A 487,587-nucleotide genomic window follows, 5' to 3' on the forward strand; every position below is an offset into this window, starting at 1 on the left:
GCAGACGCTGCAATGTGGCTACGAGGGGATTTTCACAGTAACTTCATTGCCGTGACAATAAGCCTACTTAGAACATAGAACATAGAACAGTACAGCACAGAACAGGCCCTTCGGCCCTCGATGTTGTGCCGTGCAATGATCACCCTACTCAAACCCACGTATCCACCCTATACCCGTAACCCAACAATCCCCCCATTAACCTTACACTACGGGCAATTTAGCATGGCCAATCCACCTAACCCGCACATCTTTGGACTGTGGGAGGAAACCAGAGCACCCGGAGGAAACCCACGCACACACGGGGAGGACGTGCAGACTCCACACAGACAGTGACCCAGCCGGGAATCGAACCTGGGACCCTGGAGCTGTGAAGCATTTATACTTGTAACAATAAAGATTATTATCTTTGAACTGTGGGAGGAAACTGATGCACCTGGAGTAAACCCACACAGACACAGGGAGAAAGTGCAAATTCCACACAGTCATCCAAGGCCGGAATTGAACCCGGGTCCCTGGTGCTGTGAGGCAGCAGTGCTAACCACTGTGCCACCATGCCGCCCATATGCATTCACATTTAGCTCAACAAAAAGGGGGTCATTACCCAAAAGTTACTCTGCAGATCTGCTCTTCATCCAATTTAAGATTACTTTTATATCATGAAAGCACCAATGATCTGTGCATAAACTCTGCAAAACTTTGCTGGACTATATACAATAGCTCACTCATTATTACAGTGCTGCAGACAAGGATGATTCAGCAATATGGCCTGGGTGGTATGCAATTTTATTTTTGCTTGTTTATTCTAGAAATGAGAAGCACCCTGCTGCACATATTTTAGAGCAGGATTGGAAACTATAAGGAATGTAGTTGATGCATTATGAAAGGCAGATGTCTACATTTTGAGTATTAAAAGGTTGGATCTTAAAAGGGCTGGCTATGGTCTGAGAGCAGGCTCCCCACTTTAAATCTGGTTATACTGGAGGTAAACAGATGTTGAGAGCTGCATTAGGGGGAATAAAAACAATCATTCCAATATAAAACCACTTCAAGCTGTTTGGCAATCTTACAAAATTGTTTTCATTTCCTGACTTGGCTCAAAATAGAGCCCTCTCCCTACCTCTGACTTGTACTGCACCTCAATGCACACTAAACACGTACCACTCCATACTGGAATGAATTGGTAATGCATGACTCAATAGAAAAGCACAACCTGCCCTCTCTGTCTCTCTATTCTGACACCATAAAGAATGCGCGCAAAGCTTGCCATTGCTGCATGCAAATGAAAAGTACGAGTTCCTGGCATGGAGAACAGTAAATGGGGAAAACACAAGTTTCCACTGATACGCTACCAAGATATTTGATGCCGATTTCACCAAGGTCTCAGTCACATCCTCAGACTAGTTGGGCAATGAGTCCTTTTAAAAATTAAAAATAAAAATTGACCGAATTTTGACTTAGATTGAAGTTTATGAAGAAAGGCTTAAATCTTGCTTAAATGTTCTAAACACAACAGGATAGACCAGTAATGGCTTAACAAAGTTTTGCTTCATTGCACCGTTTTGATGTGAAAGCGCCATCTATTGGTGACTAAAACTCCACAACTGTATTCAGCATCATTACAGACAAGCACTGCATCACGTTCCGGAGGGTTTGATACAGCTCAAGGAGTTAAGTTTCGATTGCATTTAATATAACTAAAGTTAAACAGTGAATCCATTTTAAACCCACTTGATAATATTGTAATGGGCATACCATTTGCTGTTTATTTATGGATGTACTGTATTTATAAATACGTGTTGCAGTTAAACTTTTATGTATACTGCCTTTCCATCTGGCACTCTTTAATTAAAATAAACCAGACTCATTCAGTGTTATATTCTAATTCCTGCTCGAGTCGCACTATTATTTCATGTTTATAAATGAATATTAATACTGTGCTGCGACCGCTGGGTCAGGCGATTGAGTCCCAGCCATTTTGTCCCTCCTTGACTGCATGGCTTACAAGAGTGTAGTGCACCCCTGTAGCACATTAAAACTGGGGGCAACAGTGAGAAACGGTATGACTCATAGGAGTCATCTCCAGCAACCAATCTCAGAACACTATTGATGGCCGCCTTACATGACCCCACAGCCCAGTCCATCTAAATACCCAGCTGAATGCGACAGCAAGGGCTTAAAACATAAGAGGAAAATCCTTTGAAAAGTTTGAATTATTGAAGCGAAGAGGGACTTGAAGGTCTGGAAATTAAAACAGGTGGCCATCCAACCATCGCATGTCTGTTTCCATTTCTGTATCAAGTATAACTGGACATTTCACAAGTTATTTTCACCCCATATGGTGTGTGTATGCACGCACTACAGTAACTACTTTGGAGGACAGTTTTGTCAGCCCTCACCAAACCATTCCCCCCCCAAACAACCCCCCCCCCCCCCCCAACCACCCCCCCCCCCCCCCCCCCCCCCCAAAGTAGGAACTGTGATTTCAAGTCAAAAATGTTTCTGCTGTTGATTATTGACTGGTCTTTGGTGACCAATAAGTAATTTGCAACAGGGCAGAGAATAGAATGACGTTGAAACTGTGACAGTAGCCCCCTAGATATATTGCTTACCTGGTGCGTTGTGTAAATTTGCAACAGTCCTGTCTTTAAATAATTCATACTGGAAGCCGGTGATTTTTCTGCTTATGTCCATCTGAGGGGTTGCCTGGACAAAGAGTGCCCCCTGGTCCATGCCAAAGCAATACAGTTTGTTTGCGATATGGTCCTCTTCACTCACAAGAAGTTTCAGATCACCAACTTTTTCCAAATAAATATTAGCTCCCTTGGAGTCTTTGAAAGGCTTTATGCAGACAGTCAAGTCTTTGTAGGAGGATGTTGCTATATTGGTTCTTAAGTTAACCCTTAAGGCGCCAGTAGGATACAACCATTCCAGTGAACCTTCGGAACAGCGCAAATAGACCTGTTCAACATCTCTCGAGTGGTCATTGTGCGTTAATCCACTAGAAGGAAAAAAGGGAAGAGCAATTCAAATCTTTGCATGTTGTAAATAAGTCCAACTGTATCCGGGGAGGGAGGGTTAAGAGATTGAATAGATGAAGGAATCTGGTGATTGTGTTAAGCATTACATAAATGCAAGCCCTTCATTCTTTCTTCTACTTCTTTCAGTCTGACTTCCTCTAGCCCTCAACATTCACTTCAAATACTTAAGATAAAAGTGAAAATTGCGAACAAACAGGAATAAATCTGTGCCTCAATCAAATAATTTTGTCTCAAATGCTGCGTTGTTTTGAATTTAACCAGTTGCTGAGTTTTGAGTAGAAATTTTGTCTGCTAACATGAACCTCCAAATACAAAAAACTATATTTTAAAAATGTATTTCTATTTAACACACATAATAACCTTACCCACTTCAAAGTTTGCATCTGATAGCAAAGTCACTTTGTGTGGGTTTGTAATCCAAAGAATAATCTGCGGTATTTCCAAGATGCTCCTATTGCTGTGGATCTTTAGCTCTTCTGAAATATCACTGCACATTTGTTCACAATGTTCAGGTCAGCTTACATTGTTTGCACGATCAGAATAAGTGAACTTTAAAGCAAAAACAGACCAAGCAGGAACAGCTTATCTTTCCATTGAAATTCACTGGGCGATGCAGTTATATTGCAGTAAGCCATATTTAATTTAAGTGGTCACTATTTTGAGTCAACTTATCTTCCACTTGTAAACGTACTGACAGATAACAGTTCACTTTTCATTAGCTTTGGCAAACTTTTCTTGGGTAAAGTAAACTTTCTTTGTCTGGAGGACGTCTCAGACCTCCCAGGGTATTATAACCACATGTCAAACAGTAACTACAAGTATGCACAAAGGTTTTTTTTTAAAAAGGTGGGCAAACAAAGAGCTTTGGTATTTGACTAATCAATATGAAAATAATTAGTTGAACCTCGTTTTTGAATTGGTTGGATGAGAAAGCAAATCGCAACCTCATATGTTGGTAAGGATTCTACTCTACATATTATGGGAAGCTATCTGGGTTCCATTAGATTAGAGAGCACAGTCAAGTGGTTCTTGTAAAGAGGAACTCCTGGCACACAGTTTAGTTCGATGCCACATTTTGAGTAACATGTCAAAAATATACAAACAGGGGCAACGCGGTGGCGCAGTGGGTTATCCCTGCTGCCTCACAGCGCAGAGATTCCAGGTTTGATCCCGGCTCTGGGTCACAGTCGGTGTGGAGTTTGCACATTCTCCCCGTGTTTGCGTGGGTTTCGGCCCCAACAACCCAAGGATGTGCAGGGTAGGTGTATTGGCCACGCTAAATTGCCCCTTAATTGGAAAAAATTAATTGGGTACTCTAAATATATTTTTAAAAATATACAAACAAAGGTTATGTGAATTGGTCAAATGGGACTTAATACTTATCCTTAAAGCAGCTTCATTTTATTCTCCTCTCCCCACTGCCCCCTCCCCCCCCCCCCCCCCCTCCTTTCTGGGGCACAGTGCTACATCCCTGTACCTTGCCCAAGTGGCACTCCTTATATGTGAGTCTGTATTAAGCTAACACCCCTCTCTTTCCTGCCACACAAGCTCATGCACTCCTTACTACCCACTGGCACTATGTAGCCTGCAGGTCTCCCTCCCAACTGATCACCAGTCCAGGCAACAGCACTTAAAACACAGACAGCTATTCTCCAAACCTACAAAAGATCGTTGGCCTTGTTTTTGTTTTTTGGGCCAGCACTGTTTCAAAATCCCAATTGCTCAATGGGGCATCTTAACCCCAGTGAATCATGTGGGTGAATCACTCACTGGGAGTACAGAAGGAGGGAGGTGGCAGCAACAGGTGATTAATATTTCAATGAGTTTTTTTTTACAATAAAAAAAGAGACGAGAATGTTTGAACACTGAAGGTATTGTTTTAAACAAACATGAAAACAACTATCGGTACATAATCATGTCACCTTGCGACACCTCTGTATCAAAGTGGTTCGATTTAAAAGGTTTTCCTGAGTAAACATGTGTGATGTTTCGCAGGTGTCTCTCTCGGTTTAAAACTTTCACAGAGAATCTGAACTGCTCGTTACTTTGGGATTAAATTACAGGGCAGAAGCGGCTCATTAAACTCGCGGGTCTAAAGTCTTTTCATTAATACAAAGCACCAACTGGAAACACTAAAATATCCCACAATAATGAAGGTGGCTTTTTTTTTAAATAAAGATTTTGAGTAATTTTTGAAAGAAAATGAGGTACACACGTTTTTTTCCTAAGCATTAGAAAAGCATTATAAAACAAGTCACGTTTCTCAATTACAGAAAGAAAACATTTAACAGGGGGACATGTAAAACACAACATATATGCATATATGTATTTATATATATATTTAAAAGTGGCACAAGTTCAGCTCTGCAACGGGGCTGCACAGCTAAGTGCTGTTGGCCACATCCAACATCAATGGTCTGAGGTGAGTCAAATATGTTCCCCATTCGAATCCGCAAGAGGACAGTCAGTGCTATACTGCGGGGTGCGGGCGAACCACATTAAGATGTGTTTCCTCTCCCCGGTTAGTAGTATCATTCCGACACAGGTCCTCTCTCAGCCTGCTCTGTGCTCTCTGTCAGGGTTACATGTTATACTGCTCACCTTCCTTTCCAGTTGCACTGGTTACTGGAATACTGCGATGTCACCGCTTTACACACCAGCAGCACTACGAGCACCGACTCCAAGATTGTACTTAACATTTTCCTTTATTCTCCCCGGGCTCCCCTCCCGCCGCCGCCGCCGCCCCCCCTCCAGTTCCCCTCCGATCGTCCAACAAACAAAATAAAATCCTGCAAATCTCGATTGTTTCTCTCTACATTATTGTTCGCCTTTGAGCGGGGTTTGAAGCGCCTGCTGTTGATCAGAGCCGCCGCACACGTCCAAACGCCGCGTTCCTCCTCTCTCAAGCTCAAGGCATGACAGACAGAGCATCACATTCCCCCAGTGCAGCACTTTCTGTTGTAGTAAGACTTTCAGCTCCACGTCACACGGTTACATTACAGCTGATACTCAGCCCGGCCAAACACTGCTCCACCTCCCCAACAACAACCAAAAAAAAATCCCCAAATCTCACAGCACAGCTGCTGCCAAAACCTGGCGTGGATCTCAGCTCCTTAACCTCCAAGCAATTCACTCACTGTGAGCGTGGCTGGCGCAGCTCCTTCTTTACTCTCGTTATTCCAGCCACACTTGGGGAATGTCTTCCTTCTCCGTCGTTTTGGAAGCCCTTTATTTCCCTGAGCTGCATGGGTGTGCAGGGTTGACCTCTTAGTCAGGAGGGTGGGGATGTGGGTCAAATCAGAGTCCCGGCTGGCACCTCACAATTCACCTCCCCCTCCCCGCATATTGCGGCGCCTGTGCCCCAGGACACCCACCAGCACAACCCCTCCAAGCCCAGGAGCGGTGTCCACACATGGTGTCCACACATGCCACCTGCCATAGAGCCCCCGCTGCATCAAGCGTGTGGCTCACAATGCCCTTTCATTGTCCCCTCAAGAGAAGTTAGCCCATAATAGCCGGGAAAGGGCCCACACGGGCAGCGGGGTTCTGGACACCAGAGTCCTCACCCCCCTATGAGGAACTGGCCCTGGAGATCGCGGGGTTGGCTGAGGATAGAGCAGTCCCCCACAGCAAGGTTGGCATGCGCTGCAGAGGTGAGGCCCCTTCACCCAGATATTGCAGGGGCTGCCGCTGCGGGGTTAACAACACCACCCATATTGTTATATCTGTAAGGAATTGGAGAAGGTGAGAGACTGGCAGTCAATTAGGGCTTCAACCCCGAGACCCTCAAACCTCCCACACTTATGTGTCCCGCCTTCTCTCAGAGTGCCATCCACTGAGCCAGTGAGTGACCCCCGGGGCCACATCAGGAGTCCCTAGACCCCTGCTCGGAACACCCGGGGAACCGTACTCAGGTAGCATCCCACCACCCCCCCCCCCCCCCCCAAATCCACACATGGACCCTCTTGTTGCAGGGATATCCCCAGTACTGAAGCCCAGCTCTTAGGTGTTTGATTGTTGGATGTTGCCTCTGTGATGTTGATGTCCCCAGGGTTCAGGCAAGGTGGCCATACCTTACAGTTGATTGGAATGCCAGGCAATAAAACTTATCTGGGACATAGAATGTGTACCCATGATAATGCACGAGTAATATTTTATTGTCAAAAACGGTCAACATTAAGATTTGAAAATCAATTACGTAATGTTCCACATGCCACACTAACCATTAATTAATAAGGAAGCGTAACCATTCCAGATTGGTCCCAATACAAAGCAATGTCAGTTCATTTTCACAAAAAAGACCAAACATAGGACATCACCCCTCGCAGGTTTCTCAACAGAAATAGAAGATAAGCCTGAGAATGTGTTATCATGTCCAGAGCTTTGTCGTAGAAAAGATCTGTTCATCAATGTGTTGCTTGTTCCATGCATCAGTGTCATTCTCCATCAAGGAGCCACAGCTGTGCAGACCTTCCCACACGGCCCAATCTCACCGGAACCAAACCTGGCATCCACATATTCCACTGGTGCCCAAGATGCAGTTGAACATCCTTGCCTTCCAGGGGTGTTTAACCCCACAGTGATGTGTCAGTTACATGCAACACTCACCACACCAGCAACAAAGGCATCAGCAATCTGCAGAAGCATTTCTTCAACACCTTGATAAGGTTGCTCATTTGGATCAATGTCGCGCATCAGGTCCTGAAGCATCTTCTTGCTTCAAGCCTTCCGGACTCATACATCTCCCTGAGCCCGGTGCTCCAGGTTCCAGATATCTTCGAAAAAATTGTACTTCTTTCAAGCTACAGATAAAGAAGAAAACAGCAGCTGCAGCCTCCAGGCATTGGCAGGAAGCAGCAGGAGCAAGCAGCAAACACAACATGCAGCACCACTTGAAAATATTTTCTTTATTAAATGGTTATTAGTAACAAAGATTTGAAAATTAACTATGTAACATTCCAGATATCACACTAACCAGGAAACAACAAGAAAATGCCACTGTTCCGTATTGGTACCAATACAAAGCTATAGCAGCTCATTTTCACAACAAAAGTAAACTCACAGGGTGGGATTCTGCGGCCGCGTCTGCCCGGCGACTGGAGAATCCCATCTGAAGTCAATGGATTTCTCCACTGTCGGCATCTCACCCGTGGCATTCATGCAGTGGGCGGGGCAGAAGAATCCAGCCCATGTTATCACCCCTCGTTGGGTCGTCAACAGAAATGGAGGATAAGCCTGAGAATGTGTTATCATGTCCAGAACTTTATTGTAGAAATGATATGTCCATCAATGTATTACTTGTTCCATGTATCAGCACCATTCTCTGTCCAGGAGCCACATCTGTACAGACCCTCACAAATGACTCAACACCCAGGAACCAAACCCTGGCATCCACATATTCCACTGGCGCTCAAGGTGCAGCTGAACATCCTTGACTTCCAGGGTGTTTAACCCACGGTGACATGCCATTTACATGCAGCACCCACCACACCAACAACAACAGCATCAACAATCTACACAAGCATTTCTTCAACAGTGTCACCAGGTGGCATATTTGGATTAATGTCGCGCACTGGGTCCCCCAGCACCTTCTTGCTTCAAACCGGAATGCCTTTTGGACTCATACGTCCCCTGAGTCTGATGTTCCAGGACCCAGGTACCTTAGAAAAAAATTGTCCTTCTTTCTAGCTTCAGAAAAGGAAGGAAACAGCAACAGCAGCCTCCAGGCATTTGCAGCCACCAGAAGGAGCAAGCAGAAAACACAACCTGTAGCTATGAAGTGCTCTCACAATTAACAAGGCTAATTCATGAGTAGCAATAGCCTTCAGCTGTGCAGCCAGAGGCTTCTCACAGTCAGAGGGAGTTACAGTGACCACAAACAGAGCTCTGACCTGGAAGTGTTTGGTGGGACAGACAGACAGCAGCTGTAGTTATCCCTATTATGGGTATACACAATTTAGGGGATGACCTGTAGAACCCACAGGCACTGAGACACTCACCGCCCCCCAGCCCATGGGTGAACCCCGACCAATGGTGCCCAGCCTCCCGACCAGGCTCACCCTCTCCTCCTGAGAACTCCCCACCCCTCTCCTCTGAGCACTGGGTCAGCAGCTCCAGTGCCCTGGGCTGCATGCTTGAAAATCAAAATGGCTATTCACCTCCTCTAATCCCCTCAGCAGCCATTGTGCTAGATTACGCTTTTAAATAGGAGTGCGAAATGGCACCCAAGTGACCTCCCGCTGAGGAGCCAGTTAGTTCCCAGGAGGTCATTAGATTGGGCTTCCACCTCATTAATGAGATGGAGATTGGTCTTAATTTATATCAATTGATGTCTCGCCATGCCTAGGCAGGGTCCAGAGCCCACCAACGGGAGCGAGCCGGTCAGATGTCGAACCGATTGTCACCTGGTTCGGATCCAGATTTCATCTCACCCGCAATTTAACTGCAGCACTGATCCACACCGGGCACAACACAGCCGTTAAATCATGCCCTTGAGCACGCAATCTAATATGTCATTCCAGTATGATACTGAGGGAGTCCTGCACTGTTGGTTATGCCATACTTTAAAGAAACTGAAGCCCTGTCAACTCCTCTCAGATAAATGTTGGAGAGCTCATTATTTTAAAACTTGGATGTCTCCCTCCTGTCGTGGCCAATAGTTATCCCTCAATCGACATCACTAAAGAATAGACAATCAGGTCATTTATGACATTGCTGTTTGCACAAACTTGCTGTGTGCCAATTGGCTGTTGCGTTTGTTACATTCGAACAATAACTACACTTCCAAATTGGCTTAGCTGTTAAAGACACTATATGAGCTTTCCTCACGAAATAAAAAGTTATTTCTGTTCCACCGATGCTTTCCCAACCACTTATTAATGCCAAACTATGCCAGGTTAGCCTCAGCTAGTAATACCAGCACAGCCTCAGTTCGTGATGCCAGGTTAGCCTCAGCTAGTAATGTCAGGTTAGGCTCAGTTCGTGATGCCAGGTTAACCTTAGCCTGGTGAAACCTCGTGGTTTCACCAGCTGCCAGGGAGTAGTCCAGCCAGTTTGCTTTCTGGATTTTTCCATATTGTTCTGGGAGTGGGGTCACTTGACATTTGCCATGACATATTTTTGGCACTTGTAGACAGCAAAGTTAATCGCTGTATTTCTTGAAGACGCAACCGTTTAAATAGAGGAGTATTGTGATGTTGTTGAAAAGTGCACTTTCTGTTCGTCGCTTAAAAGTTAATGTTTATGTTGAAAAATTGCACAAAATACTAATCTAAAAGCTCAAAATCATCCAGAAATACTTTTTGTCACTTTAGATGAAGTATTCAATGAAGTGAAAAATACATAAAGACAAAATAGTAGGCAAAGCAGAATATAATAGGAAGCAAGTTAATTGATAAATCCTACCCAAAAGCGTTCCAAACAGATTTGTGAAAGTCTACCTTAAAATGATTCTGAACTAAAATGCTCCAAACTACCACCCTAGGAAGGTGCAGCCACATGGTGCTATGAGTAGATTTTAACTAAACTCAAAGGCTGCTGTAAATTAATTATTATTTAGTGACAGGAACATGCTTGAGGGAGAGCATATAATTTGTTTTCACTGCTGAGTAATTATATTTTTTATTCGCGAGTGAGGTTCCACCAATCTCTCTTCTTTGTAAGGGTATAACAGTAAGTCTGGATCTTTGAGCATTGAAAGCCCGAGCCAATTTCTCCTCATCATTGAGTGCAATGCAATTTATACTGTTTGAATAATATCGGAATTCATGAGAGGATTCAGTATTAAGAAAATCAATGAAGCAAATCAATACCTATACTCTTCAAGAAAAACACAATGGGTCCAAAGTTGCAAGCAAATTATAGTATGTTGCAGTTACATGATTTGATTTATGAAGTGAAAATATTGTGGTGTTTGAATTAGATGCAATAGAACACATGAATGAAGGTCTTGTTCATTTGATTGTTGTGATGATTGCCTGTAGGTGATCTCCAAATAGTTCCGACTGGCTAAGGCCATATATACAATCCAGAGCATAAAATGACCAATAATTCACCACTATTTTAAAATTCTTTCATGGATATGGACTTTGCTGGCAAGGGCAGTATTTAATTGGTAATTTAATCTTTAATTGTTAAGCTATTTCAGAGAGCAGTGAAGTGTCAACTACATTTCTGTGGGTCTGGTGTCACATGCAGGCCAGACTAAAGGCCGCCAGCGGAATTTTCTGTCGGCAGGATCCTCTGGTCCGCCGGCAGCCACGTCTGCAGGTTTCTCGCCGCATGAGCCGGCCACAATGGGAAACCCCATTTACTGGTTGTGGGAATGGAGAATCCCACTGCCAGCTGGGATATGACTCCCGGAAAACATGGCTAAAGGACTGGAGAATCCCGCCCCACAGATTTCCTTCTCTAAAGGACATTAGTGAACCAAATAGATTTTTATAACCATCAATGATAGTTTCACGGTCACTGTTACTATGATTAGCTTTATATTCCAGATTTATTAACTGAATATAAACTCTACCAGCTGCCATGGTGAGATTTACACTTGTTTCCCCAGAGCCTGGGCCCCCTGGATTACTAGTCTTTTGGCCACATCACTACACCACCATCTCCCCAATCGGCTTGCTTAGAGAAGTCATAAGGATGCAATGTCACTTTTTGACATTGCGTCTGGTCTGGGACCTTTGCCCACTTGTTCCAGATAATTGACATATATTTTTGTAATTCCCCCTCGGATTTTGTTAGAAAACGTACTGTCATTGATCTAAGTTACAAAATCATCTGACAGTTTTTAAACTCTCCCTCTCTTTCTAAGCTTTTTTTTGCTAATCTGTAAAAAGCTCGAAAGAAGAGGAAAGCAAGAGAGCGCCTGACGGCGGTAGATGGAAATCGTTACAAACATATCAGTATTGGAAATAGGAAAATTATAGCAGACTTCCCCAAGCTATTTAGTAGTCATTGAAACATGTTTGCCTGATTCCTTCATGAGCCTTTCAAATGGCAATCCCTCATATAAATACAATGGCAAAGGACAAGTTAATCACTTACAGCACAAGAAGGAGTGTTAACTTTACATTGATGTATTTTCTCTTCATGCTGACGTGCTGTTAGGTAATTTGGACATTCTGAATTCTCTCTCCGTGTACCCGGAATGTGACGAATGGGGCTTTTCACAGTAACTTCATTGCAGTGCTAGTGTAAGTCTGCTTGTGACAATAAAGATTATTGTTGTTATTATTTTCTTTTAATGCCCCACCAGTGTTCAAGGAAAGACAAGAAAAAATCCAATTAGGTATTAATGGGAAGTTGCATTATTACAATTCTTTGCAAAAGTGTATAATCAAAAACAGTCATTTTCAGACCTAAGGTCACGACCTGCAAGTGGGTCGCAGCTGGGTGGTGGCAGGGTTGCAGACCCATGCGCCAGGGCATTCCTGATCACAGGCTATGCACCATAGCATCCCCGATTGTGGAAAGGAGTGCACAACGGCATGACCGGCTTTTAAAAATGCGACCGGCTTTCAGAATGCCGGCTGTTCTGCGCATGCGTGCTCCGGCACAGTGCGCAGGCGCACAGCGCAGCAGGGCGGAACACCTCCACCTGATGTCAATACACTGACCCAGGAGCAGATTTTTAAAAATCACTGTTGTCTTCCTGCCTGGAGAGGCGGCAGGGAGTAGGTCACCCTGATGTCATGTGTTCTGGACGCGAGAGATATTACAACATGGATTGCTCTGGTGAACAATCCATGAAAAGGGAGCTGAAAACAGGACAAAGCCGCATAAAGATTATTACTTGAAGTGTGGGTTTATTAATTGTGTCACTGCAAATCAGGATTCAAAGTTCATGTGTGTTATATGCAGGGAAGCATTGGCAAATGAAAGATTAAAGCTCTCAAAACTTCAAAGGCATTATAAGATTAAGCATGGCGAGTTGGAGGACAAACCTCTTGATTTTTTTGAAGGAATGCAGTGAGATCTTAGCTCATCAGCTGAAGTCCTTAGCAGAAACATAACATTGAATGACTAAGCAAGTGAGATCATGAGGAGCAAGCAGGCTCACCGGTCACATGAAAGGTAAGTGAAAATGGTGGGTCGCGATGTTCGGGCCACGGGGGCCGCGAAGGTTCGTCGGCTTGAGGGTCGAAGGTCGGCCAGCGCGAGTCGTAAAGGTCAGCCAGTGTGTGTCCCGAAGGAAGGCCGGTTGGTAAAAATGGGTTCCAGGCAAAAAAGTTTGAAAGACACTGATCTAAAATCTGGTGACTTTCGAATGAAACTTGGATATTTACTGAAAAAGGAAAATAAAATTTGCAGGGTTATGGGAGAGGATGGCTAACTGGATAGCTCTTTCAAAGAGCTGACACAGACATGATAGGCCAAAGGGCCTCCTGTGTTGTTGGATTGTATGATTCTAAGAATGAGTTAATCTGGATTAAAAACTATCTCAGTCCTGAAAATTTCAATTGACGCACAGCCCACAGGATTTCTGAGGGTGGGTGGGGCTGATCTTTTATATTTATTGAATCCGAAACTCTTGGTTGTGACATTCGTTGGAGTCATGAGATGGTTATTTGGGGAGATGAGCTCTGAGGCAGCAATTGTACCTGTTGAGTGGAATCTCTCTTGTCACAGCCCTGGAATTGGTCACAGACTCCATTACATACACTCGCTCCAACTTCTGTCAGAGGCTTCAAAATAGTTTTGGACAAAATGACTAATGCCCACTCAACAACTCTCACCCCCCCCCCCCCCCCACCTCCATTCCCCAACTCCCCCCCCCCCCCCCCCCCCCCCCCCCCTCCCCTCATTCAACAATAACCCCTCCACATACAACAACTTTCCTCCAAGTCCCACTGCTCTGTTTGGAACTTGTGTGGTTTTAAATGCTTTTAAATATACATTTATAATTTACTGAGGAACTGACTACTATACACCAATGTAGGCAGAAATTGGTTCTGTTCAGTTTTTATAATCATTTACAATTATTGCAAATGGAATTACTCACAGGTGATGTACGAGACACTGATTAAAAATGGTTATTGTTTTGTGCTAAACCCATCTTGGGCTGTATTAATCAAACTGTTTCAAGTTACCAACCGTAAATATAATCAAGGAATTTATTTTAAGCAATTTGAAAACTTTGATTGTAAAATACAGTCCATTTGCATTGCTTTGCGGCAGAATTTGCATTTGGCAATATGCACAGTTGAGAAAAGAAGCTCTTCTCAAACTGCACAATCTTGGACATAAATTATGCCTAGATCATTGATTGAGTCCAAAGTGTAAACTTCAGGTTTATCATTTCTTTGAATTAAACTTTAATATCTGACACTTTGATAGTGCAAATATATTTATATGGAATCCACCACAGGTCTCACTCAGACATTGGTTGTTTATAAGCCCAACGTGCCTCTGAAGTGGTTAGTTTTATTGCACTTTAGCTTGATACTGCATGAAGTATAAATTGCGCCTGGTTTAAAGTTTTTGTACACCCCTGCAATTTTTTACTTTAACTGATGATAATTACCATTACAACAGTGACTACACTTCAGAAGGACTTCATTGGTTGCAAAGTGCTTAGGCATGTCCTGAGGTTGAGGCTGTATTTCTTTAAATGGTTTTTCGATTTGGAGAATGGGGTACTCTCCTCTGCATGCCCAAAGTATTTAGATTTTAACCAAGTTTAAATTGTAACCATTAAGTGGGATTCTCCGTGTCTGCATGGGTTTCCTCCGGGTGCTTCAGTTTCCTCTCACAAGTCCCGAAAAAAGTGCTTGTTAGGTGAATTGGACATCCTGAATTCTCCCTTTGTGTACCCAAGCAGGTGCCGTAGTTTGGCGACTAGGGGCTTTTGACAGTAACTTCATTGCAGCGTTAATGTAGGCCTACTTGTGGCACTAATAAAGATTATTATTATATTATTATTTCCATGTGTAATGATACACTCCGTCAAGGTTTAGCTTTCATGTTTTATACCCCACCCTTCAGATTTCCTTTCCATAAAGGCTTTTGCACAAACTCCAAGGTCCAGCCACTGATTTCCACAATTATTGCAAATAACGTCACCCAAACTGTAGTAATTTCTGAACTACTGCAGATAACTTTCTGGCCTCACAGGATTCAATGCCTTTTCAAATCTCTATGACTTTACCGAGCAGTAATCTGTTCTGGTTCCCAGTTTCCTCTGTTCCGTTAATTCCAGCCTTCTTGGAAACTTCTCAATTTTTATAGGTTCCTTAACTAGCTAGACTTTAGTTTGAGCATCTTTTTTCTTAACTATTACTCCATAGTATGGATTTTCTCCCAGCGAGGCTGAGGCAGATGTCCCCTCTTGAGCCTTCTAAAACCAACTGCTTCTAGCAGAGCTGTGACAGCTGCATTCTCTCTCACTATCTATATCCAACTGCAATCAAATGAGCTAAACTGAAACCTAAAAGCTTTTCTACCTTACAAGGCCCAAGTTGTTTAGCAACCAGTGCTGGTTTATTTACCTTTCATGCGATAGCTTTCTTTAAGCACAATAGAATCACAGTTGGAATTGAATCCAAACCCTACACATACAAAAACACCTTTGTCTAGTTTGAATCTACATATAAATTTTACCCCTCCAGGCACAGAAACATTAAATTAAATATATTTAAAACTATACTTCATTTGTCATGTTTACCATTACAAATATAAATCCCTTTCAACTATCTTTGTTTTCCCAACACCTACCCTTTTGAAATAAATAAATCCGTATAATCATTTTGATTTCTTTACACTGGTATTACATCCACTTTATACACATCTAACATGATGAATATCTAACCACATAACTTATTACATCATACTTGTAAATATTTCTTAGTTCACAATCATGCGTGTCATATTACAATGATTACCGAAAACAAAGTCAATAATTTCAACAGCATCATCAGAATCTACACATGACAGCATTATCATAACTCAAGTCTTGTGTTTCTTTTTCTTCTGATTTCCAGTTTTCAACTCAGAAAATAATGTTTCATTTAAGTCTACAGTGCAATTGGCCTTTTCATCACTTGTGGGCATAGTTCCATTCTCATGGCCACTTTCAAAATTCACATATGTAAAATCACATTTTGAGTTAACATAGTAAAAATGTAATTTCTGTGCATTAACATCTCTTTTCATCTCTTGTCAAAATCTGTTTCAAAAATGTTGTTCAGATGCATCTTATCTTCACCCAGAATAGTATTGTACTCTTGCTTTGTTTGTTCTTTGAACCTTCTGATATCATGTTGTTTCTCCCAGTCCCATTTCAAACAAGTTCTTTTCAATTCTGCTTGAGCCATGTCAATCACTTCCTCACTGAAGTTTCATAGTTTGTTCTAACCTTTCAACTCTTTTTGAACGGGGCGGCATGCGGCGCAGTGGATAGCACTGGGACTGCAGCACGAAGGACCCGTGTTCAAATCCCGGCCCTGGGTCACTACTGTCAGTGTGGCGTTTGCACATTCTCCCCATGTCTGCGTGGGTTTCACCCCCGCAATCCAAATATGTGCAGGTTAGGTAGATTGGCCATGCCCCTTAATTGGAAAAAAATAATTGGGTACTCTAAATTTTTAAAAGAACTCTTTTTGAACAATTTCTGAACCATCTCAGTCCAGTTCCCAGTAGAGTTTGAATAGTCTTTGCAAAACAGTTCGCTTGCTTATTTTCCAACCACTACATCTTGTGTAGCATCACCAACAAGCATTTGCAAATCGGTGCATCTGGTCATTGACTCAGAAAGATCATTTTGCACTTCTGATTGATGATTTGCACTGCAGAATTTTGCAGGTACTTCCGTTGTTTTCTTAGTGTCCGTTACTGACTTTAATACATCAGTAATATTACTTGGATCAGTTATTTGCTCAACTCAGTCACTATTCAACAATGACTTTTTATTCACAGAAAATCTTTTGATTTGCAACATTCCATACCATCCATCTTCTTCTTCATTTCGTCCATTTTGCTTTGAAGTTCAAAAGTCTCACTTCTTTTCACAGCCAGGTTCTAACAGTTAGCTGGTTTTGCTTTTTAATTCTGTATTCAACCAATTATTCTGATTTAGCAGAGCCTCCTTTTCTTTTTCAATGCATTTTCTACAATACTTCATAAATACTTCTGGTGCTTGAAGTTTTAACTGAAGATCAACCTTTGCCAAGTTTGGTTTTAAGTTCATCCTTTCGACAGTTCAAGTTCTCAGTCAAATGTTCCACTTTTCCTTCCAGATTCTCATTTGCTCTTATCAGTCCCCTTTTTTCATTCACAAACTCCTCTTTCATACGTGAAAGTTGATTTTCTGTATTAATCAGGCTTTAGTTCAATTGTGTGATATCTGCAATAAGTGTTTTGTTTTTTCCACGGTAGTTTTCAAAAGTTTGTTAAGATCACCATGATCACCTGTCTGTTACAATACAGCTGTCATCACATTACTGTCTCCCCAAACCAAATCATTACCTAGTATGAAAACTATTCCTCCAATACGTCATTTAGGCATAATTCCCACCATAATAATTCAATTTATAAGATTACTTCTTGAATTAACTTTTTTTTAAATAAATTTAGTGTACCCAATTCAGTTTTTCCAATTAAGGGGCAATTTAGCATGGCCAATCCACCTAACCTGCACATCTTTGGGTTGTGGGGGCAACACCCACGCAAACAAGGGGAGAATGTGCAAACTCCACACAGACAGTGACCTAGAGCCGGGATCGAACCTGGGACCTCGGCACCGTGAGGATACAGGGCTAACCCACTGCGCCACCGTGTTGCCCCTTCTTGAATTAACTTTACACAAAGTAGCAGAGTAAGAAGTCTTACAACACCAGGTTAAAGTCCAACATGTTTGTTTCAAACACTAGCTTTCGGAGCACTGCTCCTTCCTCAGGCGAATGAGGTTAACGAACCTCGGGTTAACGAACCTTTCTTTGAACCTCTTTGTTTCAAACAAAGAAAGGTTTGTTAACCCGAGGTTTGTTAACCTCATTCACCTGAGGAAGGAGCAGTGCTCCGAAAGCTAGTGTTTGAAACAAACATGTTGGACTTTAACCTGGTGTTGTAAGACTCCTTACTGTGCTCACCCCAATCCAGGTTAACCCTTTCATTAATTTCTCTTACTATTATGTTTTCCTTCATAATACCTCCTGAAGTACAATTTGTATCATCAGCTTCCATCAATGATTTATCTGCTCCTGTATCTCTTGAAGTTGTAATTTGTTTACTTATTTTTTAGACAAGTAAGGGAAAATGTCTCCTTTTGAAAAAGAACACCCAGAACCTCAAGTAAGCTGACTTACATCATGAGTACTTAAACAATTCTCTGAACTATCTTGAGACCTGTCCACCCCCCTTTTTCATTGATACTGAAAGAGCACAATTCACCTCTCACACTCACTCTCATACTCACTCTCTCACACACTCACTCACCCACACATACTCTCTCACATTCTCTCATACTCACTCACACACATTCACTCCGACATTCACACACTCTCACCCACACACACACTCTCACACACTCTCACACTCACACACTCACTTTCTCTCATATTCACACTCACTCAGTTTCTCACACAGAAAATCATTCACTCTCTCACTCGCTCCTTCTCACACCCACTCTCACACTCTTTCACACATACACTCACTTAATCTCTCAAACACACACACACTCAATCTCACGTTCATTCTCTCATGCCCACTCTCAAACTCACACTCACATACACACACTTACTCTCATACAGACTCTCACACTCACTTACACACAAACACTCTCACCCACTCACACAGGCACTCAGACACTCATTCACATTCACCCACACATTCGGAGAATCCTGCTTGGCTGGCGATCAGCAGCACCACCCACTGCAGACTGGCTGGCAGATCTGTCGTAGTTTCTCAACCTGGAGAGGATCAAGTTCATCATCTGAGGGTCAGAGAATGGAGGCCATTCACCAACTTGTTCCAGGGTCTGCTTGAAGCCAACAGCCAATAGAACAGGTGGAAGGGAGCCAACAGGACCACAGGGAGTAGACAGGGAGGAGCAGACAGGGAATGGAGAGGGGGGAAAGGTGGGCGGGAGGCAGGGAAACTACCGGGAAAAGGAGGGGGAGGCCAGAAAATAACTGGCACAGAGGCCAGAGAGAGCCTAGAACAAGAGCACGGGGAAGGGTACTACCAGGGGAAGGCTGAAAACAGGGAAGGGGGGGGGGGGAGGGGGGGAGAGCCCAATAACAAAAGGGGAGGAGGAAAGGGAGGGCACTGCCCACTTGTAAATAATGCACGACTACACCCTGTACAGTGAAGGGCCTAGGAAAGGGCCCTGAAACAGCGGGGGGGGGTGGGGGGGGGGGGGGGGGAAATGAGACCAACAAAATTACTGTATAATGTAACAGGCGCAGTCACCCTTACTGCTTGTACAGTACAATGTGTAAAAACTTCATAAAAAATATTTCAAAATAACCAAAAGGGGGGGTCAGGGGGGTTAGGGAGTTGGCGGTTTGGGGGGTTATTTCCAATGTTGGGTTTTTGCAAAAGTGTATCCGGTCTGCACAGATTTGTTTATTCTGTATTATGCAAAATGAAAACTTTAATTAAAATATTTTCCAAAACAAATGTATTCAAATTTAAGAAGTCACAAGTCAGTCTGGTTTAAATACCAGAATTCCTTCACTCTATGAACTCAACTGTAGTATGTTGTGATCTAAATGTCACCTTCATGCCCCAGGCTGGGGCAAAGGGTATAATTTAAGTATTGGTGAGTGGAATCTATTCAGTTTAATGCAATCCATACTGAATTTGATCCCATGTCAAATTGGAATGAAATACCTCAACTACTGTGGTAAATCGTGACAGGAATTCCTGAAGTACTGCCAACAGCGAATGGGAAATACCATTAACAATAGCATGATTATACGCACAACCACTATTTTACTACTGTTACGCATGTGTTACTACTAAGAAGAACTCAGTACCAGGAGCTCTTTGTAAATTAATCCAACAGGCAAAACAAATTCTGATTAACTAAATATCCTTTTGACTTTGTTCTGTATTTCTTAGCAAGCCCACAGTTGGACTGCTATGTGCCATTTTGGGCTCTGTGCTCTAAGAGGAATGTTGAAACAATACGAAATGGTGCAACATGCAATCTGGTATGAGGAAATACAAAGGAATAGAGAGACTTGAAACCTTGAGCCTGTTTTGATTAGAACATGGATTAAGGTGTGTTTTGATAGAGGTGTTTCAGATTATGGGTAAAAGTAGACAGAAACACTGGGCAGAATTCCATCACCATAGTCCCTACAAAGAGGACAGGACCATTCCTGGTTTGGAAACCAACTCTTTGCAAATCAGGTCCGGTCAAGTGCCACGTTCTCACATGCTGAACTGTCCCGTATTCACCTGTAGCTCGCCTCAGGTCAACACACTGCAAGCTCTGTAAATTCCTCTCTCTGCAAACACCTCACATGCCCATCTGAACAGCCAACACTCACATTCACCCTCAGCCTACTTTACTCTCCTACACATGCCTCGCAGTCACCTTCCACAAAAGCCAAACTCACACCTCTCTGCCGTCTCTCCTTGCAAGCGAATAGAGCACAGGGTTTGGCCAGAGTTGAGTGTGACCTTCCAGTGACAGGCAGCTGGTCATCCACTGACAATGAATATCCATCTGCTCCTCTGGGAAGGAAATCTTATTCAAGGAGGTTGCAGATGTCAGTGGTAAATCCAGGTCTCCTGAAACACTGGTGCTCAGACATGTTGAGAGAGAGCTGATCCTCCATCAGTAGATTTGTGTTGTTGTCTCATTGCCTTCCCAGTCAATATTGGTGTCCAGTTTCTCTGCCCTGTTGAGGGACTATGTCTGATGAGAGGGCAGCTGCTGTAGCTGGTGCGGTTGGTGATGGTACGGCCTCTGCTCTTGTCCTTCAGTAGAGGTGGCAGGTCATGTTGAAGCTTGGAAGCAGGAAAATGCCATTGAAGGTAGTGAAGTATTGGACAGGTGAGTGCCTTAATTCCAAGAAAATTGTAATTATTCCTAAAGCAGTAATGGCTTTCTCCAAAATATCAAGAAGTGCTTTGGATAGCGGTCCCTCACCTGGCCAGAACTCTTCAGTGTAACTGATCAAAGTCTTCCCAGCTTGTTAGATTCACTGAGGAAGTTCTTCCCATTGTGCACTTGCCTCGGTGACCCTGGCACGTTGCTGATAGGTTGAAAAAAAACTTTTTTTTTTAACAATCTCAACTATTCATAGTCATCTGTCCGACTCATCCAAGGGTATCCTGCTCTCCTCCAATGCCAGCCAGAGGAAAGCTGGAAGAAGGTGGAATAAAGTCAGGTCCAGACGCAATATTCATTTCCAGGACTTCCCCAACCTGGATGCTCCCAAACTCACCTCCAGCGAGCTGGGGAATTTCTGCCCCTTTCCGGTGGTTGAGGGTCTAGAGTAAAGTTACATAGATGCAAGATTAATAGTGAGAGATTTAGGACGTTGAGCAGGAGAATATCTTTTACATAGAGGGTTCTGAGTCTGTGCAGAGAATCACTGATTGAAGCAGGAGGCATGGAAATAAACAGGAACTGTTGATTCACTCAAGATCCATTGTCCTCTGGAACATTCTTCTAGGTTCTAGGTTCAACTGTCAATACCATACCTACATCTATGAGAAATACGTCGTTTGATTCTGACCATCTTGTCTGACCAGCCAGCAGCCGATTATATATAATCATAGAATCTCTACAGTGCCGAAGGAAGCCATTTGACCCATTGAGTCTGTACCAGCCCTCTGAAAGAGCATCCTACCCAGGCCGAATCCCACACCCTATCGCCATAACCCTGCCCAATCTTTGGACACAAAGAGGCAATTTAGCATGGCCAATTCACCTAGTCTGCACATTGTTGGACTATGGGAGGAAACCGGTGCACCCAGAGGAAACCCACTCAGACACGGAGAGGATGTGCAAACTCCACACAGCCAGTGACTGGGGTCGGAATTGAACCCGGGTCTCTGGCACATTGAAGCAGCATTGCCACTGTGCCACACCCTGAGTATGATGGCCTCTTTTATCTATAAATGGAGGTTAGTTACAAGTTCATAGCATGGCCCTGTTCATTTGTGTAAACAAGAGTGGGCAATCAAAACTCCAGATAGCAATGATCTGTTCAAGTCTGGACACAGCTGGACAGACCCATCTTCGGGGGGCTGGGTGGTGCTCAGAGAGTTAAAAGAATCCCGTTCAAACAGGAGAGGGGTAGAATGATCGGGAGAGACCATGAAAAGACTGCCACAGAGACAGGCTTTTGGACAGGTCTGAAGAGCCTCACTACCAGGAGGAATATTAGTTCAATGCAAGTATAATTTTTGCCCCTCTGTGTAAGTGGAGCATGGAGCTGTATGTTCATTTTACGTGCTGTTTAATGGGAAATCGTGTTGTAGGGTTACGAGATACAGGTCAGCTGTTCTTGCTAAACTTGAATTTTAAAAGATTAAATATTGTTTTTCTTTTGTTACAATAATGTTTTCTTTGTAAAAATAGCCAAGCCCTATTTCTCATATAATCACTCCTGGAGCGAATCGGTCTTTCCGCACAGTCTTAAAAATAAAACAAAACTTATGGTTCAGGTCCAGTATCTTAGCCACAGTTGGGATCTGGTCTGACGTCTGTAACAATGGACATGTGGTCAGTGAGAGGGTAGGATAACTTTGTCTGACATGAACAACTCACTTGAGACAGGTCATCTGGGTGCAGGGGCAGTGGATCCTCACCTCTATGGTGCAGGCAGGCCAACCTTGCTGTCATTGACTGCACACTCCTTGGACAACCCTGTGATTTCCAGGGCCCGTTCCTCATATGGGCTATCTTCTTTGGCTGGGGCAACGAGACAGCATTGTGAGCTGCACACTTGATGAGTCGGGGCGGGGGGTCTATAGCAGATAGTATGTCTGAACACTGCACCTGGATATGAAGGGGTTATGCTGGTGGGTGCCAGTGGGTTCTGAGGAGCAAGTATGAAGATTGGATTTGGGGAGGGTGTGAGTTGTCAGTCAGTAATATGTGGGAATGGGGGGGGGGGGACGATTGGAATTTTGAGGGATGGCAGGCAGAACTGATGCCAGGAGCGAGGTGGTAACTTATCCTTGAAGTTTGGTGGTGGTCATTGGTCTTCTTCCAACATTGGACACTGGTCCTCCTGGTCATGTTGGCGCACTGACAGCCGGTGGTGCCACTGCCTCCCAGGCAGTATTGGTGACCATGTTGGTGATCCTCTGATCCCCCTGGGGGAACAGGATGTCCCATCTCACATCAACAGCATTGGGAAGCCTTGCCAGGTCAGCAGCCCCAAAGCGAAGAGCAGGTCTGCATGTTGCCATGCTTGTGTGTTGACTGGGTGTAATTGGTGAAGGAGCATTTAAATGCAGCTCTGTCTTGTTAGCGGCGAGACACTGAGGCCCAAGTCTGGTGAATCAGATGGCGAAGCAGCCAGTAATGGCGAGAAACTCGAGGGCGCACATTTCCGGCACTAAGTGCTATTGAATAAGGGCCGTGAGAAACACCCTAAGAAACACCCAGATCCAAGCTGGGTGCAACGCAGTGTTTAAATCGTGCTCAAAATTCCGATTGTGAGCAGACCAGAACTAGAGGCCATAAGGGCAGCACGGTGGTGCAGTGGCTAGCACCGCTGCCTCACAGCGCTGAGGTCCCAGGTTCGATCCCGCCTCTGGGTCACTGTCCATCTGGAGTTTGCACATTCTCCCCGTGTTTGCGTGGGTTTCACCCCCACAACGCAAAAGATTTGCAGGGTAGGTGGATTGGCCATGCTAAATTGCCCTTTAATTGAAAACAAATTAATATGCCACTCTAAATTTATAAAAAAGAAAATCGTACTAAATAAATTCAGTACGGAGGGAGTGGTTAGAATGTGGAACTTGATACCACAAGGATTAGCCTGGATACATTGAATGGAAAGCTAAGCAGAAAAGAAAGAAAGGAATTGAAGGATCCGTCGATTAGGTTAGACGATGAAGTTTGGAATGAAGCCCGTTTACAGAATCGGCACGACATGGATCTATTGGGCTGAATGGCCTGTTAGTGTGCTGAAAATACTGTGTAATAATTGTAATTGCAATATCCTTGAATACAATTGTTTGTTTTCAGGAGAAGTACAGGCATGTTCATACTTACGTTGAGGAGATTGATTGCAAGTGGGGCAGTACATAAGCATATAATTGCTTTAATAAACATAAATGAACAACTTCCTGCCTATCATTATTTACATGTTAACTCAGAAACTGTTCTAAACCTCATTGTTGTCAGGGGCAGAGGCTGGAAAGGGAATCAGTTAAATGCAGGTTTTTGCAAGCTTTTCCACATGTGCAAAAACAAACGGCACATCTTGGCACACCTTATTGCTTCTGGAGCCAAGATGATGAGGGAGGGGGCTTGTTCTGATTGATGTGGACAGCAGCCAAGCAAGAGTCATCAAGGCATTTGCATACAAAAAATGATTGGCAAAGCGAAACCTAATAATCGATGTTCCAGCCAAAGTGCATCACACATTGATCCCTGTGAGAAGGGAGTAGGCCCCTTTAGGAAAGCATTTTCTCAGGGATTTAACAACACTATGTTCTACGAGTAGTAATAAGCATTTTACATAGAGCTAATGGTTTCATGAGTTAGAACTCTTATTTTTACCTGCAAATTTGTACTTTGGAAATTTGAGAATGGGACCTCCAAATTAACTTCAGAATATTTTGAAGCCATTCTTGCTGCTCATTGTCGATCGTGGTTCTCACACATGCCCGGCACTTCCTCAACAACTGGTCTCTAATCATTTGTTTAGGTTCATGTACACTCCCACCTGTTGATCTCTGATTTATAACTCTTCCAGGAATATGGAATACAAGCGAATAAATGCGATCTCAAAGTGTGACACCTGAAATGTAACAAAGTAAATGTGATATGACAGACAGGAAATGCAGAGAGCAGACTTCATGTTTTAACTGTGTCTGGAGCCCAAAGCCATCTGTCTTGCTTTTCTGCTGACTTTTTTCCAGGAAGCCATGGAAAAACAATTCACCATTTTCTATTTGTGCTGAGTGGTCTGATCAAAAAAATAGTTCACTGTTGTCCACACAGCTGTCAGCTGTGGCTCCTTTAGGAGCATTCTCACTTCAGGTTATGTGCACAAGTTCCTCTACAGGACTTCACCACTGGAATCTAGGCTGACACTCCAATTCTGTACTGTCTTTTGGATAAGACCCTATTAGTCTCTAAGGTGGATGTAAAATACTTTGTGGCATCATTTTGAAGAAGAGAAGGGCAAATGCGAGTTGATACAGTTTGGAGGATCAAATCTAGGTATGAATATACTGTAAATGGCAGAACTCTTAGGAACATTAACATACAGAGTCATCTGGGCGTGCAGGTCTACAGTTCCCTAAAAGTGGCAACATAGGGGGCCAAGGTGATTCAGAAGGCATATGGCATGCTTCCATACATCAGCCATTGCATTGAGTACAGGAGTTGGGAAATCGTGTTGCAGCTATATAAAACCTTGGTTTGACTGCATTTGGAGAATTGTATGCAGTTCAGGTCACCACATTATCAGAAGGATGTAGAAGCTTTGGAGAGAGTGCAAAGAAGGTTCACCAGGATGATGCCTTGTCTTGAGGGTGTTGGCTATGAGGAGAGCCAGTGAACAAACTGATGAGACCATCAATTCACGCGACACGTGGTTAGAAGCGAACAGTGGTTTTAATCGTCTTACAACAGAGCCTGCCTGTGACGAGATGAACTCTAGATGAACTAGCAGGCAGGCTCACAACAGCAACCTTTATACTTCCGGTTAGGGTGAGGAGCCATGCGCGGAGCCATGGGCGGAGCCAAGGGTGGAGCCCAGTACAAGCTCCTCATCTCCCCCTATGGGTAGAGCCGCGCAACTACACATGGTCTAGTACAAGGAACAGGCTCAACACATGTTGTACAATACAGTGTGGATTATTAGTGTTTATAATTCACCACATTCACCCCCTGTGAAAAAATCAAGTCCGGCGAGGGTGATGGCTTACAAATTGAGTCTGTCCGGTGTCGAGTTGTCCGTTGTGATCGGCGGAGCACCAGGGTTGCAGCCTCTTCTGGTGGCTGGACGATCCCGGTTGGTTGGGGGACGATGGCGGACTCTGGGGGTGATTCTGTCCGAGCTTCGTACCCGTCTGGTTCGACTGGGGCTGGTGGCGCTGGAAGCTTGTGGGCGTGGGTGCGCGGAACATGTGTAGCGACCCGGTAGGTACGGGGGCGTGGGGTGCGACGAGTTGGGTGGGGTGTAGTGTGAGGGGTACCTCGGCGGTGGTAGTGGTGGGATTCGATCCTGCCGGCGCTAGGTCCCGGAGGGATACATTGTCCTGACGGCCATCAGGATACTCTATGAAGGCATATTGGGGGTTTGAGTGTAGTAGAAGCATTTTCTCTATGAGTGGGTCAGTTTTGTGTGCCCTGACGTGCTTCCGGAGGAGTACTGGACCCGGTGTCTTCAACCATGCCGGGAGCGAAGTCCCCGTGGTAGTGCCCCTGGAAAAAACAAAGAGCCGCTCGTGGGGGGTCTGGTTGGTGGCGGTACATAGGAGGGACCTAATAGCGTGGAGCGCGTCGGGGAGGACTTCCTGCCAATGGGAAACCGGGAGATTCCTGGACCGGAGGGTCAGTAGGACGGTCTTCCAGACCGTCGCATTCTCCCTCTCCACCTGCCCGTTCCCCCTGGGTTTATAGCTTGTAGTCCTGCTCGAGGCGATGCCCTTGTCGAGCAGGTACTGACGCAGCTCGTCACTCATGAAGGACGAACCCCGGTCGTTGTGTACGTAGCTGGGGAAACCAAACAGGGTGAAGGTACTATGCAGGGCCCTAATGACTGTGTGGGAGGTCATATCGGGGCACGGGATAGCAAAAGGGAAGCGGGAGAACTAGTCGATGACATTCAGGAAGTACACATTCCGATTATTCGAGGGAAGTGGTCCTTTGAAATCGATGGCGAGGCGTTCAAAGGGCCGAGTAGCCTTGACCAGGTGGGCCCTGTCTGGTCTATAGAACTGCGGTTTGCACTCCGCACAGTTCGGGCAATCCCTGGTGATGGCTTTTACCTCCTCAGTGGAGAAACGTAGATTTTGGGCTTTGACGTAGTGGGCGAGACGGGTGACCCCCGGGTGGCAGAGGTCATTGTGGATAGCTTTCAGGCGGTCGCTCTGCGTGCTGGCGAACGTGCCGCTAGACAGGGCATCTGGGGGCTCGTTGAGCTTCCCCGGTCGATACATGATATCGTATTTGTAGGTGGAGAGTTCGATCCTCCACCTCAGGATTTTATCATTTTTCATTTTGCCCCTTTGCGAGTTGCCAAACGTGAAGGCAACCAATCTTTGGTCGGTGATGAGGGTGAACCTTCTACCTGCGAGGTAGTGCCTCCAGTGACGTACAGCCTCCACAATGGCTTGTGCTTCCTTTTCGACCGAGGAGTGTCGAAGTTCCGAAGCGGAGAGGGTTCGGGAGAAAAATGTGACTGGTCTCCCTGCCTGATTCAATGTGGCCGCAAGAGCGACCTCTGAGGCATCGCTCTCAACCTGAAAAGGGACGGATTCATCCACCGCCCGCATGGCCGCTTTGGCGATGTCCTCCTTGATGCAGTTGAAGGCCTGGCGAGCCTCAGCCGACAGGGGGAAATGTGTGGCCTTAAATAGTGGGTGGGCTTTGTCCGCATATTGAGGGACCCACTGGGCATAGTATGAAAAGAATCCCAGGCACCGTTTGAGGGCCCAGGGACAATGAGGGAGAGGGAGTTCTAAGAGGGGGCACATACGGTCCGGGTTGGGGCCCAGGACTCCGTTTTCCACGACATAGCCGAGGATGGCTAGCCTGGTCGTGCGGAAAACGCATTTCTCCATGTTGTAAGTGAGGTTGAGTTTCTGGGCCGTCTGGAGAAATCGATGGAGTTTGGCATCGTGGTCCTGCTGGTCATAGCCGCAGATGGTGAAGTGATCCAGGTACGGAAACGTGGCCCGCAGCCCGTACTGGTCCACCATTCAGTCCATTGCTCGTTGGAACACCGAGACCCCGTTCGTGACGCCAAAGAGAACCCGGATGAAATGGAAGAGGCAGCCATCGGCCTCGAACGCCATGTAGTGGCGGTCCTCCAGGCGGATTGGGAGCTGGTGGTATGCAGACTTCAGATCCACCGTGGAGAAAATACGATACTGGGCGATCTGATTCACCATGTCTGCAATCCTGGGGAGAGGGTACGCATCGAGGAGCGTAAACCCATTAATGGTCTGACTATAGTCCATGGTCTTGACGACCACCACCTGAGCTCTCCAGGGGCTGTTACTGGCCTCTATGATCCCCTCACGTAGGAGCCTCCGGACCTCGGTTCTGATAAACACCCTGTCCTGCAGGCTGTACCGCCTGCTGCGAGTGGCTACGGGTTTACAGTCCGGAGTGAGATTGGCAAAGAGTAGAGGGGGGGAGATTCGCAGCGTGGCTAGGCTGCAGATGATGAGTGGGGGTAAGGGTCCGCCGAAGCTGAGGGTGAGACTTTTGAGGTTACACTGGAAGTCGAGTCCCAGCAAGAGTGGGGCACAGAGTTCGGGCAGGACGTATAGTTGAAAATTAGAGTAGCTAGCGCCTTAGATCGTTAGGGTCGCGACGGTGCACCCTTGGAGGTGAACAGAGTGGGAGCCCGAAGCGAGGGAGATAGTTTGCCGTGCAGGAAAAACAGGGAGCGAACAGCGTCTTACCAGATCTGGGTGTATGAAGCTCTCGGTGCTCCCAGAGTCGAAGAGGCATGGTGTACTGTATCCGTTGATTTTAACGGTCATCACGGAGGTGGTCCAACGTGACCGCGCTGAGTTGTGGGTAGTCGGCGGCTCGATCAGCTGTGCTGGTGTGGCCCCGTGATGAATGCCCGCTGAGGTCGCAGTCTTCGATCTGGGTTGCTGAGTTTGGAGAGGATGGAGCCCAAGATGGTCGCCCCCTTGGATCGCACGTGGTGTGCGGCGAGGAAGATGGCGTCCAAGATGGCGGCCCCAAGAGTCGCACGTGGCCTGCCGTGTGGTGGGTATTGGCCAAATGGGTCGCACGTGGTGGGTGGAGGCGGAGTCAGAGTACAGGCCGTGCGTTACAGGGCCTGCGGGCCTGCGAATTCAGGGAGCAAGTGCTCTGGGCTGCGGGAGGGTTTGAGGCTGGAGCTTTCTTCGCCAGACATACTCTGGCATAGCGTCCTTTGCGACCGCAGCTGCTGCAGGTCGCGTTGCAGTCCGGGCAGTGCTGCCGCGGGTGCTGTGGCTGGCCACAAACTTGGCAGGCTGGAGTAGCATAGTGGCTGGGTGTGGGGTAGTCGCTGGTCGGGGGCCCATGACGGGGTCCCAGAGATGGGAATGTGGTGCGGCAAGGGGCAGAGGTCAATGAGGTCTTTAGGGACTTCTATAGGGAACTGTACCGATCGGAGCCGCCAGCAGTGGGAGGGGGAATGGAGAGTTTTTTGGACAGGCTCTGATTTCCAAGGGTGCAGGAGGAGCAGGTGGAGGGACTGGGGGCGCCGATCGAGTTGGAGGAGCTGGTCAGTGGGATTGGCTACATGCAGTCGGGGAAGGCGCCGGGACCGGATGGGTTCCCGGTTGAATTTTATAAGAAATACGCGGACCTGCTTGGCCCCCTGTTGGTTAGGACCTTCAACGAGGCATGGGAGGGGGGTGTTCTGCCCCCTACAAAGTCTCGGGCGCTAATCTCCCTGATCCTGAAACGTGATAAGGACCCCTTGCAGTGCGGATCATACAGGCCGATTTCACTGCTGAATGTGGACGCCAAGTTGCTGGCGAAGATCTTGGCCACTAGAATAGAGGACTGGGTGCCGGGGGTGGTACATGAAGATCAGACGGATTTTGTGAAGGGGAGGCAGCTGAACACTAACGTGCGAAGGCTGCTAAATGTGATAATGATGCCGGCAGCAGAAGGAGAGGCGGAGATTGTGGTTGCATTGGATGCGGAGAAGGCCTTTGACAGCGTTGAATGGGGGTACTTGTGGGAGGTGTTGGAGAGGTTCGGGTTTGGGGTGGGGTTTATTAAATGGGTGAGGTTGCTGTATGAGGCCCCGATGGCGAGTGTAGCGACAAATAGGAGGAGGTCCGAGTACTTCAGGCTCCACTGTGGGACGAGGCAGGGGTGCCCCCTGTCCCCCTTGCTGTTTGCGTTGGCAATTGAGCCTCTTGCCATGGCTCTCAGGGAGTCGAGGAGGTGGAGGGGTTTGGTGCGAGGTGGGGAGGAGCACCGAGTGTCGCTGTATGCGGACGACTTGCTGTTGTATGTAGCAGACCCGGTGGGGGGAATGCGGGAGGTGATGGAGATTCTCGCTTAGTTCAGGAGTTTCTCGGGCTATAAATTGAACCTGGGCAAGAGTGAGCTGTTTGTCGTACACCTGGGAGATCAGGAGGAGGGGATTGGTAGGCTCCCGCTAAAGAGGGCAGTGAGGAGTTTTAGGTACCTGGGGGTTCAGGTGGCTAGGAGCTGGGGGAGTCTGCACAAGCTCAATTTTACTAGGTTGGTGGAGCAGATGGAGGAGGAATTTAAAAGGTGGGACATGCTGCCGTTGTCGTTGGCGGGTAGAGTACAGTCCGTTAAAATGACGGTGCTCCCGAGATTTTTGTTTTTGCTTCAGTGCCTCCCAATTTTCGTTCCGAGGGCCTTTTTTAGGAGGGTGACCAGCAGCATTCTGGGATTTGTTTGGGCGCACGGGACTCCGAGGGTAAGGAGGGTCTTTTTGGAGCGGGGCAGGGAGAGAGGGGGGCTGGCGCTGCCCAACCTCGCTGGGTACTATTGGGCGGCAAACGTTTCGATGGTGCGTAAGTGGGTAATGGATGGGGAGGGGGCAGCATGGAAACGGATGGAGATGGCGTCCTGTGGAGGCACGAGCCTGAAGGCACTGGTAGCGGCGCCGCTGACGCTCCCTCCAACGATGTACATTACGAGCCCGGTGGTGGCGGCTACCCTTAAAATGTGGGGGCAGTGGAGGTGACACAGGGGGGAAGTGGGGGGCTCGGTGGAGGCCCCGCTGCCGGTGAACCACCGGTCTGTCCCAGGGAACATGGATGGTGGGTTCCTGGGATGGCACAGGGCAGGCATTAGGAAGTTGGGAGACCTGTTTATTGACGGGAGGTTCGCGAGCCTTGGTGAACTGGAGGAGAAGTTTGAGCTCCCCCCGGGGAATATGTTCAGGTACCTTCAGGTCAAGGCGTTTGCTAGGCGACAGGTGGAGGGGTTCCATTTGCTGCCCCCGTGGGGGGTAAGGGATAGGGTGCTTTCGGGGGTGTGGTTCGGGGATGGGAAGGTGTCTGACATCTACCAGGTAATGCAGGAGGTGGGGGAGGCATCGGTAGAGGAGCTGAAGGCTAAGTGGGAGGTGGAGCTGGGGGAGCAGATTGAGGAGGGGACATGGGCGGACGCCCTGGAGAGGGTGAACTCCTCCTCTTCATGTGCGAGGCTTAGTCTTATCCAGTTTAAGGTGCTGCACCGGGCCCACATGTCCGGATCTAGGATGAGTAGGTTCTTTGGGGGTGAAGACAGGTGCGTCAGGTGTTCAGGGAGTCCAGTGAACCATGCCCATATGTTCTGGGCATGCCTGGCACTGGAGGAGTTCTGGAAGGGGGTGGCGAGGACGGTGTCGAGGGTGGTGAGATCCAGGGTCAAGCCAGGCTGGGGACTCGCGATATTTGGGGTTGGGGTGGAACCGGAAGTGCAGGAGGCGAAAGAGGCCGATGTTATGGCCTTTGCGTCCCTCGGAGCCCGGCGGAGGATCTTGCTGCAGTGGAAAGATGCGAGACCTCCGAGCGTGGAGACCTGGATTAATGACATGGCGGGATTCATTCAGCTGGAGAGGGTCAAATTCGCCCTGAGGGGGTCGGTACAAGGGTTCTTTCGGAGGTGGCAGCCTTTCCTCGACTTTCTGGCTCAACGATAAGGAACTAGGTCAGCAGCAGCAGCAACCCGGGGGGGGGGGGGGGGGGGGGTTGGAGGTGGGGGGAAGGGGGGGGGGTTTAGGGGGATAGTGTTTAAGTTAATTTGCTTATTGTTAATTTATTTTGTTGTTTATTGGGTTTGGAGGGGGGGTGGGGGGGTTTGTTATATACGTTGTTACGGGTGCCAGGGGGTGTTTACTATTATTATTGTTATTGTTATTATTGTTCTGTTGATATATATTTTTCAAAAAATTCCAATAAAAATTATTTTTTTTAAAAAAGCTATACCATGATAGGACTATAATTTGGGGATCAAATTATTCTTGTTCTTCTGCAAGAGTGAAAGAAAAATCCAGCAATGTTGTCGGTAGGAATTTATCATCATCACATGAAGTGAGTAATATTTCCCAATGTGGTAGGGGGCCACGGTAGGACAGTGGTTAGCACTGCTGCTTCAGAGTGCCATGGACCCGGGTTCGATTCCCGGCTTGGGCCACTGTCTGTGCGGAGTCTGCACGTTCTCCCCGTGTCTGCGTGGTTTTTACTTCGGGTGCTCCCGTTTCCTCCCACAAGTCCCAAAGGATGTGCTCGTTAGGTAAATTGGACATCCTGAATTCTCCCTCAGTGTATCCGAACAGGCGCCGGAGTGTGGCGACTGGGGGCTTTTCACCTTATTTCATTGTAACTTCATTGCAGTGTTAATGTAAGCCTACTTGTGACACTAATAAAGATTATTATTATAATAAAGATTGTTATTATAATAAAGATTATTATTAGTCGACAAAAAGTAAAGGGAAGAATTTTTGTAAACCAGATCTTCAGGTCGGTGAACATGACATGAGTCAAGCGTTTAGAATGACTTTGCTATGATCTAATTATAGAGATGATCTTTTTACCTGTAAATAGTAAGCAAGAAAACACTAATTATAAACATGGCATAACAAACCTTGTCAGTGTATGTTTACACATGAAAGAATCAAGGAAGCATTTTTTCCACGCTTTGTGTAAAAATATTTCAGTTACTTAAGATGGATTCCTGAAGTTGTGAAGCAACTATCGGAGGCAGTCTTATCATTCCAAGAATAGCATTGTGTCGGAAGAAAAAAAATAAAGCAAGACACATTAATCATTAAACAATGTTGAAATAGGGAGGAAGATGGAAGGCATCTGAGAATCTTAGTAGACTCAAAGCCCAACATGTCCAACCAATGCAGAGCAGCAATCAACAAAAGCCAATAGAATGTTGGACTGCTCTGCAGAATAAAGAGAATATGAATTAGAATAAATTTTGACCAAAGTGAATCATCCTCTGGTCAAACCACACCTTGAGCACTGTGTCCAGTTCTGGTCACCGAGACACAGGGAGTTCTTGATTGCTGATGGAATGGAAAGGTAAATTGGTAATATTACCTGAAGTATATTGTGGGAGTAGGAGTATGTCACAGGTTCGAATTAGTAACTTAGAGAATGGACATCGGGAAGTTTTCCTTCCCAAAGAGGGACCAATACGTGGAATTGACTTGCAGGAAGATTAATGGAGACAAAAGCCATGGAATCATTGAAATAGTCAATTGGGTAGCAAATGAGAAATGGGATTTTTGAATCTGTTTTGATAAGTAAACAAAAGTGGGCCGAATGACCTGGTTAAGCCACAATGTTATTGTAACCCTATAACAATGGGTCCAGCAGACTTCCGGTGTAGGCGATGATCGAGTGAGCCGCACAATCGGCGGGCTCTCACTCCGGCGGGGCTTTAGAGGCTGATTCCCCGTGATAGCGGGACTGCGGAGCGGCAAGAAGGCGGCCGGGGATGTGCGGGGGAGCGGGCTGCAGTGCATGGAACCGCGGGAATCCAGGAAGCAGAGGAAGAGAGAGAGAAAGGGACAGAGGCAAGGAGCAGGGGAAGCTGACCTGGAACCTAAGATGGCGGACACACGGACCTCAGGCTCAGCAATCCAGCAGGTGCTGGATAACATGCTACAAGTGATGAAAAGCAGTTTTGTGTCGCTGACGCGGGACAACTTGGACCCACTTCAGAAGGCAGTGGATCAGCTGAATCAGAGGCTGGACGCTCGAGATGTAAAAGTTAAGGAGCTGGGAGAGGCTGTGGAGCTGGGACCGCCAGAGCTGGAGGGGCATACAGAGTGCAGGCGAGGCAGGGGCGCCAGTGGACTCCCCCCCCCCCCCCCCCCCTGTCCGATGGTGATCAGGTTCCACAGGTTCGTGGACAAGGAGCGGGTGCTGCGGTGGGCGAAGAGCGCCAGGAGCAGCATGTGGAACATGTGTTCTCCGTATATACCAGGACCTAAGCCAGGAGGTGGCTTGGCGGTGAGCAGCCTTTAAACAAGTCAAGGAGGTGCTGTTCAAGAAGCACGTGAAGTTTGGTCTGCTGTTCCCGGCCCGTCTTTGGGTCACGCATCAGGGTCAACACCACTACTTGTCTGAGCCCAAAGAAGGATGGACTTTGCGAGGGATCAGGGGCTGGTCCCGAAAAGAGGTCCCACGGGCGCAAATTAGGACCCGAGAACTATCGTATGAAGGGACGCCAAATGTGCCTGTCCCGCTGTTCAACGGTTTCCTGGGTTAAAGGTGCCATGCGGGACATTTGGGACTCTTCCCTTTGTTTTTGGTTACTGGGTTTTTTTCTTCCTCTTTTTTCTGTTTTTTCCTTTTCGTGTGGATTTTTACTTTTGTGGGGCTCGCTGAGTGCACTGGCGCCGGTACTGTAACTAAGGATGGCCGGTCAGCGAGGGGGGTTAAGGACGTGGGTTGGGGGTTTTTGTTTTATTGATGTTCATGCGTTCCTGTGCCAGTGAGTTTGCTCCAGCAGGTTGGAGAGGGGGATGGGGCGCCGGGGAGTGGGGATGAGGACGGGGAAACAATGGCAATGAGACAGGGGGACGCCGGAGTGATGAATCACCGGGCTAGCAGATTGGTTAGTCAAGGGAGTCAATTGGAGGGGGGGAGAATACAGCCAATGGGTGGTGGGGGTGGGGTTACATGGGGATGTTGCTGGGGGAGGGGGTGGGGGGTTGTTCTGCTGATGTGGGAGGGATTTGAAGTAGGCAGTGGGAAGGAGGTCGAGGGTGGAGGCAGCCAAGAGGCAGGCCAAGAATGGCGTGACACACGGGCCGGGGGCCGGCCCGAGAAAGGCTATGGCTGACCGGCGTGTGTGTGTGGAGGGGGGGGGGGGGGGGGGGGGGGGTTGGGTTGTGCCCCCCAACCAGGCTGATCACCTGGAACGTCAGGGGACTGAATGGGCCGGTTAAGAGGGCACGGGTGTTCGCACACTTGCGGGCTCTGAGGGCGGACGTAATTATGTTGCAGGAGACACATCTGAAAGTGTCTGACCAGACTCGGCTGAGGAAGGGCTGGATTAGCCAGGTCTTCCACTCGGACTTGGACTCGAAGTCCAGGGGGGTGGCAATCATGATCAACAAGCGGGTGCAATTTGAGGCGGAGGGTATAGCCGCAGACAGGGGGGGCAGATACCTGATGGTACAGGGCAGACTGGAGGGGAGAAGAGTGGTGCTGGTGAATATATATGCTCCGAACTGGGATAATGTGGACTTTACTAAAAGAGTGCTGGGGGGCAGCATGGTGGTGCAGTGGGTTAGCCCTGCAACCTCAAGGCGCCGAGGTCCCAGGTTCGATCCCGGCTCTGGGTCACTGTATGTGTGGAGTTTGCACATTCTCCCCGTGTCTGCGTGGGTTTCACCCCCACAACACAAAAGATGTGCAGGTTAGGTGGATTGGCCATGCTAAAATGGCCCTGTAATTGGAAAATGAATTGGATACTCTTGGGGGGGGGGACGACTTTAACATGGTCCTTGACCCAGGGCTGGATTGGTCGTGTCCCAGAACGGGTAGACTCCCAGCAATGGCAAGGGAGCTGAAAGGGTTTATGGAGCAAATGGGGGCAGTAGACCCCTGGAGAGCCAGACAGCCGACTGGAAAGGGCTACTCATTTTACTCGCATGTCCATAAAGTATATTCTATATACCTAGTATATTCTTTGTCCTAAGCAGGGACTGTATAGGGGAGGTAAAGAACACGGAATATTCGGCAATCACTATCTCGGACCATGCCCTGCACTGGGTAGAGCTGCAGGTCGGAGGGGCGAATCTCCAACGCCCACAATGGAGTGTTAAGTAATGGGTTAAGAGTCATTGTAATTAGTTGTCTCATTTATGTTAAGTGTTCAATGATTGTCTCATTTATGTTAAGTGTTCAATGATTGACACTGATATGTAAAGGGGCTTCAGGTGGCCTCTGGACCTGGTGATGTGATGATAGAGTTTAGTGCAGAGTCTGTTAAAGTGAAATAAAGGTGTTTGTGAAAAGGAGCTGGACTTTTGTCTCTTCATACCACAGCATCGATTACGTCTAACATGGAGGCTAGACGTGGGACTGTTGTCGGAGGAGGGGATCTGTGAGAGGCTTCGGAGGTGTATGCAAAACTACTTGCAGGTGAATGATACGGGGGAGGTCTCAGCGGCGACCCTGTGGGAGGCGCTGAAGGCAGTAGTGCAGGGAGAGTTGATCTCAATTGGGGCCCACAGGGCCAAGGCGGACAGGGCAGAGATGGACAGATTAGTTAGGGAAATGTGTCGGATAGACGAGGAACACGCGGAGTCCCCGGGGGAGGATCTACTTGGGGAGAGGCAGAGACTACAGGCGGAACTGGGGGCGCTATCCACGAGTAGGGCCGTGGAACAACTTAGGAAGGCGAGGGTGTGGTGTACAAGCATGGGGAAAAGGCCAGCAGATTGTTAGCGCAGCAACTCAGGAAGAGGGAGGCGGCCAGGGAAATAAGTAGAGTGATGGATGGGGAGGGGTGCAGAGTGGAGGACCCCGCCGGATTGAATATGGTATTCCAAGACTTCTACAGCAAGCTGTATACTTCGGAGCCCCTAGAAGAACCGGAGGAGATGAAAAGGTTTCTGGACGGGTTAACATTCCCAACAGTAGGTGGGGGGCGAGTGGAGGGACTGGGGGGGGCCCCGATTAGAGTGGAGGAGGTATTGGGGGGCTTAATGGCCATGCAGTCGGGGAAAGCCCCGGGGCTGGATGGGTACCCAGTAGAGTTTTATAAGAAGTTCTCTGAGTTAGTGGGTCCGGTCTTGGCGAGGGTTTTTAATGAGGCAAGGGACAGAGGGACCCTGCCGCTGACAATGTCGCAAGCCACCATATCACTGATATTGAAGCGGGGTAAAGACCCGGAAACGTACGGGTCATACAGGCCAATCTCCCTGATCAATGTAGATGCCAAGCTCCTGGCAAAGGTCCTGCCGATTAGAATTGAGGACTGCGTACCGGAGGTGATTGGGGATGACCAAACTGAGTTTGTGAAAGGCAGGCAGCTGTCGGCCAACTTGAAATGAAATTAAATGAAAATCGCTTATTGTCACGAGTAGGCTTCAATGAAGTTACTGTGAAAAGCCCCTAGTCGCCACATTCCGGCGCCTGTTCGGGGAGGCTGGTACGGGAATTGAACCGTGCTGCTGGCCTGCCTTGGTCTGCTTTAAAAGCCAGCGATTTAGCCCAGTGTGCTAAACCAGCCCCGACTTGAGAAGATTACTCAATGTGATAATGATGCCCCCGAGGGGCAAGGAGGTGGAAGTAGTGGTGGCGATGGATGCCGAGAAGGCCTTCGACCGGGTGGAGTGGGGCTATCTATGGGAGGTGCTCGGACGGTTTGGGTTCGGGGAGGGACTGGTGAATTGGATCAAGCTATTGTATCAGGCCCCAAAGGCCAGCGTCAGGACAAACAGAGAAGTGTCAGAGTATTTTAGATTATACTGTGAGACCAGACAGGGCTGCCCGCTCTCCCCGCTGCTGTTTGCGCTGGCCATAGAGCCGCTGGCGATTAGGCTGAGAGCCGCAAAGGGATGGAAGGGGATGGTTAGGGGCGGGGTGGAACATAGGGTCTCTCTCTATGCGGATGACCTGCTCCTGTACGTGTCGGACCCATTGGCCGGGATGGAAAGTATTCTGGAAACATTGAGGAAGTTCGGCCAGTTATCAGGGTACAAATTAAATATGGCCAAGAGGGAAATGTTTGTGGTACAGGCAAGGGACCAGGAGAACAGATTGAGAGGGCTACCATTTAGGCTGGTTGAGGAAAATTTCCGGTACTTGGGGATCCAGGTGGCGGGAGAACTGGGGCAGGCTGCACAAGTTAAATTTGGCCAGGGTGGTGGAACAAATGAAGGGAGAGTTTCGGAGATGGGATGCACTCCCGCTGTCGCTGGCAGGGAGGGTGCAGACTGTAAAGATGACAATCCTCCCTAGATTCCTGTTCATTTTTCAGTGCCTCCCGATCTTTATCCCACAGTCCTTCTTCAAAAGGGTTAACAAGATGATCATGAGCTTTGTCTGGGCGGGAAAATCCCTGCGGGTGAAGAAGGCGATGCCTGAGAGGAGCCGCAGCGAGGGAGGGCTGGCATTGCCGAGTCTGATTAACTATTACTAGGCGGCTAATGTTAACATGTACTAGATGCTGTGGTATGAAGAGGCAAGAGTTCAGCTCCTTTTTCACCAACAGACCTTTAATGGTTCAAACTCACTCTGCACAGAACTCTACAGATCATCACAAGCCCCAGAGTCCACCTGAAGCCCCTTTACATATCAGTGTCAATCAATGAGACAATCATTGAACACTTAACATAAATGAGACCACTAATTTCAATGTATCTTAACCCATTACTTAACAGTCTCCCCTTCCTTGGAGAAAAAAAACAATTAGGTAAAAACAAAATTTCAAGAAACTAAAATTTCAAGAAACTAAAACACACACCTGATTCCCCCCTTTTTTAAATGTTTTTTATTTTTTAAGTAGAAAAAAAAAACATTCACAGAAACAGGCGCCCTTCATTCATGATATCTAAAAGTTTCTGTGAACTAGCCCCTCTTTTCGTGAAACAGTCTGACAGTTGATCGCTACTATCAACTCATTTAATTTTTGTTATTTCCCCTCTGCCCAACATCTGCTTTAAACTTGCGATGTCTATCCGTAACCTCTTTTCATTGACACTTTTTGTAGAGTGCACATTTTCCCACAGAGATTTATTGTCAATGTGACAGTCAATAGGTATATTACCTAACTCCTCTAATCCCAAAATTTCTGTCAATATCTGACTTATATAAAAGGTCATATCCACCTCTTCCACTAAGCTTAATGTCTCAGCAGCCAAAGTGCTTTTGACCACTCTCCTTATTTTCTTTGTTTCCCATACAAGAGGGCAACATTTACCATTGTTCCCCAAAAGAAAAATTATAAAACCTCCTGCGCTTGAAACTCCATCACATAAATTTGCATAGGACGCATCACTATAAACTATGAGTTTCAAATGCCTAGGATCACCTAAAACCAGGAACTTCAAAATACACTCCTGCATTTTTAGTTTGGCCAACACTTTATTTGCTCTTATTATGTCTTCCACTTTGGGATTATTCATCTTTGTACTCAACTCTAAAACATCAAAACTCACGTCTGGTCTAGTTTGTCTTGCTAACCAGTTCAGTTGCCCAATTAAACTTCGCAGTTGCTCTTTTTCTGTCTTCGAAACCATTGCGTCTTTTTGTGAAACCAGGCCACGACTAATTGCTATTGGACTGATGCTTTCCAAGTAAGATTGCTGACGTAAAGTTGCCCCTAACTGAGTCTGTCCGATTTCCAAACCAATATATTTAAATGCACCGGAAGCCTGACTTCCAACCCTGAATTTTTCCTCAAACCAGAGATTACAATAGCTTCAAAATCACTAGTCCCACCCCACAAAAAATCATCGACATGCATCATGAAGATGCCAGCAAGATTTCCTTTATAGTACCAGTAAAACATTGCAGGATCTGCTTTCAACTGGCAACAGCCTAACTTTAACAAGACTGACCTCACCAAAAAGTACCACACTCTAGATGCATCATTTAATCCATATACACATTTGTTCAACTTCCAGAGTACCCCTTCTGCGTTAGCTGCTTCTTTAGGAGGACGGAGAAAAATGTCTCTCTGGAGCTGATGCCCCTGCAAAAAGGCAGCTTTTATATCTATAGATTTGCATTCCCATGCCTTTGTGGCCAATAGAGCCAAGAAGATCTTTAAAATAACCTTTCCTGCCAGAGGTGAATCTACCCTTAAGTCCTGATCGTCTAACTTTTCTTCAAATTCCCTTGCCACAAGCCTGGCCTTTGCCTTATAAGTTCCATCTGGAAGAACCTTTTCTGTACAAATCCATCTGTGGGATAGAGCTTTTTGTCCCCTCTCCGGTACTTCCGCGTATACCCCAAATTCACTCGAACTATGCAATTCTTACTGTTTAGCATCTTTGATAACTTTTTCATCTAATTTATTTGAAGCCACCAAAATCTCACGTGCATGTGGGCTTCTACTTCTATTAGTATTCGTAGTCTTACTCCTGTTCCGAGATCTTGATAAACTATGTCCCCTTTCCTGCTTGGTATCTCCTTCTGTACTGCTAGATCTTTCTCTTCTGTAGCGGGATGTCCTTTCAATAGTTCTCGACCTTTTCCTGCGAACCTGTTCACTATCCGATGTACTAGGGGCTGGTTTAGCTCACAGGGCTAATCGCTGGGTTTTAAAGCAGACCAAGCAGGCCAGCAGCACGGTTCGATTCCTGTACCAGCCTCCCCGGACAGGCGCCGGAATGTGGCGACTAGGGGCTTTTCACAGTAACTTCATTGAAGCCTACTCGTGACAATAAGCGATTTTCATTTCATTTTTCATTACTATCTGAACTGGCACAGCGATTAGCCCTCCATTTTTGAACTTCGTTTTCCCAATCCATTGTCTTAACTTCCTCCCCTGAATGCTGTACATTCAACCAATGTTTATACTTTCCAGTGGCCTTCCCTGTTCTACTAATAACAGTTGCATCTTTCCATTGACTAGACCCTTCAGGCAAGTATGTCACTTTTGTACCAACCTTAGGCAGTTGCCCTTTCGGAAAAATGGTCTGATCTAATTTATCAGAAGTGTCGTGTTCCTCTACAGAAACCCTGTCTATATCAGTTAACTGGTCCTCATAGTTCTGTAACACATGCGTACCAGATAACTCTGGTTCCTCGTCTCGTCTGTCTCTCTGTCTAAATTTGAAAATTTGTAATCGGTACCCATTATCCTTGAGGTTTGTACCCTAACAGTTTGATTACCATGTTGCAAAATAAATGTTTTGCCATCTATGCCTATGATCTTCCCTGGGCCTTTCCATTCATTAGAATTGTCTCTCTTATAGTATACCATTTCTCCTTGTTCAAAAACGGCATCTGATGGCCGTACATTATGTCTTAAAGCTCTGTGAATTCTTTCAGAGACTTCTGCTTCCAAAAAAGCTTTTCTACTGCTATGTAACACGTTTAAATGTTCAGCAAAACCTGAGCTAATTGTAGTCCCTTCCCAAGCTGGAGGCTGGTCATCCAAAATGGAGGGAATTTTAGGATTTCTACCAAACACTAATTGATAAGGACTATAGCACCCAACCATCTGCAATGAATTCTTTGCATGTACCGCCCATGCTAAAGCTGAATTTAGCGTGCAGTTTTCCAACATTTTCCAAAGCATGTCATCGATAACAGCATGATTTCTTTCGCAGACACCATTACTAAACGGGCTTTCGGCAGCCGTGTTCATAACTCTGATATTCATGTTTTCACACATATCCCTAAACTCATCATTAGCAAATTCTCCCCCATTGTCCGTAAAGAATTTTGCTGGTGGACCCATTCCTGTCCCGATCCATTTTTCCACAACTTTGTCCAAAATTACTCTTTTCTTTACTTCGTACAATCGTTGATTGACTAAATCTGGTAGCTAAATCTACAAAATGCAAAATAAATATATTATTTGCTTTATCCCAGATGTTAAGGTCCATGGCCACAATGTCATTAAAATCCCTGGCCAAAGGTAGGGTTACTATCGGTCGTGCTGGTGTCCTTCTGTACTTCTTGCAAACTTCACAGCGATCACTAACCTGTTCTATCAGCTTAGAATAGTCGTCATCCCTTACCCCTGCATCCTTTAATAAATGTTTCCGCCTCTGAGGAGACGGATGTGCAAATTGCCTATGCAGTTTTACTACAATAAGCTTTTTACCAGCTAAAGTCGCATTATCAACTGTCATTAATACATCCTTAACCACTCTACTTGAAACATTATTTGTCAATAATGGAATACAATAATGTCCCGACTGTGTAAATTGTAAGTCCACCGTCTTACCAAAAACTGTTGCCTTATCCTGTTCCATATCCAGCTTCATGTGTGCTTTCTTCATCGACGGTCTGCTCAGAAGCAAAGGTATCTCACTTGATACAACATCCGTGCTAATAAAATGATTCACTCCAGCAATATTGCAAGGGATCACCACTCTTCTCAGCGACTTCAGAGTATTAACATCCCTAAACCTGAAACTTGTGGAACTTTTAAATTCCTTAACCTTGTTACGATTTTCAGCATCCAATGAGTCCAGATAACATTTTAACCAGTCAATCCCACACACAGTAGATGTGCAGCCACTGTCCAATACAGCACAGTTAAAAGATTCTGCAACCAACACCCTCATTACCGGTGTAAAACAGCTTGTTAATAGGACAATGCCTTCTTTCTGGTCACTATCGTTTTCCTCTTCTGACTCTTCCGTGTCATGTGTCGCTTCAAATACTCTATAATAACGAGTTGGACAGTTGAAATCATAATGGTATTGAGAGTCACATCGAAAACATCGATTTATCATGCCCCATGCATTTCTGGGGTTCATCCTCCTATTGTAGGTTCTAACTGGGTTTCTGTCTTCATAATTTCCTTGTCTCGGTCTTCTTTTATAGTCTTGAGGCCTGTCCGTAGCCATACGATTTCGCCATCCTGTTAGTAGTGTATCTTCCATATTCTGCCTTATAGCAGGCTGACCTATTTGGGTCATCAGAGCCATTGGAATCCAATGTTTCCCCAAAAATATTTTTTAAAGCTGTTGTCGAATAAGGTATCGTTATCCGTAAACTGAACTCCTGTCAAAACCAGGAGCCTATCCATGTTGCTCACTCTAGCACAGTCAAGTAATTTAAAGGCCAATACAGACTGTGGAAATTCCAGCCTGTGTTTCTGCAGCCTTTTATATAGTCTGCCAAATTCCATTATATAGTCTTCCATAGATAAATCCTCCATTTTCCGGAACTTATCAAAATCCGACCATGCTTCATATGCACTTAACAAGTCATCTTTCTTATAAATCTTGTCCATATAAAGTAATAAAGTTGCCAGACCTTCTTCTGAGTCTAACTCTTCCAACTCCAGCTCAGAAAGCACTTTGTTTCGGATTTTACTGCCATATGGTAAAGAAAGAGCCAATGCCATACCTTGTTTTCTCTTTCCTAAAGCAGTCACCTTAGTCCATATAACTACTGCACTTCTCCATTGGTCGTATGATTCCCTTTCAGAAAATAGGGGAGGATAATCATAACCAGCCATCTTTGTCCTAGGTTCAGCCGTGTTTCCCTTTTTTTCACTCCTTGGTTTGATCTGGAAAAATTGTATCTTTCAAGCCTTCACATTTACACAGCAACCATCCTCTGCTACCATTGTTAACATGTACTAGATGCTGTGGTATGAAGAGGCAAGAGTTCAGCTCCTTTTTCACCAACACACCTTTAATGGTTCAAACTCACTCTGCAAAGTACTCAACAGATCATCACAAGCCCCAGAGTCCACCTGAAGCCCCTTTACATATCAGTGTCAATTATTGAACACTTAACATAAATGAGACATGTGGTGAATGTGATTCACACTATATATAGTTGCCAATATCACTCCATGTATATATGTTCGTTATCTACCCGTTGTAAGATCAATGCTGTATATAGTTGCCAATATAACTCCGTGTATATATGTTCACTATCCAACATTTTAAGTTGCACTATCCGACCACCAGGGGGAGTCACTCTGGGAGTACGCGAGAGTTTGTACTGTGCTCCTCCCTTGGCTCTGCCCAGGACTCCTCCCCCTGGGACTGATGTATAAAGATCAGTGCCTTAGAGCCAGCCTGCAGTGCATCTGAAGTTCAACGATGAATAGGCTGGCTCTGTTGTAAGTGTACAGATCCAACTACACGTGTTCGCTGAATTGATGGTTCCATCAAGACAATCATTGAACACTTAACATAAATGAGACAACTAATTGCAATGTCTCTTAACCCATTACTTAACAGCTAACATCGCTATGATAAGGAAGTGAATGGTGGGTACGGGGTCTATCTGGGAGCGGGTGAAGGCGGCTTCATGCAGGGGCACCAGCTTGGCAGCCCTGGTCACGGCTCCTCTACCGCTGCCGCCAGCCAGGTACTCCACCAGTCCGGTAGTGGTGGCGACCCTGCGGATATGGGGCCAGTGGAGGAGGCAGGTTGGGGAGGTGGGGGCGTCTGTCTGGGCGCTAATCTGCGACAACCATCGGTTTGCCCCCGGGAGTATGGATGGGGGGTTTCGAGCATGGTGGCGGGCGGGGGTGGGAAGGGTGGGCGATATGTTCCTGGAAGGGAGCTTTGCGAGTTTGAGGAGCTTGGAAGAGAAATTTGGTCTGTTAAGGGGAAGCGATTTTAGGTACCTACAATTGCGGGACTTTGTCCGTAGACAGGTCCCATCCTTCCCACGCCTCCCTCCAATGGGGATCCAAGACAGAATAGTCTCTAGGGGGGAAGGAGGGGAGGGTAGAGTCTCTGATATTTATATGGTGCTCACGAAGGGGGAAGGGCCCCAGACGGAGGAACTGAAACTCAAATGGGAGGAGGAGCTAGGCGGGGAAATGGAGGACGGGTTGTGGGCAGAAGCCCTGAGTAGGATGAATTTAACCGCAACTTGTGCCAGGCTCGGCCTGATTCAATTTAAGGTCGTTCACCGGGCCCACATGACGGTGGCTCGGATGAGCAAATTCTTTGGGGTAGAGGACAAATGCGCTAGGTGCGCAGGAGGACCAGCGAACCACGTACACATGTTTTGGACATGTCCGGTGCTTAGGGGGTAGTGGGAGGGATTTGCGGGGATCATGTCCCGGGTACTAAAAACAAGGGTGGCGATGGGTCCAGGGGTGGCAATTTTTGGGGTTTCTGAGGACCCGGGAGTCCAGGGTGAGAAAGAGGCCGATGTTTTGGCCTTTGCTTCCCTGATAGCCGGGCGACGAATTTTTAAAATTAAGCACTCCTTAAAAGGAGGTCCAGAGCTCCCCCTTGCCTGTCTTTTTAATTCTCTGCTATGTCTCCACTCTGATATCTCTGTGCTTGGCTTACTGCACTGTTCTAATAAAGCTCAATGTAAGCTTGATGAACAGCACCTCAACTTTCCGTGAAGCACTTTGCAACTTTGCAGACTCAACATTGAATGCAACAGTTTCAGATCATAACTTCTGGCCCTATTGTCCTCTTTTTGTGTCTTATTTTGTTTTTGGATGGTGGTTATTGGGATGAATCAACTTTCCACATTAATGCCTCCTCAAAACTCATCTTTTGCTTGTTCACCTATCTCGTTATCACCCCTTTTGCCTTGCACCATCATCCCTTCTGTCATTTAATCTTGCCTGCCTTCCAGCACATTACAAACCTTCCCACCTAGCCACCTGCCCGACTTTTTTTAAAGTTTAGACGGGCAGCATGGTTGGCGCAGGCTTGGAGGGCCGAAGGGCCTGTTCCTGTGCTGTACTTTTCTTTGTTCTTCATTCCATTACTTACTTTTCTCTCTGTACTTGCTTCAAACATATTGCATCTTTAAAACTTTCCCGTTCTGATGGTCATCAAACTGAAACGTTAAAAAGTGGGAATGGGTAATTAATGCTGGCCTTGTTAATGACACCCATATCCAAAGCAAGAGTTAAAAGAAAATATGTGAATCAGTCTCCATCGACAGCACGTTCCCCTCCAAGCCACACCATCCTGCATTGGAACTATATTGCCATTGCTTCACTGTCGCTGGGTCAAAATCCTGGAAACCCCTCCCTAACAGCACTATGGGTGCACCTACACCACATGGACTGCAGCGGTTCAGAAAGGCAGCTCACCACCACCTTCTCAAGGAACATGATGACCTAGCCAGCGACTCCCACATCCCATAATAAAGTGTTGGTGTTTGAGAATCCACTTTGTGCTGCTGTTTACTCGAGTCAAAACATATCAAATTAAGATTCAGCTGATGTTTACGATTACATAAATGAAAACAGAAAATGCTGGAAATACTAAGCAGATCAGGCAGCATCAGTAGAAAGGGAAGCGAATTCACCTTTCAGGTCAATGACCTGCCGACAGAATTACATGATGCATCCCTGCAGCTTTCTTAAACTGAAGTATAAATGAAAGCACATTTCTGGCCGCAATACCTAACTTGACAAGCAATTCTTATGATATTTTTTATGTCCAAATAAAAGAATCTTCATCTTCTAAACTGCAAAGAGGACAGTGTAGAACTTCAAAGGGACATAGACAAGTTGGTGGAGTGGGCAGATAGGTGGCAGATCAAGTTCAATGTGGAGCAGTGTGAGATGATGCATTTTGGTAAGAAGAACAGGGACAGACAATATTAAATAAGAGGTAAGATTCTTAAGGAAGTGCAGAAGGAGAGAGACCTGGTATGCGTGCACAAGTCATTCAAGTTGTCAGGATCGGTGGAGAGAACGGTTAATAAAGTATACAGTATTCTAGACTTTATTAATAGATCCAAAGAATACAAGAGCAAAGAGGTTATGTTGAACTTGTGTAAGGCTCTAGTACTCAGCTGGAGAATTGTGCCTGGTTCTAGGTGCTACACTTTAGGAAGAATATGAATGCATTGGAGAGAGTGCAGAAGAGGTTTACAAGAATGGTTCCAGGGCTGAGGATAAAGTGGTGAGGTTGGTACTGTTCTTCTTGGAGGGGAGAAGGCAAAGAGGAGATTTGATTGAGATGTTCAAAATCAAGATGGGGCCGGACAGAGTAGATAGGGAGGCCATTGCTTGTTAAAGGATCAAGAACAAGGCAGCATAGATTTAAAGTGATTTGCAAAAGAAGCAAATGTAATATGAGAAAAAAACTTTCTCACACAATGAGTGGTTCGGGTCTGGAATGGGTCCCAAGTTCGATTCCTAGCTTGGGTCACTATCTGTGCAGAGTCTGCACGTTCTCCCTGTGTCTGCGTGGGTTTCCTCTGGGTGCTCCGGTTTCCTCTAACAAGTCCTGAAAGACTAGGTAATTTGGACATTCTGAATTCTCTCTCCATGGACCCAAATAAGCGGCGAAATGTGGCAACTAGAGGATTTTTACAGTAACTTCATTGCAGTGTTAATGTAAGCCTACTTGTGACAATTGAGATTATTATATTATAAGAATGCATTTCCCGGAATTGTGGTGGAGGCAGGTTTATTGGAAGCATTAAAGAGTACAGTAGATGATTATTTGAATAGAAGCAATGTGCAGGGATATGGGGAAAAGGCAGGGGAATGCGCTAAGTCATTATGCTTGTTTGGAGAGCTGGTGCAGATACGATGGGCCAAATGGCCTCCTCTGAGCTGTAATTATTCTGATTTTTTTTTAAATTAATTTTTATGGGATGTGGGCTTCACTGGATAGGCCATCATTTGTTGCTTGTCCATAAGAAGGTGGTGGTGAGTTTCCTTCTTGAACCACTGCAGTCCATGTGGTGTAGGTGCATCCATGGTGTTGTTAGGGAGCGAGTTCCAGGATTTTGACCCAGCGACAGAGAAGGAACAGAGTTATATTTCCAAGTCAAGATGGTGAGTGACTTGGGAGGGGGGGGGGGGGGGGGGGAACTACCAGGTAGTGATGTTCCCATGTATCTTCTGCTCTTGTCCTTCTACTGGTAGGGGTCATGGGTTTGGAAGGTGCTGTGTGAGGAGTCTTGGTAAATTACGGGACTGCATCCTGTAGATGGTACACACTGCTGCTACTGTTTGTCAGCGGTGGAGGGAATGAATGTTTGTGGAAGAGGTGCCAACCAAGTGTGCTGCTTTGTCCTGGTTGGTATTGAGCTTCTTGGGTGTTGTTGGAGCTGCACTCATCCAGGCAAGTGGGGAGTATTCCATCACACTCCAAACTTGTGCCTTGTAGATGGTGGACAGGCCTTGAGGAGTCAGAAGCTAAGTAACTCGCCACAGGATTCCTAGCCCCTGACCTGCTCTTGGAACCACTGTATTTGTTTGACTAGTTCAGTTTCTGGTCAATGGAAAGCCCCAGGATTCTGTGACCTTTAAGTCACTGTATCATGGTGGTTGTGTATTAGATTTCGCACTACAAACCGGGAAATCAGAGATTTAAGAACACAAAAATGCTGGAAATTGTGACGAGTGTTCCCACAGGTACGACCAGACATACTGAGTATTTTGCAGCAATTCTCCGGTTTCATCTCACAAACTGCCTCAGTATTTACCTCCAGAAGTCAATTACTTTCAGGGACGTTGACAGAGCAAACATGTTAAATGAAATAACCAGGTGAAACGTTTCAATGTTACTGGTCCTATTTTCAAAATCTCCCATACTTTTTGAGCTGCTGGACAATCAGCTTGGCTGCAAATTGAGCGAGCGGAGCAAATTGAATGGTCAGAGTGATTGGCAACTTAACCCACCAATCAGCTACCACCGATTACAAACGTTAAAAATCCGGGGGTCTCCACCAATCAGGGTGGAGAGGAGGCGGGGCTTCTCGCTGTAACTAACTCGGGCAGAGCTTCCGGGTTCTCCGTGATCCATCAGGTTAATTTCACCTGGTCAGGATGGAGCGGAGCACTTTTGCGAGCAGCTATTTTTCTTTTTAATCTCTCCATTGTTAGATGCAAGGTGGGGACTGGGGAACAGTTCGCTGCTGGGTGTAGGTCCAAGTCAGTGGTGGGTTGGGGGGCTGATGTTAGTATCGGAAGGCCTTGTTCCTGCACAGCTCTCTTAAATGTCAGCAATTTGTGTGTCAGGCCGTGGCAAGCGCACTGAAAGCGGAGGCGAAGACTTTGTTGTTTGCAACCCGACAAAGCAGAGCTGCGTTTCGCCGTCAGGAAGCAGTGACCAGCGCAGATTAGATTATGAGAGGGAAGATTACTTAAACGATGTGGTACGTTTAGCAGGAGAGTTCTGAAATGAATTGCACATCTTCATCTTGTTGAAATTATTTGGTGGCAACACGTGTCATTGTGATGAATGCAAGTAGCTCCACAACTGCATTGTCCCCACTACCTTCCACGGGTGGTCAATGGAATATCTATTCAGTACTCTTTGCCCATGTCCCTATTTATGTCTGCTGCCAAGTGCTGGTTTGTCATGTGTATCTTTGGGCCAGAACGTTCAGTTTAATTGGTTAAGGAGCTGTAAGGTAGGTTTCATTGGCATCAGTGATTTGCCTGGAGCAAGTGTACTGTATTCTGATGCAGAATGAAGAGAAAGGACTCGGGCACACTTTCACTCCTGTGAATCCTGAATCCCACTCACATTTATGTGAGTCTTTTGTGATATCCTAAATTGGTTTACAGCCAATCAACAGTTGTGGCCATTGCTGCAATGTAAGAAATGTGGTTGCCGATTTGCACACAGCAAGACCTCACAAACAGCAATGATCCCATTAATCTGTCTGAATGGTGCTTAAATATTGGTCTGGGTGCTGGGGAGAGCTCTCTCCTGTCATTCCTCAAAATAACGCTGTGGCATATTTCATGTCATTTGCAAAGGCATGTGATTTTAATGTCTCCTTTGAAACTTGGTGCCTCCAACAGTAGCACTCCTGTACTAGAGTGGCAGTCTAGATTTTGCACTGACCTTCTGACTCTGATATGAAGATATTATCCATTGAACCAAGGCTAATTGAGCTGTATTGATGGTTGGATGCTGAGAATCCTTGTAGGGAATAAGAAATGGAGGATGTTGAGCGATTCAGCAGGTTGGTCCAGCAGACCTCTGAATTCCATGTTTTGTTTAATGTAAGAAAATATTTTTGGAGAGTTGGCATTGGGGGAGGGCTGAAAGCAGTTGGTTTGCCTGGCGTTTCCTGTTAATTATACCTGATTGAATCTTACAGTACAGAAGAAGGCCATTTGACCTATTATATCTGCACTGTCAGAACTTGGAGATAATATGTATGTTAGGTAAAATTCTCTAGAAAACAGTAAGACTGAGGGATAACCCAAGATCTTTAAGATTATGAAAGTGTTTGGTAGTGTAGATGTAGAGAAACTATTTCCACTTTATGATGGTAGAAATAAAATCAAACCAAACTGAAGTCAGTGATTGTTGCCCAAATCTGTTTGCAAGTTGGGTGCAGAATATTGCCTGATTTTATTTATGGTTTAAAAGTATCTTTGTTGTTAAAAGGACTAGTTTTCAAGCTATCAGTGTTTGATTATTACAATTTGTTGGCAGAAGAGGCCTCCGATATAAGATTCCCATTGGTCATTGTTGCACCACAACAATTTAAGCTGTTTAACTTGACCATGCAAGGTAGTACTATTAAATGGAAGGTAGTTCAATAATGTTCAAGATTTCAACATCCTCTTACTGAGCAATTGGTGTGCTCATGAAGTGCCTTACCATGAGCTTAACTGTCCACTCGCTAATAAACATTACGAGCTACTAGAAATTGGCAAACAAATGGGATGAAATGTTAATCTTAAAGATTGTGTGCAATCTTTTCAATGAAACCGTCTACTTTCATCTTGATGTATATGAGGACCTTTTCCTGCTTCTGGTCAATGAAGAACAGGCAAGCGAAAAGATCACCGGAGCTCAAGGAAACTCTCCTCTTCATACTTTAGCTTGGATTAGCAATCTAGATCATCTGTTTCCACGTTTCCTCCAATCCAAAATTGGCTACTAGAAAATACGAGACTTGCCAAAAGCATTTTCTTCTCTTCTTACCCTCTCCTTCCTTCGGTATGGTGAAACTATTTGACTTTCACTCATTGCTTCCTTTGTGGCCCCCATTCTGGCCCCCAACGATCCCCCCCACTGTCCACCAGCCTGGCAGAGATCATCAGCCAAAGCTTCTCACTGCTATAAAGATTAGTGCCCATGCCATGTTTACTAGTACTAGTAGTGTTTTGCATGTTACAGAATGCAATTTTCAGATTGCACTGCGTTTAAGCTCTACCTCAAAATGTTTTTGGAAAAGGATTCACAACCAAGGGTCAAAATAGGGTTGAACCTCAGGGTTTTGTGGATTAAACCAAAATGTTATTTGCTGAATAGATGGTTAAACTATTAATAGATAAATGAACGTCACTCAGCAGCTTTACAGTTACACACTGGGATCAGAAATTAATTTATATATGTAATTTTTTCTGCAACTTTGATTTTTCCACAAATAATCTTGACCTTTTTGGTTCCTGGAAATTTGGAGTTGATTGAGTGTTGAGAGCAAAGCCATGTCTGTTTCTGCTCCCCTCTTTTGATTCTGGTTTTATCAACTTGCAAACAAATGGCTTGAAAACCCATCAAATTCTTGAGGTACATTTATCACCCTTTGGGAGTTAAACTGATGCCTTTGACCCAGTCATCATAGAAGGCTAAAGTTTCCTTCACAAGTGAATATTGAAAAGAAGTTAACAAATGGAAAGTTATGCTTGGTGGGGAGTTCAGTAGTTGAGGTCTGGCTCAACACTGAAATGCAAGATAGCAATTAAGTGGCTTATCCCTCAGTGACTCTTGTGCATAAACTGAGACTGATCACAGCTGTAATATCTAACCTACAGAGATGACGGTGTCAAAGAAGTGTGAAATAGTACAAAAATAACTTTGCTATGAATTGAGTCAATTCCAGTATCATGAACTTGAACATATTTTAGCAATTACTGTGCTGAAATCATTGAAACTTTTGCAACATAAAACTTGGATTAGCACTCCATTTAAAACCCATCTATCCTTGGACGATTATATGGGTTTTGTATAAAAGTTTCAGGTGTAAAATAGAATGGATAATCTGGGTAGTTAAGGTCCCACCGGGAGTACCAAGGCTCAAAGCCCTTCAATTGCCATTTTAACATGACTTACAAACACATGTTTGCAAATTAGATCATAGCATTTACAGTGCAGAAGGAGGCGAATTGGCCCATTGGATCTGCACCAGGCCATGAAAAGAGCCCCCTACCTAAGCCCATGCCTCCACCTCCACCCTATCTCCATAACCCAACCTAACCTTTTTGGACACGGCCAATTTTGCACGGCCAATCCGCCTAACCTGCACATCTTTGGACTGTGGGAGGAAACCGGAGCACCCGGAGAAAACCCACGCAGACATGTGGCGAATGTGCAGACTCCACACAGACAATGACTCAAGCTGGGAATCGAACATGGGACTCGGGCTGTGAAGCAACTGTGCTAACCACTGTGCTACCGTGCTGCCCATTTCTGCTGCCAATATTCCTAGGATGCATTAAAAGAAAAGATGTTGATATTAATTTACTACTGGTAGAAGCATTTGAAGGAGAAGGGAGTAGTGTGTCCTGAGGTAGATTTAAATGAGATAAGGTGGGAGGGCACTGGGGTGAAGATAAAGGTCAGTATGAACTGGTTGGGCTGAACGGCCTCTTTCTGTGCCATATATCTTGTGTAATCATATGCTCACCCTATTTTGTGGCCTTTATGCCTTCCTGTGATAAGTGATTCCATGAGTGCGGGATTGTCTAGTACCTTGCCAACTTGTCATTTTTCATGTAAGTCTTGAGGGGTCTGTATTCATGACTTACCTGACCACAGTAAAGCATCAAGTTGAGTCTGGTCCTGTTCTCTCTCTCCAATATCCACAGATGCACTTTCTACATTGAATCATCTTCTTTCAAATAGCAACTTAAAATGTACCAAATGTCAATATCCATGTTTTTCTATCCACTCTATGGTCACTGGCCTACCGTGTTACAAAGGAATTTGAAGATCTCCAGCTAGAGATGGATATTATCAATTGACCCCTTTCATATTCAAGGGCAGTGAGCTCAATTGTGGTACACCCACTGTAGCTTCTGCCTACAATAATTAGCTCAAGACTGACCAGACATTGAATTTGGGACCTTCCTGGTTTGTGGATGTATGAGCACATGAGTAAGCCACATATGAACCCTATAATATGGCATCAACTGAACATTGCCTTTCAAGGGATTTAAAAGTATTTTTTTGCAAATCTAAACCAGATGCTAATGAAAATGGGGCTTTTAAAGAAAATAATTCCAATTCCCAGTCCTAAATGTTATTTTCTCTTTCAATGTTTATGTTCCAGCTATTCAGTGCCACCAACAAAAGTAAGAAGTCTTACAACACCAGGTTAAAGTCCAACAGGTTTGTTTCAAATCACTAGCTTTCAGAGCACTGCTCCTTCCAAAGCTAGTGATTTGAAACAAACCTGTTGGACTTTAACCTGGTGTTGTAAGACTTCTTACTGTGCTCACCCCAGTCCAGTGCCGGCATCTCCACATCATGGCAACCAAAAAAAGTGTGCAATTAGCTCATTTGCTGTGCCCACCCCACCAAGGACATTACAGATTAATCTCATTTCAATATTCTACTACTGGCTTTGCTGAGGTATAAGGGAAGGCGGTGGTGTAGTGGTATTGTCACTGGACTAATAACCCCAGGGACCCCGGTCCAAATCCCATCTGAGCAGATGGTGAAATTTTAATTGGACTAATGATTGTTGATTGTTGAAATTAGCAATCCTTACCTGATCTGACCTACACATGACTCCAGATCCACAGCAATGCCCAGTCAGTGACCACGTCCCATGAAATAATTAAAAAGTTATGTAAACATTATCCAGTGATTAGTTCCTATTTCCCAGTGAAGTCAAGCAACATGCTTCTGAGCATTCGGTTTCTACTATAAGTCACACACGAAAGAAAGACTATGTGATAGAAAATTATTTTAGGGGCTCTTTCTTGATCGAGATTGATTGTACTGCCGTTCAATGTTATCGCTAACCCAATCAGTACCTATGCTTACGGGTGGGTGGCGCAGTGGTTAGCACTGCTACCTACGGCGGTGAGGACCTGAGTTCCATCACGGCCCTGGGTCAGTGTGTGTGGAGTTTGCACATTCTCCTAGTGTCTGCATGGGTTTCACCCCCACAACTCAAAAGGTGTGCAGGGTAGGTGGATTGGCCACACTAAATTGCTCCTTAATTGAAAAAAAAATAGTTGGGTACTCTAAATTTATTATTTTTTTTTAAAAACCTCTACTTACGGACTTTGCATACAAGCTGGAGTTTGGTAATAAGAACAAAATGGCATTTGAGGTGAATTTCCTGGACGTTTAAAGTGGGTGCTACCTAATAAGAACACATTGCTAGGTTAATCATTGCTTGACCAAAACACATGTTGTACTAACTGAATATTGTGGCCTGAAAGCTGAAGGGTCGTCCATTCACTTTGGGTGACACACCTTGTACTAAAGGAGCATTGTTTGGAATATATCTTTTACAGATTTTGATATTCTTTTTTGGTACAAAACTACAACGATCATTTGGGAGATAATTCTACATTGCCGTAGTTGGTTATAAACAATTCATCCTACAATTCTACAGCTGTGATGTTTTTGGAACTTCTTGGTGTCCATATTTTACAAAGCTTGATAGATAGCTGGATATGTAACTGAAATACATGCAGATTCAGGCTACAAGCCAGTGGATGCATGTACTGAACTTTAATATCGGCCAAAGTAGAGAGTTCTGGGCCATAGCATTTATGAGTAAGCATTTGCAACCGATAGAACAAGAAGGTTACAGTTAATCTAGGTTGCTTATAAACACCATTGTACAGGACCTCCGGCAAAGGACTTGTCAACCCAGACGGGAAAACTGGTGAATCTTGGAAATGAAGGGTGACAGTTTGGGCCAGTAAAACCTGTCCGATCTGCTCTTGTATACCTTACAATGGAACTCCCATAGATTTTTACTGAGATTTGAATATTTTGAATTATTTTTTCCCTTCTGGGAAAACTGGTCTGTTTCTCACCGGTTCTATCAAGAAGATCAAGGTATTGAGTTCAAGAAACAATTTGATTTATTTTTGAAACAGTGGAAGTCTGTAAATATTGTAAAATGGTGAACCGAGATTAGTCAAAAAAGGAGGGCAGGTTTGTTGGGTTAAATGGTGTTTATTTGTTTCCTGTATCATATTCCAATTATTAAGTAGATACAACATATATTGATTATGTTCTTTCCTCTGACCTCCAGTCTATTATTCTGCCAGTTTACAATGCAGCGAGATGGTTAGATGAATGCCTGCAGTCGGTTCTGGAGCAGGATTTCCAGGGATCCATGGAGCTATTGGTTTTCAATGATGCCAGCAAGGTTTGTATAATGTATTCAATTTGATTTGAACTTTCTCTGTAATGATGTGTTACAAGGGCACTTGCCTTTGAGTTTAATGTATCGAACAAGTAAGAAACCAGAGCCGTTGCTTTGTGGCTCAGTTGATGTGGCTGGGTTATAAGCAGACGATTGCAGGCTCAGTCTTTGGTTGGTCAAGGCATGTGAATCTGTACCTCAGCAAGAGTTGCCATATACAAAAAAGGAGGTTCAAAAAATAATGAAAGGAGCCAAATAACTCCAATGTTACAGTCATGAGTGATATAGCTCAGCATTAGAACATCATTTTCAGCATGGTTGTACATGGGTTTTATAAACATGGAAGGCATCTTAATACATATACCCTGTTATGTGAAGCTTGATCTGTCGATTGAGAATTTTTCTAAGCTCTTGTCAGTAAAAGTTCAGTTTTTTATTTAATATTGTACAGTTAGTTTAAATTTCTAGCACTCTAATCAAACATCAGAAGACAATAAATTACAGTAAGCAGTGCTATATGGAGCTTTACCCCCTCGATACCAGCAAGAGAGACACGTCCTTACTTTTGGATCTTTTCTTTAAGCCTGTTTGACTTGAAGCAATATATTTGTGTGCCAATGAGTCATAGTGACAAAAATTGAAGCTCCTCTTCTGGAATTTCAGTGAGTTAGCTGCAAGGATTATGGAGGGGCGGGCGGGGGAGGGGGGGGGGTTGATGATGGGGAGATAGCAGGAACGTAATCCGACAAATTAAACTATTAATGAACTGCTTAATGGTGAAATGTCCCCGTTGGTTTGCATCCCAATACTTGTGGAATACAAACTGAAATTGAACTTATTTTATGTGTAGACTTGTATTCAACCACAATACTCTCAATCAGCGCATTGTAGTTGAAAATACAGTCAATTCAAATGAATGAGTGATTGATAAGCAAACTAGCTGCCCCATTAACCCCATTTGCACCCTGTCCAGACATGTTGCAACCATGTGATCTGTCTGTACTTCACATTATTAACTGGAGGCTAGATAGTCACCTGTCTACTGTCATGTACTGCCTCTCTACATCATACTGAAATGAAAAGAAAATCGCTTATTGTCACGAGTAGGCTTCAATTAAGTTACTGTGAAAAGCCCCTAGTCACCACATTCCGGCGCCTCTGGGTGGCACAGTTTGCCAATCGCACATACTATACCCCCCCCCCCCCCCCCCCCCCCCCCCCCACCCACACACACACACACACACACACACACACACACACACACACTTTATAAATTCAGATGGTCTGGAGGCCTGACAATTTTTCAGATCCTATTACAGTCACATTTGGAAGAGCGATAGGCTCAAGAACAAATATTCTCATACGGTATAAAATGTATAGAAATTGGGGGCATAGCCTCAAAATAAGAGGAAGTACATGTAGGACTGAGTTTAGGAGGAACTTCTTCACCCAAAGGGTTGTGAAGCAGTTGAGGCTCCTTCATTAAATGTTTTTAAGGTAAAGATAGATAGTTTTTTGAAGAAAAAAGGGATTAAGGGTTATGGTGTTCGGGCAGGAAAGTGGAGCTGAGTCCACAAAAGATCAGCCATGATCTCATTGAATGGCGGAGCAGGCTCGAGGGGCCAGATGGCCTACTCCTGCTCCTAGTCCTTATGTTCTTATTTATGTTCTTATGTTTGACCGGAAGATGCACTTGTCCTGTGGAAAAGATATCCTTTGGTCATGTTTTATTTATTTATTTATTTGTTGCAGGATGACTCGATGAATATTATTAGAAAATGGCGAACTAAGCTTGAAGATAGAAGCATTCATGTTGTGATTGATGGTCATGAATCTTCACACCCAAAAGGAGGTATGTTATAGTTAATTTGATTGTTTAAAATTGATAGTTTCACAGAAAATAAATGCAAGCATATACATAATAACAGCAACATATTTTTTGAAGTAATGACAACTGGAGCTAGATAAGGAAGGTGGGGGTTGCATCGGGCTGGGAAAGATTAGAAAGGTGATCAAAATATTTATTGAATAGATGGGTTTGTAGAGGAGAATTTGATCTTCCCCTGCTGCTGCCACCCCCCACCTAGATTTAAGTCTGTTGGGGGATAGGCTTGCAGATGGCCTTCCCACCCTGTCACCAATCGAAACCCTTACATTAGCAATTAACATCCACTTAAGGACCTCACGTTGCCTCTGGCATTCAACCAATGCTGTGCATGGGACTTTCCACAGAGGGAGAACAATAGGTTGTTTGTGAGGTCCCCGGGTTGGGAGCCTCTCATTTAAAGGCACTTATTGCCTGATCGATGGACCCGGCATTGGGAAGGTGAGGGGCAGCCAAGGGCCACCATACTGTTGACATCCACCACCCTTCCCACCTCTCTCACCACCACCCTGTCATCATCACGAGCCTGTGCCTGGGTCGATGGCAATCCCAGGCCTCTTGTAAGTCGTGTGGCCCTGCCAAACAATGAAGAGCTGCTGGCTCCTCCAGCCAACATCAGAGCTCTTATTCACCTACATTAAGCAGTGCCCGTAGAAGATTTTTAAAAAGAGCAGAGTAAAGTGATGAGGTAAACGGGGTTAGCCGTCATTTAAATAAAAACGGTCTGACAATCTAAATGGTGGAGTAAAGTGACGGGGAGATGCATGAAAGGTCAGAACGAAAAGGGCTGCGGAAGGTAATTTGAGGCTGGAGGAGGTTGAAGTGATAGCATGGATCAAGAGCAAGGCAGGGTTTACATTGGCTCCCAGTCCCCAAATTAATTCATTATAAGTCACTGAGGCTAAGTGTGATCAGGACTTGGTACAAGATCAAATCCAGGCGACTGCATTTTGGACAAGCACAATTTGTAGAAGAATGGGGGAAGTCATTTGAGCATTAAATGCAGAGATGGCAAAATCATAGATGAGTGTATCGAAGGTGGAGGAGTTAATACTGAGGTGCAGGTGAAAAGTGCTGCAGGAGAAATATGCAGAGCTTGTGATTGACAAGATACCCTGTGTGAAGTTCTGCTCTCCATTTGAATAGCATGTCATGGTTTTGTAGTCTGGTTCAGCATGAGTGGTGGAAAGTGAGATGGAGTCAATGGTCGAAGAAAGAATGGAGGATCCGACTGGCTGCCTTAGTAATGCATGTTCCTCGCTGCTTGATCATTCTTGGATTCCAGGTGATCCAACAGGTTTAGGTGCAGGATCCTGATTCATAAGGGGTATGGACTTGTTATATGTAACACAGCACAGAAGTCCAGATACTCTTAAGTCCAAGGGATGACCTGATCTTCAGTGTTCTGGAAAGTGTTTGATGGGTTAGATGTAGAGGTGATGTACCCTCTTGTTCATAGATCATAGAATTTACAGTGCAGAAGGAGGCCATTCGGCCCATCGAGTCTGCACCGGCTCCTGGAAAGAGCACCCTACCCAAGGTTAACACCTCTACCCTATCCCCATAACCCAGTAACCCCACCCGACACTAAGGGTAATTTTGGACACTAAGGGCAATTTATCATGTCCAATCCACCTAACTTGCACATCTTTGGACTGTGGGAGGAAACCGGAGCACCCGGAGGAAACCCACGCACACACGGGGAGGATGTACAGACTCCGCACAGACAGTGACCCAAGCCGGAATCGAACCCGGGACCATGTGCTATCCACAATGCTACCGTGTTGGGAGACAAGAACTCGGGAATATAAATATAAGATGGCCACTAATAAATCCAACATTGAATTCAGGAGGAACTCTTTCGGCAGAATTCTCCAGCTGCGCCTGCCCATGGCGATCTTTTTAAAAATAAATTATTTTTATTTTCCCAATTAAGGGGCAATTTTAGTCTGGCCAATCTATCTAACCTGCACATCTTTGGGTTGTGGGGGTGAAACCCACGCAGATATGGGGAGAAGGTACAAACTCCACACGGACAGTGACCCAGGGCCAGGATTCGAGTCCGGGTCCTCAGCGCTGTAGTCCCAGTGCTAACCACTGCATCACCGTGCTGCCTACGCCCATGGCGATCCTGCGGCAGGTGGGGAAAAAGTATGCAGCCCATTACCACAAGAAGATGATGGGATGAATAGCATTGGGTGTGTTTAAGGGAAAGTGCGATAAATGCATGGGGGAGAAAGCTGTATGAGTTAGATTGATTTATGACGGGTGGGAGGAGGTGCATGTGGAGTATTAGAACATAGAACACACAGTACAGAAGGAGGCCATTCGGCCCATTGAGTCTGCACCGACCCACTTAAGCCCTCACTTCCACCCTATCCCCGTAACCCAATAACCACTCCTAACCTTTTGGAACACTAGGGGCAATTTAGCATGGCCAGTCCACCTAACCTGCACATCTTTGGACTGTGGGAGGAAACCGGAGCACCCGGAGGAAACCCACGCAGACACGGGGAGAATGTGCAGACTCCGCACAGACAGTGACCGAGCGGGGAATCGAACCTGGGACCCTGGCGCTGTGAAGCCACAATGCTATCCACTGTGCTACCGTGCCGCCCTATTAACACTAGTATAGACCAGTTGGAAAGAATGGCTTGCTTCTGTGCTGTGTACATTCTATGTAATGTAGGGATCAATCTCAAGGAGAAAAAAAATCATTCACTTGGTATTATTTGCACACATGCCTAATCAACATGGCAGGTTAGATATACACCAGAAATAACAGGAGTCTCATGCAATTAAGTGAGGGCACTTTAACATTCTGTGCAATTAAAATGTTCCATGGTCTGTGCAGTTCCAAAATAACAGTTTGTTTTAAATTTCCAGGAAATCATTTTTCAGATCTGAAAAGGTTTCTTATTTATAGGAAAAAAAACCCTCCAGTGTTGAAGTCTTAAGGTGACATATATGTGGCAGATTTTATCTGCAAATTATTGTATACTCAGGTTCTGTGTATGGTGGGAACTGGGTAAAGGTTCCTCAAACTGTTGGGCACAAAATTGTCATTTTGGTGAGAATACTGGTCACAGCTTGGTGTTTATCATTTCGCAACTCACACTTTTTATATCGGAGGAGTCAGAAAGCAATAAAACTATTTCTAGGGTTTTATGACAAATGCTGTTCTGCACTTGTTACTTTATTTTTTGCAGACGAGCCCTTTGAGCTTGAATGACTTGCTCAAGCAATTAAAGAGTGTTTTGTAATGCATGCCATGGTAAATTGTGGCATGATCTGCTGAAATGTCAGAACAAGAATGCTATTTATTATTTGTTTTCCCAATGTAGTGCAGTGAATTTCTTTTTTTTATTAATTCAGAGTGCCCAATTCATTTTTTCCAAATAAGGGGCAATTTAGCGTTGCTAAACCACCTAACCTGCACATCTTTGGATTGTGGGGGCGAAACCCACGCAAACACGGGGAGACTGTGCAAACTCCACATGATCAGTGACCCAGAGCCGCGATTGAACCTGGGACCTCAGCACTGTGAGACAGCAGTGCTAACCGCTGTACCACAGTGCTGTGGTGATTTCTGATCATTAACCAATAATTCAGTCCTCCTGCCTAAGGCTCAATGGGAACAGGACGTTACTGACAAGGCACAGCATTATGCAAATCCTTACTTCGGGATAAATTCCCAGTGTTGCCTACCAGTACAGCACAAGTTTGAAACAAATCTTGCAGAAATCATATTGGAATATGCAATATACAAGTGGCACCTGTGTCAGCTGTTCGTTCTTAAAAGTTTCTGTCAGGAAAGTTCAAGTGTATTGACCTGTTCATGGATGACAGGGACATGTTTGGGATTGGAAATCTGAATGCGCAGTGAACAGTTGGCAGTATTCCCTCCAATTGGGGGCATGGTACATTCTGCATCAAAGATGGAAGTTCACCAAATTTAGAGTAAATTGGATAGGAAATTGTTTAGGCAACAGAATAAAATGATCAATCCTGGACAGCCATGTTTCAAACTTAGCGACTGTGTGAGAAGAGTCCTATATAAGTTCTCCACTGTTTATGTATGTTTGTTAATTACCTTGACAACAAAGTTGGCGTTTGCTGATGATACAAAATTATGGAGGGAAAGTAAAGTGTCCCATGGATTGAGACATAAATCACTGGGATTAATTAGAGAACAAGCACTTGAGAAATTGAGTGTGGGTTAGTATTCATTCTAAAGTTTAGAATCTAAACAGTTATGTTTCTTTACTAATAAGTAACAATGGATTCCGAGGTCATTGATGTGAGCAGGTGGGTGAAAGCAATGGCCATTGTCCAATCATTAGAAATGTCTAATGCCAGGGAACAGTTGACATGACATGCTGCTGGGCTGTAGAGTTGGATGTGTAAAATGTAAATTCAAAGAACTAGCACTGATTCCCATCATTTAAAAAGAAAATTACAATTTGAGTTTATCTAATTCTGCACATCTAATTTTCTTCAAGGGCAGTTTTTTAAAAAAGTGCTGAAAGTTTGGATTTTAAACTGCGCGTGAGAAAACCTACTCCCTGACCGTATCTCAGAAAAGACATTGGGTGGGACTTTCCAACTATTCTTGCCGGCAGGATTGGTGAGCCTGCCGATGGGAGACCCCTGCCGCGGGTTCCCTGGCGGCAGAGGGTGCGAGCAACAGGAAACCCTAAAGTCTTGTGAAACCATGTTGACAGTGGCAGGAATGATCCTGCTGCCTCTGCCGTCACAAAACATGTTGCGGGGGTGGGAGGGGGGACGGGGGTTGGAAGATCCCGGGAAATATCTCTTTCCTTAAAGGTGAGGTCGGGTGTCATGGTAACAGTGACATCATTGGCCCCTGCAGGTGAATCATATGATTTGAGCTGAAGTCGTTTGCGATGATTCCAGGTGAAAACACAATATCCTAGTTTTGGATAACACTTACAACACATACAACACTTAGGATGGTTTCATATGTATCCTTTCCTATGTAGGAGCTGCTACGTTTTTGACATCCACCGAGAATTAAAGAGACAAACTGAATCCTAAAGAAATGCCATTTAATGTTGTTTGTGAAATAAATCTGGCTCCAGTCTTTGATTTGGTGTTGAAAAGGTTAATATGGGAACTCTGGTGTTTACTTAATTTGACACCTCCCTGCTTCAACTGGACAGCAAAGACAATGATTAATGCTGGCATCATTGTAGAAAATTTGGACTGGTAGCCATGGGGAATGGACTTCTTGAATAGACTGAGGGGAAATGGGTCTGTTGGCATAAACATTGATTGACTGCTCAGCATAGTTAGTCCAAAATCTCTGGTTACACCAACACACGATGCATTGTGGGAACCTCTTACTTTTTAAAACAGTTTCCATGGGAACTGAACTCTATTTGATCTCAAACACAAGTATTGAAATCGCAAGACTTTATGGGACCTTATGTGCAATATCCTTTTTCCACTTAATGGAGGGAAAGAGAGAGAGTGAATTTGAAATAGGTCTGAGACAATATTTGGCTTTTTTTCACATAAAGTACTTATCCAGCAAACTCTGTTTGATGAGAAGTCTCTTTAGGCAGTGGAACTGTTTCTAGTGATTAAATAGGCTCCGTTTTTATGCACGTATGGTAAAGAACAGGCTCGGATTCTTTTATCAAATGCTAATGGCGCGTGTTCAGGGCTGGGTCAGTAATGAGCAATCAGACCAGGAACCACCCCAGAATTAATGGCTTGGTCCGTGCTCATTTCATTCACTTGAGCTAAGGTGATGGGGGGTGGGGGGCAGTGTTAACATCAATCTTGGGTAGGAAAGGAGGAAAGAAATTAACCAGGACTGCTGCTCAAACATCCCTTTAAGCGATCCTTGTTGGAAAATTGGTAGCATTCTTATCGTTAATGGAGGCAAGAGTGGGCAAGAACATGAAAAGTGGAATATATAATGTTGAGAAATGTGAGGCTATCCACATTGGTAGAAGGAACAAATGTGAGTATTTATTAAATGATGGGAGATTAGAAAGTGGAGCTGTACAAGGGAACCTGGGTGTCCTGACCAATAAGTCACTGAAAGCTAACCTGCAGGTGCAGCAAGCAATTAGGAAGGCTAATGGAATGTTAGCCTTTATCGCAAGAGGATTTGATTAAAGGAGGAGCAAAGTGTTGATTCAATTGTACAGAACCTTGATTAGATCGCAACTGGAGTACTGTGTGCAGTCTTGATTCCTGACCTAAGGAAGGATATTATTGCCATAGAGGGAGTGCAATGAGTTTTCACCAGACATGTTCACTGGATGTTGGGGCTATCCTATGGAAAGAGATTGGAAAACTTAGCCTGTATTCTGTATAGTTTCAAAGTATGAGAGATGATCTCATTAAAACCCAGAAATACTTGAAGGGTTAGATGGGGTAGATGCAGGCAAGATGTTTCCTCTGTTTGGGGAGTCAAAAACAGGCATCACAATTTCAACAGGGATTGGAAGCGACTTGGGACCGAGATGAGGAAATATATTTTTACTCCGATGGTTGTGAATCTTTGGAATTCTCTGCCCCAGATAGCTGAGCAAGTACGTCAGGTTAGGTTGGGATAGGAGGGTGGGGTTCGACAATGTGGGGGGGTTGTGGGGGAAGGCAGTGGCCAGGTCTGGTTGGGGAGGGGTGGTCAGATGTGAGTGAGGGTGAAGGTGTGGGGAGGGGCAGACATGGAGGCGATCTAGCCGGTTCAGATTTGGGGTGCGGGGGTTTTGGGTTGGGTTGGGATGTGGGTTTAGAGTGGCAGAGGAGTTGGGTCAGATCAGTGGTTGGGTTTGGGTGCTTGGAGTAGGGGGGTGAGGTTGAGGATGTGGATTGGGATCGGGGTGGGGGTCGGTGGGGGCGAGGATGGGGGGAGGTCAGGTTGGGTAGGGAATATGGAGAGGGTGGTGGGGTTGATTGAAAGTGTGATGGAGAGACCCGTGCGAGGATCGATCTGCGTATTTAAAGTATTACACTGAAGTACAAAGTGGTTTTATTTCATCTAACCTTTTCAGAATAACTAGTAAAGTAATACTGGCAGAGCCATCCGAAGTTGGCAATTTAAATCGCTTTGTCAGGTGGTTCTGAGCACAGCCAATTGTCTGGACGATAGCTGGGTAAACCCTTGCCTGAGAACTTCCAAGAGGGATTCCCCAGGACATCTTTGGTGCCCAGAAGTTATGGGCCATTGGGTATGTTTACAACAGCAATGAACAGATTTCTAAATCCCAATGACAAAGGGATATAAGTATATTTGTGGGGGGGGGGGGGGGGGAGATGGGGGGGAGATGGGGGGGAGATGGGGGGGGATGGGGAAAGCATTGAAGTGAATGATCAGCCATGATCATATTGAATGGCAGAGCAGGCTCGATAGGCTGAATGGCTTACTCCTGTTCCTATTCATGCCCCCAGAATCAATTATCCTGCTAATATACACTGTCTGGGTTCCCACTGCCCATTTGGTTGAGCTATGTTACCAAGTCTAGTGCCCTTTAAATTATATCCTAACTAGCTTCAAGGGAGAAAAAAGGATGTGAATAAAAAGGGTAATAATGGTCTTATTCACAATTCTGATGAAAGGTCATCTCTATCTGAAACATTAACTCTGTTCCTCTCCATAGACTGTCTGATGTGCTGTGTATTTTGTTTTTATTCAGATTTTCAAAATCTGCAATATTTTCCTTTTGCATTGTTGGTCCTCCGATCTGTTTCTGATCTGCCTCCCACACCTCATGCTCCTATGTCATATATTGTCTGCGGTAGTGTCAACCATCCCTGGGCATTGTGTTGCAAAAGGCTGGGGAGCTGACAGAATACATACGACAGTTGACATGGGTACAGGATTGGAGACGTTACAGATAATTTATTTTGTTACGTTGCTGCAATATCAGTTGTACAGTGCACATGGACACTAATGTTTGTTATATGATGTGCATAGACATTGTATGCTGTTATCGTGTTTAGATATATCCATAGAGGCACAGTTGGTAGCCTGCTACCTCATGGCGCTGAGATCTCAGGTTCGATCCCAGCTCTGGGTCACTGTCCGTGTGGAGTTTGCACATTCTCCCCTGTTTGCATGGGTTTCGCCCCCACAACCCAAAGATGTGCAGGATAGGTGGATTGGACATGCTAAATTGCTCCTTAATTGAAAAACAAAATGAATTGGGCACACTAAATTTATAAAAAAAAAAAAAATAATAATATATCTATAGAGTCCTCACAGTGCAGTGTTATGGGCCAGGGTTTAGAGAACACCAAGTATATCATGGAGTTCACCTAACCCACAACTGTTTATAGATTTTGGTTATGAGGAGCATAAGGTGTTATTCAACAAGTTATTCAACCTTTAGGTGTTATTCAACAAGGCCCTCAGTACTTTAAATCAAAAACAAAGTTTATTCAAGGAATTCAGTTAACCTTTCCATAAACACACATAGTAAACATTGATATATATACATATAGATATATATAACCCTTAATAACTTCCCTTTCAACTGTTTCAGTTTGATAACAACATCCAATACCAGACACATCCCTTTTACCAAAACAATAGGTTTGAATTATTTACAGAAAACAGTTATCACTTTTAAACTATCAAGTGATCTGGACACCTTTTAGCATATAGAGAGAGAGACAAAATAAACCTTCTTTGTCTGAATCCAGCTTCCAACTGTGTAAACTGAAAGTAAAACTCAGAGCCACAGCCAGCTCGCAGCTCAAAGTGAAAGTAAAAGCCAGAGCCACAGCCCAGCTCCACCCACACAATGGCATCACTGAAAACATTTGATAAACACTAATTTCTTAAAGGGACACTCCTTTAATCGCAGCAGGAGGCCATTCGGCCCATAGAGTCTGCACCGACCCTCTGAAAGAGCACCCTACCTCGGCCCACTGGCCTATCCTATCCCTGAAACCGTATAACCTCAACTAACCGTTGGACACTAAGGGGCAATTTAGCATGGCCAATCTAGCTAACCTGCACATCTTAGGACTTTGGGAGGAACCCGGACGGCTAGAGGGAACCCACGCAGACAAGGGGAGAGCGTGCAAACTCCACACAGTCACCCGAAGTCGGAATCAAACCAGGTTCCCTGGCGCTGTGAGACAGCAGCGCTAACCACTGTGCTGCCCTATATTTTTTTAATGTTTTTAGCTATATTGCCGCTCTTTCTCTGTTGCGGTCACCATCCTGGAACTCCCTTCTTAACAGCATCGTGGGTGTTGCTTACACCACATGGACCACAGTGGTTCAAGAAGCTGGCCCACCAACATTGACGCAAGAGCAATGAGGGATGGAAAATAAATGCCACGATAACCAACGATGCACACATACATAGAATCCCCGCAGTGCAGAAGAAGGCATTTAGCCCGATATAATGCTTAAGAGGTCAATTCGCTGACTGGATTCTATTATAATGCGTTGTCAGCCTAAAATAATATTAAAACAATGGAATTTAGGAGTTGTGCTGACATGGTATCATAAGGTTTGAAGTTATGATGAATTTGTGTTTTCACTGTGGTTCATGAGAATCACACGTTCTGTATATAATATGTATTGAATGCTTGAGGTTTGTCCTTAAAAAGGAAAAATATGTTTCTGTATTTCTTCAGTGGGTTTTGCCAAAAATCGGGCGGTTGAGCAGAGTTCTGGGAGGTTCCTTTGTTTCCTGGATGCGGTGAGTGTGTAAACTGCTATTGATTTCACAGAAAACTTTGCTCTGTTCAGGAAAATGCTTTAATTATTAGTTGTTTTGAAGTATTATGAGACTGGCCATTAATGCTTTGTCTCCTTCACGACAAAGCGGACAAAATGAGCCAATTGATTTTCCATTTGGCAAGGTGAATTGACGACTAATGTCGTCTCCTGGGTAATAATTGTGCAGTATGAACTGAAAGATTGTGCACCTGAGCATCATGGCAAAAATGAAACTCTTTGTGTGTGTGTCTCCATCTTTCAGACATAATGTTAAGCTGATGTCCTATCCACCCTCCGAGCTGGGCATAATGGGTCCAATGGCACTATTTGAAGAAGTCAGGAGAGTTTCCTGTTGTCCAGGCCAACAGTTGTGTTCTTCAATGTTCATCTCACTTGCTGTTTGTGGGACCCTGCCGGGTACTGACTGACTGCTGGGTTAATTTACATTACAACGGTGGTTACATTTCTAATATAATCATTGGGCTCAGCGGTACTTTAGAACATGCCACCCTCCCCCACCTCAAAGTGGGAGACCAAAGTAAATAATTAGTACGGTGCTGCCTGGGATTGAGGTTTAGCCATTTTCTTTAGCCACCCACAGACTTGGTTCTTGTAGCATGTAGCAACTTGTTTTTTATGTGGCTGGCCTCTAGGCACCTTCCTGCAACACTGACAAAGATCTACAAATGCAATGTCATGGCCAATATGCATCTGCTGTTGTTCCCAGTGCTGGGCAGCAATCTTCAAGTTGCTTTACGCTGTAGCCATCGCAAATTTAGAGCTTGTGAGCCAGATTGTGTCGTGCAGCTGCTTCCACTGGACAGCAACCTGCAATATGAGGGTAACCTGGTTTTGAGTGAAATGAGGCTCACGAGGCTACCACGGAACTGCTTAGTAGCATCACCATCCTGGACCTCATTTGGAAGGTGATAACGAGCAGAGGATTCCTGCTGGGACAGTCATCTGGATGTGTTTAAAGAACACTGTTGACGTTTAATTCTGCATAAAGGATTATTTCCTTTCTTTTGCGGCACATCTTTCAGTACACTGTTGCATCAAAGTTTACAGAGGAAGCACTTGCTTGTGTTTTCTTTCACCCTAGATCTTCCGTCGAGTTGGTGAGACCCAAGCTTTTAAACAACAGATATTTGCAATTTTTCACAAGCTCTTTTGTTGCAAGGATGCTGAATTTTGAACCTTTTCGGGAAAAGTAAATAATGTCAAGTAGCTGTTAATCCGTTTTGGTAATTCCATCCTGCCCGTTTATTGACATGGAAGTTGCTTCTGAACTGATGGGGTTTGCTTCTAATCAGAGGGTGATATCAGTGACTAGAAGCATTGATAGCACAGATGGGAGCCATTTGTCCCACAAAGTCTGGCTAAGTTGACTGAACAGTAACCGCCTTCAAAAAGTCATTAACTTCTGCAGAAATAAATTTTGTGTCTGACTTGAGCTTGTTACAGTTGACGGGGAGGCCACCGCCTTTGGAATTTCAGTCCATTCTGGCTCTAGGGAATTGGATATATACTTGAAAAGGAAACATTTTCAGGATTATGTGGAAAGGGCAAGGGAATGTGACCAATTGGATAGCCCTTTCACAGATCTGGCACAATTGACCAAATGGCTTCCTTCTGTGTGGTATGATCCTATGATTTGGTCTAAAATACCCATGTGCCAACCCAAGATTCATTGGTTACCGCATACTTTAATCTCCCTCATCATGGTGGCTCATAGTGTGGCTAGGAGCAGAATCAATTAGTGCTATCTGTTAATTTTGAACCATTGAAAAGAGAGAGGAGGGGGAGGGTTATGTTGAGAAACCTCTCTCTCATTTTATTTCAGTTGTGCTTAAAATAACATGAGCAGAAGGCTTGGGTGTGAAGAGAATAATTTCCTACAAGACGCATTTAGCTCTTTAAAATCTCTTGCCCAAAGAGTACAACCTCCCATTATAGAGTTTCTTGGGCTGGATAAACTCACTGAGATCTATCATTACCTTCTTGCTGTTCTGTTCTGTATGTGGATCTCAACAAGATCACGCGTTCCATGAAATTCCTTCACCCAGGGTATGGCTGAGTGAATGTTCAGTTTTCTACTTCAGCTAAAGATTATTTGCTCATGCCTTGGAGAGAGTCAACTCTTCCTCTTCATGTGCGAGGCTTAGTCTCATCCAATTTAAGGTGCTGCACCGGGCCCACATGTCCGGGACTAGGATGAGTAGGTTCTTTGGGGGTGAAGACAGGTGCACCAGATGTTCGGGGAGTCCAGCGAACCACGCCCATATGTTCTGGGCATGCCCGGCACTGGAAGAATTCTGGAAGGGGGGTGGCGGGGACGGTGTCGAGGGTGGTTGGATCCAGGGTCAAACCAGGGTGGGGACTCGCGATTTTCGGCAGGGGGAGGGGGGCGGGGGGGGCGGGGGGGGAGGGGGTGCGGGGCGAGGGGGAGGGGGGCGGGGCAAGGGGGAGGGGGGGGCGGGGCAAGGGGCAAGGGGGAGGGGGGGGCAAGGGGGGGGCGAGGCAAGGGGGGGCAAGGGGGAGGGGGGCAAGGGGGTGGGGGGGAGGGGGGGCAAGGGGGGGCAAGGGGGGGCGGGGCAAGGGGGGAGGGGGGCAAGGGGGTGGGGGGGGAGGGGGGGCAAGGGGGGGCGGGGCGATGGGGAGGGGGGCAAGGGGGGGCGAGGCAAGGGGGGGCAAGGGGGAGGGGGGGGGCAAGGGGGGGCGGGGCAAGGGGGGCAAGGGGGGGAGGGGGGCAAGGGGGGGTTCCTTATTATAGTTTCTATATATTTTCGCTACGGTTATGTAACTTAACATTGTGTTAACTTAAGTTGTTTATATGTTGGGTTGTTCATTGAGGAGGGGCGAAGGTTCATGATTGTTGTCATTACTGTTATCGTTGGTATTTTAGTATGGTTTGATGTTGTTGTATAAATTCAAAATTTTTCAATAAAAATTATTTTAAAAAAAAAGATTATTTGCTCACGAAGGATGATAAAAGTTAAGAACATTAAATGCAAAACGACCAGCATTTTTCTTTTGAAACCATTGGCACCACCAGTTGGAGTCTACTTTTAAGCAAAACCAATAAATCCACACACTCTCCTGTCAAACTCAACAATTAAAAGGTTACAGTTAACAACACATCGATCTCATTTGTTAAATCTATTATCATCTACTTGTTCTTTTTTGCGGATGAGCTGCATTGTCATGGTGAAGTATCTTATCACAAGGAAGATATTAGTGGAGAAGATCACTTGGCCTATCTTAGTACATCAATCCAGGAAGATACTACAGACCCTCTGTGAATACAGGAGAGGATTGAACAATATACTGGCAGCCAGTTCTACCTTGCCATCAACCATTCCAATGTCTCTGATTTGCATGCTGCTCTCCTGACATCCAATCCTCTGTGTACCGAGATTTCCTAAAACCAAATATTGGGAAGACCAATGCCCTTAGTCCCTGCCACAAACTCCATTCTCCAGTTACTGACTCTATCCACTGCACTGCTCACTCACCGAATCAGTCTGTTCACATGCTTGGCATCCTACTTCACTCGGGTGAGCTTCTGATCACATGGGGTGACCGGTACGGGGAGACCGTGGTCCAGGTGGTAATGTCGCTGGACTAGTAATCCTGAGGCTCAGGCTAACGCTCTTGGGACAAGGTATCAAATCCCAACATGGGAATTAAATTCAATTAATTAAAAATCTGGAATTAAAATCTAATCTCCTTAATAGAAACACAGAAAATAAGAGCAAGATTCAGCCCTTCTAGCCTGCTTGGCCATTTGAAATGATCATGACTGATTCTCTAACTCAAAATCACACTTCTGCCCTCTCCCTATATTCCTTGATGCCTAGAATCTAGAAATGTATCTAGTCCCTTCTTCAATATATTCAGTATCTTGGCTCCACAGCCTTCTGTGGAAGAGAATTCCACAAGTTTACCAAGCTCTGAGTGAAGACATTTAGAACATAGAACATACAGTGCAGAAGGAGGCCACTCGGCCCATCGAGTCTGCACCGATCCACTTAAGCCCTCACTTCCACACTATCCATCGTCCAGGAAGGGTGACACACAGTCATTCACAGCTCATGCAATATCCCAGCAAGCATCGTGACATTGGGATCAATATTCAACAAGCTGTTGATGATTCCATATCCACGACTGGATTTCTAAGCTGTCACGCTATCTGTGGAGGTGTTCATGCCAAACATTCCCGAGGGAATATGATTGGATATTGCTGCAAGCACCATGCCATCAGTGAAGTGCAAGATCTTTTCCACATTGTTGTCCATGTCCTGAAACAAATGCTCCACACTACGCAGGGAAAGGAGGGAGCGGGTTTAAGCATTGTTCGTGGGGGTGTCGGGGAAGTTAGCACTGTCACTGGGGTGAGGCTGTGCAGTTTGAGGTTGACGGGTCTATTTAAAAAGTGTAAATAAAATGAGACCTTAAGGGGCATCTAGTTCGTGACACAAAAGAAGGCCCTCTCTGATGCTGACTGCAAGATCTGGGCCAACATTTGACCAGAAGTTAGAGCCACGCATGTGAGAAAGTATATTTTTGAAAAGCCGAGAAGTCCAGGATTGCAAAAGGCTACTGAAGCTTATTGCTCAAGTACCATCTTTCTCTGATGCTAACTAGGCCGCCTTTTTTCATGCTTCCCATGGATTCCTTTAGATTTAGGTGAAGCCTGTAAAAATGAGTTTCGAAAAAATAGCAGCACTTCCAACGAGAGTCCATTGCTCTTATTGGAAATGTAGACCAGTTTGAATCCATAGAATCCCTACAGTGCAGAAGGAGGCCATTTGACCCATCGAGTCTACACTGAGTCGGCAAGGTTTGATCAGGAATAGTTTTGTCAAAAGGCATATGGTACACGTGTCTTTATCAATCGTGGCATAGATTACAAAAGCAAGGAAGTCATGTTGGAGTTATATAGAGCACTGGTGAGGCCACAGCTGGAGTACCGTGTGCATTTCTGGTCTCCATATTATAGAAAGGATGTGATTGCACTGGAGCGAGTGCAGAAGCAATTCACCAGGATGTTGACTGTGATGGAACATTTTAATTGTGAAGAGAGATTGGATCGGCTGGAGTTGTTTTCGCTGAAGTAGAGAAGACAGACCTGATCGAGGTGGACAAGATTGTGAGGGGGTGGATCGGGAACAGCTGTTCCCCTTATTTGAAGGGTCGGTTAGGAGGGCACACGAGTTCAAGGTGAGGCACAGAAGGTTCAGCGGGGATTTGAGGAAAAACCTTTTTACCCAGAGGGTGGTGACGGTCTGGAACGCACTGCCTGGGAGGGTGGTGGAGGCGGGTTGCCTCACATGCTTTAAAACATACCTGGATGAACACTTGGCACGTCTTAACATTCGAGGCCATGGGCCAAGTGCTGGCAACTGGGATCAGGATTGGCAGATCAGGTGCCTTTCATGCGGTGGTGCAGATGCGATGGGCTGAAGGGCCTTTTCTGCACTGTATTTTTCTGTTATTCTGTGGCCCTCCGAAGGAGCACTCAAGCTAGGTCCACTCCCTCGCCATATCCACATAACCCTGCGTATTGATCATGGCCAACCCACCGAACCTGCACATCTTTGAGTGCAATTCTGCCACTTTGGACTCAACCTGACTTTTCTCTTTTCAGGTGTCACATTTAGAATTGCGGTTGGCAGCTCTATCACAATTATTACCAGAACCACAAGTTCCAACCTGCAATTAACTGCAAAACTTTGATATGTGAGTCAAGTGCAGAAATCCTAATATCTGAAAAGTGTTAAGTGATATTGTTGCGTGTTTGATGCAACAGACTTTTGTGACATGGGAGTGTGAAGTTTACAGTTATACAGTTCATCTCAAAGTCCAGAAATAGCATGATATTATCACATGAGCATTAAATGTAAGACTTTTTTTTTGTCTGGCATTTGAAAAAAAAATGATTTTTATTGATTTTCATATTTCATGGTACCTAGTTCCATCGTTACTGACAAAGTCAGTTACATTTACATAGCTCCTTTTTGGAGGGGTTTGAGACCCCCCCTCCCCCAAACAGAATGAGACAGGTGTACATGTATGAGTTCCGACCTGGAACTTTCGGACCGTCTACCTGTTTCTTACTCCCCTCCACTGTGGGCCTTATCTGGCTGATCCGCCCTGTTTGGGTACTCTGTGTTGGCCCTGGCGTGTGTCGCCCAGCCTGCTGTTCTTGACTTTGCTCCCTCCCTTTTGTTTTCATCTGTGGCTCTGCCGCCAGTGTTCTGTGGTGTGCCCCGCAGGTTTTTTGAGCCCTACTCTCCTCTCCTCTCCATCTCCTCTTTTACCCCCCTTTCCTTTACGTTTTGGTGGCATGCCTGCACGACCCCCCTCCCCCCTGATCTCTTGGCTGCTGACTACGAACAGTTCTTGGAACAAGTTTGTGAACGGCCTCCACATCTTGTGGAAGCCTTCTTCCAACGCACGGATGGTAAATTTTATTTTCTCCAGTTGGAGGAATACTGACCGGTCGGACTGCCAGTCTGCAGCTTTGGGTGGTGCTTTAGATCGTTAGCCGAGCAGGATTCTTCAGTGGACGATTAGGGAGGCCAAGTTAGAGTGTCAGCCCCGCACCCCATAAAGAGTTCTGGCTGTTCTGAGACCCCAAAGAACGCCACTTTTGGGCATGGCTCGAACCTCATCCCCACAACCTTAGACATTGCCTCAAAAAACATTGTCCAGAACCCGACAACTCGGGCAGGCGCAGAACATGTGGGTGTGGTTGGCCGGGCTGCCCTGGCACCGCTTGCATATTTGTCCTCCACCTCCAGGAAGAACCTGTTCATTCGGGTTCTGGTTAGGTGCACTCCGTGCCCACCACCATTAGCTCCTTTAGGCTTAGCCCTGCGCATGTGGAGGTGGCGTTTGTCCTTTTCAGTGCTTTGATCCAGAGTCGTTCGTTTACCCCCCCCCCCCCCCCCCCCCCCACTACTTCTGTGCCCAGTTCCTCCTCCCACTTTTCTCTCATCTCGTCTTGTCCAGGGGGAGTGTGCCTCCTCCAACAGTTGTGCCCATGCAGCTACCCGCAGTACCCTTTCCCTAGGTTCCCCTCATCCAACAGTTCCTCTACCAGTGACTGTCTCAGCATCAGTGGATACGTAGTCGTTTCTCTACAGAGGAGGTTTTTAAATTGTATATGCCTTAATTCATTTCATTTGGGCAGTTGAAACCTGTCCGTAAGTTCTTCCAGCATCGCTAATCTCTCATTTGTGTGTAAGTTGCTAACTATCAACGTCCCCCATCCTATCACCATCTTTTAAAGGTGTTGTCCATTGTTGATGGCGTGAACCTGTGGTCATTGCAGATGGGGGATATTTCGGTCAGGCCGAAGTGTTGCCTCAATTGGTACCATGTCCTCAATGTGGCTACCACCACTGGGCTTTTGGAGTGTTTGGTTGGCACGGTGCTGTCATAACCAGGGCTCAGAGGGATGTACCCATGTAGGAACTCTCCTCCATCTTTTCCCACTCTGCTTTGGGCTCCTTCACCCATCTCCTCACTCTCACTGCTGTGGCCGCCCAGTGGTAGAATAGTAGGTTTGGGAGGGCTAGGCCTCCCATGCTTCTTTTCCTTTGGAGGACCCTTTTAAAGATCCTTGGTTCTTTCTCCCCCCCCCCCCCCCCCCCCCCCACACCCCTTACACACACTCCCAAACGCCATGATCAGTTTGTGTACTGTGTTGAAGAAGGCCTTGAGGATGTAGATCGGTAGGGAATCTGAACAGTAAGAGAAACCTGCCCAGTTTATCTTGATCGTCTGCACCCTCCCCGCCAGTGAGAGTGTGTCGGACCTCTGCAGAACCTTTTTTACTTCTTCCGCCAGACTCGACCGGTTTGATTTGTGGATCTGTGTCCAGTCGTGGGCAATTTGAAACCCCAGATAGCAGACTTTTTCTGGACTTGATTGAATGGCATTCCCTCCAGCTGTGCTCTCCCTCGCGGGTTCACCGGGAAAGTTTCACTCTTGCTCAGGTTGAGTTTGTAGCCAGAGAAGGCGCCAAACTATGTCAGGAGCTTCATGATTCCTTCCATGCTGGCTTGGGGATCCGAGACATAGAGGAGCAGGTCATCCGCATTGAGTGAGACTCTATGCTATCTATCGCCTCTCTGGATACCCCTCCAACTTCTCACCGTTCTGAGGACAATCGCCAATGTCTCAATTGCTAGAGCGGACGCAGCGGGCACCCCTACCTGTGCCCCTGTGCAGCTGGAAGTACTTAGAACTAATGGTGTTAGTCTGCATGCTTGCCATGGGAGCGTTGTACAAACGTTTCCCCCAGGCGGTGAACCCTGAATGAAGCACAAACTGCTCCAGTACCTCTACGACTCGACTCTGTCGAAGGCCTTTTCTGCATCCAGGGAGATGACCACTTCTGGTGTTCTCTCCACTGGTAGGGTCATTATCACAGTCAGCAGGCGCTCGATGTTAGCTGCCTACCCTTGGCAAAGCCCGTCTGGTCTTCTGCTACCACCTCTGGTACGCAGTTCTCCAGTCGTCTAGCCAGGAATTTGGTGTCTACCTTCAGTAGCGAGATGGGTCTGTAGGACTCGCACTCAGTCGGGTCTTTGTCTTTCTTGGGTATCAGCGAAATTAAGGCTTGTGCTAGTGCTGGTGGCAGAGTATCTCTTGCTAGCGATTCTGCGAACAACCTCTGCAAGCGCGGGGCCAATGCTGCTGCGTCATTTTTGTAGAAGTCCGCCGGGAATCCATCTGGATCCGGCGCCTTCCCCGGCATCATGGAGTAAATGCTCTCCGTGACTTCCCCCAGTTCTAGAGGTGCTTCCAACCCCATTTTCCTATCCTCCCCCACGACTGGCATGTCCAGTCCATTGAAGAACTATTTCATCCCCAAGTCCCCTCCGGGGGACTCTGCGGTGTACAGTGCCCGGTATAAGGTCTTGAAACTTTTGTTGACCTTTTCTGCCCCCAATCTGTGCTATTTCCTTCTGGCTGCCTGCTTTCTGAGCTGGTGAGCCAGCAGGCGACTGGCTTTGCCTCCGTTTTCATAGAAGGCCCCCTGTGTTAGTGCGGACCTGGTGCACTGCTTTGCTAGTGGAGAGCAGGTCAAAGTTCATTTGTAGCTTTTCCCTCTCCGCCAATAGCTCGACAGTCGTGGCCTCGGAGTACCACCGGTTCACCTCCAATATAGAGTCGACCAGCTGTTGTCTAGCTGCCCTCTCCTTCCTATCTCTTTGTCTGGCATTTTAATGTTGTCATTAACCTGTTTATTCAAATTGTTTAAAGTTTTGCCTAAACGCAAAGGCGTAGCATAAGATGTTAAGTGTTTGTCTGCAAATGCTAGCAATTTCTGAGCTAATTGTTTATATAGATGTGGGCTGTTCTAGTGAACACGCTTGAAGAGTAATCAGAGTATTTAAAAACCATTCTGAGCTGTAATTTACAATGTCATTAAGTCTGTACAACTTTTGCCTTTCTGGTCAGACAGCAGCAATGGAATGTAACCAAAAATCTGGTGAGAGAACAGCTCCAGTAATAGCATCCAGCTCAACTCTGAATACCCCTAATTGTCTTTGTCCCAATAATGTCTCCACCTTGGAAAATTATTTCAAACATTTCACACTCTTTTGACTGAACAGATTTTCCATGGTGTCCACTGTGGCGTGGTTGGTAGCACATTCACCTGTGAAACAGGTTTAGGATTTTGAGGACAAACAATATGCTGAGATTCCAGTACAGCAAAAAGCGGATTGTGTGTTGATGCTGGAGGTGCTGTTCTTTGGATGAGAACTGAGACCGTGTCTGCTTTTACGTGTTTTTTTTAAATTTGGAGTATCCAGTTATTTTTTTCCAATTAAGGGGCAATTTAGCCTGGCCAATCCACCTAATCTTTGGATTGTGGAGATGAAACCCATGCAGTCACAGGGAGAATGTGTAAACTCCACACGGAAGTGACCCAGGGCCGGGTTCAAACCTGGGTCCTCAGCGCCTTAGGCAGCAGTGCTAACCACTGCTCCACCTGGCTGCCCTGCTTTTACATGTTCTTAATTTTAAAAAATCCCATGGCACTATTTGTATAAGAACAGGGGTGGGATTCTCCGAAATGGAGGCAGAATATCCGCGCCGTCGTGAACGCCGTCGCGTTTCACGATAGCGTGAAACGGGCGTGGGCACTACCGATTCTGGCCCCTACAGGGGGCCAGCACGACGCTGGAGTGGTTCACGCCGCTCCAGCCTCCTTTCTGAGCGCCGTGCCAACCCGCGTATGCGCAGTGGTGCCCGCCAACCCGCGCATGCGCAGTGGACTTCCTTAACGCGCTGGTCCCGACGCAACATGGCGTGGGGGTTCAGGGGCTGGTCGCGTAACAAATTAGGGCCAGGGCCGGAGAGGTCTGATTGTCGCCAGGCAGGAATGTTCCGTGTGACAATCGCCAGGCAGGAATGTTCCTTCCAGTCGGGGAACACTTCAGCAGTCAAGGGCATTCAGCCTCTGATCTCCGGGTAAGCGTTCTCCAAGGCGGTCTTCAGGACCCGCGACAACGCAAAATCGCCGAGCAGAAACTTATAGCCAAGTTCCGCACACATGAGTGCGGCCTCAACAGGGTCCTGGGATTCATGTCGCATTACATTCATCCCCCACCATCTGGCCTGGGCTTGCGAAATCCTGCCAACTGTCCATGCTTGAGACAATTCACACCTCTTTAACCTGGGATTACCCCTCTCTCTGGATCTGTAAAGACTTAATTACCTGCAATGCTCGCATTCAAAGCATTGTCTTGCATCTTTGACTTTATCTATATATATATATATATGTATATATATATATGTGTTTCTGGAACCTACCTCTTCATTCACCTGAGGAAGGAGCAGTTCTTCGAAAGCTAGTGATTTGAAATAAATCTGTCATACTTTAACCTGGTGTTGTAAGACGTCTTACTGTGCTCACCCCAGTCCAACGCTGGCATCTCCACATCATGGCTACCATTAACATATACAGTCCCCCTCCCCGCAACCCTCCCAAATCCTGCCAACTGTCCATGCTTGAGACAATTCACACCTCTTTAACCTGGGATTACCCCTCTCTCTGGATCTGTAAAGACTTAATTACCTGCAAATGCTCGCATTCAAAGCATTGTCTTGCATCTTTGACTTTATCTATATATATATATGTATATATATATATGTGTTTCTGGAACCTACCTCTTCATTCACCTGAGGAAGGAGCAGTTCTTCGAAAGCTAGTGATTTGAAATAAATCTGTCATACTTTAACCTGGTGTTGTAAGACGTCTTACTGTGCTCACCCCAGTCCAACGCTGGCATCTCCACATCATGGCTACCATTAACATATACAGTCCCCCTCCCCGCAACCCTCCCAACCCTCCCCCCCCAATGTTCGATGTAATCCAATTCTTGAAAGTTCATAATGAATAACGCCCATGAATTGTAGAACCCTTCCGTCCTTCCCCTCAATTCAAACTTAACCTTCTCAAGAGTTAAGAGTTCCAGCAGGTCTCCCCGCCACGCCAGGGCACAGGGTGGAGAGTTTGATCTCCATCCCAACAGGATCCGCCTTCAGCCGATTAACAAGGCAAAGGCTATAACATCTGCCTCCACATCCGTTTCCAATCCTGGCTGGTCTGATACCCCGAATATGGCCTCCCAGGGGCCTGGGTCCAGTTTAAAGTGCACAACTTTAGAAGCTACACTTTAAAAACCTCCTTCCAGTAATCCTCCAGCTTTGGACGGGACCAAAACATATGAACGTGGTTTGCGCGCCCCCCCCCCCCCCACACACACACACAACGTTTACATACATCTTCGACCCCCTCAAAGAGCCGGCTCATCCTCTTCTTTGTGAAGTGCGCTCTATATACCACCTTCAGCTGTATCAGCCCCAAACTCACGCACGAGGTGGAGGCATTCACTCTCCAGAGCACTCCACACCAGAACCCCTCCTCCGTACCCTCTCCCAACTCTTCCTCCCACTTTGCTTTGATCCCTTCCAGCGGTATTTTCTCCTCTCCAAAAATAGCCCCGTAAACCGCCGACACTATCCCTTTCTCCAGTCCCTCTGTTGTCAGCACCTCCTCCAGCAATGTGGAGGCCGGCTCCACTGGGAAGCTCTATGTCTCCTTCCTAGCAAAGTCTCGAACCTGCATGTATCTAAACATTTCCCCCCTGCTCCAGCCCATATTTCGTTCCCAGCTCCTTCAATCCTACAAACCGACCCCCAAAAAACAAATCCTTTAGTGTCCTAATTCCCTTCTTCTCCTATCTCCGAAAATTTCCATCCCACTTCCCTGGCTCAAATCTGTGGTTCCCCCGAATCGGCATTTCCCTTGACCCTGCCCCCAGCCCGAACTGCTGGCAAAACTGCCTCCAAATTCTCAACGAAGCTATCACTCCCGGACACCCTGTCTTTCTACTTGTTAAGATCATAGAATTTTCAGTGCAGAAGGAGGCCATTTGGCCCATCGAGTCTGCATCGGCCCTTGGAAAGCGCACCCTACCTAAGCCCACCCTATCCCCACACCCCCACCGTATCCCAGTAACCACACCTAACATTGTTTGGACGCTAAGGGCAATTTATCATGGCCAATCCACCTAACCTGCACATCTTTGGATTGTGGGAGGAAACCAGAGCACCCTGAAGAAACCCACACAGACATGGGGAGAACTTGCAGACTTTGCACAGCTAGTGACCCAAGCCGGGAATTGAATCTAGGACCCTGGAGCTGTGAAGCAACAGTGTTAACCACTGTGCTACCGTGCTGCCCAAATTATTTCATATTGTGGCTTCCATCAGACATAAAATCAACTTCCTTAATTTCAAAATCCTGGACTACCGTGGAACATTATAAACATCGTGGGCACGGAATTCCCTCCCATGCTGTTGGTAAAAGTCCAGTTCCATTGACCTTTTTTCTCTTTTTCTTTTTTTAAAATAAATTTAGAGTACCCAATTCTCTATTTTTCCAACGAAGGGGCAATTTAATGTGGCCAGTTCACCTACTCTGCACATTTTTGAGTTGTGGGGGTGAGAACCATGTAGACACGGAGAATGTGCAAACTCCACACGGATAGTGACCCAGAGCCGGGATCGAACCTGGGACCTCGGCGCCGTGAGGCTGTAGACTAACCCACTGCGCCACCGTGCTCCCTCACAGCGCCATTGTTTATTGGATTGAACCAGGTGCCAGGGTGAGCCGTTCTGGCTGAAAAACAATGAGGACTGAGGAGCTGGGCAGACAGGGAAAGGGTTTGCTGCTGAGGCTTTGTAGGGAGGGGGATGAGGGGGCTGAGGAATGGAGCAGAGAGGAGGGTGGATGGAGCAGGGAGAAGTGGGGGTAGGGGAGATGGCATAGGGCTGGGAAGGAGGGTTGGCGAATGAGGATGTGGGGTGAGGCTGGAGAGATGGGGGAATTGATGCTGCCAAGACCACAGGAGCAAGATGGCCTAGGGTAGGGGTGGTGCTGACAAGACCACAAGAACTGCATGCCGAGGCCCCCCTTCCCCGAGGCCTGCCGGAACACCCTAGACCCACCAGCACCCCAGGGTGCAGGCCTCAAGAGTGCCACCCCTGCCAGACCCAATTTTTCACAATTGGACCATTGGATGAGCTTCTTCCAGGCATTGAAGTCAGTATCAAAATTCTTAAGTAACGCCTTCAGAATGTCCTTGGTAAGCAAGTGTCAAGCATTCTAGTTATATTTTCAGCCCAACTCAGTTGTGACCGTCTCAGTATTGTGTGGATGCTTGGCATGTCTGCGCGGGTGAATGTCTCAATGTTTGGTATTTTGTCCTGCCTTCTGATCTTCAAAAGCTTCCAAAGGCAGCTCAAGTGAAAGTGGTTGAGCTTCTTGGCACTACCCTGGCACAGAGAGCACATCTCACATGTGTAGAGCAGAGTGGACAAGACTATTGCTCAATGGACTTTTTGGCAGGCTGCTCCTCATTCCCAGATTGATATTCAAAGTTTGCTGAATACTGCACATTTTGGCAATTCTTGTATGTATCTTTATTATCAGTATAGGCAGCTTGAGTGTACTGCTGAGATAAGTGAATTTATATTCCTGACAGCTCCTGGTCATGAACTGAAAATTTAGGATTGAGATGGGGCTTTCCTGGAGCAGACTGGTACGATCCTTCTTTGTTCCTTGAGATGACCGTAAGGTCGGAGGTTTTGCATGCATTGGAGAAAAGGTCCATGCTGCATTGCATGTCCAGCTCTGAACCATCTCTGAAACCATAAGTTGGCTGTTATTCCTTAGGCGAGGTGGTGGGAATGGAAAAAAGAGGAAGATAAATATTTAGGGTGTGGGTTGCATAAGGACACAAAAATGCACAGTCAACAGCAAACAGGAAATCAAGATGCATGTCCTGGGGTGACTTTGTAGCCTGTGACTGGGGTTGGTTCAGATTGAGCAGTTTCCCAATGATGCGACAGCTAATCCCAGGATCAACATCATGGAAGGACAGTGGGGAAAAAACCTGCCAAAGAAGGTTGGCTCTTGTACGTAGCCCTGTTTAACTCCGTTAGTGACTGGAATGGGTCAAAAGACCCCGCATCACCCAGAACACGCGTGAGTATGCCATTATGGAACTGTCAAACCAGAGTGCTAAGTTTCTTAGACACGCCAAATTTCTCTGTTACTTTCCAAAGACCCTCACAGTAGGCAGTATCAAAGGCCTTGCTCAGGCCAACAGATATGGTGTAGAGGTCTAGGTTCTATTTTTGACATTTCTCTTGGAGCTGTCTAGCTATAAATACCATAGCATTGTCCCCTTGACCTTTTCTGAAACTGCACTGACTCTCTGGAAGCAGATCTTCGTTGACGTGCTTCCAGAAGCGGTTCAGGAGAATTCTGGAGAAATTTTTGCAGGCGATGGAAGAGGAGTGAGATTCCTCTATGATCTTCATAAGATTATCATGGTCCTTTCTGTTTATACAGATGGACAATGGAGACACCTTTGTCTTCCAACAGGATGGGTAATTGTGTCCACTGTGGACAGAAGGTTCAGTGAGCCTCTTGACCAGGCATTGAGCTCTAGACTTGTAGAACTCAATCCGGAAGAGTGTCAGCTTCTCAGAGCTTTGCAGCAGTCAGAAGTTTGATTGCCTTTGGTCGTTTGTAGAGAGGAACCTCTGCATGAATGGGTCACACCTGAGCCAAAACGTTGCATGAGTTGGCACTTTTTTTAGGGGATGTGATGGAAATAAAGAAGAAAGAGGAAGAGAAAGATTTAGGGCGTGGGCTGTATGGAGATGCAAAAATGCAAATGTAGTGATGTGTGGCAGATCACATCTTGTGTTGCTAAAAATGAAACCTAAGCTAAAAATAGGTAGCTCGCAAATATAGCGTGCGCCATGGCGCAAACTCACTAAGCCATCTGACCTGGGGATATTGCATCAGGGTTCACAGAAAGATGTACTTGGTTGAGCCAGGAGGTAAATGAGAAATTATTGACAAACTGATTCTGTCCCTTTGACAAAGTTAACGTGTATGAGTCATTGAATTTTTTATGTTGATTTAAAACCTTTGAACCAGTCAGGTTTTTCTTTTTCTTTCATATGATCTGGGTGTCGCTGGCTAGACCAGCAATTTTATCGCCCATCCCTAATTGCCCTTGGGGAGGTGATGGTGAGCTGCCTTCTTCAACCGCAGTCCATGTGGTGTAGGCACACCCACGGTGCTTTTAGGGAGGGAACTCCAGGATTTTGAACAACTGTGAACAAACACTGGTATAGGGAACAAATTAATGTGCAAAAAACAGAATCCCGTTTTGGGCGCATATAGCCTGCAGTGCACAAAATAACCCCACTATCAGACGCGACTCTTGTTTTTTTCTGGCCTCAGTTGGGAACGCCCCAACGAGGCCGCACTTACCTCGGTTCCTGCACTGGCTTAGCTCAGCTCAGCGGTGCAGGACGAGATCGGGGCGCCATTGAGAAACCTTTTTACTCTCCTCAGAAACCCTACTCCGGACACTCCCACTACCCCAACATTACCTCTTGGAGGCCCTCGAGATGCCCCTCACCACACCTCTTTTTCTTTTTTCTTTTTTTTCTATAAATTTAAAGTACCCAATTCCTTTTTTTAAAAATTAAGGGCCAATTCAGTGTGGCCAAACCACCTACTCTGCACATGTTTGAGTTTGGGGGCGAAACTCGCGCAAACATGGGGAGAATGTGCAAACTCCACACGGCCAGTGACCCAGAGGCGCGATCGAATCTGGGACCTCAGCGCTATGGGGCAGCAGTGCTACCCACTATGCCACCGTGCTGCCTCTCACCATACCTCTTTAAGGGCCAAGAACCCCTGGTTGGAATCCCTGGCTCGGGCAACCTGGCACCCAGGTCCCTTGGCACAGCCAGCCTGGCACCCTAGCAGTGCCCCTGTCAGCCTGGCAGTGCCCCTGTCAGCCTGGCAGTGCCTGGCTGGTGGTGCTGGGGTGCCTGGCTGGCAGTGCCAAGATGCCTGGGCACCACCCTGCCCAGAGCCCAGCCACCATGGAGCCTCCGATGGCCTGGGAGCCCCCCCCCCCCCCAACCACGATTGGGTGAACCAGTGCTAAACAGCAACATGGCGAGGTCTCCCAGGTACGGGTATTAATTCCCGGGCCTCAGGAGAATAGGGTGCCGACATATTTAAATGCACTTTAATGGTTTACTTGTAAATCTGGATTTCGCCCTGCACTCTGAGTGTCGCAAATCGCCTCCTGCACTCCCGGCTCTACCGCAATTCCAAAAATTGCGAGTCCCCACCCTGGTTTGACCCTTGATCCAACCACCCTCGACACCGTCCCCGCCACCCCCTTCCAGAATTCTTCCAGTGCTGGGCATGCCCAGAACATATGGGCGTGGTTTGCTGGACTCCCCGAACATCTGGTGCACCTGTCCTCACCCCCAAAGAACCTACTCATCCTAGTCCCGGACATGTGGGCCCGGTGCAGCACCTTAAATTGGATGAGACTAAGCCTCGCACATGAAGAGGAAGAGTTGACTCTCTCCAAGGCATCCGCCCAGTCCTGTCCTCTATCTTCTCCCCGAGTTCCTCCTCCCATTTGGCCTTCAGCTCCTCCACTGACAACTCCTCCACCTCCTGCATTACCTTATAAATGTCAGACACCTTCCCCTCTCCGACCCACACCCCCGAAAGCACTCTGTCCATCGTCTCCCGCGAGGGCAGCAAAGGGAATCCCTCTACCTGTCGCCTAGCAAACGCTTTTACCTGCAAGTATCTGAACATGTTCCCTTGGGGAAGTCCAAATTTATCTTCCAGTTCCCCCAGGCCTGCAAACCTCCCGCCAATAAACAGGTCCCTCAATTTACTGATGCCCATCCTTTGCCACCCCCTAAATACCCCCATCCCTGTTCCCTGGGATGAACCGATGATTGCCACCTAATGGAGCCTCCATCGAGCCCCCTGTTTCCCCCCTATGCCGTCTCCACTGTCCCCAGATTCTTAGGGTCGCCGCCACCACTGGGCTTGTGGTAAACCTCTTAGGGGAGAGCGGCAACGGCGCCGTTACCATGGCACCCAGGCTCGTACCTCTACATGACGCCATCTCCATTCTTTTCCACGCCGCCCCTCCCCCCTCCATCACCCATTTACGCACCATTGACACATTGGCTGCCCAATAGTACCCCAGAAGGTTGGGCAGCGCCAGCCCGCCTCTATCCCTCCCTCGCTCCAGGAACACCCTCTTCACTCTCGGAGTCCCATGTGCCCACTATCAAAATACTGATAGTCACTCTCCTAAAGAAGGCCCTGGGGATAAAGATGGGCAGGCACTGAAAGAGGAACAAGAACCTCGGAAGCACCGTCATTTTGACGGACTGTACCCTCCCCGCCAACGACAATGGCAGCATGTCCCACCTCTTGAACTCCTCCTCCATCTGATCTACAAGCCTGGTGAAATTATGCTTGTGAAGAGTCCCCCAGTCCCTGGCCACCTGCACCCCCAGGTACCTAAAGCTCTCCCCTGCCCGCCTAAGCGGGAGCCTACCAATTCCTTCCTCCTGGTCTCCAGGGTGCACCACAAACACCTCACTCTTGCCTAAATTTAGTTTATAACCTGAAAAGATCCCAAACTCAGCTAGCAGCTCCATCACCCCTGGCATCCCTCCCACCGGGCCCGCCACATACAGTAACAGGTCATTGGCATACAACGACACCCTATGTTCCTCCCCACCTCGCACCAAACCTCTCCACCTCTCTGAATCCCTCAACGCCATCGCCAGCGGCTCGATTGCCAGTGCAAACAACAAGGGGGACAGGGGGCAACCCTGCCTGGTCCCTCGGTAAAGCCGGAAGTACTCCGACCTCCTCCCATTCGTGGCCACGCACGCCATCGGGGCCTCATATAGCAGCCTTACCCATCTAATGAACCCTTCACCAAATCCAAACCTCCCCAACACCTCCCATAAGTACCCCCACTCCACTCTATCGAAGGCCTTCTCCACATCCAGCGCCACCACTATCTCTGCCTCCCCCTCAATCGCCGGCATCATGATGACATTCAACAATCTCCGCACATTCGTGTTTAGCTGCCTTCCCTTCATAAAACCTGTCTGGTCCTCGTGCACCTCGTGCACAACCCCTGGCACACAGTCCTCTATCCTGGTGGCCAGGATTTTTTCCAGCACCTTGGCATCTACGTTGAGGAGAGATATGGGCCTGTATGAACCACACTGCTGGGGGTCCTTGTCCCTCTTTAAAATTAACGGGATCAGCGCCCGCGACATCGTCGGGGGCAAAGTCCCCCCTTCCCACGCTTCGTTGAGTGTCCGTACCAGCAAGGGGCCCACTAGGTCCACAAACGTTTTATAAAATTCCACTGGGAAACCATCTGGCCCCGGTGCCTTCCCTGACTGCATCTGCCCGATCCCCTTAACTAGCTCCTCCAGCTCAATCGGCACACCCAACCCCTCCAACTGCTCCTCCTGCACCTTCGGGAAAGAAAGCCCGTCGAGGAACCTCTCCATTCCCCTCCTCTCCCCCGTTGGCTCCGACCGGTACAGTTCCCCATAAAAGTCCTTGAAGACCTCATTCACCTCTACCCCCTTCCGCACCACATTCCCACTCTTGTCTCTCACTCCAGCAATTTCCTTAGCCGCATCCCGCTTGCGGAGCTGATGAGCCAGCATCCTACTCGCCTTTTCACCATGTTCGTACACTGCCCCTTGTGCCTTCCTCCACTGTGCCTCCACCTTTCTAGTGGTCAGCAAATCAAATTTAGCCTGCAGGCTGCGCCTCTCCCCCAACAGTCCCTCCTCTGGTGCCTCTGCATACCTCCTGTCTACCTCCAGCATCTTTCCCACCAGTCTATCCCTCTCACTCCTCTCGCTCCTCTCCCTGTGTGCCCGGATGGATATCAGCTCCCCACGAATCACTGCCTTCAGGGCTTCCCAGACCACCCCCACCTGAACCTCCCCCGTATCATTCACCTCAAGTACCCCTCAATACTTGCCCGGACCCTCCTACACACCACCTCCTCCGCCAACAACCCCACATCCAACCGCCACAACGGGCGCTGGTCCCACATCTCCCCCATCTCCAGCTCTATCCAATGCGGAGCGTGGTCGGAGATTGCAATGGCCAAATACTCGGCCTCCTCCACTCTCGGAATCAGTCCCCTACTCACCACGAAGAAGTCTATCCGAGAATAGACCCTCTGTACGTGGGAGAAGAAAGAGTACTCGCGTGCCCTCGGCCTCACAAACCTCCATGGATCCACCCCACCCATCTGGTCCATAAACCCTCTCAGTACCTTGGCCGCCGCAGGCCTCCTACCCGTCCTAGAGCTGGACCGATCCAGTGAAGGATCCAACACCGTATTGAAGTCTCTCCCCCCCCCCCCCCCCCCCCCCCCCCCCCCCCCCCCCCCCCCCCCCGTCCCCTGTCCCCCCATGATCAGACCTCCCGCATCAAAATCCGGGACCCGTCCCAACATACGCCTCATAAAGCCCGCATCGTCCCAATTTGGGGCATACACACTAGCAAGTCCCACCTTCTCTCCTTGTAGCCTGCCCCTAACCATAACATACCTACCCCCCTTATCAACCACCACCTCCGATGCCTCAAACGACACATCGTCCCGTCACACCCGCCCCGTCATCGTCTCCGCCCCCCAGCCCCGCAGCGCGGGAAACCAGAGGAAAGCCGGTGCTTTCGCATTGCCCCACCACACCCTTCTGACACAGCTCCCAAATACCAGCCCCACTCCATACCCCCAACCCGACATAGAATACAACAAACCCCCCCAACCCTCCCCGCAAGATACAAAACTCAAATAATGCCCCACAGCAAAAATAAAATAACAGAACAACACCCCCATAAATAACCATATCAAAATTTCAAAAGTACAAAAATAAAGAGAACACAGCAACAGCAGAATCCAGCAATAAAATATTACAACCGACCCCGCAACCCCCAACCCCTAGTTCAAGTCCAGTTTCTCCGTCCGCACGAAGGCCCACGCCTCCTCCGGGGAACCGAAATAATAATGTCGGTCCGAATAAGTTACCCACAGGCGCGCGGGCGGCAACATTCCGAACTTTATCTTTTTCCTGTAAACCACCTCTTTCGTCCGATTAAATCCGGACCGCCGCTTACCCACCTCCGCACTCCAACCCTGGTAGATCCGTATTACCCCATTCTCCCAATTGCTGCTCTTCACCTTCTTGGCCCAGCGCAGCACACACTCCCGATCACTGAACCGGTGGAACCTCACCAGCACTGCACGCGGGGGTTCATTCTCCTTAGGCCTTCTGGCCAGTACTCTGTGTGCTCCCTCCAGCTCCAAGGGCAGATGGAAAGACCCGACCCCCACTAGCGAATTCAGCATTGTAGCCACGTAGGTTGTCAGGTACGACCCCTCCAGCCCCTCCGCAAGGCCCAAGATCAGCAGATTTTTCCGTCTCATGCGGTGATCAACCTCCTCGAAGCGTTCCTGCCACTTCTTGTGGAGTGCCTCGTGTCCCTCCACCTTACTCACGATGATCCCGGCCTCCTCCTCTCGTTCAGTGGCCTGCGTCTGCAGCTCCTTGTTGGCAGCACCCTGGGTCGCCTGAATCTCCGAGAGCCTTCTGTTTGTTTCCTGCAGAGAGCTCAGTACCTCAGCCTTGAAGTCTGCAAAACAGCGCAGGAAAGCAGCTTGTTGCTCCAGGGCCCACTGCTTCCACTCCTCTGGAGCTCTGCCGGCCGCCATCTTGGATTCCTTCCCCTGTTTTTTCTGGGGAGCTGCTGCCGTTTTTTCCCCCTTTCCACTCCGAGTTCGAGTCATGGACTGCGGGGAAAGTCGATCAGCACACCTTCTCCCACCGGGAGACGTCGAAAAATTTCGGTTTTGGGCTCTAAAAAGAGCCGAAAAGTCCGTTTAAAACGGGAGCTCCCAAATGTGCGGCTTCCTACGTCATCGCCGCCACCGGAAGTCGCTGCCCTTGTTTTTCTAGGTGGTAGAGGTTGCAGGTTTGGATGGTGCTGGCAGATGGCAGAATATTTGTTTTATACTTTACATTCCATCCTCAGTGGGGAGTGCAGGTATCAGGAGAGGTCTTGCTATCCCCGGTCACTAATTAAATGTTGCCCCGTTTTGGATGTCAGGACACAACTCAGAACAGTTTACCTGCTGAACTTTTTCTGATCACCAATTGCATTGCCATTTTGAGTTGATGCAAATGCTTTATTGGAAATGATCACTAGTTTTGCCAAGTTGGCCAGACCTGGACTTTGGACTTCCTTCTTCCTGCTCTGACTATGGTTTACTTGTCTGTAAGGGGAAGGGAGTTACTTCGATCTATAGAGCGTCTTTCATGGCCTCAAGTCAAACCAAAGCACCTCGTAGCCAGTGAAATACTTTTCAAATGTATCGACTGTTGTAATGTAAGGAAACAAACTCATTAAAGTTTCCTGGTCTGCGTGCAGTGAGGATGAAACCCCTGGTGCTGAATAAATGTGTGTTTTATGTCACAGGATGATGCAATGATGCCGCAAAGAGTGAGGCTGCAGTATGAAGCTGCCCTTGTTCACACCAATTGTGTAAGTATTAAAACTGGTCAGATCTTTTGACAAGTCATGTAGCTATCATGATGAGAAATGGATGGTAAAATCCATAGACCCTGCACTCAAAAGGAGCGCAGACTAGACAATTAGTGCTTGCTGCCCTTTCTTAAATCCTCTTCGAGTAGCTTTGCACTGGGAGTACAACGTTGGTTAACTTGCCCTTCATTTTTCCACTGGTTGTGGTTTTGTTACAAATATCATGCAAACTAGAAGACCTGAAGTTTAACCTTGGTGTGGCCTGGATGTGATAGCTTTGGGTGCTTCTCAGCAGTCCCCAGTCCTCTCAGAGACACAGAAATAATCGGAATCGAAATTGGTTCAATAGCAATATCTCCTGGCTTCAGTTTGACATTTATTTTTAATTGCTCATTAATACTTCTGTACTGCGGCTCTGAGGACCCGGGTTCGAATCCCGGCCCTGGGTCACTGTCCGTGTCCAGTTTGCACATTCTCCCCATGTCTGCGTGGGTTTCATCCCCACAACCCAAAGATGTGCACATTAGGTGGATTGGCCATGCTAAATTGCCCCTTAATTGTTGACTTTGTTGTGCCCACTGTCGGTTAAGGTCAGAGATCGGGAAGGTCAATTTTGTTTCCTTCCTCACAGATGTTGCCTGACCTGTTAAGTATTTCTAGCATTTCTGGTTTGGTTTTATTTCTTCTTCTTTGCCTCAGCGTTCAAGTCTTTCACTCTTCCCCACCATTCCAATCAGTTATAATTGGATTTGTTCACCATTGAAATGCACAAAATGTTTCTGCACAGTTTCAATTTTCTGCCCCGTAACATTCTGGCAGAAGACACATCCTGAGAGATGCACTGCATGTCGACGTAACAGTTCCCCAACCATCGCAATGTAAAACCTCAAAGTATAACATCGTCTCAAAAATATTACAACAGGCCACAAACTTTATGGTCATATCGCTTCTCTTTTTTCACTCCCCCCACCCTTCACAGCCCATCTTGTGAAGCTTTCCGAGAGGGAAATGGACCTATTCTGCTTCCACTGTGGGTGGAAACAAGATGCCCAGTGTTGGCCCAGATCCACAAATATTCATTAAGAGTTTTGTAAAAGTGGCTCATTGACAAATAAAGAACATGAATTTAGACCCGCATTTTCCCAGTACAGGCAGATTTACAGAGGTATTTATACTCGAACAACTTTTATTTATGTAGTGTTCTCACTGCAACAAAATATCTACTACATTTTGAAAGTGTGAATGAATCATCACTTGGAACTATCAAAGCTCCAAGTAAGTTCTGAACTCTTGGCCTTTTAAAGTAGGTCAGGCGTATCCTAGTTTCTTGTAAATTTCTCATTATCTCTGCCTTTTATCGGTGCAGCGAGGAAGTAGAGAAGTGGTGCGCTCATCTCTGTTCAAAGAGTGCTTCCTTCCTGCAGTTATGGTTACTGTGGCAGGTTCTGTGCCAAGGGCTAAACCTTAACTTAATGCAGTGAGGTGAGATCTTCCTTTACCCTGCAGCAAGATTAAAACTATTTCCTACAATAGGAAGAATGTTGACCGCGGAAGAAATCTGTGGATGGGTGCTGAGGTACTTGCAAGGATTCACTTTGACCCAGCATTTCTCACAGTAGACATTTCCAGAAGACGAGCAAATCTCTAAATAGGTAATGATGATCAGCAAAGGTGCCAGATTTTTAAAAAATCTTAAAATAGGGGGCAGCATTCTCCAACACTCCGCGCTGGAATCGCGCCCGGGGCGGAGGCGGAGAATAGCCGTTCATGCCGGAAATCCGGCGCTTCCGTGATTCTCCGTGGACTCCTCGCCAGTCCCGCACATGCGGTCAATGTGGCGCTAGTTGGGGGCCATTGGAACTGGTCCCCACAGCAATTCTCCGCGGTCGATCGGCCGAACTCCCGCCGACATGGTTTACATGTGGTACCACCTGGCGGGAGCTGGGACCCGTGGCCGCGGTGGCGGAGCTGGGACCCGTGGCCGCGGTGGCGGTCCTGGTGGGGGGCGGGACGTATCTGACTCCAGGCGGCCCTCAGTGGTGGCCAGGCCTGCGATCGGGAGCCACCAATCGGCGGGCCATCGCGATCTGGGAGGGACCTACCTTCCTCCCCCCGGGCCCGCTGTGTGGCTCTGCCATGTTGGCGATGCCCACGCTGAGGTGGGCATCCGCGCGCATGCGCTAACTCGCTTGCGACCGCTGTGCGCATTCGCGGCCATGCGGTCTGGCTGGCAGGGCCCCGCCAGAGCTGCGCGACGCATGCCGAGGCTCTGCTAGCCCCCTGGAAAACGGGGAATCACCCTGGACTTTCGAGGAAAAAGTCCGGAGTAATTCTCCCCCGTTTTCCAGCGGGCGTGGGGACTTAGTCCCCAGAAGGGAGAATCCCGCCCAGGATCGCGACAGTGGAGGAGGAGGCCATTCATTCCATTGAGTCTGCAGTGGCCCTTTTTTTTTACATAAATTTAGAGTGCACAGTTCTTTTTTTCCCCAATTAAGGGGCAATTTAGCATGGCCAATTCACCTACCCGGCACATGTTTTTGGGTCGTAGGGGTGAGACCAACGCAGACATGGGGAGAATGTGCAACCTCAATACGGATAGTGACCCGGGGCCAGGATCGAGCCTAGGTGCTCGGCGCCGTGAGGCAGCAGTGCTAACCACTGTGCGGATCTTGGCAAGTTGTCATATTCATCCCAGTTCTGCCATCTTGTCTGTGAATCAAACTGTGTCACAGACCTGAAACACTGACTGGTTCTCTCTCCACAGATGCTGCCAGACCTGCTGAATATGTTCAGCCTATTCTGTTTATGCAAACGTACAAACCTGCGAATTAGGAACAGGGGTTGGCCACTTGACCATTCGAGCCTGCTCCGCTATTCAGTAAGATCATGGCTGATCTGATTGCAACTTCAAGACTGCATTCCTATCCACCCCTGATGTCCTTCCATCCCCTTACGTGTCAAGAATCTATCCAACTTTCAAAGGCTCGGCTTCCTTTTGAGGAAGAATGTTCCCAAGACTCGCCTCCCTCGGAGGGAAAAAAGCACTGTCATCTCTGTTTTAAACAGTGACCCCTAGTTCTACATTCTCCCACAAAGAGGAAACATTCTCCCCACATCCACATTGTCAAGACATCTCAGGATCTTTAAAGGTGACCCAGGGGTCACCTCTTAGTCTTCTAAATTCCAGTGAGTTCAAGCCTAGCCTTTCTTACCTCCCCCTCCCCCCCCCCCCCCCCCCCCCCCCCCCATCCCCCCGTAAGACAACCTGTCCATTCCAGATATTCGTCTATTAAACCTTCTCTGAATTTCTAACACATTTACATCTTTCCTGAAACAAGGAGAACCATGTTGTACACAATGCTCAGCACAGGCTTGGAGGGCCGAAGGGCCTGTTCTTCTGCTGTACTTTTCTTCACTCTAATACTCCTGATGTGGTCTCACCAATGCCCTGCACAACTGAAGCATGGTCTCCCTACGTCTGTAATCAGTTACCCTCACAATAAACAATAACATTCCATTAGCTTTCCTAATTACTTGCTGTATCTGCATAGTAGCCTTTTGTGATTCATGCACTAGGGCACCCAGATCCCTCTGCATCGCCGAGCTCTGCAACCATTCACTATGTCGATGTTTTCTTTTCATTCTCCTTGCCAAAATGACCATTTCACACTTTGTCACGTTATACGTCATTCGCCAGATCTTTGCCCATTCACTTAATCTATCTATGTCTCTTCGTAGCCTCCTTGTGTTCTCTCCACAGTTTCCTCCCTGCTTTTGTGTCGTCAGCACATTTCGCAATCGTACCTCCCGCCCCTTCATCCATACTATCTCTCATTTTTATGATTAATCAACCTTGTTATAGAGTGGCCAATTGGTTTGGGTTTGAGTGACACTGTTTGAATTCTAATTTTGTTTCCTATAGTCTAATACAAAGTACTTGTAAAATATTTTCCCTTGCTGTGAACATCAGAAAATCCTTCATCCAACACTCTAGTGAAAATACATCATTGAGAACATTTTAATTGGGTAATATATTATTTTTAGATTTTATGGGCCAGTATTGCTCCAATTTGATTTGAAAGGTTACACAATCTCTGAATGAATGCCCTGTATATTGCTTGGCTTTATCGGCCTTGAAGATGGCCAAATCAGTTTGGTAGTCGAAAAATTGCAGCTGTTCAGGAAGACATCCCATCACTGCCATTTTAGGATGAGCAATAAACGTGGCCCTTCCCACGGGACCCAAGAATAACTGTTTTTTTAAATGCATATAAAAATGTATGTTTACTGGTGGTTGTTCACATTAGTCCAGCTCTGTACTAACTAGAGAGCTTGAATCCCACTGCAGGATTCATTGACACAAAATGAACACAATTGTTTTCTGCTGTGATTTTGGGTGATCTACAATATGCTCCCTGAAACTCTGACGGGAGCAGATTCAATAAATACTCGAAAAGAAAGATTGTTTGCAAGACTCAGAGAAGACAGCAGAGGAGTGGGGTCAATTGGATAGCTCTTCTCAAAGAGCTAGTATGGGCACAATGGGCCAAAAGGCTGCCTTCTATGCTTTATAATTGTTGGGCCACAAGTATTTATTTCCCCATTCCAGCTGCTGCTTTGACAATTCAATGACTTCAAGCCATTTTGGCTGCATTTTGGTTTTGTTTGGCCCACTGGTAACACAGACCCAGCAGAGATAGCAGAACCCTGCTATCCACCGAAAGGGAGTGCCCTGGGGCGTCCTTAACATCAACTCCTGATTCCCCCTTGGATTCTTGTAGCATGAGTTCAAACAGGTGAGGAAATCCCCTGCTGCTTACAACTTACTGCGCTCCCTCAGCTGACGAATCAGTGCTCATAAACGTTGACTATGACTTGGAAAAAGTAGTGAGGGTAGCAAGGGTACCGAATAGTAAGGGTAGAAAGGGTACAAAATGTACTCTGGGTGGGGGGCTTCATCAGTAGTGGCACAATAGCATGGCGACGAACTGAGCTGACCGAGACATAAAGTACATATCTGTCGGACTTGGCCTGTGGCAGCAGTGAGAAAATAAACAATAAAGAAAAACCTCCTTGATCTCGATCTCCCCAATCAAGCTTTTTCAGATGCATCTGTCCATGACTGTTACGATCCCATATGATTATACTGGACAAGGCCAATCCCAGAGTGAAACCTGGCTTGATAGATCCTAACTTTGTATTTCTTTTATAAACCATAGAGTAAAGAAACTGAACAAATTCACAGGAGTCTACTAATGAACTTTTAACACGCAGAATAAAACATTTATTAAACAAGAAAAATGAATTACATTACACCAGACAAAAAGGCTGGAAAGATCCCCATACCAACACAAGTAAATGATTCAAATCGCACACTTCTTTTACGCCAGCAATATCTTTACAGACACAGACAAAATTCTGACAGATGAACAATTTACAATAACTGTCTTATACTCTAACATTCAGCGTATACGAGGTATACTTGAATAAACAGGAAATCAGACACATTCGAAAATAAGTGGCAGATGCAACCAAAGTCGATTGCATGGATTTCTTAACAACCCACCCAGACTTTTGTCACATGTGAGCCAGCCAGTCTTCTGGAAACATTGTCTTTCTCTCAAGGGTTTGTAATCTCTACATTTGAAGAACTTTCCTGGCAATTCTCTTCAATTGTTGCTTCAAATAGGATTCATCTCGCCTTCCTCATCTTCAGTCTCACCTTCCAAGATTCCTTTCCTTTGGATCTCCATGTACACTCAAGCCTCCGCTTTCAGCACAACCTCAGACCTTTAGTCGTGCCAAGCAGAACACCACTACTCCAACAAGCTGGCAGTAAGGAGTCATCTGCTTTGATTACTTCTTTGGATCTTCAGGGCATCTCTCAGTATGCTTTGCTTCAAGTCTACTCCTCGTAGCTCTCTCTTGAACTCTGAGCCTATTGTTCTGCTTGTTTATTTTAATTTGATTTCTGAGTCTTGTCTTGATTCTTGCAAGGGGCTTTCTTCTAGGATCTCTCCTTGTTCCCTTTCCCATGTCCACAAGTATTTACTTCCCTTTTCCCTAAGCCACCTTCTCCTGAATGGCACGCTGTTCAAGTCACCTGATCTGCCATTTTGTGCCATTTAATTTATTTGATGCTTTTCCTCTGCGCAGGCATGCAGGGGTGGACCCGGCCTGTAGGATGTAAAAGACACAAACTGCGCATGTGCGGCCATTTCCTGGCCGGCGTAGTGCCAAGGGCAAGACTTGGAACTGAGTTCCGACCTGCCAGTTCAAAATTAAGGCAATTATCCAAGTTTTCCAACAGTTGTGTTATTAGAGGAGCGGCCACTGCACCTCCCTTCTCGAGACAACATCCCATTTTCACACTAAAACACTTGCTCATCGTGTCGTGTGGCACTACCACTTTGCCAAATGAGATAGATTGAGAACAGATTTAGCAGCTCAAAACTGGGCATCCACGAGGCGCTGTGGGCCATCAGCATCAGCAGAACTGTCACAATCTGTAATCACTTGCCCCGGAATATCTCCCACTCTACCATTACTATTAAAGCAGATCAATGCTGGTTGAATGAATTAGGGCCGGGGCAGCACCAGACATACCTTAAATGAGGTGCTAGCGTGGTGATGCTACAACACAGGACTACTTGTTAAACAATAGAGGCTGCATGTGATAAACAGAGCAAAGCAATCCCACAACAACAGATCAGTTCAAAGCTCTGTGGTCCTGCCACATCCAGTCATGCATGGTGGTGGTGGATAATTAAACCACTAATGGGAAGAACAGGCTCTTCACTGATGGGTGAGCCCAGCACATCAGTGCAGAAGACAAGGATGACTCAGTTGCATCAGTGGGTCAGGAGGGTCAAGCGGATGATCCATTCCATCCTCTGCCCGAACTCTCCGGCATCCCATATGCCAGTCTTCGGCCAATTCAATTAGCTGATATCAAGAAATGTCGGAAGGTACTGGATCCTGCAACGGTTAAAGGCTCTGACAACAATCTGGCAGTAGTACTGCAGATTTCTGCTCCAGAAACATAGAAAATAGGTGCAGGAGTAGGCCATTTGGCCCTTCGAGCCTGCACCGCCATTCAATATGATCACGGCTGATCATGCAAATTCAGTATCCCACTCCGCTTTTTCTCCATACCACTCGATCTAGCTGTGCCCCCTAGTCAACGCTGTTCCAGTACAGCTATAACACTTGCATCTATCTCACAATGTGGGTAATTGCCCAGGTGTCTTATCAACAAAAAAGAAAAATCAGTCTATTCTCTATCATCAGCAATGTGATGTGATATTGACAATGCTATGAAGTAGCATTTACAAAGCGATTACCTGTTCGTTGATGCTCTGTTTGGCACCACCTAGGGCATTTGGCTCCTGAATTCATTACAGCCTCTGTCCGATCCTCAGCAAAAGAACTGAACTCCAAAGGTGAGATGAGAGTGCCTTGAAATCAAGGCAGTATTTGACCAGGTGTGGCATCAAGGGGCCCTAATGAGACCAGAGTCAATGGGGATTGGGGGGGGGCTCTCCACAAGTTGTAGTCAGACCTGGCACAAGGGAAGATGGTAGTAGTTGTTAGTCAATCAGCTCCGCTCCAGGACTTCGCTGCAGTAGTTCATAAAGGTAGGTCCAACCATCTTCAGCTGTTTCATTCATGATCTTCACAAGGTCTGATGTATGGGTGTTCACTGCTGTTTGCACAATGCTCTTCCCAAAGAAAGGAAATATAATTAAGAAAAACTCTGAAAAATAATCTGTTTAAGAGTACGCTTCACAAAACCGTTCTCTAAAATGTGGTGAAGATGATCCGAAGAGACCTTTCTTTTAACTCGCGTTACTGTTGTCTGTGTTGTGTAGAGAATGGAACAGTTATTTAAGAACGTAACATAAATAAACCACACATCCCCTCGAGTCTGCTCCGCCATTCATTGAGATCATGGGAGATCTTGAGTTTCAACTCTTTTTTCCTGCTCCCATTTCTCTTGATTCCCTGAGAGATCAAAAACCCGTCAATCTCCATCTTAAATATATTCATTGATGGAGCATCCATAACCCTCCTAGTTTGGAAAATTCCAAAGGTTCACGACTCCCTTTGAGTGAAGACATTTATTTTCCTAAGTGATCAGCCTCTTAACTCCACAGGCCGACCACTCTCTAGATTCTCTTGCCAGCGGAAACAACCTCCGTGTCTGCCCTGTTGAGCCTGATTCTGTGCTTTTAATAGAAAATAATTTTCCAAGCACCTGGAATATATTTGGCATACAGCTAATTTTTGCATCTCAATAAGGTGGCAATGGAACGATTTTTCGTAGCTCAAGGGTACTGATAGGTTAGTTTGAGTCTTGGGACGTTAGGCTATGTTATTAGACCATCAGGCCATAAGACATAGGAACAGAATTACGCCACTGGCCCATCGCGTCTGCTCTGCCATTCAATCATGGCTGATATTTTTCTCATCCCCATTTTCCTGCCTTCTCCCCACAACCGCTGATCCCCGTATTGTTACCCTGCAGGTTTTTGTTTAACACGGGAAATATTTTCCGTCAGTTTAGAAACAGCAAGAAACAAAAGAAGGAGCACTGGTTGAGCGATGTCAGTCACTGTGCTAAACATCGCTGACTGTACTTTTTGCTCTGGCCATGGTGTGGATTATCACCAAGAATAAGAAGGTAGCTGATAACTATTTGAGAAGTGGTAGTTTGGAGATTTTCTAGATTGGGTTCGTAGCCTGAAAATTGCCAAGTAACTGAGGGCCGTAGGCAGCAGAGGAGCTGACCAGTTCTGAAAGCTGGAAAGGGATTGGTTTGAGTAGCAGGGGAGGTGGGTGGAGGGTACCCTGCTGTGCTAATGGCTAAGCTGACTGACAGTTTGAAGTCTTAGGGCAGAGGAAAAAGAGTTGAGGGACAAGGTAGGGGGTGTGGATTCTGGGAGCTCTTGTTGGCAACAGGATGGAGTTTTATTTGTGGAACCAAAAGAAGCCCCCACCAAATGAAATCAACCACTGTCTTGACTGTTTAATTACCTTGAATGGTTCTTTTAAGGAGAATTGGTTCAGTCACTTGATGCCTGGTAGAATTCTATAGCGTGTGCACTGAGCATTGCACCTGCATTTGCACATCATAAATGTCTGAAAACGTGGACTAAAAGTGGTGTCAGGCCACTTAGTGACCTCTTTATAGAAACTTGGAAAATAAGAGCAGAAGGAGACCATTCAGCCCTTCAAGCTTGCTCCGCCATTCATAATGATCATGGCTGATCATCCACTCAATAACTTGATCATGCCTGCCTCCCCCCCCCCCCCCCCCCAGATCCTTTGATCCCCTTCACCCCAAGTGCTGTATCTAACTGCAACTTGAAAACATACTGGGCGGGAGTCTCTGTTGGTGTGATGACTCAGCTTCGCCGTCAGCGTACCCACGTCAGCGGATTTCCTGATGGTGCAGGAGTGGCCACAATGGGAAACCCCATTGGCCAGCTGCCAGGGCGGAGGATGGCGCTGGCTGGGGGGTGCGCCACACCAGAAAATGGGTCTGGCGGGGCGGAGAATCCCACCCACTATGTAGTACTCTCTGTGGTAGCAAATTTCACAGGCCGACTACTCTCTGGGTGAAGAGATTTATCTTCATCCCAGCCCTGAATGGTCTCCCCACATCCTCAGACTGTGACCCCTGGTTCCGGATACCCCCACCATCGGGAACATCCTTCTTGCATCTACCTTGCCTAGTCCTGTTAGAATCTTACAGGTTTCTATGAGATCCCACCTTATTCTTCTGAACTCCAAAGAATAGAATCCGACTCGACTCAATCTCTCCTCCTAGGTCAGTCCTGCCACCCTGGGAATCAGTCTGATAAACTTTCTATTCACTCCTATATGTGGACCTACCGCTCACCATCGTGGTACTGAAAGCAGGCTGAGAAGGTGCTCATCGGCTAAGAACAGAAACTGCCACATGATACTGGCTGTCTTTAAGCGCACTCAAGTCAACACATAAATTCATTATTGCTATATGGACTGTGTGATTACCCACTCACCGTTACACAAAAAGAAGTGGTCAATGCCATGAGTGTGCAACAAATTTCCAGACACAGGTGATCAACTTTGGAGCAGGACGAAGGACCGACTCCATAATGGGCTAATACCTGGTCAGACAAGGATGTTTCAAAGGATGATGGGTCTTGATTGAGTCACCTTTGATTGATTAAACAGGAGTATACTGTTTTCCCCCTTAACGAGTTGGCATCTGGATGGGACAATGGAACTTCGGTTAATTGTGGGCATATACCTATGACTCAAGCTCGCAGACAAGTATAATGGCAGGAACAGCAGAACAGGTCTTGAGTGATAACCTGAGGGTCCCCCAGGCACAACCATCGCAAGAAGAAGGGATCCTGGTTTTGATGCCCCCAGAAGACATCCAAATTGAGTGATTGTAACCTGGCCAGCCTCCTTCACTAAATGCAGGTAATACCGAGAGCTCAGCTGTGAGAGCATTGAGTCATACCTATGTGCCCACAACTAGCCGGAGATCTATTGCCCCATCCAGACCCCAACACGCTACTGGGAAAAATAGGATAATCCTGTTTGATGATAATAATCGTTATTGGTGTCACAAGTAAACTTGCATTAACACTGCAATGAAGTTACTGTGAAAATCCCTTAGTTGGCACACTGCAGCGCCTGTTCGGGTACACTGAGGGAAAATTTGGAATGTCCAATTCACCTAACAGCACGTCTTGCGGGACTTGTGGGAAGAAACTGGAGCACCCGGAGGAAACCCACGGAGACATGGGGAGATTGTGCAGACTTTGCACAGACAGTGACCCAAGCTGGGAATCGAACCCGGATCCCTGGTGCTGTGAAGCCACAGTGCTAGCCGCTATGCTGCCGTGCTGCCCTATAGGTGACTCGCCTCCTTATCTTTAAACCCCTGCGCCCCCTCCCCCCCCCCCCCCCCCCCCCCCCCCGCCCCACTTCCCCCACTGTTTTGTTGGGAAGTGTCAAATCCCAACTCTCGATAGCACTTAATATTAGAAAAACAATGTCAAGGGAATTAAAATCATGAGCAACCTTTTGGCTCTTACCCAGTTTTTAGTCTTGCTAAAATCGAGCTACCGAGAAATGATGTGAATGAAAATAGTTGATTGGTGGGTCGTATGAGGGCGGGAGAGATTATGTACTTCAGCATTGCATGATAAAGCGATTGGTGTCTGATACATTTATACGGTATACTGTAGAATACGATTGTAAGCATTATGCAATGCACTCATAACCTTAGCATTAACGTCATGTTTATACTGAACAAACATTCCTTGCTGATGATTCTGTTGATGGCTCACCATTGTATGGAGATAAGGCAATTACTTGATTTTTTTTTGCCAAGCCAGTACTTAATATTCAGTCAAATTCATGTTGTAAATATGACAAATTACACAATAGCTCTAATGCATTACGGTAACTAATATAAGGATCCACCAGTCTCTTAAAAACATGTTACGACATGGACTTATAGTATTTTGTAATAAACGGGTTTGACCCTTCTCGTGATTAACATGATGTTATTGAACTTGGGGAGAGGATACACCATGGCAATTGTGTCAACAATTGACGTCAATCAAGTGCATTTGCATTTTTTATTAAAAAGCAAAATATTGCAAAATGCTGGAGATCTGAAATAAGAACAGAAAGTGCAAGATAACCTCAGCAGGTCAGACAGCATCTGTGGAGAGAGAAACAGAGTTAACGTTTCGAGTCCGTGTGACTCTCTTAAAAGTTCGTTTTTGGGATATGCCCTCAGTACTGGGCAATCTGTGGCCCGGGGGCCTCATGCTGCCCATCAGGGTTCTGAGTTTGCCCCAGGGGACATTTTGTTGACCGTTGCCATGCGCAGGCTTACCTCATTCTGCTGGTTTCAGCCCGCATTGTTATTTTCATACCAGTATGACTAAAAGTGACATGCACTTGAAGCAAGGACACGTGAAGTGAGGTGTGTGCAAATTGCACATAACATTGACTGTGATAGCTCCCTCTGCGTTCAATCAAAGCCTAAATATTTATTTTGTTTTTACCATTTGAAGTTGATAGTTCTCGTAATATATGATAAATTAAGCATTTTCTAAAACTCATTCTGAAATATTCACGTGTATTAAATGATTCCAATTTTTTTCATGTCTTCATCAGTCAGTGAATGTGCCCAATTTCAATTTTGCAGCCCACTGAGATGAAGGTGGGCCCTCATGCGATTCACTCACCAGCCTAGGTTGCCTGTCACTGTCAGGACCATATTTACTGTGCAACCCTCTTCGTCCTCAGAAAACAGTGCAGCTAGACTTTCCAACTCTAGTCAGATGTATTTTTCAAGGTTTCACTGGTGTGCCTTTCAGTCTCTACCCCACTCAGTCTAATAACCTTTTCTCTTAATCTGCAATTTTCTTTTACAATTAAAAGTGTTCAAAGAAAGTGGAGTATAATTATTTTAAATGTTCCTATGATTTTTCTCCTGAATTGTTTTCAACAGTGGCCAGGAGATGAATTTTTACTTGTTGGAGACTCAGGCTAATGAGGGAGATTTGGTCATCCCAAATAGAATAGTGATTGTTTGAGTGTAAGACATATATTAATGGCATTACCATCGCTGAAGCCCCGCCATCAATTTCCTGGGGCTAACTGAGCCAGCTGTAGAAGTATTGTGGCTGCGAATGCAGGTCAGAGGCTACGAATCCTGTGGCTAGTAACTCATGGCCTGATTTCCCAAAGCCTGTCCACCATCTACAAGGCACATGTCAGGTTTGTGGTTGAATATTTTCCACTTGCCTGGATTAGTGCAACTCCAACAGCGCGCAAGAAGCTCTATACCATCCAGCACAAAGCAGCTCGCTTGTTTGGCACCCCATCACTCACGTTCACTCCCTCCTCCATTGGCGTACCTCTACAGGATGCTGCAGCAATTCTCCAAGGCTTCTTCAACAGTCCCTTTCACACCGGTGAGCCGCTCTACCTAGAAGGACAAGGGCGGCAGATGCATGCACCCACGAGTTCCCCTCCAAGTTACACACCATCCTGTCTCGGAACTATATCGCCGTTCCTTCACTGTCACTGGGTCAAAATCCTATAAACTCTCCCTAACTGCACTCTGGTTTATTTTGCACCAAGTGGTGGGTCAAGGATGTGTCGCCACCACTTTCTCGAGGGGAAATTGGGGATGGCCAGTAAATGCTGGCCTTGTAAGAAATGCGCATATCCTTTGAATGAACAATTTTAAAAAATTCATCCATGTATATAGACTATATATGGAGAGCAAATTGGGTAGGAGTTAGGTACCCTTTCCTGATGTGCGTGAGTGAACTGTTTGGGGTTTTAATGATGATGTGCACATGTCTTATTGATTTTTCTGGTACCAGAGGGTTACAGCTTCACATCGTTGATACTTCTCCCCACCCATTGTCACCTGCAGTTCTGGAGTAGGAATGAAGAGAAATCGGGGCGGGGGGAGGGAAGGAAAGGAGAGCGAGAGAGAGAGAAAAAGAGAGTGAGACGATGATCCACTTTGAGGATACATTATGCCCAATAGTTTATGGAGGGAAAAGTGCATCCTAAAAGGGAGAGAAGAGAAAAAAGACCCTTTAAAAAAAACACACAAATTCAACCTGAGAAATACATTTTTGTTTTTTTTTTAAAGTGAATGCCACTTTTGCATCTATTTCAGTAAAGTTTATTGATCATTTTCACTTGCAGGACTATTAGTCTCTTATCGTATTAATATTTTGTAATATGACCCATTCTTATTTTGCAACATTTGCCTCACTTATGTTGCACACAATTATCTTGCCTGTAATTCAAAAAAATAATATATTATTATTAATGTTGAGGGGGCTTCATTCAAAGCTTTAGGCCAGACAGCAGATTTTAAATTCTGTATCATTCTTTTAAATTTAATTTATTTTTTCAAATTAAGGGGCAATTTAGCGTGGCCAATCAAGCTAACTGAACATCTTTGGGTTATGGGGGTGAGACTCAGGCAGGGGAGAATGTGAAAACTCCACACGGACACCGAGTCTTCAGCGCCATGAGGCAGCAGTGCTAAACGCTGCGCCTCCGTGCCGCCCCCTTAATTCTGTATTATGACCAATGTTGATCAAGCCTTGGTGTAGTGCTCTACCTTATGGTCCCAAGTAAAGCCTTTAGAACAGCAGTTATTATGAGTTACTGTTTGTTCAACAAATTGAAGATCAACATAGCCAGCCTCTAAGGCAAGAATGTTCTGTGTCAACACAAAAGATAAGCTATTTGAGGATATTAACAGTCAAAGCCATTGAACCTTGAAACAAACAGTAATGGTCTGTTATTATCTGCAGTCTGACTATATAGTCAGTGATCTCTAATAAACTTTAGCCCATAAACCTCTGCACTCTCCCCAATTTTGGCCTATTGTGCATCAACCATGAATGGCCATGCCTTCACCTTCCCAGGCCCTAAGCTAAACCTCCATCTTTCCTCCTGTAAGATTCTGTACGATACCTAACCCTTTGACCAAGCTTTTGGTGATATGTCTTAACATCCCCTGATTATGTCTTGGTGTCACGCTTCATAACTCTTCCGTGAAGCAAGTTGGGACACCTTTGATGCTATATAAATCCAAGTTGTTGCTGTGGCAGAGGGAATACTGTATAATCCTGATACTGATGGCCAATTACTGCACCCTTTAGTGTCTAAGTGGTGACGTCCATTTATTCAGAGCTTTCCAAACTTAGGCGTTGGAGGTGTTCAGGAGACTAGAATTAGAGGAGTGCAGATATAAGAACATAAGAACTAGGAGCAGGAGTAGGCCATCTGGCCCCTCGAGCCTGCTCCGCCATTCAATGAGATCATGGCTGATCTTTTGTGGACTCAGCTCCACTTTCCGGCCCGAACACCATAACCCTTAATCCCTTTATTCTTCAAAAAATGATCTATCTTTACCTTAAAAACATGTAATGAAGGAGCCTCAACTGCTTCACTGGGCAAGGAATTCCATAGATTAGTGAGTTGAAGGGATAGAGGAGATTAGAGATAATTGGGTGTGAGGCTATCGAGGGATTGGGAACGAGGACAGGAATGTTCTCATCTTGCTTAAGCAAGAGCCAATATGCTTAACTCTTGCTTAACCAAGAGCTACCTTCCCCAGGACAATTGCGATGGGCTGGGGACCATCCAACAAAGCGATTTAAATCACTAACTTTGGCTGGTTCTGTCTTTTTCTTATAGTCACCCTAAAAGGGTTAGAAGGAGAAAAAACTCTTCCAACTGCAGAGTAGCTACTTTATACCCAAAGACCAAGCCCCGCACGGGTCTCCCCGGGTCTCCAACTACATTCCCCTCCCTACCCAAATGTTCAAACTCCCCCCTCCCCAAAACGAACCCTGACCCAATGCTCTCCCTTTCCATGGGACTGTTAAACTCACATGCTTTATGGCAGCTAGCGCCATAAAAGGGGGCGTGTCCTCCTTTGCTCCACCCCTTTTTCACTTCACCATTGGGGCTGGGGCATGCTTTGCTTCTTCAGTCTCACCCAGCCTGAGTCAGGAAGATGGTGACTCCGAGCATAACAATACAGGAGCAGAAAGTGAAGGCATTGCAGCTGCTTGCTGTCTGAGCCGTACTCAGCCCTACTCCCAAGGACCTGGCCACCATGCTGTCCGCCGTGTGCTGACATGCTCAGGCCAGCAAGGCACATTTCTCAGCTACAAGGAGTGTGTTTCTGTTGTGTCATGAAATGTCAGCACAGTAGCAAGCTATCTTTGTCGAACCCTTGACTTTTCTCTAGTCTTTAAATGAGCACCAACGCTTCAGACAGAGGCACCAATGTACAAAGCTGTCACAGAGACCGCTATCTGTTTACTCTGGCACATGTGGTTTGAGGTTCTTTCTTTTGCAGAGAAAATAATGTATAAATATGCATGTCTGTGTTCTGCGCAGGCTGACCTCTGATGATCTGAAATGTGTTTCAAATTAGGTTTAGCTTTTGTTCTGCATGAAGCCTGCTGCCCACACAAGGCTTTGTGTGCAAGTTAAGACCAAAAAATTACTGGGTAAATTAGCAGGGGAATATGAGTAAGAGATCTGTGAGCATGGAACATATTTATTTCATTAATCATTATTGAAAAGGCAAAAGAACTGGTGAAGGCGACTGTGAAAGCAGTCGGCCCACGTCCCGTCGGCATCCTCGGATCGCTGGGATGTACAGATAATAAATAGCCTGCAGAGAATGTGTTGGTGGTCGTCTTCAAGTGGCACTGTTAGCCTGCATTCAGATCCAATGAACCTTTCACCTTTGAGCTAGTTTGCATTTAGACTTGACAGGGGGTCTACAGATCTCCCTTTCCTGATGGTGGCGATTGAAGTGAGTTTTGATCCGCCCAGTTCCCGATGGATATTTTATGCCCAGAATAAATTCCCAAGAGGGAAGCTTCCAGCTGTCAGTTTTCCCTTGACTTTGACCTCCGTTACAAATCCAGGGGATGGAGTCAGTCCTGGTGTTCCCTGGAGGTCCACCGTTGCAGGGATGGCCTGGAATCTTGGAATTGAACCGTTCCTTTCCGGTGTGGTGCAGACACACACTACAGGAGGAACCAGAAAAGGAACGTTACTGGTGAATGGCTTCAAGCTGCGAGCCAAGGATGGGTTAGAAAGAGTGCATTGGCAGGCAATCCATTCCTGCTCCCACAGGGACTTCTGAGCTTTTTCAGAAGTGGAGGAGGGACGATTTGAGCGAACCTAAGCTTCTCCCCAAACACTCTCCTTGAACCACCCCAGAGCACTTCCAACATCCCAGTAGTGCTGGGACCATTGTCTTTTTATTTGGATTTCTCCAGGCATTTGGGAATAGGGATGCAGCAACATTCTTGCTAGTTCACCAACAATCTCTCAGATCACCAGCATGAGAAAGCTATTCATCAGTGTAGTTCATTCTTCCACAGTAATTAGCATTTCCCCAGCACAGCACCCAGATGCCTCCTAAATGATACCAAAGACCTGGCCTCTAATGTCCGATGAGCATCCAGCTTCAATCAATCACTGTGTACTTCCTGATAGCAGTCTTGATCTTGCTTTGGAGAAATCTGAACTTGTGTCTTTGGCTTGAAGTGTGATTAACCTCAGTGCTTCGTACCTCATACCTTTACAAGGTCCTGTTCGTTTAACTTCCCTCGCCATCCAGGCATCTGGGTTTGGTTCACCTGCCTCGAATACTCGGACCAATTGTCCTTTTTGACACCACCTCCAGACCTTGTATGTTTAACCTCTTTACAGGCGCCGTGGACTTCATGGCAGTATGGTCCTCTAGACATGGTCTGTCCAGAGTACTATGTAACTTCAGTATGACAGACTCAGAAACCTCCCTTGATATGGTAATGAGGCTTGGCATTCCTATTGCTTTGTAGTTTGCTTCTCCACAAAGACTGGGTGTGCTGCAATAGTAAATACAGTAGTGAGTAACTTAATTGTAAAAAGACAATTCTTACTGTAGCAAACACAAAAGTAGATGTCAAACTCCAATGATTTAGTGAGAACAGGCAGCACCATACATTATTTACCTCATGCAGTGACTAATGCATTTCAGTCTGACTGATGTCATCAGGGCCACAATTGTAATCACGGCACCATATAGGGGCAGATAAAACTGGAAGGATAACGAAACGCACGCAGCTGTGGAAGTTGGCAGAGGTGAGGGCAGGATGGCAAGATTTGCTTGGTCTTTGACCAGCAGGATTGTACCCAATCTGGCGTTTACCAAAGATTTTGAACATTAGTCTGTGGGTTTACAACCCCAGAACTGTGTAAATGAATGGACTTGTAACCGAGAAATATCCAATTGATCTCGCCGCGCACACAATGATATCATTTTGATTTAGTTTACGATGTCTTTTTCTAAGAATTGTCTAGAGAGCTTGCCATAAGTAATGGTTTGATGTGTCAGCCCAAAGTGCATATCAAAGAGAATGTCCTGTATTTGTAGAAATACTGCCTGTAAGTGTAGTGAAATTCTCCATAATTAGATATTTTGCTTAAGGAGGGAAAAAGTTCTATTTGTTATTAAAAAGCAATAGGCAAGGAGCAACTAATAAACGACAAATTCATAGGGTATTTTTTACTGTGTCTGAATTTCCTTCTTGGACTTGGCAAGGTTTTCTGACAGGAAATTAATTAATTTTTGTACAATCGTACCCAGACAGTGGAAAACAGCACTGGGATGTAATCAGTAAATCCTGATTACTCCACAAAGACAGTGACCCAGGTCCGGGATTCGAACCCAGGTCCTGAATGCCGTAGTCCCAGTGCTAACCGCTGCACCACCATGCTGCCCTGTAAATTCTGATTTATTACCACATGGAGGATGGTTAAATATAGGACTTCAGCTATGCACCGATCAACAATCATCAGAAGAGAATTAATATTATACATATATCTCCAGTGCATTTGTCTGTTTTGAGCATTTTATTCTTTAAGAGTTTGGTAAGATCATCCTTTAAGACTAACAATTATTCTGGAAAATGTATAAAGTTGTTGTTGTTGTTTCCCCTGATATTGGTATTCGTGTGAGTTCAAGATGAAAAGCTTCGACAAAATGTTTTTTTTTCCAGCAACAGTCCAGTTCTGTATTACCAAATAAGTAATTATTCTGGAACTATATGCTCCCCTCAAGACTCTAATGCTACAAAATGACTTGATTAACTACCAAGGTCACATTACTGAATTTAACAAGTTAATATTATTAGAATGTTGTAGGATTTATTTATGATGGTTAAGAACTTGAAGCTGCATGGTTCCACTTTTGCTTTATTGCTTTCCCACTAAAATAATAATAAACAAGATCACAGGGGAAGAGGGAAAAAAAAATTATTTTATAATTTGATTTTGTTTATAAAAACAGAAGGTTAAATGACTTCACTGGAAAATGACTTAAGCGAGTGGTAACTGTTTGAAGCACTGTCAAGGGCATGTGATCTTCAGCTGAGCACTGATTGAGTCAGTTAGAATGCAAGTGTAGCCTTGATGTTGAGTCTCCTAAGATCTTAAGAAACAGGAGTAGAAGTAGGTTATTCAGCCCATCGAGCCTGCTCTGCCATTCAGTAAGCTCATGGCTAATCTAATTATGGTTTTAAAACTGCTTTTGTGCCTGACCCCACCCCCTCCCTGTCCATAGCATCTACTCCATTGTACATCAAAAATCTGTCTACCTCAGCCTTGAATATATTCAGACACAAAGCCTCTCTTAATGGTATGTTAATTACTGGAAATGGTTAAGATACATTGGTGAAGAGTATTGTTTAATTAAACACTTATAAAGAGTGACTGCTGGGACACTGGGTTGGTAACTAGGGGATGGCAAGGACACTGGGTAATGTTGCATTTTATAAATAAAGCAACCACCAAGTAAAGGATTCATGTCTAGTTTCATACCTCTCCATCTGATTGGAATCCATTTATCAGCCTCCCCTGCTCCTTGTGAAAAAGAATTCCAAAGATTAATGCCCCCCTGCGACAAGAGACATGTTAGTTATCCAGCAAGGCTCTAAACCTTTAAGATATGCACTTTCCGGAGCAAGACTAGGTCATTCGGGCCTTAGTGTGTTCTGTCTTTCAGTTAGATCATGGCTGATCTGGAACTCAAGCCTATTGACCCTCCTTTTGACCTGCAGCTTTTGATCATTTACACTAATGAAAATCTATCAATCTCAGTCTTGCAAACTTTGACCAGCATCCAAAGCCTTTTGGGCAGAGTTCCAGATTTCTACTAACTTTTGTGCGGAAAAGGTACAACCAGATTTGACTCCTGAATGGCTGTGCGTCGGTTTTAGGATGAAACTCTGGTTCTGCATTCCCACACCCGAAGAAATTGACCCTCTTTACCTCCTTTACGTGGTCGTTAAGGAAAATTGATCCAGAGACAATGGAGGATGATGATGCACTTGTAAGTAGAAAGGGGGAACAACGCAGCTGAAGACCATGCAACCGATTAATAAGAGGATATTTCAGGCGAGAGAGGAGATAGCAGCGGGGGTTCATTGCAATGTCACACAGCCCTTTTTGGATCAAGTCCAGTCTCCCTCTAGCCATGTTCCCTCCAAGCTGCATTGGTGCATGGTCACATAGATGTGTGCATGTACATCCATTAATCAATCTTAAAAAAACTGCTCAGTGCAGCTGAACACAGAAAGCAGAAGTTAGAGAGAAGTCTGTCCCTCTACCACTTCCCCCACATTATTGGCAGGAGAGGATGGGGTGAAAAATATAGGCCTTCTACTATTTTTACAGTGATGGGTTGTGTAGTGTATCTGTGTCTCACCTTTGAGAGGAGAGTACCTCATTATGATACTTTAATCAGTCCCCACAGAAAAATTGGGAGCCTGATTTTAAACTTAATGAATGCAGGCCAGGTTTTGCAGAACTCTGGAAAGCCAGCAGTGAAATAGAGGCAACAGCAGCTGCCTGCAGGCGTGTAAGTGCTTTTTATAGCACTGCATGCGGACCAGGAGGTACAGGGGTGATCCCCACCGATCCCTCGAGCAAACCTTCAGCTCATCACAGTCTCTCCTCACTGCCGTGATCTGCCAACACTCCGCTCGAAACCATTCCGCTTGAGCCTCCCTCCCTCACAGTCCAAACGCCATCTTCTTCTCTGTGATCATTCCTGATTTCCTGGCAGCCTGCCTATTGACATGTGCCCAGAGAAGGAACTTGGGTATTATTGCAGGTTAAACAGACCTGAGAGAGATTGTGAAAGTAAATACCTGCCCAGAGGTTGCTGCCATTCCCCTTACCGGACCCTCCAATCTGAAAGAACCTGGTGGCAATTCCCCGCAAGGCCCACTTGCGATGGCTAATTGGGTTTTTTTGTGTGTTCCTGCCAGCTTTTTCAACATCTCGCTGTACTTTCTTCTCATGACATCCAGATGCTTCAGTCAGTCTCTAGGCAGAAGCAGTCCAGCAACATCCAGGAGTATCCATAGAATGGTCCACAAGTGCAAAAAGAGCACAGCCATGCGTATTGTGTCTGCACTCTTTGTACTCCAAATATTGGCGCACACATGCCAACAAGTCTAGAAAAATGGAAGCAGTAGGAATCTACAAAGGTTGGTTCACAAAACCTAATAGATTATCCAATGAAAAATGAGGATCAGCTTCAAGGGGAGAACCTCCTCAGAGTGTACTATCCAAAAGTAATGCTTTGCTCTTGTTTGTACCTTTGCCAATCCCTCTATCCTTTCACCCTATGTATGTTGGTGCTTCTTATCAACTACTTGTAAGCACCTTAGAATGATTAAAGATTCCAAGTTGCTCTGGGGGAAAATTATTTGAGCCAAGCCAAGTAAGGAAATTTTGGACAGATGGTCAAAGGCTCACTCAAAGACGAGGGGTTTTAAGGAACACTTTCAATAAGGAGAGGAGAGGCCTGGACCCAAACAACTGAAAGCATGATTTGCCAGTGGAGGAGTGACTAAAATCAGGGATGCACAAGAGATCAGATTTGGAGGAGCACTGAGGTACTGGGCGTATGGAGGAGGACCCAAAGGGGGGGGGGGGGGGGGGGGGGGGCAAGCTAATGGTGACATTTGAAAACCAGGATGAGAATATGTCCTTGTATTTTGTTACCATAGATAATTGGTTGCCAAGTTATGAGAGAACCAGAGGGCTCGACTGAGCGTTATACGCGTTGGATTAACGGTCTGACACAGGAGCAACTAGTTACACAGGTGGGAAAGATTTCCATTTTCTTACTTTGATAAAGTATGTTGCTCCAGATCCTTGTTGATATGCAAGTGGCCTTTAAATGATTGGTACAAGATCGCGCCAGCTGGAACTAGCTTGATATACTTGTGAAAACCAAGAGGTGGTTGAAATCAGCTTTTTCAGGCTGTTGATTTCCTCGAATTGGTCATCCAATTTGAGGATTAATCCAAGTAAGTGTTTAAACCATCATTCACGTGTAAATAATACATATTGAGGGGCAGCACGGATTGAGTTCTGGTTTGTGAGTTGGCATCCTTCTTTCTGACATGCTGGTGTTAGGAAACCTTAGTAAATACATTTATTCATCAAAACATGTTCAGTGTTTAGTCCTCGACCAGTTTATTTTTCCATATGTGAAACTCCCAGATTGAGCTATTAGGACAGAGGAAAACCTGATGCAGCATTTGATGATCCAAGATGTCATTTGATTAGCTCCAGCAATTTGGAAATATTATTGCAGTTGAGAAGGAACCCAAAGAGGAATCCAATCAATCAGTAATAATGAATTTTGCTCATCATCTTTTAATGAAGAGGTGAGAGGTATTTCTGTTCTGTTCTCTACATCATTCCATGAACTCATTTACATGTCTGCTCAGCTTAATGTGAATCGGATTCCAGGCAAGCTATCGACAACACTGTCGCACCAATGTGCTGCCATTGTGAATTTATTAATAAATTGTTATTAGGCCAGATGTTTAATCCCACAGTGCAAGTTGGATTTCCCCACTGAATTCAACTTTTATAATTCCAGTGTAAAATAAAGTCGCCATTGTCCCAGGTGACCAGAGGCTGCTTTCCCCTTTGAGGGGGAAGGTGGCGATTTGACCTGAGGATCACCACATCTCAGGTGAGGGGCAAGGTTGAGAAGGCGTGGCCTTCATGAATAATCTCAGCCAATGCAGGAATTGAACCCACACTGTTGACCTCAGTCTGCATCACAAACCATTGTCCAGCCAACTGAGCTAAACTGACCCCCAACAATGGTACCCAATGTGGGGCTTGAACCCACAACCTTGAGATTAAGAGTTTCATGCTCTGCCGACTGAGCTACATCAGACTGGAATAATGAGAAACCTCTGCTCCACGCATCTTAAAGATCTGTCTGCTGATTTTGTTTTTATTTAGTATATTCTTTGTAGAACGTGAGAGTCACTAACAAGGCCTGCCCATCCCTAAAACACACTTGTATACACTGAGACTAAAGTGGGCTTTCCCGAGTTCCATCATGTGTGCGATTCCATGCATGTATCTAGAGCAGCAGCATGTAGTTGGAAAGACTTGAGAGGTGAAACACTCTCTGGGAGTGGGACAAATGGATAGAAATAATTGCAGCAAAGTGTGCCCTGCTGTAACATGGGTGTGCATGATAAGTGTACATTGAGCTTAGTGCGAAGGGAGGAGGAAATACTTTTTTAAAAACGCATTTTATTCAAACTTGTATCAAAGTAGGTTACAGCAAATAAACACCCCGGGAAACATTCTTCCCAACAATCAACTATGCAGTTTGTACAGATTTTCCTCCTTTTTCACCCCCCCTCCCCATCACCCCCTCCCCCTGCGACAAACAGATCCTCAAACACGGTCACAAACATCCCCCATCTTTTCTCGAACTCCCCTGCTGAGCCCCTCAACTCATACTTTATCTTCTCTAACCTCAGGGAGTTGTACAGGCCACCCAACTATGCTGCTACCCCCGGTGGCGATGCCGACCGCCACTCCAGCAAAGTGTCCCGCCGTGCGATCAGAGAGGCGAAGGCCATGACATCAGCCTTCTTCCTCTCCATGAGCTCCAGCTTCTCTGAAACCCCAAATATCGCCACAAAAGGGTCCGGGTCCACTCCCTCCTCCACGATCCTGGCTAAGACCGCAAACACTCCCGCCCAGAATCTTCCCAATTTTTCACAACCCCAGAACATGTGCGCATGATTGGTTGGCCCCCGCCCACACCTCTCACACTCATCTGCTACCCCCTGAAAGAACCCACTCATTCTCGCCCGAGTCATTGCACCCTGTGCACCACCTTAAACTGTATCAGGCTCATCCTTGCACAAGAGGAGGTCCCGTTTACCATTCGCAGTGCCTCACTCCATACTCCCCAATTGATCTCCATTCTCACCTCTGTTTCCCTTATCTCCTTGATCTTCACCACCCGCTCGCCTCCCTGCTCCCTCAGCCACTTGTACATATCCCCAATTCTTCCCGCCCCTTCCACATCCGAAAGCAGCAGTCACTCCAGCAGGGCGTATCCCAACAATCTAGGGAACCCCTTCCAGACCTTTGTCAAAGTCCCTGACCTGTAGATACCTGAACTCACTACCCCTCGGCAGCTCTACCCTCTCCCTTAGCTCCTCCAGACTGGCGAACCCTTCCTCCAAATACAAATCACTCACCTTGACCAGCCCCACTTCCCTTCACCTCCTGTATACACTATCCATCCCCCCTGGCTTACACCCATGATTCTCGCCCAGCGGCGTTAGCACCAACATCCCTTCCACCCTAAAAGGCCTCCTCAGCTGATTCCATATTTTCACCGTGGACTGCACCACTGGGCTCCCTGAATACCTACTCGAAGCCATTGGCAATGCTGCCGTCACCATAGCCCTCAAACTGACCCCTTGCAAGATTCCTCCTCCATGCTAACCCACTCTACCCCTTCTTCCCACCACCGCCGCACCTTGTCCACATTCGCCGCCCAGAGGAGGAAATACTTAATGGCATGCAGACCTTGCCACAAGTTACTTGACGTGAGATGACTGTATTTTTTTACTTTATCTTTTACATTGCATCAACATATGTCAGGTGGTTGAGTTAGCATTGAACTGATTTGCAGCAGGCCACATTCTCCCACGCACTCTGTACAGCTAGCCTCTGTGGGTAATGTCCTAGAAATAGCCCTGGCCTGGGAAGGATCGACTCAGTCGGGTTTCCTCCATTCTAGCAGGTGTGAAGCTCCCACCATTCCATTCTTACCGACCAATAAGCAAAGCAGATAGTTTACCTGAGTTTGCACAGACTCCGTATTGTGCTTTAACTGGCTATTTACTTATGACTGTCTAAATGTCACTTAAAGTGAGGACCAAATGATTCTGACCTGAGTGACCTATTTCTATATTTCATAGTGAAAGGCTGCTCTTATTCAGTAACGCTGAGCTGGGGACTGAAATTGCGACTTTTTGTTTGTCTTTTTGTTTGTAACATGTACTAACAGTAACAGGTTTCAGAAATTCTATTAATATTGCCGAGAGAGAATCTGTCCTCGTCTTTTGGCGAGTCCCTCTATATATAAATAGACGTGTCTGGAGAAGATATAATCTGACAGGGAACCAGTCGCCCTGTGAGTATATCATTAGGAAGTGAAGAGTGTTCTCATGAGAGGAAGATGCTCCAATATATGCCTGAAGCTGCTCATCTTCTGCCAAAAACAAGAAGGATTATGTGAGGCAAGGGAGGCCGTCAGAATTAGCTATTGTGCAAGCACACATATTGTCCACAGCAGGGAGATGATCTGCTTCAGTTACTGTTGACCAGGTCACTTGGCAGGGTTGTTATATGTTCTCAGTGTGACGGCAATTGCATCTCGGGATTGAGTCTGGAAGGAAAGGCTGTCTGGTTTGTGTATGTGTTTGTGTGTGTGTGTTTTTTTGCTCTCACTGGCAGAAGGGAACAGATGACGAAGCAGAACCAAACCGACTTGTTTTCGGAAGGGGGAGTACATTTTTCTCCTCTTCAGGCCGGTTGCTGCAGGCGACCTCTTGGCAAAGGCGGGCTGCTGCTCAGGTTCTGAGTGAGGAGCCTCATTCTTTCAATGCAGTGAACTGTGTTCTCGTCGAAAAATCTATTGCTTGGCACAGAATGGACCATTTGAAAGATGTGCCAGACAATCCAGTTTGAGGGCTTGAGTATAAAACAGGCCTTTGAGATCATGATCTGTGAAAGTATCTGGGAGACCAGTTAGATTGTTAGTAAAAGAAGGAGTTGTTGTCATCTGAGAGGATTTCATGGCATCCATAGAATTATAGAATCCTTACACAGCAGAAGAAGCCATTAGGCCCATCGAGTCTGCACCAACCCTCTGAAAGAGCGGCCCAACTCCCCGCCCTATCCCCGAAACCCCACCTAACTTTTGGACACTAAGGGACAGTTTAGCGTGGCCAGTCCACCTAACCTTCACATCTTTGGACTGTGGGAGGAAACCGGAGCACCCGGGGGAAAGCCTCGCAGACCCGGTGAGAGTGGCAAACTCCACAAAGTCACCTAAAGCCGGAATCAAACTCTCCCTGGTGCGATGAGGCAGCAGTGCTAATCACTGTGTCACTGTGCTGCCCAATTTGTTGAATGCATTCCAATAAACTGCATTTTCTGAGCTATACCTGTATACGCAGGAAGCTATGGATGCTTGTTACAAACAGCCTCCAATACACTATCAAAAAAAGAATAAATTGCGTCCAGCTTCGAAATTCTACGGGCAGATTTAGTGGACTGGATTCTTCTGCCCGCCCGCCGTAAGATTGGCACAGCGGGATGTGGACCATGTCAATGTCCATTGACCTCAGGCAGGAATTTCCGGTCACTGTGCGGGCGCGGCCGGAGAATCCTGCCCAATTTTTCTCTCCAGTGCCTTGAAATTAGCTTCCTGACTACTTGATAAGGTAAATCTTTACAATTTTACACACCCAGGGCAGAACTGCGACTGACATGAATGCATGATCGGAATCTGGGCTTGTTGACCTTTGCATGTAGATTGTCCAGGTGTGCTCCTAGAATCATCGAATGGCTTCGAATGGAGCACTGTGGCCCATTAAGTGTCTGTACTGGGTGTCTGAAGGAGCAATTCACTCACTGCAGCAACCTGGCCTTTTCCTCGTAACCCTGCAAAGCTTTCCCTTTTCAGATAATTCAATTGCCTTTCGAATGCCTCAATTTAATCTGCCTCCACTACGCTCTCAGGGTTTTTCTTCATGTTGCCATTGTTTCTTTTGGCAACTACTTTAAAACTGCCATCTCGTTCTTGATTCTTTCACCAGTGGGAACAGTTTCTCCCGATCTACTCTGTCCAGAACTCTCATGATTTTGAGAACCTCTATCAAATCCCCTCTCAACCTTCTCTTTCCAAGGACAAGAGTCCCAACTTCTCCAATCTATCCACGTAACCAAAGTCGATGTTGTGCCAAATGGGGCAGCACGGTAGCATTGTGAATAGCACAATCGCTTCACAGCTCCAGGGTCCCAGGTTCAATTCCGGCTTGGGTCACTGGCTGTGCGGAGTCTGCACATCCTCCCCGTGTGTGCGTGGGTTTCCTCCGGGTACTCCGGTTTCCTCCCACAGTCCAAAGATGTGCAGGTTGGGTGGATTGGCGATGCTAAAGTTGACCTTAGTGTCCAAAATTGCCCTTAGTGTTGGATGGGGTTACTGGGTTATGGGGATGGGGTGGAGGTGTTGACCTTGAGTGGGGTGCTCTTTCCGGGAGCCGGTGCAGACTCGATGGGCTGAGTGGCCTCCTTCTGTACTGTAAGTTCTATGAATCTCTCCGCTGGAGGCAGGGACTCATGCTATGTGCCTGTGTATCTGCTACAAGCTCTGCATTCCCTACTACTCCACTGTTTATCTTGTTTTCTCTTCTGTTTTAAACGTTGATGATTGCCTGTTATCAGCGAGGACCCGTCAGGAGGATTCTCACAGTTTCGTCACAGGCCGAATTAAGGTGAAACATTTGGGGCAGGGGCATTAAAAAAAAAAAGCGTTGTGCTCCGTGAATATTGAAAAAAAATTTTTAAAGTTTTTTTCCTCGTCCAAACAAATAAACTTCATACATTTCACAATTCCTCAGTGGAGAGCTAAAGGCCAAAAACAGTCCCAGTCGAACATCACAGTTGGCTCGTGACAGCAAGTCCTGTACTTATAATGTGAGTAATGTTTAAAGCAGAAATGATTTGGCAATTTTGCTGCTGATGCGCGGTTTCCGTAAGCAGCTACCGGAGTTCTGAAATCTTAAAACAATGCAACCATTGTCTCAAATCTCACCATGTTTCTACTATATAAATGCTTCCCTTGTTTTTGCATATTACATTATGAAACACAGATTGCAACGCAAAAGAATAAGTTGGTTTAATTTGAAGCAACTCTTTAAATATAAAGACTTGCATTGAAATAGTGCTTTTCACAATCATTGGACATCTCTCGATGCTTTACAGCCAACGTTGTAATGTCGGAAATGCAGCAACCAATTTGCACACCGCAACCTCCTGCAAACAGCCATGAAATAATGTCCAGATAACCAGTTTTTGTGGCGTTGGTTGAACAATATAGTATTGAACAATGTGGAGAACAGTCCCTTCTGCTCTTCAAAATAATGCAATGAGATCTTTTAAAATCAATCGGGCAGGAAGGTGGAAGCTCCAGTTAATGCCTTATCCAAAAGACGACACCTCCAACATGCAGCACTCCCTCCGTACTGGATGTTTGCGCTCAAGCACTGGAGTGGGAATTGAAGCTAAAACTATGTGACTCAGGTGGGAGTGCCACCAACTCAGCCACCGCTAACACTAAATGTTGGTGTTTTAAATGGGCCAGGTTTTGCTGTGAAAATGCCTGTGAGGCTAACGGCACACGCAAATGTAAACGATGGATAAGTAGACGAGGAGCTATTATGCAGTTCAACTTCAGTATCCAAAAGTTGCTGTTCTGTCATTAATTTTGTGGAAATGGAATCTGACTGCTTGCCTCACCATCAAAATGCTTTAAATGATGTGATGTTCCTGGGCGGTATTTTCTCTCTTTTCCCCCCCCCCCCCCCCAACGCCGGGTGGGAGAACCGCCGGGGTGCCGCGCGAATCGTGCCACACCGCCCTGACCCCCGCACGCGATTCTCCCACCCCCCGAAACCAGCGCCGCGATAATCGCGCCGGGTCGCTCGGAGAATCGCCACAAATGCCAAGCAGCGATTCTCCAGCCCGGATGGGCCGAGCGTTCGGCGAAAAAAATGACAGCCCCGCCGGCGCCGACCACACCTGGTCGCTGCCGGCAGGTACTCGTCGCGAACAGGGCCCAGGCACGACCTATTCTGGCCCCCACAGGGGGCCAACATGGCGCTGGAACGGTTCACACCGATCCAGTTTCCTTACGCTGCGCCAAATGCGCACGCAGGACCCGACCCAACATGGGGTCGGTGTTCAGGGGCCGGCCGCGGCGGAAAGTAGGTCCGGGAAGGTGGAGGGGTGAGAAGGGGGGGGGGGGGAGGGGGGGGGTGGAAGGGGGGCTCCTTCACCGGGTGGGGGCCTCCGAAGGGGTCTGGTCCGCGATTGGGGCCCACCGATCGGCAGGCTGGCCTCTTTCCCCCCCCACCCCCCCTTCTCCCCCCCCCCCCCCCTTCTCCCCCCCCCCCCCCCCCCCCCTTCTCCCCCCCCCCACCTTCCCGGACCTACATTCCGCCGCGGCCGTCCCCTGAACACCGACCCCATGTTGGCTCGGGGCCTGCGTGCGCATTTGGCGCCGCGTAAGGAAGTTGGATCGGTGTGAACCGTTCCAGCGCCGTGTTGGCCCCCTGTGGGGGCCAGAATAGGTCGTGCCCGTTGTTCACGACGCCGCGCACACTTGGCCTCAATATTGGAGGATCGCCCCCCCCCCCTGTGTTTGCACAGTAAATAAGATGCAAAATAAACTCACCATTGAAAGTTAAGTTTTGTCTCATTCTAGTCCAAGTACCCTTTTAACCATGTGGTAAGTGTTAATTACTGCCAGACAGCCCCTCTGGCACCAAAAATGAATTATTGTGAAAATTAACTCTCATTCCTTCAGATTTGAAAAATGGCAAATTTGAATTTTTTTAAAGTTACCTTTCTCTCCCTTATCCAAACATTATTTCCATTACTTTATTTCTCAGTTTCTCTTTCATACCTGATTTGACATTGAATTCACTAATTTTCATCTACATTTTATTCTCGGTTATGGTGCTGTTAATGTCATAACTGTTCAATCCGATTGATTGATTAAGGAGAGACACAGATAATTCTTCATCTCCTTTACCTTGTTTACTCTGGTCCCTGATGCCCTGTCCCCCCCCCCCCCCCCCCCTCCCCCTCATGCAAGCGGATAATGTTGCCCTTTGCCCTTTCAGCAAATCAACTGCCAAAATTGTCTTGGGCTGAAGGGTGCAAGGGCAAGTCTAACAACGAAAGACAGATGCCATTAAAAGCCCTGATAGTGGAAAATATAGCTCAATTACTTTTTCCTTTTTTTCTCCCTCTTTCTGTCCACGAGGCTCTGCAGCCTTTAGGGTATTAGCCACTGAGGCAATTTACCTCTGGCATCTTATTCAAGGGTCATTCGTAAACAGCGAATACCAGAGGCTATTGGACTTGGACCACTGGCATATTGTAAATGTACATTTCCAGCAGAAGTTTCTGGATAGTGAACAGGAACTTGGCCAAATTCACCCTCCTGGAGTATTGTGTGCAGTTTTGGTCTAAGAAAGGATATACTTGCCATAGAGGGAGTGCAGCGAAGGTTCACCAGATTCCTGGGATGGCAGGATAGTTGCATGAAAAGTGTTTGGGTCAACTACAGGTCTGTATTCATTGGAATTTAGAAGAATGAGAGGGGGACTAATTGAAACATAAAACCTCTGACATGGCTGGACAGACTGGATGCAGGAATATTGCCTCCTCTGGCTGGGGGAGGGGGGTGCATCTAGAACAAGGAGTTACCGTCTCAAGATACTGTATAGGTCATTTAATTATTTTTAAATTTAGATTACCCAATTATTTTTTCCAATTAAGGGGCAATTTAGTGTGGCCAATCCACCTACCCTGTACATCTTTGGGTTGTGGGGGCGAAACCCACGCAGACACAGGGAGAATGTGCAAACTCCACATGGACAGTGACTGTTGCCAATTGGCACCGGAGTCGCCAATTAATGTTGCCAATTAATAATGATGCTCTTTAGAGTCGCCAGGCATCAAATGATACCACCACAAGGCTTTACCGGATATCGATCAAAGGACCACACAACCAGTTAGTCAGTTCAGGTTCAAAGATGGTTTATTGACACACAAGGATTACTTCGACATGCAACACAAAACGCAACAAGTTAAACTACACATAACAACTACAATAACCTATACTTAACTTCAGGGCAACTGGCTCTGTCTGGATCTTGCGTGGCTGGATGGAATAAGTGACTCTAATTCTGCTGGGCTCATCCGTCTGATAGCGATTGTTGGTCTTGAGCTTGTCTGTCTGGTCGTTATGCTGCATTTGGGTTGGCCATAGGCCGGAACCAAGAGAGACCGAGCACATGGCTGTGTCTCTTCTTATCCTTCTGGGATTTTGCGCTCTTTGGGGCGGTCCTTAACTTGGACCCAATAATTTGACAGGCTTCGATCACTGCCTTTGATTTTGGCCAATAAAGGGGCAGGTGCCTTGATGGCTGGGCGTGTCCTTGTCAGTCATTGAACTTGGCTGTTTTGGGCTCCCTGAGTAAAGGGAGTGGCGCCGATTAGTCTGTATCTGTATCAGTTACCTGAGTACAGTCCTTTTGTTCTGGGGAAATGGGCCATTAGAATACAAAGGAACGGGGGTTTCGATCGCGTCTAGCTATCTGGGTTGCAAATACACACACAAGCTCTGAATCTGTCTGAGTCCTGGGTTGGCCATAATTCCCATGGTCCCTTGCAGGTGGCCATCTGAGATGGCTAAATGACCCAGAGCCGGGGTCCAACCTGTGACCTCGGCCTGTGAGGCAGAAATGCGAGCCACTGGGCCACCGTGCTGCCTGTATGGGCCATTTAAGACTGAGATAAGAAGAAACCTCTTCACAAAGGGCAGTGATCCTATGAAATCTTCTATCACAGAAGGCTGTGGAAGCCAAGACACTGAATTTATTGAAGAAGAAAATGGGTTTCTAGACTCTGAAGGTGTTAAAGGGGTTGAGGAAAGCTAGGGAATATGCTGTTCAGATAGAGCATCAGGGCAACACGGTGGCGCAGTGGGTTAGCCCTGCTGTCTCGCAGCGCCGAGGTCCCAGGTTCGATTCTGCCTCTGGGTCACTGTCCGTGTGGGATTTGCACATTCTCCCCATGACTGCATGGGTTTTGCCCCCGCAATCCAAAGATGTGCAGGTTAGGTGGATTGGCCACGCTAAATTGCCCCTTAATTGGAAAAAAATAATTGGGTTCTCTAAATTTATTTTAAAGAAAGGAGATAGAGCATCAACCATGATCACATTGAGTGGCAGAGCAGGTTCAAAGGGCCGAATGATACTATTTTTCATGATTATTCCTCCCAAATCAGAGACTCTGATGCAAGTTGTGAAATGAAATTTCACAAGTTGGGGCAGCACGGTAGCATTTGGGGCAGCACGGTAGCATGGTGGTTAGCATAAATGCTTCACAGCTCCAGGGTCCCAGGTTCGGTTCCCGGCTGGGTCACTGTCTGTGTGGAGTCTGCACGTCCTCCCCGTGTGTGCGTGGGTTTCCTCCGGGTGCTCCGGTTTCCTCCCACAGTCCAAAGATGTGCGGGTTAGGTGGATTGGCCATGCTAAATTGCCCGTAGTGTCCTAAAAAAGTAAGGTTAAGGGGGGGGTTGTTGGGTTACGGGTATAGGGTGAATACGTGGGTTTGAGTAGGGTGATCATTGCTCGGCACGACATCGAGGGCCGAAGGGCCTGTTCTGTGCTGTACTGTTCTGTGTTCTGTGAAAGTTGCCGAAGTCCCATATAGCCATAGGCTATTTTTGAGAGAGAGAGCTGACTGGTGATGATTTAACCTGAGGGTCACTACTCCTCAGGCAAGGGGCAACGTTGAGAAGGTGGGACCTTCATGAATAAGCTCAGCCGGTACAGGAATTGAGCCCAAGCTGTTGGTGTCCCTCCGTATCACAAACCAGCTGTCCAGCCAATTAAGCTAAACCGGCTGACAGTAGAACTCTAATAGTGTAAAATGCCCTTGCGGTAGCACAGTGGTTAGCTCTGTTGCTTCACAGCGCCTGGGTGCCAGGTTTGCTTCCCAGCTTCGGCCACTCTCTGTGTGGAGTCTGCACATTCTCCCTGTCTACATGGTTTTTCTCCGGGTGCTCTGGTTTCCTCCCACAAGTCCATAAAGATGTGCCGTTAGTTATTCTCCCTCGGTGTACCTGAATACTCACTGGAGTGTGGCGACTAGGGGATTTTCACAATAACTTCATTGCAGTGTTAATGTAAGCCTACTTGTGATACTAATAAAGATTATTATTATTTTGTCTTAGGTTAGACTTGAAAATGAAATGAAAATCGCTTATTGTCACGAGTAGGCTTCAATGAAGTTACTGTGTAAAGCCTAGTCGCCACATTCCGGCGCCTGTTCGGGGAGGCTGGTACGGGAATTGAACCGTGCTGCTGGCCTGCTTGGTCTGCTTTAAAAGCCAGCGATTTAGCCCAGTGTGCTAAACCAGCCCCTAAACCAGCACTTTGTTAGTCGTGCAAAAGCCACAGCACTCAATCAGCAGCATAAGGCTCTGCATCATTGACTAACAATGGGACCTTCCGCTTCTTGCACAGTTTTCTTTGACTGACAAGCTTTAGTAAATCACTTGTTCATATATGTTGTTATAGTCTTTGCCAAAGTGCATGTCCCCTCTCCAAAGTTGAACGGTGCTGGTGGCGGATTTCAAGGAAGTTGCTCATTATCCATTTCTTTATTGGCCCCCTTATACCTACGCACCAGAATTCTTTCATGAAATGACTGGTGTCAAAAGTTTTGATCTTTGCTGTAAAGGGCGTTAGACAGGATTCCAGGTATGAACTCCTGTTTGGGGAAACTTCCACACCTTTCCCTTCCAAACCCCCTCTATCCTGGTTTGCTTTGCAGTTCATGTTTACTTAGGCACGTGACAAATGAGCTCAGGAAGAAGGTTGTTTTCCTGGCAAAAATATTCTATCAAATAGATTTCTAAACATATATATTTGGGTACTTTGAAAATCCAGTGAACGTCAAGAACGTAACTGATAGGAGCAGGAGTAACCATTCAGCCCATCAAGCCTGCTCAGCCAGTCAATACGATCATGGTTAACCTTGGGCTTCAAATCTACTTTCCCAACCGCTCCCCATATCCCTTGATTCTCTGAGACACTAGAAAATCTGTCCCAGTCTTAAATATATTCAGTGATGGGGCATCCACAGGCCTGTGGGGCAGAGAATTCCCAACCTTCACAACCCTTTTTGAGTGAAGAAATCTTTTCTCATTTCAGTCCTAAATGATCAGCCCCTTTTCTCTTTCCCCTATCCGACCACTGCAGTATTGTGTATGTTTCAATGAAACATTCTTTTGAACTCCAGAAAATGTAGTTCCAGTTTACTCTTGTCAAACGACAACCCCTTCATCCACAGGGCCAATTTATTGCACCTTTGCTGTACTGCCTCCAATGCAAGTGTGTCCCTCCTCAAATATGGGGATCAAAATTGCACACAGTATTCCAGATATGGTCTCATCAAAGCCCTGTACAATTGTAGCAATACTTCTTTATTCCCGAACTCCAATCTAATCCAAAATCTGAATTATGTATCCTTCATAATTCACTCAGTTGGGATACTGATTGACTGAGATAGACAGACATATAAATTAGGAAACTAGGAAATAGCTAAAACATGATGCATTCAAACAGAGGTAATATGAACTATACAATGCTATAAGATAGTGTGTCGTTTACGAGCCAAATACAAACTGCTCTGAAATATTAGCCAATGTTGTTCTATGTTTAAGTCTACAGCAGATCTCCCATATAACACTTGGATGCAGCACATTCTGCAATGAACACAAATGCTTTGTAGCGTCCTTACTGGTGGAGCACCCACAGGCTTTCTTTCTCAGAGGCTGTTCCCTAAAACTCTTTCTGGAGCCATCAAAGGCCAAAGGTGCCCTTGAAAAAATGACTCCAGGAGAGCATTTATTCTGGCAAGGATGAAGGAAATTGGAGATCTTTTACATCCCATTCATATGGAAGAATTGCTTCTTGGGAGCTGTGTCTCTGTGGATTCTGTCTCATTGACACTTCAGGTCGGCGAGACCTCACCGTCTCTTCCTTTTTTTGTTTTTTTTTTCAATTGGGGTACCCAATTATTTTCTTTTCCAATTAAGGGTCAATTCAGCGTGGCCAATCCACCTACCCTGCACATCTTTGGGTTGTGGGTGTGAAACCCATGCAGACACAGGGAGAATGTGCAAACTCCACACAGACAGTGACCCGGGCTGGGATCGACCCCAGCTCCTCATCACCGTGAGACATCAGTGCAAACCACTCAGCCACAGTGCTGCCCCCAACCAACTGTCACTTCCAAGTAATGATTCTGACTTTTGTTTTCCTTTGCCATGGATACCCTCTTAAGGACAGGGAGAGGATCGGTACAGAATTGCCAAGTTCAGCTCGCCGGCACTACCCAAAAATTGCGTCTCAATCTCCATGGCCCCCGAAGGAATCCCCGGCCTTCCCCCGCCCCCTGCTCGAGCACAATATGGGAGGTTCCCTGCCCCCCCCCCCCGAGCACCTACGCCGGCCAACCCCGGTCCAATTGCAAGTGCAGAAACAATGCCAATTTGGCACCCTGGCAGTGCCCATGCCAGCTGGCAGTGGTACCTTGGCACACTGCTGGCGAAACGGAGGATTTGTCCGACGGAGAATCCAGCCCAAAGTCTTTTCAATAAAGGGCCATTCTAATCTTTTTTTATAGTCGAGGGCATACACAGAGAATTGAGTGCTGATGTTCGGGCAGCACGGTGTCACACGATTAGCACTGTGGCTTCACAGCGCCAGGGTCCCAGGTTCGATTCTCTGCTGGGCCACTGTTTGTGCGGAGTCTGCACGTTCTCCCCATTTCTGCATGGGTTACCTTCGGGTGCTCCGGTTTCCTCCCACAGTCCAAAGATGTGCAGGTTAGGTGGATTGGCCATGATAAATTGCCCTTAGTGACCAAAAAGGTTAGGATGGGTTATTCGGTTACGGGGATAGGGTGGAAGTGAGGGCTTAGGTGGGTTGATGCAGACTCGATGGGCCGAGTGGCCTCCTTCTGCACTGTATGTTTTGTGTTTTTGTAGGATGTTTAGGAAATTAAACACCTGTCTAAACTATGATTGTTAAGGCAGTGGGGTCAATGACCTGAGGCATCCAGCATAATTTGAGTAATGTTTCTCAAGTGTCTTGTATTGATCTCGCAGCACACACTGGGTATAAAAGCAATAATTGCTGTATGGGACCAATCTGGGTCAAGACTCCATGGCTATCGGCGATGTGCACATGGCTAGCGGGGTCTACTGAGTTGCGATTTGAGCAGAGCGGACTGCGGAGGCTGCGCGCCCAATCAGAGGAGCGGCAGCCTTGGAAGGATGGCAGATCCGCAGGAATTGACTGGGAGAGCGCCTCTATCTTCAGGATCCCTTGTGAAGAGGTTTGGATTTTAAAAATAAATGAATGGCGCCCATCGCTTTCAGGCCAGCACTATGGAGGGGGTCATGGCTCCACAGAATGGCCAGCAGCCATCGTTCCTGTGCCCTGCTGATCACTGCTTCCTAGTTGGAGGGGAGGAAGTGGTAAGAATCGTAGGCCTGGCAACTCTCCAGACTAGCCCCCAGAAAGCCACCTCCAGCCACTTGCCAGGGTTGGCCCTCAGTGAGGAGCCTGTGCGCCCGCCCACTATAACATTCCCAGCAACCCATCAGCTCATGGGTGGGCACTTAATTATGCTCATTCCGACATGCCCCTGCTGGTGATGACCCACTTTTGGAGAGTGGTATTGTCTGGCTTCTGACTGGACCTCCAGAATGTTCTCCCCATCCCATCTTTAAGTCCATTTCGCTGTGACTTGGAAGATCCACCACTATGTATGAAAATGTAACTGTTCTTTCCTTGAAGACCAATCTTTCAAGATATTGGAAATACCACTGGAATGTGGAAGGGCTCGTTTATTCCAAACACGGTGGTCCCGGCTACCACTCTTGGATGTTTGTGCCTCTCTCCTGCAAGTGGTTCTGAACTGTGGAAGTGTCACACTGGGATGAGAGAGAGAGTGGGTCACTGTTTATGCCTGACCAGTGAACCCACTTGAGTGAACGTTTTCGAGGCGCCCGGATCCTTACGGTTCTAGTCTTCGGAATTATGTTCTGGTTCTGTGATTCACCAGAAAGAAAAGAGAGGCGAGTGGGTGACACACAAAAGCCAGATTTGATTCATTTTATTTAGGAAGGGAAGAAGTCAACCAGGCTGGTCAGTATACTCTGGGGCTCGTTTAACACAGTGGGCTAAGACAGCTGGCTTGTAATGCAGAACAAGAACAGCCACGCTGGTTCAATTCCCGTAACAGCCTCCCTGAACAGGCGCCGGAATGTGGCGACGAGGGGCTTTTCACAGTAACTTCATTGAAGCCTACTTGTGACAATAAGTGATTATTATTATTATTATTACTACTACTCAGACACAACCAGCTACTATAATGTCGAAGAAAAAAGGACTATAGCAGCACAACGAGTATCTTTAAATTTACACAGTTTTAGACAATTCCCTCTGCCTCAACACCAAGCTAATTGGGGCTTTCTGGGGACCAAAGGATATACTTACCAATCCTGGGGTTGAGTTCATTTTAAAGTCTTTTCAGTTGTTTAGAGCAGTTGAAGTGGGTTGATTTCTGGTGTGTTCTGTCAGTCCCCATGTCGCCTTCGCTTCTTGCTTGCCCACCAACTAAATGACCTCTCTCTTCTTTCTGCTCTGTGCTTCTGCTCTGTGTCCAATATTTTAAAAGAAGCAACCTTTATAATTTTGGCTGGCTCCTCCCACCGGTCAGTTGAATTTGATGAGGGGTGGCACGGTGGTGCAGCGGTTAGCACTGCTGCCTCATGGCGCTGAGGACCCGGGTTCGATCCTGTTAGTCTCATGAGGTGCGGCGAGCTGGGTAAATCATGGAAGTGGCCTCTCTGGAATCTACCGGCCACGCTGTGCTACCATTTGGGTGGGACACGGCCAGTAGATCACACCCAGAATTACCTGGGAGGAGCCTCTCGTTGTTGCTTTCTCCATGACAACGCCTCAGCCAATCAGAATCAGTCCGAACACATTGCAGTGGCATATTAATGGACCTAGTCACTGTTCTTCATCAGGTCTTATTAAGAAGTCTTACAACACCAGGTTAAAGTCCAACAGGTTTGTTTCAAACACGAGCTTTCGGAGCACGGCTCCTTCTTCAGGTGAATGGAAAGGCTTGTTCCAGAAATGTTTATGTAGACACAGTCAGAGATGCCCCGGAATGCGAGCACCTGCAGGCAATCAAATCATCAAAGATGCAGAGAGAGAGGTAACTCCAGGTTAAAGAGGTGTGAATTGTCCCAAGCCAGTTCAGTCGGTAGGCCTCTGCAAGTCCAGGCTTGTTGGTGGGGGCCGAATGTAATGAGACATGAATCCCAGATCCCGGTTGAGTCCGCATTCATGCGTGCGGAACTTAGCTATAAGTTTTTGCTCAGCAATTTTGCGTTGTCGCGTCTCCTGAAGGCCTCCTTGTAGAATGCTGACCCGGAGATCAGAGGCTGAATGTCCTTGACTGCTGAAGTGTTCCCCAACTGGAAGGGAACAGTCCTGCCTGTTGATAGTCGCACGATGCCCGTTTATTCGTTGTCGCAGTGTCTGCATGGTCTCGCCAATGTACCACGCTTCGGGACATCCTTTCCTGCAGCGTATGAGGTAGACTACATTGGTCGAGTCGCACGAGTATGCGCCGCGTACCTGGTGGGTGGTGTTTCCACGTGTAATGGTGGTGTCCATGTCGATGATCTGGCATGTCTTGCAGAGATTACCCTGGCAGGGTTTTGTGGTGTTGTGGTTGCTGTTCTGAAGGCTGGGTAATTTGCTGCAAACAATGGTTTGTTTGAGGTTGCGCGGTTGTTTGAAGGCCAGTAGTGGGGGTGTGGGGATGACCTTGGCAAGATGTCCATCCTCGCTGATGATGTGTTGGAGGCTGCGAAGAAGATGTCGTAGTTTCTCCGCCCCAGGAAAGTACTGGACGACGAAGGGTACTCTGTCAGTGGTGTCCCGTGTTTGTCTTCTGAGGAGGTCGGTGCGGTTTTTTGCTGTGGCGCAGTGGAACTGTCGATCAATGAGTCGAGCGCCATATCCCGTTCGTACGAGGGCATCTTTCAGCATCTGTAGGTGTCTGTTGCGCTCCTCCTTGTCTGAGCAGATCCTGTGTATACGGAGGGCTTGTCCATAGGGGATGGCTTCTTTAATGTGTTTCGGGTGAAAGCTGGAGAAGTGGAGCATCGTGAGATTATCTGTGGGCTTGCGGTAAAGCGAGGTGCTGAGGTGACCGTCCTTGATGGAGACGAGTGTGTCCAAGAATGGAACTGAATTTGGAGAATAGTCCATGGTGAGTTTGATGGTGGGATGGAACTTATTGATGTCATCGTGTAGTCGTTTCAGTGATGTCTCGCCGTGGGTCCAAAGGAACAAAATGTCATCGATGTATCTGGTGTATAGCATCGGTTGAAAGTCCTGTGTGGTGAGGAAGTCCTGTTCAAACTTGTGCATGAAGATGTTGGCATATTGAGGTGCAAATTTGGTCCCCATGGCTGTTCCGTGCGTCTGGATGAAGAATTTGTTGTCGAAGGTGAAGACGTTGTGGTCTAGAATGAAACGGATGAGTTGCAGAATTGCGTCTGGAGATTGGCAGTTGTCGGTGTTGAGGACTGAGGCTGTTGCAGCAATGCCGTCGTCATGGGGGATGCTGGTGTAGAGTGCCGAGACATCCATTGTGACGAGGAATGTTCCTGGTTCAACTGGTCCATGGGTGCTGAGTTTCTGTAGGAAGTCCGTCGTGTCGCGACAGAAGCTGGGTGTACCTTGTACGATGGGTTTCAAGATGCCCTCGATGTGGCCAGAGAGGTTCTCACACAGGGTCCCATTGCCTGAAACGATAGGACGGCCTGGTGTGTTGGCCTTGTTGGCCTGGAGTTACCTCTCTCTCTGCATCTTTGATGATTTGATTGCCTGCAGGTGCTCGCATTCCGGGGCATCTCTGACTGTGTCTACATAAACATTTCTGGAACAAGCCTTTCCATTCACCTGAAGAAGGAGCCGTGCTCCGAAAGCTCGTGTTTGAAACAAACCTGTTGGACTTTAACCTGGTGTTGTAAGACTTCTTACTGTGCTCACCCCAGTCCAACGCCGGCATCTCCACATCATGGCTACCATTGACACCGCAAACTGCCGGCTCAAAGTGGAGAGGATCTCCAGGAAGATCGCGCATATAGACACTGACATTCAGTTTCTACAAAGATGCAAAAAAGCAGACAAGATCCCGAAAGGACTACAGATCAAAAACCCACTCAAGTCGACTTACAACACAGACTACGCTGAAAGACTCTGCCACCGCACCTCTGTCACACTCCTCAAACACCTCGTACACCAACTCTACAGCAGTCGACGCAACCTGGAAACCAAGAAAGAGGCCATATTCTCAACTTGCGCTCAGGACACAGCAGACCAGCTGCGGAACACCGCCAAACAGATGAGACAGCAATACTATGCCACCTACATGCACACCAAGAACAGGAAGCTTGAGAAACTTGGCATCACCACCAGCAGCAATCAAGCTTCTCCCGGTACAACAGTCGAAAACAATACAGGGAAATCCATTGTCAACTTGTCAGACTACACCCTTCAACCAGACGAAATCGAAGTCCTCAGCAGAGGGCTCAATTTCTGCACCACCACCAAAATGGACCCCATCAGTCTCGCGGCAGATACGGAGGAATTCATCAGGCGAATGAGGCTCCGGGAATTCTTCCACAGACCCCAAGAGGCCGACAGCGAACCCAGGGACACGACCAATGAACCGGAACAGCAGACCGCGAGATCTGCAGTGCAGCAACCGAAAAGGAAAGAGTCAAATTGGACCCCTCCGGAAGGCCGCTGCCCTAGACTCGACATGTATGCTCAAGCCGTCAGAAGTCGTGTCAATGCCAGATTCATCACTCGCAATCACAAGGCAGCCTCAAACGTCACCCAAGCACAACGCAACGCCATCCGCACTCTCAAGACCAACCGCAACATCGTCATCAAACCAGCAGACAAAGGAGGGGCCACCGTCATACTGAACAGAACAGACTACTGCAAAGAAGTATACCGACAACTCGACAACCAGGAACACTACAGGCAGTTACCCGCAGATCCAACCAAGGAACACATCCGCCAACTCAGCAGACTGATCAAGACCTTAGATCCAGACCTTCAGAACACCCTACGTGCTCTCATCCCACGTAATCCCCGCATTGGAGATCTCTACTGCCTCCCGAAAATACACAAGGCCAACACACCAGGCCGTCCTATCGTTTCAGGCAATGGGACCCTGTGTGAGAACCTCTCTGGCCACATCGAGGGCATCTTGAAACCCATCGTACAAGGTACACCCAGCTTCTGTCGCGACACGACGGACTTCCTACAGAAACTCAGCACCCATGGACCAGTTGAACCAGGAACATTCCTCGTCACAATGGATGTCTCGGCACTCTACACCAGCATCCCCCATGACGACGGCATTGCTGCAACAGCCTCAGTCCTCAACACCGACAACTGCCAATCTCCAGACGCAATTCTGCAACTCATCCGTTTCATTCTAGACCACAACGTCTTCACCTTCGACAACAAATTCTTCATCCAGACGCACGGAACAGCCATGGGGACCAAATTTGCACCTCAATATGCCAACATCTTCATGCACAAGTTTGAACAGGACTTCCTCACCACACAGGACTTTCAACCGATGCTATACACCAGATACATCGATGACATTTTTTTCCTTTGGACCCACGGCGAGACATCACTGAAACGACTACACGATGACATCAATAAGTTCCATCCCACCATCAAACTCACCATGGACTATTCTCCAAATTCAGTTCCATTCTTGGACACACTCGTCTCCATCAAGGACGGTCACCTCAGCACCTCGCTTTACCGCAAGCCCACAGATAATCTCACGATGCTCCACTTCTCCAGCTTTCACCCGAAACACATTAAAGAAGCCATCCCCTATGGACAAGCCCTCCGTATACACAGGATCTGCTCAGACAAGGAGGAGCGCAACAGACACCTACAGATGCTGAAAGATGCCCTCGTACGAACGGGATATGGCGCTCGACTCATTGATCGACAGTTCCACCGCGCCACAGCAAAAAACCGCACCGACCTCCTCAGAAGACAAACACGGGACACCACTGACAGAGTACCCTTCGTCGTCCAGTACTTTCCTGGGGCGGAGAAACTACGACATCTTCTTCGCAGCCTCCAACACATCATCAGCGAGGATGGACATCTTGCCAAGGTCATCCCCACACCCCCACTACTGGCCTTCAAACAACCGCGCAACCTCAAACAAACCATTGTTTGCAGCAAATTACCCAGCCTTCAGAACAGCAACCACAACACCACAAAACCCTGCCAGGGTAATCTCTGCAAGACATGCCAGATCATCGACATGGACACCACCATTACACGTGGAAACACCACCCACCAGGTACGCGGCGCATACTCGTGCGACTCGACCAATGTAGTCTACCTCATACGCTGCAGGAAAGGATGTCCCGAAGCGTGGTACATTGGCGAGACCATGCAGACACTGCGACAACGAATAAACGGGCATCGTGCGACTATCAACAGGCAGGACTGTTCCCTTCCAGTTGGGGAACACTTCAGCAGTCAAGGACATTCAGCCTCTGATCTCCGGGTCAGCATTCTACAAGGAGGCCTTCAGGAGACGCGACAACGCAAAATTGCTGAGCAAAAACTTATAGCTAAGTTCCGCACGCATGAATGCGGACTCAACCGGGATCTGGGATTCATGTCTCATTACATTCGGCCCCCACCAACAAGCCTGGACTTGCAGAGGCCTACCGACTGAACTGGCTTGGGACAATTCACACCTCTTTAACCTGGAGTTACCTCTCTCTCTGCATCTTTGATGATTTGATTGCCTGCAGGTGCTCGCATTCCGGGGCATCTCTGACTGTGTCTACATAAACATTTCTGGAACAAGCCTTTCCATTCACCTGAAGAAGGAGCCGTGCTCCGAAAGCTCGTGTTTGAAACAAACCTGTTGGACTTTAACCTGGTGTTGTAAGACTTCTTACTGTGCTCACCCCAGTCCAACGCCGGCATCTCCACATCAGGTCTTATTAACACCTCTTTATTCATCAACGACTGGAAACAAGACAGCATATCTATTGTACATGTTGATGTTGATCTTTAATCTTTTGGTGGCTGCACTGCCTTGTGCCACCAGGAAATTCCTAGATTTCATGCTTCAGTGATGATTGGATTGAAACCTTTAGCATTTCATAATACAGTACATCAGAAAAGCCTTTGTATCTGAGAAAAAAACTCGTAATTAAAATCAAGGTTTCTTAAGGTTATATTATTTGATGTCTCAGCGTAAGAGAGATTTAAAATAAAATAAGAGCATTTTTGGAAGGAAATTATTTTCTAAGTCAAGTACTTATTGACCCAACCCACCCTTCAAATTCTACAGCCTCTCAAGCTGCTTATTATGACAAACAATCCTTCACTGAACACATACTCCAGTATCTCCAACAGCCTGAGATTTCCCCACAAGTTGCTTTTGCCTCAGTTTTCGCAACTTTTCCGCCCTAACTTCCGGGAGGTGCTAACTCACCATGGGGCGCAGTTCGACACAGGCATGGCAGCCACCTCACACCAGTTTCTATTGTTAAGTGTGCATTTAGATGATGAAACCCTGGGTGGCACAATGGCTCAGTGGTTAGCACTGCTGCCTCACGACGCCGAGGACCCAGGTTCGATCCCGGCCCCGGGTCACTGTCCGTGTGGAATTTGCATGTTCTCCCCCATTCTGAGTAGGTCTCATCCAGTGTAGGTGGATTGGCCAGGCTAAATTGCCTCTTAATTAGAAAAAAATGAATTGGGTACTTTCAATTTTAGAAAAAAAAGATGATGAAACCCATGTTTTGTGATTGGTGTTCGTCCATTTATAACAAACTAGTTTGAAACCAGTGTTAAATAAATAACTCGATCAAAAGAAAATCTAAGCTCGAGTGTATCGTCTCCTCAGCAGATGACCAATTGAAGCTATTGGATAACACTGTGAAGGAGAAACCTTGGCTCAAACCCTTTCTTCCCACTCTTACTCCCAGGGTTACTGATCCTATCATAGTGAATTCACCATAGAACAATGCCCTGTACAGTTGTAGCCAATGCTCCCTACTTCTTTACTCCTTCTTCCATGCAATAAAGGTCAACAATCTATTTGCCTTGTATTATGATCCTGGACCAGGCCCTGAAGTTCTTCGTACAACCGGTTAAGGATCAATAACATTTTGTTTAAAGTGGACAAAGTTTGAGATTGAAGACACTTGCTAAGAGAATAAAGCCACAAGAATCCATGGGTTTTGAACAATCTAAAATAAACTTTACAAGGTCAGAAAGATAAAACAATTTACAATACCTATCTTATCCTCTGACATATAAGTACATATGACTTAAAGCCATATGGGTGGCGCGGTAACACAGTGGTTAGCACTGTTGCTTCACAGTGCCAGGTTCCCAGTTTCGATTCCCAGCTCAGGTCTGTGCGAAGTCTGCACGATCTCCCCGCGTCCTACGGGTGCTCCAGTTTCCTCCCACAAGCCCCAAAAGACATGCTTGTTAGGTGAATTGGACATTCTGAATTCTCCCTCAGTGTACTCGAACAGGCACTGGAGTGTGGCACATAGGGGACCTTCACAGTAATTTCATTGCAATGTTAATGTAAGCCTACTTGTGAATAATAAAGATTATTTTATTATTAAATTGTCCTTTAGTTGCTCCCAGTTGACAGCCTCAATGACTGCCACCTCACAGGTTTCAATCTCGTCTCCTGACACTCTGTTCCCTTGGATTCCTGAGTCTGCACTGCAGTGCCCATTCACAAGCATAACTTAAATTATTTGGCTGCATTGAGCAGAACACCACAACGGTCCACAGTGCAGTCACCAAACTTCGACTGCTACCTTAGATCTTCAGGACTCTCTTTCTTCTTAACTGGGCCCTCTCCCTGTTCTCTGTCTGGGACGCATCTCAACTATGCTGCTCTGCTCCCACTCGCATAATCCTTGTTTTTGTGCCATTTCCTTTTTTATGTGGGAACAGTGGGGCTAAACCTGGCCCGAAGAACTACAAAAAGCACATTGCGAATTCACCGCATGCTGCTGGTCCGCATACACATAAAACACCCAAGGCCTGTTGAGCGTGGAAGTTCCCAACCCCCACTTGCTGATGAGGTAAATCTGGATCTTCCTAATTACTTGCTGCACCTGCACACTAACACTTTGTGTTCCGTGTACAAGGACACCCAGATTCCCATCTGCTGTTGTATTCTGCAGTCTCTCTTCATTTAAATAACTTTTTGCTTTTCTATTCTTCCGACCGACAGTGGACAAGCTCACATCTTCCCGCATTTTACTCCCAACTGCCCAATTCTTGCCCACTCGCTTAACATAGCTAAATTCCTTTGGGAAATCTCTGTGTTCTCCTCACAACTTGTTTTACTGTCTCTTCTTGTCAACAAATTTAGCAACTGCCCAATTTGAGATTAGCAAATTTAGCACAGTGCAAGGATCAAACCCAAGGCCTCCCTGATCCGTATAATTCAGTGACAGGTTATTTGTACTTTTGCTGCTAAACTGTGGAATTAATCAGTTAATAAACATCTTTGGAAGTATCAACGGAATTCAGCATTTTGTCAGATTAGAATATGGTGAATTGGAAGAGGGATTAACGTATAACCATCTAATGTTCTCAAACTGTGGACACAGCGATGATGACATTGGTTGTCAGCGACAGCGCAAAGCAATGAATGAACAGCACATTCACCACACAACTTATTTTTTCATGGACTTGAATTGGAAAGTGTCATTGAGCAGCCTGTAGAACAAGTGACAGATTTTCTATCGCCGAGGACCAATTTCACCTCCAGCGACACGCATCTGCTGCAGCCTATAATGCTGACTGGGCGTAGTATCAACACACAAAAAAACCAAGCAGTAACTGTTATATTTCACTGTTGTCGTGGGGCGATTCAGTGCATCTGGTCTGAAAAGTGACTACATTTGAAGGATAAAATTGTGAAACAAATGCAACACACAACAAAGAGAATCTATTTGTTCTCCAACAAGTACATGCACTGCCCCGCTGAGTACCATAACGGGACATCTCATCTTAGACCTGAAACATAATCTCAATAAAAATATTTTCAAAGCCTTTTGTCTGACGTTCAACACAGATTAAATAGTCATAGATGGGTCCTTCACCCTGACAAACCGAAAATAGGAATAATTTAAGGGGAAATTAAATGCTCTTTCGCTCAAAGGGAAACTGCCCTTAGAACATAGAACATAGCACAGTACAGCACAGAACAGGCCCTTCGGCCCTCGATGTTGTGCCGAACAATGATCACCCTACTCAAACCCACATATCCACCCTGTGTGGGGTCGTAACCCAACAACCCCCCCCCCTTAACCTTACTTTTCAGGACACTACGGGCAATTTAGTATGGCCAATCCACCTAACCCGTACATCTTTGGACTGTGGGAGGAAACCGGAGCACCCGGAGGAAACCCACGCACACACGGGGAGGACGTGCAGACTCCGCACAGACAGTGACCCAGCCGGGAATCGAACCTGGGACCATGGAGCTGTGAAGCATTTATGCTAACCACCATGCTACCGTGCTGCCCCCTTGAAGGGGATCTAAGTCAAAAGGTAGGGCGGCAGTACCATGGTATGGATTTTCTGAGTGCAAGACCAGGGAAATTATCCTTTATACCTACATTCCCATTCATATGCAGTCATCGATAATTAAAAATGAATGAAACTAAAATGACTTAGAATTATAATTTTGGATTAAAAAAGTAAATGGTGCACAGCTAGACATACTGGGCGGGATTTACCGACCACCCAGCCGTCTGTTTTCCAGCAGCGGAGGATGCCCGCCAACGAGATCTATCGACCCTGCCGTTGTCAACGGAATTTCCCAGTGACTGCACCCCTCATCGGCGGAAAACCCATGCGCTGGCGTGGGACCAGAATTTCCCTCTGGTCTGACAGCCGGTCAATCCCGCCCATCAGGGTTTTTTTTTGCATTTTCTGTATTTAATTCTTTTTTCCCTTAGGTTGTTGCTATATTTCTTGGTTGCCGCAAAGAGGAAAGGTATGGAGGTGCCCACACTCTGGATTTTTGTAAAACACAGGTTTATTAAGGGTGTTGCTCATACAATCAGGATGGTGTTCTGCCCAAAGCCTGTGCAAACATTCTGCTAACATCACGACACATGATGCCGAGCCAGCAGGAATGTATTCCCAGATGCATAACACCCCTCCCCTTTTGCTTTATTAGTGCAACAATAACAATTAACATTTGTACAACAAATCATCATATGTATTAGTTCTATACATATGTATGATTCAATAAGATGGTCTCTGTGGTGGATGTCTATTCCTTTTTGGTTGAATTCAGTGTTCTTGAACTCAGCTACCTGCGACCTCATTCCTTTCTGTAGATAGTACCTCTTGAGTAGCTTCTTCAGAATCTGTCACTTTAGGCTATGAAAAGTCCTCAGAAACAGAATCGGTCTCTGGTTTCTATTCCAAAGTATTGCTCTCTCGATTTTCCAAGGGAAGAACCTCTTGAGAAGTTTCTGTGAACTCACTTCATGCAGCTGATCATCATCCATCTGTATGGTGTATGGTATTGGACTGTCTTTCCTAGGATCATAGCTGGTGTTCGTTTCTTGTCTATGGAACGGTGATCAGGGGGAAATAATACCTCAATGTCCCCCTTGGGGACAAGAGAGAAAGGGCAGCGGCTGATTGACTCCATACTGGAGGTGGTTCAGTGGTACTCCTCGGCCTCAACCTTGGAATTGCTGGCGTAAAGGAAAATGCCGCAGATGAAATTTGATCTGCTCTCCACGTGGAAAGCAGTCCACCAGTCAGGGTTCCCGGTAGGCATTTAACAAAAATTTGAAACAGCATTGGCCCCGCACTTGGGGGGGAATGTTCAATGATTCACTGTCGAAGGGGGCTGTTGGTGGTAAGAAATGCTCAGAGTCCGTTTGCGACCGCGTGGTGTTGGTAAAACTTCCGTTTATTGGAAAAATGGCTGTGTGCACAACAGGAGAAACAAGCTGCTGCTGCCTTCAGCTGGCACGACTCTGTTCTGATTTCTACAGGGATTTGATGCACATATATTTAAAGTTCGCTCACAGTTCCAAGTAAGTATTGACGTCATCGATCAATTTCATACAATACAATACAATCTGATCAGGAGGTAAATCTGATCAGGAGGTAAATTCGGCCCTGTCTGCCTGTGTTAGCCCTTTGAAATCCCATTTCCCTTCTCTATCCCCACAGATATGCAAATGTTCCTCCTTCATATATTTCGCCAATCCACTTTTGAAACAATGACAGCATCTACTCCAACATCTTTTCAGGCAATGCATTCCACATCTGAAAAGCTCACCGCTTAACTATTTTTCATGAGATTTCTGGTTCTTTTCTCAATTACCTTAAATTTGTGTCCCCCTCCTGCCATTGTCAACAGTTATTCATTAACTACTCTATCAAAACTCTTCAAGGTTTTGAACACCTCCATCAAATCTTCCCTTGAGGTTCTCTGCACTAAGAAGGATAACATCAATTGCTTTAGTCGTTCCACTCTGGAGTATAGCTGCACACAAGAAATAGGAACAGGAGTAGAGCATTTGGCCCATCGAACATGCTCTGCATTCAATACGATTATCATTGTTGATCATCACCGCTCCACCTTCCTGCCTGATAATTCCCTGAGTTCACACCTCCTGGTTACAGTGGACTCCGAAGTGTGATTGAAACTGGCTTCCTAGATATCCCGTAATTTCTCATTAAGTGTCACAAACTACTTCAAAGTCAAATTGTCTGCCCATTTATCACATTGCTGCTCGTAAAAGCTGCAAAATGACTGCTGCATTTCCTACATTAGAACATAGAACAGTACAGCACAGAACAGGCCCTTCGGCCCTCAATGTTGTACCGAGCCATGATCACCCTACTCAAACCCACGTATCCACCCTATACCCGTAACCCAACAACCCCCCCTTAACCTTACTTTTATTAGGACACTACGGGCAATTTAGCATGGCCAATCCACCTAACCCGCACATCTTTGGACTGTGGGTGGAAACCGGAGCACCCGGAGGAAACCCACGCACACAGGGGGAGGACGTGCAGACTCCACACAGACAGTGACCCAGCCGGGAATCAAACCTGGGACCCTGGAGCTGTGAAGCATTTATGCTAACCACCATGCTTCCCTGCTGCCCCGTGCTACCCTGCTGCCCCTAAAGATTGCAAAGATGACTACGCTTCAAAAGTAGTCCATTGGCCAGCAAGCATTTTGGGATATCTTGTAGTCATGGTTTGTGCAATATAAATGTCAGTCTTTTTTCTCCCTCCCTTTTTACCAAGAAAAATGGGATAATACAATGGCTGTCTTAGATATTTTTTCTTTAGATTTCTTCACTCAGTCAGCCTGTGTTTTGTTTTTAAATCATTCATGTGATTTTGTTGGTATTGCCGTTTTCTTGCACCATCACTGTCCACGTGGGGAAGATACAGTGCTGTTAGGTAGGGAGCCCCAGGAATTTGATGCAGCAACTATGAAGGAATGGTGATATATTTCCAAGTCATGAATTATGAATGACTTCAGAATCAAAGAACTGGAGGAGAACTTTTTCTGGTTCACCTGCTGTCCTTGTCCTACGGAAGAACAGAGGTTGGATATTAGGAAGGTGGCATTGAGGAAGTCTTGGCAAGTTGCGCCATACATCCTATAGACGGTATGCACTGCAGCCATACTTCCTCGTGGAGAGAGTAAATGTTTAAGGTGATGGGTGTGGTGTTGATAAGTGGGTTGCTTTGTCCTGGATGGCGTTGAGCTCCTTGAGCGTTGTTGAAGTCTGGTGGTTCAAATATAGACAGCACCGGTTTAAGATTACAAAGCTTCATCATAAATTAGGTTGTTCCGATCTCTGATCATTCTTGATAGTATGCAACGTCAAGAGGGGTGAAATCTTTAATTGTTATGGAATCTAAAGTGATGCTCGAGGAATTGCGATTCCACCACACTCAATGACCAGTGAGTTTGGTTTCCACCCTCCAGTACTTCTCTCCCAGGGTGACTGCTTTGTCGATACATCATGAAACATCTATATGTGCAGTCTGAAACCTTGTAGTTACCGTTTCCATTGGCTTACAGTTATATTTGGATATTTTTGATGTCTCAAACTTTTGGGAAGGTTTGGAAAATGTAGAAATTCAACTTCCACATTTATTTGAAAAATAATGCTCCCAATGTTCCATCATTACCCCAGGAAGCAACAAATGATGGCTTCTTCCATTATCCTTCAAGTAACAACCACTTCTGATAATTAATTGGATTATGTTGCAATTCATTCCTCTCATTTTCAGCATTTAGCACGGTGGGCTCAACAGCTGGCTTGTAATGTAATGGTGAGTCCACTACTGTTGCAGGCAGGGCATTCCACGCCCTTACTACTCTCTGAGTAAAGATCCTACCTCTGACATCTGTCCTATATCTATCTCCCCTCAATTTAAAGCTATGTCCCCCCCGTGCTAGACATCACCATCCGAGGAAAAAGGCTCTCATTGTCCACCCTATCTAATCCTCTGATCATCTTGTAGGCAACAGTGCTAACCACTGCGCCGCCGTGCTGCCCTACAATCTGTGCAGTTCCCTTCATAGTCTTGTCAGTCCTACCCCATCTTTCTCCCTCTAATATAAAAGTAATTTTCAAAATAGCATGATTGTGGTTTGATCTGTACCATACACCAAAGTCAGTCCTTTCAATATTCATACATAATGCAATGCGGGTCAACTTGATCCATGTCATCAGCTTGGAACAGTTGAAGTCATGAGAAAAGTAAATAGAGCTCAGTGGTAACGCCAGTTTATTGTCTAGGTCAGGGTGGAATCATTTGATCTGGAGTCTAAGGGGTTTTCCCTTCCCGTTCGCATTGGGCAGGTTCAGCAACAGGAGCGTAAAATATCGCAAGGAGTACCAAATTGCATTTTACATTGGTGTTAATGAATTACATGAGTATCCCCCCCCCCCCCCACCCGCTCTCCAAGGGCATGTTTTTGAATTTGATTGTATTAAAGTGTCATTATTCGGCCCATACACCGGAATCATCCTTCACCCCCCCAGTCAAATAATCCATCCAGATGTGAAGCCTGACTGGTCTACCAAGGTGTGCACCTGGCAACAGACCTCCCGGAGGAGTTCAGATGAATGTGGAGTGGGGGGGGGGGGGTCTCCTGCCTGGGCACAATCCCGGCATTGCCCAAGAAGTACCCCTGGCATTCCTCCAGTACTATCTGAGCACAGCCGGGGCAGTGTCAGGGTAGTGCCCACAGTGTTAGGGCAGTGCCCAGTGCCAGGGCATTGCCCAGGTAGTGCTGGGGGGTTCCAGGGTTAACTAATTTGGCCGCTGGGCTCTGATGCGGCCTGTAAAAATTGCACACTGGATCCTTCAGTTTCTAATTTTCTGGCGAGGCAGGCGAATCAGAGGCCGCCCTGCCAGTGGCACATCATGGGACCAGTCTCTGTAAGCTGTTTTTCGAAGTCCCGGACTATATGGCGAAAAAATCTGCCAAAATCCCGCTTTACCTGCCCGCCAATGGCTTTTGCCGCTATCCCAGAAAATCCCAATCTATGATCCCATTTTATGGATAGCAATTTCACTCCCATTAACTCCATATATATATTAATAGGGAAACAAATGTAACACATTTCTTCAATGGTGTGGGTTTCTCTTTTATCTGTGTGGTTAATGAACTGCTTATGAAATAATGTTCTCGCCAATCAAACATTTGCAAGCCAGCCTTTCTGTTGAAATAGAAGAGGCATTCTGCCATTTCAAAGTGAAATGTCAGCCAGTAGTTATAGATGCAGTTTTGTCGAGAGGTCAAACATTCTGTTTTCATTTAGACATTTGGCCTTCAGGGACTTTTAATCACAATTTTGCAACGGTTATGATTGATTCCCTTGTGAATTTAATCTCTCCCTGCCTGTAATCTCACACCATTGAGCAAAGTTGCTCTTTCTGCTCAATAGTGCCATTGTTTTCCCCATCTTACTATATTCACTGTAGGAGTAGTTCTCAACTGAAACAAGTGGTGTGGGTAGGGACCGTTAGAATTCATCGCAAAGCCTTGTAAATGGTAAATGGAAGACCAGTTAAGCCTGAAATGCATAAAAGAGGGAGCATCAAGTTGCAAAATTAATACTCAAGACTTACTGCAATTAACAAAAGTGAATAGTGAGGAAAATAATTTTCTTAGCAACCAGTTCTGTTGTAAACTGAAAATGGTAACTTGGAACAAAAGAGAGCATTTTTTTGCATCTAGTCACATCTCTCGGCTATTAAGATTCCACTTGGTGCAAAAAGATGGGACACACAAGCTTTTAGTTCATCCAAAAAGGGCATATTTCATGTGGCAAGTATCAAATGTCCTAATGGACCAAGGGATTGGAAGTACAAACAAAGTGCTTCAAAAAAAACTGGGATTTGCCTGTTGGCTATCTTCTCCTGGTAAATATTTATCATGTTCTCAAGTGTTACTTGTTGTGTTATGCTGCTTCAGATAACACAGGCTGCTACTTGATGCAGTCTTAACTAAAGGATGCTCCAGACTCTGAAATGAGTTCAACGTGTTTATTGAACTATTAACACAGTTCTCAAATGAGTTTGACTCTCTGCTAATCTAACTGTAGTAACTCAGACTAACTGTACCAGCTTACTCAAAGCTACATGCTGGGGTGTGACGCTGCTGATAAACCCCGTCTAACTGTAGATGTCTGTCTGTGGAAAGAGGCAGGGTGTGAGTGCCTCATCCCTTTTATAGTGTTTATGTCATGCCCCCTTGTGGTGATGCCACCTCTTGAGTGTCCTGACTGCCCATTGGTTGTGTCCCATTCTGAGTGTTCATTGGTTGCATGTTTGCATATCATGACATTCCTAAAGACACATGAATTGATTATTATTGCATTGCTGTTAGTGGGATCTTGTGCACAAATCGATTTCCTACCTTTCAACAGTGGATGCACTTCAAAAGTAATTTCTTCTTTGTAGCACTTTGGGATGTCCTGAGGCACTATATAAATGAAAGTTCTATCCTCTTATTTTGTGATGATAGGGATAATAAATGAATACTTACATGCAAATTTTTGATTTTGCTATAGTCGACACAAATAAATCCCACCCCACCCCATTTTGCACATCGTGATCATGTCAAACAAGTAATAAGGAAGAGGCAGAAAGCGAAGAGGCACAGAACAATCTAAAGACGATAATCCGCGGTGCTTCATTTATTTTCTTTGCCTTTACCATGTTTAGGATCAGTAGCTTTGTCGCCACTAACCCAGCAACACAATTTAGAGCGTGTCGTTGGATAATAGTTGGTTGACCCGCAGTCACTTTCAGCAATACAGAAACTCGAAACTGCAGTCCCTGCCATATCAGTGTTTACTGGGGTAGTGAAGCTGACAGTCAAGTGATACACTGAGCCACCAAGGTTCAATTGTGATAAGATGCGACCGTTTATTCAGTTCAGTGCACTGGACAGATGGAGACAAGAAAAAGTCAAAGCCAGAGTCACTGCGGTCCGCGTGATGGGTGGAGTCTTACAAGAATTTGGCAAAATGTCAGGCTTGGACTGAAAACTGGCGTGTGACTCTCCAGCTATGTAGATCCTTTTTCTCTCCAAATATCGAGACTCTTAGAAAAAAAATGAGTGGGCATGGTTTACTCCATCACTCTGGCAGGGCTTCCTAAAGCCGGGAACCATACTCCACAGAGATTGGGGTGCCATCTTTAAAGGGCCACCCTGATCAGCCTGCTGCAGCCAAATAGCCCCCCAGCCCCCACCACGGAGGTATCAAGGACTCTATCTTCCTCCCCCGCCCGCCGCTCATGACAATCCTCACTGACCTACAACTCCCCCAACATTCATCGCATAACCCCCCTCCCCGCAACTACCCATGGGCTCCCACTGAGGTGGGACCCTGGCACAGTTCACTGGCACATGTTGGCGTTGTCAGGTTGGCATGTCTCTCCGGGGGCTATACTTAACTCTGCACCCTCAGAGGGATCCCCTTGACTGCTTTACATCTAGCCAAGCCAGTTGTAAAGGTCATGTCGACGAGGTATCAATATTTAGTGAGGGGGGAATTATGTGATTGGGGGGGGCTGATATTTAAAATTTTTTTTTTTCCTTTTAAATAATTTGTATTGAAAAATTTTGATTTTATACAACATTGACGCACCTTAGTAAAATACCGAAAATAACAATAATATTAACAATCATATACATTCGCCCCATCCCCATGAACAACCCAGCATTTTAACAACAACACAAATTAACACACTATAAAGTTACAGAATAAACACTACAATAATGCACCCCCCCCTCCTTGCGTCCTTCCATTGTAACAGAATCCTTCGACGGGCTACGAGGGACGCAAAGGCCAGGACACCGGCCTCTTTCGCCTCCTGCACTCCCGGCTCTACCGCAATTCCAAAAATCGCAAGTCCCCACCCTGGTTTGACCCTGGATCCAACCACCCTCGACACCGTCCCCGCCACCCCCTTCCAGAATTCTTCCAGTGCTGGGCAAGCCCAGAACATATGGGCGTGGTTCACTGGGCTCCCCGAACATCTGGTGCACCTGTCCTCACCCCCAAAGAACCTACTCATCCTAGTCCCGGACATGTGGGCCCGGTGCAGCACCTTAAATTGGATGAGTCTAAGCCTCGCACATGAGGAAGAGTTGACTCTCTCCAAGGCCTCCGCCCAAGTCCCATCCTCTATCTGCTCCCCGAGTTCCTCCTCCCATTTAGCCTTCAGCTCCTCCACTGACGACTCCTCCACCTCCTGCATTACCTTATAGATGTCAGACACCTTCCCCTCTCCTACCCACACCCCCGAAAGCACTCTGTCCATCGTCCCCTGCGAGGGCAGCAAAGGGAATCCCTCTACCTGTCGCCTAGCAAACGCCTTTACCTGCAAGTATCTGAACATGTTCCCTTGGGGAAGGCCAAATTTATCTTCCAGCTCCCCCAGGCCCGCAAACCTCCCGCCAATAAACAGGTCCCTTAATTTGCTGATGCCCGCCCTTTGCCACCCCCTGAATCCCCCATCTGTGTTCCCCGGGATGAATCGATGGTTGCCACCCAGTGGAGCCTCCATTGAGCCCCCTGTTTCCCCCCTATGCCGTCTCCACTGTCCCCAGATTCTTAGGGTCGCCACCACCACCGGGCTCGTGGTAAACCTCTTAGGGGAGAGCGGCAACGGTGCCGTTACCATGGCACCCAGGCTCGTACCTCTACATGACGCCATCTCCATTCTTTTCCACGCCGCTCCTCCCCCTCCATCACCCATTTACGCACTATTGACACATTGGCTGCCCAATAGTACCCCAGAAGGTTGGGCAGCGCCAGCCCGCCTCTATCCCTCCCTCGCTCCAGGAACACCCTCCTCACTCTCGGAGTCCCATGTGCCCACACAAAGCTCAGAATACCGCTGGTCACTCTCCTAAAGAACGCCCTGGGGATAAAGATGGGCAGGCACTGAAAAAGGAACAAGAACCTCGGAAGCACCGTCATTTTGACGGACTGCACCCTCCCCGCCAACGACAATGGCAGCATGTCCCACCTCCTGAACTCCTCCTCCATCTGATCTACCAGTCTGGTGAAGTTATGCTTGTGAAGAGTCCCCCAGTCCCTGGCCACCTGCACCCCCAGGTACCTAAAGCTCTCCCCTGCCCGCCAAAGCGGGAGCCTACCAGTTCCTTCCTCCTGGTCTCCAGGATGCACCACAAACACCTCGCTCTTGCCTAAGTTTAATTTATAACCTGAAAAGGTCCCAAACACGGCTAACAACTCTATCACTCCCGGCATCCCTCCCACCGGGTCCGCTACATACAGTAACAGGTTGTCGGCATACAACGGCACTCTATGTTCCTCTCCACCTCGCACCAAGCCTCTCCACCTCTCTGAATCTCTCAACGCCATCGCCAGCGGCTCGATTGCCAGTGCAAACAACAAGGGGGACAGGGGGCAACCCTGCCTGGTCCCTCGGTAAAGCCGGAAGTACTCCGCCCTCCTCCTATTCGTGGCCACGCACGCCATCGGGGCCTCATATAGCAGCCTTACCCATCTAATGAACCCTTCACCAAATCCAAACCTCCCCAACACCTCCCATAGGTACCCCCACTCCACTCTATCGAAGGCCTTCTCCGCATCCAGCGCCACCACTATCTCTGCCTCCCCCTCAATCGCCGGCATCATGATGACATTCAGCAATCTCCGCACATTCGTGTTCAGCTGCCTTCCCTTCACAAAACCTGTCTGGTCCTCGTGCACAACCCCTGGCACACAGTCCTCTATCCTGGTGGCCAGGATTTTTACCAGCACCTTAGCATCCACGTTGAGGAGAGATATGGGCCTGTATGAACCACACTGCTGGGGGTCCTTGTCCTTCTTTAAAATTAACGAGATCAGCGCCCGCGACATCGTCGGGGGCAAAGTCCCCCCTTCCCACGCTTCGTTGAGTGTCCGCACCAGCAAGGGGCCCACTAGGTCCACAAACCTTTTATAAAATTCCACCGGGAACCCATCCGGCCCCGGTGCCTTCCCTGACTGCATCTGCCCGATCCCCTTAACTAGCTCCTCCAGCTCAATCGGCGCACCCAGCCCCTCCACCTTCTCCTCCTGCACCTTCGGGAAAAAAAGCCTGTCAAGGAACCTCTCCATTCCCCTCCTCTCCCCCGTTGGCTCCGACCGGTACAGTTCCCCGTAAAAGTCCCTGAAGACCTCATTCACCTCTACCCCCTTCCGCACCACATTCCCACTCTTGTCTCTCACTCCAGCAATCTCCTTAGCCGCATCCCGCTTACGGAGCTGATGAGCCAGCATCCTACTCGCCTTTTCACCATGTTCGTACACTGCCCCTTGTGCCTTCCTCCACTGTGCCTCCGCCTTTCTAGTGGTCAGCAAATCAAATTTAGCCTGCAGGCTGCCCTTCTCCCCCAACAGTCCCTCCTCTGGTGCCTCTGCATGCCTCCTGTCTACCTCCAGCATCTTTCCCATAAGTCTATCCCTCTCGCTCCTCTCCCTGTGTGCCCGGATGGATATCAGCTCCCCACGAATTACTGCCTTCAGGGCTTCCCAGACCATCCCCACCTGAACCTCCCCCGTATCATTCACCTCCGGCTGATATTTAAATTGATGGAAATGGATTCAAATAGGATTCATGCCACAAAGGGCATGGCGTCACCAACGAGGGGGCGGGGAAATCGGGAAACGCGATCTTTCTGTCGAGATTAGCATTTCCCGATTCCGCCCATGCCGCCGATCCCGCACACGGGTGGCGCGGGCTCGAAACCACTCACTATACCTGCCCAAAATATTTAAGAGACTGCTTGCATTGGGATGAAGTGGCCAAATTAGAAGGGATTAAATAAGGAGGGAGACCTGCTCTCATTCAAGAAAAAGTCCTGAAAATGGATCAATGGTTCTCTCCATTCCAGGTTTTCCTGTTCACTCAGACTGTGTAATTTTACTACAAGAGTTTATTTCTTACAATTCCCAGCTTTGAGCATGTTCAGGCAGGACAGTGCTGGCCCTAGCATTGACATTTTCAGATCCCTTATTCACCGGGCTGTCAGTTAAATCAGTTAGCTGCTCTGGTGACAGCAGCCCTTGAACACATGGGCTGAGAGAGGTGGTTGATTTGAGCGTGATATGTGCCCTGGCACTTTATGAAAAATAGACGAGGTCAGTAAAATTAGTTGTACATAATTCGCTGCCAATGTGAATGCAAGATTGCCAAGCCATAAACAAAATGCCAGAAGCATTTAGAGTTTTATAATTAAAGTAGAGTAGAAGGCTAAAGAAATAATTACAAAATGCTAAAATACTACTTATTATTGACATAGACATAGAACATACAGTGCAGAAGGAGGCCATTCGGCTCCGAGTCTGCACTGACCCACCTAATCCCCTCACCCTATCCCCGTAACCCAAGAACACCTAACCTTTTTGGCCTCAAAGGGCAAGTTGGCATGGCCAGTCCACCTAACCTGAACATCTTTGGACTGTGGAAGGAAACCAGAGCACCCGCACACGGAGCAAATCCAAGCAGACACGGGGAGAACGTGCAGACTCCGCACAGTCAGTGACCCAAACCGGGAATCAAATCTGGGACCCTGGCGCTGTGAAGCCACAGTGCTAACCACTTGTGTTAGCGTGCTGCCAATGCCTTTAAAAGGCGAGAGAGGGATCAGGAGGGGTTAAAAATTAAAAACTGCAAAATACAAAACCAACCCACCACATACACATTTGCTACAGTTTTTATGGTGCATCTGGGCCCCTTTTTGGAAAATTGGGACATGTTAATTTAATATTTAAATATGCCCCCATGGGGCAGTTGGGAGCCTGATTTCAACGGGTTGCTAGATTTCCCAGGGATCGATAAGCCAGGTAATGGAATGGAGCCAGAAACAATTTATGGCACAAGGCAAGTGTGTTTTAGAGTAATGCTTGTGAGGCAAGAAGAGCAGGACTGGTGGCACGGTAGCATAATGGTTAGCACAATTACTTCACAGCTGCAGGGTCCCAGGTTCGATTCCCGGCTTGGGTCACTGTCTGTGCAGAGTCTGCACGTTCTCCACGTGTGTGTGTGGGTTTTCTCCGGTTTCCTCCCACAGTCCAAAGATGTGCAGGTTTGGTGGATTGGCCATGCTAAATTGCCCTTAGTGTCCAAATTTATCCTTAGTGTTGGGTGCGATACTAAGTTATGGGGATAGGGTGGAGGTGTGGACTTGGGTAGGGTGTTCTAGGATGGTCGAATGGCCTCCTTCTGCACTGTAAGTTCTATGACTGTTCCTTCCAGCCCTGGAAGCAAACCTTCTGTCGCTCACAGCCTCCCATCACTGCCGCACTCAATTAACCTCCACCTCACCTCGCCATCCCCCAAAGCACACCCCAATCGAATCCCAATCCTTACTCTCCCTCACAGTTGCCAGGTTCTGACTCCGATCTTTCCAGATTGATTAATGTGGATTAATGCCAGTGTTTCAAGTCATCTATCATGAGCATTCACAGTGTTGAATCAGTTACATTTCTCAAGCTGGTACCTGCCTGAAGGAAACACGGCTTTCCCAACCCACGCCCAGATAACCTATCGATCTGGCCAGCTGCCAGCTGGGAAACAAAGTGGGAAAAACGGTAATAATGCTGTGTTCAATATGGCTGGATCTCTAACTCCCTCTGCCATTCCCTTCAACAACCATGCTCCCCAATCCCTCACCTAAACGTAGCAGGGTCCATTTAGGCACATGATTGCATTACAGAAAATGGACATCAAAGCCAAACAGAACAAACAGCATGGGTTCATGGGAAAGTTGACAGGAATGGAAATATATAGTTATAATGAGAGAATTGAAATACTGGGACTATCTCCACTGCAGCACTGAGATTAGGAGGAGAGTTAATTGTGCTGTTTTGAACCTATGAAACCATAAAATGATACAGCAGAGAAGGAGACTGATTGGCCTAACATGGCAGTGCCAGTTGTTTGAAAATCCTATCGCCCTGCTCTTTGTCCAATTACCTTAAATCTGTGTCTATCGGTTACCAATCCTACTGTCATGGGAAGTGTTGCTTGTTGTTTACTCTATCAATATCCTCGATGATTTTGAGTGGCTCAAGCGAATCTCCCTTAAATATTCTCTACCTCATTTTAGTAACTGTAATCTACACATTCCAGCATTGAAAGTGTGGTTCCCAGAATTAGACACAACACAACAGCTGGGGCCTAATCAAGGCTTTACGTTTAGCATGACCTCCTTGCCTTTGTACTCTGTGTTTGGCCCTGTTTATTGCTGAGGTGTGGTCTCGCAGTGGTGAGGGTGGAGTTCTGTCCAAGAAACCAGCAAGGGCAGGTTTCTCCCTTTGCGTTGGCGATTGAGCCCCTGGCCATAGCATTGAGGGAGTCAGGGAACTGGAGGAGCCTGGTGCGGGGTGGGGAGGAGCATTGAGTGTCGCTGTATGCGGACGACCTGTTGCTGTATGTGGTGGACCCGGTGGGGGGGGATGCCGGAGGTGATGAGGATTCTTAGTGAATTCGGGGGTTTCTCTGGGTATAAGTTGAACCTGGGCAAGAGTGAGTTGTTTGTGGTGCATCCGGGGGATCAAGAGGAGGGGATTGGTAGGCTCCCACTGAAGCAGGCAGGGAAGAGCTTCAGGTACCTAGGGGTCCAGGTGGCTGGGAGTTGGGGGGCCCTGCACAAGCTCAACCTCACAAGGTTGGTGGAACAGATGGAGGAGGAGTTTAAAAGGTGGGATATGTTACTGCTGTCACTGGCGGGGAGGGTGCAGTCCGTTAAGATGACGGTGCTCCCGAGGTTTTTGTTCCTGTTCCAGTGCCTCCCCATCCTTATCCCGAAGGCCTTTTTTAGGAGGGTCAACAGGAGTATTACGGGATTTGTGTGGGCGCATGGGACTCCGAGGGTGAGACGGGTGTTCCTGGAACGGGGCAGGGATAGGGGTGGGCTGGCGTTGCCCAACCTCTGTGGGTACTATTGGGCTGCCAACGCAGCGATGGTGCGTAATTGGGTAATGGATGGGGAAGGGGCAGCATGGAAGAGGATGGAGGTGGCGTCCTGTGTGGGTACGAGCCTGGAGGCGCTGGTAACGGCGCCGCTGCCGCTCCCTCCAACGAGGTATACCATGAGCCCGGTGGTGATGGCTACCCTCAAAATTTGGGGGCAATGGAGATGACATAGGGGAGATGGAGGCCCCGATACGGGGGAACCATCGGTTTGTCCCAGGGAGCATTGATGGCGGATTTCTGGGCTGGCACAGGGCAGGGGTTAGGAGGTTGAGGGACCTGTTTGTGGAGGGGAGGTTCGTGAGCTTGGGGGAGTTAGAGGGAAAGTTTGGGCTCCCCCCGGGGAACATGTTTAGGTACATGCAGGTGAGGGCATTCGCCAGGCAGCAGGTGGAGGGGTTCACCTTGCTGCCCCCACAAGGGGTGCGGGATCGGTTGCTCTCGGGGGTGTGGGTTGGAGGAGGGAGGATTTCGGACTTATACCGGGTAATGCAGGAGGTAGACGAGGCCTCGGTGGAGGAACTGAAGGGTAAATGGGAAGAGGAGCTGGGTGAAGAGATTGAGGAGGGGACGTGGGCGGATGCCCTGGAGAGAGTGAATTCCTCCTCTTCCTGTGCGAGGCTTAGCCTCATACAGTTCAAGGTGCTGCATAGGGCCCACATGACTGGGACGAGGATGAGTAGGTTTTTCGGGGGCGAGGACAGGTGCGCTAGGTGCTCGGGGAGCCCAGCGAACCACGCCCATATGTTTTGGGCGTGCCCAGCGCTGGGGGAGTTTTGGAAGGGGGTAGCAAGGACGGTGTCGAGGGTGGTGGGATCCAGGGTCAAGCCAGGCTGGGGACTCGCAATTTTTGGGTTTGCAGTGGAGCCAGGAGTGCAGGAGGCTAAAGAGGGCGGGGTTCTGGCCTTTGCGTCCCTAGTAGCCGGCGGAGGATCTTGTTCCAATGGAAGGATGCGGGGCCCCCAAGCGTGGAGGCCTGGATCAATGATATGGCGGGGTTCATTAAATTGGAGAAGGTGAAATTTGCCCTGAGGGGATCAGTACAAGGGTTCTTTAGGCGGTGGCAGCCTTTCCTGGACTTCCTGGCGGAACGGTAGGGAAATAGGCAGGCAGCAGCAGCAACCCGGGGTGGGGGGGGGGGAGGAGAGAGGGGAGGGAGGTGGAGGGAGGGAGGGAGGGGGGAGGGAAGGGGGGGGGTTTGGATCGGGGGGAGGGAGAACTATGTACATGGGTTGGTGGGATGTGGCGGGTGTTATCTCTTTCCCTTTTGTTTGGGTGTTCTTTTGTTTTTTTTTTCTTTTGTTTGTAGTTGCTTTTGAAGTTGGGTGGGTATTGTTCTTGGGGTGTTACCGCGGTTGTTTTGTTAATAGAGTTGAGATGTTTATATTTTGTAAAAATTTCAATTAAAATTATTTTTTAAAAAAGGGCAGGTTTCTCCAAATTGTGTGACCTTTTATCTCCAGGGCGCGTTCAGAATTGCCCTTCCAGCTTCCCTGCCTGAAACCGAGCCTAATTAGCAAGCTTGGCTGTGTGTTGGACAGTGTGGTACAAGGCCGTAGCCCAGGAACAGTTGGATTTGCTGCTTCTGGTGGGTGGGAGGAGTGCTGACCTTGAGGGGTGGGTCCAGAGGGGTTGTGGAGTTGTTTGCCAATTGAAGGGGTGGGTAGACTGCGCATACATAGTTTCAGGCGGAAGGTTGGGTGGGGATGAAGTTCTGCGATCACAGGAGGGTTTGGCAGAGTGTGGATAGAAGGGAATCCGTAATTACAGGAGGTGGATAGAGTGTCATTAGGGTCAGTGATTGTGGGGTGGGTGGATAGAGAGGGCTTGGGATCACAGTTGATGATTTGGGGGCAATGAGAAGGAAGGATTTGAACCGTTAGTGATCCTGGGGATAAACTGATATGACAGGGCTGATGCAGGGTCATGAGGAGGGTGAAGGGAAATTACATATTGAGGGGTTGGGGGGAAAGAATGGGGGGAGATCAGGAGCAACTGGTAGGAGTGATCACCTTGGAGGGAGGAGATTTTGGAGATTGGTCGAGAGAATGGGATTTTCTTGAACCTGTTGGAAACATACTTGCTCCTCTTGGCCCACAAGCTGTGCTGGAAAGGCTCTTACTTAATGGACCTGCCTTTTTCTCCTTTTTCTTGCCTGGCTTTCCAAGACGAAGGAGACCCAGCCAACAGTAGTTGAAAATAGAACCTTTGTTTAACAGGGACTCAGATATTCCTTGATAATTTCAGAAACTAATCTGACTCGAGAGAGTGGGTTAGCTGCACACTCCTCTTCCCACCTCTTTTGAAACTGGAAGTGGTTTGAGGTGTGCCTTCTCACAAATTTTATTTCCTGCTTGACCCAAACCCACCTCATTTGCAGGGTTGAAATTACCACCAGGCCGCTTCATGAAACAAAAAGTCCCGTTTGCTTTATAATAACTTTTTGATTGCCTTTACCCTGTTCGCTCGACGTCCTTAGGTTGATGTGTCAGTATGGGAGGAGTGGTCAATCTAAATTCTGTACCAAAAATAAGGAGAATATTTTGATATACAGAGCTGTGGCAGACTATTACTTTTATTCAGGGGAAACTTTATAATTCTTTAAAGCCTCTGTTTGTGGAGAGAGCTGAGCAGTGAGATTAGCTTTGGGGATTGCTAAATGAAAGTACGGCAAATACCGGATGGGCTGAATGGCCTATTCTGTGCTGTGAATGTCCGTGGTTTTGTAAGTTAGCATTTTTCTAAAGGGGTCATGATGGAAAGCAGACTCATCTAGATGTTCTCCAACAAAATGAGGTGGGATATATTCTCTGTTTTAGTTCAGGTTGCTGCCTTTCATTGTGACTTTGGGATTGTTATGTTGGTATGGGAGGAATGGCGGCACACTCCCCTCTTCTTGGACAATTATTTGGTTTCTTTGCTAACTTTTCAGCTTCATCCAGCACAAAAATAAGCTGTAGGGTTCATTGAGGGTCAGAGGGGATCAGACAGCAGGAAACGTCACTGCGCTCCCATTTACACTCATTTGTTAAGGCCAAATCTCACAAAGGCAGAGTTGACTTGACTAGCAGGGGGTGGAGCCTAAATTCCTTTTATTTTACTGACTTGGTTTGAACAACAATTTACCCATTCAACATGGTCAGCTTGGAGGGGGAACAGCTGGCTTTATTTTACATGTAACAAAGAGGCAGTGGCCTAAGGGTTGATCATGCTATTTATTGCAGGGGATGTAGAAACCTATCTTTAACAGGCCCAGCAGAGCAGGGATTCTTTCAACTGGGAGGAAGTATACAACTTGGCTCAATTCCAGTGCCATTTATTTCGATGATCAGTTTATTTTTTCCAGTGGTGCAAATCATTACTAATTCATTGTTTTGCTATCATGATACTTAACCTACTTCTGACCATAGAGATATGCAGCATCCTGCTTCGATACTGAGACCAAGTGGATTCGCCGCCGACTGTGCATCAGGTGAAGTAACATACAATGCGGGACAGCATCCAAGTCTGTCTTGCTTTCAAAACCGACCTACTGCTTTCTGGAGTCACACACAGTTAAGGAGAACAGGACTTTCTCATTTAAGAACAGTTGTTTCTGGTAGAGCAATTCCAAATGTCAGCTGTGATCCCTCTCAAGGATTCAGGTGGTCTTCAGAAAGTGGCACAGTGGCTAGCACTGCCTCACAATGTCAGGGACCCGGATTCAATTCCAACTTCGGGTGACTATCTATACGGAACTTGTACATTCTCCCAATATCTGGGGGGGTTTCCTCCCACAGTCCAAAGATTGACCATTCTAAAATTGCCCCTAAGTGTCCAAAGGTTGGGTGTAGCTATGGGGATAGGGCGGGAGATTGTGCCTCGGTAGGGTGCCCTTTCAGAGGGTTAATGCAGACTTGTTGGGCCGAATGGCTTCCTCTTGCATTGTAGGGATTTTATCTTGATTCAGTGATAATTCTATGAAGTTAAGGAGTTGCATAAAAGTCATATGAATTGACTATCCCTTCAAGTGGATGTTCCTTGGTATTGCTGAGAACTGATCCCAGATATTGGTCAGTCGGTTCAGTTGATGAACCAACCATTAGGAGGTTATGGCCAGTCATCAATGTTGGCTTGCGCTCTGATTTTCTCTCCTTCCTTGTGATGCCTTCAGTTGCTCCCTTTCGAAATAGCTGCAGTGAGATTGGGAGAGCACTATGTCAGGAAGAATCTCGGGTACAAGCCTGATTTCTGTTCAATATTTATCCCTCAATTAATAATACTAAAACCATATTGCTTGGCCCTCATCACATTGTTGCCTGTGTACAAAATGGCTGCCGTGTTTCCTGCATTACGACAGTGACTCCACTTCAAAAATACCTCATTGGCTGTAAAGTGCTTTGGCATGTCCTGAAGTTGTGAAAGGCAAGCGTCTCCGTCTATAGAGCCCGCCTGTTAGCACACAACTGCTCCACATCACTGGGACTCCTGGCAGCTCCAGCTTTTGAGGACCAAGTGGCATTCTTGAGTTCTCCACCTAATGTTCTCAAATGAAAGCTAGTTGAAGTCCGTGTTAAGTAAATCATGGTACAAATTGCTTGACACTGATATTCAATATAAAACATTCTGCACTGTTCCAATTATAATCCATTTCACCTTACTGAAGCGTGAAGTGATTTTTAAAAATTTGTTCGGGCAAGCATTTGCAGTTCAATTTGGCATCTCTCCACTGTAGAATGAGTGTGTCAGATTAAGCAGGAAAAATTATTGGAACAAAAGGAAACCATAAGTTCAGCAGGAACCTAAACAAACTGAGGTGAGCCAAAATTGGAAGGTTTTTCGAATGCATTTCTCAACATGCCAGATGATGAATTATTTGAGAGAATCAGCCTGCAATTTTTCAGAATGACTTGTAGGTCTGTACATTTACAACGGGATACACACAATCCATCTTCTCTTTAACCCATTGATCCATTGTGTTTCCCTTCTTAGAACTGTTTTAGTCGAGCACACTCCTTTGCCGGAGTGTTCTCATAATTTGGAACTTTGCATGGTGGCTCCAGATACATCAGTGACCCTGATGTTTAGCATTGGGGTTGAGGGGCGGAGTGGGCCAGTCAAGCCAAAAATGGCTGAAGAACACGGCAAAGCTGAGAACATGGAGCTCTTGTCAGTCTTAATGGCAAGGCCTCATTGACATTTTGTTTGTCTGTCTCTCACCCAAACGTTAGTCAGACAGCCTGACTAGCAAGCGAGAAAGGGACACAGGCAGGAAGAGGCCACTGGCAAGGGCCTTCGGGGACCATCCTCTTAATAAGAAGTGTGTGAGGGGATGGAGGGGAAGAGGCCTAGGGTCAGCAGGACCTGTAGGTGGGCAGTAATTGACACTATAAGTGTTTGCATTATCAGGAGCATCTGCAATGAGTTTCTTTGAATATTACACTTTTTAAATTCACGTGTTTGAGTGTTTTCCTCCGATTCAGCCTGCTGTAAGTGAGATCGAAACAAAGTTTTCCCCACTCCATTTGCAATATTTTTAATCTCGATCATGAGTATGCCACAGCTCCTGTTATCTCTCTGACCGTCTGAAAACAACCACCTCAGAAAACCCTTTCCAATATTGACATTTTTGGTTTCTCCTTTTGCATTCTAGATTCCCAAGGAATAGTGTTCTGTGCAGGGATTGTTGTTTTTCTTTCAGCCCCTCACTGAGAGGTTGGAGGATGGGGTGGACGGGGAGGGTGGTGTTGGCGGTGTCGAGCTGCTCAGCTGGCCGAGGCCGAAGGCTTAATTTGAGAGACCCGTGGAAGTACACTCCCGCTCTTCCTGGACTAAAGGGAGTGCTATAAAAGGCACTTGTGGAGCCAGGAACTCCTACCTCCCTTTCACCGCCAAACGTCCCACTCTCTGGGGAACCTAATCGGCAACAGCAAGTTTTAATTACACTGTGCGGCAGCCCAATTTAAGGCATGTTAATTTAAGTGTCCCAGTTTGCACGGCAACACACTCAATTGCCCTTATATTCCATGCTGTAGAAAGAAACCTGTGCGCAGAAGGTTGGGGTGAATTGTGCGTATTTCACATTTAAACACTGCCCTGAGCTTTCAAGTGAGTTACTGGAAGACGATCAATAATTGCTGCGTGGACCATTATTCCTTGGGAATCTAGACTGCGATAGGAAAGAAAACAAAATGTCAACAATGGGAAGGCTTTTCTGGAGAGGTGATTTTCAGGCAATAGGGAGAGACCGCAAGTAATGTGGACCACTGATGATCGAGAAGAGTAAATGGGTTGCAAATGGAGTGGGAAACGTGGTATCAACCCGACTGACCGAAGGCAGCATTGGTGAGAAACGCACAACACAAGCATATTATTTAAAAAGTGCAATATGACATGATTCCAGTGGCTCCTGATAATGCAGAGCCTCCCTCCCATTGATAGTAGCGTAACCTCCTGACACACCCTATCAATGGGATTTGGGGAGTTCACAGGTGGGATTCTCCCAGGCCGCGCCTTGGCTGGAGATCCCCGCAACTGCGCCCCGACGCCGGCACACGACTCTCCACAGAGCAGAGAATTGGCACCGGCGTGTTTGGCGCGGCGCCGGTCACGGGCCGCTCTACGCAGCCGGGCCGCCAATTCTCCGGCCTGGATGGGCCAAGCGGCCGCTCTAAAAAGGCAGAGTCCTGCTGGCGCCGTCCACACCTGGTTGCAGCCAGCGGAAACTCTGAGAACAGGGTCGGGTGGCTGTCTGTGGGAGGGGGGCCGGGGGTGCTCTGACCCCGGGGGGGCCTCCGATGGGGCCTGGCCTACGATCAGGGCCCACCGATCGGCGGGCCGGGCTCTCACTCACCGGGCCTATTTTCTGAAGCAGCGGCCCCTGAACTCCCGCGCCATGTTGCGTCGGGGCTGGCGCGTTGAGGGAGGCTACCGCGCATGCGCGGGTTGGCGCCGGCGCCACTGCGCATGTCATCGTTGACAACGGTGCCACTGCGCATGCACGGATCCCGCGCCGCACAGTTCGCGCCGGGATAGGAGGCTGGAGCGGCGTGAACAGCTCCAGCGCTGTGCTGGCTCCCTGTCGGGGCCAGAATCAGTACTCCCAGCAGCCCATTCACGCCATCGTGAAACGCTACGGCGTTTCCGACGGCGTGAACACTCCGCCGCCGAATGGGAGAATCCCAACCAGGTGTAACATTAGCTTGCAAGGTGCCATTCACTTCAACAACATAAATGAAAGGGCAAAAACAAGAAGAAATCATTTAGGTGTAGTATAGTGTAATTAAGGGGGGGGGGAATAAGATAATAATTTGCATGTAGGTATAGCATTGTTCACAATCTATGGACACTCCAAGGTGCCTCATTGGCAATTAAAATTGATCAATTCCCGAAAGCGGGTCTGTTTTACACATGACTGCTCTTTTACAAAAACTAGCTCAGGTCAGATGGGCCGAGCAGCCACCACCTGTGCTGTTTGCTTCTCTGATTGAATAGTTTTGAAGTGCAGTCACTGTCGTAACATAGGGAATCGTAGCAGCCAAATTGCACACCGCAAGATCCCATAAATACCACTGAGGTAGGTGACCAGTTTTAATTGGATAGCTATTGCCAAGGTCTGACAAAGTGACATGTAGCCCGCCAGTTGTTCTGTCAGCTTCTCCCCAACCAAGTCCAAAACAATCCTGGAGGCAGCTCTCACAGCATCACGCTGGCACCCTGCCCGACAGGCAACCTCGGCCCCTGACAGACTGAGGCATCTTTTTTAAAGGGTGCCCCGATCTGAAAACAAAATAATTGTTTTTAAAAAAGGATCTCTTCCCATGGACACAGGACCCCATTCCCTCCAATCCCAGGAAGGGGAAGACAAGCTTTAATACGGTGGGGGGAGGTGGGAGGATTTTCTAGTGGGGAGGCCCACCTGTTATTTGTAGATGAATTTAAACGGTGTTCACGTTATTGACCGTTGTTACGCTATGGTGGAAGGAAGGGGACGGGGACAATCCTACCAGCATTAAAGCCACTTTGGGACTCGCCCTCGATTTCTCCGCCCTCATCACCATTCCTGCCGGCCGTGAGCGGGGTCAGAAAATCCACCCCCCACGGTGCTGAGAGACTTCCCCTGCTCCTTTTTGAATGGTACCATGAAATCTTCTACTTCTACCAAGATGGCAGAAAGGTCTTTGATTTAAACACCTCATCCAAAAGACGGCGCTTTGACAGTGCAGCACTGCAGTGCCTGTCTGGATAATGAGTTGAAGTCTCTGGATTGGGGTGAGACGGTCAGCACTGAGCCTAAACTGGCACCCAAAGAAATGAACTTTAAAACAGCTTGCTGCATTTACCTTTTAAAAGCCTTTGCATCTGATGGGCAAGAGCAGATTTTCAGGAGATCATTTTACTGAGAGGACTGAATTGAATTGACTGAAATTGTAGTATTAGTGCGAAGAGGGTACAAATATGTGATTTTACAAATTTTGCTGACACTGAGGCAATCCCGACTGAACACCCCAGGCCAGTGTAAAATCAGCAGTGTAGGTTGCTACTGTCTCTGTATTTTGCAGTTTGTAGAATATGAAGCTCAGAAAAGTAAATAGATATTTCCTCGCCCTCTCCATTGGCAGGGGTTCCCATATTAAGACTGGGCTTTGAGGATTTGTTTTGAAGTGATCTTGCGTGCACTGAGTCTGTATAATTGGTCATATCAGAAACAGAAAGGACAGCTCTGCTATGATCATCTCAAATAGGCACTTAAATCACACTTCACCAAGTCCCCAGGCCATTGCTTTCCTGTCCAAGTGTGAAAATTGATTTAAAATGGAACAAGTTGAAGAAATTACCTTGTTTTCAGCAAAGTGGTGAAAACGCTTCAGGAAATTGTGAAGTGGCTTAAGTCATGGCGGGTGAGGGGTTGACCAACTCCACGTAGCCATTGCACCTCATGGCAAACTGAGCACAGCTGCCAATCAGGTATTCTTCGATCTGCATTGCCTTTCCAGCTCACACACTGACGACTTTCTTGAGCGCTTGAGAAATCCTCCCATTTGCTGGAACACGGATTCTGCAGAGAGAAGTTTCCAAACACCCAACAATCTAGAAATGAACTCAGTGATGCTCCTTCCTGAATATCGGTTTCAGCCAGAAAAACTCCACCCTGTCATTAGCTAAGGTGACTGTCAGACTAGTTGCCGCGGCGAGTGACAGCTTGATGGGAGATCCTGCCCATGTCTGTGATTCTCCCCAAGTTGGATTCTTTCATCTCAGTCATGCCACTGCAGGGGGCAAGCACTTCCCCGCAGGAAGGGAATATATTAATATGGAAAAGAATTGTTCTAATTCAATACAGCTTGTGTAAAAGTACTTCCATTATCCTGACAATTAATAGCATTCCTCCTCTGCCTTTGGTTCCAATGACCTTGGAATATATTATGCAAGTGTCACTGATCGAGACAAGACTTCCAACATCCTTGGAAACAGGAGGCATCTTTTGAATCCTCCCCTAGAACATAGAACAGTACAGCACAGAACAGGCCCTTCGGCCCTCAATGTTGTGCCGAGCATTGTCCGAAACCAAGATCAAGCTATCCCACTCCCTGTCATTCTGGTGTGCTCCATGTGCCTATCCAATAACCGCTTAAAAGTTCCTAAAGTGTCCGACTCCGCTATCACAGCAGGCAGTCTATTCCACACCCTAACCACTCTGAGTAAAGAACCTATCTCGGATATCCCTCCTATATCTCCCACCCTGAATCTTATAGTTATGCCACTCTTTTGAAAAAGGAAATGGAAGACAAAATGAACAAGGGGAAAAAATGCAGGACATTGCGGAAAGAGTAGAGGAGTGGGATTTATTGGATAGCTCTGCAAAGGATCCATGTGGTCTACTGGAATTGTAGCTGGTGATTTCTAATTGAAATGAAAATCGCTTATTGTCACAAGTAGGATTCAAATGAAGTTACTGTGAAAAGCCCCTAGTCGCCACATTCCGGCGCCTTTTCGGGGAGGCTGGTACGGGAATTGAACCGTGCTGCTGGCCTGCCTTGGTCAGTTTTCAAAGCCAGCGATTTAGTCATGTGGTAAACCAGGCCCTAGATTGCAGCTTAGGTGAGGTAAACTAACCTCAGCGAGTGTCTCTGAGCTGTCAGTGGCAGCTAAGGTCCTGGACTACAAAAATACTGCAGCAGTGGTCTGCTCTTAACAAAGACTCATCTTCAACTATCCGGCAAAATTTGGAAAGCAAGTCTGGTCCGATGGCCAGGAGGAAGATGCAGCCAGCATTCCGCAAATTCTGAATTGGCTGACATATACTAGAAGTAAACCGTGGAACATTGGACCATAAGGGAGTAATAGTCAATCTGTGAAGCATATTTTCTCCAGTCAGTTAGTGGCATTGTAAAACATTTGGAGAGCATTTTGCACAAACATTAATTCTAGAGAGATCATAAAACATTCTAAAATGCATTGGCTTAGCAATTTTCATGTCACAGTAACAGGGAGAATTGCTCCTGGTGCATTTGCAATGCCAGGCCAAAATCTGCCTCATAGGAACACAGGAATAGGAGTAGGCCATTCAGTTCAGCCCCTCGAACCTGTCCCACCTAACTCCATATACCTGCCTTTGGCCCATATCCCTTAATGTCTTTCCTGAACAAAATTCTATCTATCTTGGAGTTATTCTTAACAACTGTTCTGGCTGCCCCCTTGGAAGGCAGCGAATCCTCCCCCTTGGAAGCATTATTTCATGTACCACGAAACGTTTCAAAAATGCCAATGCTTTCTTTTTGACGTTTTCTTTTCGTCATAATACAACTTGTATATCTTGTGGGAGGTGTTGCGGGCTAGTGCAAGGCCTGAGGAGAATGTGACTTGGCCAGTATCGAACAGGAAGCAACGATTGCAAACGACTTTCAAGACTTTGGTCTGAAAATGGAGTTGAAAATGGAGCTGAAACGGAAGTGTGTGAATGTGGCTTTGCTACTGCGGGTGCATCTCGGGGAAGGAAGTGGCTTGCGTATGGCTGTTCTGTTACTTGGTTTTCTGCCACAGTGCTGCAAACCGCTACATGTTAATACTTTAAAAAATATATACTCTTATGGGGCAGCACGGTCGCATTGTGGATAGCACAATTGCTTCACAGCTCCAGGGTCCCAGGTTCGATTCCGGCTTGGGTCACTGTCTGTGCGGAGTCTGCACATCCTCCCCGTGTGTGCGTGGGTTTCCTCCGGGTGCTCTGGTTTCCTCCCACAGTCCAAAGATGTGCAGGTTAGGTGGATTGGCCATGATAAATTGCCCTTAGTGTCCAAAATTGCCCTTAGTGTTGGGTGGGGTTACTGGGTTATGGGGTTATGGAGATGGGGTGGAGGTGTTGACCTTGGGTAGGGTGCTCTTTCCAAGAGCCGGTGCAGACTTGATGGGCTGAATGGCCTCCTTCTGCACTGTAAAAATCTCTGGAAAAAAAAATCTATGAAATCTATGGGATGTGAGTGTCGCCGGCAAGGGCTAGCATTAGTTGGCCATTCCTAATTTCCCTTGAACTGAATGTTGCCAGGCCATCGTAGGGGCCTGGGTGTTTGGAGTCACATGTATGCCAGACCTGGTTAGGATGACAGATTTCCTACCCTAAAGGGCATCAGTGAACCAGATGGGATTTAATGATAGTTGCCATTGTCACCCTTTGGGAAACTAGTTTTTTTTATCCCAGCTTCAACAACTAAATTTAAATTCCACCAGCTGCTGTGGTGGGATTTCAACCAATGTGCCCAGAGCATTTGCCCGGGCCTCTGGATTACTACCCCTGTAATCGTACCACCATTAACATGATTAATAACTATTCCAGCATGATCCCCCAAAGTATTTACAGCACAGAAACGGGCCCATTGGCCTAATAAGTCCTTTCCAGTGTTCATGATCCACATAAGCTTCCTCCCCCCATTTTTTATCTAAGACCATCAGCATATCCTTCACTTCTATTCTCACTTACTGCTTATCTAGCTTACCCTCGGGCCGTCACATTGATAAGATGTGTACACATAGAAGATTGGGCACGATGTTGACGCATAAACCCTTAAGCTCATGTCAGCTTAAATGTCAGCCACTCTAATGGAAATAGCAACACGTTTGAAAAACTGTCTCCATTTAAAATAGCAGGAATATTGCAGAAGTGGGACTAAATTTTGCAAACCAATTTGCATGTTTATTCTGCAATTTTACAAAGTAAAATCTCTGAATGCCCCAGTGTGGATTTGTAAAGGATGGGCTTACAGATCACTAAGGTACAAACAAACCAGAGCTTTATTGGAAAGGTGTTTACTCTACAGGCTGTTAGGATAGACTGTCCGTTTGCCCGTGCAAATAACCGATGATATCATCAATGCGTCACGCGATCGGGCTCTTGAAGTCACCTTGATCCAGCTAGCAACAAACATGAACACCCTGAACCTCCGTGAGGATATATTGTCGTAGAGGGAGTGCAACAAAGGTTCTGGGGATGGCGGGACTGTCTCATGAAGAGAGGTTGGGAAAACTGGGCCTGCATTCTCTAGAGTTTCGAAGAATGAGAGGTGATCTCATTGAAACCCACAAAATACTTGAAGGAATAGAGAGGGTAGATGCAGGTAAGATGTTTCCTTTGGTTGGGGAGCCTAGCACCAGGGGCACAATTTCAAAATAAGGGTAGGGAGGGGGTGTGCCACTTAGGACCTAGATGAGGCGAAACATCGTTAAACAGTGGCCTGTGAATCTTTGGAAGTCTCTACCCCAGAGGGCTGTGGAAGCTCAGTCATTATGTATGTTTAAGATAGGAATGAATAGATCTCTGATCAACAACGTAAAGAGTTTTGGGGATAGTAGGTGTAAAAGGTATTAAGGTGCCCGAACACCATGATTACATTCAATAGCGGAGCAGGCTCGACGAGCTGAATGGCGTACCCCTTTCCTATGGTCCTAACTGATAAACTGGACTCTTCTTACAATGTTCCTCGTATAAGATTTTAAAACAGCAATAGCCTAGAGTTTATTAGAAAATGCCATCAAAATAATTTAAAATCAACACTCCCAAACGAACATCACCAGTCACATTGTTGTGATGCTGAAGTGAATTCCTCCCACTTCTCCACTAAAATACAAAATAAAAAAAAACCTGTCAGCCATTTTGGAAAACCATTGCAGGTACATTGAAGTTACGGCTCAGCTGGTACAAGATTATATTTTGGGTTAGTGAGACGAAGGACAAAGGGGACAATGTTGTGTGTGAAGAATCTGAGCAATTTGTAGGGGAGGGGGGGGGGTGTGGTGTTTATTCTGCATAAAAGGCATCCTGGAGGGGGAAATAGCTATGCATAGGGCAGCACGGTAGCATGGTGGTTAGCATAAATGCTTCACAGCTCCAGGGTCCCAGGTTCGGTTCCCGGCTGGGTCACTGTCTGTGCGGAGTCTGCACGTCCTCCCCGTGTGTGCGTGGGTTTCCCCCGGGTGCTCCGGTTTCCTCCCACAGTCCAAAGATGTGCGGTTAGGTGGATTGGCCATGCTAAATTGCCCGTAGTGTCTTTAAAAGTAAAAGGTTAAGGGTGGGGGGGTTGTTGGGTTACGGGTATAGGGTGGATACGTCGGTTTGAGTAGGGTGATCATTGCTCGGCACAACATCGAGGGCCGAAGGGCCTGTTCTGTGCTGTACTGTTCTATGTTCTATGTTCTATGTGGAAAATAGATGTATTCAAAACCTTGAGGGAAATATGTATTTAAAACCTTGAGGGAAATTTCTGATGACTCACCAGCCAGTGTGATAGTGTGGCGTACTGGGCAAATATACCATAATACTGCTGTTGCTCAGGAATTTCCCGAGATAGAATAAAGGTTGCCATTAATGGGTTATTGCGTGTTTAAAAGGGAGAGAGGAGGAGGTTTAGTACAAATGTGTTAACCGGTGTGAGAGAAGGAGATTTTGTACAAATGTGATAACCAGTGTGATAAAAACAGAGTGCATTAATTTACCCAGCTGTGCTTACTTAGTTCAAACCAGGCAAACCATTTGTAAGAATCCAGCATGTCAACATCTGTGGGGCAAAGGATTATGGTGTTTGAGGCAACTGGTATCTTCAAAAGCAACAGGGGTGCTATGGTAGTTCTGCCTGATTAACTGATATCAGAGCGCTGTGTCCCTCACTGTTAGATAATATGGTTTAATGAGCACTCAATTTTGAGCTTATCTTGTATTTACGCACTTCAAAAGACTATTTTCTGAAATTGAAGCCGGTAAACCTCACTGCCGTTGTCATGCCTTGATCTGTCAGTTTCAGCGAGAAGAAGAGTTTCCTTAATACCCTTTCAACCTTTTCACCGCTGTCAATCACTCGCACCTCTAAGAGCCAGTGGCTGTGCAGCAACTTCAGTCACAAGCCTTGCATTCTTAATATGAGCAACAGTGATGCATTCAGCCACATACTGAGAGTTGTAGAATTGCATGTTTAAATACAGTACACTGCCCTGGACCTTCCAGTCAGCTGTGCAGTTGTGGCAGATGCTGCTGATTGCATTTTCAACCAAGGTTTTACTTTTCTCACTGGCTGCAATGGGAATTTCCTGGCCTGGTTACAGACTGGAGTAATCATCAGGGAGAATGTGAGGGTTAGTGGAGAGGTATAGTTGAATCAAAACTCTGCCCCCTACCAGCCCACATTTGCTGTGCTGAATTGAAGGCATGCCCCTTGAGAGCCTGTCTTCACTTCAATATTTCCAACGTGATTTTCTATTAATTCTCCATTCTTTTTTTAAAACATTTCCAATTAAGGGGCAATTTAGCGTGGCCAATCCACCTACTCTGCGTATCTTTTGGGTTGTAGCGCCAAGACCCACACAGACACGGGGAGAATGTGCAAACTCCACATGGGACAGTGACCGGGATCGGGAGTTATGGGGAGAAGGCAGGAGAATGGGGATGCGAAAAATATCAGCCGTGATTGAACGGTGGAGCAGACTCGATGGGCCGAGTGGCCTAATACTGCTCCTATGTCTTATGGTCTTATAAAATCCGGTTCCTTGGTGCTGTGAGACAGCAGTACTAACCACTGCGCCACCATGCCACCCTTATTCTCTATCCTTGGGCCTCACATTTCATTCCCCTGCCCCCTAATGCCACTCACCACCCCCAACCCACACACATCACTCCATCCATGATGTCACTCGCCAATCCTCCCCTCCCCCATCCCTGGCGCTGCTCACCCATGTCCCATCATTCTGTCTCACCGCTCGCCCCAACTCTCCCTCCCTGGGAGACCTGGGACAATAATACTTTACAGAATGAATGATCTTTGTCACAGGTTTACCGTTGATGATTTTAACAGCTAGAAAATTTATTTTAACAAATCACGGAGCATTCTATGTAAACATTATTGAATGAACATTTATTTAAAATTGCTTCTTCTGCAATATTTGGCCTCTAGATCAGTCATTTTCGAATTCAGGGCCGCGACTGCGGGTGGGTCGCTAGCGGGTGTCGGGAGGGCCATTGGTGGTAGCATTCCCGATTGCGGGAAGAAATGCCCAATGACTGCCACCAGCTTTACAAAATACCAATCGTAACGGACTTTCAAAATGCCGGCGTCCCGCGCATGTGTGCCCTCTCAATGCAAGAGAGATTCCTCCATTTTGTAGATGCCAGCAGTGCTGGTGTGAGCTTCAGGGCCTCTAGTGAATAATCCATTAAGAAGAAGCTGAAATCAGGAGCAAATAAGTATAAAAAGGTTTTCTTGAGGTTTGGGTTTATTAATTGTGCCAATGCAAATCAGGATGTAAAGCCCCATGTGTGTTATATGCAGGGAAGTACTGGCAAATGAAAGATTAAAAGCCTCAAAACGTTAAAGGCGTTTGAAGAGTAAGCAAGGCGAGTTTGAGGTTAAACCTCTTGATTTTTTTCAACGGATGCAGTGAGAACTTATGTCATCAGCTGAAGTCCTTAGCAGAAAGGTAACATTGAATAACAAAGCAATTGAGATTGTGAGGGCCGGCTCAGCTGTCACATTAAAGATAAGCGATAATGGTGGGTCGGATGTTCGGGCAGCGTGGGTCGCAAAGGTGGGCCGGCGTGGGTCCAGACGTCGGCTGGCTTGAATCGCGAAGGTCAGCTGGAGTAGGTCGAGAAGGTGCGGCTGGCGTGAATCGCGAAGGTCAGCTGGAGTAGGTCAAAAAGGTGCGGCTGGTGTGGGTCGCGAAGGTCAGCTGGAGTAGGTCAAGAAGGTGCGGCTGGTGTGGGTCGCGAAGGTCAGCTGGATTGGATAAGAAGGTGGGCTGGAGTGGGTCGAGAAGGTCAGCTGGATTGGATAAGAAAGTGGACTGGAGTGGGTCGAGAAGATCAGCTGGATTGGATAAGAAGGTGGACTGGAGTGGGTCGAGAAGGTCAGCTGGATTGGATAAGAAGGTGGACTGGAGTTGGTAAAAATGGGTCCCAGGCAAAAAGTTTGCAAAACACGGCTCTAGATTCATTTTATTCACAGCAACACCACCGCGTGCACCCACCCCCCTACCCCCCTCCCAACCGTCCCCCAGCCATCCCACCCCAAACCTGGCCTTTATCAATGCAATTCAACCTCTAAACCAAATCCTTTTGGAGGAGGCGATGGTGTAGTTGTAACGCAGCTCGTTGTCATCCAGAAGCCCAGGCTAATGCTCTGCGTTCATGTGTTCAAATCCCACCATGGTAGCTAATGGAATTTAAATTCAATTGCTGAAGAAAACTGGAATATTAAGCGGCACGGTGGCACAGTAGTTGGCACTGCCGCCTCACAACGCCAGGGACCCGGATTTGATTCCAACCTCGGGTAACTGTGTGGAGTGTGTCCATTCTCCCTGTGTCTGTGTAGGTTTCCTCTGGGTGCTCCGGCTTCCTCCCTCGGTCCAAACATGTGCAGGTTAGGTAGATTGGCCATACTAAATTCCCCCTTTGTGTCCAAAGGTTGGTATGGGATTACAGGAATAGGGTGGGGGTTTGGCCCCAGATAGGGGTCTTTCGAAGGATCGGTATAGACCCGATGGACCGAGTGGCTCCCTTCTGCACTGTAGGGTTTCTATGATAATGGTGACCATGGCAACTATCATTCATTGTTGTAAAAGCACATCTGGTTCACTAATCTCCTTCAGTGAAGTAAATCAGCCGCCCTTACCCGGTCTGGCCTACATATGACACCAGACCCACAGCAATGTGGTTGACTCTTAACTGCACTCTGAAATAACCTCGCGAGCCACTAAATCCAAGGGCAATAGGGGTGGGCAACAAATGCTAGCTTTGCCACCGATGCCCACATCCCATGGCAGAACAAAGGAAAAGACTTAGGTTGCACAAGATCCTTTTGAAAAATGCAAATCCTGTAATAAATAGATTTCAGATTGTAAGTGCCTCTTTGTCTTAGGCCATTTATTGTGGGAACAACAAACCGAACACTGAAATGTGATTGGTTGTTGTAAGATTCTGTAGGGTCATTTTCTTAGATATTTGCTGGACATAAAAAACTGAGCTACTGTAGTTTCAGATACGCAACAGTAATTACACTTCAAAAAGTACTTTGGCTGCAAAGTACCTTGGGGGAGTCCAGCAGTCATGTAAAATGCTATATAAATGCAAGTCTCCCTTTTATAAAGCTCAGTTCTGCACATAATCCAATTAAGGGAAATATTGAGCAAATACCTGTACAAAAACGACAGCATGTCTCAATGTTCTGGCCTGTCTGCAAAAAAAATGTGCTCGAAAGGACATGATTTATTATTTGAAATGTGAATCCTCCATTATAATTCCTTTGCTGAGGATTGTCCAACATCCCAGGGCTCAGCAACAGTAATGAGATCTAATGCAGCAAAATGGCAATTAATGTCAGAGCTGAAATTCATTGAGGCTATCTACGTTTGGAGCGAGCTGTGTTATCCTGCAGCCCCTTCAGTAATATGAATTGCCGGTGGGAAGTCCTCAATCATGGATCTCTCACATCAGCGTCAGTGTCCGTTGGCGTGGTGGATTACAATTATAATAATCTTTATTGTCACTAATAGGCTACATTAACACTGCAATGAAGTTACTGTGAAAATCCCCTAGTCGCCTCACTCCGTCGTCTGTTCGGGTACACTGGGGGAGAATTCAGAATGTCCAATTCACCGAACAAATACGTCTTTCGGGACTTGTGGGAGGAAACCGTAGCACCCGGCGGAAACCCACGCAGACACGGGGAGAACGTGCAGGCTCCACACAGACAGTGCCCCAAGCCGGGAATCGAACTTGGGACCCAGGTGTTGTGAAGCAACAGTGCTAACCACTGTGCTGCCGGATGAGATTTATGACCAGTTGTAGGATTCACAATTCGCAGCATTTGGCTTTTCATTGTTGACCAGTTAAAAGAGGTGAGCTTTTATTGAAAATTTGAGCAGAACTTGCAGCTGACACACCCATCCTCTTTGTGGTGGTGCTGTGAAATTTAGAGCCCTAGAGTGCACCCATCTGAAAGTTTCCTCAGGTAGGATGACCTTTTGTAGGCGTTCTTTTAAATGTCATGTCTCATAATCTTCATCTACTCCCGGCGGGCTGGTTGCTATTTAAACTCCCACTGTCAAGGAGTTACTTAACCCCTCTGATCCCACTACTTTTCCACTCTGCCCCAAACCTGTTTTTGAACAGGTGAGCAGGACACCAGTGGGAGGTACGCAGGCCCCTAGAAAGCTGAGCTGAGGAACAGTGACAGCTTCCCCATCAGGCCATACCTATTGGAGGTTGGGGAGAATTCTCAGGCCAGAAGCCTTCTGGGCAGGTAACCAATTACATTTAATTTTAGTTTTCTTTATGGGGCCATGAGCGGTGAAAATGCTCATCTGGGTCTTACAACAAAAACTTAGGCCTCCTTTGCCCTGGGTTCCCTTCCATACTTTTCCCTAATCGCGTCCAAAAGTCACCTCACCGTGCCTCTCCCCCCTCCCAACCTAACGGACTTATGGCCCCAGCTGTAGCACCCTCCTTGTTTAATTCACTGACCAGCTTATGGATCTGTCCGTGTTCGGAAGGGCCAGTGAGAACATTTCTGGTGACGATAGTCCATTCTCCAGGTCCCCTTGCTCATGCGGGCTGTAGCCGCCCCGGCCTCACCCCCTTTAAAAAAAACATGACCAGTGTCCCAACTGCAAAAGCCGATCAGTTTTTGCTGTAGGTTTCTCTGTGCGGGCAGGGATGGGCATTTGGTGATTTATTGATGGATAGTGGCCATTTGTTGGAACATTTAGTTTTGTTAGTTTTATTTCTTGACAATGGTGTGCCGGTCCGGCTCTGTATCAGACTAATCACAAGTATGGAGTTCAACATGGAATTAATACAGGCTTTGGAAAAATGAGGTAATATGGGATCTGGAGTGCTGTGTACTGTTATGGTCTCCATACTTAAGGAAGGGGTACATTACATAGAACGTAGAACATGCAGTGCAGAAGGAGGCCATTCGGCCCATCGAGTCTGCACCGTCCAAAATTGCCTTTAGTGTTGGGTGGGGTTACTGGGTTATGGGGATAAGGTGGAGGTGTTGACCTTGGGTAGGGTGCTCTTTCCAAGAGCCGGTGCAGACTCGATGGGCTGAATGGCCTCCTTCTGCACTGTAAATTCTATGATTCTATGACCCACTTAAACCCTCACTTCCATCCTATCCCCGTAACCCAATAACCCCTCCTAACCTTTTTTTTTGGTCACCAACGGCAATTTATCATGGCCAATCCACCTAACCTGCACGTCTTTGGACTGTGGGAGGAAACCGGAGCACCCGGAGGAAACCCACGCAGACACAGGGAGAACGTGCAGACTTTGCACAGACAGTGACCTATCAGGGAATCGAACCTGCGACCCTGGCGCTGTGAAGCCACAGTGCTAATCACTTGTGCTTCCGTGCTGCCATTGGAGGTGATGTAGTAGAGTTTCGGTGGGGGGGGGGGGGGGGGAGAGAGTAAACCTGAGCTGAGGGGTTGCCCTATGATGAGAGGTTGATTTAATTGGCCTTTATTCTCTGGAGTTTAGAATAATTATAGGCAATCTAATGGAAATGTTCAAAATTCTGAAGGTCAGTAGGGCAGACGTGGAGAGATAGTTTCCGCTAAAACGTGGTTGGGGGGGGGGGGGGGGGGGACAGGGCACAGTCTCGGATAAGGAGGCCCGCTCATTTAGGACCGAGATGAGGTAAAACTACTTCATTCAAAGAGTCTTAAATCTTTGGAATTCTCTATAGAGGGTTGTGGAAGCTCCATTGTCGAATCCACTAAACACTGGAATAGCTGGAGTTTTGGCATCGCGGAGAATTAAGGGATACAAAAGTGGAATTGAATCCCAAGATCAGCCATGATCGTATTGAATGGCGAAGCAGGCTCGACGACACTCATGCTCTACTCCTGCTCCTATTTCTTGTGTTATTATTTTATGGTACGACTGCTGAAGACGGACACTTCTTGTGGTTATGTGCTGTAAGTTTTGTTTCTATTTATGCTCCCTGAACTCTAATTGACATCGCTGTTTCAGTTTGGTTGCAGTTCTGCCCAGTTTAACAATGGACTGTCAAAGCTGCACAGTCATTCCAGCTCAATACCCTAATAGTGAAACAGAATAAATGGTGGTTAGACCCCCTCCAATATATCCCTTTTCCATTGCTGCACAATGTCTCAGCTGGATTGGTACCAGCTGTTGTGGATCAAAGTGCCTCTCGATGACCGGATAGATTTGTTTAATGTATTTGCGTGTGCTCTGTAGCAAAATCAATTTAACTCTTATATGCCAGCCTGGTTTGACCCTTCTGTGGTTTTGTCACTCTTCTTACAATTTGATTCGTCCAACAGAGCTGCTGATCAGTGAACAGTCCTGTGTTAATTAAGGACGGTAAATTGCGATTTAAATCAAGTTTGAGCCAGGTCTGTATGAAAGTTAGGAACCCCACAGACTTCATCTGGTCTCCCCCCCCCCCCCCCCTACGACTTTGGAAACTCCCTCTGCAAAAGCACATAATTTCGGTCAAGTGCCTCCCAATCGCCCTATGTGGCCTTTGTTTTTAGTTTAGCATCTGGTGCTGGGAGATGGGGGCGGGCAGGTGTGGGGTAAAAATGTAAGGACTTAACCAGGAAACATGCTGAACAGTCTTGAACACTGTGCAGCATTGCACGTTGAGGAAGGTCTCTGTGGAAGGGTTAGATTACCCTCTCTGCAGCTGGATATCAAAGAGCCTGTTGCTGGCCACACCGCACAGATGTAAACGATTAAGACAGTGAAACTCGAGACGATCCACAGGTCAGGCATACACGCTGACACACGTGGACAGCCTGACGCTCGAGGTAGCAGCAATTTCCTGCCAGTAACAGCTCCACCAAGACGGGGGAGATATGTGCTTGACAGCGGACAGGAGATTGCCAGGCGACAAAAAAGAAAACTGTAGGCGGCACAGACAAAGACTTGTTTTCACTTTTCTGAGGCACACTTGGCTCCTTTTCTTTCATTTTCCTTCCTCTGGGTCCTTTCATGATCTATGCCTGCCATGCTCTCCTCCTCCCCCCTTTCCCCCCCACCCCCCACACTGCCCTCCCCGTTCCGTCCCGCCCCCCTCCCGCTTCACCACCCTTACCCCCCTCCCTTCCACCCCTCCCTTCCCTCCCCCCATCCCCCCGCCTTACCCCTGCTCCTGCCTTCACCCCCCTCCTTCCCCACTACCCCTCCTTCCCCCTCCCCTTCCTCCCCTCCCACACTTCCCTCCCCCCACCTCTCCCTACTTCCCTACTTCATCCCCCCTCCACCCCTCCCTTTCCTACCCCCTTCTCCCCATCCCCACGCCTTCCCCCCTCCTCACTCCTTCCCCCTTCCTCCCTCCTTCCTCCCTCCTTCCCCCTCCCTTCCACCTTCCCCCTTTCCCGCTCCCCCTTTCCCCCCTTCACCTCCCCCTTCCTCTCATCCCCCTTCCTAACCTGCCCCCTCCCCTTCCCCCCCCTCCCTCTTCCCCCTCACCCCCTCTCCCTGCTCACCCCCCTCCCCTCTCCCCCTCTCCCCCCTAATTGATTTAACGAAGGAAACTTGATGGGCGGGATGTTCCGACCCTCCGCCAGGTCAGAGATTCGGCGGGGGGGGGAATCGCTCCGTGCCGGTCGGCGGCACCCCCCCCCCCCCCCCCAGGCGATTCTCCGGCCCGCAATGGGCCGACGTCCCACGATGGGCCGACGTCCCGCCGCTGTCAAGCATCTCCTGCCGGCGTGGATCAAACCACCACCTTACCAGTGGGACCGGCGCGAGTGGTCTCCGGGGTCCGGGGGGCGGGGGGGGGGGGGGGGGGGGGGGTGATCAGGGTCGGGGGCTGCCCCCACGGTGGCCTGGCCCACAATCAGGGCCCACCAATCGGCGGGCGGGCCTGTGCCGTGGGGCCACTCTTTTCCTTCCACCTTCGCCATGGTCTTCACCATAGTGGAGGCGGAAGTGACCCCCTCCCCTGCGCATGCGCGGGGATGACGTCAGCAGCCGCTAACACTCTGGCGCATGCGCGGACTTACGCCGGCCGGCAAAGTCCCTTCGGCCCCAACTGGTGTGGTGCCAAAGGCCGTCCATGCCAGCCGGCAGAGCGCCAACCACTCCAGCGCGGGCCTGGCCCCTCAAGGTGAGGGCTTGGCCCCTAAAGGTGCGGAAGTCTTCCGCACCTTTGGGGCGGCCCGACGCCGGAGTGGTTCATGCCATTCCAACACGCCAGGACTCCCCCGCCCCACCGGATAGGGGAGAATCCTGGCCGGTCTTTATTCAGCACAGACACAAGGGCCCGAGTGGCATCCTTTTTGTTACTATTGCATCCAGTTTGGCTGAAGTGGCCTAGCAAACTACTTGATTGTACCAGTCTGTGCCATCACTTCTCAAGGCATCTAGGAATGGGTAATCCATGCCAGGCTTACCAATCCCAACCACATTCTGAGAAATACTTAAATTTTAAAAATCCTGATAGCTTTTACTTTGTGGGCTAAACCAGGTCACTGAGTCCAATGGTACTGCCACAATTGCGACATCCAAATGAGATGAGATAATTCAAGAATCCACATTCGGACCAATTGCACAGTCGCGCACAATATTTTCCAGTTTTTCACTAAAAGCTATTGCGAAGTCCTGAGGAAAAGTCTGTTGCTCTGCAGTTGAATCAGACATGCTGTCCAATCCAAGGAGAGCTGGTGGCACAGTGGTATTGTTACTGTGCTTGTAATCCAGGGCAATGCTCTGGGGACCTCAGTTCAAATCCCACTGCAGCAGATGGTGCAATTTGAATTAAATTTTTATAAATTCTAGAAATAAAAGACCACTGTCATACCTCGATCAGTAATGTCCTGGAGGGAAGGGAAGTCTGCCCTCCTTGCCTGATCTTTCTTTTTTAATTTAGAGTGCCCAATTCAATTTTTTCCAATGAAGGGTCAATTTAGTGCAGCCATTCCACCTACCCTGCACATTTTTGGGTTGTGGGGGCGAAACCCACACAGACACGGGGAGGATATGCAAACTCCACACGGACAGTGACCCAGAGCCAGGATCGAACCTGGGACATCGGCGCCGTGAGGCAACAATGCTACCCACTGCGCCACCATGCTGCCCGCTCCTTGCCTGACCTGGCCGACATGTGGCTCCAGACCCAGAACAGTATGGTTGACTGTTAAATGCCCTTAGAAATGGTCTAGCAAGGGAAATTAGGGAAGGGCAATAAATGCTAGCCAACAACTCCCATGAATTAATATTTTTAAAAGTTGCTGCTTAATTATAGTCCAGGCAGCAGCAGCGTGAACATGTGAATGAACTGAAGGTATGTGTTACACTTTAAACTTACGAACACTATAATTTTACAAAGCTATGCCTACAGCTGTCCTCTAGCACAAATTTGATTCACGAGCAAAATTATATACTTTCAACATCAATAATCAACCTGAGTGTGCAATTAACACAAACTGTTATTCATCTGCTTTAATTCTGTTGTACATAAAACAGCAGTCTTCACATTTAACAGGAGAAAGATTAAAGTTAGCACAGGTTCAGTAACGGAATCAGATGAGCATTTAGGCCTCTCGTCACCATTCACCTACAGATGTGGTTGTGTCTGTGGGGAACCCTGCCCATGAGCTGTGCTTGCTGCACAGCTTTCAGCCACGCACTCGCACACGTTTCTGATTAAGGATTGTTTTGATTCTCATTTTTCTATCCATTTGTTCCAGTTCCTTTCTATTTTCTTTGCTCTCCCCTTGAGCGTTTGCATCTGGTTACACACCTACTTAATTTCTATAAAATAAGCATGTGAACCTTCCTCCGGCATCAGGAAGGATCGCTGACCAGGGCCGCCAACTCATAATAGTAGAGGGATTGTTAGTACTGAAATTTTACTCTGCTGTTGGCTCTAGTGTTTCATTTCTGTAGTGTAAAGGCCCTCGGAGATGACCTTTTCCAGTTTTGCCCCTCAGCCAGACCGTGGTTTTGCTCTCAGTATAAATAAGCAGGGCTTACATCAGAGGCGAAGGCTGCAAGGAACCAAGATCTTACCTGCCTGAGGACTTGAAGCCCCTGCTGGTCTTCACTGTCCCAATGGCTTCCCACTTCCTCCATTATCTCCTCCCAAGCTTCAAACCTCAGATCTCTGCACTCCTCCAATTCTAGAGTCCCCAATTTTCTTCATCCCACGATTGTCCACTTCCAGACATTAAGCTCTGGAATTCCCTTTCCAAACCTCCCCGGCTCTCTCCCTCACCCTCCTCCTTTGAGATGCATCTTTAAAGCCTATAAGTTAAGTTTAGGGATTTCCCTTCGACCAACCTTTTGGTCACCTGTCTGCACATCACTTCAGGTGGCTCAGTGCCCGGGTATTGTCTGATGACACTCCTGCGAAGCAGCTTGGGATATTGTAACCAACTCCAAGTTAATGTTGTATAAGTAGTGGTGAGGTGGAGCCTTGCTCCTGGGGCGATCCCCATTCAAAGGGAGGGAGAATGTGTGTTGGAGAATCAGGGCTATTTCCCCCTTTTGAGGAGTTTCTTGCAGGAGGCACGAATTTCCTTCATTCCCGTTAGGGCCAGTTTTAACACCTGCCCAGTGCCAGCCATGGTGGCATGGTAAGCAGGGTGGCAGTGGGCCGAATGTGCTGACTGTAGAGGATGCAATGTCATTTGCACTCTCCAACAGCTGACTTAAAAGGAAGAACTTGCATTTATACAGCATCTCTCACAACCTCAGGGTGTTCCAAAGTGCTTTTACAGTCGGTGCAGTACTTACTGAGGTGTAGACACTGGTGTAATAACTTCCTGATATGAAGGTGTAAAGAAAGTGTACAGCAGCATTTGGTATTTGAATGCAAACCAGTTTGAGTGAAACCGATGCAACCACAATGGGCCTGGATCACTCACAGCAGGAGTAGCACCGCGGAGTAGCCTGGATCCCACTATCTAAACTCAACCCATAGCAGCAGAATAACGCAGTTACCCCCATATTTGGGCAGCACAGTAGCCTTGTGGATAGCACAATTGCCTCACAGCTCCAGGGTCCCAGGTTCGATTCCCGGCTGGGTCACTGTCTGTGTGGAATCTGCACATCCTCCCCGTGTGTGCATGGGTTTCCTCCGGGTGCTCCAGTTTCCTTCCACAGTCCAAAGATGTGCAGGTTAGGTGGATTGGCCATGATAAATTGCCCTTAGTGTCCAAAATTGCCCTTCGTGTTGGGTGGGGTTACTGGGTTATGGGGATAAGGTGGAGGTGTTGACCTTGGGTAGGGTGCTCTTTCCAAGAGCCGGTGCAGACTCGATGGGCCGAATGGCCTCCTTCTGCACTGTAAATTCTATGATATCAAATGCCATTTAAAAATAAAAGTGATTGTTGTGTAATTCATTCTTGCAATTGAGGAGTTTTTTAAAAAATGTATTTGTCATCTGAATCTCTTGAATGATGCAAAGCCTGGAGGAAGGGTTTTAACCCAACCTGCTCAGCAGAAACTGGTCAGAATTTAAAAATTCTTTCGCGGGGTGTAAGCATCGCTGTGTAGGCCGGAAATTTAACGCCCATCCCTAATTGCTCCTGAGAAGGTGATGGAGAGCTGCTACAGTCCGTGGCCAGGACCATTTACTTTGGTGTTCGATGGGACTGTAATATCCCGCCAAGCAGGAGGGGTGTAACATCCTGGCTCATGTGATTTAGGTACACCCACAAGGCTGCAGGGGAGGGAGCTCAGGAATTTTGACCCAGCGACAGTAAAGGAACGGTGAAATATTCCCAAGTCACGGTAGTGAGTGACTTGGAGGGGAACGTTTAGTTGATGGTGTTCCCATGTATCTGCTGCCCTTGTCCTTCCCAGCAGTAAAGGTCGCAGGTTAAGAAGGTGCCATCGAAGGGGTTTTGTTGAGTTACTGCAGTGCACCTTGTAGGTGGTGCACACTGCAGCCACTGTGCGTTCGTGGTGGAGTGAGTGGGTTTTGAAGGTGGTGGATGAAGGTACTTTGTCCTGGATGGTGTTGAGCTTTTTGAGTGCTACACTCTTCCAAGCAAGTGGAGAGTATTCCATCACACTCCTGACTAATCCCTGATAGAAGGCTGGTTGACATTGCCAGATTATTTGCCAGTTGGAAAGCCATCGGGATTCCACTGACTGTGACTTTAACCTGCTGTCTTGAGCAGGAAACATTCTTATTCATCCCGGGGTGCCAGGCTCCTCCTTCACATTTGTATTGTCTGTTCCAATTACATAGTCGGGACTCAACTGTGATTTTAATTTGGGGCCAGAAAGGTGGCGCCACTGCGGCTTTCCTACCAGGCTGTTGGGTTCAGAGCTGGATAAACCCCAGAAGAATCCCCCTGAAAGTTAAGAGGTAAGTTCTTTTATTTCTGAGACCAGGAGGAACTCTTTGGACCTCAACACTAAACCTCTTGCTCCTTCATCCTGGACTAACCTCCCCCCTCCTCTGTATAGGTACCCATGCCAGATGCCTTCCGATCCTGATCTCACCATCTTCCATGCGTTAGTGGGCGACCTCTGGCCAATCTCACAGTGGGCCTGTATCTTGGGTGAAAATAGCCTTGGGTCACAGTAGCAGGAGGTCGGTTTCCAACCCCCACCACCCACTGACCCCAGTTAAAATCGAGGCCATCATATCATCTTGGTTTTATTGGAAATTAAAATTGAAGTAGATTGAAAGTGAGCTGCTGATTTCTTCAAGCACACTTTCCAGTTTCACGTACAGTGAAAATGACGCGTGCTTCTGTGCATACAGCTTTGTCGCGTGCATGACCTGCTGTAAATATAGTGGCTTTTTTATTTGTGTTGGTGTACTTGGCCTCGAGGTCCTTGAGGTTTCCTGTGATGGTTTTTTGAGTGTTTCAAATGGAAACAAGAATGCTGCAGGGATGGATTATTGTCGTCATTGCAATATTGATCGCGTGATCTTTCTCATTCGGGCTCCACTGTATTTCCCAATTAAAATGCCAGACAAGCAGTCTCCTTTCAGGAATTCCACAATCCTATTTTTCCAGGAGAAATTGCCTGGGGGGAGTGGGGGGAAGCACAGTGGCGCAGTGGATAACACTGTTGCCTCATGTTGCCGGGGTCACAGGTTCGATCCCGGCTCTCGGTCACTGTCCATGTGGAGTTTGCACGTTCTCCCCGTGTTTGCGTGGGTTTCGCCCCCACAACCCAAAGATGTGCAGAGTAGGTGGATTAGCCAATCCATATTGCCACTTAATTGGAAAAAATGAATTGGGTACTTTAAAATTAAAAAGAAAAGAAATTGTCCGACGGTATTGGGGAGTGACCCTCCCATCTAACTCTCATTCTCCGCAGTGAAGTCCCATTTTCTTCAGTGTTACTCCTCCTTCGCAGCACAGCTGAGGCTTGGGAATCTTCACGTCAGAATAGCATAAATTCATTTCCAGCTACAGACATCAAAGTATCAACCTGCTGAAATTATTTGTCATGTTAGACTCTCTCAAGCAGGCACATTTTTCATAGAATTGCAGCACAGACCTGAGGATCCACGTGAGACTCACTGGGGAATCTCCAGGACCCATCTCGCTCCGAGTTCCTGCTCGCTTTGGTTTGAGAGGTTTGAGAGTCGTACATGATGAGTTTGAACTGCAGTGCGACACACTGGCGTGCTAGGTTGACTCCAAGACAGTGAGGGGCGGGGGGGGGGGGGGGGGGGGGAGGAATGCGGTGATACCTACAACAGACTGCATGGTCCACCAACCTTCCCATTCTGTACTCACGAAGAAGGGCAATTGGGTTAACTTAGCAGAGAGGGAGCCAACATTGGCAAACCTGTATCCAGCCTCAGCATCTTGCTGATCGTAATTTGAAGGAAAAAGTGTAAATAAGATAAAACCTTCCCTTCTAGGTTAGCCATCGCTCTGTAATAATTTGTAAGCATTTACATCTGGGTTTCCTTCCTTTTCTGATAGAATCTGTTTTCATGCTGTTGTATTTCTGTTTCTATTTGAGTTGAGTGCTGGCACCAATTCAGATCAAATTTCAGCAACGGGTTTCTGCATCCATAGTTAATACTGAGGCAAATTGCAGTTGGCTTTAAATGTCGGTAGAACTGCCTTCAGCAAGATTGATGCCTCACTCCAGTCAGAAATTAGTGTTTGAAGGGCTGCATGGTGGCGCAATGGTTAGCATTGCTGCCTACAGCGCTGAGGACCCAAGTTCGAATCTCGGCCCTGGGTCACTGTCCGTGTGGAGTTTGCACATTCTCCCTGTGTCTGCGTGGGTTTCACCCCCACAACCCAAAGATGTGCAGGGTAGGTGGATTGGCCACGCTAAATTGCCCCTTAATTAGAAAAAAATTATTGGGGACTCTAAACTTATTTTAAAAAGAGAAATTAGTGTTTGAAAATCTTCCAAACTGCAAAAGGAAAGTTTTCCAAAAGTGTCTGTGGCCACCTTCCCGCATAATTTTAAATTTCATTTTTCTTTTGTTGGCTGTCCCAATTGTTATTTTTAAACCTCCATGTTTAATTGATTCAGCGTCAGGGTTGGAATGGGTAGTGCAGCAATTATTAAAGGAGCAAAGTAAGGCTTTTCCAATCAGTTTAATGTTACCAGATACATTGTAGAAGAGCTTGCAGTACCTTGATGTGGCAGACACCACAGATGCATTTAATTAACGTGTGCCTCAGTGTGCGGGTCACGAAGCAGCAAAGGGCGAGGGCAGTTCAGATGCTTTCCATTTTATTTTTCGAATAACAGAAAAGTGTGATTAAAGAAATAAATACCACATTCCCTTGTCTCATTAATTCAAATCCATTATGCCTGTGGCGGAAGTCTGGCAGACGTTAAGCTGTTGGCATTTTTATGTTGCTTTTCTCCCTGCCTCCCAATTTTCTTCCTTCCTTCCCCAAACATTGTGAGTCACTCTGGGGTACAGCTCCACCAGCACAGGCTGCTCTCGGTTACCTTCATAATCAATACCGGTTCCACTCGAGCAGCCATCATTGCTGAGCAATGATAGACAACACCAAGAGAGAGGAAAGGACCTTGTGGTCAATACCCAATGCTAAAATGTACCAGTGTCTGGCACTTGTGTTTTGCTCAGTGTCTCCACAAGTGCCCGAGACACTTTAGCTCAGTTGGTAACACGTTCACCCTGAGTCACTGGTTGGCTTAGGCCGCACTCCAAAGACTTGAACACATCAGAATAGTGCATTGAAATGTCAGCCTCAAGAGGCCTGCACTGTTATCTTTTGAGGTGGGACATTAACCCAGGATCCATCTACCTGTTTGGATATTTACAAAGATCCCAAACCTGTATTTAAAGAAGACTTGTGTTGTATCTGTCCAATTGAGATCACTTACTCAAAGTTCACTTACTCAAAGGTTTTATCTAGGTGTCTTAATAGCTAGAGAACAAAGGACAAACACAAATACAAGATCAACAATCTTTATTAAAGAAAGTTAACCTGTAAATTTAGCCAAGTATATATACAAGCAACACCCAAGATTTGGTTATGCTACCCGCAAAGAAGGTCTGGTTGAAGGATAGGTCCGATTCCTGAGTCCCTCTGATCTGTCATCACAAAGGTGGGTCGCGCTTCTTCCTATCTTCCTTCTCTGGTCAGTATTCGGATGGTCAAGGTCACCTCCCACATCGAGTCTTCGATATGAATGTGCCCCAAGTGTCAATTTTTATCCCATTTCCCTTCATGCTCTTTTGCCACTTCCCTTGGGCTCCTGCCAATGAGGCCTCGGGAGGAGGCCTTTGCACCCAATGGTCCGGTTGATGCCCTATTGACAGGACACCTGGGTCCACCCCATATGTCCATTTTCAATAGTGTGGCCTGCACGCACCACTTGCCAAATAAGGTAAAGACGGGATCGCGGGGCGCCCAGGAGTCTGGCTCAATCGAGGCTCTGGACAATAGATCAGTGTATATCAATAGGGTGCGGTGATCTCTTGATGGGCGATTGAGAGGGCAGGTCTAGACATGCCCAGGCAGCCTGTCTGAGTTCTGTATATCAAACCTGGCCAAATCCGAATTCCCAACAGGTCTGGAGCTGAGTGTAGTTTAATTTAATGCGTCCAATTCTTTAATTTCGGGTTTCCAATGTTATTTAGGCTTAAAACTAGGCCTGCTAGGTCACCAGACTTGGCAATTGTCCCGGTGTCTGCACAACAGTCATTCTTTGACCACACCACCAAAATTGAATTGTTGGTGAATTTTCTCACTGCTGTTTTGACAGTTTTACACTGGTACAGTTCTGGAAGTGTTCTTGTTATGAGTGCTAAGTTTTGCAGCTTCCCTTACAGCGCTGTCAAATGAGGAAAAGGAAGGTTGTATGAACTGAGAGCTCACCAATGCCTGAACATCAGAGAAATTTTCAAGGTCACTGAAGCATTTTGCTGTCATTTCTTTTTTTTTCTTTAAAAATTTTGAGTACCCAATTCTTTTTTATTCCAATTAAGGGGTAATTTAGCGTGGCCAATCCACCTACCCTCCACATCTTTGGGTTTGTACGGGTGAGACCCATGCAGACACGGCGGGGGCGGGTTGGGGGGGTGTTTGGAGAAAAAATATGCAAACACCCAATGGACAGTGACCTGGGGCTGGGTTTGAACCAGGGTCCTCATCACCATGCAGCAGCAGTGCTGACCACTGTGCCACTGTGCCGCCCCTTGCTGTCATTTCTCAACTAACACTGACAACATTAGGGTTTATACTAGCTTCCCACATGAAGCAACCCATTCCTTTTAATGAACATACACAACAGCCTCTGCTTGCATAGCCCCCTTAATGTAATAAACTGCTCCAAACCGCTTTGCAGAGGTGAAAAGAACCAAACCCTGAGCAGCGGCGATGGACCAGTTCAGCCTGATGGCTGGAAGCAAAATCCAAGAGATCGGTTTTGAGGCGGTTTTTGAAGGAGTGGTGAGAGGAGGCAGGCAGAACAGATTACTCTAAAGTAAGAGACCAGTTAAAGGTTCTTCCTGCTGACATTTTGGTGAAGGAAGAGTGGGTAAAGGAGGCCAGAGTCTGAAGAGCAGAGGGATTTATTGAAAAGAAGAGGTGTAGTTTTGTCTATTTAAGTCTTTCGGTCTCATAAAAGTTGATAGAATATTGGATATTGTTGCAGTTTAAGCCATGGCAATGACATGTCCCACTGCACTCCCACTGTAACTTTATTTTTATGTCACGTTTTTCAATTTTAATAGGCAAAATATTTAAGTTGCAGATTCCAAAACACTAATAAAAAAAAAAATCTAAAATCTAATGTAATAAAAAAATGGTTTCTAATTTATGGAGTTGCCTTGAAGCAGTGGCTTTGGTCATGGGGCTTTATTGAGTACACCTTTCAATTGCATGTTGTGTTTTGAACTTTTGTAAGGGGAGCTACATCAGCTTGGGTTGGGATTGACAGTCCCACTTGACTAACATAGGGGTGACCAACATATCTCTGTATTTTGCAAACTTGCCCAACTTAAAATCTGTGATGTTAGATAACGCTGAAAGGACTAGATGTTGGTCATGGGTGTCCTTGATTTCTGAGCCATGGTGGTCTTGTAAGAAAATGAAAATTTGCTAAATTCAGCAGACTCCATGAACCTAATTGATAGTTTAAATATGCGTGCCTGGATCATGGCCAGCGAGGGTGAGACCCAGAACGCGACGTGCCACAGGATTCCTCGCGAGACGTTTTGAGCCACGCGAATCTCGATGAAGGCCTCTCGCGAGATTCACCAGCCTCGTCCCAACACCAAGTCAAGCGCGACAATGCCGCTGAATTGCGATGGAATATTGAAAACAGCTTTTCAAAACGCCAGCTAATTCTCCCTGCACTTTGCCAATTCACATCAAGAATACAAGCCTGGTGGTGGAGACCAGTGGAGTTGGAACAGCCAGTGACATCGTCGTGGAGAGGTGTGAGGGTTGGAGCTGGTGCTGGCATCCACAGAATAAAATACTTCCCAAAAATCCAGCAGAAGTTTAATTTCCAAACTCAATTATTAACTTCCTGAACCGTAGAGTCACACGGGGTCACGCTCATAATGTTTGGGCCCAGATTCAATGCAAACAATGTGTGACCTGAACATCAGCACTTACTAGTCTAGTGAAGCAAGCAACCAAAAAATGTTTCAAATTATAAGTGAATCCATTCCTTTAGAAAAATTCCATGTTAAACCTCTGATTCTCTGTCGTTATTTATGAACTAAAGGAATACTTTCAGCGGGGGAACAGTGATTTATCTTGAAATTGCAAGATCTTTTCTGCTCCCAAGGAGCCAAACATTTTGTTCTGAGTACTTGAAAATTGCAGTCGGATGGATCATTGCGTGACATATGCCAGCAGAGAGAGATTCTGATGTATTTATCTCAGATCATCCATGGAGCAGCATTGACCCTTCAGTGAGGCACCGTGCATACCATGAACCTGCTTCTGTAATGTCTGTGTCATGCGTGTATGCGATTTATACAAGCCCCGGTCATGCGTTTTTTTTTTCTTTTGCTCGCGTTTATCATCATGGACAAAGGAGCAGTTTTCAAATGTTAGCTCCGACATCAGTATCACGTGGCCCCGACTGTCCACAAAGTCCATTTTCATTCACGCAGCATTGCGGAATCACAGAGCCCCGAAAGAGGCCATTCAGCCCATAAATGCCTGGTGCCAGCTCTTTCTAAGTGTTTTTTGCCTGAGATGCAATGCCCCTGCTGTGTGTCTGTACAAAGCACACCTGGAAAGAACAAGCGCATTTGGATCTGACCTTCCAGGCCACACAAACTGGTTTTGCAAGTGACAGTAAAAAAGACTTGCGTTTTTGCAGAAAAACGGACGCTGGAAATCTGAAACGAAAACAGAAGCTGCTAGAAAAACATCCGCATCTCTGAAGAAGAGTCGCACGCACCTGAAAAGTTCAATCTCTCCACTGACCTGCTGAATTTTTCCAGCACTCTTGTGTTATTAGTATTTTACATTTTGGATTTGGTACAATTATATTTTGACATTTTGTGTCGCTGTTATTCATCTATCTGATCGTTGAAGGGAAGTTCTACACTGTACTCCTGCATCGTCTCCGCCACCAAGCGAGATATTCCTCTGTGGGAATCCCTCTTGCCCAAAGGGACCTTGAGGATGAGCACGTAATTGGAGATGAATATTCGGAAGGAGAGCTGGCTGCAGGGCAGCATGGTGGCGCAGTAGATAGCACTGCTGCCTCATGGCGCCGAGGTCCCAGATTCGATCCTGGCTCTGGGTCACTGTCCATGTGGAGTTTGCACATTCCACCTGTGTTTGCGTGGGTTTTTTCCCCACAACCCAAAGATGTGGAGGGTAGGCAGATTGGCCACGCTAAATTATCCCGTAATTGGAAAAGATTAATTGGGTACTCTAAAATTTATGGGGGAAAAAAAGAGCAGCTGCCCGCGACTGAGATTGCTTTACAGTCTACGAGGAAGTGCCCCTTCTCTCCCGGTGGCAAAGCTTCAATACAAAGGTTATAGGGAAGTTACAGGAGGGGAGAAATAGTTGGACGTCAAGTGGTCCTTCTTTTTGAAGGTAATAATGGCCCTATGAGGAAGGTTGGGTGACAGTGCGGTGAATGCTGATTTGCCATATTACTTCAAAAAAGCTTGCATCAGCAAAGTCACAAGGGGCCAAATAGCCTCGGGCTGTGCTGTCATTTTTATGATTCTCTGCGCCACCCTTCAATTTAATCATGGTGTTTGGAATTCAAGAAGCAGCACGTGGTTGTGGGGGTGAGACCCACGCAGACACAGGGGAACGAAGCAGCCATTAACAGAAGTTTTCTGACCAACGTTTCAAATGATGATTAAAATCATGTGGCACCTGTTACCAAGAAGAATGAACATGCATCAAAATGAGTTTCATAAACAAGATAAAAATTGGCATATGAGAAATCAAGGATTTGCTGTCAAAACATCAAATACACTTGTTCTGTCCGATTCTCAGAATTTCCACTTGCCTCTCCCAGTTGCAGTCTCACACAGGCCCTTGCTCTCTCTCACTCACTCTCATAAATACGCACATCTGCAGCAAAGAGCACAGAGACGGAGATCAGAGACAGAGAAGCACAGATGCACTCTGGATCAGAGAGAGAGAGGGAGAGAGAGAACAACAGATACACACTGGATCAGAGAGAGAGAGAGAACCACAGATACACACTGGATCAGAGAGAGAGAGAACCACAGATACACACTGGATCAGAGAGAGAGAGAACCAGCGATACACACTGGATCAGAGAGAGAACCACAGATACACACTGGATCAGACAGAGAGAGCGAGAGAACCACAGATACACACTGGATCAGAGAGAGAGAGAGAGAGAGAATCACAGATACACACCGGATCAGAGAGAGAGAGAGAACCAGCGATACACACTGGATCAGAGAGAGAGAGACTACCACAGATACACACTGGATCAGAGAGGGTGGGAACCACAGATACACATTGGATCAGAGAGAGAGAACCACAGATACACACTGGATCAGACAGAGAGAGCGAACCGCAGATACACACTGGATCAGAGAGGGAGAGAACGACAGATACACACTGGATCAGACAGAGAGAGAGAACGACAGATACACACTGGATCAGACAGAGAGAGAGAACCACAGATACACACTGGATCAGAGGGAGAGAACCACAGATACACACTGGATCAGAGAGAGAGAGAGAGAACCACAGGTACACACTGGATCAGAGAGGGAGAGAGAGAGAACCACAGATACACACTGGATAAGAGAGGAAGAGAACCACAGATACACACTGGATCAGACAGAGAGAGTGAACCACAGATACACACTGGATCAGAGAGAGAGAGAACCACAGATACACACTGGAACAGAGAGCGAGAGAGAGAGAACCACAGGTACACACTGGATCAGAGAGGGAGAGAAAGAGAACTACAAGTACACACTGGATTAGAGAGAGAGAGATAGAACCACAGATACACACTGGATCAGAGAGAGAGAGAGAGACAGCCACAGATACACACTGGATCAGAGAGAGAGAGAAAGAGAACTACAGGTACACACTGGATTAGAGAGAGAGAGATAGACCCACAGACACACACTGGATCAGAGAGAGAGAGAGAGAGAGAGAACCACAGATACACACTGGATCAGAGAGAGAGAACCACAGATGCACACTGGATCAGAGAGAGATAGAACCACAGATACACACTGGATCAGAGAGAGAGAGAGAACCACAGATACATACTGGATCAGAGAGGGAGAGAACCACAGATACACACTGGATCAGAGAGGGAGAGAGAGAGAACCACAGATACACACTGGATCAGAGAGAGAGAGAGAACCACAGATACACACTGGATCAGAGAGAGAGAGAACCACAGATACACACTGGATCAGAGAGAGAGAGAACCACAGATACACACTGGATCAGACAGAGAGAGCGAACCACAGATACACACTGGATCAGAGAGAGAGAGAACCACAAATACACACTGGATCAGAGAGAGAGAGAACCACAGATACACACTGGATCAGAGAGAGAGAGAGAGAATCACAGATACACACTGGATCAGAGAGAGAGAGAGAATCACAGATACACACTGGAACAGAGAGAGAGAACCACAGATACACACTGAATCAGAGAGAGAGAGAACCACAGATACACACTGGATCAGAGAGAGAGAGAGAGAACCAGTGATACACACTGGATCAGAGAGAGAGAGAGAGAGAGAGAGAACCACAGATACACACTGCATCAGACAGAGAGAGCGAACCACAGATACACACTGGATCAGACAGAGAGAGAGAACCACAGATACACACTGGATTAGTGAGAGAGAGAGAGAATCACAGATACACACTGGATCATAGAGAGAGAGAGAATCACAGATACACACTGGATCAGAGAGAGAGAACCACAGATACACACTGGATCAGAGTGAGAGAGACCACAGATACACACTGGATCAGAGAGAGAGAGAGAACCAGTGATACATACTGGATCAGAGAGAGAGAGACATAACCACAGGTACACACTGAATCAGACAGAAAGAGAGAGAGAGAACCACAGATACACACTGGATCAGAGAGAGAGAGAACCACAGATACACACTGGATCTGACAGAGAGAGCGAACCACAGATACACACTGGATCAGAGAGAGAGAGGGAACCACAGATACACACTGGATCAGAGAGAGAGAGAACCACAGATACACACTGGATCGGAGAGAGAGAGAGAGAATCACAGATACACACTGGATCAGAGAGAGAGAGCGAGAGAGAACCACAGATACACACTGGATTAGAGAGAGAGAGAGAACCACAGATACACACTGGATCGGAGAGAGAGAGAGAGAGAATCACAGATACACACTGGATCAGAGAGAGAGAGAATCACAGATACACACTGGATCAGAGAGAGAGAACCACAGATACACACTGGATCAGACAGAGAGAGAGAACCACAGATACACACTGGATCAGAGAGAGAGAGAGAGAACCACAGATACACACTGGATCAGTGAGCGAGAGAGGGAGAACCACAGGTACACACTGGATCAGAGAGGGAGAGAAAGAGAACTACAGGTACACACTGGATTAGAGAGAGAGAGATAGAACCACAGATACACACTGGATCAGAGAGAGAGAGAGAGAGCCACAGATACACACTGGATCAGAGAGAGAGAGAAAGAGAACTACAGGTACACACTGGATTAGAGAGAGAGAGATAGACCCACAGACACACACTGGATCAGAGAGAGAGAGAGCCACAGATAAACACTGGATCAGAGAGAGAGAACCACAGATGCACACTGGATCAGAGAGAGATAGAACCACAGATACACACTGGATCAGAGAGAGAGAGAAAACCACAGATACACACTGGATCAGAGAGAGAGAGAACCACAGATACACACTGGATCAGAGAGGGAGAGAGAGAGAACCACAGATACACACTGGATCAGAGCGAGAGAGAGAACCACAGATACACACTGGATCAGAGAGAGAGAGAACCACAGATACACACTGGATCAGACAGAGAGAGCGAACCACAGATACACACTGGATCAGAGAGAGAGAGAACCACAAATACACACTGGATCAGAGAGAGAGAGAACCACAGATACACACTGGATCAGAGAGAGAGAGAATCACAGATACACACTGGATCAGAGAGAGAGAGAGAATCACAGATACACACTGGAACAGAGAGAGAGAACCACAGATACACACTGGATCAGAGAGAAAGAGAACCACAGATACACACTGGATCAGAGAGAGAGAACCACAGATACACACTGGGTCAGAGAGAGAGAGAGAGAGAACCACAGGTACACACTGGATCAGAGAGGGAGAGAGAGAGAATCACAGATACACACTGGATCAGAGAGAGAGAGAATCACAGATACACACTGGATCAGAGAGAGAGAACCACAGATACACACTGGATCAGACAGAGAGAGAGAACCACAGATACACACTGGATCAGAGAGAGAGAGAGAGAACCACAGATACACACTGGATCAGTGAGCGAGAGAGGGAGAACCACAGGTACACACTGGATCAGAGAGGGAGAGAAAGAGAACTACAGGTACACACTGGATTAGAGAGAGAGAGATAGAACCACAGATACACACTGGATCAGAGAGAGAGAGAGCCACAGATACACACTGGATCAGAGAGAGAGAGAAAGAGAACTACAGGTACACACTGGATTAGAGAGAGAGAGATAGACCCACAGACACACACTGGATCAGAGAGAGAGAGAGAGCCACAGATAAACACTGGATCAGAGAGAGAGAACCACAGATGCACACTGGATCAGAGAGAGATAGAACCACAGATACACACTGGATCAGAGAGAGAGAGAGAACCACAGATACACACTGGATCAGAGAGAGAGAGAACCACAGATACACACTGGATCAGAGAGAGAGAGAGAGAGAGAATCACAGATACACACTGGATCAGAGAGAGAGAGAGAATCACAGATACACACTGGAACAGAGAGAGAGAATCACAGATACACACTGGATCAGAGAGAGAGAGAACCACAGATACACACTGGATCAGAGAGAGAGAACCACAGATACACACTGGGTCAGAGAGAGAGAGAGAGAGAACCACAGGTACACACTGGATCAGAGAGGGAGAGAGAGAGAATCACAGATACACACTGGATCAGAGAGAGAGAGAATCACAGATACACACTGGATCAGAGAGAGAGAACCACAGATACACACTGGATCAGACAGAGAGAGAGAACCACAGATACACACTGGATCAGAGAGAGAGAGAGAGAACCACAGATACACACTGGATCAGTGAGCGAGAGAGGGAGAACCACAGGTACACACTGGATCAGAGAGGGAGAGAAAGAGAACTACAGGTACACACTGGATTAGAGAGAGAGAGATAGAACCACAGATACACACTGGATCAGAGAGAGAGAGAGAGAGAGCCACAGATACACACTGGATCAGAGAGAGAGAGAAAGAGAACTACAGGTACACACTGGATTAGAGAGAGAGAGATAGACCCACAGACACACACTGGATCAGAGAGAGAGAGAGCCACAGATAAACACTGGATCAGAGAGAGAGAACCACAGATGCACACTGGATCAGAGAGAGATAGAACCACAGATACACACTGGATCAGAGAGAGAGAGAGAACCACAGATACACACTGGATCAGAGAGAGAGAGAACCACAGATACACACTGGATCAGAGAGGGAGAGAGAGAGAACCACAGATACACACTGGATCAGAGCGAGAGAGAGAACCACAGATACACACTGGATCAGAGAGAGAGAGAACCACAGATACACACTGGATCAGAGAGAGAGAGAGAACCACAGATACACACTGGATCAGACAGAGAGAGCGAACCACAGATACACACTGGATCAGAGAGAGAGAGAACCACAAATACACACTGGATCAGAGAGAGAGAGAACCACAGATACACACTGGATCAGAGAGAGAGAGAGAGAGAGAATCACAGATACACACTGGATCAGAGAGAGAGAGAGAATCACAGATACACACTGGAACAGAGAGAGAGAACCACAGATACACACTGGATCAGAGAGAAAGAGAACCACAGATACACACTGGATCAGAGAGAGAGAGAGAGAACCAGTGATACACACTGGATCAGAGAGAGAGAGAGAGAGAGAGAACCACAGGTACACACTGGATTAGAGAGAGAGAGAGAGAACCACAGATACACACTGGATCAGACAGAGAGAGAGAACCACAGATACACACTGGATTAGTGAGAGAGAGAGAGAGAGAATCACAGACACACACTGGATCAGAGAGAGAGAGAGATAACCACAGGTACACACTGAATCAGACAGAAAGAGAGAGAGAGAACCACAGATACACACTGGATCAGAGAGAGAGAGAGAGAGAGAGAACCACAGATACACACTGGATCAGAGAATGAGATAACCACAGATACACACTGGATCAGAGAATGAGATAACCACAGATACACACTGGATCAGAGAATGAGATAACCACAGATACACACTGGATTAGAGAGAGAGAACCACAGATACACACTGGATCAGAGAATGAGATAACCACAGATACACACTGGATCAGAGAGAGGGAACCACAGATACACACTGGATCAGAGAGAGAGAGCGAGAGAGAACCACAGATACACACTGGATTAGAGAGAGAGAGAGAACCACAGATACACACTGGATCGGAGAGTGAGAGAGAGAGAATCACAGATACACACTGGATCAGAGAGAGAGAGAATCACAGATACACACTGGATCAGAGAGAGAGAGAACAACAGATACACACTGGATCAGAGAGAGAGAGAACCACAGATACACACTGGATCAGAGAGAGAGAACCACAGATACACACTGGGTCAGAGAGAGAGAGAGAACCAGCGATACACACTGGATCAGAGAGTGAGAGAGAGAGAGAGAGAGAGAACCACAGGTACACGCTGGATTAGAGAGAGAGGGAGAGAGCCACAGATACACACTGGATCAGACAGAGAGAGAGAACCACAGATACACACTGGATTAGAGAGAGAGAGAGAGAGAGAGAGAATCACAGATACACACTGGATTAGAGAGAGAGAGAGAGAACCACAGATACACACTGGATCAGAGAGAGAGATAACCACAGATACACACTGGATCAGAGAGAGGGAACCACAGATACACACTGGGTCAGAGAGAGAGAGAGAGAGAGAGAGAGAGAACCACAGGTACACACTGGATTAGAGAGAGAGAACCACAGATACACACTGGATCAGAGAGAGAGAGAGAGAGAGAGAGAACCACAGATACACACTGGATTAGAGAGAGAGAGAACCACAGATACACACTGGATCAGAGAGAGAGAGAGAGAGAGAACCACAGATACACACTGGATTAGAGAGAGAGAGAACCACAGATACACACTGGATCAGTGAGGGAGAGAACCACAGATACACACTGGATCAGAGAGAGAGAGAGAACCGTAGATACACACTGGATCAGAGAGAGAGAAAACACAGATACACACTGGATCGGAGAGAGAGAGAGAACCACAGATACACACTGGATCAGAGAGAGAGAGAACCACAGATACACACTGGATCAGAGAGAGAGAGAACCAGCGATACACACTGGATCAGAGAGAGAACCACAGATACACGCTGGATCAGACAGAGAGAGCGAGAGAACCACAGATACACACTGGATCAGAGAGAGAGAGAGAGAGAGAATCACAGATACACACCGGATCAGAGAGAGAGAGAGAACCAGCGATACACACTGGATCAGAGAGAGAGAGACTACCACAGATACACACTGGATCAGAGAGGGTGGGAACCACAGATACACATTGGATCAGAGAGAGAGAACCACAGATACACACTGGATCAGACAGAGAGAGCGAACCGCAGATACACACTGCATCAGAGAGGGAGAGAACGACAGATACACACTGGATCAGACAGAGAGAGAGAACGACAGATACACACTGGATCAGACAGAGAGAGAGAACCACAGATACACACTGGATCAGAGGGAGAGAACCACAGATACACACTGGATCAGAGAGAGAGAGAACCACAGATACACACTGGATCAGAGAGGCAGAGAGAGAGAACCACAGATGCACACTGGATCAGAGAGGGAGAGAGAGAGAACCACAGATACACACTGGACTAGAGAGAGAGAGAGAGAACCACAGATACACACTGGATCAGAGAGAGAGAGAGAGAACCACAGATACACACTGGATCAGAGAGAGAACCACAGATACACGCTGGATCAGAGAGAGAGAGAACCAGCGATACACACTGGATCAGAGAGAGAGAGAACCACAGGTACACACTGGATCAGAGAGAGAGAGAGAGAACCAGCGATACACGCTGGATCAGAGAGAGAACCACAGATACACACTGGATCAGACAGAGAGAGAGAACCACAGATACACACTGGATCAGAGAGAGAGAGAGAGCCACAGATACACACCGGATCAGAGAGAGAGAGAGAGAGAACCAGCGATACACAGTGGACAAGAGAGAGAGAACCACAGATACACACTGGATCAGAGAGAGAGAGAGAACCACAGATACACACTGGATCAGAGAGAGAGAGAGAGAACCACAGATACACACTGGATCAGAGAGAGAGAGAGAATCACAGATACACACTGGATCAGAGAGAGAGAGAGAGAACCACAGATACACACTGGATCAGAGAGAGAGAGAGCCACAGATACACACTGGATCAGAGAGAGAGAGAGAACCAGCGATACACACTGGATCAGAGAGAGAGAGAGAACCAATGATACACACTGGATCAGAGAGAGAGAGAGAACCAGCGATACACACTGGATCAGAGAGGGAGAGAACCACAGATACACACTGGATCAGAGAGAGAGAGAGAGAGAACCGTAGATACACACTGGATCAGAGAGAGAGAGAACCACAGATACACACTGGATCTGACAGAGAGAGAGAGAACTACAGATACACACTGGATCAGAGAGAGAGAGAGAACCACAGATACACACTGGATCAGAGAGAGAGAGAATCACAGATACACACTGGATAAGAGAGAGCGAACCACAGATACACACTGGATCAGAGAGAGAGAGAACCACAGATACACACTGGATCCGACAGAGATTGAGAGAACTACAGATACACACTGGATCAGAGAGAGAGAGAGAACCACAGATACACACTGGATCAGAGAGAGAGAGAATCACAGATACACACTGGATAAGAGAGAGCGAACCACAGATACACACTGGATCAGAGAGAGAGAACCACAGATACACACTGGATCAGAGAGAGAGAGAACCATAGATACACACTGGATCAGAGAGAGAGAGAGAGAGAACCACAGATACACACTGGATAAGATGGGGCCTCACGGTAGCATGGTGGTTAGCATCAATGCTTCACAGCTCTAGGGTCCCAGGTTCGATTCCCGGCTGGGTCACTGTCTGTGTGGAGTCTGCACGCCCTCCCCGTGTGTGCGTGGGTTTCCTCCGGGTGCTCCGGTTTCCTCCCACAGTCCAAAGATGTGAGGGTTAGGTGGATTGGCCATGCTAAATTGCCCGTAGTGTAAGGTTAATGGGGGGATTGTTGGGTTACGGGTATACGGGTTACGTGGGTTTAAGTAGGGTGATCATTGCTCGGCACAACATCGAGGGCCGAAGGGCCTGTTCTGTGCTGTACTGTTCTATATCTATAAGAGAGAGCGAACCACAGATACACACTGGATCAGAGAGAGAGAACCACAGATACACACTGGATCAGAGAGAGAGAGAACCATAGATACACACTGGATCAGAGAGAGAGAGAACCAGCGATACACAGAGGATAGAGAGAACCGCAGATACACACTGGGTCAGAGACACTGGGAAGTCCGAAACACTTTGATGAAAGTGATGATTTTGGCCGTGTATCATTGTGATGTTTAAATGTGCCCTTCGAAAGTATCATTTGTGTGGTAATTTTGCTTCACAGCATCTTCCTTGGTGTGACACCCATGTGTCAATGTAAATCACTAATAAGCTGATGTTTTGATCAAAATGCTGTACTGGCACATTATCAAATCTCAGAATGCAGGAAGGAAGCTCTTGTAGCAAAACTCTTCATTCTGTGTTCCAGCATAATTTCCATAGCAAACGTGAATAATCTGCTGAGCGATGGACTTGAAGTGCCAACTCGGAATCATTTTTCCAACCAAATAAGGTGGAGCAAGAACCAAGATCATGTTGAATACTTTATATCCTGTGATAAAATAGAAAAAGTGCACTGTTTTCACATAATTTTCAAGATGTGCTGTATTACGGAGGAACATCCTTCTCTAACACCACCCGCAATGTTAAGCAAGAGGAACTATGGTGTTTATTAAACAGTCTGAACAGCCTGATGCAGAGTCAGATTTTTCTGGTTAATGCTCCAGTGCTTCTTGATCCGATTACTGCTATAGGGCATTTTGCTTTGGTAGAAAATCAATTATGATGCACGTTGAGTGCATAATTGAAGCTCCTCCAAGGATATAGTGAGTCAGTGGCTAAGCCAAACAAACCTCAAGTCCCCAGGCTTGATCCCCAGTCTCTACTGAGTCAGCCACCCGCAAACAATGCAATCTGGCAGCAGTTTGCCTTTGCACCTGTTGCCTAATGAAAATTGAAGCCTCACTCTTGCTGACTGTGTGGTCAGCCTGAATCTGCTATTGGTGTGGCCGCCATGCAGCAGTTCTATTAAGGTGCACGGCTAAGCCTGGTTCCATTATTCCAATGACTGGATTATGCGCCTTTTGCAGCGACGCTAGCAACTTTACAAGATGCTTATGTTTTTAAGTGTCCCATTTTAACTGAAGTTAGAACAGAAAATTCCGGGAACACCTCAACCCGCAGGCATGCCCATGTAATCTTGCTGCCATGGGGAGAGAAATTCAAACGGCAACCCATTGAAATATGGTGACATGTTTGACACCTTTACTCAGAATCTCACAAAAAAGGGGCAGATGCGGAGAGACAAAGACAACATTGCTGTGCTGAAGCAGGATGTTGGTGAGAGTTTATGTTCCATTCAAACTAAAGGTAAGGAACAGAACAGTTGAGAGTTGAGTTGAGACTTCTGGTGGCGTTATGTGGTTCTCTGGAAGACGAGGCGACTGTAACTAGAGAGCTACACTTTTATCCCCTTTCTTATAGTTCCAGGGGTTATTTTCTTTTTAAAACCCACATATTTAGTGGGATAAGGATCCTGTATAGGGGAAAAAAGGCAGAAAGTTGGAGTTCGTCAACGGAGTCGGAGGCATGTCAGGACCCGTTGGTGGAAAAGATGGCAGAGGCCGCCTCTGGAGCTCCAGTCACTCCACTAACGGCCAAGATGCTTCCGAGCACCTTGGCGACAGAATTTGACAAACACTGCTGAGTTATGTCGGGGGACCTCCGCAAATCAATGGAAGAGGCCTTGGCTCCCATCCAAATGGCTTTGGGGAGAACCAATGAAACAGTGAAGGCCCATGGAGCCGCGGTAAGTGTTATAGAGGTGGCCATTTTGCGGCATCATGACCATATTGCCTCACTGGGAGCAGAGATCTACCTGGTGGCCGAAGGGAATAAATTCCCGGGAGATCGTACAGGTACGTGATTCGAGCGGCAGGGTTCGGTCATCACTGATTTTCTTTGGATCGAGTATCCATCCCAGCTGTGCAGGGCGAGAGAAGTGAGGAGTTGGGATCCCCGTTGGGCCCAGAGAAAATTACAAAATGCATTGGGTTGATGCAGACTGGAAGAGCCCTGATGGCTTTCCCATTGAATCTTACCAGATGTTTGTGGAGCAATTGGTACCTCTAATTCCACATATGTTTAATGATTCATTATCCTCGAGTTCACTGCAGTCTATCCTGCAAAGGCCTCTATCTCCTTGACCCTCAAGAAAGACAAAGACCCAACAGAGTGTGGGTCGTATCGGCCTATTTCACTTTTAAATGCAGATGTTAAGCTACTTGTCAAAGTGCTGGCGCTGCAGCTGAAGCCTTGCCTCCCAGAGGTAATCTTAGAAGACAAGACAGGTTTCGTTAAGGGTCGGCAATTGTCGGCCAATATACGTTGTCAGCTAAACAGTCCTTTTCCCATCTTCGATGGCCGAACCGGATATGATTGTTTCCCTGGATGCAGAAAAGGCGATTGATAGAGTGGAGTGGGAATATCTTTTTTAGATTCTTGGGAGGTTTTGATTTGGACAAAAGTTTATATTCTTGATTTGTTTACTGCAGTGTTATTCACACTTTTTGTCCCGGAACCCACTTTAACCGGCCAACCTTTGAGACCCATGCCTGCCGACTTTTGCGACCTTCACAGGCCGACCTTTGCAACCCATGACGGCCAATCAGCCGCTACTTCTGGAAGGAAGATTGCATCATTCTATTTTAAAGCAGGTCGCGGCCAGCGTTCTCAATATTATAGCCAGCCATAGCCGGCATTCTCAATATAATAGCCAGTTGCGGTCATTGGATGCTTCTCCTGCGATCGGGAATGCCACAACCGATTGCTCCACGACCCTCCCCACACCAGGTTGCGACTCAAATTTGAAAAACCCTAGTTTGCTGTTTATGCGAGTGTTCACACGCATGCTTTGAATTCGGCTACTTCCCGCTGACGAGGGGCACTCGGCAGGGATGTCCATTGTCTCCTCTCCTGTTTGCTTTGGCAATAGAACTATCTGCCATAGAGCTTAGATCCTCTGTGAAGTGGAAGGGGACAAATTGGAGATGGGTGGAGCATAGAGTGTCCCTACACACAGAAGACCTGCTTCTTTACAGAATGGACCCAGTATCCACTATGGACGAGATAATGAAGCTGCTCGGGAGTTTTGGCTGCTTCTCAGGATACAAGTTGAACTTGGATGAGAGCGAACGCTTCGCGGTTAACCACCCGGGGAGGAGAGCCCATCTGGGGAAGTTACCTTTTCGCCTCACCAGAACGAGCTTTCATTATCTGGGTATCCGGGTGGCCCATGATTGGTCCTTGCTTCATAAATTAAATGATACTAGTCTGGTTAATGTTGTCAAACCTGACTTAGAGTGGGACAGCCAGCCCCTGTCCTTGGCAGGCAGGGTCCAGCTTATTAAAATGAATGTGCTCCCAAGAATTTTATTTCTTTTTCAATGTCTCCCACTTTTTGCCCCAAATCCTTCTTTGCCAAGTTAATAAATTAGTGTTCTCATTTATTTGGGAGGATAAGACTCCAAGGATCCATGGGGCATTGCTCCAGAGAGACAAGCAGTCAGGAGTCTTGGCTCTACTCAATTTATTAGCTCACAATTGGGCAGCTAATATTCAGAAGATATTGTTTTTTCCTTTTCTTTTCCTGTATTTAAAGTACCCAATTATTTTTCTTTCCCAGTTAAGGGGCAATTTAGTGTGGCCAATCCACCTCCCCTGCACATCTTTGGGGTTGTGGAGGTGAGCTGCACGCAGGCACGGGGAGAATGTGCAAACTCCACACTGACAGTGACCGGGGGCCGGGGTCGATCCCGGGTCCACAGCGCTGTGAGGTAGCAGTGCTAACTACTGCACCACCTTGCCGCCCATTCAAAAGATATTGTTGTGGTTCAATGATCCTGATTCCAAATGGGGACAAATGGAGGTGAGCTCTTGCACAGTGTCTAGCCGTGGTGCAATAGTACCCACATCATTACCTTTCACTCTAGTAGAATTTTCCCTGAATCGGTGGCTGAGGGCGAGAGGGAGGAGAGAGGGGTCAAGGTGGGACGGGAGTTGTTTGCTGATGGTGACTGCAAAGTTTTCTTTGTTTCGTCTTGTGAGTACGTTTGCCGGTGACATTTGGAAGCAGTTCAGGCAGCATTTGAGCTCTGTTCCAAGTGTTTGCTAGCCCTCATCTGCAAAAACCACCTTTTTCTGCCAGCGGGTTTGGACTGAACGCATAAGTCGTGGGAGAGGAAGATCTTGGAGAGGTTTGGGCACCTGTTTGTGAAGGGATGGTTTGCCAGCTTTAAGGAACGGTCAGAGAAATTTCAACTGTCTGGTTCCAGTCTTTTCAGGTACTTTCAGATTTGTGCTTTTCCATGCAAGGCTTTTCCTCTTTCCCTGTGGCATCACCCTTCTCCCTGTTAAAGAGGATTTGTCTTTGGCCTGCTCTGGTGGGCGGACTATTTTGTGCATATGCGGCCGGATCCTGACAGTGGGGTCAGCTCCGTTGAATGATGTGAAGGTGAAATGAGAGGGTGAGTTGGGTCTCCTTCTGGATGATGAGTTATGGAGCGAGGCCCTTCACAAGGTCAGCTCCACCTCCTCATGTGCACAGCTTAGTCTGATCGAATTCAAGGTGGTGAGCAGGCATATCTGACTAAAGCGAGAATGAGCAGATTCTTCTCTGGGGAGGAGGAGAAATGTCAGCATTGTTCTCGTAGGCCGGTTAACCATACTCATATGTTCTGGTCTTGTCCCAAGTTAGTAAGCTTTTGGGTCCATTTCTTCAGCACCATGTCAATGCTGATTTGGAGCCTTGTTTGCTGGTGTCCATTTTTGGGGTGTCAGACCTGCCAGTGATCCAGACAGATGTGAATGGCCCGGCGATGTGTTCTGCTTGGGTGGAGGTCTCCTACTCTGCCCAGTGCCTCGGTTTGGTGAGGTGACCTCATGTCATTATTGCATTTGGGGAAGGTCAAGTACACCATTAAAGGGGTCGGTAGAAGGGTTCTACCTAAGATGGCAGCCATTCATTCCCTTTTTTAAAGTGCTAGTTACCGTCAGTTGTTAAGGGGTTTAGTTTTGTTTTTTGGCATTAAGTGAATCGATAGTTTTTCATGTTAATCATGTTTTATGTTCAACGTGGAACTCTGGTTGGTTCTTTTACATGATTTGTTTTCTAATGAAAATTTTGAATAAACATATTTGGAAAAAAACCGAACAGACAGGGCTGTTGAAGATTTAAGGAACAGGGCTGAGGTGGGCCTTGATGATGATAAATTGAACCCAGAAAACTTGGGCTGAGTGGATTTTCGAAAGAAACTGGGAAGGTTTGACCCAACGTTTTGGATAGAAGTGATCTTTCTGCTGAGCTGTGAGATGCTTTGGAACTGTTCCTACATGGTTATAAAAATCAGAGGCGTGGCACACAGCCAAGAAGTTGTATGAGACATATCTCGATTGAGCTGTTGTTGCGAATGTACCATTTTTAGTTAGGTGTATAATTTGCCTGCTAAGTAACGTTTTGTCTCTGTTGATATTAGGTTGTTACAGCAAAAGTCTTAAAACATGAAATTTTGTCCTTTCCATTGGTCGCTGGGAAATTAATCTCTTTTGAAAAAGTTAGTGGCATCTACGGAGATCATAATACCATCAAAATCTTTCATCTGCTGACTGAAACTTTTTGCTTATTGTGTTTTAATGGGAGCAGTGGCTATTTTGAGGAACTAATCAGTTTTAAAATAAGATCAATTGGAAATGTAATGCAACTGCCATACCAACTCACCCATTCGGGAGCCCCATTCCCATCCCCTGCTTAACCGCTTCCTTCTTGTAAACCACTCCAGCACCAATCTCCTCATCCCCTCCGAGGTCCTTTACCATGCCATTACTCCAAAATCCCCATCATTATACAATTTCCAATTTAAATCCCTCCAATCAGGTTTTGAAAAAGGTCTCGTTCATCGGGTCATGGAGCTGAGTATAAGGTCTGTGTGTGCGCATCAAAATATCCTCCCCATTTTCCAATAGACACCAGGACTGGAGGGCTTCAAGTAGAAGTCCCAAAAGCATCTTCACGGGACAACTAACGAGAGGCGGTAAATGTTTTTTGTAAGAAATGTAAGTGTCTTGTGGCGTGTGGTTAGCATTCCTGCCCCTGAGCCAGAGGTTCTGGGCGCAAGTCCTGCTCAAGAACTAGATGGCCAAGGAAGTTGCGTTCATAATGCTGTCAAACAGGTTGATTATCAACCTGCAAATCCCTCCAACACACACCAATGTCAAGCGGTAAGAACAGGAGAGATTCCTGGTCAGCCATGTGATGGAAAGAACGTGCAGCCTCTACCATCACTATCTATAGCTCCAGAGCACAACATGCATGTAAAAGTGCACATTGTCATGGCAACCCAGACTCCTTGGACTTACAATGTGGATCAGATCAGTGCCAACAGTATGGTGTTTGATCCTCATTCCGGCTGGATTGGATTGGGGACCTGCCTTCCTTGGTGGAGGTCATGGCCCCGAGGGTTGGACCTGATTTCAGATAGAGAACTGGAGAAGAAGTAAGAAATGTCACTGAATGCTAAATTCTGAAACCGGCTTGGCGGTGGCAGAAGTCAAAATGGAACCGAGGTCAGCAACATTTAATAATAATCTTTATTAATGTCACAAGTAGGCTTGCATTAACACGGCAATGAAGTTACTAGTCGCCACACTATGGCGCCTGTTCGGGTACACTGAGGGAGAATTCAGAATGTCTTATTCACCTAACAAGCTCGTCTTTCGGGACTTGTATGGGAGGAAACCGGAGCGCCCGGAGGAAACCCACGCAGACACGGGGAGAACGGGTAGACTCCGCACAGACAGTGACTCAAGTGGGAATCGACTCTGGGACCCTGGCGCTGTGAAACAACAGTTACCCTGTGCTACCCTGCTACCATGCGCTACTATGCCGCCCCTCTGCTCCTTCAGAGATTTGCCAGCAACTTCTGAGGACGAAGCAGAACCATTGCCCTGACTATGCCCTTGTGTCTCTACAGCAGTTCAGCAGCAAATCTCGTGGCTTTCTGGACTAAGCAGAAATCCTGTCAGATATCCTGACCTTAGCTCCAGCAATACCTACATCTGGCATCAGTGTCATTCTGGGCTTCAGGTGGGACCCACCAGAAGCATTTTTTAAAACATCAGCTGATCCATTGCAGTCAGGACCAAGGAAGATTGAAAAGCAGTAGATGAAGAATGTAGACATACCAGTGAAGGATACTTGTTGAGAGACTATTTAACAGCTCTTTCCATCTTTCGCCTGACTGACCTATGGTTCGCTCTCTCAGATTGGGGAGGCCTGGTAGTTGCTGGACTAGTAATCCAGAAACCCAGGGTCATACTCAAGGGACCTGAATTCGAATCTCACCACAGCAGATGGTGAACTTTGAATTAAATAAAAATCTGAAATTAAAGTCTAACGATGGCCAAGAAAGCATTGTCGATTGTCATAAAAGTCCATCTGGTTCACTTGAATCACAGAATTTACAGTGCAGAAGGTGGCCATTTGGCCCATCCAGTCTGCACCGGCCCTTGGAAAGAACACCGACTTAACCCCACGCCTCCACCCCATCCCCGTAACCCAGTAACTCCACCTAACCTTTTGGACACTAAGGAGCAATTTTAACATGGCCAATCTACCCAACTGCACTTCTTTGTTCTGTGGGAGGAAACCGGAGCACCCGGAGGAAACCCACGCAGACATTGGGAAAAAGTACAAACTCCACACAGGCAGTCACCCGAGGCCGGACTGAAGCACCTGGGACCCTGAAGCAGCAGTGCTAACTACTCTGTCACCGTGCCGCCCCTTCAGTGTCCTTTAGTGAAGGAAATCTACCATCCTTACCTGGTCTGGCCTGCATGTGATTCCAAATCAATAGCAATGTGGTTTACTCTTAAAAAATGCCCCCCTAAATGGCCGAACAAGTCACTCAGTTCAAGGGCAATTAGGAATGGGCAAGAAATGTAGCCCACCCACATCACAAGAAAGAGTTAAAAAAATTGTCAACCAGCTGATTGGCTCACAAACATGATCAATGCTTCCGAAAAGGTTCGAACATCAATTGAATGGATAAAGGTAATGTCAGAAGTCTAATTAAGCAGAGGGGCTGAAAGTCGAACGGTCAGTTTTACTGAGTAAAACTGTCTCTCTAGACCAGGGAGCCTAACTTCCTAATATAAACAGCTAACAAAGAGAACCAGGACCAAAACACAGGAGCATCTCCATTCTCTTCTGTTCAATGCCAATAATGAACCCCTCGGATACTAATGGAGAATGTAACCTGAGAATGTAAATGGATTTACAACAATAGATAGCAAAGAGCCTGTTGCAAGGCATAAACGTATTGAAAAGTTCAATCAGGTTGTTAACCTTGAGGACAAAAGATCAAGCAGTTTAACACCAGGCCGAGACCTTGATGTGCTATTTCCTTGATACTGATGCCTACGGAGGTGTTTTTTTCAAAGTACGGGACGATGAAATCCAGAAGTAACAGGGCTAATCGGCGACTAAAGATGATGACTTAAATAGTAAGTTCTTGCCTGATACCAGGAAATGCTGTGCCTTGAAATTATTGTGACATGATTGCAATCTTCTCATTTTCTTTTAGAAAAGAACCTAAAAGTCAATGTTCCTTCAGTGGTGGGTAAATTTCTCCAGTTTTGCTCAGTGATATTTAACATTTTCAGCTTACTGAGACATATTTTTGTGAATTAAATCGAGACAAAGTGCTCACAGAGTTAATCGGGGATGGTGGTATGAACATATGCAGTGTGAATGAGATGATGATGCTGGAGAAGGATGGGAGACTATAGAGACGGCAAGAGATTGTGGATAGAATGACCACAGACATAGGGCTGAATTAGTCACACACATGTACATAGAAAACAGAAAGGCCAATGTGACCCCACTGCACAGAGACACACACATTACACACCTGGCCTAAAGACTGGGCCCACAGTATCCCATGAGAGACCCTGAGCGAAGAGGCTTCCTCGCAGCAGAAAGCCGGTTTCTTGAAAGAAGTTTCTAAATATTTCATGCGGCCGTTGTTCAGTTTCATTCCATGCATTGAGACAAAAGTAAAATGCTGCTGGTGCTGGAAATCGGGAATAAAAGCAGAAAATTCTGGAAATACTCGGCAGGTCAGGCAGGATCCTTAGAGATGGTCATTTAACCTCACATCTCTTCCACCCTTATCATGGACCTCCCCTTTTGTTCTTTTTCCACACTCTTCCTTTTCATTTGCTTAAACCCACATTTTTTACACTTTGAAATTTTCCCAGTTCTGATGAAAGCTCATCGACCTGAAGCTTTAACTCCGTTTTCTCTCTCCAGAGATGCTGGGTAAATTCCAGCATTTATTGTCCTTCCAAACATTTGTTGGTTTTGCTGGGTCTTTCCCACCAATTGTTTGTTTCATTATCCTTGGGTTTTGTTATTTTTGACCTTGCATCTCGCAAAGATCTGACAATGAGAATTCTGAACAAATTGTATAATTGTGGTGTTTGTGAGGTAAAGTGACCTCTTGAGGGGTTTGGGCCACCTAGGAAACCGATCTGCATTGACCCTTTCTCACAAGATAGAATTCCTACATCAGAGTCAGGGACAGGTCCACCTGTTGAGGCTAAGGATTCCACATTACCATGTAATCTGCGATGTACCCTATGTATAGCAATAACCTGCATTTATATCACACCTTTAACATAACAGGCAGGTTGGAAGGAGCACCTTAAAGGTGGAATGTCAAGGGGTGCTCAGGGAAAGGCTTTCAGGACCAGGGAGCAGTAGACACAGCTACCACTGATGGATCTATTCCACTCAGGGATACACGAGAGAATAGTATTGGAGAAATGCGGAGATCTCAGTGTGCAGGGCTGGGGGAGATCAAAAAGATAGAGGGAGCTGAGGCCAGCTGAGGAACTTGAAAATCAAGGTGAGAATTTTAAGATCAAGGCACCTTAAGCACTGTGACACACTTGAGTAAGAAACGTGGTGTTAGTGCGGGCGGCCATTTTAAGCGGCCGACCTGATCCGCCAATTTATGCCAGCGATGTGGCAATCGACATGGGCCATGCCAATGTCCAGCATTTGGGAAGGTGTGTTCCGAATAAGGTGTTTAAATCACTCTGCGAAGCAATGCTTTTCACGCCCAACGCTGGTCAGTTAATGTAATTGATGAGATATCCCTTGAAGATGTATTTTTCGGTAATCTGATTCAGACTATGAGTCTCAATCAGACTCATCAAACGATGAGTCCGAATATGAAAAGTGAAGAAGTCTTACTGACCAGTTGTGGCAATAATGCTGGTGAAGCTGATACCATCGAAGACAGTGATGCCAAGTACCACATTGATAAAATGTAAGCTCAACACGGGAGCGAGGGCCACCATCCTCAGCTTGTCCAATTTGAACGTGCTGCAAGTTAAACCGGAAGTCATCAATCAAATGAGACTGCTGAAAGACTGCAATGGGAATGACACTGGGTGTGTGTGAACTCGAAGCATGGATACACAACAGAAGTCACATCATACTATTTCCCATTGTGGACACGGGACGCGTGTCCATCTTAGGAGCAGATGCTGCGAAGCCCTGAACCTAGTTGAGCGGCTGTACATTCCAGACAGCACTGCAACAGAGGATCATTGTGACTGGCAACGAGATATAATGGCGCAGTTATTCAATGAGATACAGGCAAAAAGTTTAAGTGGCGGAAGGTAAACCAGATGAAGAGATGGAGGAGCCAAAGGGAACTCCAGAATTCTGGTTAACAGTCTTCAAAAATGTGGATCTGCTCGGTGACATGATACAGGAGCATGATGAGCCCATCCTAAAGCATTTTCAAGAATTAGAGGTGAAAGTTTCAGGTGCAGGGCAGCCAATGAGTTTCATGCTGAAGTTTAAGTTTGACCCAAATGCGTCTTTCACAAATGAAGCATTGATTAAGACATACACAATGAAGGCCCCACCTGATTAGTCAGATTCTTTTTATTTTTTGATGGACCGCAAATGACAGGATGCCCAGGATGCCAAATCGACTGGAAGGAAGAAAAAACTTTCCCATGAAGACCATTAAAACGAAGCAGAGGCATAAGGGTCGGTGCACTGGTAGAACAGTTACGAAAACTGTGCCAAATTACTCTTTGTTCAATCTCTTTCGTCGTCCTGACATTCCAGAGAACGGGAAACTAGATGAATGTTCCACGGTGCGACTTGCTGCTGACTTTGCAATTAGTTATTGTTTCCATGAACTCATTATTCCAACAGGAATATCATACTTCGCAGGAAAAGCGGCAGCGATGATGCTGATTACGATGACGAGGTTGAAAAGCAGATAATGAGCCAGAAGAAGAAGACCCTGAAAATTTATTTAGCTTATTTGGCATTGGTGACGAGGGTAGTTTATTTACTTTATTTGGCGGGAGTGACGAGATGATCGCGAGGGACGCTCAACGATAAGTGTGAAAGCTCTAAGATGGCGTTCGCAGAGGCTAAAAGTGAGCTTGGATGAGCAGACACATCAGGTGAGAGCAACTCACCTGCCAACAGACTGGCAACTGAAAAAAGAATCCTCATTCTGGAAAAACTGGCTCCAGAGGCATACGATGAATCATCTCATGCCAACGGAATGGTTCCTGCAGCAAACTCCCCAATACTCAAGGCCACTCCACCAAACAAATGTGCCAGAAGAGCAGATGAATGCATCTGCGTACAGTTCTACAGCGAAAGACGAAGCACATATCATCAAATCGGATGAGGATGAGTCACTAATCGGCTCTCCAGCTAAAGATGAATCATGTAACATCATATCAAGTGAGGATGAGCAACCAATTGGGGGAAAACACGAAATGAAGAAGGAATGCCTAATGTTGGGGATATTGATCTAGCCAACTCACCAGAGTACGAGGGTTTGCAGATTGTTCCTGAAGTTGCAGACTTGACTGCAACCGCGCAATCATCCAAAAGTATACCGGCACTGGACGTGTCTCTAAGTGGATGCAACTCAGAATGCGGACGCAACCATGGGTCAACCAAAATTCCTCGATCCAGCTAAAGTTCTGAAATCAGCTATGGTGGCAGAAAAGACAGAGTCAACCTGCAAGGCAGACGATCCAAAAACAGTTGTTGTGACAAAATCGCCAGAAGCAACTAGTCCCACGGCAGAGTCCAGCAACGTGACGGATGCCACTAGTGCAAAAAGGAAAAAGTGATACAGTCAGAGCATCCCTCCCATGAGAAGGAAGGGGAAGAAAAGAATAGTTGAAGATACAGTGGGTCGACCGGGTAGCATCTGCGACTCTGAAGAAGAAGGCATCGTCAAAGTGGCAAGAAAGCACACGAAGACGGAGTAGGAAGGATCGTGTTAGAAAATTGAAAAAGTTGGGAACGCAGAGAAGACCAGTAAGAAAACCGGTCTTCAGAAAGTCAAAGCAACATCGAGTAGCTGATCAAAGTTCAAAAGACCAACGGGACGATGTCATTGTGAATGTCCAATAAGCTGTGCACAAGGGACACGTTTAAAATTATCAGGCATATCATGTTGTGTGAAGCACAGTTGCATCTGTACTCATGACATGTGTAAAATGATAATGCAGATCATGTTTTGTAAGACACAGATATATATGAATGTAAACATTAACAGTTCCAGAGGAAGGGGATGTGGTGATATGCCTGTGCACAGTTCTGTATATAGTTAGCAATGCGACCTCCAACCAGCTGGTGGCGATAGAGATCTATCACGTGACTCGAGACACGCTCCAGTTGGTAGTAAAATGTACAGGAGGATAGTGGCACTTAGAATAGCTCCAGGAGAATTCACTAAATTCAATTAGTAGTGATTGTCTGTATTATAGTTTGTTCGTTATCTTCCCCCGTGTTTGTTAAATCATCTTTCTAGTTAAACAACTGGATGTTCTGTGTACATCGTTACAATGGTCATCACACCGAACGCAACAAGGCCATATCAGAAAAATCTTTGTTATGCTTTCGAGGATAACACTCTCGTCACCTTTTCTTTGGCGTCACAGCTTTCACCAAGTGTAAAGAGTCACATCTGGAACCCATGTTGTCATGAAGGCTCTTCATACCACCCCCACTGCCTTTGTGAGCATAAAGGAGATCTGTGCTACAAAAGATATGGAGCGCACTTCAACATATTCTAGATACCAGCACACTATTACTTCAGAGCACCGCTGTAAACAGTCTGTGCACTCTACTGCCACCTCTCAACTTTCCTGTTCATGGTTAGCTGCAATCCTTTAGAAGTCGTTGCTCCAATGGATTTGATGCTCTCCTGCCGAGTGAATTACAGGCCGCTCTCTGGACTGCCCTTCCTGCACCTGCAGTCTACCCATGGTCAGGGGGTGGGCATTGCATTACAAATCTGGGTGTGCCCAGAAACTAATGAAAGTCAAGAAGAACTGAGGTAACAATGGGACTGGAAAAAGTCGGGGGAGTTTTGAGCAAGTTGACTTGTTGTTAATGAAGCTTGTAAAGGTGCTACAGGGAAACGGGGTGGTCAGAGGTTTCTGTGCAGAGTGAAATTAAGTGAAAGCAGGTGGACAGAGAAAAGAAAAAGAGAATCTCGATGGAGATTGAGGTTATCAAAGTTGTGGAGTTGTTCAGTGCAAAGGCCAAGAGCTGGAAGAAATGACTGAAAATTTGAAAGGTAGGAAACCACTAGGACTTTGAAGCAGGGATGAAAGAGCTGGAACTTGAGAATGAAAACTACACTCGATATAAGGGGTTGGATTGAACTGTGATGCAACACTCAGCCAAATGAAGAGGCATTCGTGAAGTTAAAGGGTTTACTGTCTGAGCCACCTTTCTGACAGAGGCTGCTAATAAACTCACTGGTGGATGCAAATGTTCATGCTCTCAAGTCAGTAAGTACTCGAGTGGATGCGAGGGACAGGGCCAGTTGTTGGAGGGGAGAGCACGCTGAGAAATGGGGATGTGAAGGGAGGGGGACTCCACAGCAAATTCCTGAGGAAGACCAGGGAGCCTATGACCGGGTAAGAAGGAGCAAGAATTCCTAGACTGGAACAGACGGATGCTAAGAGCATGCCTACGAGGAACACAACCCCACAGTGGCAGCAGGAGGAAAGATCAGCAGGGAAATAATCAAAAGTAATGCGGGGAGCTGAAACAGGGTTGATGGGGAGATGGGGACAGAGGTTAAAGGGAACAGAAAGAAGAGGAACAGACCAGGTCAGGTGGCATAAAGTGGAAGGATAGAGGAGCTCCAATACAGGGAAAAGATGATTAATAGACCAGATTTGAAAGAGAAAAGCGTATCGTTCCTTTGTAGTTCTTCAGGTATTTTCTTCCACATAGATCTCTCAGGAGATTTGTACCAATTCTGTTGCTCGGGTGGCTAAATATGATATCCTCTTATGGTGATTTTTTCTGCAGCTGTCATAATAAAAAGGAATTTTTAGTTGGTCATGACTTCCATTAAATTGAATACTATACAGATGTGTTTGTAGGTGGGGGTCGAGAGAATGTTTCCTTTTGAAGACTGTTTATGTCTCTGAGCTTTGGAAAATAAGTATCCATTCTTATCCAGCAAGTCAAATCAGTCTAAAGATTTTGTTTTTGGTAGTGAGCAATTCCATCAGTTTGCAGTCAGGATGAGCAGTCTGTGAGACAAGACTAATGATGGGATCAGGATGTTGTAATATCTTTTTTGTGAGTTATGTTAATACAATTTGCCATTTATTTTATAAATACAGTTCAATTTCTTGTTGTTACCTTCGCTGGGCTGCTCCACTTCCACCATTCAGAGCATTGATTTTAAAATGCAAAAAAATAATCAATCCAGGCCCCAATATCATGAAACAGTTGTAGTGCATTTATTTAAACCTATCTTCATTGCACCTTTATCGGGATAAAACACTAACTGCAGCCTTTTAAGTACATTTCCAGTTGGCCAGTTATGAACCGAATTTGTTACTTGTGGCACGGTGTTAACATGGAGGTAGAAATAGCTTTTTTTTTCAAATCAGCGATAATCAGCCCGCTGATGCTCTTTGCATTCCTGCAGACCTCATTACAGTTTTGGTCCAAACATGCACAAAAGTGCTGAATTCCAGAGGTGAAGTGAGAGTGAATGCCCTTGATGTTAAGGCAGCATTGTAGCATCAAGAACGTTGAGTAAAATTGAAGTCAGTGGGGATCAGGGGCTAAACGTCACACTGGTTAGGATCATTCCGAGCACAGAAAAAGATGGTTGAGGTTATTGGAGGCCAATCATCTCAGACCCAGTATATTGCTGAAGACATTCCTCAGGGCAATGGGCTAAATGCAACCATCTTCAGCTGCTTCATCAATGATCTCCCTTCCATCAGTAGTGGAGATGTTTGCAGTTGATTGCATAGTGCATTTGCAATTTCTCAGATACTGAAGCAATTCTTCCCCGCATGCAGAAAGACATGGACATCATTCAGGCTTGGGTTGATAAGTGGTAACACTCAGACCATACAAGTATCAGTCAATGACCATCTCCAACAAGAGAGATTCCAGCCATCAACATTACCATTGTTGAATCCGCCTTAATCAACATCCTGGAAGTCATATTGATTAAGAGCTTAACTGGACCAAATCAATGGGTAGCCTAACAGCAATACCTGAGATGGAAGAGTATGACTTCTAAAAGCCAACATGATATTTGTTATTCTTCACTGCTCCGTTGTGTCACTCCATGAGTGGCAGTGGTATTGACACAGGATTAGTAATCTGGAAACTCAAGGTAATGCATGGGGACCTGGGTTCAAATCCCACCACAGCAGGTGGTGAAACTTGAATTCAATATTTTTAAATATTGTGCGGCATGGTGGCACAGTGGTTAGCAATGCTGCCTCACAGCACCAGGAACACAAGCTCAATTCTGACCTTAGGTGACTGTGTGGAGTTTGCACGCCCCCCCCCCCCTTTCCCGGTGCCTGCATGCGTTTCCTCCAGGTGCTCCGGTTTCCTCCCACGGTCCAAAGATATGCAGGTTAGGTGAATTGTCCATGATCAATGAGAGGGGTTACAGGGATAGGATGGGTGAGTGGGCCTAGTTGGAGGGCTCTTTGGGAGGGTTGGTGCAGACCCGATGGGCTGAATGGCCTCCTTCCGCACTCTAGGGATTCTATGAATTCCATCCTCTCTCAGCTTGTTACAACAAACACAGTGAAATCACTGGGTGTGATTTGTTGCTTTCAGATAGAGTAGCGGTGGGTCAGAAATTCTGTTCACTCCTTCAATCCCACTGTAATCCGGCCCATGGGGTTACGACTTGCAGGACGACTCCCACTGGGATCTCCACCACCAAAAGGGAGTTTACCATTGCAACAAACAAAGTCAGGTTGTGTTGCAGATAGTTGTATAACTGCGCAAGAAGAAGACATCTGCCAGTAGATCTCATTGGAATGAAAAACATTCGAGATGCAAATCGCTGCGCACCCTCAGTCCATTCAGTGGAAGGCTGTTCAATATCCATTGGACCATAAGACACAGGAGAAGAATTAGGCCACTCGGTCCATCGAGTCTGCTCCGCCATTTGATCATGGCTGATATTTTCTCATCCTCATTCTCCTGCCCTCTCCCCATAACCCTGATCCCCGTCGTCCTGTCGTTCAAAATGCCCTCAGGATGAGCAGCACTATTTTTTTGTGTATTATAGCTCACCTATTTAAATATCTGTCAAATGCAATATCACCTGTAGGTAAGGTGGGGTAGGGATGGTTTTATAAACATGCATTGTTACCATAACTCTTCAAGCATCACTGCAGAGCTGTTTGACAAAGGAAAATGCAAATCTTGTTGTCTGAATCAGTGGGTATGGAAACCAACAGCTGTCTGTTGCTGCTCAGAACATTGAACTAGAAATCTAACTTTGTAACTTGGGTTGTGGTCTGGCATGTCGAAGAGTTTTGACAGAGGGAAGCTGTTTGCACAGGGTTGGTAGTCACACGGCACATGTTCGACAAAAGAGCTAGAAGAGAAATGTGGAAAATTTGAGTTACAGTGACATGGGAAGTGCTACCTGAAATAGAGGTGGGAGTAGATGCAATAGTAACTTTAACAATTGGATAAAGACTTGAAGGAAAGGTAAATCCCAGACTCTGGGTTAAAGAAGGGGTGTGGGATTATTGGACAGTTGTTTCAAAGAGAGGCGTAGACACAATGGGCAAAATGGCCGCCTCCTGTGCTATTGGATTCTAGGAACTGGAACTTCCTGTCACACAAATATCGATTCTTTGCGAATTGTTGGTGAGATTCTGTATATTATTTCCTGCCTGTTAATCTTGCTATTTCCCCTTCCCTCCTTTGGTTATGCAGCAGCTCTGCCAAATATGGCAAAGTGACAACCCGCTTTTTGGCCTTCCCAAGAGCACACTTGGCCAAACATTACAATCACAGAAAAGCGGCCATTGGTGATGCCCATCCTATTTTTCTTTTCCCTTGCAGCCAAGTATGTGACTTCCACTCAGCACAGTTGAAATAATTCAATCACTCCTATACTCCCCAGTCTGCAGTGTTTCTTTATACCTGGGAGGACATTCTCACTTCATTTCAAATTAAATACTTTCTTAGTTAGATTCTGCACAGTGATGTTGGTCATCGCAGCACTTACCAATTTCACTGGTTTAAATTCCTGGGCTGGAGGCCACAAACCTTCCAAAGCCAATAAATCTGTCAAGGTGACGGCCAGTGGGATCCAACAAAACTGACTCCCCGTCAGTTGAGAGCAATTCCCGGCCCAGTGGGTGTTAAGTGCTGGGGCTGGAGTTAGTGCTCAAGGGCCTGGCAGCTGGAGCTGTTTTTAAGTTCTCCACTCACCCCGCACTCACTGCAGCCACAGAGATGGCTCACAGAAGATCTGCCTACCCCCCTCCCTCAAGGTCAGGAGTCAGAGGTGGACCCACTATTCTATACCAGTGATGAGAAGAGGGACAGCCTCTTCCCCAGGGTGGGCCCAGGCCCAAGCCTGCCCTCCGGAACACTGTTTGGGAGGTGGTGGCAGAGGCATTCAGCGCTGCCAGCCTCACCAGGAGGAGAGATCTGATAATCCGGAGGGGTGGGGGTCACTGGTGAGGCCTCTGTCCTGAGAGGGGCAGAGAACCAGGGAGGGCTCCAAAGGTGATGGTGCAGGTGTTCTCTGGTTGGGGTGAACTCTGCTGATTTCCTGCTTCCTCTTTAGTGGGGCAACGCTCTGGGGAGTGCCAACACCCGGTGGGTCCCTGATTGAGCTTGACCAGGCCCATCCCCTTGACGAAACAACTGGGATATGAGGGTGTCCAGAGGGGCGGCCTGGGTCAGTTTCCAGTTGATCAAAGGCCTTCTGAGCATCCAAAGAACACAGGCAGCACTCGGCAGAGTGAACAGCCAGTGGCACCAAAGGGATGCGTTTAAAAGACAGACTGCAGCAATGGCAGTCTGAGCCAAGCCACCCCAATCCTGAGGGGGACATCCCAAGTTCACAGACCTGGCAATTGCCTCCGGCCTGAGCAGCTACCTCACAGTGAGTCTGACAATTATTTAGGCTTTTTCAGAGTTTTTTTTTAGCCGCTGCTCCCCCTTTGCAGCTAAAGTGCCCAGGCCCAAAGTGCACTAATATGTGAGGCTTCCACCTAGGAGTGTTGTAGCATCGCGGAGGGGTGGAGCATGAAGTGTCAAAGCTGCTAATGCTATTTAACTCCATGCAAATGTCGGTTTGGCATGGGCCCGGCAGCGTGGGGCACAAACATCGATATCACCACCAGCGAGGGACTGGAGCATGGCGTCGGAATCGGCGCTGAGCACAAACCTCGATTTTTGATTACCCACAATTCTCTGCCCAATCGCGCTTCCGGCAGTGCGAAGAGGAGAATCTAGGCCACAATCTTCACGTTTCTTGCAACTGAAGCAACATCTCAGTGTTGTGCTCAAAAGCCCCAATGACTGGGTTGTGGCCCGAATAATGCAGCCGAAGGGTTTTCCCCTCCTCTGTGAGAGCCTATCGACTTTGCCCCTTTGTGATTTGTTACTTGCAAGTCGCCTCTGAAGGTATTAAGGCATTCCTGTTGTCCCTGATGGGCTACAGGGCCCACCTCTCCAGAGAGGGCTGTTGAGGCTCCAGAGCTGTTCGTCCTCTGATTGGGCTGGTGACATCAAGAGCTGGCCAACCACCCTTGATTGGTTAGTAAAACACAGAGGTGACCAATTATGGTGCCACTTCCCGAAAGATTGCTGTGCCAGGACCCCCATTTGATTTTTGTTTTACTGTTTCACGGGATGTGGGTATCATTGGCTGGGCCACCATTCATTGCCCATCCCTACTTGCCCTTGAAAAGGTGGTGGTGAGCTGCTGTTCTGAGCCACTGCAGTCCATGTGTTGTAGGTACACCCACAGTGCTGTTAGGAAGGGAGTTCCAATATTTTGACCCAGTGACAGCAAATGAACGGCGATATATTTCCAAATCAGGATGGTGAGTGGCTTGGAGGAGAACCTCCAGGTGGTGGTGACATTGGAACCCCTAAGGTTGTGGCAAAATGCAATACATAGAAACATTATTTAAAAAAAAAAAAAATTTAGAGTACTCAATTGTTTTTTTTTTCAATTAAGGAGAAATTTAGTGTGGCCAATCTACCTAACCTGCATCTTTGAGTTGTGGGGGTGAAACCTGGGTTCGAACCTGGGTCCTCAGTGCTGTGATGCAGCAGTGCTAACCACTGTGCCACCATGCCGCCCTCCATCGAAACATTACTCACCTAATGGATAAAAATACATATTTGGAACAATAATCACATTCCTGAAACAATTACTAATAGCACTAAAAACATAAGTCATGCCAACCCTCTGATAGTTTCTTTAACTATATATGCTTTGTGTTCAAAACCTTCTAAACTGTTTAAGATCATAGATTATAATCTCATTACGCTACCCCAGATAGTCATCTGATGAAAGATAGAACATAATCTTTACACACTTTATAATCTTTATTTACAGAGTTACACATTACAATCACATTATGTTGCACTTTCCAAACCTGGGACCACTGCCACCTAGGACAAGGGCAGCGTATTCATGGAAATAAATCACATTCTAGTTCCCCTCCAAGCCACACGCCATCCTGACTCGGAATTATATCGCTGTTTCTTCACTTTCGATGGGTCAAAATCCTGGAACTGGCTTCCCAATAGCATTGTGTGTGTGCCTACACCACATGGACTGCAGATGTTCAAGAACCACCATTGTCTCAGGAATGTGATCTTTGCAACATTATGTCCTTTTATCCTTTGTTAATAATAATCGCATATTGAACAAGTAGGCTTGGGTAAATCGCTGGCTTTTAAAGCAGACCAAGGCAGGCCAGCAGCACGGTTCAATTCCCGTACCAGCCTCCCCGAACAGGCGCCGGAATGTGGCAACTAGGGGCTTTTCACAGTGACTTCATTGAAGCCTACTCTTGACAATAAGCGATTTTTATTTTCATTTCATTTCATTCATGAAGTTAGTGAAAAGCCCCTAGTCGCCACATTCCAGCGCCTGTTCGGGGAGGCCGGTACAGGAATTGAACCCACTACTGGCCTTGTTCTGCATTACAAGCCAGCTGTTTAGCCCACTGTGCTAAACCAGCACCATTCCTTCACTGTTGCTGGGTCAAAATCCTGGAATTCCCTTCCTAACAACACGGTGGGTGTACCTACACCACATGGACTGCAGCAGTTCAAGAAGGCAGTTCACCACCACTTTCTCAAGGACAATGAGTGTTGAGCAATAAAAATGCTGGTCGAGCCAGTGACACCCACATCCCATGAAAAGAACAATGAAGAAAGTGCACTTCCAAAACCAATAACCGCAGTTTCAGTCTAGTCCTCTATCTAGGAGTACAAGTAAATGCCCAGCAGCGAAATATAATTAAACACTCAATCAATATATACAATTAACATGATCAGGAATGGATTGAGACTGATTAAATAAAACTGATTCTACCCACAGCCACTAATAATGCCAGTGAGAAAGGGAACTTGCCACATGTCATTGCATAGGATTTGATCTTTGGTCATAAGATAGGAAGAAACAGCACGGTGGGCAGCACGGTAGCATGGTGGTTAGCATAAATGCTTCACAGCTCCAGAGTCCCAGGTTCGATTCCCGGCTGGGTCACTGTCTGTGCGGAGTCTGCACGTCCTCCCCGTGTGTGCGTGGGTTTCCTCCGGGTGCTCCGGTTTCCTCCCACAGTCCAAAGATGTGCTGGTTAGGTGGATTGGCCATGCTAAATTGCCCGTAGTGTCCTAAAAAGTAAGGTTAAGGGGGGGGGTTGTTGGGTTACGGGTATAGGGTGGATACGTGGGTTTGAGTAGGGTGATCATTGCTCGGCACAACATCGAGGGCCGAAGGGCCTGTTCTGTGCTGTACTGTTCTATGTTCTATGTTCTAATAGCACATGTATCATATGTTCAAAACCGTTCCCTTGAGCCAGAGCTTCTAACATGACGTGTTAAATATTTTCAGCTACTTGTAGTTTTTCACTCGATCACACTCGACTATATAAACTAAATATGATAACACCTGTAAACCTGCACAGGGATTGTGATGCATCTCACAGTCTCACATCCCACATTCCCTTGCCACACACTCTCCTCTGATCTACAAGCTGCTGACCAGTGTAAGCATGCACATCCTACATGTCGGCTACCCCTCCTTGTACCCTGCACATTACACTGACTTCCTTCTCCTTTCTTTCCAGTACCAAGATGTCCCGCACCAACTTTGCAGGGAGCTTGGAAGAGTTGGCTGATTCTGTTAACACACTTGTGGACCCAACTAATGCCCGATATCTCACTTTCCACTGCAAGAGAAGCAGAAGCTACCCAACATCAGCACGCTGCAAAGGAAGCTCAGATTGTTGTCACACACGGACAGAGCGTTCCCATCATGCCTGTGGAATGCAATGTGCAAATGGACTTGCAAGAGTAGCATAACAAGGCAGTACTCAATAAATGGCAGCACACTAGGAATTTCAGAGGAACATCTTGGGGTGCTTGACCACAGATCTCTGAAGGTTTTAGGACAGGTTAATAGAGTAGTTAAGAAAGCATACCAGAAGGCGCCGGGACCAGATGGATTCCCGGCGGACTTCTACAAAAAATTTGCAACAGCGCTGGCCCCGCACCTGCGGGAGATGTTCACAGACTCGCTAGCTAGGGGCACACTGCCACCCACGCTAGCACAGGCCTCAATCTCGCTGATACCTAAGAAAGACAAAGACCCAACGGAATGTGGGTCATACAGACCCATATCTCTGCTGAACGCAGATGCCAAAATACTGGCCAAAATCCTAGTCAAAAGGTTAGAAGACTGTGTACCTGAGGTGGTCACAGAGGACCAGACGGGCTTCGTCAAAGGTAGACAGCTCACCTCAAACATCAGGCGCCTGCTGAACGTGATAATGACCCCCTCCGGGGAGAGAACACAAGAGGTGATCGTCTCCCTGGACGCAGAAAAGGCCTTCGACAGAGTCGAATGGAAATACCTCATAGAGGTACTGGAGCGGTTCGGGCTTGGAACAGGGTTCACCGCTTGGGTAAAGCTCCTATACAACGCTCCCATGGCGAGTGTACGGACCAACAATACCAACTCCCAATACTTCCAGCTGCACAGGGGCACCAGACAAGGATGCCCACTGTCCCCCCTGCTGTTCGCACTAGCAATCGAACCGCTAGCAATCGCGCTCAGGGCAGCAAAAAATTGGAGGGGGATCCGAAGGTGAGGCAGAGAGCACAGAGTCTCACTCTATGCAGATGATCTACTCCTCTACATCTCGGACCCACAAAGCAGCATGGACGGAATCATCGCGCTCCCGAAAGAGTTTGGAGCCTTCTCGGGCTACAAACTCAACATGAGCAAAAGCGAGATCTTCCCAGTACACCCGCAAGGTGGGGGGGCAGCACTAAAGGGGCTGTCGTTCAAACAGGCCCGACACAAATTCCGCTACCTGGGGATCCAAATAGCCCATGACTGGAAAGGGATCCACAAATGGAACCTCACCAGCCTGACGGAGGAAGTAAAAAAGGACCTGCAAAGATGGAACACACTCCCACTCTCCCTCGCGGGGAGAGTCCAGACGATCAAAATGAACGTACTGCCCAGGTTCCTCTTCCTGTTTAGATCCATTCCGATCTACATCCCCAAGGCCTTTTTCAAAGTGCTGGACAAACTTGTCATGGCGTTCGTATGGGGGGGGGGGGGGGGGGGGGGGGGGGGGTAAAAATGCTAGGATCCCAAAGAAGGTCAGGATGCTGCAGTCTGCAACCAAGCCTTCGAGGCCCCGAGCTGTTCCTGGGCATCCTGCGAGGCCGTCTGCAGTCTCCTTCACTGAAAGTCAGCAGCCTCCCAACAGCCATGCTGCAACCACTGAGATGGCATTGAATCAGGAGCACTTGGGACAGGCTAAGGCACGTGGAAGACAGACAGCAAAGGAGTGCACAAGGCTGATCCATTGACTTTTGTCTGCAAAACGACATGGTTTCATTTATAAATTTCCAACAGTCCACAAGCACTTGGGATTAAGGCATGCAGCACCAGATGTGAGTGCCAGATTTCACCATGTTAATGTACAACAGTTAGTAGAGATGAGATTTACTTTGTGCTGTTCTTTGAGAAATTAAATAACCATTGCCAAATTGTGAACTGTTTAGGTAGACGTTGGCTGATACCCATCACTCTGCCATCTGTAATTCCTTAACAATGAGGCTCTGTCCATGGAATGTACTCACAGCAATGTGGCTTTTTAACTTCCATAGATAACATCAAGGTTCTAGATCTGTCCATGATATATCTTTATTCTTTCATGGGATGTGGGCGTCGCAGGCGAGGCCAGCATTTGTTGCTCGTCCCTAATTGCCCTCGGACTGAGTGGCATTTTTTTTTAAGAGTCACCAGAGCATTACCCTGGGTGTCTGCAATGCTAATCCAGTGACATTACCACTAGGCCATCACCTCCCCCTATTATATACAGATATATCCGTAATCTCGCAACTGGTTTTAGTATTTCACTACAAAGCACAATAGTGAAAACTAAGAATCTTTATGGTGCTCGTGAAAGCATTGCTGTGTAACTTGCAAGTTACAAAGTTTATCCACATAGAATCATACAATTTACAGCGCAGAAGGAGGCCATTTGGCCCATCGAGTCTGCATTGGCCCTTGGAAAGAGCACTCCACGTATGCCCATGCCCCCACCCTAACCCAGTAACCCCTCTTAACCTTTTGGACACTAATGGACAATTTAGCATGGCCAATCCTCCTAACCCGCACATCTTTGATCTGTGGAAGGAAACCCGAGCACCCGGAAGAAACCAATGCAGACACGGGGAGAAAGTGAAGGTCACCCAAGGCTGGAACAGACCTGGGACCGTGGAGCTGTGAGGCAGAAGTGCTAACCACTATGCCACCATGCATGTTGGAAGGTAGCAGGTGCTACCTTTGCCAGCCAAAACTCCTTTGTTGAATTGCTGGTAGAGTTGAGAACAGATTTCCTGTTCCTCTGTTCAGAATATGAAATCAACTGAGCACAATGACCAAGAGAAACCCAGGCAAGGAAGGGTGCATAGCCACAGCCTGGCTGATTTTCGGTAACTGAATCGATGGAAGGTGACAGTGGCTTTGCTCCTGGTCAGCTTTGCTCTCTCATCTATCAGCCTAGATACTGGGCAGTATTTTCCAGCTCTTCCTGCTGGCAGAATCTTCCGATCCCGCCGATGGCTTTCCCCAGCGGCAGAGGGTGTGATCAAAGGGAAACCCCGTTGACAACGGCGTGACTGGAAGATCCCGATGGCCAACTAATGGCCGGCCCCGTTTGCTCCCGGATGGGGGAGGGGGTCAGAAAATCCCATCCTCTGTTATCATGTGCACTGTTCTCACTGTGTGCTTCAGCTCCGAGTCCTCTGTGAGTACCAGGTGCTCCTCCCAGCTGGTATTCCGATATTTGTTGTTGCCCAAGTGCAGGAACTGGGGAGGCTGTCCCATATTCTACTTCTAACAAACTGCAGTTTTTTAAGAATAAAAAATATGTGCCCAATGCACCAGCAGGATTGAAGTATGTGATTTGATCCCTTTGAACTATTGAGAGTTGTTCACACCAGTTGCACTGCAACCAGTCCTTACTAACATTCACGACACTTCTGAAGGCTGCTATGGAAAACCTACTGATAGTCCTTAAAATTTTGCCCCTTTGTTATTGACCCTTCTATCCACCCTGTCCATGCCCCTCCTAATATTATACAGCTCAATCAGATTCCCTCTAAGCCTTCTGGGGGCACAGTAGCACATTGGTGAGCACTGTTGCTTCACAGCGTCATGGACCAGGTTTGATTCCCGGCTTCAGTCACTGTCTGTGCAGAGTCTGCACGTTCCCTCCGTGCCTGAGTGGGTTTCCTCCGCATGCTCTGGTTTCCTCCCACAAGTTCCGAAAGACGTGCTTGTTAGGTGAATTGGACATTCTGAATTCTCCCTCAGTGTACCCGAACAGGTGGCGAAGTATGGCGACTAGGGGATTTTCACAGTAACTTCATTGCAGTATTAATGTAAGCCTACCTGTGACACTAATAAAGATTATTATAATGGAGTCTGAACACCATTTTGACCATGGGCATGACAAATTTAAATGGACTGTCTGCCAAGTTCCTGATGAGACAGTGCTAACTCATAGGACAAGGCTCACGCTCTTAGTTCCCTACATAGTGAGGCTCTGTCTGGCTGCGATGGGTGTAGGGCGAAGCAATCAGCAAGTCAGTCTATGCCCCTCCCTGGAGATGAGTAGTCCCGGTTTGCAGCATGACCTCTTGTTGTACTCTTGATGCAGAACCCAACTCAGGACAATCTGCAGTCACCCAGCCCTCAGCTGCTCCCAACGGCGTTACTCTCTCAGATACTCCCCATAATTAAATGGATTCAAGTACCGAGGTTGAGCTCGCTTTTAGGATCTCTAAGGCAGCAAGAAAAGTGAGATTTTGAAAGCGACATCAAAGCATTTCTGATGAGAGTTTCATTTTCTTCTACAAAAGAGGGAGCAATTTCAACCAAAATAAAATTCCTCCCAGTGTTTCCTTCCCCTATTAAAATGGTCTTTAATAAAGCTATTTTCCCTGAAAATTAACAGGAGGAAAGTGGCCATTAAACATCTATGTAAATGATAGGGGGAACACTTAAGTAGAGGCAGCTGTAGCAGCACGGCTCAGTTTCTAGTCTAGTACAAACTTCCAAATAACTTTCATCGCATCCACATTTCCATGTGGATTTAGCTCATTTTGGTTTTAAAAGGGTATTTAAAAGGGTCCACACATTCCTTTGAGGCTGCATGAAGCAAATTAGATTTTGGTGACAGACCTTTTTTTTCATAATGAAGAGATTTTAATTCTGGGATGGAGAGCTTAATTTGGTCCAGGGGACATAATTTGTTGAAAGGAAATGTCAAGCATGAAGTATGGATAAAATTACACATTCAGTTCGCTGCAATCCAATCAAATAGTTCAGATTACACCGGTGTTCCATTACGGAATATGCAAAGATATGGTAATTTGGCAGGAATTTTCTTCCATCCAGATTGCTGTGCATTTGATTAAGTTTCGTCCATCCATCTGCAACGCTGTTTCTAAGAAGTGACCTACTTTGCCAAACTTGTCAAGGTGCCATTCATTTCTCACATCCCTTTCATCATTGCAGTGAACTCGGACCCCTTCTTTCCGTATGACCTTTCTCCTCTCGATTATCAAACAATCTCACACAGGCATTGGTTTTGATTCAGGAACTTCAGCTCTGCATTAACATCCTGTGGCTGCTTGTTGCCAGAGGGGAATTCTCCAGTTTATAATCACTTACTCCTCACACTTACACAACTCCAAAGCAGTCAGGATGGCATGCAAGGCAATGCAGTGTATGTTGGTTTGGGGTGGGAAGTGGTTTTGAACTTGGAGATGAATAAGATGTCTTCAGTTTTCCGAGCGATCGGCAGAAGTTATCCCTCGTATGACTCAATGTCAGAGAATCCGACAACACTATGGTTGTTGCAGAGTCGAGGATGATGGTAAAGCTGGGTTTCATCAGCTCACATATGGAAACTGGGCCTCTGACCGTTGAAGACTTCTCCAAGGGGCAGAATGTAAACATAGAGGGGGAAGGGAGCCAACTCTTTCATCAGCGAAGCAGCCGTACCTGTCAAAAATCAAATTACTGCTTCGGTTGACATTACATCACAACAAGAAAATATCAGCAGATGAGAAAATCCGACGCAAACTATCATAATCGTTTCTCTAATACTCCAACTTACCTAAGATTCAAGAATGCTCTTCACCCCCTAAAATTTATGAGGCTATATCAGCTTTTAAGTAAAGAATTTTTATGATGCTTGTTTAAAATTTGCCTTCTACCAATTTAATATTCCTCTTGCCCTACTTCAGTGACTGTTAACTAATCTGCGAGCTAACTTATCTGTTTCATTAAGACTTTATACACCCCACTTGTATATCTTCACACTCTGTTATTTTGTCTTTGGGGGAATCGTGGGAAAGTGGTGGAAAGATTAGCGGGCTGATTATCAGCCTGTTGAACCGTGTTACAAACACTCCTTCTGTGACCAATACGTCCTGGAGTTGGAACACAGACCTTGGGACGCAGAGGCAGGGACGTTACCTACTGAGCCTCAAGCCTTCCATGATGTTCTTCACTGAGATTGTGCTTTAACTTTTCACGCTGTCAATTTTTCTTTTTAATATTGTCCCCATAGCTCATTTCCTCTGTTGCTGCTTCCTTTCCAGTGTATATATATATGTCCTTTAAGTGCGGCAACTAGAACTTCACACAATCTGTTCTGGCCACTACGCTAATAATAATCTTTATTATTGTCACAAGTCGACTTACATTAACACTGCAGTGAAGTTACTGTGAAAATCCCCTAGTCGCCACATTCCAGTGCTTGTTCGGGTACACTCAGGGAGAATTCAGAATGTCCAAGTCACCTAACAGCACATCTTTCGGGACTTGTGTGAGGAAACTGAAGCACGCGGAAGAAACCCACGCAGACATGGGGAGAACATGCAGACTCCGCACAGACAGTGAGCCAAGCCCGAAATCGAACCTGGGACCCTGGCGCTGTGAAGCAACAATGCTAACCATTGTGCTGCCATGCCACCTACTATGAAGGCTCAGTGCAAGCCTCTGCAGACTTAGACTTCGCTGCTACACTCTTGTACCTCAGCATTTTATTTGTGGGAATCATACCCAGTTTATGCCTCTTCTCCATGTTGAATTCAAGTCAAATCAATAACTTTAATAAATATACTTTCCCTCTATCTGTTGGACATTGAAATGAGGTGCAATCGCAGCTTCTCATGACTGCAACGGAAGCATTAAAGACTGTCCAAGTCAGTCATCCTGCTGATGCAGTCTTGTTCCAATTATATGAAAAAGGAACAGTTCAGTAGGCGGAGTCATTACAGCACAGAAGGAGACCACTTGGCCCATCAAGTTCATGCTGGCTCTCTGTGGAGCTATCCCTTGAGTCCCATTTACCCGCTGTATCCCTTTACTGCAGCAATAATCATTTTCATGATTTTTAATTAAAGCCAGTAATTTGTTGCACTTTATTCTAACTGAAAAATGTCCAAAGTCCTGCCCAAGCTGACGCCGATACGACTGATATCAACAATTTAAGTTGTAATGCTGTACAAGGAGATTGGACACCACAGCAATTTACAATACAGAGTAAATTACATATTTCAATTTTCTTATTGTAAATATTCAAATATGAGTGCCCCCCATACAAATGGAACAATATTACAGTATTTGGAACAGGCTGAATGTTGGGGCATCTTGATTTATTCAATTCAACACTGAAAACTGAAATCCATTTCAGTTCCCTTCTAAATCTCCACATCTTAGTATCTGACTCTCTCCCTAACTCTTATAGTTCCCCCAGGTTAAGCCCAATGAACCCCGGACCTCAACCATGCTGCCACTAAAAGAAACACTTGCTCATGTATGTGTTACTACCAGACCTGATTATTCCAACACTGTCCTTGGTGCTTCCTGAACTTTGACCCTTTTCAAATTCCAGTTTTGCCCAAATATCAATCTCCTGCACCCTCGCCTGCACCATGTCTTGCTCTCTTGTTCTCATGTTCTTGGCTATCTTCACTGGTTCCCTATCCAGTTACGCATCATTTTCAGAATCTTTGTCTTCATCTGTAAATCCCTCCATAGACTCACTCCTCCCTTTCTCTGCAACTTCACTCATCTCCATATTCCAGTTCTGGCTTTCTTCACATCCACCCTCTCCCCACTTCAATTTTGACTTAGAAGCCATCAGTTTCCTCACTGGGACATTTTACTTCAACATCTTCACCTTGTGACTTCTCACCCCTTCTTCAGAAGCCTTCCCCAAAACCTAAATCTTCACTTTAACCTTTGGCCACCAGCCTTAAGCCTTCCTCCATATGTTGGTCTTCAGTTATCTTGCACCAGTATGAGGCAAATTGGGATATGTTATTACATTAAAGATGCTCATTAGTGTAAGCTATTTTTGTTCATTAAGAAAATAGCATGCTTCCACAAGATTTTTTTTAACATGTATGCCCAGCCACCCGTAGTTCTCATTTGGACCTTCAAGAATGGCAAAGCTTGGACAAGTGCCTGGATATCGATTACTGTCGTTGCCGGATTGACAACATTTTAATTCTGTGTTTATCTCGCGGCCGTGGACTTGTACATTGGTACCTGATTAAGCAGCCAGTGATTCAGGCTTTCAACATGCCAGTCTTGGCTAGATAGTATTTTGGCATTGGTTATGCTGCAATGTTCAGTTGCTGTACTGCCACCAATATCTGCATTTCTTTCGATGTGTAAATGAACCAAAATGACAGACGAGAGAATGCGCTGCCTTATAATAAAAGGGAAAATTTAACCAAAAATATTCATGTCACAAAAGGTGACCTTTTCACACACACAAAAATAAACCTTCAGGCAGCACTGTGTGGCAGTTAAAGCTGCCTTGTGGGAAAAGTGAGAACTTTAACCGCATTTGTTGCCTAAGTGACGGATGATTTACTGCATCCTCACTTACAGTCAGCAGTTAACTCATCCAATAAAGTACATAACCATGAAAATTAAACAGCTTAGCTGGAAGGAAAAAGAGATGTGATTTACTAATGTGACAATTCTTTTGGTGGTGATGGAAGCAAATGCTGTACGGATTATCACTGGTAGTTTTTGGGAAATATGCTTGAGAGATTTGTAAATAAAAAACCATGCACTGTACCTTTTATAAATTTAGAGTATCCGATTCTTTTTTTCCAATTCAGCGACAATTTAGTGTGGCCAATTCACCTAGCCTACACATCTTTTTGGGTTGTGGGGGGTGGGACCCACGCAGAGACGGGGGGGGGGGGGGGGGGGGGGGATGCGCAAATTCCACATGGACAGTGACCCAGGGCCGGAATCGAACTCGGGTCCTCAGTGCCGTGAGGTAGCAGTGCTAACCACTGCGCCACCGTGCCGCCATGAGTTCCAAGGGGCAATGAGTTGAAATGTCTACTTCAAAAGTAGATGAGTTCACATATACCAGCATAACTGCAGAGGCCTGTCGGACGTTTTTCTTTTGTTCTAAATATAAATTTAGAGTATACAATTCTTTTTTCCAATTAAAGGACAATTTAGCTGTGAGGCAGCAGTGCTAATCTATAGGACATTTCTTCGCAATCCGAAACAGATAGCAAAGGGAAAACCAAAAATTAATTGATAGGCAAAAGCCAAGATGGAGCTGAGGTGTGTGCTGACTCTAAGACCACTCCCAGTGAGAGACCTCCTCCACCCCGCTCGATTTTCAGTCAGATGTTCTGAATCACATCCGATTCTCTTCAGAGCTGTATTGTCAGAGCAGCAATATGTTCCACTTGGCCCTGATATCCCACTCCTGCAGCAGATTCCTGTGGCAGGAATCCTCCTAAAGTTATTATATTAACTAGTCTACGTTTTCTGCAGATAAATGATAAATAAATTAGAATTGCCCACAACCTTGAATTTCCTTAAATCTGTAACCTGAAGACACAAAAATCTTTGAAGGTGGCAAGACAAGTTGAAAAGACTGTTAAGAAAGCATGTATGGGGTTCTTGGCTTTATAAACGGAGGCACAGGCTACAAAAAGCAAGGAATTTATGCTAAATGTTTACAAAACACCGGTAAGCCCCAACATGAGTATTGTGCTCAGTTTTGGCCACTATACTTTAGGAAGGATGTCAAGGCCTTGTCAAGGGAGGGTGCAGAGGAGAGTCACTGGAAAAGTACCAGGCAAGAAAGATTTCAGTCACACAGAGAGTTCGGAGAAGCTGGGGTCGTTTTCTATAAAACAGAGAGCAGATTAGGGCAGCACGGTAGCATAAATGGATAGAACTGTGGCTTCGAGCGCCAGGTTCCCAGGTTCGATTCCCTGCTGGGTCACTGTCTGTGCGGAGTCTGCACGTTCTCCCCATGTCTGCGTGGGTTTCCTCCGGGTGCTCCGGTTTCCTCCCACAGTCCAAAGACATGCAGGTTAGATGGATTGGCCATGATAAATTGCCCTTAGTGACCAAAAAAGGTTAGGAGGGGTTATTGGATTACGGGAATAGGGTGGAAGTGAGGATTTAAGTGGGTTGGTGCAGTCTCGATTGGCCGAATGGCCTCCTTCTGCACTGTATGTTCTATGTTCTATTGGAGGGTAAATTAAATAGAGGTGATAAAATGACGAAGGTTTTGACAGACTAAATAAAGAAAAACTATTCCCTTTGGAAATGGCTACAGACTTGAAAGGAAAACCTTTCAGCATTGGGGAAAAGGCAGGGGAATGGGCTGATTGGATGGTTCTCCCACAGAGCCGACGTAGGCACACAGGGCCCAGTGGCATTCAACTGTGCTGTGTCATTCTATGATTCTATCTACACTAGTGCTACTGGCCCTCCAAGATCTCTATCCCTCTGTCTCCGACCTTTTGAGTTTTACCTTCCAAGCCCCACTCTCAGTGGCTGTATCTTCAGGGCCGGCACTATAGCACAGTTGTTAGCACTGTTGCCTCACAGCATCAAGGTCCCAGGTTCGATTCCCGATTTGGGTCACTGTCTGTGCAAGTCTGCATGTTCTCCCTGTGTCTGCGTTGTGTCATAATATGCATCTATGTATATAATGGAGTGCAGACAGGCAGTGATTGACACACAGGATGACCAGTAAGCACAAAGAACAGAGCAGCCAATCACCAGACAGGACATGACCACTATAAAGCCAGAGGGCACCAGTTTTCCCGCTCTCTCGGGACCCAGCCTCTGAGACAGTCAGAGCTCGTGAGCATTAGCCAGTGCAAACACCATGTGGTAGCTAGTAAGTCTGGCCAGGCTAGTGTCAGGTCAGCATAGTGTCAACCCACAGTTGAACATGTATAATAGTTTAGATGTTAAATAAAATCGTCTTGCATCTCATCAAGTGTTGGAAGTCTGTCTCTCGCTACACTGCATCAAGTGCAGTCCACATCGACCCAGCCAGCCCAACACATCATGTGGGTTTCCTCCGGGTGCTCCAGTTTCCTCCCACAAGTCCTGAAAGACGTGCTTGTTAGGTGACTTGGACATTCTGAAATTCTCCCTCAGTGTACCCGAATAGGCGCCGTGGTGTCACGACTAGGGAATTTTCACAGTAACTTCATTGCAGTGTTAATGTGAGCCTTCTTGTGACACTAATAAAGACTATTATTATTATTCAGCCCCGCTGATTGGAACTCCTTTCCAATTTCTCTCTGCTTTTCTGTCCCCCTTGAAGACCATCTTTAAACTGAGGTCTTTGGGTTTTGCTCGCCCCAGTCTGCTCCCCCTCCCCCCACTCTCCCCAATCTCTTCTTCTAAGGTTTGGTTTCTGCTTCATGCTGCAGGCTCTGTGAGGCACCTTGAGACATTTTTCGACATAAAAGCCACCAATTAAATACGAATGTCTGAAAAGTAATGAACAGAAAATTCCCAACTGGTCCATGTAGTCTGTACCATGGACACCCCAGACCCCATTCAACCCAATCCAGAGCACGTGAAATATCCTGACAGTGGCATATAAAGAGATAAAAACCCCAGATACAAAGATCTAGAAAATCACTCTCTGACCCCCTCCCTCGCCGAGCACCCCCACACAATGGCAATGGAAACTAGTCCAGTAGATCATCCTGGCCCTGATTAATGTTAGCTGGTATCTGCTTCTCTGACGAGATGATCTCCCACCCAGTCAGGAATAGACTCCACTCTCGCCTGTAGGCATTCAACAAGCCAGTATTCACCACACAAGCTGGCTTCTTCCTGCTGCTGCTGATGCACTAGCTACTCCAACCAGGAGATTTGCTGTCATGGGACGTTACACTCGTCTATAGTACACCATCTCCACAGATCTGCACCCTATCTGCAATCACTCTGTGATGTCCGTCTTCCAATGACGCCGAGGTCAATCCCACTTTCTGCTGTCATCCACTTTGCCCTCTGTAAGAGATCTCTGGAGCTCTTTAGCTCTGATCAAATGACCAAAATACTAACTATCTCTTTTCTGGATGTTACTTTTTAATGGTCTTTTTGTTCTTGCCATTCCAAACACCTCTACATTTATCTCTGATTGGTATTATGGAATTGTGAGCGTACATCTAAGCATGCACATTTCAAATACCTCTATTTTCTTCAAGAATAAGTCTTACAACGCCAGGTTAAAGTCCAACAGGTTTGTTTCGAATCACTAGCTTTCGGAGCACTGCTCCTGCCTCAGATGAATGAAGAGGTAGGTTCCAGAAACATATATATAGACAAAGTCACAAATGCAAGACAATACTTTGAATGCAAGTCTTTCCAGGTAATTAAGTCTTTACAGATCCAGAGAGAGGGGTAATCCCAGGTTAAAGAGGTGTGAATTGTCTCAAACCAGGACAGTTGGTAGGATTTTGCAAGCCCAGGCCAGATGGTGGGGGGTGAATGTAATACGACATGAATCCAAGGTCCCGGTTGAGGCCGTACCCATGTGTGCGGAATTTTCTTCCAGAGCTATTTTCTTCCACAGCTCCTTATTGATTGTCCAGGTTTTTGAGGCAGACAGGAAAGTGGATAGAATGTAGCATCTTATGAGTTTTCCTCCTGTTACAGACTTGAGTTTTCTTGTTGTGCACAGATCTTTCATCTTCGCAAAATTACTCCTGGCTATCTCTACCCTTCTACTCTTGGCATTGTATTGATCATCTTCGGTTATTATTTGTCCTAAATAGACAAACCTCTCTATTTGTTGCGTTGTGACGCCATTCACTTCAATATTCACTCTAGTTTCTTCTTATGAACGACAAGGCTGTGTAATATTGCCAAAATTATTCAATCTGTGCACTGAACAGATATTCAGAAAATTAGATGCACATACTGTGGTAAACATTGGAGGCAAGAACATAACAAACTTGCGAGACACTGATGACCTCGCAGCTCTTGCAGAATCAGACATTGTAATCAGATATTCTAACATTAAAGCCAGTTATTTTCTTATTTAACTTGTATAACAGTGATCCTGGTCCTCTAGCCTATTCAATTCAATGGGGGCAGTACGGTAGCACAGTGGTTAGCACTGTTGTTTCACAGCATCAGAGACCCGGGTTCAATTCCCAGCTTGGGTCACTGTCTGTGCAGAATCTGCACGTTCTCACCATGTCTGTGTGGGTTTCCTCCTGGTGCTCCGGTTTATCCCACAAAGTCCGGAAAGACATGCTTGTTAGGTGAATTGGACATTCTGAATTCTCCCTCAGTGTATCCGAACAGGCGCCGGAATGTTCCAACCAGGGGATTTTTACAGTAACTTCACTGCAGTGTTAATACAAGCCTACTTGTGGCACTAATAAAGATTATATATTACAAAACAATCAATCTGCACAAACAGAATTTAGTTCCTTCAGCATCATGTAACCCTTGATCAAATTTCACCTAAGTCTCCTCTTTCTGTTAGACGTTCCTTGGTGACCATGGCCTTCCATTGGAAGGGCCCATGATGATCCCTGGCAAAGTGCTACAGTGGTTTGCCATTGCCTTCTGCCGCATGACTGGCCAGGAAGTTCTCTGCTCGTTACCACCTGCCATCAGTTTTACTGGAAGGATTTACTGGCTGATAATCGACCTTTTTATGAATGCGCATTCATAGAACATAGAACAGTACAGCACAGAACAGGCCCTTCGGCCCTCGATGTTGTGCCGAGCAATGATCACCCTACTCAAACCCACGTATCCACCCTATACCCGTAACCCAAACCCCCCCCCCCCCCCAAACCTTACTTTTTAGGACACTACGGGCAATTTAGCCTGGCCAATCCACCTAACCCGCACATCTTTGGACTGTGGGAGGAAACCGGAGCACCCGGAGGAAACCCACGCACACACGGGGAGGACGTGCAGACTCCGCACAGACAGTGACCCAGCCGGGAATCGAACCTGGGACCCTGGAGCTGTGAAGCATTCATGCTAACCACCATGCTACCGTGCTGCCCACCTACCGTGCTTCCCACGGCCATTCCATGGCCATCAAGTCTTTGCTGGGAATTGAGCATGGAACGTCTGGCTTAGAAGTTGGGTGCCATCCTCTGTACCACAAGGCACCTAATACCAAAGTCTATTTTTCTTTGAAGTACAGAGACCCAGTTCTTTGAGCCAATCTGGACAATTAAAATGCTTTGGTTTTTTAAAAAGAAAGGTTTTTTTTATTCCTGAATTCCAATAATTCTATAAATCATGGCACTTTAGGTAGTAAATCATATGTGCCCAGTCATCCACTTAGGGAAAAGTAAGCCTCACTTAATGTGGATCTTGATTGCATACATATTTAATATTGAAATAAGTAATTCAATGATTACAAAGCTGAGCTTACTCAATTCCATCTCTTAATTATTGATTTAATTGCTAATTTTCTAATTAGGCATCAACACTTACCACCCACATGTACTTATTGGTGTAATTTGTGACTTGCAGTAATGACTATTGTACCATCCCCAATGAAGTCTTCAAGTGAACATAAATTAAGCACAAGCCCAATACAATTTTCCGTGAGCAATTCTAAATCTGATTTATTATTCCTGCTCCGAGATCAAACTCTTAGGTCAGCTGCACCACACATTTTGGGCAGGATTCCCCGGCGGGGCGGCGTGAATCCCGTTCCGACACCGGCTGCCGTATTCTCCGGCGCCAGTTTTCGGGTGGGGGCGGGGATTACACCGTGCCGTTCGGGGGTCGTTGGCAGCGCCCCCCCCCCCCCCCCCCCCCCCCCCAACATTTCTGTGGGCCCCGATGGGCTGAGCGGCCGTCGGTTACTGGCCAGTCCCGCCGGCGTTAATTGGACACGGTCCCACATGGCAGGACCTTGCTGGTCGGCCGGCTGGTGCGGTCCTCAGGGGGCGCAGGGGGATCCTGCCCTGGGGGAGCCCCCACGGTGGCCTGGCCTGCGATCGGGGCCCACCGATCTGCAGGCGGACCTGTGCCGTGGGGGCACTCCTTACTTCCGCACCAGCCCCTGTAGGGCTTCGCCATGGCCAGCACGGAGAAGACACCCCCCTGCGGATGCGCTCAAATACGCCGGCTGGTCTGTGCATGCGCGGAGCCATGCCGGCGGTTCTGCGCATGCACTAACTCACGCCGGCCCTTCGCCGCCATTTGACACGTCGCCAACCCCTCCAGCGTCGGCCTAGCCCCTGGAAGTGCGGAGGATTCCATAACTTCTGGTCGGTCCGACGCCGGAGTGGTTCGCGCCGGCGACGGGCCATCGCGAGGATTCGGGAGAATCCCGCTTTTTGTATTTGCAGTTCACTGGTTGTCTCTGGCTCAATTTTGATTTCACACCAAGCACTGAGCTCAAGCCTATATCTCAGTGTAATGACACCCCTAGAATTTCCTGTCTTTAGACAGGACAAACACAATCAATTGATATTCATTTTTTTAAAATTTAGAGTACCCAAATATTTTTTTCCAAGTAAGGGGCAAGTTAGTGTGGCCAATCCACCTATCCTGCTCATCTTTGGGTTGTGGGGGTGAAACCCACGCAGACACGGGGATAATGTGCAAACTCCACACGGACAGTGATCCAGGGCTGGGATTCGAACCCGGGTCCTCAGCGTCGTAGTCCCAGTGCTAACCACTGCGCCTCGTGCCGCCCCATCAATTCATATTAATTGATGTGTGGATCCAGCTGTATTATGTCGCAGCAAAGCCAGAGAATGCTGGAAGAACTCAGCAGTGACCAAAAAAGGTTAGGAGGGGTTATTGGGTTACGGGGATAGGGTGGCAGTGAGGGCTTAAATGGGTCGGTGCAGACTCGATGGGCCGAATGGCCTCGTGTTCCATGTAGATCTGGCAGCCTCTAAAGGGAGAGAAAACAGACAGCACATTTTTAATCCGTTTGACTCTTAGCAGTTTGGTGACTGAAAAGTCAGTCGCACCAGTGAGTCTGAGGGTCTACCAGTGAGCTTAGAACTGCACCATTGAACCTGGAATTACACCTATCAATGCTGTACAGAAGTAAATTCACCAGAATATCTCAAGTCAGATTCGATTGTAAGGGAAGTAGACCGGGGTTTCTGCGGACCTAAATGAGACTCCAGGAAGGTATGTTGCCTCCCGGGTGCAAGGGTCCTGGATGTCTCAGAGCGGCTGCAGGACATTCTAAAAGGGGAGGGTGAACAGCCAGCTCTCGTGGTGCAAAAAGGCAACAGCGATATAGGTAAAAAACAGAATGAGGTCCTACATGCTGAATTCAGGGAGTTCTGGCCACCCTATTATAGGAAGGATATTGTTAAACTATAAAGAGTGCAGAAGAGATTTACGAGGATGCTACAAGGACTTGATGTAAGGAGACGCTGGATAGGCTGGGACTTTTTTCCCCTGGAGAGTACGATGCATAGGGGTGATCTTATAGAGGTTTATAAAATAATGAGGAGTATAGGTAAGGTAGATAGTCAACATCTTTTCCCAAGGTAGAGGAGTCTAGAACTAGAGGGTATAGGTTTAAGGTGAGAGGAGAGCGATACAAAAGGGACCAGAGGGGAAATTTCTTCACACAGAGGGTGGTGAGAATCTGGAACCGGCTGCCAGAGGCAGTGGTAGAGGTGGGTTCAATTTTGTCCTTTTAAAAAGTAGTTAGACCACTACATGGGTAGGCTGGGTATAGAGGGATATGGGCCAAATGCGGGCAAGTGGGACTAGCTTAGTGATAGAAACTGGGCGGCATAGACCAGCTGGGCCGATGGGCCTGTTTCCATGCTGTAAATATCTATGACTCAGTTATATCCTTACCGACAGATCTCTGTTGCATTTCCTCTGTAAATGGGAACAAACAAAGAACAAAGAAAAGTACAGCACAGGAACAGGCCCTTTGGCCCTCCAAGCCTGTGCCAACCATGCTGCCTGTCTAATCTAAAATCTTCTACACTTCCGGGGTCCGTATCCCTCTATTCCCATCCTATTCATGGATTTGTCAAGACGCCCTTTAAACGTCACTATCGTTCCTGCTTTCACCACCTCCTCCGGCAGCGAGTTCCAGGCACCCACTACCCTTTGTCTAAAAAACTTGCCTCGTCCATCTCCTCTAAACCTTGCCCCTCACACCTTAAACCTATGCCCCCTAGTAATTGACCCCTCTACCCTGGGAAAAAGCCTCTGACTATCCACTTTGTCTGTGCCCCTCATAATTTTCACAGTAAGTTGAATTCTAGGGTGAATATCCATTAAAACGCAGACTGTGAAATGGCAGTTCTGTTTGAAGATTGTAGCAGTGGGCAAGGGGAGCAGTAGGTCACGAAGAAACTTTTGGATCAGTGTACTGACTCTCAGCCCAATGGCTTTTCCAAACTGCCTTCTGCTGGAAGAAACCTGGCACAAAAGCAGCTGGTTGATGGACAAGGCATTGCAAGTCCAAACAAAGGACGACCTCAGAAGTTCAATGTATCAACAAATTGAGTTTAACACCTTTGAGTTAAGACACCTTAGCACTTCACAGCGGAGGGAGTTGACCACATGTCAGCCTTGGTAAATGGCTGCGAGAAATTTTGGTTACCCTCTCTTCTCAACCCAAGTTTACAGTCTGCATAAACCAAAAAGGCCGGTAAAATGAAGACTGGGGACTTTTTACAGTAACTTTATTTGAAGCCTACTTGTGACAATAAGCGATTTTCATTTTCATTCAAATTACGACAAACCAAAGGCAGCACGGTGGCCTAGTGGTTAGCACAACCGCCTCACGGCGCTGAGGTCCCAGGTTCGATCCCTGCTCTGGGTCACTGTCCGTGTGGAGTTTGCACATTCTCCCCGTGTCTGCGTGGGTTTCGCCCCCACAACCCAAAAATGTGCAGAGTAGGTGGATTGGCCACGCTAAATTGCCCCTTAATTGGAAAAAATAATTGGGTAATCTAAATTTTTTTTTAAAATTACGACAAACCATTTAGTTTTTCAGACCCTGCAGAACAAAAAATATCTGGTACAGTTTGTTTATGAGTGGTAATGTAACTTTTCAGCTCACCCAAACTCTGCTACCTGTGTCTTAACTCACAGGAAGTCCTGCTCCCCGAGTACCCTTGTGATCGCTGACCACTGTGGCTCACGGTCAAAAACAACAAATTCTCACCCTGTCTTCGCATTCCTTCACGGCTTTGCCCCTCTGTAATCTCCCCAATCCTCTGAGAAAACTCCACTCCTCCAATTCTGGTCTCATGAGTATTCCTGATTTGAATTGTTTTACCATTGGTGGCCAAGCCTTCAGCTGCCTAGCCCCGAAGGTCTGGAGCTCCGTCCATGCACTTTTCTATCTCACCTTCCTCCTTGAGAGTGGGAACAGAGTGTGGAGACCATGAGGGCAGAGTGCGACGAGGAATGAGTGCTAACTTGGGAATTTGGTGCAAATGATGGGACATCTCTGATAAGTTTTTCAAAACTGTTATTTAGATGAAGTCAGACTCTGACTTAGAAGCAGTCCACATCCAAATGCAGCAATCCCAGAATAACATTCAGGCTTGGGCTGACAAGTGGCAAGTAAGTGCTACATAAGTGACAGACAATGACCATCTCCAACAAGAGAGAATGTAACCATTGCCCCTTGACATTCAATGGGATTACCATAAATGAACCCCCCACAATCAACATCCTGGGAGTTACCATTGACCAGAAACCAGACCGGAGTAGCCATATTTATACTGTGGCTAACAGAGCAGGTCAGAGATTCGGAATCCTGACTCCCCAAAGCTTGTCCAGTGTGATGGAATATTCCCACTTGCCTGGATGAGTGCAGTCTAACAGCACTCAAGAAGGTTGGCGCCATCCAGGACAAAGTATCCCACTTGATTGGTATTCAACAAACATTTGCTCCTCCCACCACTGACGCTCAGTGGTACCAATGTGTACCATCCACAGGATGCGCTGCACAAACTCACCAAGGCTCCTTAGACAGCACCTTCCAACTAGAAGAACAAGGGCAGCATGGGAACGCAACCACTTGGAAGTTCCCCTACACTATCCTGTCTTGGAATTATATCGCCATTCCTTCCCTGTGCTGAGCCAAAATCATGGAACTCGCTCCCTATGGGTGTAACCTACACCACATGGTGCAAGAAGGCGGTTCACCACCACTTTCTCAAGGATAATTAGAGGTGGGTGATAAATGCTGTCCTAGCCAGTGACGCCCACACCCCATGAATGAATATAACTGCAAGCTAGTTAAAAGGGTAGGTTAACAGAAAACGCCTTGACAGTCAATCAGTTGAAAGGCGTTGCCTGTTTAAGTGTTCATCACTGTAGCTGAAAGTTGATTTAGCAGTTGCTGCTTTTTATACGTATTGCAGCACGGTAGCATTGTGGAGGGCAGCACGGTAGCATTGTGGATAGCACAACCGCTTCACAGCTCCAGGGTCCCAGGTTCGATTCCAGCTTGGGTCACTGCCTGTGCGGAGTCTGCACATCCTCCCCGTGTGTGCGTGGGTTTCCTCCTGGTGCTCCGGTTTCCTCCCACAGTCCAAAGATGTGCAGGTTAGGTGGATTGGCCCTGGATAAATTGCCCTTAGTGTCCAAAATTGCCCTTAGTGTTGGGTGGGGTTACTGGGTTATGGGGATAGGGTGGCGGTGTTGACTTTGGGTAGGGTGCTCTTTCCAAGAGCCGGTGCAGACTCGATGGGCCGAATGGCCTCCTTCTGCACTGTAAATTCTATGAGAATACCTGCAGTAGCTGGTGAGTGTTTAAGGCAATAATTAGGAGAGCAAGTAGGTAATAGGTTGGTGAGTTCTAAATCTTTTTAATTGTGTCAATCACTACTGCTGAGATACAAGTACAATAATAATAATCTTTATTAGTGTCACAAGTAGGCTTACATTGAAACTGCAATGAAGTTACTGTGAAAATCCCCCAGTCGCCACACTCCGCGCATGTTGGGTTACACTGAGGGAGAATTCAGAATGTCTAATTCACCTCACAAGCACGTCTTTCAGGAATTGTGGGAGGAAACCGGAGCACCCAGAGGAAACCCACATAGACACAGGGAGAACGTGCAGACTCCGCACAGAGAGTGACCCAAGCGGGAATCGAACCTGGGTCCCTGACGCTGTGAAGTAACAGCGCTAACCACTGTGCTACTGTGCCGCATTACATGACAACATCGTCACGGCACAGAAGGCCTATCATGTCTGCATCGGCTCCAAAAGATCATCTCACCTCGTTCTCTGCTCTCTCACTGTACACCTGCTCGTTCCTCCATTCCAAAAAGCAGTCTCATTCCCTTTTGAATATGCTTCAACAGGGGCTTTTCACAGTAACTTCATTGAAGCCTACTCGTGACAATAAGCGATTTTCATTTCATTTCATTTCATTTCAATTGAACATAGAATTTACAGTGCAGAAGGAGACCATTCGGCCCATTGAGTCTGCACCAGCCCTTGTAAAGAGCACCCCACTTAAGCCCCACACCTCCACCCTATCCCCGTAACCCAGTAACCCCACCTAACCTTTTTGGACACTAAGGGCAATTTAGCATGGCCAATCCACCGAACCTGCACATCTTTGGACTGTGGGAGGAAACCGGAGCACCCAGAGGAAACCCATGCAGACACGGGGAGAACGTGCAAACTCCACACAGACAGTGACCCAAGCCGACAATCGAACTTAGGGCCCTGGTGCTGTGCAGCAACCGTGTTAACTACTGTGCTACTGAGCTGCCCTAATTAAACCTGCCTCCTCCACACTCGGGCAGTTCATTCCAGACCCTTACCACTCGCTGCGTTAAAACATTTCTCCTCGTATCACCTTTGCTTCTTTTACTCATTACTTTAAATTTGTACAGTAAGACATCTTACAACAGGTTAAAGTCCAACAGCTTTATTTTGAATAACTAGCTTTCGGAGTGTAGCTCCTCCCTCAGGTGAGGTTTAAATTTGTACCCTCTCATTCTTTATTTAAAAATTTTGAGTACCCAATTCATTTTTCCCAATTAAGCAATTTAGCGTGAGAAATCCACCTATCCTGCACAAATTTTGGGCTGTGGGGGCGAAATCCACACAAACATGGGGAGAATGTGCAAACTCCACACAGACTGTGACGCATAGCCAAGATCAAACCTGGGACCTCGGCGTCGTGAGGCAGCAGAGCTAACCACTGTGCAACCATGCTGCCCTGTACCCTCTCGTTCTTGATCCTTTCATGAGTGAGGACAGTTTCTTCCTGTCTACTCTATCCAGAATCCCCCCGCCATGATTTTGAATATCTCTATCAAATCTCCTCTCACCCTCCTCTTCTCCAAGAAAAACAGTCCTAACCTCTCCAATCTATCTTCATAACTGACGTTCTTCACCCCTGAAATTATTCTTGTGCATCTTTTCTACACTCTCTCCAATGCCTTCACATCCTTCCTAAAAGGTGGTGCCTTTGGGTTTCCTCCGGGTGCTCTGGTTTCCTCCCACAGTCCAAAGATGTGCAGGTTAGGTGGATTGGCCATGCTAAAATGCCCTTGGTGTCCAAAAAGGTCAGGAGAGGTTATTGGGTTACGGGGCTAGGGTGGAAGTTAGGGCTTAATGTGGGTCGGTGCAGACTCGATGGGCCGAATGGCCTCCTTCTGCACTGTATGTTCTATGTTCTGTGTTCAAAACTGTACACAATCCTCCAGCTGAAGCTAAACTAGTTACTTATACAAATTCAATATAACTTCCCTGCTCTTGTACTCTCTGCTGTCCTAATAAAGCTTAGGATTCTTATGCCTTATTAATGTCTCTCACAACTTATCCAGCCACCTTCAATGATTTATGCACATATACACCGCGATCACCCTGCTCCTCTATTCAATTTATAGCTTAACTAGTTAAACCACTTTGACTTCCTGTGGCGGCATGTAAGAGGAGATTACATGTTAGATGGCTCTTTCTCGAGACTTGATTTTTTAGAATTTAATGCCGATCACAAGGGCAATTTTCGTTAAATAAGTGCAAGAAGACAGAAGGAAGAAAAATGTCCAAAACCCAAAGGAAAGCTGTCATGAAGAAGTGGGTGAATGAAGGTTCGCCATTGAGTGGAAGGGTTGGCTCGGCAACTGGATAGATGGTGGAGGCTGGGTCACTGGGTGTGACCGCACTGTTCACAGCAGAAAAGATGACCGAGGTGATGGTTGTGGAACTTCAAACACAGTTCGCAAAGCACATGGAGGTGATGAGGAAGGAGATGATGGCAACATTGAAGGTGCTGGTGGAGGAGGTGATTGCCCCGGTGAAGGCAACAATGTCGAGGACATCGGCCGAGGAGCAGGGTGGGAAACGGAAGAGAGTGGAAAAGGCCTTGTCGCAACACAGTGATCACCTCGCCTCGATGGGTGAGGAGCTGCAGAAGGTGGGTGGAGGCCAACAAGGGTCTGCGAGCCAAAGTGGAGGACCTGGAAAATATATCTAGGCGGCAAAATCTGAGGATCGTGGGCCTGCCCAAAGGAATGGAGAGCTCGAGATCATCGAGGTAATTTGTCAGGATGTTGACGGAGCTGTTGGGGGAGGAGGAAGATCCCTCTCGGTAAAAACTGGCTCAAAAGGCGTGGAGGCCTAAACCAAAGACGGATGAGCCACCAAGAGCAGTGATTATTTGTTTCTGTAGGTACCGCGTGAAGGAGAAGGTCCTGAGTTGGGCAAAGCAGAAGCGGGAAGTGCAGTGGGCTGGAGTTGGTATACATATATACCAGGACTTTACTGTTGAGTTAGCCTTTGGCCGGGTGAAAACAGCACTGTGTAACAGCAGTGTGCGGTTCGGCGTAGTATACCCAGATAAGTTCAGGTTGACCTGCAACTCCAAAGACTTTTATTTTGAGATGGTGGAAGCGGCGGATGCGTTTGTGAAGGCAGAAGGACTGGGGCAGACGTGAGAAATGGGACTGAGGATTGGTCTTGGACTGAGGGTTTGATTTGATTTTGATTTGATTCGATTTATTGCCACATGTACCGAAGTACAGTGAAAAGTATTTTTCTGCGGCTGAGGGAACGTACACAATACGTACATAGTAGACAAAAGAATAATCAACAGAGAACATTGACAAATGGTACATCGACAAACAGTGATTGGTTACAGTGCAGAGCAGTGGTTACAGGAGGGTTGGAGGCGTGTATGTAGCTCTATTTTTCACTGCATGTTGTTAAATGTGCTAAGTGAGTGGAAGTTGCCTATTTGGACAAGGTAAGAGTTGGGATTTTCTTTTGCAATGATGGTTCTTTGAGGTTTGTGTGTTTACACACTGGGGTTGTGTATTGAAGGGGATTTCTATGTTTTCCTGAGACCGGGCAGGGGGGAAGCGGAGTGAGGCCTGGACAGGAGCCACCACACTGACTAGCTCAAGCTGGCCAGTGAACGGGAGTGTGGTGGGGGGAGGGGCTGCGGTCATCGGAACCTGGTAGAACAGGTTTCAATGGGCCTAGGAGATGTCCAAAGTTGGGGGAGCGGACCGATACTGGGTGAGGTATTTTCAAGATGTGGAGATGCCGGCGTTGGACTGGGGTGAGCACAGTAAGAAGTCTTACAACACCAGGTTAAAGTCCAACAGGTTTGTTTCAAACACGAGCTTTCGGAGCACGGCTCCTTCTTCAGGTGAATGGAAAGGCTTGTTCCAGAAATGTTTATATAGACACAGTCAGAGATGCCCGGAATGCGAGCACCTGCAGGCAATCAAATCATCAAAGATGCAGAGAGAGAGGTAACTCCAGGTTAAAGAGGTGTGAATTGTCCCAAGCCAGTTCAGTCGGTAGGCCTCTGCAAGTCCAGGCTTGTTGGTGGGGGCCGAATGTAATGCGACATGAATCCCAGATCCCGGTTGAGTCCGCATTCATGCGTGCGGAACTTAGCTATAAGTTTTTGCTCAGCAATTTTGCGTTGTCGCGTCTCCTGAAGGCCTCCTTGTAGAATGCTGACCCGGAGATCAGAGGCTGAATGTCCTTGACTGCTGAAGTGTTCCCCAACTGGAAGGGAACAGTCCTGCCTGTTGATAGTCGCACGATGCCCGTTTATTCGTTGTATTTTCAAGAGGAAGTGGATGGGAGGATTCTAAGGTGGGGGGGAGGGGGCTCGATGGTAACAATGAGGCGGGATGGGCGAAGCCCAGTGGACAGCGCCTGAAGTTATGATGATGGTGGATAGGAGGGGAGGGGCTAGGGGGGAGGGGACGGTGAGAGACACACACACACACCCCCCCTCCCGGGTTAGGATCGTTTTATGGAATGTGAGGGGTTTGTTTGAGAGAGGCTTTCAGTGTCATCTCGGGGATAGTGCTCGTAAACTTGGAACCAGGGTACCCCAGAAGCCTTTTTCGGGGGGTCGGACCGGCTCGGGTGGCAGGCAGGTGCAAGGGCAGATGTTAGCCTTTACCTCGCTGATTGCCCAGAGGCGGGTCCTGTTGGGGTAGAGGTTAGCTTTTCCACCCTGGCACACGGCTTGGCGGGGGGCAGGGGGGTGGGGGGGGGGGGGGGGGGGGGGGGAAACCTATATGAATTTCTTTGACTCACGGGAAGGTGAAGTCTCTGCTGATGGGGATGAAGGAAGGTTTCACAATTCATGGGGGCTGTTTATTATGCACTTGCGAAAATTGGTTGCCATTGAACATTAGGAGGGAGAAGGGGCTGTCGTTGGTGATGCGACCATCAACTCACACGAGACAGAGAGTTTTTTTTTTTAAAGTTTTTTTTCTAAATTTAGATTACCCAATTATTTTTTCCAATTAAGGGGCAATTTAGTGTGGCCAATCCACCTACTCTGCACATTTTTGGGTTGTGGGTGCGAAACCCACGCAGACACGGGGAGAATGTGCAAACTCCACACAGACAGTGACCCAGAGCCGGGATCGAACCTGGGACCTCAGCGTCGTGAGGCGGTTGTGCTAACCACTTGAGGCGGTTGTGCTAACCACTTCGAGACAGAGAGTTGAAGTGAACAGTGGCTTTAATCAACTAGAACAGTGCCTGCCTGTGACTGCTCTGCACTGAGAGCTGCCTACAGGGCAGTTGCTCCATATACCTCCCCTAAACGGGGCGGAGACAAGGGCGGAGCCCACAAGGGCAACAACATAGTACAATGCAATACAGTGGTGAATGGTTGCCATAATACGTTCACCACAGGCGGTATCATTGTATTTGGTTACACTGTTTACGGATTGATTGTCAATTTGTGTTTTTTACCTGGAATGTACGAGTGGATGTTTTGATCTGTATATTGAGCGCGGTGCAGTTTGTGTGCGGGGATTGTTATTGTATTTGTTTTTGTTTGTTTTTTCTTTGGTTGTTTATTGATGAAAATATTGAAAATGAGGAAAATAAAAAGAGTTTTTTAAATAACTAATTAAACCACTTAACACAGCAGATATCAATTGAATGGTATTTCTAAACTTGAAACCTAATTAATTAAATAAACCACATAAAGATGTTAAGATGTGATTTGTTGCAGTTACAGCGTATGGGAGCTGGTGGACATCAGTGTGATCCACAGCAGCAGCATCTGCATTAGGTGATTGAATATCATAGAACATACATACAGTGCAGAAGTAGGCCATTCGGCACATCATGTCTGTACTGACCCACTTAAGCCCTCACTTCCACCCTATCCCTTTAACCCAATAACCCCTCCTAACCTTTTTTTAGACACTAAGGGCAATTAAGCATGGCCAATCCACCTAACCTGTACGTCTTTGGACTGTGGGAGGAAACCAGAGCACCCGGAGGAAACCCATGCAGACACGGGGAGAACGTGTAGACTCCACACAGACAGTGACCCAAGCCGGGAATCGAACCTGGGACCATGGCGCTGTGAAGCCACAGTGCTATCCACTTGTGCTGCCCGTTAACAAGGAGCTTCAGCTCAGCGTTGATGAGCTGGAATCTTGAGCTTCAGACTGTCACACTAATGAAGTACAAACATTGAATTACATCCTGAAATCTGAACTTTAAACAAAACCTGTGACTTTAAAAAAAAACATGCTAGCCAAAGATTGCTGAGGATGTGAAGTCATTCACTGGCTGAATTGCTGGGGGATGGAGGGTGGGTGATACTCTGGGAGACAATAGAACCCCACCCTGTTTCCCGACAGAGAAACATCTAAAGCATATAGAAACAAATTGCCTAATGGAGACGATGGGACATAATGGGAGATGAGTATCATCTCGTAAGGAAATATCCTGTGAGTAATGTCCAGACGGATATGTGAATTTCGCCTTCCAGGAATATAGAAAGACTGGGATACAAGCCAGCTGAAAAGCTGCCTCAAGTGTGTGTGCTAACCTGTACTACGGTGTCAGAACGTGTGTGACACAGAGACAAAAAGCCAGCTGGCACCCCTGCCGGTATATCTCCGTCTTTCTCTCTCTCCCACTGTTAGAGTAATTCAAGTTAGCAAAGGCCACAGCTGAAAAGAAAACATGGAAGCTTCTCCCCCAGACTGAAGAACACTGGAATCTCAAAACTGACTATTCGCCCGCTGAAGTCAGTGCTGGAATCACGAAACCAACTATTTGCCTACTGTAGTCAGCGCTACTGGAATTTCAAACCAGACACTCATCTACTTCTCACAAATCAAAGGCTGTTTTGAATACATTTGTTTTTTTTGCTTACTTACTTTGGACTCATTTCTCACTCCTAATCAGTATCAATGTATCTGCACATGTCTTCCCATTTTCTTGCCTTTAGTAGTTAATAAAAATCACTCTATCTTTAACTCAAGGAAGCCTGGGTAAACAGGCTCCTTTTAAACCATAAATTGGGATTGGAAAAAGGTATCCACGCAAAGTGTGGCCAACAGTTCTCCCTCCTCACCTGGGGTATAAAAATTTGTTGTGGGGGGGGGGAGTCTCAGCCGGATTTACAGGTTTTGGGAATTCACTCGGGGACCGGTTGTAACAAGACACCGATGCATCAGGGAGGGGGAAAGTTACCTGGACTCTTTATTCCAGGAGGCAGTCACACCCCATCGGCTAGTACTTTTGATTGGTCCATGGTCAGGCACAGGAGGGTGTGACTATGAGTGAGGCGGGTGTGGGCACTCAGAGGAGCCTCGGCCTTTATAATTTGCCAACAGGTTCCAGGTCTTGCAGATTGCGTGGATGAGAGCAGAGTCTGTAGGCAGAAAGAGCAAACTGACCACAACACCATGCTGCAGGAAACTATTCAAATAGGAGAAGTAAAATAGGAATGTGTTTGTAGTAGGGGACAGTATAGTTAGGGGGATAGTGTTGAGTGTATGAGTTCCAAAGGCTGTGTTGTCTGCCTGCTGCCAGGGTTAAGGACATCACTTCAGGGTTGTCAAGGAACCGGGAGAGGTTGGGAAGTAACCAGTTGCCATGGTGAACATGGTTGCCAACGATATAGGTAGGATTAAGAACGAGGTTCTGCTCAGGGAGTATGAGCTAAATTTAAAAGCAGAACCACAAAGATAATAACGGCTGGATTATTACCTGAGCCACAAGCAAATTGATTTGTGGTAAATAAGATCAGAGAGTTAAACGTGTAGCTGAAATATTTGTGTGGGAGAAATGGGCTTTGATTTGAGGATACTGGCACCAGTGTTGAGGAAAGAGGGAGCTGCACTGTTGGAATAGCCTTCACCTGAACCCCTGCAGGGGCAGGTGTCCTGGCGAATCAGTTAAGTAGGGAGGGCTTTAAACCTGATGCTGGAGTAGGCCGCATGTGAGGGGAGATTTGGATTGTTACAGAGAAAGGACAAGGTAATAGGCAAGGTAGTGTTACCAGAGTGTGAAAGGAAGTTGGGCATACAAATGTTCAGATTGCACGAGCAAACATGGTCAGAGTTGGGAAAAATGGATGCCAACTAACTGAGGGGTCGGAAGGTTCGGGTGAAATGAGATCTAGAAATCCAAAAATTAGGTTGAGGCAATAGGAAAGTTTCCATGTTGGTAAAGACAAGCTGAGTGGCATAAGGAGGGACAGAGAGTTTAACGGTAATAGTGCATCAAGGCCCATACAGGAAATAGTAGCTTAAAAATAATATTGAAATCGCTTTATCCAAATGCATAAAGCATCTGCAAAAAGGTAGATGAACTAGCAGCAAAACATTGAGATAAATGATTAGATATAATCACCGTTTCAGAGTTATGGTGATGAAGGTTGGGAAATAAATATTCCAGGGGACACAATATTTTGAAAAGACAGGCAGAATATAGACAGGCAGAGTAGAAAAGGAGGAGAGGTGACCCTGATAATAAAGGAAGACATAAGGAAATTAGTGAGAAAGTATCCTGGCTAGGATTCTCCGACCCCCCCACCGGGTCAAGGAATCCCCAGGGGGGGAGGTGCGAATCCCGCCCCGACGCCGGCTGCCGTATTCTCTGGCGCCATTTTCCAGGTGGCGGCAGGATTCCCACACGATGGTCCGAGCGGCCGTACATTTTTGGCCAGTCCTGCCAGCGTGAATTACTCACCTCACGCATGGTGGGACCTGGCAGGTAAGTATGCGGGGGCGGTCCTCGGTGGGGGGGAGGCAGGATGATCCGACCCCGGGGGGGGCACCACGGTGGCCTGCCCCGCAATCAGGGCCCACCGATCTATGGGTGGGCTTGTTCTTTGGGGGCACTTCTTTCTTCTGCTCCGGGCCCCTGTAGGGCTCTGCCATATTGCCCGGGGGCCGGTGCGGAGAATAGAACCCCCCCCTCACCGCGCGCATGCGTGAAGATATGCCGGCCCGTCTGCGCATGCGCGCAATCTCACCAGCAGTTCTGCGCATGCGCGAAATCCCGTCGGCCCTTGGCCGCCAGCTGGAGCGGCGCCAACCCCTCCAGCATCCACCTAACCGCCTAGAAAGTTAAGAATACCTCACCTTGGGGGGGGGCCGTTGTCGCCGGAGTTGTTGCCGCCGGTTTTCCCGCCGGCGTGGGGACTTAGTCCCCAGAAGGGAAAATGCCAGCCCTTGACTCAGTAAATCTCAAAGTAGGATCAGTGGGGATAGAGATTAGACATGGCAACGGTAAGAAAATGCTGGTGTAAGTTCTTTGTCGGCCTCCTCACGACAGTTCTACCATTGGACAAAGCATTAAGCAGGAACTTATTGCTGATTATTACAGAGGCAATAAAATAGTTGCGGGAGACCATATAGACTGAGTTAATCAAATTGACAAACGTGATCTGGAAGGTGATTTTGAGGAATGCTTTCCTGACAGTTTCCCGAGTAATATATTGTGGAACCAACAAGTGATAAAGCTATTTTAGATCCAATAGGCCGGGGACAGCATGGCGGTGCAGTGGTTAGCACTGCAGCTTCACCACACCGAGGTCCCTGGTTCGTTCCCAGCCCTGGGTCACTGGCCATGTGGAGTTTGCACATTTTCCCTTTGTTTGCATGGGTTTTGCCCCCACAACCCAAAGATGTCCAGGGTAAGTGAATTGGCAACGCTAAGTTGCCCCTTAATTGGAAAAAATGAATTTGGTACTCTAAAGTTTATTTTTTTTTAAAATTTAGATCCAATTGTATGCAATAAGACAGGGTTAATTCATAATGTCATGGTAAAAGGACCACTGGGAAATATAATACAATTGAATTCCACATTATGTTTGAAAATGACAAACTCCAATCACAAACAAGAATCTTAAACTTAAATACAGCCAATTTATGGTTGAATGGGTAAACAGCCCGAAAGTTATGGAGGTCAATAAATTGTGGGAAACATTTAAAGAAGCAATTCAAAAAATGTTGAACAAAAACACATCCTTTTGAAAAACAAAAACTCAACAAGAAAAACCCATCCATAGCTTATTATAGAGGTTAAGGATGGTGGTAGATTAAAAGAAACGAAAGAGAAAATGCTGGAAAATCTTAGCAAGTCTGGCAGCATCTGTAGGGAGAGAAAAGAGCTAACATTTCAAGTCCGATGACTCTTTGTCAAAGCTAAGAGACAGAGAAAGTGGGAAATATTTATACTGTGGAGTGAGAATGAAAGATGAGTCATAGCCATAGAAACCCAGGGAAACCGGTGCTAGTGGCCACAGAAACCAAGGGGAAAGAGTGCAGTCCCCAGAGAGGACAAAAGATGTGAAAAGTCAAACAGCAGGGAAACTAACATCAGAGGATGAACTGTAGATGTGGGGGGAGGGGAAGGGGGAAGCAAAGAGGAGAAAGGTGAAGGAAAGGTGGATAAGATTGGGGGCGGGGGAATTAAATATATATTAAGAAAGAAATAAATGGTAAAAGACAGTTAAAATGAAATGAAAACAAATGGGTCGAGGTGGAGTAGAGCTGATCATCTGAAGTTGTTGAATTCGATGTTCAGGCCGGAAGGCTGTAGCGTGCCTAACCGGAGGGAATGAGGAAATGGCAGAGACATTGATAAATTATTTAGTGTCTGTGGACATAAATTACATGCCTGAAATAAAGGGTAACCTTGGGACTAATAAATCTGAGCAAATTAAAGTCATTAACATCAGCAGAGAAAAAAAAGGCTGGAGAAACTCAAGCGAAAATCTGACAAATTCTTGGACCATAAGACATAGGAGTAGAATTAGGCCACTTGGCCCATCGAGTCTGCTCCGCCATTCAATCATGGCTGATATTTTCTCATCCCCATTCTCCTGCCTACTCCCCATAACCCCTGGTCCCCTTATTAATCAAGAACCTATCTATCTCTGTCTTAAAGACACTCAGTGAATTGGCCTCCACAGCCTTCTGCAGAAAAGAGTTCCACAGATTCACCACTCTCTGGCTGAAAAAATTCCTCCTCATCTCTGTTTTAAGGATCATCCCTTTAATCTGAGATGGTGTCCTCTGGTTCTAGTTTTTCCTATAAGTGGAAACATCCTCTCCACGTCCACTCTATCCAGGCCTCGCAGTATGTGCGGGTTAGGTGGATTGGCCATGCTAAATTGCCCGTAGTGTCCTAAAAAGTAAGGTTAAGGGGGGGGGTTGTTGGGTTACGGGTATAGGGTGGATACGTGGGTTTGAGTAGGGTGATCATGGCTCGGCACAACATCGAGGGCCGAAGGGCCTGTTCTGTGCTGTACTGTTCTATGTTCTATGTTCTAGTATCTTGTACGTTTCAATAAGATCCCCTCTCACCCTTCTAAACTCCCAACGAGTACAGATCCAGAGTCCTCAAATGTTGCTCATACGACAAGTTCTTCATTCCAGGGATCATTCTTGTGAACCTCCTCTGGACCCTTTCCAGGGCCAGCACATCCTTCCTTAGATATGGGGCCCAAAACAGCTCACAATACTCCAAATGGTGTCTGACCAGAGCCTTATACAGCCTCAGAAGTACATCCCTGGTCTTGTATTCTGGCCCTCTTGACATGAATGAACATAGAACATAGAACAGTACAGCACAGAACAGGCCCTTCGGCCCTCAATGTTGTGCCGAGCCATGATCACCCTACTCAAACCCACGTATCCACCCTATACCCATAACCCAAAACCCCCCCCCTTAACTTTACTTTTGTTAGGACACTACGGGCAATTTATCATGGCCAATCCACCTAACCCGCACATCTTTGGACTGTGGGAGGAAACCGGAGCACCCGGAGGAAACCCACGCACACAGGGGGAGGACGTGCAGACTCCACACAGACAGTGACCCAGCCGGGAATCGAACATGGGACCCTGGAGCTGTGAAGCATTTATGCTAACCACCATGCTACCCTTCTGCCCTTAATGCTAACATTGCATTTGCCTTCTTAACTGCCGACTGAACCTGCACATTAATCTTAAGAGAATCGGGAACAAGGACTCCCAAGTCCCTTTGTGCTTCTGCTTTCGGAAGCATTTCCCCATTTAGAAAATAGTCTGTGCCTAGATTCCTCCTTCCAAAGTGCATAACCTCACACTTTTCCACATTGTATTTCATTTGCCACTTCATTGCCCACTCTCCTAGCTTGTCCAAGTCCTTCTGCAGCCCCCTTGCTTCCTCAATACTACATGGCCTACATCCTGAGATTCTAAAAGAGATAATTGCCAAGATAGTGAATGTGCTGGTTACTATTTTCCAAAATTCTGTTATTATAGAAAGGACCCACAGATTGGAAGTTAGCAAATGTAACACTGCTATTCAAGAAAGGAGGGAGAGAGAAAACAGGAAACTACAGGCCAGTTAACTTGACGTTAGTCATCAGGAAAGTGCTGTTATCGATTATTTAGGAAATCTTAGAAAAGTCAGATTAGAACAAGTTAGTATGGTTCTGCAAAGGGAAACCTATTTGGCAAATTTGTTCGAGTTTTTTGAGGATGCAACGATTAAGGTAGATAGTGGGGGTGCAGGGAATGGGCCTAGGTAGGGTGCTCTTTTAGAAGATAGGTGCAGACTCAATGGACCAAATAGCTTCCTTCTGCACTGTCAGGATTCTATGATAAAGGAGAACCAGTGGAAGTAATAAAGCTGTTATATGACCCTTGGTGGCAATATGCCGTGTTCTTTGTCTTTTGATCCAGAATGGTCCATTGAGTTGATGACAAAGAATCACCAGTCATTAGATTGAAACAAAACTAATTTATTGGATAACGATTAATTAAATGAAGTTCACACACTACTGAGCTATAGTTAATAATAAAGTAATATTGAATCTGTCCAACAGTAATCAATAATCTAGTCGTCACTAATAATATCCTCGTGTTAACTCTAATCTATTCCTCGTGCTGTTCTCAGGCTTTCTCCTTTGCTAACTCTTCACTAACTACCCAGCATTCCCTGAGGTATGATTTATATACAGAGAAATGGTGGTGCCCTCTAGTGTTGAGTTACACAGAGATGTAATAATTAACCCTTCACTAGCTTGCCTCTATACATATCATTACAAAAGCTGTATTTCCAAAAGGCATTGGAAAAGATGCCACACAAAGGGCTAATGTACAAGATAAAGGCTGATGGATGTGGTGGTGATTTAGCAGCATGACTAGAGAATTAGTTAACAAACAAGATACAGAATAAGCATAAATGGGGCATTTTCAAGTGGAGTTACTAGTAGAGTGCCAAAAGTATCAGTTCTGGGTCTCATCTATTTCCAACTGTAATATTGACCTAAACAAAGAGACGAAGAGTTATGCAGCTAAGTTTGGTGTCGGTACAAACCCCATGGGAATGCAAGCTGTCAGGAGGACACAAAGAAGGTGCAACAAGATGTAGACAGGTGAAGCAATTGAGCAACAAGTTGGCAGATGGAGTATAATGTGGAGAAGTGTGAGGTTATTCACTTTGGTTGTAATAATGCAGAAAGTATATTAAAGGAATGGCACTTGTAAATGTTGATGTTCAGAAAAATTTGGATGTACTGGTACAAGGAACGTAAAAGGTTAGCAAGCAGACAATAAATTAGGAAGGCAAAAAGCATGTTGAACTTTATTACAAGATGATTGGAGCACAGGAGTAAAGATATCTTGCTATAATTGTGCGGGATTTAAGTGAGACCATGCCTGGAATACTATCTGCAAGTTTGCTCTCCGTATTTAGGAAGGGTACACTTGTACTGGAGACAGTGAAGATTCAGTAGATTGGTCCTTGGGAAAAGAGGGTTGCCCTGTGATAAGAGGTTGAATAAATTGGGTCTATATTCTCTGGAGTTTAGAAGAATTAAAGATGATCTCATTGAAACATTCAAGATTATGAAGGGGCTTGCCATCACTGTGATGCTGTTTCGCGGGCTCGGTTTCAGGACATGTAGCCTGTTCATTTAGGACTGAGATGAGGATAATTTTTTTCACTCAAATGGTTGTGACTTTATGGAATTCTCTGCACCAAAGGCTTGCAGATGGCCCATCATTGAATACATTTAAGGCTGGGACAGGCAGATTTTTAGTTTCTCAGGAAACCAAGGGACATGGGGAGTAGGCATGAAAATGCAATTGAAGTCGACCAGCCATGATCACATTGAATGGTGGAGCAGACACAAATGGCCATATGGTCTACCCCGCTCCTATTTCTTATTTTCTTATTTATCACACTGATTAAAACCGACCACTTTGACCAAGCTTTTGGTCATTCAACCTGGTATCTTCTTATGTGGCTTGGCGTCACGTTTTATAATGCTCCTGTGAAATGTCTTGGGCAAAAGGGATTTGGGATGACATTACATGAGAGGTGGGAATGGTGGCACAGTGGTTAGCACTGTTGCTTCACAGCACCAGGGACCTAGGTTTGATTCCCGGCTTGGGTCACTGGCTGTGTGGAGTCTGCACATTTTCCCCGTATCTGCGTGTGTTTCCTCCGGGTGCTCCAGTTTCCTCCCACAAGTCCCAAAAGACGTGCTGTTGGGTGAATTGGACATTCTGAATTCTCCCTCAGTGTACCCAACCAGGCGCTGGAGAGCAGAGACGAGGGGATTTTCACAGTAACTTCATTGCAGTGTTAATGTAAGCCTACTTGTGACACTAAGAAAGATTGCTTTTAGTATTATATAGATATAAGTCATAGTTCTAAATGGCACACCTTGGCCAATCTGAGCTGATTTGCCAATCTAATAGCACCCTTTTCCCCTGTCGAATAAATGCTTATGATTGTCGAAAATTTGGCAATATTGCATTTGTCCTGATAGTGCAAGGCAAAAAACTTTGGCAACGTTGTCTCGCTTTTCAGCAATATTCCAGTTTGGTACCACCAAACAATTTGAGAAAAAGTTTGTTCACCAAGAGGGTGGTGGGAATCTGGAACTCACTGCCTGAAAGGGTGGTGGAGACGGGAATCCTCACAACATTTCAGAAGCATTTAGGCGAGCACTTGAAATGCCGCAGCATACAAGGCTACGGGCCAAGTGCAGGAAAATGGGATTAGTATAGGTAGGTGTTTGATGGCCGGTACGGACATGTAGGGCCGAAGGGCCTCGTTCTGTGCCTCATGGCCGGGGGGGGGGGGGGGGGGGGGGGGGCATTTCCACGTGACCCCCATGTGAGTTTCCTGGTAGCAGGAGGCGGGCTGCCATTGGACAGCGGCATTCCGAGTCTGTCCTGGTGTCCAATCTGATGCCAGATTTTCACTGTAAACACAGCATCACCGGAGACTGGGTTCCAAAAATAGAACATTCAGTACTGCTGTTCCTGATGCTATACAAAGGTCTCTTAAATACGTGTTGAAGGGATAACCTTCATTAACAAGTTTGCAGCAGGATTAAGAGGAGAATTAGTCGGGGCTTTTGAGTGTTTTACCTGCATGCCATCATGCACATGCTGAAGTCCAAGAAATCCTGAAGAAATAATGCAATTCGAAAACAAAACAGATTGAACATAATTTCCAACGATGCATGCTTGCTATGTTGGCAAATAAAAGAAATAAGCTGCTGTTTAATTGTGGTGACTAAAGGGCCAGTTCCACTCCATTGCGTTGTGGTGTGTGTTAACACATGCAAATCACTTCAGCCCGGTCGGTAACTTAAGAAGATATATTGCTCCTGCAATTTGTTCAATGTCTTACTAAACCAGAATTATTATTTTTCTTAAAGGCAGATACCAGAGGCATGACTTTGATAATTCATCAGTGGCTACACATGACTAACTAGATGCAACATGCGCTTTGCAGAGGAAGCAATTTAATAGTTTTGTAGAAAGACACTGATATCATCATATTCCAGTTGATCATTGTAATAAAAAACTGTCATCTGTCTTTCATGCAAGGCCCCGAATAAAGTTAAATGTTCATCTTCACTCACTGGGCTGGATTCTCCGGTCCCCCAGCTCTGTGTTTCTTGGCCGCACGCCATTCGCTGGCGGCAGAATTCTCTGCTCCCGCCGCTTGTCAATGGGATTTCCCATTGAAGCCACCCACACCGCCGGGAAAACCATGGGTGGGGGTGCACTGCTGGCGGGAACAAAGAATCCCAATGGCCGGAGAACTCCGGCTACTTTCTGGGTGCAGGCTAAAAGCAGGGGTAGGCCACAGCCGCTTAAGCTCATTCTGCAATTCAATTAGATCATGCCCGGCTGATATCTTAACTCCACTTACTACCTTACTTGTTTCAATATTGTTTAGTACCCTTGCCTGACAACAATCACAATCTCAAATTTGAAATTCTCAAATGTCACCCTCAACAGATTTTTGGGGAGAGAGATCCAGACTTCCACTGCCCTTTGAGTGTTCCCTGACATTAACTTCAGCAGCCTGGCTCAAAGGTTCAGGTTATGACAGAAAATGCTGGATAAACCCAGCAGGTCTGGCAGCATCTGTGGAGAGAGAAACAGAGCTATAATTTCCCATCCAAATGATCCTTATTCAGAAAACTTCATATCCAAAATTATATCTCTCTTTCTCTCTACATACGCTGCCAGACCCGCTGAACTTATCCAGCGCTTTCTGTTTTTATTTCCGATTTCCAGCATCCGCAGAATTTTGCTTTAAGGTTCTGCAACTTACCAAAGTTTGTGGCACAGATTTCAATAAATCTAGAATGGGGGTGGGTTGAGAAACAGGGGTGCTAGAGCCACTTCACTGGGTCGCCGTCAATGTCCCCATATGTCCCACAGGATGATTCAAACTCAGAAATGTCTCCCAACACCAGCCTATCAATTGGAACTGTGTGTGTATAGAATAGGATCTCCAAGATGTGATTTTGTAATTCCTTGTGCTGGCACCTACCTACCAGGGGACATGTGAGACTGGCGATTTTCACTGGCACACCAAATACCCATTCAGAGACTAAACGCAAACTAGGTGACCGCTTTGCAGAGCACATTTGATCTGTCCGCAAGCAGGACCCAGACCTCCCTGTCGCTTGCCGTTGCAACTCACCGTCCTGCTCTCATGTCCACATGTCTGTCCTTGGCCTGCTGCAATGTTCCAGTAAAGCCCACTGCAAACTGCAAGAACTGCATTGGATCTTCCGATTACGCATGTTACAGCCTTCCAGACTTAATGGGTGGGATTCTCTTGGCTCAGGGCCGGGCCGGAGAATCCCCGTGAGGGGCGCGAATCGCGCCCTGATGCCGGCACGAGATTCTCTGCTCTGCGGAGAATTGGCACCAGCGTGGTTGGCACGGCGCCGGTCGGGGGCCACTCTACGCGGCCGGCCCGCCGATTCTCGGCCCGGGATTGGCCGAGCGGCCGTCGTAAAAATGACGAGTCCTGCTGGCGCAGTCCACACCTGCTCTCAGCTGGCGGGACCTCGGCGTGGAAGGGTCGGGGGGGGGCAGACTGTGGGAGAGAGGGGGTGTCCTCTCCCCCACAGGCCGTGATCAGGGCCCGCTGATCGGTGGGCTGGCCTCTCTGGCTAGGGACCTCGTTTCTTCCGCGTCGGCCCCTGTAGTCCTGCGCTCTGTTGCGTTGGGGCCAGCGCGTTTAGGAATCCACTGCGCATGCGCGCATTGGCGCCGGTGCCACTGCGCATATGCAGATCCCGTGGCGCCCAGTTTGCGCCGGGATCTGCAGCTGGAGCGGCGTGAACCGCTCCAGTGTCGTGCTGGCCCCTTTTGCGGGCCAGAATTAGTCGTCGGGTCAGCCCGTTCATGCCGTCATAAAACGCGACGGCGTTTACGATGGCGTGGACGCTCTGCCGCGGGATTAGAGAATCCCGCCAATATTGAGTTCAACAACTTCAGACTGTGAACTCTCCCCTCCACCTTCACTCCACTTTTATTTCCATCAATTTAGTTTCACTTCTCCCATCGATCCATTTTTTCATCACCACTGTTTCCCCCTCCCCCACCCACCCCTCCTCTAGGGCCATCTGTTCCATGGAGTCCTTCGACAGTCCGTGTCCAAATGCAGTAAGACCTGGACATTATCCAGACTTGGGCTGACAAGTGGCAAATTACATTCACGCCACATGAGTGCCAGGCAATAACCATCTCCCACAAGAAAGGATCTAACCAGCGTCCCTTGACAGTCAATGGCAATACCATCGCTGAATCCCCCACAATCAACATCCTGGGGTTACCATTGATCAGAAACCTAACTGGACTAGTCACATTAATACTGTGGCTACCAGGGCAGGTCAAAGACGAGGAATCCAACTGAGAATAGCTCAGCTCCTGACTTCCCCGCAAAGCCTGTCCACCATCTACAAGTTACAAGTCAGGAGTGTAATGGAATACTCACCACTTGCCTGGATGAGTGCAGCTCCAACAACACGCAAGAAGCTCGACACCATCCAGGACAAAGCAGCCCGCTTGAATGCTCCCCCTTCCACAAACATCCAAACCCTCCACCACCGACAAACAGTCGCAGCAGTGTGTACCATCTACAAAACGCACTGAAGTAACTCACCCAGGTTCCTCAGACAGCACCTTCCAAACCCACGACCAATACCATCTAGAAGGACAAGAGCAGCAGATACATGGGAACCCCACCACCTGGAGGCTCCCCTCCAAGTCACTCACCATCCTGTATTGGAAATATATCCCGTTCCTTCACTGTCACTGGGGCAAAATCTGGAACTCCCTCCCTAACAGCACTACGGGTGCACCTACACCTCAAAGACTGCAACAATTCAAGAAGGCAACTCACCACCTTCTGAAGGGCAACTAAGGATGGGCAATAAATGCTGGCCTAACCAGCGACACCCACATCCTGTAAATTAATTTAAAAGAACACTACCTCTGTTCTGCCTTCAACACATTCTGATCTCTTAATAGTAAATAAGTCCCAGATGGCCATAAGCTGTTTTTTCCTTTGAGGGGGAGAGCTGACTGGTGGGGATTTAACCTGAGGATCACCACACCTCAGGCGAGGGGCAAGGTTGAGAAGGTGGGGCCTTCATGAATAACCTCAGCCAGTAGGGGAATTGAACCCGTGCTGCTGGCCTTGCTCTGCATCGCAAACCAGCTGTCCAGCCAACTGAGCTAAACTGTGGCAGGAGAGCCCAGTGGCCCAGATTAACCTTGTGGAGTCCTGCCTTTCACTATAATTTAAAGTTCACCTTTTACGGGCCGTCTTTGACTTTACCGCCAGAAGTCTGTTTGGAGAGTGCAGAGTCTAGCTTAAACTGCGTCTGCCCTGAAGTGGCAGTCATGCTCCTATGTATGTGATAGGATACCAATATTCATGTGGAAAGGGGCCTGTGTCTGAAACAGCTAAGTGCTTTGGCTACCTAATGCTGGGCCCCGTTAAAACTGGCAACAGTCAGAACCTAACAATGGCCAACTGTGTCTATCAATGTCCATTTTAAGCTCCTTAATTCTATTTTGGCTAGTTTCAATCAGCCCCATTGACAGACCCGCACTATGACGGCACTATCCAATATAATTTCTACACAAGCATCAGCTAAATCGTAGAGGATGTACCGCAAAATATTTATTTTCCAACTTTTAATATCAGGTAAACTCTACTCTTAACTGGTCTACCCTTTTATACCACTTGCAGCCTTGTGAAAATATTTCATAGGTACATAGGTAGATGGGTTCATAGGTATTACAAAGAACAAAGAACAAAGAAAATTACAGCACAGGAACAGGCCCTTCGGCCCTCCCAGCCTGCGCCGATCCAGATCCTTTATCTAAACCTGTCTTCTATTTTCCAAGGTCTACTTCCCTCTGTTCCCGCCCATTCATATACCTGTCTAGATGCTTCTTAAATGTTGCTATCGTGCCCGCCTCTACCACCTCCGCTGGTAAAGCGTTCCAGGCACCCACCACCCTCTGCGTAAAAAACTTTCCATGCACATCTCCCTTAAACTTTCCCCCTCTCACCTTGAAATCGTGACCCCTTGTAACTAACACCCCCACTCTTGGGAAAAGCTTGTTGCTATCCACCCTGTCCATACCTCTCATAATTTTGTAGACCTCAATCAGGTCCCCCCATAACCTCCGTCTTTCCAACGAAAACAATCCTAATCTACTCAACCTTTCATCATAGCTAGCACCCTCCATACCAGGCAACATCCTGGTGAACCTCCTCTGCACCCTCTCCAAGGCATCCACATCCTTCTGGTAATGTGGCGACCAGAACTGCACGCAGTATTCCAAATGTGGCCAAACCAAAGTCCTATACAACTGTAACATGACCTGCCAACTCTTGTACTCAATACCCCGTCCGATGAAGGCAAGCATGCTGTATGCCTTCTTGACCACTCTATCAACCTGCATTGCCACCTTCAGGGTACAATGGACCTGAACTCCCAGATCTCTCTGCACATCAATTTTCCCCAAGACCCTTCCATTGACCATATAGTCCGCTCTTGAATTTGATCTTCCAAAATGCATCACCTCGCATTTGCCTGGATTGAACTCCATCTGCCATTTCTCTGCCCAACTCTCCAATCTATCTATATTTTGTTGTATTCTCTGACAGTCCTCCTCGCTATCTGCAACTCCACCAATCTTAGTATCATCTGCAAACTTGCTAATCAGACCACCTATACCTTCCTCCAGGTCATTTATGTAGATCACAAACAACAGTGGTCCGAGCACGGATCCCTGTGGAACACCACTAGTCACCCTTCTCCATTTTGAGACACTCCCTTCCACCACTACTCTCTGTCTCCTGTTGCCCAGCCAGTTCTTTATCCATCTAGCTGGTACACCCTGAACCCCATACGACTTCACTTTTTCCATCAACCTGCCATGGGAAACCTTATCAAACGCCTTACTAAAGTCCATGTGTACGACATCTACAGCCCTTCCCTCATCAATTAGGCGCAGAAGTAGGCAATTCAGCCCTTCGGACCTGCTCCGCCATTCAATCAGATCCTGGCTGATCCCTTCCTGGTCTCAAGTTCACCTCCCTGCCTGTTTTCTGTTTTGAATGTCAAAATTCCTAAACAATCAGGATATAAGAACATAAGAACATAAGAACTAGGAGCAGGAGTAGGCCATCTGGCCCCTCGAGCCTGCTCCACCATTCAATTAGATCATGGCTGATCTTTTGTGGACTCAGCTCCACTTTCCGGCCCGAACACCATAACCCTTAATCCCTTTATTCTTCAAAAAACTATCTATCTTTACCTTAAAAACATGTAATGAAGGAGCCTCAACTGCTTCACTGGGCAAGGAATTCCATAGATTCACAACCCTTTGGGTGAAGAAGTTCCTCCTAAACTCAGTCCTAAATCTACTTCCCCTTATTTTGAGGCTATGTCCCCTAGTTCTGCTGTCACCCGCCAGTGGAAACAACCTGCCCGCATCTATCCTATCTATTCCCTTCATAATTTTAAATGTTTCTATAAGATCCCCCCTCATCCTTCTAAATTCCAACGAGTACAGTCCCAGTCTACACAACCTCTCCTCATAATCCAACCCCTTCAGCTCTGGGATTAACCTAGTGAATCTCCTCTGCACACCCTCCAGCGCCAGTACGTCCTTTCTCAAGTAAGGAGACCAAAACTGAACACAATACTCCAGGTGTTGCTGCACTAACACCTTATACAATTGCAACATAACCTCCCTAGTCTTAAACTCCATCCCTCTAGCAATGAAGGACAAAATTCCATTTGCCTTCTTAATCACCTGTTGCACTTGTAAACCAACATTCTGTGACTCATGCACTAGCACACCCAAGTCTCTCTGAACAGCGGCATGCTTTAATATTTTATCGTTTAAATAATAATCCCGTTTGCTGTTATTCCTACCAAAATGGATAACCTCACATTTGTCAACATTGCATTCCATCTGCCAGACCCTAGCCAATTCACTTAACCTATCCAAATCCCTCTGCAGACTTCCAGTATCCTCTGCACTTTTCGCTTTACCACTCATCTTAGTGTCATCTGCAAACTTGGACACATTGCCCTTGGTCCCCAACTCCAAATCATCTCTGTAAATTATGAACAATTGTGGGCCCAACACGGATCCCTGAGGGACACCACTAGCTACTGATTGCCAACCAGAGAAACACCCATTAATCCCCACTCTTTGCTTTCTCTTAATTAACCAATCCTCTATCCATGCTACTACTTTATCCTTAATGCCATGCATCTTTATCTTATGCAGCAACCTTTTGTGTGGCACTATGGTCACATTACACAGACAAACGAACATTATTCACTTCAATCAGTTCTTTTTCAAAGAGTGGGGATCTCTATATTGTCTGCACTGTGCAATTTGTGGGCAGTATTCTCTTTCTGGCCGATATTTTGGTATCCCAGTTTATTTATTTCTCTAAAGATTCAGCGCATGTTTTTTTGCCTGAGGAACAACAGTAATATTCTTAGCCTTCTGTGGGAAGTGTCTGTCAGAAATGTCTGTCTTCCAGTGCCAGCGATGCTTCCTGCTTGTGAGAAGCACCATCTGTGGCTGCAGGAACTGAAAAAAATATATTTTACAAAGCATAGGGTGAGATGATCCTGACAGTTATAGTGCTGTGCACATCAGGGCCAGATGCAGACCTAGAACACTTTCCTCCACATTCCAGTTGACTGACTTGGCATCAGCTCACTGAATGATCACAGGGAAAGGGCAAGCGGCAATAAATAAAACCTGAACTTTGTGGCTTCAGCCCGAGTGACGGTAGTAGATAACGGGAAGATTGGGTCTGTGTGCAAGCCGGGATTAAAAAGATTCATCAAAATGGGAGGCCAGCATTGTAAGGTTGTTTAACATTCAGCTATTTGCAGCGAATTTAGAAGTGCAATAATTCACCCATTTCCCCTGGGGCGAACTTGGTTTTTGGTCAAAATACCTTAAATTCTAATTAAGCAAAAAAGGATTGTGTCATGAAGATGCGATATGTAAAACATTAATTTATAATGTAATGGATTGGACATATATGACTTCCTTCTATCATCAACTGGATATATGTATGTATTGAACTTTTTGAAAAGAACGCTTTTGCTAAGCAACAGACACTAGCTACAGCAGCTGTTACGTTGCACTTGCGAAAGATACAAGCTGCTTTGATGGAGACACAGAGTTTATGGAATCTTCAAAGGGAGGTCACGATATCTCGCTTACCATAGAATCCCTGCAGTGCAGCAGGAGGCACTTGGCCCATCAAGTCTGCACCGGCCCTCCGAAAGAGCAGTCTACCTCGGCCCACTTCCCTGCCCTTTCCACGTAACCCCGCAGATTGATCATGGCCAATCCACCTAACCAGCATATCTTTGGACTGTGGGAGGAAATAGGAGCTCCTGGAGGAAACCTCCACAGACCTGGGGAGAACATGCAAACTCCACACAGTCATCGACTCAAGACCAGAATAGCGGTCCCTGGCATTATGAGGCAGCAGTACTAACCACTGTGCCAGCATTCTCCCTGAGAAAAATACCAGATTTTGGATAATCCAAGAGAGTGCCAAGAGCCTTACCTCATCTCTCTTTATTCTGAAACCTCTCTCATCAAAGCTTAACTGTTTGTGATTTGGTAAACCCACCAGAAGACCTACTTGCTGCAAATCAAGGGTTCTTAAAGGAGAATTACAGATCAACACCACTGTCTGCAATAAGAAACCCCCAAGTGCCAGCAGCTACTGTGGAAAATGACTCTTCGGATGTAAACAAGCACCTGGATAATCCCTGATTTTTTTTCTGCTTTTAGTAACATGGTCAAGTTTTTAAGCCACTTGCCAACCAGTCAACACTCGCTTCTCATGAAATATAAATAGGTGTTCCTTTGACATTTGGTGTTCTTGTGAATTTTTCTGATGAGTGCAAGATGAAAAGCTTCAACAAGTGTCTTTTTTCAGCAACACTCCTTTGTGCTATTTATGTTTGTCAGGTTTATTTACACTTGTGGGATTTATGTGAGTTTTGTGCATGTGTTTTATGTGTCTGTGCTGCGAAATGATGGTATGAGTACGTATATCCGTATGAATGCATATGTATGTGTGATGTGTGTGTCTTTTCATTTTATAAACCTCTTTGATTTATTTACCCATGCTCACTTCTACAGCATATATGCTGCAGGAACTCAAGAATATTTAATTTGGCTCCTACACAAGACTGCCACAGAAATACGTGAGGCAATCTCACATTTCCCATTATTAAAATATTTCCCATTGCTTTGCCTGTAGCCAACTGAAGAGTATATCTTTCTTTTGGGAGAAACTTTCCTTAGCAGGTGGTACCTAATGGCCAGAGGCTGCAACTATCAGACGAGAGATGACAGAGCAAAGCTGAATGGGATATGTTGACACAGTGATTTACAGTGGGCAATTTTGACAGAAAAGCTATGAAAACTAGAGATAAGGTTTGTGGTCAAAAAGTGTGCAAACTACTCGAGCTTTATATCAACACATAGATGTCATGCTCTAAATTACAACAGAGACTTATTGGGAGTGACTTCTATTACAAATTAAGTTGGGGTGCAAGACAGGCTTCTGATTTGCTACCGACTGTTTTGCAATACTGCAGAAGACCTGTTTCAAGCCCATTGCACTTCATGCCATTCAAAAAGATTGAAACCTCCAAAAAAAAGAGATACATTTTTTTAAAACTTTGTGCATCCTGCTAGCTGGCCCTATCTTTGTTGCTAAGGCACCAACTTTTAGCTAAATTGAGCAGCAGCTGGTTTGTTTCCAAGTTTCTGCCAACCAGCACAATGCTGACCTAGTTCTAGTGGAAAAGCCAAGTGGGACACTTCACCCTTCCTGTTACCATCCCTTCCTGTCAGAAGTCTGTCTGGAAGGGTTGTGATTGTGACATATTGTGCCACCCTACCTACTTTTACTTGCGTTTTTAAGATTAGAATTTCTAATTCAAGATTATTTCCAAGTAAACCATTGAGTTTAAGGAACTGAGTATTCAATGAGAAATTATAAAATGTAAAGTGGTTCCAATTTACAAGTTACCCAATAGGCTGGGCTTTCTTAAATTTACCGTTCGCTAGCAATGAACACAAGAGCTGGAAGATACGAGTTAGAAATTACTATTGGCGATATTATTGGATGAGTGTTTAACACATCTTTCTGATAGACTTTTCTCCACTTTATCAATGAAGGCATTATTCCAATTAATTAAATGGACAAAGATGGGCGTAAAATAACAGAGGATTGTCGTACAAATGGGCTAAGCATTTACCCTAAAGTTGACTTACAAATTTTGAAATTTGCATTGTCAAACTTAGTGGGTTTACCTCATGCAGGGTTTTCTATCATTATATTTTATTCCAATTTAGTGAAGTGTCGTGAACTTCTTCTGGATCTGGATGAACAATTGAAAATAGTCTTGGGTGCAGCAAATGTTGCTGCCTGTGGGCAATTTCATTCAGATTTGTTAAGGTTTTGGTTGTAGGCTCTGACCACTTGTTGCAGCTGGCTGGGTTTTCTGAGCATTTGGTTTTCTATATTCTGTCATGTTGCACATGAAACCTCCCTACCCAAAATATTGAGGTCATGAATTTTGCTGTGGTATTGATGATGAAACTGTCAGCGGCGGTGTCGTTACCCCACTGAAATGGAAAGCAACTTTGGGAGTTTGGAGAAGTGTAGGAAAATGTTGAAATCCACAGGTTGCTGTGAGTGAGACTATATTCCTCCATGGGGTGTACTGTAGAGGCTCTCACAGACTGCTATTTTCCTTGCAATCATGAATTCATGAGAACTTCGACTCTTAACACCGTCAGTCTCACGAAAGAAGCCCTGGGGAGACTTGCACCTTGTTCAGTGAGGTGTGGCTGGATTTTAAACAGCATACTAACTTAATAATTACTGCTTAATAACCTTAACTGGCTCTGAAATTTTATATTTGAGAGATGTCAAATTTCTCCACGATAATTAAACATTTCATTTAAAAAAAAAACATATTTTCATAAATCTATCTCTTTGTCTGAAGCTGACATGTAAAATAGGCGTTATATTTTGATATAGAATGTTTTTTTCTATACATTTAGAGTACCCAATTTATTTTTTCCCATTAAGGGGCAATTTAGCGTGGCCAATCCACCTACCCTGCGCATCTTTGGGTTGGGGCGAAACCCACACAACACGGGGAGAATGTGCAAACTCCACACGGACAGTGACAGATCGAACCTGGGACGTCAGTGCCGTAAGGTAGCAGTGCTATCCACTGCACCACCGTGCTGTCCTTAGATAGAATGTTTTAATAGTGTTCTAATAAGCATCTTCCTATTTGAGTATGTGTATTTATGTCTTTAACAAAAGTGTGCATGCACGTGTGATGTCATCGGGAGTGCAGGCTTGCGTGGGGTTTCAGTGTAGCCACAAGGAGCTTGTGTATAGTTGCATTTAGCTGCTGCTGGTGTCTCAATGGTTTCTGAAGTAAAGAAGATTTAACTTTTGCAATGCGTTCAACTACCTTTCTTGTGGTCAGGTTACCACACATTTCTTTTACTGTCTGAAAATTTAAGGTAAAAGTGAGGGATGCTTTTCACTCCCTGGTTTGCTGCGTGTGAATCCTTCAATTTAATTGGTTGCCTACTTGTTTGCTGGCATCACCACTGCTGCACACCTCGACATCCCCTTGACCTGGCACCAGCTTTAAGTGGGAATGGGGAAATTCCCACCACAGATCTCCATATCTTTGAGGGTAACTTTGTTCAGTCTGTGGGGAGTGATATTGTTTCACTGCTGACCACAAGATCCTCGCCGTTAATACAACAACTAACGGGACAGTTTAGATTTCATTATTCTCATGCTCAGGATTCGATTGAATTCGAAGGGCTGCCTTTGCATTCTTCCTGTGGAAAATCAGTAAAAAGCAATCAAATTTACCACAGATCATTTGTGTTATATGTACCTGAAAATGTCCCTGTGTTCGTCATCATTCATTAGCTTCATTGTGTCTTCAGTTATAAATGAGTGCAGTAGTAATTTTGTAGCCCTACTCTTGTTGAAAAAATGAAATGAAATGAAAATCGCTTATTGTCACGAGTAGGCTTCAAATGAAGTTACTGTGAAAAGCCCCTTGTCGCCACATTCCGGCACCTGTTTGGGGAGGCTGTTACGGGAATGCTGCTGGCTTGCCTTGATCTGCTTTCAAAGCCAGCGATTTAGCCCAGTGAGCTAAACAGCCCCTAGAAAACTCTGCCCATTACAGTTGGAGACGCCTGTGTAAACTCTAGTACATACTGCAATTAAAGTAATTCTTAGTCTAACCATATTATGCAAGTCAAGGTTGTGATAGAGTGCAGCTTCTGGAGCGTATTAATAGCAAGAGTAGGCCATTCGGCCCACCGAAGCTGCTCTGCCATTCAATAAGATCAGCGTTGATCTGACTGTAGCCTCAACTCCACTTTCCGGTCTGCTCCTCAAAACCCATGAATCCCATGTCAATCAAAAATCCATCGAGCTCAGCTTTGAATACATTCAATGACCCTGCCTCCATTGCTCTTTGGGGAAGAGAATTCCACAGACTAACAATCCTCTGAGAGAAAATACGTCTCCTCATCTCAGTCTTCAATGGGAAACTCCTGGTCTCACCCCCGTAACCTAAAGATTGGTCACGCTAAATTGCCCCTTAATTGGAAAAAGAAATTGGAGAGTTCTAAACCACAATGTTACCCCCCCCCCCCGCAATCGGGTCCGAAGGTGGCCGGGGGGGGGGGGGTGGGGGGGGGGGGGGGGGGTGGTGTGGGGAGGTTTAATTGCATGGACAGGTTCCTGCCGGGGTCACACCAGCCCCAACCCAGATGCAAATTCACAATAGGCCGAACAGGACCTTGGATGGGAAGCCCACCCACGCCCCTATTAAGGCTCTTTAGTGGGCACTCAATCTGAAAGGCCCTTCAGATATGGGGTGCCCTCTCCTCGGGGACCTGGAAGCTCCGCCGAGCACTTGCCAACCTTAAAATTCAGGTCCTAATATTTACACTCTGGCCGCTAGTCCTCCCAACTTGGGAAATTCTCAGCCTCCACCCTGTCAAGAGGGCAGCACATTGAAACCGCTGTGAAACTGTCAAAAGGATAAACAATGGTTTGCAGAGGTCGGATCATAATGCCCGGTTTTTCACGCTGCTTTCCTGGGTATCACAAATCACCCATTTCTGAGCAAACTACCGCAAAAGGTTTTGCCTCTAAATTCTGACTGCGGTCAATGAACTGTTAAAGTAAACCAAGTAGATGGAATGGCTTTTGCTTTGGTTTATCCAGGAAGGACAGGTCAGGACAGCGTGCGTAAATGAACATGAGTCATCGGGTGAACACATGAATTTACAGAGACGTAAAGCCGAGGAATAACAGAAAACAGATTATGCTGTGAAGGAGCAGAGCTGGAAAGATAAAGAAATAGACAATGTCAAAGACTGAGTTGTATAAATCATGAAACATCTGAAACAATTTGCATTAAAATTCTTAGAGGAGGAAAATCTGCAGTGCCAGCTAAATTAGAGTCTGTTAATGCTCTCTCTTGTTTCGGAACAGTGTTTAATCAGCGGACCATGAAACATACCATGGGTGCATTTATAGATGTTTTTTGATAATTATCATATCACATTTTCTTCAGCACAAGACTAAATTATTGAGTGTATTACAGTATCGTATTTATGCAGTTTATGGCCTGACCACGAGGAGATTCGTCTGACATAAGTGCCATTCTACTATTTTTAAATGGGGCCGGTTTAGCTCAGTTGGATGGACAGCTGGTTCGTGATGCAGAGCAACGCTGTGGGTTCAATTCCCGTACTGGCTGAGGCCATTTTCAACTTTGCCCCTCACCTGAGATGTGGTGACCCTCAGAATCATAGAACCATAAAATGCAGAAGGAGGCCATTTGGCCCTTTGAGTCTGCACCAACCCTTGGAAAGAGTAACCTACCCAAGCCCAATCCTACCCCAGCAACCACACCTTTTTAAAAATAAACTTAGAGAGTACCCACATTTTTTTTTCCAATTAAGGGGCAATTTAGTGTGGCCAATCCACTTAACCTGCACATCTTTGTGTTGTGGGGGTGAAACCCACGCAGACACGAGGAGAATGTGCAAACTCCACGTGAACAGTGATCCGGGGCCGGGATCGAACCCGGATCCTCAGCGCCGTAGGCATCAGTGCTAACCACTGCGCCACCATGCTGCCCCAGTAACCACACCTAACCCTTTGGGCACTAACGGGCAATTTAACATGACCAATCCACCTATCCTGCACATCTTTGGAATGTGGGAGGAAACCAGAGCACCCGGAGGAAACCCACGCAGACACGGGGAGAACATGCAAACTTCACCCAGACAGTTACCTGAGGCCAGAATTAAATCCAAGTCTCTCGCGCTGTGAGACAGCAGTCCTAACCACTGTGCCACCATGCCGCCTCCAGGTTAACACGCTGGCGCAGTGGGTTAGCACTACGGCCTCACGGCGCCGAGGTCCCAGGTTCGATCCTGGCTCTGGGTCACTGTCCATGTGGAGTTTGCACATTCTCCCCGTGTTTGCGTGGGTTTCGCCCCCACACCCAAAATATGTGCAGGGCAGGTGGATTGGCCACGCTAAATAGTCCCTTAATTGGAAAAAAAATTCTCTAAATTTAAAAAAAAAGGAATGTGCAGAGGTGGTGAAAGGCATCGGGGGGGAAACGTGCAAACCTCCAAACAACCCATCTACCCAAACCTTCAAATACCACCTGTCCCACGCGCTGTCATCTCCGATCTCATTGAACCAGAATGAAAGTAAGTCACCCTCAATCCTGAGGGACTGCCTAAGAAGGAGGAGAAGATAGATTTGGAGAGCATAACTCTTAAGTGGTGGCAACTGGCTATGTGAGCCAGTTTTGCGTATTATACTTAATTATTTTTGGCAAAGTTAGAAAATAGAAGGTGCAGACCGGTTTGCTTGTCAACCATTTGTCTTAGACTGAAAGGGTGCTCTCTTTTATTTCTGCATTCATCTGAATAACTCCATTGAAGCCTCCATTTCCTCCTGTCACTGAAAAGGAGTGTTGGAAAGCTGGCTTTGCTTTCATTTTTATAGTTTATGTTGCCAGAACTTTTCCATGCAAGTAGGTGAGGAGTAACACCCGTGTTTTCTGTAATATTTGTAACGTATTTGATGATGTTTGGCTGCTTCGCGTTGACAGCTGCTTTCAGTACTACAAACGTTCCCCTCAGACATAGTTTACCTTCCAGCTTCAATGTTCTTCTCGTTGGCTCGAGTAAGGCAATTTAGTTTAAGATTTCTGTCAATATTCTGTAGTACAAGCACCCTTATTTTCCCTATGGACAGTGCTATTTTTGAATTATTATGATGCAACTTCTTTGAATCAAACTTTTTTCTTCCAAAACATTAAGCATGCAAGACAGTTAAAAAAAAAAATTTAGACTACCCAATAATTTTTTCCAATTAAGCAGCAATTTAGTGTGGCCAATTACCTTCCCTACACATCTTTGGGTTGTAGGGGTGAAACCCACACAGACACTGGGAGAATATGCAAACTCCACACAGACAGTGACCCAGGGCCTGGACTGAACCCGGGTCCTGAGCTCCTTAATCCTGCAGGACAGTTTCATGTTAGCGCTGAATTCATGTAATTTGTACCAAGTGTTTAGAAGTGTTAGGACTTTGCCATCTATTATATGGGGCAGCACAGTAGCATGGTGGTTAGCATAAATGCTTCACAGCTCCAGCGTCCCAGGTTCGATTCCCGGCTGGGTCACTGTCTGTGTGGAGTCTACACGTCCTCCCCGTGTGTGCGTGGGTTTCCTCCGGGTGCTCCGGTTTCCTCCCACAGTCCAAAGATGTGCGGGTTAGGTGGATTGGCCATGCTAAATTGCCCGTAGTGTCCTAAAAAGTAAGGTTGGGGGGGGGGGTGTTGGGTTACGGGAATAGGGTGGATACGTGGGTTTGAGTAGGGTGATCATTGCTCGGCACAACATCGAGGGCCGAAGGGCCTGTTCTGTGCTGTACAGTTAGAACAGTACAGCACAGAACAGGCCCTTCGGCCCTCGATGTTGTGCCGAGCAATGATCACCCTACTCAAACCCACGTATCCACCCTATACCCGTAACCCAACAACCCCCCCCCCCCCCCCCCCCAACCTTACCTTTTAGGACACTACGGGCAATTTAGCATGGCCAATCCACCTAACCCGCACATCTTTGGACTGTGGGAGGAAACCGGAGCACCCGGAGGAAACCCACGCACACACGGGTAGGACGTGCAGACTCCGCGCAGACAGTGAACCAACCGGGAATCGAACCTGGGACGCTGGAGCTGTGAAGCATTTATGCTAACCACCATGCTACCGTGCTGCACCATGCTACCGTGCTGCTATATGCTGGAGCCCTGAATAAGCCTTTGAAAATAATGGCAAGTCAAATTTGGATTGATTTAAGAGAAGCTCCATCTGTCACTTCCAGGAAAATGTCAATGTATTTCAGTAGGTTCTGTGTGTTTGTATTATTTCAGTTATTATTATTTACTTTTTAAAAAAATAATTTTTATTCAAATTTTCAACAACAAATTTTATCACAACAAAGAAAAACAGTAACCCCCCCCTCTCCAAATACAAAAACAATAAATTAACAAGAAAAAGAAATAGGCAAAGAACCATGAAAACGAAACCCCGTAACAAACCCGTAACCCCCCCTCCCCCTCCCCCCCAGGTTGCTGCTGAAGTTAACCACCCTCTAACGCTCCGCCAGGAAATCAAGAAAAGGCTGCCACCGCCGGAAGAACCCCTGCACTGACCCCCTCAGGGCAAACTTGACCCTCTCCAGTTTAATGAACCCAGCCATGTCGCTGATCCAGGATTCCGGGCTCGGGGGCTTCGCGTCCCTCCACTGTAAAAGAATCCTGCGCCGGGCTACCAGGGATGCAAAGGCCAGAATGCCGGCCTCTTTCGCCTCCTGCACTCCCAGCTCCGATGCTACCCCAAACATTGCGAGCCCCCAGCCCGGTTCCACCCTGTAGCCAACCACCCATGACAAGGTCCCAGCCACCCCCTTCCAGAAGCCCTCTAACGCTGGACACGCCCAAAGCACGTGGGTGTGATTCGCTGGGCTCCCCGAACATCTGCCACACCTGTCCTTCCCCCCCCCCCCCCCCCCAAAAGAACCGGCTCAGCCTGGTCCCAGTCATATGCGCCCTATGCAACACCTTTAGTTGGATTAGACTAAGCCGTGCGCAAGAGGAGGAGGAATTCACCCTGCCCAGGGCGTCCGCCAACCACCCCTCATCTATCTCTTCTCCCAGCTCCTCCTCCCACTTCGCTTTCAGCTCTTCCACCGAGGCCTCCTCCTCCTCCATCACCTGATAAATTGCCGAGATCCTGCCCTCGCCGACCCACGTCCCCGAGAGCACCCTATCCTGAACCCCCCTTGGCGGCAATAGCGGAAACTCCACCACCTGCCGCCTAACAAACGCCCTAATCTGCATATACCTGAAGGTATTCCCTGGGGGGAGACCCTACTTTCCCTGCAACTCCCATAAGGTCGCAAACTTCCCGTCAAGGAAGAGGTCCCCCATCCGCCTGATACCTGCCCTGTGCCAGCTCAAAAACCCTCCATCTATTCTCCCTGGTACAAACTGGTGGTTCTCCCGTATCGGGGACCAAACTGAGGCCTTCACTTCCCCCTATGCCGCCTCCACTGCCCCCAGATTTTGAGGGTAGCCACCACTACCGGACACGTACAGTACATTGCAGGGAGGAGTGGCAACGGCGCCGTCACCAGCGCCTCTAAGCTCATGCCCACACAGGACGCCACCTCCATCCTCTTCCATGCGGCTCCCTCCCCCTCCATCACCCACCTCCGAATCATTGCCACGTTCGCAGCCCAGTAATACCCACACAGGTTGGGCAGCGCCAATCCACCCACTTCCCTGCCTCGCTCCAGAAATACCCTCCTCACCCTCGGGGTCTTCTGCGCCCACACAAACCCTGTAATACTCCTGCTGACCCTCCTAAAGAAAGCCTTCGGGATCATGATGGGTAAACACTGGAAGAGGAACAGAAACCTCGGGAGCACCGTCATCTTAACCGACTGGACCCTGCCCGCTAGGGAGAGTAGCAACACATCCCACCTCCTGAACTCCTCCTCCATCTACTCCACCAGCCTCATAAAGTTTAACCTATGCAGGGCCCCCCAGCTCCTGGCTATCTGGACCCCCAGGTCTCTGAAGCTCCTCTCTGCCCTCTCAGTGGGAGCCCCCCTATCTCTTTCTCCTGGTCCCCCATATGCACCACAAACAGCTCACTCTTCCCCACATTGAGCTTATAGCCAGAGAAGTCTCCAAACTCCCCGAGAATCCTCATCACCTCCGGCATTCCTCCCGCCGGATCTGCAATCTACAACAATAAATCGTCCGCGTACAACGACAGCCGGTGCTCCTTCCCCCCGCACAATCCCCCTCGTTATTATTATTTACTGACAGATGTCACAATGGCTTTTTCCACTGGGGCAAGGACTTGGAAAAGAGTTTCGGAGAAGCCCAGGATATGGGGCTGGATTCTCCGATTCTCAGGCTATGTCCTTACGCCAGCGTGGGAACGGTGGCCTTTTGCGACCGACAATTCGGCGCGATCCTCCTTTTGGCTGGGGGCTAGCGGGAAGGCATCATAGAGCATCCAGCTCTAGCTGCCGGGTCCATGGCTGCGCATGCGCACAGCGGTAGCCTACAGCGGCCTTGCCGTGCAACACAGTGCCGGCCGTGCGTGGTCGTAACCTGCAAAATTGTGTCCCCCTTTTGGCTGGCTCGCAAGCTGCAGACTGCCCCCCAACAGTGCCCCCAGCCCCCGCCAAAGTCCCCCCAGTCCGCAGATCGACTCTCCCCCGACTGTGGTGACGCTGGACTGAGTCTGCAGCCGTCACGCCGAGTTCCCGGCAGGTAAGACGATGAGAGACCAATGCCGTTGGGGCGGAGCATTGGAGGGTGGGCCTTCGGCAACGTCCTGAGGCCGTCGATACGGTGCACGGCGCACTCCTAGAGTATGCCGCTTGGGATGGGGCAGAGCATCCTGAAAGCGACCACCCCCGATTGAGCCAGAAACGGGGATTCTCCGGCCGATCACCGAACGCGATTTTGCCGTCAGCGACCGGAGAATCCCGCCGTAGGCGTCTGGCACAGAAATGTCTGAATGCGAAACAGAAACATACCTATTTGCTGACTGCAGATTGCTCCAAGTTCACAAACTTCTGCAGCATTGCTGATAGCTTTTGATGTGAGAAGTTGAACTGTAGGTTAGAAAGTCAGTAACTTGTTGCAGCGGAAAGTCAAAGAAGATGCTGACTTCAGCAGCAGACGTTAAGACAGATTTCGTGTGAGCTGGAATGTTTTGGAAGATGATGCCACCTCATCTCACTGGTCTCACCTTTTTATTTCCGTAACTTAACTTTAGGCTGCTGTTGAGCCTGTGAAGAATTACAGTAAAACTAAATCTAATGGATCATGATAAGGAACCGGTTACTCGAACAAAGGGACCGAAATCTTGTGTTGTCTGATACTTGAACTTCGACTTCAGAGTTGAATTTAGTCTGAAGAAACTGTAGTTATTCTTAACTAGACTTTGAGCAGAAAGGAAGGAAGGGGCATGTTCTATTTATTCCCAACATGGAGAGACCTTTGTACTGATAACTCCAAAAGTAGAGGGTGGCAATTTATAATTGAAACCTCAAAATGGAACAGAGTAAACTGCTGTACATTCTGCACAGTGGATACAGCCAAAGTATTTTCAAACCAAAATAAGGCCACTCAATTGCATTGCTTTATCATGAAGATCCTGAACTTTCACAAAGCCGGAAAGGTCCATGCCCATAGCCAACTTAAATCTGGCCTCAAACCCAACTTCCGTCATTTTTGCCGAGGGGAGGGGGGAGGCGGTCTTTTGTAGTTTGCAAATCCGTGGTTCACGAAGGCACCTGCACATGTAAGAGTATAGCTGCATTCAGACAGATGCAACTTTTGTTACTGGGATGTCCACAACATAACGTCTGGGCCGTAGACATTTGAGAAAAAGATCTACAGGTGACAGACTTATTTAAAAAGGGAAGATACCCATTTGTGGGGCAGTGATGAGTCCTTTGGGATTGTTAAGAATAGATATGAATGTGTGCAAAACATGTATCAGCTCACTAAAACTGTCAATATGTCAAGTCATTTAAATATCCGGGCCCTTTATTTTTGGGGGGGAAAACACAGCTGGCTGTGACTCTGTTTGCAATTTCACTAGCTCTTTGTTGACATAAGCCTGAAGACGATCATTGCAGGATTAGTGCTGCTTGACTGCTTCCATATTGCTATCATTATTACCCTGTGTGTGTATGGGGGTGAGGGGGGCTGTAAATGTCATTTTATTGTCAACTCTAAATGCTTATAAAGAGATTAGCTGTCCTGGGCTATGAATACAATTTATTTCATGAGGGATTAAGCACTTGAAGGAAATGTTTTTACACAGGATTAGATATTTAAAACATTTAATATAGTGAATGTTTTTATGATTGAGAGTTTTTTTTCAATAGTGCAGTCTTTAGTGCAGAAACGTATTTAATTTAATTTCACCATGGCTCCAGAGGTGTCTCAATGATGCATACTGAGTGGTTGGAAGGTATAAGGGAAAAACATGATTAGTGGGAGGCATATGTTGGCATGAGTTGGCAATGGGGCTATAAATTACCATGGGGATGAGAGGAGAGTCACAGGTTGGCTTGAGTTGGCATAAAGAGTCATGGGGGTGAGTGGGAGACATGGGGGTGAGTGGGAGACATGGGGGGACATGAATTGTCATGGATATCTCAAGAGGGTGGTGGAGTTGGAAGAGATTACAAAAAATAGGGAGTGGCGAGGTTGTGGAGAATTTTAAAATTAAGATGTTGCTTGAGCAGGAACCAGCATAGGTCAATGAACACAGGGGTGATAGGGAACAGGACTCACTGTGATTTAACACATGGGCAGTAGAGTTTTGGATTACCTCTATTTTATGGAGGATAGAATGTGGGAGACCAGCTAGGAATGTGCTGGAAGAGTCGAGACTGGAAAGAAAACGTGCAGTAGGGTCGAGGAAAGAAGAGGCTAAGAGCAGATTCTGATACAGTATGCAGGCAGCCCAATAACTTGTGCAGAATTAATTTCTAATGCTGCCACCCGTTTTGAAGCCAGCACTAATATGTACCTTAAAGCTGCGCTGCGTCTGCATGCTGAAGATGCCATTTGTAGCTTCATACCAAAAGTTCATGTAAAGTCCTCTTGCTGCCTGACATTCAAACAGGAAACTATCTGAACATAAATATGATAAACGACCATTAGTCGGATATCTTTAAAGATTAGCACATTGATAAAAAGATATTGTTGCAGGTGCCTCAGAAAGGTCAAAATTACTCTTTAATTAGAATCAACCAACACCCCCCTCAGTTATTTTCTGAATCTGGAACATGTATTAAATGGCGTACAGTACCACAGAACCTGATTTAGGGTAACTGGTAGTCTTACCAATTAACATGTGAAGTGACTGCAGCCCGATATTAGGGCAGCACGGTAGCATGGTGGTTAGCATAAATGCTTCACAGCTCCAGGGTCCCAGGTTCGGTTCCCGGCTGGGTCACTGTCTGTGCGGAGTCTGCACGTCCTCCCCGTGTGTGCGTGGGTTTCCTCCGGGTGCTCCGGTTTCCTCCCACAGTCCAAAGATGTGCGGGTTAGGTGGATTGGCCATGCTAAATTGCCCGTAGTGTCCTAAAAAGTAAGGTTAAGGGGGGGGGGGGGTTGTTGGGTTACGGGTATAGGGTGGATACGTGGGTTTGAGTAGGGTGATCATTGCTCAGCACAACATCGAGGGCCGAAGGGCCTGTTCTGTGCTGTACTGTTCTATGTTCTATTTTTGCATTGAATTCTGAAATCTTTCCCGAAATCTACCACTGATTACCTCACCATTAAAAAAATTTTTTTTTCAAGTATTGATTGAAGCCAGTTTCTGTTCTTGTGTTTTAGAGGAGTGCACCATGTCAAAAATAAAGCAATTAATAGACCGAGATGCTCTGCTTATGCCAGTATTCACAAAGCTAGTGATTTAACTGGAGATGAGTCATTGAGTCCTTAGAAAGAATCCCTGGGATTAAACAGTATTTAACCACGGTTTGAAGATGAAAGTGTTCACTTTGGCCTGCTATCAATTCACACAGTCAGACTTCAGCTGGTTACCTGCAAAGTTCCCAAAAACATTCCACCAATGAGGAAAGATTCTGAAGTGCCTATAGCACTTCAGATAGACTTGGTGATGCAAAGACACTGGGCCAGATCATGCTGAAAAATAACAGCATCTGAACAATACACACCATCCCTAAAGTGTAAATCAATCAGTAGCCTTTTTGCAAATTGCAAATTGCTTCTCAAGTTGTTGGCCAATTTGCAGAAGTTTGCTAAACTGGCATCTCACTGTGACTTTCCTGAAGTATATTTAATTGTCCATTGAGGGACTTCCGGTGACGGTGATGTGCTGAGTAGACACACATCAGGTGGCTCTCCTCCCAACGAGAACCAAAAAAGTTATTTTCACAAGAATTTGGCCTGAAAAACCAACGGGAAATAAGCCTAATAGAGGAGACGGTACAACGGGGAAGAAGATGCCGGCGAATGGAAAGTCAGGGGCCGACGGAAGGGCAGAAGTGACGGAAAGGGCCACTACTAGTGGGCGGACGTGCCGGTGGACCCACGAGGTGAGGTGGAAGGCCCGGCCGACCAAGAGGCGGGAGATCGGCGACCCGAGCACCGGCGCCGACACCAGCACCAGCCTCCCCCTCGCCACCACGGGACGGTAAAAAAGGAGCTGGCCACCATGAAGATGGCAATAAAAACTGAGATCCGGGTGGCGGTGAACGTGGTGGTGATGGAGGCGATGATCTCCCTCCAATGCAAGATCGATGGTCTGGGGAAGAAAGACAATCCAGAATCTCGAGAGAGCCTTCACGGACCAGAGCGACAAGATTGTTGCTCTGAAGGCAGAAGTGACTATGTTGGTGGAAGCCCAGGAGAGTTTGAAGGGAAGGTCGAGGACCAGGACAACAGGTCCCGGCGGCAGAACATAAGAATTGTGTGCCTGCCGGAAGGCATTGAGGGCAGAGACCCGACAGATTATATCGCCCAAGTGCTGGGCAACCTAGTCGGGAGAGACAGTTTCCCCAAGCCCCCCAGAACTCGATAGGGCACACAGGTCGCTCAGATGAAGCAGCTGAGAGCGATCATAGCAAAGCTGCACCGGTACCAGGACCGGGAAAGGATCCTGAGGTGGGCCAGGCAAACAAAAGCAAAATCATAGGAAGGACACAGAATCTGGATCTACCAGGACATTGGGGCAGACCTGGCAAAGAAAAGGGTTGAATTCGGGCAGCACGGTGGTGCAGTGGTTAGCACTGCTGTCTCACGGTTTCGAGGTCCCAGGTTCCATCCCGGCTCTGTGTCACTGTCCTGGATTGTGTGGAGTTTGCACATTCTCCCCGTTTTTGCATGGGTTTCGCCCCCACAACCCAAAGATGTGCAGGATAAGTGGATTGGCCACACTAAATTGCCGCTTAATTGGAAAAAATGAATTGGACACTCTAAATTTATAAAAAAAAGGAAAAAGCCGAATTCAACATGGCAAAGTCAGCGCTCTACAAAAGAGGGGTGCGATTTGGCATGTTATTCCTGGCCAGACTCTGGGTTACGTACCAGAGCAAAGAACATTATTTCAATACCCCGACAGAAGCAAATGGTCTTGTGTGGACTAATGGTTTGGACAGTGAACAAACACGGCAGCAATGAAGGCGTGTCGGGCAGGATCGCTGAAAAGAGACAGAACCAGAGATTGATAGTCTTCACTATGTGTTTGTGTGGGACTGTACTGCCTCGCTCTGAACAGAAAGACCGGGTACAGGATAGAGGGAGGGCAAGGAAAGCAGGTGAGGAGGTGGAGAGGGGAATACAGGCAGGCAGAGAACACAGGCAAAGGGCTAGATCAGCCCTGGGAGGAGGGCCACCTTACTAGCAGGGAGGGTTAGCACGGGTAGACAGGCCGTAAGGGGGGCCGCGGCGCAACTCTCGGTGGAGAGGGATAACCTGACCTGGGGGAACACTGTGGCAGGGAGGTGGAATACAGATGGGGGCCGGGGGGGGGGGGGGGGGGGGGGGGTGGGGGCGGAGAGGGGAGGGGGGAGCACAGAACAGACAGGGAACAGAATGGGGTAATACAGTTGGCAACTGGATTGGCTTGTGCAGGCAGGGAGCAGGCCGAGGAAACACGATGGCGCCGCAAACAGCCACTTTGGAGTGTCCCTAAACAGAGGGAGACCCCAGAGAGCAGGAGTGCGTCCACCAGGTAAGTATGGTTGAGCCCACAGGAACGGGGGACAGAAGACCCCCCATCAGGATAGTCATCTTGAATGTAAGGGGACTTAACGGTCCGGTGAAAAGATCCAGAGTGTTCGCCCATTTAAGAAGCCTGAAGGCCGACATAATCTTCCTGCAGGAGACACACCTGAGGGAAAAGGACAGACTGCTGGTAAGAAAGGGCTGGGTGGAAATTCATGCTGCGTGACGAGGTTCAGAGGAGTAGCCATACTGATTCGTAAGAGAACGAGGTTTATGGAGACCAGGACGGTTATGGACCAAGAGGGATGATACATGGTCAGCAGTGTCCTGGATGGGGCACTGGTGGTACTGGTAAATGTGTACGTGCCTGACTGGGATGGCATAGACTTTATAAGGAAGGCCATGGTGGAAATCCCCGTGATTGACACGCGCCGACTGATTATGTGGGGCGGCTTTAACTGCGTACAGGACCCGCTGACTGATCGATCAAACCCCAGAACGGGGAAAAGGACAGGCAAGGCAAGGGAACGGGAACATTCATGGAGCAGATGGGGCAGTGGACCCATGGAGGTTCCTGCACCCCGGCAAGAGGGAATTCTCATTCTTCTCACCGTCCACAAGATATACATCAGGATCGACTTCTTTGCAGTGGGGAAATCGGTGCTTCCAGGAAAAGTAGGATCGGAATACTCTGCGATCGCCATCTCCGACCATGCTCCACACTACATGGATGTGAGTGGAGACGGGTCGCGCCCAACGCCCCACATAGAGGTTAGACATGGACCTCTTGGCCGACAAGGCCTTCTGACAGAAAACACAAGCCGCAGACAACAATGTGACTAACAACTGGAACGGAAAAGTTTCACCTTCCATGTTCTGGGAGGCACCAAAGGCAGTGATCAGAGGAGTAATTATAGCCTACAAGGCGCGCAGAGACAGGGAAGAGAGGGCGGCCAGTTAACAGCTGATTGACTCCATCCTGGAGGTTGACAGAAAGGACTCCGAGGCCCCTACCGCAGAGCTTCTGGTGGAGAAGAAAAAGCTATAAATGGGCTTTAACCTGCTAGAAAAGGAGTACTCCGCCAGACATGGTGGACCTTCTACGAACACAGAGAAAAGGCTGGCCGCTTACTGGCTCACCAGCTGAGAAAGGAGGCAGCAACGAGGGAAAGAGCGCAGGTAAAAGACAGCAGAGGCAGACTGGGAACAGAACCAAAAGAGGTCAACCGGGCATTTTAGACCTTCTACTGAGGGCTGTACACCCCTGAACCCCCCAACGGGGATGTGGGGATTAAACAATTCCTGGACATGCCTGTTGTGGGGGAGGACAGGTGGGGGGAACTGGAAGCACTAATAGATCTGGGAGAAATCATGGAGAGCATCAACTCCATGGAGGCAGGGAATGCTCCGGGACCTGATGGGTTTCCGGTGGACTTATAAAAAGTTTACGCCGGCCGTGGCTCCACATTTAAGGAATATGTTCGCAGACTTGCTAGCGAGGGGCACACTGCCTCCTACGCTAACACAGGCCTTGATATCGCTGATACCCAAAGAAGACAAAGACCCAACGGAATGTGGCTCATACAGACCCATTTCATTGCTGAATGTAGACGGAAAGATACTTGCGAAATTTCTACGTACCAGAGGTGATCACAGAGGACCATTAGGGCTTCATCAAGGGTAGGCAACTTACTGCGAATATCAGACGGCTGATGAATGTAATAATGACCCCCACCCGGGAGAGAACACCGGAGGTGAGCGTCTCCCTGGACGCAGAAAAAGCCTTCAACAAAGAAGAATGGAAGTGCCTCCTCGAGGTACTGGAGTGGTTTGGGCTGGGGGCAGGATTCACCTTCAGGTGAAAATCCTGTACAATGCCCCCAACGCGAGCATTCGAACCAACACCTCCAGCTCTGAATGTTTCCAGCTGCACAGACGCACTCGGCAAGGATGCCCACTGTCCCCACTCCTGTTTGCCCTCGTAATTGAACCCCTGGCGATAGCTCTGCAAGACGCGAAAAGCTGGAAGGGCATCCAAAGGGGAGGCAGAGAGCACAGAGTCTCACTTTATGTGGATGACCTGCTCCTCTATGTCTCGGAACTGCCGGAAGGCCTGAGAGCAATCATGCAGCTCCTGAAGGAATCCGGAACCTTCGTGGGTTATAGACGTAACCTGGGCAAGAGCAATGCATTCCCGGTGAATCCAAACGGGGGAGGGAAAGAGCTGGAGGGATCCCATTCAAACTAGCCCAAAACAAATTCCACTACCTGGAGATCCAAATAGCCTGGGATTGGACACAGATCCGTAAGTGGAATCTGACCAGACTGGAGGAGGAAGTCAAAAATGACCTGGTGGGGAAGGTGCAAATGATCAAAGTGAAGGTACTGCCGAGGTTCCTCTTCCTGTTCACATCAAGACCGATCTTCATCCCCAAGGCCTTTCTCCACAATATAGACAAAATAATCACGGCATTTGTGTGGTTGGGTAAGAACCCACGAGTCCCCAAAACACTGCAGAGGAGAAAAAACAGGGGTGGCCTGACACTACCAAACTTAAAATACCACTGGGCAACTACGGCAGAGAGAGTGAGGGGATGGATATGTGACCCCACCACGAATGGGTGCGGATGGAGGAGTCTTCCTGCAAGGGAGCGACGCTCAGGGGGTTTGCCATGGTTGCGCTCCCGCCCCCACCCCCGATGAAACACACATGCTGCCCAGTGGTGGTAGCGACACTAAGGACATGGAACCAGATGAGGCAACATTTGGATCTGACCGAGATGTCCCCCATGGCGCCCATGTGCGTAAACCACAAGTTCCCACCAGCCATGCTAGACACTGCCTTCAAGAAATGGAGACAGGACTGGGGGACGCTGACAGTCAAGGACTTTTACATGGGGGACAGGGTAGTGACACAAAGCGAACTGACAGAGGAGCTGGAACTACCGACAGGACAGGAACTCAGACACCTACAGGTAAAGCACTTCCTCCGAAAGGAGACAGTTGCACCCCCCCAGGGCCCCGGGAATCACATTACTGGAGGACCCGATAAACACGGACAGCAAGGAAGAGGAAAACTGTGGGAAAATCTACGGACAGCTACTGGATAAGGTGAGACTGCCACTGGAAGAAGCCAGACGAAACTGGGGAGATGATCTGGGGACAGAAGTGGGCTGGGGACTCTGGAGCGAAGCACCGAGCAGGGCCAACTTCACCTTCTCCTGCGCAAGGCTCAGCCTCATGCAGTTCAAGGTAGCGCACAGAGCGCATCTAACCAGAAACCGAATGAGCAGGTTCTTCCCGGAGGTGGAGGACAAATGTGAACTGTGCCAGAGAGGCCCAGCCAACAACACCCATATGCTTTGGGCCTGTCCCAAAATTGTAAGGTTCTGGACAGCCTACTTCCAGGCAATGTCCAAGGTTGTGGGGGTGAGGGTGGAGCCGTGCCCGAGAGTGGCAATCTTCGAGGTATCAGAACAGCCAGAGCTACACATGGGGAAGAGGGCCGACGCCCTTGCTTTCGCTTCCCTAATCACACGCCGGAGAATCCTGCTCGGCTGGCGATCAGCAGCACCACCCACAGCTGCAGACTGGCTGGCAGACCTAGTGGAATTTCTCCATTTGGAGAAGATCAAATTCGGCGTCCGAGGGTCGGGGAGTTGTGAGGGGGGGGGGGGGGGGGGGGGGGGGGGGGGGGGGGGGGGGGGGGGGGGGGGGGGGGGGGGGGGGGGGGGGGGGGGGGGGGGCCAAAACTGATAATGTGTATAAATTGAAAATACCAATAAAAATATATATTTTTTCAAAATTGTCCATTAAACTTGCTATGGAAATTTAAGTCTTGTATACCCTTTTAGTGAAGCAATTTTATATGGCTACAAATCAGGTTCTTTTCCCCAGAAAATGAACAATTCTAAGTGTGAATTCTCATACCCTCATTTTATGAATCATTGTCAGAGATTTTAAAAAGTCAATATATATATATTTTTTTTTCTAACTCGCCTCATCCAATTCTTCTTTCCCTCTTTCTTTACCTGATTTGACCTGGAATTCACCCATTCTAATTCAAACTCCTTCTCACTCTTTCCTCTGTTTAATTTCTCAATACTTCAGACTCATTGGTTAAGGATATTCACCTTTGGCCCTATTGCTTATCACGATTCGATGCCCTGTCACACGTGGTGAAATTATCAGGCCACCCAAGTCCCGAAAGTCGTGCTGGTTAGGTGAATTGGGCATTCTGAATTCTCCCCCAGTGTACTCCAGGCGCCAGAGTGTGACGACTAGGGGATTTTCACGGTAACTTTATTGCAGTGTTAATGTAAGCCTACTTGTGACACTAATAAAGATTATTTTAATTTTGTCATCTTTTTCCAGTTCAAGTGTGCAGGGCAGGAACAAGTTGAAGAGGGCACACGATGCCACTCTCCAGCAAATATTTGGCCAACATTGGAGTGAACATTAGTTTCTTTAATGAACCAGATGGGGTTTTATAACTATCAACAATGGTTTCACGGTCACCATTAGACTTTTAGTTCCAGACTTTTATTGAACTCAAATTTCATCATCTGCTGTGGTGGGATTCGAACCAGGCATTACCCTGTGTCTCTGTATTATTAGTCCAGTGACGACACCACTACGCCATCATCTCCTCAATAGTTGTCAACCATATAGGAGATGTCAATTATCAAAAGTTATCTTTGGGAGTGACAAGCACGTCTTTCCGGACTTGTGAGAGGACACGGGGCGAACGTGCAGACTCCGCACAGACAAACAGGTGCCTACTTATTTGTTAAAAATAATATTGCTAACTGTACAGAGTTCTGTTGTTAAGCGCGTTTACAATATCATACCAGTTTTGAGTTTTTTTCTCTTCTCTGCTATATATATTTATTTTATTCTGTGTACATAACTGTAAATACACTTTGTTTGAAAACCCAATAAAAAACATTTGTTAAAAAATTCTATTTAAGCCAAATGAACGCAGATTTTAAAAAGTAACAGTAAACCAAGCCAGGAATCTAACCTGGGGCCCTAGAGCTGTGAAGCAACAATGCTAACCACTGTGCTACCACGATAGCCACGTGATGGGAAATATTGCTCCCTTTAGGAGTCATCCAAAACCTGGATCAGGTGCTTATGTAAGTACCTATACAAGGTTCTATGTTAATGGAATGGTAATTGTATTAAGATACACGGGTGTCAGGAATTGACTAATTAAGTATTTTGAGCATTTATGAAGAGAGACCGCCGGGACATTAGGAGTTTAGCAGGTAGGAGGCAGACGTGTATAATGCTGCATTCTGAAAATAAACAAACTTACCAAGCAAAGGATTTATACCTAGTTTCATCTTCTAGCCTGGGATCCATTTAACACCTTGATCTGTATCCCTGAATGTGAAAAGAGCTGGTGCAGGAGAGACCATTTTGTTTTTAAAATCCGTTAGTTGGTACAAATGAGTGGAACTTAAATGGTAACAAGGAGCAGGGAATATTAAAAATAGGCAACCTGAATGAATGTCAACATGAAAAGGAGCATTGCTCAGAGATACAAAATAAACTAAAACCAAATATGCAGTCTTGTGACTTGAAGAAGCTTGTGAGGTTAAACCCTTCTTCAAGCTGCTAATGTGTAGGTGCCGTATCAACTTCTCCATCACTGAAAATATGTTGCCAACAAGAATTACAAATCCATGAGGGTTTGATTCCCACAAGGTAAAACAGTAATGTTCAGTTCTGAAGAGTACTTCATGATATTTCCCTGTTACTTTTTAAAATCTGCGTTCATTTGGCTTAAATAGTATTTTTTAACAAATGTTTTTTATTGGGTTTTTGAACAAAGTGTATTTACAGTTATGTACACAGAATAAAATAAATATATATAGCAGAGAAGAGAAAAAAACAAAACTGGTATGATATTGCACACGCGCTTAACAACAGCAACTCTGTCCAGTTAGCAATATTATTTTTAACAAATAAGTAGGCACCTGTTTGTTGGGGGAGGGAAACTGGGCAGGTACATATACATTTGGGTGCCGGAGAAACAATTACATTAGTTATGTCCAATACAGAGAGGGCAATAGGAGAATGGATCTGGTGTTGGTGCTGTTACTTGCTTCTCCCGGACGGTTTTCACTGCCGTTGTTGTCGCATGTTCACCTCCACTTCAGCCGTTCGTCTCGTCTTTCGCCAGTAGTTTCCTTGCTCTCTGTTACTGTATTTGCTAAGTTTGTTTCCCGTGCTCTCCTTCCAGCTGTCATTCCCTTTTCTCCCCCCTCCTCTCTGGTTCCCCTCTATTGTTCCCTGCCTCCTCCCTCTTCCCTCTTCTCCTCCCCCCACTTCTGCCCCCTTGCCCCCTCCTCCCTCCCCTTCTCCCGTGGTTTGCCTTTCTTTTCTCTTCGGTTTAGCTGTTCCCCCCACCCTGGTCTATCCCTCCCTCTCATGCCTTGGCTACTTTCCCCTGATTTTTGGCTACCTGGCTATTCTTCTGCTTGTTCGTTGGCCACAAACAGGTCCCGGTACAATTGGGTGAATGGCTCCCACGTTCTGTGGAAGCCGTCGTCTGACCCTCAGCTGGCGAGTTTGATTTTCTCCATTTGGAGAGATTCTGAGAGGTCGGACAGCCAGTCTGCAGCTTTGGGTGGTGCTGCTGACTGCCAGCTGAACAGGATTCTACGGTAGGCAATCAGGGAGGCAAAGACAAGGGCGTCCGCCCTCCTCCCCAGGAATAGATCTGGCTTGTCTGATACCATGAAGACCGCCATTTTCGGGCATGGCTCCACCCTTATCCCCACCACTTTGGACATTTCCTCAGAGAAGGCTGTCCAGTACCCCACAAGTCTGGGACAAGACCAGAACATGTGGGTGTGGTTGGCCGGGCCTCCTTGGCACCGTTCACATCTATCCTCCAGGTCCGGGAAGAACCTACTCATTTGAGTTCTTGTTAAGTGGGCTCTAATGTACCACTTTTAGCTGCGGCAGGTTGAGCCTTGCTAACATGGATGTGGAGTTGACCCTATGCAGTGCTTCGCTCCAGAGTCCCCACCCTATTTCAGTCCCCAGGGGCGCAATTCTCCCCTACCAGGCGCCTTTGGTGCCAAGCCGGCCGGCGTCGAGGCTGGCCGAAAGGCCTTCGCCTGCCGGCGTGAGTCCGCGCATGCGCCGGAGTGTGACATCACCACAGGCGCATGCGCTGTAGGGGGGTTCTCTTCCACCTCCGCCATGGTGGAGGCCGTGGCGGCGGCGGAAGAAAAAGTGTGCCCCCACGGCACAGGCCCGTCCGCCGATTGGTGGGCCCCGATCGCGGGCCAGGCCACCGTGGGGGCACCCCCCGGGGTCCGATCGCCCCCCCCCCCAGGACCCCGGGGGCCTGCTCGCGTCGCCAATCCCGCCGGCACAGAGGTGGTTTAAACCACGTCGGCGGGATTGGCCTGTCAGCGGCGGGACTTCGGCCCATCGCGGGCCAAAGAATCGCCGCGGGGGGCACACGGATCGGCGCGGGGGGCACGCATATCGGCGGGGCGTGATTCCCACTCCCGCCGATTCCCGGGTGGCGGAGAATTACGGCCACGGTGGGGGCAGGATTTACGCCGGCCCCGGGCGATTCCCCGACGCTGCGGGGGGTCGGAGTATTCCGCCCCAGGTCTTCCTCCCATTTCTCTCTTGTTGCGTCCAGTACAGTGTCGGCCCTTTCTACCAGCCGATCATACATGTCGCTACAGTTCCCTTTATCTAGAATGCTTACGCCCATTAACTCTTCCAGTAATGTCTGTCATGGCGGTTGTGCGTACATCCTTGTCTCGTTTCGTGGGAAGTCTTTGAGTTGCAGGTACCTTAGCTCGTTCCCCCGGCTAGCTGGAATTTCTCCATCAGTTCATCCCGTGTTGCGATCCTGCCATCCGTATGTTTGGCCCTAACTGTCAGTGTCCCTCTGTCCTGTCCCCACTTTATAAAGGTGCCATCAGTCAGCGCTGGTGTGAACCTATGGTTGTTGCAGATGGGAGCCCTGTTCGACATTTTGGTCAGGCCAAATTGCTGCCGCAGTTGGTTCCAGGACTGGAGGGTGGCTATCACCACCAGGCAGCTGGAGTGTTTTCCGGGTGGGGATGGGAGGGCCGCCGTGGCGAGGGCCCGAAGGGAGGTCCCCTTGCAGGAAGCCTCCTCCGCGTGCACCCACTCGGCTTCTGGCTCCTTGATCCATCCCCAGTGGTAGAATTCTAGGTTTGGGAGGGCTAGCCCCCACCTGGATTTTGTTTTTTGTAGAACCTTCTTTAGGATCCCAGCATTTTTCCCCCACCAAACTGGCTTGAATAGCATAACGATGAAAGGAAGCTGTCCACCACACTAGCATCGACCTTTGACATTTACCACCATTGACAGCCAGCAGAGCTGACTCATTTAAGAAGCGACAGTGTGGAAAAACATATTATTTTTGCTGGGAGCATACTACTGAAATGCTGTTCAGTTTTCCTGTCAAACCGAAACTAGTTAAAAACTGTAATCGTAAAATTAATACAAGCAGTTGCCAACATTGAAATAAAAGGCATACAGATTTGCCCTTGTTAGTTTCGCGACGGTGCCAATACCAAGAAAGTAGACCTAGAAGTGAAAAGTTGTGCAATGGAACTGCAAGGCTGACCTGAGTGTGGGTGGAGCTTTCTCAAGCTTCTCTAGATGTCGGCAATGGGCACACATTTTGCATAGCAAAGTCTGTCAGGCAGGCCTCACATTATGGTCTGGCACTAACTCAGCTTTAGGGACAAAGAAAGTACTTCTGTTAATTGTTTTGGAGCCAATTTTGTTTAGTTAAAAAGTTTGTGCTGTGTGAATTTGGCATCATTTGGGGGAAAAGGGTTACAGGGCGTTTGAGGGATCTGTTTGGTTCAGTGGAGAATGCTGCAACAAATCATTTAAATTTGATGGCGTCCAAACACAAATCGTCAGGAGAGCGTTCAGATGGTACTTTGGGTAAAGATGTTGCAATGGGCGAAGGTTACCAAATTGAAAACTTTGGCTTTGTTTAAGCGCATCAGGAGGCCCCTGGTGTACTCGGGAGTGCTGTCTTGTGCACACAATCACTAGCTTCAGAAGGTTTTCATGAGATCAACTTCCAGGTTTCACCATAAAGTAATTTATGGGCTATCTGTGTGATCTTTCAATTCTGTCCTTTATCCTCTCGCAAAGTCTTAACTTATTGGCACAAATTATAGTATACATATATACAAAATACATACATATTATATACAATTATAGTATACATATCACAAATACCAACCAAGATTGAGTTATTTGATAACCAGTAAATGCTGAAAAAACCATAGAACATAGAACATAGAACAGTACAGCACAGAACAGGCCCTTCGGCCCTCAATGTTGTGCCGAGCCATGATCACCCTACTCAAACCCACGTATCCACCCTATACCGTAACCCAACAACCCCCCCCTCCCTCCCCCCTCCCTCCCACCCCTCCCTCCCCCCCTCCCTCCCACCCCTCCCCCCCTCCTCCATCCCCCCCTCCCCCCCTCCCTCCCCCCTCCCCCCCTCCCTCCCCCCTCCCCCCCTCCCTCCCCCCTCCCCCTCCCTCCCCCCTCCCCCCCCTCCCTCCCCCTCCCCCCCTTCCCCCTCCCCCCCTCCCTCCCCCCTTCCCCCTCCCTCCCCCCCCTCCCCTCCCCCCCCCTCCATAGTTAATGGTGACTATGGGTGATTCCTGATTCCTTTTTGTCATTTGTTTATGTTAACATGCAGGCCAATGTCTGGGGTTTAGTGGGAGGATGGAATTGTTGTTATTGATATGGGGATTGACATTAAATTCATTACTGATTATTGTTTATTGTTGGGTGTAAATTTGGGAGAAAATGTGAAAAAGGAGAATTAAAAAAATTTTTTTTAAAAAGGGGCAATTTAGCGTGGCCAATCCACCTAACCTGCACATCTTTGGGTTGTGGGGGTGAGACCCACGCAGACACTGGGAGAATGTGCAAACTCCACAGAGACAGTGACCTGGGATCGGGATTAAACCTGGGTCCTCAACGCCATGAGGCAGCAGTGCTAACCACTGTGCCCACGTACAACCCTTGGTTGTTGTGTTATAAGAGTTGGGATTGGGCAGCAGTCCTATGTTTGTGTGAGAGTATGGTGTAAGGGCCAATCTATCTGGATACATTTTGGTGTATTTAGATTTTTTAAAAACTTAGCCAGTGGGGTTAATGGGGCCGAGTTCAAGTTCCTTTGTAATATCTGAGAAAAAGTGCTGGAAATACCAAGGCATGTAACTGCTCACCAAAGGCATAGCTGACATGGAAGCTTGAATTTATTTTTTTATTGTTGAGAAGCAGTCTTGCTCGATTACCAAGAGATCGCCAATGTAATGTGTTCAAAATAAATGTGCAGCTTTCAGAGCCAGGCGTTGATTTTGATTTTTTTTAATTTTCTGATTTTGATTTTATTGTCACATGTATCGAAGTGCAGTGAAAAATATTTTTCTGCGGCCAAGGGAATGTACACAGTCCGTACATAGTAGACAAAAAAAGAATAATCAACAGAGAACATTGGCAAATGATACATCGACAAACAGTGATTGGTTACAGTGCGGAACAAGGGGCCAAACAAAGCAAGTACATGAGCAAGAGCAGCATAGGGCGTCGTGAATAGTGTTCTTACAGGTAACAGATCAGTCCGAGGGGGAGTCGTTGAGGAGTCTTGTAGCTGTGGGGAAGAAGCCGTTCCTATATCTGGATGTGTGGGACTTCTGTACCTTCTGCCTGATGGAAGGGTCTGGAAGAAGGCAATGCCTGGGTGAGAGGGATCTTTGATAATACTATCTGCCTTCCTGAGACAGCGGGAGGTGTATACAGAATCAATGTGAGGGTGGCAAGCTTGTTTGATGCATTGGACTGAGATCACCACACTCTGCAGTTTCTTGCGATCTTGGACCGAGCAGTTGCCATACCAGGCTGTGATGCAGCCGGATAGGATTCTCTCTATGGCACATCAGTAGAAGTTTATGAGAGTCGAAGCAGACATGCCGAATTTCTTCAGATTCCGTAGGAAGTAGAGACGTTGTTGGCTTTCTTGAATGTTGCGTCAACGTGGGTGGACCAGAACAGACTGATGGTGACCCCCAGGAACTTAAAGCTATCGACCATCTCCACTTCGGAGCCATTGATGCAGACGGGAGTGTGAGACGGGCGTGCAACATCTGCGACTGGAAGTTGATGTATTTATCCTTCCTTCTTCCCATTATGTATTTACACTGTCCTCTTACAGAACAAGTCTTACAACACCAGGTTAAAGTCCAACAGGTTTGTTTTGAATCGCTAGCTTTCGGAGCACAGCTCCTTGCTCAGCCTGGCATTGCCAGCTGGCATGGACAATGCCAGGTTAACACTGCCAAGGTGCCAGGCTGGTATTTCTCGCACACGCTCGGGCTGGGGGCGCCCGGCATGGGTGTTGGGGGGGTGCATGGGATCCTGGGAGCCTCCCATTGTGCGCTCAGGCTCGGGGGGAGGTCAGGGATCATTTTGGGCGTCTCGGGAGGCCATTTAAAAATAGCATCCCGATTTCTCGCTACACTGGGGGGTTCCAGCAAGCAGAGCTCCCACAAAACTGGGCCACGCGTTCCCCGTTCAGGCTCCTTGGAGAACGCGAGTCACATTGAATAGCCACGTGTTTCTCAGCACTGCAAGCGCCAGGAAATAAGCGGCTGAATGCGCTCATAGGGCACTTTGTTCCCCTTTGGGAGAATCGCACCCTCAATAGGCATTGAACTATATTTCTGAAATGGAGTACTTTGGTAGGCATTGTAAAGCTGTCAATCACAATCTGATTTAAGGCATGACTTATTTAACCTGTTGATTAAGCATGCATAGCGAGTTGCAGATCATTCTGGCCCGGGGGCATCAAACCTCATTAGTTTTACTGTTCTTTTTGGCATTGACTGCTATCAGGAAGATATTTCAGAGTTTATTTGCATGAAACATGTTTAGTTTTTAACCCCTGAGATGCAAACAGTTTTCAAGTTGCATGTGGTATTTCTCTCACACTCAGTATCGTGAAACGCTTCTATCAGTGACACCCTGATCCTTATAAACTTGGACGCAAACTTTCACACAAAATGGTTGATTCAGGGTCACACAAAACATTTGACTTTGCAATTTGCTCACCGAAATTGGCACAATTCCTTTCCTGCTTTACTTTGGACATCAGAAGGAGAACCGAATAGGAAAGCAAAATACCGCAGGTGCTTAAAATCTAAAATAAAACAAAAAGTGCTGGAAACCTCAGCAGGCCTGGCGGTGTCTGTGAAGAGAGGAACATAGTTATCATATTGAGTCCAGTCAATGAATCAACTATCCGGATTACATGCTGAGGGAAAGCTTCCCACTCCCCAGCATAGGTTTTGGAGGTAAGCCCACCTCCTCTTGGTCAGCCTGCCCCACTTTAATTTTTTGGGTGATGGCTCTTTAATTAGTATAAGGCAGGACTTTTGTCTGTCTCCAGGATAAAATCCCGCCTCATAGAGTTGCTGGCCAATCGGAGGCTCTGCATCACAGCAGGATCAATGGCCACTTGTGGTATTGCAGGCGTCGTAGGAGGAAGAGAAGCTGTGGATGCCCCTTCCCAGAGGAATCGGAGATCACACCGGGGCCAGGTTGTCCAGCCCCAATGAAGAGTGGGGGGAGGGGGTGGAAGCAGGGAGGCAAAACTGTGGGGTGTAGGGTACCTCCGATTGGCACAGGAGTCCCAGGAAGGAGGCAATTCCCCCTTTCCCTGACCAGCCGCCAACAGAACTGGGTTAAACATGGTGGCACTGTAGCACAGTGGTTAGCACTGTTGCTTCACAGGTCCAGGATCCCAGGTTCGATTCCCGGCTTGGTTCACTGTCTGTGCGGAGTCTAGCACGTTCTCCCCGTGTCTGCGTGGTTTTCCTCCGGGTGTTCCGGTTTCCTCCCAAAAGTCCTGGTTGACGTGTTTGTTAGGTGAATTGGACATTCTGAATTCTCCCTCTCTGTACCCAAACAGGCGACAGAGTGAGTCGACTAACGGCTTTTCACAGTAACTTCATTGCATTTTTAATGTAAGCCTACTTGTGACAATAATAAAGATTAATATTACCTGCCAAGCTACATGACGACATGATGGGCACAGGCCTCTCATGCCATCCGTTAATCAAAATGGTGATGGGATGATGCCCTCATTGGGAATTTAGTGCCTTCTTAATTGCCTCAATTGGGAAATGGGCAGATGGCCAGCCAACACCAAACCCGCCAGCAGACAAATTGCAGCGGGGTGAGTGGATGGCATGGCATCCTCAGCCATGGATGGTCCATAACATTCAGCCTTGGGACAATAAACTCACGTCTGTTAAAAGTAGAGATTAAATACTCTCCAGGAGCAGCGCAGTTAGTCTTACTTGATCACAAAGCATTTAACTTTCACCACCTTAGATACCTAACCTGGTCCGGCTCCATTTCACATACCTATTGGCTGGAGTGTGTGAACACAAAATGGTATGAGATGGTGTCCTGGAGGGAGGAGCACTACTGGGCTTTAGTTTAGTCAGTTATTTATTGAGTTATGCTGCCATTTCTATGTTGATGTGCACTGAATACCACATTGTAGAACAACAAATCTGCGCCCATGGTTGGATGATCCATGGCTGACCACTAGTTCATTATGAGCACCTTGGACTAATCTGTGGCAGCATTCTCTACAAATAATGCCAATAGCAGTTTTCCACAAAACCTGCAAGACTGAACACAGCCATACTCCAGTTGTGAAGACCACATTTCCACAAGAAGTTGTTCAAATGTTTCAATCTTACAGAGTTTACTAAAGAACCTAGCCGTGCGCCCTGTCAACATTTCTCTAACTGTGCTTCTGCGTTAAAGACACTGTTTAAATGCAAGTTGTTATTGTTAATACAGAGGCAGGAAACCCAATTGGATACTGCGCTGGTTATGGCCACTTCATTGCATGGAGCAGTATTCCACAAAAGCAGTGAGTGCTTGGGAAGTACCATTGTTTGAAAGTTGCTAGTAACTTTTGTTTTTTCTTTATTTGTTCATGGGATGTGGGTGTCGCTGGCTGGACCAGCATTTTTTGCCCATCCCTAATTGTCCTTCAACTGAGTGGCCATTTCAGAGTCAACCATATGTTGAGTTACATGTCGGCCAGACCAGGTAAGGATGGCAGATTTTCTTCACTACATTAGTGAGCCAGATGGTTTTTTACGACAATGGGTTTTAATTACAGATTTTTATTGAATTTGAATTTCACCATGTGTCATGGTGGGATTCAAACCCGGGACCCAGAGCATTGCCCTGGGTCTCTGAATTCCACTATGCCACTGCTTGCACGATATGTTCCAATAATAATAATAATAATCATCGCTTATTGTCACAAGTAGGCTTCAATCAAGTTACTGTGAAAAGCCCCTAGTCGCCACATTCTGGCACCTGTTCGGGGAGGCCGGTATGGGAATTGAACCCACGCTGCTGGCCTTGTTCTGCATTACAAGCCAGCTGTTTAGCCCACTGTGCTAAACCAGCCCCAATATTTAATACACAACTTTCTGATAGGTTAATGGAGCATTCAATCTTTTCTTTCAGATGCTGGTGGTCTTGCAGTGTATCCCCCAATACATTGTTTTCTAAGTTCACACTTTTTAGCATTCATGCTTAATTTTCATCTTAATATTAAGCACGGGCGGGGATGAAATAGATTAACACTAGTACCACAAATCAGTCGTGAATCGGCAACCTGTTTTACACCATCCTCATTGATTTTGCACTGCTAATATTGATCAGATTTCGCCCCCCAAACGTCTTCTCGGGAATCAGAATTTAAAGGGTCAACAATTTCCCGCTGATACAGTGAATTGGATTTCCAAGACACTGTGCTGTTACATGCATACACCAACACTCTCCCACAACGTTCATTCTCAGCCTCAATCTAATTGCCATGGCGACCAGTCAAGCAGAGGGGAATTCAAAAGAGCAAGTTTCTCATCCTTTTATTTAGAGAATGTAGACGGTGTGAGAAAACTGCCAATTACAGTCAGAGCTGTTCCCCTACATTTGTTAACACATTCACGTCAGTTTGGTGTAGGAATAATCCTCTTTTAAATGCCATGGCGAAATGAACATGTATAGCAAGCCTTCATTCGAGAACAGCGCTAGACATCATCTACGGAGGTAGAAATTAAGTAAAGAGAAAAACATGAATGAGCTTCCAACCAAGTACCAAGTAATAACGTATCTAAGAGCATTCTGATTTTGAATTGTTCTCTGCATTCTTTCCTCTGCCACTTTTTTGCACCGTGCACCATCTTATTTAAGAAATCAAACACAACTTCCTTTTTTATTCATTTTCAAAAACTCAACAAATGTAGCCCCCATACACATCCTTCCATAGGGCTGATCTCCCCTTGCCCCGCTTGCACCCCACACTTCAGCAAGCAACCACGCTATGAAAACGTGTATCCTAGTCAACTGAGCCATATAAGTTAGACTGGCCAACAATCATGTAACTAAGGCATACACATTCTGTCTGAGGGAACCAGACTTCCCAAACATAAAGGTCATTCTGACGGATTTCCTCACATTGATCTGACTAATTTCCTGATATTACTAATGTTGTTGCAATGGTCTGTATCCTATTAAGAAACATTTAAGAAATGCATCATATTTGATGCAATCATACAGTAATGCTTAGACTGCAATATATTTAGAAAAATATATGATCAGAACGAATTGTGGCTCGTGTTTGCTCTCTTCCTCCTTTCCTTTGCTTTCCCCTATCTCTTTGTTACTCCTCCCATCCTCTCTGTTAATATGTCCTGTCTTCTCTGTCTCTGTTATTTTCCTCTTGTATCTCTGGTGCTTTCCCATTTTATTTGTGTTACTGTCCCCTTCCTCTTTCTGTTCTGTCTGTTATTACATCCACATATTTGTTACTTTCTCTTCCTCTCTATCACTTGCTTGTGTGTCACTGTTAAGCTGGGGGCAGCATTCATCCAACCCGCCTGTCAGAAACCCCATGGCATTGGTCATAAATAATTGGGCAGTATTTATTCTCTGTCAAATTCAATGCAGACTAACACTTGACAGGGTGTGACAACCACTGATCCATCCATTCACATGGGGTTCTAAGCCACCGAGTTGGGTCAAAATTATTCCATTATCCTTTTAATCCACATTGTGTAAAAAGTGTAAAGTCACCATAGTGCCAGATGATCATCGGTTGCTTTCCCCATTGAGGAATGGAGCTGACTAGTGGTGATTTAACCTGAAGATCACCACACCTCAGGTGAGGGACAAGGTTGAGAAGGTGGGGCCCTTTATGAGCCAGTACAGGAATTGAACCAACCCTGCTGGTCTCGCTTTGCATCACGAACCAGCTATCTAGTCATCTGAGCTAATCCATCCCCCAATCCATATTGTGACCTGAAGACAAGTGATCAGAAGGAAGAGGCAACTGGACAAACAGCAGTTTTAGTCTGATTTACCCTTTAACTTTCATTATAAAATCTAGCCGACTGTTTCTTAAGGCAGCCTATCGTAGGCCATGAAATGGTGTAGTTATACTGAAATCAAAATGGAAAAATCCTGGATAATAACAACAGCATCTGTAAAGAGAAAAGATAGATTGGGACATTCCAGATGTACATCTTGCATTAGAAGCTACTGTAGCCTCATTGATGAATATCTTTGGGTGTGTGTCAATGCAAGAGTGGCAATGGGACTCAGGGGACGAGTGATTTGTACGAGAGAACTTCTCACAGCAGTTTGAGTTGGAAGAGACAGCCAGCCATATAACTCCAGCCACGATCACAGATATGGAATATGAAATGAAATGAAAATCGCTTATTGTCACGAGTAGGCTTCAATGAAGTTACTGTGAAAAGCCCCTAGTCGCCACATTCCAACGCCTGTCCGGGGAGGCTGGTACGGGAATCGAAACGTGCTGCTGGCCTGCTTGGTCTGCTTTAAAAGCCAGCGATTTAGCCGAGTGAGCTAAACCATGATTATGAGATTAATGCCAAAGGTTACCTGTGTTGGCAACACATAAAAACAACGATGTAAGATTTCCTCTGTGTGCTATGTGAAGCAAAACCGCCAACAAATTTAGGAATTTTATAGATGTAACAGCAAACTGGAAATCTTCCCTCCGCATATCAGTTTGAAGTTGTGAGCATTATTTACCAGAATAGCCTTAGTGTTCTGTTTATCCATTTGTCATTCCGTCGGTGGCACTAGGTAAAACCACACGTTGCGCCTTAGGATCTTTTGATCCAGTCTGTCTGCCGGGAGACAAAAGAATACAATAGACTGCATGCAGTTTTGTAACTCATCCTGTGATCAGTGCAGTCCAGCCATGGTTAGACTTGGACAATTATTCTAATCCCTGTTTTATCACTAGATGAGATCTAAATCATGTGGCGCAGTTTATAATCCTTTTATGATCCAGACAAATAATTACTCTGCCAACTGCTTCACGTCCTCGGGTTTCTGAAGCACTTGAAGCTTAAAGGACAGATTAAAGGGTAGATTTACCAATACTAGTGTTAAGGTACCTCACATGCTGTGAACTAGCTGGGAGAGCCACCATTTCTGTTTGTTCATTGTATGATGAGTCACATTTCTGATGCACACTACATTGTGCAAGGTAGCCTGGACAAAGACAAGGACTTGGAAAATCCAGGGTTTCCATTTATATTCCAGGCTAGATGATAAAGACAAAATAAACAGGATGTACTGGTAAATGTTGCAATTCCTTTTTTTTAATTGAGAGTATCCAATTATTTTTCTTCCAATTAAGGGGCAATTTAGTGTGGCCAATCCACCTAACCTGCACACCTTTGGGTTGTGGGAGTGAAACCCACGCAGATACAGGGAGAATGTGCAAACTCCACATGGAGAGTGACCCAGGGCTGGGATTCGAACCTCGGTCCTCAGCGCTGTAGTCCAAGTGCTATCCACAGCGCCACATGCCACCCTCAAACGTTACAATTCCCCCCCCCCCCCCCCCAATATCCCACTGGTGTAAATTTTGAAAATAAATACTCACAATATCGAAGGGTGGTGGATGGTAATTGTAACTCTTTTTGTTGGGTTAAAATTGCGTGAAAGTGAATCAGCCTGTTTTTAGATTTTAAAATTGAAATTAAGATTTTGAAGAACCCAAATGTGCTGCTGACTCACTATCAAGCAGTGATGCTTACCCCCAGTGAGTGTACATCAGGTCCACGATGGGTATCAATGTGTCACAATCAGAATAAACATTAGTGATATTGCAAACCCTTCCTCACTAACAATAGTTCTGAGAAGTGATTAGAATTTACCGGATGTCCCAAAAACTATTTGAGTGACATTTAAATGAGTGACACCCTTTATATAGTCCAATTTATACATACCACATGATATTTATACCATAGATAATGTTGGACCCATGAGTAACTTTGTTGGTTTATCACAGTCAGTTCATTTGCTTCACCGCACTGCCACCTCTGGTGGCTGCACAGGTCATCAAACGGTTGCTAGGTTGTGTTGGATGCAAGAGGTAAGTTGCTAAAATTGCTTTCAATGCTCCTTTCTATGGTTGTGGAATGATTCCATGATGGGCAAGGGTTCCTAATCAATACCCTTGTGACTTATTCGTTGGAAAAATTATAATTATTGGTTGAAATCAGATGGCTCGTGAAATCAGCAACCTGATTCAGACCTAGTTGCAAGTGGCATTGATGCCAGAGGCAATTCTTTTGCAATCCTTGGCAAAAGCACAACAAAGTTACAACCACTGCATAATTCAGGCTAGAAAGAAGGATTTGTGTTTCCTTTTGGTGCAGCGTCACCCCAATGGGGAACTGTTGCAGTCACCCAGCCCTTGAACCACTGGAATGTTGGCAGAGGGAAGAGGGAAATGCTGACTATTGTCTGGAGATGTCCATTTAAGACAGAGATGAGGAGGATTTTTTTTCTCTCAGAAAATCTGTGGCATTCTTTACTGCAGATGGCTCGAGATGCTGAGTCATTGAGTATGCTCAAGGCTTCGATGGACAGACTTTAATTTGGAAGGGAATCAAGGGTTGTGTGGATAAGGCGGGAAAGTGGTGTTGAGAATTATGAGATCAGATCAGTCATGATCTCATTGAATGGCGAAGCAGACCCGATGGGTCGAATGACCTACTTCTGTTCCTATGTCCTGCGGTCTTATGGAATAATACGAGAACAGTTTTAGGCAGCTGTCAAAACTACCAAGGTTGAATGTAATTACACTGTGAGATTTTCAGCTGGGAGCTGTCTGCCTGACTGAGCTGTTTGCTTGCAGCAAAATAATACCTGATGGCCAAGGAAAGTGCATTCACAAAACGGCCAAATAGGTTGAGTATCGATTTGTAAATACGTCCAATGTACGTCAATTGAAGGCTGGAGGAGTGGGAGAGATTTCTTGCCAGTGACGTGATGGACACCATCACTCTCCATAGCTCCAGGCTGCAACATGCATGTAAAGATTTATTTTGATACAAAAAACTCCAATTCCTAAGGGAATTAGTGGGTTGGATGACCGGTGTGGGTCAGATTGGTGCCAACAGCATGGGGCTCAATCTCCATTCTGGCTGGAGTAGATTCAGGACCTTGCCCTACCTTTTGATGGAAGCTGTGGCTTTGTGGGTTGGACCTGCCTTCAGGCCGAGAACTCCAGAAGAAGAATATATACTATCTGAAGGTTATTCCCCCTCCTGAGATGTACAAACAGGAATATTATATCCCTGCCAAATATTTTCTGTTCACCAAGGCCAGACCTGTTAGCAGGGAAAGTGTGAGAGCAGGTGAGGTAAAACTTGAAATGTGCTTTACTTCGTACAGTAACAGGTAAAGTAAAGTGAAGGATATTTTTGGCTTTTGATCACATTCAGATAGAAAATGAAAGGGAAACGAAACTCACCCTATTTTTATTGAAAAAAAAGCCCCTAGACTAATAAAACCCAGATGTTCTCTGTCAAACTACATTTAAAAGTGTTACTCTGATCAAAGTTTATTTGGAAAGAATTTTTTTTCCACTACCAGTTGATACTAGAGTAAAGAAAAAGCAAAAACAAAGACATGATTGTTGGCTTTTCAGAGAAGGTTAGGAAAACACCTTCCAGATGCTGATGGTGCTGGTTTAGTACCTAGCTGCAACTTTTAAAATGAAACTTTTGCATCAATTTTCACTTTGTACAGCTAGATTGGGAAAGGGTGGGGGGTGGGGGAGCATGTTTTGGATCAGAATGTGGTGATCTGTTTGCAATGCTGGCACCCAGTTCCCTAGATGCACCATCCCTCATGAATGAAGGAGTGGCTGGAAGCAAGTGGATTTGAACAGGCCACCTGTCCGTCTAGGCAGCAACCCCAGAGAAAAGACATTTCTTCTCCTAAGTATCCCAATCATTAACATTACTGTCAGCATTAGCTCTCAACTCACTCTATCATGGATCAGATGCCCAAATCAACAGGTTCAGAGTTCAAGTTGCAAACAAGCAGAACACACCAGTCTGTTTTCTTCTTTATTCTGCCTTTGATCTTCCCAAGAAGTGCATATCCAAAACCCGAGGGTGTTTTTCTTTTGCTTACACGCGGTGCAGGCAGCTAGTGACTGATTGCTTTCAGGTATAGATTTCAGTGTAGTCCCAGCAAAGGACTTAAAAACTTAAGGAGTCCCAATTCCAAGAGCAATTTTATCTCTAACCTTTTTCCAGGATATAGTACTCCTGTTTTTAAACTTGCCTAATATTGTCAGGTAAGTTGGATGTCTTTCACCAACATTGCCTACATAAGATGTTGGACGTCCCATAGAGAGACAACATCACCAATGAGGATGTGCTGCAGAGAGTTAGTCAGAAGTGCCTCGGGGCAATGTGACAGAGAGACTGGCAGGAGAGGTATTTCACCTCCCGGATATCCGCATGGGATGGGAGGAACTAAGTAATTTTGTTTCATGGATAAGTTCCTCTGCGGGATTCTCGCCCAGTTCAATGCTTTGAATCTTAGAATCATAGAATTTACAGTGCAGAAGGAGGCCATTCGGCCTATCAAGTCTACACCAGCCGTTGGACAGAGCACTCAACCTAGCTCACACCCCAACCTATCCCCACACCTCCACCCTATCCCTATAACCCCACCTATCCTGTTTTGGAGACTAAGGGCAATTTATCATGGCCAATCCACCTAACCAGCACATCTTTGGACTGTGGAAGGAAACTGGAGGAAACCCACGCAGACACTGGGCGAACATGGAGACAGTGACCTAAGCCGGAAATCCAACCTGGGACCCTGGAGCTGTGAAGCAACTGTGCTAACCACTGTGCTGCCCTTTGGATGGAGGATTGTTGTGTTTTAGTTTTAACCAATTCAAATCTTCCACTTCTCCCTCAGGGTTCACCAGATGAATCTCTCTGGTTACAGTCGCGCTGCGTCTGCTCGTCACTTCAGCATTTTCTGGCAGTACCCCATCTACTGCTCAAGTCCACCGCCCCCATCCCCCAGCCTCCAGACTATCTATTCTTTGCCCTCTTACCCTACGAATGTTTCATCTTCACCTACTCTTGGAAGCTAATATCTTCCTTCTTTGCACCATAAACTTCCTCGTGCACAGCCATTCCCACCTGCCCCCCCCCCCCCCCCCCCCCCCATCCCACACTGCATTTTTAAATTTGTTAGTCATTTCACAAATTGGCTGAGATCGAATGATTTTTAATCTAATTGACTAGAGTGACAAGTTCGCAAACAATATCATCATTGTTGAGTTTTTCTTCATCACGCAGAATGGCTGTTTGTCGCATGTGTAGATTTATCTACTGTGCATTCTAACGTGGATGTGACACCCAGTTGCAGATCTGCGCGGCTTTCCACAGTGCGGCACAGGGTTTTCTTTGGGACTGCCCAGTTGTCCCAGTGTTCCTTTTGTCGTTTGCTGCCTGTACTCTTTGCTCTTTGAAAGAAACAAAACCACTCCTCGAGATCACTCCCCAGGTTTTTTTTTTGCTTTGCTGTGTATTTTTCTTCCAGTCCTTGGTAGACTTGCCACGTTTCCTGAGGTTCATCTTCAAGAAGTCCTTGAACCTTAATCTCGCAGACAGTGTCCAAGTTTAAGTTGAGAATATGTGACTTTCTTTTATTTTATTGGCAGTCATCCATACTATCTGCCCCTCCACCTGAGCTGGGCTGCAGAAGTGCTTAAATCGCACCACTTCTGCTCTTTGAAGTACCTCAGCGTTGGGTACTTTGTCTTCCCAAAAAATCAACTAGTGAAACTCAAGCGGTGGGGGAAATGCACGGTGATGACAATGGGCTGCATCACTTTGGCCTGCTTATCTTTCAAGCCTTCCAATGTATTGGAAAATATTAGCTCAGTGTTGCCTCAAGTTGGTGAAGACATAAACCAAAGTTTTTGGCAGAGGAGTCTTTCTTTTAATAGTCATTCTTGGCATGTGGTCATCAGTGACAGGCTAACATTTATTGACCAGCCTCATGACCCTTGTGAAGGTGGTTGTGGGCCGCTATTTTGAAACACCTATCCATTCAATATGGCTGCCGTCTGGCGAAGCCTTCCAGGATATTGACCGAGTAATAATAAAAGAATGGGGAATTTTCACATGAGTATGAATGGAGGGAGCCGATCGGTTTTAACACCCTGGCACCAGTGTTATTTTATTCCCACATTGTTGCACATTGCTTGTTACTTATCCTAAGCCAGATGTCTCTATTTTACCATTTTCACCTTCAGTAGCGTCGTAAATGTGTTTTGACCTTGCTGATTCCGTATTAAAAATTTACCAGATTATGATTTATTTCTATTGCAAAAGTATACCTGAAATAGAGGCTTTTGTCACAATGCTGCTCCTTCAGGTTCAATATAGCAGAAAGGATGATACCCACTATCAGGTGTAATGTTGCTCTTTTCATAGTCAAACGAGGGTGGATTGTGGCAAAGGTTGGAGAAATTGTTTCAAACCAATAAAGTCACAGCAAAAAATGAATCTTAGACTTGGAGGTTTTTCCACATCTAGTGGCACTTGAGGCAGACAAAATACAAGTCTGTTTCCATTGTCTTTTTCCTGGAACAGGTAGGCTCCACGTCAAACATGACTGACCAGGAGACTTCCACTCTTATCAGCTGTCATTGGAATATAGGTTCACTGATTGATTTCAGGGATGAAGGACTTGTCTTATGAAGAACGATTGAGCAATTTGGGCCTGTACTCGTTGGAGTTTAGAAGAATGAGAGGAGATCTAACTGAGTTATATCAGACATTAAAGCGGATTGACAGATTGATAGAGCAGATGTTTCTGAACCACTTGGACAGTCTAGAATGGGACACCATAGTTTTTGGCTAAGGAATGGCAGGTCTAAAATAGAAATGAGGAGGAATTACTTCACTCAAAGAGCCACGGATCTGTGGAATTCCCCAACACAGATTGAAGTGGACGCTGGAACACTAAACAGATTTGAGGAGGAGATAGATAAGTTTCTAATTAGTCGCGGGATGAAGGGTTGTGGGGATGAGGCTAAAATGAGATTAGCCATGATCGTATTGAATGGTGGAGGAGGCTCAAGGGGCTGAATTGCCTACTCCTGCTCGGAGTTCAAATGTTCTTATGGAAGACTTTCCAATTTGATAATCAACCTGTTTGGCCACATGTGAATATAACTTCCATGGCCAACCTTGGGCTGGACTCAAACCCAGAATTCCTGCATCGGAGGTACGATTATGATTATGAATTAATGGAAAGGAAAATTACGGAAGTCACTCTTTCAGACGATGCATGCTGGCACTTACTAACAGCTTCAACCAAGGCTCAGTGTGTAACCTTCATCATTTTATCCTTGGGTTCAAGTCCCAATCCAGAGACTTCAGTACAAAATCTAGGCGAGCAGCCCAGGGCAAAGCACTTTTCTTTCACATTTCCCCAAATATTATAGACCTTCAGGTCAACTTACAATTGGCAGGAGAATGGCACCATCTTTGAGATGGGTTCTCATTGAAATATAATCTGTCAGTTTTCAGCAATGAAGGCACTCCCCATGGGTAATTGACCAATTACCAGCTGAGCAGGAAATCCAGCTCAGCAGTCAATAGTTAAACCCAGGCTGAAGCTCCTGAAAGAGGTGGCACACTTTTCAAGGTTGACACCTAGTCAGTCGTTCTCTGAAGCAGTATGCAAGGCAATTTCATCCGGCGTCCTCAAATTCTCTGAGGCCGCGCTGGGGCATCCAGGACGGAGTTCCTATTCCACCTCTTGTGATTACGGAATATTCAGAACCATCCCTGCGAAGAAAAATGTTCCGTCTTGGGTTTGGGGCCTACATACAGGTTCTTTTAGACTTTGCCTGGTGGCCTAAGAATGCTACCATTGAGTGTTATTCGTAAAATGAAACTGTTCTTGTTTATTTATAGATATATATATATCTCAATATTCTCCACGAGGTTGTACTTCTGTTTATCACCAGATCTGTCTCTTAGACATGTGACGTTACATCAAATTTATACCAGGATCAGGTGCTCCTGATGTTAACTCTTTGCAAAAAAAATAAATGGTTTGCTAGAATCCCCTTAAGAAATCAGAATATTGTAAAGCCACTAAAATAATTTTCAACTGACCTGAGCTGTCAAAGGCTATAGTGTAAGAAAGCCAAAATGTCAGCTGGAATATTCCAGCATCTTAGATGAGGATCCCACCACTAGACATGACTGATTCCTGACTTACCACCCACGAATTGTGGGAGGAATGAGAATCTGCCTGTAGCAACACGTGCAGGGATGAAAATGGAGTCAGCTCCTGATAGTATACTTTCACAGCAATTCTCTGCCTTTCTCTAGCATCTCTGCCTGTTCCTAACTGGGACCTCCAGCTACCGGAATCAAGTTCCTCCTGAAACGGTGCTAAATTGCCAGTCAGCTTTTTTTTAGTCTTAACTGAGGTGGGTGTTGGATGAAAATAACGGCCATCGCATTTTCCAAGAATTGACAGCGGATTGTTCTTCCACCAAGTTTAAATAATGACCTCAGTTCGAGTGAACGTCTGCAGGCATGAACAGCTGGGAGTGTGCTGACAATCGGAAATAATAAAACTCCCCCACAAATTCCAAAGTATATGCCATTTTTAAAAAATGGATAGAGAAAGTGATTAAATTCTATCCCTGGGATTTAGATAATAATAAACTGCTCCAACCTTGTTCGTTTTTCTCATTTCGGTCAGTCACCATCAGTTGGTGGAGAAGTATGGCCACTTCAATGATGTTTGAGGACACCCGTAAAGCCTTTCAGTGGATGTTAATTTGAGTGACTTGCAATCTCGATGCTGATCCTCACTGGTTTCAAAATGGTTCCTCTGCCTCAGCTGCATACTTCAACGAGGGAAGCCTCCTAAAGGATTTTTTCTTAAAATAAACATTTTTTTTCGCCCAAACAAACTCTGACAAAGAAAGTAATTTCTATTGTGCCTGTTGTCATGAATCATGCTGATGTTAGCTGTGAGTGTATCCAACTTGGAACACCAGTTTAGTTGTGTTTTGGTATGAGGAGAAAAGTGAAACCCCAGCAAGAATAACCAGCCCTGTTGTAACAATAATTAATGACTATTTATTAAATTAAAGAAAGGACAAATGCACACAAACAGGACTACTCTACTCTCAAGTAACTACGATGTATGAATTACTAAACACACACACCGTTTATATGGCACGTACACTTTGTTCCAAAATATATCTACGATATCTGAACTCCAGAGTTCCCTGTTTCCCCAAAAGTCATTCAAATTAAATAGCCAGCTTATAGTTACTGCATAATACAAGGATGATACTCAAGTCTGAGAAGTGTCTTTTCCTGGTCCAGAAAAGATATTTAAAACTGTCTTTATGAACTTTTCTGCACTGCCTTGGCCCTTAGACTGAAGAGGCTTACTTCATGTAAACTTGACCTCTTGGCTGCTAGCTGGAAAAACTAGCTTTCACCCTTGATGGCTGAAAACTGGACAGTCTGCTTTCTGAGACTGCTAGGTGTTAACAGCCTCCCTGGCTTCATCTGGACAATTATACCTTTGTTCCTCTTTGATTATGTCTTCTGTGTATTTGCCTGTCTGCCGCTATCAACGTCCTTGATTACGTATTAACCTACGTATACCTCTGTGATCTTCTCAATCGTCAATAAGCTGTTTCTCCTCATAAGCTATTCACACCTGATTCTTATCTAAACAGTTTTGTTATTGGGAGAGACGCATAGCAAAGGAGCCTTTTGAATACTGCCTGCTGCTGTCTCTAGGTAGATTTCTACCTGTTTCTGGACATATTGCATCCTATTATATTTTGTTAAATTCATTTACTGCTGTTGTTAGGCAGATTCATGACTCCTGCGTACAACAGCCAAGTACTGTGCCTAGCTCTCTCTCTCTCACGCACATCAATAGCTTCTGTGCCTCACCCACAGCAGACACTCCTGAAGCTCAAAATTTAAATCAGCTTGAGTCAAGGGATGTGCCTTTTCAGGCTTCAACATTTTTCTTACTTTGTATATATATTCTTACTTCAGAACTAACATATGCCGTCCTACCATTGCTAAAAAAGCTGAAAAGCAAATTATTGAAGACTTGCACAGAATGACCTTGTTGATGTCAAAAGCAACTTGCTGGGGGCAGCAGGGTAGCATGGGGGGCAGCAGGGTAGCATGGGGGGCAGCAGGGTAGCATGGTGGTTAGCATAAATGCTTCACAGCTCCAGGGTCCCAGGTTTGATTCCCGGCTGGGTCACTGTCTGTGTGGAGTCTGCACGTCCTCCCCCTGTGTGCGTGGGTTTCCTCCGGGTGCTCCGGTTTCCTCCCACAGTCCAAAGATGTGCGGGTTAGGTGGATTGGCCATGCTAAATTGCCCGTAGTGTCCTAATAAAAGTAAGGTTAAGGGGGGGGGGTTGTTGGGTTATGGGTATAGGGTGGATACGTGGGTTTGAGTAGGGTGATCATGGCTCGGCACAATATTGAGGGCCGAAGGGCCTGTTCTGTGCTGTACTGTTCTATGTTCTATGTAAAACAGACCATGTTGTAAATACTCATCAGCAGGTCTGGAAGCATCTGTGGAGAGAAAACCATGTTAACATTTTGTGTCTAATATGACTCTTCCTTGTTGATGGTTTGTTACTGCGTTGGAAAGCCTGGTTGCATTGAAGTGGAGTGCAGCAGGGTAAGATTTCTAGGGGCAGGAACACAAAGGTGTTGATTATTTTTCAAACCAGCAACCACGCTCACTAATTAACAACATTCTGTCGATAGCTGTAGAAGTGATCATCGTGTTATCATTTCACACCTGACTCTGCTGTCAGAACCGACTCCACTCGTAACTCTCAGGCATGGGGCCTGTGGTCAGACCTAAGCCTCTACCCTGAGACCCTGCTTCGAGACCCCACTTGCCCGGCTCCAACTCTCTCTGATCCAACCCGGCTCAATCTGACTGCTGTGGGATATAAAGTAATCACAATGCTGTATTGATTTTATATGTAGTCCAAAATATCCATCTCCGTTATGCATTCTACAAACTTGCAGCAAGGAGTGCACAAACATAGTTGGTGAGACAAAAAAAATCATTACCTACCTCAAATCTATTTTATTCACATACAATTGTTCATTTCAATCTCCAAAGCACCAGGAAAAACCAAGTGAGGAAGGATATTAGCTTCAACAATGTGGAATCTGTATGGGTAGAGCTGAGAAACACGAAGGGGCAAAAACTGTTTGTGGCGGTTGTATATAGACCCCCAAACTCGAGTGGTGATGTTGGGAATGTCATTGAACAGGAAATTAGAGGTGCGTGCAATAAAGCAACATCTGTAATTATAGGTGTCTTTAATCTGCATATAGATTGGGCAAATCAAATTGGTCACAATATCATAGAGGAGGAATTGCTGTAGTGTATGCAAGATGGTTTTCTGGAGAAATTCATTGAGGAACCAGCAAGAGAACAGGTCATTCTAGACTTGGTATTGTGTAATGAGAAAAGAATCACTGGTAATCTAAAGCTGTGCAAGGCCCCTTGGGTATGAGCAATCATAATATGATGGAATTCTTCATCAAGATGTTGAATGACGTAGTTTATTCTGAGACTAGGATACTGCATCCAAATAAAGGAAACTACAATGGTATGAGGCAGCAGTTGGCAATGATAGATTGGGAACGTTACTTCAAGGGATGACGGTGAATAGGCAATAGCAAACATTCAAAGAGCGCATGGATGAACTGCAACAATTGTTCATTCCTGCCTGGTGCAAAAATAAAACGGAAAGGTGGCCAAACCATTGTTTACAGGGGAAATTAGAGATAATATTAGATCCAAGAAAGAGGCCTACAAATTGTCTCGAAAAATCAACAGGCCTGAGGATTGGGAGTAATTTAGAATTCAACGAAGGAGGACTAAGGGATTGATTGAGAAGTGGAAAATAAAGTACGTTAGTAAGCTTGCGGTGAACATAAAAACTAACTGTAAAGGCTTCTATAGGAATACGAAGAGAAAAAGATTGATGAAGACAAATGTAGGTCTCTTACAGTCAGGAACAGGGGAATTTATAAGAGGGAACAAAGAAATGGCTGAGCAACTAAATACATACTTTGGTTCTGTCTTCACAAACAAGGACACAAATAACAGGGTTTAGTGAAATGGAAGAACTGAAGGAAATCAGTATTAGTAGGGAAATGGTGTTGGGTATTTGATGGGATTGAAGGCTGATAAATACAAGGCCTGCCAACCTACATCCCAGGGCAGTACGTTAGCACGGTGCTTAGCACTGTTGTGCCAGTGTCCCAGATTCAATTCCCACTTGGGCCACTGTCTGTGCAGAGTCTGCATTTTCTCCCAATGTCTGCATGGGTTTCCCCCGGGTGCTCCAATTTCCTCCCACATGTCCCAAAGGCATACTTGTTAGGTGAATTGAACATTCTGAATTCTTCTTCTATGTACCCTAACAGGCACCGGAGTGTGTCAACTAGGGGTTTGTCAGAATAATTTTGTTACAGTGTAAGCCTACTTGTGATAATAATAAAGATTATTATTAAGGAGGTGGCTCCCGTGAATCATGTCCACATGTTTTGGGCATGTCCAAAGCTTAGGGGATTCTGGCAAGGATTTATCGATGTCATGTCCACGGTATTAAAGGTACGGGTGGTTCCAAGTCCAGAGGTGCCGATTTTTGGTGTATCGGAAGACCCGGGAGTCCAGGGGGCGCGAAAGGCTGACATTTTGGCCTTTGCCTCCCTGGTAGCCCGGAGACAGATCTTATTGGCATGGAGGGACTCAGAGCCCCCAAAATCGGGGGTATGGGTTAGTGACATGGCCAGTTTCTCAGGCTTGAGAAGATCAAGTTTGCCCTGAGAGGATCGACGTGAGGATTCGCCCGGAGGTGGCAGCTGTTTATCGACTTCTTTGTGGAAAATTAAGCTGTCAGCAGATGCAAAGGGAGGTGGGTTAGGGAGGGAGGGAGGTGGGGGAGAGGGGTTGGTTGAGACAGGATTAGTTAGTGGGAAAGGGGACTGGGGAACTGTGTATGTAAGCCATGTTGGCTGGGTGTGGTCGTTGGATGGGTGGGTGTTACTTACTTTGTTGTTTTTCCTCTTGCAATTGTTGTTAAAAATGTATAAATGCCATAATAAAATGTTTTTTTTTAATTAAGGAGGTGGCTCTAGAAAAAGTGAATGCATTGGTTGTCACCTTCCAAGTTTCTCTGGAGTCTGGAACAGTTCCTACAGATTAGAGGGTAGCTAATGTAACCCCACTATTTAAAAAGGGTGGCAGAGAGAAAATAGCGAATTATAGACCAGTCAGCCTAACATTGGAGGTGGGGAAAATTCTAGAATCTATTCTAAAAGATTTAATAGCTGAGTACTTGGAAAATAGTGGCAGAATCAGACAGAGTCAGCATGGATTTGCGAAAGGGAATCCATTCTTGACTAATCTACTGGAATTCTTTGAGGTTGCAACTAGTAGAGTTGATATGGGGGAGCCATTGGATATGGTTTATTTGGACTTTTAGAAGGCTTTCGGCAAAGTGCCACATAAGAGATTAGCGTGTAAAATTAAAGCACAGTGAATTGTGGTGGTCTATTGAGATGGATAGAAAACTGGTTGGTAGACTGGAAACAAAGAATAGAAATAAACAGGTCTGTTTACTGAATGGCAAGCAGGGACTACTGGGGTATCACCGGGATCAGAGCTGGGATACCAGCTATTCACAACATGAATTAATGATTTAGTTGTGGGAACTAAATGTAATATCTCCAAATTTGCAGATGACCCAAAGCTGGTTGGGAGGGTGAGCTATAAGGAGGATGCAGAGATCCTTCAGTGTTATTTGAACAAGCTAAGTTAGTGGGCAAATGAACGGCAGATGCAGCATAACATGGATAAATGTGAGGTTATCCACTTTGGTAGCAAAAACTGTAAGGCAGATTATTATATGAATGGCTGTAAATTGAGAGAGGAATGTGCAATGAGACCTTGGTAGCCTCATACACCAGTTACTGAAGGTAAGCATGCAGGTGAAGCAGGCGGTAAATAAGACAAATGATATGTTCACCTTTATAGCAAGAAGATTTGAATACAGGAGTAGGGATGTCTTGTTGAGATCACACCTGGCCTCCTTATCTGGGAAAGGGTGTTCTTGATATAGGGGGAGTGAAGAGAAGGTTTGCCAGACTGATTCCTGGGATGGTCCGACTGACAGATGAGGAGAGATTGAGTCAGTTATGATTATGTTTGCTGGAATTTGGAAGAATGAGAGAGGAACTCATAGAAATCTATAAAATTCAAACAGGACTAGTGACAGTAGATGTTCCCGATGTGGGGAACTTCAGAACCAGGGGTCTGAGGATACAGGGTAGACATTTAAACTGAGAGGATGGGACACTTCTTCACCCAGAGAGTGGTCGGCCTGTGGAAATCGCTACCACAGAAAGCAGTTGAGGCCAAAACATGTGTTTTCAAGAAGGAGATAGATATAGCTCTTGCAGCTAAAGGAACGGAAAAGACATGGAGGGGAAGGTACGATCAAACCATTGAGTTGGTTGATTAGCTATGATCATAATGAATGGCCACCTCCTGCACCTATTTTCTACGTTTCGTACCCCATGAATACAATATAATTTATTAAATTTCCTAATGGGTTATATAAAATGCTTAATCATTTTTATATTAATGTAACTATTGTACATCAAATGGTTAAAACAAAATAATCATTTATCGTTTGGATGCAGAGGGAGTGCACGGCTCGCACAGTCAATGTTTTGAGCAATCAGCATGTACCTCATTTCCCTTGCCCTTTACCTGCGTTTCACTTCAGTCGCACTGGCTGGAAAAGAAACTACGCAGATGGAAAACAGCGGAATGTGGCAACCCTGCTTGTGGCAACTAAATGTCCCATGGACTGTACTCAGATGGGCCCTTTGTGGCCCCTGGGCTGCAGGTTGCCCACTACTGCTATAGTGTATCATCTTCTTTGAATGTAGAATCAACCCTGATCTATTCTTAATTCAACTAGACGTTTTCCAAGATGTTGTCTTTCAAACCCAATGAATATTCATTTTGGCACTGGGAATAGCTTTTTGATAATAATTCAGACCAAATAATTGTCCTTGCCAATTTGCCACAGTTAACTAATTCCATCAACTCATCCACATTATAGGAAGGATGTGATAGCATTGGAAGGGCACAGAAGAGATTTGCCCGGACTGGAGAGTTTTAGTTCTAAACTGAGATTGGATAGATTGGGGTTGTTTTTCTTGGAACAGAGTAAACTGAAGGGGGACATGATTGAGATGTATAAAAATATGAGGGATATAGATAGAGTAGAAAGGAAGAAACCTTTCCGCTTGGTGGAGGGATCAATGACTAGGGGGCATAGACTTCGGGTCGGGGCAGGCGGCTTAGAGGGGATGCGAGGAACATCTTTTCATCCAGAGGATGGTTGGAGTCTGGAACTCACTGCCTGAAAGGGTGGTGGAGGCAGAGACCCTCATAACGTTTAAGAAGCATTTAGATGTGCACTTGTGATGCCAAGGCATACAAGGCTATGGGCCAAGTACTGGAAAATGGGATTAGAAAACCTAGTTAGTTGTTTTGACCAGTGCAGATGTGATGGGCTGAAGGGCCTTTGCTGTGCTGTAGTCTTCTATGACTCTATGACCCCTCTCTTGCCATCTCCACTCTTTCCATCCCTCATGGAATCACTCTCTCCAGCCATGGTAATTTGGGCTCCCCTTACTACTGCTCTTTCTGTTCTCAACCAACACCACGGCCAACCACCACCACCACCAACCACTGACAGCTGCACACTCTCTGGTCCTCTGTGTGGCCCACGTGCCTCCCTGTGTGTCAGACACCACCCACCAAATAAACTCACCAACAGGCACACACTTAAACTGGCCAATCAATAAAAGTCCAGACAGACAAAAAACGGAGTCTTAGATTAGAAATGATTCCTGCTGAATCTTTTCAGGGTAATTGCACTGAGAGTCTCTCTGTGAGTTGATAAGGATTAAGAAGGAGCCTAAACCAATGCTGATAAATGAGAACTGGAGAGTTGAGATCTGACTAAAGAAGTCATTTGTTCTGTGTATGTCAGAGATTACACAGAATTCTCTGTTCTGTTTGCAGTGTTCATTTTAGGTGGAATAACAAGATTCCTGTGAGGGACTGGTAATTGCATTAGAACATGATATAAACAACGTTTTACAAAATGGTTTTGTGCCTTAAGATCTTTATTGGCATCAAAATTCTGGCTACGGGATAACTTTTGTGGCAGTTTAAATCATATTTGTTGTGGCTGTACCTTTGAACCAGTTAAAAAGATGCATTATGTGAGTCTATAAAATAGTTAGTGGGAACAATATCTCCAGGCAGGTCTAATGTCAGCCTGATTACATCACCAAAAACATAAATTCTTATCCAAAGAAATATATCATTGCAACCTAGGTGGTCTAAATAATGGGGTGGAGTGATCTAATCAGGACCTTTAAGAATAGGCCTGAGACCCATTTAGAGCAATTAAACAAATGTAAATAATTGTGATGCCGTTAAATTGCAAGGGTTTATTTTCCTTTCACGGTGCTTCGATTGAAGCTGCTGAAAATAATCCTTTGTTTCATTTAACATTTTATTGCCTCTCATTTCACAAGTGCCTGCCTGTGTATCTGTTTTCTTTCGCTGGCTAACTCTGCTTGTGACAGGATTTCAATCGCTTTGATTTCCAAGAATCTTTTTCTCTAGCATTTCCCTCTATTTTTTTAAATTTAGAGTACCCAATTCATTTTTTTTTCCCAATTAAGGGGCAATTTAGCGTGGCCAATCCACCTAGCCTGCACATCTTTGGGTTGTGGGGGCGAAACCCACGCAAACAAGTGGAGAAAGCATTTCCCTCTAAATGACCCCAGACCGTGAAGCTGCCGGAAGATAGTCAGCCAAAAGTGGTGAAGGCACAATTCCAGCGTTCCCGAGCTGGTAACTCGTGCTTCTGTGCAGACTGGTGAATGGCCCTGAAAGGTCACATGGCTCCCCACCCACCCTCACCATAATACACAGGAGAAAGTCTACCCCATTGGGTCAGTAAATTAGCTGGAGACCTGTAATGCTGGGGTGGGCAGGTAATAATAATAATCTTTATCATTGTCACAAGTAGGCTTACATTAACACTGCAATGAAGTTACTGTCAAAATCCCCTAGTTGCCACACTCCGGCACTTGTTCGGGTACACACAGGGAGAATTCAAAATGCTCAGTTCACCTAACAAGCATGTCTTTCGGGACTTGTGGGAGGAAACCGGAGCACCCGCAAGAAACCCACGCAGGCACGGGGAGAATGTGCAGACTCCACACAGACAGTGGCCGTGTTTTCAGAAGTCTAGGTCTTGAACTTAAGAAATCCCTCCCTCAAACTCTCTACCTCTCTCTGATCCCATAAGACATTCATTAAAACTTACCTCTTCTTTCGAGCTCTTGGTTATCTGTCCTAGTTTCTCCTTATGGGGCTCGGTATTAATGCTTGGATGATAATGCTCATGTGTTGCAATGTAAATGCAAATTGTTGGTATTGAATATTGGAAATTAAGGTGTGGCATGAAGTTATTTCCTGACATTGACATGCACAGGACACTGACTGCTCTTCATTTCCAATTTCCATGCAATCTTACACAGACATCTCATAATCATAATTTATCATAATTAGTCATGGCTTCCATTGCATCTGGATGAAAATCCTAATATCAGTTTCTCAAAATATGGGAGGATTCACACTCCTATACTAACCTCCTTTTTTATCCTTATTTGGACTGTTTCCATACCAGCAATGTTTTTGCTACATTTCCTTCCTTCCTGCATTACCAAGGCTGGTACAAAGTGACTATAGGTCAGTCAGTTTAACCTTGGTGATGGGAAAAGCTTTAAACAACAATAATCTGGGACAAAATTAACAATCACTTGGACATTCATTATCGAAAAACAGCATGGATTTCCAAAGGCAGATTGTATTTAACTAATTTGTTAAGTCTGTCGATGATGCACAAGAGGGTCAATGAGGGTAATGAGGTTGATGTGGTGTACATAGACTTCCAAAAGGCATTTGATAATGTGCCACATAATAGGATTGGCAGCAAATTTGAATATGAAGTTGACTGAGTGACAGGAAACAGACAGTAGTGGTGATTGGGTTGGTTTTTTTTGGTTGCAAGAAGATATATAGTCGGGTTCCCTGGGGGTTGATATTAGGACCACTGCTTTTTTTGATATATATTAATGATATAGATTTGGGTGTGCATGGCATAGACAGGCTGGTGGAATGACGAACACAATGCAGATGAAATTTAATGCAGAGAAGTGTGAAGTGATACATTTTGGTCAGAGGAACAAAGAAAGATAATATAAAATAAAGGATACAATTCTAAAGTGGGTGCAGGAGCAGTGGGACCTGAGTGTATACTCTGTTGAGTAACAATTTAAAATATCGACCAATTAACTAAGGAACAAGTTGACATCCCTTTAAGGGGAACTGTATTTAAACGAAAAAAGACAAGACTTTAAAGGAAACCTATCAAATGAAATAAAAATATGTTCCTGGGGCTGATGATGCACAACAGCCCATGTGACAGCCCACGGCATGGAAGGCCTCAAGAGTACTCCACTCCAGGGAGACCCAGGCATGAACTTGGGCATAAAGAAGGGCAGACAGTTGGTTCTAATGACCTCCTCAACCGCCCGCTGCTTGGACCTATTAGTGGCCACCATGGCCAGGCCCAGGAGCAGGCTTATGAGCAAGTCATCTGCCCTGCAGCACCCCAGCCCTACCCCCAACTCCACACCAATTAGTCAAAGTTCCGGAGCATGAGGCTGAAGTGCAGCCAGAATTTGAAGAGCCAACCAGTTCAAATGATCAAAAAGGGGCTGCAAGCTTGTACAAATTGTATACAAATGGAACACAAAATCCTCCAGGCAGTAGAAAAAGCAGGCAGCCTGGGAGGATCTGAGTGTATATGTGCACAAACCATTCAAGGTGGCAGGGCAGAGTCAGATAACGATGATAAAGCAAATGGGATCCGGGGCTTTCTTATAAAGGCAGAGAGTACAAAAGCAAGGAACCTCTGGTGAACCTTGGTGAAACTGGTTGGGACTCAACTGGAGTATTATGTTTAATTCTGGGCACCACACTTCAGAGAGGAAGTAATGGCATTGGGGAATTTGCAGAACAGATATACAAGAATTATTACAGGGATGAGAGACTTCAGTTATGTGAATAGATGGGGGATGGGGCTGCTCTCCTTGGGGAAGGGTGAGAGGAGGTTTGATGGAGGTACGCAAAATGACAGAGAGCTGCCACAGAGACAATGGGCCGAATGGCCTCCTCTGTACTGTTACCATTCTGTGATTCTACAGGCAGTTTAATAATTACACCCTGCACTGATTTTCCTGCCCTAATGGATGGAAAACTTCCCACTGAAATATGCAGGAACATTTAAAGAAAATTTACATGACGCGGAGTGCGGCGTTTCCTGCACGCCTTGAAGAATGCCCATGGAAACTCAGCATGAGGGGCTTTGTGATTGTGGATTCCAATTGATGGATCTATAAAGGGTCACCAGCTTTCATTGAGCTTGGATAATCCCATTGTACGATTTGCTTAGTAATTGCGGGTGCAGTTCCGCTGCAGTCTGAAGCAGCCGGAGTCAGATTCCTCCACCTGTATGGAGCCAATATGTACCATTGACGTTGGTAGTCCCGCCCAGTATTCACCCACCACCTCACAGTTAGCTGGCTCCAGATAAGCAATGGGCTGGATTGTCTGTTCACCTGCTGTTGATTTTGAAGGTGGCGGGTATGTAAAATCCTACCGCTGCCTACCCACTCGCCAAATTCATGGCCTCGGCCCACTGCCACCAGTATTACGCTGGTGGCAGAAGAAGCCTGGAATTTTTAGCTGCAAGGGCTGATGCCCCCCTCCTCTCAAAAGTCACTTTCCCCTTTCAGCCTCCCCCGTGGCCACTTGAAATTAACCCCCTCACCCTCCCCCCCTCCCTCCCCTCCTCCCCCCTCCTCCCCCCCCCCCCTCCTCCTCCCCCCCCCCCCACCCCCCCCAACTCCCTTCTCCGAAATCCCGGATCCAGTGCCGTAGCTCCTTGGCATGGTGGGACTGCCTACAGTCCCAGCAGTGGCCACCATTCCTGCTGTCGCCACTGGGACTACAGAGCACCTGACCACCCAATTGGCCAGCAACTCTCTAAGGAGGTACACCCTCTTGAGAATGGGGCAGAAGTCTTGCCTTGAGGCAATGAATGCGGCAAGGCAGCTGTCAGGGTCATGGATGTGCTCGACCCACCCCACCCCACCAACGCTTTAGCTGACAGACAGCAAACAACACGTGCAAGATCCCAGAAAAACATCAATGAGATGATTGGATTATGTATTTGTTTTGTGGTGCTGGTCGTGGAACGAACATTTGCCAGAAAGCGTTGCCGCAAATGGGGAGGTTCCTCTCAAAGTGATTTGGCATCACATCTGGTAAGGGAGGCATTGATGGATTTCCTTTAGTATTTTATCGTGGCAGTACAGTATCCATGCACCACTTTTGCTGTCTGCTCCAGTCACATGCCGTGCACTTCCTAAATGCCTGACACTCCTGAACTTTTCTCTTTTATCTATTCTTTGCGGGGATATCGGCACTGCTGGCTGGGCCAGCATTTGTTGCCCTCCCTGACTGTCCTTGAACTGACTGGCTTGCTAGGCCATTTCAGACAGCAGTCTATCCCGAAATTACAGCATGTTTCAAAACTCCTCCATTGGCTTTGAGGTGATAGATATCCTCATAGTGTAAGTGCAAGTACTATACAAATGTAAGCTGTTCTATTTCAATTACAATGCTACCATGGGGGTGAAATCGGACTGGTCTGGGGATACAAGTAGTATTGTATCGATTGCCCATTGTGACCAGTGTAACAAACGAGCAGTATAATGTGATCTGTTATTTTCCAGGATACTTTGTCAGAGCCAGTCATTTAAAAAAAACCATTTATGCTGAGTACTTCCATTGTCTTCGGTGACTGGTGCAGCTCTACTTAGCGATACCTGTTGGACACGCTTCCAGTAAATCATCTAGGTTATGTCATTTGGTGACATTTTGCCAACTTCTGCCAGACAAAGTAAATTAATTTAAGAGATTCAAGCTAAGTGGCAGAAGGATTGGAGGGGACATGAGGAAAAATGTCTCTACGCAAAGGATGGTGGCTGTCTAGAATTCGCTGCCTGAGCTGGTGGTGGAGGTAGCAACCTTACACTCTGTTAAAAAGCACCTGGATCTTCACCTTAAGTGCTGTAAGCTGCAGGGCTAAAGGCCGTGTGCAGGAAGATGTGATTAGAAAGGATACCTGGGTACCTTTGAGGTTGACATGGACAAGATGGGCCCACCTATATCATTTCTATGGTTCCCTGCTATATCATTTCTATGGTTCTATAGATGCATAACACATCCAAATGGACCAGGCCATTCATAAATGCTTACTCCAAACTTAAATTTCCCTTTAAAAACAGTGGGTGCATTCCAGTGGACACGTTGCACCAGAAAAGGAGCTTGCAGCGACGCAGCTTGGCCAATGAAAGCTGGCAGACCCCACTCCCGGGTTCTACCCGGCTCGCAAGATCCAACGCAATCTCGCGAGACATTGTGATTGTGGGATCATTTTTTGGCAAATCTGCATATTAGAGTGAGGCCTTGGGATTCATCCCCTTCACCTCGAATACCTTGGGCGAGCGCCATTCAAACCGGGAGCAGACGGAATGGCATTCATGGGCGTTTCCCAGGGGATCAGAGGCCCCCAGCTGCATTCCCTTCGGGCAGGGTGGTGCCCTGGCACCTTGGCAATGCCAGCCTGGCACCCTGGCAGTGCCCACGTGGCTTAGTCAGTTGACATGGGCACTGCTAGGTTGGCACTGCCAAGGTGCCAAGCTGGCATTTTTTCATGCAGGTGATTGGGCTGGGGATGCCCTGTGTGGATGTTGGGGGGGATGCTGGGAACCCTCCCACAGTGTGTTTGGGCTGGGGGGGTCGGGGATTGCTTCGGACTGCAAGCGAAGCTCCCACTGTACAAAACAGGGCTATTTCCTTCCCCATTCAGGTCCCTTATACAACACGAGTCGCATTGAATAGCCGTGTGTTTCTCAGCACTGCAAGCGCTGGGAAACACGCGGCTAAACGACGTGCTGGAGGGCTTTGTTCCCTTTTTGGAGAATCGTGCCCACGTGCAAACACCATTGTAAATATTGCTTGCCATAGCTGGAAGCCTGTTTGATGGCTGAAACTCAGGCTTTGGTAGAAATATTAAATCAACTGAGATCTCCCCAAATGATGTGATAAGGGAACTGCTTACCTGCTTATGGCATCACAGTTTAAGCCTTGCAACTTTGTTTTGTCCCATTCTCAATCGAGGGAGTCTTATTCTGTAGTCAAGACATCATAATAGCCATTTACTGTCTTTAACTTGGATAGTTTCGGAAGCCACCTTTCACTCTCTTTAGCAGTGCTCTAACTTGGTTGAAACAACATAATACCATTATCATAATAGAATGAGTAAAACATTTATTATGTTATAATTGGAGTTCAGTTAACACTTCGTAAACAAGTTATGTCTCATCTTAATGTTTTCCCACATGGAGTGCCTTCGTTCCATTTTATAGCCTGCTCATTCCCAGAAACCACAAGTGTAAGACACTTCCAGACATTTATTTTGATTTTCTTCACCAAAAGCTAAAAAGGTAGATGGCTTTGGGGCCCTCGGCCCATTCACCCTTTGTTATTTCAAACCAGAGCAGTTTAAACAAGGATTAGCTGTTTCTAACACCCCACTGATTGATGGTAAACATTTTTGACTTTGATTTGAGATTAAGCACACGGACAAACAGGAATTGAGAAGCAGGAACAAACAACAGTGGAGATAAGGTGGCACAGGGCTTAGTTTATTAGAGCAGATTTTATCAAGCTGGCTGTGTGTGTTTAAATTGCGACGGCGCTCAGTAATCGTCTGAATAAACATATGGTGTGAAAGCTCCATGGCAGCCTCACGCAGGAAAGGGGGAGGTTGCTCTTGCACTGCTGCATGTTCACATTTGTTCAAAACAAACTGCCACTACAAATTAAAATGGACCAACTTTAGACCAATGGATTCTGGATCTGAGAATCTTGGCACTGAAGAGTGCAGTATGTTCCTTCTAACTATTCCTCAAGTTTAGGCAAGAATGAATGCTCGGGTCTCTCTCCAAACGGTTCTACAATCATTTTATTTAAGTCATATTGTGTTGAGTCAAGGGTGATCTCACATCATTTGACTCTTTCTTAATGAGCCGCCCCCCCCCCCCCCCCCCCCCCCCCCCCCCCCCCCCCGTCCCCTGTCGCCGAAGACACTAGTAATGAATGAGTCATTCTCATCCGTTATTTTTCATTGCAAGTTTAGTTTAGTTCATGGGCTTACTGTTCCACAACGTCGTGAGAATCAAGTTTACAGAATAGAAGAAGAGGACAGGACGGTGCCGCAGTGGTTAGCACTGCTGCCCCATGGCGCCGAGGCCCCAGGTGCAATCCCGGCTGTGGGTCACTGTCCGTGTGGAGTTTGCACATTCTCCCCGTGTCTGCATGGGTTTCGCTCCCACAACCCAGAGATGTGCAGGGTAGATGGATTGGCCATGCTAAATTGCCCCTTAATTGGAAAAAATGAATTGGGTACTCTCAATTTATTTTTAAAACAGAAATTCAGAGAGAGAAATATCACATGTAAATCTAGGTTGTAAAAAGGTCCCTCCCTTTCTTCACTGAGGCAGTGGAACCCTCACCATACATAGAACATAGAACAGTACAGCACAGAACAGGCCCTTCGGCCCTCGATGTTGTGCCGAGCAATGATCACCCTACTTAAACCCACGTAACCCGTATACCCGTAACCCAACAATCCCCCCATTAACCTTACACTACGGGCAATTTAGCATGGCCAATCCACCTAACCTGCACATCTTTGGACTGTGGGAGGAAACCGGAGCACCCGGAGGAAACCCACGCACACACGGGGAGGACGTGCAGACTCCACACAGACAGTGACCCAGCCGGGAATCGAACCTGGGACCCTGGAGCTGTGAAGCATTGATGCTAACCACCATGCTACCATGAGGCCCCAATACTGTCTCTGATGGATAAAATTCTCAAAATTCATATGAAATTAAAATTTCCAGCTATTGCCGCTGCTTTGTATGAAATTTTCATGTTTTTTTGAGCTGGATATAATAGTTCACATTTGAAAAATAGTCAATTTTAAAAGAACACAATACCCACAAGACCGCAGAAGAGCTAGGTTTAGTCAACTCAGTGTTGCCAATCCTTCAGGATTGGCCTGGAGTCTCCAGGCATTGAAGATCAATCTCTGGAACACTGCTGTGTGTAGCCCTGGAGAAAAATTAACAGACAGCCAGGAAACCTCTTGGGTGAGAAAGAGGGGGTGGTGGGAGGAGGGGGGGTTCAGATTTTGAGAAGGATTGCCCGAGTTAGAAATAGGGCCAGTAATGGGGCTGCCACCCCCTCATTCCCACACGAGGCTTGCGCATGGGTGATTGGCTGGACTTCACTCCCCAATCCCTGAATTCCTCCCACTATCCTCAAAATTGAAGCTGGGCCTGGAAGCTGCCCTCAGGCAGCCATTAATTGGTCACTTATGGGCCTTAGTTGGAGCAAGGGTGGGCCGCCAACCCTACGCCTCACTTACCTCCTGTAAAGTTTCAGATGGAAGGCCACTTGGGGAATTTACGACAATTCCAACCTGCAGGGGAGGGGGTGCGTACAATTGTGTCCCCGGATACACAAGTAGTGGGATGAACCTTCTGGAAGATATCCAATCAGGAACTCATAAAAGTTTTCCATCCGGTTAGGGATGGTGGGCAAGCTGGTTTGTCGGGATCACAATTGAGCATGCAATTGAAAGGACCCCTGGCAGTTTCCACAGTGGCTGTGTCGAGATTTGTGACACAGTAACGTCTGAAGAAAATTTAAAGGAGGCAGGGACAGCCTGTAGCCCCTTTGAATTGTGAAAGTCTCCTGCTGGAACTGCTAGAAATGTCCTTGCCAAGACCACAGCAGCCTCAAGAAGTAGGATTAGGAGTAGGCCATTCGGCCCTTCACGCCTGCTCTGCCGTTCGATAAGGTCATGGTTGATCTGATTGTTGCTTCAACTCCACTTTAGTGATTGCCCCCCATCCCATAACCATAGACGCGACGATCAAAATTTATCGAACTAAGCCTTTGATATATTCAGTGACCCAGCCTTGACCGCTCTCTCGGCAGAAGAATTTCACAGATGATCCTCTGAGTGAAAACACTTCGCCATTTTTCTGTTTCAAATGAGAGACCCCTAATTTTTAAACTATGTCCCCTAGATCTAGCCTCCTCTACAAGGGGGAAACACTCTTTCAGTATTCACCCTGCCAAGTCCCCTTAGGTTATTGTATGGTTCAATAAGATCACCTCTCATTCGTCTAACCTCCAATGGCTGTAGCTCCAACCTGGTCTACTTTTCCTCAAAAGATAACCCCTTCATCCCAGAAATCAGCCTGGTGAACTTTCTCTGAACTGTTTCTAATGCAAGAATATCCCTTTTTAAGTGAGGAGAACAAAGCTGTACACAGTACTCCAGATGCGATCTCACTATGTCCCCTTTGCAAATGCAGCAACACTTCCCTATTTTTAGAATCAAATCCCCTTGCAATAAACGCCCATTGACCTGTTCCTGTTATCACAAGCTTTTGATATGATTGGCCTCTGACATTTTACAATGAATAATTATTAGAACGAATGCATTAAAGTTGCAGGTCTCAATGACTTCCTGCTGTTAACCCACCTCCTCCAAGCTACTGTGTTCCAGATCTGTCCACTGTTTATGAACAGACATTTCAGGTGTACAATCTCCCTCAATTGCATCCTTCAATAGCCTTTCTACCACTGCCATGTGCTTTGGCAAGATTATTCCCAAACCCTCCCCCAGCCAGAAAGACGGAAAGAGGCAGGAAGAAGCTTGCCTGACAATTGTTTTGCTGGTTTTGCTTTCTCCTCCGTCTCCAAGCCCACCCTCAGTAGCCTGGGAAAAGTCACTGCCCCCCCCCCCCCCCCTCACTCCGCCGCCACACCCCATTGGCATCTGGACCTTGACAGCAGGGAAGAAACGTGGGTCCTGATCCTGCATTTGCCACAGTGGAACCAACACAGTCAGTTACGGTGGATTGGCGATGTTAAATTGGCTAAAGTGTTCAGGGATGTGCAGGTTAGGTTACGTGATTGAGATGAGGTGGATGGGGGAGGGGTGCGGGCATTGGACCTGGGCAGGGTACTCTTTCGGAGGGTCGATACAGACTTGATGGGCCGAATAGCCTCCTTCTGCACTGTAGGGATTCTACGATTTTATCTGAGGCAACTACCTATTTTTTTAAATTCTTGCGTGAGATGCTGACATTGCTGGCAAGGTCAGCATTTATTACCCATTCCTAATTGACATTGAGAAGCTGGTGGTGCCCCTCCGCCTTGAACCGCTGCAGTCCACCCACAGTGACCATCTGCAGGCCCACTGTCTGATGAAGGATGCTGGCCTAGCCACGGGGCTGGCAGCTCTGAAACCTCAGCAGTGCCAATAGGAGAGGAGGTATCCAAGAGACCTTGAGTCTCCTCACAGGCAAGTGAAAAAGAAATGAGATATTCAGGGGGCAAGGCATCATTGGGTCAAACCTCTGGAGAGATGGTCAGGGCCACAGGGGTTACGTTCTCTGTCTGTGGCCCTCTCTATTTCTCTGTGGCATGGAGCCTCCAGCTCGGTCAGCCCACTGGACCCCGCCATGTGGCAGAGGGAATTACTTTGCCTGGCAGCTCTGTGAAATGGCCCTTAACCGGAGTTTGAGGTGAAGGTCTTGTCTCACAGTTCGTAGTCTCCCTGCCTCAGAGCCAAAAGCTCTGGGTTTACCTCCCACCCCAGGGCTGGATAGTGAAGGAAGGTGTGTTCAATACTCAGCCAGAAAGGTTCAGTATCAAATTGCAAATCATTCCAACACACACCAATGGTGGGTGGTAAGAACACAAGAGATTCCTTGTCAGCCATGTGATAGAAGGAATGTTGGAGACTCGACCAAGACTCTCTACAGATCCAAATTACAATATGCATGTAAGGTTTCCCATGAGCTATATCTCCAGTCCTGATCTCGCGATACACAATGGTGTGCATCTTGATATGTTATCCTATCATGTTTATTTGGCCTTATCCTCTTTCCCCCGGCCCCATTTTCTGATTGATCCATTCTATAAATAGAGGCAATAGTTTTTAAGGGCGGTTGTTCCGAATTTAGCCTGACTTTCTCTGTTCTTAATCTGCAAAAACGTTTATTCTGTACTGTATCAGTTGTGCTTTGAAAGATTTTTCGCATTTTGGGTAAAAAAAAAATTTTTTTTATAAAACTCTAATGAAAATATGTATTTAAAAAAGTTTGAAACGCAGCTACGCTGGAGTGGACAGCCACTCCACCTTCGATCCTGCTGCTAGAGAAGATGGCCCAGTGGTGAGACTGCGTCGGGGAGATGTCCTCGCGCAGCTCCCGGCTATTTCTCCCGCCGCCTCCCAGTCCACCACCCATGTACCAATAAAATTCTGCCCTGTGACTCAGGTCTTGCTTTATTTCATATCATTTTAAAATTTAAATGTAAATTTTAGATTAAGAAGGACATGAATTTATATAGCTCCCTTCACAGTCTCATGGTGGCCCAGATTGTTTTGATGCCATCAGTACCTTTGATGTTTAATTACTGTTGAATTGTATCCATTTTTGCACAGCAAGGTCCAACCAAGAGAAATTTGATAATGATCAGAACATCTGTTTTGTTGATGTTTGTTGAGACATAGGTATTGACCAACACACTAAGCCAACTTACCCGCTTGTTAAAGAGCGCGTGGTGCGGAATTTACTGGCTGTTCACGCCGGTGGGATATTCCGGTCCCACCGACGGTGCATGGATTTCCTGGCGACAAGGGGTGCAATCAATGGGAAGTCACACTGACAACTACAGGAACGGAAAGTGTCGCAAGCGGTCCGCCTCCACCACTGAAAAACACCCGGTGGATTGCATGGTAAATACCGCCAGTCTTTGGGAGAGGAGATGGGGATTTGACTTAACATGTCACTCAAACTCTGACAGTGCAGCGCCTCCTGGATTCTGCGCTGCAATGTGAGCCTAGATTTTGTGCCCAAGTTTCTGGATTTGGATTTGAACCTTCAGCCCCAGAGGCGAGTGCACTACCCTTGTGTTTGCTATCTAATGTTTATGATTTCTGATTTCCCAAGAAAATTCCCAAACTCTCCCTGTTTCAAACTGTAGTTAAAAGAAAGGAAAGGCTTCTATTTATATAGCACTTTTCATAAACACAGTACATCTCAAAGAACCCTATAGCGTATGAAATACTTTTTGAAGTGTATTCACTATTGTAATATCAGAAACGGTAATATCCATGCGTTGATGAAATTGCCTTTATGGCTGAATAAAAGTAATGGTTTAAACAACACCTAGCTAATTCCCATGCCGAACTGTGAGAGAGAAATATACATTGATGCACCTAAACATCAGCTGGAGAAATACATTAGCGGGCACCCGGATAGTGAAATTTGCATTAAGAAGTCAAATTACCATCTTCCTTAAGATACTTTCACAAATGTTTTCATTTTCAAAGTGCATATATTTACTGATCTACGGTGGATAATATATTCCATTATATATTCCAGAAGTAACTTAACTCACTGCTGCCAAGGACCTTACTCAGCAACTTCTTTCCAAATTTCTTTAATGGTACCGCATCAGTAAGCCTGGCCTGCGACTCACTTCAACACCAGGGAGATCTGTTGGAAGATCTGTTAGAAGATATTACAACAGTATGGGGGGGCAATTCTCCCAAATGGAGCCTAAGTGTTCGCGCCGTCGTGAACGCCGTCGCGTTTAACGATGGCGCGAACCGGGCCCAAGTAGGACCGATTCTGTCCCACACAGAGGGCCAGCACGGCGCTGGAGTGGTTCACGCCGCTCCAACCTCCCTTCCCGGCGTCAAATGGGTGCCGCGCCAACCCGGGCATACGCAGTTGGGCCGCGCCAACCTGCGCATGCGCGGGGGACGTCTTCCGCGCGCGGCCCGACTCAACATGGCGCTGGTGTTCAGGGGCTGGCCGTGCAGGAATGTAAGCCCGGGAGGGGAGAAGCCGTCCTGTCGATCGGTGGGCCCCGATATCGGGCCACACCACATCGGAGGGACGAAGCCCCCCCCCCCCCCCCCCCCCCCCCACAGGCCGTGCCCCCGACCATTCACGCAGAGTTCCCGCCGGCAGCGACCAAGGGTGAAAGGCTGCGGCAGGACTCTGTTATATCCACACGGCCGATCGGCCCCTTCTGGGCCAGAGAATCGGCGGCCTCACCGAATCCAGCGGCCAGCGCCGCGCCAACTGCGCCGGCGCAAATGGTGCTGATTCTCCGCACCTTGGAGAATCGCGTGCCGGCACAGAGGCGTTGTGGCGTGGTGGCTGCGATTCTCCGGCCCGGCGCGGGGCTCGGCGAATAGCTCCCTATATTTCTGTAAAACACTAAGTGAAAATGCAAACAGGCAAGTAACCAGGATGTGGAGCAGCATGTGATCAGTGTGGTGTACGGGATTGGAAACCACTACTGTCTGGAGAGATTCACCAGTGCAACTGCTGTGTATTGTTTTATTCTCCTCCCTCTTGTGTTGCGGCTGCAGTTAATTTTTTTCTCTCTATTTTGCACTCTTTTGTCTTCTGCACAACAATGGCATCCGTGGACCCTGAAGCTTTTCCTGCCCAATTCAGAACTGATTGCCGAGCAAGACTCTAATCGATTTGCTGCTCCCATTAACCACCGATCTGGCCTAGTCCACAAGTCGGGTACTTACTGTTCTGAAAGCGCTGTCTCTAAGGGGAATGTGCCTCCCGGGGTTTCAATGTACACACAGCCTCTGTATCATACCAAATCCTGTCTGTGGCAATGTCACGTGCTCTTCAAATTCGCATCACTGCCACCATGTTGTGTTTCCATGTCTGCTTTACACAAACTCACCAAACCCACACCGGGACTGGCAAACTATATGTCGGTTCAATATATTTGAATATACAGTACAGAATGGTTCAGCATATAGACCTACTTTTTGGATTCAGCAACCATTACTAACTAGGACAACACAGCTCCAATTCATAAACCATGCTACTAGCTACTCTACACCCTGGTTTGTTGCTCATTTGCATATTCTCTTCGAGCGACATCACTACATTTACCATGTATTCACCATTCCTGCAGAAACTCCATCGCACAAAAAAAAAACATTTTTAGCTCTCAATTTCCAGGAAAACATTCACTTCAGTAGCTTTGAACATATGGGGCGGGATTCTCCGCCGGCGTGACTCCCCGTTTTGCCGGCGCCCGGGGGTTTCCCGACGGCGTGGAGCTGCCCCACAATGGGAAACCCCATTGACCAGCCGGCTTAACGGAGAATCCCGCCGGCGGGTCGGGGCAGAAAAGTGGCGCGGCGGGGAGAGAATCCAGCCCATGGTTTCTTTTCCTTTCAGCGGTCAAATGCACAACTCGCCCTATCCTGTATGCAGAACCCAAGCTCATTACAGTTAACCTGCAGTTCACCATGAGTAAATTTGTGGGAGATCTACTGCATTAAATAAAATTGAGGCAACAAGGAGGGAAAATTCAATCCAAATTTCAAGGAAAATTTCAAAACTGCTCAAATGTTGCTTTAGTCTCTGTCTTCAAGACTTTGGTTCACCGCCATGTGACTTGCTCCTTGAGGTAGGCATGGTGGCGCAGTGGTTAGCACTGCTGCCTCACCGGTGGGACGTTGCACATTCTCCCTGTATTTGTGTGGGTCTCGCCGCCACAACCCAAAGATGTGTAGGTGAATTAAATTGCCCCTTAATTGGAAAAAAATAATTGGGTACCTTAAATTTTTTTTAAAAACTCACTCCTTGGGAGCAAAATTGTGCTTGTAAGATCCAGATAATATATATTTTGGTGCTGACATTATCAGTATGTTGCAAACCACATTTGTTGCTTTGTACAAACACAATAATTAGGATCTTGTGCTTCTGGTGCCAAGTATTGCCGTTGCCTCACTTGAATATTCCAACAATTTTAGACCTTGTCCATCGACAAAGAAGTAGTTGTGTGTTGATTGTTTGGAAAGGTTTCAGCATCTTTCTTGTGACTGAAACAACAGGGTCTTTGTACCACTGCCGCCTGGAGCACAGGCATTGCTTCTCTATCCTACTTACCGCAGAGGGTTTAGATTTAATTAATCAGACTGAGATTGCAGACTGAATTGTCTGCTTTGTTAGTGTGCGTGCTGACGTATTGCTGAGAACAATTCCAACTTGGTGGTTCCAGCGATGTCTTGGAAGGGGTTAAGCTGTGCAATGGGATGGCATGCTGTGGCAAGAATGGACATGCTTTAAAACTCACTAATACTTTTCATGTGACAGAATACATTTAACTTCCAACAAAGTCAGATGCCTAGCTACCATTTTTCAAACTGTTTTTCTTCCGTTTGGGAACAGAAACTTAACTGTTTTGCATCAAGATTGTTCATGTGTATTTTCTGTGCCTGACCCTAGAGATGGATGATGTAATGTCAAGGATTGGAGCACCTTTTAGATTGCAATCTCGATCATATATTCCCGGGGGGGGTGGGGAATACAACTTCATCCTATTTTCTTTTTTAGTCTAAGTACAGCAACCTGACATTTTTATTTTACTCTGTTTAAAATGACAGATTTGAGGTTCCCCAGTTAGTCTAACATTTGAAGAAGGTTTTAAAAAATTATTTCACACACTGTGGGCATTGCTGACATTTGTTACCCATCCTTAATTGCCCTCCAACTGAGTTAAATAGCTTGCTAGGCCATTTAAAATGGCAGTGAACAGCCAGCTACATTAATGTGGATCTGGAGTCACAAGTAAGTCAGATAAGGATGGCAGATGATTTCCTTTAAAAGGGCGTTAGTGAACCAGATGAGTTTTTACGGCAATCAATGACGGTTCATTGCTCACCATCACTAAGATTAGTTTTCAATACCAGATTTTATTAATTGAATTAAATTCCACCAGCTGCCGTGGTGGGATTTGAACCTGCATCCCCAGAGCCTTAGCATAGCCCTCTGGATTACTGTTCTAAATTGGCCTTTGACACACTGCTTACCTCTGTTCAGCAATGAACATATTCTGATCTCTCAAGGTGCAACTATCAGAACCCTTCTTGGTAAGAGGTCTTACAACACCAGGTTAAGGTCCAACAGGTCTGTTTAAAATCACTAGCTTTTGGCGCGCAGCTCCTTCCTCATTCACCCGATGGTAGCATAGTGGTTAGCACAATTGCTTCACAGCTCCAGGGTCCCAGGTTCGATTCCCCGCTGGGTCACTGTCTGTGCGGAGTTTGCACGTTCTCCCCGTGTCTGCGTGGGTTTCCTCCGGGTGCTCCGGTTTCCTCCCACAGTCCAAAGATGTGCGGGTTAGGTGGATTGGCCATGATAAATTGCCCTTCGTGTCCTAAAAGGTTAAGTGGGGGTTGCAGGGTTACGGGGATAGGGTGGATACGTGGACTTCAGTAGGGTGATCTTTGTAAGTGCTGGTGCAGACTCGATGGGCCGAATGGCGTCCTCCTGCACTGTAAATTCTATGATCATTTTTTTAAAAGTTCCACAGCGACTGCATGGCTGGTAGGACTCAGCTGGTCAGACAGCATCTGTGGAGAGAAAGAGTTAATGGCCCGTAATTTCCTTGGAGTGGCAATCTCCTGTGGGAGGGGGGTGTCAGTCGGGGAAGCCGGGGGGAGGGGTGGGGGATGTCGAGGGTGGGGGTGGGGGGGGTGGGGGGTGGACTGCTAGGGGGTATTGCAAAGGGAGGGAAGGGCCACACTGGGAGTGGAGGTTGAACTGGGTCACATCGAGAAGGGGGGGGGGAGGGCTGGGTCAGGCCAGGGCTGGGGGTGGGGGTGAGGGGTGTGGATGGCAGTGTGGTGGGTTCTCTGGTGGGTCTTGTGTGCAGGTGGTGTCCCGTGCGAGACCAGATCTGGTTTTTAAATAGTTACTCTGGAACTAGAAGTGATTTTTTTCCCCCCTATCTCTTTCAGAGTAACTATCAGGGTAAAACTGGCAGAACCATCCAAAGTTAGCAATTTAAATCCCTTGTGTCAGATTGCTGCCAGCCCAGTGCAATGGTCCAGAGGAAGTTAGCGCTTCTGGGCAATTGCCAGTGGACACTTACATGGGAATATCCTCAAGGGATTCCCCAGTGCATCACTGTGTACCCCTTAAATGTGATGCTGGGGAGCCAATGTTTCAGAACAATTACCTTTCATCAGATTGATGCCTGACCTGCTGAGTTTTCCAGCATTTTCTATTTTTGTTTCAGATTTCCAACATCAGCATTATTCTCTAATAGCTGGAGTTAAGTTAACAGCAAATATGGCAAATAATCTGAACTCGCTAAACCTAACAGCATTGAGTTAAATAAGCAGTCAATTGTTTTAATCTACAAAATATTTTATGCACATTTAGCCGAATCTTGGAAATGTATCATATGAAATCTGCATTCTCCACTTATCGAGAAATGTAACATTTCTTAAATGCAAAAAAAGTGTAATGTAGCAAGCATGAGAGAAAATTTTCCCACAACAATGTGATAATGACCAGATAATCTGTTCGGTAATGTTGTTTGGTGGATATATATTGGCTGGGTAGAAGCTGCCTGCTCTTCTTCAAACCAATGCCATGGGATCTATTACATCCAGCTGAGAGGGCAGAAGGGCCTTAGTTTAACATCTATTCCAAGCCGGGGCCTGTTTAGCTCACTTGGCTAAACAGCTGGTTCATGATGCAGAGTAAGGCCCAGAGCAGGTTCAATTCCCATACTGGCTGAGGTTATTCATGAAGGCCCTGTCTTCTCAACCTTGCCCCTCGCCTGAGGTGTGGTAATCTTCAGGTTAAGTCCCCCTCAAAGGGGAAAGTAGCCAATGGTCATCTGGGACTGTGGTAACTAGTGGCAACCTTTATTCCAAGACAAATTTTTGAGATCTCACTCCCAAGTCTTACAACACCAGGTTAAAGTCCAGCAGGTTATTTAGAATCACCAGCTTTCGGAGCGCAGCTCCTTCATCAGGTGAGACTCTGAAAGCTAATGATTCCAAATAAGCCTGTTGGACTTTAACCTGGTGTTGTAAGACTTCTTACTGTGCCCACCTCAGTCCAACGCCGGAATCTCCACATCAATTTTATAAGAGTATGGGAATATAAGAAATAGGAACAGGAGATACACAAGCCTACTGAACCAATCAGTAAGATCATGGTCATTCTTCTATCTTAGTTCTGTTTTTCTGCTCAACCCCTATATGCCTTCATACCCTTACAGGCATAAGCCTCTCATAAGGACCTTGAACTCAACCCAATTAAAAGTGAGTGTTACCAGCTGGGCCACAATTGATACCATGAATGCAGTCCACACTTATGAAGAAGAAGTCAACCTCATTCATCCACTATTACATGCTGTAAAACTGTGGACGTAACCCCATTGTTTCATTGTACTGTCCAGTAGCAAATTAATGTCACACTGTCTGAAGTACCATGAGCACTGACATAATGTGTATAGTTGTCACTGCAATAGGATAACCACACAAAGCCCATTCACAATGTCCTTATTTTGTCTAGTTCACAAGCACAGCTTCATTATAGGAAAGCTGTGTGGTATTCCAACTTGTCAGAGCATTGTTTATTTATGACACATGCAGTCAGAATCTGAAGCTGCCCTAATGAGGTCACCTAGAGTGTAAGCTGTGTGTCCACAATTTTTGGGATAGTTATATCACTTGTGATTAAAATATGCCCCATCTGGTTCAAGCAGCTTGAAATTAGATGATGTTTATGTGGTCATCAGGCTGCAAAGAGATTGGAAATACAATCTCTAGCTGAACATACCAAAGAATTCTGTCAGACAGGGTTCCAAATTGGTATGAATTGCAATATGGATGTTCTGTCTTATAGACGGATGCTTTATGAAAAGCTGGACACATTACAGGTGGCACGGGAGCACATTGGTAGCACTGTTGCTTCACAGCGTCAGGGACCCGGGTTTGATTCCTGGCTAGAGTCACTGTCTGTGCAGAGTCTGCACATTCTCCCTGTGCCTGCATGGGTTTCCTCCGGGTGCTCCCACAAGTCCCAAAATACGTGATTGTTAGGTGAATTGGACATTCTAAATTCTCCCTCAATGTACCCGAATAGGCACCGAGTGTGGCGACTAGGGGATTTTGACAATACTTCATTGCCGTGTTAATGTAAGCCTACTTGGGACACTAATAAAGATTATTATAAAGAATTGGGTATCAGGAATGCCAATTAATGCAGCTTTAAAGGACTAGAACTTTGATATTTTTCCCTGTCGTTCTGCTTTTCAGAAATATTTCTCTTTATAAATTGAATGCTGATGTTATCATTGAAAAGTATTGTTTGGGAAAGATATAAACTCACAGTACAAAGGACTGGTGGAGGCAGTTTGGCACAATGCAACATCCCATAAGAAATATTTTAATATTTTACACATCAGAGGCCCCCGCCCCGGGGTTGGACCCCCACCACCCCTCACACGCCAAGGTCCCGCCAGCCAAGAGCAGGTTAGAACGGCGCCAGCAGGACTCGGCTCTTTACCTACGGCCGCTCGGCCCAGCTGGGCCGGAGAAGCGGCGGGCAGGCTGCAGAGAATCGCATGCCAGTGTGGGGGCAGTGTGGCCCGTTCGCGGGGATTCTCCGCCTGGCGCGGGGCTGGGAGAATCCCGCCCAATTCTTTATTAACTGCTCTCTTCACCTGTCCTGCCACCTTCAATGATATAAGCACATACACACTCAGGTCCCGCTGCTCCTGCACCACCTGATTTAATATTGACTGTCCATGTTCTTCCTGCCAAAATGCATCACCTCACACGCCTCTGCATTTAACTCCATCTGCCACTTCTCTGCCTATTCCACCAACAGGATTTTTGCTTTAGAAATCCATGCTGTCTCTTCCTAATCGACCAATATTTTTCCATGTGACTACTAATTTTATCCTGATTAATTGTTTCGAGAAGCTTCTCCACAACTGAAGTTAAACTGACTGGTCTGTAATTGTTGGGCTTACCCTTACAACCGTTTTTGAACAATTCTCCCCCTTTGGCACCTCCCTGAGTCTAGGGAAGACTGGAAAGTTATTGCCAGCGCTCCAGCATTTTCCACTCGCTTCCTTCAATATCCTTGGATGCACCTCAGCATGGTGGCATAGTGATGCTGCCTCACAGCGCCAGGAACCAGGTATCAATTCCAGCCTTGGGTGACTATCTGTGTGGATTCTATGGAGTTCACCCAGTCCCGGTGCCTTGTCAACTTTAAGTACCAAAGGTCTATTCAACTCTTCCTTCTTATCAAATTTGAACCCTTGTAGTGGCAGAGCTTCCTCCACTGTCACCATCACTTGGTTAGCATCTACCACGCACGGGCAGCCGGTAGCACAGTAGCACAAATGGATAGCACTGTGGCTTCACAGAGCCAGAGGTCCCAGGTTCGATTCCCCGCTGGGTCACTGTCTGTGCAGAATCTGTACGTTCTCCCCGTGCCTGTGTGGGTTTCCTCCGGGTGCTCCGGTTTCCTCCCACAGTCCAAAGACGTGGGAAAGATGTGGCCATGATAAATTGCCCTTCATGACCAAAAAGGTTTGGAGGGGTTATTGGGTTACGGGGATAAGGTGGAAGTGAGGGCTTAAGTGGGTCAGTGCAGACTCGATAGGCCGAATTACCTCCTTCTGCACTGTATGTTCTATGTTCTATGTACCACTTTGATAAAGCCGGATGCAAAGTGTGCATTTCATACCTCACCCGTGCTACCATGTGTAAATTTCCTTTTAGGTTACTAACCGACCCAACTCCTCCTTTTAACACCATTTCACAATTTTATATTCCTGTGGAAGATTTTGGGATTCACCTTTATGTTGGCTGCCAGTCCCTCTTTGTTTCCCAATGTGCTTCTTCATCTCCCTTTTGAACCTTCTGTATTCTTCTTCATTGTCAATTCTTTTTTCCATCTGATACCTGTCAAAAGCACATTACTGTTCTTAATCACAATTTCTATTTCATTTTTCATCCAGGAAACTCTGGATTTGTTTGCCCTACATCTGCCTTTTGTGGTAACATACCATTATTTTTTGAACGTAGCCCATTGTTCAGCGACAGTTTTACCCACCAACCTTTGGATCCAGTCTAACCCGCCCAGCTCCAATCTGGCCCCATTGAAGTCAGCTCTCTCCCATTATCCTAAACCTTAAAATGCAATGATCACTGTCTCCTAAATTTCCCCCCACTGACACTTGATCTTGGCCCACCTCATTGTCAAGACCAGGCCCAAAAGTGTGCCTTTTCTTGTTGGACTGGACAAGAAAACTTTTCCTGAGCACAATCTAGGAGCATTTTCCCTCGCCACCCTTTTCACTGCTACTGTCCCAGTCTATATTAGGATAGTTCAAGTATTTCATTATAGCTACTCTATAATGCTTGCATCGCTCTGTAATTTCTGTACTGGTACTATCTGTCTCTTGTTGCATTTTGTGCACCCTGTTATTCCTCTCTAATCTTCTCCCTTGGTTCCCACGCCCCTGCCAAGATAGTTTAATGCCCTCCCTGCAGCACTGGCAAGGAACTCAGTCCAGCTATGTTCAGGAGCAACCTGCCCGGCTTGTACCTGTGCCATCTCCCCCAAAGACAGTCCCAGTATCCCATAAATCCCTCCTGCATCATCTTTCCAGCCGCACATTAATTTGCCTTATCCTCCTGTTTGTGTACTCACTTGCAGATGGCATTTGTGAAAATTGTAGAAATGCACCTTTTTCTGTAATTGTCTTGATGTTTAACATGGTGGTTCTGATGGGTTATTATTGTATTGGCAGTCAATGGCACAGGTTAGGGTCAATCTAAGACTGATAGCCAATCTTCTCAATTTACCACCCAAGTAGAGAAGAGAAGAGATCCATGAAGAAATATCAAGATGGGGGTCACACCTAGGTAGCAGTTGGCATCTCCTGAAATTAGTAGCAGCATGGAAACAGGCCACACACCTACATCCTCAGCAGCAATGAACAGATGGATAAAGGAATAGGAGACTGTGATACAAAGAGAAGCCACAGATCGAGTTACATTTTAAAAGTAAAGTGGCTCGGCTGCTCGTCGGTAGAAAACTTCTGGTGCATGGTGGGGCAGTTAATCCGCAGGTTGTTTAACAAAACTCATTCTCCTCTTGCCAGGTGTTCACTTCCCATGGTCCCACTGTCATCATGCCAACTTGGTTCTGTTCTCGGGAATGGCTTGACCACATTGGGACGTTTGACGAAGGTGGAAAGGTGAGTACTGCTGTCCACGCAGAATAAATTGAACGGAAAGGATCGCAGGCCTTCATCTGGGTTACCTCACAGTTTGCACAGAAACAAATAAAACAGACACACAGTTCCTTACTGAACTGAGCAAATCATTGGCAACTCTGCAGTTTTAAAGGTATTCAGTTAATTTGATTGTAATTAACTCTTGAGGACATACAGCAAAATAAAGTCATGTCGCTCATTTTAAAATTTTGACCCCTCAATTTAACTACGCTACATTTCCACAGGAATTTGACTTGTGCATTAAGTACGCACAATAGCATCTGGACCAGTGGGACCTTTGCTCTTTCCCTGTGGGAAAGTACCCGGGCTCCTTTGGGCATATTGTGGCATCATTGAAAGCATAGGCCGGGAATCAGAGGCCAAGGTCAGGTCTCAGAGACTGAGCTGAATAGGAGACCAAGTGTGTATCACCCGTCTTGTGTTGCCCAGAATTCAGTATGTTGTGAGATACTTTCTCTGGAGCTCCCTTCTCCCCACCAGTCCACTTCACATCAATGGTGCATTCCCTTGTTTCTCTGCCATCTGGGGAGAGAGCATTAGGTTAGATTTCCACACCACACCCTTCTTAGGCACAACTTTAATTTGTTTTTATAGTATTGGCATCACTGGCTGGGTCAGCATTTTTATTGCTCATCCCGAACTGCCCTTGAGACTGTGGTGGTGAGCTGCTTTCTTGAACAGTCGTAGTCCATTTGGTGTAGGTACAACCACAGTGCTGTTAGCGAGTTCCAAGATTTTGACTCAACGGCATTGTAGTAATGGCAATATATTTCCAAGGCAGGATGATGTGTGGCTTGGCAGGGAACTGGTAGGTGTTAGTGTTCCAGTACATCTGCTGCCCTTGTACTTCTAGGTGGTAGAGATCATGAGCTTAGAAGGTGTTGTCAAAGGAACTTTGGTTAGTTGTTGCAAGGCATCTTGTAGATGGCGCACACTGCTGCTACTGTGTGCCAGTGGTGGAGTGAGTAGATGTTGAAGGTGGTGGATCGGGTGCCAATCAAACGGGCTGCTTTGTCCTGGATGGTGTTGAGCTTCTTGAGTGCTGTTGGAGCTGCACCTATCCAGGCAAGTGGAGAGGATTTCATCAGACTCCTGACTTGTGCCTTGGAGATGATGGACAGGCTTGGGGAGTCAGGAGGTGGGTTACTCACTGCAAAATTCCCAGCCTCTGACCTGCTCTTGTAGCCACAGTATTTATATGGCTGGTCCAGTTCAGGGTCTGCAGAGTGACTTTAATGGTGACCTTGAAGAAGACTGTCAACATTTCATCAGGAGCAACAATGCCCTGCATTTATCTTCAATGTAGGAAAACATCCCGAAGTATTTCACAGGAGCATAATCAGAGAAAAATTAATACTGAGCCAATGCAGGAGATTTTAGAGTGGATGGCCAAACAATCCCTTAGTCAAAGAAGTTAGTTTAAGGAGTGTCTTAAAGGAGGAGTGCGAGTTGGAGAAAAATAATGAGGCTTGGGGAGAGAATTATAAAGCGAAGGACCTAGATTACAAGAAGCCAGAGTTCAGGAACATAGTAGAGTCCTCAGAGGGCTGTAGGAGCTTGCAGAGAAAGGGAGGGATTTGAACAGGAGGATAAGAATTTTAAAATCAAGGCATTGGTGCATGGCCCAGTCTGAAAGTTAAAAAGAGAAGGGGAAAATTCTAAAGCTACGTGACCCTTGGATCATAAAATCCCCCCATTGAAAAAAACTCTCACTCAAATTTGAAAGAAACCATCGTGTGCCTTATCCACAGCACCTATTTTCTGAATGTTTGTGTTCAGTTAATGGTTCCATCGTATCACTGAGATTCATTAGTGTCTACTTCAAAAGGATTCAAATGCCAAGTACTAAAATAAATTGTGCTGCAAAGGAATTTTATTTTAATTGGGATTGATCCTGGTTGATGGGGAGTTGCTGGTTCTTTGATGTAAACAGAAAAGTGCAGTAATTGATGCACACAGGGACAGCATGCCAAGGTCGAAAGTGAAGAATTGCAGATCCAGCTCAAAGTGTCAGAACGGCTGAGATACAACACATGCTCTGTAGGAAGAGTGGGAGGGAAAGCTGGCTGTGATGCAGTTCCCTGATCGTTACGATCCATTCCTGCTACAATCAAGGTCAGTTTGTCCAAGGAACATACCGGGAATTGTTTTCAGAAGAGTTCATCCTTTTCGTCCGGTGCTACCTATTGATGCACAAAGGTAAATTAGTTCTAAGCCTGCACTTTTGATTGAAGCAATTCCCAGAAAAGCCACGCCCAGCAGGCACCACCAAGGGGCTGGACTGTTACCTGTACGACACCTCAATCGCTGAACGTTGGAAAAGAGGAAACAAACCTGCTTATTCATTCTCGTCTTTCAGCTGCTTGGTGAGACTGTAGGGAATGGGAGAAGTGTTCAATGATCTAAAATGTTCTTATCAGACATGGATCTGGGCCAAAGTGCAGATGCTCAGCATGTTCATTCAATCAGTGACATGGTAAACATCTACTGGTACCCAATGAAGAAACCAGAAACACATCATAAATAAATTTAATGTTTGAATTAAGCCCTTGATTCCCTGTATTGCGAGTTTAAAGCCTTCAAAAGAGCAATTAAATTGCAAGCCAGTTCTGAGATTGAAAGCTGGAAACAGGCTCGAACTAGATTAGTCCGAGCAAGTTCCTGGTGTATAATTACATTGTGGGTTTGGCAAGAGGCCCAAAGAAGCGTTATCAGTCTGTATTCTCAACAGAGTGATGCGTTAGACACAAGACTCCATTTCCTCCCCGATGTCCTTGAACATGTTGTGCCTCGAAGATTCCTGCCCTTCCACCATTCCTTATTTGCATCATTTTGCTTAAGGTTCTGTCCTCCCCAAATCACAACAATGGACCTAACCACAATTGAACAATATTCCCCAACGTTGGTTATTTCTCCCTCCTCATTCTTCTCAAACTTACTGCAAACTCAGAGATGGCAAATCACACTACCCTCCTCCAGGCACCTCTCCTCCATTGGCCAGTTCAGCGTGGAATGGCCACACTGGAGACCAGACTTACCCATGTCTTTCTAGCCAGAGCATCACCAGCAATAGCTTTCTTTCCAACCTCACCTAAATCTCTCAAGGATCTATTCTTGACTCCTCTCCTCTTCCTCCTCTATGTGTTGCCTGGGGTCAGCTCCTACATATAGCCCAATGATAACCACCTTCATGACCTCTCCACCGGCTCTACCAGTCCTCCTACTGCCCTGATGCTATTCGACTTTTTGTCCCACGTCTAGTCTTAAATGAGCTGTAATTTCCTCCAGCTAAACAATGGACAGACAAAGGCCAATGTTTTTTGGCACCCAATACAAGTTTCATACCCTTGCCACTGCTTCATGCACCGCTGTGATATTCAAATAAACTGCACCAGAGCCACTGGGCACTGATTGAAGGGACGGTCGCAAGGGACGGCCGCATGGATTTCTCAACAGAAACTGGCTGTTTTCAAATGTGCAGAGGTTCAACACTCAAAACAGCCCCCCGGCATGGATATTCTTGACTTGGGAATGGTAGTGTGATTGGCCGACTCTGCGTTTGCAGAGGTTTGAGGAGCATGAGAAGGGAGAATGAATCACTGTGAGAGGATGTTGTTTAATTGTGGTTAGGTCCATTTCTATGCTGTGGGGAGGACAGAATCTTAAGCAAAAGGATGCAAACAAGGAATTGTGAAAAGGGAAGGATCTTGCAGGCAGAGGCGGATTTACAGTTAGTGAGGCCCTATGTTCAGCTTCATTATTAGGGCCCCCACCACCACCCCATGCCGGGACCTGAAGGCCAAAGTCCATGCATCTCTCCCCCAACACTCTCCCCCTCACTACCCCGTATCCACACTCCCTCTTCACCCCAACCCTCACACACACTCTCTCTTCACCCCACCCCTCAGAAACATGCTCTCTTCCCTCCCAGCCCTCGCACACACTCCCTCTTCACCATCACTCTTGCAATCTATGTCTTCCATCTTCTCTTCCATCACCCCATACCAAAGCCTGAAGACCAGAGCCCATCCCCTCACATTCTCTCTTCCTCCCCTACCCCTTACACACACTCTCTTCCCCCCCCCCCACCCCTCACAAACATGTTCTCTTCCCCCGCCCCACTCCACATGCACACTCCCTCTTCGCCCCACCCCTCGCAGGCGCTCTCTCTTCCCTACATAGCACTGTTTCTCCCCACCCAAACCCGAGAGAGCGTGGGGGCACTCTCTCTCTCCCTGCCTACCCTCACAATCACTGTCTCCGACCTTACCCCACCTCATCTCCAGTGGCATGGTGGGAAATTATACGTTGCAAAAGCTCAAAGAAAACAATATCGCCATATAATTTCACAATCTTCTTTTTACATTGTTTCCAACATTTGAGTTCCTAAATGTCAGTGGAACTATGTGTTTTCAGTGAAAATTATTAGTGTTGGTTGGCACCGTATTTCAAGCCATGAATCATTTAAGCATTAGTCTTTAGCATAGCCAGGATTTGAGTATGCAACAGTTTAATTATGCAATTCAAACCTATTAAAAACATAAATTACAGAGCTTTGCTTACAAAATATTTGGGGGAAAACTGGGTAAGTAGAGTTAAGATACAGCTCAGCCATAATTGCAGAGCAAGATCAGGGGGTTGAATGGCCTACTGTTGATCCTATGTACCTGAGCAGATATCAATGAATGGGATTTGGCACATTTATGCAAACATTCATGCATCAAGCTCTTTCTCCAGTCAATTCAAACTAGTCTAGGGCCGGGATTCTCCGAGCCCATGCCAGGTCGGAGAATCGGCGTTGACGCCGCAAATTCCTGCCCCGCCGCTCAGACGCCGGGACGCGATTCTCTGGCGAGTGGAAATCGGCACTGAATCAACACTGAGCCTGGATTTTGGAGAATCCCTGCCCTGGTCTCAAAGAACTATTAGTCAGCTAAATTAATGGCCTGCATAGTACCTGACTAAGGGCGCGACTCTTCCAGCCTCATGCCGGGCCGGTGAATCGCCGCAACATTGCCATGCCGCCCCGACGCCAGCCCGCGATTCTCTGAGGTGTGGAGAATCGGCGCCATTTGCGGCGGCGTATTTGGCGCAGCGCGGTCGCGGGCCACTGTCCGCGGCCAGGCCGCCAACCCTCCGGCATGGATGGGCCGAGCGGCCGCTCGGAAATGGCAGAGTCCTTTATTATAAGAGATAACTTTATTATAGCGATGCCACCTGTTAGTTGTTTTTTTTCCACTGCATTTTTGGCATTCAATTGTGGCTTTAGTTAGCTTCAACTGTATCTGATACCTATATATACAATGTTGCCAATGTTTTATATTTCGTAAGAAGTCTCACAGCACCATGTTAAAGTCCAACAGGTTTATTTGAAATCACAAGCTTTCGGAGCGCTGCTCCTTCAGGTGAAGCGGAGGCAGATTCACAATCACAGCATACATAGGAGAGACACTATTGCAAGATAATTACAGCTTGGAATGTGCAGAATGGTTGGAATGTGAGTCTTTACAAGTAAACAAATCTTTGCAGGAACAGACAGTGTGAGTGGTGTGAGTGATAATCACAGGTAATCGAGGTGTGAATTGTCTCAAGCCAGGAGAGTTAGTAGGATTCTGCATAACCTCAAACAGACCATTGGTCTTAGCAAACTATCTAGCCTTCTGGAGAACGGCGACCCCGACACCACACAATCCTGCCACGGCAACCTCTGCAAGACATGCTGGATCATTTACATGGATATTACCATCACACCTGAGAACACCACCCACCAGGTACACAGGGCGCAATTCTCCGCACTCACGACGGTGCGGAGAATAGCGTGGCTCGTAAAATTTTACGGCCACGCTGGCCCGACGCCCTCCCGCTATTCTCCCCCCCCCGCCCCCCCCCCCACGCCCGACTCACGATACGAATCGCTGCCGCCGTTTTTTTACGGCCAGCAGCGATTCTCAGCTGTTCGATGGGCCGAGTTCCCAGCCCTTTACGGCTGTTTTTACGAACGGCAAACACACCTGGTTTGGCCGTTCGTAAAAACGGCCGTAAAGTCCCGATTTTTAAAACCATGGCACCGATTGGCACGGCAGTACCACGGCCGTGCCAAGGGTGCCATGGGCCCGCGATCGGTGGGCACCGATCGCGGGCAGCGGGTCCGATGCCCGCGCACTCTTTGTCCCTCCGCCGCCCCGCTGTATCCATTCGCGGGGCGGCTGAGGGGCATCCCGGCCCGCGTATGCGCGGGTTTCGCGCAAATGCGCGATGACGTCATCTGCGCATTTGCGTGGGTTGGAGTCTTCCAATCCGCGCATGCGCGGCTAACGTCATATGACGCGTCAGCCGGCGCTAACTCTGGCAAGCGGGCTTAACGAAATTCGTTAAGCCCGCGATGCCGGAGTTTACGGCGGCGGCATGCTATCCCCGACCGGGGACCAGAATCGGTTCCCGGTCGGGGAGGGGGGGGCTGGCGTCAAACCCGCCCGGATTTGACGCCAGCCTTACGATTTCTCCCCCTCTGGGAGAATCGCGCCCACAGTACATACACATGCGACTCGGCCAACGTTGTCTACCTCGTATGCTGCAGGGAAGGATGTCCCGGGGCATGGTACATCGGGGAGACCATGCTGACGCTACGGCAACGGATGAACGGACACCATGCAACAATCACCAGGCAGGCATGTTCCCTTCCAGTCGGGGAACACTTCAGCAGTCAAGGGCATTCAGCCGCTGATCTTTGGGGAAACATTCTCCAAGATGGCTTTCAAGATACACGACAAAGCAGAATCGCCGAGCAGAAACTGGTGGCCAAGTTCCGCACGCATGAGGACGACCTCAACCGGGACCTCAGGTTCATGTCACATTGCATGTAACCCCCATCATACTGTCCAGGTCTGTAGAATCCTACTAACTGTAATTATCTTGCAGTTGTGTCTCTCCTATATATGTCGCGATTGTGAATCTGCCGCCACTTCACCTGATGAAGGAGCAATTTAGCATTATGAGACCAAGCCAGGGTGCCATTTAGTACTGGTCGGCACAAATGTGGATCAGTCATAACAGCGCCTGGGGGAGGGGTGTCTTTCTGGCCATTGGAGACCCCGGGGTGGTCGGGGAAAGGGCATGGTGGCACCCTGGCATCTGAGCACATTGGCACTGCCAGTCAGGCACCCTGGCAGTGCCACCCTGGCGTGCATGGCTGGCACTTTCAGTGTGCTAGGGTGCCCGGGTGTCAATGCCTTCTGAAAGTTTGTGATTTCAAACAAACCTGTTGGACTTTAACCTGGTGTTGTGAGACTTCTTACTGTGCCCACTTCAGTCCAATGCTGGCATCTCCACATTATATGTTGTGAAATAGTTATTTTTTAGGTTACTTTCCCTATGTACTTTCATTAAGATAATTAGATTTCAGCTTAGCATATACTCTCCTATTTATGAAAAGGACATAACAATATTTTCTGACTATAGATGTAAATAAATGTAAGAAAAAAAATAAAGAGCACATTTTAGTTAAAGTCCACTCAATGGCGTGTTTAGTGGGGTGTTTCAGCGCCAAGAAACATCCCGCTATCCAAAGATACTTTGCTTTTTTTTACATCAGGAAGTTACTCTCCGGCGAGGTCGAACTTGGAGGGATTTCCTGCTGGCGAGCTTCAAAGGCTCCTCGCAGATGAGGGTGCCATTTTGTCCAACAGCCCCGATTTCCCTCCCACTCACCTCCCCGAGAACCGACCAACCCTCCCAACCATCACTCCCCCTCCCAACCCTCACTCAACTTGGCAAGGACCTGCGGCCCTGACACTTGGCAGTGCTAACCGACACTTGGGCATCCTGGCATTGACACCTGGGCAGTGCCAAGGTGTTCAGATGCCAGGGTGCTACCATGCCCTTTCCCCGCCCGACCACCCCAGGGCCTGCAAAGACACCACTCCCCAGGTGCGGTCATGACTGGTCCACGCCTGTTTCGACCAGTACTAAATGGCCCCCTGGCTTGTTCTTCCACGCACGGCCGGTGAGTCCCAGGTGCTGGGTGAATCCGCCGTCCTGGTCCTTAAATGAGCCATAAGGCTAATTTTAATATTCAGATCTGGATCTATCACAGCGAGGGCGAGATGTAGATCTTGCAGGGCGATTGACAATCAGCCCTGCACTGAGTCCGATTTGTGGCTCATACGTGATTCACCCGTTGCGCTCGGATCTGTGTCAGGCGCAATGGGGTCGCTAATTTGCACCCAAAGTTATTTCCATCAGCCAGCACACGCCAGTCTCTACTTTTGAAACCTTTCTATATATAAAAATTGAACTAATTCTCACTGTAAGTATCAAGTTGTCTGCAGCAATAATTTTCTCAACCAATGAAATTTGATGGTACGATGGGTGGGATCCCCCCCCCCCCCCCCCCCCCCCCCCCAATGAGTGCATCTTTGTAGTGGTAGAGGCCACCTGCCATTGGCTGACAAAGGGATCCTTCTGGTCCTGCTACTGTCAATGGGGTTTCCCGTTGTTTACACCCTCCACCGCCAGAGGGAATGGCCGGAAAATCCCATGCAGTGACTATTGATATGAGTTGAGGGGTTGGTAGGACATGGAATGTTGCCACCAGAAACAGTGGCTGGTTCAGAATCCATCATATGGTTCAGATCTGAAATAACAAAAGAGAAGAATGGAAAATTGGACGATGTAGATAGTTGTGTCTGAGAGCTGTGCAGTTGCAATGATCGGCCAAGTCGCTTCCTTCTGTGCTTTGAAATTCTATGGTTCCCACATGGAACATGTTCTCAGATGTACTGCCACTGATTAAATCCATTACTTCCCAACATGTTGCGTAAGGAAAGAATCCTTGCCTGTACCCTCAACTAGTTTTTCCCTGCCACACTATCTATTCAATATGATAATACACCCTAGCGCCTGACAAATTATCATTGTTTCATAATATACATAGCGAATTTTAAGTATTGTTGTGCTTCAAATGAAGTGGTTGACAATAATTCTGATGTCCAAAAAAACAACTATATTCTTTGCGAATTTGGCATTACATGACCCAAGTCTTGATCCTTATAAAATATTTATTAGGTGGGATGTCTAAAGAGGTCGCAGCACTGGTGTTGCGATTCTATAATAGAGGGCATTGCCTGATTAGCTTTTGCTCACGATATCACAAAGGCCATTAATCAAAAAACAGAATGCACTGTTCTTTCTGCAGGAATGCAGGCTTCAAGTGGACTGACTTGGTCTTGCCTCAGTGTTACGTTAAGGGATTTACCTGCAGAATATGCTTCTCTCTTCGAGAGAGAGATGGCGGTGGACTTCTGTATGCCACATCCAACTACAATGGCAGCTGCCCCTTAAACACTTCCAGTAGCCAACTGCTTCACAATGTCAGGTGGCATCTGTAATATGGGCTCACACCTGAAAGAACGGAGCCAATTTCTGGAGACAAACGAGTCTCCCACAGACACACACACAGGTACTGACTGTGTCAGTCCTACTCCCACTGTTACTCCCACATACACAAAAAATGACAATTGGCCTTTTCCTACTGGGGGACGCGGTAGGGTGAAGGAGCGGGGGAAATGGGGGTGAAGGAGGGTGGAAATGGGGGTGAAGGAGTGTGGAAATGGAGGGTGAAGGAGGGTGGAAATGGGGGGGTGAAGAGGAGAGGATGAGTAGTGAAGGAGGGGAGAATGGGGGCGTGAAGGAGGGTGAAGGATGAATGATGAGGACTGAAGGGGATGGGGGAGTGAAGGAGGGGGGAATAAGGTTGTGAAGGAGAGGAGGATGGGGGTTGCTGAAGGAGTGGCGATAGGGCAGAGGCGATTAAATGCCTGCGGTACTGGTTCCTGTTGCTGAGGCTGGGAATTACAGGTGTGCACCTCCAACTCCAGACAGGCCTTTGTGACAACCCTTCTCGCTCACACTTTCTCAGATTTAAATTCCTGAACACTGGCTCCAACACCCACTGCATTCCATCAGGCACCACAGGATGGGTCTCCCCCTGATTTTGTATTGACGCTCCCCGCTGTGTGGATGGCTGGCCACAGGCAGTATGGGTAATCTGGTCATGAAGGGGTGAATGTCTCCGCCGCACCTGAGCAGTATTGTAAGCTGTAGCGAATCAGATAAAACCCACCCTCTCATCTATGCTTGGCTGAGAATACTGACTGACTTTTGAATTGTGGGCAGGTTTGCAATGTATGTCTCTACCTGAATGGCTATGAAAGACATCAAAGAGTCTCAATTTTGGGGCCCACCTGCCTTTGGGGACACCGTGCCAGGGCGCGCAGTGTGTTTCATTGTAAATCGAGCCCAGCTTGTAGGCACAACATGTTCAAGGACATTGTGGAGGAAATGAGGTCTTGGGTCAAAAACACCACTCTATTAGGAATATAGACTAATAGCAATTCTTTAGGCCTCTTGCCAAAGCCATTCTGTAATTTGTCAACAGGAGATTGTCAGGAACAATCATGTTTGGAAAACAGTGAGAGTAATGGCACCTACCTTCATTGAAGTACAAATCAGACAACAACTTCCAGTGGCCGCACATGTTCAGTTGAACATATAAATCAGGAATTCCCAGACTGAGGTACCTTGCATCTCCAGAAGCTGTATGAGTTATTGAAATACCAGAACCAGTATGGCTTTCCTTTATTTACATCCAATATATGTGAAGTAAGCTGGCCAGAAAATGTCAGGGCTAGTCAGTTCCAGTATAAATGCCATTTTAACAGCATGCTAATCTTAATTACTGCCAAACAATCGCTCCAGCACTGAAAATTCAACTTTCCAAGTGTGGACTCTCATTCCTTGCCATTGCAAATGTAACAAATGGCTAGTTGACATTCATTTATTGCCAACGACAAGGTCCAGCCTATTAGTTTTTCCTTCAGAACTGCTGCATCAGCATGATGCAACCAGTGGTGCGCTTGAGTTGCCAGTTAGCAGCATGCCATGATAATTGGGTTACAGTTCTGGTTTCTACACTTCCAACTCAAACCATTCCAAGTCAAGAATATGCATACAGGGCAGCTTTGAGGCTTGAACCGCTGAATACCTGAAGATAGTCTCTCTCCAGTAAGAAATTGTTTGAATAACAGACGATGAATGAAACAGCTGTTTGAGCATTACTGATACATTTCTAAGGCCTTGCATGACTTCCATGCCGAAGGTTCTCATGTTGGAAATGCTGATTTCTCACTCATCTATTTCTGCAGGGTGTCCCTGAAGATTTGCTGTTCTTCTATGAAAATCTTCGGAAAGGAGGGGGCATGTTTCGAGTGGATCACTGTCTGCTCCTCTATCGCTACCACTCAGAGGCTGCAACACATGCTGTGTTAGAGTAAGGCTTTGCAGTCGAATTTTTGACTTTTTCTGAATTATTTCATGTACTAAACGCCTTGTTTATGCGCACACAGTGCATTGAGCTTTACCAATACAAAAATCTTGAACAGCATTAAAAAAACATTTACTGGTGCGATCTACCCAAATGGGAACAGAACCCCATACCACGTGTGATTAGCTGGGTGTTTAGCGGGGAATGCGGAGCCGAGGCCGCACTTGGTCCCGTTTTCTGCACTAAGGGACTCCGCTCGCCAAGACTCCTCAGTGCAGGAAGAGATCGGGATGTCATTTTAAAATGGCATCCCAATCGCTCGACCCCCTGACAAGACACCCCAACCCCCAAGATAGAGCAAGGAGAGTAATGAAAAATTTAAATCTGAAGGCAACAAATGGATTGATTTATGGACAGATGATGTTTCTAAGGTGAAATTTCATGTTATGTGAAGGGTTGAGACGGATACCGATATTGGCCATCTAGACAGACAGCACGGCAACTGTCAGGACGTCAAGGGTAGTAGCAAGAAAATAAAGTAGGTCAGTGCCGGTTTGAAAACTGGTCCCTGATCAAGCACAGGTAAGGTCACTGAAGGGCTGCACATAGATGAGGAATAGAGATGCCCTCGCAGTCTCCCATCTTCATTGGGAGCACCCACATAACCCTGTGCAGCTACCAGCCGCCCACAGCCTTGGGCACTCCAATTGGCTCTGCTGTCTATCAGGCCCGCCTGCCATCCCTAATTGGAGGAGGCATGCAGGGGCAGCCTGTTAATTGGCTAGCTCCAAGAAGTTTGCGCAAATGGTCAGGACCTGGGCACCTCCGGGGTCTGGATCCGTAGATGTTCCCAACATCCGAGAACCCTGTAAATCAGTACAATTCTGCCCTTATTTCCCCCATATAATAATTACTGACATTTAATTCATTTCAGAGGTTCAAAAGGAACATAAAAAACCAACCTGGTTTTATTTCCTTTGTAGTTCAGTAACAAACTGGGATGTATTTATTAAATCTCATTGTTTTCATTCACAAGAGAATCTGGATTGGTTTACTTTTTTTTAAAAAAAACTTCTGACCAATCGGATTTATTTTCTGCCTGAGGTGACAGAACAAGGATCGCAAAAGTTCTGACACTCCCAATCTAGCTATGGTTTAATTGCTAACATCAGCCTCCCAGACAGCAGCCCAGGGGAAAACAAACCAATTAAAAATAAGCCGAGAGTCTTTGAAGTGTTTCGTGTTTGAGCATCAGATCTTGAATAAATCAATTTCTTACATTGTTTTTGGGATTCGTTTCAGCGCAGTTTGTTGACTCACCGGGCCAATGTTTTACTAACTTTGCTTAAAGAAACATAGTCACGTCGAAAATAGGAGCTGGAATAGGCCATTCGGCCCTTCGAGCCTGCTCCGCCATTTATTTTGACCCTGGCTGATCCTTGACCTCAACGCCATACTCCCATGCTCTCCTCATGCCCCTTGACATCTTTAGTGTCTTGAAATCTATTTCCTTCTTCGACATATTCCATGACGTGGCCGCCATAGCCTTCTGTGCTAAAGAATTTCACAGCTTCACCACCCTCTGAGTGAAGAAGTTTCTCCTCATCTCAGTCCTAAATGGTCTACCCATATCCTGAGACTGTGACCCCTGTTCTAGACACCCCTCCTCCCCGCTCCCCCCCCCCCTCCCCTCAGCCATGGAAAGAACATCCCTGCAGTCTGTCACACCCTGTCAAAATGTTATACATTTCAATGAGATACCCTCATTATTCTGCATTCCAATTAATACAGTCGCAGTCAACCCAATCTCTCCTTGTACAACAATCATGCCATCCCAGGGATCAGTTTGGTGAATCTTCGCAGTACTCCCACTATGGCAAGTATATCCTTTCTTAGATAAGGAGACCAAAACCGCACACAATAGCCCAGATGTGGTCTCACCAAGGCCCTGTGCAGCTGCAGTTAGACATCCTTGCTCCTGCACTCAAATCCTCTTGCAATGAGGGCCAACATACCATTTGCCTTCCTAAATGCTTGCTGCACCTGCATGCTTGCTGTCAGTGACTGGTGTGCGAGGACACTCAGGTCTCTTTAAACGTCAATATTTCCAAACTATTCACCATTTAAATAAAGCTCTGCCATTCAATTTCTCCATCCAAAATGGAAAACGTCACATTTATCCACGTTACACTGCATCTGCCATGTATTTGTCCATTCGTTCAACTTGTCTTAGTCACCTTGAAGCCACTTAAAATCCTCCTCACCACTCACTTTCCCACCAAGTTTCATGTCGTCAGCAAACTTGGAAATTCTACTGTGGAACTAGTTTATTTAAGATTCATTAATTGTAACCAATCATTCATAAACGCCATGGGCGGAATTCTCCGTTGCCCAATGCCAATGTCGTAATTGGCGATCGGGCGAAGGATCCGCTCTGACACCCAAATTGGGGCCGGTTCCGGTTTGACGCTGGACAACCATGCTCCGTCCCCTCGGAAGTGCCGTAATTGTGCCGCACACCATTGCAATGGTGTTGGCGCATCATCGGCAGGCCCACCCGCCATGCTCCGCACCTGATGGGCCAAGTTCCCAACCATACGGTTGACATGTGGTCTCAGCGGCCGGGACCCCGACGTGGCGGCTGCGGACTGTGTCCAGCACCGCCACACTCAGCCGGAACCCGTGCTGCCCGCCGGGGAGGGCTAGGGGAATGGTGGGGGGGGGGGGGGGGACCAGGGGTAGCCTGTGGGGTCGCGGGTGGTGGGTCGGGTCCACGCACGGCTGGTGCCATATTGTAGGCGCGACCGCTGCAGGTAGTCGCCGTGCGCATGCGCGGCCAGGGACCTGGCCATTTTCAGAGCAGGAGCCAGGAGTTTCACCCGGCACCGCTTTTGGCCCCCCACATGTCCTGGAATCAGTGAAGGTTCAGTGCTGATTTTGACGTCGTAAAACGTCCACGAATTCTCCATTTGAGTCGCCACTTAGCCGCTGAAACGGAATGCTGAGTTCAGGCAGCAATTCTGTTCCTGTAATGAAACCTTACTGAATGTGAGATGAGGCTGCAACAAGCCCCTGTTCTTTGATCTGTGCCCACCACAGAATTATTCTTCTGAGGCAGTCACTCACAATTGAGGATGACTTGCTCCCAGTCCAGATCGTTGGGCTCTGAAATGGCTGACAAGGTCTATGCGCGATCTGCAGTCACTGCCATATGTGCAGCAGGTGGAGATTGGTGGGTGGACTGGTTGTTTGGAGGGTTCTGCACCCCCTCCACTGACTTGACTTGAGTCTGTGTGCTTCTGACACAGTTTCTCCATGTGTTCGGTGCCATCCCAATTACCCTCTCTCCATTTTGGTCGGTCACGGGCCAAGGTCTCCCACAAGTCAGTGGGGCTGTTTGACTGCTTCGGGCATGCTTTGAGGACAACCTTAAAATATTGCCTCTGTCCTCATGGGTAGAGTGATTGCTTCAGGAGTCTGGTGTCAGGCATACAAACGGCATGTCACAGGCTAGTGTTATGGGCCAGAGTTTAGAGAACCCCAAAGTGTATCATGGAGTTCACCTGACCCACAACTTTTAATAGATTGTAGTATGGAGAGCACACGGCCCAATCTACAGGTGTGGTACAGCAGAAATGGAAAAGTATTTTTTAAAGCAAAACAATGTTTATTCTATGAACTCAAGTTAACCCTTTTAAAACAAACAGCGAACATCTTAGCAACCATTAATTCGAATACAACCCTCAAACACTTCAACACTAAGTATTCCTTTAAGATTTCCTTTTAACATCCATACGACTTAAAACACCTTTTACCAGAAGCACATCAGGTTAAAGTCACTACTGAAAACATTTTTAATTCTGAATACACCAAATGATCAAGAGATAGTCTTTTGATGGCAGAGAGAACAGTAGTACACCTGCTTGGTCTGGCTTTAGCTCCAACACTGAAAACGGAACTAAAACACACCCTGTAGCAAACAGCCTAAAATGAAAGTAAAAAGCTGACAGACAGCCCAGCTCCACCCACTCTCTGACATCACTGCAGTAGTAAACACCCATTTCTTAAAGGTACTCTCACTACTGATATTTATATACACACCCATTTATAAACACCCATTTCTTAAAGGTACTTTCACATGACACTAGGTAATGTATTGCCAGCAGAACTTGCAGTTTTAAGCCTTAAAAATTTCTGATTCGGTGACTGTCAGGAAAAACTCTCACTTCAGACATCTGGGGGAGGGAGCGGGGGTAGTTGGCGGGGTAGGGGAGTGGTTCAGTTTTATTATATGAACAGAAAGGTGAGGCAGGATTCTCCACCTAAGCCTGCCCAGTGACCAGAGAATTCAGCCCGAGGTCAATGGACTTTTTGTTGTCTGCGTCTCGCCCGTGGCAATCTTGCAGCGGGCAGGGCAGAAGAATCCAGCCCGTAATGTATAAAACAACAACATGTGAGATACTGAATACTGTGAACTGTGATACAAACAGAAAACGCTGGAAAACCTCAGCAGGTCTGGCAGCATCAATGGAGACACAAACAGAGTTAATGTTAATATGACTCTTCTTTCTGTTTTTATTTCAACACATTTCCTGATGCCCACCACAGCCACATCCCCACACTGCCCTACCGCAGCGGCACTGCCCTGTACTAAATGTGCTAAATCTGCATTCTCACTCAGAGAGCTTGCTCAGAGATGATTGATGTAGGAGATTGAAATATCTCATTGGTTCAGTCCGAAACCCTATCCGGCAGTCAGTATTAAGCCACGTTATCTACATGCCATCCTCCTTGTCCTCTTCTCCTTTATCCTCACCTGTTAGAATACCCTCACATGTGTGTCATTTGTTTTCTTTTAACAAACAATTTTATTGAGGTATTTTAGGCATATAGAAAAAGTGACATTGTACAGTACAAAAAAAAAGTCAAGATACAAATTAAACATAGTGCAAACCACGGCTCTGTTCACGCACGGACCTGCCTCAATATCCCCCTACTCTACTCTACTCTACCCTAGACCCCCCCGACTGATGCTTATTCTTCTGTGAAGAAGTCAATAAATGGCTGCCACCTCCGGGCGAACCCTAATAGCGAACCTCTCAAGGCAAACTTGACTTTCTCCAGGCCAAGAAAGCTTGCCATGTTCGATAGCCATACCTCAGCCCTCGGGGGCTTTGAGTCCCTCCATGCAAACAATATTCGTCGCCGGGCTACCAGGGAAGCAAAGGACAGAACGTCGGCCTCTCTCTCTTCCTGGACTCCCGGGTTCTTCGAAACCCCAAAGATTGCCACCTCAGGGCTCATTACCACCCCAGTTTTCAATACCTGGGACATGACATCTGCGAATCCCTGCCAATACCCCCTGAGTTTAGGGCATGAACAGAACATGTGTACATGGTTAGCCAGCCCTCTGGCACATCTAGCACACATGCCCTCCAGCCCGAAGAATCTGCTCATCCGGGCCCCCGTCATGTAGGTGCTTGACCTTAAACTGGATCAGGCTGAGCCTGGCGCATGTTGCAGTCATGTTCACTCTGCTCAGGGCTTCTGCCCAGATACCGTTCTCCATCTCCAGCACACCTCCCCCACCCCCCCACCCCCTGAGCTCCTCTTCCCACTTAAACTTCAGGTCCTCGGTCTACATATCCTCAGCTCCCATTAGTTCCTCATAGACATCTGAGACTGTACCATTTCGGGAACAGTGACCATAATTCAGTAAGTTTTAAAGTGCTGGTGGACAACGTTAAGAGTGGACCCAGGGTGAATGTGTTAAATTGGGGGAAGGCTAAGTATAACAATACTAGGTGGGAACTGCAGAACCTAGATTGCGGGGGGGAAGTTTGAGGGTAAATCAACATCTGAGATGTGGGAGGCTTTCAAGTGTCAGTTGAAGGGAATTCAGGACTGGCATGTTCCTGTGAGGAAGAAGGATAAATACGGCAAATTTCAGGAACCTTGGATAACGAGAGATATTGTAGGCCTCGTCAAAAAGAAAAAGGAGGCATTTGTCAGGGCTAGAAGGCTGGGAACAGACGAAGCCTGTGTGGAATATAAGGGAAGTAGGAAGGAACTTAAGCAAGGAGTCAGGAGGGCTAGAAGAGGTTACAAAAAGTCATTGGCAAATAGGGTTAAGGAAAATCCTAAGGCTTTTTACACGTACATAAAAAGCAAGAGGGTAGCCAGGGCAAGGGTTGGCCCACTGAAGGATAGGCAAGGAAAAGGGTGAGGTACTAAATGACTACTTTGCATCAATATTCACCAAAGAGAAGGAATTGGTGGATGTTGAGTCTGGAGAAGGGTGTGTAGATAGCCTGGGTCACATTGAGATCCAAAAAGATGAGGTGTTAGGCGTCTTGAAAAATATCAAGGTAGATAAGTCCCCAGGGGCTGATGGGATCTACCGCAGAATACTGAAGGAGGCGAGAGAGGAAATTGCTGAGGCCTTGAGCAAAAACTTTGGATCCTCATTGTTTTCATGTGATGTCCCGGAGGACTGGAAAATGCCCAATGTTGTTCCTTTGTTTAAGAAGGGTAGCAAGGATAATCCAGGGAACTACAGGCTGGTGAGCCTAACGTCAGTGGTAGGGAAATTACTGGAGAGAATTCTTTGAGACAGGATCTACTCCCATTTGGAAGCAAACAGACGTATTAGTGAGAGGCAGCATGGTTTTCTGAAGGGGAGGTTGTGTCTCACTAACTTGATAGAGTTTTTCGAAGAGGTCACAAAGATGCTTGATGCAGGCAGGGCAGTGGATGTTGTCTATATGGACTTCAGTAAGGCCTTTGACAAGGTCCCTCATGTTAGACTGGTACAAAAGGTGAAGTCACACGGGATCAGGGGTGAGCTGGCAAGGTGGATACAGAACTGGCTAGGTCATAGAAGGCAGAGAGTAGCAATGGAAGGGTGCTTTTCTAATTGGAGGGCTGTGACTAGTGGTGTTCCGCAGGGTTCAGTGCTGGGAGGAAAATGTAACTGGTCTGATTAGTAAGTTTGCAGACGACACAAAGGTTGGTGGAATTGCGGATAACGATGAGGACTGTCAGAGGATACAGCAGGATTTAGATCGTTTGGAGACGTGGGCGGAGAGATGGCAGATGGAGTTTAATCCGGACAAATGTGACGTAATGCATTTTGGAAGGTCTAATGCAGGTAGGGAATATACAGTGAATGGTAGACCCCTCAAGAGTATTGACGGTCAGAGAGATCTAGGTGTACAAGTCCACAGGTCACTGAAAGGGGCAACACAGGTGGAGAAGGTAGTCAAGAAGGCATACGGCATGCTTGCCTTCAATGGCCGGGGCATTGAGTATAAGAATTGGCAAGTCATGTCGCAGCTGTACAGAACCTTAGTTAGGCCACACTTGGGCAGCACGGTGGCCTTGTGGTTAGCATAACCGCCTCACGGCGCTGAGGTCCCAGGTTCGATCCCGGCTCTGGGTCACTGTCCGTGTAGAGTTTGCACATTCTCCCCGTGTCTGCGTGGGTTTCGCCCCCACAACCCAAAAATGTGCAGATTAGGTGGATTGGCCAAGCTAAAATTGCCCCTTAATAAAAAAAAAAAAAAAAAATAATTGGGTAATCTAAATTTATAAAAAAAAAAAAAAAGTTAGGCCACACTTGGAGTATAGTGTTTAATTCTGGTCGCCACACTACCAGAAGGATGTGGAGGCTTTACAGAGGGTGCAGAAGAGATTTACCAGGATGTTGCCTGGTATGGAGGGCATTAGCTATGAGGAGCGGTTGAATAAACTCGGTTTGTTCTCACTGGAACGACGGAGGTTGAGGGGCAACCTGATAGAGGTCTACAAAATTATCAGGGGCATAAACAGAGTGGATAGTCAAAGGCTTTTCCCCAGAATAGAGGGGTCAATTACTAGGGGGCATAGGTTTAAGGTGCGAGGGGCAAGGTTTAGAGTAGATGTACGAGGCAAGTTTTTTGCACAGAGGGTAGTGGATGCCTGGAACTCGCTGCCGGAGGAGGTGGTGGAAGCAGGGACGATAGTGACATTTAAGGGGCATCTTGACAAATACATGAATTGGATAGGAAGAGAGGAATACGGACCCAGGAAGTGTAGAAGATTTTAGTTTAGTCGGGCAGCATGGTCGGCACGGGCTTGGAGGGCCGAAGGGCCTGTTCCTGTGCTGTACTTTTCTTTCATCTTTGCTTTCTTTGTACCCTCTCCCACCTCTCACCTAGAAACTACCCTCTCCTGCCTCCCCTTCGGCGGGAGACGTGGGGAGGACTGCACCAGTCTGCGTACAAAATCCCGCACCTGGAAGTATCTAAAATCGTTTCCTCTCGCCAGCTCAAACTTCTCCTCCAGCACCCTCATGCTCGGAAAGCTCCCTTCCAGGAACAGATCCCCCATCCTCACAATCCCCGCCCTCCTCCACAGCCGATACCCCCGTCCATGTTCCCTGGGGCAAAACGATGGTTGCCGCAGATTGGGGTCCACACCGATGCTCTTACCTCCCCTACATGCCTTCTCCACTGGCCCCAGATCCGAAGAGCCGCCACCACTATCGGGCTGGTGGAGTACCGTGCCGGCGGAAGCAGCAGAGGCGCCGTGACCAGGGCTGCTAAGCTAGTGCCCCTGCACGAAGCAGCCTCTATCCGCTCCCAAACCGACCGCGCACCCACCATCCATTTCCTTATCATCGCTATGTTGACCGCCCAGTAATAGTTGCTGAAGTTCGGCAATGCCAGCCCCCCTTCTCTGTTCCTTTCAAGCATCACCCTCTTCACCCGCGGGGACTTCCCTGCTCATACAAATCCCAGAATAATTTTATTCAGCCTCTTAAAGAAGGACCGTGGGATAAAGATGGGGAGACACTGAAAAACAAACAAGAACCACAGGAGAATCGTCACCTTAACAGTCTGCACCCTCCCCGCCAATGACAGCGAGAGTTATCCCACCTCCGGACCTCCTCCCTCACTCGTTCCACCAGTCAGGACAGGTTGAGCTTATGCAACTTGCCTCAGTCCCGTGCCACCTGAATCCCCAAATATCAGAAACTCTCCCCCACTAGCCTGAACGGCAACCCCTTCAGTCTACTCTCCTGCCCCCTCGCCTGAATTACGAACAGCTCGCTCTTAGCCATGTTTAATTTATATCCTGAGAATTGGCCAAATTCCCTCAGGATTTCCATAATGCCGTCCATCCCCACCATTGGGTCCGATATATTTAACAGCAGATCGTCTGCGTATAACGAGACTCTATGTTCCATTCCCCCCGGACCAGCCCTTTCCAGCCCCTAGAAGCTCTCAATGCAATTGCCAGCGGCTCTATGGCCAGCGCAAACAGCAGAGGGGAGAGAGGGCAGCGCTGTCTTGTCCCACTGTGCAGTCTAAAGTAGTCCGATGTCGTCCTGTTTGTCCTTACACTCGCCTCCGGGTCCTGATATAATAGCCTAACCCAGTCAATGAACTCCGCCCCGAACCAAACCGTCCTCGTACCTCCCACAGATAATCCCACTTGATCTGGTCAAAAGCCTTTTCAGCATCCATGGCTACCACTATCTCTACCTCCCTACTCTCCGGGGGCGTCATAATCACGTTGAGCAGCCTTCTCAGGTTGGCCACCAGCTGCCTCCCCTTTACAAACCCGATTTGATCCTCCACAATTACATCCGGTACACAGTCCTCAATTCTGGTCGCCAAGATCTTGGCCAGTAACTTGGCGTCTACGTTGATCAAAGAGATCGGCCTGTATGACCCACAAGCCTCTGGGTCCTTATCCCGTTTCAGAATAAGCGAGATGGTGGCCTGCGACATCGTCGGGTGTAAACTCCCTCTGTCTCTTGCATCGTTAAAGATCCTGACCAGCACCGGCTCCACTATCCCGGCAAATTGTTTGTAAAACTCCACCGGATACCCATCCGGCCCCGGGGCTTTACTCGACTGCATGACCTTCAGGCCCCCCAATACCTCTTCGATCCTGACCAGGGCCCCCAGTCCGTCCACCAGCCCCCTCCCCACTCTTTGGAAGGTCAGTCCGTCCAGGAATCGCCTCATCCCCCTGGTCCCACGGGGCGGTTCCGAAGTGTACAGCTTCCTATAAAAGTCCCTAAAGACCTTGTTCAGCCCTGCCGGGTCATCCACCAGATTACCCTCCCCATCCACTACCCTCCCTATTTCCCTAGCCGCTTCCCTCTTCCTTATTTGTTGCACAAGCATTCTACTGGCCTTCTCCCCATGCTCATAAATCGCGCCTTTTACCTATACAAGCTGCTCTACAGCCTTGCCTGTAGTCAGCACCCCAAACTCGGCCTGCAGCCTCTGTCGTTTCCTGAGTAACTCTGGCCTCGGAGATTCCGCGTAACTCGTGTCCATCCATAGAATTTCCTTAATCAGTCGGTCCGTCTCTGCCCTATCTGTCTTGTCCCTATGAGCCCAGATTGAGATCGGCTCCCCTCTCACCACTGCCTTCAGTGCCTCCCAGAGCACCGCTGCCGAGACTTCTCCAGTATCGTTCACCTGCAGGTAATTCTTCATGCATTTCCTCAGCCTCTCGTACACCACCTTGTCCGTGAGTAATCCAACTTCCAGCCTCCATGGTGGGCGCTGAAAGCTGTCCTTACAAAACTGCAGGTCTACCCAGTGCGGAGCATGGCCCGATATGGCAATTTCCGAGTATTCTACCTCCACCATTCTGGGAAGCAGGTCCCCACTCACAACAAAGTAGTCAATTCGGGAATACACCTTATGGACATGAAAGTAGTATGAGAACTCCCTCGCCCGGCTAAATCCCCACGGATCTGCTCCCCCAATTTGTTCCATGGACCCTCTCAGTTCCTTCGCGATTGCTGGCAACCTGCCCGTTGTTGAACAAGACCGGTCCGGGCTCAGGTCCAGGACTGTATTAAAGTCCCCGCCCACGATCAGCTTACGCGAGTCCAAGTCAGGGATCTTCCCTAGCATCCTCGTAATAAACTCCACATCGTCCCAATTAGGGGCATACACACTGACCAGGACTACTCTCACCCCTTCAAGCTTACCCCTCACCATAACGAACCTGTCACCCCCATCCACGACTGTGCCCTCCGCCTCAAATTGTACCCTTTTATTAATCAGGATCACAACCCCCCTCGTCTTAGAATCAAGCCCCGAATGAAAGACCTGACTGACCCAGCCCTTCCTGAACCTAACCTGGTCTGCCACTTTCAGGTGCATCTCCTGCAGCATGACTATGACCGCCTTCAGAACCCGCAGATGCGCAAACACACGCGCCCTGTTCACTGGCCCGTTTAACCCTCTAACATTCCAGGTGATCAGCCTGGTTGGGGGGCACTTCACCCCCCCCCCTCATTTGCCGATCAGCCATCCCCTTTCCTTGGCCAGCCCCCCAGCCATGTGTCGCGCTTCATCTGGCCCGCCTCCTGACCGGCTCCACCCATGACCTCCTCACTGTTGCCACGCCCAGTTTCCATCCCCATCAGCAGAACGACCACCCCTCCCCCCTCACCCCCCCAGCAACACCATTCTATCGCCTTACCCCTGCTCTAATCTAACTATATGCACACCCCCACCTCGGCATCCATTGACTAGCCCCATTCAGCTAGCCTGGGGCTCCCAGCCTCGGCGCCAGCGCGTCTCCCACCCATTGTTCCCAGTCACCCCTCCCCCGACCCATCCATACCACTTCCCCAGATCAGCCCTACTTAAGCAAACACTCTATACAAGTAATTAACAACCCCCACAATAGCACAATTCAACTTAAACAAGACAAAAAAAAGAAAGAGATAAGGAATAACAGGCACTCTCAGTCCTTCCCATACAGACACAGAAAAGATTGCACAAGGTTCCCCTGAAGCATCCCTCTTAACCCAACCCTTTTAACTGTTTTCTTTATTATTTTCCCCCCAGCTAAGCTCAAATAATCAAAGAGCCCAAAAAGGAAACATTCAGGTAAACCACACAAAAAGCACGCAAAGAAACGACAAAAACGGACCCAAACATGCAGCCAATTTTCAAAACGGGAGAGTCACCACATATACTTAAAAGTTCTAACATGAGTCCAAACCCCCTCAGCTCAGGGACAGCCATTGTTTCTTAACGAAGTCCATCGCCTCTTCGGTTTCCTCGAAATAGTGGTGCTGACCCTCATACGTAACTCCCAGTCGCGCCGGAAAAAGCAGCCCGAATTTCACCTTGTTTTTATACAGTATCTCCTTCCCCTGCCTCCCCTCCTCCTGGCCACCTCCGCGCTCAAATCTTGGTACACACGCAGGGTGGTATTGTCCCAAGTACAGCTTTGTGTGCTCTTTGCCCATTGCAGCACCCGTTCCTTGTCCAGGTACCTGTGAAAGTGTACCACCATCGCTCGTGGGGGACCTCCTCATCGCGGCTTCCCCACCTGCACTCTGTGTGTTCTGTGTGTCCACCACCAGGGGACACGGGAACACCACGTTCCCCAGCAACCTCTGAAACATACTCTCCACAAACGCGGCAGCGTCCAGCCCCTCTGCCCCCTCCGGAAAGCCCACGATTCTCACGTTCTGCCGACGAGATCTGTTGGCCAGGTCCTCCAGCCTTTCCAGAAGCACTTTCTGCTGGCCCCTCAACCTCCGAATCGCCACATCCGCCACCGTTTGAAAGTTAGCCTGCTCCTCCACTGACTTCTCCAACTGCTGGAGCCTTTTTCCCATCTGGTCAATTGACTTCTGTAGCGGCTCCAAGTTGTGGGCTGGGCTGTCGGCACCTTGCTCTGAACACCAGCCATGCTGGTCCCTCTCACAGCCTCCACTGTGCCCTTATTCGACCACTTCTTCTGCTGTTTACGGTCCCTCCGGCTTCTTAGGTCCATACAATTCTGTATGGGTCCTGTGCCTGAGTACTATTGCTTTCTAGTTCCGCGCTCAAAAGCGCAACAATGTCGGGGGAAAAGGTCCAAAAGTCCGACCGAGACGGGAGCCACCAAATGTGCGACCTACTCCCTCATAGCTGCCACCGGAAGTCCGTTTGTCATTTGTTTCTGCACGTTTAAAGGTGCCCTCAAAGCCCATTTGCTCAGTCTACTGCTTTTAGTCAGCTCCCCTGAGGCAGCACAGTGGTTAGCACTGTTGCTTCACAGCACCAGGGTTCCAGCTTCGATTCCTGGCTTTGGTCACTGCCTGTGTGGAGTCTGCATGTTCTCCCCGTGTCTGCGTGGGTTTCCTCCGGGTGCTCCGGTATCCTTTTACAAGTCCTGAAAGACCAGCTGATAGTTAATTTGGACATATTCTCCCTCCGTATACCCGAACAGGCGCCGGGATTTGGCAACTAGGAGATTTTCACAGTAACTTTATTGCAGTGTTAATGTAAGCCTACTTGTGACAATAAAGATTATTATTAATTAATTGACCCTCAGATAATGGGATGTTGTTCAATCCTTTATTCCCTTCAGTATTCTTTTTCGTCCCCTATGTAAAGTACCTCGTAATGGATTCTGCAGTAAACACACATTGCAAATGCAAGTTATTACTGTTGCCATGATGATTTACTTTCTGCCTGACTGCTGTTGGCAGTCCCCAACATTTGACAAGAAAACGCATTAAAAACTATTTATCGTGTTGTAACCTCGTAGTACGATTCAGCCCACGTAAAAGATCTATTGTTCCTTTCTAAGTTTTAATGCTACAATTTTCCCATCTTCAGATTAGACATCAATGTACCTAATTTACATCTGTGGCCAAAGTGTAAGCTACCATCATTAGGTCACGAGAATGCAGTGGTTTGTGAACATTTTGTCGGAGTTTATGAGTTGATCTGAATCATTCCTTGTCGCTCTTTTTGGGGAAAATAATTGTGTGGTGTGGGCATCGCTTTAAGACCAGTATTTATTGGTCATCCCTGTTTGCCGTGGGTGTAGCTGAGAGATTTCCTGGGTTGCGTACTCATAGAAATCAGTTATCAACGATTGGATTGGATTTGTTTATTGTCACGTGTACCGAGGTACAGTGAAAAGTATTTTTCTGCAAGCAGCTCAACAGATCATTCAGTACATTGGAAGAAAGGGAATTGAACAGAATTCAAGAAAGTACATGAGAATACATAATAGGGCTACACAATATATACAATGTACTACATAAGCATTGGCATCGGATGAAGCAGACAGGGTGTAGTATTAATGAGGACAGTCCATAAAAGGGTCGTTTAGGAGTCTGGTGACAGTGGGGAAGAAGCTGTTTTTGAGTCTGTTCGTCCGTGTTCTCAGACTTCTGAATCTCCTGCCCGATGGAAGAAGTTGGAAAAGTGAGTAAGCCGGGTGGGAGGGATCCTTGATTATGCTGCCTGCTTTCCCCCGGCAGCGGGAGGTGTAGATGGAATCGATGGATGGGAGGCAGGTTCGTGTGATGGACTGGGCGGTATTCACGACTCTCTGAAGTTCCTTGCGGTCCTGGGCCGAGCAGTTGCCATACCAGGCTGTGATGCAGCCCGAGAGGATGCTCTCTATAGTGCATCTGTAAAAGTTGGTAAGGGTTAATGTGGACATGCCAAATTTCCTTAGTTTCCTGAGGAAGTAAAGGCGCTGTTGTGCTTTCTTGGTGATAGCGTCGACATGAGTGGACCAGGATAGATTTTTGGTGATGTGCACCCCTAGGAATTTGAAGCTGCTCACCATCTCTACCTCAGCTCCGTTGATGCTGACAGGGGTGTGTACAGTACTATGCTTCCTGAAGTCGATGACCAGCTCTTTAGTTTTGCTGGCATTAAGGGAGAGATTGTTGTCATTGCACCACTCCACTAGGTTCTCTATCTCCCTCCTGTATTCAGACTCGTCGTTGTTCGAGATCCGGCCCACTATGGTCGTATCGTCAGCAAACTTGTAGATGGAGTTGGAACCAAGTTTTGCCATGCAGTCGTGTGTGTACAGGGAGTAGAGTAGGGGGCTAAGTACGCAGCCTTGCGGGGCACCGGTGTTGAGGACTATTGTGGAGGAGGTGTTGGTGTTCATTCTTACTGACTGTGGTCTGTTGGTCAGAAAGTCAAGGATCCAGTTGCAGAGTGGAGAGCCATGTCCTAAGTTTTGGAGCTTTGATATGAGCTTGGCTGGGATTATGGTGTTGAAGGCGGAGCTGTAGTCAATAAATAGCAGTCTGATGTAGGAGTTCTTGTTTTCGAGATGCTCTAGGGATGAGTGTAAGGCCAGGGAAATGGCATCTGATGTGGACCGGTTGCGACGGTATGCGAATTGAAGTGGGTCAAGGCATTCCGGGAGTATGGAGGTGATGCGCTTCATGATCAGCCTCTCAAAGCACTTCATTACAACTGACGTCAGGGCCACCGGGCGGTAGTCATTGAGGCACGTTGCCTGGTTCTTCTTTGGTACCGGTATGATGGTGGTCTTCTTGAAGCAGGTGGGGACTTCGGAGTGGAGTAGGGATAGGTTAAAGATGTCTGTGAAAACCTCTGCCAGCTGGTCCGCGCAGGTTCTGAGTGCACGACCAGGGATCCCGTCCGGGCCCATCGCCTTCCGTGGGTTCACTTTCAGGAAGGCCGATCTGACTTCGGAAACTGTGATGGTGGGTATGGGTGAATTATGGGTTGCTGGGGCACTCGATAGCGGGTTGTTGGTTACCTGCTCAAACCGAGCATAGAATGCGTTAAGTTCATCGGGGAGGGGTGCACTGCTGCCAGAGATACTGCTTGGCTTCGCTTTGTAGCCCGTTATGTTGCTTAGTCCTTGCCACAACCGCCGAGAGTCTGTCTGTGACTCTAGAGTGCATTCTTCAATGGAAACTGGAACTAGTCTAGTTGAGCTACTCACGGTTGACCAGCTCCCAGTTGGCCATTTGTGATGCTCCCATTTGAGCAGAGAAGGTAGACAACGTTGCTGGAGAAAACCATCTCAAGCCGAGAAGGAAAAAGAACCAAAACGAAAGCCTGAACTTCAGAAAGACATTGACTGGAAGTCATTCTTGTGCATCAAGGATCATTATTCTTTTATTTTTAATATTTTATTTCCTTTTCCACCACCCTTTTTCCTCTGTGTTGTTTGTCTGTGTGTGTGTGTGTGGTGTGTATAGTGGGAGTGGGGAGTATTAGGAAGGCGGTAGGATAGGGATAGTAAATGGTCAGTTACATTTTCTATCCATTTAATTGTAATACTGTACATAATAAAAGATTACTTGTGTTTTAAAGTTACAAACTTGGTGACTGGAGTTTATTGGATGCAACCAAGGACCTTGGGTATTTTAGATAAACTCGAATTTCACCAGTGTTGCGACTCCGGGTCAAGTGGGGCTGAAATTGACCAGCACTAGCCCCAGGATGTCGTGACAAAGTTTCCCAAAGGGACAAATGCAAGCACGTGGCCATTTAGCTTCATAAGGCTGTTTTTTTACTTTGGGGTGGGGGGATCAGGAGTCCGGACTGTTTCCAAAAACAACACTCCCCAGGGGGCAGCAGCCACTGATTGGCACAGTCCCAGATTGATATGGAGACAATGCCAATCTCAAAGACTTAAAAAAAAAATTAAGCCAATAAGATAAATTCATCAGCCTGGCGACCAGTGTAGGAGGGAGAAAATGCCTCTACAGGGCGGCTCGTAGCAACACTGGCCTGGCTGGAATACAGGCCTCTCGGACTGCCTACCGACTTAAACCGGCCTCCACCAGTGCAGAAAACTGGTGGCCAACTAGAAACCTCCAGTCAGCCTCTTCTAATTGACTTCATTAGGCCGGCTGTCTCCAAGCCTGCCTCTGAATAAGTGGCCAGTTCTGGAAATGGGGAGAAAGTGCAAACTCCACACAGACAGTCACCAGACATCAGAATTGAACCTGGGACCCTGGAGCTGCGAGGCAGCAGTGCTAACCACTGTGCAACCGTGCCGCCCATATGACCCAGAGTTTTCAATAAATGTATTCCTGGCGGATTCATCACATGACATGCCCCACACTCCGGCCATTAGAACATAGAACAGTACAGTACAGCACAGAACAGGCCCTTCGGCCCTCGATGTTGTGCCGAGCAATGGTTGCCCTACTCAAGTCAACGTATCCACCCTATACCAGTAACCCAACAACCCCCCCCCCCCCCCCCCCCCCAATTAACCTTATTTTTTAGGACACTAAGGGCAATTTAGCATAGCCAATCCACCTAACCCGCACATCTTTGGATTGTGGGAGGAAACCGGAGCACCCGGAGGAAACCCACGCACACACGGGGAGGACGTGCAGACTCCGCACAGACAGTGACTCAGCCGGGAATCGAACCTGGGACCCTGGAGCTGTGAAGCTTTTATGCTAACCACCATGCTACCGTGCTGCCCGTCAGCCAATAATCCATCCTATATTGACATATTACTTTCTGGCGCCAATTGGAAATGAAAAAAGACTCATTACGAAATTGAATAATGCGCGAACATCATCATCAGCCAAACACACTTTCCCCCCATTTTTGATATTTTTATATCTGGGTAAGAGAAACGTTCAAAGAAAATGAGAGGGAAAAAAAGCAATCTTTTTTCATGTCCCATGATTTTTCGCCAGGGTTTCACACAGCAGTGTCCATGGAGATTGAGCTCAATTCCTGGGGACTCTAGGCCAATCTAGATTAGCAACCCTGGGTTATGACCTCGGCTGTATGTCTCTTTCGAAGGCATTAGGTCATGGTGTGAAGTCACTTAAGCAGTGTTTTCTAGTGGCCATTACTCGTGCATTAATGAGGACAATGATATTCCAGTTGGACATTCAGTCGTGGGGGGCATGGTGGCACGGTGGTTGGCACTGCTGCCTCACAGCATCAGGGACCTGGGTTAAATTCTGGCCTTGGGTGACTTTGTGGAGTTTGCAGTCTCCCCCCCCCCCCCCCCCCCCCCCCCCCCCCCCCGAGTCTGCATGTGTTTCCTCCGGGTGCTCCAGTTTCCTTCCATAGTCCAAGGACGTGCAGGTTAGTTGGCCATGATAAATTTTGCCCCTTAGATTCTTGGGATGTGCAGGTTAGGTGGGGTAATGGTGTTACAGGGATAGGGCATGGGAGTGGGGTAGGGTTCTCTTTCGGAGGATCGCTGCAGATTTGATGGGTCAAATGGCCTCCTTCTGCACTGTAGGGATTTTATGGGGACATCATAGATAAAGAGGCTAATCCTGCCATGGCCTGAGATCTACAAACGCATTCTTTCCAGCAGAACTTACTCAGTAAATGGACATCCTGACTGGACCTCCTTAGTCTCTGGTCCCTGACTTAATTTGTAAATCTCCTACTGGTGACCTTCGAGAGGTCAGTATATAGATGAAGGTAGGATTTTCCTTGCAGACTTTGAGACCCCGCTTACAGGGTGAAATAAGGTCAGAAACCCACTTAGTGCGGGGAATAGTCAGCTGACAGTGATTTTCCCCAAACTAGCCAATTAATGGGCAGAGGCCGAGCTTGCCATCCAATTAAGTATGACAGATGGGCTGCATGAGGTGGAGGACCAATAGAAGGCCTTCCAGCTCTGAAGAGGCAGTAGGCACACACTTTCAGGGATGTGAGAGGGGGTGCCAAAAATGGAGGCATCCTTTCACCAAATTTAACTTTTGAATTAAAAAATACCCTCAGCAGCCGACCCATATTGTGGAGGGGAAGCCCCTCTGCATGGCATTCGGAGCTCTGCCCCTCCTTACTCCCAAGCACACAGCAGCCCCCCTCCCTCCCCCACCTGAAACCCTCCACTCTGGCCTTGGTTAAGTAGCCCAGCATGCCAGCCAGTGGCGTGAATTTGTGCCCATGTCCACGTCTGTACTTGGGAATTTCACTGGACTCAATGATTTAACTCCGCACACTTCTCGCCAACAGATTGATCTTGGAGCAACGCAGTGCTAATTAAATTATAGTGCAGGTTGACAGCAGAGAGATTTACACCGGTACGGTGCATTGGAATAACAAAAATATCAATCACTTTGCAGGGGGTCCAAGTTCTCTCAGGGGGAGTCCGAACTGTTTATTTTTAATAAAATGTGACACAAAGTTATGGCTGGTTAGCTATTCCCTCACTGCACTGATCCACAGTATAAATAAACTCAACCCTGCTCTCAGTTTTTAAAATTAAATTTTTATGTGTGGCAATTGAAACAAAATACTTTCTATAACGTCAGTGCAATAGCACACAAGAGATATTCCAGTGTTGGAGGGTGGTGCAGATAAATTAAGTATTGTACAAAAAGAATTCAGATTCAAGGATCCTGTTGTTAATTTGACCACACATATAATTTTGTGGGTAGACATCTTTACCTGGAAGTTTTCTGGACTTGAAGTTCTTGATGGACAATATATTCTAGAACAATATTAGTATCAGAAAGCCCCAGTAAGCTCTTGTTCCGAGCCTGTATGTGACCTCCAAGGACCAACTCAGAGTACAGAAGCCATCCACTTAACAATATCGCCTTTGTAAATAGAAAATAATAGAGGGCTATTTCACTGGTGATTAGTCCAATGAGATTTACAGCCTATCTCCATAACCATTGCTCTATTTCTGGTCTGCATTGTGTTACAACACCCTGGGCTAATGTGCGGTCAATTCCAGTCCCACATGACCTGCAGTCGCTACACAGGTGAAATTGTGGGCGGTGGTTAGCACTGCGGCTTCACAGTGTCGGGGACAAGGGTTCGATTCCCGGCTTGGGTCACTGTCTGTGTGGAGTCTGCACGTTCTCCCCGCGTCTGCGTGGGTTTCCTCCAGGTGCTCCGGTTTCCTCCCACAAGTCCTGAAAGACGTGCTTGTGAGGTGAATTGGACATTCTGAATTCTCCCTCTGTGTACCCGAACAGGCGCCGTAGTGTGGCGACTAGGGGATTTTCACAATAACTTAATTGCAGTGTTAATGTAAGCCTACTTGTGACACTAATAAAGATTATTATTATATAAAAATGTTTATTTTATATTCAAAGCCGTGGTTTAGGTTGAGTTAAATTGACCACAGTCACCAGGTTGGTAAAGTTTGAACACATTATTATTAACAGTAATTATAATTAAATAGGCAAAAACACAACTAGCTATCTACGATCTGATTTCCAACCTCCGCCCCTCCCCCATTTTCTATACACCCACACACACAAAAAACAACACAGAGAGAAAAGGTTGGTTGAGAGGTAAAGAAAATATAATGAAATAAAAGGATAAAGGAGCTTTGATTCAGATGAATGTCTTCCAGCTAATTTCTTTCTCAAGGTTATTTTTCCCCCTGCCCATTGGTCCCCTGATGCTCCGTCCTTTCCCACACCATTTGCAAAGCAAACAGGCTCTTAATCACCCGATTGGGTGATTTGTGACTCTTGGTGAAACAGCCTATTATTATCACATACCTAAACATTTTTATAACAAACAAAAACATTTAAGCATTTGAAGAAACTAGAAAAAATACACCCACAATTGTTTTAACTCATTTATGGCAGAATCCGCTCCTAGTTTTTATGTTCTAATGATCTTTCATCACGTCGAGGAGATTAAGCTTTAACTTTTAGAGATCAGAGGACAATCTTGGAGAGTTGGCAACTCTATTGAAGAGCTGCACTTGGTAAGAGATAGAGGACAACATTGGGGCACCAACTCTCCATCTCACCCTCCCATCAAGCATGGCTCCCTGAGGCTTTGATTTTTTACTGGCGGTAAATGTTGTGTCAATTGTGGTGAATTATTTTAGTTCTAAACGTCTTGCTCTTTTCTATGCTTGCTACATGACACCAGCCTCAAATGCTGCCCAGTTTAGGTGCCTGTCCCACTTTCAGGTGTTAAGCCCTAAGGGAAAGCAAGGCATCTAGGGATGTGGCTGGGTTGAGGAATTGACCCAGCCCATCAAAACCAGATCTACTGAAACCTGGACAGGCACAGCACACCTCAGGCACATGGTGCCCAACCTATGATTGGCTGAATCAGGGGAGGTGGTGGAAGATGATGCTGGAGCCAAAGATCGGAAAATCAATATATCAACCTGAGCGTGATGGGGCTGAATTTCCATAGGTCGTTTCCAATCTCCCACCATGACATAAGCTGTGGATCAGTAGAACCACTGGGAAATTAGCCTGGACAGTTGTTTCTCCTGGTATGAATCTTCGAGAAAAATATTATGAGGAATATATCATTCTTGATGAAAGCTCTTGAAATGGCAGCAACAGAGATAGTGTATGCTTGATAAACGACTTGAATTGATTCATCATTAAATATCGAAGACAAGATTTTCCACTTGGCTGAAGCGAGCACTTTTCCAGGAGACACATCCGGAGTGAGACTCATACAGAGTGGGAGATTTAAACTTGGTAATTTGGTGCAGTGAGGTAAATCGGTGCAGAGTGTGAGGAGGTGCTTTTTAACCCTGGTAAGTGACTGGTAAGTAGTCTCTCTTTTTCTTTTCATTGTCTAATTTATTTATTTTTATTTTGAAATTCTAGTTGTTTAAGTTTACCAAGGGTTTAAGACATGGCAGGAGATCCCAGACCCGTGTCATGCTCCTCGTGTGCGATGTGGGAGCTCAGGGACACGTCCACTGTCCCTGGCTCCTTCACGTGCAAGAAGTGTGTTCAGTTGCAGCTCTTGTTAGACCGCTTGACGGCTCTGGAGCTGCGGATGGACTCACTTTGGAGCATCCGCGATGGTGAGGAGGTCGTGGATAGCACGTTTAGCGAGTTGGTCACACCGCAGGTGAAGGTTACTGAGGGAGATAGAAAATGGGTGACCAAAAGAAAGAGCAAGAGTAGGAAGGCAGTGCAGGTGTCCCCTGCGGTCATCTCCCTGCAAAACAGATATACTGCTTTGGATACTGTTGAGGGAGATGGCTCACCAGGGGAAGGCAGCAGCAGCCAGGTTCATGGCACCGTGGCTGGCTCTGCTGCACAGCAGGGCAGGAAGAAAAATGGCAGGGCCATAGTGATAGGGGACTCGATCGTAAGGGGAATAGACAGGCGGTTCTGTGGACGCAATCGAGACTCCAGGATGGTATGTTGCCTCCCTGGTGCAAGGGTCAAGGATGTCTCGGAGCGGCTGCAGGACATTTTGGGGGGGGGAGGGTGAACAGCCAGCTGTCGTGGTGCACATAGGCACCAACGATATAGGTAAAAAACGGGATGAGGTCCTACAAGCGGAATTCAGGGAGTTAGGAGTTAAACTAAAAAGTAGGACCTCAAAGGTAGTAATCTCAGGATTGCTACCAGTGCCACGAGCTAGTCAGAGTAGGAATGTCAGGATAGATAGGATGAATGCGTGGCTCGAGAGATGGTGCAAGAGGGAGGGATTCAAATTCCTGGGGCATTGGGACCGGTTCTGGGGGAGGTGGGACCAGTACAAACCGGACGGTCTGCACTTGGGCAGGACTGGAACCGATGTCCTAGGGGGGGTGTTTTCTAGAGCTGTTGGGGAGGGTTTAAACTAATGTGGCAGGGGGATGGGAACCTATGCTGGAAGTTGGAAGGTAGTAAAACAGGGACAGAAACAAAAGGAAGTAAGGGGAAAAGTGCAAGGCAGAGAAGACATAGTCAGAAATCCATAAGGGCGACAGTACAAGGTACAGTGACTGAGGGGAGCACAGTGAATAGGCCCAGTAATAACAAAAGGAATAAAACTGGAGATGTTAAGATTCAAAACAGAGGTAAAAAAACCAACATAAGTGTACTTTACCTGAATGCTCGTAGTATTCGGAATAAAGTAAATGAGTTGGTGGCACAAATCATCGTAAATGACTATGATTTAGTGGCCATTACTGAAACATGGTTAAAGGATGGTCACGACTGGGAGTTAAATATCCGAGGGTATCAAACTATTCGGAAGGACAGAGTGGATGGTAAGGGAGGTGGTGTTGCTCTGTTATTTAAGGATGACATCCGGGCAATAGTAAGGGATGACATCGGTGCTATGGAGGATAAGGTTGAATCCATTTGGGTGGAAATCAGGAATAGTAAGGCGAAAAAGTCACTGATAGGAGTAGTCTATCGGCCACCAAATAGTAACGAGATGGTGGGGCAGGCAATAAACAAAGAAATAACTGATGCATGTAGAAATGGTACAGCAGTTATCATGGGGGATTTTAATCTACATGTCGATTGGTTTAACCAGGTCGGTCAAGGCAACCGTGAGGAGGAGTGTATAGAATGGATCCGCGATAGTTTCCTAGAGCAGTATGTAATGGAACCTACGAGGGAACAAGCGGTCCTAGATCTTGTCCTGTGAAATGAGACAGGATTGATTCATGATCTCATAGTTAGGGATCCTCTCGGAAGGAGCGATCACAATATGGTGGAATTTAAAATACAGATGGAGGGTGAGAAAGTAAAATCAAATACTAGTGTTTTGTGTTTAAACAAAGGAGATTACAAGGGGATGAGAGAAGAACTAGCTAAGGTAGACTGGGAGCTAAGACTTTATGGTGGAACAGTTGAGGAACAGTGGAGAACCTTCCAAGCGATTTTTCACAGTGCTCAGCAAAGGTTTATACCAACAAAAAGGAAGGACGGAAGAAAGAGGGAAAATCGACCGTGGATATCTAAGGAAATAAGGGAGAGTATCAAATTGAAGGAAAAAGCATATAAAGTGGCCAAGATTGCTGGGAGATTAGAGGACTGGGAAATCTTTAGGGGGCAACAGAAAGCTACTAAAAAAGCTATAAAGAAGAGTAAGATAGAGTATGGGAGTAAACTTGCTCAGAATATAAAAACAGACAGTAAAAGTTTTTACAAATATATAAGACAAAAAAGAGTGGCTAAGGTAAATATTGGTCCTTTAGAGGATGAGAAGGGAGTTTTAATAATGGGAAATGAGGAAACGGCTGAGGAACTGAATAGGTTTTTTGGGTCGGTCTTCACAGTGGAAGACACAAATAACATGCCAGCGACTGATAGAAATGAGGCTATGACAGGTGAGGACCTTGAGAGGATTGTTATCACTAAGGAGGGAGTGATGGGCAAGCTAATGGGGCTAAAGGTAGACAAGTCTCCTGGCCCTGATGGAATGCATCCCAGAGTGCTAAAAGAGATGGCTAGGGAAATTGCAGATGCACTAGTGATAATTTACCGAAATTCACTAGACTCTGGGGTGGTCCCGGTGGATTGGAAATTAGCAAACGTGACGCCACTGTTTAAAAAAGGAGGTAGGCAGAAAGCAGGAAATTATAGGCCAGTGAGTTTAACTTCGGTAATAGAGAAGATGCTGGAATCTATCATCAAGGAAGAAATTGCGAGGCATCTGGATAGAAATTGTCCCATTGGGCAGACGCAGCATGGGTTCGTTAAAGGCAGGTCATGCCTAACTAATTTAGTGGAATTTTTTGAGGACATTACCAGTGCAGTAGATAACGGGGAGCCGATGGATGTGGTATATCTGGATTTCCAGAAAGCCTTTGACAAGGTGCCACACAAAAGGTTGCTGCATAATATAAAGATGCATGGCATTAAGGGTAAAGTAGTAGCATGGATAGAGGATTGGTTAATTAATAGAAAGCAAAGAGTTGGGATAAATGGGTGTTTCTCTGGTTGGCACTCAGTAGCTAGTGGTGTCCCTCAGGGATCCGTGTTGGGCCCACAATTGTTCACAATTTACATTGATGATTTGGAGTTGGGGACCAAGGGCAATGTGTCCAAGTTTGCAGATGACACTAAGATGAGTGGTAAAGCGAAAAGTGCAGAGGATACTGGAAGTCTGCAGAGGGATTTGGATAGGTTAAGTGAATGGGCTCGGGTCTGGCAGATGGAACACAATGTTGACAAATGTGAGGTTATCCATTTTGGTAGGAATAACAGCAAACGGGATTATTATTTAAACGATAAAATATTAAAGCATGCCGCTGTTCAGAGAGACTTGGGTGTGCTAGTGCATGAGTCACAGAAGGTTGGTTTACAAGTGCAACAGGTGATTAAGAAGGCAAATGGAATTTTGTCCTTCATTGCTAGAGGGATGGAGTTTAAGACTAGGGAGGTTATGTTGCAATTGTATAAGGTGTTAGTGCGGCCACACCTGGAGTATTGTGTTCAGTTTTGGTCTCCTTACTTGAGAAAGGACGTACTGGCGCTGGAGGGTGTGCAGAGGAGATTCACTAGGTTAATCCCAGAGCTGAAGGGGTTGGATTATGAGGAGAGGTTGAGTAGACTGGGACTGTACTCGTTGGAATTTAGAAGGATGAGGGGGGATCTTATAGAAACATTTAAAATTATGAAGGGAATAGATAGGATCGATGCGGGCAGGTTGTTTCCACTGGCGGGTGACAGCAGAACTAGGGGGCATAGCCTCAAAATAATGGGAAGTAGATTTAGGACTGAGTTTAGGAGGAACTTCTTCACCCAAAGGGTTGTGAATCTATGGAATTCCTTGCCCAGTGAAGCAGTTGAGGCTCCTTCATTACATGTTTTTAAGGTAAAGATAGATAGTTTTTTGAAGAATAAAGGGATTAAGGGTTGTGGTGTTCGGGCCGGAAAGTGGAGCTGAGTCCACAAAAGATCAGCCATGATCTAATTGAATGGCGGAGCAGGCTCGAGGGGCCAGATGGCCTACTCCTGCTCCTAGTTCTTATGTTCATATGTTCTTATGAGTGGACCTTCCATCCAACCTTGGAAATAGGTCTCATTTACAACATCCCATTGGGCTCCAGGATTCCCACTGTTATCTAGGAAAAGAAGATAAATCACTGATACAGGCCTGGAAAAGTACAGGGGAGCATGTCAATCTCCCCCCACCCCCACTCCACTCAGAGAAAAAAGTCTGCAATGATAGATCTGTCCCATCATAAATGTGTAATTTGAATATAACCATCTGTATTTGGATGGGTATTTATAACACTCATTGTGGCTGGTGGATAATCCTAGAACATAAAACAGTACAGCACAGAACAGGCCCTTCAGCCCTGAATGTTGTGCCGAGCCATGATCACCCTACTCAAACCCACGGATCCACCCTATACCCATAACCCAACAACCCCCCCCCCCGGACACTACGGGCAATTTAGCATGGCCAATCCACCTAACCATGCTGCTGCAGGGCAGGTCAAAGGCTAGGAATCCTACGGCGAGTAACTCACCTCCTGACCACCCAAAGCCTGTCCACAAGGCACAGGTCAGGAGTGTAACTCCCCACTTGACTAGATGAGCGCAGCTCCAACACTCAAGAATCTCAACACCATCCAGGTCAAAGCAGCCCGCTTGAATGCTCCTCTTACACAAATACTTAAACCCTCCACCATTGACAAACAGTGTCAGCTGTGTGTACCATCTAAAGGTGCACTGCAGTAACTCGCTAAGGATCCTTTGACAGCACTTTCCAAACCCACGAACTACCATCTAGAAGGACAAGAGCAGCAGATACCTGGGAACCTCAGCACGTGGAGGTTCCCCTCCCAGTCATTCACCACCCTGACTTGGAAATATATCGCCACGCTTTCAATATCGCTGGGGCAACAGGGGAGGCAGTGGCGAGTGGTGTTGTCCCTGGAATAGTAACCCAGAAACCCAGGGTAATGCTCTGGGGACCTGGGTTCGAATCCCTCCACTGCAGATGGTGAAATTTGAATTCAATAAAAATCTGGAATTAAAACTCTAATGATGCTCATGAAAGCATTATCGATTGTCATAAAAACCCATCTAGTTCACTAATGTCCTTTAGGGAAGGAATCTGCCATCCTTACCTGGTCTGACCTACATGTGACTCCAGACCCACAGACTCTTAACTAACCCCTTCAGGGAAATTATATATATAAGATATATTTTATACATTTAGAGTACCCAATTATTTTTTTTTCCAATTGGGCAATTTAGCATGGCCAATCCACCTAACCTGCACATCTTTGGGTTGTGGGGATGAAACCTATGCAGACAGGGGAGAATGCGCAAACTCAACACCGGCAGTGACGCAGGATTCGAACCCGGGCCCTCAGCGCCGTAGTTCCAGTGCTAACCACTGCGCCATGTGCCGATGGGGAAAAGTCCTCCCTTACAGCAGAGTGGCTGTGCCCACACATCAGGGACAACAGCAGTTCAAGAAGGCAACTCACCACCACCTTCTGAAGGGCAAATAGGGATGGGCAATAAATGCTGGCCTAACCAGCAACGCCCACATCCCGTGTATTAATTTTTTAAAAAGGAGCCATCAGAATCGCTCCCTTTGATGTGACAGCCCTACCCATCAGAAAATTATGCAAGTCCATAAAGGCAGCCCTCATGTTTTGTTTTGGTGCCAGACAGCAGGTTTAATTATTAGATGACACACTGCAACATGATGACATCCCTATTTTGCCACTAGCATTATTCAGCTGCAATAGAAGCCAAATTATCAGCAGGCAGTGACATGTTGCACGTACAACCTGGGTATGTAATGATTCCACAGCATCACGGGCGAGGCATGGGGGTTGGGGTGTAAGTTTGCAAAGCGTTCTTCTTTTCCCAGTATTTTACCTGTCCCAGACTCCAAACCCTAAGAGGCAGGACAGCTTCCCAGCTCCCTTGCTTCTGCAGTTGGATACCTGGCAACTAGTCATCCTGTTTCGGTGAACAGTAGGCTGGTTTCGCTCCGTTGGCCATGATGCAGAGTGAGGCCAACGGCGCGGGTTCAATTCCCATACCAGCTGAGGTTATTCATGAAGTTCTGAGGTGCAGCGATCCTGAGGTTAAATCGCCACTGATCAGCTCTCCCCCTCAAAGGGGAAAATAGCCTATGGTCACCTGGGTCGATGGTGACTTCTTTCGGTGACCCAGCAATCTGTCATGTGTGGACTCCTGGCAAAAGGTTTGTCAGCTCCAGTTTGTCCGACTTCCGCACTGGTGGGAAATTGCTGTAAGACGGGGCACTTTATTCTTCCTAAATCTGCTTTTAAGTGCATTCAAGAAATCATCTGTCATCTCCTTCATCCAATTATGCTCCCAGCTACTGAGCAGAAATTGGATCTTGTAACGAAAGGGAAGATAGCCTGAGGCCAGATCACCCTGAGCATGTCATCGGCGGTGATTGCAACATGGCCTTGGCAAACCCCACCATCTCCGTTCTGGCATAGCAAGAACAGAAGGTGGATACTTAAAGGCATATGAAAAAAATAGTTAATATCTTTGACCCATTTATAACTGCCCTGTAGCAGCAAGATTCAGTCCGAGGTCATTCATGTATTCCCACAGGAGTGCCAGATAATTCTGTGTGAAAGGTGATGTATTTTCTGATGAAAACTTAGCAAAGTTAAATATTTACTCACAGGGTATCATTAATTGTTTGTGTAAAATACCAATGTTGTCAGCGGGAGGTGGAAACTCATTATGATTTCTCAATTATTTGGTGCAATTGAGTGCTTTGCATTGTACCTTCTGAAGCACCCACTGTTCCAGTAAAAATGCAAGATATTCTAACTATAACACTTTCACTAGAAACAGTGATTTCCCGAAAGACGATGACAACAGTGCCAGTTTGCTAACAGTTGAAATTATTCTGCTTGAAAATCCATACTGTTTCCATGGTAACAGGAACAGTAAACGTAACTCATTTAGCTTGGAGCTTTTCCAGTGGAACTTCAGGACAGTAGTCGCGAGCAACAAATTAGAACCACCAGATGGACCTTAATGTTCAGGCGAGATACGGAAAGTGCTACTCACTGTCAGCTCAGGCCACTTAAAAAACCATTGACGACCCTTTCTTATAAACCCAGGAGAACATAATTGCCAAAGCCAAAATATCCTGGGTGACAGTACAGTGTTATTATTTTAAACTTTATTTGAAGAAAACAATTTAGGAGTTGAGAACAAATTTAATTTGTAGCAAATTAAGTTTACTTCACAGACTTCATGGAGGAGGCCATTATCTGTCCAAATAATGGTCCAGCCTATAAACAAAGGGGTGGATTTTCACTAAGTCGGGATGACTCGGGAGTCCTTTAAAAATGGCGGCTGCAGTCCAATTCTAGGATTCCCGACACCATTCCTTTGCCTTTTAAGGATGCGAGCTGGTTCGAGTCGCATTCCCAAACTGGTCAGCTCCATTGAGGAGATGGGCATGTCCTAGTCCACCGCTATTTTCATGGAGCCGGGCCAGCTTTTCAGAGAGTCGTGGTTGACGGCACCGCAGAGATGCTGTGGACCACAGAGCGGAAATTTTCCATCTGGGAGTAAGTCCTATGGTGCGGACAACAGTGGGGTGCGCTTCCCGCTGTGAAGGCCAGCAGGAAACCGCGCCATATCTTCCGGCCCCTCGTGTCCTCCTCCCCCACCAAGGGAAGGCACCGATGAACCCCCATGCTTCCCCTGCCAAGTTATGACACTTCCATACACATTCACCCACTATACATGTATGGAAGCAATTAACCCTATACAGTAGTGACATTGGTATGTGCAAACAAAAAGCTTTTAAAAAGAAGTAATTTGTTGATAAATTATCACTTCCTTTGAACATTTCCCTTTGACCACAGGACAATAAAAGTATCAATCATCCAGACACCCTTTAAAGCTGCAATAGCTGATACTGCAGGAACTTGAATCCTTTTACTGTATCTTTTTGTAAATAAACATTGTGAGACCAGAAAGCCAGAGCTGTCGATCAAGCACTATTTAACCTGGGTCTCAGGTGTTCTAGTACTCAATTGGATGCCTGGGCTGTCAACCAAGAATACAGAGGGCGGCATGGTGGTGCAGTGGTTAGCACTGATGCCTCACGGCACCGAAGTCCCAGGTTCAATCCCGGCCCTGGGTCACTGTCCGTGTGGAGTTTGCACATTCTCCCCATGTCCCCACAACACAAAGATGTGCAGGGTAGGTGGATCAGCCTTGCTAAATTGCCCCTTAATTGGAAAATAAAATAATTGGATACTCTAAATTTATTTTTAAAAAACAAGAATGCAGAATGAGACTTGGCCAATAGCTCATTGATGAGGGGACAGGGAGGGTGGGAGAGGGCTAGAGAGATTTTCTGTTTTTATTTTAAGTGGGACTGGGCCTTTTAAACAGCCCACTTCCTCACCCAACAGCCTCTGTGGCAACCTCCAAACTTTTTCCGGGCCGTCTGGCCCAACTGCAGCTGACACCCACCCCCCACACAATGAAAATCCCACCCTTGTGAGCAGGCCAAGCTGGGAAGTTTCCCAAATCTGGATACCTATCTGGAGGATGAAAATCCGGGCAAAGTCTCAAGATTAAGGCATAGTGGTGTTAAAGGTCACGCTGACAGCCACGTTGATTCAATATTGACGATACTTGATCGAAAGTACAAACAATCAGAGATGTCTCTCCAGGGGCAGCACGGCGGTGCAGTGGTTAGCACTGCTGCCTCACGACGCCGAGTTTCAGGTTCAATCCCAGCTCTGGGTCACTGTCCGTGTGGAGTTTGCACATTCTCCTCGTATTTGCATGGGTTTTATCCCCACAACCCAAAGATGTGCAAGGTAGGTGGATTGGCCACGCTAAATTGCCCCTTAATTGGAAAAAAATGAATTGGGTACTCTAAATTTTTTTTTTTATAAGAGATTTCTTTTCCGGGACTCTTTCATGAGTATTGCAGACTGAGAATGGAGCTGCAGAATGTAAAAGGGGAAGGCAATGGCAATGGGTTCAGTGCTGCTTCCTGTCACGTTTAGGTTCGGAAAGTGATTCTGTGGAAAGGGTGTTCAGAGGTCTGAATTTTGTGGCTGACTTCATAGGCTGACTGCTGACATTTCTGTTGATGTCACAATATTAGCTTAGCTTGTAGGTGGTCTGTAGTACTGATTCCTAGTTACCCATTCACCAAGTTTCGTGTCTCAATGTGATTCCGGAGAGAATGCCACTTTACTCGTGCATTCTGGTTTAACATCCCTGAGGGAATAATATCATGGGATGGGGAAATAAAGTGTATTCTTACGATGAAGACTATGGCAGGAGATGAAAACATTCTCCAGTAGTATGTGTGCTTTACCAGGGCTAAACTCTGATTGTTTCAAATCTCAAAAACCCCATAGGGCTGACATATAAAGGCCATGCTTTTATGAGAATCTCTTCTGCCGATTTTAATTATGAAGATATCAGTAATAAAAGGCAACAATTTCCATATACAAGAATTCCAAAATGGGTGAACTTAACAAAAAATGTAACTTTCTTCTGTGCAAGACTGCCTCGAGGGCACAAAGTAATCCTTAGCTTTTATTTAATATTGTTAGAACTGTGTTTAACCTTTCAGTTCAGTAATTAAATAAGGATAATATTGCACTCCGAGGTTTTGCACTGCTTGTGAAGAAGCATTTCAAAATAAGCTATGGCTTTATTGTCTAGAGAAATTCTATTGAAACTGCACTATTGGAGAGGAAGTACCTTTTTTAGGGCTGTAATTCAAATGTTCTCCTTGATATATTCATCTCAGTGTTATCTTTGTTCACCATCAAATTGAATGACATTGGATGACGAGATTCATTCGACCCCATTCGTCTGGATGCAAACTTTCCAAAGGCACACCCACCTAAACAACAACAGCGATGATTTTCACTTCTCAGGGTTGTTGCTTGACCCTCAATTCGAGAATAATGTTTACTCGGGTCCACGAATTTCTGACACGTGACTGAACAGGTCAATTCTCAACCCACAGATCTTTGAGCACATAGGGCATGATGTCTCGGGAGGTAGTGGGATCCAGAGTGCGTCCTTTTCTTTCCTTCTCTCCCGACATTGTGACTCAATGTGTGGTGCAGCTTGATGGACAAGCACCCCTCCGATATGTCAGTGCTGCTGCCCTTCAGGTAGAGCTCCAGAGCGTCTTTGAAGCATTTTCTTTGCTCGAGCTGAAACGTTGGCCATTTGAGAGTTGGGAAATCCATGGCCTGGCGGAAGAGATGCTTCTCAACCATCCGGATGTGGCGTCCAGTCCATTGAAGTTGATTTTGCATGAATTGTGCCTGAACCCTTCTAGAACTGGCTTCAAGAAGGGCATTATAGCTTGTTCAACAGAATTCCCATTGTATCTGGAGAAAGCAACAGAGGCACTGCTGATAAAGATTCAAGCACTCCTACGTGTCGCTGGCACGCAGTCCAGGTCTCACTGCAGTACAGGAGTGTGGTTATGACAACCACTCTGTACACTAGGACTTTTGTTGACTTGCAGATTGTTGATTTCACTGTAATAGTCTTCTACAGAAGATTGATTTGGTGATGGATCACCTCGTCAATGGTGGCCGTTTGGGAAAGGTGGCTGCACAGGTTTTGTACGTTCTCAACATATTCCAGTCTCTCCTTCAGCATATATGGGAGGTGGAATATTTGGTTGACCAGGTGTGGGTTGACATATGAGTTTTATTTTGGCAACATTCAAGGACAGGCTATGTTTCTTGCATCCAAAATTGAAGCACATCCGTGCAAAAGACAAGCATTCTGAAGAATAATCTTCAGCGAGAAGTGCCGAATGGGTAATCGATCTCAGTCTCCTCTGGAGGTCCCCAGAATTACAGATGTCAGTCTTCAGCCACTTTGATTAACTTCACTTGATATTAAGAAACAGCTGAAGGCATTGGGTACTGCAAAGGCTAATGGCCCTGACAATATTTCCAGCAATAGTACAAACAACTTGTGCTCCAGGATTTGCCATGCCCCTAGCCAAACTGTTCCAGTACTACTACAACACTGGCATCTAGCCGGAAATGTGGAAAATTGCACATGTATGCCTTGTACACAAAAAGCAGGACAATTCCAACCCAGCCAATTGCCGTCCCATCAGTCTACTCTCCGATCATCTATAAATTGTTGGAAGGGGTCATTAATAGCACTATGAAGTGGCACTTATTTAGCAATAATCTGCTCACTGATGCTCAGTTTGGGTTCTGCCAGGGTGACTCAGCCCCTAACCGCACACAGGGACAAAAGAGTTGAATTCCAGAGGTGAGGTGAGATTGACTGCCCTTAACATCAAGGCAGCATTTGACCAAGTATGGCGCCGAGGAATCCTAGCAAAGCTGGAGTCAATGGGAATTGTGGGTGAAAGCCCTCTGTTGGTTGGTGTCATACTATTTTTAATATAAATTTAGAGTACTCAATTATTTTTTTTCCAATTAAGGGGCAATGTAGCGTGGCCAATCCACCCACCCTGCACATCTTTTGGTTTTGTGGGTGAGACCCCCACAGACAAGGGGAGTTGATGTCAAACCTAAATGCAGTTATTCACAAACTGCAGGTCATGTATGTCTCTCGGTGTCAGTTCACTTTTGGCACAGAGGCGACTGAGGTTAAAGAATTTTCCTTCGAGGTTGTATTTAATACTGACACTAAAGGACAGCTGATCTTTGATCAGATAAATAGCCACTGTCAAATAGGTTGTAAATGGTAGGGGGTGCAATCACACAACCAAACCGGAGGCTTATCAGAGTCAACTTGCCAACCAATCAGCACCCTTTCCTCCTGCGGAATAAATGATAGCGATCATTTGAAATTTGGCATTCTTGCGTTTGTCCTGATGAGTGCAAGACAAAAAACTTTGGCAACATGTCTCTCTTTCAGCAATATTCAAATAAGGATATTGCTAAAACAGTGAAATGATTGAACCAAACACTTTTCCTTTCCCTATCTGACTATCCCTTAGTATGTTGCCGAAGGCCAATCAGGAGGTCTCATCCAATCTGAACACTTACATCTGTTTTACACAATGTTTACACCAATGACAGCACCCAGCAGAAATAAAAATGAGCAGACCCAGGAAACCCGCGTGTTCCTCCTCCTGTTGAGGAAAGAATAGAAGCCATGGAACTCGCTGAGGTCAGGGGACCCAAAGACACCGTACTTAGGTGATCCTTCATGATTTCTCATGAGGATCACAAGGAGGGAGTGTAGCCACCGAAGTTGGCCATTTCCCTAAATACAAAATGGAGGAACGCAAAGCATATAGGATAAAATGGACAATGTTTGCAGCACCAGCAGGCTGCACCAAGCAGGTGTGGATTCTGTCTGCTAAGAAAGCAGACAGCACCGAAACGAACATTCCGCATACTAATGAGGCAATCACCGGGATAATTAGCATGTTAATGGAACGATTCCAGAGACAATGGACACAAATGGGGAAGTAACTGCAACATTGTAAAGGATACCAGACATTCAGGCACCAGCAGGGTTCGAAAACTAAGAGCCTGAAAGCCCGCCCAGTAGCTAAGGAACAGCCTCAGTATTGGTGGGATTCAAACATATCGATTGGGAAGAGACCCAATCGATTCCGAGCAGGTAAAGGTGTCCGCCCAAAGGGGCGCGGATCCCTGGGACCTATAAAAGACAGGTCCCACACATGGTACATTCTTCTTGTCCAGCCCTCCTCTCTCCTTGACCAGCCCTCCCTTGTGGACCAGCACCTCGACCAGCTTTTGCCAAGAAGACCTTGAAGGAGAGAGAGAGAGAGGTTTGGGGAAGCAGCCGCCAGCAAGTAAGTGCCTCACAACGATCGCTACCAGAGATAGACACTCCTGACCCCTTTTAACTTATACCAACCTGAAGTCTGCAGACCAGAGCAGAGCAAGAGGCCTTGTTCCCTGACCCGGCAGTTCCTTCGAGATAAGTATTAGTTTATTTAGCGGTAGGAATAGTTTAATCCTTTTAGCGTGTGCATGGGTAGTTATTATAATTGTATTATAATAAACTCAGTTGTTTGAACTTACTAATTGTGTATGGTTTTATTGCTTTGAACTTCACCTTGAACTTGTGGCGGTATCTTAACGATACCTGGCGACTCCAGAGCTAAGTAACGAAACAGAGCCAAATTGAGTGTTAAGCACACTCACCCAAAACGAGCAACAAGGCCAATCAGGAGGTCCCATACAATCTGAACACTTACATCTGTTTTACACAATGTTTACACCAATGACAGCACCCAGCAGAAATAAAAATGAGCAGACCCAGGAAACCCGCATGTTCCTCCTCCTGCTGGACACAGGCAGACACAAAACTATTCCTCAAGGTGCAACAGCCACACAACTCATTTTGAGAAAATTAAAGACCCTTTTGACTGCAATATAACAATTGCAGCTAACTCAGTGTTCCAGAAGCCATTACTCAGATTGCCAAACAGGTTTTTCTACCAACTCATACAAATTCAGTTTTGCACAAAATAATATGTTAACGCTGGCATGTTGATTTAAGCACATGGATTAATGTGAATCAAGCCGCCCACTTTCCAGTTTCCTGTGAAACTCAGAGTGCGCCCATATATTTGCAGTGGTGCACCACATTTCTAAGCAAATAAGGGTGCCAGTGACAAGGATTGTTGCAAGTGTGAGGTCCCAGATGAGGCAAGCAAGAAAGGAGATCACCTTTTCACTCAACTCAATTTGGTTTCAAAGCAGATTGCCCATCTCCATGTTGTGTTAAAAGGGAAGTGGCCACTTTCCACAAATCACTTTGTGTTTGAAGTGCTTCACTCACCAGCCTTAAATATTACGTAATCCCTTTTATTTATTTTACTCCACATTTTTTTTCACTTATCTTCTAAGTGTTCTTACGGAGTCAGGTGAACATATTGGCAAGAGTAGAGTCAAGAACATGACAAACCTGAGGGGTACACAGACTACTTGTTAATCAGAAGAGGCCCTACAAAATCTCATAGATCAAGTAAAATTTAGAAGCTTAAGAGTATTGATTGAGTTGGAACACCAAAAGGACAAAGGCCGTGATTCTCCATTGCGAGTCCGCCCCACTACCACGCGCCGTTTGCTGGCAGTGGGAGTCTCTACTCCCACCGCATGTCAATGGGATTTTCCATTAAAACCACCCCATTGGGAAGTCCATGAGCGAGGTTGCACTGCTTGCGGGACTAGAGAATCACTTCTCCAATGAATGGCCAGAGAATCCTCATCAAAAACAATGGTGGTTCGAAGGAATACATTAGAATAAAGCAGAGTGAAGACTGAAGTGAATGGTGTCACACTGGGACCAGTAGATAGGTTTGTCCACGTGGGATAAATGATAGCAGAAGATGGCCGATGTGCGGCTGAAATCAGAAGAAGTATAGAAAAATAGACATAGAAACATAGAAAATAGGTGCAGGAGTAGGGCATTCGGCCCCTTCGAGCCTGCCCACCATCCAATATGATCATGGCTGATCATGCAAATTCAGTATCCCACTCCAGTTTTCTCTCCATACCCCTTAATCCTTTGGGCAGCACGGTAGCATGGTGGTTAGCATAAATGCTTCACAGCTCCAGGGTCCCAGGTTCGATTCCCGGCTGGGTCACTGTCTGTGCGGAGTCTGCACGTCCTCCCCGTGTGTGCGTGGGTTTCCTCCGGGTGCTCCGGTTTCCTCCCACAGTCCAAAGATGTGCGGGTTAGGTGGATTGGCCATGCTAAATTGCCCGTAGTGTCCTAATAGTAAGGTTAAGGGGGGGAGTTGTTGGGTTGCGGGTATAGGGTGGATACGTGGGTTTGAGTAGGGTGATCATTGCTCGGCACAACATGGAGGGCCGAAGGGCCTGTTCTGTGCTGTACTGTTCTATGTTCTATGTTCTATCCCTTTAGCCACAAGGGCAACGTTCAGCTCCCTCTTGAATATATCCAACGAACTGGCCCCAACAGCTTTTTGTGGTCGAGAATTCCACAAGTTCACATCTCTCTGAAAGAAGATGTTCTTCCTCATCTCCGTCCTGAATGGCCTACCCTTTGTTCTTGGGCTGTGACCCTAGTTCTGAACGTCCCCAACATCAGGAACATTCTTTCTGCATCTAGCTTGCCAAGTCCCATCAGGAGTTTATATGTTTCCATGAGTTAGAGATAGCCAGAAGTAATTTCAGGAAGGTGAAGGATGTGTGAATGACAAGGAAACTCAAGCTTGTAACAAGGAAAAAGCTAAAAAAAAAAAACGAATCAAACGCGACATTCTATTCGACTTTCCTGTGTGCCTCAGAAACCTGAAATAGTCTATGGAAGAAAATTAAGGCCTTTGAAATGTGGGTGCTAAGATATCTGCTAAAATTCCACATACCGGCCATGAGGTAAATGAAGAAGTGTTTGAAATTGCAACGGCAGAAAGAACTCTAAAAAGTGACATCCAGAAAAGAGACCATCAGTATTTCAGCCATTTGATCAGAACAGAACAGCCACAGAGATCTCGGGCGCGATTCTCCCAAAGGGAGACTGAGTGCCGACGCCAGAGTGAAACCCGGAGTGTTTCACTCCGGCGTTGGAGGCCGCTCCTCACTCCCTATTCTCTCTCTCTCTCCCCCCCCCCCCCCCCCCCCCCCCCCCCACCACCTGGGGGGGCTAGGAGCGTCGTTGCGAGAAACTTGGCCGCCGGGCCTTGAATCTTGCGTCAAAACGGCACGCCGAGAATGACGCGGCCGGCGGCGCCTAAATTTTTTTTTTTAAATAAATTTTGATTACCCAATTATTTTTTCTATTAAGGGACAATTTAGCGTGGCCAATCCACCTACTCTGCACATTTTTTTTTGGGTTGTGGAGGCGAAACCCACGCAGACACGGGGAGAATGTGCAAACTCCACACGGACAGTGACCCAGAGCCGGGATCAAACCTGGGGCCTCAGTTCCGTGAGGCGGTTGTGCTAACCACTAGGCCACCGTGCTGCCCCGGTGGCGCCTAAATGACGTCAGCTGCGCATGCGCAAGTTGGCCGTCTTCCCCTCTGCTGCCCCGCAAGACATGGCGGCTTGATCTTGCGGGGCGACGGAGGGGAAAGAGTGCGTCTCTTAGAGATGCCGGCCCAACGACCGGTGGGCCCCGATCGCGGGCCAGTCACCTCCTGAGCACACCCGTGGTGCTCAATCCTCCCTCCGCACCCCACAGGCCCCACACAACAAAAAGAAAAACACACTAACCCCCAAAACCAAACCCCACCAGTAACTATAAAAAGGAGAAATAGATAAACACCTGGCATATTCAATAAACACATATACACATTTCTCCCTTCCCCCAAAACAACCACCCCCCCCCCCCCCCCCCCCCCCCAGGTTGCTGCTGCTGCCGACATGTTTTCCTACCGTTCTGCGAGGAAGTCCAGGAAAGGCTGCCACCGCCTAAAGAACCCTTGTACCGATCCCCTCGGATCAAATTTCACCTTCTCCAATTCACCCCACCACATCATTGATCCAGGGCTCCACGCTTGGGGGCCTCGCATCCTTCCATTGAAGCAAGATTCTCCGCCGGGCTAGTAGGGACGCAAAGGCCAGAACACCAGCCTCTTTCGCCTCCTGCACTCCCGGCTCCACTGCAACCCCAAAGATTGCGCGTCCCCAGCCTGGCTTGACCCTGGATCCTACCACCCTCGACACTGTCCTTGCTACCCCCTTCTAAATCTCCCCCAGCGCTGCGCATGCCCAGAACATATGGGCGTGGTTCGCTGGGCTCCCCGAGCACCTAGCACACCTGTCTTCGCCCCCGAAAAACCTCCTCATCCTCGTCCCAGTCATGTGGGCCCTGTGCAGCACCTTGAACTGTATAAGGATAAGCCTCGCACAGGAAGAGGAGGAATTCACTCTTTCCAGGGCATCTGCCCATGTCCCCTCCTCAATCTCCTCACCCAGCTCCTCCTCCCATTTACCCTTCAGCTCCTCCACCGAGGCCTCATCCACCTCCTGCATGACGTGGTACACGTCCGAAATCCTCCCCCCTCCAACCCACACCCCCGAGAGCACCTTGTCCCGTACCCCACGGAACCCCTCCACCTGCCGCCTGGCAAACGCCCTAACCTGCATGTACCTAAACATGTTCCCCGGGGGAGCCGAAACCTCCCCTCTAACTCACCCAGGCTCGCGAACCTCCCATCCACAAACAGGTCCCTCAACCTCCTAATACCTACCCTGTGCCAGCCAAGAAACCCGCCATCGATGTTTCCTGGAACAAACCGGTGGTTCCCCCGTATCGGGGACTCCATTGAGCCCCCCACCTCCCCCCTATGCCATCTCCATTGCCCCCACATTTTTAGGGTAGCCGTCACCACCGGGCTCGTGGTATACCTCGTTGGAGGGAGCGGCAACGGCAGCGTTACCAGCGCCTCCAGGCGCGTGTCCACGCAGGACGCCTCTCCATCCTCTTCCATGCTGCCCCCGCCCCGTCCATTACCCACTTACGCACCATCGCTGCGTTAGCAGCCCAGTAGTACCCACAGAGGTTGGGCAATGCCAGCCACCCCTTATCCCTGCCCCGCTCCAGAAACACCCTTCTCACCCTCGGAGTCCCATGCGCCCATACAAATCCCGTAATACTCCTATTGACCCTCCTGAAAAAGGCCTTCGGGATAAGGATGGGGAGGCACTGGAACAGGAACAAAAACCTTGGGAGCACCGTCATCTTGACGGACTGCACCCTGCCCGCCAGCGACAGCAGCAACATGTCCCATCTTTTGAACTCCTCCTCCATTTGCCTCACCAGCCTAGTGAGGTTAAGCTTGTGAAGGGCCCCCCAGCTCCTAGCCACCTGGACTCCCAGGTATCGAAAGCTCCTCCCCGCCCTTTTCAGCGGGAGCCTACCAATCCCCTCCTCCTGATCCCCCGGGTGCACGACGAACAGCTCACTCTTACCCAGGTTGAGCTTGTACCCAGAAAAGCCCCCAAATTCCCTAAGGATCTGCATCACCTCCGGCATTCCCCCCACTGGGTCCACCACATAAAGCAACAAGTCATCTGCTTGTATAATGACACTTGGTGCTCCTTCCCACCCCGCACCAGACCCCTCCAATTCCTCGACTCCCTCAACGCCATGGCCAGGGGCTCAATTGCCAACGCAGAGAGCAAAGGGGACAGGGGACACCCCTGCCTTGTCCCCCGGTACAACCAAAAGTACTCCGATCTCCTCCTATTCGTGGAAGAAAAGTGAGATTCTTAGCAGTTACAAACAGAGCAATTCAGCGGAGGCCTTAGTGGAGTATAGAAAGTACAAGGGGCAACTTAGGAAAGCAATTAGGAGAGCAAAGAAGGGACACGAAAAAGCACTGGCAGGATTAGGGAAAATCCAAAGATATTCTACAAGTACATTAAGTGGGAGAGGATAACCAGGAAAAGAGTATGGTCCATTAGGGATTAAGGGGCAATCTGTTTGTACATTGGTAAAGTGTTCAATGAATACTTCACATCTGTCTTCATTCAGGAGAAGGAAAATATAGGTACAATTCAAGGAGAGGGACTGTGAGGTTTTTGAACAGCTTGACATCGGGAATGAGGCGGTTTTGGAGGTTTTGGCTGGTTCAAAAGTGGACAAAACGGCAGTTCTGGATGAACTGTATCCCAGGCTGCTGGGGGAGGTGAAGGAAGAAACTGCAAGGGCTCTGACCCAAATTTTTAATCCCTCTCTGGGCACAGGGGAGGTACCAGAAGATTGGAGAACAGGTAATATAGTGCCACTTTTCAAGAAGGGTAGTAGAGATAAACCAGGGAATTACAGACCAGTGAGCCTCACATCAGTAGCCGGGAAACTATTGGAGAAAATTCTGAAAGATGAAATTAATCTCCACCTGGAGAGGTAGATTTGCTCAGGGCTAGACATCATGGCTGTCAGAGGGAGGTCATGCCAAACAAATTTCATTGAATTTTTCAAGGAGACAATCAAGTGTACAAATGAGGATAGTGCAGTTATAGTTTATATGGATTTCAGCAAAGCCTTTGACAAGATCCCACGCGGGAGACTGAGCAAGAAGGTAAAAGCGTATAGGATCCAGGATAACTTGGGAAGTTGGCTCCAAAACTAGCTTGGTGGTTAGGAGACAGAGGGTGCTGATAGAAGGCAGGTTGTGTTACTAGAGGCCGGTGTCCAGTGGCGTACCACAGGGATCAGTGTTAGTTTCCTCATTCTCCGTGATATATATATATATATAAACGATATAGATGAGAATGTGGGAAATGATAAGTAACATTGCAGGGTGGTTAATAACAAGGAAGAATTTAACCCTGAAAAGTGTGAGGTGATGCACTTTGGAAGGAGTAACAAGGCAAGGGAGTGCTCAATGAATGGCAGGACACTAGGAAGCTCAGAAGGATCTTGGGGTGCTTGTCCATAGATCGCTGAAGGTTTCAGGACAGGTTAATAGGACAGTTAAGAAGGCAGACGAGACACTTGTTTTTATCGAATATTGGCATAGATTTTAAGAGCAGAGAGATTATATTGGAGCTGTACAAAATTTTGGTTAGAGGATTTGAAGGAAATTATTTTTCAACTAGAGGTTGGTGTGAGTCTGGAATGCACTGCCTGGGAGGGTAGTAGAGGAGGAAACCTCACAACCTTTAAAAAGTATGTGGATGGGTACTTGAAATGTCATAACAATCAAGGCTATGGGCCAAGTGCTGGGAGGTGGGATTAGTGTAGATTTAGTGTAGTTTTGTCGGTGCAGGTTCAATGGGCTGAAGGGCCTCTTCTGTACTCTGTGACTCTACGACACATTCCTTTTAAGACAAAATGGAGAACGGACAATCTGCTTTGAAACAAAATTGAGTCTTGTCTGCCTCTAACAAAACAACCAAGACTTTGAGACGAGGATATGCTGAGTGGACGCACGAAAGGTGGCTCTCCTCCTGGAAACGCGAAATTGGGCACTTTTAACCCAAAATATCCCGCTAAACTTGGGGAGGAAACCTCTCCACCCTCCGCCAACACCACCACAACGAACAAAACATTCCAGGCATCAGCAATCTGAGGAGCCAAAGAGACAGCAAAGGCAGTAAAAGTCGAGAGAGAAAGACTGAGGTGATGGCAAACACGTGGGGCGACGAGGTTCCGGCCACACCTGAACGGGATGGACCACCAGAACATATGCCAGGCCACCTCCCGATGAACGAATGGAGGGAATTCCTAACACAGGAACTCCGAGAACTCAAGGACACCATCAAACTTGAAATGATGACCACGGTGAAATTGGCGGTAGCAGAGACGCTTGTCATCCTGCTGGAAAAGATGGAACATTGTCCAGAGACGCAGGAGGCGACGATCAGAGAGCTGGAGAAGGGGGCGACCAACCAGAATGATCGAATTGCCTCACTGGAGACATAGATGGCAAGGTTGGTGGCGATGCAAGGGACGCTAAGGAGGAAAGTCAAGGACCAACATAATGGATCTAACATCCGCATTGTGGACCTACTGGAGGGCACGGAGGGCAGGAACCCTATGGAGTACGTGGCCCAGAGACTGGACAAACTGGTTGGAGGGGAAAGCTTCCCCAAACCCCCAGAACTGGACAGAGCCCACAGGCCACTCCGGCCACAGCACAAGGTCGGGGAGCAACCGTGGGCCATCATTGCAAAACTGAACCAGTACCAAGACCAGGAAAAGATCCTAAACTTGGCAAGTCATACAAGGTCCTGAAAATGGGAGGGACACTTGATCCGGGTGTACCAGGACATTGGGGCAGACCTGGCCAAGCGCTGGGCCGAATTTAAGAAAGCCAAGGCGGCCCTTTTCAGAACAGTGTGCGGTTTGGGACGCTGTACTCCGCCCAGTTGTGGGTGACTCTCCAGGGAAGGGAGTGCTTTTTCACCTCACCGGCCAAAGCAGTTGAATTCATGCACAAGCATGGGCTGGGAAGGCAACAAAACCAGCAGTGAACCAGACACTTCATTATATCAGTCAATAAAAAATGTCGGAACTGTTCGTGTGGGACTGAACCACCTCGTCTTCAAATCTGACATTGAGTATGAGCACCACACTAGTGGGTGAGTTAGCACAAGAAAGTGCGAGCGGCGGAGTGGTCGCGACACATCTCCCAGGGTGCCTGGAAACAGGGGGAGAGAATACTCTGGTGGGGGGGGGGGGGGGGCGATAGAGTGGGTAAACAGAGGTGGAAAAGCTGAGGAGGGGATCCCGTCGGGGCGGAGAGGGGAGGAGGCAGACTCAGGGAGAAAGCTGAGGAACGGGGGGAGGGCACGAGGCCAACTACGGCAGATCCCATATGGTGACAAGGAAAACAGCCACTTGGATGGCCCTCAAACAAAGGGAAACATAGAGTGCAGGGGCAGATCCACATGGCATACACATAGATGGCGGACATCTTGGATTGCCCTCTAACAAAGGGAAACCCCAGAGTGCAGTGGCTCAGTCACACTGTGAGGACGGTGACCACGGCCTCTTAGATGTCCCCCTAACAAAGGGAAACCCCAAGTGCAGGGACGCATCCACAGGTAAGTATGGTTGATTTAGCAAGGGGGGGGGGGTGGACAGAAATCCCCCATCAGAATAGTCACCTGGAACATCAGGGGTCTTAATGGCCCAGTGAAAATGTAGAGCCTTCACCCACCTGTAAAGTATGAAAGCCGATATATTCTTCCTCCAGTAGACCGATCTGAGGGAGAAGGATCGACTGCGGATAAGAAAGAGCTGGGTGGGGCAGACCTACCATTCCCCCCCCCAAGGGGGGCTTGAGGATGAAGCAGTTCCTCGAATAACTGGACATGCCAGTTGTGGAAGAAGAGAAGAGATAAGGCCTGGAAGCACCATTAGAACTGGGAGGTTTTGGAGAGCATCAACTCCGTGCAGGCGGCGAAGGCGCTGGGGCCAGATGGACTTCTGGCGGACTTCTACAAAATATTTGCGCCAGCATTGGCCATACACCTGCGGGAGACTTTCGCAGACTCGCTAGTTCAGGGCACCCTGCCACCGACACTGGCACAAACCTCATCAATATCGTTGATACCCAAAAAGGACAAAAACCTGTCTGAGTGCGTGTCCTCCGGCCCATCTCACAGACGCAAAGATCCTGGCAAAAGCCCTGACAAAGTGGCTGGAGAGCTGCATGTCAGAGGTCGTCGCGGAAGACTAGACGGGCTTTGTCAAGGACAAGCAGCTGACATCGAACATCAGGCGCCTGTTGAACATGATAATGACCCCATTCGGGGAGAGAACACCAGTAGTGATCAGAACCCTGGATGCAGAAAATGCCTTCCACAGAGTCGAGTGGAAGTACCTCAGAGAGGTAATGGAACAGTTTGGGTTCCGGCTGGGTTCACCTCCTGGGTGAAAATACTTTACAATGCTTCCATGGTGAGTGTACGGACAAACACCACCAGCTGTGAATACTTCCAGCTGCACAGAGGCACAAGGCAGGGATGCTCCTCTATCCCCACTGCTGTTTGCTCTGGCAATCGAGCCATTGGCCATTACCCTCAGAACGGCGAAATGGTGGAGAGGTATCCAGAGAGAGTGACAGAGAGCATAGAGTTTCACTCTACGCGGATGATTTGCTCCTCTACATCTCGAACCCCTGGGCCAGCATGGAAGGGATAATGAAACTCCTAAAGGAGTTCAGCGCCTCATTGGGTTACCAACTTAACCTGAGCAAAATTGAGATCTTCCCAGTGCACCCACAGGGGAGAGGGACAGGGCTGAAGGTGCTGCCATTCAAACAATCCCAAACCAAATTCCGCTACCTGGGGATCGAAATAGTCCACGACTGGACACGGATCCACAAATGGAACCTGACGAGTCTGATGGAGGAAGTCAAAAGTGACCTGCAGTGTTGGGGCCCACTCCCACTGTCACTGGCAGGGAGAGTACAAATGATCAAAATGAACGTTTGTGTGTGTTGGGAGTGATCCAAAAGAAGGTCTTGCAAAGGAAAAGAAAGATGGGAGGCTTGGCCCTCCCAAACCTACAGGTCTACCACTGGGCGGACATGGCAGAAAAAGTGAGTAAATGGGTGAAGGAATGGGGAGTATAATGGGTGTATATGGGGAAGAGTTTCTGCATAGGGACGTCTATCCAAGACCTCTTCAAAACCGCACTCCCTGATGAAGCACTCGAGCTTAATAGTAGCCACGCTCCAGGCATGGTACCAGATGAGACAACACTTCAGCCTGACTAAAATATCCACCATGGCCCCCATCTACAACAACCACACATTTACTCCCGCAATAATGGACACCACCTTCAAAAGGGGGAGACAGGACGACGGCACACTGAAGATTAGGGCTATATGTGCAGAGATGACAAAGTAGCGATCCTGAGAGAACTCACGGAGAGGTTCCAAATGCGAGATGAAAATGAGCTAAGACACATACAGGTCAAAAACTTCCTTTGTAAGGAAATAACGACGTTGATGCATGATCAATCACTACTGAAGCGAGATTGTAGTCCAATTGAAGGCTTTAATGAACAAGTAGTTACCCCAGCAGGTCCGGTACAGAATGACTGCTGTGGGTGAAACACAGGCTCTTATGCTCCGCCTGCTGGGCGGAACCAGCAGGCAGGTTCTACCACTCATACTGAGGAATAAGGTACATCCCACCTAGGTACTGCAATACCCCTAATATAGTCTACCATATTCACCCCCTGTCTAAAAAAGAGTCCGTCGGGAGTGGTAGCCTTGCTTTTCCATTGGTAGAGGTTATAGCGGTACTCTTTGGTGCCTTTACATGCAATACACATATTTATAGACAATTATTTACAAGTTAATTTTACAATGAGACTATCAGCCGGTCGGGGGCCCTGGTCGTCCTCTGCGATCGTTGCAGTCCCGGCGGTGATGCTGGCGTCGGCTCGGGCATCTGTGGCTCTGGGAGCATGTCGTCTTCAGCTTCATCACATCCGGATGGGGCCAGTGGGAGGACAGATCCTCCTGGGAAGGGGGCAGCGGTGGTCTACGGCGGTGAAAAAATGGTTGGGGTTGGTGTGGGGGGTGAGGGTGGGGATCCAGCGGGGGCCAGAACCCGGAGGGAGAGTGTCTTGTCGGCCGTCGGGGTGCGCCACATAGATGTACTGGGGGTTAGCATGGAGGAGATTTACCCTCTCGACCAGTGGGTCCGACTTGTGGGCCCGTACGTGTTTGCGGAGTAGGACGGGTCCAGGGGCTGCCAGCCATGTTAGGAGCGAGGTCCCCAAGGAGGACTTCCTAGGGAAGGCAAGGAGATGTTCATGAGGTGTCTCGTTGGTAGTAGTGAACAGTAGTGATCGGATGGAGTGAAGTGCATCGGGGTGGACCTCCTGCCATCGGGACACTGGGAGATTCTTCGACCCTAAGGCCAGTAGGACGGCTTTCCAGACCGTCCTGTTCGCCCTCTCTACCTGCCCATTTCCCCGGGGGTTGTAACTGGTCGTCCTGCTGGTGGCAATGCCCTTGCTGAGCAGGAATTGACGCAGCTCATCACTCATAAAGGAGGATCCCCGATCGCTATGGATGTAGACGGGGAAACCGAACAGGGTAAAGATGCGGTGGAGGGCTTTAATAACGGTGGCAGCCGTCATGTCGGGACAGGGGATGGCGAAAGGGAACCAGGAGTACTCATCAATCACGTTTAAGAAATACGTGTTGCGGTCGGTGGAGGGAAGGGGCCCTTTGAAATCCACGCTGAGGCGTTCAAGGGACGGGAAGCCTTCACCAGGTGTGCTTTCTATGACCTGTAGAAGTGCGGCTTGCACTCCACACAGATTTGGCAGTTTCTGGTTACGGCCCTGACCTCCTCGATGGAATAGGGCAGATTGCGGGATTTAACAAAGTGGAAGAACCGGGTGACCCCCGGGTGACAGAGGTTGTCGTGGAGGCTCCAAAGTCAGTCTACATGTACACTGGCACAAGTGCCGTGGGACAGGGCATCAGGAGGCTCATTGAGCTTCCCGGGACGATACAAGATCTCATAATTATAGGTGGAGAGCTCGATCCTCCACCGTACAATCTTATGATTCTTAATTTTGCTCCACTGTGCATTGTCAAACATGAAGGCTACCGACCGTTGGTCAGTGAGGAGAGTGAATCTCCGACCTGACAGGTAATGCCTCCAATGCCACACAGCTTCAACGATGGCTTGGGCTTCCTTCTCGACGGAGGAATGGCAGATTTCTGAGGCGTGGAGGGTGCGTCAAAAGAAGGCCACGGGTCTGCCCGCCTGATTGAGGGTGGCAGCCAGAGCTACGTCTGAAGCATCGCTCTCGACCTGGAAGGGGAGAGACTCATCGATTGCGTGCATCGTCGCCCTGGCGATGTCTGCTTTGATGCGACTGAAAGCCTGGCGGGCCTCTGCCGATAGAGGAAAAACCGTGGACTGGATTAGTGGGCAGGCCTTGTCCGCATAATTGGGGACCCAGTGGGCGTAATAAGAAAAGAAGCCCAGGCAACATTTAAGGGCCTTGGGGCAGTGGGGGAGGGGAAACTCCATGAGGGGGCGTATAACTCCATCATGCACTACGTAGCCGAGGATGGCTAGGCGATCGGTGCTAAACACACATTTGTCCTTGTTATAGGTTAAGTTAAGGATTTTTGCGGTATGGAGGAATATGCGGAGGTTGGTATCGTGGTCCTGCTGGTCGTGGCCACAGATGATGACATTGTCAAGGTACGGGAACGTGACCCGCAAACCGTACCGGTCAACCATTTGGTCCATCCCCCGTTGGAAGACCGAGACCCCATTTGTGACACCAAAGGGAACTCTTAGAAAGTGGTAGAGCCACCCATCTGCTTCGAATGCAGTGTATTTGTGGTTGTCCAGGCGAATGGGGAGCTGGTGGTAGGCTGATTTAAGGTCTACTGTGGAGAAAACCTTGTATTGAGCTATCTGGTTGACCATATCAGATATGCGGGGGAGAGGGTACGCGTCGAGCTGCGTATACCTGTTGATGGTCTGACTGTAGTCTATGACCATTCTATGTTTCTCCCTGGTCTTTACAACCACCACTTGAGCTCTCCAGGGGCTGTTGCTGGCCTCGATAATGCCTTCCTTTAGTAACCGTTGGACTTCCGACCTGATGAAGGTCCGGTCCTGGGCACTATACCGTCTGCTCCTGGTGGCGACGGGTTCGCAATCGGGGGTAAGGTTTGCAAACAGGAAAGGCGGGTCGACCTTGAGGTCGCGAGGCTGCAGACAGTGAGGAGGGTATGGGGCCGCCGAATTTGAACGTTAAACGTTGCAGGTTATACTGGAAGTCCAGTCCCAGGAGTGTGGCAGCGCAGAGATGGGGGAGGACGTAGAGTCGGAAGTTATTGAACTCCACGCCCTGGACTGTGAGGTTGGCTATGCAGTACCCCCGGATCTCCACAGAGTGGGACCCAGAGGCCAGGGAGATCTTTTGTTTAATCAGGTGTACAGCGAGGGAGTAGTGGCTTACCGTATTGAAAATGAAATGAAATGAAATGAAAATCGCTTATTGTCACAAGTAGGCTTCAGTGAAGTTACTGTGAAAAGCCCCTCGTCGCCACGTTCCGGCGCCTGTTCGAGGAGGCTGGTATGGGAATTGAACCGTGCTGCTGGCCTGCCTTGGTCTGCTTTAAAAGCCAGCGATTTAGCCCATTGTGCTAAACCAGCCCCTACTGGGATGGATGAAGCTCCCTGTGCTGCCAGAGTTGATCAAGCAAGATCTCTTGTGCCCGTTGATGAGTACCGACATTGTAGCGGTTGAAAGCGTTCAGGCCCGAGACTGGTCCAGTGTCACTGAGGCAAGTTGTGGAAGAAGCTGAGAGATCTCGTCGGGCGATACGCGGCCACCCGAGTTGGGGTCCTGAGACGTCATCCAAGATGGCTGCTCCCATGAATCGCTATGGCCGGCAGGGAGATCTCATTAGGCAATACATGGCCAGCCAAGTCGGGGTCCTGAGACGTCATCCAAGATGACTGCCCCCATGAATCGCACATGGCCTGTGAGGAGAGGAATGGCAGTGGGCCTGGTTCACCTGTGGAGACAGCGACGGCCGACCGGGCCTGGCATACTGCCACGAGGTGCCCCTTCTTCCCGCAGCCCTTGCAGATTGTGGATCGGGCCGGGCAGGGTTTCCGGGGGTGTTTGTTTTGCCCGCAAAAATAGCATCGCCCCCCCCCCCCCCCCCCCCCCCCGAGGTTTCCTGGCAGCCGCACTGATCAAGCTTGTGGGGAATTTAGGGGTGCTTTGGAATCGGCCGCGGGTGGGGTCCACCCTGTCCATGCGGGTACCGCGCGTTCGGGAACGTAGGCCTGGGCGTTGCGGGAGGCTACATCTAGGGAGTGCACACGTTTCCGTGCCTCTTTAAGCCCTAGTGTGTCGTTTTCCAGCAGTCGTTGGCGGATTTTAGAGGACAGCATGCCCGCAACAAAAGCATCCCGTATTAAGAGTTCGGTGTGGTCATTGGCTGAACATAGAACATAGAACAGTACAGCACAGAACTGGCCCTTCGGCCCTCAATGTTGCGCCGTGCCATGATCACCCTACTCAAACCCACATATCCACCCTATACCCGTAACCCAACAACCCCCCCCCCTTAACCTTACTTTTATTAGGACACTACGGGCAATTTAGCATGGCCAATCCACCTAACCCGCACATATTTGGACTGTGGGAGGAAACCGGAGCACCCGGAGGAAACCCACGCACACAGGGGGAGAACGTGCAGACTCCACACAGACAGTGACCCAGCCGGGAATCGAACTTGGGACCCTGGAGCTGTGAAGCATTTATGCTAACCACCATGCTACCCTGCTGCCCCTCAAGACTTGTGGACAGTTACAGTTTCTAGATAACACTACCAATGCGCGGTTAAAATCGTCCAGTGATTCCCCTGGGATCTGCCGACTGGTAGCTAAAAGATGCCGAGCATATACCTGATTCACAGTGCGGACGTACTGCTCTTTTAACAAAGTCATTGCGTCCTCGAAACCATCCGCGTCTTCGATAAGCGTGTAGATTTCTGGGCTCACCCTTGAATGGAGGACTTGTTCTTCCGTGGGGGTAGTCGGGGCCGTCCTGATGTACCCGTTAAAACATGCCAGCCAATGTTTAAAAGTTGCTGCTGCATTTGACGCATGGGGGTTGACTTGATGCGGAGAGCAGCCATTCTTTAATTTTGTTCATTAAATTGATGTACGATCAATCACTACTGAAGCGAGATTGTAGTCCAATTGAAGGCTTTAATGAACAAGTAGTTACCCCAGCCGCTCCGGTACAGAATGACTGCTGTGGGTGAAACACAGACTCTTATGCTCCGTCTCCTGGGCGGAACCAGCAGGCAGGTTCTACTACTCATACTACAGTATAAGGTACATCCCACCTAGATACTGCGATACCCCTAATATAGCCTACCACAGACGTACCCCCAGCTACCAGGACATTCGCTAATCGAAGAACTGCTGAATGTGGGCAACCTAGGGAGGGGGAACTGTGGGTACCTGTACGGAGGTACATGCCCCCTGGACAAGACGAGGGAAAAATGGGAAAGAGGAACTAGGCATAGAAATAGGGGGAGGACTCTGTACTGAAGCACTGCACAGGGCGAATGCCACCTCTACCTGCGCAGGGCTTAGCTGAATGCAAATAAAGGTGATGCACAGAGAACACCTAACCAAAACCCAAATGAGTAGGTTTTTGAACAGCTTGACATAGGAAGTGAGGCAGTATTGGAGGTTGTGGCTGGTTCAAAAGTGGACAAAATGCCAGTTCTGGATGAATTGTAATTGTAATCGGATGGAAATTGCAAGGTCTCTGACCCAAATTTTTAATTCCTCTCTGGACACAGGGGAGGTACCAGAAGAGTGCATCTCAGCACAACCCGAATGAGTAAGTTTTTTTTGGAGGTGGAGAACAAATGTGAACCGTGCCAAGGCAGCCCCGGCCATCCACACCCACATGTTCTGGGCCAGCCCCAGGCTTGCCGGGTACTGGACAGTCTTTTTTGAGGCCATGTCCAGGGTTGTGGCGTTCCCCCTCCCTAGGTTGCCCACATTCAGCAGTTCTTCGATTAGCGAATGTCCTGGTAGCTGGGGGTACGTCTGTGGTAGGCTATATTAGGGGTATCGCAGTATCTAGGTGGGATGTACCTTATACTGTAGTATGAGTGGTAGAACCTGCCTGCTGGTTCCGCCCAGGAGGCGGAGCATAAGAGTCTGTGTTTCACCCACAGCAGTCATTCTGTACCGGAGCGGCTGGGGTAACTACTTGTTCATGGAGGATGGAGCCATGCCCAAAAGTGGGGGTCTTTAGTGTCTCTAACCAGACGGAACTCTTCATGAGGAGGAGGGCCGATACCCTAGCCTTTGACTCCTTGATTGCCCGCTGGAGAATTCTGCTCAGGTGGAGATCGGCAGCACCACCCAAAGCTGCAGTCTGGCTCTCTGATCTGGCAGAATTTCTCAAATTGGAGAAAATCAAATTTGCTATCCAAAGGAAACCGTTCACCAACTTGTTCCAAGATCTGTTCATAGCTGGCAACCAATAGAGTAAGGGTGGGGAGGGGGGGGGGTGGAGACATAAGTGAGACACAGGATAAAGATGGAAAGGAAAGAGAGGGGGGAGGGGGAGAGGGAAGCGGGGGGACAGGAGCGCGGGGGGAGAGGACTCACAAGAAAATCCAGAGAGACAAAGGATTAAAACTGTAGATAAACATCTGTAAATATATTCCCAGACCAAACTGGGAACGGAAACAAAGGTACGCCGTTCGAAGTGGGGACTCAGCCACAGCAGGAGGGAAAGCAATTGTATGTAAAGATCTGTACTGACATCTGCCTGTCTTCCTACTTCTTTTTATTTTTTCGTAATATGGTTTTGTATTTTTTCCTCTGGTCGGCACGTTTATGCAAAGTGTAATATATAACATATGAGTTGCGAAATACAAAATGTGAAAACCCAATAAAAACACTTTGGAAAAAAATGCAAACAGCCTTTTGGGAAATTCCATTGAGAATACATTAAAATGCAATAGATCTTTCCTATGGATTTAATGGTTACCATTTCTGAATAATTGCAGGAGGTAATTTGCAATGGATTTACAAAGTTCTTGGCTCTGGAATAAAGTTCCACAGACAGGGTGTGAAAAGAAATCTGGGGCGGGATTCTCCGACCTCCCGCCGGGTCGGAGAATCGGCGGGGGCCGGCGTCAATCCCGCCCCCGCGTGTCCCGAAGCCACTGGCACTGGAGATTCGGCGGGGGCAGGAATCGCGCCGCGCCAGTCAGCGCCCCCCCGGCGATTCTCCAGCCCGCGATGGGCCGAAGTTCCGCCGCTGTCATGCTGTTCCCGCCGGCGTGGATCAAACCACCTACCTTACCGGCGGGACCAGGCAGCGTGGGAAGGCTCCGGGGTCAAGAGGGGGAGGGCGGGGGGGGGGGGGGGCGATCTGACCCCGGGAGGTTCCTCCACAGTTGACTGGCCCGCGATCGGGGCCCACCGATCGGCGGGCGGGCCTGTGCCATGGGGCACTCTTTTCCTTCCGCCTTCGCCATGGTCTTCACGATGGTTGAGGCGGAAGTGACCCCCTCCCCTGCGCATGAGCGGGGATGACGTCAGCAGCCACTGACGCTCCGGCGCACGCGCGGACTTCCGCCGGCCGGCCAAGTCCCTTCGGCCCCGGCTGGCGTGGCGCCAAAGGCCATTACCGCCAGCCGGCAGAGCGCCAACCACTCCGGCGCGGGCCTAGCCCCTCAATGTTAGGGCTTGGCCCCTAAAGGTGCGGAGACATCCGCACCTTTGGGGCGGCCCGACGCCGGAGTGGTTCACGCCACTCCATCACGCCGGGACCCCCTGCTCCGCCGGGTAGGGGAGAATCCCGGCCCTGTTCTGCCACAAGATGATGTAAATAGGTGAAGCTCAGACATTGTTGTGTGTCAATCTTTGGATTTTGAAGACCTAAGTGCTCGTCTGTAATCACATTTTGCACTGTGTGTGTGTAGAACATAGAACATACAGTGCAGAAGGAGGCCATTCGGCCCACCAAGTCTGCACCGACTCACTTAAGCCCTCACTTCCACCCTATCCCCATAACCCAATAACGCCTCCTACCCTTTTTGGACACTAAGGGAAATTTAGCATTTAGCTTGGGCTAAACAAGCCCAAGTGTGTGAGTATATATATATATATATATGTGTGTGTGTGTTTTCTTTCACCTTGCTGTGATATTATACCTGGAAATATGTTACTTTGCCCTGGAATTTGGGACAGGAAGTTTAACTTTGGGCTTTACCATTGAATTCTTGGATGTGTGTAAATTTGGAATTTAGGACTCACCAAATTCCATCGTAAAGAGAAGTCACCGTTCCTCCTTCACTTTGTCAGGCAGGGCACTACCTTCAGATTCTGACCACATTTACTTCACAACTTTGACACTGGTGTAAAATGAGATCACTTTGCACTAAACCTGTAGTAGAGTAAATTTTGAAAATTAAATGTTGTAGGTTTAAAAAGACAGCATTTTATTAAATGGAAACAAATTTGGTTCGAATTGGGATGCATCAGAATGCTTGGCCTGGAGAAGTTCATTGACAAGAGAACAAGGACGTAGACAGCAACACAACTCTTAACACAAAAAGCCTCCTGTCATCCTGAAGCAATTTCAAACAAAAGTAAACAAACATTGGATTGCAGCATTGAAGAGATTAACACAGAACCAATGGCATGACACTTGGAAGTAATTTATCAACTCTAGCGCATTACAGCTGCTTTTCCCCATTGAAACCTTATTTGGTATGAAAGCACTTACAGTTTCCAATTGTCTCAGCTTCCTATTTTTCTAAATTTAAGCTCTTGCCAAATATGATGATCTGCAATATCTTGCAAAAATCAGTTATTGTTGCAAAACTGAAATTAAACTTAAACAAAGCCACCTATTGAAACATTTCTACTTAGAATTTTCCAAAACTCTGGCAGTCCTTTTTTGAGGGCAATACTTCCTGTATGAAAGGAAAAAAAATCCATTCAGCTGCAAAGGACAAAGTGGTGAGCACTGCTGCCTCATGGCGCAGAGGACCCAGGTTCGATTCCGGCCCCAGGACGTTGTCAGTGTGGAGCTCGCACATTCTCCACATGTCTGCATGGGTCTCACCCCCACAATCCAAAAATACGTGCAGGGTAGGTGGATTGGCCATGCTAAATTGACTCTTAATTGGGAAAAAAAGAATTGAGCATTCAAAATTTTTCTAAAGAAAAAACTACAAAGGACTTGTGCTATTCTTCACCAGGTTAAAAATATGCCTTTTACAATGTGATTGGGAATTATGACAATTGGGGTCTACTTTTAACCTTGATATGATATTATACAACATCAACTTGTTGTACCATGGCTTTCAAACTGTCTGTAAAGTTACAAACGACATCAACAGTCTCCTTGCACCTTCACACGAATGTCTTGGTTTCTGGATTCTGTCTCCCTTTGTCTGTATTGATTACTGTCCAAATACTTTGGAACTGATAAAATTGCAGCCTTTCCCCAATCATTCTAATCATTTCTGCAACAGAATCTTAGTAAAGCAAAATTAGATTCCACTTTCTGTCATTGGAATTTCGAGATGTGAGACCTATTCCTTTGGATCGCTGGATCAACCGTACAACAAACTGTGGTCCTGGCCACCTCATTCATTCAGTAGTCATGGTGACGTGCATACCATTGACTGATTGCTCTGAAGGCAAATAAACTGTGGTACCTCAGAAACTAAAGGAATTGTAATCGGCTATTTGCCAAATTTTCTTTGGAAAATTAATTTAAAGTTAGCGAACTCATGGCTTAATCTAATTACACACCATGTTTAGCAATTGGCTTCCACTTTAATCGTGTTACCTTAATAGACGTTTGGCCGAATGTCCCAGTGTTGTTAATCATCAATAGTATCACCCAGTTTAATTTCAGTTTCTGTGGACAAGTTGACAAGAGTTCATGTAAACGTGACTGTACGATGGATGTATAATTTAGTAATTCACTACTTAAACTGTTGTGTCCTCTTGCAAAGAAGTCACTGTACTCACTGGAGTCAGACTGAAATTGTCAGGATTTGAACAGATTTGATTAATCCACTTAAACTGGAGATTGGACCTTGTAGGATCATCAGCGCAATTTTGTTTGGATGATTAAAACCATGTGAGGAAGCTTAATTTAACACATTGAGTTGTTGTCATTGATTCATCTGCAAAACCTCTAATTTTTTCAGTTGTATCTCAAGCTGACCACCTGAAGATCCTCAACATTATTCCCATGGCATATTCTCAGTACACACTATTCAAATTAAATAGTCCAAAGGATTCAATGCATGTAGACCAAAAACAGGATGATGTTAAAGTTACTGATAAATTTGGGCAATTTGGTTTATAATAGATCTTCAAATGTAAGTGTGGCTCTTGATAGCTCAGCTAGGTTATATATAGAAGGCATTACAATAGGGAACATGATCATACTTCAAACGTAATGCATTGGCTTTGAAGCACTGTCTCATGTATCGGTACATGTCCTTTCTTTACAGCTGTAGCATTGTCGTACCACACCAGGCCAAAGTTCAAATGGTATTGCTGATGCTTAAATGCACTCAAATGCTACATGTAGCCTTCAATTCTGAAGTCACAGTATGTCATGATATTCATGATAGGTTTCTCAAGTCCACCCAGGGTTGCCAACTCTAGATGAACATATACATAGAGGTTTTGACCATACTGATCCATTATCTCTGACTGACACTTTTCCCCAGGCAATCACCCAAAGTTGAAAATTGACCCCACTGTCTCACAATCGAATTTCTATATAGCTGAGGGCAGATTCGGCCTCCACCCCTCAGTCTGCACAAAGGACCTTGTTTATAGTGCACACCTGTCTCCTAAATGAGTTGGAATGCTGGCTTACCAAAGATCAGACTCCAGGCTTTTAATCGTTCTGCAAGAATCCAGGAGCTGACCTTAACCAAAGAAAACATTATTTCTCAATGCTTTATCTCAGCTGTACAGCACAGACCATAACGTTAAGTGCTGTTGGCCAGCCTTCTTCCTGGATTTTGGTGGCAGTGTCTTCTGTGATCTTTTGCAAATCTGTCAGTTTAACGTGATTTATTAAAGATTATTTTAAAGAATGGAATTCGTAATCATGGAACTACTGACGATCAATATTTTTAAAGTGTATTCTTTCTTGATATGTGAACATCACTGGCTATACTAGCATGTGTTGTCCATTCCTAATTGCCCTTGAGAGGGTATATTTGAGTTGCCTTCTTGAACTGCTCCAAACCATGTGTTATCGGTACACCCACAATGCTGTTAGGAAGGGAATTTCATGATTTTGACCCAGCACCAGTAAAAGAATGGTTCCAAATCAGAATGGTGTGTGGCTTGAAGGGATTCTCGAGATGATGTTGTTCCCTTGCATCTGCTGCCCTTGTCCTTCTAAGTGGTAATGGTTGTGTCTTTGGACGTTTCTGCGAAAGGAGACTTGGTGAATTGCTGCAGTGCATCTTGTAGGTCAGGGTTTTTTAAATTGGGAGTCATGACCCGTGGTCGGGAGCTAGAAAGGTCGCGGCGCGATCAGTCAGGTGTTCCTAATTGCGGGAGAAGTGCCCAATGGCTGCGTCTGGCTTTTAAGAATGCCGGCTGCAACTGGCAGGCACGGGTCGCTAAAGTTGGTTGGTGTGGGTCCGAAGGTCAGCCGGTTGGTAAAAGTATGTCCCGGGAAAAAAATCTTGAAAAACATTGTTGTAGATGGTTCACACTGCTGCCACTGTTCGTTGGTAGTGGAAAGCGTGAATGTTTAAGTTGGTGTACATGGGGTGCCAATCAACTGGGCTGCGTTGTCCTAGATAGGTTCGAGCTTCTTGAGTGGTGTCAGAGTTGCACTCATCCAGATAAGTGGAGAGTATTCCATCACATGGAATATAGGTTCTGATGAAAGATCATCAACCTGAAACGTTAACTCTGCTTCTCACCACAGGTGCAGTATTTACAGCATTTTCTGTATTCCATCTCACAACTAATGTGTGCCTGATAGATGGTGGACAGGCTTTGGGGAGTCAGGAGGTGAGTTACTCGCTGCAGTATTCTCATCCTCTGACCTGCTCTTGTCGCCACAGTATTTATTGGATTGGTCCAGTTCAGTTTCTAGTCAATGGTAACCCTGAGTGGGAAGATTGAGGTCAGGACTGAATTGAACAGGGGCGACACGATGGCGCATTGGTTAGCACTGTTGCCTACGGCGCTGAGGACCTGAATTCGATCACGCCCCCGGGTCATTGTCCGTGTGAGGTTTGCACATTCTCCCCGTGTATGTGTGGGTCTCACCCGCAAAACACAAAGACGTGCAGGGTAAGTGGATTGGCCATGTGAAATTGCCCCTTAATTGGATATTCTAAATAAAAATAATTGGGTATTCTCAATTAATAAAAAAAAGGATGGATTGGAACAAAAATACAAACTTCCTCGTTCTACAAGGAAGCAAAATCCAATTGAAAGAGAGGCTTAAAAAAATTGGATCTGAGACAAGTTTCAGTTGGATTATTGATTCTTGACACAGCCTAAGTGGTTCAGATCGTTCTAAGTCAAGCATGTTGGAAAATCTGAAGAATTTCAATTGAAGATCTCTTGCACTGTGTTGATCTAATAGCCAGCTATCCACCGGAACAGTTTATGCAGAGGAGGTGAAGCGGATCGCAATCCTACTAAAATGTAGATGGAACCATTTTAATTTTGATCAAGGAATGATTATACAGCAGACCTCAGCCCATACGACAGGCATCAATCATTTCTGCAGAAGTGTTCCAAATGCCTTGTTGCTCATTCTGGGTGAGTGTGCTTAACACTCAATTTGGCTCTGTTTCGTTCCTTAGCTTTGGAGTCGTCAGGTATTGTTAAGATACCGCCACAAGTTTCAAGTTTAAGTTTAAAGCAATAAATCCATACACCAGTTAGTAAGTTCAAACAATCCATGTTTATTATATTACAGTAATCTACTAATCATGCATATAAACTATAAGACTAGGCTAATCCTTCCACTAATAGGCCAAATACCTATCTGGATAAGGGGACTGCCGGATCAGGGAACAACGGCCTCTAGCTTGTCCTCGGTCCGCAGGCTTCCAGTAGCTATGGACTAAAGGGGGTCAGGAGTGTCTACTCTCGTAGCGTGCGTTGTGTCACTTACTTGTTGGCGGCTTCTGTCCAGACCTATCCTCCTCAAGGTTCTTCTGCTGCAATGGTGTTCTGCTGGGAGGGCTGGCTGGTCAAGGAGAGGCTGGCAGAGAGAGAGGGCTGGGGTCGTGGTCTCTGTCTTATACTCCTCTCAGGGTCTTGCGCCCACCTGGGCGGACCCTCTATACTCTCGCAATCGATTGGGTCTCTTCCCAATCGATTGATTTGAATTCCCCAATAATGGGGCAGTACCTCGATCACTGGGACGGTTCTTGGGACTTATTGTTTTGGACTTCTTTCGCGCCGAGAAGTCTGGGGCGCGATTCTCCGCAAATGCGGAGAGTCGTGAAGGCTGCCGTGAAACCGGCCGTGTATCCCGGCAGCCTCCGCGCCCCCTCCCGGGACCCGATTCTGCTCCACGGTCGGGGCTAGCAGCGGGGCCCCGTGAACCTCGGCATCGCAGGCTTAGCGAAATTCGCTAAGCCCGCGCGCCAAAGTTAACGGCGGCTGACGCACACGATGACGTCAGCCGCGCATGCGCGGATTGGACGGCTCCAACCCGCGCATGCGCGGATGACGTCATCACGCATATGCGTGAAACCCGCGCATGCGCGGGCCGGTATGCCCCTCAGCCGCCCCGCAGACTGATCCAGCGGGGCGGCGGAGGAACAAAGAATGCGCAGGGTTCGGACCCGCTGCCCGCGATCGGTGCCCACCAATCGCGGGCCCATGGCACCCTTGGCATGGCCGTGGTGCAGCCGTGCCAATCGGTGCCATGGTTACCCAGAACGGCACTTTGCGGCCGTTTTCACGAACGGTGAGAGCAAGTGTGTTGCCGTTCGTGAAAACGGCGAGCAGCGATTCGTGTCGGGGGGCGGGCGTGGGGGGGGAGAATAGCGGGAGGTCGGGAAAAATGTCGGGAAGGCCCTCCCACTATTCTCCGACCCGTCGTGGGGGGCGGAGAATCGCGCCCCTGGCCTTCCATTCAATGTATCGATTTGTGTTTAACTTGTTTCCATTGTACCTGGGGATCGCCCGGTATCGCCTCATTAGTATGCTAACTTGTTTTCTTTCACAGTGCTGTCTGGTTTCTGCAGCATTCAGAACTGGTTTCTACAGTAGCCAGAATACACAAGCGCTTTGCAAGCTGCTTGCTTTTGCAACATGTCCATTTTCCCTGCATTCCTTGCAATCTTCCATTTTGTGTTGGGCAGTGGTCACCCCAGGTGGCTACAGCCTGCCCAGGACGGAGCAGGAAATTGGCTCCCGAACTGTGAGATTTTGAAAATGAAAAAAATGAAAATCGCTTATTGTCACGAGTAGGCTTCAATGGAGTTACTGTGAAAAGCCCCTAGTCGCCACATTCCAGCCCCTGTCCGGGGAGGCTGGTGCAGGAATCGAACCGTGCTGCTGGCCTGCTTGGTCTGCTTTAAAAGCCAGCGATTTAGCTGAGTGAACTAAACCAGCCCCTTTGGCATTATGTCACTTTCCTTTCAACTTCCACCCTCTGTGCAGAAGAGCAATCATTCATTATGCTGAAAATGGGCCACAACGTCCCTGTTTTTTTGGGCCTAATGCCCTATTTTAACCCTTAAAGTTACAAATAGAATCATAGAGCCACAGAATTCCTAAGTGTGGGAAGAGGCCATTCGGCCCATCGAGTCTGCACCAACCGGCGGAAAGCGCATCATACCTAACCCCATAACCCACTCAACCACCATATCTTTGAAAGGGACAATTTAGCATGGCCAATCTACCTGCACTTCGTTCGGCTGAGAGAGGAAACCGGAGCACCCTGAGGAAACCCATACAGACACGGGGAGAATGTGCAAAATCCACACAGTCACCCAAGGCCGGAATCGAACTCAGGTCTCTGGCGCGGTGAGGCAGCAGTGCTAACCACTGTGCCGCTGTGCTGCCCAATGCTAGCTCCTTTCTTAAAATAATAACTCTTTATTAATGTCACGGTGGCCTTCCTGGTCTACCAATTTGATAGATTCTCAAGTTAATCCTTTTGTTTGCACTATCTTCTGTTTGAAAACATGACTTCTTTGTTTTTTTTGTTGACAAAAGGTTCGAAAAGTGAGCAAGCAGGAAGGCAAATTTAAATCAGGAATTAGCAATTAGGTGTCGGGAAGCCACAGTGAAGATTGTGGAAACAAAGAGAATCCTGAGGGAGCTACGCAATGTCACAGCTTTAGTACTCTGCAAAATAATGAGTATGTGTAGGAGGCAGTGTGAAATATCTCAATTAAATACAGGGCAAATGTAAGTGAAGGTTAAAGTTGTCAAGCTTCGCTTCCTCTTAAGTTAGTGCACCACTTAGAGCTAATAGTTGTCACTTCATTCTCATTGAAATCATTTTGGCATCACTCTGACCTAGTTATAATAGTTCTGATGAATTTATCATCGGATAGTTTTTCGCAGTGACAGTTGACTCCAATACAGGATATCCAATCGCCCTTTTAGATTTCCCTACCTGCTGAGAGTATTGATCAAGTTTCATCCATATAATTTTCCTGTCAGGTTTTGGACTAAGCTGCAGTCTCCTTCCCTTCCTCCCTATCTTCTCACTGCCAGTACTGCCAGCGTTGCACCAGAATTTATTTGTGAGGACAGAGAGTGAGTTTAGGTGTGCTGCTAAACCCTGGGGTGTATAGACAACTCATGTGGATGGGCATTAGTAACATAATAATAATAATCTTTATTCTCACAAGTAGGCTCAATTAACCCTGCAATGAAGTTACTGTGAAAAGCCCCCAGTCGCCACATTCCGGTGCCTGTTCGGGCACACAGAGGGAGAATTCAGAATGTCCAAATTACCAAACAGCATGTTTTTCAGAACTAGTGGGAGGAAACCGGAGCACCCGGAGGAAACCAACACAGACACAGGAGAACATGCAGACTCCACACAGACAGTGGCCGAAGCCGGGAAGCAAATCTGGGACCCTGGAGCTGTGAAGCAACAGCGCTAACCACTGTGCTACCATGCCTCCCATAGAAGCATTTGATGTTTCTGCCCAGTTTATAGTGCTTATGTTAGCTGGCTAGTTATCCTGAGGCCAGGACTAATAATGTGGAGATGGGAATTAAAATCCCACCACGGGGAACACAACTAATTAATTATATTTGAAATCAATAAGAAAAATAGCCAGTGATAATGACCATGAAACTATTGCTTTATTGTAAAAACCTAACTGGTTCACTCATGCCCTTTTGTCATGTGAGAGCACCTTTAAGAAATGGGGGTTTATAAAATAGCTGTAGTGGATGTACCTTTAAGAAATAAGTATTTATCAGTGATGTCAGAGTGTAGGTGGAGCTGGGCTTGCTGTCTGCTTTTACTTTCGCTTTGGACTCGCAGCTACAGGGTGTGTTTTAGTTTTGTTTTAAATTTGGAGAAGCTGCAGTCACAGCAAGATGTGTGTGAATCTCTGCAAGCTTATGAATGTTCATTTGATGATTTCAAAGTGGTAACTTTTCCCAGTAGAGAAGTTAAACCTGATGTCTGAAGTGTTGGCTAGTGTAGACTTGAGAGATGAACAGACACTTCCAACACTGATGAAGGTTCAACTCAATTTTATTAACTACTTCTAACTAACTAACACACGATGACTGTGGGTCTAAATTATAACTTAAACTAGAGACCTAAGCCTTGCCCGAACCAGTTGATTCTCTCAACACGTGTTGTGAGTCTGTGCTGGGCTGGATGAGTTCTTGTTACACTCAGAGGCAGCATCCAGAATGAACGGGAACCGTGGTGCCCTCTGCCTTTATAGTGTGTGTTCTAACTGGTGATTGGCTGCGGTGTTTGTATATGTTGATTGGTCCCTGTGTGTGTCCATCAGTGTGTGTCTGCATCATGATATACTGGTGTATATTACGACATTCCCCTTTTATAACAATATGTTGATATAGACATGTGATAATAAATAGTGTGGGTGTGTGGAGAATGTACCTAGCTAAGTGTGAGGTGCGAAGACATATGTACAAAGCTATATACAGGGAACAAGACTATTTACAGAGGAAGGTGCCTGGTGCCGATGACTACCATAAACTGGAACAACCAACGAATCTATTTACAAATCACTGGATAACGAATGCAACAATAAAGGATATAGGAAAAAGAACATTTGAGAGAGTCCGCATGTGTACAGAGTTCATAAGTTCAGTCTCTGAGGTGGGCGACGAACTCTGGTTGACCAGATAATAATGTCGTCGACATATACCCGCACGCCGTCGATCCCCTCCATCATCTGCTCCATGATCCGGTGGAAAACTTCGGATGCAGAAATGATGCCGAATGGCATCCGGTTGTAGCAGAACCTGCCGAAGGGTGTGTTGAACGTACACAGCCTCCTGCTTGACACATCTAGTTGGATCTGCCAGAAACCCTTCGAGGCATCCAGTTTTGAGAATAGTTTGGTGTGGGCCATCTCGGACGTGAGCTCCTCACGTTTCGGAATCGGGTAGTGCTCCCGCATGATATTCTGATTCAGGTCTTTAGGATCAATAAAGATCCGCAGCTCCCCGGACGGCTTCTTGACGCAGACCATGGAGCTTACCCAGTCTGTGGGTTCTGTGACCCTAGAGATGACTCCTTGGTCCTGGAGGTCCTGGAGCTGTTGCTTGAGGCGGTCCTTGAGGGGCGCTGGGACTCTGCGAGGTGCGTGAACGACAGGCGTGGCGTTGGGCTTGAGTAAGATTTTATACGTGTACGGGAGGGTGCCCATGCCTTCAAAAACATCATGGTATTGCTGGATGATGGAGTCAAGTTGCGCCCTGAAGTCTGTGTCAGAGGATGCAGACACATCGCTTGAAGAGAGAGAGTGTACTCTCTGCACTAAGTGGAGCAGCTTGCATGCCTGCGCAACAAGCAAGGAGGCTTTTGAGGCAGCAACAATCTCGAACGGGAGGATGACTGTGTGAGCACGATATGTCACCTCAAGGCGACAGGAGCCGCTGGCAGCGATGGCATTGCCATTGTAGTCCACCAATTTACACACAGATGGCAGGACAGCAGGCTGTCCGCAGAGCTTGCGAAAATCAGGCGATGTGATGAGATTGGCAGAAGCTCCAGTGTCCAGGTGGAACCTGACAGGGGACCGGTTGACCGTAAGGGTGGCACACCACTCATCATCCTGGCTGGCGCTGTGGACGTGGACGGGTTCAGTGCCACGCTTGGGGAACATCCTGTTCGTAGCAACGATGCCGATTTGGAACAGGACCTGTGGGTCATTGCAGGCACAGTCGGAATCAAGGTCTAGAGTAGGTTCATTGATGGCAGGCTGGATAACCCTGACATCTCTGTGGGGCTGGATGGACCTTCGAAAAACAGCAGGCATGGAAGATCTGCACATTGCAGCGTGGTGGCCTCGTTTGCCACACTGCAGGCAGCGTCAGGACTTTGCAGGACATTGCTGCTTTAAGTGGGTGGAGCCGCACTTGCCGCACGCCGGAGCATCGGGACGTTTGTCGCGCCACCACGCATGTGCGCGAAGCGGTCGGTGACATCAGCACGCTCGCTGCGTGTAAGCGCGGGACTCTGCGAAAAGCGCGCAAAATGGCCACCATCGTTCAGATCCAGAGCCTGAAAAGATTTAATCATTTGGACTCGTTCTGCCTCGTAAGGGGCTTGCCGTGCCGTTTCAGCAGCCTGGATGCAGGAGTAGCACGTGGGGGCATGTTCATGAAGTACACAGGTCTCAATGGCCGTAGAGAGAGTGAGCTGCTTTACTTTTAGTAGCTGCTGGCGCAGGGGCTCAGATTGAACACCAAAAACAATCTGGTCACGGAGCATGGAGTCAGAGGTGGACCCGTAGTTGCAGGACTGCGCAAGGATGCAGAGGTGGGTAATAAAGGACTGGAAAGGATCGTCCTTACCTTGAATTCGCTGCTGAAACATGTATCTCTCGAAGCTCTCGTTGACCTCGACCGTGCAGTGGCTGTCGAACTTCAGAATTATGGTCTTGAACTTCGATTTGTCCTCCCCCTCATCGAAGGTGAGCGAGTTGTAAATGCGCAGAGCGTGGTCACCGGCTGTGAAGAGGAAGAGAGCAATCTTCCGTGCGTCCGAGACAGCTTCCAGGTCCCTGGCTTCGAGGTACAGCTGGAAGCGCTGTTTGAAAAGTTTCCAGTTCGAGCACAGATTCCCTGCAATGCGGAGAGGCGGCGGCGGGCGAACGGAGTCCATTCTGTAGGATGGCGCGAGACTGTTGGAAGGCAGATCACTGAAAGGTAGGTCTCAGAAGTGCAAGCATCCCTCAACTTCTGGTACCATGAAGTGTTGGCTAGTGTAGACTTGAGAGATGAACAGACACTTCCAACACTGATGAAGGTTCAACTCAATTTTATCAACTACTTCTAACTAACTAACACACGATGACTGTGGGTCTGAATTATGCTAACTTAAACTAGAGACCTAAGCCGTGTCCGAACCAGTTGATTCTCTCAGCACGTGTTGTGAGTCTGAGCTGGGCTCGATGAGAGTTCCTGTTACACTGAGAGGCAGCACCCAGAATGAGCAGGAACCATGTTGCACTCTGCCTTTATAGTGTGTGTATTCTAACTGGTGATTGGCTGCGGTGTTTGTACATGTTGATTGGTCCCTGTGTGTGTCCATCAGTGTGTGTCTGCACCATGATACACTGATGTATATTATGACAATGTCTTTCTGTAAAAAGGGTTCTTTTTTGGCTTATTGATGTTGCAAGGAAAGATTAAGAGTTACTTATAGGGTACTGTATTCTTTGGGGAATTTATTGGTGTTGATAGTTGTTAAGATGTTTACCGTGGGTTTATAAAGTGTTAACTGGTTTCATAAATAAACATTGTTTTAATTTAAAAGTACTTTAACTGTCTCTTCATTACACCTGTAAGTAAGCCCGTGTGCTCCTCATAACCATAATCTATTAAAAGTTGTGGGTCAGGTGAACTCCATGATTCACTTTGGGGTTGTCTCAACTCTGGCCCATAACAATTTACAGAAGGAGAACTGCTGTCCGCACTCAGACATATATGCCAAACCCATACAAATATGATTAGCTCTTAGTTGCCCTGTGAAATGGTGGCATGGATTTCCCAGCAAGTAAAGGCAGCTCAGTAAGTGTCCAGAAAATGAAGAGACCATTTAGGGTACTTCCTCCATGCCCCAAAAGAAAAATTGCAAACTCTCTTGCCCAGGACCCCGCTTCCCATTCCATCATCTCACATTCCCTGCCTTGATGGCCCCTCGAAATTCTCCCTCTATGACTTATCTGCTCGGCGCAAGCAGTTCTTTAGCACCCGCCATTGGCCTGAAACCACTTGAACTTTCGCTCCCACATGCCATGCCAGCTGTTTTTTTTTCTCTCCTTACAGGAGGGCAGCTGGCCGGCAACATAATAATAATCTTTATTATTGTCACAAGTAGGCTTACATTAACCCTGCAATGAAGTTACTGTGAAAAGCCCCTAGTCACCACACTCCGGCTCCTGTTCGGGTATACAGAGGGAGAATTCAGAATGTCCAATTCACCTAATAAGCACGTCTTTAGGGACTTGTGGGAGGAAACCGGAGCATCCGGAGAAAACCCACGCAGACACTGGGTCAGGGAGAACATGCAGACTCCGCACAGACAGTGACCCAAGCTGCGAATCGAACCTGGGACCCTGGCGCTGTGAAGCAACCATGCTCGCCACTGTGTTACTGTGCAGCCCATGGAATGAATGTCGAGTAATATTGTGGGCCCTAAGCCTCGGCCTGTGACTGTGTCTTACATTCAACTTTGCTGCCAGTCAGCCACTGGGAGTTTAATTTGGCTCCATCTTTCCAATTCTTTGTTCCCAGTCATTGCTATTTTAAAATATGTCAGCCCAAAAGGACATTGGATTCTGATTAATAAGACAGTTTGAGCATTTTATTCACAGCGCTGAATGAAATGAAACAGAAAGAAATGTTGGTACTTCAAGTTACAGGTTACAAGTTACAGATTGCCCTTAACTGTAAACTTTAGCAATTGCAGAAATGCTCAGGTTAATTTCCGGTCTTCAAATCTCCAGCATTCATCATTCAGACTCAAGTCTCACTTCTTTTGACTGAAGTCCACTGTTTTTTGTGAAAAATATGTAACTTTGGAATATGCATCCACTATAAGATTTGCCCCATTATTATTGCAATTATTGCTTCTGTTTTTCTACCGACATTATCAATATTTGCAATAGTCGATCTTTGCGATATTAATGCCAGAATTCTCACTGTTTGTGTGGCCTGTTAATGGGCAATGTGCTTACCTATAACAAATAATGTGGCAATAAACAAGGCCTTTTTTAAATGAGCTATCAGGTGATAAATTATTTCATATTTTACTGTGGAAAAAAATGGTTATTCATTAGTGAAAAGAAAGGTATCAAATTTACTGCAACAAGGTGGATATGACTTTACTAATTTGGCAGACATGTCTGGCTGGTTCGAATCAAAATGAGATTTTATAAAACTGACCAGAAGTTGACCAGTTCAACATCTGGAACTAGTTAACTTCACCTGCCCAAAGACATCCGCTGTCAGGAAACCTCTGTCTGCAGTCAATTTCTTTGTCATAGATAGACAAGAGCAATAAGCTGATTAGCAATGGAGAGGTTGTATGTTCTATTCTTTTAACAAAAAAGCATCATTGCAATTCATGAATGCTAACTTGTTAACCTGGTCTGCTAACTAAACAGTGAGATCATGTAATTATACTACAATAAAGTATACTATAATTACACTGTAATCATTAGGGCAGCATGGTGGCACAGTGGTTAGCACTGCTGCCTCACAGCTCCAGGATCCTGGGTTCAATTCCGGCCTCGGGTGACTGTGTGGAGTTTACACTTTCTTCCCGTGTCTGCGTGGGTATCCTTTGGATGTTCCAGTTTCCTCCCACAGTCCAAAGATGTGCAAGTTAGGTGGATTGGCCATGCTAAATTGCCCCCTCAGTGTTTCGGGATGGGCAGGTTAGGTTATGGGGCTAGAGGGGTTGGACATGGGTAGTGTGCACATCGAAGGGTCGGTGCAGACTTGATGGGCTTCAGCACTGTAAATTCTATGATTCATCTCATATAGGATTGGTACATTTGTGCTGTTTTGTAGTTAATATTAAAGTGAATTATTTCACATTATGTGCAACCTGTATCCTCGCTGTATTGCAGCATGCGCGGTTTATTGCACAGATTCTGACCTTTTTGGCCTTTGCGATGTCCAGCCCTGTGGGCTTTAGCTCTTTATCCACCTTCTCCTAGAATTTTTGTGAACTTTGTGATTTCTCTTTCCAGAGCTGATCTTGTTGCTTTTAATCGGGTTTTGGAAGTTTTTGTAGTTACACAGACACTTGCTGGAAAGCGGGGTGGGGAGGTCTCAAACCTCTTGTCGGAGGTTCAAGCCTTTGGATGAGCAATTACACCAAGACCCCATCTGCCTGCTCAAATGGTGCTAAAAGCACCCACAGCACACGAGCACGAATCTCTCCCTGATCAACATTCTTCACTCAGCCAACACCATGAACAGCAGATTAAATGTCCACAATGCCTTTACCTGCATAACTGATTGTGTGTGTGGTGCCCTCAGACGCACAATGAGTTGATAGGTATTGGAAGTGTTCTTTTAAGTCCATGAAATTTATTTCCCATCCAACACCAACAATGCCTTGATGGTGGAGGATACTTGGAGTAAACGGCAGATTTTCAGAGACTGCCTGTAAATCAACCTGGTACGGTTCATTTTACAAGCTGGCGTGAGATCACCGTGCAGAGCTCAGGAATGTTTACCTTCCTAAATTCACACCATTGACTGATGATCCCTGCTTCATTCTAGCAAGAACCTTTTGTCAAAATATTTTGGAGTTCCATTATTGCTGTCTTACCCTAGTCATAGGAATTACCCTGGCTGCACATGCAGTTTCACTGCCCATGCAGAGACAACAACAGCCGTAAAAGCTGGTTTGACCGGAATCATTTCACCAGTGACGGGTCGTTGAAAAAGCCTGAAATTGGGACTTCCGGCTGCGGCTATGACCAGCTAAGTCGCACATTTGGCAGCTCCTGCGACAAAGGTGTTTAAGGGCCGATTGGAGGGCCCCGACGGTACTGTAAAGACGAATCCCGGTGGGGGAAGGCTCCCTGAGGAGAGTGAGACCAACTTTATGGTCGGTACTTGGAGAGGGGCGACAAAAAAAGCGGCAGCAGCTCCCCAAAAAAAGCGGGGGAAGAGGACCAAAATGGCGGCCGGTGGTGCACTAGAAGATTGGAGAAAATGGGCGGAGGAGCAGCAGGCCGCTCTCCTCCGGTGTTTTACGGAGCTGAAAGTGGAACTCTTAGAGTCCATGAACGCGACGACCACAAGGCTGATGGGGGCCCAGGCGACCCAAGAGGCGTCGATAAGAGAGCTGCAGCAGGAGATGGCGGTGAGGGAGGAGGAAGCCACGGTCCTCGTGGGAAAGGTGGAGGTGCACGAGGCACTCCACCTGAAATGGCAGAGCCGCTTTGAGGAGCTGGACACGCGAATGAGGCGGAAGAACTTGAGGATCCTGGGCCTAGCAGAAGGCCTGGAGGGGCCTGATCTCCCGAAATATGTAGCGGAGATGTTGAGCTCCCTGATGGGAGAGGGGGCCGGTCCATCGCCCCTGGAGCTGGAAGAAGCATATCGGGTCATGGCTAGGCGGCCTAGGGCAAGCGATCCCCCGAGGGCGGTGCTGGTGCGGTTCCAGCGTCTCTGCGATCGGGAGAAAGTGCTGAGGTGGGCCAAGAGGGAGAAAAGCAGCAAATGGGAGAATTCGATGGTGCGGATATATCAGGACTGGAGTGCGGAGGTGGCAAAGCGGCGGGCCCGGTTTAACCGAACGAAGGCGGTGCTGCACGCAAAAAGGATCAAGTTTGGAATGCTGCAGCCAGCGCGCTTGTGGGTCACCTACAAGGACCAGCACCATTACTTTGAGACCCCAGAGGAGGCATGGACTTTTGTTCGGGAGGAAAAGCTGGACCTGAACTAGAACTTGGGAACGCCGGCGGTCGAGGCCGCCCGAGTACCCTTGACTGATCAAGTGGCCCATGTCTTTCTTAGGCCAGGTCGGAACTTGGTTAAAGTTGATGGATCGTTTGGTTTCTTTGAAACTTGTGTTATGGGGGGTTTCTTTGTTCCTTTTTGTGTGTCTCTTCCCGTTGCCAACTTCCCTTAATTATTGTTGTTGTAGGGGGGGCTTTTTTACTGTTTTTTGATCTGTTCTTTAAGGGTTATGGTTACTGTTGGTTAAGTACGTTATTATTGGGTAGTTATTTAGTTATTTAGTTATGCAGGCATAGTTATGTATTTATGTATTTATTTGCGATTTGTTATTTATATTGTTATATTGTTAAGTTGGGGAGGTGGGACGGGGGGGGAGCAAGTGGGTTATGCGTGTTTTCTTTTTCTCTTTTTTCTTCCTCTCGTTTTAAGGGGGCTTTGTTATCGGTGTGGATGGGGACGGGGGTGGAATTGAAGATGGCGGGGTAGGGTGTGGCCGGGCGAAAGCGCGGGCTCTCCCCTGTTTCCCGCGCGCGGGACGGAGGAAGGGGGAGGAGAGAAGAGTGGGGTGTGGCCAGCAATGGCGGCTGTTCCCGCGCTGAAGCGGAGTCAGAGAGGGATGGCAAGGGTGGGGGAGGCCCCTCCCCCCCCACATCGGGAGGAGTCGGAGTGTGGCAGGGGCAGCCGGGTCAGCGAAAACCAGCTGACTCTCGGGAGTACGATGGTGGATACACTGCGGCTAGGAGGGGTCCTAGCCAGGGGGGGGGGGGGGGGGGGGGGGGGGGGGGGAAAGGGGGTTAGGGGGGGATACCGGGTTGCTGCTGGAAAGGCTGAGGACGGGAAGGGAAGAACGGGAGGAGAGAGGGGGGGGGGCCATCGCCATGGGGAACGGGTCAGAAGGGGAGGGTCGACCCGGGGCGAACAGGGGACAGAACATGGCTAATAGACAGGGGAAAGGGACGGGTCGCTCCGCGACCCGGTTGATTACTTGGAATGTGAGGGGGCTGAACGGACCGGTCAAGAGATCAAGGGTTTTTTCACACCTAAAGGGACTGCAGGCGGATGTGGCAATGTTGCAGGAGACTCACTTGAGAGTAGTAGACCAGGTGCGCCTGAGAAGGGGGTGGGTGGGACAGGTGTTCCACTCAGGCTTGGACGCAAAGAACCGGGGGGTGGTGATTTTGGTGGGAAAGAGGGTGTCGTTCGTGGCGGCGCAGGTGGTAGCAGATAAGGAGGGTAGGTACGTGATGGTGAAGGGTAGGCTGCAGGGAGAGAATGTGGTGCTGGTAAATGTATATGCCCCGAATTGGGATGACGCGGGTTTTATGAGGCGCCTGTTGGGCCTCATTCCGGGTCTGGAGGCAGGAGGCCTGATCATGGGGGGGGACTTCAACACAGTGCTCGACCCTGGGCTGGACAGATCGAGTTCCAGGACGAATAGGAGGCCGGCAGCGGCGGAGGTGCTAAGGGGGTTCATGGAGCAGATGGGGGGGGGTAGACCCTTGGAGATTTGGCAGGCCAAGGGCGAGGGAGTATTCTTTTTTCTCCCACGTCCACAGGGTGTACTCCAGAATAGACTTTTTTGTACTGAGCAGGGGGCTGATTTCGAGAGTGCAGGACACGGAGTACTCGGCCATTGCGATTTCGGACCATGCACCACACTGGGTAGAGGTAGAACTGGGGGAAGCACGGGACCAGCGCCCGCTGTGGCGCCTGGATGTGGGGCTGCTGGCGGACGATGAGGTGTGCGGAAGGGTCCGGAAGGGCATTGAGAGATATCTGGGCACGAACGACACGGGCGAGGTGAAGGTGGGGGTAGTATGGGAGGCCCTGAAAGCAGTGATCAGAGGAGAGCTGATCTCCATAAGGGCACACAGAGAAAGGAAGGAGAGGCAGGAGAGGGAGAGACTGGTGGGGGAACTTATAGAAGTGGACAGGAGATATGCGGAGACACCAGAGGAGGGGCTGTTGAGGGAGCGGCGCAGTTTACAGGCCCAGTTTGACCTACTGACCACTAGGAAGGCGGAGACGCAATGGAGAAGGGCACAGGGTGCGGTCTATGAGTACGGGGAAAAGGCGAGCAGGATGCTAGCACACCAGCTGCGCAAGCGAGATGCAGCCAGAGAGATTGGGGGAGTGAGAGAGAAGGGAGGGAACGTAGTGCAGAAGGGGCAAGAGGTGAATGGGGTCTTCAGGGATTTCTACAGGGAATTGTACCGGTCTGAGCCGCCCAGGAGGAGGGGGGGAATGGAGAACTTCCTCGATAGATTGAGGTTCCCAAAGGTCCAGGAGGAACGGGTGGAGGGGCTGGGGGCGCCGATAGAGCTGCAGGAACTAGTTAAAGGGATAGGCCAGATGCAGGCGGGGAAGGCGCCGGGGCCGGATGGGTTCCCGGTGGAATTTTATAAGAAGTATGTGGACTTGGTGGGTCCAGTGCTGGTGCGAGCCTTCAATGAGGCGCGAGAGGGGGGGGCTCTGCCCCCGACAATGTCACAGGCCCTGATCTCCTTGATCCTGAAGCGGGACAAAGACCCTGTACAGTGCGGGTCCTATAGGCCTATCTCCCTCTTGAATGTAGATGCCAAACTGTTGGCAAAGGTCCTGGCAACCAGAATAGAGGATTGTGTGCCAGGGGTAATCCATGAGGACCAGACGGGTTTCGTAAAGGGACGACAACTTAATACAAATGTCCGGAGGCTGTTGAATGTAATTATGATGCCAGCAGTGGAGGGGGAGGCTGAGATAGTGGTAGCACTGGATGCGGAGAAGGCATTCGATAGGGTGGAGTGGGAATACCTGTGGGAGACGCTGGAATGGTTTGGGTTTGGGGAGGGATTTATCAAGTGGGTGAAGCTGCTGTATTCGGCCCCGATGGCGAGTGTGGTTACAAACGGGAGGAGGTCGGAGTATTTTGGGCTCCATCGAGGTACCAGGCAGGGATGCCCCCTATCCCCCTTACTATTTGCATTAGCGATTGAACCGTTGGCGATGGCACTGAGGGGTTCAGGGGGTTGGAGAGGACTGACAAGGGGAGGGGAGGAGCATCGGGTATCACTCTATGCGGATGATTTGTTGTTGTATGTGGCGGATCCGGAAGGGGGAATGCCGGAGGTAATGGAAATACTAGCGGAGTTTGGGGACTTTTCGGGATATAAATTAAATGTGGGTAAAAGTGAGGTCTTTGTGATACACCCGGGAGATCAGGGGGAGGGAATTGGGCGGCTCCCCTTTAGGAGAGCAGTAAAGAGCTTCAGGTACTTGGGGGTGCAGGTGGCAAGGAACTGGGGGACCCTCCACAAGCTGAACTTTTCAAGGCTGGTGGAGCAGATGGAGGAGGAGTTCAAGAGGTGGGACATGGTACCGCTGTCGCTAGCAGGGAGGGTGCAGTCAGTCAAAATGACTGTCCTCCCGAGGTTCTTGTTTCTGTTCCAGTGCTTGCCCATCTTCCTCCCCAGGGCCTTCTTCAAGAAGGTAACTAGCAGCATTATGGGCTATGTGTGGGCGCATGGCACCCCTAGAGTGAGAAGGATTTTCTTGGAACGGAGTAGGGACAGTGGAGGATTAGCGCTACCCAATCTTTCCGGATACTACTGGGCGGCGAACGCATCGATGGTGCGCAAGTGGGTGATGGAGGGGGAGGGGGCAGCTTGGAAACGTATGGAGAGGGCGTCCTGCGGCAATACAAGCCTGGGGGCGCTAGTAACGGCACCATGGCCGCTCCCCCCCACAAGGTATACCACGAGTCCGGTAGTGGCGGCCACCCTTAAAATCTGGGGGCAGTGGAGGCGACACAGGGGGGAAGTGGGGGGTCTGATGGCGGCGCCACTGAGAGGGAACCACAGATTTGTCCCGGGGAACACTGGCGGGGGATTCCAGAGCTGGCACAGGGCGGGCATCAGGCAACTGAGGGACATGTTCATAGAGGGGAGGTTTGCGAGCCTGGGAGAGCTGGAGGAGAAATTTGAGCTCCCCCCGGGGAACACGTTTAGATACCTGCAGGTGAAGGCATTTGCCAGACGACAGGTGGAAGGATTCCCCTTGCTTCCCGATGGAGGGGCGAGTGATAGGGTGCTGTCAGGGGCCTGGGTCGGAGAAGGGAAGGTCTCGGACATCTACAAAATAATGCAGGAGGTGGAGGAGGGTACCGATAGAGGAGCTGAAAGACAAGTGGGAAGCGGAGCTGGGAGAGCAGATAGAAGATGGGACATGGGCGGATGCCCTAGAGAGGGTCAATTCGTCGTCGTCGTGCGCAAGGTTGGGCCTCATCCAATTTAAGGTGCTGCACAGAGCCCATATGACGGGGACTAGGATGAGTCGGTTCTTCGGGGGGGAGGACAGGTGTGTTAGGTGTTCGGGAAGCCCTGCGAACCATGTACATATGTTCTGGATGTGTCCGGCACTGGAAGAGTTCTGGGAGGGGGTGGCGGGGACGGTATCGAGAGTGGTGGGAACCAGGGTCAAACCAGGGTGGGGGCTAGCGATTTTTGGGGTTGGGGTGGAGCCAGGAGTACAGGAGGCAAGGGAGGCCGGAATATTGGCCTTTGCGTCCTTGGTAGCTCGGAGAAGGATCTTGATTCAGTGGAGGGACACAAGGCCACCAAGCGTTAACACCTGGTTAAACGACATGGCAAGCTTCATCCAATTGGAAAGAATCAAATTCGCCCTGAGAGGGTCGGTACAGGGGTTCTTCCGGCGGGTGGCAGCCCTTCCTTGACTTTTTGGATCAGAGATAGGAACCGGAGGCCGAAACAGCAGCAACCCGGGGAGAAAAGGGGGGGGGGGAAGGGAGGGGGGGGGGGGGGGGATAGCAACGAAGGGAGCACGTCAGCGGGGGGTCGCGGGCAAGGACTGCCCGAGGCCATCGGCAGAAAGGGAAAACGGTTTGGTTGCTAGACTGATAGCGCGGAGGGGGGGGGGGGGGGGGGAGGGAGGGTGGGGGGCGTGCGCGCGGGGGAGGGCGTGGGGAGGTTTTTCCAGGGGGGACTTGTGGTGTTATAATTTAAAATGTAATAGGGGTAAATGTTTGTATCGAAAAATTTCAATAAAAATTATTTAAAAAAAAAAAAGAAAAAGCCTGAAATTTAAATGTAGTTCACAACTTTAAATCTGGGTCGTACAGAGCAGGTCCTCTCGGATGCATTGCAATCCATCCGGTCTCTACTATGCACTGCCATGAATAACACGCCCCATGAACGTGTTTTTACCTTCTCTAGGAAGTCTCCCGACTTGGCTCGCAGCTCCAGGGCCGGTCCTACTGCATAGGCATGTCAGACTCCACAAGGCGGACCCTTTGGTGGACAGGGTACGCAAATTGTGTGTGTGCCTGTATTAGGGGATGTACAGCAGTACCTGTATTACAGGTTCGTCGGTAGCCCCTGCTGGCTAGCCCCGCCCACAGGGAGCCGGATAAATATGTATGAGTTCTCCTGAGCTGCCATTCTACCAACTGCAGTCGGAGGATAAACATCGCACTGTAATAAAGCCTCTCTTGTACCGATTCGAGTCTTTAAGTGCAATTGATAGCGCATCAATTTATTATAGTGATATTTTCCGCATCATGGATATCATAATAAAACCAGATCGTTTGCAGCTGGATCCGCAATCGCCAAACGCCAGAAAAGACTTTAACCACTGGCTGGCTTGCTTCGAGGCCTATATCACCTCAGCGGATCCCGCACCGACGGAAGCTCAGAAAATTCAACTTCTCTACTCAAGGTTGAGCTCCTGCGTGTTCCCGCTGACACAGGACGCACCGAATTACGCACGCGCCATGGAACTTCTCAAAGAAAATTACGTCCAGAAGACGAACACTCTGTTTGCGAGGCATGTACTCGCCACTCGTGTACAACTACCTTGTGAGTCGATTGAAGACTTCTGGCGGGCCCTTATCCCTCTAGTACGGGACTGTGACTGTCAGGCCGTCACGGCCATGGAACATTCCAATCTCCTCATGCGTGATGCATTTGTGACGGGGATTGCCACGGACCCCATCCGGCATCGACTGGTGGAAGGGGCTGCGCTCAACCTAACGGCGACAAAAACTTTAGCGCTCTCCGTGACGGTTGCTTCCCGTAATGTACAGTCCTACCCTGCCCGCCGCGCAGCCCACCCATCCTACACCTCGTGGACCCCGCAACCGACCCTCCCGACTGGGGCCGCTCCCGCACAGTATGCCTGCGCTGCTCGCCACACCGCACACTCTGGGGGTCCCCGCTGCTACTTCTACGGCCAACAGAAGCACCCCTGCCAATGCTGCCCGGCCTGTGCCGCCACCTGTAAATCCTGTGGCAAGAAGGGCCACTTTGCGGCAGTGTGTCAGGCCCGCGCAGTTGCCGCTATCGCGCCCCACTTCTCTTCCTTTCCTCAGCCGCCATCCTCTGCTCCCGGGGCCACGTGCGGCACATGGGCGCCGTCATCTTGCACCGCCCCCACAACATGCGCACCATGGGTGCCGCCATCCTCCCCCCCCCCTCCCAGGTCCACGTGTGGCCAGTGGGCGCTGCCATCTTGCCCCGCGCCTGTAATGTGCGCTGCATGGGCGCCGCCATCTTCTCCTCCACAGGTACTTCGGATGCAGCCATTTTGTCGTCCCCTCGGGGACGCGGGTCGCTGCCGCTCCTCGTCGGAATCCTCGGACGACCGCCTGCTGCTCGCCTCCATGACGCTGGACCAGTCCCGTCCTCACAACCTGGCCACCGCTTCGACGACGGTGCTCATCAACGGCCACGCGACCTCCTGCCTACTAGACTCTGGGAGCACCGATAGCTTCATCCACCCGGACACGGTAAGGCACTGCTCCCTCGCGGTCCATCCTGCCAACCAGTGGACCTCCCTGGCTGCCGGATCCCACTCTGTCCCAATCCGGGGTTTCTGTATGGTCAACCTCACCGTACAAGGCGTTGAATTCAGCGGTTTCCACCTGTACGTTCTCCCCAACCTCTGTGCTACACTGTTACTGGGCCTGGATTTCCAATGTAACCCCCAGAGTCTCACCCTCAAATTCGGCGGACCCCTACCCCCACTCACCGCTTGCGGCCTCAGGACCCTCAAGGTTGACCCTCTCTCCCTCTTTGCCAATCTGACTGCAGATTGCAAGCCCGTCGCCACCAGGAGCAGACAGTACAGCACCCAGGACAAGACCTTCATCAAGTCCGAAGTCCAGCGGCTGCTTCGGGAGGGTATCATCGAGGCCAGCAACAGTCCCTGGAGAGCCCAAGTGGTGGTAGTTAAAACTGGGGAGAAACACAGGATCGTCGTGGACTACGGCCAGACCATCAATCGGTACACGTAACTCGACGCGTACCCCCTCCCACGCATATTTGATATGATCAATCAGATTGCACAGTACCGGGTCTTCTCAACGATTGACCTTAAATTCGCATACCACCAGCTCCCCATCCGCAAATCGGACCGTCCCTACACTGCCTTCGAGGCAGACGGTCGCCTCTATCAATTTGTTAGGGTTCCCTTCGGCGTCACTAATGGGGTCTCGGTATTCCAAAGAGAAATGGACCGAATGGTTGACCGGTACGGACTGCGGGCCACGTTTCCGTACCTGGACAATGTCACCATCTGCGGCCATGACTGGCAGGACCACGACGCCAACCTTGCCAAATTTCTCCACTCCGCATCTCTCCTCAACCTCACTTATAACAAGGAGAAGTGCGTGTTCAGCACTGACCGCTTAGCCATCCTCGGTTACGTAGTCCAAAACGGACTCCTGGGGCCCGATCCCGACCGCATGTGCCCCTTCATGGAGCTCCCCCTTCCCCACTGCCCCAAGGCCCTCAAACGCTGCCTGGGTTTCTTCTCATACTACGCCCAGTGGGTCCCACAATACGCGGACAAGGCCCGCCCACTGCTACAGGCTACTCAATTTCCCCTCACGGCCGAGGCACAACATGCCTTCGCCCGTATTCGCACAGACATAGCCAAGGCCCTTTCAAGTGCCGCCACTCTAAACCAGGCAGGCAGACCCGTGGCATTCTTTTCCCGCACACTCCATGCCTCCGAAATTCAACATTCGTCCGTTGAAAAAAAAGGCCCAGGCAATCGTTGAAGCGGTGCGGCACTGGAGGCATTATCTGGCCGACAGGAGATTCACTCTCCTCACTGACCAGCGGTCGGTAGCCTTCATGTTTAACAACACGCAGCGCGGCAAGATCAAAAACGATAAAATCTTGAGGTGGAGAATCGAGCTCTCCACCTATAATTACGAGATCTTGTATCGCCCCGGCAAGCTCAACGAGCCCCCAGACGCCCTCTCCTGAGGTACATGTGCCAGCGCACAAGTGGACCAGCTCCGTGCCCTGCACGACAGCCTTTGCCATCCGGGGGTCACTCGGTTGTACCACCTAGTCAAAGCCCGCAATCTGCCCTACTCCGTCGAGGAAGTACGTACAGTCACCAGAGACTGCCAGGTCTGTGCTGAGAGCAAGCCGCACTTCTACCGGCCAGACAGCGCGCGCCTGGTGAAAGCATCCCGCCCCTTTGAACGCCTCAGTGTGGATTTCAAAGGGCTCCTCCCCTCCACCAACCGCAACACCTACATCCTTAGTGTGGTCGATGAATTCTCTAGGTTCCCATTCGCCATCCCATGCCCGGGTATGACGTCTGCCACCGTCATCAAGGCCCTCGATTCCATTTTCGCTCTGTTCTCTTTCCCCGACTATATCCACAGTGACAGGGGATCCTCCTTCATGAACGATGAGCTGCGTCAGTTCCTGCTCAGCAGGGGTATTGCCTCCAGCAGGACGACCAGCTACAACCCCCAGGGAAACGGGCAGGTAGAGAGGGAGAACGGGACGGTTTGGAGGGCCGTCCAGCTGGCCCTACGGTCCAGAAACCTCCAAGCCACTCGCTGGCAGCAGGTCCTCCCGGATGCACTGCACTCCATCCGGTCTCTACTGTGCACTGCCACGAATAACACGCCCCATGAACATGTTTTTACCTTCTCTAGGAAATCTACATCCGGGGTGTCGCTCCCCACTTGGCTCGCAGCTCCAGGGCCGGTCCTACTGCGTAGGCATGTCCAACTCCACAAGGCGGACCCTTTGGTGGATAGGGTACGCCTGCTCCACGCAAACCCCCAGTATGCCTACGTGGAGTTCCCCAACGGCCGCCAGGATACGGTCTCTCTCAGGGACCTGGCTCCCTTGGGTGTCGATCCCACTCCCACACACCTCCCCACCCACACGCCACCCTCCCCTCCCCCGGAGCTCCCAGTATCAGCCCCACCAGATCCATCCCTCCTTCCCCTGCCCACGCTAGAAGACATGGAAGATTTCGGCACGCTCCCGCAGTCATCCAGCCACTGGCCAGCACCAACACCGCCAGCACCAACACCGCCAGCACCAATGCCGTCGACGACAACACCGCTTGTACAGACGTCGCCACCACTGTTGCGTCGCTCCCAACGAACCGTCAGACCACCGGACAGACTTAACATCTGATGGGCACCGGGTTGCAAGATGGACACTTAATTTTTTTTCCCCCTCCCCTCTGTAAATAGTTCACGGATTCTGTGTATAGTTCCACGTCACCCCCGCCGGACTTATTTTTAACAGGGGGTGAATGTGGTGATCCACCACTGTGTAATTGTGTGTGTGCCTGTATTAGGGGATGTACAGCAGTTCCTGTATTACAGGTTCGTCGGTAGCCCCAGCCGGCTAGCTCCGCCCAGGGAGCCGTATAAATATGTATGAGTTCTCCTGAGCTGCCATTCTACCAGCTGCAGTCGGAGAATAAACATCTCACTATAATAAAGCCTCTCTTGTACCGATTTGAGTCTTTAAGTGCAATTGAATGCGCATCAACACCATTGACTGATGATCCCTGCTTCATTCTACCACGAACCTTTTGTCGAAATATTTTGGAGTTCCATTATTGCTGTCTTACCGTAGTCATAGGAATTACCCTGGCTGCGCATGCAGTTTCACTGCCCATGCAGAGACAAACAACAGCCGTAAAAGCCGGTTTGACCATAATCATTTCACCAGAGTGACGGGTCGTTGAAAAAGCCTGAAATTTAAATGTAGTTCACAACTTTAAATCTGGGTCGTCCAGAATTATGCAAATCCAACACATTGAATAAAGTTAAACCTCATCTGAATAGAACTCTTTGGGTTGTCCTAATCCTAATATTTTCAATTGAAGGCAGACCCTGGATCTTTCAATGCAATTTCAAAAAGTTCAGGAATGGAATTTTACATTAAAAATAAGAGCCACAGGAATCTACAGAAGCACAGATCAAGGTTATTTTTCATGGTACTGTTTCCAGGTAGCAATCCCTAGAAACTGATTTATAAATCAGAACATTCCTGGTTTATGATGTGAGCACAAAGAGACCCATTGAGAAAGGCTACAGAATCAGTCTGTTTTTTTGGCCCATAGCGCGGTGTTAAGGAGAACACATAAACCAGTATTCACAGCCCTGGCTGTTGCTCGGCACCAACAACAACATTTCAGAAAGTAGAGTTGAATAAATGACCCTGTGTATGTTAGGAAATATTTATCTCCTTGTGTGTTTGGAACCAAGAGGATTTAGTTCAGTCCCAGTGATTGAGTAAGGTCTAAGGTGCATCTGGTCTGTCACTCAGATTTCTGCTTTTTTTTTGGAAGTTAATTGCACGATTTATCATCTAAGAAATAAAAAGTGGGCAATTTTGGTTAATTGCGGCGAAGTTTATGTCAGAATGTGAATCTCTACCAGAGTTTAAAAAGTACTCTGAAACGTATACTCCTATGTTATACCCAAATCTAAATGACCTCCTTACTCCTCTGTCTGATTACATGCAAACACAGTCTGCAAGGCAACATGAGACATGCTGGTTAGGTTACTGTATCAGAGGCCTTCACACTGTCAAGACATTGAAGTTTATCATGGTGATAATGCACATACAGAAATGTGATTCATTCCTGCTTTATCTCATTAGGGAGACCATTTGGAAGAATCGTGTGAGGTTCCTGGAAGAAAGGGTTCTAAGTCTTTGGCCCTCATTTACAATCTGGAATGCTGGGAAACAGGGTAGGAAGTTGTACAGAAGTCTGTCATCAAAAAATCAGAAAAAGGTAGGTTTAACAAAAATGTAATTATTAAATGTCGCCAATAGTTAAATAATTATAAAACATTTTACCCAGACTCGCTGTATTTCTTTCAGGTATTAGGGTCTCAGACAAGACACCAACAGTGGCTAGGATGTAGGACTGAAACCCCAATATTTTAGTTTATTTTATAAGTCTGTGCAGAAAGAATCATCTGCTCCAGAGGTGATTGCATGAAGAAATAGGGATTTGGTATTTTACAACAAAACTTTATTATTAATACAGTATCAAACTCTTTAACTTCATACCGGAGAAGTACAGCTTACAATTTCCCTTAAACATTAGTACTCAATTCCCCATTAAACAACAAGAAAAGAAACGTACAGCTCTCAATCCATCTTAAAATCAGTAATAGTTGCTCTACACAGCAGATTTGACTCCTGTTAGAACCCCTTCAGATTCTGCCTGAATGTCTTCAAAACGTTGGTTCACCTGGTAGCAATGGCATCACCTCCCCAAGCTAAAAAATAAATAAACTCTCCAGGGACATCCCCAGTGAAACCACAGTGCATTAGCCCAGCCTGAAAAAAAACATCTCTCTGGTCAATTTCACCTTCTGGCTTCTTAAGGCTCGCAGGCCCTGCAAAACAGGATTTTAAAAAAAACATGACCACTGCAATCAAACATGCTATAAACCCAGACTTTTAACCCTTAAATTTCCCAAAACTTAGAATCCAATACTCCTAAAATGCTCCATTTGTCACACAGGTTTATGGACAATTGTTGGAACAAAGTATATATTTTTAAAATACACTTTTTTCCTGCTATTAAGTGATTAAGAATATCGTAAATTAGCATTTATTGTTCCAATTTGATTTATTTTGTTACTTTTTGTCAAAACAGTTGTTTTATTTTGTTGTGAAGAGCCAATACTGTATCTACAAGTTAGGCCTTACACCTTCCCAAACCAATTTTCACTGCTGAGAAGGTCCAATAATATCAAAATCTGACAGGTTCAATTTTAACTCTCTCCGTTAAGTGAAAAACTAGTGACAGTGAATCAGGTCACTACATTAGAGCTTTCCACACCAACTATTTCTTCCTGTAAGATGCCATTTAAAACCTCCCTCTATGGCGAAACCTTTGATTACCTGCCCTAACAGCTTCAATATGAATTCTTTTTGTCGGATTAGATTTCTGTGACTTTTCATTGTTACTTTTTTGCTGCATTCAAGGTATTCTATAAATGTGCTGGCTAGGCCAACATTTGTTGCCCATTCCTAACTGCCCTTCAGAAAGTGGTGGTGAGCTGCCTTCTTGAACCGCTGCAGACTTTGACCCAGGGAGAGTGAATGGACAGCGATATATTTCCAAGTCAGGCTGATGAGTGACTTGGAGGGGAACCAAGGTGATGGTCCTTTGCCCTTCTAAATGGTAGAGGTTGTGGGTTTGGAAGGTGCTGCCTAAGGAGCCTTGGTGAGTTGTTGCAGTGGGTCTTGTGAATGAAATGAAAATGAAATGAAATGAAAATTGCTTATTGTCACGAGTAGGCTTCAAATGAAGTTACTGTGAAAAGCCCCTAGTCGCCACATTCCGGCGCCTGTTCGGGGAGGCTGTTACGGGAATCGAATCGTGCTGCTGGCTTGCCTTGGTCTGCTTTAGCGATTAGCCCTGTGAGCTAAACAGCCCCTTGTAGATGGTAGACACTGCTGCTCCTGTGTAAGATGGAGTGAAAACTTGTGGAAGGGGTACCAATCAAGCGGGCTACTGTGTCCTGGATGGTGTCAAGCACCTTGAGTATTGTTGGAGCTGCACTCATCCAGACATGTGGGAAGTATTTCAGCATACCGCTGACTTGTGCCTTGTAGGTGCTGGACAATCTCTAACGCTCAAGTGAGTCACTTCTGAACTGCACTCGCCTTTGTTCTGTGGATAAATGTGGTGTTCAAAGTTTGGTTGTGCTGATTGGAGGATGATTGTGGATCAGGACACCAGGAGTGTCCTTCAGTAGGGTCTTCCATATCCACCTGGAAATGGCTTTGATTTGCCACCTTATTAACAGGATGCCAACTCTATCAATGTAATGTTTCCTCAGTACTGCACTGAAACGTCGCCGTAGGTTACGTGCTGAAGTCCATTGTGGGGCTTAAATCTGACTCAAGAGCGAGAGAACAACCAACCAGATTATTTCAATGGCAAAATACCTTGCCTTGCTTTGGTTCCTTCTTCCTAACCTATGGCCGGGATTTTCTGGTCCCACCTGTGGCGGGAATCGTCGCAGGCGAGAGGGAAAATGTGACGGATCAGTTAGAGGCCCATTCACCTCATCAGAAATTTCTAGTCCTGCAGTGGGCGGGACTGGGAAATCCCATCCTGTGTTCCCACCTCTTTGGTGTCCCTTTGAGATTGGTAATTCCTTGACTAAATTGATGATCAGCTGTCTGTATCTGTGATATTATTCAGCTAACCAACAGGGTTCCAATTATTAAACCATGCTCCGTTTTCCTTTCCTTTGGGAAACCATCCAACATTCACTCATTAAATCTAGATCAGCACATGAGGAACTGCACCCACCAACTGCCCTACTGTTAATAAACATAAACCCTAACCCTAATATTGCATTGAAGCATCTATGTATTGCCTCACCCCATCACCAATTTGTAACCTTGGGCAGCCATTGGCACAGTCAGATCCATGGTCCTACGTTTGCTGGGAATCTGTCATGTAGAACTTCCTCAGGACCAGAGATCTCTCCTGAACAGTGGGCCTATATTGATCAGTGAACCAATAATGAACAAGATATTGCTACCCCCACTACCTGAACCTCTTGAGAAAATGCATTATCAAAATTATGCACTCTATGGAACTGGATGGATATCTAGTCAAGATTAAGGTTGAGAACCATAGTGATTGATAGAAATAGTAAAATATTCAAAGGGGGCATAATTGTTTCAGTTTGGTTGGGCCGTGCACATGTTCTTTATAGAATAATGAAAATAAATACGAAATTCAGTAGGTCCGGAATTTGTCGTCAAAATATTACCATTGGGATAGGGCCCATATTGGAACATACTCAGCATAGTGTTTGGAAAGCAGACAGAATGGTTTTGTCTTGATCTGGGATTTCTTTCATATTTGTATCATATATAAAGAACAAGGGTTCTTTTTTTCTGATGCCTGAGGGAGTCCCTCCCAATGGCCAGTGGGTTTTTATGCTTCAAATTTGGATCATTCAATTGAAACATTCATTCCTGCTGCCAACTCGACCAGAAATAGTGTGTATGCAGAAAATGGGTCATGTTTGACTAATTTGCACTAATGCCTTGACTTTTTAACCTGGTTGTTTACCGTTTTTTATCCTGAAAATGCTTTGGTTACTTCCCGAATAGCTTTGATTATATGAAGCATGATACTGTCTAAATTTTCAGTGTTAAAGCCATTTCATGGTTTGGTACATTAATCGCCCAAATATGCAGAAGTGAATCTAAGCTCCTGTACTTGGCGGAGGTATACAAACTCTATCCTACCTGACGTCAAGGCGGACAAATAGATCCCCGTTCAGATGTCGTGCGTGACAATTCTCGAGGACATTACGTCAGCATCTTTCTACACGGTCTAACATGTGTGATATGAAATGACATTTGAATATATATGCTGCACATTCCAAAGTTAATGAAAACCTCTTACTTACAGCCCGTTCGTTATGACATTCCTGGCCGAGGCTAGTTTAAGTGAACCTGCACACTGGCCTGTGACTGAATTCCAGGACCTGGCTGCACTTTCACCACCTGACAATCTACATTCATCACAGTTCATAATTCACAAAGGAACAGTCTCTTGTTTTGCTGTACCCAGGAGTCGTTAGATTGCTCAGGGAACATTGACACACAAGGAGGTGTGCGCGACAGTATATGTCTTCTAAAGGCACGGCTGTGCCTTTGTGTCCGAAGAATTTTGAAGCAATTGTGGCATGGTAGCACTGTGGTTAGCACTGTTGCTCCACAGCTCCAGGGTCCCAGGTTCAATTCCCCACTTGGGTCACTGTGTGTGCGGAGTCTGCACGCCCTCCCCGTGTCTGCGTGGGTTTCCTCCGGGTGCTCCGGTTTCCTCCCGAAAGACCCAAAAGATGTGCTGTAATGGAATTGGCATTCTGAATTCTCCCTCAGTGCTAGCCCCGAGCAGGTGCCGCAGTGTGCTAACTCGGGGCTTTTCACAGTAACTTAATTGCAGCGTTAATGTAAGCCTACTTGTGACAATAATAAAAATGATTATTATTGTATAAATATTCTTCCCTTTTAAAATGTAGTTGTTTGTGTTTCCCCTACCTTCTGGATTTACCTCCCACCACGAGACTCCCTCCTTCAGCCGCGAAGGTTTGATGAGCTGCATCACAGATCCCTTCCTTGCCACGGTCAAAATTTTGTGCTGATCTCCAAGAGGTGGACTGGTCTATGTCTGCTCAGCTTAATCTCCCTCTCCTTCCCCTGGTGAAGTGATCGACCACTCTGTATTGTAGAAGCAGCCTCAGCCATGGGGGGTGGGCTGTGGGGTCACGGATGGCGGGTTGGGCCCGTGCACGGCCGGCGCCACGTTCTCTGGCTGGAATGGCGGGAGGTTGGAGTTTCAGTCGGCTCCGGTGCTGGCCCCACCCGGTACCAGAATTGGTGAGGGGTTCCCGCCGATATTTTTCACGTAAATGTCCTGTGGATTCTCCGTGCAAGCAGGCACTTAGCCGCAGATATGGAGAATTCAGCCCTCTGTCCGTCCCAGCCTTAAATCTATTCAGTGATGAAGCATACACAACCCTCTGGGGTAGAGATTGCCAAAGCTTGACAATCCTTTGAGTGAAGTAATTTTACCTCATCTCAGTCCTAAATGATTGGCCCTCCTTCTCCTGAGAATGTGCAGCCACCCCCACCCCCATGTATTAGGTTCACCGACCAGCGGAAAAAAATCTCTCAGCGTCTGCCCTACCAAATCCCTTCAGTATCTTGTCGGGGTTCAGTGAGACCCCCTCTCATTCTCCTAAACCCCAGAGAATATAGAGCCAAGATGGGAAGTTATTTCTTGATACGGGAAGTTGTTTTGAACCCAATTGTGCGGCCTGAAAGGATGGTGGAAGCCAACCCAATCACAAATTCCAAAGACAAATTGGAATGCATGCTTGAAAAGGGAAAAAAAATGTAGACCTTTGAAAAACAGAGTGGGAATAATTATAGAATTTCATGGAATTTACAGTGCAGGAGGAAGTCATTCGGCCCATCGAGTCTGCAACGGCCCTCAGAAAGAGCACCTTACCCAAGCCCACACCTCCACCCTATCCCCACACCTCCACCCTATCCCCACACCTCCACCCTATCCCCACACCTCCACCCTATCCCCACACCTCCACCCTATTCCCGTAACCTCACCCTTCCTTTTTTGGACACTAAGGGCAATTTAGCATAGCCAATCCACCTAACCTGCACATCTTTGACTGTGGGAAGTAACCGGAGCACCCGGAGGAAACCCACGCAAACATGAAGGAGAACGTGCAGACTCCGCACAGACAGTGACCTAAACCGGGAATCGAACCAGCAACTGTGCTAACCATTGTGCTACCGTGAGCTCTTTTAAAGGCGTGGTGGACTGAAAGTTCCCATTCTGTGCTGGTTTATCCTTTACAATCCTAAATTTACATGGGTTAAATTCTGTACTTGGGTCTCCTGAATAAGGGTTAGTTGTTTTACCTCTACATTCTCTTTCGAGGTTGAACATTTAAGGGTGTTTGCGGGTTTTTGTGCGCCGCTGGAGGCAGTGAAAATAAATAGAAGATAATAAATTAAGGAAGCATCATATAAATCTGTGTAATTGATACAAGTTTAAAACAGGAGACATTTTATTCCTTTAATTAATCCTTCATCTTAAATTTGAAGAAATGATCCAAATCCGAGGCGGTGTCCCATGATTTAGCAATTCTAACCATCTTTCAACAAGTATTTCCCAGCTTGCTTCAAATATTGATAGTGGTTGGTATTTTATTGCCAGAAACCACACAGATTATTGACCGCATTTCTTCCAAGCCATTGGAACTGGGTCTTACAACAGCAACTTCCATTTGTATAGTGCCTTTAGCGTTGAAAAACAATATTGCCGGCGAAGCTTATCGCCTTGCACTCATCCGGACACATTTGCACGAATACCAAATCAGTGACCAGCTGACAGTGCAGACACAGTTGCAGCACCCTGGAGTGATGTTACATGGACCCAGGGAGGGTGAGAAATGGGGGGTTGAGGGTTGTGGAAGATGGTGATTACGGACTAGGTTATGTCCTAAGTGAATTGGGCAAGTATGAGGGCCTCCCTGGCCCTCTGGGCTGGCCGGGCCTTCGCCAGTGCCGCCTGTCCTGCAGCCTCTGGCTAATCCTCCAGCCGCTGCTTGCCTGTCGTCTCCTCATCATCCTCGTCCTCCTCGGAGGTGAGCACTTGTTCCTCATCCCCAGTCACCAGCACTGCTGGGGTTGCCGCACTACCTTCTTGTTGGGGTGGAGCCTCCTGCAGCACATACTGTCCGTCATTTGTTCAAAGGACCAGCGATGCCTGTACACCCTGGGCCATCACGTGCCTCCCCATCTGGGTCCCTCCCTGGCCTGATGTGCAACCAGGTCCTCAGGGTGTGGGGCGGGTCCCTGCACATGGACAGCCGCCTCTGTCGACGCTGCTGCATCTGCCATTCAATATTTGAAAGGAATTGGGACAAGGCGTTAGACTGACAAATAGCGGTGGCTCCCACCCCAGGACCCTCCATTCCTCCATTGATTCCCCCCCCCCCCATCCCCCACTCCCAGAATGCCTTGGCCACGCACTCCAACCGGAGCAGGCCCCCTCAACGGATCCAAGACCCTGTACCCCAGGCACCCACACATATCTTCACCCGGATCAAGGGCAGCACGGTGGTGCAGTGGTTAGCACTGCTGCCTCACGGTACCAGGACCTGGTTTCGAACGCGGTCCTGGGTCACTGTTCGTGTAGAGTTTTCATATTCGCCATGTGTCTGGGTGGGTCTCACCCCCACAACCCAAAATGATGTTCAGGGGAGTTAGATTGGCCAAACTAAATTGTCCTTTAATTGGAAAAAAATAATTGGGTACTCTCAATTTATTTTCTTAAAACTGCACCTGGCCCAGGCGCTGGTCTCCTCCCGATTTCACTCACCCACTGTCCAGCCGTGGAGATGTCCCTGGAGCTGTGTATCATCCCCTGGATGTTTCATATTGGCTGCTGCGTCCGTGGTGTTGCACCCCCCCCCCCCCCCCCCCCCCCCCGCCTCACATCTTTCCACTGCCACAGGATATTCCAAAAAGTGGGAATGGCAGCAGATGGCCACTTACATGCCTGCCGACGTCTTTCTGATGTAAAGGGTGTCCAAGTATGTGAAGCAGCTCTCTGGGGCAGGGGCCTTCCTTCCTGGGCGCCCCATGTTCCACAGACGGCACTCTCCTCCTCCAGCACCACCGCCCCCAGCTCTGACGTTGCCCCTGGAGATTCACCTCTCCAATTGCTGGGGACAGCCTGCCGTACTCTGGCACAGTAAAATAAATTATTGCCCGCCCTTCAAGGACACCTCAACATGGAGGTATCTTCTCTTACTCCTTGCAATCTCAACATTATCCACCTCCATTGCTAATACTGCGGAGCTGCGAGGCGTCTAAATTATCCGCCAATAAAATAGGTGTTGTGAATCTGCTGCAAGCCTCCAGGGCATGGATCACGCTTTCTGAGACAATGGCGGAGCTTTAGACTTGCCAGTAAAGTTCCAGCCACACTGTTCTTCAATAGTTGAGGTCTTGACAGGTAGAATCGGCACAGAAATCAGTGTTAAGGTGTGTAATTGAACTAGTTGCCCACTATTATAGCACTGAACATCAATGATAAACTTAAGCCTTGGTCAAACAGGAGTAACTGATTGTCTGTCATAATTATCGCTGGATAACATCTCTGGCCCCGAACAATTAACGCTACAAGAATGGATCTGCATTCCAAAGGAAAATCAATATTGCAGACTTGTTAAAAAATGTACTTTTTAAAAAAAGGTTTTTTGAGCAGGATTTTGTAATCTCACATTCGGTGGGATCTTACAGTCAATGGACTTTTGGTTTCCTTGCCACATCCGCCACGACATAACCTGCTGTACCAGTACAGAAAATCCAGGACTCTGTGTTTTTCAGTTTATGTTTCTCTCTTAACCCTAATCTTACATTTACGTATACGTGCCAAGCTGTATTTCATTTTCCGTACAATGATTTCAATGTGCTTTTATAATTTAATTTCCTGGTTTGACATCTGTGAGGATTCGTCAGTCTGATTGGTTGACCTGCCACCTCACTGCTGTCAGCCCCTTTCACAAATGCTGCATCTCCCCTGTAGGAGGCACTGAACTGATATCAAAATAGAGAAAATCCATGCTCTGGAGATGCCAAACATTCTTGCTGTGTGCAAATTGGCTGCTGCATTTCCTCCAATATAACATTCTCTCCGATAAAAAAATACTTCATTGGTTGAAAAGGAATACCCTGAGGTCATGAAGGAAGCTGTTCAAGTCCACGTTATTTTCTTACTTGAGATAGAATCACTGTAAGTATGACTAGTAAGGTTAAGGTATTGACAGGAAGGTCAAAGAGGCAGTCAGGTCACAAATCATACAAGTCTATTTTGTATATGCCAATAACATTTCTCTCTGTGCACAAGCATCGTCTTATAATTGTTCAACAGCAGGTTCCAGGAATGCATGGGCCAGAGAAGCAGCAATAGTGTCTGCTGTTCAATGCTGCACCAGCTAGGTTTCCCACTTGTATTACAATGTTCGCCTTCACATATATTCATTCAAAAGCAAGCCTTTTGGATGAATTTTGCTTGCTTGTTGGCTGCAGTAATCATAAATATTCACAGTGAAAAGTCTTACAACACCAGGTTAAAGTCCAACAGGTTTGTTTCAAACACGAGCTTTCGGAGCGCAGCTCCTTCCTCAGGTGAAGGAGCAGTGCTCCGAAAGCTCGTGTTTGAATCAAACCTGTTGGACTTTAACCTGGTGTTGTAAGACTTCTTACTGTGCTCACCCCAGTCCAACGCCGGCATCTCCACATCATAAATATTCAAAGAACTCAGGAAGTTACGTCCTTAAAATCTAGAAATGGAAAAGGGTTGAATAATTCAAAAATTGCCATTGAAGGTTGCCTGCGCACCACCTCAATGCCCCCCCCCCCCCCTAGACCACCCACCGCCATCCCGCCATATTTGAAGTTTCTGGATAAAATTGCTAATGCTAATTAGCTAATGCTAACTATGGTTTCTGCTTTCTACAGGTTGTGTCTTTTTGTGATGTGGATCGAAGTAAGATAACAAAGGGTTTCTACACTTATCAAGAGTCAAAGGTTGGAATCTCTCTTCACACGTTCTATTTATTACTCTCCATAGTTTGATCCCGACACCTGTGCAATAACTCAGAACCCCGTTGCCATATCCCTCTAGTTCAACTGTTCCTAAGACTGCAATTCTTAACTGGGAATATTGCAATGTCCAATATATGCAAGTTTACTGTAATTCTGTTTGGATTTTAAAGAGGTAGGTTTCCCAGGACCCACAGGATGATAGGGTGTAGGTTTATCCCATGATTTCCCCATAAAATGGGTTCCTAATCCCAGTTTGGGGAGGGCTGAACGGGTGGGGTAATCAATTAAAACCCTCACTTGCAGCACTTCACCTCTTGCTCACCAATGCCCCCTATAATTTGCTGATACACATGGCTCACATACTGCAGAAAGAAGCTTGGCATATATGATAGAGCACCACATTATGGTACTTTCAGTGAACCATGTGTATGACGTTGCCCTCTAACCTACAGCAAGTTATTTTCCAATGGGGCCGTGGTTGTGAGATCACTAAGGCCTCCTGTCATCTTCTGAAAGTCACTTTTGGCGCTGGATTGAGATCGTGAAATGGTCACACCTGGAATTTGCTTTTTTAAAATCTGTTTTAACCTAATTTTTAAAAAATGTTTTCTTGGCATGTACGCATCATTGACAAGGCCATAATGTATTCCGCTCATTAATTACCCTTGAGTAGGTGGTGGTAGGCCACTGAGAGGCTTTCTAGGCCACTTCAGAGAGCAGTAAAGAGTCAACCACTTTGGTATTGGTCCAGCGTGGCGAGTAGGCCCGAGCTCCTGAGGACAGCAGATTGTCTCCTCTGGAGGACATTCGTGAACCAGGTGGGCTTTTACGACAATCCAGTATCTCATGGTCATTATCCATGAGACTGGTATTTAATTCAAGATTTATTAATTAATTAAATTTCCACACCTGCTGTGGTGGGTTTTGAACTGATGTCTCCAGAGCATTAACCTGGGCCTCTGAATTACCCATCCAGTAACACTACCACTGCTTTCTCTCACATTGTCAACACTGTTTATTCTGAACCTCTCAGTTATGTTAAAGCTTAGTAATTAATACCACAGTGTCTTTTTTTGCTATTGTGCAAGTACACTGATAGCTGAGTGCTGGGTAACTGGATAGGGAGGATCTTGCGATAGACGCTTCACTTAGTACTGAGTCAAGAAAGGTTATAAAAACAATAAAGATTAATGATAAACACATAATGATGTATTTGACACTTCATTAAGCTGACAGTTCACAGCGTAAATTGCTGAGAATTAGAGGCTCCTATAAATTTAACCCTTTGAGTACATGAATTCCCTTATGTTTGAGGATTTATTTGCAAGTTTAATGCCGGTGCAATGGAGCTTTAGCTTTGCATCAATGCTAAATTCCAACCTTAGTAGGTACAACTACCACTTAACCTCACTCCAGTGTCTTCCTCTCCAGATTCAAACTGTATTCACCTGATAACTGCAGTTTCATTGACAAGTATAACTATTTTGTCCCAACCCTACAGTTATACCAATAGTGCATGCTCACATGCTTCGCACCAGTACCTTGAGAGCTGGCAATGAGAGCCCAGGTTAAAATTCCTGCCTCGACTGATATTCAATTGGACCCCCTGGATGGCTGAGTTTCTCTAGGTCACCGACAGACCACATGATAAAATATTTCCTGATGACTACTCCTTGTAAAGGAAGTGAAAAGACGGCACGGTGGCACAGTGGTTAGCACTGCTGCATCACGTTGCCGAGGACCCGGATTCGAATCCAGTCCCGGTCAATGTCTGTGCGGAGTTTGCACATTCTCCCGATGTCTGTGTGGGTCTCACCCCCACAACCCAAAGATGTGCAGGGTATTTGATTTGATTTGATTTGATTTATTATTGTCACATGTATAGTATACAGTGAAAAGAATTATTTCTTGCATGCTATACAGACAAGGCATACCATACATATGGAAGGAAGGAGAGACTACAGAATGTAATGTTATTGTCATAACTAGGGTGTAGAGAAAAGATCAACTTAATGCAAGGAAGGTCCATTTAGAAGTTTGATGGCAGCAGGGAGGAAGCTGTTCTTGAGTCGGTTGGTACCTCAAACCTTTTGTACCTTTTTCCTGACGGAAGAAGGTGGAAGAGAGTATGTCCGGGGTGTGAGGTCCTTAATTATGCTGGATGCCTTTCCGAGGCAGCGGGAATTAAAGACAGATTCAATGGATGGGAGGCTGGTTTGCGTGATGGACTGGGCTACATTCACGACTTTTTGTCGTTTCCTGCCGTCTTGGGCAGAGCAGGAATCATACCAAGCCGTGATCCAATCAGAAAGAACGCTTTCAATGGTGCATCTGTAAAAGTTGGTGAGAGTCGTAACTGACATGCCAAATTTGGTAGGTGGATTGGCCATGCTAAATTGCCTCTATGGCAGATATCTGTAAGGGACAACACTAGTATCTGGCACAAACTTGCATGCAGAATTGCCTTGTACAATGGTTGCGCATATTTTATTTAACTACATTACGATAATCTTTGGTTTTATCTACAGGCAACATATTGGAATGATCCAATTAGTCTTACTTCATACATCCTCTAGTTTTGGCCAGTGAGCTTATCAACAGTTTCCATGTGCACTTTATTCTATACTGTCACTTTGTATTCATACAGAATGCATCTTCACATCAGTGAGCTTTCTGTGTAAATACAATTCTACGTCTTTGTTTTTAAATCATGAGACACCCACCTAGTAACCAACATGTAAAATGGGAGCTACCCCAAGGGCTTAAACCTCCTGATCAAAGGGGTAGGACATTTTACAGAATGTTATAATAACAGGTCGCCACATAGAGGCAGAAAAACTGTCACAGTCCTCTGAAAACATAGAAACATAGAAAATAGCAGTTGGAGGAGGCCATTTGGCCCTTCAAGCCCAAGGTCATTCATTATGATCATGGCTGATCAGCCAACTCAATAACCTTTCCCCCCCCCCACCCCCATACGCTTTGATCCATAGAACCATAGAATACCTACAGTGCCATAGGAGGCCATTTGGCCTATCGAGTCTATACCAACCGTCTGAAAGAACACTTCACCCAGACCCATTCCACACCCCATCCCCGTAACCCCACTGAATCTGCACATCAAGGGACAATTTAGCTTGGTCAATCCACCTAACCTGCACATTTTTGGACTATGGGAAAAACCGGAGCACCCGGAGGAAACCCGCGCAGATACAGGGAGAAAGTGTAAACTCCACACAGACAGTCACTAAGGCTGAAATTGATCCCGGATCCCTGGCGCTGTGAGGCAGCAGTGCTAACCACTGTGCCACCATACCGTGAAATCTCTCTGGTCTCAAGTGCTATATCTTTTTTTTAGAAAATATTTTATTGAAGTATTTGTAATTTTCAGTTTAACAAATTAACATTTCTTAAACAACCACATGGGCCGACACATGCAAAAAACCTGAAAAACAATGTCCCCTACTACCCCCGCCCTATTCCCTAATTACCCGTGTACTGAGTTCCCTGTCCTTATCGAACACTGCCATGCCTCCTATTTTCTCCTCCCCCCCCCACCCCCCCCCCCCCCCCCCCCCCCCCCATCTTGTGCTGTATCTAACTCCTTCTTGAAAACACAAAATGTTTAGGTCTCAACTGCCTCCTATGGTAGTGAATTCCACAGGCTCACCACACTCGGGGTAGTCCTGTTAGAATTTTATAGGTTTTTTAAAATTTAGAGTACCCAATTCATTTTTTCCAATTAAGGGGCAATTTAGCATGGCCAATCCACCTAGCCTGCACATCTTTGGGTTGTGGGGGCGAAACCCACGCAAACACGGGGAGAATGTGCAGACTCCACACGGACAGTGACCCAGAGCCGGGATTGAACCTGGGACCTCGGCGCCATGAGGCAGCAATGCTAACCACTGCGCCACCGTGCTGCCCTAGAATTTTATAGGTTTCTATGAGATTCCCCCTCATCCTTCCAAACTCCAGCAAATATACTCTTAACCGACTCAATCTCTTGTCATACATCAGTCCCGCCATCCCAGGAACAAGTCTGGTAAACTTTCACTGTATTCCCTCTATAGCAGGGGTGGGCAAACTTTTCCGTGCAAGGGCCACATTCAGAAATTCACAATTCACAAAGGGCCGCATAGTATATTAAGTAAAATAATTACTTCACCCGGTTATGATTCTGGGCGCCTCATATAGAACATAGAACAGTACAGCACAGAACAGGCCCTTCGGCCCTCGATGTTGTGCCGAGCAATGATCACCCTACTCAAGTCAACGTATCCACCCTATACCAGTAGGTAACCCAACAGCCCCCCCCCATTAACCTTAAAAAAAAATTAAAAAAAAAAAAAAAAAAATTTATAAAAAAAATTTTTTTTTTTTTTTTTTAATGACTTGGTGGGCCGCAGAAATACCTTTGGCGGGCCGCATGCGGCCCGCGGGCCGTAGTTTTCCCACCCCTGCTCTATAGCAAGAACATTCTTCCTCAAATAATACTCACTTTATCCCAGATGTGGCCTCACCAAGGCCTTGTATAATTGCAGCAAGACATCCCTGCTCCTGTACTCAAATCCTCTCGCTATGAAGGCCAACTAACCATTTGTCTTCTTTACTGCCTGCTGCGCCTGCATGCTTGCCTTCAATGATTGGTCTACCAGCCAGGTATCATTGCACATTCCCTTCTCTCAATCTATAGCCATTTTTGTTTATGCTGTGAAGGGGATAACGTCACATGTATCCACATTAGACTGCAGATGCCATGCATTTGCCCACTCACTCAACTTGTCCCAATCTCACTGAAGGATCTCTGCATCCTCCTCACAGCTCACCCTACCACCTAGCTTTGTGTCATCTGCAAATTTGGAGATATTACATTTAGTTCCATCATCTAAATCATTAATATATGTTGTGAATAGCACTGATCCCTGCAGTGCCGCAATAGACACTGCCTGCCATTTGAAAAAAGACCAAAAGACCTGTTTGTTCCTATTTTTTTATTTCCTGTCTGCCAACCAAGTTTCTATCCATCTCAATACAGTATCCCCAATCCCATGCACTTTAATTTTACATGCTAGCCTCTTATGTGGCACTTTGTCAAACAGCATCAGAAAGTCCAGAGAAACCACGTCCACTGGCTCCCCTCATCAGCTCTACTAGTTACATCCTCAAATACTTCTAGTGGATTTGTCAAGCAGGATTTTCCTTTTGTAAACTCATGCTGACTCTGTCCAATGCTGCCACTATTTTCCAAATGCTCTGCTATTAAAACTTTAATAATGGATTTTAGAGTTTTCCCCACTACCGATGTCAGGCTGACTGGTCTATAATTTCTTGTTTTCTGTCGACCTCATTTTTTCAATTGTGGGCTGACATTAGCTACCCTCCATCTGAAGGAACTGTTCCAGAGTCAATAGACTCTTGGAAGATGACCACCAATACATCCACTATTTCCAGAGCCACTTCCTTAAATACTGTGAAATGAAGATTATCAGGCCCTGGAGATTTATTGGCCTTTAATCCCATCAATTTTCTAAACTCCATTTCCCTCCCAATAGTGATTTCCTTCAGTTCTTCCCCCTCACTAAACCCTGTGCTCCCCAACATTTCTGGTACATTATTTGTGTCCTCCTTTGTGAAGACATCCAAAGTATGTATTTATTTGGTCAGCCACTTTTTTGTTCCCCATTAAACACTCCCCTCTTTCTGACTGTAAGGGACCTACGTTTGTCTTCACCAATCTTTTTCTCTTCACATACTGATGGAAGGTTTTACAGCCAGTTTCTATGTTCCCTGCAGCTCACTCTCGTACTCTATTTTTCCCTTCTTAATCAATCCCTTTGTCCTCCTTTTCTGAATTCTAAACTGCTCCTAATCCTCAGGTCTGCTATTTTTGCTGGTCAATTTGTATGCCTCTTCCTTGGATCTAATACTGTCTCTAATTTCCCTTATAAACCATGATTTGGCCAACTTTCCCATTTTATTTTTGCACCAGACAGGAATAAACAATTGTTGCAATTCATCTATGCACTCTTTGAATGTTTGCCATTGCCCATCCACCGTCATACCTTTAAGTAACATTCTCCAATCCATCCAAACCAGCTCACGCCTCATACCATTGTAGTTTCCTTTCTTTAGATTCAGGACCCTAGTCATGGAATCAACTAATTCACTCACCATCTTGATGAGGAATTCTAGCATATTATGCTTCTCATCTCCAAGGGGCCTCGCACAACTAGATTGTCAATTATTCCTTTCTCATTACACAATGCCCAGTCTAGGGTGGCCTGTTCTCTAGTTGCTTCCTCAACGTATTGGCCCAGACAACTATCCTATATTCACTTCAGGAATTCCTCCTCTACTGTATTGTTATTAATTTGATTTGCCCAATCTATTTGCAAATTAAAGGGACCCGTGATTACAGATGGTCCTTTATTGCATGTGTCTCTAATTTCCTGTTTAATGCCATTCCCAATATCACCAGTCCCAATATCCCAACAGTTTGGGGGTTTACTTACAACCCACAATAACTTTCTTTTCCCCTCTAGCTCTACCCCTCTAGCTCTATCCCTCTCAGCTCCACCCATATAGATTCCACATTGTAGGAGCTAATATCCTTCTTCACTATTTTGTCTTTAACCAATGCATTATTATAGAATCATAGAATTTACAGTGCAGAAGGAGGCCATTCGGCCCATCGAGTCTGCACTGGCTCTTGGAAAGAGCACCCTACCCAAGGTCAACACCTCCACCCTATCCCCATAACCCAGTAACCCCACCCAACACTAAGGGCAATTTTGGACACTAAGGGCAATTTATCATGGCCAATCTACCTAACCTGCACATCTTTGGACTGTGGGAGGAAACCGGAGCACCCGGAGGAAACCCACGCACACACGGGGAGGATGTGCAGACTCCGCACAGACAGTGACCCAAGCCGGAATCGAACCTGGGACCCTGGAGCTGTGAAGCAATTATGCTATCCACAATGCTACCGTGCTTATTATTATGATTTTTTTTTTACTGAGGTCCTGTTTGATTCTAGCCCTTGATTTCTCAGCCTATCACTTTTCTTATTCCCCTTTCTGTCTTTTGTTATTGTCCATGTTTCCCCCTCCTTTTACTCCTTGCATAGGTTCCCATCCCCTTGCCATTTCAGTTTAAACCCTCCCCAACTACCCTAGCAAATACTGCTCCGAGGACATCAGCCCTGGTCCTGCCCAGGTGTAACCAGTCCAGTTTGTACTGGTCCCACCTCCTCCAGAACCAGTCCCAGTCCCAGGAACCTGAAACCTTTCCCCTTAAACTATCTCTTCAGCCATGTATTCATCTGATATATCCTGCTATTTCAGCTTTGACTAGCAAGTGGCACTGGTAATACTCCTGAGATCACTACCTTTGAGGTCCTACCTTTCAACTTACTTCCTAACTCCCTACATTCTGCTTTGAGGATCTCATCCTTTTTTATGTTGTTTCCACCAATACATAACACATGCTGTTCACCGTCCCCCTCCAGATTGTCCTGTAGCCATTCTGAGACATCCTTGACCCTTGCACCAGGGAGGCAACATACCATCCTGTCGTCTCGAAATACCTACTTAGTCCACTTACAATTGAATCCCCTATAACTATTGCATCCCACACATTTTACTCCTCCCCTGTGCAACAGAGCCAATAGAGTTGCAATTAATTTGGCTGCTGTTGCTTTCCCCATCGAGGCCATTCCCCATAGCAGTATATCTGTTTTGCATGGGAATGGCCACAGGAGATTCCTGCACTACCTGCCTAGACCTTTTGCTCTGCCTGGTGATCACCCTTTCCCTTCCTACCTGTGGAGTCTTAACCTGTGGTGTGACCACCTCACTATACATGCTATCCATTATACTCTCCACCTCGCAGATGTTCCACAGTGTCCTGAGCCACCACTGCATCTCTGAAATCTGGGCTTCCAGGAACTGCCGCTGGAGACACTTCCTGCATACATGATGCCTTGGGCATGGAAAACATTCCTGGTTCCCCACATAGAGCAGGAGGAGCACCACACGGTTCTGAGATCTCCTGCCATAACCTACCCCTTTAAATTAAACCTTTTGGAAGATAAGTAAAATACAATAATATCAATTACTCTCAGGCCCTTCTTCCCTGGTTCTCATTGTAACAGAATATAGCCCTTACAAACTATAAGCGATAGAAGTAGTAAATACTTACCTGATTGTACTCACCCAAACAGCCGCTTCCACTTGACGCACGTCACTTTTGAAAAACCTGATTGGACCTCAGGAGCTCCAGACTCCCAAGTTAGCACTCCGCTCTCAGTCTTGCTATTTCTCTTTTATCCATCCGGCTTTGCTCTCAGTCTCGCTCTTTCTCACCCTCTTTTATCCTAAATTGCACCTAGAACATACGGTAGCTCCTCGAGACATCTTATACAAGAAATATTTCATGTTTCTTTGTCGAATTGATGGTCCACCAGTCTAAACATGGCAGGTTCTTGAGCAGCTCAACATTTGTTAGCATAATCCCCAGTTGACCAGGGAGAACCGGTGGATATTGTTTTTCCAAGCTTTCAGACGGTTTTTGACAAAGTCTCACATAGCAGATTAATATGTAAAGTTAAAGTGGTTGGGATTACGGGTAGTGTCTTGAAATGGATAGAAATCTGGTTAGCAGACAGGAAACAAAACGTTGGAATAAATGGGTCTTTTTCTGATTGACAGGCAGTGACTAGTGGGGTACCGAAGGGATCTGTGCTAGGAGACCAACTGTTCACATTATGGGGCGGGATTCTCCCCCGCCATGCCGGGTGGGAGAATCACCGGGGTGCCGCGTGAATTGTGCCAAGACCCCCGCACGCGATTCTCCCACCCCTCCAAAACCAGCGGCGCGCAATTCACGCCGGGCCACTCGGAGAAACGCCGCAAGTGGAGAGCGGCGATTCTCTGGCTCGGATGGGCCGAGCGGCCGCTACGACACAACAGGTTCCCACCGCCGCCGTCCACCCCTGGTCGCTGCCTGCGGGAACTCTGCGGGAACGCTGGGGGGGGGGGGCCTGTGGGGGGTGGGAGGGGGGGCTCCTTCACCGGGGGAGGGGTGCCTCCGATGGGGTCTGGCCCGCGATCGGGGCCCACCAATCGGAGGGCCGGCCTCTTCCCCCCCTCCCCCGGGCCTCCCTCCTTCCGCGCGCGGCCCCAGAACACCGGCACCATGTTGGTGAGGGGCCGACGCGCGTAAGAAGTTCACCGCGCATGTGCAGGATGGCGCGGTGCCCATTTGGCGCCGCGTAAGGACACTGGAGCGGCATGAACCGCTGTGGGGACCAGAATAGGTCATGCCCGGGCCCTGTTCGTGCCGTCGTGGAAAGCAACGGCGTTCACGATAGCGCGGGCACTTGGTCCGCGCTGCGGAGAATCGCCCCCTATATTAATGATTTGGACAAGAGAACTAAATGTATTATCTTCAAATTCGCAGAGTTGGGTGGGCAGGTGAGTTGTGAGATAGATGCAGAGGTGCTTCAGCAGGATTTGGGCAGGCTGAGTGAATGGGCACATGCGTGGCAGATGCAGAATAATGTGGATAAATGTGAAGTTATCCACTTAGTTTGCCAAAATAGGAAGTCAGATTATTATTTGAAAGGGTTTAAATTGAGAGAGGTCGATACTCAGCCGCTGAAAGTAAACACACAGATACAGCAGGCAGGAAAGAAGGTAAATGGTATGTTGGCCTTCATAGCGAGAGGATTTGAGTATAGGAATCAAGATGTTTTAATGCAATTGTATCGGGCATTGGTGATCCCACAACTGGAGTATTGTGCGCAGTTTTGGTGTCCTTATCTGAGGAAGGATGGTCTTGCTATGGAAACAGGCTGATTCCTGGGATGGCAGTACTGTCATATGACAGGGGCTGGTTTAGCACAGTGGCCTAAACAGCTGCTTGTAATGCAGAACAAGGCCAGCAGCGCGGGTTCAATTCCCGTACCGGACTCCCCGAACAGGCGCCGGAATGTGGCGACTAGGTGCTTTTCACAGTAACTTCATTGAAGCCTACTTGTGACAATAAGCGATTATTATTATCTCTTTAGCCCTAAGAAATGAAATGAAAATTGCTTATTGTCCACTGTGCTAAACCAGCCCCTCAAAGGATATGAGAGGAAGGCGGGATCAGGGTATTGAACTTGATGATCAGCCATGATCATAATGAATGGCAGAGCAGTATCAAAGGGCTGAATGGCCTCCCCCTGCTTCTAATTTCTATGTTTCTATATCTCTATAATATTCTGACAAGTGCTATTGTTTCTTCTAGGATAAGCCAAAGCCAAAAATTCCCATTTACCACTTTACAGAAGCGAAGCCTCCTTTCATCATCTGTGTAAAATTGGTGAGTGACAGCCGCTTGTTTCATAATTAGAAAATACACAACGGGCAGCCATAAAATCAACTATGCCGCAGGTGAGTAAAATCCAAGATGGTGTACAGTGGTTTTTGAAGATGGTTCTTTCATTTCTCATAATAGAGTTAAAATTCACTGTCAACTGAGAGGACAAACCTTCCTTTTTCCTCTGAGTGTTCTAGTAACTTTCAACTGGGGTCATAATGGGTCCAAAACACGAACACTGGATTGAAAGTCTGATTCAGCTAGTCCCTTCATTTACTGCTGAAGAGGATCTAGCCCAGCATGCATCTTTCTTGGTGATATTCAGTATGTAATGAACTCCAATTGGCTTTATTGGTTGGCCAATTGGAGTATGAGCTCCCTCAATGATAGCTCATTGAGGGGGCTGATATAAGCACCTGTGTAGGCTTTGTGAGCCAGTCTTGAGTTGACTGGACTGCTAGCAGCACTGTTTGTAGCTGCTCCTGTAATATCGTTATTGTAAATAAATATTGGTGTGGTGACGGAACTCCTGCCTCCCGTGGATTACTACAGTGGCGACGAGGTAAACTACGAATTTTGCGGAGACCAGCTGCCGCACTCGGAGGGTAAGCCTTGCCATTTTAAAAATGCCGTTTTTTGGGAGGTTAGAGGCATTTGACCCGGCTATTGAGGACTGGTCCCAGTATGTGGAGAGAATGTGTTACTTCTTCCGGGCAAATGATATACTGACGGACGAAAGGAGACGGCTTATCCTGCTGTCGGCGTGCGGACCCTCCGCTTTCGCCATTACACGTAGTCTGACTTATCCCGATGCGCCGGACACGAAAACTTTCCAAGAAGTAACGGAATTGGTGAAAGAGCACTACGACCCAAAACCACCCCTCATTTTGCGTAGGTACAGATTCTACACAGCGAAGCGGGAAGACAGGGAGTCATTCACGAATTTCTTGACCCGCCTGAGAAGGCTGGCGGAAAAATGTGAGTTCGGCCCGACGCTAAATGAAATGCTTCGGGACCGGTTAGTGTGTGGTATAAACGACTTCACAATACAGAAACGCCTGTTGGCGGAAACGGAGCTAGACTGCAGGCAGGCGTTACAGCTCGCACTGTCCCTAGAAAAGGCAGCAAGTGGGGCGCAGGCACTACAGGGCACACCAATGGAGGTAGATACCTGTGAGAGGGACTACCACAACGGATCCTGCTACCAGATAGCCGCTCTCAGGAAAAACCTGAGGAATAGAGGGAAAAAGGAAAACCCCAGAACTGCCCCCAAGTCTGCCAGGACTAACTGGAGACAGAGGGAAGTACCGGCTGAGGCTCCCCCAACAGAGAAGGACCGTTTCTGGCACCAGACAGAGTGGGGTAACAACGACAGAAACCCTAGAAGGAGGTGGTAAAAGAGGAACAGCAGGTGGGGACGCAGGGAAGTACATAACCTAGACGCCCCATCCTCCTCCGAAGGGGAACAATTATATAATATTACAACGAAGAAAGCAGAACCCATTAGGATTACCCCACGGGTGAACGGGCGGCCGACAATAATGAAAATAGACATGGGTGCGGCCGTATCAGTAATGGGAGTGGCAGCATTTAGAAAAATCAAAGATGGACTCCAGCCACTAACCCTAACAAAAACATCAACAAAACTTAAAACCTACACGGGGGAACCCCTGGAAGTTCTAGGCACGACTCATGTACCTGTGGAATATGAGAAACAATTGCTCAACATCAACCGTTGATGATAGTAGAGTGCGCCCGACCGAGCTTAATTGGACGGAACTGGCTGAAAGATCTAAAATTAGATTGGATGAAAATTTTCCAGAGTGGAAGCGGGCAGTTGAGTGGAGTACTCCAAAAATACCCGGAGGTCTTCCAGGAAGGTTTGGGGGAAATCATAGGCGCCAAAGCAACTTTGCACGTAGACCCAGAAGCCCTTCCGAAATTTTGTAAGGCCAGGCCGGTACCTTTTACAATAAGAAAGAAAGTAGATGACGAAATAGAAAGGTTACGGCACGACGGCATTATCAGACCAGTACAATTCTCGGAATGGGCAGCGCCAGTGGTACCAATTTTGAAGCCAGACGGCTCGATACGTCTCTGTGGAGATTTCAAACAGACAGTAAACAAATACGCACTGCTGGACAAATACCCAATCCCGAAAATAGATGACCTATATGCCAAATTGGCAGGTGGGCTTTTGTTCACGAAACTAGACATGAGCCACGCCTACCTGCAGTTAAAACTGGACAAGAAGTTCGCTATGATCAACACCCTGAAGGGCCTTTTTCGTTATACTAGGCTACCTTTTGGAGTGTCATCAGCCTGCGCTATATTCCAGCGTACGATGGAAAATATTCTGCAGGGACTACCGCAGGTGGCGATTTATTTGGACGATGTCTTAATCACGGGTAGGACAAACAGGGAACACTTAAGGAACCTGGAGGAAGTGCTCAGGTGTTTCGCAAAGGCAGGCGTACGGCTAAAAAGGGAAAAATGTGTTTTTCTGGCCCCACAAGTGACGTACCTGGGATATAAAGTAGACGAGTCAGGCTTACATCCATTAGAAGACAGAGTAAGGGCAATAAAAGAAGCCCCAGCTCCCACCACGGTCCAGGAGTTACGATCATTTCTAGGGTTGGTAACCTATTATGGAAAATCTTTTGAAAATAGGGCGTCCATCCTGGAACCCCTCCACCAGCTACTAAAAAAGGGGCAAGAATGGAAATGGTCCACCCGCCAAAACCGAGCATTTAGGGACATTAAGGAACAGCTGTCATCTGAAAATGTCCTAGAGCATTATGACCCAAGGAAGGAGTTGGTGGTCACTTGTGATGCACCCCATACTGGGTAGGAGCCGTCTTAGCCCATAGAGGAAGGAATGGGGAAGAACGGCCAATAGCCTATGCTTCGAGGACCTTGGTGATGGCTGAGAGGAAGTACACCCAAATCGAGAAGGAAGGACTGGCGGTGATATTCGCAGTAAAAAAATTTCACCAGTATCTGTACGGGCGGAAAATCACCATAGTGACGGACCATAAGCCGTTATTGGGGTTATTAAAAGAAGACAAGTCAATACCCCCGATTGCATCAGCTAGAATCCAACGCTGGGCGTTGCTCCTGGCAGCATATAGATACGTTCTGGAGCACAGACCGGGAACGCGAGTAGCACATGCAAATGCTTTCAGCAGACTTCCCCTCCCGGACACTCCGCCGCAAATACCAAAAGTAGAGGAGACAGTAATGACTCTAAATGTTTTGGACACCCTACCAGTAGACTCACAACATATTCGGTTGTGGACACAAAAAGACCCAGTTTTAGCCAAGATGAAGCATTTACTGCTAACAGGGGAACTGGAAAGACCAGTGGAGCCCCAGATGCACCCATACTGGAGCAGAAGGGACTAAATAACCGTAGAAGACGGTATCCTATTATGGGGAGCCCGGGTAATCGTCCCAGCTCAGGGCCGTCAGGCAATCTTAACTGAGTTACATCACGGACACCCAGGGGTGTCTAAAATGAAGATGCTAGCTCGAAGCTACGTTTGGTGGCCAGGTTTGGACACAGACATATCAGCCTTGGTACGTCGGTGCCAGGAGTGCCAACAGGGGCAAAGAGTGCCACCAGCGGCGCAATTGCACCCGTGGGAATGGCCAGGCAGATCGTGGACCCGCCTGCATATTGACCACGCCGGCCCTTTCATGGGCTCAATGTTTTTGGTGATAGTGGACGCCCACTCCAAATGGTTGGACGTCCACCGGGTAAACACGGCAAGCACAGCATCGACAATTGAAAAGCTCAGGGCCTCGTTTGCAACACATGGACTTCCGGAGGTATTGGTGTTGAATAACGGAACGGCATTCACAAGTGGGGAATTTGGAAAATTCCTGAAGGAAAACGGAGTCCGTCACATCAAAACGGCCCCTTACCATCCAGCGACCAACGGCCTGGCAGAGAGAGCGGTCCAGACACTTAAAGCGGGACTCGAGAAGCAGCCGGCAGCGTCAATGGACACAAAGCTCTCCCGCTGGCTGTTTATATACAGGACCACACCGCATTCCACAACGGGCATACCACCAGCTGAACTCTTAATGGGAAGGCGGCTGCGAACGAGTCTGAGTCTCCTTTTCCCAAATTTAACGGGGAAAGTGGAGAAACATCAGGAGGCCCAACGCAGGAGGCATGATAATAGTCCGGGGCACCGGTTTGGGTCAAGAATTATGGGAATGGACCAACGTGGGTCAAAGGCACGGTAGAGTCCCAAACAGGGCCCATATCCTATGAGGTTTCAATAGGAGGTAAGGTGCTGAAGAAACACCTAGACCAAATAAGGGCAGCGGAACCACACCTGGAGGCAGGCGAAGCAGGACCGCCTCAAGATGGGATAGCCCAGACGGAAAGGATACCCACACCCCAGCCCCGAGCAATTTCTCCAGACCCCGTCATCCAGTCATCAGAGTCGGAGATGGACACACTCGACGAGGCCGCCGCGACACCTCTCCCCGAGGAGGAGGAAGAACAACTTCCAAGGAGGTCGTCAAGGAAAAGACAGGCACCTATAAGGTACATCCCGCCCACTTCAGAGAACGACCCGGCGGACGACACAGAGGTGACAGACCCAGACATGAGGAGCAGGAAGAAGCTCAGAGGAATGCCAGCTGGCAGGAATTCCTCGGACCTTGGGGGGGAGGGGTGTAATGAACTCCAATTGGCTTTATTGGTTGGCCAATTGGAGTATGAGCTCCCTCAATGATAGCTCATTGAGGGGGCCCATATAATCACCTGTGTAGGCTTTGTGAGCCAGTCTTGAGTTGACTGGACTGCTAGCAGCACTGTTTGTAGCTGCTCCTGTAATATCGTTATTGTAAATAAATATTGGTGTGGTGACGGAACTCCTGCCTCCTGTGGATTACTACACAGTACTTGGCATTTGGAGAAGGCATACGCCTGCAAATTTGTATCTCTGTTTCACACCACACACCATACCAGTGGGACATCTTCAATAAGCACGGCCAGCATGGAAAACAACACAGTTGTCAGTATTGCAGTTATTAACTGGCACTATCATCTCCTGTTCTTGCCAAAGAGGCAGCTTGATCTCGACATGTAATTAGGGTGGTGTGTGAATAAGATGAAATCATTGAATAAAATAAATACTACCAGTGACTATAAAGGATAAAATTAAGTTTGATGAAATGTTCCCGAAAGACATTAATTTACCAATAATTTTTTAAAATAAATTTTGTGTACCCAATTTTTTTTCCCAATTAAGGGGCAATTTAGTGTGGCCAATCCACCTAGCCTGCACATTTTTGGGTTGTGGGGGCGAAACCCACGCAAACACGGGGAGAATGTGCAAACTCCACATGGACAGCGACCCAGAGCTGGGATCGAACCTGGGACCTCGGTGCCGTGAGGCTGCAGGGCTAACGCACTGCGCCACTGTGCTGCCCTAATTTCACCAAAAATGAGCTGCCTGATTGCAATTATTAATTCTTGGACTTTGGCGAATCTGTCTCTCACTGATACCCAAGTGCCCCCTTCAAACCCAGAAGAGAGCAACTTGAAGCCAAGTTGTGCCCCTTCTCTAAAAATCACATTTTCTTTCAGCCCCCATCCACCCACTCCTAACCCGCCCAGACTTGGTGGTCCCTTATTGTTAAGATTGCACGTGTAAAATGGCAGCTTTGGTATAACACTGCAAGGTCCCTGCAGTATTGCCCGCTAGGAGTCTGCCTCTGCTGCTGGAGAATGAATAGATTGCCAACTTTGCACAGTGCTAAAACCTCCAGTTTTGCCCCCTGTGCAATTATCCCCCTCCAATCTAATTGAAAATTGTGAAGCAAGATTTTCATTGAGCGCTCATGCTAACATGGAATGTAGCTGAAATTTAGTTTAATTAATCTTTCGCAAGAGTCTGCGTGGGGTGAATTTGAAGCTAATTTGCAGTTTGAACCACAGCCTTTTAAATGACTAAACCATTTAGACTCACATGCGTACCCTCTTTTAGTTATAGTCTTAAAATCAATGCATTTTTCAATTTAGCTCCCAGCTACTTTCTGATTTAAAATCGAGCACTGAAAGAGTGCATGCTGCTTTTCTCAGCTCACTTCATAAGGGATGCATTTGACATTTTGATACTTGTGCCAATGAAGAGGGAAAATAAAAATCTCCTGAGTGTAGAATTTCCTAAAGTATTGGGTGGGAATTTTGGCGTAAGCCGCCGCGTGTTTCACGGCATCGGAGGTGGTCCTCCAATGGCCAGCAGTGAGATCTCATGCTCTCGCTGTTGTCAACAGGCTCCCCATTCAATGCACTCCTTGCCACCAGGAAACCCGTGGCGGGGGTGACCCGTCAGTGGGACCGGAAGAACAACGGGAAATTCCAGCCATGGTGTTCAGCATCGCATTAAACAAGACTTTTTGGGGGAAAACGTGAGACCTTGGGCGCGATTCTCCGCACCCCACGCCAGGTGGGAGAATCGCGGGAGGGCCGGGCGAATCACGCCACGCCGCCCTGGCACCCCCCGCGATTCTCCCACCCCCCCCCCCCCAAAATGGCGTGTTGCATTTTGCGACAGGCCGCTCGGAGAATCGCCGCTCGCCGTTTCTCATGGCGACCGGCGATTCTCCGGCCCGGATGGAACGAGCGGCCTGCTGAACCCGACCGGTTAACGCCGGCGCCAGCCACACCTTGTCGCTGCCGGCGTGAACAGCGCGCGACCGGTGAGTGTGGGGCCTGTGGGGGGTGGAGGGAGAATCGAGCACCACGAGCGTGCTCAGCAGATGTCTGGACTGCGATCGGTGCCCACTGATCGTCGGGCCGGCGTCTCTAAAAGACGCACTCTTTTCCCTCTGCCGCCCTGCAAGATCAAAGCCGCCATGTCTTGCGGGGCAGCGGAGGGGAAGACAGCAACCGTGCATGCGCGGGTCGGCGCCGGCCAACCTGCGCATGCGTTGCTGACGTCACTTCGGCACCGCCGGCCGCTTCATTCCCGGCGCGCCGCTTTGTCGCAAGCGTCAAGGCCCGGAGCGCGGAATTCACGCGCCGCCGCTCCTAGCCCCCGGGGGGGGGGGGGGGGGGGGGGGGGGAAATAGGGGGCAAGGAGTGGCCTCCGACGCCGGAGTGAAACACTCCGGGTTTCACTCTGGCGTCGGCTGTTTGTCTCCCTTTGGGAGAATTGCGCCCCTTATCTATTTTAAAAAACGATGGGAGGTGATATTTGAAATCACTGCACCCTAGTGGGGCAGCATGGTGGCACAGTGGTTAGCTCTGCTGCCTCATAGTGCCAGGGTCCCAGGTTCGATTCCGGTCTTGGGTGGGTGACTGTGTGGAGTTTGTACGTTCTCCCCTTGTCTGTGTGGGTTTCCCCCGAGTGCTCCGGTTTCCTCCCACAGTCCCAAGATGTGCAGGTTAGGTGGATTGGCCGTGCTAAATTTCCCCTTAGTGTCCAAAGATTTGTAGGTTAGATGGGGTTACAGGGATAGGTTTGGGGAGTGGACCGAGATATGGTGCTCTTTCAGAGGGTCGGTGCAGACTCGATGGGCCGATGGCCCCTTCTGCACTGTAAAAATTCTATGGTTCCTATTGGGAGATACAAAGGGCACAGCAGAAGATGTCCTTCTTAACTCTGTCCTGTAAATTTCCAACATAGCTTCTCCAGTTCCCAATGGAGCACTCATTGACAACATGTGATAATATTAAAAAAACAGTAATGTGAACATTGCAAATAGTACATAACTACTCTGTTCTTGGTTTCATGCCAATTGCATTTCCAGCACACTGACAAAATGGTTAAAGTCCTACATGAGGAGAGAAACATCCACCTACCCCGAAAGGTTACGAAGATGTAGCCATACTGCGGCAAAAAAACAAAATCTCAACGGCAGTGAGCATTATATAACAGAGAGCCACAGCATGTACCTTAAACCCACTAACCCATCACAACGGGCCTCTGGGGCATGCAGATCTCTGCATAGAACTCACTCACCACGCTATAATTCATATTAGGAGTATTTTCTTTACATTGTCAGAAATGTAGAAAGGATCACAGAGGTATAAAAGCCAACGCAAGTGTACTTTACATGAATGCTCGTAGTATTCGGAATAAGGTAAATGAATTGATGGCGCAAATCATTGTGAATGACTATGATTTAGTGGCTATTACTGAAACATGGTTAAAGGATGGTCACGACTGGGAGTTAAATATCCGAGGGTATCAAACTATACGGAAGAACAGAGTGGATGGTAAGGGAGGTGGTGTAGCTCTGTTATTTAAGGATGACATCCGGGCAATAGTAAGGGATGACAGCGGAGCTATGGAGGATAAGGTTGAATCGATTTGGGTGGAAATCAGGAATAGTAAGGTGAAAAAGTCACTGATAGGAGTAGTCTATAGGCCACCAAATAGTAACATTATGGTGGGGCAGGCAATAAACAAAGAAATAATAGATGCATGTAGAAATGGTACAGCAGTTATCATGGGGGATTTTAATCTACATGTCGATTGGTTTAACCAGGTCGGTCAAGGCAGCCTTGAGGAGGAGTTTATAGAATGTATCCGTGATAGTTTCCTCGAACAGTATGTAATGGAACCTACGAGGGAACAAGCGGTCCTAGATCTGGTCGTGCGTAATATGACAGGATTGATTAACAATCTCATAGTTAGGGATCCTCTCAGAAGGAGCGATCACAATATGGTGGAATTTAAAATACAGATGGAGGGTGAGAAGGTAAATTTAAACACTAGTGTTTTGTGCTTAAACAAAGGAGATTACAATGGGATGAGAGATGAGCTAGCTAAGGTAAACTGGGAGAAAATACTTTATGGTGAAACAGTTGAGGAACAGTGGAGGACCTTCCAAGCGATTTTTCACAGTGCTCAGCAAAGATTTATACCAACAAAAAGGAAGGACGGCAGAAAGAGGGAAAATCGGCGGTGGATATCTAAGGAAATAAGGGAGAGTATCAAATTGAAGGAAAAAGCATACAAAGTGGCAAAGATTAGTGGCAAACTAGAGGACTGGGCAATCTTTAGGGGGCAACGGAAAGCTACTAAAAAATCTATAAAGAAGAGTAAGATAGATTATGAGAGTAAACTTGCTCAGAATATAAAAACAGATAGTAAAAGTTTCTACAAATATATAAAACAAAAAAGAGTGGCTAAGGTAAATATTGGTCCTTTAGAGGGAGATTTATTGGTCCTTTAGAAGGGAGATTTAATAATGGGAGATTATTAAATCTCCAGGGGCAGCAGGGTAGCATGGTGTTTAGCATAAATGCTTCACAGCTCCAGGGTCCCAGGTTCGATTCCCGGCTGGGTCACTGTCTGTGTGGAGTCTGCACGTCCTCCCCCTGTGTGCGTGGGTTTCCTCCGGGTGCTCCGGTTTCCTCCCACAGTCCAAAGATGTGCGGGTTAGGTGGATTGGCCATGCTAAATTGCCCGTAGTGTCCTAAAAAAAGTAAGGTTAATCGGGGGGTTGTTGGGTTACGGGTATAGGGTGGATACGTGGGATTGAGTAGGGTGATCATGGCTCGGCACAACATTGAGGGCCGAAGGGCCTGTTCTGTGCTGTACTGTTCTATGTTCTATGTTCTATGAGGGAATGGCTGAGGAACTGAACAGGTATTTTGGGTCAGTCTTCACAGTGGAAGACACAAATAACATGCCAGTGACTGATGAAAATGAGGCTATGACAGGTGAGGATCTTGAGATGATTGTTATCACTAAGGAGGTAGTGATGGCAAGCTAATGGGGCTAAAGGTAGACAAATCTCCTGGTCCTGATGGAATGCATCCCAGTGTACTAAAAGAGATGGCTAGGGAAATTGCAAATGCACTAGTGATAATTTACCAAAATTCATCAGACTCTGGGGTGGTCCCGGCGGATTGGAAATTAGCAAACGTGACACCACTGTTTAAAAAAGGAGGTAGGCAGAAAGCGGGTAATTACAGGCCAGTTAGCTTAATTTCAGTGGTCGGGAAGATGCTGGAATCCATCATCAAGGAAGAAATAGCGAGGCATCTGGATGGAAATTGTCCCATTGGGCAGACGCAGCATGGGTTCATAAAAGGCAGGTCGTGCCTAACTAATTTAGGGGAATTTTTTGAGGACATTACCAGCGCGGTAGATAATGGGGAGCCAATGAATGTGGTATATCTGGATTTCCAGAAAGCTTTTGACAAAGTGCCATACAAAAGATTGCTGCATAAGATAAAGATGCATGGCATTAAGGGTAAAGTAGTAGCATGGATAGAGGATTGGTTAATTAATAGAAAGCAAAGAGTGTGTTTCTCTGGTTGGCAATCAGTAGCTAGTGGTGTCCCTCAGGGATCAGTGTTGGGCCCACAATTGTTCACAATTTACATAGATGATTTGGAGTTGGGGACCAAGTGCAATGTGTCCACGTTTGCAGACGACACTAAGATGAATGGTAAAGCAAAAAGTGCAGAGGATACCGGAAGTCTGCAAAGGGATTTGGATAGATTAAGTGAATGGGCTAGGCTCTGGCAGATGGAATACAATGTTGACAAATGTGAGGTTATCCATTTTGGAAGGAATAACAGCAAAAGGGATTATTATTTAAATGATAAAATATTAAAACCTGCTGCTGTTCAGAGAGACCTGGGTGTGCTAGTGCATGAGTCACAAAATGTTGGTTTACAGGTGCAACAGGTGATTAAGAAGGCAAATTGAGTTTTGTCCTTCATTGCTAGAGGGATGGAGTTTAAGACTAGGGAGGTTATGATGCAATTGTATAAGATGTTAGTGAGGCCACACCTGGAGTATTGGGTTCAGTTTTGGTCTCCTTACCTGAGAAAGGACATATTGGCGCTGGAGGGTGTGCAGAGGAGATTCACTAGGTTAATCCCAGAGTTGAGGGGGTTGGATTACGAGGAGAGGTTGAGTAGACTGGGACTGTTCTCATTGGAATTTAGAAGGATGCGGGGGGGACCTCATAGAAACATATAAAATTATGAAGGGAATAGATAGGATAGATGTGGGCAGGTTGTTTCCACTGGCGGGTGAAAGCAGAACTAGGGGGCATAGCCTCAAAATAAGGGGAAGTAGATTTCGGACTGAGTTTAGAAGGAACTTCTTCACCCAAAGGGTTGTGAATCTATGGAATTCCTTGCCCAGTGAAGCAGTTGAGGCTCCCTCATTAAATATTTTTAAGATAAAGATAGATAGTTTTTTGAAGAATAAAGGAATTAAGGGTTATGGTGTTCGGGCCGGAAAGTGGAGCTGAGTCCACAAAAGATCAACCATGATCTCATTGAATGGCGGAGCAGGCTCGAGGGGCCAGATGGCCTACTCCTGCTCCTAGTTCTTATGTTCTTATCACGCATTGTAAACGAGAAAAATTATGTGAAAGGCGCATTATGAATGAAAATGAGTCTGAAAACCAGCCAAACACAGAGGGAAACAGGTTTTTAAAAAATCAATTTACATGAACATACAAACTAGGAGCAGGAGTAGGCCATTCGGCCCCTCGAGCCTGCTCTGTCGTTCAGTGAAATCATGGCTAATCTGTTTGTGTTCTGTTCCACATACCCATCGACCCCCGATAACCTTTGATTCACTTGCTCAAAAAGAATGCACCTACTGCCACCTTACAAATATTCACTGACCCCCCTCCTACAGTTCCACCGCCTTCTGAAGAGGAGAATTCCAAAGTCACACGACGCTCTGCAAGAAAAAGAACACTTCCACCATCTCTGTCCTCTGTCCTCTGTCCCGTGCCACGTGCTAGCGAAGTAAGAAATAAGGAGAGAGAGGAGTTGAACACGTGGTTACAGGGATGGTGCAGGAGGGAGGGTTTTGGTTTCCTGGATAATTGGGGCTCATTCTGGGGTAGGTGGGACCTCTACAAACAGGATGGTCTTCACCTGAACCAGAGGGGTACCAATATCCTGGGAGGGAGATTTGCTAGTGCTCTTCGGGGGGGTTTAAACTAATTCAGCAGGGGGATGGGAACCTAAATTGTAGACCCAGTGTACAGGATGTTGAGAGTAGTGAGGTCAGGGATAGGGTTAAAAGTTCGAAAGAGGGCACCGGCAAGCAGGACGCTGGTTTGAAGTGTGTCTACTTCAACGCCAGGAGCATCCGGAATAAGGTGGGTGAGCTTGCAGCATGGGTTGGTACCTGGGATCTCGATGTTGTGGCGATTTCGGAGACATGGGTAGAGCAGGGACAGGAATGGTTGTTGCAGGTTCCAGGATTTAGATGTTTCTGTAAGAACAGAGAAGATGGTAAAAGAGGGGGGGGTGTGGCATTGTTAATCAAGGAAAGTATTACGGCGGTAGAAAGGACGCTTGAGGACTCGTCTACTGAGGCAGTATGGGCCGAGGTTAGGAACAGTAGAGGAGAGGTCACCCTGTTGGGAGTTGTCTATAGACCTCCGAATAGTCCCAGAGATGTAGAGGAAAGGATTGCAAAGATGATTCTTGACAGGAGCGAGAGTAACAGGGTAGTTGTTATGGGGGACTTTAACTTTCCAAATATTGACTGGAAATACTATAGTTCGAGTACTATAGATGGGTCAGTTTTTGTGCAGTGTGTGCAGGAGGGTTTTCTGACACAGTATGTAGACAGGCCAACAAGGGGCGAGGCCACATTGGATTTGGTACTGGGTAATGAACCCGGCCAGGTGTTAGATTTAGATGTAGGTGAGCACTTTGGTGATAGTGATCACAACTCGGTTATGTTTACTTTAGCAATGGGCAGGGATAGGTATATACCGCAAGGCAAGAATTATAGCTGGGGGAAAGGCAATTATGATGCTATTCGGCAAGATTTAGGAGGTATAGGATGGGGAAGGAAACTGCAGGGGATGAGTACAATCGAAATGTGGAGCTTTTTCAAGGAACAGCTACTGCGTGTCCTTGATAAGTATGTACCTGTCAGGCAGGGAGGAAGTTGTCGAGCAAGGGAGCCGTGGTTTACTAAGGAAGTTGAAGCACTTGTCAAGAGGAAGAAGAAGGCTTATGTTAGGATGAGACATGAAGGCTCAGTTAGGGCACTTGAGAGTTACAAGTTAGCCAGGAAGGACCTAAAGGGAGAGTTAAGAAGAGCGAGGAGAGGACACGAAAAGTCGTTGGCGGATAGGATCAAGGAAAACCCTAAGGCTTTCTATAGGTATATCAGGAACAAAAGAATGACTCGAGTAAGATTAGGGCCAATCAAGGATAGTAGTGGAAAGTTGTGTGTGGAATCAGAGGAGATAGGGGAAGCATTAAATGGATATTTTTCGTCAGTGTTTACACTGGAGAAAGACAATGTTGTCGAGGAGAACACTCAGGTTCAGTCGACCAGGCTAGATGGAATTGAGGTTCAAAAGGAGGAGGTGTTAGCAATTTTAGAAAATGTCAAAATAGACAAGTCCCCTGGGCCAGATGGGATTTATCCTAGGATTCTCTGGGAAGCCAGGGAGGAGATTGCTGAGCCTTTGTCCTTGATCTTTATGTCGTCTTTGTCGACAGGAATAGTGCCGGAAGACTGGAGGATAGCAAATGTTGTCCCCTTGTTCAAGAAGGGGAGTAGAGACAACCCTGGTAATTATAGACCTGTGAGCCTTACTTCGGTTGTGGGTAAAATGTTGGAAAAGGTTATAAGAGATAGGGTTTATAATCATCTTGAAAAGAACAAGTTGATTAGCGATACTCAACACGGTTTTGTGAAGGGTAGGTCATGTCTCACAAACCTTATTGAGTTTTTTGAGAAGGTGACCAAACAGGTGGATCAGGGTAAAGCTGTTGATGTGGTGTATATGGATTTCAGTAAGGCGTTTGATAAGGTTCCCCACGGTAGGCTATTGCAGAAAATAAGGAAGTATGGAATTGAAGGTGATTTAGCGGTTTGGATCAGTAATTGGCTAGCTGAAAGAAGACAGAGGGTGGTGGTTGATGGCAAATGTTCATCCTGGAGTTCAGTTACTAGTGGTGTACCGCAAGGATCTGTTTTGGGGCCACTGCTGTTTGTCATTTTTATAAATGACCTGGAAGAGGGTGTAGAAGGATGGGTTAGTAAATTTGCAGATGACACGAAGGTCGGTGGAGTTGTGGATAGTGCTGAAGGATGTTATAGGATACAGAGGGACATAGATAAGCTGCAGAGCTGGGCTGAGAGGTGGCAGATGGAGTTTAATGCGGAAAAGTGTGAGGTGGTTCACTTTGGAAGGAGTAACAGGAATGCAGAGTACTGGGCTAATGGCAAGATTCTTGGTAGTGTAGATGAACAGAGAGATCTCGGCATCCAGGTACATAAATCCCTGAAAGTTGCCACCCAGGTTAATAGGGCTGTTAAGAAGGCATATGGTGTGCTAGCCTTTATAAGCAGGGGGATTGAGTTTCGGAACCACAAGGTCATGCTGCAGCTGTACATAACTCTGGTGCGGCCACACCTGGAGTACTGCGTGCAGTTCTGGTCACCACATTATAGGAAGGATGTGGAAGCTTTGGAAAGGGTTCAGAGGAGATTTACTAGGATGTTGCCTGGTATGGAGGGAAGGTCTTACGAGGAAAGGCTCAGGGAATTGAGGTTGTTTTCGTTAGAGAGGAGAAGGCTGAGAGGTGACTTAATAGAGACATATAAGATAGTCAGAGGGTTAGATAGGGTGGACAGTGAGAGTCTTTTTCCTCGGATGGTGATGACCAACACGAGGGGACATAGCTTTAAATTGAGGGGTGAGAGATATAGGACAGATGTCAGAGGCAGTTTCTTTACTCAGAGAGTAGTAGGGGTGTGGAACGCCCTGCCTGCAATAGTAGTAGACTCGCCAACTTTAAGGGTATTTAAGTGGTCACTGGATAGACATATGGATGAAAATGGAATAGTGTAGGTCAGATAGGCTTCAGATGGTTTCACAGGTCGGCGCAACATCGAGGGCCGAAGGGCCCGTACTGCGCTGTAGTGTTCTATGTTCTATGTTCTAAGAGCAACACCTAATTTTAAAACAATTATCAATCTGATATCGCACCCGAGACGTTTGTTGGCCAAGAATAAAGGGATTAAGGGTTATGGTGTTCAGGCCGGAAAGTGGAGCTGAGTCCACAAAAGATCAGCCATGATCTCATTGAATGGCGGAGCAGGCTCGAGGGGCCAGATGGCCTACTCCTGCTCCTAGTTCTTATGTTCTTATCACGCATTGTAAAATGAGAAAAATTATGTAAAAGGCGCATCATGAAATATCATAAAAAGACATTTCAGTCTTTAAAAAAAAGCGATTTTTGGTACGTCTGGTGACAATAGAATCCACCACGCCAATTTACATGAAACAGTGCACAGTTCAGTTTGTAAAAAGAAAATGCCATTGGAATCTTTTGGAAAGCTGCCATGTTCTATTGCTCTTGTTTCAGAATCAATGGACATTGTTCACTAGGTGCCTAGCAGGTAGTTACATTGCAATAAAATCAAAGCATTTGTTGGCACTTGCCATGATGCAGCTGCAGTAGATTTAGTGCCACTTTGATTGTTCCTTCAGCTCAATCCCTTCTACAGGTGGCGCACACTAACTCGCTGCCTGACTGCTCTTCCTTCCCTCTTGCACCTTGATTTTGTCTGACGAAAGGACAGATTCCGCTGTTCAGCTGTTCTGCCGTTCTGTTTAATTTCTAAGGACTCTTTCATTTTTTTTTTCAAACAGTCATTTGACAAACCTTTTTTATTTGGGAAAGGATATTGTGACAGTCACTGTCACATCCTGTGTAAGCAATACACTGTGATTCAAGTTATGTTTTATTAAATTAGAATGGGCAAACAATTCAAAAAAGGGTCACCTAACACTCTTTCATAAAGGCAGCTTGCTTTGAGTTCTGCAGTGGTCCATGATAAATATGTTTAAAATCATTGCAGGTGGATTGGATCTACCCCGCACTCCCAACACATACACATTTACCTCATGTTTATTTAAAAATTACCTGGGAAAATAGGTCCACCTTTGATTTATTGTTACTTGTGCATTGCCTCCGAGCGTATTTTTTTCCGGATTAATGATTTTCCAGGTTTTGTCGCTTGATTTATGAGGATGTAAAACTACCAGCAGCAGGCAGCGAATTGTATTAGTATTTCAAGGCTTGACCCAGTGCAGACCAATATAAGGATTATTAATTCTTTCATGAGGAAATTTTCATACATCTTCACACATTTTCACGGTAGGCTGGAACAACAATGTTTTCTGACGGAATAAGCTTCAACTTTGCCCGGAAATCTGCCATTCACTCATTTCTTAATAAAAAAAATAAGGTGCAACCTGTTACACCACTTCCCAAACAGATGTGCAAATTGGAAGGCAGTGATTAATTGCATCTGCAATGAAGTTGTGTTTTACTTGTTTAGGATTAGCAAGACTGAACTTGTTCCAGCATAGAACCACAAATGACTCTCAGACCTTAATAGTTTCGCAGTAAGTTAACATATTGTCCCGAGACACCATAAGAGCTGACAAAGTAGCTGATCTGCATTGGTTCCCAGCCCGGCAACACCCTTAATTTTAAAATTTGCTTTCTTGTGATCAAATCCCTCCATGACCTCACCCCTCCCTAAGCTCTGTAACCCCGCCCTATGACCCCCCCCCCCCCCCCCCTGTGATTTCAGTATTCCTCCAATTTTGGTCTTTTCCTTGTCCTCAATTGTTATTATTCTCGGGCAGCAGTAGAATACTGGCAGTGCAGTAGTTAGCACTGCTGCCTTACGGCGGCGAGGACCTGCCCGTGTGGAGTTTGCACATTCTCCCCGTGTCTACATGGGTCTCACCCCCACAACCCAAAGATGTGCAGGGTAGGTGGATTGGGCACGCTAATTTGCCCCTTAGTTGGAGAAAAAATTAATTGCGTACCTTAAATGTTCATTTTTCTGCCTTCCGATGGAAATGCCTTCAGATGGCTAGAGCTTGAACATTGGAACTTCCTTCCTAAAGCACTCTGCCTCCCTAAGTCCCTCTCTCCCCTTTAAATAACTCCTTAAAGTCTCTTCCTTGACCAAACGTTTGGCCATCAATTCTAATTATCCAGCCTAGTATCAAATTCTCTCTGATACCACCCCGGTGAAGGATCGGGGACCATTCTTATTGTCTTAAACAATGAAAATTGGTGTTGTAACGGAGGGAAACTGTCAATCTTTTCGCCAATGATAGCTATATTTAGCACTATAAGACTAGTATATACCATGACTCTTCTATCACCAAAACAACTTGCATTGCATTTATGTACAGGTTTCTTTGCTCTCGTGAAATTCTGGAACAATTTCCGTTCGCTTGGAGAAGGCCAAGAGGATGTTTAATATAGGCATTTTAAAATTTTGAAGGGTAAGGATAGAAAGACTATCTCTACGGTTGATGATTCACTTAGTTTACAATTGTCCCATGGTAACGAGGAGCTAAGTTAGGAGAAATGGTCACACACAGAGCTGCCAGAGCACACAGTGCTCTGCCACAAGGGATAATAGAGGCACAGACCAATGAATCCTTTAAGGGAGGAATAGTTAAACATGATGCACTTTCACAAGCTGTACATTATTACATGTTGTACCTTAATGCAAATGTTGTATATTTCCAAAGTTAGTCATCTGCAGCAAAAGAGTCACCTACTGTGGATGTGGACCTGTTGGACGTTTTCACAGTTGCAGAATGATACTGCTTAGTTCCTAGTGAAATCGCCTTGAGGTGTTCTACTGAGTTAAATATCCTGCAAAGTGTTTTGTTTTTACACACAAAAGCCCAAGAAGAATGTTATTATGAGCAATGTGTGCAGTGCAAATTGCCTCAGATTTACAACTTATATGGATCTGAAAGGGAGGTAGTTAATTGTTTAATAGAGCCAAAGCATTGTATTTTCCCAATCATCAGTTTCATAGTATTTACAGTGCAGAAGGAGGCCACTCTGCCCATTGAGTCTGCACGGGCTCTTGGAAAGATCACCGCACTTAAGACTTCAACTCCACCCTATCCCCGTAACCCAGTAACCCCACCTAACCTAAGGGCAATTTAGCATGGCCAATCCACCTAACCTGCACATCTCTGGACTGTGGGAGGAAACCGGAGCACCCGGAGGAAACCCACGCAGACACAGGGAGAACGTGCAAACTCCGCACAGATAGTGACCCAAGCAGGGAATCGAACATGGGACCCTGGAGCTGTGAAGCAGCTGTGCCCCAATGCAGATTTGCATCATGAAACATAAATGGGATGTCTTTCTTATTCTGAGCACTGCTCAATTTATCACTCACATTGCATGCTGTAATGGCAGATTGAGAGAATTGTTCCTATTGGTTAAAAGGTCGAGGACCAAAAGACAACAAGGTGAATGGCAGAAGAACCAATGGAAACATGAGGATTTTATTTAGTGTCGCAAGTGGCTAGAATCACAAATGCACTGTTCGAGAATGTGGTGAGGCAGACTCAATTACGGCTTTGAAAGAGAATTGGATATGCACTTGAAAGAGAAAAAACGGCTGGGCTATAGAGAAAGAGAGGGGAAGTGGGACTCGCTGAGCTGCTCTTGGGATGGGATGAACGGCCTCATTCTGTGCTGCAACGATTCTATAATTATTTTTAAGCAATTAATAAATTCCCGGGTACATTATGTACACTTGAGCTGTGTTGGGGTGGAACAAATTGGGGGGAGGCAATGGTGTAGTGGTATTGTTACTGAACTAATAGACCAGAGACCCAGAGTAATGGGCTGGAGGCACTGGTGCAAATCCCACCACAGCAGATGCTGAAATTTGAATTGAATAAAAATCTGGAATTAAAAGTCTGATGGTGACCATGAAACCATTGCTGATTGTCGTAAAAAAAAAACATCTGGTTCACTAATGTTCTTTAGGGAAAGAAATCTGTTGGCCTTACCTGGTCTGGCCTACATGTGACACTCGCTCTACAGCAATGCGGTTGACTCTTAAATGCCCCTCAAGGGAACTTAGAGATGGGCAATAAATGCTGGCCCAGCCAGCAACACCCACATCCCATGAAAGAATTTAAAAAATGATGAGAGCCATATCACAGCACAGGCTGAGTGGTTTATGAATGTTATTCAGTTTTGGGTTCAGATCAGAGCCTTCAGTGCATTCTCAAGTATTAAGTATGTTATAAAATGTGTTTCTAACAAGCTGTCTGGCCAATTCCACTGCTGTCTTGTAAAGCACTAAGTATCTGTGATGATCATGTTTCTCCACTCTATATGTGGCCTGTAGATCAGTGGTCTTGACTCAATTATTTATGCTTCCCACAAGCAACCACTGTAAGTTTTATTTTGACACATCAAGGCAACCGACCAGATGCCGCAATGCAGGCCAAACAGTGTCAAGAAGACAAAGCTACAAAGCACTTTCACCATAATCATCCCGGAGCTGTTACTGTGGACAAACCTTACAACTAATCCGGCACCAATTTTCACCTCGCCTCAACTCACATCGACCTAAAGCTGCAAGACATTCAATGTCATATCGCCTAACCTCACAATAGTCACATTTTACAGCCAGAACCATGAGTGAAAGGGCAGCACGGCGGCACAATGATTAACACTGCTGCCTCACGGTGCTGAGGACCCGGGTTCGAATCACGGCCCCGGGTCATTGTCCGAGTGGTGTTTGCACATTCTCCCCGTGTCTGCATGGGTCTCACCCCCACAATCCGAAGATGTGCGGGGAAGGTGAATTGGCCATGCTAAATTGCCCCTTAATTGGAAAAAAATAGAATTGGGTACTCTAAATTAATATTAAAAAATCATAAATTAATCTTCTTTAAACTGCTGATAAATAGGATACACAAATGAACTAAAAATGAAGAGAATGAATGGATTAGGGAACATAAAAGATGTTCATATTGATGTTTTAATGACACCACACTCTACAAGGTGCTGTTGATGGCATTAGTGCAGGAACACATTTGTCTAATTTTGCCATTGTTCTAATAAAAATGTTAAACAGAAAGAGTTATGCCAACATGCTAAGTGCCCTTTTATTAATATTATGAACAGTAATCTCTAAATTCATTATCCTGAACTTCTTCTCAGACAGCAGTGATGCCAGTTCTTTTTAAGTGTAGGTCAAGGGCTTTTTTTTTGTTTGATCCCCAAAAGTCACGCTGCTAAAGAACCATAGGCAAGACAATATGCTCACAGGATTGTGGCACATTCAGGCGAATTTCAATAGAAGCAGCCCAGTTAGTTACAACTCTGCTTCCCAGAGTAACCTCCCTTGCTGGAAAGGTTGCCAGCTCAGCAGTGTTGCATCCAAGCTCTTTTGTGTCCCCCTCTCCGCAGTCCTCCTTTAACACAGTGTGAGTAATTCTGCCGCGTTTTTCAATTATCCCCTGTTGTGAAGTCGAATTATTGAAAACTACAGGAAGTGAATTCTTCCATTTAATTAAATCCTGCAAACGAACCTCACTGTTTCCTCACAAACCTGCATTTTCAGCTATTGTTGTCCATGGGTGAAAGCATTAACCCTTCCTTGGCTCTGTCTAGAGAGCAGCTTTTTTCAAGACTTTCATCAGCAAAGAAAGATACACAGAACCCAAAGGTTTATTTTTTTCTAAAGTTTTATTGAACGATCCTGAGTTCTCAGTCATGTACCTCATTCACCAGGAGCACAGGTTAAAGATCGCCACTACAATGTTATCACCCTATCTCAGATCTGTGCTCCTGTCAGAGGAATCTTCCAACTGGGAGCAAGTCCTTGCAGAATTTACCTTGTATCCTGATCATTATCTGTTAGCCTCGGATTAGATTCGGATTTGCCAGGATTTTCCACAAATACGCATGCTTGAGTCCCCTCGTGAAGAATAACCTTTATGAGACTCCACCTTGAGGAAAAGGCTGAAAAGTTTTTTTTAACAAATACTACATAGTGATCGATCAGTTTCAGGAAATGATTGAAATTGCTATCAGCCCGGAAAGGAATTCCTGTCTAGTTTGGCTAGATGTGGTGAAGTTATGCAGAAATGGTTAAGAACGCGTATAAAAAATGAACTTCCTTCATGTCATTGAATTAAATAAATCAGCATGCATATCAAGACCATTCAGAGAGTGAATGAAAATGACATAAATGATACTCCTGCCTTAGTAAAAAGCCCAGCAGCAGCATATTCGTTCTCACGAGATTTTATTAAAACACAAAAGGCTAGTGAGATCATTTATGTGTCCAAGTATGATAGCTGATTTCCTCCTGAACTTAGTGCAATTGATTGCATTTGCATGGGTGAGGGGAAAGAGCCTTTGCATTTTTCAATTCATACTCTTTAGTCTGGGTCATCTCAGTAGTCACAGTAAGCATAATGCTTCCCAGCTATGTCTTTCCAGGTAAATCCACCGCAAAAGCAATTAGCTTGACAATATTGGGCTTAATTAGTATTGTACCAGAAACAGCTAACGATTTATTACAAACACTAAACACACCATTAAATGTAAAGTCTGAGTTCCAAGTTCACATCTTCGACGAAATGTATTTGTGAAAAATGTATGAAATTAGACCTGTTTTGTGGCAGATTATCTGCAAGTGGTCTTCTTGCAATTTTTTATAAAGCCAAGTTGAATGGCTGGCAAATGCATCTATACCAACATCTTTTGCAAGGGGACATTGTAAGCAAATTGTTCACATATCTACCCTTGTTTGGCCAAAGCAGTGATTCTGCAGCTTAGAAAGCACTGGGCCTCAAACCGTAAGTGTATATTAGATTGGGACTCCCAAACTCACTCTGAAGTAGAGCCGAGTGAGATCTGCTCCTCCTCCAGCTCTCTTTTATCTGGACATTGGAGCCAGTTTGCACTGGCACTGACTGAAGTGATGTTGCTTCAGTATGAATTCACCCTCAAATAAACAAGTATGATCTGCATAAAGCAAGTTTTTATATAATGTTAAACACAACCTCCGACCACTAGGTGGCAGTGTAAACCCACCTCAGTGTGGGTGTTGGGAGTTGGTCATGCTGGAGGATAGACGTATTTTGCAGTAGCTCTGCCATAGTTAATTAGTGTTAGTAGTTTATTATTTTATTTATTCTAATTATCTTATCACACAGTTCATCCATAATAAATTATTTAAACTAAATGTTCTGTAGTTCATCATTCACTTCGACCCGTATACAGAACATGACAGTTAACACTCCCGACAACAGAGGAGAGGAGTGGAGCAGTTAAATTCAGCATCTAACATTTGAAAACTTCCTCAGGTGGTCAGAAAGGCTTTACTGTGGCTAAGAAATAAGTTTATCCAATCTTGTTGCTTATTTATTTACAAAGACTAAACAATGTTAGCATTACTGAAATCCTGTAGTTTATGGTTAAACTGGCAATTAACCTTCAAGGTAATGATATTGCCCCTTTAAGAGTGGAAGTTTGTCCAATAAAATGCTACAATGTTTGAGGAAAAAATGTGAATGGGGGGTGGGTGGGAGGTGTCGTATCAGGAGTGAAGGCAGTGGGGGATGAAGTGTGCCTGTTGGTTTCACAACTCCCCCTGATTAAATCAGCAGAGATGGTGATCGAGACAACCTTCCTGCCTGGAGGCCATTTGAGACCCTTAATTGGACGATTAAAGACCACTTTAATTAGTCATTAAAGCTGATAAAAGTCAGCAGCCTCCCTCCAGGCTTCGAGCAATCTGTGCCCATGGAGGGCCCACCTGGTGACAAGAACCAGTTTTGCTAAGAGAGCTCATTGAGAGGTCTCCTCTATGGCTCTTGCTCCAGGCCTCTTGCGATCCTGGCAGTGGCCATGAACCCCAGTGGCACTGCTGGGACTGAAGAGGTGCCGGGCCTCTAATTGGCCAGCAGCCTCTCGAAGGCGGGACCCTCGTCCTTAGAGTCATGGAAACGTCGACAACAGGAGGTTAACTGCCCGATTGAGATGTAGTTCCTTTGGGGCTTCCACAGCTTTCGAGCAGTGGAAGGGTCACTCCCATGGTCGATAAACCAGTCACTGGCTCCAACATGTCTACACCAGTGGGGAAGGATTTCCGTTACTGTTTATAAAACCCATTCAGAACCAGAAATATGAGGCAGTCACTCAACTAGAAGTTGAGATAAGGAGAAACTATTGCTCTCACAGGGAGCCAGACTGGACACCATTGTCTCAATGGCATCTTACTGTACTGTAACCATTCTGTGAATTTAGGAGGCAGTTTTTGTTTGAATTGAGGTGCTTACATGAAAGCTCAAGACTTGTAGGACTGGACAGCACCAAGAGGAGAAACGGAACAATATTTTTTTTTAATTCAAAAATTAACCAATGGCAATAGATCCTCTACCAAAATATTGAAGGTGACAGAGGGTGGGTGGGATGGGGATGGGGGTGGGGGGAAGTTTGTGGATTGGAATTAAAAGGTTTGGCACAAGACACATTGTGCAAATGATCTACCAATCTAAATCTTTAAAACAGTTCAGGGTATGAAGGTGGACACAGTTGGGTTAAGGCCTAGACTGGGGTCAGCTCCATGCCTCTACTTTATACATAGTTAAAAATTGTTAATGAAGACTTGCTGTCAACATTCTTCAGATTGGAAGCCGACTTATGGTGTCCGAAGCAGGATTCTACGAAGTAACCAAGATCAGAGCTCCTTTCCGGATAAATGCTGCAGAAGTGTGCTTCAATCAAATGTGACCAGACTTGAATGGTTCAGAGTAACTTCTGTTTAAGAAACACAGTGACATAGTCAAGCCTCCATTAAGAACATTTTGAATTTGGTGAACCTCGTAGCGATAAATGGGACATAGTATACCCATCACCTTACCACCAGCAGTCAACTGTACTTGGCCCTCTCCAAACCATATCATAAGCAAACTGACATTACAGCCTTTAAGTCAATCTCAAAGGGAATGGAATCCACAAAGCACCTGTAGGAAAAAGATGTATTTAGATTGGAAAACACCGAATCCTGGCATAGTTTAGCGAGATAAAGAAAATGGTTTCTTGCTTATGCAAAACGATGCTCCATTCTTTTCATTTATTCTCTTACACGATGAGGGCATCGCTGGCTAATCCAGAATTTGTTATCCATTCCTAATTGCCCTTTCAATGGTGGTGGTGCGCCCCCTTTTTGAACCACTGCCGTCCATGCGGTGTAGGCACACCTACAGTGGTGTTGGGAGGGAGTGCCAGGATTTTGACCCAGCGACAGTGAAGGAACAGCGGTATAGTTCCAAATAAGGATGGTGTGTGGCTTGGAGGGGAACTTGCAGGTGATGGTGTTCCCATATGCCTGCTGCCCTTGTTCTAGGTGTGCTAACTTCTAGGTGGTAGAGATCGCAGGTTTTGAAGGTGCTGTCAAAGAAGGCTCGGTGAGTTGTTGAAGTGCATCTTGTATATGGTAAACACTGCTGCCAATGCACATCAGTGATTAAGGGATTGAATATTTAAGGTGGTGGATGGAGTGCCAATCATGTGGGCTGCTTTTTCCTGGATAGGATTGAGTTTCTTTTTTTTTGTAAAATTTAGAGTACCCAATTATTTTCTTTTCCAATCAAGGGGCAATTTAGTGTGGCCAATCCACCCAACCTACTCACACCCTGACTATTGGCCCCAGTTTAGGGATGATGACTGTCTTTCTCTTTGCTCTTCCATTCCTTCCTGACTACTGACAACACATTCTCCTTCCTCTTCCACAACCCCCCCCCCCCCAACCGCCTCCATGAGTCTGAGTGCCACCCCTCCCTCATGTGCAATCTTTTCACCATCCCAACAATAAGAGTTTTTGTACAAACCCTGCCCTCTTGTGTCGAACACTACTCCCCCTTGTATTCCAGAGTCTGCGTGCTTTCCCTCCAATTCATGTAGTCTGTTCCTGTTCCACCACCTACTGTGTCTGCGAACTGCTTCCGCATCCTCGGAGGACCTGCTGCCCGCGAGCGCCTGGGAGGTTTCTGGAAGGTAGGGCCAGCTGGACAGCCCTCCAAACCGCCCCGTTCTCCCTCTCTACCGGACCGTTTCCCCGGGGGTTGTAGCTGGTCGTCCTGCTGGAGGCGATACCCCTGCTTAGCAGGAACTGACGCAGCTCATCGCTCATGAATGAGGATCCCCTGTCGCTGTGGATGTAGTCAGGGAAACCGAACAGAGCGAAGATGGAGTTGAGGGCCTTGATGACGGTGGAGGACGTCATGGGATGGCGAAGGGGAACCCGGAGAATTCATTGTCCACACTGAGGATATATGTGTTGCAGTCAGTGGAGGGGAGGGGCCCTTTGAAATCTACGCTGAGACGTTCAAAGGGGCGGGACGCCTTCACCAGGTGCGCACGGTCCGGCCAGTAGAAGTGCAGCTTGCACTCCGCACAGACCTGGCAGTTTCTGGTGACTGTCCGTACTTCCTTCCTTGACGGAGTAGGGCAGATTGCGGGCTTTGACGAGGTGGTATAATCGAGTGACCCCCGGGTGACAAAGGCTGTCGTGCAGGGCCCGGAGTTGGTCTACTTGTACGCTGGCACATGTACCTCGGGATAGAGCGTCTGGGGGCTCGTTGAGCTTCCCGGGGCGATACAAGATCTCGTAGTTATAGGTGGAGAGCTCGATTCTCCGCCGCAAGATTTTATCATTTTTGATCTTGCCCCGCTGCGTGTTGCTGAACATGAAAGCTACCGACCGTTGGTCAGTGAGGAGAATGAATCTCCTGCCGGCCGGGTAATGCCTCCAATGCCGCACCGCTTCAACGATAGCCTGGGCCTCCTTTTCAACGGACAAATGTCGAATTTCAGAGGCATGAAGGGTGCGGGAAAAGAATGCCACGGGTCTGCCCGCCTGGTTTAGAGTGGCGGCAAGGGCGATATCTGAAGCGTGGCGCCCTACTTGAAAGGGCAGTGTCTCGTCTATTGGGTGCATCCCGGCCTTGGCTATGCCTGCTCTAATACGGGCGAAGGCATGTTGTGCCTTGGCCGTGAGGGGAAATTGAGTGGACTGTATAAGTGGGCGGGCTTTGTCCGCGTAGTTTGGGACCCACTGGGCGTAGTAGGAGAAGAACCCAAGGCAGCGTTTAAGGGCCTTGGGGCAGTGGGGTAGGGGGAGCTCCATTAGGGGGCGCATGCGGTCGGGATCGGGCCCCAGGAGTCCGTTTTGGAATACGTAGCCGAGGATGGCTAAGCGGTTGGTCCTGAACATGCACTTCTCCTTATTGTAGGTGAGGTTGAGGAGAGTGGCGGTGTGGAGAAATTTGGCACGGTTGGCGTCGTGGTCCTGCTGGTCATGGCCGCAGATGGTGACGTTGACCAGGTACGGAAACGTGGCCCGCAGTCCGTACCGGTCAACCATTCAGTCCATTTCTCTTTGTAATACTAAGACCCCGTTAGTGACGCTGAAGGGAACCCTAAGAAATTGATAGAGGCGACCGTCCGCCTCGAAGGTAGTGTATGGACGGTCCGATTTACGGATGGGGAGCTGGTGGTAGGCGGATTTAAGGTCAATCGTTGAGAAAACCCGGTACTGTGCAATCTGATTGACCATATCAGATATGCGAGGGAGGGGGTACGCGTCGAGCTGCGTGTACCGATTGATGGTCTGGCTGTAGTCCACGACCATCCTGTGTTTCTCCCCAGTTTTAACCACTACCACTTGGGCTCTCCAGGGGCTATTGCTGGCCTCGATGATACCCTCCCGAAGCAGCCGCCGGACTTCGGACCTGATGAAGGCCTTGTCCTGGGCGCTGTACCATCTGCTCCTGGTGGCGACGGGCTTGCAATCCGTAGTTAGATTGGCAAAGAGGGAGGGGGGGTCAACCTTGAAGGTCGTGAGGCCGCAAACGGTGAGTGGGGGTAGGGGCCCACCGAATTTGAGGGTGAGACTCTGGAGATTACACTGAAAACCCAGACCCAGCAATAGTGCAGCACAGAGGTTGGGGAGAACGTAGAGGCAGAAACTGCTGAATTCCATGCGTCGGACAGTGAGATTGACCACACATTACCCTCGGATCGGGACAGAGTTGGACCCGGAGGCCAGGGAGATCCGTTGGTTGGCGGGGTGGACCACGAGAGAGCAGGACCTTACCATGTCCGGATGGATGAAGCTTTCGGTGCTCCCGGAGTCCAGTAGGCAAGAGGTCGCGTGGCCGTTGATTTCCACTGTCGTCGAAGAGGTGGCCAGGTTGTGAGGACGGAACTGGTCCAGTGTCATAGAGGCAAGCAGCGGATGCTCGTCCGAGGATTCAGATGTGGAGCTTCGGTAACCCGGATCCAGCGTTCCAGTCCCGTGAGGAAGACCAAATAGTGGCGATGGCGGCGTCCGGAGGATCTGTGGAGAAGATGGCGGCGCCCATGCAGCGCACGTTTGACGGCCGGGGCAAGATGGCGGCGTACAGTGAGCGCACATTGCGGGCGTGGGGCAAGATGGCGGCGCCCATGGAGCGCATGTTGCGTGTGCGGGGCAAGATGGCGGCGCCCATGTGCCATACGTGGACCTGGGGGGAGAAGATGGCGGCGCCTACTTGTCGCACGTGGCCCCGGGCGCAGAGGATGGTGGCGCCCATTGTGCGATTGGCTGGGGGAAGTGAGCGAATTTGGCACAGGCATATTGAGCAGGAGTGGCCCCAGCCGGGGGAGTCGTTTGCGGGGTCCAAGAGGAGTAGGAGGGGTGGGCCTCGCGGCGAGCGGGGTAGGATTGGACGTTGCGCGATGCGACCGTCATGGAGAGCGCTAAAGCTTTCATCTCCGCTACGTTGTGCGTGGCCCCTTCCACCAGTTGTTGTCGGATGGGGTCCGACGGCCCACCCCTCCTACTCCTCTTGGACCCCGCAAACGACTCCCCCGGCTGGGGCCACTCCTGCTCAATATGTCACAATTGCGTCTCGCATGAGGAGATTGGAATGTTCTGTGGCCGTGACGGCCTGACAGTCACAGTCCCGTACGAATGGAACAAGAGCCCGCCAGAAGTCTTTGATCGACTCACCAGGTATTTGTACGCGAGTGGCGAGAACGTGCCTAGCAAAGAGTGTGTTCGTCTTCTGAACGTAGTTCTCTTTAAGGGGAGCCTTAGCCTCTGCGTAATGCGGGGCATGCTGGATTAGCAGGAACAAGCTGGAGCTCAACCTGTAGTATGCACTTGGATCTTCTGAGATTCCGTCGGCGTGGGGGTCGCAGCGTTGATATAGGAATCAAAGCAAGCCAGCCAGTGATTAAAGTCCTTTCTGGCCTCTGGCGAGTGCGCATCCAGCTGCAGGCGATCTGGTTTGATCCTGATGTCCATAATGTGGAAAATCTGACTGTAATAAATTGATGCGCTATCAATTGCACGAAAGACTCAGATTGGTACAACTGTGGCTTTATTACAGTCAGATGCGTGGCCTCCTACTGCAGCTGGCAGAATGGCTGATCAGGAGGAGTCATGCCTATTTATACGGCTCCTTGTGGGCGGACCTAGCCGGCAGAGGCAACCGGCGAACCTGTAGTGTAGGTCCTACTGTACATCCCCTAATACAGGTGCACACAGTTAACACGGTGGATCACCACACTCCAATCTGTCGACCCTACCCACCACAAAATCCAATGCGGGCTAGATGGGAAACTTCTACCATAAGATTCAGTTCTTAGCTGGTTTAAACATATTGACTAGGTGTAATGAAATCTCCTGATTTAGTCATAAACCCATCTGACTAATAAAATCTATCATTAAGTATGTGTCTTGGAACACTCTCCCGAAACTGGGAGGTGCAGGGAATCCCATAAGGCTTTGCATTGATGTCATATGAAGGTCATTAGCATTGCTGAAGTCAGATTGTCTTTCTTGTTTAAACGCATTCATGTAAAAAGTCATGTGTAATCCACAGAAGACTTTTACTCACAATATCGTGGGGACTCTCTGCAGTTATTTTTCCTGTAGCTTGTGCACCAAAATGGTGAAATTCAAGTCGACAATCCTTTCAAAACCTTGCCTTCCTTGATTTGTGCATGTGGCATGTTGGGACAGACTGAAGCACATTTTAAAACAACGGGTGCGATTTAACAGGAAAAAAACCAGAATCCCATTATGGTCACAACCCTGCAATCAAATGGGTGGTTGATAGTATAATTTTTAATTTGTTGAATGTAAAATATGGAAACTCGATAAAAACATTTATTTTAAAAGAAATCTATGCCAGCAGGCCGTCAGGTCGTGAATGCCTCAGCGCCCAGCGCCAGTAGAGCTAGAAGGCCCGATTGGTGCACCGGCCACCAGCACTGTACTCTGGCAAAAAGTGGATCTTAAAAATCCTTCTTTCGCTGCAATCCAAAAGCCAAAACACAGGGTGGGATCGACAGTGTGGTAACACACTGTTCCAAACTGATTCTTTAAAACCTTTAACAACCTCAGTGAAAGTACGAGTATGCCCGCTGCCCCCTTGCTCTGCCAGTTCCTCGCTGTGGATTGTCAGATTATAAAAATGGCAACAGTGACATCAAATTCAAAATAACATTATAACTAAAATGCCATAATTGTCACATTTTAATAACTTGGTTTTTCCTGTGCCAAGTTAAAATGGTCATTTTCACCCCCCCCCCCCGAAAAGTGGCCCCCCTTCTCTCCCGAAGAGCGCCCCCACCACCACCACCAAGAGCGACGCCCTCCCCTCCCGAAGAGCAGTCCCTCCAAAGAGCGACCCTCCCCAAAGAGCAACTCCGCCGAAGAGCAAATCTTCCCGAAGAGAAACAAGCCCCTCCTCCATTTCCTCCCGCCCTTTATGCATTTGATTCAAAAAGGTAGCCTTCCCACTCCGCCCGGTTGCCGACGCCAAGTTTGATGGCGCAGGCAGCGTATTATCAGATCAATTGGTTGGTAATGAGTCTAATTGCTTCTTGATTATTGAAATATGCTGACTTCGCTGCCGACTCTCCATCCGATTATAGGGGGGACCTCAGGGCTGGGCGGGAAGATGGTGGGGTGGGTGTCTGCCCTATTTTATCCCTCCCTCAGATACATCCCACCGGGCACAGGTAAAAATCAGCTCCACGAGTGTGCAGGCAGCCAGCCTGCCTTTAGAGATTTGCTGAGCTGGTTGTTGTGAAGTGTATGAGAGCATCCAGAGTGATTAGCTTGATCTTGCTCCTCTCTCTTCTCTCCCTGCACAGAACTGCAAAGCCTTTGCTAGGGGGCATTTCCATCTCATGAAATGAGCTAATATCAGAAATTCACTGTGTCAGAAAGCACGATTGCTGATCCCAGGAAATTTGTGACATTTTCTGTTTATGGTTCTGAGACAGAATCACAGTTTACAGAGGATTACAAACAGGCAGGGGATTAAGGTAATCACTGGTATCACATAAAAACCTACCAGGACGCAGTTACCATAATGTGTTTTCCTTTGATATAACGTATCGTGTTTCCTATACTAATTTAATAGAGAGCTATTTCAGCTCTTCAAGCTGAAAGATGTAAGAGAAGTTACACATTGGAGGTACCTTGCCCATCTTATAAATCTCACTGGATTTCTTACAAATCTAATTTGTAGTGTTTCTGCTGAGTTTCCTACACTAAATGATATGTTTTTTTGTTTTCAGTAGTATTTTTCCACAATAGGACTAAATGAGCACAATTGTACCTTTACTTACCATTGAATCTCATAGGCAACAGTCAAGGACAAATAATTAATAATAATCACTCATTGCCACAAGTAGGCTTCAATGAAGCTACTGTGAAAAGATCCTAGGCGCCACATTCCGGCGCCTGTTCGGGGAGGCCGGTACGGGAATTGAACCCGCGCTGCTGGCATTGTTCTGCATTACAGGCCAGCTGTTTAGCCCACTGTGCTAAACCAGCCCAAATAATTCTTGAAGTTGCAAGAATGGTCCCAGAGGTTGAATGGGCAGCTAGGTTTTATTTGCACAGATTTTCAGGCAAGTGAGTTGAATTGTATGTGGTTTAACTCCAGATGCCTTCTCACTCACAAAGGGTCTTCGCCAAATGCAGAGCAGTGAGTGGTTTCACACAAACCTTCAGTTCTATCAGCCAGCCTGCCTCACACATTTTAACCAAGTGTACATCTGACCATAAACATTCTATTGATTATGGTTTAAAGTTTTAATTTTACCAATGTGTGTATTTTCAAAGTCTGTGCCAGAAAAGTCTAGCTGCTGTGTAAGCCGCTCTGGATCAGTAATGAATGATAGATGATAATGCGATAATAAGATAATGAAAGGAAGGGACAGATCATGTGAACGTCATGTTATACCAGGGGATTGTACAAGAATAGGGAAAATTAATAATGGGACAAACTTAAAGGCATTATATCTAAATGTGCGTAGCATTCAGAAAAAAATTAATGAGTTAACAGTGCAAATATGAAAAATGAAAATCGCTTATTGTCACGAGTAGGCTTCAAATGAAGTTACTGTGAAAAGCCCCTAGTCGCCACATTCCGGCGCCTGTTCGGGGAGGCTGTTACGGGAATCGAACCGTGCTGCTGGCCTGCTTGGTCTGCTTTCAAAGCCAGCGATTTAGCTGTGTGCTAAACAGCCCCTAACGGGATACGATTTGGTGGTGATTACTGAGACATGGGACAGGATTCTCCGGCCACGCCCGCCCAGCAACTGGAGAATCCTGCCCAAGGTCAATGGACTTTTCCATTGTCCGCATCTCGCCCGTGCCAATCTTGTGATGGGCGGGGCGGAAGAATCCAGCCCATGGTTACAAGGAGACCAGGCCTGGGAAGCAAATATGCAAGGGTATTCAGTGTTTCGGAAGGATAGACAGGAAGGAAAAGGAGGTGATGTAGCTTTGTTAGTAAAGGAAGGGATCAGCGCTGTAGTGAGAGATGACATTGGCACTGGAGATCAAGATGTTAGAATCAGTCTGGGTAGAAATAAGAAATAGCAAGGGAAAGAAATCCCTGGTGGGAGTAATCTTTACATCCTCTAATAGTAGTTCCACAGCAGAACCCAGTATAAACCAGGAAATACTGGGGGTTTGTAAGAAAGGTACAACAATAAACATGGGTGATTTTAATATGCATGGAGACTAGATTAATCAAATTAGCATCAGTAGCCTCAAGGGAGTGTTTTGGAGCTGGTTCCTTGGAATGATATGTTGTGAAACCAACCAGGGAGCAGGCTGTTTTGAATAATGATCTTGGAGGAAAAGTTCCTCTGGAAGAGTGATTATTGCACGCTTGAATTCCAAATTCAGTTTGAGGGCAATAAACCTGAATCCCACATTACTGTTCTGGTGTTAAACCAAGATAATTGTATAGGCATGAAGACAGATTTGATCCAGTAGATTGGACAGAAAGATATTGGGTACGATTTTACTAAATGGGAACAAAGTCCTATAGCAAGTGCGTTTAGCCGCGTGGTTTCCAGCACTCACAATGCTGAGTAACATGAGGCTATACAACGTGACTCGCATTTGATAAGGGGCGTCAGTGGGGAACACATGGCTGAGGCCGCACATTGCTCCATTTTGTACATTGCGGAGCGCCACTCGCCGGAACTTCTCAGGGTAGCAAGAGATCGGGACACCTTTTTAAAATGGCGTCCCGATCGCCGAGGCCCCCGAAGCGATCCCCAACCACCCCCAAGCACAAACATACTATGGGATGGTCCCCAGCCCAACCCCACACACGCACATACACCCAATCCAACCTCCGCAAAAAATGCTGGCTTGGCACCTTGGCAGTGCCAACCTTGCACTGTGGCAGTGTCCCTGCCAGCTGGCAGTGCCAACTGGGTACCTTAGCAGTGCCAACCTGGCACCCTGGTTGGCAGTGCCAGGGTGCCACCACAGCGAGCTGCATTTCGGGCGCAGGCTAGCCTTTAAATTACGCCAAAAAGGTAGGACAGTTAGGAACATAGAAAATAGGAACAGAAGGAGGCCATTTGGCCCTTCAAGCCTGCTCCGTCATTCATTATGATAATGTTAATCATCCAACTCAATAGCCTGATCCCACTTTCCCCCCATATCTTTTGATCTTCTTTGCCCTAAGTGCTATATCTAACCTTTTCTTGAAAACATCCATGATTTGGCCTCAACTGTTACCTGTGCTAACAAATTCCACAGCCTCAGAAATCCGCAGGATGGAGGATTGGATTAAAGACCAACAAAGGGTTACTAAGAAGGTAATAAAGAAAGCAGAGGTATATTATGAAAGAAATATAGCACAAAATATAAAAATGGAAAGCAAACAATTCTATAAATATATAAAAAGGAAGGGGGTAGCTAATGTCAACATTGATTCCTTAGTGGACGAGACAGGGGAGTTAATAATGGGGAACACAGGAATGGCAGAGACACTAAATCAATATTTTGCCTCGGATCACGGTGGAAGGCACTAGAACCACCCAATAGTAACAGATAATGCAGAGGTTGTTGAAAAGAAAGAACTTAAAACAATCACCATCATCAGGGAAAAGGTACGAGGTAAACTCTTGGGATTAAAGGCAGGTAAGTCCCCAGGGCCTGATAGCCTGCATCCTCGGGTCGAATAGGAAATGGCAGCAGAAATGGTGAAGGCATTGGTTAGAATTGGTACATACTCGTGCGACTCAGCCAACATTGTCTGCAGGAAAGGATGCCCCGAGGCGTGGTACATTGGCGAGACCATGCAGGCGCTGCGACAACAGATGAACAGACATCGCGTGACAATTGCAAGGCAGGAATGTTCCCTTCCAATCGGGGAACACTTCAGCAGAGGCATTCAGCCTCTAATCTCCGGTAAACGGTCTCCAAGGTGGCCTTCAGGATGCGCGACAATGCAAAATCGCCAAGCAGAAACTTATAGCCAACTTCCGCGCACATGAGTACGGCTTCAACCGGGACCTTGGATTCATGTCGCATTACATTCACCCCCCACCATCTGGCCTGGGCTTGCGAAATCCTACCAACTGTCCTGGCTTGAGACAATTCACACCTCTTTAACCTGGGGTTATCCCTATCTCAGGATCTGGAAAGACCTAATTACCTGCAAATGCTCGCATTCAAAGTATTGTCTTGCATCTTTGACTTTGTCTATATATATGTTTCTGGAACCTATCACTTCATTCACCTGAGGAACGAGCAGTGCTCCGAAAGCTAGTGATTTGAAACAAACCTGTTGGACTTTAACCTGGTGTTGTAAGACGTATTACTGTGCTCACCCCAGTCCAACGCCGGCATCTCCACTTCAAATAAAAGCAAATTACGGCGGATGCTGGAATCTGAAACCTAAAAGGAAATACTGGAAAATCTCAGCAGGTCTGGTGCATCTCTAGAGAGAGAAAAGAGTTAACGTATCGAGTCCAGATGACCTTTTGTCAAAGCCAAATTCCTTCAAAGACGTGAGGAAAGCGATCAACAATCTATTGACTATCTTCCTGAACAATTGGAAGAGATGAACTGGTGCTATAAATTCTTTGAACTATGTGAAGATCCTGACAGGCTTGTGTTCCTAAGAGAGAAAATCTGATAGATTCAACAATCTCAAATCTTAGTGATTTGTCACCAATAAATAGCACAATCCCAATGAGGTGATTGCGTTGCCATTATAATCACGCAATTGACAATCTGTTTTCTGGATTTTAGGAAGTTGACTTAGTTGCGAAAGGTCATTCATGTTGATCAAATTCTCGAAAGCTCCTGTATCAAGTTTAAAAATGATTTCAGAACCATTTACTTGAAGCGGGATGTTCCGTTTGGATTCCGTGTTATTTGAGGAGGAGATGAAACATCTGTAGTAGCATCAAATTTTTCAATAATACCTACAAAGAAGGAATCTTCTAAGCAGGAAGCATCAAGATCAATGGCAAAGTTATCATTCTGATAAGCTACTTCTGTTGTGTCTACACTTCCTGTGTTCATATGTGCCTTCGGTAGATTTGCAGATTTAAATTGTGTTGCTTTAAGTGAAGTTCTGCATTGCACAGCAAAGCAGTTGAGTTTGGAACACTTTGAGCAAGTTTTGCTAAGTGCAGGACATTTTTTGTGTGGGTGGGTGTGCCCACAAAGTCCACACGTCATGACGTTTGTTTTGTCACGTGCATGCGCAGATCGGTCTTCTTCCGTCTCGCATCTTTTTGCGAAGTGTGCATGTGTAGGTCAGGAATGTGTGTGCGCAATACGGCTACCGTCCAAAATGCGCATTTTTCTGAACTGTGCCACAGCTCCAATGCAGTCGGTCTCGAGGCTCGTTTTCACGCCCTTTTCTTTTTGCAGAATATCAGAATACTGACTTTTAGAAAATTCATGCACTCGCTACATTTCGATAGCTTTTTCTAGCTTGAGATCTCTTCATCTCAGCAAGTGTTCCCTGAGCTTTTCATCTATGATTCCAAAGACAATCTGGTCTCTGATCATGGAGTCAGATAAAATGGAGAAATTGCATGTTTGAGCTTTGAGTTTTAAATCTGTTATGAAGCAATCAATCGATTCCCCATCTTTTTGCATCCTTTTTTTAAAGATAAATCTTTCATATATTTCATTAATTTGTGTCTTGCAGTGAGATCAAATTTTTCTATGACAACATTATATTTAGTTTTATCTTCGACTGTTGCGAATTGCAAGGTGTTATACAGTTCTGTGCCTTGTGGACCAGCCATCAGGAATAATGCTAGTTTCCGATTATCAGTCGCATTGTCTAAATCAGATGCAGACAGATGTAGCTGAAACTATTGTTTGAAAACTTTCCAGTTAACATCGTTAACTCAGTTATCCTGAGTTGTCATAGAGATTGACCTTTCTCCATGAGTTCAGGATTCTTCGGTGTTTTGCAGTAACAGGTCTGGAAGCAGTCTGTTCTTCCAAGTCTGAGTCGCGTGCTAGTTTCTGTTAGGTAGATTATAACTAATCTATGTAAATAACTTCAGCAGTAACCTAGCACCATGTTACATTACCACTACTGTTGTAACTTTGCCTTTTCCGGCAGGATAGCCAGATGTAGTGTTAACAAAGAATATACAAGTAAGAAGATTGAATCAAACTAATTTATTATTGCACTACTAAAATGAAGTTTGCACACTCTACTGAGTTATAGATAACAAACAAATAATATTGAATCTGTACTGCAGTATTTAATATTTTGTCTAAGTGCTAAAATACACTATGACTTGACCTTGTGCTATATATCTCTATTCAATTTTCACTCTGCTCTCTCCCTGTTCTCTTCAGCTTCTCCCAGAATTCCTGGAGAGGCTGTCTTATATACAGTGAATTAGTAACACCCTCTAGTGTTTGAGTTACACATAGATTCATTAATTAACCCTTCACTATACTGACAATATACATAGCATTACAGTTGGGTCTGGGACACAACACTGAGCAATGTCTTGAGGCTGAGATGAATAACATTGGTGGCGATTTTAAGCCGGTGATAGCTTTACGGGGGGTAGTGGGGGGAGCTTGCAGACACCTCCGTGATGGGGGCTGGGGGCCATGAGGTCTCCGTGCTGATCGGGGGCGTCCTTTAAAGATGGTGCTCCGATCTCTGTAGAGCCGGTTCCTGGCTCTATCAGGCCCAGCCCCATCAGAGTGACGGCGAAAACCATGCCCACTCATTTTTTTCTATTTAAAGAGGCTAAATATCTGGAGAGAGAACGGGCCTATGCAATTGGAGAGTTACACGCTAGTTTTCAGTATGAGCCTGACACTTTGCCAAATCCTGGTAAGATTCCACCCTCTGTTTTATAACAATGTTATCTTTTCAGACACTGCGTACACGTGGTAAATTGGAAGGTAAGTGATAGGAAATCAGTTAAGGAAAGGAGATAATTCATGACCCCCAGCAAATCTACATCCCAATGGGAAGGAAGAACCTAATCTGCCTGACAAACGAAGTAAGGAGGGTTTAAGTTGAGAGCGGAAATATATAAAATGGAAAGGTTAGTGGTAGGCCAGAAGAGTGGAATCGATTCAGAATGCAGCAAAAATGGACTAGAAAAGTAATCAGGAAGGAGAAAATAAACTATGAGGGCAAGCTAACGAGATATATAAAAACAGACAAGTACATTAAACGGAAGAGAGAAGTAAAATAAAGCATTTACCCCTTAAGAGAATGAAACTTGGGAAGTCATTATGGGGAACAAAGAAATGGCAGAGGAATTAAATAGATATTTTGCATCGGTCTTTATTGCAGTGGATCCTACAAGCATCCCAGAAATAGTTTTTTAAAAATACGCAGGAGGAATTAAATACAGTCGCCATCACCAGAGAATTTGTTTTAGGCAAACTTACGGGGTTAAAAGCTCACAAGTCTCCTGGACCTGATAGTTTGCTCCCCAGGATTTTAAAGGAAGTAGCTACAGAGATTGTGGATGCATTAGTGGTCATTTTTCAAAATTCCTTGGATTCTGGAACTGTGCCAAAGAATTGGAAAGCTGCCAATGTGGTACCCTTGTTAAAAAATTGAAGGAAGCAAAATGCGAGAAACTACAGGTCAGTTAGTCTAACTTCAATTATTCGAAAAATAACAAAATCGATTATCAACGAGAAAATGGCAGTGCATTTGGAAAGTCATAACCTGAACAAGCAGAGTCAGCATGTTTCCTGAAAATCTACAAGAGATCTTTGAGGAGGTGTCAGCCAGAGTAGATAGAACATTGAACATACGTGCAGAAGGAGGCCATTCGGCCCATCGAGTCTGCACCAACCCACTTAAGCCCTCACTTCCACCCTATCCCCGTAATCCAATAACCCCTCCCAACCATTTGGTCACTAAAGGCAATTTACCATGGCCAATCCACCTAACCTGCACGTCTTTTGACTGTGGGAGGAAACCGGAGCACCCGGAGGAAATCCACGCAGACACGGGGAGAACGTGCAGACTCCGCACAGACAGTGACCCAGCGGGGAATCGAACCTGGGGCCCTGGCGCTGTGAAGCCACAGTGCTACCCACTTGTGCTACCGTGCTGCCCCAACTGGAAATGTTGTATATTTAGATTTTCAAAAGGCATTTGATAAGGTGCTACACAGAAGGCTACTATGCAAGATAGGAGCTCATGGTGTTGCAGATAATATTGTCATGGATGAAGGATTGGCTAACTAACAGAAAGCAGCGAGTAGCAATAAGGGGGTCCTTTTTCAGGTTGGAACGCATTGACGGTGAAGTGACATAGTGATCAGTGCTGGGACCACAACTCTCCACAATATATATTAATGATTTGGAGGAAGGAACACAGTGGACTGTGGCCAAGTTTGCAGGTGATACAAAGGTGGGAGGGAAGGCAGGTTGTAAGGAGGATATACATAGTTTACACAGAGATACTGACACGTTATGTGAGTGTGCAGAAGATTGGGTAATGGAATTCAATGTGGCAAAATGTGACATTGTTCATTTTGGAAGAAAGAATGAGAAGGCAGATGATTATTTAAATTGAGAGAGACTGCAGAAAGCTGTAGCACAAAGGGATTTGGATCCTTGTTCATGAAACCCAGAGAACTAGCATAGAGGTGCAGAAAGTAATAGGGAAGGCAAATGGAATGCTGGCTGTTATTTCAAGGGGGCTGGAGTAAGGGTGTGTAGCTGAAACTAGGTACTAGTGAGGCCACATTTAGAATACTGTGCACAGTTTTGGTCCCCTTATTTAAGGAAAGATATATTGGTTTTGGGTAATGAACCAGGCCAGGTGTTAGATCTGGAGGTCGGTGAGCACTTTGGAAACAGTGACCACAATTCGGTGACCTTTACGTTAGTGATGGAAAGGGATAAGTATACCCCGCAGGGCAAGAGTTATAGCTGGGGGAAGGGCAATTATGATGCCATTAGACATGACTTAGGATGTGTTGGTTGGAGAAGTAGGCTGCAAGGGTTGGGCACACTGGATATGTGGAGCTTGTTCAAGGAACAGCTATTGCATGTTCTTGATAAGTACGTACCAGTCAGGCAGGGAGGAAGGGGTCGAGCGAGGGAACCGTGGTTTACCAAAGAAGTAGAATCTCTTGTTAAGAGGAAGAAGGAGGCCTATGTGAAGATGAGGCGTGAAGTTTCAGTTGGGGCGCTTGATAGTTACAAGCAAGCGAGGAAGGATCTAAAGAGAGAGCTGAGACGAGCAAGGAGGGGACATGAGAAGTCTTTGGCAGGTAGGATCAAGGAAAACCCAAAAGCTTTCTATAGGTATGTCAGGAATAAAAGAATGACTAGGGTAAGAGTAGGGCCAGTCAAGGACAGTGGTGGGAAGTTGTGTGTGGAGGCTGAGGAGATAAGCGAGATACTAAATGAATACTTTTCGTCAGTATTCACTCAAGAAAAAGATAATATTGTGGAGGAGAATGCTGAGACCCAGGCTATTAGAATAGATGGCATTGAGGTGCGTAGGGAAGAAGTGTTGGCAATTCTGGACAAGGTGAAAATAGATAAGTCCCCGGGGCCGGATGGGATTTATCCTAGGATTCTCTGGGAAGCCAGGGAAGAGATTGCTGAGCCTTTGGCTTTGATTTTTAGGTCATCATTGGCTACAGGAATAGTGCCAGAGGACTGGAGGATAGCAAATGTGGTCCCTTTGTTCAAGAAGGGGAGTAGAGATAACCCCGGTAACTATAGGCCGGTGAGCCTAACGTCTGTGGTGGGTAAAGTCTTGGAGAGGATTATAAAAGATACGATTTATAATCATCTAGATAGGAATAATATGATTAGGGATAGTCAGCATGGTTTTGTGAAGGGTAGGTCATGCCTCACAAACCTTATCGAGTTCTTTGAGAAGGTGACTGAACAGGTAGACGAGGGTAGAGCAGTTGATGGGGTGTATATGGATTTCAGGAAAGCGTTTGATAAGGTTCCCCACGGTCGGCTATTGCAGAAAATACGGAGGCTGGGGATTGAGGGCGATTTAGAGATGTGGATCAGAAATTGGCTAGTTGAAAGAAGACAGAGAGTGGTAGTTGATGGGAAATGTTCAGAATGGAGTTCAGTTACGAGTGGCGTACCACAAGGATCTGTTCTGGGGCCGTTGCTGTTTGTCATTTTTATAAATGACCTAGAGGAGGGCGCAGAAGGATGGGTGAGTAAATTTGCAGACGACACTAAAGTCGGTGGAGTTGTAGACAGTGCGGAAGGATGTTGCAGGTTACAGAGGGACATAGATAAGCTGCAGAGCTGGGCTGAGAGGTGGCAAATGGAGTTTAATGTGGAGAAGTGTGAGGTGATTCACTTTGGAAAGAATAACAGAAATGCGGAATATTTGGCTAATGGTAAAATTCTTGGTAGTGTGGATGAGCAGAGGGATCTCGGTGTCCATGTACATAGATCCCTGAAAGTTGCCACCCAGGTTGATAGGGTTGTGAAGAAGGCCTATGGTGTGTTGGCCTTTATTGGTAGAGGGATTGAGTTCCGGAGCCATGAGGTCATGTTGCAGTTGTACAAAACTCTAGTACGGCCGCATTTGGAGTATTGCGTACAGTTCTGGTCGCCTCATTATAGGAAGGACGTGGAAGCTTTGGAACGGGTGCAGAGGAGATTTACCAGGATGTTGCCTGGTATGGAGGGAAAATCTTATGAGGAAAGGCTGATGGACTTGAGGTTGTTTTCGTTAGAGAGAAGAAGGTTAAGAGGTGACTTAATAGAGGCATACAAAATGATCAGAGGGTTAGATAGGGTGGACAGCGAGAGCCTTCTCCCGCGGATGGAGGTGGCTAGCACGAGGGGACATAGCCTTAAATTGAGGGGTAATAGATATAGGACAGAGGTCAGAGGTGGGTTTTTTACGCAAAGAGTGGTGAGGCCGTGGAATGCCCTACCTGCAACAGTAGTGAACACGCCAACATTGAGGGCATTTAAAAATTTATTGGATAAGCATATGGATGATAAGGGCATAGTGTAGGTTAGATGGCCTTTAGATTTTTTCCATGTCGGTGCAACATCGAGGGCCGAAGGGCCTGTACTGCGCTGTATCGTTCTATGTTCTATGTTCTATGTTCTATATTATTGGGAGGACAGCACGGTGGCGCAGTGGGTTAGCCCTGTTGCTTCACGGCGCCGAGGTCCCAGGTTCGATCCCGGCTCTGTGTCACTGCCCATGTGGAGTTTGCACATTCTCCCCGTGTTTGCGTGGGTTTCACCCCCACAACACAAAGATGTGCAGATAGATGGATTGGTCACACTAAATTGACCCTTAATTGAAAAAAATGAATTGGTTACTCTACATTTTTTTAAAAATCATTGGGGAAGGACAGAGGAGGTTTACTGGGAGGATCCTGGGTATGGAAGGACTGCCACATGAGGAAAGATTGGACAGGTTAGGTCTGTACTCCTTGGAGTTCAGAAGAATGAGAGGTGAAGCGATTGACACATGTAAGATTCTTAGGGGGTTGGACAGGCTAAATATTGGGTTTTCCCACTAATGAGAGAATGTAGGACCAGAGGACACAGTCGCAGAATGAGGGGGTGCTCATTTAAGACAGATTAGAGGAAGAATTTCTTCTCTCAAAGAGTAGTGAATCTTTGGAATTCTTTACCCCAGGAAGCTGTGGAGGCCGACGAGTCCTTGAACATTTTTAAGACTGAGATCAATAAGTTTTTAGTCAGTAAGGGAATTAAGGGTTATGGAGAGAAGGCAGGAAAGTGGACTTAGCGAGTGTTAGATCAGCCATGATTTTATTAAATGGCAGAACAGGCTCGAAGGGCTGAATGGCCTCTCCTGTTTCTATTTCTTATGGTCTTAATCTGCGCTGGCCTAGAACCAAATGGACAACTGTCCAGCCCTCATTATGAAAAAGACGGTAAGAGCTGCCATTGGGCTGAATGGTGGTGACCTTAAGATGGTGACCCTTCAACTTATGATGAGACATACTGACACAGCTGTTGAGGTGATAAAATCCCATTGAAGCACAAACAAAAATGAAGAGGATTTAAAGGATTAATCAGGAAGCTAAAGACAAGAAACCTGTGTGTTGACTGAGATTTATACAAACCGCCACCCAGGTGGAATGAAAATGTGGTACTGCAATGATGGAATTCTTCAAATCAAGAGCATAATTATAACCAACACACAAGAGCCAACTATTAATTTGTTTTTGTGCTTTCAGTATTGTTCAGAAAAGAAAACTGTTCAAACCTATCTTAAAGCTGCCCACTCACAGTAGAAAACTGTCAAAGAGTAGCGGTCTTGCTCACAAAACTTTGGCTTCTCAAGATGATTCATGTCGTCCGCATATTTCTCAATAAATGAGGATAGAGTTAAAGCTCCCAGCACATTGCGACATTGCCAGGTTTCAAGATGGATTAGCCAATTGTACTTACGTCATCGATAGTGTGATGAGAAACAGGGCTGGGATGACTTATCTGATCTAACGTTTCTTGTTTTGGCAGGACCTGACAGGTGGCGGATTTGAAGAAAACTTGAGTTCACTGAAGCTGAAGGAAGGAGTGGACTACTATCACTTCAGCTAAAGACCTTTGCTGCTACTAGACAGCTGACTTCAACAGTGCCTGCAGCAAGCTGGAAAGCAACTTGGACTGATTACATTACAGTTAATTCAATAGGGGGTCCAGTTTGTTTGAGAACATATTTACTTTCAGTGGTGTCTTGATGACGGTGCATCCTGCTTGAGGGATTAAACACGTTCCCGTAGGTGAACATCACAAGTAGAACTGAACAAAAGTTTGTAAGTAATATTGCCCAGGTAATTACCAGAAAGTTACCAGTAGATGCCAGGTCATTTAATTTATTTGAGGCAAAGTTAGACAGATTTTCTAATAGACAAGGCGACAAGGCAGTCAAGGTTGGGGGGGGGGAGGAGGGGGGGGGGGGGGGGGGGGGGGTGTCGGTGGGCAGAAGGTAAAGTGGAGTTGAGACCACAAATAGATCAGCCATGATCTTATTGAATGTCAGAACAAGTACAGAGGGCTGAATGTCTTACTTCCCTTCCCATGTCCTATGTCCCTCCGTAAATTCTATAAAGAGCAAGACTTGCATTTTACACAATCTTTCACAACCTCAAGATTGCCCAAACACTTTGAAGCCAATTAAGCACTTTTCTGAGGTGTCTTCTAGCCAGGGACATAGAAGGAATTTATTTGGCGCATGTTTTCTAGCATAATTGTTTACAATATCGAGAAGACTGAGGGGATTTCTTTCAAGACTTTCTTTCTTGGCGTATTTTGTTTTCTATGTACTTCAGTGTAAACTCACTCTCATACAATATATTAGAGGAAAAGGAATCATGATGGGGCAGAGGCTACTGAACATAATCACCGATTATTGTTCCAATGTATGAGTTAAAAGCAGGTAAGAAGGCCGCTTTACACCGGAGGCCCAGCAGTTTATAGCGGAATCTGTCCGAGAAGGAATCCATCCAGTTTACACAGGTTTTTGAATTCCAGTAAGAGCTTTGGCCGAGGAGAATGATTGTACATGATTATAAAGTTCGCCTCGTTGCTTCCCCATGGCAAGGGAGTGCCGAGGAGTGAGTTCTTGGGCTCAGTTTAGAAAGGTCGAAACCATTTTCAGGGAAATATAATCAGTCCCAAAGGAATTCTGCTCCAGTGGGAGCAGAAGATTGAGAAACATCTTTCTCTTCAGTGCTCAATTTCCAGGCTTCCTCTGCCATCAGAATGGCATGGCATCACTCCAATGGTTTGGCCTGTACATCATTAAATAATTCTTGCTGATTTAAGTGCACCCATCCATCAGCTCCAGTCCAGGTTAAATGGTCTTCAGCTCGGGCGGCACGGTGGCACAGTGGTTAGCACTGCTGCCGAGGACCCGAGTTCGATCCCGGCCCTGGGCCACTGTCCGTGCGGAGTTTGCATTCTTCCCGTGTCTGCGTGGGTCTCACCAACAACCCAAAGATGTGCAGGGTAGGTGGATTGGCCATGCTAAATTGTCCCTTAATTGGAAAAAATAATTGGAATCTCTAAAAAAAATTTAAACAAAATGAGTGTTTTGCTCCCCCATGTTTGTGCCAACTCTGCACCCTCCTGAAGTTCCAATGACTCCACCACAATTGCTTCAGTATTTGCTGCATTTGAAATGCTGAAAAATTGCAGAGTTCACATTAAAGCTGCCATTGATCAGATTCAAAATAGATCAGCAATTCAAAAATACCAGTAGGCTTGCGTGCCCACAGTCGAGGACATTCGGCCAGTCGCAGAATCTTCCCCGGATAATTGCAGCTTGCAATTTATGATAGACAGGATTTATCATCCTGAATGCTTTCCGGGCAAATCCTGCTGTTATAGATATGACACATCACTCGACGAGGTCACAGTCAAACTGGTTGAGCAGCTTTTAGTTGAGGTCACAATAAGGTGTATTCGTATTGTTTGAACTATTGCACAAAATAGAGATGAGACCTAAAAAAACAGGTTCCAGTCTGGTAAACCCACACATGCGTGCGATATTGCAATTATATTGTAGACTTTGTTTTGTTTGTTCAGTATCATTTGGGTACTTCTTGTTTTGCTTCCTATTGGCCACACAGCTAGAACCACTGTGGTAATAAATATTCACAAACCTCCCAGGAAGGGCCTGATATCCCCTATTCTGAAAACATGTGAAGTATGTTTGTTGTCTCTGCTTCCTACACAATATGGCTTTCATCTGCAAATGTGTCTGCGTACAATATCAGTCCAATGCTTATTGTAAAATGAAAAACATGAATAAAAGACTTTTTTCGTATCAACATTAAGTATTGCAACAAATACCATAAAATTCACTGTATAGCTGATAAAAGATATAGGTTACAACCCTCTTCAACTGGTATCAATTTGAATCAAACGAAAGTGTGGAATGCAGGTCACATAAATATTGGCCGATGCTAAAGTCTCATCGCCAATCGTTCCTCGATTTGAGGATGGCATCGTCTCAAGGTCACAAGATTATGTCACGGGTCTTCATGTGACTAAACAGGCTGTTTCTCAACCCACAGATCTTTGGGCACATGGGGCAGAACGTCCCTAGAGATAGTGAGATTCGAATAGCAGGATTTGCTTTCTTTTCTTTCCTATTCTACTGCTGCTCTGTCTCATCGTTAAGACATTGGGCGCGAATTAACGTAACTGAAACAGAGTCCCGTGTCACGTGCATTTAGTTAGGTGTTCCGCACGCTAGTGCAGGAAGAGAAAATGACGCTCCAATCTCTAGAGCTCCCATCACAGCCTGCGGAACCCCCAATGCTCCAATTCACCAATAAGGGGGTCATTGAGTCTCCCACATCTCACAAGGACAGGGCACCCTGGGCCTTATCCCTGGCACAGGCATGATGCCACTGGGGTACTGTCAACCAGGCATTGCCAGGGTGGTGGTGCCAGGGTGGCATTTGGAATGCCAAGCTACTACACTGCCCAGAGCCCAAACACCACAGGGGCCCGAATCGCCTGGGAGACCTCCCCCTCCCACCCAACTGCCAGTATGCCTGGTCCATGTTTAAAAACACAATGCAAAACGGTCCCCACTCAGGGTCTCCGAGACAAGGTTGTTAGGTCCCGGGGACTGGGTAGATCCGACGCAGACATATTAAGTGATACCAACTGCTCACTTGAATATGCAAATGTGGGTCCCGACTTCAATGGGCTTAGAAATACGGATTGGGTTAGGATGGGCACATGCCATTGGTACATCCTTGCAGGTACTGGTGATTCATTTGAATATATAAAGCAGCCTAATCACAGGATCTAAGACGGAGGTTCTGGCCTGGGGCTAGTGTGGACACGAATCCCACTGCACTCCGTCCTACACTGGCAAAGAAATCATGCAAAATTTCTGAACCATTACCCCACTTGCAGATTTTGGAAGAAAGATACCAGATAAATAATTTCACTCTCCATTGGTTGTCTAAACATCACATGATGAATAACCTTTGGTGTGTAATGACCTTTGTCATGGAGACACCAGTGTCTTTGCGGAAGCAAACATTCCCAGAAGGTTATGAACATTCATATGAACATACAAAATGGGAATGTAGAAACAGAAACACCAACAGATCAGCCAGCATCATATGGCAGAGCAGGCCTGAGAAGAAGTTGGCCACTCAGTCAATCGGGACTGCTGTTCCATTCAATCAGATGATGGCTGATCTGTTTCAAGTGTTTCAAGTTCTACATTCCCATCTTCCCCAGATAAACTTTGATTCCCTTTCCTCACAAGAATCTATCTATCTCCACCTTAAATATATTCAATGACCCCGCCTCCGCCACCTTCTGAGGCAGAGGGTTGCAACACCGCACAGCCCTCTGGGAGAAGAAAATTCTCCTCATCCCTGTCCTAAAAGGGCAAGCCCTAATTTAAAAACAGTTCCCCCAAGTTCTGGACTCACCCACAAGAGGAAACAGCCTTTCCACTTTCGCCTTGGACCGTCTGTCTTAATTCAATCAAGTCTCCCCTCACTCTTCTAAACTCCAGTGAAAACAAGCCCAGTCTGTCAAACCTTGCCTCATAACAACACCTGCCCATTCCGGGTATCAATCTAGTAAACCTCCTCTGGACCGCCTCCAACACATTTACATCCTTGCTTAAATAAGGACGGTTTGGTGCGGTGAAGTGTAGGAATGATATTAGTCAGCGAAAGTCAGTGTTTATATTTATGTTTTATTAAATTGTATGCATGTGAATATTTGAGCGTGTCTTTATTACTCTATTGCATTTTAGTTTGTTACATTGCGTTCAAAAGGCCATTCTATATTCATAATGTATTTGTGATAGGCAGAGTTAAGCAATCCCACAACCAACAAGTCAGATCTAAGCTCAGCAGTGTTGCCACATCTAGTGGTGAATAGTGATGTCTGGAAGTGGAGACTCCACAAAAATCTCCGTCCTCAATGGTTTGGGAGCCCAGCACATCAGTACAAACGACAAGGCTGAAGCATTTACAACCACCTTCAGTAGAAGCACCAAGTGGATGAACCAACTCAGCCTCTGCCTGCTTGAAGTGCCCTGTATCACAGCTGCCAGCCTGCAGCCAATTTGATTCACTCTGCATGATATCAAGAAATGGCTGAAGGCACTGGTTACTGCAAAGGTTATGGGGATTGTGGGGAGCACAGTGGCGCAGTGGTAGCATTGCAGTCTCACGGCACTGAGGTCCCAGGTTCGATCTCGCCTCTGGGTCACTGCCCACGTGGAGTTTGCACATTCTCCCCGTATTTGCGTGGGTTTCGCCCCCACAACCCAAAGATGTGCAGGGTAGGTGGATTGAGCACGCTAAATTGTCACTTAATTGGAAAAATTGAATTGGGTACTCTAAAATATTTTTTAAAGGTTATGGGGATTGACAACAGTATTGAAGGCTTGTGATTCCAAACTAGCTGCACCCTTATCTAAGCTGTTCCAGTACAGATACCACAATAGCATCGAAAATGTGGAAAATTACTCAGGTATGCCCTGTCCACAAAAGAACAGGGCGAATCCAATCTGACCAATTACTGTCCCATCAGTCTACTCTCAATCATCAGCAAATGGATGGAAGGGATCATCAGCAGTGCTATCATGCAGCACTTACTCAGCAATAGCCTGTTCACTGACATTCAGCTGGATTCTAAAAACCTCTCAGTTCCTGACCTCATGATAGCCTTACTCCATGTATGGATAAAAGAGCTGAACTCAAGAGGTGAGCATTTACATAGAACTTACAGTGCAGAAGGAGGCCATTCGGCCCATCGAGTCTGCACCGGCTCTTGGAACGAGCACCCTACCCAAGCCCATACCTCCACCCTATCCCCGTAACCCCACCTAACACTAAGGGAAATTTGGACTCTAAGGGCAATTTATCATGGCCAATCCACCTAACCTGCACATCTTTGGACTGTGGGAGGAAACCGGAGCACCCGGAGGAAACCCACGCACACACGGGGAGAACGTGCAGACTCCACACAGACAGTGACCCATGGCTGGCATGGCTGGCTTTGACATCAAGGCAATATTTGACCAAGTGTGGCATCAAGGATCCCTGTCAAAATTGAAGTCAATGGGTATGAGGGCGGAAACTATACATTGTTTGGAGTCATACATAGTGCAAGAGAGGCTGTTCGAGGTCAATCATCTCAGTCCCAGGGCATCACTACACGCATTGCTCAGGGTAGTGTCCTGGACCCAACCATCTTCAGCTGCTTCTTCAATTACCTTTTCTCCACCATAAGTCAGAAGTGGGGAAGTTTGCTGATGACTGCGCACTGTTCAGCACCATTCGCGATTCCTCATACTGAAACATCTTCCCTTGCATTCGATATGACTTCACTTTCGCTGGTTCAAAATCCAAACTCCCTAACAGCACAATGGGTGTACCTATACCACATGGACTGCAGGGGATCAAGGAGGCGGCTCACCACCGCCAAGGGACAATTAGGTCTGGGCAATAAATGCTGGCCTAGCCAGCAACACTTTCGTCCCATGAACGAATTTAAAAGTAATTATGTTTAAAAACTAAATTGGCAACAAATCATCTGAGCGACAGGATCAGACAAAGCGCTTCACTTTTTAATGTTGGAAATATAATTTGGAAAATAAGATATGAGTTACAATCATCACATTAAATACAGATGGCTCACTCAACTGGAGACAACAAACTCAGGTCCCAACATGAAGAACCTTCAGGCTTTTAAATCAGGTGTATTCAAAATCCGTTTATGAATTATTGCTTGTAATCAAAGCCTTCGAGTCTTGCTGAGTCAACACATTGGGGAAAGTGACATAAATCTCCCTGGTTTAAAAGTTTCTTCATCTTTCTCTGTCCGCCTTGTAATCTTTCCTTTCAACAAGTAATCGTTAAGCAGCTTGTGACATCAGCTTCTGAAACCTGCTCGGGTTGATCAGTTTTAAACTCGGAATGTGTGTGAA

At 46.8% G+C, this 487,587-nt stretch overlaps 2 protein-coding genes and 1 non-coding gene across 8 annotated transcripts in view; 1 reads left to right on the forward strand and 2 right to left on the reverse strand.

Moving 5' to 3' along the window:
- The window catches only part of metrnla (meteorin like, glial cell differentiation regulator a), a 25,073-nt gene extending 19,023 nt beyond the window's left edge, over nt 1-6,050 (reverse strand). Inside the window, exons 1-2 of the mRNA XM_038777246.1 lie at nt 5,640-6,050; nt 2,610-2,998 (exon numbers count right to left, since the gene is read on the reverse strand). Of these exons, the coding sequence (XP_038633174.1) occupies nt 2,610-2,998; nt 5,640-5,737 (487 nt within the window). The 5' untranslated portion in view covers nt 5,738-6,050. The remainder of the gene's footprint in view (nt 1-2,609; nt 2,999-5,639) is intronic.
- Nucleotides 6,051-48,725: 42,675 nt separating this feature from the next.
- Nucleotides 48,726-481,535, forward strand: b3gntl1 (UDP-GlcNAc:betaGal beta-1,3-N-acetylglucosaminyltransferase-like 1). 6 transcript variants are annotated; one of them, XM_038777401.1, is made up of 12 exons: nt 48,726-49,121; nt 55,215-55,331; nt 57,081-57,180; nt 66,844-66,908; nt 88,902-88,967; nt 110,615-110,710; nt 328,093-328,188; nt 339,429-339,553; nt 419,071-419,206; nt 428,521-428,589; nt 438,904-438,978; nt 481,125-481,535. In XM_038777401.1, exons 1-12 carry the CDS (start codon nt 48,963-48,965, stop codon nt 481,203-481,205), a joined length of 1,185 nt encoding a protein of 394 aa, XP_038633329.1. In that variant the 5' UTR covers nt 48,726-48,962; the 3' UTR covers nt 481,206-481,535. The 6 variants fall into 6 exon arrangements, with proteins under 6 accessions (XP_038633329.1, XP_038633332.1, XP_038633333.1 ...); XM_038777404.1 differs by lacking the exon at nt 328,093-328,188; XM_038777405.1 differs by lacking the exon at nt 110,615-110,710.
- Nucleotides 111,732-111,805, reverse strand: trnak-cuu. The gene has a single exon. It is a non-coding gene; the product is annotated as a tRNA-Lys (tRNA).
- Nucleotides 481,536-487,587: the final 6,052 nt, after the last annotated feature.

The sequence above is a fragment of the Scyliorhinus canicula genome, chromosome 18 (genome assembly GCF_902713615.1).
Source record: "Scyliorhinus canicula chromosome 18, sScyCan1.1, whole genome shotgun sequence".
In the NCBI taxonomy this organism is placed as follows: domain Eukaryota; kingdom Metazoa; phylum Chordata; class Chondrichthyes; order Carcharhiniformes; family Scyliorhinidae; genus Scyliorhinus; species Scyliorhinus canicula.

Coding starts and splice junctions, on each gene's coding strand:
- b3gntl1 (XM_038777401.1), top strand. CDS start 48,963: ATGTCAGCAATTTGTGTGTCAGGCCGTGGCAAGCGCACTGAAAGCGGA. Junction 57,181..66,843: donor ATCTTCACACCCAAAAGGAG/GTATGTTATAGT, acceptor GTATTTCTTCAG/TGGGTTTTGCCAAAAATCGG. Junction 438,979..481,124: donor TCATCATCTGTGTAAAATTG/GTGAGTGACAGC, acceptor TTGTTTTGGCAG/GACCTGACAGGTGGCGGATT.